Here is a 576,716-nt window from a genome sequence, read left to right on the forward strand (position 1 = left end):
CAGTAAACTTTCCTTGATTGCAATGAAGACAGACAGGGAGGAGAGGGGAACGTGAACTGAGCCCTTAAGAAGGAGAAACAGTTATTTTAAGAAAAACTTTTTCTTGATCTTTATTTTTTAAAAATAGCAATCAAAACTGACTTACAGATATATTAAAGAGCCTGTGTGATTGCCAACATTATTTATGAAATTACTGGTGATAATTAATTGTAATTTTTAATAAATAAAATTATTTATTAAAATTTTCCTAGTGCTTGCAAGGCATTACAGAAGTTGCTATGAGAGCCAAATAGAAATCATTTCTCATTCCTCATTAAATGTTTTTTAAAAGCATATTAAACCTAATGGCAAAATTTAAATTATTAAAGAATACCCTTATGGAGAAACCTAGGTACCCTTCTGATACTGTAAACCAAAGAACTTATTCAAAACTATTTTGGCTTAAATTTTCTTTGTTTTTTTCCCAAGGTTTCTTACTTAATATTTGATTATTAGTCAATTCAATTCACTCAGTCAATAAATATGTGTATACTAATTACATGTAGTGCTCTGCGGCATCATTTTATATATTGTTATTGATTTCTGTTCATATATTCCTTCATCTTAGAGCACATTTGAAATGACTGTGTATTTAACACTTCTGTATATTTACTCAGTCCACACTTCTATATACTTAACTGCATTTGGTTAATGCAGAAACCCATTTACATCCCTTGAGTGCTAGGTAAGGACAGTCAAGGTGTCTTCAAGAGAGGAAGCACTTGACGAGGGCTGGCTGACATCTATTATTCATCATTTCTATGTATTTTACTATCATTATGGGTTTCCTAGGTGCCCCAGTGGTAAAGAACCCACCCACCAATGCAAGAGATGCTGGTTTGATCCCTGGGGAAGGAAATGGCAGCCCAGTCCAGTATTCTTGCCTGGACAGAGGAGCCTGGGCTACAGTCCATGGAATCAGGAAGAGCTGGACATGACTAAGCACATGCACAACTATCATTATATTTCTTCCAACAGATTTTTCAAGAACTGTAGCAAAACCATGATGAACATGACCATTAATGCTCTATATATTGAAATTCACTTTCTTTTTTTTTTTTTATTTATTACGTTTATTTTATGTTTTTTTTTTTTTTTTTTTTCTTACATGCGTTCCCAAACATGAACCCCCCTCCCACCTCCCTCCCCACAACATCTCTCTGGGTCATCCCCATGCACCTGCCCCAAGCAAGCTGCACCCTATGTCAGACATGGACTGGCGATTCAATTCTTACATGACAGTATACATGTTAGAATTCCCATTCTCCCAAATCGTCCCACCCTCTCCCTCTCCCTCTGAGTCCAAAAGTCCGTTATACACATCTGTGTCTTTTTTCCTGTCTTGCATACAGGGTCGTCATTGCCATCTTCCTAAATTCCATATATATGTGTTAGTATACTGTATTGGTGTTTTTCTTTCTGGCTTACTTCACTCTGTATAATTGGCTCCAGTTTCATCCATCTCATCAGAACTGCTTCACTTTCATCATTTATTTTATTCCTGCTTCTTACTCAAAATATAAATTTTTTTTTAAGTTTGTTAGACCATTACATGGAACTTTATTAGAGCACATAAAAAATTTGTTCCTTTTCTTTTAGATATTTGAGGGTAGCTGCAGTTTCCTTTGTCATTCTCCAATGAATAATCAAATTATAAAAATTAATTTAAAGGTGACTTTTAAAGATATTCAAAGTAATTTTGATGAACTTATTTAAAGAAAGTTTACTCACAATTAAAAAAAAATCATTTCACTAATAAGTTCCTATAAAATAGTTACTCTTTTCCAAACAGAATTTGAAGATACAGGTGTTTCTCTGGGCAGAAAGAGAGAAGAATGCAGTGGTCCTACGCTGAAGTCAATTACAAACTATTTAGGGAAATTAAACACATGAAAATGGTTGTCCTTCTCATTTGTATTATTTCACTATATTCAATTCTCCACACTGCAGTCCTTTTAAAATGCAAATAAGATTAATAAGTGGCTCATGGTGACTCTTGCAAATATAAAATTTCAAGTGAAAGCTGTAGTCCATAATGAAACCTTTGCAGATGTTTTTAAAAGGCAAATCAGATCATGTCCCCATTTTGCATACAATACCAAAGCCTCTACCTGGGCTCCAGACAGTCAAATCTGACTACAAACTGGTGACCTGTCTGCCAATACTTTTTCTGCACAGCCTCAGCTCCAAGCACTCTTGGCTACCTGCCTACCCTTGACCACACTGAGTTCATGCTTCTCCCATTGAGGCCTGCATTCCCTAATCCCTCTGCCTGGAATGCTCTGACCACATACGTCTTAGAGTTACTCCCTCACTTCCTTTAGACCTCCACTTCCTTATATAGGCAATCCCTGATCTTAAATAAAATGGCACCACCCATCAACATTCTACCCCTTTAAATAGTATTATTTTTTCTTTATTTAAAAAATATTTATCTGTGATGGATCATAGTTGCATCACAAGGGATCTTCCTTGCAACAGGACAGTTCCTTAGTTCTGGCATGGGAACTCTTAGTTGCAGCATGTGGGATCTAGCTCCCTGACCAGGGATTGAACCCGGGCCCTCTGCATTGGGAGTACAGAGTTTTAGCCATTGGACTGCCAAGGGGTGTCCCCAGGTTTGGTTTGGTTTGTTTGTTTTTCAGCTGTTAGGTAAATATCTACTGAGTTTTCACCCTTATTGACTACAGGCTTCCTGAGAGCAAGGACTGTTTTTCAGATTCATTACTCTGTCTCCAGCACCTTCAACTTCCTTGGAAGCCCGGCTACCAGCCTATACCCTGAATCCATGTGAATTAGAAAGGACACTCCTGCCTCGAATTATTAGATATTCGACACCTATGACCAGAGTGTTCATTGTAAAACTGCTTGGTAATTGTGAAGTAAGTGACATCCTCGGGTGGCAGGCAACCTGGGAGCATGATTTGCTCCATTATATAACATCGCCCCTAAGCTGACAAGGTTACTAGTTTCCTTTGCCCTACACGCAACAAGCCAAATGCTGAGAAACCAAGGTTTACAATCGAGAAAGAGTTCATACACAAGGCAGTCAAACAAGGAAACAGAAAACAAGACTTAGCTCTGCTTCCCTGAAGCCAAGAGGGTTGGAATGTTTATGGAATGAGCAGGGTGGTCCTCAGTTCAGTTCAGTTCAGTCCCTCAGTCATGCCCGACTCTGCAACCCCATGAATCGCAGCACTCCAGGCCTCCCTGTCCATCACCAGCTACCGGAGTCTACTCAAACTCACGTCCATCGAGTCGGTGATGCCACCCAGCCATCTCATCCTCTGTTGTCCCCTTCTCTTCCTGCCCCCAATCCCTCCCAGCATCAGAGTCTTCCAATGAGTCAACTCTTCGCATGAAGTGGCCAAAGTATTGGGGAAAGATGATTCGTGCAGAAAGAGGTGAGGTCATCTGCACAGGCGCATTGGGTTGCTCGCCTCTGCATATTCTAAATAGAAGTGCCCGGAAGGATCTGAGGGTGGAGTTTTCTAGTCCTCTGCCTTCCAAAGGCCATTCATGAGACACCACTCAGGTCAGTTTTAGGATCAGCGGTCCCAGCTGGTCTTAGCCAGCTCACGGTGGAGAAGAGCTGACTCCGAGTTCTTATAGAACAGTTGGGCTACGTGAAGCTGAGCTGGTAGGCAATTAGAGGAAAAAAGAAAGGAAAAATAGCTAACACTGGCTTCTTAAAAGCAGAGGGGATTTTACGGGCTGTTACTATATATGTTGCTCTGCAGGACAAGCTCAAGAATTCCTGTTAGCCATCAGCTTCTGTTAAATCTGTGGGGCAGGGTTCAGTTGTAGCAAGAATATTCGTTGAATTAATTCATGACTGAAATGACATGACATCCATTCAAAGATATACCTGTAGATCTAAATTTGTTTAAAATGTCGCTCAGGAACACTTTCTAACGGGGCAGTCTGTGGGTGTCATAATTCAAAACAAAAATGTAGTTATAGTCTTTGAAATTGTACTAAAAATATATGAAGTAGGATGAGAAAAAAACTAGAAAGAAAAATTAAGGAGAATAGACTTTAACAGATGTTCATTTGGACAGAAAAGGGAAAATTTTCCTTTTGCTCAGATGCCTGTCTTGAAATTCTCACAATTTTTTTGCAGACATTTTGGCTGGCTTCCAAACATACATCATTGCTTGTCTGGTATGAGGAATGCCATCTGTGCTCTATGGAAATCCTTTTTTAAAAATGGACTGCTAATTATACTCCAGGCAGGTGCTGTTAAAGTGAAATCAGGTGTCAAGCTTACAATTGTCTAAAATGACTATGCTATATTGAAAAAGAATGGCAAAGCATATTGTAAAATGGAATTTAAGCATAACATGTAAGTGTTCCATTTTTCGGGTGTTGCAAAGGTCAGATTGCAGAGCAAAGCTGTAAAACTTTCAAATTACTTCCACCATCAACAATGGCATAAAGCTTTAATTTAAATAAATGATATAGACTACATCAAAGTTACGCATTTCCTCACTGAAATACGTCCCAATTATATTTTTTATGAAAAATATATGAAGGAGGAACAGTGAGCTGAAGAGTATGACTACCAATTCCAAAGTAAATACATTTTGGAAAATTAGTCAAAATTAAAATTTTATGGTAATTAAATGGAACCTATTATATTATCAGAATAAATAGACTCATTGGCATGTTTCAGGCCCCTGCAGAGAAAAATAACCAATTTATTTTTCTTAAATATATTATTTAAATAGAATTACTATAGGCTTTTACAGTTAGACTATAGATTTACAATGACATACTCATTTGATACTGTGCTAGTTCATATAAATAAGAAAAACATCTCAAATTTTGAAGTTCGGGTATAAATGTATCTAATACACAAAAAAATGTCATGATCATTATAAGAATCTAACTTTGTCATTGCTTATGATGTGTGATCTATTTCCCTTTTGCAATATGGTTAATACTGGACTGTACTAATACATTATATCATTTAATCCTGATAGCAGCCCTATTAGAGTCCAGTATTGTCCTAGGCTACAGATGAGATCACTGAAGCTTAGCTAGTTAAAGCATCTTGCCTAAACCCACATGCCACTAAGTGGGGTTTATAGTCAAATCTAAACCCCAAAACTTGTGCTTTGACCACTCCAAAAATAGCCTCTTCCTATAGGACATAGCAACTAAACAACAACAACAACAAAACAGATATATTAAGTAGAAGGATTTCGCTGATCAGCTTAACTGATCACAGAGGAAATGTCACCTGTATAGCAAAATATTGAAATTTACATAGCAAAAGATCTCAGCTAAAATTCCAGCCACAGTCACTAGAGCCAAATCAAATAGAGATATAAACAGGAAGTTTAAAAGGCCTTTCCTTTACCATGAGTCTAGTGGGTCTCTTAAGAGTCTAGAGGCTTAAAGCAGGAAGCTGCTTCTTATATCCAATTCCAGTTAGCTTAGTTGTCTGTTTTGTTACCGAGTCCAAGCTCGAAGGGCTTTCCTGGTGGCTCAGAGATAAAGAATCAGCCTGTAATGCAGGAGTCGCAGGAGATGCAGATTTGACCCCTGGGTTGGGAAGACCCTCTGGAGGAGGCATGGCCACCCACTCCAGTATTCTTGCCTAGAGAATCCCATGGACAGAGGAGCCTGGCAGGCTGCAGTCCATGGGGTCCCAAAGAGTCCGACAGGACGAAGCAACTTAGCATGCATGCATCAAGCTCAAATTGCTCACCACAGGACAGGCCACTAAATACACAGACAAGTTGTTTGGATGAAGAAGAGCAACTTGAAGACTTCCCAGGTGGTGCTAGTGATAAAAAGAACCCACCTGCCAATGCAGGAGACATAAGAGATGTGGGTTCCATCCCTGGGATGGGAAGATCCCCTGGAGTAGGAAATGGCAACCCACTCCAATACTCTTGTCTGAAAAATCCCATGGATAGTGGAGCTTGGTGGATTACAGACCATGAGGCTGCAAAGAGTTTGACACAACTGAAGCAACTTAGCATGTGGTGTTGAAGAAGACTCTTGAGAGTTCCTTGGACTGCAAGGAGATCCAACCAGTCCATCCTAAAATTAATCAGTCTGCAATATTCATTGGAAGGACTGATGCTGAAGCTGAAACTCCAATACTTTGGCCACCTGATGTGAAGAACTGACTCATTTGAAAAGACCCTGACTGAGCAACTGAACTGAACTGAACTGATAGAAGCTTTATTCAGAAAGTCAGCAGACAAGGTGGTAGATTAGTCCCAAGTACCATTTTACCCGAGTTACAGTTCAGGCTTTTTTTATACTGAATGGAGACATGAGCAGCTGGTCATTGCAGGCTTCTTGGTGTAGGAATCATTTAATATGGTGGCTGTCCATGAGGGTCTGGTCACAACAACAATGTTCCTATAAACCTGAAATGAGACAAGTATTATTTTCTGTTCTGGGGATTCTCATAAAGCTCAATGCCTTGAGAATAGGCTATCATGTATATTTGCAGTTCAGTTCAGTCACTCAGTTGTGTCCAACTCTTTGCGACCCCATGAATCACAGCACCACAGGCCTCCCTGTCCATCACCAACTCCCGGAATTCACCCAAACTCATGTCCATTGAGTCGGTGATGCCATCCAGCCATCTCATCCTCTGTCATCCCCTTCTCCTCCTGCCCCCAATCCCTCCCAGCATCAGGGTCTTTTCCAGTGAGTCAACTCTTCACATGAGGTGGTCAAAGTACTGGAGTTTCAGCTTTAGCATCAGTCCTTCCAAAGAATACCCAGGACTGATCTCCTTTAGAATGGACTGGTTGGATCTCCTTGCAGTCCAAGGGACTCTCAAGAGTCTTTTCCAACACCACAGTTCAAAAGCATCAATTCTTTGGCACTCAGCTTTCTTCACAGTCCAACTCTCACATCCATACATGACCACAGGAAAAAATATAGTCTTGACTAGACGGACCTTTGTTTGCAAAATAATGTCTCTGCTTTTGAATATGCTATCTAGGTTGGTCTTAACTTTCCTTCCAAGGAGTAAGCGTCTTTTAATTTCATGAATCCAATCACCATCTGCAGCAATTTTGGAGCCCAGAAAATAAAGTCAGCCACTGTTTCCACTGTTTCCCATCTATTTGCCATGAAGTGATAGCAAGAGAGTTCCAGAAAAACATCTATTTCTGCTTTATTGACTATGCCAAAGCCTTTGACTGTGTGGATCACAATAAACTGTGGAAAATTCTGAAAGAGATGGGAATACCAGACCACCTGACCTGCCTCTTGAGAAATCTGTATGCAGGTCAGGAAGCAACAATTAGAACTGGACATGGAACAACAGACTGGTTTCAAATAGGAAAAGGAGTACGTCAAGGCTGTATATTGTCACCCTGCTTATTTAATTTATATGTAGAGTACATCATGAGAAATGCTGGAGTGGAAGAAACACAAGCTGGAATCAAGATTGCTGGGAGAAATATTAATCACCTCAGATATGCAGATGACACCACCCTTATGGCAGAAAATGAAGAGGAACTAAAAAGCCTCTTGATGAAAGTGAAAGAAGAGAGTGAAAAAGTTGACTTAAAGCTCAGCATTCAGAAAACATAGATCATGGTGTCCATTCCCATCACTACATGGAAATAGACGGGGAAAGAGTGGAAACAGTGTCAGACTTTATTTTGGGGGGCTCCAAAATCACTGCAGATGGTGATTGCAGCCATGAAATTAAAAGATGCTTACTCATTGGAAGAAAAGTTATGACCAACCTAGATAGTATATTCCAAAGCAGAGACATTACTTTGCCAACTAAGGTCCGTCTAGTCAAGGCTATGGTTTTTCCTGTGGTCATGTATGGATGCGAGAGTTGGACTGTGAAGAAGGCTGAGCACTGAAGAATTGATGCTTTTGAACTGTGGTGTTGGAGAAGACTCTTGAGAGTCCCTTGGACAGTGAGGAGATCCAACCAGTCCACTCTGAAGGAGATCAGCCCTGGGTGTTCTTTGGAAGGAATGATGCTGAAGCTGAAACTCCAGTACTTTGGCTATCTCATGCGAAGAGTTGACTCATTGGAAAAGACTCTGATGCTGGGAGGGATTGGGGGCAGGAGGAAAAGGGGACGATAGAGGATGAGATGGCTGAATGGCATCACGGACTCGATGAACGTGAGTCTGAGTGAACTCAGGGAGTTGGTGATGGACAGGGAGGCCTGGTGTGCTGCGATTCATGGGGTCGCAAAGAGTCGGACATGACTGAGCAACTGAACTGAACTGAACTGAACTGATGGGACCTAGATTAGTTTTTCTATTTACCAGGTGCTCTAGAGAAAAAGGTGTGTGTGTACATGGACATGTTCAGTCACCAAGTTCTGCCTGACTCTGCAACCCCATGGATTGTAGCTTGTCAGGATCCTGTCTATGGGACTTTTCGGGCAAGAATACTGGAGTGGGTTACCATTTCTTGCTCCAGGGAATCTTCTCAACTCAGGGATGGTACCCACATCTCCTGCATTGGCAGGTGGATTCTTTACAGTGAAGCCACTTAGAAGCCCAGGGAGAAAGGGGTTGTAGCCAAGCATTCACCATAAAGGATAGAGGGGGAAATGATTTTTTCCTCTTCAACAATTTCTATTGAACAGGAAGAGGCTTTCTGGGACACCCTACTTGTTCCAGAGCCTGTAGATAAGATAATGGGAAAACTGACAGAAGATGGAAAAGGGTGAGAATTATTATCAAAGCTCTCCCAGATCTCTACTCCTCTTGCCTGGCTGAGAGAGGAAGGCAAAATTTTACATTCCCCCTTTCATTCGTTGGCCAGAGAAAAAACATTTGTAAAATTGGATCTCTGAATTGTGACTTGTCAATTGCTTTCAACTCTTCAGTTATTGATCTTTCCTCTCCAGGGACAGCTATCGCCTCCCATTTGGCTTCGTGGTCTGTGTCCTAAGAATTTGACTTTTTGCCTGACTGGGGCATGCAGGCTTTTGCGTCTTTGGCCAGCTTAACTGTCAGGTTGAATACCCCAAAAATGTGGCTGAACAGAAATCTGAATTTCACTCCATTTGTGGCTAGGGTCCTACCAACTATTGGCAACTTGCAGGGAAATTGTCTAAGTCTTTCTTTTTGTTTGTTTTTGGGTGTGGCTCTGGTTCTCAGGGGGCTCCCCAGTGGCTCAGATGGTAAAGAATCTGCCTACAATGCAGGAGACTTGGGTTCGATCCCTGGGTTGGGATGATCCCCTGGAAAAGGGAAGGGCTACCCACTCCAGTATTCTTGTCTGGAGAATCGCATGGACAGAGGAGCCTGATGGGCTACAGTCCATGGGTTGCAAAGTGTTGGACATGATTGACTGACTAATACTTTTCCATTCACTGGATCTTAGAAAAGTAGTATGTTCTTCACTTTCTTTGAAGGTGCTTCTTACATCCATGGGATTGTTCAGTGCTGCCAGGAATATTTACCATTCTCAGCTGAAATTCTATAAGTTTTTCTAAAAGATTTTTTTTAGTAGCTCTATAGTCAGAAATTGGTGAGATTGAAAGCTGATATTCAGAGCCCAATAGGAATGTTTTTTTAAGGTCTTCTTCCCTGTGCTAAGATTCTGAGACTTTTGTGGAAGGATGTACTTAAACATTCCAAAGATACATAGTTCCAAATCTAGAACATAGAAAGTTTTTTATTTCTATCTTAGTTGAAGGTCTTCTCCCTGATACAAACAAGCAAAGGAAGATAATGTAGTTGGATGGCTGGGTAAGTCTCTTGATGTCATTCAGGTTGCAACCCAATTCTTTGAGGGATTAGAAACAGATGAGAGAAGAGAAGAAATATAGCTCTAGAAACAATTCAAAGCCAACCCATCCTTTTGACCAGTACCTAAACCTCCTTCTGGTATGAAGCTAACAGAAGCAGAAGATATTAAGAAGAGGTGGAAAGAATACACAGAAGAACTATACAAAAAAAGATCTTCATGACCCAGATAATCACGATGGTGTGATCACTCACCTAGAGCCAGACATTCTGGAATGTGAAGTCAAGTGGACATTAGAAAGCATCACTATGATCAAAGCTAGTGGAGGTGATGGAATTCGAGTTGAGCTATTTCAAATCCTAAAAGATGATGCTGTGAAAGTGCTGCACTCAATATGCCAGCACATTTGGAAAACTCAGCAGTGGCCACAGGACTGGAAAAGGTCAGTTTTCACTCCAATCCCAAAGAAAGGCAATGCCAAAGAATGCTCCAACTACCACACAATTGCACTCATCTCACATGCTAGTAAAGTAATGCTCAAAATTCTCCAAGCCAGGCTTCAACAATACATGAACTATGAACTTCCAGATGGTCAAGCTGGATTTAGAAAAAGCAAAGGAAACAGAGATCAAATTGCCAAGATCCACTGGATCATCAAAAAAGCAAGAGAGTTCCAAAAAAAATCTGCTTTATTGACTATGCTAAAGCCTTTCACTGTGTGGATCACAACAAACTGGAAAATTCTTCAAGAGATGGGAATACCAAACCACCTGACCTGCCTCCTGAAAAATCTATACAGGTCAAGAAGCAATAGTTAGAACTGGACATGGAACAACAGACTGGTTCCAAATCGGGAAAGGAGTACATCAAGGCTGTATATTGTTACACTGCTTATTGAACTATGCAGAATACATCATAAGAAATTCTGGGCTGTATGAAGCACAAGCTAGAATCAAAATTGCCAGGAGAAATATCAATAACCTCAGATATGCAGGTGATGCCACCCTTATGGCAGAAAGCAAAGAACTAAAGAGCCTCTTGATGAAAGTAAAAGAGTAGAGTGAAAAAGTTCGCTTGAAACTCAACATCCAGAAAACTAAGATCATGACATCTGGTCCCATCACTTCATGGCAAATAGATGGGGAAACAGTGGAGACAGTGACAGACTTCATTTTCTTGGGCTCCAAAATCATGGCAGATGGCAACTGCAGCCATGAAATTGAAAGACGCTTGCTCCTTGGACGAAAAGTTATGACCAACCTAAAGAGCATATTCAAAAGCAGAGACATTACTTTGCCAACAAAGGTCCACCTAGTCAAAGCTATGGTTTTTCCAGGGGTCATGTATGGATGTGAGAGTTGGACTATACAGAAAGCTGAGCACCAAAGAACTGGTGCTTTTGAACTATGGTGTTGGAGAAGACTCTTGAGAGTCCCTTGGACTGCAAGGAGATCCAACCAGTCCATTCTGAAGGAAATCAGTTCTGAATATTCATTAGAAGGAGTGATGCTGAAGCTGAAACTCCAATACTTTGGCAACCTGATGTGAAGAACTGACTCACTAGAAAAGACCCTGATGCCGAGAAAGATTGAGGGCAAGAGGAGAAGGGGATGACAGAGGATGAGATGGTTGGATGGCATCATTGACTCAGTGGACATGAGTTTGAGCAAATTTGAGGAGTTGGTGGTGAACAGGAAAGCCTGGAGTGCTGCAGTCCATGAGGTTGCAAAGAGTTGGACATAACTGAGCGACTGAACTGAACTGAACTTAAACTGACAGGCGAAAGGATTGGAGTTTCAGCTTCAACATCAGACCTTCCAGTCAATATTTGGGACTGATTTCCTTTAGGATTAACTGGTTGGATCTCCTTTCAGTTCAAGGGACTCTCAAGAGTCTTCTCCAACACCACAGTTCAAAAGCATAAATTCTTCAGCACTCAGCTTTCTTTATAGTCCAACTCTCACATCCATACATGATTTCTGGAAAAACCGTATCTTTGACTAGATGAACCTTTGTTGGCAAAATAATGTCTCTGCTTTTTAATATGCTGTCTAGGTTGGTCATAACTTTCCTTCCAAGGAGCAAACCTCTTTCAGTTTCATGGCTGCAGTCACCCTCTGCAGTGATTTTGGAGCCCAAGAAAATAAAGTCTGAAAAAAAAAATAAAAAGAAAATAAAGTCTGTCATTGTTTCCACTGTTTCCCCATCTGTCTGAATTTTGCTATTAATTCATATTATCTTTGCTCATTGATAAACAAAAGTTTGTAAAAAAATTTTTTTTTCTAGAGGTTTAGATCAGATAGTTAGAATACCCCACATCCTTCTTTTATTGGCCCCAGTCCTTTTCATTGGATTAAACCAGGCTACCATCTGAATGGATGACTCAGGAGCATCCCTGCCTATGACATTACAGCAAGCAGTTGCAGGGAGTACTTTGAGTAATCATAGACATTTAATGTCTGGGAGTACCTTTATATGAGCTCTGCCATAAGGAGCTCTCTGAGAGCAGGGTGTGAGTGTGAGCTGAAATCTAAGCAGATGAACTGATACCCTGGATCAATTGTTATTGATTGGCTCTTATCCTCTTTCACCACTTTTCTGAAAACGGATATAATTCAAATTTTAAAAATTGCCCAAATCAACTATTTGATTTTTTCTATCAAAACAAAGGGATAAACTTTTCCTCTCATGAAATGCTTTGTAACCCCGCTTATTCATTCTTTTTGTATATCCAATGTAGACATTCTTTTTAGATCTCTTTACTGAAGTAAAACATTTATATGTTTATATTGAATGCAATAATTTCATATTTTACTTTTAATAATGTTTCTAAATTGATTAATCAATATTCATTGGTTGTTTCCTTATAAGGCCCAGAACTGATTTACAAACCACTTTTCTCAATTGAAAGAAGTATGTCCTTGGAAAGGCAGTTTTATGTGAAGTATGCTGACAGGGAAAGAAAGAGAGAAAGAGACTAACAGAATTTAGTGTGTTCAGATAAATAAAAATTAGATGAAAATTTGCAAACAACTGAAAATGTAAATCATCTTTTAGTTATACAGTTTTATACTATAATTAAAATTTTGTGTATAACCCAGAGTTGAGACAAGAATGTCTTTTGCAAAGTTGCAGACTGAAGAGGAGAATATATTTCCAGCAAACACTGATATTTCAGTAGCATCAGGTTCTCAGCTGATTGAAAAAAAAAACCACATTGAGATAAAGGTTTTAAAAATTGACTAAGTTTATGAATTCTGTTTCAAATGTGTGAAGTAATACTTTCATTTCATTTTCATAAATTGACTTTTCTTTTGTGCTCTTAGCAGTTCATTGCCAACATGACAATCTGTACTTCTTAGATTTTCACCACAAGGCTATTTCAGTTGAACTTTAACAGGTGGCATTCACATCATGTATATTCAGGCTGCCCAGTGACAGGAAATGCAAAGAGTTAGGTCCAGATGCATAAAAAATATTGTTTTCCTAGACACTTTTCCTGTAACAGGGCACATCTCCACCTGGAACAAATCCACAGATATTTCAAAGCATAGTAAATCGCCATCCAAACTTGTTAGCTCTTTAATTTCCTACACCGACTCCTGTATTACATCCTACTCAGTTGATACCACTATCATCCTCCTAGATGGTCAAATCGTAATTCTGAATAAAAACTGCCTCTTCCTTCTGATTCCTTCCCTGCCCTCAAACTCAGTGTGATGGTCGATAGTTCAGTGAACTTCATGTTACAGCCAACCCTTTCATTCCATCTTTGCTCTAATCACCTTGACCAAGACACTCATTAGAGACCCAGATGATTTTACCTTCCTCCACAAAGGATTCATTCAGGTTTGCTTCCAGCATTCTTCTGGGTAGGAGCGCGTAACTTAACTCAATTATGAATGAAGTATTTTCTTAGCTGAATTTGTCTATTTGAGCTGATCTGTTTTTCTTTTTCAAAATTAATTATTTTTATATGAATATAGTTGTTTTATATATACACAGCCTTTCTATTTTGGATTTCCTTCCCATTTAGGTCACCACAGAACATTGAGTAGAGCTCCGTGTGCTATATAGTAAGTTCTCCTTCAGTTCAGTTCAGTTCAGTCGCTCAGTCGTGTCCGACTCCTCGCGACCCCATGAATTGCAGCACGCCAGGCCTCCCTGTCCATCACCATCTCCCGGAGTTCACTCAGACTCACGTCCATCGAGTCCGTGATGCCATCCAGCCATCTCATCCTCTGTCGTCTCCTTCTCCTCCTGCCCCCAATCCCTCCCAGCATCAGAGTCCTTTCCAATGAGTCAACTCTTCGCATGAGGTGGCCAAAGTACTGGAGCTTCAGCTTTAGCATCATTCTTCAAGAAAATTAGAGATACCAAGGGAACATTTCATGCAAAGATGGGCTCGATAAAGGACAGAAATGGTATGGAACTAACAGAAGCAGAAGATATTAAGAAGAGGTGGCAAGAATACACGGAAGAACTGTACAAAAAAGATCTTCACGACCCAGATAATCATGATGATGTGATCACTAATCTAGAGCCAGACATCTTGGAATGTGAAGTCAAGTGGGCTTTAGAAAGCATCACTACGAACAAAGCTAGTGGAGGTGATGGAATTCCAGTTGAGCTGTTTCAAATCCTGGAAGATGATGCTGTGAAAGAGCTGCATTCAATATGCCAGCAAATTTGGAAAACTCAGCAGTTCTCATTAGTTATATATTTTTATACATAGTATGACTAATGTCTATCGGTCAATCCCAATCTCCCACTTCTTCCTCTCTTCCCCTTTCCACCCTTGTTATCCATGTTTTATTCTGTGTGTCTTCTCCATTTCTCCCTTGTAAAGAAGATCATCTATACCATTTTTCTAGATTCCATATGTATGCATTCATATACGATACTTGTTTTTCTCTTTTTGACTTACTTGACTGTCTGATAGTCTGTAGGTCCATCCACGTCTCTGCAAATGGAGGCTGGTTTCTTTCTAATTCATCCTTATTCTAGGTTGTTTGAGCCTGTCTTCATTTTTGGAAGCTAAACTATAACTTTTGTCCTGCATGCTACAGTCACTCTTAGTCCCATCAAATTATTGAAAATTCTGCTGAGATTCTATGTCAGTCATTTCTTTAAACTATTTAGCCTCTGGGCTGATACTTAGAGTCAGCAAAATGGTTTAATGCAGAAACAGTGCCAAATGGCAGAATCACTAAAGTTCACTTCCTTTCTCCCCAGGACAAGGCCTTTTCAAGTCCTGCCTGCATCATTCCCTAATGTCTTTAAACAGTGATGCTAAAAAAAAAAAAAAAAAAAAAAAAATTTTGAGGTGAAGTTCACATAACATAAAATTAACCCTTTCAAAGAGGACCAATCCAGCAGCATTTAGTAAATTCACAGTGTCGTGCAGCCACTATTTCTGTCTACTTCTGAAACATTTTATCACCCTAAAAAAAAACCCATAACCATTAAGTGCTTACTTCCCATAAATCTCCTCATGTGGCCTTCCCTGGTGGCTCAGAAGGTAGAGAGTCTGCCTGCAATGTAGGAGACCCAGGTTCAGTCTGAAACAACTTGATATCCATGTACAATTTTTAAAAATTAATCAGACATAGACCTATACCTTTCACAAAGATTAACTCAAGTCATAGGCCTAAATATAAAATACAAAACTAACTTTTATAGAAGATAACCTCAGAGAATATCTGTTTAATGTTGGGTTTGGCAATAACTTTTTAAATGGAACACCAAAAATGTGCTCCATTAAAGAGAAATGTGATATGTCGGTATTTTTAAAATTATAAACTTTTGCTCTGTGAAAGACACTTTTAAAACAGAAAATACAAGTCAAATCCTGGGAGAAAATATTTGCAAAACACATACTTAATAAAGACTTTTTTTCTGTTAATGATTGTTATGCAAAACATACAAAGAAATCATAAAATTTAACAGTAAGAAAGCAAGCATCTGAATTTTTTAAAAATGGGTAAAATATATTAAAAGACCCTTGACAAGATATACAGATGACAAATAAGAATATAAAAAGATGTCCAACATCATAAATCATTGCTGTTGTTCAGTTGCTAAGTCCTGTCTGATTCTTTGCAACCCCATGGACTGTAATACACTTGGCTTCCTTGTCCTTCACAGTCTCGTGGAGTTTCCTCAAATTTGTGTCCATTGAATCAGTGATGCCATTCAACCATCTCCTCCTCTGTCGGCCCCTTCTCCTTCTGCCCTCAATCTTTCCCAGCATCAGGGTCTTTTGCAGTGAGTCAGCTGTTGCATCAGGTGGCCAAAGTATTGGAGCTTCAGCTTCAACATCAGTGCTTCTAATGAATATTCAGGGTTGATTTCATTTAGGATTGACTGCTTTGGTCTCCTTGCTATCCAAGGGACTTTCAAGAGTCTTCTCCAACACTATAAGTCATTAGGAAATTTAAAAGTAAAATAATGAGATAATATCAATATTATCTACCATTAGACTTAGAATATATATATTAGATTTTTAAAAAGGGAATACCAAATTTTGGCAAGAGTGTAGAACAACAGGAGTTGTTTATTGCTGGTGAGAATGCAAAAGTATAACCATTTTGAAAGAGAGTATGGTAATTTCTTATGAAGACAGTGTTACCATATGATCCAAACACAAACTCCTCAGTATGTACCCAACTGACATGAAATTTTAAGTCTACATAAAAACCTGCACAAAAATGTTTATGGCAGCTTTATTCACAGGTACCAAAACTTAGAGGTTAAAGAGGTTACTTTGATAGGTTAATGGATAAACCAAGTGTTGTATATCCATACAGTAAAATATTATTCAATGATAAGAATAAATGAACTGTGAAGTCATAAAAAGATATAAAGGAAGTTTAAATTCATATTGGTGAGTGGATCTGAAAGGCTATATAACGTATGATTACAAATGTATGACATTCTAAAAAAGGCAAAACAATATCAAAGTGACCAGTGGTTGTCAAAAGGAGTGTGTCTCCAGACACATATTCCCAATTAGCATATTTTATTCCCTTTGTATTTTCACCCAAATATCAACCTTCTATTGCCAATATCCGTTTGATCATTGAAAAACCAAGAGAATACCAGAAAAACATCTGCTTTATTGACTATGCCAAAGCCTTTAACTTTGTTGTGTGGATCACAGCAAACTGTGGAAAATTCTTAAAGAGGTGGGAATACCAGACCACCTGACCTGCCTCCTGAGAAATCTGTATGCAGGTCAAGAAGCAACAGTTAGAACTGGACATGGAACAACAGACTGGTTCCAAATCAGGAAAGGAGTACATCAAGGCTGTATTGTCACCCTGCTTATTTAACTTATATGCAGAGTATATCATGAAAAATGCTGGGCTGGATGAAGCACAAGCTGGAATCAAGATTGCTAGAAGAAATATCCATAACCTCAGACATGCAGATGACACCAGCCTTATGGCAGAAAGTGAAGAAGAACTAAAGAGCTTCTTGATGAAAGTGAAAGAGGAGAGTGAAAAAGTTGGCTTAAAATTCAACATTCAGGAAACTTAGATCATGGTATCCAGTCCCATCACTTCATGGCAAATAGATGGGGGAACAGTGAGAAACTTTATATTTTTGGCTCCAAAATCACTTCAGTTGGTAACTACAGTCATGGAATTAAAAGACGCTTGCTCCTTGGAAGAAAAGCTATGACCAACCGAGACAGCATATTAAAAAGCAGAGATATTATTTTGCCAACAAAGGTCCATCTAGTCAAACCTATGGTTTTTCCAGTAGTTATGTATGGATGTAAGAGTTGGACTTCAGCTGAGTGCTGAAGAATTGATGCTTTTGAACTGTGGTGTTGGAGAAGACTCTTGAGAGTCCCTTGGACTGCAAGGAGATCCAACCAGTCCATCCTAAAGGAAATCAGTCCTGAATATTCATTAGAAGGACTGATGCTGAAACTGAAACTCCAATACTTTGGCCACCTAATGTGAAGAACTGACTCACTGGAAAAGACCCTGATGCTGGGAATAATTGAAGGCAGGAGGAGAAGGGGATGGCAGAGGATGAGATGATTGGATGGCATCACAGAGTCTATGGACATGAGTTTGAGCAAGCTCCAGGAGTTGGTGTTGAACAGGGAATTCTGGCATGCTGTAGTCCATGGGGTTGCAAAGAGTTGGACATGACTGAGCAACTGAACTGAACTGATTCATCTCTAACCTTCTCACTCTTTTCCATTTCTGTAGCTCTTATTGACTTTACTATTACATTTCCCTTTAAGTGATCTTTTTATATCCTGTTTCCACAACACCATTGCAAGTTCTTTTTGGTATGAAGGGAGTTTACTGTCTCCAGCTCAGATAATGGACATAGTTTATACATTCAGGTGTGATGTGTCCTGCACTGAATAGTAACCTTGCAGTCAGAGAAAGTCCATGAGACAAAATAGTACAGAAGAGTTTTCTTTTCTGAAGGCAAGGTGGCATGTTTTGTCATTTATTTATTCAAGAATACTTATTGAAAAATCTTATTTTCTGTAAGAACCTGAAGTAGGCTCTAGGATTCAGCATTTTTATTTATTATTTTTCTAGGCATATTGAATTTGCCTTCTAAACCTTCTAGGGCCTATTCCTTTTAAAGAAAAATTGTCCTCTTATTCTAAATAAGTATTTGCAAAGTTACAGAGAAAAATTCTAGTACTCAAAGCAGCAAGGAAACTCTTTGAGGGAAAGAACTGTTTAAACTAGAGCCATATGCATCCTTTTCTATGTGACCATATTATGCCAAGGAGACAGGCCTTTAACTCTGCTTTATACATTAGCACAATGGAATTTTTCCAGGCAGGCCAGGGTTTATGCCAAATTTGCCTCAGTGAAATCTATGGAGCAGGCCTTCCTATTTTAAGAACTCATAAGCCTTGAAAACAGAAATCATCCAAGTATCTCCATTTTCAGAGTTCATAATGTCAGTATTTCTTTCAGCTTCCTCTAACTTGCTTTGAAATAGGTTTGTACTTTGTGGTGATTCTTAAAAATTAGTAAGTTCTGTAAAAGTCAGAAAGTCATACTCTGTTGAATCTCAGTTCATCCAAAGTTTCTTGGGATATTTATATTTTTATATCAAGAAGAAACCGGTTACGTAATACTTGTTTGCAGCAAGAGTTATTAAAAGCATGCTCTTTAGATTTTTGTTGGAAATTAGAAATGCTTTCACTTGAAATTTTTTTCATATCAGTATCTATACTCTGGCAATTTAATAAGGATTACAAAAAATTTAGAATGAATTCACTGGCACCCTTATTAATTATATGGGATGATTAAATGTCTTCACAAAGATGGTAATAGCAACCTCTGCTAATAATTGCTAGAACCATAATTATGCCAGAAGTTTTACTTTCTTTCGAAGCTGTATTTATGTTAAGAATTCTCCAGCAATACCTAATTAGGGAGAAAAAGAAGAAAAATAACCCAAACTCAAGTCCACTCACCCATGTACAGTAAAGCCAATCTACTAACACTGGATTATAGTGAAGGAAAGTACATAATTAATCAGAGAGTGTCAAGCAGGGAAAATGGGCAGCTCATGCTCAGAAGAGCCAAACTCTTTGATGGCTTTAGGGAAGTAGTTTTAAAGACAATATGAGGGAAGAGGCCGCAGGGTATGTGATCAGCTTGTGATCAGCCCTCGAATCAGCATCGTGGTGAAGTTTCAAGCATCATCAACTAATTGTAGTTACAGCCGGCATAGGATATAGTGTGCCTCTGGGCTAGATGGGCTTCCCTGGTGGCTCAGATGGTAAAGCATCTGCCTGCAATGCGGGAGACCCAGGTTCGATTCCTGGGTCGGGAAGATCCCCTGGAGAAGGAAATGGCACCCCACTCCAGCACTCTTGCCTGGAAAATCCCATGGATGGAGGAGCCTGATAGGCTACAGTCCATGGGGTCGCAAAGAGTCGGACACGACTGAGCGACTTCACTTCACTTCACTTCACTGGGCTAGACAGTGCTGTTTGTCATTGGGAGTAAAATTCAAGCTCTGTTCTCACCCAGAGACTCCAAGGACAAATCTAGTGGCAAACACTGGGCTCTGCTAAAGCACAGAGATAAGGTGCCCACTCCCGGGGTCAAGGAATTCTTCCCTGTCTACACATGTGCAGGAAGGCTTCTTGGGGGTTGAAAAGGGAAGTGTGTGCATGTACCCATTGGCCTCTGCAGTGGGATCCACTTTAGAAAAAATTTGTGCATGCGTCTTGGGGAGGGTCCATGGGCTAGTCAGGTGTGAAGAAAGCAACAATCGGCTAAAGGTAAACAAAGACCTGGAAGGGCTACCCCATGTAAGTGATTTACGTCACTTTTTTGCCGCGCTCCTCCTCACTTAGGACACCCATATTCCTCTCCAGATGTGTGTCTCTGCCTAGCTTCTGACTTAACTGCTCTTCTCCTCGTTAGAGAAGAGGCCCATACCCTTTCTCTCTCTGGAGGTGTTTATCTGCTTTGCATCCGTTTTAAATAAACAACCTCTTTTTGCTGTGTGCTCTCCCATCAGTTCAGTTCAGTTCAGTCGCTCAATCGTGTCCGACTCTTTGCGACCCCATGAATTGCAGCACACCAGGCCTCCCTGTCCATCACCAACATCTCTAATAATAAGCTTTGTACCTTTTTTTTACAGTTTTTGCTTCCTTGAAACATTCTTGCTTTCAAATGAGGGGAAGAACTAGGGCCACTTTGCTTCTAGGCTCTAGCACCTGGTGGTCTGGTGACTAGAATTCCTGGGTTTTCATTCAGGCTACCTATGTTCAATCCCTGGGCAGGGAACTAAGGTATCTCTTCAGGCCTGCTCACTGCTCTCCCTCCAAGATCATAAACACAATAGGGTCTGTGTTCTTGTGGTCAGTAGTGTTCATCTGGTGGGGATCTGCTTCCTGTAAGAGCTACTTAGGAATGTTTGCCAGGTCTTTATATCTTTCAGGGAACCAAGAGTTGGGTGATTCTACTGTGTGTGATGGATTGATAGTCTAAATTGTTAGCAGTTTCCCAGCCCAACTATTCTTTGATTCTACATCTTCATATTTCTTAAGCATTAACTCTTGAGTTATGTCATTAACTCATTAACTCTTGAGTCAGCCAGTCAGAATGTTTCAGGAGAGGCCTGAGAGACTAAAGCAAAAGCCTCTTACCTTAAAGGACAGGGCCACAGGGGCTTGTATATGGTTTCAATACCCCCTTTTCTTTGATATTCCTCAGTCTTGAGGGGATTGGGTTTAGGGAAAGAAAAGAAGTGAAGTTTTGGATGGAGAGTTAATCATAAACTCAGCAGAGGTACTCAGTTTTAGTGGCATATAGTTTCAATATCATAAGCATGGGAAAAGACCAAAATTCAAAGTTGGAAGTAGCATTCCTATTGATGCATATCTTTTTAGAATCATTATAAAGTTGAAAAATCATGAGTTGAATCCTCATTAAGTTAGGGACCATCTGTATGCATTATTACAAATGCTGTGAGGCAATTTCGGTTGTGACAAATATGTTCATTATCTTGATTATGGTGATGGTTCCATGGATGTATACATACATATGTGAATAATGGACTTTAAATATGTACAGTTGGTTGTATGTCAATTATACCTTGAAAAAGCTGTTTGAAAATACTTTGATCCAGGTTGCACTTGGAATCAATCTTTTATCCTTGTATGATTTTGGAAGAATATACAGTGGTAATTTGGAAAATAACTGTCACCGAATTATGCTGTCAAACTAATGATGACCTATACAAATTTTCCAAGATGATATTTTTCATTCAAAAGCTAGATGTATTGTCGAGTTGGCAGACTTACTTCAGTTTCTTGAAAATATCTCTAAGTACTAAAGTCAGAGCAACCATAGTTGGTTGTTCTTTTATGTCAAAATGACTTCCATGAAAAAAGTGGAAAGTGAAGCTCACAACTCAATCATGAAAGTGCTTTTTCTTAAGATTTCCATTGTTCTTTATAATGCAAAGGTGAGGCTTGAAGAACACTCCCATCCTGTCACACAGAATGTTAAAAAGATGTGCACTCAGGGCTGAGGTTTAATGAAATTAACAATTTTAATTGCATCAGCAAGGACATTTTTTTTTAAATTTATTGATTTATTTTTCGTTGTGCTGGATCTTCGTTGCTTTGCACAGGCTTTCTCTAGATGCAGCGAGTGGGGGCTACTCTGCACTGCACTTCTCTCTGAGGTTGCTTCTTTCCCTGCAGAGCTCAGGCCCTAGGCTTCTGGCTTCTGTAGTTGCAGCGCGTGGGTCGTCCTTCTGGGTCCTAGAGGGCGCTGGCTTTAGTAGCTGTGGCACACTGGCTTGGTTGCTCCTGGGCATGCGGAATATTTCCAGACCAGGAATCCGGTGTCACCTGCATTGGCAGGTGGATTCTTATCCACCGTGCCACCAGGGAATCCAAGGACATGTTTAAATCAGTGTTTCTTTGTTTCTGTTTTGCCCTGCCAGTGTGCAGGGGTGAAGAGTACACTGATTCCTAGGGTAGTTTGTCGTCAGCAGTTTCACCCACCTGTTGCTTTTGCACACAGTGAAAAAGGCAAATACTGTCTAAGTGTCATTATAAAAATGGTTTGACTTGTAAGCCCCTAAAAGTGTCTTGAGGAACCACAGGGTGTTGCAGACCACACTTTGAGAACCACTGGAAATGATGACATAATCGCAAGATAGAAAAAAAATGTTGAAATATCGTAAAGGCAAGTAGTAGGAAACAAAGCAATTAAAAACACCTGGGAAAAAGACTAAACAAGTAAATTCTGTTCCAAATATAAGGCAAACTAACACGTGGCACGATTTTTAGACAGTTCAGAGTGTCTTAAACATGATTCCTGCTAATATTTTCATTACGTCGTCCACGGTTCGTGGCGTTGGAACATATAAAAAGGAAATATAGTCCTTGTCTATTCTTTGGCCAGTATTGAACAATATTTACATAGTCATGTAATTCAAATCTTGTTTATTTTTTACCTTAAAGTGGACAAACCATGTAAGACTTGCTTAGGTTTGCAAAACAAATTCATGTATTGTGACTGTGAGAAAGAAGAGTTCACCAAGGATCGGGTGTGGATGTGGAAGGGACGAAAGGTGGAAGAGAGCAAGGCTGCTAAAAAAAAAAAAAAGAAAGGGAAGCAAAAGATACCACTGGACTTTGGATTGAACATGGAACTCAGATTTAAATAAAGTATTTAAAGTTACAATTGTAACAAAAGTATAAATAATCCTACAAATAGTGACATTTGAAGGAGATGGGGAGAAGTGTGATGTCATGAATTTTAGCAAAATCTTCAGTTTCTAAGACAAGATGGCCACTGACCACCTTGTGGAAACTGAGAAATCAACGCTGGAGTAGGAGTGTCATGGAAGTAGCTTCTGACAGAATTTAAAGTATAAATAATAGAATTCTGTTTCTAGGGAATAGGACTGACGTACTCTTGCCTGGAAAATCCCATGGACAGAGGAGCCTGGTAGGCTGCAACCCATGGGGTTGCGAAGAGCCGGACACGACTGAGTGACTTCACTTCCACTTTTCACTTTCATGCATTGGAGAAGGAAATGGCAACCCACTCCAGTGTTCTTGCCTGGAGAATCCCAGGGACGGGGGAGCCTGTTGGGCTGCCGTCTATGGGGACACGCAGAGTCAGATACGACTGAAGAGACTTAGCAGCAGCGGCAAGGAGGGAAAACGATGCTTTTCAACACTGCATCTCCTGTAGTTTTTTAAAAATAAAATCAGGTTTTGAAATATATATTGTATTGAATATAGTGCATATAAATAAATTATAGAATCATTTTAATTTAAATCTTTATATAATTTATACTATAAATTATAGAAAATAAGTATAGAATCATATAATTAATAACATAAATAAACAAATATTTTATCTTCCCTGAGTTGGGGTTTAACTCACATGCATTGCTCTCACGGTAATGAGTCTCTAAATTCGATCCCCTTGAGTTTGTATACGCTGTTTATTCTTTATAGTCTAATGCTTAGTACAAGGTCTGGCATATGCTAGGTTCTTAATAACTACTAAGTAAATGTATAGCTTCCAAGCTGTTGTTGTGGGTCCAGGAAATACTGATATCCTTTAAATAATTTTATCTGATACAACTTCATTTTTCTCTACCTATTCTAGTGTAAGTAAAATTACAGTCTGGTGGTAAGTGCCCTTTTTCAAGAAAGGGAAGAAAAGAAATTAATGCTTGTTGAGTGCCTACTCTTTGCCTCATGCATCGTTGGATTTAATCTTCATAGTAATCTTATGCATGAATTATGATAGTAAGACCATTGTATTCATCCTGCATGCCCTGCTCATAGGAGCACTGGGCTCAGTCATGTCTGACTCCACGACCCAGTGGACTGTAACCCGCCGGGCTCCTCTGTCCATGGGATTTCCCAGGCAAGAATACTGGAGTGAATTGTCATTTCCTTCTCTAGGGGATCTTCCTGGCCCAGGGATCGATCGAAACTGCATCTCTGTCTCCTGCATCGGCAGGCAATTCTTTGTCCCTGAGCCACTTGGGGGCGCCTCCTTAAAGAGTGCCAGGTAAGTAGAAGAGCCTCAGTGAAGAGTCATTGAAGAAATAAATATCATTGAAATAAAATGATTTTAGTTGAGAAATAGAGGAAGCAAAGCATCAGAAACTCTAAGCAGCTTTTTCAGAGTTGCATTAGAATCGCTAAATGGTTTGAAATGTACCAAAGTCTCTGGCCGAGCCCAGAGCCTGGGAATTCATGTCATGCCCGGGTGTGGCACTGGGAAACAGCCTGTCAACTCTGTGTGACAGCTCAGCATTATGACTTTTGTTTTCTAAATTAGTCTGCTTCTATTTGCTTTCAAGGAAAGGTCTTTATGTCTGACCCTTGAACAGTCTTCCAGAATAATAATGGCAATGTCCGTTTCATCTGTGATTATCTACTGGCTGATTCTCCACAGCTTTTTCCTGGAGGATGCTACAGCTCTGCAAAAGGAATGCTATGGACTTCAAGGGCCCAAGTGAAAGTGAAAGTCGCTCAGCTGTGTCTGACTCTTTGTGACCCCATGAACTATACAGTTCATGGAATTCTCCAAGCCAGAATACTGAAGTGGGTAGCCATTCCCTTCTCCAGGGTATCTTCCCAACCCAGGGATCAAACCCAGGTCTCCCACTTTGTATGCAGATCCTTTACCAGCTGAGCTACCAGGGAAGCCCAATACTGGAGTGGGTAGCCTATCCCTTCTCCAGCAGATCTTCCCCACCCAGGAATGGAACCAGGGTCTCCTGCATTGCAGGCAGATGCTTTACCAGCTGAGCTACATGGGAGGCCCACCTGAGGGTCCAATTTTTGCCTAAAAAAGCTTGTAGGAAATTGATACCAGGGATAGCAGCTGCTATGTTTCACATTCTTACAACCTCCAGGAATCTGGCTGCCTGAATTTTATCATGTAGCCTGTTAGGGAGTAAGATTCAACCAGGCCTTGATTTGGCATCGCCTTTGAAGCTTCCCCAGGCAACCTGGCTCAGTCACGAAGGTCTAACCCACGCATATCCCATTTTCTGGTAGATATGTCAGTGCCACATACATAAAATTTTAAGTATAATGCACCCACCCCTAACCTATAGATGCTGGCCAGAATGAAGCTTTGGATCTGGCGTTCTCTGTACTGAGTCCATGCTACGCTTGGTAGCCAGACTAATAGTAAATGTCCTATAAATCTCTAAAAATAGACCACTGCCAATTTTGATAGTCTGCAAATAGTTGGAAAAACAGTATGAGTCACTTTTTCAAGGATGTTCTCTTTTTTTGTTAGCTTATTTAATATTCCAAGATAAGGTTAAATGACAAAAGTAAATTGCATTGGCTCAGTTTTGAATAGGATTGCAAATCTAATAAGTGGCTGCTTATTTCACGTTTTTCTGTCTGTAGCTTCTCTCCAACTTGCACTTCATGAGTTCTGTTTAGTTGAGGTCCAGGGTTCAGAAACTCAAGCAGGAAGCACCTGGGAATTCTCTGCTTTGAAGTGTGGATGGGTTAGAAATAACCTGGAGAAGTGAGAACACTGCTTGCTTTCCAGGTGGGCTATATTTCTGATTCCACTCAAGTTTGATGGATTTCATTACATCTTCTAGATAGTTCCATAACTAAATGGTTTTAATGTGAGGCATTCTGAAGTTAGTAGGTGGCGAAATTCCAGGGTATTTTTTTTTTTAATTTTTAAATTTATACTGCTTTTTAAAGTATGGCTGTTGTTGGAATCAGGCATCAATATTTCCGTTTTCACCTCCCAGGAGGGTCAATATGACTATTTTCTGCCTCCTTTTTGTTGCCTCCTTTCCAGTTCTTCCTGCTAAGGCACTGAGAACATTGTATCCTCAGGGTGGGCTCCACTGGTTGTCAATAACAACACCACAAGCTCCTCAAAGTTAGCTTCTTTATCTTTGCACCTTTCATTCCTGGAGATTGTAGGAATGTGAAACATAAAAGCTAAGCATAAAGTTAATGTTTAATTTTTATTAATAAACAAAATTAATATCACTGGTGTTAATTTTCTGATGGTCAAAAAAATGTTGTATTTACCTTCATCATAGTTCTCTTCTACTTTGGTTGCTTTTGAAATTATAAATATGACCTTGAATAATTTAAGTACTCTTTTGGACCCCCAGTTTTCTCATTTGTAAAATGGAATAAAAATATAGACATCAGAAGTTAAAGATTAAACAGTGTAATACAATATTAGTTCAACCTTAGTCATGTGAGTATCAGATTTGAAAATTGTCCCAGCCCAGTCATTTATTAAATGCTTTTGTTTAATCTTTATTTTTCAAATTTCTTTATTTTTAATTGGAGGATAATTGCTTTACAATATTGGTTGGTTTCTGTCAAATATCATCATGAATCAGTCATAAGTATGCATATGTCCCCTCCCTATTGAACTTCCCTCTCAACTCCCATCCCATTCTACCCCTCTAGGTTGTCACAGAGCACCAGTTTAGCTCCCTGTGTTGTACAGCATATCAGATGTCTTTAAATTAATTACACTTAAAAATGATACAACTAGGGCATCCCTGGCAGCTCAGTGGTGAAGACTCGCCTCCTAATGTAGGAGACATGGGTTTGACCCCTGGTCTGGGAAGATTCCAGAGTGACTAAGCTTGTGCCCCGCAACTTTTGAGCCTGTGTTCTAGAGCTCAGGGGCTGCAATTACTGAGCCCACGTGCCACACTACTGAAGCTCACATGCCCTGTGCTCCGCAACAAGAGAAACTACTGCAGTGAGAAGCCTGCATCGCGATGAAGAGTAGCCCCTACCTGCTGCAACTAGAGAAATGCCCAGGCAGGAGCAAAGACCAAGCACAGTCGAAAATAAATACGTAAATAAAATAAAATTATTTTTCAAAATACAACCATTTAAAGAAGAAACTTTATACCATAAACATGACTGAATACTCAGGAATACTTTCTATAGATGGCAGTCTTAGAAAAACAACAAAATTAAACACCATTAAATATTTAACATATACAAATAAATATGAATAATAAAATTTTAACTTATAAAAATGCTTTATAACTGAAGAACATTCTTGAATGAATAAAGAGAACTCTTAAAAATTATTTGATGATGAATTCAGCATTGAACTCCTAATGCTGTCTAAGACGAAGATGAGATTCTTTATAAGACATTTTAGTGTTCGTTCTTTTGATATCAGTTAGCACAGGAATACCAAATGATATGTGTGCAACAGGAATAAATACTGTATCACTCCTTGGGTTGTCATTTAAAATTTTAATAGAGGTGGGCAACCTTACTGTCTGTACAGGAGAGGTGCAGATGTTTGTCAGTTTATCTCAAGATATGCCAAATTATCGTAGAGACTCTACACATCTAAAGATTCTTTCAGGAATATTCAGTGTATCATAGGTGAAATGTTAAGTATGTAAACTAGCAAATATGCTTTCTTATGCAACTTCTAAGAAAAGTTGATAATTTTTTTTCTAGGAATATTACAAATAAATTTAACAAAAAATATATTTAACCGGGCAGAGGGTTTAAACAAAACTGTCAAACATTTATCTTGAAAGAATATTGTAAAAGATAATGATAACACAAGAAAAAGACTAGCGCAAATAAGGTATTAAAGGATTTTTAAAAAGGAAAAGCCCTTATTGCTAGCTCTGCTGCAGGTTGGAGCTAGCATGGAGCTGGAACTTGCCAGGTAGGCCCCCTTTGCTGTTGGGCTTAGAGGCCTCTACCTAAAGCAGGCATGATCTAGGTTCTTAACCTACTACCCAAGCCATGGATGCACAGCACAGGGCATTGTACAGTCCTAGAGATAGGGATGGCCATTCGCAAACCAGGTCATAGTATAATAATAATACCTATCAAGTTGGAAAATCCTGGGAAGTTGTGTGCCTCAAACATTGTCTTTCTGTCTCTCTGTGCCTGCCTCCCAGTCTCTCTATTGTTGTCCCTGTTTTGGTTACGCTTGAAAAGCTGACATACTGAGCTCCGTGGTTGACAACAGACATCTACCTGGCCAGTGCCAGGAGAAGCAGAATTGACATAGCCGGGAGGTAAGATGGATGTAAGATTGGGAGGACTCAGAATGGATCTGTAGAGAAATGTCTATACTTAAAAAGTGGTAACATTTACAGAGATAGCATACAGGAAAGATAAGCAGCCTTGACAATAGTGATATAAGGGGAGAGTGGGGCAAAACAATGATGAACTCAGTATTAACATCTCAAGTTCTGTCTATAGTATCGAAGTAGGGATATCAAGGAGTCAGTGTATACTCCAAGAAGACTAGTTGAAGAAGGGCATATTTACACTATTTGTGAAGGATGAGAAGGATCCAATGATTTTAAGAAGTTGGGCAAAGTATTCCAGGTTGAGGCAAAAATAAGCTCAGGGAGGCTGAGGTGTGTTTGAGATACTGACATAAGGACCACAAGGAGTAAAGTGAAAGGGACGAGACACAGGGAGGTTATTGCTGGGATCTGTTCACATTCTGCACTCAAATCTACGTAGGGTGGGCATGGGGATGTGTCCTCATTATGATCGAAAAGCAAGGAAATGGGATACAAAATTTTAAGGAGGGAAAAGAATTGCTACGATTAGCGCGCTGGAAAGATTTTTCTACTTGCTGTGTGAGCGGTGGATTCAAAGCTTGCTAGGGAGAAGTGGAAACAGTCAGAAGCGGAGCAGTGGTATTCAATTTTTTATTGCAATTTATACTTAAATAGAGGGCTTCCATGGTAGCTCAGCTGGTAAGGAATCTGCCTGCAATGCAGGAGACCCCAGTTCGATTCCTGGGTTGGAAAGACCCAGGATAGGTTACTTAAATAGAAATCAATTTTTAGCTCCTGAGATGCGTGTGTCTGTGAGTGGTATGTATGTGACTGAAACAAAATTTTATGAAATGATGCTTGATTTTATCACTGGTCAAGAATGCTGACATTTTGAAATAGTTTTATTATCATTTTTTGGTTCAGTTTTATTTTTTTTTAAATTCTACTCACATCCTACCATATTGATTTCACAACCCACTAGTAGGTTGTGATCCTATGCTGATATGCTGGTCAAACTTGATAGCAAGTAAACTAGACATGGGAAGTAAGAAAAATGGAAGCATCAAGGTAAATCCCCAGATATATGCTGTGTAGTGAATTTGACAAAATAACTGAAAGCCAGAAAGCCACTGTGGAAATGGGAACATCCTGTGAGCTTTATAATGAGCCTATGGATTAATGTGTTTTTTGTGTTATAAATACCAACATTCATAAGCTATGACTGCGTGTACAAATATTTGCATGGATATATGGTTTCCTTTTTTTCCCATTACGTTTTTAAGAGTTAATTGGGTAGGTCATAAGGTAAATCTGTGTTGAATTTTTAAAGAATCTACCAAGCAGCCTTCCAGAGTTATTGTTCCATGTTCTTACGCACCAGTAGTGTATGAAAGCATCAATTCTTTTACATCCTCACAAACGCTTGCTGTCACCAGTCTTACAGATTTTATTGATATTAATTGGTGTTAATGATTTTAATTTTCATTCCTCTAATGACTAATGATATTGACCATTATTTAAGTACTGATTTGCCATTTGAAAGATGTCTGGGGAAGTGACTCTTCAACTCTCTCGCCCATTTTTTTTTTTTTTTTTGAGTTAGATTGCTGTTGAGTTTTGGCTTTCCAAGTTATTTGGTTATTTGTTTATTCTGGATCCAGGCCTCACATTAAATATAGGATTTTTAAACATTTTTCCCAGTCTGGGGTTATCCTGTTATTTTTCTTAACGGTGTCTTTGAAGAGGGAAAGTTTTAAATCTTGATGTAGTTCTGAGGGAGTGGAAAAGGTGGAGAAGGTATGTGGCTTCAGATACATTTGTGTGATCTTCTTTTACTTAAATAGTCCCTATAACTCCAGAGTTTCTTTTACAAGGGAATAAAGAAAGCAGCAAGCAGATCAGGAGGCATAAAATTTATTTCCTTTGAGCAGGGCAGGTGACAGTTATGTGCAGGAGTGTTCCAGAGGGGGCAGCAAAAATGAAGAGAAATTATCTTTGAGAAATTTCTGATTTCAGCTGGCACAGAAGAATTTCTGACCCGCTGATGGCAACGACACAGCACAGTGACTAATTATGAAGCAAACAAGTTCTGGTAGTACTGGGGTGTCATGCAGCCTTAAAGGCAGAGTTTTACATGCGGGGTACATGAGCAACATGGACCTGTCCTTTTCCAACTAGGAACCCTGACCCCAAGTAAGATTTCTGAACTTCCTGGAGAAGGAGACGTGGGGAAGAAGTGCAGAGGCAGGTGTGACTGAGAATTGTTTTCATATGCTCGTGTAAACCTTTCTTTGCTCTACTCTCAAATGAAGTTCCAGACATCATAGCTACATATTTGAAGTTCAGAGCAGCACAGTTCTTTATACAAAATATTGACTAGGTTTAATCCCTTTCTCCCAAGAAAAAGTCTGAAGTAAAATTCAGCTATGATTCAAAAAGTAGTGATCTCTTTATTTTGGGACACGCTGCTTGAAGTGAAAATTAAAAGTAAATGAAAAATATATCAGTTTGTTTGGATCGTAAATTGGTGTCCTAAGGTGTCAGTTTTTTCCATCGGCATCATTAGCATCCCATTCGATTCTGGGTCTTCTTAATTGCAATCTGTGCATTTGTGTGGACAATAAAAATTTACAGTTGCCTCCCGAGAATGCCTATCAAAACGGCAGCACCATCTAATGAAAGAATATCTGTTTCACTCATTAAATAATCTATTAACATTAAACAATTATTTACCTCATGACAAGAAGAAATGAAAACATCTTACACCACTACACTCAATGAAGCTTAATAAAACACAAGTGAAATAGGTGATAAAGACTACATAAGAAATATGTAGGCAGAATCAGTGTGGATCCAGGGGTGAGTTTTGTATGCCCCCCACTTGGATTCTACACACTTGCTGGATTTATATTGTGAATTTGGCACTAAGCTACATATTAAACCATCTGAAGTGGGAAACGTGATTAAGTAGGTGATGGATAGCATCCATAAAGTTAAATAATGCAAATGCTGTTCAGGAGAAATACATTATTTCATGGTACTGACACTAGAGAGAAATTCTCAACCATGTGTCATAGAGAATGATAAGAACTGGATTTATGTTTGTGATGAATTGCTTCAACTTTGTTTCATAAAAGAAGGTTCATAGCTCCTCTCATCAGCATGCAGCAATTCCTGTGATGGATATTTAGGTAAAGGACTCTGTCTGATCTGCTGTTGTTATGAGAAACACACTTTTGTATGTAGCGTAGAACACTAAAGTTGCCTTTTTACTTATTTTCAGAAATATACATCTTTTATCATGATTTTTTGCCTCAAATCAGGGGGCATTAATTACTGTTACCAAAGATGGGTGGCCATTCTTTTCCTGCAAGAGTGACAGCTCCAAAGACACCCTAAGTAAGACAGCAGTTCTCAAACCATGCACTGTCATACAGATTCCCAGATGTGTTTGAAAGTGTTAGATTAACAGTCATTCTCTAGGGAATTACAACTGAGAAACTGCAAGTTGAGCAAATTAAAATAAATTTCTTTGTTGCTGGTTTTGTTGGAAGTTTTAAAATATTTACTACATACAAAATTAACCTTTAAGTGGTATATATATATAATACTTTGTTTCCCAAACTTAATGCCCCCCCCCACAAAAAAAGCCTTCTATTTGCAGAGACTCTCCTGAGCTATTTCAAGAAATACTCTTGAGATCTTCCACATTCTTTTATTCTGTACTGTGCATTTGGATTAATTCCAACATTGACTGAAAATCAATCCTATAAAGAACGAGTTACATGCATTCAGACACTGATACGAGTGCAGAACTTTGAGTTGCTCTTTTGGCACTGACTACTGTTAAAATAACAATGAGATGTATTAGCTTGATGGGGTTTTAAAGAAATAACTTCTGAAATACTATTTGTTTTTTACGCTCTGAACTCAAGTGCATGCCATAAATTTCTTTAAAGATCATATTCTACCTGATCTTTGCCTTCTAAGTCGTGGAAAGGAATTTGGCCAAAAGTAATAAAATCTGATCTAAGAAAATAAAGAGGTTGATCTAAGTTTCATACGGTGCCATTTTAATACAAAAGGATTCAAAGACTCTTGTGCATGCATGCTAAGTCGCTTCAGTTGTGTTCCAATCTTTGTGACCCTATGGACCATAGCCTGCCAGACTTCTCTGTCTATGAAATTTTCCAAGCAGGAATACTGGGGTGGGTTGCCATTCCCTTCTCCAGGGGATCTTCCTGACTCAGGGATTGACCCACATTCTCTTATGTCTACCTGCATTGGCAAGCAGGTTCTTTACCATCTGAGCCACCAGAGATGCCCTCAAAGACTCTTAGAGACAATATCGAAAATTTGGCAACATATAGCTATAGTCTGAAAAAGCAAATGTTTTCCAAATATTTAGGAATAAAATAGGAATGAAGATAATAAACTTTGCATTAGGACAGCTTACATAGTCTACACAAATTATGTAGCCATACAGATCCAAGAAAGAGAATGAAAAATAAAAATAATCCTGGATATACCAAGTGCTATAAAGCATGCAGAGCAACTGGAACTCTCACACTGGTGAGAATGCTAAACAGTACATACACTTGGGAAAACAGTTTGGCAGTTTCTTACTATCAAACGTATATGATTGCTAATAATATAGGAATAAGATACAGCTTTTTTATTACTTCCATAATGAGATTATTCATAATAATATGCCAACTATAATATTTTAAGTTTTCTGTATTGGAAATAAAATAAGTTTATTACACAAAAGAAATCTACTAGGCATGATCTTCAAATAAAAATGAACATTGTTCATGCATATGAACATGGTTGAACAATCTGTATATGGAAATCATTCTTACGTTTAGTTTGTAACTATTCTACTCTTGCTGATGCTTTTTCTTTCTATTCATAACTAATTCCCCTATTTTGAGCTTTGAACTGCAGATATATATATCCAGTTGCTACATCTATCTCCACTGAGATATCTATAGCAATCTCACGTCATATATAAAGACAAATTACCTAGTTTGTCTATCGTAGTCAATAGCCACTCCAGTCTTGCTGTTGTTCAGTCACTGCCATGTTGGACTTTTTGACACTCTATGGATGGAAGCACACCAGGCTTCACTGTCTTTCACTGTCTCCTGGGGTTTGCTCAGGCTCACGTCCATTGAGTCAATGATGCCATCCAATCATCTCATCGTCTGTTGTCCCCTTCTCCTCTTGCCCTCAGTCTTTCTCAGCATCAGGGTCTTTTCCAATCAGTCTGCTCATCATATCAGATAGCTAAAGTATTGGAGTTTCAGCTTCAGCATCAGTCCTTCCAGTGAATATTCGGGGTTGATTTCCTCTGGGATTGACTGGTTTGATTTGGCAGTCCAAGGAATGCTCAAGAGCCTTCTTCAGCACCACAATTTGAAAGCCTCAATTCTTCGGCACTCAGCCTTCTTTCATCTGCTTAAACCAAATTTTTGAAACTATGCCTCTTCCTTTATCCAGTCTGTTAGTAAACCTTGTTAGCTTTACCATCAAAATGTATCCAGAATTTTCCACTTCTCACTACTTCCAGTGAAGCCTTCCTAGTGGAAGTCACCCACGTGTAGTGCCTATACAGGATCAGTCACTTCTGAACACTCCCTTGCTCTCATTCTCCTCCTCTAAAGTCTATCCTTCACATAGAAACCAGATTGATGGTTTAAAATACCTATTATAGATTATGTGATTCTTCTGATCAAAACCCTCCAATGCCAGTTTGCTATATTAGGCCACCATTAGCCTCAAATAATAACAAAGCTTCTTTAAGCACTTTGTAAGTCTAAATTTTCCTTACATAATGCTCTGATTGATGCATAGTTCCCCTCCCAGTAGTGATTCAAAGAGCAAGACATCTTCCGTTTTGAGACTTTGTCATTCATCATATAACTTCTGAATTTTAAAAAGATGGACCTAAATTTATACATTGTGTGAACTCATCTGTGTAAAATAATGTCCCTGAAAAATACCTTAAATGTAAAATATATGTTAAAATATTGACAAGGCTCTAAACTGATTGGTGGGATTATACTGGTTTACTTTTTTTTCTCACGTTTTGCCATTTTCTATATTTCCACAGCAAACATATATTGTTTTTATAATCTTAGAAAAATGAACTTTTAAAGATGGTGATATTAGAGCAGGTTTCCAGTCTAATCCCCAGAAATTTCATTCAAATGACTAAAAAGGGATGTATGAAGAGGTGTTATGAATGATCACTCCACCAAATTCATATGTTGAAATCTTCCCTCCTCCCCAATATGACTGTATTTAGAGATAGAGTCTTTACATCAGTAACTATGATTAAATGATGTCTTATGGGTGGAGCCCTAATCTAATAGGCCTGGTGGCTTTACAAAAATAGGAGAGGCAACACATATATATGTACACAAAGGAAAGGTCATACGAGGACAGGGTGAAAAGACATCAGTCAAAAGCCAAAGAGAGAGGCATGGGAAGATACCAAACCTGCCAACACTTGGACCTTGAACTTCCAGCCTCCAGGACTGTGAGAAAACAAATTGAGTTTTAAGTCAGCATGTCTATGACATTTTATTAAGATAGTTTTAGCAAGTTAATATAGGAGAGAAAAGACTTCATGAGTTCTGGAGTAAATGGCAAGCTAAATATCCCCTTATTCAGAGGGATAAAATTGTGGTAGCACCAAGAAAAAAGAAAAAAAAAGAGGGTCACCTTTCTTGCAGCCACCTTGAAGCTCAACTGTATGTGTGATTCTTAATGCTTAATAGAAAGAAGACTGCACAATGAGCTACTTCTCCAAGCCAGGTTTGCAAAAGCAGAGTTTGATCCCTCCACAGCAGTGGGTGGGATTACCACATGTAATCTGCATGTGGTTAGGACTGGTGGTGAGAACTATGGCTAAGATTGACTTGGTTGAGTTGGAGTCATTTTGGCTTTTGTTGCCAAAGACAGCAGAGGAGGATGCTATCATCCTGGTTGGAGGGGACTCCAGAATTTTTCACAAAAAAGAAAGCCCAAAGGCTGAGAACCTATTCCATAAACAAATTGTCATTTTCCCTAGTTGTCCTAAAACCAAAGGACAAGGTTACTTGACTGGAAACAAAGCCCTCCATGACGGGCCATGGACACTCTAGTCTCAAGAAAGAGAAATTACAAGAAAGATAGCTTAAATGGTCTTTTTGTATGAGTGAAATAGGTCAAAGAGAGGATTCAAGATGAGGAAAGCTGGCTAACACTACAGCAGTTCCAGCTGGCTGAAAAACCAGGCAGAGACTGGTAGAGACTAGTCATGTTCAGAGCTCCTCCTCCACCCCCTCAGGTTGAATTGATAAGATGAAACTAAACTTCAAAGTGACAGTAGACCTGAAGATACAGTCCTTCACGTGTGTGTGTATGTACTGTGTTGTGTGTGTTTTTCAGGGGGTTGGGGAAGGGGGAAGCCCCAAAAGACCTATGGATTCAAGGATAAATAAATCGAGGTTGAGGCCAGGGAATGAAATTGACAAAAGTAGATGGAGGGCATCTGTTTAAGTATCCTGAGTATTGCCAGCCCCAGGAAATAAACAAGAATTTTAGACAGCTCTGTTTTATGCACTTGAAGAAGTTAAATAGGAAATAAATTTGAAGAAAAAAGAGATTATATGATAAGAAATTGGAGAAGGCAATGGAACCCCACTCCAGTACTCTCACCTGGAAAATCCCATGGATGGAGGAGCCTGGTAGGCTGCGGTCTATGGGGTCGCTAAGAGTCGGACACAACTGAGAGACTTCACTTTCACTTTTCACTTTCACACATTGGAGAAGGAAATGGCAACCCACTCCAGTGTTCTTGCCTGGAGAATCCCAGGGACGGGGAGCCTGGTGGGCTGCCGTCTATGGGGTCACACAGAGTCGGACATGACTGAAGCCACTTAGCATGATAAGAAATAGGAGTACTAAGAGAGTTCAGGAAAGGATTTAAGAAAACAAATAATGTTATTGTAGAATTTAAAGTAGAACCAGAAGGAAAAAAGAAACAGTGAAGAAAAATAAACCTAAAGCATAAGCTTGAGCAAATCAGAGAGCGTTCAGAAAACAGATGAAAATGGTCAGAATCAATATATGAAGGTCAAAGACAAATGGGATCTGCAAAGCAGGTGAATCACATTTGTGGAGAAGTGTAAAAAAAGAAATGGAGCATAAATAATAGACAACAATGTAATAACAAAAAGTTTCCTTAAAGGAAAGGAAGATTAGAATCCAAGGTTTAAGGAGGCTTGCCACTTTAAAATATTCCAACCAAAGAAACAACACACCAGAATGATTTGATTTCAAGGGCATATAAATATTCTGTGAGCATCCAAGAAGCAGAAATAACTAAGGGGAGAAACGTTGTACTCAAACTTCACATTAATCTGAAATGTTCCATACTAAAAGAAAATACAGAACTACATACAGAAACTCTCCAATCTTCTTCTCATTCAGTGAGCACCTAGGAAATTATTTTAACATGATTTATAATTTCAAGAAAATTGAGACTAAGTACAACATGCATAAGAGGTTATGATGAAGAAAACATTTTATAATTACTAAAAAGTGTTAGGTTATAAATTTATTGTGTTAGTTATAAATGTATTGCTTCTTGTCTCCAAATTGATACCACACTGTCTGAGCTGTGAAAATGAATCTGAGCCCTTATATAGTAGTCCTATACTATCCAACAGGATGTTAGCTTTTGCTGGGGGTAGGCCCTGGACCATTATTTTGAAGGAAAGTGCCCTGTACTCACTTGGCAGAGCCCTACAGCACTGGGTGGGGAGAGGAGGATTCTCCAGTGCCCAGTCCCTGCAATGCTTGGCAGCCAGCAGCTTTACTCCCTCAGGAGGTTTTATAGGGAAGCGCCTTGGTAAAATACTCCTGGTAAAGAGCTTTCTTCATCATCCTAGAGGGCAGATTTGTGGTTTGAAACCTTGGACGCTTCCTGGATGAAATCTGAAACTGTTCCCTATACATGGAGGGCAAGAAGACCAAAGAGAGAGGCCATTCTAGATTGGGAGGTGGCAGGTTCAACAGGCAAGAAAACTTTCATACAAGGCTTGTTTTCAGCAGCCACAGAGCAAGTAGATCTCTGCACCCATATGCCAGAGTCTTTTAAAGTTTTTAGGAGGTCTTTAATTGGTTCAGTCATTAGTCAGTCCAGATGTACCAACAACACATTGCTCTCTCAAGACTGTGTCTTTGAAAATGACTCTGGCTTTGGGAAGGGTGGGCAGAAGTTATATATATCCCAAGGACAGGGGAGGGGGTGAGGAGATTCCGATTGCCTCCAACTGGGTCCAAGCTAGTGAATCACTCTGCAGTCCCATCTTTGAACACAATTTCTAGCAAGTCCCTTAGTCCAGTGCTAGAGGTAGTGGCTGCTCCTTTCATCTGCTCTTCCTAAAATTTTAGAGTTCTTTCAAATTTTATTGGTCACTCCATCATTACTCCTATTCCCCATTATAGCTGACAATTATTTATATTATACTTTCCCTGCACAAGATACTGTAATTTCTGTACGCAGGTCAGGAAGCAACAGTTAGAACTGGACATGGAATGACAAACTGGTTCCAAATAGGAAAAGGAGGGCATCAAGGGTGTATATTGTCACCCTGCTTATATAACTTATATGCAGAGTACATCAGGAGAAATGCTGGGCTGGAGGAAGCACAAGCTGGAATCAAGATTGCCGGGAGAAATATCAATAACCTCAGATATGCAGATGACACCACCCTTATGGCAGAAAGTGAAGAAGAACTAAAAAGCCTCTTGATGAAAGTGAAAGAGGAGAGTGACAAAGTTGGCTTAAAGCTCAACATTCACAAAACGAAGATCATGGCATCTGGTCCCATCACTTCATGGGAAATAGATGGGGAAACAGTAGAAACAGTGTCAGACTTTATTTTTCTGGGCTCCAAAATCACTGCAGATGGTGATTGCAGCAATGAAATTAAAAGACACTTACTCCTTGGAAGGAAAGTTATGACCAACCTAGATAGCATATTCAAAAGCAGAGATATTACTTTGCCAGCAAAGATCCATCTAATCAAGGCCATAGTTTTTCCAGTGGTCATGTATGGATGTGAGAGTTGGACTGTGAAGAAAGCTGAGTGCCGAAGAATTGATGCTTTTGAACTGTGGTGTTGGAGAAGACTCTTGAGAGTCCCTTGGACTGCAAGGAGATCCAACCAGTCCTTCCTAAAGGAGATCAGTCCTGGTCATCAGAAGGACTGATGCTGAAACTGAAACTCCAATACTTTGGCCACCTGATGCAAAGAGCTGAGTCATTTGAAAAGACCCTGATGCTGGGAAAGATTGAGGGCAGGATGAAAAGGGGATGACAGAGAATGAGATTGTTGGATGGCATCACTGACTTGATGGACATGGGTTTGGGTGGACTCCTGGAGTTGGTGATGGACAGGGAGGCCTGCGTGCTGCAGTTCATGGGGTCGCAAAGAGTCGGACACGACTGAGCGACTGAACTGAACTGAAATGAATGGGCATTATCAATCACAATATCATGAGAAGTCCCTAGTCAATTTTTAAAATGACTTCTGATTTATTTATTTATTTTGGCTGTACTAAGTCTTAGTTACGGCATGGGGAATCATTAGTTGTGGCATGAGAACTGTTAGTTGCAGCGTGTGGGATCTAGTTTTCTGATGAGGGATTGAACCTGGCCACCTCTGCAGTGAGATTACAGAGTCTTAGCCACTGGACCACCAGAGAAGTCCTTTAAATGACTTTTTTTTTTTTCTTGACAGAAAGTTTCTCATGTCTCTTTGTACTGAGTTATTTGCAAGTGGCAAATGAGGGCACAAAAGAGCAGCAGGTTTCCGTGCCTTGCATTATCATGAGACATTTGTTACTCATATCAGCACTTTCCAACCATTTTCAATTTAACTGGATGAAAGAAGCGACTGTCAGCAAGGCCCCATTGACTAGGAAGCTCTGACCAAGAGTTTTGGACAGAAAGGTACCTGGAGATATCTTGCACTTCCTCTTTTTGGTTCAGGTAAAGTGTTAACATCCTTTGTTCTGCATGCCTTTGCTCTGCCTAACAGATTTGCAGTGAAAGTGCCTACCTCTGTTGAAGTTTGACAGAGGACCAATTTTTGAACTAGAGAGTTATATTTAGCTGTGTTATTCCTCCCATATATAGGTAAGAAAATATATTTAGTAAAACATACAATCATAAGTGTAAACTTCGGGAAAAAAAGAAAGATAACTTTCGAACTTTTTTGTACTAAGCCATACAAAAAAATGAGAATGGAGAAAATAAGGAAGACAAAGATTGGCCGTGAGCATCGGTATCATTTAAATAGTGAGCTAAGTTCAAATGATTGTAGTAGATCGGTTCACTTGTGCAGGCAAGCTGACTGAGTTCCTGTGATGTAAGGGCTTCCAAATCAATCGGGTGCAGTAAGGTTCCAGTTAAAATACTGATAGAATTCTGTCAAGTTTTGTTTTAATAGGGTCACAAGGGCAAATGTGAAAAAAGCCGTTTTAAATTTCTGAAAAACAAAATTCATAAATGAGCAATTGTTCTACAGGTTACTAGAATTTGTTATGATATCGCAATAATTAAGAGAGCTGGGTACCAGTGTGAAAATAGATACGTCAGTGGAACTGAGGAGAGAGCCTGAAAAGAGTCCTGCTAAGTAGACAAATATATGAACAATATGGACTCTAATTCTTGATATGGGAAGAACTGGGATCCACCAAAGGCAGTTAGGGAGGATATAACATGAAATTAGAACAACTTCATGACAGATACAAAACCAAATTCCAGTTAACTAAAGGAATAGCACGTGAAATGTAAATGATCATTTTTATAGAATTCTAGTCAAAAAAAAAATTATGAGCCAGTCCCAAAAGCAGAGGTAATAAAATAAAAGAGAATAGCACAGAGAAAGGTGCAATTGCTATTTGACAGCATAGTTATAGCAAAGTTAAAATAAACATAAAAACTGAGAGAACATTTGCCACGTATATGAGAGACATGTATACATATATAGAATAGACATAGCCTATAAATCAATACAGAAAGACAATATAATAAAATCATGTGCAACATATATTAAAAAATGAAGCACACACAAAGGAAAACCAATGGCTAATGTATTGAAAAGATTTTCCACGTTCCTGGGGAAATGCAAATTAAAACAAGATGTCATTTTTCACCAATCAATTGGCTGAAAACTGTAAAAGATTGATAGTAGCCAGTGTTAAGCAAGAGGGAAATGCAATTTTGGCAGTGAATTTGGCAGTGGCTAGCAAGATATAAATTTTATAAAGCCTTCAACAACATAATTCCACTGCTAGAAATCTACTTAATTCAAAAATGTGCACAAATGTTCAAGGTATTTATACCGTGATGTTCGTTGTTGCATTAAATTTATTGGCCTAACTGCAAGACTACACGTAACTGCACGACAATGGAGAAACAGTTAAGTTGCGATGGTATGCTAGTCCTTGGTTGACTTTTTCCTTAGATCCAGTCCTCCCCTTCTCCTTCTCTGCTGTGCTCTCCAGGCCACTCCTGCAGACTTCTTTTCCTAGGATCCTTCCTCACTTGGCTTTGGGCTCCTTTAGGTTAAGGGGAAGTACGGCTGAAAGGTTTATTTGGAGGAAGAAACTGAGAAGCCACAGAACCTATTTTTGTTCCCTCTCTGCTTTTATTTGACAGGCCCATCATGGTGCTTTTTCCCTGGGTGACCACAGTCCCCAAGCTCTATTCACCTGACCTCCTCTCTTTTTGCCTATAGTTTAAGGGTGCTAGTGGTTTCCTGGGCTTCCCTGGTGGTTCAGTCAGTAAAGAATCTACCCGCAATGTGGGAAACCTGGGTTCCATCCCTGGGTTGGTAAGATCCCCTGGAGAAGGGCTTGGAGGAGTGGTTTCCTATTGATATTAATCTTTCAGCTCAGTTCAGTTCAGTAGCTCAATCGTGTCCGACTCTTTGCCACACCATGAACTGCGGCACGCCAGGCCTCCCTGTCCATCACCAACTCCTGGAGTTCACTCAGACTTATGTCCATCGAGTCAGTGATGCCATCCAGCCATCTCATCCTCTGTCATCCCCTTCTCCTCCTGCCCCCTATCCCTCCCAGCATCAGAGTCTTTTCCAATGAGTCAACTCTTTGCATGAGTTGGCCAAAGTACCGGAGTTTCAGCTTTAGCATCATTCCTTCCAAAGAACACCCAGGACTGATCTCCTTCAGAATGGACTGGTTGGATCTCCTTGCAGTCCAAGGGACTCTCAAGAGTCTTCTCCAACACCACAGTTCAAAAGCATCAATTCTTTGGCGCTCTGCCTTCTTCATAGTCCAACTCTCACATCCATACATGACTACTGGAAAAACCATAGCCTTGACTAGATGGACCTTAGTCAGCAAAGTAATATCTCTGCTTTTGAATATGCTATCTAGGTTGGTCATAACTTTTCTTCCAAGGAGTAAGTGTCTTTTAATTTCATGGCTGCAATCACCATCTGCAGTGATTTTGGAGCCCCCAAAAATAAAATCTGACACTGTTTCCACTGTTTCCCCATCTATTTCCCATGAAGTGATGGGACCGGATGCCATGATCTTCGTTTTGTGAATGTTGAGCTTTAAGCCAACTTTGTCACTCTCCTCTTTCACTTTCATCAAGAGGCTTTTTAGCTCCTCTTCACTTTCTGCCATAAGGGTGGTGTCATCTGCATATCTGAGTTGACTGATATTTCTCCCAGCAATCTTGATTCCAGCTTGTGTTTCTTGCAGTCCAGCGTTTCTCATGATGTACTCTGCATATAAGTTAAATAAGCAGAGTGACAATATACAGCCTTGACATATATTAATCTTTAGATTCTCTTTATTCCCATTTGGCTTTTTTTACTTCTTTCATTATCTCTGTAATTGATTCTTTGCATTAAAATTCTCTACTTTAAATGCTTTAATTTATTTTGATTGCCTGCTTGGAATATGCATACAATTGTGCAGCTAGTTAAAAAAAAAAAAAGCTGTATTAACATATACCGAGTGCAAGAATGTTCCTGATAAGTTGCTGACTCCAAGAAGGAAAGTTACTGTACCATTTTTTCAATTTAAAAATACTTTACCTATACCTTTGTTTAGTATGATCAGTTTTTTTTTAAACAAAACAATGTGTATGTTTAAATATTAAATGATAATAATGGTGATAATAATTAACCTTTGTAGGGAAAAATAGGTATGTAGGTATGACAAAATGCCCACCAGGATAAGTTGTTAGTGTGAAGTAGAAGGGAGGCATGTATATGAATCTTTTGAGGGGAAGGGCTGTACCTACTTTTGACTTTATTCATTTATTTTTAAAAGTCTTTTCACTTTATGCTTGGATTTTTCCCATGATGCATAACATTTGTAATTTAAAACATTTTTAAAGCAGGTAATAGAGCATTGTGTCTAATATGATCACTTTTATTAAATATATATTTCTGTATGTGTTCATTTGTAACGGGAATCCCCCTGAAAGTACAGTCAGTTCTGCAATATTTTGAAAGTGTGAATTTGCTCCAAAAGGATGAATATATTATGGAATAATTTGAACATGCCTTCTATGTGTGTATGTGATTTTGTCAGGGAGAGTTCCAGGCGAATGCTGAAGGTAGTACCTAACTGAAGCAAAAGGCTTGTGATGATTGTTGTTGAATTGCTAAGTTGTGTCCGACTCTTTGCGACCCCATGGACTGGAACATGCCAGACTTCCCTGCCCTTCACTATCTTCTGGAGCTGGCTCAAACTCATATCCTTTGAATTGGTGATGCCATCCAAAGATTTCATCTTCTGTCATCTTCTTCTCCTCCTGGCCTCAATCCTTCCCAACATCAGAGTCTTTTCCAATGAGTTGGCTCTTTGCATCATGTGCCAAAGTACTGGAGTTGCAGCTTCAGCATCAGTCCTTCCAGTGCCTTCTGATGAATATTTAGGGCTGGTTCCTTTAGCATTGACTGGATTCATCTGCTTGCTGTCCAAGGGACTCGCAAAAGTTTTCTCCAGCACCGTCATTCAAAAGCATCAGTTCTTTGGCACTGGTCCTCTTTACAGTCTAAATATCACATCCATATTGTGAATGAATACTGAAAAAAAAATCATAGCTTTAACTATATGGACCTTTATCATCAAAGTGATGTCTTTGCTTTTTAATATGCTGTCTACATTTGTCATAGCTTTCCTTCCAAAGAGCAAGTGTCCTTTCATTTCATGACTATAGTCATGGCCTACAGTGATTTTGGGGTCTAAGAAAATAAAATCTGTCACTGTTTCCAGCTTTTTCCCTACCTATTTGCCACGAAGTGATGGGACTGGATGCCATGATCTTAGTTTTTTGAATGTTGAGTTTTAAGACAGATTTTCACTCTCTTCTTTCACCCTAATCAAGAGGCTCTTTAGTCCTCTTCACTATCTGCCATTAGAATGGTATGATCTGCATATATGTGGTTATTGATGTTTTTGCCAGCTTGATTCAAGCTTGTGAGTGATCCAGCATGACATTTTATGTGATATCCTCTGCATATAAGTTAAGAAACAGGGTGACAAAATACAGCCTTGATGTACTTCTTTCCCAGTTTTGAACCAGTCTGTTGTTCCATGTAAGGTTATAACTACTGCTTCTTGACCTGCCTGCAGGTTTCTCAGGAGACAGGTAAGGTGGTTTGGTACTCCCATCTCTTTAAGAGTATTCCACAGTTTGTTGTGATCCACACAGTCAAAGGCTTTAGCGTAGTCAATGAAGTAGAAGTAGATGCTTTTCTGGAATTCCCTTGCTTTTTCTATATTCCAGTGGATGCTGGCAATTTGATCTCTGATTCCTCTGCCTTTTATAAATCCAGCTTGAACATCTGGAAGTTCTTGGTTCTCGTAGTTTTGAAGCTTGTCTTGGAGAATTTTGAGCATTACCTTGCAAGCATGTGAAATGAGCACAATTATCTGATAGGCTGAACATTCTTTGGCATTGCCCTTCTTTGGGATTGGAATGAAAATTGATCTTTTCCAGTCCTGTAGCTACTGCTGAGTTTTCCAAATCTGCTGACATATTGAGTGCAGCAATTTCACAGCATCATCTTTGAGGATTTTAAATAGCTCAGCAGGAATTCTGTCACCTCCACTAGCTTTGTTGGTAGTAACGCTTCAAAAGAAACGTAAAAAACGTTACTTGACTTCACACTCCACTCCAGGATGTCTGGTTCTAGGTGGGTGACTGCATCATCGTGGTTATCCAGGTCAGTAAGATCTTTTTGGTATAGTTCTAATGTGTATTCTTGCCACAGATATCAAGGGAACATTTCATGCAAGGATGGGCATGATAAAGGACAGAAATGGTAAGGACCTAGCAGAGGCAGAAGAGATTTAAAAGAGGTGGCCAAGAATACATAGAACAGAAAAGCTTAGGGAGACACAAAATGCATGCACATGTATGTGCCTTAATCATCTGCCACTGTCTACAAGTCTGACTCAGTGTTGTGAGCCATTGTATCCAGATCTCTGGTTTCACAGCTTGCCATATGGTTTCAGATAAGCCTCCTTCATACTCCATAGTACATGGGCAAGTCTTCCAAGACTAGCTTCCACAAACAAAGGTCAGGTCAGATCTTTTTCATGATGAAATACCATATTTATTGTCGTTTTCATGCATTTCTTCATCATATAACAAACTGGCACCTGCCATGCACCTCTGGAAGGGTTAAATAATGTGCTGCTGCAGCTGATGATTTCCATCACCCCCTGCAAGGAATTCAAGGTGGAGAGCAGAAATGAGGCACTCTGTGCTCTGGGAAAACTGGCAGAACAGGTCTTCAGATAGATATTTTTAGAAGCCCAATTCTTATATCTCCTCATTCTAGAAAAACACTAAACTCCTTGGTTACATCTGCTCCTTGTGACTAGCAGTGAGCTTCTTGAAAGTAGCAGAAACTTTCTGCAAAAAATATATGCTTGATTGCATGTGGTTGCCCTCATCAAAATCACATATATACTGACCTTTCCCTCTACCTCTTTGGAGAAACTTCTTAGAGCTATCTGAAATGCTGTGTCCCGGGCTATTGTCCTCATTTTGCCCCAAATAAAATTTAACTTGCAGCTTTTATGTTGTATATTTTAAGTCAATACATACATGTATAAAAGTGTGCTACCATTTTTATTAGGTTCTGATTTTTTCTCCTTTTTGAATGTCTCCTTTTTCTCCTTGTTGACCATTAAGAAGTTTTTGAGTATTGCATTCTAATCCCATTTTTCTCATTAGCCCCATGGTTTTTTATTGTACAGACTTGCATAGTGCAGTGATTTTTAGTAATAAGCATGTCATATGATAGTGGAACTAATTATATCAAAATGTTAATAGTGTCTCTGGGTAGCAATTTATTTGTTGCTTATCTATAGTGTCTGTTTATTTCTCTGAGGACAGTCATGTGTCAATAAGCTAATCACATCTACATACCCCACTCCAGTACTCTTGCCTGGAAAATCCCATGGACGGAGGAGCCTAGTAGGCTGCAGTCCATCGGGTCGCTAAGAGTCGGACACGACTGAGTGACTTCACTTTGACTTTTCACTTTCATGCACTGGAGAAGGAAATGGCAACCCACTCCAGTATTCTTGCCTAGAGAATCCCAGGGACAGGGGAGCCTGGTGGTGTGCCGTCTATGGGGTTGCACAGAGTCGGACACGACTGAAGCGACTTAGCAGCAGCAGTAAACATTTTTGAAAGATGAGGTGGGAGTCAAAGGATGACCATAGCCTATTGTAGGTGAAGGACTGATTTGGAAAGCTTCACTTACTTGTTGGTGATGCAGTTAAGTGCCTTTTAGCCTACCTAAGTGACACAAACAACCCATGCTCCTCCTGGAAAACAGAGATAAGGTCTCTCAGCAACACCTTAACTGCTGCTTCAATCCAAATCCCCATTAGCACTAAGAAGAATACAGATGTGACTAGTCAGCATGCCCTTAAATTGGTTTGCAAACATTCAGATGTGAACATGATACAGATGCAGGAATACACAGGCAGTCACCAGTAAGATATATTTGGTGCTTATTGGCTTTTGAGGTTAGTCTTACTACCTGAGATCAGAACACCTTGTCTCTCAGGAAATGTGACACTGTCGGGAGACTACAAACCTGAGCCCAATGTGAATTTCCAAAGGGAGAGAAAAACAGGTATAATATTTTCCTCATGTGATTTGCATCTTGAATTTCCACCCACTTTTTCAGAACGAACTTTCACTTGCCATCACTTTGTTCCTTCTCTCCAAGGAGGTATCATGTGGGTTTTTTGTTTGTTTCTCTTTTTTAGTGATAAATTACTCCACCTGCAGCTAAACTCCACTGTTTATCTGTGATCTGGGCAGGAGCCATTCCTCCTCTGCCCCTCCCGAGCGTGGGCGGCCTCTGGGTCAGCGCCCTCCGAACTCTGAACTCGTTCCTGATTGATCCTTGTACTTTTCTGCCTCGTCACACACGGTCTGCACGGACTCTGCTGTCGGCTCTGCTCTGTGGGGCTTTGTTCCTCCCGGGTCTCTCTCTGACAGAGGGCTTGATCCGTGCAGCACAGCTCGTTCTGTGTTCAGTCTCTGGCTTCAACCACTGAAGCACAAATACTCTCCAGCTGGGAGTCAGACAAGGGCAGAGATGAAGAACCCAGAAGCCCAACAGGATGTTTCGGTTTCCCAGGGGATTCGCATGATGTTTTATGTGATGAAGCCCAGTGAAACGTCATTCCAAACCCTGGAAGAGGTGCCTGATTATGTACGGAAGGTGAGGCTCTCTGGGAAGAGGCTGCTCTTGCTTTTCTCTTAATAACAAGTAACTTAAACACAGTGTGGGGTTTCATTCATGTCCATTCTTCAAATAATTCTAATAAAAATAGTTTCAAAACAAAGCATGAGGGAAAAGTGGAATTTCCACTTGAACTGATTTTCTGTACAATATCCATAACCATCTCTTCCTATTAAATTTCTCTTCCCTGAAATGTCACTCCAGGATCTGATAAAACTAAAAAAGTTTTCCTGGACACAGTGGCATTACAAATTTAGCTGTTAGAAGTTCAGTATCCAATGGTTATGTGGTATCAGTAAACTTTGTAACAATTTTGTTTCTAAAGGAAAACTTGTCTACCACCTCCCAGGAAATGATTTCCTGTTTTGTTTTGTTCTTGTTGTTGTTGTTTTAAGCAGGGTGGTTCTGAAGAATGGATTCACAGCTGAGCGATCAACCCTGATTTCCTAAGTTTGAACTTAAACCAAGTTTTCTTTGAAACTCTTAAGTATTCAGAGGCACTTTTCACTTCTGGTTCCTGGCTATGATTGGAAGTGGAAATATCCAGAATTAGAACTTGAATACTGAAGTTCCCCACCCTGTCAGAGTTGTTCCTAAAACACTTACTAGTTCAGACCAAAAATAGAAAAGAAAATGACATCAGAAAATATGGTCTTAGGCTTTGGGTTTAGAAAATTTCAGTACTCATGATCAACTTTCAAATGAGAGAATCCCATAATTTTTTCAGGATTTTATATTACCCCTTTCTGATTTTTTAAGGAAAGAATGTGGTACCCACGTCTTTATAAATCATTATTATTTTGTATTATGACATCAAACCTAGCCTGATATTTGTCATCAATTACAGATGATTTTTTTTCTATAAGAGAAAACTGAATGAATAAAACTTGAAGATGTCTAAAATGTTTAAAATGATCTCATTCTCTGAACTACTCAGAAGCAAAATTTTTTGTTCCTACAGTTTCAATTTTTTTCAAAATTTTATTAGAGTATAATCGATCTATAGTGTTGATTAGTTTCTGCTGTACCACAAAGAGTATCAGTTATACATACATATATCCATTCTTTTAAAGATTCTTTTCCCATATAGGTCTTACACAGTACTGAGATGAGTTTTCCATATGCTATACAGTAGGTCCTTATTAGCTGTATATTTTTTATATAGTAGTGTGTATTCCTACAATTTCAATTTTGTGATTCCTGTCGTTGTAATATGAAAAAAATCATGTGCATCTTTAAGGAAAGTGATTTAAAGTGGACCTTATCTTTGTAGTGTATTGATAGATTTATGATTATTGCACTTATTTTAAAAAGTGTTTTCTAGACCTTGAAGCATGTCCTGCCTAATCTTTGTTTTCTTGGCTGAATTATTGTGGTTACATCTATGGTTGTATTTCGTTCTTTGTAAAATATATTTATTTATTTTGGCTGTGCTGGGTTTTCACTGTTGCGTGGGCTTTTCTCTTGTTGCAAGTAGGGGCTGCTCTCTAGTTGTGGTGTGAAGGCTTCTTATTGCCGTGAGTTCTTTCTCTGGGGAGAACAGGTTACAGGGCACACGGGCTTCAGTAGTTGTGGCAACTGGGCTCAGTAGTTGCCGCTCCTGGGCTCTTGAACACAGGCCCAATAGTTGTGGCACTTAGGCTTAGTTGCTCTGCAGCATGCAGAAACTGCCTGGACCGGGGATCTAACCCATGTCTCCCACACTGGCAGACGAATTCTCTGCCACTGAGCTGCCAGGGAAGCCTCCATGGTTATATTTCGTGTCCAAATCGGATGATAGAATTGGAGCACCTTGTTAGTGTGTGTCTGAAATAAACAGATTTCTTTGCCTGTTGGGAGGAAATAATCGAGGATAGGTTCATACCTGTTCTGCTATGAACTATCACTCTGGGCCTCCTACTTCGGGAATGACTAATCAGGAAACTTGGAAGAATGTCATACCAAGCACAGTATCATCTCTCTTCTGTAATTTCCTTTGCAGGCAACTCCATTGTTCATTTCCTTGATGCTGCTTGAGCTGGTTATCAGCTGGATTCGCAAAGGGAAGCCACTGGGTGGTTTGGATGATGCCTTGGCATCTTTGTCAGCCGGCATTATGTCTCAGCTTCCGAGGTGAGTTAGCTAGTTAGCTGTGGTGAGCGAATGAACTTAAATTCTCCAGGTAAGATGAAGAAGAAACCCACTGTATAGGGGATTGGTCTGTTTTTACATACATTCCCAAAGAACTCAGTTACGGTCATTGATTAAATGTTCGATGTTTTGTTCATTCTGAATGTTTTACATCTGTTACTGAAAATACTGCTCTAAGTATTATTTATTGTGATTACTGAATTTATTGGTGCCTCCTTAAATTTTGTGCCCAAGGCAATTGCTTCACTTGTTTTAGCCTAGTCCCAGGCCTGAGTTATCTACTAGGAAATTAATTTTGCGTCAGGCAAATTCACCTGCAGCAGCAATCTCCCTAATCTATGTCACACAAAGCTCTAGATTACTACCGTGGTCTCCTAAGTGGTATCTCTGTCTCTAGTCCTATTTCCCACTCCAGTGTTCTTGCCTGGCGAATCCCAGGGACGGAGGACCCTGGTGGGCTGCCGTCTATGGGGTCTCACAGAGTTGGATACGACTGAAGCGACTTAGCAACAGCAGCAGCAGCAGTCCTATTTCATTTGCAGCCAAATGTTTCCATAACGTGAATCTGGTGGAAACTCCCTCATAGGTTCCTTATGGCCTGAGGATAATTTCTTCCTTAATTTATGGAGGCCTTTGTCTGTCCAGCCTGCCTTCAGGTCCTTTGATTCTTCTTCCCCCATTGCAGTAGCCATTTGCTCCGTATTTGCCATCACCCAGATGTCTCATGTGGTCGTCCAAGTGGCCAGCTCCCATTCATTTCTTCAGTCTAAATATAGACTTCTCATGAAGAGTCATACTCTTCAGCAAGTCTTGTCTGTTTTCCAACCCTCCTTTAGGCATCACTTCACTATGGACTGAAATCACTGTGGAGTATTGTGCCTACACCATAATAGAATTGTCACATGGTATTAAGCTCACCTGTTTGCTCCCCCCCGCCGCCCCCACCGCTGGCCCTTCCTGCTAAGTTGCATGTAACGGGGGAAAAAGAGGTGTTCTTCATAGTTTTAACTCCTATGCCTATAATGATGTACAAAATAATCGTGTGTGTGTGTTTTAGTGGAGTATGGTTTACAATGCTAGTTAATTTCTGCTGTACAATGAAGTGAATCAGTTATGTGAATCATTTATGTGAACAGCAACAGATAGCTCCTTGCTCTTGAGCCTCCCTCACCCCCATCCCACTGCTCTAGGTCATCAAAGAACACAAAGCTGAGCCCTCTGTGCTATTCAGTAGGCTCCCACTGGCTATCTGTTTTATGGATGTTACTGTATATATGTCGGTCCTAATCTCCCAGTTCATCCCACCCTCCCCTTCCCTTCCATGTATACATGTCCATTCCCTATGTCTGTGTCTCTATGACTGTGCCCTGGAACTAGGTTTATCTGTTCCATTTTTCTAGATTCCATTCATGTGTTAATATATGGTATTTGTTTTTCTCTTTCTGACTTACTTCACTCTGTATGATAGACTCTAGGTATAGGAATGAGATTGAATCATTTGTAGAGATACGGCAGAATGTATTTTAAATCTCACATTCTTACAGTGCTATGTTGCTGGTGAAGTCTGAGGATGAAGGGATTAAACAGTGCGTACTGGAGTGGCTTGGCATTTGCTCATCCTCCAGGAGATCTTCCCAACCCAGGGACTGAACCCAAGTCTCTTGCATATGCTGCGTTAGTGTGCTCAATGCAGTTGTATCTGACTCTTGGAGCCCTCGTGGGCTGTAACCCACCAGTCTTCCCTGTTCATGGAATTCTCCCAGCAAGAACACTGGGGTTGCCGTTTCCTCTTCCAGGGGATCTTCCTGGCCCAGGGATTGAATCCTTGTCTCTTGCGTCTCCTGCATTGGCAGGCAGATTCTTTACCACTGCACCACCTGGGGACCCCAAAATAATGAATGCTCTACTACTTTTTAGAAAGAATAAATTATAATGTGTTTAGAGGAGGTACCAGTGAATGGAGAGGGCTCTTCAGTGTATAAGAGTTTTCCTAAGAGGAGAGAGTGAGGGAAGAGTCCCTCAGAAGTCTGTTCCTTGTATTACTGGTGAATGTTCTCATTCCTGCTTCCCACCCATTGCTTCTTTTACTGTTTTAAGAGCTTCACTTCTGACCAGTGCTCACTGCTTTGGAATGTTTGCATGAACCGCCCAGTGGGAAACCAAGGTGGATTTTTTAAAAATAAAATAAGAACTTAAAGATAGCTGAGAAAAGGTAAAATCATTTCCTATAATTGCATAAAATTGTAAATAGAAAGTAAACCTAAAGGCAAAGTTTATTTCATAAATATTACTATGAAAAAGATAGGTTAATAGTTATAAAATAATAGTAATGATAATCAGAATAGTGCCTCTCTGAAAAACTACTCATATGGTTGCATACTGCTGTCAGAATCAGAGAATAATATCTCAAATTATTTTCAATTTCCAGAATACTCTAATTGGGAATTTGCAATTATAGATAATTTCCTTTATTTCATGCCTCCTTTAAACAGAAGTGAACAAAAACTATATTCAGCATACTCAAGGGACAAGTATATTTGACTATTGAAAAATACTCAGTTATAATACTTTATTCTGAGAAACTTGAGTGTATAGTTTTATGGAAATGGAACAATTGATGAATTGTCAAAATAACCTGATAACTGAGAAGTGCCCTGCAGGAACGATTCTGCATCACATGTTTCGTTGAGCTGGAATGAATTTATAAAGAACTCAGGGAGACATCAAATCGGATGAATGCTTCATTATTTCTTTAACTGTTTTAAGTTTGACTTTGGTCACAAGTGAGATTAGATTGTTCTCTTATTATATTGTAACAACTAGAAATGTAAACTGTATCCTCAGTACTCTATTTCTCTTCAACACTGTGATTAAAAGAAAAGGTACAGAATTCTAACAAGATACACAAGGAGTAATATTTCTGCTAAAAAAGAAACCCCCGAATATAAGGGAAATGGGGAGAGAGAAAGAGAAAATAAAACAAACCAGTCCTTCAGGGATAAGCCTGCAGTTTTTTTTTTCTTCAGGTCCCACTCCTCATAACACTCCTTAAGCTAGCACAGGCTGTGAACTCTGGTGCTTTTGAAAGAAAGGGAAAAGGTTGTGAACTTGAATTTGGGGCCTATTTTTTATAGTTGTATTTTGAATGAGAACAGCACCTTACTTCTCTTTTTGTTTGCAGTTTTAAATTATGAAATGTGGATAACTTTGTACATTTTATAAATAATTTTATCTTTTACAGGCTTTTGTCTGAAAGATCTCAGCAAAGCAGATTATCTGGAAATGAAATTTCCCAATGTTTTCATTTATTGTGTTGCTATCACAAAAATTCCCAGACATAAGCAGAGAAGGAAAGCTGATCCTTAGGATCCACTCTTTGCAATCCTCTTTCAGCACAAGATGAGAAGGGGGATTTGACCGAAACTCTTAGAACAATATTTCAGTTGAAACCACAGCATCAAGGGGGATCCTTGTACAGATCGTTAACAGCTGAAGGGTAGATTATCACGACATTGATCATACCCTCTCCGAGGGACTAATTTCATTTTCTACACCAGCAACAGGGGCTTGCCATGTCCTTAAAATACATAATTGCAAGAAAAATGGTAGTATACTATTTGTTAATCCCTTTGTGAGGAATTATAGTTTGGATAGTAATTCCAAATAGGCATGTGGTCTCTGACAAAAATAGTTGGGGAAATCAAAGTGAAACCCTGAACATATTTTTCCACTTTGCCATTCATGTAATGGAAATGCTGTGTGCAGACTTTGAGGAAAAACAATGTTTATTTGAGGATCTCAGTTTCATTATAACATAAAAGTCAAAGTAGCTTGAAGATCAGTAGCATACTTACCATACTGATGGAAAAGATCTATGTGTATCTTTCAAATCTTTATGTAAGGAAAATTATTCAACAGAGACAAGATTGTACCTTGTTTACAAGCCTGTCAGACAGCCCACAATGTGTAATAAATGTCCATCTGTCCTAAGAACCAGATTCTGGGCAGGCTTGCATCTGTTTTCCTCTTCTAGAATCCAGTAGGCAGACTTCTTAGTAAGAATCTAGTCCTGTAGTTATAGACAAGCATGCGTATTTATCGTAGTTAAATGCAGTGTATCATCTGCCGATAACATGCCTTTCTATTGGTTAATTGCACATATGACTATACAAAATAAAATGAAATATTGACTAAATCAATTTTTTTAATCTAGCTAAAACTTGTGAAACATCCTGCTACTGACTGACATGCTAACGAGTGAAAAATAATCACATCTTTTTTTTTTTTGTTTTTCTTGCTTGTTGAAGCAGAACTCAATTTCCAATCCTTCATTAGAAAACTGGGACTTCAATTTGTTACTTCCTTCCAGTGTTTCTGCTTCCATAAATTGCATCCTCCCCAGAGAAATGTTATTCCTGATATAAATACCTATAGTATGTTTGTTTTTAATGGGTTCATTTATTCTGTTGAAACAGCAGATTATAAATCAAATTGCAATAGTTGGAGGTATAATTTAAGCAGGTAAATTTTCAAAGGAGTTGGGGACACTCCACTTTTAATACGTATGAGTCATTGCCAGTTTTTACCGTGGAACTATGTCTGCTATGTTGCGCCAAATGTATCTACAGTCTCATTGGCCGTGGCTGACATGGCAGTTTCCATTCCTGAGAGGAAAGTTTCAGTTCATCAAAAAAATTAATAAATAACAAGCAAAACTTAAAAGGAAGTTAAACTTCTTTGAGATTCTTTGACTCCTTCAGGTAGGACTACAGAATAAAGGAAAATTGTGTACTGCATTTTTATACTAGACTTTAGTAGCAGAGTTGATACTGTTTTTGGCAACATCAAACTTCTAACAAATGAGTGTCTGCCATTTGGGGTGATGAAATTTAGTAAATATGTATTCATTGTCCTAAATAAGAGATATATTCATTTCTGTAATATTAATAATGGTATTTTATTGTGAATATTAATACAGTCATATTAACTGAGAAAATTATGAAAAGAACATCCCAGGCAAACAAAATACATTTTAAAAACCTGCTGCTATGTTAGTTATTTTTGCTAGAGAGAATGCCTCATGTCCTCTTAACTTTTACCTTAGAAACCTCATCAGTAGACTTTGCTGTTTTTTTTTTAACTTTTTATTTTTACTTTATTTTACTTTATAATACTGTATTGTTTTTCTTAATGGTGTAACTTCAGAGATTGCTCTTACACTGTCCTTCCTGAATGAATGAAGCTTCCTTGTGCTTATTAAGTCTGTGTTTGTGTGCTTATTCAATAGAGTTATTGAATTACTTGAAGTAATTTACTTCTTGCAAAGTAAAAAATGTAGCATATTTAGTTCTTTCAAATCCACCGCATTGTGTTTACAGAAGTCTCTGGTTGTGTGGTTGTTTTAAAAAGAAATGAAGTTAAATGATTGACTTGTAAATGTCATTTCACAGTAGGAAATAGCAGTACAAATGTTGCCTGCCTGCAGAAGGTAGAGCTTGTTGTTGTATATTTTGTTATTACTAAGCCAAAATCAGTATTCCACTAGATGGAGCAAAAGTGGCAGTAGCTGTACGGACAGTGCAAGTTCCTGGGCCAGGTATAAGAGATTTTGAAGTAAATAATTTAATTTCTTGGAAAAATCAATATAAATACATCTATATTTCAAATATGTATGTATTTATTTATAACTTTCTGAAACTTGTAAGGTCATTTTGAGTGATCTCATTTAAATATTGGTTTATTTTCTAGTTTATGACAAGATTGTTAGAAATAAAGATGCTTGATTTTTTTTTTCAGTTTTGTATGATCTGGCTAAATTAAACAGTACACATTGCCCTAATGATAGTTATGAAATAGTACAAGTTGGCAGATGTCTGTGAACACTGGGTGCATAATTCTACTGTCTCTGAAAGTTGCTTTGAAATGTTTATAGTTTGCAGTGAGAGCATTACATCAAACATCAGTTGCTTGATTAATGATTAGAGCATGCAAGTATTTGAGAGCTAGATAATTTTAGGATCCATTCAGCCTAATGCTCTCATATCTGAAATTAGATAGTGAGAAGATAAACAATCTCTCCAGTGTTACCTTTTTCTACCTTTGATGATGGGAATGTTCAAACTGAGATGATTTTGATTAAAAATTAGCTTTGTAATTCTCAATCCCCAAATGATATTTATTCTCACTTATTGATTATTAGAAAATCTCAACATAATAAATTGTATTTTTAAAAATCCAGCATCAGTACTGGAACAGTACTTTGATATCTTAACAGATTTTATAGTCACTAAACTTTGACAGGATAGAGATTTTTATTGAGGTACAGTTGATTTATAATATGTTAACTATTGCTGGACAGCAAGGTGATTCAGTAGTGTATCTATCTATCTATATATATATAATTCTTTTTTAAATATTCTCTTCCATTATAGTTTATCATAGGATATTGAATATAGTTCTCTGTGCTATACAGTAGGACCTTGTTGTCATCCATTCTGTATATAAAAGCTTGGGCTTCCCTGGTGGCTCAGTGGTAAAGAATCTGCCTGCCAATGCAGGAGATGTAGGTTTGATCCCTGGTCCAGGAAGATTCCCTGAAGAAGGAAGTGTCAACCCACTCCAGTATTTTTGCCTGGGAAATCTCATGGACAGAGAACCTAGTGAGCCACAGTCCATGTGGTCGCAAAGAGTTGGACACGACTTAGTGATTAAACAACAACAATATAAAAGCTTCTCTCTGCTAACCCCAACCTTCCACTCCATCTCTCTCCCAACCCCCTACCCCTTGGCAACCACCAGTCTGACTGGACAAATTTCTAATGTAAACAGAAAATGTTAAGTAAAACACATTAAAAATTAGCTGTCTTTCATTTGCCAACAGATATGCCTCAGGCCTAAGAGAAATAGCTATTTGGGAAGAATTTATTAAAAAAATATAGGACAATGGAGGGGAGCCTCTAGGGATACAGGCTGTTGATGAATGGTCTGATGCCTCCTATTTAGATCATGTTCTCGCTCTTGCACTCAAACTTCATGAGAAAGGGATCTAGCATTTGGTTATTCCAAGCCCCTGTGCTACCTCATTTCCATCTCTGTATGATAAAGTAAGCTCACTACATATGCAAATTGCATATGTCTCTTCCCTCAGAATAGGGGTTAGAATTGTTTGAATTTCAACGTGCACAGTCATAAGCAGGGGAGAATGGCGGGATTGGGAAGAGAAAGAGGAAAAGGTTTAGCTTTACAATTCTGGGTCTGGTGGGAATATTTTTGAAAATGTAGGTGCTATTTCCTGCAATCAAGAGCTTTGCAGAGCTTGATAATCATTTCCCAGCTGTATCCCTTGCTGAATTGAAAGTTTTGGGCACTCCATGGCTGTTTTTTCCCATTTATGATGGAAGAGGATCATATCCATCTTGCTGATAGAGAGCTGGGGATTTAATTCCCACAGCTTCTCCTCTCTTCCTCTTCACCTTGAAAAAGTTTAGCTTTGTGCTAAGGTGTGAAAAAAACAGAAAAAGTCTGAACTGTAGTATGTCAGGCATATTTCAGCTCGATTTGTGTCAACCCTAATAAGTAAGTTGACAGAATAATAAATTGAGTGCCTGCTCAAGACCTGGCACCTGTATAGGAAATAAAGAAACATTTCAATTGCAGGCAGGTTCTTTTTGTTTTACAAATGGAAGTTTTCCAGGGATCCCCCATTTCTTTTATTGGAATCTTGGTATCTGAAAGCCTATTTTAACTGTCACTGGAAAACTTGACAAGAAAGACAGCAACTTTGAAAAGAGATACTGAGCTGGTGGGACACTGATGAGGCAGGTGGATGTATTCGCCCTCTTCACTGATGTGTCTTCCCTTTTTTGTGCTGTGCCTGACACCCAGTAGATTCTTAATGCAAATTCACTGAAAGATTGAATGAATCCGTGAGTTGACCTGCTTTGACACTAGGTACTAAAACAAATGTCAAAAGACTGCAGATTATTTCAACTTTCCGTTGCATTTTCTAAGTCTTAATTTTTTTTTTCTTTCTGGATCAGTCTTTTGCATTTAGGGTTATCAACTGGGACAGTTTTGCTCCCAGGAGACATTTGGACAGTTTTTGTCACAACTGAAGTAGAGGGCTGTGTTGCTGGTATCCAGTCAGTAGAGGCTGGAGGATGGTGCTGACCTTCCAAAATGCACAGGACCGACCCCCACAACAAAGAATTATCTGGCCCCAAAGGCAACAGTGTCAAACTTTAGAATCTCTCAGAAAACTTAAGTTAGGTCCTTTAAAATTCATATTATTTACCATTTTTTACCTAGAACTTGAGTTTTATTTGCTCAGTCCTCTTCCACTGAGTCCTAGGGAACAATGTTAAGTTTTGTAGTTTGGGTAATTGTTTTCACAAGACAGACCCCTACAACTGAGAATTATCTTGTCCGAATGTCAGTAATGAATGACATTGTTCAGAAGTCATAGTCTAGATATGAGTTACCAACCAAGCTAACTTACTTTACAGTAAAATTTGTTCTCCCCATCTCCCACCATGATCATTGTTCAGATGGTAAAGAGTCTGCCTGCAATGGAGGAGACTGTGGGTTCAATCCCTGTGGGAAGATCCCCTGGAGGATGGAATGGTGGCCCACTCCAGTATTCTTGCCTGCAGAATTTCATGGACAGAGGAACCTGGGGGGCTACAGTCCATGGGGTCACAAAGAGTTGGACACAATGAGTGACTAACACTTTCATCCTGATCAATAACCTGGATGGCAAACTGGAAGACACATTTCAAATTTCAAGTTCATGAATTCCTCAGAGTTCCAGAACAGGGTGAGAGCCCCTGGCCCATCGTCTGTCCTGTCCCATGAGGGACCTCACATACCTATGTGTGGACACCCAGATTGGTCATCCCATCTCTGTCTACATGTCCAAAAAAGCCACTTTAATCTACCTTGTCATGTTGAAGACTTTTCCACATGCACAGGTGGGCCCTCTGGAGGTCTGGACCAGGAAAGAGACTCATGCAGGTCCTGGAAGCAGGTTGAAGGCCGCCTGACAGGAAGGTTCTAGAGTGTCCAGGGCTTGGACTGAGTTGTGACAGGAGTGCTGGGTAGGCAGCCCACTTGGGTCAGGGACTCACATTTAAGGACAAAATGGTTCTTTCCAGTCAAATAATTGTTGGAGGAGGTCATGGAGAGGACGTGACGGCGGTTGACCTATAAGCTGAACCTTTCTTACCCTTCCCCTCTCTTCTGCACTCTCCCCTGTCTGTGGAATGTAAGCTCCACCCACAATCCCATGCTATTAGCAGCTGTTTCAAAGATGAATCCTTGAGAGAGTAAGGTGTTATAGAGACCATCTTGCCTGAATAAATGAATTAACCCAGTGAGGACCTTTCTAGAAACTCTTAAGATTCTGGAGGGAGAGTGTGGAGATTTGTATGTCCTATAGCCACCCAACAGACCAGCTCTGTAAGTTCCTTTGTTTATAAAAACTGCCACCTCCCGATCTAGAGTGTTCTGTCTCATTCTGTAGTCTCTTCTTACTCTCCCTGTATGACCACCAATTTATAAACTGAGAATAATCTTAAACTGAAAGTGGAGTTTTAAGATCTGATAATGCATAATCCTTCTTGAAAGTGTAGGCGTTTGTCATTTCTATTGGTTATTTGTATTAGTGCCATTGGGAAGAGGCCTAGTGTTTTGTGTTACTGATTAAATAATAACTTGAAGAATTCAAAATAAGGGGCTATTTTAAAGTTCTTAGCGATAAATCACAGTCAAAATCATATCATAATTAAAGTCAAAAGTAGATTAAAAGTAAATACCTGGGTTTCCAGCAAACCCAGTAACATGCTAATTCATAGAGGCTGATTGTATAAAGGGAAATATAAAGAGAATCAATATGAAGAAAAAACTAAAGATCTGCTTCTTTGACTTTTATGTGAAATTAGTATATTTAAGAACTTCCTCAGTTCATCTTTTATAAATAAATCTTTATTCAGTAGTATCATTCATTTTATATATGAATGATAAATATAAATGAAAAAGTCAGTTCAGTCTTATCTATAAAAGTGATAAAAGGAATGATTAGCTTGAGTCTGATCTTAAATTTGCTCACAGAAAACGTAAAAGGAAAAATACTCCTCTTTATAAAATCGAAGTAGATTATGTATATTTTTGAAAGTTCTTGAAATAGAATTTGCAGCTGCTTGATAGAATAGGTGGTAAGAGATACTTTATATGAGTTTTAAAAACAATTGTTTACTTCTAGGAAAAATATTATTTTATATTTTGAGATCTATAGTTTGTTACTACAAGGAATACTGGAGTGCTGTGAGGATCCAGTTTGAGATGCTATGAGGATCCAGTTTGATGCTGTTTATAATTTTCTACTTTTCACATTTCCTTTAAAAAGGACCCTTCTTGTGTTCTTTATTAAGATTTAGAAATGACAGTCACAGCAAATAGTCATAGTTTTGTCATATTTATGCTATATGGGTTCTGTGAAAAGTATTTTTAAGAGACACATAAAACAAAAGTCCTGCTAAGTTCCATGAAATAGAGAAATAGTTGGCATCAGTGATGCCTGTGAAACAAAAGGAAACGTGGTATGAATCACTTGGATACCAAGGGAACTGAGCCTCTTCAAAAGCATGATAGAACAGTAAGAAATGAAGAAGAGGGAAAGGATTTTATTTTTACATGTGAACAAATTCACTTTTGTATATAATCTAAAATGTTTTAGCACAAGTTAACCTCTAAAATATAGTATAATCATTACTGATAAATTTTATCTTTCCAGGTTGTTTTATAGGAGCATTGAGCTGACTAGTTATGTTTATATCTGGGAGAACTACAGACTCATTAGTTTGCCTTGGGATTCTCCATGGACTTGGTATTTAACTTTCTTGGGAGTTGACTTTGGTTACTACTGGTTCCACCGTATGGCTCATGGTAAGTTCCAAACCAAGGCTTTATTGCTACTGAACTTACGTTGAACTGTGTTTGCCACATAGCTGGTATTCAGTAAATATTTATTGAATGAATGACTAAATGAATAACTTAATTTACTTACAGAATCTAAAGATTAACAATGAAAATTTACTTTGTGTTTTACATGGAAACAATCTGAAGTCATTGTTGAAAAAATGGGAAATTACTAGAGGTACATATTTCACACTTCTTGTATCTAATATATTTTTGTTAAACCCTTGAGAAAGTCCTGGCTATTGCATCACTTCACATCCCAATTACCTAGGGTCATTCAGAAGAGCTTTGTAACAGCATAGAATCCTAGCTAACGTGCTGTCGTGTAAGCTTGATTCAAGTTCTTGGCTGGGTTGCCGTGTTACAAATGAAAATGCAATCAGCTCAGGCACTAGCCATAATGCACTTGAGTGTGACCACAGCTTGCACAATTTCTCATCTGGTATAAAACCTTCATATTGTACTGGTTCACTGAGTTTGCTTGTGCGGATTCTTGGCTGCACTTTCCGAAGAAATGTTTTGTTATGGAAAGGAAAATGGAGGAGCAAGGAGCTGTCTAAATCTCTATTGGAATAAGCTGCGGTAGAAGAATGATTGTAGACGTAAGGTGAGCTAGTGGTCTGTAAGGAGGAAGGAGGCATGCAAAAGTATTTCTGCAAGGAAATGGAGCAAAGTGCTAATTTGGGGAAACTACTGAGGAACTGAACTTGGGATTTCAGTGGGTAGTTGGGTTGAGTGGGTGGGGAGGAAGGAAGGAAGAGGAAGAAACCTGGAATAATAATACAAAATAGACGGGGGATGGAAAGAAGAGCCCTGGAGATCAGAGTGAATAACTGAGCTATGTGTGTGGGAGTATGTGTGACTAAGTGTCCTTGCCAAGCAAGGATGAAGGAAATAGGAGTAGCACAGACAGCATCAGGCTAAAGGCAGCTAAACTTTAAACACAGCGTTATTTTGTTAAGCACTTTAAATGTGACATTTAATGACACTGTAAAGAGTGTTAATTCAGTAAAACAATTTGGAGTGAACAGATAAACTAGAAAAAGTTGTTTGTTATGTGCGTGATAACCTTTGCCTTTGAAAATAATAGATCATCTCCTGACATCATTTCCTTGTATATAAATGAAAGAGGATACTCCCAAATTGAACATGATTTAGAATAAAATAGGGTCTACGCAGTAAACTTTGTATTTCATTTCAAAACAGTAGTTTTTTCCCTGAAGCAAACCCATTGGCAATTTCCCTCACTTTCTGTTGTAGCAAATGGGTAATGCAGAAAGCATTTACATTGTATTAGTTAATTTCAGGAACTTTCTAATATCACACTGTTCTGTACAGATGTGTTTGTTTGGAAAATCTGCAAATTCGCTTAATCTTTGAAACTCCATTATAACAGAAAACAAAGAACCAACAAAATACAACCAAATATGAAATGTTTAAAAATATGTTGATTGTAAGTGCTCTCAGGGAAAAACAATAAAATAAAATAATATGTTAAAATCATGGAATCCAAGTTGTTTAAAGTATGCTTCCCATTAGAAAATTTTGAATCAAATCCAGTAAAGGCAGCCATTAAAAAAATCTGAAACCTTCTGGAAAAACACTCACCACTTTCAGGCCATGAAGCTTAATCATAAGTTCAAAGACTGTTGACTTGTGATGGAAAGCTAGTTGGAAAAAAAAAAAACAAACAAAAAACGGTGGAGCTAAATGTGTCAAATTTCAATGTAACAATCAATTTTTAAATTTTATATGATAATGCAAAATATTAAAATGGGGTTTTAGAAATCTAAATCTGTAGACATACAGAGTGACAAGATAAAGCCAGTAATATCAAATTTTTTGAGTCTATTGGATTACTGAGCAATTAATTGGTTAAATGTATTCAGCTGAAAAGTTGAACAGGTCTAAAGTCTTAATGTTGTCTTAAAATATTTTTTAAGACCCTCCTTTTTCTAGTTAATGTGTTACTTTCCTTTCACTGTTTGCAATAAAATGACATAATAAAAGTTTATTCCACATTTGCTAAATGTTAAATGCTATCTATGACTTTTGAAGAAACAGTTTACTATATATTTAAAATTTTCTTTTTGCATGCATTTAAGTCACTTCTTTAATAACCTACATTATTGCTAAGTGGTTGTTGTTGTTGCTGCTTTACTAGTTTGCTTTGCATACATGTAGAATTTTCTTACATTAAAGAGACAGTTTCCTTCCCTGGTAGCTCAGCTGGTAAAGAATCCACCTACAACGCAGGAGACCCTGATTTGATTCCTGGGTCGGGAAGATCCTCTGGAGAAGGGATAGGCTGCCCACTCCAGTATTATTGGGCTCAGATAGTAAAGAATCCACCTGAAATACAGGAGACCCCAGTTCAGTTCCTGAGTTGGGAAGATCCTCTGAGGAGGGATAGGCTACCCATTCGAGTATTATTGGGTTTCCCAGGTGGCTCAGATGATAAAGAATCTGCCTGCAATGGGACAGACCTGGGTTTGATCCCTGGGTTGGGAAAATCCCCTGGAGAAGGGAACAGGCTACCCACTGCAGTATTCTTTTTTTTTTTTTAATTTTTATTTTTACTTTATTTTGCTTTACAATACTGTATTGCTTTTGCCATACATTGGCATGAATCAGCAGTGTTCTTGCCTATAGAATTCCATGGACCAGGGAGCCTGACAGGCTACAGTCCATGTGGTTACAAAGAATTGGACAATGAGTGAGTGATTTTCACTTTTTGTATTTGTAGAAAAGTTTAGAAAACCTTGAATTCCATTTCTGTCTCTATGAAAAATGGCAGAGGATTATTTGAGGCTGTATATATTCTTTATATGTCATTCCCTTTTCCCCTGGAAAAAATGAGAAAGAAATTGATAACTTATCAGTTTACACAGAAACGAGAGTAGCGCAATAATTATCCTACAGTGCTTTGACTACTTTAGAAAGACGGAATGATAACATTAAGTAGGTCTCAAAGTAACTTCTTGCATGCTTAGTCTCCATTTCAGAAAGCTATATTATTTTTCTTTGTGCTTCCTATTAGTTGTATTAAACATGTAATAAGAAAAAGAGTAAAGATTTTTAAGGGAACTTTTAAAATGTAAATGATTATTTCTTGAGGGGCAGCCAGAATGAGCCTTCCAGGGTGATGGTAATAGATTTGTCTTGAGTTTGATAATAGACTTGTAGTTATATGAGTATATATACTTGTAAAAATTTATCAGTTTGTACATTTAAAGTTTATGAACTTAATCTCTGGGCTTCCCTGATAGCTCAGTTGGTAAAGAATCTGCCTGCATTGCAGGAGACCGTTGTTCAATTCCTGGGTCCGGAAGATCCCCTGGAGAAGGGAAAGCTACGCACTTCAGTATTCTGGCCTGGAGAATTCCATGGACTGTATAAGACAATAGACTTGTAGTTTTATATGTGTGTATATACTTGTAAAAATGTATTAATTTGTACATTTAAAGATGTACTCTATCTATACCTCAATAAAATGTTCGGCTAGTAAATAATGCCACTAATGTACTTTCTGCTGAACAGTCAGAATGATACAATGAGTAACCAAATTTAAAAATAGGAATCAAGAAGTTATCTTTTGTGATGGCAAGCATAAACATATGACCTTACACAGATTTTACTGCATCAGTTTCCATATCTGAAAATGGTGCAAGTACCAGCTTGCCAGTCATTCATTATATTGCCTCTCTTCCCCACATTCTTCTTTGCTATTTCTTGTCTTATCAGAGGTGAACCTGAGAGATGCTCCTCTTTTGCGAGTGACTTGTTGTTAGGTTCTGCCAATTCAAAGGTCAGATAGGACACAGCAAAGACAGAACAAGAGGGAGGGACTTTGATTCCGTTTTCTAAAGTGCCGTTTTCTATCAGCCCTCAATGGATTAATATGTGGGGAACCTCGTAGTGTTCATCTCGTGGTTAAGATGTAGCCTTTAGCATCTGATGGACCCTCCGCCCTCTAGGTGGTCAGTGGACTGTGTGTACCCCACACCCCCTGGGGTCAACACACTCTCGCAATCTCTTTGTTCCCAGTAGAGTCCCTATGGGAGCACAAGCTGTACAGAGATGCCCACTCTTAGACTTGGTGTTGATCATGGTAAAGGGCTCTTTGAAACTTATAAGTATTTGCCTCATTCACTCTCCTTAAGATCTATGGGTAATATTTGTGTTCTACAGATTCTACTTTTGTGTTACTGACCTATACCTTGTTTAACTCTTTCAGTTAACTACCTTTGTACTAGTTAATAATTCACTATATTAACTTTACTTCTTACAATGATTGTATGCTTTTTGTTTCCTGATTGGACCCTGACTGATGCAGTGAGCCTTCCCACATATTAAATAGGGTTATAAATTAGAGTTCAGCTGGCTATAACCTTTACTATTTCCTTTTGAGGCATTGATCATACATTTAGACTGTAACACTTGAGCCCAGTTCTGAAAGACAAGACATTAATATGTAAAATTGTTGTAAAAAGAAACCTATACAATTTCCTCAAATTCTAGTTCTTTTACTCAACAAGTAAGCTGCTTTTACTTTTACTCAACAAGTAAACTACTTAATTCATTTTCTATTTATTTATTCCTTTATCTAAATAAAGTGAGTGTTCAATTAGTCCCACAAGTTTATTGTCACTCAGTGAGCATTTGTATATGATTAATTAAGCTTTTCATTCCTGATTAAATTTTAAGGGGGTTAACTTGCCAAAGCCTTTGACTGTGTGGATCACAATAAACTGTGGAAAATTAAATATGGGAATACTAGACCACCTGACCTGTCTCTTGAGAAACCTGTATGCAGGTCAGGAAGCAACAGTTAGAACTGGACATGGAACAACAGACTGGTTCCAAATAGGAAAAGGAGTACGTCAAGGCTGTATACTGTCACCCTGCCTATTTAACTTCTATGCAGAGTACATCATGAGAAACGCTGGGCTGGAAGAAGCACAAGCTGGAATCAAGATTGCTGGGAGAAATATCAATAACCTCAGATATGCAGATGACACCACCCTTATGGCAGAAAGTGAAGAAGAACTAAAAAGCCTCTTGATGAAAGTGAAAGAGGAGAGTGAAAAAGTTGGCTTAAAGCTCAACATTCAGAAAATGAAGATTATGGCATCTGGTCCCATCACTTCATGGGAAATAGATGGGGAAACAGTGGAAACAGTGTCAGACTTTATTTTGGGGGGCTCCAAAATCACTGCAGATGGTGGCTGCAGCCATGAAATTAAAAGACGCTTACTCCTTGAAAGAAAAGTTATGACCAACCTAGATAGCATATTCAAAAGCAGAGACATTACTTTGCTGACTAAGGTCCGTCTAGTCAAGGCTATGCTTTTTCCTGTGGTCATGTATGGATGCGAGAGTTGGACTGTGAAGAGACCTGAGCGCCAAAGAATTGATGCTTTTGAACTGTGGTGTTGGAGAAGACTCTTGAGAGTCCCTTGGACTGCAAGGAGATCCAACCAGTCCATTCTAAAGAAGATTAGCCCTGGGTGTTCTTTGGAAGGAATGATGCTGAAGCTGAAGCTCCAGTACTTTGGCCACCTCATGCGAAGAGTTGACTCATTGGAAAAGACTCTGATGCTGGGAGGGATTGGGGGCAGGAGGAGAAGGGGACGACCGAGGATGAGATGGCTGGATGGCATCACTGACTCGATGGACGTGAGTCTGAGTGAACTCTGGGAGATGGTGATGGACAGGGAGGCCTGGCATGCTGCGATTCATGGGGTTGCAAAGAGTCAGACATGACTGAGCGACTGAACTGAGCTGAACTGAACTGAACTGAATTTTCATTATTGTTTAAACAAAGCATAAGCAGATATATTGAACAGAATTTTTTTTTTTTTTGGGTTGGGAGATAGTGCCAGAAATGTAGTCTATGTTGAAAAACCGGTTACTTAAGCATCCTTGTTTTTCTATCTGTTTTTTTAGCACCCAGTATTTTTGTAAGTCTTTGCCACATATTATGCCTCACTTAAAAAAAATGTGGCTATATTTTTATTGAATCACTGAGGTGAAGTCTACTCTTTATTTGCCTTGTTTATTGCTATTCTTCTCACTTTTTCCCCATGATTTCTACCTTCTCTCAGCTCTTGGAGGAGTCATCCTTCAGAGTATGTATAAAGGAAGCCTTGGAATTCCCATGACCGTGCCTGTGACGTCCAATTTCTCATCATTACTTTCTGATAAGGAGCCTGACACCTATGCTAACCATTTCCTCTAAGCTTCCCTCGTGTCTCAGGCAGTAAATAATCTGCCTGCAATGTGGAAGACCTAGGTTCAGTCCCTGGGTGGGGAAGATCCCCTGGAGAAAGGAATGGCAGCCCAGTCCAGTATTCTTGCCTGGAGAATATCATGGACAGAGGAGCCTGGTGAGTTCCACGGGATCTCAAAGAGTCTGACATGACTGGACGACTAACACTTTCACATTTTCATTTCTAGGACAAGGGCTATCTTATGACTAATATTAAACATTTATCTGCAGGAGCACTGAAATATTATCGTTATTTTCCCACAGAGAGCACCATTTGAAGGAAATTTCCCCTAGAAATAACTTACTTTTATCACTGACAGCTGCAGTCACCCTTAAAGCCACAGTCTAAATTTCCGTTGTTGTTTTTATATTCTGTACATAGATAATGTATGAAAAGCACACTTGATCCAAAGAATCTAGCCATGATCAGAGGGTTGAAAGTAAAGATCCTTTCAAATAGAGAATTCATACACCTGCTAATAAAGGATAAAACTTTCAGAAATCTTAATTAGCCTATTTCTGAGCACTGGTAACTAAAATATAGATATATTTCTGGGGATAGTTGAAAGTATTTGAGAATGACTTTAGTAATATTTTACAGAATTATAAAGCTCTGAAATGAATATTCAGAATGAAACTGAAAGACAGAGATAAAGATTAATTTATCAGCATTTTCTGACGTGACTGACTCTATTTAAGACAGAGAATATGCTAATTTTCTTTTCCTGCTGGGCCTAGTACTCTTGCCTGGTACGTAGTAGAGCAATGGAATTTGAGTGAAGTTTAGGTGTGTAGCTCTGTATGTGCAACTATGTACTGTCCACATGACCTTGAGATTACCCTCTCTGAGATAGATTTTATTTCCTTCCTATATTTCCCAGACTGTATACTTCATACCCATGACTTATTGATTTGAAACTGTAAGTTTGTACCTCTTAGCCTCCCTCACCTATTTCTTTGGCACTGATTCTTAAATTTCCAAATCTCTGAATATGCTCATTAACCTTTCTCAAAGTACTTACATAAAAACCAAATGGAATCCTGTTAAAAATTCATATTCCTGAAATGATGATCTAGTAATAGTATCAGGATTAATAACTAAAATTCAATTATTATTGAAAGCCATTGGAAAAGCAACCAATGTAGTGTTAGAAACACATAGATTCTGGAGCCAAAATATTGAAAGATTCCGTATTCTCCAGATACCAATTCTTTCCAACTTGTCCCATATATTCTATTCATCCTTAATCAAAATCTTGCAAGTTATTTTGTGGATATTGACAAATTAATTCTAAAGTTTATGTGGAGAGGCAAAAAGACTCACACAGAATGTTGAAGAAGAAAACAATAGCCAACAAAACATTGGAGGAGAAGAACAAACTTGGAAGATTGATGCCACCCAAGTTCAAGACTTATGAAGCTCTGAAGGTACAGTGGTCAAGACCATGTGGTATTGTCAAAGACAGACAAATATAGATCCGTGGAACAGATTAGAAACCCTCAAATAGATCAGCTTAATTGTGGTTGGCAAAACAGAGCAAAGGCAATTCAATTAAACTAAGAAGAGTTTTCAACAAATAGTGCTGAAACAATAGGACATTTACACGTAAGAAGTGAACCTGGACACAGACTTTACAATCCTTCACAAAAGTTAACCAGAGTCCTAAACATAAAACAAAACTATAAAACTCTCTGAAGATAACATGGGAGTAAATGTATAAGTAAGATTTGGGGTATTGAGATAACCTTTTAGGTACAACATAAAAGGCATGATCCATTAAAACATTGATAAACTGGACTTCATTAAAATTAAAAATTTTTACTCTATGAGAGACAGTGTCAAGAGGATGAGAAGACAAACCAGATGGGAGAAAGTATTGGCAAAAGACACATCTGATAATAGACTATTATCCAAAATATACAAAAGACTGTTACAGACTCTGCGGAGCTGGGCTGCCTGGGTTCAGACTTTGGCTCTACAACTTGCAGTGTGATATTGAGCAAGTTATACCTCCTCTTATTTATCCTTATTTGTAAGATGCGAATAACAATAGTGTAACCCATGTAAGATCGTTGTGTGGTATAAATGAATTACAGTTGAGAAATGCTAAGGGCAGAGACTGATACATAATAAGTAAAAAACTAAATATAAACTCATGTTGTCTGGTCTCTCTTTTTATGTTATATGTTATATATAATAATATCCTGAAAACTGTCATGTTTCCCTTAAATGACAGTTGTTAAAATATTTATCTTTTTCACAATGTATAGTGAAGCTTACTTATTGTCATTCAGAGTCATTTTTCTTATTGTTATATGGGATTAATAATAGTACTTCATGAAGGCTCTTGTAAAGATGTGCTATATATTTGTAGGGTATATGTAGAAAATGTATTATATAACATACACTGTGTGTATGCATGCTAAGTCGCTTCAGTGGTGTCTAACTCTTTGCCACCCTATGGACTTGAGCCTGCCTGGCTCCTCTGTCCATGGGATTCTTCAGGCAAGGACACTGGAGTGGGTTGCCATGTCCTCCTCCAGGGGATCTCCCCAAACTAGGGATCAAACCCCAGTCTCTCAGGTCTCCTGAACTAGCAGGCAGATTCTTTACCAATAGCACCACCTGGGAAGCCCATAACACTAACGCTAGAGAATTCTATTTGTGTCAAACAGGTCATGTGGATTTTGATTTATCAATGTTAAAAAATTGGCCTCTGTATTTAATAATATGAATATATTGCAAAAAGAACATTTCAGGCCTCACCCCTAGGTCGGATATATAGACAACAGGGAACACTGCAAGACAGTGTTTTAGGCTTCCAGTGATAAAGATAGGATATTAACAATCTTTCCCTAAATGATGGGTGTCAACTATAATAATACAATTAGTGTCTTTTTCTTTTAAAATTGCTTTTTTTCCCCTCAAGTTAATATTAGGTAATTTGAAATTTTTTTGATAGATCAAACTTATCCATATTCCCTTTTACTTTAAACATCACTGTTTTTACCTTGCTCTTTTGGAAGAAACAAAATCTACTAGAATTTATATTTACTATTTAGATTTTAAAGTTGCTTTTGTTGCCTTCTCAGCTTAATTAAATTTTAATTTATTAAAAGATTTTTCCAGCTTAGAGACTGAAATCTCTTTTTCCAGGACCTAGAAAATGATTTAAAAAAAAAAAATCTCTAAAACAGTCATGTACTTTCTTCTCTTACACAGATAGGTAATTTGACTTTTTCCTCTTTCTTACAGTTTGATGGCTTGTATTTCTTAGGATGCTTTCTGAGATGTAATTTTGTGTTATAGGCATCTCAAAAGTATGTGTGTCAATTTTTTTCCTCTCCAAATTCACGCACATCTTGATAGTGCAAAAAGCACCACAGCAGTAGGGTTTTGCAGTATGTAGCTTGTGCTGCATCAGTTTTTAAAACAAATGTTTAGTGTAGCCCTGTGCCTTGGAGCTGTTTGAAGCATTGTGCCTTGGAGCTGTTTGAAGGGCACACGTCCTCTCATGTGAAGTGCTTATACCATGAGTTAAATAAACAGTACAGGCAAGCCCCAGAAAAATGTACCAGATGTACAGGTGGTAGTCAAATCAACAAAAAATGTATCTCATTTCATTGCATTAGATTTATTTTGCAGTGCTCTCTTTTTCTTCAGAAATTTTGAAATATAGTGGGAAAATAAGTCGTTAGGCAGAATTTTAAAGCCTCCACCATAATAATAATATTGCTTAGGAAATAAACTGACTCAGAGTTAAAGAACAGAGTGAACTACAAATAAAGCATAAAATGTAGAAAATAAAGAAAATGAGTCTGAGTAGAAGATATTTAGTGCAGGCGGTTATGTATAAATCATGTTTATAAAGTATAAATCATGTTATAATAATAATTTATAATTTTAGAATTTACTAAAAAGAAGCAACGAAAGCAATAATATAGGACTAAAACTGGATAATGTTATAGAGGCACCTGAAGTTATCATCATGTGCTCAGTGGCTAAGTTGCGTCTGACTCTTTGCAACCCCGTGGACTGTTGCCTGCCAGGCTCCTCTGTCCATGGGATTTTTGAAGCATGGGTACTGGAGTGGGTTGGGATGCTCTCCTCCAGGGGATCTTCCTGACCCGGGGATTGAACTCGCATCTCCTGCTTCTCCTGCATTGGCAGGTGGATTCTTTACCACTGAGCCACCAGGGAAGCCCAAGTTATCATCATAGCTTATTTTTTTTTTACTAGATAAAGATCAGTGGGAAACTGGCATACAAACAGGGGTAGATATGATTAGTAATGTCAAGAGAAGTTGACTAATATTTTATGGAAATGGAGATGGATATGACTATTGCATTGTAAAGAAATATGTAACCACAACATAATATGAACTACTTGGAATGAGAATACATACTTCTTTAGATCTTAACTGCCCATCATCTTTTTAGTGACTCTATAGGGATAGTTTGGCATATACATAGATCAATAACTTCAACAGGAAGAACTAAAAGATACCACTCTGAGTTGTTTACCAAAAGTTTGTGAGTAAAGGATAAGCCCTGAACTTCACTAAAATTTAAATATAATTAGGATGATCTGCAGGTGACAAGAAGTCTTCTTGCCATTTTCAAATGCTATGGGACTCCAGAGTCTGAATCTTCTGCACTTGAATTAGGTATAGTAAACAAAAATATCAGTGAATATATTGACTATATTAAGGCCAAGTAAGTATCAGAACATCTCATCCTGTTAGTTAGTTAGTTAGTTCAGTCGTTCAGTCGTGTCCGACTCTTTGCGACCCTGTGAATCGCAGCACGCCAGGCCTCCCTGTCTATCACCAACTCCCAGAGTTCACTCAAACCCATGTCCATCAAGGTATTGATGCCATCCAGCCATCTCATCCTCTGTTGTCCCCTTCTCCTCCTGCCCCCAGTCCCTCCCAGCATCAGGGGTTTTTCCAATGAGTCTACTCTTCGCATGAGGTGACTAGAGTATTGGAGTTTCAGCTTCAGCATCAGTCCTTCCAAAGAACACCCAGGGCTGATCTCCTTCAGGATGGACTGGTTGGATCTCCTTGCAGTCCAAGGGACTCTCAAGAGTCTTCTCCAACATCACAGTGCAAAAGCATCAATTCTTCGGCGCTCAGCTTTCTTCACAGTCCAACTCTCACATCCATACATGACCACTGGAAAAACCATAGCCTTGACTAGACGGACCTTTGTTGGCAAAGTAATATCTCTGCTTTTCAATATGTTATCTACGTTGGTCATAACTTTTCTTCCAAGGAGTAAGCGTCTTTTTAAAATTTCATGGCTGCAGTCACCATCTGCAGTGATTTTGGAGCCCTCAAAAACCTGTCACTTTCTGATATTATACTAATACTGTGTAAAATTTACTGAGTTCTTTTGCATTGTTTCCATTGCTTCATATACATTTTCATATTTAATTAGAACAACTAGGTGATGAGTTCCATTATAGTACTTGTATGAGAGAGGAAACTAAAACCACTATTATTTATGTAACTTGCCCAGCTCCCAGTGTTGACATGCCACAGCCTGGATATTTTGACTGAAGTCATTGATCAGAGTCTCTTAGATTTGTCATTACTCTAAGCTCTTAATAAAATTATTTTTTAAATTTATTTTTAATTGGAGGATAACTGATTTTCAGTGTTACGTTGGTTTCTGCCATACAGCAATGTGAATTGGTCAAAATATGCATATGTCCCCTCCCTCTTGAACCTTCCCCCTTCCCTCCCCAACCTCTACCCACCCCTCTACATTGTCACGGAGCACCAGGTTGAGCTCCCTGTGCCTATACAACAGCTTCCCACAGGCTATCGTTTTAAAATTAATTTTAATTAAATAAGACATATACTAATATCATCATCTGTCCAATCTGCTTTGTTGTTGGTATATTTAAAATCCTCAGTTATATTGGTAGGAAAGAAAATCTAGTTACTTGGTTGTTGAAGTGTCAAAAAATTTATAGAAAATGAGAATTAACCTCCAATAGAATACAACAGGGCTCACTTTATTTCTGTCCTTATGCAATTAGTATTACACTCATTGTGTTGTCCTGTCAAGCCTTGAGCACATTGTTAGCTGACTGATTGTGCTGTGGTGCTTTCTGTGGGTTCATGTTAGAGTCGCCTTAAAGGCTTTAAAAAACATATTGATACCTAGCCTAGAAATGAAACCACTTAAATTAGAATCTCTGTGGGAGCACCTTGAGCTTAGTTGTGTTTGTTGTCAATGTTGTTTTAAGCAGCCCAGTTATTTTAATGTGTAGCCTAAATTGATTAACATTGATTACTCATTGAAGATCTTGACAGATGGGACAAACAGCATGCTAGTTCTTTTAAAGATGAATTGATGATTATATATATTTAAATAAAATAAAGTTGTGTGTGTATAACTGAACAATTTTCCTATATGTTGAAATATAACTCTACCCCCAGATACTTCAACAATTATTCATTGTAAGAATATTGAAATTTGTCATCCCTAAGACACAATGAAGCAATTATATAATAGTCCATTTTTAATTCTCCTAATTATGCCAAGGATGTCTTTTATTAAATTCTTAATTAGACCAAATCAATATTTATTGAATAGGTTTCTTTGTCTAACTTGTACCTCTTAAAGTAGAGTTTGGGCTTCCTTGACAGCTCAGTTGGTAAAGAATCCGCCTGCAATGCAGGAGACCCAGGGTTGATTCCTGGGTCAGGAAGATCTGCTGGAGAAGGGAAAGGATATCCACTCCAGTATTCTTGGGCTTCCCTTGTGACTCAGCTGCTAAAGAATCCATCTGCAATGTGGGAGACCTGGGTTCAATCCCTGGGTTGGGAAGATCCCCTGGAGAAGGGAAAGACTACCCAGTCCAATATTCTGGCCTGGAGAATTCCATGGACTCTATAGTCCATGAGGTTACAAAGAGTTGGACACAGCTGAATGATTTTCACTTTCAAAGTAGAGTTGTCACTCCATATCATGCAAGAGTTTATAAAAATTTTTACTGAAAATAGTTGATTTACAGTGTTGTATTAGTGTCAGATATACAGCAAAATGAATCAGTTATACATATTTCCACTCTTTTTAAAAATTCTGTTCCCATATAGGCCATTATAGAGTATTCAGTAGAGTTTCCTGTGCCATACAGTAGGTCCTTGTTATTTATTTTAAATATAATAGTATATCTATCTCTGGAGTAAGAAATGGCAACCTACTCCAGTATTCTTGCCTTAAGAAACCCATGGACAGAGGAGCCTGGAAAGCTACATTTCATACTCTTTTCTCAAAAGAGTTGGACACAGCTGAGTGACTAAACAACAACAATGTATACATAAATCCCAATCTCCCAGTTTATCAACCCCTTTTAACCCTTGGTAACCAAAAATTGGTTTTGTACATCTGTGACTCTCTTTCTGTTTTTATAGATAAGTTCATTTGTACCCTTTTTTCAGTTTCTACATATAAGTGATATCATATTAAAACTCTATTTTTAAATGCAATTTTTATCTGAAATGTTTAAGTCAGTTGTCTTGTAAAATGGTCCACATTCTAGATATATCTATTTTCTGTCAGTGTTGCTCAACTTTACCATCTGTCCTGAGTAATCTGATGAATATTAGCTCTGGACTCTAGATTGATTAGAGCCAGGGTCAATATTTGTGGCAAGAATAGTTCATAAATGACATTAGGTGCTTCTGATCAGATGCCTGTAAAACAAGTTGCCACAGACTGTTAGGTAAGATTGTGAAAGATTATGATTGCTTTAGTCCAAACATAGAAAGTTACACATTTTCCTTTGTAGTTAGTAAGAAATCAATACATAAATGCTTATCTGTAATTTTTTCATACAGCTGTGTGTAAAATAAACTTATGACAAACTTCTAGAAAAATTGTTGCATAGGCACTTTGATTCAGTAAGCTGAGGAAAACAGATTTTCCTACTGACCTTTGAGAATTTAATCAGTTTTCAAAAATTAGCATTGTTTTTAAAAGCGATTAGCAGTTAGTCTATGCTTTGACACATCAGTTCACTTCAGTCACTCAGTCATGTCTGACTGTTTGTGACCCCATGGACTGCAACAGGCCAGACTTCCCTGTCTATCACCAACTTCAGGAGCTTGCTCAAACTAATGTCCATCAAGTCAGTGATGCCATCCAACCTCTGTCACCCCCTTCTCTTCCTGCCTTCAGTCTTTCCCAGCATCAGAGTCTTTTCCAATGGGTCAGTTCTTCACGTCAGGCGGCCAAATTATTGGATCTTCAGCTTCAGCATCAGTCCTTCCGATGAATCTTCAGGTCTGATTTCCTTTAGAGTTGACTTGTTTGATCTCTTTATAGTCCAAGGGACTCTCAAGAATCTTCTCTAACACCACAGTTCAAAAGATTCAATTCTTCGGCGCTGAGTTTCTTTATGGTCCAACTCTCACATCCATATGACTACTGGAAAAACCATAGCTTTGGCACATGGATCTTCCCTGTTCCCGATAAACCTGTCATATAATGATTTCAGCGTCCACTTTAAAAAGTTGTTTGGGTCAGTTATCATTATGAGGTTTTTATTTTGAGGGTTTTATGATGATTTTTTTTTTAATCTATGACTTGTCCTAAAATTAGTCTGCAATTGTCTGTCTCTAGTCGTGGACAGATCTAGAACACACACACACACACACACACACACACACACACACGCACACACACACGCACACACACACATACACACACGCGCACACACACACATACACACACATATGTACATAGGCATGCTGTGCCGTTCTTAGTCACCCGTGTAGACAGTCAGTGTCTGTTCTTTCAGATAAAGGCTTTGTTATTTTACTGTATGGAAGCAAATGGAGCATATGCCTTCATCCTCTTATATTCCTTTCTCCAGAGCCAGAAAGAATTCAGATTGCTTATTTTTATACTTACTGATATCCTGGGGAAAAAGGTAAAGGAGAGTTTATAAAACCTGGACAGAAAAAGGATGTAACTCTTTCAGTTGTCTCAAGGGCTGAATCTCGGCTGAAATAACTGACAGGTTTTGGACATACAGAAGGAAATGATGAGTTAGGCTAAATGTCAGATGTGTGTTCAACAGATGTGTAAGGTTACATCTTAAAAGACAAGAAATGCAATACCTGTATTTTTAGAGAGGAAGTTATAAATAGTAAACACGTAGCTTCTGTTAACTGTAGTCCAACCCTTAAAGATATTAAAGTAACCAATACTTTTTTTCATCTCTACACTATTTAGCAGTGCTTAGAAAAAGTCCTTATATAAGTAAAACCAGATCAAAAAAGATCATAAATTGAATTAAATGAGGAATTAAAATATGATCATTCTTGTTTTATTATCTTTAATATGTGGTTGTACATTTTTGATGAATTTGTTTTTACTGTGAAATAAAAATAGGGGGATTCCTTCTTGGTCAGTCGTAAGGAACCCACCTGCCAATGCTATTGATGTGGGTTCTATCCCTGGGCCTAGAAGATCTCCTTTTTTATTCTTCTCTTATCTATACCTACAGATTTCTTGCACTTCTTTCTTAGACAATACTAAATATCTTCACAAACACCTGGCAAAATGTTCTGAGTTACTTCGGGCTAGGGCAAACTGTTAAAGACAAATAACAAAATTACTCCATTGCTTCTAAATCCTACAGAACAATGTCATTCTTTAGTGGTATATTTCTTAATTCTCCTATGAACTTGTATGAATAATATCTTAAAATATATGGTATGAAAAATGGAGTATTTTCTACATGAGAAAGCTATTGTTCACACGTACGATAGGGGCTTCCCAGGTGGCTCAGTGGTAAAGAATCGGCCTGTCAATGAAGCAGACACAAGAGACGTGGGTTTTATCTCTGGGTTGGAAAGAGATCTGCTGGAAGGAGGAAATGGCAAGCCATTCCAGTATTCTTGCCTGGAGAAATTCCATGGACAGAGGAGCCTGGCAGGCTATATTCCATGGGGTTGCAAAGAGTCAGACATGACTGAGCATGCACACACTAGGATAGGTACTGCCCTCATTCAAATATTCATTTATACACAACAAAATACTATTTTTGCTCTACATGGTTACTGTGCATCACATGCTTCTTAGAAGCCAAACAGACATCCATGGGAATGACAACAAAACACATCTGAATTTGAAATTTTAAAGGGCTCTGGGATTTGAAGCTGACACATCTTTGGCTGAGCTCCAACCCACACCTAGGGAGAAGAAAGAAGCAATTTGGGTTCCGTGCATCCCTAAATTGCATGTAGTTTCAGACAGGACAATGACGTCCAAAGTAAGACTTTGATAACTTGCTTTAGATAATAGGAAGTTGATTGGAAATGAAATAGGCAACTTTCAATAAAGTGAAATGTGTCGGTGAAAATTCGCTAGAGACTTGGACTAGGGTGAAACCTTGTAGTCATCTCAGAGCATAAGCAGACAGAGAGTGACTCCTCACATCAGAAAAGAAACTTAAAAAGTCACAGCACTTCCTTTTCATCCTTTGTAAATGCATCCAAAGGAGGAGCTACTTTCTCTGAGGTTTAACCTCCTCCTGTTATGGACAGCTGGTGGGAGGAAGAAGAGAGGGGGAAACTACAGAAAGAGGAGTCAGACTCTGGAGGTGTTCCAGCATCACGGAGCTCATCAGTGCCTTCCCTCTCCCAAAACAGCCTCCCAAACCAAGGGAGATTTCTCCTCCCCACTCCCCTTACTTGTGTTTGAGTGCAGAGGTGAGAGCAGGGACTGAGCGAGCTGCCCAAATGTGGACCTGTCTCTGGCAAAGCATCCACACTTTAATCGACACCTCTAAGCACTATTAGGGAGAGATGTTGGATGGAAGGGTTAATTTAGGTAGTCTCATGAAATATACCAATGAAACCCTTTCTTTTCTTTCCTCAATGACATTAAGTAACAATGCAAATGACAGCTCTTTTATCAAGATATAAAAGCATTTTCATTTGCTTTTACATTTCATACACATTTACATTTCATATGTTTTTCCTTCTTAAAAGGATGTCTCTTTTAAGACATTCATTAATGTGCTTTCTTAGTTTTCAGGTGCCCTTCATTTTCAGACAGTTTCATGCAGAGGATAGGGGAGAGGTTATTTATGTATTTATTTTTTAATTGAAGTATAATTGATTTACGATGTTGTGTTAGATTCTGGTATACAGTAAAATGATTCAGTTATATACATACATGTGTTTATATCTATATTCCTTTTCAGATTCTTTCCTGTTACAGTTTTGTATAAGATATTGAATATAGTTCCCTGTGGTATACCATAGGACCTTGTTTATCTTTCTTATATGTGGTAGTTTATATTTGCTAATCCCAAGCTCCTAGTTTATCCCTTCACCTCCCTTTTCCCTTTGGTAATCATAATTTGTTTTCTATATCTGTGAGTCTGTTTTGTAAATAAGTTCATTTTATCATTTTTTAGATTTCTATTTTTTCATGTGAAAAGGCTTTTTAAATCAGATTGACATGATTTCAAATCCTAACTCCATCATCTGTTACTATGAGCTAGTACACTTTACTCAGTTTTCTGAGTCTCTATTGTTTGTAAAATAGGCATTAATATTATATACCTCTCAAAATGCTTTGAGGCTAAATGAAATAATTATGTGTTTGATGACTGGCAGACACAGTGTATGTGTGTGTATATATATGAGTATACACACACTAAGTATGTGATCATTATTCCAGGAATTCAGAATTCCAGACTGTAAGAGATTGTGCTAATTGATTGTTTTGCTTTGTCTCACTCATAGCATACAATCTCAGAATCTTTCTTAGCAGACTGCTCTAAGCAACTAGTTCTAAGGATGAAACTTACGTTCCATCGCTTTATGATAAAGGAATATGTGATGGTCAGAGCAGGGATCTTGTCTTACTCGTTTTAAAAATTTCAACACCAAATACATACAAATGCTTTCTGAATTAATATTCTAGATGAGTACTATTCATTGTACTACTCTGCAATTACACTTCATCTTTTTTAAAAAAAGTTAAAATAATACCTTCCCTTATGTCTTTTAGTCTTGAATTGTTTGGCTTAAGAGGTTATTTAAACCAAATAATACACACATTTTAAAAATAATTTAAAGGAATGTGATTTTCATGATAATGAAAAAAATGAATATATTTTTACTTCTGATCCTCTAGTCGTGAAAACAGAGTTAGTAGATTTAGTGAGCCAGAAATTCATGAGTTCCATTTTGGACATGTTGAAGTTCAGGTATTTGTTAGACTTTCAAATGGAAATGCCAAGGAGAATGTTTTATATAAGACTAATGTTCAGGAAAGATGTCTAGGCTGGAAATATATATATGTTCTTCAGTTATACCAGTGTGTATTATATATCAGTTCAGTTCAGTTCAGTTGCTCAGTCGTGTCCAACTCTTTGAGACCCCATGAATCACAGCACGCCAGGCCTCCCTGTCCATCACCAACTCCTGGAGTTCACTCACACTCACGTCCATCGAGTCGGTGATGCCATCCAGCCATCTCATCCTCTGTCGTCCCCTTCTCCTCCTGCCCTCAATCCCTCCCAGCATCAGAGTCTTTTCCAGTAAGTCAACTTTTCACATGAGGTGGCCAAAGTACTGGAGTTTCAGCTTCAGCATCATTTCCTCCAAGGAAATCCCAGGGTTGATCTCCTTCAGAATGGACTGGTTGGATCTCCTTGCAGTCCAAGGGACTCTCAAGCGTCTTCTCCAACACCACAGTTCAAAAGAATCAGTTCTTCGGCGCTCAGCCTTCTTCACAGTCCAACTTTCACATCCATACATGACCACAGGAAAAACCATAGCCTTGACTAGATGGACCTTAGTCGGCAAAGTAATCTCTCTGCTTTTGAATATGCTATCTAGGTTGGTCATAACTTTTCTTCCAAGGAGTAAGCGTCTTTTAATTTCATGGCTGCAGTCACCATCTGCATTGATTTTGGAGCCCCAAAAAATAAAGTCTGACACTGTTTCTACTGTTACCCCATCTATTTCCCGTGAACTGATGGGACCAGATGCCATGATCTTCGTTTTCTGAATGTTAGCTTTAAGCCAACTTTTTCACTCTCCTCTTTCACTTTCATCAAGAGGCTTTTTAGTTCCTCTTCACTTTCTGCCATAAGGGTGGTGTCATCTGCATATCTGAGGTTATTGATGTTTCTCCCGGCAATTATATATATTTATGTGTATATATACACACACACACATACACACAGGTCATGATGAACTGTATCAAGTACTGCTGAGAGATTCCTGATTTAGGAAAAGTAGGGCAGGTTGCTGGGACTAACTTCCTCTCTGAGGGCGACTAAAACTGCTGGATGAAGTATAAAAACTGGCTTAACAGATTCAGAGACGTGTCCAAATAGTAAGGAATCACCAGGTCACATATTGAAGATAGCGAGGACACCAAAAGTAAGGTAGCACTCCAGGGACTTCCCTGGCTGTTCAGCGCTTAAGAATCTGCCTTCTAACGTAGGGAACACAAGTTTGATCCCTGATCAGGGAACTAAGATCCCACATGCCACGTGACAACAAAGCCCGTGCACCTCAACCACTTAGCCCATGAGCTCTAGAGCCCGTGCTCCACAATGAAAGATCCAGCATGCTACAAGGAAGATCCTGCCTGCTGCAATCAAGACCCTGGTGCAGCCAAATACATAAATAAATACTTAAAAAGCACTTTTATTGTGTGGGCTTCTGTTAGCTTTCTTTCCTAGAAAATAGCTGTTAAAATGAGTGGTGATGTTTGTTGTCTCTGGGGGCAAGGGGATAGAGGCTCCAGAGGTGGGGACTCTATCAGTTAAGCTGAGACCTCAAAAGCTAAGAAGTAAACAGACATAAACCCACTCCTGCACTTACACTCCCACTAGAATGTGGGGAAAATTGTCTTGCTGCTGGAAAAAGAGGAAATAAAGAAAGATAAAAACAAAACTGGTTCCTGAGAGTTGGTAAATCAAACACCAGTCCAAATGTAATTATAGTCAAAATGTACACTGCCAGACTTATGCAAGACATTTCAGGCCCTTAACTTAAAGTGGTCCTCCAGGTACCTGACAACTACAGCAAAAAGCAAACACCTCTGGAAAAATAGTGATGCTTATTTATGCCTTATTTTTTTAGCCTTTCATCAGCAATGACTGGCATATATCACAGAAACTCAGGCACACAAGGAAACAAGCAATTATATTTGACAATCAGCAAAAACAACAGACAAATGAAACTCACTTGCAAACATTTTAGACACCAGTTGTATCAGATGCTGTTTCTAGCAAATACATTTGTGTTTAAAAGAGATTTTTAAAAATCTTGCAAATAGATATATTAGGAAAACAATTTTAAATGGCATTGCAAATTTGGAAAAATAAATAGAATTTGTAAAAATGAAGAGTAAAATTTGAAATTAAATTCTGTATACTCAGGTTTAATAATAGATGTATAAAGCAGAAGAGAATATTTTTGTATAGTAGATCACAAGAAACTACAAATCACGTAACCTAGAGAAGAAAAAGGAAGAGGGGGGTGAAAACTGGAAGAAAGGGTATAAAAAAGAGAACAGAATGACGTCTCAAGTATGCTGAAGTGGACTGTTTCTCTAGAACTTCATAATCGTGGAGCTAATCCTAGCACTACTCTAAAAATTGAGAATAAATGACAATGTTATTGAAATGGAGAAAGCCTTAGAAAATATTGTCTGAAGACACTGTCTTATAAAAGAGTGACCTCAAATAATCGATCTTATTAAAGGTGTAGACAGGACTCTCATTTACATATTTCTCAGTTGAAAAATATCAAACTTCATTGTGTGAATTATTATTATTTTTAAAAATATATATTTATTTATTTTTGGCTATGTTGGGTCTTAGTTGTGGCGCCACAGGCTTCTCTAGTTTTGCTGTGGGGGCTTAGTTGTGGATCTCAGTACCCCCACCAGGAACTGAACCTATGTCCCCTGCATTGGAAAGCAGATTCTTAACCACTGGATCACCAGGGAAGTCCCCATCGTGGGTGAATTATAACGAGATAAATCAATGTTATCTGCTGAAGTTATTTTTAAAACCAATACAAGAGATTGTTGTTGTTGTTTAGTCACTAAGTTATGTCCGACTTTTTGTGACCCCATGGACTCCATCATGCCAGGCTTTTCTGTCCTTCACCATCTCCCAGAGTCTGCTCAAATACAAGAGATTAATCATGTCAAAAATCAAATGTTATGTGATTCTGAGTGTGCAACATTTAGATGAATTGATGGATACTGCACCAAATGAGTTCTGTGTAGCTTATTTAAATTATTTTGTTCATTTTCTCAATCAGTAATTAACTCTTTGCCCTTAAGTAAACTACTTACTGTTTCAAAACCTCTCTCCCCTTAAGAAAAATTAGAAATAATTTCACACCAGTCAGAATGGCTGCGATCCAAAAGTCTACAAGCAATAAATTCTGGAGAAGGTGTAGAGAAAAGGGAACCCTCTTACACTGTTGGTGGGAATGCAAACTAGTACAGCCACTATGGAGAACAGTGTGGAGATTCCTTAAAAAATTGCAAATAGAACTGCCATATGACCCAGCAATCCCACTGCTGGGCATACACACCGAGGAAACCAGAATTGAAAGAGACACATGTACCCCAATGTTCATCACAACACTGTTTATAGTAGCCAGGACATGGAAACAACCTAGATGTCCATCAGCAGATTGAATGGATAAGAAAGCTGTGGTACATATACACAATGGAGTATTACTCAGCCATTAAAAAGAATACATGTGAATCCGTTCTAATGAGATGGATGAAACTGGAGCTGATTATACAGAGTGAAGTAAGCCAGAAAGAAAAACACTAATACAGTATACTAACACATATATATGGAATTTAGAAAGATGGCAATGATAACCCTGTATGTGAGAGAGCAAAAGAGACACAGATGTGTAGAGCGGACTTTTGGACTCAGAGGGAGAGGGAGAGGGTGGGATGATTTGGGAGAATGGCACTGCAACATGTATACTATCATGTAAGAAACGAATCGCCAGTCTATGTTCGATGCAGGATACAGGATGCTTGGGGCTGGTGCACGGGGATGACCCAGAGAGATGATATAGGGAGGGAGGTGGGAGGGGGGTTCAGGATTGGGAGCTCGTATACACCCGTGGCGGATTCATGTCAATGTATGGCAAAACCAATATAGTATTGTAAAGTAAAATAAAATAAAAATAAAAATTAAAAAAAAAATTAGGAATAATAAAGCTCTCACCTTTTGATTAGATTGCTATGAGAATTATTTGAGGTGATTTGTGTTAGACTGCTGAGGGCTCCCCAATTCTATTTTTTTTTCTTTATTTTTTTTTTTAGAATCTTTTTATTTTTATTTTTTTAATTTTAATTTTTTATTTTTTTTTAAATTTTAAAATCTTTAATTCTTACATGCGTTCCCAAACTTGAACCCCCCTCCCACCTCCCTCCCCACAACATCTCTCTGGGTCATCCCCATGCACCAGCCCCAAGCAAGCTGCACCCTATGTCAGACATGGACTGGTGATTCAATTCTTACATGACAGTATACATGTTATAATTCCCATTCTCCCAAATCATCCCACCCTCTCCCTCTCCCTCTGAGTCCAAAAGTCCGTTATACACATCTGTGTCTTTTTTCCTGTCTTGCATACAGGGTCGTCATTGCCATCTTCCTAAATTCCATATATATGTGTTAGTATACTGTATTGGTGTTTTTCTTTCTGGCTTACTTCACTCTGTATAATTGGCTCCAGTTTCACCCATCTCATCAGAACTGATTCAAATGAATTCTTTTTAACGGCTGAGTAATACTCCATTGTGTATATGTACCACAGCTTTCTTATCCATTCATCTGCTGATGGACATCTAGGTTGTTTCCATGTCCTGGCTATTGTAAACAGTGCTGCGATGAACATTGGGGTACATGTGTCTCTTTCAATTCTGGTTTCCTTGGTGTGTATGCCCAGAAGTGGGATTGCTGGGTCATAAGGTAGTTCTATTTGCAATTTTTTAAGGAATCTCCACACTGTTCTCCATAGTGGCTGTACTAGTTTGCATTCCCACCAACAGTGTAGGAGGGTTCCCTTTTCTCTACACCCTCTCCAGCATTTATTGCTTGCAGATTTTTGGATCGCAGCCATTCTGACTGGTGTGAAGTGGTACCTCATTGTGGTTTTGATTTGCATTTCTCTAATAATGAGTGATGTTGAGCATCTTTTCATGTGTTTGTTAGCCATCCGTATGTCTTCTTTGGAGAAAATCAACACACAGAAATCCCTTGCATTCCTATACACGAATAATGAGAAAGTAGAAAAAGAAATTAAGGAAACAATTCCATTCACCATTGCAACGAAAAGAATAAAATACTTAGGAATATATCTACCTAAAGAAACTAAAGACCTATATATAGAAAACTATAAAACACTGATGAAAGAAATCAAAGAGGACACTAATAGATGGAGAAATATACCATGTTCATGGATCGGAAGAATCAATATAGTGAAAATGAGTATACTACCCAAAGCAATTTACAAATTCAATGCAATCCCTATCAAGCTACAAGCCACATTTTTCACAGAACTAGAACAAATAATTTCAAGATTTGTATGGAAATACAAAAAACCTCGAATAGCCAAAGCAATCTTGAGAAAGAAGAATGGAACTGGAGGAATCAACTTGCCTGACTTCAGGCTCTACTACAAAGCCACAGTCATCAAGACAGTATGGTACTAGCACAAAGACAGACATATAGATCAATGGAACAAAATAGAAAGCCCAGAGATAAATCCACACACATATGGACACCTTATCTTTGACAAAGGAGGCAAGAATATACAATGGAGTAAAGACAATCTCTTTAACAAGTGGTGCTGGGAAAACTGGTCAACCACTTGTAAAAGAATGAAACTAGATCACTTTCTATCACCGTACACAAAAATAAACTCAAAATGGATCAAGATCTAAATGTAAGATCAGAAACTATAAAACTCCTAGAGGAGAACATAGGCAAAACACTCTCAGACATAAATCACAGCAGGATCCTCTATGATCCACCTCCCAGAATTCTGGAAATAAAAGCAAAAATAAACAAATGGGATCTAATTAAAATTAAAAGCTTCTGTACAACAAAGGAAAATATAAGCAAGGTGAAAAGACAGCCTTCTGAATGGGAGAAAATAATAGCAAATGAAACAACTGACAAACAACTAATCTCAAAAATATACAAGCAACTTCTGCAGCTCAATTCCAGAAAAATAAACGACCCAATCAAAAAATGGGCCAAAGAACTAAGTAGACATTTCTCCCCAATTCTAAGTAGTGGTCACAAGCAGAACTTCTGTAACTCCCATAGAAGCAAGATTGCTAGGTCAGATTTTAGCATGATTGATTGTTTCTTTATGTTATTCATTCCTGTTCCTTAAGAGAAGCTGAATTATCTAGAAGGTGTTTCCTATATCTAATTGCATTTACCTGAATGGAATGTATTAAGATATATCACTATATTAAATTTTCAAACATTATTATTTACGTGACATAAAAAACAGAAATATCCCCAAAATATGGCCACATTTCATTTGTTCTCTTGTTATAAAAACATGCTTTTCCACACTTGGTCAAGGTTAGCATGGGTGAGGAGTGAAGAGGGAAGATAATCTGTTGTTGAGTTTGATGTGCACAGCCGTGTCTTGTGTTGGCACTCTTGTTGGTGGGCTTTCCTTGGCGTTCGTGTCTCTTCACTTGTGGAGCCTGTTGAGTTCAGTCTTGTTGTCATGTTCTTTATCTCTTCATCCATATTTAGTTCCCAACATATGTTTATCACTCATTTCCTAGTGGGGTATGTAAGCAAGACAAAAGAGGATTGTTATTGCATGGAGCAGCTGCTGCAAACAAATGCATTTCAATAATTCCACTGTTTATAAAAATAAACAAATAAATAAACCACTATAGTCTTTAATCTTCCCAAGCAAAGAGGAGGTTGCTCTACAGATGGCAACCTGCATCTTTGATTCATTACAGCTGATTGTAAATTAGTGCTTTTACTGCTTCCTGGACAATGCAAGGATCACAGAATCCTTCCATTAATCCTTCTTCTATCTTTGGTTCAATTTTTGTCAGGTATATTAATTTCTATGTATTTCAACTCCACAGAACATCTATTGTCTCACACAGTGAGTATTCATTTAGATTTACTCCCTTATTTGGCTTTTCCAAGGACTTTATTTCCTTCCTGTATTAGTGTGTGTACTCATCTGAATAATTTTTCTTCCTGCAAACCCCTTTTATAGTGCTAGTTTTATATAACACTGGGGCTTCCCAGTGGCTCAGACAGTAATGAATCTGCCAGCAGTGTGGGAGACCTGGGTTCCATCCCTGGGTTGGGAAGATCCCCTGGAGAAGGGAATGGCAACCCACTCCAGTATTCTTGCCTGGGGAACTCCATGGACAGAGGAGCCTAGCAGGCTATAGAGTCCATGGGGTCACAAAGAGTTGGACACGCCTGAGTGACTTTCACTCACTTGCTTTTATATAACACAGATCTCTAGGTAATGACTTCTCCTAACTTTTGTTTGTTGGAAAGAGTCTTTATTTCATTTCCATTTTAATTTTTACTATGGTGAATTTTTAACGCAGACAAAAATAGTCACCTAGGATCCATCATCCACTCAACAGCCATTAGCCCATGATTGATTCTACTGCTTTCACATCCATATCCATCCAAATTAGGACTGAGCAAGACTTGAACACTGCATTTGTGCATTTATTTGACCTGTTAATGATTTAGATTACTATCTGGAGAATAAGCCATTTTTCCTTCTTTTATATATTTACCTGACCAATGTCATGTATTCAAATGGTTAAAAAAGAATTGATTCCTGTCACGTGCTATCCATTCAGTATTCGAATTTCTCATTGTCTCATGAATGTCAACATTTTGCAGCTTAGTTTTTTCATAAGAAGGGCAATAAACTCCTTTATTGCAATGATTGCTTAATTTGTTAAATATCTTTTAATTATAAATTTCATTTTCATTTTCTTTTTTTTCCTTGTAATTTATTTGTTGAAGGAATTGTACTCTTTTTTTCCCCATATGTACACCTATTTGGGTTTTGCAGATTGTAGTGTCTATGGGGTCGCGCAGAGTCGGACACGACTGAAGCGACTTAGCAGCAGCAGCAGCAGCAGCAGTGTAGCTTAACATACTGTCTTCTGTGATTCCTGTGAATTATTGGTAGGATCTGGGTAAGATTCAAGTTTGATTTGTGAGGAAAAGATTGCCTTATAAATGGTATTTTCTTCTTTCAAGAGGAGCGTACGGTTTTGTTTTCTCTCTTTTCATAAGATTAGCACTGAGATTCTTGCAACTGACCCTTTTATCAATGTCTCTCCGTTCATTGTGGTTTTGTGAAGTTTGTTCTTCAGTATATTCCTCTGGGAACAATATCTCTTGACTTTTTGTATGTTGATAACAGCTTGTCCTTGGCTTTCCTACTTGGAAGCCAGTTTAGCTGCATATAAAATCCTTGGCTCCCATTTTCTTTCCTTAAGTATCTTAAATATGTTATTCCTTTCTCATTTCCGTTTTTAAAAATAAAAAATTATTTTTAATAAACTTGACAGAAATTTGATTTCCTTTCCTTCTTTAGTGACCAAATCTAATCTCTGGTATGTGAGACCAAGATCCTTTTACTCATCTTATGGGAGTTTAGTTTTCCTTAACTTTAGAAGAAAGGGTGTGCTGCTATAGGTCTTGAAACCTCATAGCCCTAGCACTCTCTTTGGTTATTTTTCTGAAATTTCAATATATATATATTTCATACATATTACATATGTTTTTATTATATATGTACTACACATATATAGACAGTAGCACCTTATGCTTTCTGAGACCTGTCTCTATTTACTTCCCTTTCTTATATGAATTTCCCATTTCTGATACTCTGTAACAGTTTCTATACCTTCAGTAGTATTAAAGTTAATATGCAGACATATTAACATCCTTCACATACAATATTCATGCCAAATATTATTTGAGAAACTTGTCTTTCTTTTTTGTTTTTGTTCCACAAGCAACATTACAGGCAGAAACAGTGAACTAAGGTTCAGAACAAAAGCAGGCAGAAACACAGCATGCTGGAGTTATCTATCAGTGCCCAGGGAGTAATGCAGATGGCTAGAATGCAGACTTATGGCCACAGAGCACAGCAGGTCATAAAAATGCTGTCCTAGAGGGCAAGTGTGGCACTGGTTCTGAGCACAGACTCTGGAGTCTGCCTCCTGGCATTTGAATCTCAGCTCTATCATTTAAAATTTCTGCAACTTGCCAGTGTATTAACTTCTTTTTGTCTCAGTTTCCTCATTTATAAAAAGAAAGTAATAGTAATTAACTACCCTTATGTAATTTATATGTAGCTCCTGGCATATAGGAAATACTTGGTTACTAGAACTTCACTGGTTCATCTTCAGAGGCTTGGAGGAGAATTCAAGTTACTGAGCTCAAAGTGGGTTTCCATGTAAATTTAGAAATTTGACTTTACTTGAATTTAATTTAAATCAGACAAATCATCATTCAAGTGAAAAATGCGTGTTCCTTCTAGGTAGCTTTGATCTTTATAAGATTAAAATTGTGTTTTCTTGACCTTTTCTAAATTTGCCATTGTGGTAGTTGAGATGTTGGCAACTTGATGGACACTTCATTTTAAAGTACTGAATTTTAAATCATGCTGAAGCTTTTAAGCTTTAAAAATCATCAGACTACTCATCTGATAGTCATTTTTTGTTTTACTTTTCTTCTTTAAAGACAGAAAGTCTATTTGAACATTTTAGACTTACTCTGTTGTTAATAATTTAAAGAAGAAAAATATTTCCAAAATTCTAAAGACATAGGAATTAAACAAAATGTTTTAAAGTTTCAACTGCATGGAGATTTAATATCAATTAATTTTTAAAGAAGTATTCATTTTTATTATATTCATATCAACTTCTCTTTGTCTTGAAAAATAAAAATTCAAGACTTCTTACAACTCTGTAACACATAGATACCCTATGCTTGTTTTACTTTATTAACATAAGAAACTAATTAGAAAGAATGTCATTGCTGGCATTTGGATTATATGGAAATACCTACCTCCTTGGTTGAAGTGGCAGAGAGTAGTTTTAGCTGTAGACTTGAGTTAGCACAGATACCTATGAATTCTGTTAAACTATTGACTGTCTTTCAACCAGACAGACACTTGTTAGCTTTATATTATCATCTATGAATACTAGGTCTGTGCCTCACTCTAGCTTGATTGTATGGTCCATCATCTATACTGCTTTGAAGGAAAAACAAACACCCTTTTCTCCTGTTATTTTAAATAGACACTGTCTCTTATTTTAAGTAGAATGAAAATATTCCATTCCTTTGTGTTTTCATTGTTACATAGTAAAGGTAGAAATTTAGCAATAGGAAATTTGACTGAAGCATGTATAAACCCAGAGCTGTAGGTCTGTACCTACTGGAGATCATACTTGGCTAACTGGATTAATGCCACTTTATAAGAAACATGATATTACCATTGACATTATAAAATTGAAGACTTAGGGCACATAATAATCCTAGAAAAACATATCAGAGATGGAGAAGTATGCACTAATAATACTAAAAACAATAATTTTTTAAAAAGAGATGAATATTGAACTGAGTGTTTTACATTTGTTGAGGCATATTAAAAAATAATTGAATCTCCAGTTCCTGGTTGGGGATATTTTTTCTGGGACCTATGACAGGATGTTTTCTCTTAGCCTTTTTTAAATTTTTTTTTCCATTTTAGCTAGAAAGGAAAAATCTTTCTTGCCAGATTTTTTTTTAACCCTGTATGAGTAATAAGCTTGTATCCAAGAATGTAGTTGTTAGAAAGTACTGTTATCTATTTAAAACTTACGGAAACGCTTAATTTCTAAGGCAGCATTAACTCAGGCTGAATTATGGAGCAGTTCCTCCGGAAGTTCATGTCAGAAGAATGTTATTGCCAAATAAATCCACTGTGATCAATTGAGCAACAGTGAATAGGAAAAGCACTTAAAATAATTGGACACTCAGGGGTACCTTTCCAAAGTCTGTTGTGACATGTTAGCTGTGTCACTCCCATTAAAACCAGTGGGGGTTTTGAGGTTGAAATTCATCTTTACAGATTAAAGCCTTCCTTCTTAACACATGGTGCTGTAAAAACCATCAGAGAAGCCCAGGATTGGACCATATCAAATGTTTTTTGGAAAGTAGTGGTACTAATTTTTTTCCCCCTCACATTTATCATTATAAACTTTCTAGCTGTAAATTTTGATTCATTCAACTGGAGATAGAAAGAGAAGATAGGATGTTTACAATAGAATCCATGCATTAAAAGGATGTGTTTTGCAATTGATGTGCTGGGTCAGAAAAACATTGTTGCCTTTTAAAATATTTCCTTGTATTCCATCAAAAAATGTCTCCTTAGAGCTCTCCACTCCCTCTACTGGTATTCAGATAGATGTCTATATTTCTTCTGGAAGAACTGGAGGGCTTTTACATAAATTGAGTGGGATTGCCCAATTTATGATTGCTTTGGGGATAACTGAAGAGGAAAGAATGAGTTTTAAAACTACACAGAGACATCTTCTGAAAAATAGAAGCTTATTTTACTTACTACATAAATGTAATATTTTTTATTAATTTTTTGAAATGGGGGCAAGAAATAGGATTTACTTCCTATCATTGCTTTTAGAGAAATGTTTTTGTAATATTGTCAGAAAATACTAATCAATGTTTATATTTCTTCCATACCATGGTTCACGTACAAGTCAAAAAAGCTTTTATTGTAATTTTAAGTCTATTTCAATGATACTCAAATACAATATTTGAGTGATACCATTCTGGAAAAACACATTAATTGTTCAATCAACAAATACTACATAGAAGAGGCAAAATTGGTGCCAACTCACGGCTCTGTCATTTAGCAATTGGGTGCAAAAGGATGATTTATTTAATGATTTTTATCCTAGTATATTTATCTGTAAAATTGTGATAATAAAAAACCTCCTTATCTAGGTGATTGAGAGCAGTAAATGTTTAACACTGGCAATTTGTTTGATGATAACCTCTATCCCAGATTAACAAACATGACTCAGAGAACAGAATGAATAAATAAATTCAGAGAATAACTGAATGACTTAGAAGTTGTGGGCCAATTTGACTGATTTGTCTTTGTTTTCTGATTCACTGCTTCAGTTCCCAAAATGCCACCAATGATGACATTAGGGCAGTGGTGGGGACAGGTAAAGTAAGGTGTGTGAGGGAAGGTGTATTCTGTGTGCCTAAATTTAAACCTCTCTTCCTAGCAGAAATCCAATACCATGGTGGAACTGTCACAGGGACCTTCAGTCATCAAATTCCATATTCTTGTTTCTATCACGCTTACGTTGTCTTGTCCACTGGAGGCTAAGTGAAATAAGTCTCATTTACTCTCCATTCTTTTATTTCTACGTAACATATACTTGGAGAAGGCAGTGGCACCCCACTCCAGTACTCTTGCCTGGAACATCCCATGGATGGAGGAGCCTGGTGGGCTGCAGTCCATGGGGTCGCAAAGAGTCGGACACGACTGAGCGACTTCACTTTCACTTTTCACTTTCATGCATTGGAGAAGGAAATGGCAACCCACGCCAGTGTTCTTGCCTGGAGAATCCCAGGGACTGGGGAGCCTGGTGGGCTGCCGTCTAGAGGGTCGCACAGAGTCGAACACGACTGAAGCGAGTTAGCAGCAGCAACATATACTTACCTCAGGCATTATTTTAGTAGCCTAACTGAAGTCTTCCTTTCTGGAGTTTATTGTTTATTCCTTAGAATGATTTGTCCTGGCATTTTCTAGGGTAGCCCTTACAGAATCCAGGAGAAGAGATGAGAGGGAACTACATGAGGAGGCAACACAGGAGGCAAACATTAGCCAGGCCCTTGAAACCATCAGTGTCTCTCTAGAGAACTGACCCTGTGAGCTGAGGACCACTGCTTTGATAATTGTAAGAGGTCCATTGTTTATTATAAATCGTCTCCCTGTCTGAGGTGATAGCAGTGGTATATATGATTATAAATTACTTCCTGGCATCCAGTCTCTGACACACACAGGCTGCCAGGAGGTATGTGGGTAGGGGGCTGGGCAGGGCTGGGTAGTGAAAGAATATTTAGAAATGAGAGAGGAGGGGGGCAGGCAGGGCTGCATACAGTTGATCTCCTCTGATCTGAAAAGGTGTGAGGGATCAGGGAATTTTGGAAAGTTAGGGAAAAAAAAAAATTTGATTCATCTGTGAATAATTACAGAATGTCAGTTCTAGAGCACTCAAGGTATCATTTGACATAAAAGCGTCATTTAGAAGGTGAGAAAATGCATGACCAGAGAGGATAAATGGATTAATTTGTTGTCCAAAGTCTGAGATTTGTGTTTAGGTTTGTGAACTGGGAGACTGGAAAAACCTTTCTGCCTCCAAGTTGTTCTTTTTATTTATACTTGCTGAGTAGTTTTGGTAACATTTATTTTAAATGCACAGTGAAGTTGCAATATTAACTACCTATAGAGTTAATTTAACAACCCTAACAGGAAAGCTCCTGGACATCAGTTAGATTCCTCTGCAGTTCATTTGGTATGTTCCCTTGGGATTATTTACTCTTGGATTATTACATTTTAATGGACTCTGCTTTTCACAGAGATTTCCTGTCCTTCTTTTATGTTTTCCACTTTTTTGTTCACTTACACTCACCTTCCTATCAGAATTACTGTCTTGAGTCTCTCCTTCATTTTAACAACTCATATGCCGCTGGTCCTCTTTCCCTGCTGTCGTCACAGGCCCATCACTTAACGCTCTTGTCACGGTGTTCCCCTTTATTTCATCTCCTTCCCCTGTTGAAGGCAGTAGTGAAGTTCTTGTGTACTGATGTGAGTTGACCTAAAACCAATCATTACAGTGATTGAGTCATTTTGTCCCGTGTATGTCAGTCTCTCAGTGGTGTGAGACTCTTTGGGACCCCAGGAACTGTATCCCCGCAGTCCCCTCTGTCCGTGGGATTTCCCAGGTGAGAATACCGGACTGGGTTGCCGTTTCCTACTTCACAGCATCTTCCCCACCCATGGATCAAGTTAGAGTCTCTTGCATCTCCTGCACTAGCAGACAGATTCGTTACCACTGTGCTACCTGGGAAGCCTTTAGTCACGTACTTTATTACTATTATTTAAATTTTTATGGAAATTTCAAATGTATGCAAAAGCGGAAAGAATAGTACATTAAACACTAAGGTATTCCTTACCCAGTTACAAAGCTATTAACATGCCGCCTTCTTATTTCATCCATTACAAATACATACATTTTTGCCTGAAATATAAAAATAATCCAAAACAATGTATTTAACCTATGAATATTTCAGTTTACCCTATAACAACACTTTTGTTTTAAATAATAACAATGCCGTTATCATATGGCATAATTTTTCATAATTCTGTAAACAGCATCTAGTGAACAGTTTGTGTTTGTTTTTAAAAATTGATTATTTAAATCAGTATCTAAATAAGGTGGCTCAGCTAGTAAAGAATTTGCTTGCCAATGCAGGAGACACAGAGACACGGAGACACAGAGAAGGTCAAACAGTGCATTGACATCAAATGTTTACCATTGGAGCCACCAAGGGAAGCCAGAAATTGTTATAGCCATCTACCCTTTTTCTTGCCATTTTTTTTTAATAGAAAACATCTTATTTTCCAAGATTTCCCCACATTTAATTCTCTTGATACCATTTAATCTTTATTTTCCTTCACTCTAATATTTCATAAAAGCCCTAATTAGATCTAGAGAATTGATTAGGTTTAGGTTGAAGGTGAAAAGGACAAAGATATTTCCAAGATGGTGATATATACACTTAGGTTAACATACCACCTCTAGTTTCAGGTTGATCTATCCATTATGAAGGTCTGCATCAGCTATCAATCTAGGGATTATAACACTCCAATAGGAATTTTTTTTCTTTTTTAGGACTTTCTTAATTCATGATCTCATCAAGACTTGTTAAATGGCAATTTTCTAAGTATATTATTTCTCCTGCATTAGATAATTCCGAAGAAAAGTTTCCCCTTACTATATATTTTGTTAGTTAACCAGCTGGTTACTTAGTTCAGGAAAGGCCGGGTAAACGCTTTTTTTTTCCTGTGAAATTTCATATTCATGAATTCACAGACTAGCAAAGATGATTCATGAGTGTAGCTATCTTTTGGAATATGATAACAACATTCTGCCTTTATGAGCTTTCAAAAATATATCTGCTGTTTTAAATCTTAGAGAGACAGCACTTGTGTTCATACTGGAGTACCTCCATGACCTTTTAATATGACCTTAATAGTTGTTGATAACCTTTTGCTTCAGGCAAGATAAGCTGACCTAGGTTCCTTGTGTAGATTTTATCACCCACATCTGAAGGTGGTTATTTTTCCAGAGAATTTTCATTTCATTTAAGGTAGATAGCAGATAGAGTTTGCAGTCCAGGTGCGTGATGTTTGTTTCAAGGAGATTGTCACTACTTAGAGGCCATTTTAATAAACAGAGCTATGAAATACTTTTATTTCTTTAAAAACAGAAATATGATAAATTAGAAAGAGTTTGTGGAGTTTCTTTACACTACACTTGAAACTTTCCTGTAAGGTTAGTATAATGTCAAAATAAAAATAACACAGGAACATGTGAATTTATACTAATACTTGCAAATGAAAATAAATATTGTAAGGTTTTGCTTCATGAATTTAAAAAATCTTTTTCACTTAAAATTTTTGCTTCCTAGTATAAGTAATGTAATTACTTATCTACTGTATCCTACTCTCTTTAAAAACCAGGTGACTTAATGAAGTTTTAGATTACTTTATGGCTCTTAGTATCCTTTGGATATAACTCATTAGGGATAAATCCTTAAAATATTCTGTTTAAAATCACTTGATATAGTGTGTGTTTGGTATTCCATTGACAGGGTATTCAGGTAAGCCTACTTATTAATCATTTTCAATTTCTAAACTTTGTTTCTTAAAAATTTTAATCTTGTTTCTTTACTAGATAAAACATTTGTATCCAAAGTCAAAACTATAGCATATATTCAGAAAGAATTTGCTTTAATATAAGACGTGTAAAAACACCTAATTCTGTCCTTTCCTATTTGCTTAAATATTTTTTTTTTACTAATTATTATTTCAAAATTCAAATGCTTTTTTTTATATATAGAGAAATTTGTATATGTATGTATATATGTGTGTATATATGAATATACACACACACACACACACAATATATGGTGGTGGTAGTTCAGTCGCTAAGTCATGTCCAACTCTTGTGACCCCCTGTAGCTCACCAGGCTTCTCTATCCATGGGGTTTCCCAGGAAAGAATACTGGAGTGGGTTGCCATTTCCTTCTCCAGGGGATCTTCCCAGCACACGGATCAAACCCAGGTCTCCTGTAATGCAGGCGGTTTCTTTACTGCTGAGCCACTGGGGAAGTCTATATGTATAAAGGGATAGTGAAGTCACTCTCATGTCCACCCCTTTGCAACCCTACCAGGCTCCTCCGTCCATGGAATTTTCCAGACAAGAGTACTGGAGTGGGTTGTCATTTCCTTCTCCATATATATGTGTGTGTATATGTATATGTGTATATATATATACACACATAATTGTATTCTCTAGCTTCACAAATATTGCTTGATTATGGTTAAGTATAACTTTGTACATTGCATACATTGCTTTTCACTTAGTAATATATGTTGAGATCATTTTGAAAAAGCTCAAAGAAATCTGCCTTGTTCAATTACCATTGCATAATACATTGTAGGATGTATCATAGTTTATTCAGGCTGCTCACTGTTGTTGGTTATTTGGATTATCTAAGTCTTTGGCAGCAATAAATAGCTTTGTCTATACTTTATTATTTCTTGGCAGTGTATATCTAACATAGATTATTTTAAAGGAGACCACAAAGCGAAAATGAATATGCAGTAACTATCAAGTTATTGCAGAATTCCCTGCCAGTGGCGTTGATCCATCTTATATACACATCAGTCTTGCCAGTTTCCTCATAGCCTCTCCAAAATGAATATATTGTCCAACTTCTAAATATGGGTCAATCTGATAGGTGTAAATAACATCTAGGAGTAATTTTAATGGAATTGAAATACATTTGGAGCACATATGATTGATAGAATAAGTGATCATGAATATTAAGAGTTTTCATGTACGTGTACCTCCCAATAAACCCTTTCAGAGGTAAGAATTTGCTTCAAAACTCTGTTCAGTTCTGTGCAAGGCAGAGGGCACACATGAGGGGAGAGTGTGGGGTAAACAATTTTATAGATAGATAGCTGCAGGGGAATGAAAACATCTTCAGCATTGTTCTCAAACTTACCACCAGAGAGGATGAAGGGCCCACGTGTACTTCACTGAGGTATTTATTTATTACTTCCTGGTGGTCACTTAATAGTGATCTTCTCTAAAAAGATCTGAGAACCATGATTTAAAACTTCAAGTGTTACACTAAGAACAAAAATAGGTGAACACTTATGAGTCTATGAATCTTCATATTTTCTTCTCTAAACACTCATGACTCATGTAAGTTCAAATGTTCTTTGAGGATGACATGACTTATATATCAGACATAGATTTTCTTTTCATATTTAGGTATCAAATAAAATGTTCATATATTTTAGAAACTGCTGCAAAAGAGTTTGAAGTTTATAAACACTGCTGGGAGAATATACAATAAATGTCTTCAGAAAGTACATTTCTCACTGTTTCTCATTTATATTCTGAAATCACAGTGAAACAAGAACCAGACACCCTTTATATGTTTGTACCTCTGATTAAGTTAGACACTTGTGGTAAATCAGACCGTATTTTGTAAGTGAAGGAATAGGAAGCCAAATTGCTATTTGGGCTGGAGACTTTCTAGAGAAAAAAAAAATAAGCACATTGTTTTGATTTGGTCAATGCATCAGTAAGTTTAATTTTCCAATTGACTAGAGAGATGCTGTAATACCTTATACAAACATGATTTGTAACCTTCTAACCTCTTTTATTCTGAGCACACAAAATTAAACTATTTTTCATCTGTAACAAACTGCAGAAACATAAGCATGGAAAAGTCATTCTTTGCTTCCTCTATGTGTATAAGTGACTAAAAATTATAAATAAGAATAATATCTCCCAAAAAGGCATTTTTCAGTTTTCTGATGTAAAAATTGGAATTACCCTCAAAACCATTATAAGTTACCCTTTTGTGTTAATATACAAAGTCAGTGATTACTATCACATTTTTCCCCAGGAAAAACTTTTATAAGGTGTTTTATCCACTTACTTTTTGAGTGCTAAAAAATCTTAATTTTTTTTTCTTAAAACCTTTATTCTAGACAGCTTGTATTGTTGTTGTTGTTGTTGTTGTTGTTGTTGTTCTGTGATAGTAGATATACTTAACATTTAGACAGCCAAATTAATAGTCTCTATAAATTTGGGGACAAATTGTGTTTAATCAGTGTCTTTTAATTCACTGGGGGGAAATGACCTCACTTTCCACATATACTAAGTATGTGGAGAGACAGCCTACACAATATAATTTGACTTCTTGCTATTGAATATTTTTCCCATTAAGCATGATGTGATTTCCTCAAAGCATATAGTTCCAAGTGTATTTCTTTTGCTTAAGGCATTACTCTGTAAACAAGCTGCTTATCAAAATCTCTTAGTAAGGTTTCTAAAACTTCCATTTCTAAAGTCCCAATAAACTACTTTAAGAATCGCTTAGAGACGGACACAAAACTTAATGCTTCTTTTTTTTTTTAATGTTGATGTTTATAGGCTTTCAGTTTGGGGAACCACTGAGTTAAGGAACTGTAATCTTTATGTTCCTCTGTCAAATTGTATTTGCCCGGTGAGTGGAAACAGACTGTATTGGGATTCACAAGTCAGGCAAGTCCCGGCAGTGTTAATATCAGTGTGGCAAAGACACGTTTATTGCAATTCTCCTGGCTTCTCTGTATTTCTAGAGGTGTCCTGTCTCTTTATGTGTTTTTTTCCCTTATCAAGACATGGTTTTAAAAAAGAATCTAATGATCATATTCAGAGTTGTGTTTCCGAGTTGATTTCTCTGAATGTGTGTGCACCCCCACTGTTTGGAATTACCAAAGGAGTAGAGGTCCAACGATTAAATAAGGAGATACTTTTTACAGCTTTCCTTTCATGAGATATGATAATTATTTCACTTGTCAAAACCAGCTCAGAGATTCTTACTCCTTGCTAAAATTTATACCTGCAATTATAGAGCCCTTTACAATTTGAAACACTTTCTTGACTTTTTTATTTGATGTTAAAAAAAACAAACTTATGTTAAATAAGATGCTTTTATTGCAGAAATGAAGACCCAAAGAGGTAATGTCAGCTGGAGACAATACAAACAAGTGATTATGGTGTGAGGCTTTCTGGAGCCTGATAGGTCATGTCCAGATTTTGGCTACATCATGGATCTTTGAGCAAAATATTTTACTACTATGACTCACCTCTTCTCATCTATAAAATAGTAAAAATAGGGTTGTTGTGATGATTAAATGTGTTAAAATGATTTTAATGAATACCTCAGAGCTCAATAATCAAAAGCCATTTGCACAAATAAATGGGGCAACTAGGGTGAATATTCCAGTTCTCTGACTTAGAGTTCATTGTTCTTTCCTCTGAAGCACACCTTAGTTGCTTGTTGTCAGATCTGATTCAGTTGTTATAGCTAGCAGAGAGCTGTGCAAGTATACAGTACAATGTAGATTAGTTTTGAGAATAGAGAAGTAGGTTCAAGGCTAGGGGCACTGTGAGGAACCTAAATGAAGGCCTAAATGAAGTACCACTAAATTTTGGGATAACTGGGAACATGATGTATAATTAAAAAAATAGTGACTGTGACTAAATGAATACTGCACAAGGGTTGAGGTAAATTAAATGGGACTTGTAATTTCATTAAGATCCTAAACTACCAGTTTTGAAGTAGGACTTTGAAAATGTATATTTAGTATTTTATTATGCATATTTCAATCCATGTAGAAAGGTTGAAAGAATTGCCAGTGAACACCCATATAACCATCTACTACCTAAATCGGGAAAGGAGTGCATCAAGGCTGTACATTGTCATCCTGCTTATTTAACTTATATGCAGAATACATCATTGAGAAATGCTGGACTGGATGAATCACAAGCTGAAATCAAGATTGCTGGGACAAATACCAATAACCTCAGATATGCCGATGACACAACCCTTATGGCAGAAAGCAAAGAAGGACTAAAGAGCCACTTGATGAAAGTGAAAGAAGAGAGTGAAAAAGTTAGCATAAAACTCAACATTCAGGAAACTAAGATCATGGCATCTGGTCCCATTACTTCATGTCAAATAGATGGGGAAACAATGGAAACAGTAACAGATTTTATTAGGGGGGGGCTCCAAATTCACGGCAGATGGCGACTGAAGCCAAGAAATTAAAAGACGCTTGCTCCTTGGAAGAAAAATTATGACCAACCTAGAAAGCTTATTAAAAAGCAGAGACATTACTTTGCCAACAAAGGTCCGTCTAATCAAAGCTTTGGTATTTCCAGTAGTCATGTTTGGATGTGAGAGTTGGACTATAAAGAAAGTTGAGTTTTGAAGAATTGATGCTTTTGAACTATGGTATTGGAGAAGACTCTTGAGAGTCCCTTTGACACCTAGGAGATCCTACCAGTCAATCCTAAAGGAAATTAATCCTGAATATTCATTGGAAGGACTGATGCTGAAGCTGAAACTCCAATACTTTGGCCGCCTGATGTGAAGAACTGACTCATTAGAAAAGACCCTGATGCTGGGAAAGATTGAGGGAGGAGGAGAGGGGGATGACAGAGGATGAGATGGTTGGATGGCATTGTTGACTCAATGGACATGAGTTTGAGCAAACTCTACGAGTTAGTGATGGACGGGTAGGCCTGACATGCTGCAGGCCATGGGGTTGCAAAGAGTCGGACATGACTGAGTGGCTGAACTGACTGTCTCAACTGACCCAGATCCTACAATTGCCTTTTCTTATATTTGCTTTATCACACATCTTCCTGTTTGTCCAGCCATCTCACAGTAATTGCACTAGGTTAGGTATTAGCATTTCCACTGGATCTTCCAGCCCTGATTCCTACAAGCCAGGACGAGAGCATCAGGTGACATCCGAACGCAGAGAGAGTTACACAGAGAGAGTCCCCTCAAGGAGAGGGACTTTGATCTAGGGAACCCAAGTCTAAAGATGGGAGTCTGCTCCCGTGGGAGTTGGAGTCTTACCACTTGCTTAAGGAGAAGTGTGATGATATTTGCATGTAGCCCAGGCTTTGTGAGACAGTATTCAAAGATATTGCTTCTTTAATGGGTTTAGATGTGTTTGGTAAATGTTAAGAACTCAATGTTGGTATTCTCCCCAAATTCACATGTTGAAGCTCTAACCCCTAATATGATAGTGTTTGGAGGTGGAGCCTCTGGGAGAAAATTAAGAAGTTTATTTTAGGTCATGAGAGTAGGAACTTTATTATGGGACTGGAACCATATAAAGTGGAAGAGGCCCATTGCTTGCACCTAGGAAAGATGGTATGAGCACACAGTAGTAAGGCAGCTGTCTACCTGCCAGGAGGAGGGCTCTCACCAAGAACCAAATCTGCCAGCACCTTGACCTGGAACTTCCCAGACTCTAGAACTCTTGAGAAATATCTCGTTTATCAAGATGTCCAGTCTATGGTATTTTTTCATAGCAGCCTGAGCAGCCCTATTCAATAGATGTGCTTAAAAAAATGGAAGTATAGGAAGCGCTGGGTTATAGGAATTTAAAATCAAAACCACTTTCCCCCTGTAGTTACTGTATAAAACTTACAAAATTCCTCCTCTGTTAAAGAAAAAAAATGGTGTATGAGCTAATTTGGTAAGACTACTTGGGCATCAAGTAATTCTAAGCAAACAGTATTTTGATGACATAAGGGTAAATGAATCAGAAACATATGGATGAAATGATCTTTGAAATACTTTTGAGCATAAACTTGAAGGGGAAGGGGCAGTGTTTGGAAGAATACCAAATCCTATGGGGCACTCAAGTTAGCTTTAGAAGCAGAGGGGGAGTTTTACAGTTTAGAGGAGCAACCAGAGCTTTCTGTGTCCTGGAATTTAAGGTGCCAGAAACCTAAAAATTTGAATCATGGGGCAAAATACTATAAAAATAAAGTGTGTGCTAGCAAAGGGCATCAATGCATCAGTAGTGGGGGATTTTATTTTTGATTATGAGAGTGTATTTGCCAAAGTTTCATTTACTAATGTAAACAAAAGAAAAAGTCATACTTCATATTCTACTGCCATGCTAAAATTTCTGAAGTCCTAGAAGCATTAAATAGAAGGCAACATTATTTAGAATTTATTTGTAATTAGTGGCAGCTGCCTCTAAATCCAATTTATAAAAATTGCTTAATAGAGTCACAAGAGGGAAGTGGCTGTACATCAGGATTATAATATTTTTAAGACATTGTATTTAGTCTGGTAGGTTGTGACTGTATTTCTAAGCTCCTATAAAATGGAACTCTCGATTCAAGATCGTTTACATCTTATTTGAGGATATTCATGCATTTGGTGGTGATGCTAGTGGTAAAGTCTCTGCCTGCCGATGCAGGAGACGCAAGAGACCCTGGTCCTACCCCTGAGTCGGGACGATCCCCTGGAGTAGGAAGAGGCAACCCGTTCCAATATTCTTGCCTGGAGAATCGCATGGGCAGAGGAGCCTTCTGGGCTCCAGTCCATGGAGTCACAAAGAGTCAGACAACTGAGCCAACATTCCCTGGTGTTTGTATGGTGGCCTCCTATACTGCCGCTGCTATACGACTATGCCTTTGGTGTTTTCTGTAAACTAGCTACTTTCTATATAGTTGTCAAGACTGTTGAGGAAGAAAGCAACATTTTCTCTGCTCAGACCTCCAGTCACAGTGAGCATGCTTTGTCCACCTGGAGTTTGGTCCAGAGGCACCTTTGCTAGATGGGCTGTGAACAGCTTCACTGGAGCCTGACCTAAAGTGTTCACTACAGCTGTTTCAGCTGATTCGTGATAATTAGTATAAACATACTCCAACATCATTTCATGTATTTATTCTATAATTGCCTGTTTTCATTTCAGTCATTAAACATATTTAGAGAGCATTAAATTTTAAATGAAGTAATTGTTTTAATTGTAGCATGAATATAATCAACCATAATGCTCTCGATCTGATACTAAGTTCCATTTTCTCATGTGCTTCAGCCTGTGAATATCAACTATCCAGAACTCCTTATGTTTTAATTTTGATGAGCCTTTTGCTTTAAAAAAACCTGATCGAGCAGTGCCTCAGGAAAGCCCTTTTCTCTTTGCTTTAGGAAAGTAATCAGGATGCATTTACTTGGTCCCAGCTATGAGTAATAGACTCTGCCAGATTCTGAAGGTATGTGTGCTGTGGGATTCAGTCATTGAACTTAAGAGCCTTAATTTAGTGTTAAGGAGGAAATAAGAAACATGCATTACAAATAAATATCTGTGAAATCATGTCCCTATTTTGATCTTTGTACAGGGATTATGTAAGTAAATATACTAGTTTAGGAAATATACATGGAAAGATTTAGAGGTAAAGAAATATGAGGCCTCCAAGTTACTAACAAATGGTCAGAAAACAATCTACAGTGTGTACGTGTATGTGTGCCCATGAGCAGAAGAGAGAGAAAAAAGGAGAGGATAATAAAACAAATGAAGTAAGTGCAAAAAAAATGATGAGTATGGGTAATGATTATATGGGACTTCCTTGTACCTTGTTTGCAATTAACTAAGGTTAAGATTTTATAGAAACAAGAATAAATAAAGCTCTGATATAAACCTTTGCTAGAGCAAGTCAGCATGTCTAACATGTTTATATATGAGGTTTAAAAGAAAATTTCTACTCAGACATCTATACTAAGGAAATAATTGGAACGTTGTTATGCAGCATTGGTTATAGTACCTAAGACTTGAGAAACATCCTAATTATCTCATAATAAGAGAAGAAAGTGATGAAGTCAGAAATGGCAAGTTTCATTTGTAGAAGGCCAAAGGTCGGGCAGAAAAACAAAACAGAAAACCAAACCCAGGACAGGACTGGACAATAAAGGTTTAAAAGGACCAGGATTAAGGGAGGATTTTGGAAGCAGTCTTCCTGCCTTCCTTGCTCCTTTCCTTCCTTCTTCTGTTAGTTCAGTATGTATTTATTTCATGCCTACTAGGTCCTAAGCATTTTACTGATATTGGGAAAACAATGAACTAGGTAAAGAAGTTCCTTCCCTTCATTGAACCAGTGATCCAGTAAAATAATAACAAAAGGAGAAGATGATTAAGTGTTTAATGTTACAAAAAATTTAAGTAAGAAAAAACATAAAGAACATTAGAAATATTTGTGTTCATACACATTCAGGGAGCACTGGGAGTAAAATGGAACAGATATTCTTTAAAGTAAGTGCATTTGGATTATTTGAATTTTTACTGTGTGAACATATTCCATTTTTGTTAAAAGAAAAATATCTTAGTTTATCATAAAGATCAACATCCACTACTTTGTGAAAGAGTTGAATATAATACACTTACTTTCTCCATTTTGCAAAGTTATTCCTTTTCCTTAATAGAGGAACCTGAAGAAGCCATTTACTAAGAAATTTAGAGTAATTCTGAACTTCTAAACAGAAGTTTCCAAAGTTCTTGGCTTAAGATGATATTAGTGTCTCAGTTACTTTCTCAAAGCATCCCTAGGCTAGGAGAAATAGCCAGCCATTCTGTTTATTAGGCAGTTAGGTCAAATCAACTTAAATGTATTTATGTCCTAACAACTCAGTAGCTGTTTGAAAAAGTAAGATATATGAATTGAAGACATTTATTTCATTCTTAAACAACCACAATTACTTCCTAATGGGATATGTGTGTCTGTTGGGCACTGCACAGTTTCTGAGATCTGGGAATCAGATTGTGCACCAATGCTCTCATTTCCTTTCCTATATTGCGTTAGGCATGGTACTTGTGTTTTATGAAAATCCCACTTCACGAAGACAGGATGTCTTGAAAGAAATGTCGTGCAATGTAACGTTGGAACTGTGAATACGTTGAGTTGTTGTAGCCACGCGTTCCAGGAGACAACTCACTCCGAAGGACAATGCAGATAGTGGAGAGCAGTTTATTACTGGCGCGCCCAAGGCAGGGTCTCCTCTTAGCCAAGGACCCCGACCAGTTTTTGTGAAAACGTTACATATCCTAAGTGCGTGCCCAAACCCACCACCTCAGATTCCCTGAAACTAGTCTGAACAAAGGAAAAGAAACATACAATCAAAGTTAACCCGTGAATCATGTGCCTTAAGCCTAGGTAGTTAACAGTGGGCAATTATCAATAGGCCTGTGGTCATACCCCAATAAGCATAATAGAATGTATGATTCTATTCAGTTACACAGATAATTAGGGCATCCTTTTAGGCAATGGAAAGTCTAGGTATGAGCCCTGGGGCTCTTCCTTCCGGGGGTCTGGTTTTCTGGTTGGTCTGTCATTTCCATAGATACTGGGCATATAGCTCAAAGTCCATAGTCTGGCCCAAGATAATTCTGCTTTCAAGATGGAGCCTGTTCTGTCTGTTTCCTCCTTCAGAGTTAGTAATTTGTATGGTATCAGACAGACATTAAGTATAGCTGTGAGGGGCCTGGGTTACCTAAGGAATAATTTGGAAACTGCAATTCTGGATGATTCCATTTCTGGCCTCCACAGAACTTTTGTAGCTCTGTAGAAAATCAGAACATTTCCATTGCTAGTGAGTGAATAATGATCATCATCATCATAATAATTATTATTATTATCACTACTTGTATCAGGCCTCAAAAGGACCTTCTACAAGTGTCCGTAAGTAGCATTTATCTATCTTGTTAGCTCAGTAGAAGAACAGTTTTATTGCTAGAGAGGGGCTAGACCAACACCCCTGGTGTGGAGCCCAGTGTAAAAAAGAACTGGTCTTTGACAGTCGAGTTCTTGCTGTATATTTCACTTCAGTCACTCACTTCCCAGAGATTCAGTCATTTTTACTTGACAGAGAGTCAGTTTCCCCAAGCGATAAACACATCTAGCTCTATTTACAACCGTGGAATGAATATCAAATAAGATGTTTTCTTTGAAGGCACTTTAGAATGCAGGAAATGCTTCAGAATATGATGTTTCGTTTTTTATTTATTTTTATTAATTTGTATTGGAGTTCAGTTGCTTTACAATGTTATGTTAGTTTTTATTGTACAGCAAAGTGAAGTATGATGTTTCAGGACCATCACTGTTAGTGTTGCCACTATGCAAGGTCTTAGTGACTAGATCATTTGTTCTAGAACTGTAGTGCAAATATTCATAGCTTTGGCTAACTAGAGTAATTGGCCTTACGCCAGGACAATATCTCTGCTTCCCCCAACCAGCTGAAAGATAATAGACTTGAAACATCCCTGGTGGTCCAGTGGTTAGGACTGTGCTTTCACTGCCAAAGGTCTGGGTTCAATATTTGGTTGAAGAACAAAGATCCCACAAGCTACATGGCATAGCCTCCCCCCACCCCCCCAAAAAAAGATGATATATTTTATTTAGTCTTTCCGGTTCTAAGATTCAGAAAATGACCATTTAATTCTCTCTTAAGATTTAATTCTCTTTTAAGATTTACATTTTTTAATTCAGTCCAAATATAAAAAAAAACACCGAGAGAGAGAAGTCTTCTTTTGTTTCCTTCTTCTAGATTTCCCGTGGTATGCTCTTCAGTTCTTACAAGCACAGAAGTGTGACTTTTGCATCAATGAATAAATGCCTTGTCTTTAAAACATGTCATAAGGGAATCCATTTGCCTCTGGGATGTCATCCTAAGCTGTGTTGTTTAAATGTAGCCTTGAAACATGGTACTTCATTTTTTGTTACTAGTGTGATGAAGTGAAATAAATAAGTTGATATTGTTCAGCTCTTTAGAACATTATATATAGTGCTTACTTTGTGATATGACACGTAATAAGGATCATATTTAAGTGTTTAATAGGAGACATGGGTGAATTTACTTATTTTCAGTCTCATAACTAATGGAGAGCAAATAGAATAAATACCAGTGAGACCACTTCAGCAAGTGATGTTAAGATCACTGTGGGATTGAGACTGTTCCTAGCACTGTTTATCTCATAATGCCCATCTTAGTTTATTTTTCTATTTCGCACACATGACATTGAAAAATTATTACTTGCTCATATGTTTTTCCCCTAGCTATACCAAGAGATTCTGGTTGGTAGGGACTTTTTCTCCATTAATTCTGTGTATTCCAGGGCCTGGACATAGAGTTGTTGTTTGATTCATCTTTGTTGATTAACAGACTGAGAAATAAAACAAATAGTAAATACATGTAATCCTACTTAACCATAAGACTGAGCAAATTAGTTCTCAGTTTTCAGATGGGACACTGAACCATCAGGATTCTCCTTATGCCTCCTCCTGGCATAAAATCCTGTTGGTAGGTGACATTCTTACCAAAGTATTGATTCCTGAACTAAGCTAGCATTAATAACTTCTTTCATCAATATAGGTGTTTACTTATCTGTCTTCAAGCATCTTAAAAATTTTGATTTTTAAATTATAAGACTTTTTTTTTTAAGTCTTGAGTTTCTGATGAGCTCAAAGTCTGAGGCAGACAACCGTATTCCATTCCCTTCTCCCTAATTTAATTCGTATAAGAAATAGTGGGATTCTTTTTTATTTTCTTGTATTGGTTTCCTTCTTTACTTGATTTAAATTCCGTATGCTCCCTGCATTTAGAATTGTCTATTACTAAAATGTTCCTTGCAGATTGTTCAGTTTATGGTGCACAATATTACTCTTTCATTGGTAATTGCACTGCAGATTATTATATGAAAAAAGATCCATTCTTTTCTTGAGGCATAAAACCAAGTTCCTGTCTGTGTTGCGGATGTTAAAAATCCCAAGACACTTAAGGAAGAAGAGTGGGAGTATTAACTCTAGGAAAAAACCTTTGGCCAAATACCCATGAAAAGCCTCTCTCATCATAACACAGGGGATTAAGATTGTTAAGAACGATCTTTCTGAGAGAACTACTTTATGCAATTATAATAAAATATTGAGCATTTCTTTGGATTTTATGCACATTCCTTTCCAAGAGGAAATCCCAAAACATTTTGTAAAATCTCACAAATTTATACTACCAGCAAGTAAAAGAAATGATTTAAATAAATTATCAACATTTCAGAAACAATAATTTAGTTGATCCATAAAATATCCCAAGTACTAAATTGCTAAAAGTGAGTTTTGCTCCTCTAAAAGTATGTAATGTTTACAACTCAGGAGACTATTTTTATATAAATCTAATATTTTAAAATAGCTTAGGGAAGCCTTCTAAAGGTAGAACAAAGATTACTTTGAAATAACTTGTTGATAAATACCCTCAAATTAAACATCTTTCAATTCTGAGTGCCACGTGCATGGAGTAGCAGCAGTTCTAAAAAAGATTTAAAAAAAAATATTTTAGCTTTCTTCCAGTTAGTTTTCTGTAATATTTTATATTGTCACCATTGTAACTGAGGTCATTTACTCATGATTATACTGAAGTAGGTTTGCTTTCTTTGTTTCAAATTCTTCTTCCTAAAACTCATGATCTTCACCTCAGACTGCAAACCCTATCAACCTTTTGAAGTGGACACACACTCTGAACTATTCATTACCTTAGATGACATTGGGTTGACAAACCGCAGGAGTCACGGCTACTGTGCCCAGCAGAATTGATGACCGTGCTCATTGCAACCAGGGGCTTCAGATAAACACAAAATGTTGGTGCCAAGAGAATCAGCGCAACAGAGCTGTAGATGGATGTTATTATTTTTACGAAGAAGGCCTCTGGTGATAAAACAGGGTTGACCCTGTTAGTGGGAGCTCCATAAATCTTTCGTGGCTGAAGGTTCCTGGCCGTGCAGGTTGGAGGGCGGACAAAAGAACCGAAAGATCCAGGATGTACTGTACATGTGAGGATTGCCTATGGGACTCTGCAATAATATAACAATAGCCAAGACTGCAAGGCACAGCTTCAGTTCCTGCCTGCTTTCAACTGCTTCTAATAACAGTTTTAATTTTAGGTTCTTCTTTTTCTTCTGCATTAAGGAAAATTCTTTAAAAAGTTATACCATTTTTATTGTCATTTGGAGTTTTCTTTCCCTAATGAAAGGCTTCCTACAATTCTACACAATCTTATAATAAATATTGATTATTTTTTGTTATTTTATGGCCGTTATGAAAATGTTTCTCACTTACTTATGTTGAACATGTTCAAGAACTTTTCCTAAATTCAAAGACAATCATGACAAACTACACACTTCACCTTTTTTGTAGTAGTGGTCACAGTTTGAAGACACAGTATATAATTTGTTGAAATCTTTATATTTTATCAATTATTACAAATGAAAGCAAGGATAAACTGATAATGTTACATTGTAACTATTTCCCAAACCCTTCTATTTGATTAGAAATCTTTAGTTTTAATAAACTAACTTACCATACAGTTTATCAAATAATGTCATTTGTTTCCATCCAATTTTAAATATTATTATTAGCACAAATTATATTTCTGTTATTGTTTACAGATAGTGTAAGGATCACAACAGAAGGTGTTTTTATATACCTGTAGTTGAGCATAAGAAAGTCAAGATGTAGTATTTCCTGCTGGCGGTTTCAACTATCCTGGAAATAGCTAGTGAGAATCCAAATTCAATAATTTTAAAATATTTATTTATTTATTTATTTTAATTTTAATTTTTACTTTATTTTACTTTACAATACTGTATTGGTTTTCCCATACTTGAATATTTATTATGTACCTACTTAGGTGCTTTGCAGTTTATATGAAGTATGTGATGTGATTCTTGATTTTCTAAGGTTAGATCCAAGCCCAGTAATTTCCCATGCTTTGCCAAACAGATGATAAAACAAGGTTTATGTTATATAATAAAGTCAAGAATGGGCTTGTTTAAAATTTGTTGAGTCTGGTTGCTTAAAGTCATTTTCAGATATTACCAAAATATATTATCATGAAGATGGGGAGCATGGCAAATGTCAGGTTCCCTTTTAGTATGTTTCCCTGCAAAACAAAATGAAAACAAAACAAAAGTCCTCCTCTTTTGTAATAGATATCTGGCTATATGTACCTGTTGGGAATAATCAATGAGTCAAACTACTAAAAAAATAATTGCCTGGGAAACTACAATTCCAAAGAGCATCTTTAATAATCTAGGCTAAAATGGATTCACTAGGAGTATGATATTCAAAAACCATTTTCTACCTTTTGTTTAGCTGAAGCTGAAGTTGAATAGCCTTTGGAAGTTGGGATAAATGTGTTCCACATTTCAGTAAACTTAGTGGCTTTATGCCTTGTTCCCTGTGTATGGGCCAGCAATAAAATGCCTCTACCTTCCCTTGTTAGAAACAGAGCTTCACTATAAGCAGATCTTGGGGGAAATTATATCATCAAGGGAAGAAACCACTGATGACTTAGCATTTTAATTCTTGCTCTTTACTTTTTTTTTTTTTAAAGTTTTAATTTGTTAGGTCATTATTGTCAGAAGCTAATGTACTATTCTGAGTCTGTTCTAATCACACTGTAGGTGAAAAATATATTTTAACTAGAATTGACTTCCCAAGAATTTATAAAATGTTTTCAAATATTTTTAAAAGCTCTGAATATAGTTTTAATTACTTTGGAAAGCTATGCCCATTTCATATAATTTTTCCCTTCAAATATCTGACATTATTTGGCAAAAAGTTTAAATATAAATAAAGCTGTGATTAAGAAACATGTTTAAATAGAATAGTAGATTTTCTCATTGTTTTTCATAGCAATTCAGGAGAGAACTCTTTTGTGTTTGGGAAATTTGTATTTTTAAAATATATTTTTAAAAGTAATTGTATATCTAAGTAAACTGCCCAAAGAAGATGCCGTATAAACAGAACCATTGTCCAGTTGATCAAATACCAAACTTATTATGAAAGTAAATATATACTTTTCAATTCTACGAATTTAAGTACATTATTCAATTTAATATATTCACTTACCCTTGAATTAAATTTGCCAGCACAGGAGGTCATAAAATGCTCTTGTCAAAAGCTTGTACGATCATATATGGCTTTTGACTTATCTGTGTTCCATTCCATGGCTAGTCTCTTAACTCCTTTTATAATTTCATTGTCAATGATTCTGTTTTATGCAATATTTATATTTTTCCATTTTTATTATTTTTTACAATCATTTTCAGTCTTAACTAAATTGGAGCATAAAATACACTATTTAAATTCTTTATTAAAACACTTTAATCTATTATTTTAAATATAATAGATTAGAATAAATTTCAGAGCAATTACTAATAAGGTAATTCCGTGTTCTTTTCATTAATTCTTAACTTTTTAAAATGTTTTTATGCTGAATGAGGTTTGACAGATCTTCCACAGAGGATGGGAGGGATGGAGGAAGTACCTGGTGGTTGTCAAGAAAACAGGGCAGCAAAGAAAGACACTCTCATCAGTGGTTCTTTGTTTTTGTCTTGCTTGCGTATATTTTTGTAAAGCAGAATGTAGAGCAAGCAGGTTACTTCATGAAAAACGATTTTGTCCATTTTTTTCCCCAGTGAGTAAGACATTTTCCCCATGAAGGACATGTTTTAATCAAAATCATCTTGATTTTTTGATATAAGATATAAATTCAAAAATGCTATATTTTTTCCCCAAAATCTAAAGTGAGCATTGTTCATTTTATTTGCCATGACAATAAAATCACTATTAACATGCAAGGTATATTTATACTTGGGTTCTTATAATGTAGCTACATTTTTCTTAAATTAGTTACAGCACAATTTCTTTTTAACTGCCACATATTGTCAGTCTCTATTTTCCTTTTCACAAACTCAACTGGACTTTTTTCTCTTACGTGTTTATTTAGAATGGTTTACAAAAATTCAAGAATCATATGCATGTTTTGCTCCGTCAAGCAAGATCTCCATGTGTTCATATTTAGATGTTGTCACATTTTCAAACTTTTTAAATTCAATTCCTGAGAAAGTGTTTTTCATAAACCCAATATCACAGGATGAAACTGTACATAGGCCACATCACTTTCTAGAAACAACATTCTGCCTCCTAAAAATCCAAACTACATTCCTGAGGGTCTGAAGACCATGTGTTGAGGTGTTCCTAGAGACCACTGAGGTGGGGCAATGGAGTCTAGATACTGAACCAGCAATTTTGCAGTCCAAGCTTACAAACACTGAATAGCAACACTTGTGTACCCATGAAAGGTGGCTCATAGTCTCTGCAAATGATACAGCAAGAATCAAATGCATGGATTGCATGGTACAGTGGGAAAAACAGTTGTGTTGCAGTAATACTATTCTGAATATTAAATTTATAACTCCTTTCAATAAGCATTTTTTTAACCCTACAAAACAGAGAAATTGCAAAAATGTAGTTAAGTAAAATTGAATTCCTCTTAAGAAAACTACCTCAAAAAATGTCCCTGAACCAAAACCTTAGAATATTTCATTCCTTAGAGCCACAAATAAGTCCTACACACACACACACATGCACAAACACACACACACAGGTTCATACAAGGAGATGTAACATGCTTCACTGAGAATGTTGCCTTGTTTGTAAATTAAAAAAAATTACATTTCCTTGATTATAAGAACTGTAAAAAGGACTTACACTGTTGGTGGGAATATAAATTGGTGTAGCTACTATGGAAAACAGTATGGAGGTGCCTTAAAAAAACTAAAAATAGAGTTGATATGTGATCCAGCAATCTCATTCCTGGGCATACATCCAGAGGAAAACTCTAATTTGTAAAGATACATGCACTTCTTTGCTCAGTCGTGTCCAACTTTTTGCGACCCCATAGACTGTAGCCTACCAGGCTCCTCTGTCCGTGGGATTTTCCAGGCAATAGTACTGGAGTGGATTGCCATTTCCTTCTCCAGAGGATCTTCCCAACCCAGGGCTCGAACCCGGGTCTCCCACATTGTAGACAGATGTTTTACCATCTGAGCCACCAAGGAAGTCCCCTAAGTTCATAAGAGCGCTATTTAAAATAGGCAAAGCATGGAAGCAACCTAAATGTCCACTGATGAATGGAGAAGATGTGGTATCTCTGTGTGGTTGAAAGTGAAAGTGTTAGTTGCTAAGTCATGTCCAACTCTTTGGAATCCTGTGGGTTACAGCCTGCTGGGCTCCTCTGTCTATGGGATTCTCTAGGCAAATAGACTGGAGTGGGTCACTCTTCATTTCTCCAGGGGATCTTCCTGACCCAGGGATGAAACCCTGGTCTCTTGCATTGCAGGCAGATTCTTTACTGTCTGAGCCACCAGGGAAGCCTGTGTGTGTACTCAACCATAAAAAAAAAAAAAAGAAAAAGAATAAAATGATGCAACATGGACACACCTGGAGATTATCATGCTAAGTGAAGTAAGTCATATAGAGAAAGACAAATATCATGATATCACTTATACATGGAATCTAAAATGTGATACAGGTAAGTTTATTTATGAAACAAAAACAGACTCACAGACAGAAAACAAACTTGTGGTTACCAAAGAGGAAAGGGGAGAGGGAAGGGATAAAATAGGAGTTTGGGATTAGCAGATATAAACTACTATATATAAAATAGAGGTCCTACTGAATAATCCAGGAAATTATATTCTCTGTCCTGTAATAAACCATAATGGTAAATAATATGAAAAAGAATATGCATATATATGAATTTACTGTACACCAGAAACTAAAACAATGTTACAATCATTTATACCTCAATTAAAAAAAAAATAGGAGTAACACAATCCTGGTAGTGATCCAGAGAGTACCTTGTGAGGAGTATGAAGCCTATAATTTATCATCTCAGTTTTCTTCCAAGGCTGTCATCAATCTCCATCAGACTCCAATTTTTCCCATACCTCCCATCAAAGTTGGGGAAATATCTGTGTTGTTCTTTAAGAAGTGAGCTACAGTGTGCATTGGTTAACACTGTGCAGGGTTCCCTGGTCACCGCAGCACAAACCACCCCAGAAACCCCAGCCGAACATGAGAAAATTGATGAAGCCTGCTAAAAGCGCCTGGCCACAGACATACAGACCTATCTCTTACCCCGTTCACCCTTTGCTTGCTGCAATAACTCACTGCTCTGGGGAGATCTGATCTGGCTGTCCCTACGAGCACTGAGGAGCAAGAGGAAGACTTGGGATGAGAACAGGAACACTACGCAGATGTGCCAGAGACCTGATCCCCAGCACCCCCAAGCCTCCGCCTGCTCTTTTTTGTGCCACCTTCTGTGGGTCTGATCAGTTTTCACTTAAACACTGTCAAAAGCTTAGTAAACAAAAATGTATGGGTTTCTTGGGTTTGTTTTCATTCTCTGAGCTGACGTTGTTGGCCATGAGTCTTGTATAGTCTTTCTCTTGTAGAGTCTTTCTCTTTTAAATCTCACATTTTCCCATGCTTAAAAACAAAGCATCATCTTCTGATCACCACCTTTCTCGTCTCTCTCTGTACTCATATCACTTTGTCCTATAAATTCTCTCATTTACTTCTGGTAGCTTCTGGCGTCTAGTACTTCTCATCCACCTCATACACATTTCATTCATGTGTAAACCTAGCTGAATAGAAAACATAAGACCTATTAAACAAGTTGGTCCTCAGTAATGTTTTTAGGCATGTGATATTACCTTTTTTCTCCAGCTCTGATACATCTCATATTTTAATGTTTTTTCATCTATTTTTGTAGATTTTGCCCTATTATTTTCCTTATTTTACAATTTTACTTTTAGAAATTGGTACAGAAGAAATGCTGCCACAAAATAAAAATGGGAGGTATTCCTGCTTTTTGTAGTATATAGAGTTCTAGTGTTTAAATTGGGCACTATTTCATCCTTACTGATTGATAGAATTCATTCATGAAAACATCTGAGGCTGGATATTTAGTTTGAGGCAGTTTCTAACTATAGATTTAATTTCCTTAAGAAATATACAACTATATGCAGGACAGGAAGCAACAATTAGAACTGGACATGGAACAACAAACTGGTTCCAGATAGGAAAAGGAGTACGTCAAGGCTGTATATTGTCACCTTGCTTATTTAACTTCTATGCAGAGAACATCATGAGAAACGCTGGGCTGGAAGAAGCACAAGCTGGAATCAAGATTGCTGGGAGAAATATCAATAACCTCAGATATGCAGATGACACCACTTATGCCAGAAAGTGAAGAGGAACTAAAGTGCCTCTTGATGAAAGTGAAAGAGGAGAGTGAAAAAGTTAGCTTAAAGCTCAACATTCAGAAAACGAAGATCATGGCATCTGGTCCCGTCACTTCATGGGAAACAGATGGGGAAACAGTGTCAGACTTTGTTTTTTGGGGCTCCAAAATCACTGCAGATGGTGATTGCAGCCATGAAATTAAAAGACGCTTACTCCTTGGAGGAAAAGTTATGACCAAACTAGATAGCATATTCAAAAGCAGAGACATTACTTTTCCAACAAAGGTCCATCTAGTCAAGGCTATGGTTTTTCCAGTGGTCATGTAGGGATGTGAGTTGGACTGTGATGAAAGCTGAGCGCCAAAGAATTGGTGCTTTTGAACTGTGGTGTTGGAGAAGACTCTTGAGAGTCCCTTGGATTGCAAGGAGATCCAACCAGTCCATTCTAAAGGAGATCAGTCCTTTGTGTTCTATGGAAGGAATGATGCTAAAGTTGAAACTCCAGTACTTTGACCACCTAATGTGAAGAGTTGACTCATTGGAAAAAACTCTGATGCTGGAGGGATTGGGGACGGGAGGAGAAGGGGACAACAGAAGATGAGATGACTGGGTGGCATCACTGACTCGAAGGACATGAGTGTGAGTGAACTCCGGGAGATGGTGATGGACAGGGAGGCCTGCGATTCGTGGGGTCGCAAAGAGTCGGACACGACTGAGCGACTGAACTGAACTGAACTGAAGATGTTCTAATTATTGTTTTCTTTCCCATAGATTTTTGCTTCTAGGTATTTGTTCAGTTTATCTAAACTTTCAAAATATGTTGCAGTGAAACTATTTATAATTTCATCCTATTGACCTTGTTTTGAAAACTGTAGACTTCAGAGTATCTTCTTTTTATTAGCTATGTAGGTAATGTGTACCTTCCTTAGAATTTTCTTGATCAGTCTCACTGCTGGTGTACCACTTCCTCAATTTTTTTTCATAGAAATATCTGTTGTTTTAATCTCTTCTGTATGTTTATTTTGTGTTTCCTTTATTTCTGTTCTTACTTTTATTATTTTCTTTTTTCTCTCAGCTTAATTTTATTTTTTTAACTTTTTAATATAAATATTTATATCATTGATTTTTAACCTTTTTTTGTGTACTAAAACTATAAATTAGGCTCAAAACAGCTTTATCTTTATCTCACAAGGTATGAAATATGTTTTATTGTCATTCAGTTTGTTGTGACTTCTTGCATCATTGTGTTACTTATAAGTGTATTGCTTAATTTCCAGTTGGTAGTTTTCTAGTTAAATTTTCCTTCCTGATTTCTAGATTAATCACTGTGTTCAGAAAACATGCTCTGTACTATGTCAGTCTTTTGAAAATTATTTAACTTGGTTATGGTCCAGCATTTAGCCCCCAAATTACAACAAGAGTTATCAAAAAGAATTGAATTCTGTGGTAGTGGATCCCAAAAAAAAAAATGCACAAAATTAATCTAATTTCTGTATCCTTACTAAGAATTTTTTTTGTCTACTTGTCTTATCAATTATTGAAAGGTATGTTAAGTATCCAAGCCTGAATACAGATTGATTTTATCTTCTATTTCTGTCATTTTCTTTCTTTCCTTTTTTTTTTTTGATTGGTCAGGTAAAGTGTTTTTTTTTTTTTTTTCCTAAATTGGAGCATAGTTGCTTTACAATGCTGTGTCAGTTTTTCTGTACAACAAAGTGAATCAACTATATGTGTATATATATCTCCTCCCTCTTGAGCCTCCCTCCCACCCCACCGGAGTCCCACCCCTCAAGGTCACCACAGAGTACTGATCTGAGCTCCCTAAGCTGTACAGCAGCTTCCCATTAGCTGTCTATTTCACACATGGTGACTTATATATGTCACTGCCGCTCTGTCAGTGACAGCTGTGCTGTTAGGTATATACAGTTAGGACAGTTGCAGTTTCTTTATGGATTGATCTTTCCATTATGGAATATTCCTCTTTATTGTTAGAGATGCTTTATGACTTTCTAGAATCCAGGAAACTATCTAGTTCTTCTTCACGTTAGGCTTTGATCTCTTTGGCAGCAGTTCAAGGACTTGGTGGTAACTCCCAACACTTATGTCACTCTCAAAGTGTTCTCAAGGTCCTTTCCTACTGACTTTTCCACAGCACTTTTCCAGACCTTCCCATTATTAGAAACTATAGGATCTCTGCAATAAAATATTTTATACTCAGAGCCATCATATTTTCTCCCCTGTTTCCTTTTCCTTTTATACGCCAATATTTCCTTTTAGAGCAGTGAAGAGAAACTATTAAAATCTAGAAGTAATTTTCCTTTGAGTCCACAGTCTTGTGATGATGTCACAATATATATTAATGCTATCTCTGCTTCCATTTCTCTCTGACACCTGAGAGCCTTTGGCTGGGAGGATTTCTTATTAATGAATAATTCAATAATTCTGTCATCATGACCAATACACTTAGTTCTCACTTTAACCTTAGGTGGGAGTTGATTGAGGCTTCAAACAATTACCAGCACCTTCTTGTGGCAATAACAGGTGACTTTTCTAATATATATATAATATATATACATATATATAATATATATATATGTAGTAGTAAAGACTCAGAAAAATATGAATTATAAGATTCAAACTATAAAGGTTTCTTATGAAATGGAAAATAAAAAATTTCCATCTAAAAGTGTTTTATAGTGTGATCCTAATGAATCAACTAATTTGAAGAAGTGTTTAAATTAGTATGGAACCAGGAGTGTTCCAGCCAAATAAGGGCAATTAAATTTTTTAATCTGATCTTACCCTGGTTGTAACATCTGTTTATTAATTTGTGACTTAGTGATAGGAAATGGTACGATTCTTTATTCTATGCAATGATATGATTTTCTCCATATCTGTAGCTTTCCTTTACCCATCCATGACATTAGCTACATGCTCAAGGCTACCCAGTTCCCATTCCTATTTCATCCCCCACTACAAACTTTAGGAAGTTATCTTCAACTGACTTAGCTATTTTCCTCTCAGAACTTTACACTAAAGATGCCTTGACCAGAGCTTCTCTGTGCTCATAAACCTGTACTTTCTTCCACATGACTGAATCACTCATACTTTAATCCGGAAAAAAGAACTTTCCTTTATTACATGCATGAGCAATTTACAATCACTTTCTAATTATTACACGAGACTAATGTTTCCATCTCAGAAATAACTACTGATGCAAACATTTCTATATCTGTTTTCTTTCAAGCTCACTATCTTCTCAGGCTATGGTAACTCCTTCTGATTTGGTCACCTTACTCTCTTCCCTTCTTTTTTCCACTTACCTTGTCAAGGAGCCAGAGTAATTTTCCTAAATAAGCCTGTTCAAATCACTTTTTGCTTAAAGTCATTCACTGACTCTTGGCTGTTGAAAATTTCTACAAAGGACAACTTCTTCGTAATCTGGGACCTTCTTACAATTTCAGCCCTTTTACTAACTTATCACCTCTCCTACCATCTAATTTTTGCAGCTGTTTATTTATATTCCAGTCCTGTTTATGGGGAGGAAATGCCCAGGCACGAGGTAAGCCCTCAGTGCAGATGGAATGCAGGAATGCAAGATGCCTGAGAGGAAAGGTCAATTTTCATTTGAATGACTCCCACAAAATATGTCTGCCAGTGTTCCAACCTAAATCACCATCCATCGCTTCTTTGTTTTCATCCTGTGGTAGTCCATGAAAAAGAAAATAAAAAGGTAACCTCTTTCTGTTTTGAGCCGTGCATATTCTGTGGAGCTACTTAATAACCTAAAACTGTAGCTATGGACTGGAGTGGAAAGAACATGGACTCAGGAGTCCAGGGCTCCTGGTTTTAGTCCTATGAATTTAAGAAAATCACCTAAAGTCCCAGCGACTCATTTTCTCCTAGGTCTTTCTTGGGCCTTTCCAGCTTTAGAATTCTATGGATTCAGGCTGAGCCTCACATCACCCATGTTTGTATTAGGTTCATTCTGTTTTTCTGGGCTCTGATTGGTTTCTTCCCTTTCCTGATCTTGCCTCATTTCACTTTTGTCATTTTAAACTCTGGTAGCACTATCATAAAAGGGCCTCTTATTTGGAATTGGCCCCTTGTTTCCATACCAATTCAAGGTTTTTTAATGGCTGTCATTTCTGCAGAGCAAATGGTTATGTAAAACAATGCATCTTTGCTTTGTCTCTATAGATATGCATTGTGATTCTAATGAAAACTGTGATGAGCAACTGTGTGTCTAACTTCCCCAGTCTCAGAGCTGCATTGCTCACAGGCGCAATGTTATTAGCTCATTTGTCTGACATCATAGGATGTAAAGTTATTGCACAAAGTTACATTTCCAGTGCTTAGCCCAGATGTTGAACTGCCTGATGGATTAAAGTTCTTGGGCCCTAAATTTCAGATAAAGTTGGTTATCTGGGGTATATATTTTTCAAAAACCGAATCATTAACTCACAAATGAAAAAGGAGGTCTTGATTAAGTCAAAAGAATGACTTGAGATTTGATCTGATCTGAAGAGTCTTGTCTTTAATGTAAGTAACAGACTCTCTGGCTGGCCCTGGAGTGAGAACAGGAACAGGATCAGCGTTGACAACATATGCCATGGCCAGTGTCTGAGGTTCCCATCGTTCTGTGTGGCGTCCTGTTCAGTTCAGCAAATTCCAGAGGATTTTGCACCCCATTGACTGTACTAGTGACAAGATCTGATGTCTGTCAGCAGACAGGAAAGTCACAGCCTGTTGTGAGCATGTGTTGGACTCACTCTTCTGGTTTTTGTAGAGTGTATTGGCTGGTTTGCTTCAGTGATCACTTTACAGTCTGCTCCACGCTGAGTCTGGAAAGGAAAAAACTGTGAAACTGTTTCCTTGGGCTTCAGTGTGTCCTCAAGGATACTTGAGAGAAGTGGTCCCTCCTCTTATAGAGGGACCCTTGGAGACTACCAGACCATACCTTCTCGTTTCATAGGGAAGGAATTAAAGGGCTGGAGGGATTAAGTGACATGCTTAAGGTCATATATCAAATTAGGGAATGCTTTAGGTATATGAATTCAATTTCTCCTAACTTAAAAGTTCAGGGTTTTCCACTTGTCTATGCTTATTTTCCAATTAAGGTTAGAGCTGTATTTAATTCATACATATGATTAAACAATCTCTACAAACAGGCTTTATTTTTCCCATGAGTGGATGGTAGCTGGTAAAAGATGGAACATTTCTCTGGAGGTTATATGTCTCTTTATTACACATGGGGTAAGGGTTCAAGGGTTCACCATCTTATATTTTGGGATTTCCTCCAAAATATAAAAAAGTAGTTGCGAGGTGACTCACATTCAACAGATGTCCAGCACAGAAGTCTTTCTCAAATTTGGCTGGAAATCAGAATCTGTGATTATGTATTTATTTATCTGCTATGTTTTTATTTATTTATATTTTCATACAGATTCTCAAGAGTCATGAAGGAACAGCAGAATGATAACTTCTGTTGTTAGGCGATCTTGAATCTGTACAAGATCAAGGAATCTGTACTGGTTTAATGTTCTGAGGTGATTCTGACTTACAGTCAGTTTTTGGATTCACAGCCTTTGTGGAAGGAGGACTCAGCTGTTTGTGGTTTTCTGCTGTAGCATAAGCCGCTGTAACGCCATGCAGCTATGCGCTACAACTGGAAATGTTTAGGTCATATAACACCTTTCAATAAAGTTTGGAAAGTTTGCTCCACATTGACAAGTCCATACATTTAGACAATAATGCCTTCCTGGTCTTTTCATAAGATATTATTTTCTCCATAATACGCAGCTAAATAGCCATCAGGAATGGACATATGTATTTTTGGACAGAATTATGCCTGAGAAGTATAGAATATCTCTTTTTCTCTACTGGTCTTCTTGCCCTACCCTAAGGGGCAGTGATATCACTTGGAAGAGTTGTAACATTTTTAAATGGGTGTGTAGAAGGTGATTTCAAACTTTGAATAATACCACACAGAAAATTCTAGGGCAACAAAGCTTTAGGTTATCATCTGTAAAACTTGTCTTTATGGATTATTCATGGTGATTCCTACATTTCATCAAAGTTTCAAGCATGAACTCCAAGTTAAAATTACAGCTTTCAAAGCAGAGGCAGGGAAGGAGTGAGCTGACGTGTGCATTATTTTAAAAATGGAATGACTGTGGGAGAATGTTGACATTTAGGTAAATAACTTAAAATTGCTTGCTAAGTATACTGGCCTTTTTATTCTGTTACACTTTTGACTTAAAAATCTGAAATTGACTCAGTCTTTCTACTGCTTTCTTGTATGAGAAAATCAGTTTCATAGCGGTGATTCTGAAGAAGAGACATAAAATTTAAAAAGAAAGGAAACGTCACTTTTGAGGGTCTAGTATCAAAGTAATACTATTTCTTGTGATAGTTAATGGTAAGAAATTTGGAATCCAATAAGGAAAATATGTTATTTTACTGACTCACTGGGAACTCGTCATACTTCATTGGCATTTTAGATACCAGCCACCTAAAATATTAGGTAGCCTCCTAGAATTGCCTATTTTTTCCTTTCAAAGTCTATAAATTATGAAACTTTATATTCTACTGGCAAATAGACAATGCTTTCTCATTTCCTTGCCCTAACTTCTTACTCATTTACATTCACAGTTGTACTACTTTGCTGAATTTAGTTATATCGTGGTATATGATGGTAGGATTATACAAGAAGATGGAGTGAATGTGTGTGTAGCACATTATTTGACACAAACCTATGCTATTTCCATCTGCCTGCAATGCAATATTTGGAAATGGGTGTCAAATATTTTAAAGTCCAGCAGACATAGCCTTCTCAACAGTTTTGAAAGCCTCTTTGGTTCTTCAGCATTTCATTCTCCTCTCAGAGAACACAAACCCACGACCTAGTCAGAAAGAACTCTTTATAAGAAAAGAAAAACAAAAACGATTAAAACCACTACCACCACAAACCCAGATTCATAGTTTTTCTCTGAGTTTTTGAAAAGAATAAAGTTGGAAGGAGAAAGTTGTAGAGAAAATAATATGCTTAAAATTTTTTTTGGATTTATTTATTGGCTGTGTTGGGTCTTTGTTGCTGCATGGGTTTTCCTCTAGTTGTGATGTGCAGGCATCTCTTTGTGGTGATTTCTCTTGTTGTGGAGCAGGGGCTTTCAGTGCACAGAGTTCAGTAGTTGTGGCTCATGGGCTCAGAAGTTGCAGCATCCAGGCTCTGGAGAACTGGCTCTCTAGTTGTGGCACACAGGTTTTAGTTGCTCCACAGCTTGTGGGAATCTTCCTGGATCAGGGATGGAATCCGTGTCTCTTGCATAGATAGGTGGATTCTTTACTACTGAGCCACCAGGAAAGCCCATAAATAATGCACTTTATACCCATAGAAAGATGACGATGAAGCAACAGTATCCTTTCTTCATGTCCTGCCCTCCATGGATCTTCTTGTCAAATAACCACACATTGGGACATGAAGAAGCATTCCATGGAAAGACTCTTCAGAGACTGAATTTTTCATGAGTGCTATAATTTACTACTTTCAGTAAAAAGTCAAGAGTGATACAATTCATGTGTGGATTAATGTACTCTCATAGAAATCTTTGTAATGTGAGACCCTGTTTTGGCAAATCGTTATCTTGGTTTCTACAGTTCCTTCTTAATATCCTCTGCTTATTCAAACATCAGTGATTCTTGGTAATTGAGGTCATCTTCTAGTCCTTTAGGATTAAAAACAAACCAGAAGTGAAATTAGATTTCTACTTTGAAATGCATTCCCACTTTGTACATATTTATATCAATAAGCTTCCTCTTAAAGTGACACTTCTATGGCTTGCCTAGAAATTTTGCCTCAGTCCAGTTTGAACCAGCCGCAACATCTCACTTGCTTTGATTATTAAACTCCAGTTCATTGCTGATGCTCTACTAAGTGATGATTTGTAAGTATTTCTATCCCAGGGTTTGAGAATCAGGGCTCACAAAAATGAATTTTTGTTTGTTTTATTTTAGACCTCATATGGAAAATATAACCATTTATATTTACAGCTCAGTTAAATCCTCTTTAAGTCCTGCCTCTCAAATCATTTTCCTTCTTTCTTTTTTAGCCTACAGTCATGTCTAGCTGAGTTACAACATTAGAGATTCCAAATGAGACAGAGAAGCATTATTTGATTTACATTTAATACACTTAAAGGGACTTCCCTGGTGGCTCAAACAGTAAAGTGTCTGCCTACAATGCAGGAGACCTGGGCTCGATCTCTGGGTGGAGAAGATCCTCTGGAGAAGGAAACGGCAACCCACTCCAGCAGTCTTGTCTGGAAAATCCCATGGACGGAGGAGCGTGGTAGGCTATACAGTCCATGGGAGTGCAAAGAGTTGGACACGACTGAGTAACTTCACTTTCACTTTCACACCTAAATTCCTTCTTAGCAAGTTTATTTGTAGATTTACAGATCTTAATATATTGCACTGAGGAAAGTTAGGTTTGCCTCTGCTAGTGAAATATGTGATAAACATGTAGTGAGCTCAGGTAATAGTTCGGCACTGTAAACATAGGACGCCGGATCTCCTATTGTTTGGTTTCGTACTCAGGTTTGTTCTAAATGGGCATTCATACATTACTTTCAGGTCTACTCTTAATCACATTACACATGCTCAGTTATCTTATAAAAGAATTCATCCACATAGAAAGATGGAATCTCAGATGGTAAAGCATCTGCCTGCAATGCGGGAGACCCAGGTTCGATCCCTGGGTTGGGAAGATCTGGAGAAGGAAATGGCAACCCACTCCAGTACTCTTGCCTGGAGAATCTCATGGGCGGAGGAGCCTGGTAGGCTACAGTCCATGGGGTCGCAAAGAGTAGGACACGACTGAGCGACTTCACTTTCACTTTCAATGTATATTTACAATGTATGCCAATAGTGATTGGTACAACCTACACGTCAATATCACCATGACAAAATTCCTTTAAATATTGTCAAGATATATGATCATATTAGTGTTATTAAAACATAAAACAAATACATTTTCACAATAAAAGTATTTTATAATTGTGACATCAGGTTCTTCCTGTGATTCTACCACAGGATTGTGTGACAGTTTTCAAGTCAGTACTTCGTTTGGTTTTCTTATGTGTAAAACTGAAGGTCTGGGTGACATCTAAGGTCTAGTTTCAATTCTGAAACATTATGATTCTATGGTGTTTCAGCATGCTGAAGATATCCCAGATTTAGTTCTGTATTGTCATTTTATAGAAGGGGAATGGGTTAAAATAATTTTCTACGTGCATACATCTGAGTGGTCCAGAGCACTGTATACGGGTGCTGTGAAGGTTAGAGGTTTGAATTATCACAGTCCTTAACTTGAAAGCATATTGCAAGATGCTAAAATTCAATATGTCTTTCAAAGACTTTTCATCAACATCTGTAGGCTCAAGCATTTTGAATAGATAGGTCATTCAGAATCAGGCTCATCTTTATTGTTAGAATTCTTTTTTTTTTTTTTGGTACTTTATTTTATTTTTTTATGAAGTATAATTGATATGCAATACTGTGTTAGTTTCAGGTGTACAGCAAAGTGATTCAGTTATACCGATTCTTTTTCAGATTATTTTCCCATATGGTATTACACGTATTGAGTATATATATTCCTTGTGCTTATAGATCATGTTGGTTATCTCTTTTATATATGGTAGTGTGTATATGTTATAGAGAAGGGAATGGCTACCCACTCCAGTATTCTTGCTTGGAAAATCCCATGGACAGTGGAGTCTGCAGGCTACAATCCATCTCTCTGCACCTTTCCCCTTTGGTAGCCATAAGTGAGTCTATTTCTGTTTTGTGTATAAATTCGTTTCTATCATTTTTTTTTAATACAAAATTCCTTGTTTGGATGTTCCAGCCTCTGTGCAGCTGAATCATCCCGCTAATCAGTCTATACTTACATGACTTCCAAAAGTGCAAACTGAACTGCTGCTTTTCCTCCTCAGAGATTTGCTGTCCCATTTGTTTTTAAGCTTTTTGAAAGAAAAGAAAAAAAATTTGGCTTTGCATAAGAGCTGTGCCTTGTGGAAGTTTTGGAAATTTAAAATTGCAGTCAAGATTCCCACTTGCAGGTGAAACATTATCTGGTCATCTTGTCATTAGTGCTGACAGTGTTGGCTGGGGTTGCAGTTGAGAAAAATGCTGGAATGAACCTGGAAACAGTCATATGTGCCTCATCCATCACCTCATTAATCACAAAGTTAACATTGTCTCTGAAACAATGCTGCTATAGTGTAGAGGTAATCCTCATTTATAGTTAAGCTACTAAACAACATTCAAGAGTGAAGATTCCCCTTCATGCCCTGCCAAGTATGGCTGAGACATGACAATCATGACATTATTCGTTGATAATTAAAGCAGGAAGAAGTATCCTGGGCCATGATCTCATTTTTATACAGAATGGAATAGGCTCCGAAGAGGTTCCATGTAGACCCATAATTATTATCTTATTTTTTTGGGGGGGTACTATTAGTATCATAGTTTATGACTAGAAATATGATGAAGTCAGAGAATATTAAGTTTAAAGTCCTGTACTTCAGTGTATTACCTCTGTCCACTAATGGTCATGGTATTTAATATCTCATCTCCAGCTTGCAAAGTTGTGAGATCATACCAGTGTGCAATATCAATACGAAGAATTATAGAGGAAATGGGGAAATGATAATGATGACAATTGGGTATGATTCTGATTTATGTGCACACTAGGCTAGAGGTATAAATAAGCCACTTAGGGAAATGTGTTCATCTGAATGTGTTGGAGTTGCAATATATCACGAAATCCAGAGGGCAGATATATCCCCACAAGCACTTAATTTTTACTCAGAGGCAGCTGTTTGTCCCTGAAGGATCTGGTTATTCTTTTAAAATATATACAGTTTGGGTCTAAGATTATGAATATATTTAGTTATTCATAAAAATATATGCATGCCATATATAATAAAAGAAGTGTTACCTATTCATTCACTCCCTCAAAAAGGTACATTTGAAATAAATATTTGTATGTATGAGTATTCTAAAAAGCTCTGTATGTATATAAAATTAAATATTTATGTTCTTTTAGTTTCTGTCCTAGGGAATTAAAAATTCAAAAATAATAGTGAAAAAATAGCAAAGATTTTTAAGTGATCTAAGGTTACTCAAAGTTTAGTTTTGGTGTTACATAGGTTTGAGAGGAGCAGTTTCACTTAGGTCACATTATAGTATTCGGAACTATTCCCATCTTTAATATAAGACTTCAAATTGATATTTTAATTTGTGAAAGTCAATCTGCTAGCATCTTAATTATGGATACCTGAAGCTATAAGATTAGAGAAACAGATAGAGTCTATTATTTCTTACTGTTGAAAGCCCCTGTAATAGGTAAAACTTTTTAACGTGTTGAAAAAAAACTGAAGTCATGCTAATATGACTGTTTTGACTATTAATATTATATCTCTTCACTTTCAAATTTCTTGCAGTATGCTCCTCAAAGTTGTCCCATCTAGTTTCTCTTTCCAACACTCTAGCAGAGTCTTCCTATAAAAGTTAAAAGATTAAATTACATGCCATATATCCAGACCTTATTTTATTTGATCTCTTTCCATACTACTCCCTCTTTCCGGCTTGTCTGCCTTCTATTTCGTGACACTTCCGAGTCTCCCTTTTTAGTCATTCACCATTCCTGTTTTTTGTTGTTGTTAATAGAAGCCTTAAACATTGTTTCCACTGAGTTTTTGTTATTTGGTCCATTTACCATCAAGTCAGCTATTCCTGAAGGAGATCTTCCATTGTATCGATTTTCTCTAGATGCCTTTCCAAGTGTGCTAAACATTACAGTTATCCAAATCCTCATGTGACCCCTCTCTCCTGTGATCTAGATTTCTATTATCAACTGTATATCCAAGACATTATTTCTTTGATATCCTCTAGCCACTTCAAAATTAAGCATGACAAGATGAAACCTTATTCCATCCAGACTCTCCTTGGGTGTTTATATCTCTATAAACTATCTTGCCATGTGAAAGCCATCTCACAGGTTAAGGTGTTGCCTCTTTAATTCTCTTTCATATTCAGCCAGTCACAAAATCCTGTCAATTAGCTACAAGAACTTCTTGAGTCTGCCCATCTCTTTTCATTCTTATGGTGCTAGTTCAGGCTCTCTCTGTTCCCATAATTCATGAGGAGCTCAGTTGACCGTCCAAGGTTACGCAGTCAGTAACTGCCTCAGCCAGTGGCTGAATGTCAGTGAGTTCTCTGACTTCTTGTTCTTTAGTCAGATCATGAATGGTACAATCCATTCATTTTGTTAAAACTGGTTTTATAGATGTTGTAGTTATTATTGCTTTTACATGACCTTTTACTTGATTAAAAATCTGTGTTGGATGGGTATGGATAAAATATTAGCTGACTTTCCTCAGTTATATACGTGAGGATAATTCAGTTCAGTTCAGTTCAGTCGCTCAGTCGTGTCCGACTCTTTGTGACCCCATGAATTGCAGCACGCCAGGCCTCCCTGTCCATCACCAACTCCCAGAGTTCACTCAAACTCATGTCCATTGAGTCTGTGATGCCATCCAGCCATCTCATCCTCTGTCATCCCCTTCTCCTCCTGCCCCCAATCCCTCCCAGCATCAGGGTCTTTTCCAGTGAATCAATTCTTCACGTAAGGTGGCCAAAGTATTAGAGTTTCAGCTTCAGCATCATTCCTTCCAATGAACATCTAGGACTGATCTCCTTTAGGATGGACTGGTTGGATCTCCTTGCAGTCCAAGGGACTCTCAAGAGTCTTCTCCAACACCACAGTTCAAATGTGATATCAAATGTTTTATTTCATCAGAAGTTTCATCTCCGTAGCTTTTGACCAGAGGAATAAACTATACATTCATAATGAAATTTTTAAAATAGCCGTCAAATAGACAAAAGTTGTAAGATATTAAAATAGTTTAAAAATAAGGAGTTCTAAAAGTTCTCATTTCAAAAATGAGAAGTAGATAAAAGATGAAAGAAAACATTATTTTGCATAACAATGAGAGTCCTGTTACTACTGGGGCTACTTTCCAAGAGTAAAGAGAAGCTGTGGAGAGTGTTCAAAACTTCCCTCATGATTTTATACTGTGGTAATTTATCAAGCCAACCAAGTTATTATGTCCTTACTTTGTAACATAAAGAGAAAACAACTCATAAATTCCCATTTGAAACGTTGACTCCCTAACCATGTTCTGAGTATACATTTACACAAATTAAGAAGAAAAGGGAAACAGAAGTTAGCCTTCAAGGCAAATAGAATTTTAGTTTACTCAGTTATTTTGTGATATTTTATTGATATAAAAATATTGAACATAGCAAGAAAGTCATTATTTTAGCAAATTTTCTCAGTTTGCAGTAATAGTATTGAGTTTTAGAAGAAAAATGGAATATTAAGGTCACTCATCTCTACCTTCTTTACTCCAATCTACAAACTTGTATAAGCTTCAGGCATTATTTGAAAAGCAAGTTAAATATAAACTCTTGCTGATAATAATTAATATTAGCAAATACATAAATAAGTATACTCACATATGCATATATAATGATAAAATATAAATTTATAGTGTCTATATATATGATATATAAATATATGCTGTGATATTGTGTTTTATAATAAGAAATATATATATTTGGTCTTTGCTCCTGTTTAGGGGATTTCCAGTCCACCCCCAGAACTTCTAGAAGAGAAGGGACTGGGGATTGAATTCAGTTGCTATTACATATCTACAACATTCATTAAATACCCTTGTAATGAAGCCTCTGTTAATAAGATGACATTGATGATACTGTCAAATCAACCAGTATGTAATTCTGAAAATGCAGATAAATCACAGTGTTTTATTTGGAGAGATGAGATTTCTTTCCTCATAATATTAAGGAATCCAAAATTATAATATTTGCAAAATATTCTGAATATTTGCAAAATATTCTGAATATTTGCAGAATGCTTGCTTGATAATATACATCTAGTATATTTTAATGCATGCAAATCAATTCATAGAATTTTAATTCAAACATGAATTTGGATGTAATATTTTATAGGTTTATGTAAACTTTATAGATTACATGTTTAGCATATATGATATTGTTGGCATTTTGCTGAAGTTAAAATCTTGATAAAAATTGTGAATACATGAATCTGATTAAATTGCATGAGAGGAGGGTGTGTATTTAAATGCTATATAAAGACATCATAATTAAAAATAAATTGTATATGGAAATAGAAACTAAAAGGAGAGAGTTCAGAGTGCTTCTGTGTTGCTGATGCTGTGGAGGTTTGGGGAGAAATAGGAAGCTCCGGGAGGGCAAGGAAGTTCTGTGTTCTTTCCCTATGCCTTGCCCTGTGCATCTCTTCCATTTGGCTGTTTCTGAGTTATATCCTTTTATAACATCCTTTTACTGATTTAGTCAGTAAAATGTTTTTCCAAGTTCTTTTGAGCTACTTTAGCAAATTAACTGAACCTGAGGAGAGAGGTGTGGGAAACTCTGATGTACAGCCGGTTTGTCATGAGTACAGCTAACACCTTGAACTTGAGGCTGGAGTCTGAAGTCCAAGGAGAGGATCGTCAGAACTTCCAGTCTGTAGCTGGTTGGTCAAAAGCACAGGCACCTACCTCAGTTTGTCACTGTAGTCTGAAGTGGGACGGGGCAGTCTTGTGGGGCTGAACCCTGCCTTAACCTATGGACTCTGGTGCCATCCCTGGATAGATGGTGTTAGAATTGAGTTGGCTTTTCAGACACCCTGCTGGTGACCAAGAATTTCCCAGTATGTGTGAAAAGCCCCCTCCCCTCACATAGGATGCAATTGAGCCCAGAAACCCAAAATATATATAAATATATATCTTTGGGGATAATCTGAGTCTATACCTCTGAGACATGATCTTACCAAGTATAGAAAAAATATCACACGCATCCATACACACATATATATATACTTGTATGTAAATTATATATATGTATATATAATTTCTATACATAAGCACATACACACTTGTATGTATACATAAATATTTAATGCATATGTATAATTATTACCAATGTTTAGTACCCACACACACATATATATATTATACATGTACATATTATTATACAATTCACAGGACTGCACGTTTTTTCCTACAGTGAAACTGTTAAGCAGCATAGGAAATTTCAAACATAATGATCTTGCCTTTGAATATTCAGAAAAAATCATTCATGTAGAAAATATATCTTTGGCATAGACATCTTGGTACCAATATCTGCTCTTGTCATAATTCAGGGCAAAGATAAAACCAGAAGTAAAGGCAACCTTTGCATTGTGTGTGTTGCCACACTTGTAAGAATAGACAGTGGATGTAACAGTTGTGATGAGATTGTTGCCATCACCATTTTGAATTAGCAGTTTAGAGCGAGCATTTAAATTCATTTTCTTCTTAATGAGTTATCCCACAAACATATGAGACTTGAGTAAATTGCTTACCTATTCAGTCAGGAGCAGGTAGGAGTGCTGTTTGTGAACAGATCTGTTAGAACAGCTTGTTAAGTGAGGTAGAGGAAGAGTTGCAAATGAGAAACAGATTATTAGGTTTATTGAGGTCAAAAGAGAAGTTGAGTTTGTGTGGGAGGTGGCAGGGGCCTCAGAGGGGTCAGGAATGGGACAAATGCCTTACCCGGCATCTCAGGACTGTACTATAGTGAACAATGAGCATCTTCATAAAGAATGAACATATAAAACCACTCCTCTAAATTAAAGATATTCATCTCTAATTATATTGCCTTAAAATTATAGAATTATGAATATCACTTAGTGAATTCAAATATAGATTTATTTAACAAATCCCATAACGGCCTCAGAAATAATATCTAAAACTACAGATACCTGTTATTTAATATGGTGCAAATACCCTGTGTAAAATTCTGGATTTTCTATTTGCCTGCAAGAGCCATTATAGACTCAGTGTTGGGGTGTAAATATTTTCAGGAATCCTGCTATTATTAAATTTCCATGCACTGTTGTGAAGTTTTACTCTTTTTGTAAATATTTAAATGCTTTTGATTCTGTTTTTTTTGTTGTTGTTTGTTTTTTTGGGAAAGAGAGAACACCACAATATCTTCAATTAAAACAAGCTTCCTTAAGAAACACCTATGTCCAAATAAGTAAAAATAGTGTAACCATTTACATTGTCAGGACAAATATTGTAGCTGCCATTCCTTTCTCATGAATTAAGCCTGATGTGTCTGGCCAAGTTTTCCTCCAACAACAGAATCCCCTTGCTCTTCGTAGGCCTTTACGTTCCCTCACTGTCCCCTTTTCCTGCTCGATATATTTCATGTGTCTACATGAAATCGGGGGAGCCACAGTAAATTGAACACATTTATTAGGCAAGTAAGGATACAACATTTCATTGTTGTCTGGAACGTGCTTTCCCTGTAAAATGCCCATAGACTATTACACTGAAAAAGATTTACATTCTTCCACTCTTTGTTCTATATTTTTAAATTTAACAGTACTGTGAAACTGTATGATCCATATTTGAGAATGTTATTGCAAAAGTGCTTGAGAATCAACAGGTCCACACTAGCAAATAATACGGTTTTATACCTCTACTTTGTACTCACCATGCTAACTCATTACCAAGCATTTTTCTCCTTTCTGTTTTTCTGGTTAACCTGATCTATTACTGTTAATATAGTGAAAAACAGTGTAGTGCCTATGAAGTATGGGATTTAGACCCAGCATTTACTTGAAATCAACTTGACCACTCATCAAACAGTCTTTAAACTGAGAGTACTTAAAATGGCTTGAAATGCTTTACAAATATTAACTTGTTTAATTCTATAGCAATAATATGAGAAAGATATGATTAGATCCTTAAATAGATGAATAAATTGTATCACAGAGAATTCAGAGTCACACAGTTCACAAATAGTAGAGCCGTTATTCAAACACAGGTAGTTTAGTTCTAAAGTCTGGATTCTTAAATTGTTCTGTGCTGCCTCTCCATTTACACAACCTTGGGCAATCTCCTTAAACTTTCTCAACCTTTCTTCATCTATAAAATAGGACTGCTAATGATACTTGATTTGGAGATTTGTGAAAATTAGGTGTGATAAAGGACATGAAATGTTTAGAGCAGCACAGAGTGCGCAGTGTTAATTTTGTTATTTTGGGTATTGTTTTCCCTACTGACCTTTTTTAATTTCTTTAGAGGCACTGTGCTCCTACTCTCATCAGAGCCTTGCACCAGCAAGCTGCAGTTCTCCCTGTGTCTGCCTCTGACCCTCCTGACCTTCATCTCCAATGAGCCTGTTGCGCCTTCCTCAGGGAAGCCTTTCCTAAGCCTTATATGGGGTGAGCACTCCCCTACTCTTAGCTTTGGCTTCCTGGGAAAAAGAGCCTGAGGCAAAGGCGTATGTTTTTTCCATTTGGCTGGACACTTTCTTGGGAAGTACAATCCCAGGGAAGCAGGAGTGAGGAAAATGAAAGCCAGGCATTGAAAGGGAGAGATAGTAAATGCAAGGGAGAACATTACTCAGATGGCCCAGCTTCTTGACAAGCCGATTGCTCCTTCACCTATTGCATCTTCCAAGAGTCCCGATTAGCCCCCTAAGTTGTCCATGAGGGTTGGGAAGGGACAATAATTATTTCTTCCGGTTCTTGTTTCCATTACTCAAAGATGGTCCATGAGGCCTTAAGGTCTTTATATATTTCCGTGCATACCTGGGTGCCAAGCAGATCTACCATGCTTCTTGGTTCAAAGGCAACATCAGATACACAAGGTGAAAGGTTAGAGGTTCTTTGTAATGCCTAGATTTAAGACACAAGTCCATGTGCACCATGACGTGAAGACTGAAAAAGCCACCACTGCTGGTCATCTGGGTGTGTAGTGGGGACTGCAGGTGGCTGCAGCATCTGCAGTTGGCCTCATGATTTCAGAAAGAGCACAGGTAGGATATTTCAGGTTATAAAGCAGGTCAAGTACACAAAATGAGTAGAAATGCAGAATTCAGACTGGTATGCTGTGTTATACACATTTATAAATCCAGGTCTCTTTTCTTTTATAGCGTTTTTCACAGTTTGCAATAACATATTTATTTGGAAGTTCATTTACTTTAATTCTTTTTTTCATTCTAGACTGAAAGAATCCTTAAAGATAGGAAGGTTCCATAAAGTTCAGATTACCTAGATTGAATCCTGGCTCCGCTAATTGCTAACTCTGTGTCTTTGGGAAAATTACCTCATTTTTCTGTGCTCCAAACAGGGTAAAGATAGAACCACTATGAATATCAAAGGGGAAAATGTGTGTTAGTCACTCAGTCATGTTCAACTCTTTGTTACCCCATGGACTGTAGCCCATCAGGCTTCTCTGTGCATGGATTTCCCAGGCAAGAATATTAGAGTGGATTGCCATTTCTTTTTCCAGGGGATCTTCCCAACCCAGGGATTGAACGTGGGTCTCCTGCTTGCAGGTGGATTCTTTACCATCTGAGCCACAAGGGAAGCCCATTAAAGGAGAGGCACTCAGTTAATATTAGCTATTGTCATTGTCATCACCACCATCATTATCTTTGTTCCTGTAGCAGTTAGCACTTTGCTGCCTGCGGAAGAGGCTCTGGAGTAATAAAGCATGGAATCCCTGAGGACTGAGGTTTTGGTCTTCTCTGATCCTTTTTGGAGCTCCAGCTTATAAAATAAGAGAGAATTAAAAATGTACTAGGTATTTTAAGAAATTCTTCTTAATTCAGAATGATTAGATAAATGAGTCAGTTAACCCCATTATATTTGTTTTATTTGTGGTCTGGAAAGTGAACCTTACACTGATTTCAGTTCAGTTCAGTTCAGTTGCTCAGTCGTGTCCGACTCTTTGCGACCCCATGAATTGCAGCACGCCAGGCCTCCCTGTCCATCACCAACTCCCAGAGTTCACTCAAACTCACATCTATCGAGTCGGTGATACCATCCAGCCATCTCATCCTCTGTCATCCCTTTCTCCTCCTGCCCCCAATCCCTCCCAGCATCAGAGTCTTTTCCAATGAGTCAACTCTTCGCATGAGGTGGCCAAAGTACTGGAGTTTCAGCTTCAGCATCATTCCTTCCAAAGAAATGGAAGGCTAGGGCTGATCTCCTTTAGAATGGACTGGTTGGATCTCCTTGCAGTCCAAGGGACTCTCAAGAGTCTTCTCCAACACCACAGTTCAAAAGCATTAATTCTTTGCCGCTCAGCTTTCTACACTGATTTAGAGGAGGCTTTACAACAGTGGAGAAGGAAATGGCAACCCACTCCAGTACTCTTGCCTGGAAAATCCCACGGACAGAGGGCCATGGTAGTTTACAGTCCATGAGGCCCCAAAGAGTCAGACACGACTGAGTGACTTCACTTTCATTTAAAGTGCAGAGTAGTTTTTACAGTAATAAACTGTTAGTTCTACTTGTCTTGGGTGACCTTGAGGCCACAGCTTTAAGTAAAGAAAGGTAGATAACAGTAGTAGCATAGATTAACTCCTAAATATATGAGGCTATTTCCGGTACTAAAACTGATGCTTCAGAGCAAATTGTAAAGTTGAGGGTTATGGAGCTTCCTCCTTTGGATTAATAAAGTGAAAATAACTTCTGTTCTTCTTGAATAGGGGTTCATATAAATTAAAGCATGTGTTTTCCAATATATGCAATTATATATATATATATATATATATATATATGCCATTATAATGTCCATTTACTGCTGTCTCATTTACCCCTAAGCCACACAGTAAATTTTTGAGATTAACCATTGTGCCCTTTTTTGATTATTACTTTTCCACAAGCATTTAAATTATGATCAGAGGTTTACATTTAAAAAACAGATTCTATTTTTCTGTCATGCTGTGGCATTGTGGAGCCAGTGATGTGTCAAGGCATCATTGACTTTTGGTCTGTGCTTGCAAACTGTGCTTCTTATCGAAGTTGTCTCAGTTTATGTTATTAATTACAAAATATCAAGTCATTATTTTCTGTTCAAGAGTTATTGTCGTGAGGTCAGCAAGTTCTGTTATTGCTTCTTTTGTAGTTATACTTGGTGCTTCCTTTATAAGAAAACAAAAGTCTTTGCTTATTATTACAATATACTGTGTGATGCTTATAATTGCTGTCTTGTGTACAAGTAACATCATCATATGATATTCTGAAACAACCACAAACCTCACCCTAGATTTTTCTAGGCTTATTTGGCTGAATGCTTTTATATTAGAAGACATTCTTCTTAGGTTAATGAACTGACTACTTTGAGACTTTATTGTCCAGTGTCTTTCAAAAGTTGTGGACAAAGTATATTATAAAGAAACTGCCAGAAGAATTAAGTAATTCATGAATATGGGTATGACTTGTCTGTTTAAAAAAATCTTATGAGAAATTTTTTATTGTCAGAGGTACCGTGTAGCACTGGAAGTTAATTTTGCCTAAAATGATTAGCTAAAGTCTATGTTTTAAGCTGTAGAATTTTTTTTTTAATATCTGAAAGACAGTCAGCAGATAAGGGCTTTGCTTATTTATGTCAAATGACCAGGTAGCTCTGATTAAAATTATATGTTTTTATGGAGGGAGAAGCTAAAAAATCTGGTAAATTTCTGGTCCCATCCAATTCCATCAGTGTTAGTCACTCAGTTGTGTCTGACTCTTTGCAACCCCATGGACTGTAGCCCACCCAGCTCTTCTGTCCATGGAATTCTCCAGGCAAGAATACTGGAGTGGGTTGCCATTCCCTTCTCCAGGAGATCTTCCCAATCCAGGAATCAAACCCAGGGTCTCCTGTGTTGCAGGCGGATTCTTTATCATCTGAGCCACCAGGGAAACCCTAATTCCACCAGAATAGCACAGAGAAAAGAAGTCTAGTGAGTGTGCATTTATCTCAGTTTTGCTTGGGTAATTTATGAAGAAAACCTTCATTAAATGATCAGAGTTCTAGCTTATCTTCTTCAAGTCAACAAGTAAGGAATCCCCTTGACTATTAATGGAGCATATTATTACAAGACATTGGTTAAAATATTTCTCATGGCTCAATATACCAAATTATATTCTAAATTTCAGTCAGCCTGATGAAATACTCTGAGGACGTTTTTCCAATTTTGTTTTATAGAGCTTCATCAAGTCTAGATGAAAATAATCAAATATAACTTAGAGGCTGTTATTTTTATAGTCACAAATATTTGAAATGATTATTGTAGTCCTGTATCTGACTGCTCAAATTACAATTTCTCCATTACTGTAACATTTCTTTACACTTGAGACAAACCTAATTATTCTTGTTTGTCTTAAAATTTTCCTTACCTGTTTATTTTACTCTCCATCTGGAATTCCCACCTTCCTTTTCTACCTGATAAAAACTCTAGTAGAAGGTTATTGCGTTATCCAGTTTTCACAGATAGAGACATTGGCTTAGGCAGCCCATTGAAAATATACCCATGTAAACTTTTTAAGAATGAGAAGGGATCCTATCTAATTTTTTCCTTGGATCTCTAGTATTGAATCTATCACATGTTTAACAAATGCTTGTTTTTCTCTTGAAAGTAAACAGAAATAAAGTACTATTACAGAATCTTAAGGACAACCCAATTTATTATTATTATTTGTGTGTGTGTGTTTCAAGTAGAAGTGGGTATAGAAGCTTGTTGGTAGAGGAAATACTGGTCTTCACGCAACTATTTTAAAATAAATACAGTTCAACTTACTGGACTACAGTAGGAAAGGGAGAGAAGGAATGTAAAGTAAGATTATGTACTTTGCCAACGGTGAACAAATTTCTGGGATGTTCTCACTGCTTCCAGTATGCTTCCTTATTAAGGTCTCTGTCCACTGCCTCTGCTTACTAACAGCAACAACAACAAAATACCTTTACTTATAATTTTTTATACTCAATCTTTTTTTTTAGTTTTATCCACTCTGTACTGATTACTTGTTATATACCCACTATGTATATCAATCTTTTATCCGGTGATTGAGATGTAAAAGAGAGTAGAATACGCTTTTTATTTATAATTTATCCCAGTTATCTAATTCATAATAATCTTACAACCCATGTATTTCCATCCAGTTAATTTATTCACACTTTATAGTAAAACTCTGTGACAGGAGATCTCTACAGGGAATCTGACAGCCTGTCATCCCATAACACAATTTATCCTGCCAACTTCCCCAACCCTCTAGGAAATTTGGCTCTATGAATCTTAGGAGACAGGACTGACTATGCTTTGTACAATAATTCATTTTTTCTCTCCCTATTTTGCATGGATTCATTTATAAATCACTATTATCCTACCATTGTGGATCAGATATGTGACATGTTTATATAGGACATTTTGGCCAATCACATGATAGAGCTTAGCATATCCTTGGTTCCTGTGACAGAGTTCTGTAAAGAAAAATGTATAACTTTTGCAGTTAGTGAATCAGAAACATAGACAGGTTTTGAGAGAGTTAATATGGATCTGAGGTTCCGACATGTCTTGCAGTTTGAAGGACTGTGATTTAGTTATGCCTGTTAAGTTTTTAGTGCTTCGTAGTTGCAAAGAGTCAGACACGACTGAGCGACTTCACTTTCACTTTTCACTTTTATGCATTGGAGAAGGAAATGGCACCCACTCCAGTATTCTTGCCTGGAGAATCCCAGGGGTGGGGGAGCCTAGTGGGCTGCCGTCTATGGGGTTGCACAGAGTTGGACATGACTGATGCAACTTAGCAGCAGCAGCAGCAGTCAAGGCGCATCATTTTACTACAGGAAATGTGCTTTTTTTTTTACATTTTTTCTTAGTATATTTTAGCTCATAATTGGGTATTTGAAATAGTAGGATTCTGCCAGTGATTGCACAGTACAGAAAGAAAAACTTCCATGACATTAGTAGAATTGATTTCCAGCAGATTAATAAGTAATCTCAGTGACTTACATTTAATGGAACATTTACATAAGGACATTTAATTTTTACAGGCTTGAAACCTTCCATCTTTTTTAGAATATCAAACAAATTAGGATAGAATAATTTTATTTTACAAAAATTTTATAATACATCAATTTCAACTGATATTTATTGAGATCATATAGTATGCTAGGCATTATTTGGAGTACTGGGAATATGCACAATGAAATAAGCTTTCTGATATTGTCTAAAACATATCTTAACTTAAAATTCTAGGTTGATAGAGGTGATAAAATGGGCCTATGCTATCTCACATATTTTGTGTCTTGTGTTTGTTTGAAAAAAAATTTTACCTTTTCAATGTAACATTCTTCTGGGTCCAACTTAATATCATTCAATCTTAAGCTTGTGGACCTGTGGTCATTTGCAGAACTAATATGAATTATTTGAAACATTTGTGCTGCATAAATAGAGAAACGGTCTTCTTTCATTTACTTCAGTGTTTGTAATATTTGTCTATCATGACATTGAATCCCTGGTCCCTTTTGCCAAATATAACCACAAAATAGTATTCTTATTTCACTAGGAGTCCTGGGAATTTGCACACACTTCTTCGAGTAAATACATGTGTAAATATGTATGCTTCTCAGCCCCCCAAAGACCCTGGTTTTCCTCTCTTGGCAAGGGAAGTGAATTCTACAATCCTGAATCATTTACTGAGTATGCTTGCCTTCTGATCTCCCAGGGGTCTGATCAACAAAGTGCCAAAAGACATGCTCATTCAAGAGAGACCAGCAGCCCAGGTCTCTCTGCAGGAGGATTTGATGAATGTTAATGAAAACCCCTACTGCTCAGAAATAGACAAGTTGAAACTCTGGTAAAATAGGTCCTTGGTGGTTATGCTAATATCTGAGTCGATCACCATGTCCTATAGTTTTTTTTACTGAAGCTCTTTATGCATGACCTTAAGTATAACCCATTATGGTTGCTATTATTTAGAAGTGGTGAAGATCAAGTTATAACACTGAGGGGAAATATGAATTATTCTGTTTTCCACAGCTGTTATTTAACATGTATTTTTTGAAAATAGAGTGATTAAATTATTTTTTATACATGGGGTTTAGTATGGGATATTTATAATTATGTGGTTTATATTTACTCATTTATTTATGATTACATGGGATATTTATAATTATTTTAAAGAAATGCTATGCCAATCTCAAAAGCATACAGCTTTGTAATAATGAGACAGTTAACAGGCGGGTAGAAATTTCCAACTAATTTGAAGCAATGACTTCTTGTTGGATGACCCATGCTTTAGCTAGAGATGTCGCCTCATCTCTGGACCTTATACAACTTTCATTTCCTTTGTTCAATAGAAGGCGCCACTGAAGCAGGGACCAACTCTTTATCCTTCAACATTGCCTGTGTTATACACACTACACCCACAATAAATGTCTGTTGCATGAATTATTAGAACATTATGATTATAATTCAGTGAAGGAATCACTCATTAATATATCACAGCCTTTATGTTGTTAATAATAAAAAAATGCAGTTTAATTGCCAATTCAGAAGTTATAAATTATTTCCTTTCATTTCATATTTTACCTTAAATGCTACTTTAAATAGAAGTTATTTTTGTCCCAGCTTTTTCTGATCAGCTGCTTATAAAAGTTCCTAATTACGTATGTTTGCTACTTCTTTACTACTGTCATATTTTGAAATCATGTCAGTGTGAGTCGAAAATCTTATTTCTAAATGGCAGATAGCCTAAGTCCATATTTAATTTCTCAGTTTGTGCTGAAGAGCTTATTAAATATTCTTTCTTTCCAGCTATCATTTAATAGTCATATGCATTGGTAATATAGTAAGTATAATTGAACACAACCCTATTTAGATTTGATCCCTGAGTTGTAAAGATCCCCTGAGGAAGCAAATGGTAACCCACCCAGTATTCTTGCCTGGAGAGTTTTATGGACAGAGGAGCCTGGTGGACTACATTCCATAGAGTTGCAAACAGCTGGACTCGACTGAGCGACTATCACTTTCACTTTCTTTATATTTAAATGAGATAAAATATTTTCCAGAATGATAATGAATGTACTTTCCTGAGGTTCATAATAAAGAATGCATTACTGAAACATGTGTGGTTATTGATATTGTATCAATGAAAAATTGAAAAATGGGGACTTGTGTCTAAGGTTTGACAAACAGAGTTCATTAGAAAAAAATGTGAAATTGGATAAATAGCCACTTTGAAACCTCATGTATCTATTGTATGCCCAGGACTGCAAAGTACCCTAGTAATCTTGCTATATTCATGTTAAGCACTCATTAGGTATTTGAACAAATAAAATTTGATCAAGGAATGAATGAAATAGTGAATGACAATTCTAATAAATTTTAATCATAGTATAACTTAAAATTCAATATTGATTATGCCCTATAAAACATACTACCCTTCTGATAGAATCTATTAACATGAAGGAGAATACCTATATCTGAAGCAATAATTGTTACAGTTTGCCTGGTCAAATAGCTTGATGTGTGGATATCTTGCTCTTCTTATTCTTATTTTTCTCTCTCAGTTTAAACTGAGTGAAAATTTAAGCTTCTTAAAATATATGCTTTGTTTATAAACCATCATAAAATTCTGTGAACACAAGTTATTCATGGTTTGGGCAGTATTTCTTTTTTTTTTTTTAATGACTGAAAATCATGTCTTTTTCAAAGAAAGATCAAACTTAAATTTTATCCATCCTTTAAAAGTTGAAAATGAATTATTTTAAGATTCAGAAGAGTTCATTCCAGGACCTTTCATGATATCTATGCCTCCCTGGGGAGAGGGCAGGAAATGAGAGCATTCTGAACACGACCACTCTTCCCTCCCTCCCAGCATCCTGAGGCCTTGCACAAGGGCCTCTGTCATCCGAGAACTCCCTCGAACCCCTGCCCACAAGCACCTTTCTCACTGCACCACTTACGTTGTTTCTACACACATGACCCCTGTTAAACTAACTTTATTGATAGATTCGTTACAAAACAGAAACAAAAATTTTTAAGTCCAAATAACCCCTTGGATGATTTTATTTGCCTTGGCTTAATGAAGTTAATCAAACTGATGAAACAAGTGTGTGTCTATGGGCACAGCTTAAAGTGCTAGAGATGATTTTTTTTTTTGAATCATTAAACGTTATGATATAGGTTTAAAATAGGACATTTATGTATGAGCAGTGTTGCAAATGATCCCATACCTTTACAACGGTTCTGTATCTATTAGATTGTACTGTGTAAAATGCTGATATTCACCTGCTTCTTGACCTGGAAAAAATGGTAATTATGTGTGCTTCAATCTGACATATAATGGAAAATAACTCCCTAATGTAGCCCGACATTTTGTAAAGTCCTGAGTCATGTTAAGCTAATTAAGACAAGGAAGAATGTGTCACAGGGGTGGGAGAGGGGATTGTCCTTTTTGGATTGGAAGCAGAAGTTCAAGGTTCCAAACTTGATTCTATTATTTAGTGGTTCTGTATCTTAGGCAACTCACTAAACGCTTTTGATCTTCCATTTTTTCTTTGATAAAGAAGATATATTAATATTAATTAATAATTAATAACCCTCAACAGTTGTTGCAAGGATTAAAAGGGTGCAATGAATGTGAAAGAACTTTACAAACCATAGACAGTGATAAAATCCAAGATAAGATGCAGTCTTCTGTTTAATACTGTCTAGCAAAAATACAGTGAATAATGAGAAAAGCAAGAAAACTTTTTTCTTGTATAATAACTGATTGCTATCATAAAATGAAAAAACTGTAAAATATTATACTTGTTGCTTTATAAGACAGACATCCCGTGTGCATTTTTGAGCTATGATATCTGCCAGTAAAATTCCCAGGCTAGGCCATTCCTTTCCTATGAAAGCAAGTCACACCACTCCCAAGCTTCACGCAAACTGTCAGTACCATCTAAAAATACTCCTGCACATTATGAATTAATGCTTTCCACTTTGACATTACAATATCGTTTTTATATAGTCTCTCAGCACTTCCTTCCAAGCATGATTTAATTAATGCTCATTTTCGGTACAAGACAAAAATCTTTGCAAATATTTTTTCTTGTTTTTCTTTGGAACTGTGAGAGGAGACTGCTGGCTGTTGAAGGAGGGACAGGATGTCTTTTCTGGGCTGTAGTTGTGCTTGGCTTGATCCGCAGAAGGAGAGACGGTGCTCTTAGGTGCCAATATTTGGTTAAGAGCTAACAGCAGAAAAATAGCTACTTTGGTAATTCAAGTGATGCTTTTTGTAGGCAAGTGAGAGAATAAATATAAATAGTCCTATGAGTTATATGACCTTTCTATTTTTTTTTTTTTTGCTTTCTTGTTCTTAATATTTTAATGTAAATTTACCTCATTTTACTTCATGATGGGCTTCCAGTTTGGCTCAGTGGTAAAAAACCTGTCAATGTAGGAGGTACTGGAGACTCAGAGGCTCAGGTTTGATCTGTGGGTCAGGAAGATCCCCTGGAGAAGGAATGGCAACCCACTCCAGTATTCTTCCCTGGGAATCCCATGAGCAGAGGAGTCTGGTGGGCTACAGTCCATAGGGTTGTAAAGAGTTGGACATGACTGAAGCGACTTGTCATGCATGCACACAGATGGTAGTTTAAAGTACAAAATCATGGATAATGCTTCCACTTAAACCTGGTTGATTGACTACTTGCATTCATCTCTGCTCCTTTGAAAAGCTTCATGAAAATTACAATAAGAGAGTGACAAAGAAAGGTATAAACCTCAAGAACATCAAGCAACAAGTGGAGTTCACTGCAACAAAATCTTGAAAGCTGAGTTGATGGACAAGGTTAAATTAATTAATGGAATCAAGAAGGCTGAAAGCAAAACTTCCTGATTATAAAGCTAAGAATAAAGATGATCTGGATGAGAAAATCCTAGAAAGTCTCAAAAAGTGGATCAGTAGGTGTATCTGAAGAGGATATATAGTTGGAGTTGAAAACTAGAGGATAAGTTGATTTTCATTATCAGCATTAGTGATCCCCAGGTCCCCAGAACAGCTGGGCAAACTTTATTTTTTTATTTAGGAAAAGATATGAAACTTACTTTTTTGACTGGAGTGAAATAGAAGGTCCTTGCACTTGGGAAGAGCAGACAGAGCTGAAGGTACAATAACTAAACTGAACACAGGAAAACTGAGGAAATCTTTCCCTACTGGCTTCAAAAATATCTGGAAAATTCTTCATGTCCACAATAGGGGAATTTCTCCCTAGCTCATGGATATTTAGTGTCAGAGAAATGTAAATAAAAAACAAAACAACAGCAATAGCTACAAAAGAAAATTGAGAGAAATAAAGACAGTATAGGAGCAAAAGCAATAGTTTTTAAATCCTATTATAACTAAATTATAATTATGTCTTTTCAGTTCAGTTCAGTTCAGTCGCTCAATCGTGTCTGACTCTTTGTGACCCCATGAATCGCAGCATGCCAGGCCTCCCTGTCCATCACCAACTCCTGGAGTTCACTCAGACTCATGTCCATCGAGTCAGTGATGCCATCCAGCCATCTCATCCTCTGTCGTCCCCTTCTCCTCCTGCCCGCAATCCCTCCCAGCATCAGAGGGGAGGGATCAGTCTTTTCCAGTGAGTCAACTCTCGCATAAGGTGGCCAAAGTACTGGAGTTTCAGCTTTAACATCATTCCCTCCAAAGAAATCCCAGGGCTGATTTCCTTCAGAATGGACTGGTTGGATCTCCTTGCAGTCCAAGGGACTCTCAAGAGTCTTCTCCAACACCACAGTTCAAACGCATCAATTCTTCGACACTCAGCCTTCTTCATAGTCCAACTCTCACATCCATACATGACCACAGGAAAAACCATAGCCTTGACTAGACGGACCTTAGTTGGCAAAGTAATGTCTCTCTGCTTTTGAATATGCTATCTAGGTTGGTCTTAACTTTTCTTCCAAGGAGTAAGCGTCTTTTAATTTCATGGCTGCAGTCACCATCTGCAGTTATTTTGGAGCCCAAAAAATAAAGTCTGACACTGTTTCCACTGTCTTTAGAGAAGACTAAACACTGTATTTATGAAATAAGAATAGAATGCTAAATAAAAGGATATGCAAGAACAAAAGTGAATTCTTGCAAATTAGCTATATGAGAACAGAGATAAAATACTCAAAACAAGGACTGAGACTTGAGAAATTTGAGAAAGTCCTCTGGAGAGAAAACAAACAAAACACTAGAATTAATTTTTTTTTTACATAGAGGATTAGTACAGGAGGTATGTGTAACAAATCCACTTTTTAAATCTAAGACTTTATATAGCAGTTTTAAGTTCATAGAAAAATTGAGAGAAAGGTTCATACAGAAATTTTCAATATACTCACCCCCACACATGGCAGCTGCTCCATTATCAATATCACCCACAACATGGTACTTTTGTTACAATTGATGAACCCACACTGAAGCATCATAATGACCAAAGTCCAAACATTCTAATTTACTTTAGTGTTTAGTGTATTCTGTGGATTTGGACAGATGTATAATGACATGTATTTATCATTATGGTAATGTAGTATGTTTTCATTGTCTTAATAATCTTCTGAGCTCTACCTGTTCATCCCTCTCACCACTCCAAGCATTGGCACCACTGATCTTTTTAATTTTTTTTACTCTCTCCATAGTTTTCCCTTTTCCAGAAAGTCATATAAATGGAATCATATATTATGTGGCTTTTTAGATTGTCTTATTTCACTTACTAATATGCATATTTAAAGTTCCTACAGATGTTTTTGTGGCTTTCTAGATCATTTCTTTTTAGAATTGCATAATATTCTGTTTGTTTGGATGCACTACTGTTTATCCACTCACATACTGAAAGACATTTTGGTTGTACCAAATTTCCACAAGTATGAATGAAGCTGCCAAGTATGAATGAACATCTGTGTATAGATTTTTGTGTATATATGTTTTCAACTCCTCTGAGTAAATACCAAGTTGTACAGTTGCTGGATTATATAGTAAGTGTATGTTTTATAAGAAACACCTAACTGTCTTCTATAGTGGTGATACCATTTTGTATTCCTACTAGCAATAATGAAAGTTTCTGTTGTTCCACATCCTTATCAAGAGTTAGATGTTGGCAGTGTTCCAAATTATGATTATTCTAATAGGTGTATAGTGATATCTCATTGTTTGAATTTGCATTTCCCTAAGGAAATATGAAATGAAGAATCTTTTCATATGCTAATTGTCATCTATATTTCTTCTTTGGTGAGGAGTCTGTTCAGGCCTTTGGTCAATTTTTTAATCAGAGTGTTTCTTTTCTTATTATGGAGTTTTAAAAGTTCTTTCTAAATTTTGGATGAGAGTGCCTTATTAGTTGTGTCTTTTGGAAGTATTTCCTCTCACTCTGGCTTGCCTTCTCATCCTCTCAACATCTTTCACAGATCAGTTTTTAATTTTAATGAAGCCTATCTCATCAGTTCTTAAAAGTTATTGTAATACCGAAGGGCGTCTAGATTTTCTACTATGTTATCTTCTAGGAGTTTTAGAGTTTTGTATTTTACATGTATGTCTGTGATATGCTTTGAGTTAATGTTTGTGAAGGACTATAGATTCTAGTTTTCTTTTTTCTTTTTTTTTTGGTGTATTCAGTTCAGTACAGTTCAGTTCAGTCACTCAGTCGTGTCCGACTCTTTGCAACTCCATGGACTGCAGAACGCCAGGCCTCCCTGTCCATTACCAACTCCCGGAGTTCACCCAAACTCATGTCCATTGAGTCGGTGATGCCATCCAACCATCTTATCCTCTGTTGTTCCCTTCTCCTGCCTTCAATCTTTCCCAGCATCAGGGTCTTTTCAAATGAGTCAGCTCTTTGCATCAGGTGGCCAAAGTATTGGAATTTCAGCTTCAACATCAGTCCTTCCAATGAACACTCAGGACTGATCTCCTTTAGGATGGACTGGTTGGATGTCCTTGCAGAACAAGGGACTCTCAAGAGTCTTCTCCAACACCACAGTTCAAAAGCATCAATTCTTTGGTGCTCAGCTTTCATCACAGTCCAACTCTCACATCCATACATGACTACTGGAAAAACCTTAGCCTTGACTAGACAGACCTTTGTTAGCAAAGTAATGTCTCTGCTTTTTAATATGCTGTCTAGGTTGCTTATAACTTTCCTTCCAAGGAGTGTCTTTTAATTTCATGGCTGCAGTCACCACCTGCAGTGATTCTGGAGCCCCCAAAGTAAAGTCTGTCACTGTTTCCACTGTTTTTGGTATATAGATGTCCAGTATTCTAGCACTATTTGTTGAAAACACCATCTTTCTTTCATTGTATTTCCTCTGCTCCTTTGTCAGAGATTAATTGGCTATATTTATGTGAGTTTTTTCTGGGTTCTCTATTCTGCTCGATTCATTGACCTGTCTATTCTTTCACCATGGCATGCTGTCTTTAATACTGTAGTTTATAGTAAGTCTTGAAATCAGGTAGCGTCAGTTATTCAATACTTTAATAATGTGTTGGCTATTCTGGGTCCTTTGCTTCTCTGCAAAACTTCAGAATCAGTGTGTCAATATCCATAGTATAACTTGCTTAAGTTCTATGGGGATTGCATTTGAATCTATAAATCAGTTTGAAAAGGACTGACATCTTGACCATATTGAGTCTTTGTATTCATGAACATGGAATGTCCCTCCATTTATTTAGTTCTTGAATTTTATTCAGTAGAGTTATTTATTGTTTCTGCGTGGTGCGATTCATGGGGTTGCAAAGTGTCAGACACGACTGAGCGACTGAACTGAACTGAATATATGTCTTACACATGATTTATGAGATTTATACATAAGTATTTCATTTCTGAGAGTGCTAATGGAAATGGTATCATGTCTTTATTTTTTGTTTTGAGCCATCAAGTTTATTTTATTTTAATTTTTATTGGAATATAGTTGATTTAAAATGTTGTGGTAGTTTCTGCTATGAAGTAAGTCAGTTGTACATGTACATATATCCACACTTCTAGAAATTCTTTTTCTATATTGGTCATTACAGGTATTGAGAAGAGTAACCTGTGCTATTCAGTATATCCTTATTAGTTATTTACTTTAAATATAGTAGTGTATATACATCAATCCCAGTCTCCCAATTTATCCCTCTCCCCTGCTTCTCCCCATCTGATAGTCATAGGTTTGTTGTCTACATCTGTGTATATCTTTAATTTCAACTTCCACTTGTTTATTGTTGATTTTTTAAAAGCAATTGACTTTTGTATGTTAACCTTGTTTCTTGTAACTTGCTATGATCTCTTATTATTTCCAGGAACTTTTCATCAATTACTTGAGATTTTTCACCCATACAATCACATCTGGTCTGAACAAATTTTTAAATATCTTTCTTCCCAATCTGTGTACCATTTATTTCCATTTATTACCATGAATGGGTGTTGGATTCTAACAAAGGCTTTCTCTGCATCTATTGATATGATTATGTGATTTCTTTCTCTTTTAGCCTATTTATATGATAGGTTACATTATGTTTTGAATATTTAATCACAGTTGCATACCTAGGATAAATCCCACTTGATTGTAATATATTTTATATGTTGTTGGATTCAATTTGCTAATATTTTGAGGATTTTGCACCTTTGTTAATGACAGACATGTCTATAGTTTTCTTTTCCTGTATTGATTTTGTATAGTTTTGGTTAACCAACTTTTTTTTCCTCCAAAAAGAAAGAGTAGAGAAAATGGACAGAAACTTATTATCAAAGAAATAATATATTTTTTGAGGCCTAAGGGATGACAGTTATGAAATTTAGCATGTTTCAATTAAGCAAATGAAAATAACAGTCATGCATAAATACTTCATCATGACATTTCAAAAAATTAGGGACAAGAATATACACTGACATCTTCCAGAAAGGTGAACAAATCCAGTAAGATATCTAATGGTGATGGGATAAAAGCGGCCTGTTTCTCACCAGCATCTAGATGCTCAGTTCAGTTCAGTTCAGTCGCTCAGTCATGTCCAACTCCTTGTGACCCCATGAATCGCAGCACGCCAGGCCTCCCTGTTCATCACCAACTCCTGGAGTTCACCCAAACTCATGTCCATCGAGTCAGTGATGCCATCCAGCCATCTCATCCTCTGACATCCCCTTCTCCTCCTGCCCCCAATCCCTCCCAGCATCAGCGTCTTTTCCAATGAGTCAACTATTCACATGAGGTGGCCAAAGTACTGGAGTTTCAGCTTTAGCATCAGTCCTTCCAAAGAACACCCAGGACTGATCTCCTTTAGAAAGGACTGATTGGATCTCTTTGCAGTCCATGGGACTCTCAAGAGTTTTCTCCAACACCACAGTTCAAAAGCATCAATTCTTTGGCATTCAGCCTTCTTCACAGTCCAACTCTCACATTCATACACGACCACTGGAAAAACCATAGCCTTAACTAGACGGACCTTTGTTGGCAAAGTAATGTCTCTGCTTTTTAATGCACTGTCTAGGTTGGTCATAACTTTCCTTCTAAAGAGTAAGCATCTTTTAATTTCATGGCTGCAATCACCAGTGATTTTGGAACCCCCAAAAATAAAGTCTGACACTGTTTCCACTGTTTCCCCATCTATTTCCCATGAAGTGATGGGACCAGATGCCCTGATCTTCGTTTTCTGAATGTTGAGCTTTAAGCCAACTTTTCCACTCTCCTCTTTCACTTTCATCAAGAGGCTTTTTAGCTCCTCTTCACTTTCTGCCATAAGAGTGGTGTCATCTGCATATCTGAGGTTATTGATATTTCTCCCGGCAATCTTGATTCCAGCTTGTGCTTCTTCCACCCCAGCGTTTCTCATGATGTACTCACATATAAGTTACATAAGCAGGATGACAATATGCAGCCTTGAAGTACCCCTTTTCCTATGGAACCAGTCTGTTGTTCCATGTCCAGATGCTAGGGGCCAGTATATCAAAGTATTCAAAATTATGAAGGAAAATCATTTCCAACCTGAAATCGTAGAGCTAAGCAAACAGTCAGTCATGTATGTGACTAGAATAAAGTCTATTCAGATGTGCCTGTTATCAAAAATCTTACCTCCTGTGTATTAGAAGAGGTATTTATCAAGATAAGAGAATAATTAAAGAAAGAAGAAAAAGAAGTGGCAGTTAGGAAATAGGAAATCAAATGCTTTCATTTGATTTAATGTCTCTGTAGACATTAAAGAAAACTCTTAATTTATTGTCTTCAGACAAAAACTCTGAAGCCAACCTAAGAATAGTCAATCTGGATGAGAAGTTAATTACACAAAGTCTCCACAAACTATAGACAAAAAGAAAAACAACAGGGAACTTTCATAATCTGCTAGATATATTGCTATTTGAATATATTATCAGATCTAATCCCTTGAATCTATTTGTCACTTCCACTGTATAATTGTACGGATTTGATTTAGGTCATACCGGAATGGTCTAGATCAAACCCATACAATTCTACAGTGAGAATGACAAATGGATCCAAGGGATTAGATCTGATAGAGTGTCTGAAGAACCATGGATGGGGGTTTGTAACACTGTACAGGAGGCAGTGGTCAAATCATCCCCAAGAGGAAGAAATGCAAAAAGGGAAAATGGACGTCTGAGGAGGCCTTACAGATAGCTGAGAAAAAAAGATAAGTGAAAGGCAAAGGAGCAAAGAAGAGATACACGCATCTGAATGCAGAGATCCAAAGACTAGCAAGGAGAGATAAGAAAGCTTAAAGTGATCAATGCAAAGAAATAGAGGAGAACAATAGAATGGGAAAGAATGTTCAAACTACCACACAATTGCACTCATTTCATGTGCTAATAACGTTATGTTCATAATCCTTCAAGCTAGGCTTCAGTAGTACATGAACTGAGAACATCCAAATGTACAAGCTGGATAGCAGCGGCGAGGCGCAGAAGTGCCCACCAGGAGATACCTCATGTCCAAGGTCATGAGGGGAGGCTTTGAGGCTATACCCCACGTCCAAGGAAAGAGAAACCCAAGTAAGTTGGTAGATGCTAAGAGAGGGCATCAGAGGGCACACAGACTGAAACCACAATCACAGAAAACTAGCCAATCTGATCACATGGACCTCAGCCTTGTCTAACTCAATGAAACTAAGCCATGCCATGTGGGGCCACCTAAGACGGACGGGTCATGGTGGAGAGGTCTGACAGAATGTGGTCCACTGGAGAAGGGAATAACAAACCAATTCAGTATTTTTGCCTTGAGAACCCCATGAACAGTATGAAAAGGCAAAAAGATAGGATACTGAAAGATGAACTCCCCAGGTTTGCAGGTGCCCAAAATGGTACTGGACATCAGTGGAGAAATAACTCTGGAAAAAATGAAGAGATGGAGCCAAAGCAAAAACAACACCCAGTTGTAGATGTGACTGGTGATAGAAACAAGGTCTGATGCTGTAAAGAGCAATATTGCATAGGAACCTGGAATGTTAGGTCCATGAGTCAAGGCAAATTGGAAGTTGTCAAACAGGAGATGGCAAGAGTGAACGTCCACATTCTAGAAATGAGTGAACTAAAATGGACTGGAATGGGTGAATTTAACTCAGATGACCATTATATCTACCACTGTGGGCAGGAATCCCTCAGAAGAAATGGAGTAGCCATCATGGTCAACAAAAGAATCTGAAATGCAGTACTTGGATGCAGTCTCGGAAACGACAGAATGATCTCTGTTCGTTTCTAAGACAAATCATTCAATATCACGGTAATGCAACTCTATGCCCTGACCAGTAATGCTAAAAAAGCTGCGGTTGAATGGTTTTATAAAGACTTACAATACCTTTTAGAACTAACACCCAAAAACGATGTCCTTTTCTTTATAGGGGACTGGAAGGCAAAAGTAGGAAGTCAAGAAAAACCTGGAGTAACAGGCAAATTTGGGCTTATGAAGCAGGGCAAAGGCTAATAGCATTTTGCCAAGAAAATGCATTGGTCATAGCAAACACCCTCTTCCAACGAAACAAGAGACGACTCTACACATGGAGATCACCAGATGGCCAAAACTGAAATCAGATTGGTCATATTCTTTGCAGCCAAAGATGGAGAAGCTCTATACAATCGGCAAAAACAAGACGGGGAGCTGACTGTGGCTCCGATCATGAGGTCCTTATTGCCAAATTCAGACTTAAATTGAAGAAAGTGGGGAAAAACACTAGACCATTCAGGTATGCTCTAAATCAAATCCCTTACGATTATACAGTGGAAGCGAGAAATAGATTTAAGGGACTAGATCTGATAGAGTGCCTGAGGATCTATGGATGGAGGTTCGTGACATTGTACATGAGACAGGGATCAAGATCATTCCCAAGAAAAAGAAATGCAAAAAAGCAAATGGCTGTCTGAGGAGGCCTTACAAATAGCTGGGAAAAGAAAAGAGGTGAAAACAAAGGAGAAAAGGAAAAATATACCCATTTGAATGAAGAGTTCCAAAGAATAGCAAGGAGAGATAAGAAAGTCTTCCTCAGTGATCAATGCAAAGAAATAGAGGAAAACAATAGAATGGAAAAGACTAGAGATCTCTTCAAGAAAATTAGAGATACCAAGGGAACATTTCATTCAAAGATGGGCTCCGTAAAGGACAAAAATTGTATGGACCTAACAGAAGCAGAAGATATTAAGAAGAGGTGGCAAGAATACACAGAAGAACTGTACAAAAAATATCTTCATGACCCAGATAATCATGATGGTGTGATCACTCACCAGGAGACAGACGTCCTGGAAAGTGAAGTCGAGTGGACCTTAGGAAGCATCACTTACAAACAAAGCTAGTGGAGGTGATGGAATTCCAGTTGAGCTACTTCAAATCCTGAATGACGATGCCAGCAAATTTGGAAAACTCAGCAGTGGCCACAGGACTGGAAAAGGTCAGTTTTCATTCCAATCCCAAAGAAAGGCAATGCCAAAGAATGCTCATACTACTGCACAATTACACTCATCTCACGTGCTAGTAAAGTAATACTCAAAATTCTCCAAGCCAGGCTTCAGCAATAATGAACTGTGAACTTCCAGACGTTCAAGCTGGTTTCAGAAAAGGCAGAGGAACCAGAGATCAAAATGCCAACATCCACTGGATCATCTAAAAAGCAAGAGAGTTCCAGAAAAACATCTATTTCTGCTTTATTGACTAAGCCAAAGCCTTTGACTGTGTGGATCACAATAAACTGTGGAAAATTCTGAAAGAGATGGGAATACCAGACCACCTGACCTGCCTCTTGAGAAATATGTATGCAAGTCAGGAAGCAACAGTGAGAACTGGACATGGAACAACAGACTGGTTCCAAATAGGAAAAGGAGTACGTCAAGGCTATATATTGTCACCCTGCTTATTTAACTTATATGCAGAGCACATCATGAGAAACGCTGAACTGGAAGAAACACAAGCTGGAATCAAGATTGCTGGGAGATATATCAATAACCTCAGATATGCAGATGACACCACCCTTATGGCAGAAAGTGAAGAGGAACTAAAGAGCTCTTGATGAAAGTAAAAGAGGAGAGTGAAAAAGTTGGCTTGAAGTGCAACATTCAGGAAATTATGATGATGGCATCCAGTCCTATCACTTCATGGGAAATAGATGGGGAAACAGTGGCTGACTTTATATTTTTGAGCTCCAAAATCACTGCAGATAATGATTGCAGCCATGAAATTAAAATACACTTACTCTTTGGAAGGAAAGTTATGACCAACCTCAACAGTGTATTGGAGAAGGCAATGGCACCCCACTCCAGTACTCTTGCCTGGAAAACCCCATGGACTGAGGAGCCTGGTAGGCTGCAGTCCATGGGTTCGCTGAGCATCGGACATGACTAAGCAACTTCACATTCACTTTTCACTTTCATGCATTGGAGAAGGGAATGGCAACCCACTCCAGTATTCTTGCCTGGAAAATCCCATGGATGGAGGAGCATGGTGGGCTGCCATCTATAGGGTCGCACAGAGTCAGACACGACTGAAGTGACTTAGCAGCAGCAGACAGCATATTAAAAAGCAGAGACATTGGTTTGTCCATAAAGGTCCGTCTAGTCAAGGCTATGGTTTTTCCAGTGGTCATGTGTGGATGTGAGAGTTGGACTATAAAGAAAACTGAGCACCAAAAAATTGATGCTTTTGAACTGCAGTGTTGGAGAAGACTCTTGAGAGTCCCTTGGACTGCAAGGAGATCCAACCAGTCCATTCTACAGGAAATCAGTCCTGGGTGTTCATTGGAAGGACTGATTATGAGGCTGAAACTTCAGTATTTTGGCTGCCTGATGTGAAGAGCTGACTCATTTGAAATAACCCTGATGCTGGGAAAGATTGAGGGCAGGAGGAGAAGGGCATGACAGAGGATGAGTTGGTTGGATGACATCACCTACTCAATGGATATGAATTTTGGTAAATTCTAGGAGTTGGTGATGGACAGGGAGCCCTGGCGTGCTGTGGTTCATTGAGTCGCAGGAGTCGGACACTACTGAGCAACTGAACTGACCTGAACTGAATGGTCTAGTGGTTTTCACTACTTTCTCCAACTTAGGTCTGAATTTTGCAATAAGGAGTTCATGATCTGAGCCACAGTCAGCTCCAGGTCTTATTTTTGCTGACTGAGTAGAGCTGCTCCATCGTCAGCTGAAAGAATATAATCTCATTTTGGCATTGACCATCTGGTGATGTCCATGTGTAGATTTGTTCCCTTGTGTTGTTGGAAGAGGGTTTTTGCTATTATCAATATGTTCTCTTGGCAAAACTCAGTTAGCTTTTAGCCTACTTCATTTTGTCCTCCAAGCCAGACTTGCCTGTTACTCCAGGTATCTCTTGACTTCCTACTTTGGCATTCTAGTCCATTGTGATGAAAAGGACATCGTTTAGTGGTGTTAGTTCTAAAAGGTCTTGTAGGTATTAATAAAACCGTGCATCTCAGCTTCTTTGGCATTAGTGCTATGGACATAGACTTGGATTACTCTGAGAATGCAAAGAAATAGAGGAAAACGATAGAATGGGAAAGACTAGAGATCTCTTCAAGACAATTAGAGATACCTAGGGAACATTTCATTCAAAGATGGGCTCCGTAAAGGACTAAAACAGTATGGAACTAATAGAAGCAGAAGATATTAAGAAGAGGTGGCAAGAATACACAGAACTATACAAAAAGATCTTCATGACCCAGAAAACCATGAAGGTATGATCACTCACCTAGAGGCAATCATCCTGGAGTGCAAAGTCAAGTGGGCCATAGGAAGCTTCACTATGAACAAAGTTAGCGAAGGTGATGGAATTCCAGCTGAGTTACTGCAAATCCTAAAAGATGATGCTTTGAAAGTGCTGCACTCAATATGCTAGCAATTTGGAAAACTCAGTAGAAGCTGCTGCTGCTACTGCTAAGTCGCTTCAGTTGTGTCCAACTCTGTACAACCCCATAGACGGCAGCCCACCAGGCTCCCCCATCCCTGGGATTCTCCAGGCAAGAACACTGGAGTGGCTATTTCCTTCTCCAATGCATGAAAGTGAAAAGTGAAAGTGAGGTCTACAGGACTGGAAAAGATAAGCTTTCATTCCAGTCCAGAAAGGCAATGCCAGAGAATGTTCAAACTACCACATAGTTGCACTCATCTCACAGGCTAGCAAAGTAACGCTCAAATTACCCAAGTTAAGCTTCATCAGTACATGAACCATGATTTTCAAACTGTTTTTAGAAAAGGCAGAGGAACCAGAGATCAAATTGCCAACATCCTCTGAATCATAGAAAAAGCAAGTGAATTCCAGAAAAACATCAGCTTCTGTTTCACTGACTACTCTGTAGCCTTTGTGCAGATCATGGCAAACTATGGAAAATTCTTCAAGAGATGGGAAAACCAGATCACTTTACCTGGCTCCAGAGAAACCTCAATGCAGGTCAAGAAGCACCAGTTAGAACCAGACATGAACAACAGACTGGTTCCAAATTGGGAAACTAGTACATCAAGGCTGTGTATTATTACTTTGCTTATTTAATGTAAATGCAGAGTACATAATGAGAAATGCTGGATTGGATTAAGACCAAACTGGAATCAAGATTGATGGGAAAAATATCAATAACCTCTGATATGCAGATGACACCACCCTTATTACAGAAAGTGAAGAGGAATTAAAGAACCTCTTGATGAAAGTGGAAAAGGAGAGTGAAAAAAAACTGGCTTAAAACTCAGTATTCAAAAACTAAGATCACGGCTTTCGGTCCCATAACTTCATGGCAAATAGATGGGGAAACAGTGGAAACAGTGACAGACTTTATTTTCTTGGGCTCCAAAATCACTACAGATAGTGACTGCAGCCATGAAACTAAAAGACGCTTGCTCCTTGGAAGAAAAGCTATGACCAACCTAGACAGCATATTAAAAAGCAGAGACATTACTTTACCAACAAAGGTCCATCTAGTCAAAGCTATTGTTTTCCAGTAGTCATGTATGGATGTGAGAGTTGGACCATAAAGAAAACTGAGTGCTGAAGAATTGATGCTTTTGAACTGTGGTGTTGGAGAAGACTCTCGGGAGTCCTTTGGACAGCAAGGAGATTTAAACAGTCCATCCTAAAGGAAATCAGTCCTGAATATTCATTGGAAGGACTGATGTTGAAGCTGAAACTCCAATACTTTGGCCACCTGGTGAGAAGAACCTACTCATGCGAAAGGACCCTGATGCTGGGAAAGATTGAAGGCGAGAGGAGAAGGGGACAGCAGGCGGATGTCATCACTGACTCGATGGACTTGAGTTTGTAAAAGCTTCAGGAGCTGGTGATGGACAGGGGAGTCTGGCATGCTTCAGTTCATGGGGTCACAAAGTGTCAGACACCACTGTGCAACTGAACTGAACTTGAACATTCTTTGGCATTGCCCTTCTTTGGGATTGAAATGAAAATTTAATATTTCCAGTGTGTGGCCGCTGCTGAGTTTTCTAAACTTGCTGGCATAATGAGTGCAGTACTTTAGCATCATCTTTTAGGATTTGAAGTAGCTCATCTGAAATTCCATCACCTTCACTAGCTTTGTTCATAGTAAAGCTTTCTAATGCTTTCTAATGAGTTCACGGTCCAGGATATCTGTGTCTAGATGAGTGACCTCACCATCATGGTTATGTGGGTCATTAAGAGCTTTTTTGTTCAGTTCTGTTTATTCTTGCCTCCTTTTCTTAATCTCTTCTTTTTCTGTTAGTTTCTTGCCGTTTTTGACCTTTATTATGCCTGTCTTTGCATAAAATGTTCCCTTGGTATCTGCAATTTTCTTAAAGAGATATGTGATCTTTCCTATTCTGCTGTTTTCCTCTATTTCTTTGCATTGATCACTTAGGATGGCTTTCTCATCTTTCCTTGCTATTCTCTGGAACTCTTTATTCAGTTAGGAATGTCTTTCCCTTTCTCCTTTGCCTTTCACTTCTCTTCTTTTCTCAGCTATTTGTAAGGCCTTCTCAGACAACCACTTTGTCTGCTTACATTTCTTTTCTTGGGGATGGTTTTAGTTACCACCTCCTATACAACGTTATGAACTTCTGTCCATAGATGTTCAGTCTCTGTGTCTACCAGATCTAGTCCACTGAATCTAGTCATCACCTCAACTGTGTAATCATAAGAGATTTGATTTAGGTCATCTCTGAATGGCCCAGGGGTTTTCCCTACTTTCTTCAACTAGAACTTGTATTTTGCAATAAGGAACTGATGATTTTAGTCACAGTCAGCTCCAGGCCTTTTGTTTACATAATAGTAAATATTATCTCTTGAACACTTTTTTATTTTAGTTCGAATTTTATTTTTGTCCCTTCCAAAGTATTGCATAAAACAATTTAATTTTCTTGTCAGTATTTCATGTTTTGATTCCTAAATCTGTTTCTCCAGGATAAGTTAAAAATATTTCCGACGCGTACATTGTTTTAAAGAAGAGTGAGTTGGCTAGCAGCAGGCCTTTTTGGTTTGCTAACAGCAAACCAAAGAGAGCAGCATATGCTCATGGGCATTTAATTGCTAGGATCACATATTATTGCTAAAAAGGTATAAAATCCAATAACTTTATGCATTGATAATAATATCAGACACTTTGCATTTGTGTGTGTGTGCATGTATATAATTGTGAATACACTACCGAAGATGAATCATCTCATTTATGTAAATGTGTCATTGTTTTGTCACTTAGTTGTGTCTGACTCTTGGTGACCCCATGGACTGTGGCCCACCAGGCTCTTCTGTCCTTGGAGATTTCCATGCAAGAATACTGGAATAGGTTGCCATTTCCTTCTCTTGAGGATTTTCTCATCCAGGGATCAAACCATGTGTCCTGCAGGTCTCCTGCGCTGCAGGCAGATTCTTTCACTGAGCCACTGAGCAAGCCCTATTTATGTAAATATTCATTCTGAAATCTGTCAGGGGACTTGTTCCTTTCTTTCATTTGAAAAGTAAATACACTTACGATATTTTTGTTGATGTTTGAAAATATTAGCCCAAAAATTCTGAGGAAAAAATATATTTTCAGTAAATTTAGTGAACTGAAATAGAAATTTAAAGTATTTAGCTGCTCCAATAGAAATCATTTATGATATTTTACTAAAACTTCACTGAGGCTTTTAAAGAAAATTTAAGCTTCATGATTATGTAAATTAAATTGGAAAAAAAGTTGAACAGAAATTCATTTAAGTGTCTGTGTCTTAAAACTTTTATTGTAAAATTTGAGAAAAGGGGCTTTTAAGATGTGATGAAGTGTTAAGTGGTCCTTCTTTATTTAAAACAAGAGATGTTTGAATTCCATTTTTCCTTTCCCTAAATGGAACATTATTAAATTGTTTATGTTTTGTATTCTTCACTTTGAACATTAGTAATAGTTCCTAAAAATACACATAAAGTGATTTTTTAAAGTACTAGACCAAGTAGTACTTTACCTTTGTTAAACCAAGTAATACTTTATAAAAGTAAAAAAAAAAATACATAAATAGAGTTAATCTCAATGTCAGTGTTTTGAGTTTGTTTTAAAGGAAGGCATACTATAACAAAAGAACTTCACAGATGGATCAGGGGGTAAAGAATCTGCCTGCAGTGCAGGAGATAGAGGACATGTGGGTTCAATCCCTGGGTTCAGAAGAACCCCTGGAGAACGAAATAGCAAACCACTCCAGTATTTCTTTCCTGAAAAATCCCATGGACAGAAGAGCCTGATGTGCTATAGTCCACAGGGTCAGAAAGAGTTGGACAAGACTGAGTGACTAAGTGCATACTATAACAATTATTTTTCATTCTGTATATTTTAAATGAAAGTTACTCTCTTCATATGCTAAACTTCAGTCTTCTAGAAATGGTTAACATTCAGGCTGAGCTTTGACTCTAACCTTTTCTGAGGATATAACCTACGTAATCAAGTCTCAGCTATATCGTCTTTCCCTGATCTCCATTATGTGTAGTGCTTACACAACTAATCTGGCACCAGCGGTTTAGGTTTACACTTTCATAACATTTACTTTTTCATATGAAAGTCTTTATCTTCTCTTTCTGTCTAAACAACAAACGTTTAAAAGTAGACACCATGCATCACTCACTGTATGTTTTATCTCCTGCAGAGCTGTGGGCAGGTACCTACATTAGAACTCAGGAAAAAGTGTGGTCCCTGGGGCCCGATAGGCTTGGATTCAGACTCTGGCTCTGCATCTTTCTAGCTGTGACCTTGAAAGTTGTTTCCTCAATTTCCTCTTCTTTAAAACAGCAAGAAAATAAGAGTTAACTCACTGTTAAGTATCTGCCTAGAACTCTACATTTTCACTCTTCAGTGTATACTTCATTTCTTTCAGACTCCTTCACCTTGCCTCACAATTGCTTTTAAGAATCATTTCTTAAGTCTTTACTACCCCCCCTTTTATGATTGCTTTTTGGTGTGTCTAATTCAAAAGCAATATTAAAGTTTTATTAATATTTATATTTGATATAGCTTTGGCAGTGACTTAGGCAAAAACTAAAACAAACAAACAAACAAACAAACAAAAAAAAAACAAAAGCCAATCTAAACTATTAGAGAAATTACTCATGGCTGTTAAGATTAAGTTGAGTTTTCCCCCTAAATAGTTTTGCTTCCGGATGTCAATTTCATTGGATGGTTCAAAGAACTAGGTAATTTGATGAAAGCATGAAAATAGACCAACATGGTAGGTGAGGTCCCCATGTAGTTAGCTGTTTTCACTGGATTTGGTAATTTTGACTGAGGCAATCAAGTGAATAACTCATTTCTATCAATCAGAATCCAACTCATCTATTCGAAAGAAAAGTTCCTATTCTATTTAAGCTTGGTATTGTAAAGGTAGGCATATTGTTCTTCATGAAAAACAATACCATCACTCACTCATTGAGATGAGAATATTGCAGGCTTTAAATTAAATGACTTTGCCACCATCACACAGCTTCTCAACATACTGCTTCCAGAATAGCACTTTTTTCCCCCACTAAGGAGCTCAATGTGTCTCAAACACCTGCTTCATGTCATCTTATATAAATTCTTTTCATTTTACTAACAGTGCAAGGGGTTCCCTCCTATTGCTTGACTCTCCATAGGGGTGGAGGTATAACTGGAACATGTTATACTGTGGAAATTGCTTCTAAAAAAGCACTCTGACAATTGCTATTATTAACACAATTGATCACTAAACCCTTCCGTCTGGAAGAAAAGGGTCAAGGCATCCTTAAATAGATCCAGATTCTCCCAGGTTACCCTGAGGATGATATTTTGGTGAAAAATTTAATGACGGAGGAAATTTTGAATCCCGTTTAGCATTGGCTAGATAAACAGCATCGGTCCCTTTCAGCTAACATGGTCATTTATTCCCTTCAGTTCCGCTATTTGGTTCCTCAGGCTCCAATCACTGAGTTCTGAGCACTGGGGTAAAGGTTTCACTGGCATCACTTATTACCGTTAAAACACTTTCCTTCTGAACATTGGCTGCCAAAGTATGTGGTATCCTGTGGAGCAAGAGGGTGAGGACCTAGGGTGCAGTGAGGCTGAACAGTTTGCACTTCCTAGCGGTGACACCAGACATCAATCTTTCCAAAAGACAACCAAGATCCTATGAAAATAAGAACTCTTTAAAAAGAACAAACGAGGCATTATCCAACCAAAAAAAAAAAAAAAAGCCACCAAAGCATTTTCCTAATAAGTTTATAAGTTTCCCCAAGATGAAAATGCACTGAAATGACTTAGGTCATCATGATGGATATTTAAAGAAACAAATAAAAAACAATCGCTACTTTGTAAGGTAGATATTTATGAGGTTTAAATTATTTATGGCATAGTGTTTGAGAGTCATTTAATTGCCTCTCAATGTGTGAGTATGTTTCATGATTTACATGCTCATATCAGCTGGCCTTAGAAAGCTAATTCAGTCACAGTTAATCTGTTTTGCATGGTCTGTGGCATCAAATGTGACATAATTATAGGAAATCACATTATGCAACACCAGGGTTTTTTGGTCATTGGACAAGGTTTCAGACAGGTTGATCACAAGGAAAGAGGGAATTACTACATGAAATGTGTTCAAATCATTGTTTTGACCTATACAAATTTGTTGCATTACTGTTTCAGATTTGTGGCTGCTAAGTTCACACTGTACTGCAAAGCTCAGGGATCAAAAGGCAAGTTATTGTGGACTCCTGGGTGTTAGATTGTGCTGAGAAATGTCAGTATATGTGTTAAACCTGGATAATATTTTGCTTTGTGACTTTTTTGTTGTTATTTAGTCACTAAGTTGTGTCTGACTCCTTGTGACCTCCTGGACTGTTGCCCATGAGGCTCCTGTGCCTAAGGGATTTCTCAGGCAAGAACACTGGAGTGAGTTGCCATTTCCTTCTCCAGGTGATCTTCTGGACCCAGGGATAGAACCTGCCTCTCCTGCATTGGCAGGCAGATTCTTTACTGCTGAGCCACCACTGGCAGCCTATTTAACTGATCTTCATTGCTTGCAAAATAACTTGAAAAATAACAATTCTGGATTCTGATGACGTTATAAAACACTTCCAACAACTTGTTTTCAAAATTATAGTGAAACATCAATACAATGGTCCTCCTAGGGAAGAATATTTTTTCAGTAAAAAATCTGGCACTCTGTCTTTGATGGGGTAACTTTAAGTTCAGTTCACAGAATAGCCACCCATATTTGGAATGGCAGAAGAGAGGGACAAGGGGATGCAGCAAATCCCTAACTTTCTTTGAATGTAATGGGTAAGTGGGGTTTACATAGCAACAGAACTATGGGGATAGCCTTTTGTGCGTTGACAATTTCTTTGTTTTCCATTTGGGAATTTAAGAATTTTTAGGGAACTTCGTGTAGCCTTATTTTTTTATTTGTTTTTAATGTTTGAGGCTTCTAAAAAATAATACTAAAGTACTATATCACATTTATATTCTTCCAACCTAAATGTATCAAAATATATATGTTCAGGTAAAGATAAGGTAAGCTTAATTGTCAGCAGGTGAGATAACTGTAGTCGTGACTCCTTGCAAATCGTTAAGAAATTTATTAACAGCATCAGGGGCACAGGCTCCAAGTTTGATGTTCTAACCTGAAGACTAGAGGGAAAGTAACACACAATTTAATAATATTTAAAAGACTTTGAGGAATTAGAGGAAATTTTTCTTTAGTGTCAAAGCTATCTCATTATTCAGTGTGCATATGGGTGTGTTCAGTCTGACTCTGCAACACGATGGACTGTAGCCCACCAGGCTCCTCTGTCCATGGGATTCTCCAGGCAAGAGCACTGGAGCGGGTTGTTGTGCTGTCCTCCAGGGGATCTTCCTGACCCAGGGATCAAACCTGCAGCTCATGTCTACTACCTTGGCAGGGGGGATTCTTTACCACTAGCGCCACCTGGGAAGCTCATTATTTTAGTTTGTGTCAAATAGTTTTTGAGTTTCTTCACATATCCTTCCTTATTGATATTTCCTAAAATGTCAATTCTTTGAGGAGAAAAATCTCATAATATATTACTGACTTTCACAGATAATGTTGTTTTTCCATGTTGCCTTTGCCACTCTACTTTTCTCTTTATATTTTCTCTTATATATTGCTGTTCCTATTAGTAATAAAACCAACTCATGGGCCTGTTTGCTAAAGAGTATTAGAAGACAACATCACAAGCTAATATAAAGTCACTTCTTTAAAAAAATTCATTTAGCGATTCTGGGTTTTTTTCCTGATTATGTACTGAGCAGTGCCTAAATATCAAAAGAGGGTTCAGAAGGGTACAAAAAGCACTGAGATCTAGTTCTGCCTTAGACCTTCCCTGGCTGTCGTCTCCATTGCATGGGTGGCCAAGGTGACAGTAATCCCACTGAGAAAGAAGGATGACAGGGGACAGAAAATAAGACCATAACACAAGCTCAGGGCACAATATGTGTTCAGTTCAGTCGCTCAGTCGTGTCTGACTAGTTGTGACCCCGTGAACCACAGCACGCCAGGCCTCCCTGTCCATCACCAACTCCCAGCGTCCACCTAAACCCATGTCCATTGAGTCAGTGATGCCATCCAATCCTCTCATCTTCTGTCGTCCCCTTCTCCTGCCCTCAATCTTTCCCAGCATGAGGGTCTTTTCAGATGAGTCAGCTCTTCACATCAGGTGGCCAAAGTATTGGAGTTTCAGTTTCAACATTGGAGTTTCAGTTCCCTCCAATGAACACCCAGGACTGATCTCGTTTAGGATGGACTGGTTGGGTCTCCTTCTCCAACACCACAGTTCAAAAGCATCAATTCTTCTGCTGTGAGCTTTCTTTATAGTCCAACTCTCACATCCATGTGTTGAGTTTCCTAAAAGGAATTCAGACTCAGAGTCGATGGAAACCTGTAGACTGAAGTATTTGGGAGCTGTCAAATTTTGGTTAAGTGATTATTGAAGTCATTTCACACCATGAAAAACAGTGAGAATGAGGAGCAAAGAGAAGAAGAGTTGGTCCCAAGTGAATTAGGGAAGAAGTCAGGGAATTACACCTGAATGAATAAAGAGAAAACTGGGAGCAAGGGGGGTTACTGAAGCCAAAGGAAAAGATTTTCAAGACAGAAGCAGTGTTTCAGAAAGTTCAAATAAGATGACATCTAGAACAAGATCTTTAGTTTTGGCAAGAAAGAAAGGACCAATTATGATTTTGGAGAGAACTAAGTGATATTGACAATGAGTTTAAGAATGAATTTGAGGTAAATAAGTGAATAAATTACTCTTTTAAGACGTTTGAGATAAAAACAAATTAAGGAAAGCAAGGTTAATGGTTCATATTTTACAAAGTGGAATGTTTAGATATGACTGAAGCTAGGGAGATGAAATCAGTGTGAAGGACAAACAAAAATTGTAAAAGCATTGATTTCAGTAGTGAAAATACATGTATTTCACAGATAAAATCAGTAGTTATTTATTAGGCATTGATTATTCAAATGAAACAGTTTTATTTGGTAAGCATAAGTTTAATCAAGACAATATATTAGTGATCTACTATGCAAAGTTAATAGTAGGTGCTGGAAAAAGTACAAAATGGATAAATTAATCCATCTAATTAAGAAGCTTATGGGACTTTCCTCAAAGTCTAGTGGCTAAGACTTGAACTCCTAATCCAGGGGACCCAGGTTTGATCTCTGGTCAGGGAACTAGATCCCACATGCTACAACTAAGAGTTCACATGCCTCACTAAAGATCCCGCATGCCACAACTAGAGCCAGCATGGCCAAATAAATAAATATTTTTTAAAGAAACGCGTAAAATAGGGGAGGAAAATAACCTAGTATTTGTGATATTAGAGGCCTAGGAGTAATAAGGATTGTGTAATAATTGTAGCTGGGAAGACCAAGTAGGATTGCTTAGAGAAAATGACATTTTTTGAAAGATGGAGACTATTTTGACAGGTCACACAGATACAGATGACCAGGAAAGTGTTCAGGGTATTCAAGATGCCCAGAAAATGGAGGGTACATGAGGAAAAAAAATATGAAGATACATATTTCTTTTTTTTAAATATACTATTCATGTTTCACAAACTGTTACTTTTCTGATTCTACTTCAGTCAATAAAAATGTGAAAGCCAGTTTAGCTTATTGGCTGTATGGAACAGTTGGTGGGCTGGACTTTGGCCTGTGATGTCAGTTTGCTAAACTTCACTAGACTGTGAGTGATATAAGGGCAGTCTCTTACACATAGATAGCGCACAGTGTTATGCGCTGACTGACTGTACTCTACCGAGGCAATGAGGCCTTCACCTAGGACAGCAGGAATGCGATAGGAAAGGAAAGAATCAGGTAACTCGATGGATTGATTGAAGCCAGTTGTGAAATCTTGGTGGAGGTTGAGGACAGGAAAAGGAAGTGATCAAAGGCATAATTGTCATATTACGAGATCAGAAACAGAAAAAGGAAGCATGGGCAGAAAATGATGAATGCATTTAACAAATAGCATTTGGGTTTGACGGTCATATAGCAATGGAGTCATGCTTAGAGATTTAGAGGGTAGAATATGAGGTTACTTCTATTAGAGTAATGGAAGCTATGTTCCTGCATAACCACTTCCATCTTTCGGTGGTCAAAGAATATTCCATGAGATCTCTTCCTCCAGTAGTAGTGAGACTTATAGTCATTGATAGCCTCCTTTTAAAATCAGATATATATTCAGATTTCAGACATACATTTACTTTGCAGGTAACAGATGAAAGGGCAAAGTAACTCAACAGAGTAACAAAGAACATTCAGTTCTATGAGGTGTCAACAAGCAATAATAACATAGTGAGGAACAACAGTTCCCAAACATGTAGACCAAAAATCTGTCAGATGCAGACTGGTTTCTCAAAGACCAGTCACCGTGCTAATCTATGTCAAAATGAAACCAAAGGATACACTGACCTGTTCCAACTGGGACATCCGATCCTGATTCACTCTGGCACCTTCCATGGACACCATCACATTTCTTGCAAATTCAGTAATCTTACAGGCTTCTTACTCATTTGCAATGAAGCAGTAAAAATTAGTTTCAGAACACAAAGGCAAACGGTAAGACCAATAGAAAGCCCTTATTATTGGCAAAGAGATCGCGGTAGGTTTTTGTTGCCGTTGACAAGGATAATCTCCATCCATTCATAAGACTAAGAAAGGGAGAATAAACACACTTTGCAGCCACTTTCTAACTATGGTTTTAGTGCCTTTTTTTTTTTTTTTTTCTCCTGCTTTCCTGTCTATTCCTGACAGTCCCTGGTTGTTTTGCTTTCCCGTTCACTTCCTTAACATTGCTCTCCTTTCAAACTTTGGAGGTTAATGTGTTCTTGGATTCTGTGGCTTGTGGAGATAAATTATAGGAGTCATTATTCCAAACATAATACAGCAGAAGTTCATTGTGTCTCACCACAGGCAAGCATACTGCACAGGAGTGTTGTAGGAGTGCTTGCCAATCGTAGCGAAATCTATTGACATAAAGACAGTTCTCCCATGGTTTCTGCCTTTGGATTGTGCTAGTTTAGGTCATTATGAATGCCAAATGGATGTCATTAAATCCTCTGGACAATTCCTTGATTTTTATTCTATGCAAAGCATGTGGATTCCTTTTTGATCTGGATATATGGTAAGTCTCATGATGAAATTACTAGCAGTCCCAAAACCTAAAGCCATGATGCTACGGTTGCTGCTGCTAATCAGCACCCACGTGCACTAGAATTTGGTTTCATTCAATAGATAAGTGGCCTTTGTGAGATATAATAATTGTCAGCTTCATAATTCTTTTAAAATGTAATACTGATAACTTTGATTTCACAGGATTTTTATCTAATTCTGTCAACTTTTGGAGAGAGGGGATAGGTTTTCTATATGTGTGTGTGTGTGTGTTAGTTGCTCAGTTGTGTCCAACTTTTGCAACCCCATGAACTGTAGCCCACCAGGCTTCTCTGTCCATGGGTCTCTCCGGGCAAGAATACTGGAGTGAGTTGTCATGCCCTCCTCCAGGGGATCTTCCTGACCCAGGGATCAAACCCAGGTCTCCCACATGGCAGGCAGTTTCTTCAGCAGCTGAGCCACAAGGGGAGACCTCGCTTTTCTATAAACACAGCTAATTTTCAACAGTTGAAAGGTATGGGAGCCTCCTTTAACCAAAAATCTCTCTTTGCTTATCTATTATTATCCTAGAGATACCGGTTTTCAAGCCACTTAGTACTTTAGTACAGTAATACTTTTTCCTATGAGCGGGGAAGAGCTCCTTCCATGTATCACCAGAGATGGAATCAGAATCTTCTAGGAGATCACTTGACCTATGACCTAGAGCTGAGGTAACATCAACAGAAAAAAGAGAAATCTAGGTTAATATTTAGACTTGGCAAATCTCAGCACACAAGATGACTAGGAGCAGAGGGATGTACATGGAGAATGATGAAGCTTACAAAAGCTTTTTTTTTTTTTTTTTAGCACAAACAGATTTATTTACTAACCAAAGAGATGACCCTAATTATACCAATACTTTGAAATAGTTTAATTGTATGTGATAAAGATAATTGAACATAATAATGAAAAAAAAAACCAGCAGTATGGAGATTTGCTCATTGAACTTAGCTTGTTCATCCTTGCAACTAATTTCTGTGCAAAATGATGATGGAATTTTTACTCTATTTTTTCATAGACCTGAATATAGGTAGCACTGTTTGTAACACATATCACTACTAATTTCCCTTCTTTCAGTTTTCTTGTTATTGTGCTTTCCTTTCCATCTCATTCCTGATGTTGAACCAATGCATCATCTGTAAAGTTGCAGACAGTCTGAGTCTTTCTGCTATCAGCTGTGGTCTCTTCAAACTTCTCTCCCAGTTTACAGGAAAGCTGTGTTGTTTTCAAAGTGCTCTCAGTTTTTATGCTGAGGAAGTGTGTGCATAACAGGAGATAGCAAGAATGAAGGTTGGCGTTTTAGGAATCAGTGAACTAAAATGGACTGGAATGGGTGAATTTTACTCAGATGACCATTATATCTACTACTGTGGGCACGAATTCCTCAGAAGAAATGGAATAGCCCTAATAATCAATGAAAGAATCTGAAATACAGTTCTTAGGTACAGTCTCAAAAAGAACAGACTAATCTCTGTTTCCAAGGCAAACCATTCAACAACACAGTAATCCAAGTCTATGCCACAACCAGTAATGCTGAAGAAGCTGAATTTGAACAGTTTTCTAAAGACCTAAAAGACCTTCTAGAACTAACACCTAAAAAAGATGTCCTTTTCATTGTAGTGGACTGGAATGCAAAAGTAGGAAGTTAAGAGATACCTGGTTAACAAGTAAATTTGGCCTTGGAGTACAAAATGAAGTGGGTCAAAACCAAACAGAGTTTTGCCAAGAGAACACACCAGTCATAACAAATACCCTCTTCCAACAACACAAGAGAAGACTCTACACATGGACAGCACCAGATGGTTAATACCAAAATCAGATTGATTATATTCTTTGCAGCCAAAGATGGAGAAGATCTATACAGTCAGCAAAAACAAGACTGGGAGCTGACTGTGGCTCAGATCATGAACTCCTTATTGCCAAATTCAGACTTAAATTGAAGAAAGTGGGGAAAACCACTAGACCATTCAGGTATGACCTAAATCAAATCCTTTATGATTATACAGTGGGAGTGATAAATAGATTCAAGGGATCAGATCTGATAGACAGAGTGCCTGAGGAACTATGGATGGAGGTTTGTGACATTGTACAGGAGTCTGTGATCAAGACTATCCCCAAGAAAAAGAAATGAAAAAAGGCAAAATGGTTGTCTGAGGAGGCTTTACAAATCACTGAGAAAAGATGAGCAGTGAATGGCAAAAGAGAAAAGAAAAAAGAAAAGATATACCCATTTGAATGTAGAGTTCCAAAGAATAGCAAGGAAAGATAAGAAAGCCTTCCTCAGTGATCAAAGTAAAGAAATAGAGGAAAACAATAGAATGAGAAAGACAAGAGGTTTCTTCAAGAAAATTAGAGATACCAAGGGAACATTTCATGCAAAGATGGGCACAATAAAGGACAGAAAATGTATGGATGTAACAGAAGACAATATTAAGAAGAAGTGGCAAGAATACACATAAGCACTATACAAAAAAGATCTTCATGACCCAAATAACCACAAGGGTGTGATCACTCACCTAGAGCCAGACATCCTAGAATATGAAGTCAAGTGGGCCTTAGGAAGCATCACAAAGAACAAAGCTAGTGGAGGTGATGGAATTCCAGTTGAGCTACTTCAAATCCTGAAAGATGATGCTGTGAAAGTGCTGCACTCAATATGCCAGCAAATTTGGAAAACACAGCAGTGGCTACAGGACTGGAAAAGGTCAGCTTTTATTCCAATCCCAAAGAAAGGCAATGCCAAAGAATGCTTAAACCACTACAAAACTGTACTCATCTCACACGCTAGCAAAACAATGCTGAAAATTCTCCCAGCCAGGCTTCAACAGTATGTGAACCATGAACTTCCAGATGTTCATGCTGATTTTAGAAAAGGCAGAGGAACCAGAGATCAAATTGCCAACATCTGTTGGTCATCAAAAAAGCAAGAGAGTTTCCAGAGAAATATCTACTTCTTTATTGATTACGTCAAAGCCTTTGTATATGTGGATCACAAAAATACTGTGGAAAATTCTTAAAAGAGATGGGAATACCAGACCACATTACCTGCCTCCTGAGAAATCTGTATGCAGGTCAGGAAGCAAAAGTTAGAACTGCACGTGAAACAACAGATTGGTTCCAAATAGGAAAAGGAGTATGTCAAGGCTGGATATTGTTACTCTGCTTATTTAAATTATATGCAGAATACATCATATGAAATGCCAGGCTGGATGAAGCACAAGCTGGAATCAAGATTGCTGGGAGAAATATCAATAACCTCAGATATGCAGATGATACCATCCTTATGGCAGAAAGTGAAGAGGAACTAAAGAGCCTCTTGATGAAAGTGAAAGGAAAATTCAGCTTAAAGCTCAACATTCAGAAAACTAAGATCATGGCATCTGGTCCCATCACTTCATGGCAAATAGATGGGGAAACAGTGGAAACAATGACAGACTTTATTTTTGGGGGCTCCAAAATCACTGCAGATGGTGAGTGCAGCCATGGAATTAAAATACACTTGTTCCTTGGAAGAAAAGCTGTGAACAACCTAGACAGCATATTAAAAAACAGAGACATTACTTTTCCAACAAATGTCCATCTAGTTAAAGCTGTGGTTTCTCTAGTAGTCATGTATGGATGTGAGAGTTGGACTATAAAGAAAGCTTGAGCACCAAAGAATTGATGCTTTGAATTGTGGTGTTGGGAAGACTCTTGAGAGTCTCTTGGACTGCAGGGAGATCCAACCAGTCCATCCTAAAGGAAATCAGTCCTAAATATTCATTGGAAGGACTGATGCTGAAGTTGAAACTCCAATACTTTGGCCACCTAATGTGAAGAACTGACTCATTGGAAAAGACCCTGATGCTGGGAAAGATTGAAGGCAGGAGGAAAAGGGCACGGCAGAGGATGAGATGGTTGGATGGCATCACTGACTCGATGGGCATGAGTTTGAGGAAGCTCCAAGAGTTGCTTGTGAACAGGGAAGCCTGCATGCTGCAGTCCATGGGATTGCAAAGAGTCGGACACTATTGAGCAACTGAACTGAATATTAATCTTTATTCATTGAATGAATTTGAAATATCATCAATTTTCTCATCAATTTGATTTGCTGCCATAAGAAGTGAATGAAAGTGTGATGGTAAAATTGATGACATCACCATCAGTTCGTTGAGTAAAGAATAGAAAAATAAATGAGGATATATTCATTGTTAGGTATCTCCTTACATTTCCCATTTTGACTTCAGTTTGATAGTTTGAGTCTGTTACTATTATATTGATTACTTAGTTAACTTTTTAAGTTTTTGAAATCACTTATCAATCATGTTTATCTGTTGGGAAGAGATAGAACAAATTTCGAAGGGTTCACTTATACTCAGTATTTTCAAATTCAAAGTGACAATTATCATTCAAAAATTGGTAAGTTCAGTGCTTTATAGTGTTAGATTTACTGTAAAAAGCAAAAGGCAGTTGTGCTAATTCAAGAAGCTTAGCACCATCATTCAATAATGTGTTTTGAGCTCTGTTTGTCCTTTACTTCCTGGACATTACAAAATACATGTCAGCTGGGACCCAGAGAACTCTTGGTCCCATTCACTTGGTTCCATTTCTGAAGGAGAATGAAAAAATCCAAGATGGGGGAGAATGCCCCAAACAAATCACTGCTGAGAGAGAGAAAATTTTAAAAAGCTTTCTTTTCCTCTAATGTAAGTTTTTCCCTTTTTCTTTTCAATTTCATCTTTATTAGTTATAAAATAAAGACATTTAACTAAGTAGCTTCATAAGGCTCCTTTTAGTTCAGTTCTCATGTTCCATGTTCTGCTACACAATATGCTAAATGTTCCACAAAGTACTACTAACATGACTTTCTCGGTGCTAAACATCACTAACATATTACAAACAGGCCTAACATTTTTTCCTTTATAACTTGAAGGTTTTTCACATTATGAGTGAAGCCAGCATCATCACTCCCAGGGTGCCCCAAGAGTTCTGGCCTGTCACCCCTGAAGATTAAATAGTTATCATATAGCTGTGAACATTCCTTGTAGACCTGTGTTTATGGCTCAGATTAACCTAGAGAATTATTTCTGTCCACTTTATAGGTGATGAGATATGAGATAGAAGACTCATTTAGATATACTTTAGATGTGCGATGCATATAGAATCTATTAGCCTCTAGATTACAAGTTTATTCTGTTTGCAAATTTCTCATCATTCTGATAAGTTTCTTCAAAGTAATCTCTGTTCTTACATATACTTAAAGTATCTTTTAATAAAACTCTCAAGTATATAAATTGGGTTTCATCAAACTTAAAACACAGTGTTCTTCATAAGACACTTCATAAGGAGAAAATGTTTATGTACAGTATATATAAAGGAATCTCAAAACTCCATAATAATAAAGCAACCCAATTAAACTGAAAGCACTAATATTGAATAGAACAAAAAGACATATCAATGGCAAAAATGCACATGGAGAAGTAACTTGTCATTTGCCACTGCAGCAGTGTAGATTAAAATTTCAATGTGATAACAATATACATTTATTAGAATGTTATTAAATAAACATAAAATTAATAGTGCCAGTTCAGTTCAGTTCAGTCACTCAGTCATGTCCGACTCTTTGCGACCCCATGAATCACAGCATGCCAGGCCTCCCTGTCCATCACCAACTCCCGGAGTTCACTCAAACTCATTTGCATCGAGTCGGTGATGCCATCCAGCCATCTCATCTTCTGTCGTCCCCTTCTCCTCCTGCCCCAATCCCTCCCAGCATCAGGGGCTTTTCCAATGAGTCACCACTTCACATGAGGTGGCCAAAGTATTGGAGTTTCAGCTTTAGCATCAATCCTTCCAAAGAACACCCAGGAGTGATCTCCTTTAGGATGGACTGGTTGGATCTCCTTGCAGTCCAAGGGACTCTCAAGAGTCTTCTCTAACACCACAGTTCAAAAGCATCAATTCTTCGGTGCTCAGCTTTCTTCACAGTCCAACTCTCACACCCATACATGACCACTAGAAAAACCATAGCCTTGACTAGACAGACCTTTGTTGGCAAAGTAATATCTCTGCTTTTCAATATGCTATCTAGGTTGGTCATAACTTTCCTTCCAAGGAGTAAGCATCTTTTAATTTCATGGCTGAAGTCACCATCTGCAGTGATTTTGGAGCCCCCAAAATAAAGTCTGACACTGTTTCCACTGTTTCCGCATCTAGTGTCAGGTGCCATCAAAAATGTGGAGGACCTTTAACTCTCATTTACTGCTGGTGATAATACAAAAAGGCACTGTCGCTTGGAAAATAATTTTAATTTTGTTGACAACCTAATGTAAACGTCCCATACAGTTCAGTAATCTCACTCTTGAGTATGTACCAAAGTAAAATGAAACTATGTCCATCTGAAAAATATTCTGGAAAATTTATAGATGCTTCATTTGTAATTGCCAAATACTAGGAACATTTGAAATGTTCAACTACTAAGTGGATCAAAACAAAACAAAAACTGTGGCATATTGTACAAAGAGAATACTACTCAGCAAAAAAAGGGAACAAACTACTCATAAACACAGCAAAATGGAAGACTCTGTGATATATTATGCTAAGTGGAAGAAACCAAACTCAAAGGCCTAATACACAGTAATTCACTGATACGACATCCCTAGACAAGCAAAACTAGGGGAAAGAAGGGCTTTCCTGGTTGCTCAGTGGTTAAGTATCCTCCTGCCAAAACAGGTGTCACAGGTTCAATCCCTAGGTCGGGAAGATCCCCTGGAGCAGGAAATGGCAACCCACTCCAGTATTCTTGCCTGGAGAATCCCATGGACAGAGGAGCCTGGCAGGCTACAGCCAACGGGGTGTAAAAGAGTTCAACACGACTTAGCTAAACACCAACAACAAGTGAAAAAACACTTGGATGCTATCAGAGGATGCTAGGGACAGAGTATAAGATCAGGGAGAACTGACCAGTATATTAATGGTGCATTGCTTTGTAAATACCCATGGCTTCTCTTGCAGCTTCTGTTGGTCAGAAATCAGCAGGCAGCTTAGATGAGTGCTTCTGGTCCCCAGTCTTTCATGAGGTTGCAATTAAGTAATAAGCTAGTTCCTGGCTGCAGTGTTATCTGAAGACTCAAATTGGAGAAGATCTGCTTCCAAACTAACATACATGGTTTTGGCAAGATTTGGTTTCTCATGGAATTTGGGTTAAGCCACTTAGTTCCTTGCTAGCTGGTTAACCCGAGGCCTTTCCTAGTTCCCTGTCGTAGGTGCTTCTCCAAAAGGCAGCTTGCAACATGGCAGCCTACTTTCCTCGGACAGAGCATGTGATGTAAGAGAAAGCACCCAAGACGTCAGCCTCAGTGTTTTCATCACCTGATATCAGAAGTGACATCCCGTCACCTTTGCCAAAAGTATATTTAGCAGAAGAGCATTAGTCACTTCTGTCTGACAGTGACATTAGTCAGTTGTGTCTGACACTTTTGGATCTCTCAGTTGTGTCCAACTCTTTGCGACCCCATGAACCCACCAGGGTCCTCTGTCCATGGAATTTTCCAGGCGAGAATACTGGAGTGGGTAGCCATTCCATTCTCCAGGGGTCTTCCTGGCCCAGGGATTGAATCTGGGTCTTCTGCAGTGCAGGCAGATTCTTTACCACTGAGCCACCAGGAAAGCCCTCCATTTACTGGAAGGAAGTCACATCCAACCACATTCAAGGGAAGAGTTTATACGGGGGTTCAGTACCAGTAGACTAGAATCACTGGGGACCACCTTAGAGATTGCCTCCTGTAGGAAGCCCTCTGGATCCCATGGATTCTTATTTCACACCCAGAACACATTAAACTCTCCCAGGTTCCCCAGGAATCTCATCATCTGAATCTGGGAGCCACGTTAGAGTTAGCCTGCCATACACAAAATGGAAGAGAGAACTTTGGGGTGATCATAACTATTCCGTGTCTTTTGGAATAATAAAAACTATTCCATATCTTGATATTGACAGTGATTGCACAGTTGTATTTGTTTGATAAAAACTCAGAACTAAATATCAAAAGGGATATATTTCATTGTAAGTAAGTTGGACTTTAATAAAAAAGAAACAAGATAGCAAACTCAAGAATATAACATACATACACACATATATTACATTAAATTTTGGCCAAATTGAATGAATAGTTAATGTATAAATAAAATATATGTAAAGAAATAATATATTTTGGCAGTAGAATGTATTAATAGCATTATTATTTCTAATATCATTGAAAAGCCATAATAATATACCATGTTTTACAATCAATAATTTTCTTATAGAAAAAGAAAATTATTATTGATGACAACTTACATGAATTTTTCACTGAAAGAAGTTTATTGTGATCATATCAGTTTTTCTCTTTAACATTTGTTTTTCTTCCTTAGAACAGACAACTCATCAATTCAAATATTAGGAAAGATGAACATATTTATAAATGTACTGTTAAATGTATCTTATTTACCAAAGTACTATTGGAACAATTTTCTAAAAATGTATTTTTAAAGCCACCCTTGAAAATAATTTACTTCCTATATTTCTTGTTTTCCCCAATTCTGAAAAGTAACAGAGGTAAGACAGTGGGATCCAGTTACTGTAACCTGTTTATACAGCTGTACTTCATTGAATGAAGGCTTGTGTTACACACAGTTTTTGATAGGAAGTCAATGCTTTTAAAACAACTATAGAGACAGGTCTTTAACCTCCACACTGGTAGATTCTTTGTTCCACCATTTAGCTTCTGTGGAGGTTATAAGAAGGTAGTTCCAATACATATTATTGCCATCTAATCAAATCATCTACTTAGCTCATCCACTTATGAACTTGAAGCATAGATACATTATGATGAATTTTTTACACAAATTCTGAAAGGTCCAGTGAAATAGTTTTGATTTGTAGTGAAGTTTCTTTGTGATACATTCTGAAATGTTCAATAATGAATATGTTCTAAAGAGAAAATGGTGTTTAGATGTCTTCAAATGTTGAATCTATAAGAAGCTTTAAAAGATTTAGTATGTTCATTAGATTTATTATCTCTTAATAGTACTCCATACAACATCTGAAGATTTTGAATGTCATGGGATTCTTTGTACCTCTCTTATTCATAGTTATACAGGCTAATCAATAAACCACAGATTTAGGTTCTAGGTTATTTCAGGGATTATGCCTGGGAAGTTTAAGGTCATTATGGTGGAATACTTCTTATTTGTGTAGGAATAGTTTCCTTCATTACTTGAGTAGAAATATAGGGTCATTACTAGGAATGATTAAAAAAGTGTGGACTGATTAGAATCTACATTAGATATAAACTGATGTCCTGTGAAAATACTTGGCCTCACTTGAAAATATATGAGTTGAATAGAAATGACTTCTGATAAGCCTATCCATAATCCTGTTCATAATTTCATTCTCACAGAATTAAATATTTCTTATATTTCATTGGTTTACCAAAACTCTTTTTGCACATTTTATTTGGTAACTCCCTATATAGATTGTGTGGATCACAATAAACTGGAAAATCCTGAAAGAGATGGGAATACCAGACTACCTGACCTGCCTCTTAAGAAATCTGTATGCAGGTCAGGAAGCAACAGTTAGAACTGGACATGAAACAACAGACTGGTTCCAAATAGGAAAAGGAGTCCATCAAGGCTGTATATTGTCACCCTGCTTATTTAATGTATATGCAGAGTATATCATGAAAAACGCTGGGCTGGATGAAGCACAAGCTGGAATCAAGATTGCCAGGAGAAATATCAATAACCTCAGATATGCAGATGACACCATCCTTATGGCAGAAAGTGAAAAAGAACTAAAGAGTCTCTTGATGAAAGTGAAAGAGGAGAGTGAAAAAGTTGGCTGAAAGCTCAACATTCATAAAACTAAGGTCATGGCACCCAGTCCCATCACTTCATGGCAAATAGATGGGGAAACAGTGGAAATAGTGGCTGACTTTGTATTTTTGGGTTCCAAAATCACTGCAGATGGTGATTGCAGTCATAGGTAGACTACAGTCCATGGGGTCACAAAGAGTCGGACATGACTGAGTGACTTCACTTTCACTTTACTTCTTGGAAGGAAAGTTATGACCAACCTAGACAGCATATTAAAAAGCAGAGACATTACTTTGTCAACAAAGGTCCGTCTAGTCAAAGCTATGGTTTTTCCAGTAGTCATGTATGGATATGAGAGTTGGACTATAAAGAAAGCTGAGTGCTGAAGAATTGATTCTTTTGAACTGTGTTGTTGGAGAAGACTCTTGAGAGTCCCTTGGACTGCAAGGAGATCCAACCAGTCCATCCTAAATGAAATAAGTCCTAATTATTCATTGGAAGGACTGATTTTAAAGCTGAATCTCCAATACTTTGGCCAACTGATGCAAAGAACTGACTCATTAGAAAAGACCCTGATGCTGGGAAAGATTGAGGGCAGGAGGAGAAGGGATGACAGAGGATGAGATGGTTGGATGGCATCACTGACTCAATGGGCATGAGTCTGAGTAAACTCTGGGAGTTGGTGATATACAGGGAGGCCTGGCGTGCTGCGGTTCATGGGGTCGCAAAGAGTCGGACATGACTGAGCAACTGAACTAAACCATATAGATTGTGGCTTCCCTGATAGCTCAGTTGGTAAAGAATCCGCCTGCAGTGCAGGGGACCCCATTTCTATCCCTGAGTTGGGAAGATCCCCTGAGAAGGGAAAGTCTACCCACTCCAGTATTCTGGCCTGGAGAATTCCGTGTAGTGTATAGTCTATGGGGTCACAGAGACAACTGAGCCACTTTCACTTTATATAGAATGCTCACAGAGCTTTCATTTGCTAAATGAAAGCTTTTTCTTGGCTAAGAAAAGCCCACAAGGATTGACTATATTTATGTCTATCTCTCCATATATCCATGTTTTTCATTAAAACTCTAACAAATTATTCTGTCATGTGCTATGTATTTTAACGTGTGTGTGTGTCCATGCTAGCTGCTTCAGTCTTATCCAACTCTTTGTGACCCTATGGACCATAGCCCACCATGCTTCTCTGTCCATGGGATTCTCCAGGCAAGAATACTTGAGTGGGTTGCTATGCCCTACCCCAGGGGATATTCCTGACCTAGGGATCTAACCCTAGGTCTGTAGAGGTTATAAAAAGGTTGTCCCAATACATATTATTATGCATCTCCATGTCTCCAGCATTAGCAGATGGGTTCTTTATAACTCTGACTATGTGGCAATTGCAAAGACTAATAAATCAGTATTTCTACTCTTCAGTTCAGTTGCTCAGTCGTGTCCGACTCTTTCCGACCCCATGAATCCCAGCACGCCAGGCCTCCCTGTCCATCACCAACTCCTGGAGTCCACCCAAACCCATGTCCATTGAGTCGGTGATGCCATCCAACCATTTCATCTTCTGTTGTCCCCTTCTCCTGCCCTCAATCTTTCCCAGCATCAGGGTCTTTTCAAATGAGTCAGTTCTTTGCATCAGGTGGCCAAAGTATTGGAGTTTCAGCTTCAGCACCAGTCCTTCCAGGGAATATTCAGGACTGACTTTCTTCAGGATGGACTGGCAGGATGGAGATCCCTTGGATCTCCTTGCAGTCCAGGGGACTTTCAAGTGTCTTCAGGATGGACTGGCAGGATGGAGATCCCTTGGATCTCCTTGCAGTCCAAGGGACTTTCAAGGGTCTTCTCCAACACCACAGCTCAAAAGAATCAATTCTTCAGCACTCAGCTTTCTTCACAGTCCAACTCTCACATCCATACATGACCACTGGAAAAACCATAGCCTTGACTAGACGGACCTTTGTTGACAAAGTAACGTCTCTGCTTTTTAATATGCTGTCTAGGTTAGTCATAACTTTCCACTCTTAGGTTCACTGTTAAGTTCCCATGCATCCAAACCTTTTTTTTTTTTTAACTTTCCATGTATGCTGGCAGGGATAACTATTGTGTTGTATTCTATCTTCTATATTTGTAGCAAAGGACAAAATTTAAATTATTTAACTAAGAACATACTTTCTTCTAATAATATAAAATATATGGAATTTTGATATATAATTCTGATAGAAAATGAAATAATGAGGACAAAATGAAAAATATGGGCTTGTTTTTTAAATTCTATACATTTAGATGGTCTTTAGAGAGGCATATTGCTGCAGAAAAAACAAACAACTATCTTTCGGATTTATATGAATTTCAAGACAGTATGAGGGCAATTTGAATAATGGTTAATGAAAATTAAATGTTTGCATTTTCTTTTTTTGAGAATAAACAGAAGTTATGTAGGACAGTTTTAGAAATGGTAAAGTGTTTGGTGAGATATGGGAAGAAATATATGTAACTATTAGTTACTAATATGTATAGCTATAAATGAAACTGAAACGTTAAATCTTAGGGCCAAATATTATTCTCCATTGTCTCTTACTCCAATAGACAGATTTTGAAATTTATTACAAAGCCATTAGGGGAGAATATGGTATAATATTTCATTTTTAAATTTATACACCATTTCTCTCATCAGAGTATTTTTCTTTAATTAGAAATATGTTATCACATGCTGAAAAATCATCACAGTGCATTGACTGTTTTGTTCAAACATTACAAGTTAGCTTTTATGATCTGTTATATTGTAATATGTTAGCAAAGTGTAAATTTTGGAAGTCATTTCAGTTTGCTGGAGGCATTTAATTATATCGTATACACTATACATATTTATTGGCTATGTTTCAGTTTTGTTTATAATTTATTTCCTCTCTGCTTCCAAAAATGATTCAAGGCAGCTTATTTTAATTATATTGGTCTGCTTTTCCAGAGATATTCCAGACTTTTCTTTCTCATTCAATAGAGCAGCATACACAACTGAAAATGGAAGTCGCTTTGTTCTTATTCTCATGGCTCATTTCAAATTATGTGTTTTGCAGAGGTTAACATTATGTGGGCTGGTCACCAAACACACCACAGTTCTGAAGGCTATAACTTATCCACAGCACTGAGACAATCCGTCCTCCAAATTTACACTTCCTGGGTAAGTTTACAAAACTGAATTTATGTGATAATATAATTTCATTCAGTCACAGCTGTTCCTATTTCTTATTCTGAGTAAATGAATGGAAGGTGTTTTGCTAAAACACTTCTTTCCCCTCTATAAGGCCAGAGACTGAAGTGTTTCTTTCTCTTCTGTTAGGCCAGACACATAAGAAGCAAGTGGTGTTGTCCAAAGGTACTCTTTTTTTTTTGACAGCCCAAAACTCACTCTGAGGTGTTTGGAAAGGTGAGAAAGTGTCTGGCTAATCCTTATTTACTGACAACAAAGAAGCTAATAGCAATAGCACTAATTAGTAACAATTAGTAATAGAGTACTCTTGCCTGGAGAGTCCCATGGACAGAGGAGCCTGGTGGGCTTCAGTCCATGGAGTCGCAAAGAGTTGGACGTGACTGAGCGACTTCACTTTCACTTTTCACTTTCATTCATTGGAGAAGGAAATGGCAACCCACTCCAGTGTTCTTGCCTGGAGAATCCCAGGGACGGGGGAGCCTGATGGATGCTGTCTATGGGGTCGCACAGAGTCGGACATGACTGAAGCGACTTAGCAGCAGCAGCAGCAGCAGCAGTAACAGAATACTAGTAGCTCCAGAAAGATGAAGCAACTGGGCCAAAGTGGAAACAACACTCAGTTGTGGATGTTTCTGGTGGTGAAAGTAAAATCCAATACCGTAAAGAACAATATTGCATAGGAACCTGGAATGTTAGGTCCGTGAATCAAGGTAAATTGGTAGTGGTCAAGAAGGAGATGAAAAGAGTGAACATTGACATCTTAGGAATCACTGAACTAGAATGAATGGGAATGGGCAAATTTAATTCAAATAACCATTATATCTACTAATGTGGGCAAGAATCCCTTAGGAGAAATGGAGTAGCCCTAATAGTAGACAAAAGAGTCCAAAATGCAGTACTTAGGTGCAATCTTGAAAACAACAGAATGATCTTGGTTCATTTCCAAGGCTGACCATTCAACAACACAATAATCTATCTATGCCCCAACCACTGATGGTAAAAAAGCTGAAGTTGACTAGTTCTATGAAGACCTATAAGACCTTCTAGATCTAATACCAAAAAAGATGTCCTTTTCATCATAGATCGGGATTGGAATGCAAAAGTAGGAAGACAAGATAATTGGAGTAACAGCAAGTTTGGCCTTGGAGTACAAAATGAAGCAGGGAAAATGCTAACAGAGTTTTGCCAAGAGAACCCACTGGTCATAGCAAACACCCTTGTCCAACAACAAAAGAGACAACTGTATACATGGACATCATCAGATGGTCAATACTGAAATCAGACTGATTATATTCTTTGCAGCTGAAGCTGGAGAAGCTCTATACAGTCAGCAGAAACAAGACTTGGAGCCGACTATGGCTCAGATCATGAGCTGCTGCTGCTAACTGCTGCTAAGTCACTCCAGTCATGTCCAACTCTGTGCGACCCCAGAGACGGCATCCCATCAGGCTCCCCCGTCCCTGGGATTCTCCAGGCAAGAACACTGGAATGGGCTGCCATTTCCTTCTCCAATGCATGAAAGTGAAAAGTGAAAGTGAAGTCGCTCAGTCGTGTCCGACTCTTAGCGACCCCATGGACTGCAGCCTACCAGGCTCCTCTGTCCATGGGGTTTTCCAGGCAAGAGTACTGGAGTGGGGTGCCATTGCCTTCTCCGCAGATCATGAGCTCCTTATTGCAAAATTCAGAATTAAATTGAAGAAAGTGGGGAAAACCACTAGACCATTCAGGTATGACCTAAATCAAATCCCTCTTGATTATACAGTGGAGTTGATGAATAGATTCAAGAGTTTAGATCTGGTAGACAGAATGCCTGAAAAAATATGGAAGAGGTTCATAATGTTGTACATGAGTCAGTGACCAAAACCTTTCCACAGAAAAAGAAATGCAGGAAAACAAAGTGATTGTTTGAGGAGGCTTTGCATATAGCTGAGAAAAGAAGAGAAGCAAAAAGTAAGGGAAAAAAGGAGAGAAATATCCAACAGTATGCAGAGTTATAGAGAACAGCAAGGGGAGATAAGAAGGCCTTTTAAAATGAGCAATGCAAAGAAATAGAGGAAAACAATAGAATGGGAGAGATTTCTACAAGAAAAATGGAGATATCAAGGGGACATTTCATATAAGGATGGGCACAATAAGGGACAGAAATAGTAAGGAACTAACAGAAGCAGAAGAGATTAAGAACAGGTGGCAAGAGTACACAGAAGAACTATACCAAAAAGGTCTTAATGACCAGGATAACCATGATGGTGTGGTCACTCATCTAGAGCCAGGTACCCTGGAGTATGAAGTCAAGTGGACTTTAGAAAGCATCATTACAAACAAAGTTAGTGGAGGTGATGGAATTCCAGTGGAGCTATTTCAAATCCTCAAGGATGATGTTGTTAGAGTGCTGCACTCAATATGCCAATACGCCAGCAAATTTGGAAAACTCAGCAGAGGCCACAGGATTGGAACAGGTCAGTTTTCATTCCCATCCCAAAGAAGGGCAAAGCCAAAGAATGTTCAAACTATATTACAATTGTGCTCATTTCACATCCTAGTAAAGTTATGCTCAAAATCCTTCAAGCTAGGCTTTCAGCTGTATGTGAACCAAAAACTTCCAGATGTTCAACCTCAATTTAGAAAAGGCAGAGGAGCCAGAGATCAAATTGCCAGCATTCACTGAATCATAGAGAAAGCAAGGGGATTCCAGAAAAAATCTGCTTTTACATGAAAGCCTTTGACTTAGTGGATCACAACAATTAGTGGGAAATTCTTAAGGAGAAGGAAATACCAGACCACTCTCCCTATCTCCTGAGAAACCTGCATGCAGGTCAAAAAGGAACAGTTAAACCCTTGCATGAAACACCTGACTGGTTTAAACTCTGGAAAGGAATATGACAAGGTTGTATATTGTCTTCCTGTTTATTTAACTTGTATGCAGAGTACATCTGACAAAAGGCAGGGCTGGATGAATTACAAGCTGGAATCAAGATTGCTGGGAGAAATATCACCAACCTCAGATATACAGATGATACCACTCTAATAGCAGAAAATGAAGAGGAACTAAAAAGCCTTTTGATGAGGGTAAAAGACAAGAGTGAAATAGCTGGCCTAAAACTCAATGTTGAAAAAACTAAGATCATAGCATCCTGTCCCATCACTTCATGAGAAATAGATGGGGCAAAAGTGGAAGTAATGAGAGATTTTCTTTTCTTGAGCTCCAAAATCACTATGGACAATGACTGAAGCCATGAAATTAAAAGATGCTTGCTCCTTATAAGGGAAGCTATGACAAACCTAGCCAGCATATTAAAAAGAGAGACATCACTTTACCAACAAAGGTCCATAGTTTTTCCAGCATGTATGGATGTGAGAGTTGGATCATAAAGAAGACTGAGCACCATAGAACTGACTCTTTTGAACTGTGATGCTGGAGAAGACTCTTGAGAGTCCCTTAGACTGCAAGAAGATCAAACCAGTTAATCCTAAAAATGAAGTCGCTCAGTCATGTCTGACTCTTTGCAACCCCATGGACTGTAGTCTACCAGGCTCCTCCGTCCATGGGATTTTCCAAGCAAGAATACTGGAGTGGGTTGCCATTTCCTTCTCCAGGAGATCTTCCCAACCCAGGGATTGAACCCCGGTCTCCCGCATTGTAGGAAGATGCTTTACCGTCTGAATCACCAGGGAAGTCTAGTTAATCCTAAAGGAAATCAATATTGGAAGGACTGATGCTGAAGCTGAAACTCCAATATTTTGACCACCTGATGTAAATAGCCAGCTCATTGGAAAAGACCCTGATGCTGGGAAAGATTGAGAGCAGGAGAAGAAGAGGGCAACAGAGGATGACATGGTTGGATGGAATCACCAACGCAATGGACATGAATTTGAGCAAGCTCCAGGAGTTGGTGATGGATAGGGAAGCCTGGTGTGCTGCAGTCCACAGGGTCACAGGGAGTCTTGCATGATTTAGCAACTGAACAACAACAAGAACAAGGAGCATGATATACTGACTGTGTATCTCAATTCAAATATGTGCAAAGATTTCATTAGAAATTTAAAAAAAACAGTTGTTAAAAAAACCAGTTCCCAATTCTGCATGCTGAAATAAAATCCAAGTAAATCTTTTGCTTTTTATTTACATATTAGGGCGGTTAGTATAATGCTCAACAGAAAATTTGGCTCCATAATATTTTAAAACAAGGAAATGACAAGACTAATGAATATCAGAAATTGCGTCTAGTTCTAAGGTTCTTTTGAGTCATTGGACAAACCTGATCTACCTACTATCAGACATCTGTGATTCTCTCTTCAACTCTTGCATTAATAGCTATCTAAAATACTGCTACTAAAATGCACCTTGAGCTGGAATGTCAAAATTATCAATGTACAAGGGTATTCATCAATAGCTTTTACTAACTATAAATTTTAATGAACTAATATTTGTATGGTTCTCGATAGCTTGCATGATATACACCATTTATTGAATATTTTCCATGTGCCAGGCAATCTTCTAAGACCTCTTCACATATTAATTTGTTTGATCTTTCTGGCACAGGTACTGTTATAGCTCTCATTTCAAAATGATAGCTGACTCCACAGTTCAGTAACAAAACTAGTAAAGGGTGGGGTAGAATTTGAACTCATTCACCCTGGCTGCAACGATCTTAACCTCTACACTGAATCCTCTTCTGTCTGCCTTTGTATTGCCTTTCACTTTTGTCATCTCCTTTGATCCTCACAAATAAACCCCATGCTATACTAGATCAAGTATTACTATTATCAAGACCTTTAGATCAATGAGGTTAATTACACAGCTAGTAAGTGACAAAGCCCCATGTTTGTAATCAGATGCCTCACATGGTCCGTAGAAAGATAAACTTGCATGTGTTCTGACCCAAACAGATGCATAGGCCATACAATTGGATAAGCCAATGATGGTACTAATGCGTGTGCTGAAATGGATATTGAAAGAAATCAACCCCCACCTCCCCGCAGCAGTGCACCTATGTTATAGCCTATAATTTCTTAAGCCTGTTGTCACCAAGTACCACAAACAGGGTGATTTAGAACAGCAGAATTTTATTGTTCCACTATTCTGGAGGCCAGAAGTTTGAAACCAGTGTTGGCAGGGTCAGCTCCTAGGGGAGAGGCTGTTCCAGTCCTTTCTCCTAGGTTCCCCAATCTTGGGGAAATCATGGGGGTCCAATTTCACATGGGGGGTCTTCCTGCATCTGGGTTCAAACTTTTTTTAATAAAGACACAAGTCATACTTGCAATGGCACCCCACTCCAGTACTCTTGCCTGGAAAATCCCATGGGTGGAGGAGCCTGATAGGCTGCAGTCCATGGGGTCATGAAGAGTTCGACACGACTGAGCAACTTCACCTTCACTTTTCACTTTCATGCATTGGAGAAGGAAATGGCCACCCACTGCAGTGTTCTTGCCTGGAGAATCGCAGGGACTGGGGAGCCTGGTTGGCTACCGTCTATGAGGTCGCACAGAGTCGGACACAACTGAAGCGACTTAGCAGCAGCAGCAGCAGTCATACTCGATTAGGAGCTCACCCTACTCCATTATGAGAACCTCTTAACTAATCACATCTGCAGTGATCCTATTTCCAAATAAGGTCACATACTGAGGTATTTAGGGAATAGGATTTCAACACATGGACTTTAGAGAGAAATGATTCCATCTATAGCAAGCTCTAAGCAATATAGATGAAAAAGATAGATAGGTATTTCCCCTCTCATATCTTCTGTAGCTTGTTCTGGAACTCTAGATGGTTAAATGTAGAAGAAAATGCTCTCTCTTACACAGCTATATATAGCTCAAGTTGTTCAGGGCTTCAGTGAATGGAGGAAAGGACAGGCCTTTGACTATGGAGGGAAATAGTGTCCACCCTCCCTTCTTAGGGAATAGCTGCATTGATGCAAACTTCTATTAACCTGTACAAAATAGACTGAACATATGACTGGTTAAAATAATAACCTCAAAGATATTTATTCTCTCCTGATGTATATCTTACTCTGTGCATAATGACAACTCAAACCTCTAGTATTTGCATTTTGGAGGAGAAAGTCTCCAAGAAATGATGTAGCTGTGCTGGAAGTTGCTCGAGGGAAATATGTTAGTGAGTTAATTACCTGAGCAATTGTCAGAGGAAAATTTTTATCTGAGCATCATAGATTTCATAAGTAGAAAAAACCTGCTGCTGCTGCTAAGTCATTTCAGTCGTGTCTGACTCTGTGCGACCCCATAGACAGCAGCCCACCAGGCTCCCCCGTCCCTGGGATTCTCTAGGCAAGAACATTGGAGTGGGTTGCCATTTCCTTCTCCAATGCATGAAAGTGAAAAGTGAAAGTGAAGTCACTCAGTCATGTCCGACTCTTGGTGACCCCATGGACTGCAGCCTACCAGGCTCCTCCATCATGGGATTTTCCAGGCAAGAATACTGGAGTGGGGTGCCACTGCCTTCTCCAAGAAAAAACCTGGGAGATATATACTTAAATCATCCATTTAAATATATTATATTTAAACATATTACATATATTTAAATAATCTATTTTTTATAGCCTCAAAATAAATCTCAGGGGAGCCCACTGAGATATCATACAATATCATACAATATTGAACACTGTCATTTGGAATTTGAATTCAGGCATCTGACTCCCATCTTTAACCTGGCTTAGTTTATGTCCTTTCCCCTATTAAGGTAAAACATCCAAAAATACAGATTATTGAAAATCTAAGTGAAATGTAGGTTCACATTTATTTATTGCCGGACTATATTCCCTTTATAACCTCATATCACTTTGCCACAGACACAGAAAATATGCTGAATAAATAAACTAGCCTTGGGAATGCATCACAAGTTGCCAATCTGGGGTGGAGATGGGGAGGAAGAAAGGATGTGCAGTATGAGACATGAAAGGAAGGGATTGTAAATCAGCCTGGGTTCTTGGTTAATATTTGTAGGTGTGTTTGAAGATAACTTAGATGGTCTGTGATGGTTGTCACTCTACAATAGGTCTTTCTGCACATTAAAATCAAAAAGAGCTGTCAGCTCTCTTCACTTTCTTTGAGTCTTTTGTAGGATTGTCTTCATTGACACAGCTACATAAGGCATATAATTTGGTAGTTACTAAGGTAACAAGATATTTTAGAGCCCTTAATAAACTGATTTGTGAAGTGAAAGGCAAGATTAAGCTCAGAGTATTTTCTTTTATATTACTATGAAAATTAGGGTGGTAGGGCTGTCATTTAAAGTAGTTTAAGATGAGAATTGAAAATTCAAGAATTTATAACATACTTTTTGCATTTTTAAAACCCAGTTTTGGCTAATTTAACATTACTCATCCCCAAAGAGCTACAATCAGTGGAGTACCATTCCCTCCCTCAAATTATTGATTCATTTTTTATTGAAGTATAAAACAATATAATATGTTACAAGTATACAAAATAGTGATTTACAATTGTAAAAGTTATAATCAATTTATAGTTGTTGTAAAATATTGGCTTTATTTCCTGTATTGTAGAATATATCTGTGTAGTTTATTTTGTACATTATAGTTTATACCCCTTAGTCCCCTATCCCTATGTTGCCCCTTCTGCAGTTTAAGTGAGGCTTATTTATTATATAATTAAATATATGGTTTTACTTGCTATTCAGTCTTTTATTATATGTCTTAATATAATGCATTTAATATGATAGTCTCTTCACTTTGCAAATAGTAAAATGTGTCTAGACTCATGAATATTGTGTAATATATACTAGGGTCAGGATTAACATCTCATTTTATTCCCACTTTATAAATAAAATAATCTGAAAGCTACAGCTTTATATTGAAAACTTAGCTTTAGAAGTGCTCAGAAAATAAAAGAATGGCATCAGTCAGGGGGATACAGGAGCCAACTTGAAGGAGCTCCCAATGGCCATAATGCAAAACAATTTAATATGTAACATTGTATGAAGTCATAATCCAAAGTATAAAATGAATACATTTGAAATCAGTCTGCAGTGACATGTGAAAATGAAGGTGACTGTTGCTCAGTTGTATCTGACTTTTTATGACCCCATGGACTGTAGCCCACCAGGCTCCTCTGTTCATGGGATTCTCCAGGCAAGAATACTGGAGTGGGTTGCCATGCTCTCCTCCAGGGGATCTTCCCAACTCAGAAGCAAACCTGTGTCTCCTGCATTGTAGGCAGATTCTTTACCATCTGAGCCACCAGGGAAGCCCCTGTATTTCATATACATTTGAAATCAGTCCACAATGACATAGATCAATGATTGAATACATAAATAAATAGTAGCAAACAAACAGAAAATGAAATACCCTAAAGAATTTGAAATGATATCTGTAGATAATGCCCCCTTCCAGGAAACTGGGATTAATGCCCGATTTATCCCTTTTACCCTTGGACTTCACTCTATTTATATATTTAATTTTTATGCTATGGTGTACAGCCTGTGGGATCGTAGTTCCACAACCAGGGATGGAAACTGTCCCCGCTGCAGTGGGAGTACAGAGTCTTAATCACTGAATCACCCGGGAAGTCCCTGGGCTCTACTTTAAAAACACCTTTACAAAGAATAGAGTATGGAAAGGGGACAAAATCTGGGTTGGGAATTTAACTTTACAGTGAAGAAACTTACCAATCAATAAATCAAAGATCAATGTTAACATCAGCAGTGACATCTTAGTAGCAGGTACCATTTGATAAGATGTGATAAAAAATACATGCTGGTACCCTATGACAAGATGCATGGGAATGAGTATTCACCCCCATGGTCTCTGTCACCAAAACCCATAACCCCGGTCTAACCATCAGAAAAGACACGTGTCAATCTCAAATTGAGTGACATTCTACAAAAATACCTAGCCAAGATTTGAAAGTGTAAAGGTTATGAAGCACAAAGAATGTCTGAGAAACAATCACAGATCAGAGGAGGCTATAAGATAAAAACTAAATGTAATATTTTATCTTAGATGGATCCTAAAGTAGAAAAAGCATGTTAATGGGGAAAAAACAGAACTAGTGAAGCTTAAATAAGGTGTGGAGTTTAGTTAGAAGTAATGAATGGCTGTCAATTCCTTAATTGTTTTGATGCAGTTTAGTAATATATTAACAATAGAGAGATTGGGGTGAGAATATGTGGCAACTTCCTATTTTTGCAACCCTTTTGCAAGTATAAAACTATTATAAAACAAATAATTTATAAAAAGATAGAATCACATTTCCATACCTACATTTTCAAACTCAGGGCCATGATAAATCATATACTGACTCAAGAAAAAAACAATGTACACCTAGTCATTACCAATAGACGTTGATTCCTAGGACCCCCTAGAATATCATGAAGATCACTGATTCAGCCATGCTATTTTATTTTATTTTAATTGGAAGTTAATTACTTTACAATATTGTGGTGGTTTTTGCTATACATTCACATGAATCAGCCATGGGTGTATATGCGTTCAGCATCCTGACCTTCCCTCCCATCTTCTTCCCAATCCATCCCTCAAGGTCATCTCAGTACACTAGCCCTGAGCACCCTGCCTCATGCATCGAACCTGGACTGGCGATCTATTTCACATGTGATAATATTCATGTGTCAATGCTATTCTCTCAAATCATCCCACCCTCGCCTTCTCCCACAGAGTCCAACAGTCTGTTCTTTACGTCTGTGTCTCTTTTGCTGTCTCGCATATAGGGTCATCATTACCATCTTTCTAAATTCCATATATATATACATTAATATACTGTATTGGTGTTTTTCTTTCTGACTTACTTCGCTCTGTATAATAGGCTCCAGCTTCATCCACCTCATTAGAACTGCTTCAAATGCATTCTTTTTAATAGCTGAGTAATATTCCATTGTGTATATGTACCACAGCTTTCTTATCCATTTGTCTGCCAGTGGACATCTAGGTTGCTTCCATATCCTGGCTATTGTAAACAGTGCTGCAGTGAACACTGGGGTACACGTGTCTCTTTCAGTTCTGGTTTCCTCGGTGTGTATGCCCAGCCGTGGGATTGCTGGGTCGTATAGCAGTTCTATTTGCCACTGTTCTCCACACTGTTCTCTATAGTGGCTGTACTAGTTTGCATTCCCACCAACAGCGTAAGAGGGTTCCTTTTTCTCTGCACCCTCTCCAGCATTTATTGTTTGTAGACTTTTGGATTGCAGACATTCTGACCAGTGTGAGATGGTACCTCATTGTGGTTTTGATTTGCATTTCTCTGATAATGAGTGATGTTGAACATCTTTTCATGTGTTTGTTAGCCATCTGTATGTCTTCTTTGGAGAAGTGTCTGTCTAGTTCTTTGGCCCATTTTTTGACTGAGTCGCATATTTTTCTGCAATTGAGCTGCAGGAGTTGCTTGTATATTTTTGAGATTAATTCTTTGTCCTTTGCTTCATTTGCTATTATTTTCTCCCATTCTGAAGGCTGTCTTTTCACCTTGCTTATAGTTTCCTTTGTTGTGCAAAAGCTTTTACTTAGGTCCCACTTGTTTATTTTTGCTTTTATTTCCAGTACTCTGGGAGGTGAATCATAGAGAATCCTGCTACGATTTATGTCAGAGAGTGTTTTGCCTATGTTTTCCTCTAGGAGTTTTATTGTTTCTGGTCTTACATTTAAATCTTTAATCCATTTTGAGTTTATTTTTGTTTATGCTGTTAGAAAGTGTTCTAGTTTCATCCTTTTACAAGTGGTTGACCAGTTTTCCCAGCACCACTTGTTAAAGAGATTGTCTTTTCTCCATTGTATATTCTTGCCTCCTTTGTTGAAGATAAGGTGTCCGTAGGTGCGTGGATTTATCCTTGGGCTTTCTATTTTGTTCCATTGATTTACATTTCTGTCTTTGTGCCAGTACCATACTGTCTTGATGACTGTTGCTTGATGTTGTATAGCCTGAACTCAGGTAGTTTGATTCCTCCAGTTCCATTCTTCTTCCTCCAGATTGCTTTGGCTACTTGAGGTATTTTGTAATTCCATAAAATTGTGAAATTATTTGTTCTAATTCTTTGAAAAATACCATTAGTAGCTTGATAGGGATTACATTAAATCTATAGATTGCTTTGGGTAGTATACTCATTTTCACTACTGATTCTTCCGATCCATGAACATGCTATCTTTCTCTATCTATTTGTGTCATCTTTTATTTCTTTCATCAGTGTTTTATAGTTTTCTATATATAGGTCTTTTTATTTAGGTAGATTTTTTCCTAGGTATTTTATTCTTTTCATTGCAACGTGAATGGAATTGTTTCCTTAATTTGTCTTTCTGTTTTCTAATTGTTAGTGTATAGGAATGCAAGAGATTTCCATGTTAATTTTATATCCTGCAACTTTACTGTATTCATTGATTAGCTCTAGCAATTTTCTGGTGAAGTCTTTAGGGTTTTCTATGTAGAGGATCATGTCGTCTGCAAACAGATTTTTACTTCTTCTTTTCCAATCTGGATTCCTTTTATTTCTTTTCGTGCTCTGATTGCTGTGGCCAAAACTTTCAAAACTATGTTAAACAGTAGTGGTGAGAGTGGGCACCTTTGTCTTATTCCTGACTTTAGGGGAAATATTTTCAATCTTTCACCATTGAGGATAATGTTTGTTGTGGGTTTATCATATATGGCTTTCATTATGTTGAGGTACGTTCCTTCTATGCCTGCTTTCTGGAGGGTTTTTATCATAAATGGATGTTGAATTTTGTCAAAGGCTTTCTCTGCATCTATTGAGATAATCATATGGTCTTTATCTTTCAATTTGCTAATGTGGTGTATTACGTTGATTGATTTACAGATATTGAAGAATCCTTGCATCCCTGGGATAAAACCCACTTGGTCATGATGTATGATCTTTCTAATATGTTGTTGGATTCTGATTGCTAGAATTTTGTTGAGAATTTTTGCATCTATGTTCATCAGTGATATTGGCCTGTAGTTTTCTTTTTTTTTGTGGCATCTTTGTCAGGTTTTGGTATTGGTGTGATGGTAGCCTCATAGAATGAGTTTGGAAGTTTACCTTCCTCTGCAATTTTCTGGAAGAGTTTGAGTAGGATAGGTATTAGCTCTTCTCTAAATTTTTGGTAGAATTCACCTGTGAAGCCATCTGGTCCTGGGCTTTTTTTGTTTGTTAGAAGATTTCTGATTATGGTTTCAATTTCTGTGCTTGTGATGGGTCTGTTAAGATTTTCTATTTCTTCTTGGTTCAGTTTTGGAAAGTTGTACTTTTCTAAGAATTTGCCCATGTCTTCCAAGTTGTCCATTATATTGGGATATAGTTGCTGATAGTAGTCTTTCATGATCCTTTGTATTTCTGTGCTGTCTGTTGTGATTTCTCCATTTTCATTTCTAATTTTGTTGATTTGACTCTTCTCCCATTTTTTCTTGATGAGTCTAGCTAATGGTTTGTCTATTTTATTTATCTTCTCAAAGAACCAGCTTTTTGTTTTGTTGATTTTTGCTATGATCTCTTTTGTTTCCTTTGCATTTATTTCTGCCCTAATTTTTGTGATTTCTTTCCTTCTAGTAACCCTGGGATTCTTTGTTTCTTTCTTTTCTAGTTGCTTTAGGTGTAGAGTTAGGTTATTTATTTGATTTCTCTCCTATTTCTTGAGGTCGGCTTGTATTGCTATGAACCTTCCCCTTAGCGCTACTTTTACTGAATCTCATAGGTTTTGGGTTGTTGTGTTTTTATTTTCATTCATTTCTATACATATTTTGATTTCTTTTGTGATTTATTGGTTATTCAGAAGTATGTTGTTTAGCTTCCATATGTTTGTATTTTTAATAGCTTTTTTTCCTGTAGTTGACATCTAATCTTACCACATGTGATCAGAAAAGATGCTTCAGATGATTTCAGTTTTGTTTTTTTTTTAATTTACCAAGGATAGATTTATAGCCCAGGATGTGATCTATCCCGGGGAAGGTTCAGTGTGCACTTGAGAAAGAGGTGAAATTCATTGTTTTAGGGTGAAATATCCTATAGACATCAATTATGTCTAACTGGTTCATTGTTTCATTTAAAGTTTGTGTTTCCTTGCTAATTTTTTGTTTAGCTGATCTATCCATAGGTGTGAGTGGGGTATTAATGTCTCCTGCTATTACTGTGTTACTGTTAATTTCCCCTTTCATATTTGTTTGCATTTGCCTTATATATTGTGGTGCTCCTATGTTGGGTGCATATATATTTATAATTGTGATATCTTCTTCTTGGATTGATCCTTTGATCATTATGTAGTGTCTTTCTTTGTCTCTTTTCACAGCCTTTATTTCAAAGTCTATTTTATCTCATATGAGTATTGCTGCTCCTGCTTTCTTTCGGTCTCCATTTGTGTGAAATATCTTTTTCCAGCCCTTCACTTTCAGTCTGTATGTGTCCCTAGGTTTGAGGTGCATCTCTTGTAGACAACATATATAGGGGTCTTGTTTTTGTATCCATTCAGCCAGTCTTCGTCTTTTGGTTGAGTCATTCAACCCATTTACAGTTAAGGTAATTATTGATAAATATGATCCCATTGCTATTTACTTTATTGTTTTGGGTTTGGGTTTATACACTCTTTTTGTGTTTCCTGTCTAGAGACGATCCTTTAGCATTTGTTGAAGAGCTGGTTTGGTGGTGCTGAATTCTCTGAGCTTTTGGTTGTCTGTAAAGCTTTTGATTTCTCCTTCATATTTGAATGAGATCCTTGCTGGGTACAGTAATCTGTGTTGTAGGGTTTTCTCTTTGATTACTTTAAGTATGTCCTGCCATTCCTTTCTGGCTTGAAGAATTTCTGTTGAAAGATCAGTGGTTATTCTTATGGGGATCCCCTTGTGTGTTATTTGTTGTTTTTCTCTTGTGCTTTTAATATTTGTTCTTTGTGTTTGATCTTGTTAATTTGATTAATATGTGTCTTGTGGCGTTTCACCTTGGGTTTATCCTGTTTGGGAATTTCTGGGTTTCTTGGACTTGGGTGGCTATTTCCTTCTCCATTTTAGAGAAGTTTTCAACCATTATCTCCTCAAGTATTTTCTCATGGCCTTTCTTTTTGTCTTCTTCTTCTGGGACTCGTATGATTTGAATGTTGGGGCGTGTAACATTGTCCCAAAGGTCTCTGAGGTTGTCCTCCATGCTATTTTAAATCAGCTGTTATTCTATAGTAACCAGGCTTCCCAGGTGGCTCAGTGGTAAAGAACCTGAAAGCCAGTGCAGGAGAAATGGGTTTGATCCCTGGGTCAAGAAGATCCCCTGGAAGAAGGCATGGGAACCCACACTCCAGTATTCCTGCCTAAAGAATCCCATAGACAGAGGAACCTGGCAGGCTACAGTCCACAGGGTCACTAAGAGTCAGATACCAATGATGTGACTTCCCATGTGCTGGTGCTAAAGTAACCATGTTTCCATTTTTAATCCCTCAATCCATCACTGACTGTTACCTTTCCAATATGCCTGCTCAGAACAAACTAAACTCCTTTATAGTTGTTAAAAAGGAACATCATAGAGTCTGTATCACAGGCAGAGCTGCTCTAAACCTTTTCCAACCTGTCTTTCTGAGTTCCTATTCATCCCTCTCCCATTGTCACTCCATGTCCAGCTGAACAATTAGTTTTCAGTTCTCTAAATCTATTGTGACATAATGCCCTGGTATTTTATTGAACACGCATGTATCTCTGCCTGGAAAGTTGTTTCTGCTTTACCTTTGATTATTATCTCCTTCAAGATTCAATTCCTTTCTACATAGCTTTCCCCAGGTCGCTTCTGTTTTTGCCCTATATGCTTATGCTTAGTCTTTCAGTTGTGTCTGACTCTTTGCGATCCCATGGACTTTAGCTCACCAGGCTCCTCTACCCATGGGATTCTCCAGGCAAGAATGCTGGAGTGAGTTAGCCATGCTCACCTCCAGGGGATCTTCCCAACCCAGGGATCAAACCCAGTTCTCCTGCATTGCAGGCAGATGCTTTACCATCTCTTTACTACTGGAGTGGGTAGCCTATCCTTTCTCCAAGGAAGCTTGCTGGCCCAGGAATCTAACCAAGATATCCTGCATTGTAGGCAGATTCTTTACCAACTGAGCTGTCAGCCTTGTATATCTCTGTTGTAAATACTTATCATTTGCATTGTTGACACCAGCACATATACTTTAAAGGAAATGAATCTACTTCTGTTTTTCCACTTCTGTTATACTAGCATATATAAAGTGCCCAATGCAATCAGTGCTTAATAAATGCATATAACATGAATGAAGGAAATGAAAGTTTTAAGTTGTTGAAATGAAAAGGCCATTGTGTGAAATAATTTAAGCCTGTCATTCATTTAAATGTTTGTGTTCTAATAGATAGATTCTCAAAAACTTAGTACAGGGTAAGTAAGTTATTTATTTTTTGGAATAAAAGATATTTTAACATATTTACATAACATATGAAGCTATTGAATGGGAAGTAGTAAGCTATCCACATTTCAATAAGCTGAGTATTTCTTTTAAAAGCTTAGTAAAAATGATTAAACAGTTAATTTGAATGACTGGGTTACATAATTTCTTTTTAGGTTCTGTAGTATCTCTCAGAGGTACTTGTTTTTAGATTAATATTATCAATATTATAAGAATTAGTTAAATATATTTTCAATTCAGTTCAGTCGCTCAGTCGTGTCCGACTCTTTGCGACCCTATGAATTGCAGCATGCGAGGCCTCCCTGTCCGTCACCATCTCCCAGAGTTCACTCAGACTCAATCCATCGAGTCCGTGATGCCATCCAGCCATCTCATCCTTGGTCGTCCCGCTCTCTTCCTGCCCCCAATCCCTCCCAGCATCAGAGTCTTTTCCAATGAGTCAACTCTTTGCGTGAGGTGGCCAAAGTACTGGAGTTTCAGCTTTAGCATCATTCCTTCCAAAGAAATCCCAGGGCTTATCTCCTTCAGAATGGACTGGTTGGATCTCCTTGCAGTCCAAGGGACTCTCAAGAGTCTTCTCCAACACCACAGTTCAAAAGCATCAATGCTTTGGTGCTCAGCCTTCTTCACAGTCCAACTCTCACATCCATACATCACCACAGGAAAAACCATAGCCTTCACTAGATGGACCTTAGTCGGCAAAGTAATGTCTCTGCTTTTGAATATGCTATCTAGGTTGGTCATAACTTTTCTTCCAAGGAGTAAGCGCCTTTTAATTTCATGGCTGCAATCACCATCTGCAGTGATTTTGGAGCCCCCCAAATAAAGTCTGACACTGTTTCCACTGTTTCCCCATCGATTTCCCATGAAGTGATGGGACCGGATGCCCTGATCTTCGTTTTCTGAATGTTGAGCTTTAAGCCAACTTTTTCACTCTCCACTTTCACTTTCATCAAGAGGCTGTTTAGTTCCTCTTCAATTTCTTCCATAAGGGTGGTATCATCTGCATATCTGTGGTTATTGATATTTCTCCCAGCAATCTTGATTCCAGCTTGTGTTTCTTCCAGTCCAGCGTTTCTCATGATGTACTCTGCATGTAAGTTAAATAAGCAGGGTGACAATATATAGCCTTGACGTACTCCTTTTCCTATTTGGAACCAGTCTGTTGTTCCATGTCCAGTTCTAACTGTTGCTTCCTGACCTGCATACAGATTTCTCAAGAGGCATGTCAGGTAGTCTGGTATTCCCATCGCTTTCAGAATTTTCCACAGTTTATTGTGATCCACACAGTCAAAGGCTTTGGCCTAGTCAATAAAGCAGAAATAGTTTTTCTGGAACTCTCTTGCTTTTTCGATGATCCAGAGGATGTTGGCAATTTGATCTCTGGTTCCTCTGCCTTTTCTAAAACCAGCTTGAACATTAGGAAGTTCACGGTTCATGTATTGCTGAAGCCTGGCCTGGAGAATTTTGAGCATGAAACGCTGGACTGGAAGAAACACAAGCTGGAATCAAGATTGCCGGGAAAAATATCAATAACCTCAGATATGCAGATGACACCACTCTTATGGCAGAAAGTGAAGAGGAGCTAAAAAGCCTCTTGATGAAAGTGAAAGAGGAGAGTGAGAAAGTTGGCTTAAAGCTCAGCATTCAGAAAACGAAGATCATGGCATCCGGTCCCATCACTTCATGGGAAATCGATGGGGAAACAGTGGAAACAGTGTCAGACTTTATTTGGGGGGGCTCCAAAATCAATGCAGATGGTAACTGCAGCCATGAAATTAAAAGACGGTTACTCCTTGGAAGAAATTTATGACCAACTTAGATAGTATATTCAAAAGCAGAGACATTACTTTGCCGACTAAGTTCCGTCTAGTCAAGGCTATGGTTTTTCCTGTGGTCATGAATGGATGTGAGAGTTGGACTGTGAAGAAGGCTGAGCACCAAAGCATTGATGCTTTTGAACTGCGGTGTTGGAGAAGACTCTTGAGAGTCCCTTGGACTGCAAGGAGATGCAAACAGTCCATTCTGAAGGAGATAAGCCCTGGGATTTCTTTGGAAGGAATGTTGCTAAAGCTGAAGCTCTAGTACTTTGGCCACCTCATGCAAAGAGTTGACTCATTGGAAAAGACTCTGATGCTGGGAGGGATTGGGGGCAAGAGGAGAAAGGGATGACCAAGGATGAGATGGCTGGATGGCATCACGGACTCGATGGACGTGAGTCTGAGTGAACTCCGGGAGATGGTGATGGACAGGGAGGCCTGGCATGCTGCAATTCATGGGATCGCCAAAAGTCGGACACGACTGAGTGACTGAACTGAACTGAACTCACTAGTCTGTGAGATGAGTGCAATTGTGCGGTAGTTTGAGCATTCTTTGGCATTCCCTTTCTTTGGAATTGGATTGAAAACTGACCTTTTCCAGTCCTGTGGCCACTGCTGAGTGTTCCAAATTTGCTGGTATATTGAGTGCAGCACTTTCACAGCATCATCTTTCAGGATTTGAAATAGCTTCACTGGAATTCCATCACCTCCACTAGCTTTGTTTGTAGTGATGCTTTCTAAGGCCCACTTGACTTCACATTCCAGGATGTCTGGTTCTAGATGAGTGACCACACTCATCTGGATTGTGAAGATCTTTTTTGTACAGTTTCTTCTGTGTGTTCTTGCGACCTCTTCTTAATATCTTCTGCTTCTGTTAGGTCCATCCCATTTCTGTCCTTTATTGAGCACATTAAAAAACTCAAAAAGAAGTATTTTAACTAGCATCAAAGAAAAGACATACAGTTATAACATCAATTTGTGAAAACCATTGTAAGTTAGAGAATAAGCTAATGCCAACAAAGGTCCATCTGGTCAAGGCTGTGGTTTTTCCAGTGGTCATGTATGGATGTGAGAGTTGAACTGTGAAGAAAGCTGAGTGCCAAAGAATTGATGCTTTTGAACAGTGCTGTTGGAGAAGACTCTTGAGAGTCCCTTGGACTGCAAGGAGATCCAACCAGTCCATTCTGAAGGAGATCAGCCCTGTGTGTTCTTTGGAAGGAATGATGCTAAAGCTGAAACTCCAGTACTTTGGCCACCTCATGTAAAGAGTTGACTCATTGGAAAAGACTCTGATGCTGAGAGGGATTAGGGGCAGGAGGTGAAGGGGACGACAGAGGATGAGATGGCTGGATGGCATCACTGACTCGATGGACATGAGTTTGAGTAAACTCCAGGAGTTGATGATGGACTGGGAGGCCTAGCGTGCTGCGATTCCTGGGGTCTCAAAGACCCGGACACAACTGAGTGACTGAACCGAACTGAACTGAACTGATATTATTTTTGAGCATAGTAATTTCAAAATAAATGTTAATTTCATTTAGAAAACAGAAGAGAACACTTCACTAGGAAGAAAGCGGTCTGTCCCAGCCTTAGTTAAATTACTAGCTAGATTTGCCACCCTCAACCAATTAAGTAATACTTGAATCTCAGTGATTTTGTCCATGAAATTAGGCAATTAGTATTTGCTCTGCCTTCTCATATTGTTATTTGAGGATCACCTTAAATAATGAATGGGTAAATTCTTTGAACTATATCAAGTATGATTCACATGTATAATATTGTTTTTATATTACACATAAAACTGCGGAGTAACTTTTGACAAAATCTCAGATCTTTTTATTACAATGTACTCCCTGCCAAACTACATAAGCAAAGACTATTTTTCAATATGGGGGAAGTTGGAATTCTATAAAGATAAATGTGAACAAATAGACACAAGAAACTAACAACTTTGATGTAATGCAGTCAAATTCACTGGGGATAAAATTCTCATAACTCTTGTGTCATGGAAGGAAAGCATGCCTTGAGCCCCCCATGAAGTGAAAAAACAAAACCTCTCTCAAGACCTTGCCTCAGAACTCCGTGGTCTTCCTTCACTACCTTCAACCTCCACTCAGAGACAGCTACTAAAGCAAAGTTTGTGTCCAGACGTTAAATAAATGAAGCCCTCTGCCAGTTTGTGTCATGACCTGTTTCAGATCCTTGAGTATAGCATACATCAGCAAAATGGAACTATTTTGCTGTTTACTGACTTGCTTTGAAATTAGGTAAGAACAAAATTTTTCCTTGATGTTTGACACTTTTCTTTACAGTAGTCATTTGTAGTCCTTATAATGAAGGATAATAAGGGGGTCAAAGCGAAGCATACAGGTGTGCTCAGTGGCTCAGTTATGTCTGACTCTTTTTAATGCCATGGAGGGTAGCCTGCCAGGCTCCTCTGTCCATAGGATTTCCCAGGCAAGAATACTGGAGTGGGGTGTCAGTTCTTCTCCAGGGGAACTTTCTGGCCAGGTCTCCTGCTTTGCAGGTGGATTCTTTATAGTCTGAGCTGCCAGGGAATCCTCTGTCATAGTGAGGTACTCTACATAAAATAGCATCAACTTACTGGCACTTTAGAAAAACAGGTACAAGTGGCTAAATTCCTTTTACACATTGTTGTTTTGAGAAGTGCATCCACTCGTGGGTTTTTTTGCATATACACTTTTGACTGGTAGAAGTCTTCATGGTAGCAGAGGCTAGGGATATGAAGAGAAGTAAGGTATGAACTTCTATTCCTAAGGTGATTTTTTTTTTCCTTTGAAGGACTGAAGCAACCCTGCAACCATGGTAATACAAGTTGTTGAGACTGTAGAAAGTTATTTCTGCTCTGAGAACCATGGAGGGTCAAGGGAAGCATGGCAGAACAGTAGAGGCTTGAGCCCAGTCTGTAAGAAGAATAAAAATTTTGCCATGAATATGGTTTTAAGTGGACCATTACATGGAAGGAGAATGTCCATGAAAGTACAAAATTATTGGGGCCTCCCAGGTGACACTAATGGTAAAGAACTTGCCTGCCAATGCAGGAGACATAAGAGACTGGGGTTCAATCCCTGGGTTGGGAAAGTCCCCTGGAGGAGGGCATGGCAACCCACTCCAGTATTCTTACCTAGAGAATCCCCAGGGACAGAGGAGCCTGGTGGGCTACAGTCTATGGGATTGCAGAGTCAAACACAACTGAAGTGACTTAGCACATAAATGATAAATTTAGGGGATGGCAAATTTAGGGGCTATGCATACAATATATGGTATGGATATTATTCTCTTAGAACCGCCCTAACAAAGAAGCCAAAGCTCTGTGACTTGGAACAACTGAAATGCATTGTCTCATAGTTCTGGAGGCTAGAAATTGAAAATCAAACTATCAGCAAGGTTGTTTCCTTCTGGTGGTTTGCTGGCAGCTTTTGGTATTCTTTGGATGGTAGATGTTATCACTCTGATCTCTGCCTTCCTCTTCACATGGAATTCTTCCTCTATTTATGTCCATGTCCAAATCTCCTTTCTAAGAGACATAACTCAACCCTTCACAGCATGATTATGGTGAGAATATAGGATGTATAAAAAGGTGGAATGAGGAAAGGGGGAAATGGCTAAGAGCACAGAAATGAGAAAAGAAAGGTGGGCCTAGATTTCTTAAAGAATTTTTCCCTGTTTTATTTTTTATTAATTAAATTGGAGGATAATTACCTTACACCATTGTGATGGGTTTTGCTATACATCAGTATGAATTGGCCATAGGAATACATAGGTCAACTCCATCCTGAACTTCCCCCCGACTGCCCTCCCCAGCCCATCCCTCTAGGTTGTAAAAGAGCTCCGGCTTTGGGTGCCCTGCTTCCGACATCAAACTTGCACTGGTTATCTGTTTTGCATATGGTAATATATATGTTTCAGTGCTGTTCTCTCAAAGCATCCCACCCTCTGTTTCTCCCGCTGAGTCCAAAAGTCTGTTCTTTACATCTGTGTCTCCTTTGCTGCCCTGCGTATGGGATCATCAGCGCCATATTTCTAGATTCTATATATGCATGTTAATATACGGTATTTGTCTTTCTCTCTGACTTACTTCACTTGACTCAGTTCTAATGAGGCAGATGAATCTAGAGTCTATTATACAGAATGAAGTAAGTCAGAAAGATAAAGACTTTCTAAGTAGAAACGCTTGGAAAATTGTTAAAGAGACTGTGGAAAAATCTTAAAGAGATGGGAATACCAGACCACCTGACCTGCCTCTTGAGAAATCTGTAGGCAGATCAGGCAGCAACAGTTGAAACTGGACATGGAACAACAGACTGGTTCCAAATAGAAAAAGGAGTATGTCAAGGCTATATACTGTCACCCTGCTTATTTAGCTTATAGGCAGAGTACATCATGAGAAATGCTGGGCTGGGTGAAGCACAAGCTGGAATCAGGATTGCTGGGAGAAATATCAATAATCTCAGATATGCAGATGACAACACCCTTATGGCAGAAAGCGAAGAAGAACTAAAGAGCCTCTTGATTAAAGTGAAGGAGGACAGTGAAAAAGTGGGCTTAAAGCTCAACATTCAGAAAATGAAGATCATGGCATCTGGTCCCATCAGTTCAGTTCAGTTCATTTCAGTTGCTCAGTCATGTCTGACTCTTCGTGACCCCATGAATCACAGTACGCCAGGCTTCCCTGTCCATCACCAGTTCCCGGAGTTTACCCAGACTCATGTCCATCAAGTCGGTGATGCCATCCAGCCATCTCATCCTCTGTCATCCCCTTCTCCTCCTGCCCTCAATCCCTCCCAGCATCAGGGTATTCTTTTCCAATGAGTCAACTCTTCACATGAGGTGGCCAAAGTACTGGAGTTTCACCTTCAGCATCAGTCCTTCCAATGAACACCCAGGACTGATCTCCTTTAGAATGGACTGGTTGGATCTCCTCACAGTCCAAGGGACTCTCAAGAGTCTTCTCCAACACCACAGTTCGAAAGCATTAATTCTTCGGCACTCAGCTTTCTTCACAGTCCAAGTCTTACATCCATACATGACCACTGGATCTGGTCCCATCACTTCATGGCAAGTAGATGGAAAAACAGTGGAAACAGTGACAGAATTTATTTTTTTGGCCTCCAAAATCACTGCAGATGGTGATTGCAGCCTTGAAATTCAAAGGTGTTTACTCCTTGGGAGGAAAGTTATGACCAATCTAGACAGCATATTAAAAAGCAGAGACATTACTTTACCAACAAAGGTCCGTTTAGTCAAAGCTATGATTTTTCCAGTAAATATGTATGGATATGAGAGTTGGACTATAAAGAAAGCTGAGCACCGAAGAATTGATGCTTTTGAACTGTGATGTTGGAGAAGACTCTTGATAGTCCCTTAGACTGCAAGGATATCCAACCAGTCCATCCTAAAGGAAGTAAATCCTGAATATTCATTGGAAGGACTGATGCTGAAACTCAAACTCCAATACTTTGGCCCCATGATTCAAAGAAATGACTCATTTGAAAAGACCCTGATGCTGGGAAAGATTGAAGGCAGGAGAAGAAGGGGATGACAGAGGATGAGATGGTTGGATGGCATCACCAACTCAATGGAGATGAGTTTGAGTACACTCTGGGAGTTGGTGATGGACAGGGAGGCCTGACATGCTGCATTCCATGGGATTGCAAAGAATCAGACATGACTGAGCGAATGAACTGAACTGAACTGAAGTAGAAACACAAGCACGTACTCTCAGCATATGCTTCATCTTATGTCTAGTCTAAGATGCTTAATTCCAAGGACTCTGGCAAGGACTTCAAAGGCTTCCCTGGTGGCTCAGATGGTAAAGAACCTGCCTGCAATGCAGGAGACTTAGGTTCAATCCCTGTGCTAGGAAGATCCCCTAGAGAAAGGAATGGCAACCCACTCCAGTATTCTTACCTAGAGAATACCATGGACTGAGGAACCTGGTGGTCTACAGTCCATGAAGTCACAAAGAGTTGGACATGAGTGAGTGACTAACGCCTACACTCTGGCAAGTGCAGGCTACCTTGTTCTGTTACATCTGCCTGTAGGTCCCTAGCCTTGCTTGAATGTGGTCACCCTTCATCACCCCTGTTCTCAGCTTGTCAAGTGCCATGAAGTCCCACAGTCCTAGCTGGGAGCTAGGTCTCCCTCCATGAATGGCTTCCAGACGTAGATGAGCTGTCAGTGATGTTTGCCAAGATATAAGTATGAGCCTTCCCCTACCTGGGAGAAGCCTTTCTAGAATTCTGCACCCTTCTGAAGATCTTGTTTCTACTGTTGCCTCTTTTTTTTTTTTTATCAGCCAATATATGAATTTAAAACTTCACAGAGAATTGAGAGTTTTTCTGGTTTTTCCTCTTTTTTCCTCTGCTCAGGTACAGTACAAGCACATATACATTTTAACCTCCAGTATTGTAGAAAATGTTCACCCGTCTTCAAGAGATCTAACCCTTAGATAGAGCTTCTCTGGTGGTTCAGTGGTAAAGAATCCACCTACCAATGCAGGAGATGTGGGTTTGATCCCTGGGTCAGAAAAACCCCCTGGTGAAGGAAATGGCAGCCCACTTCAGTATTCTTGCCTGGGAAATCCCATAGACAGAGGATCCTGGTGGGCTATAGTCCATGGGGTCACAAAAAAGTCAGACACATCTTAGCCACTAAAAGAACAATGAGAACAATCCTTAGGTTGGTGACATTGCTTCTACTTTGTTCCTCTCTTGAACTTTGTCTTATCAACAACTCTTAGCATTTATTCTTCTTCGTCTCACTGACTCTTTCTGAATACACGATAAATATACTCATGTTTCTCCTATTAAAACATACACACACTGATACACACACACCTCTGCATATACACACACACACACACACACACACCTATGCATACGTACATACCTATACACACACACACCTATACACACACACACAGCTATACATACACACACCTCTATACATATACACACCTGTACACACACACCCCTATACACACACACCATACGTACATCTACACAATCTCCTCCCTCATCCATATCTTATATTCAAGAAATACTTCTAGTTCTTTTCTTCCTTGTCCTCAGAGGAAAAGAGAAGTAAATCAAACCTACCTCTATTTCATCACTCTCTTTGAACGATTCTTAAACCTACTGAGGTTTGGATTGTAGGCCTACTGTTCCACTGATCCATGGCTGCAAATCCAAGGTAATTTTTTAGTTTAATTGATATTTGTAGGACATACTTGCTTACTTAGCAGCTTTCTTTGAATATTCCTCCAGCTCTTCAACACAATATCCCCTAGGTTGAAATTTATAAATCTAGTCTTCCTCCTGTATACCATCTTGATGAAATATCATTCTTCACACAAGCCAGAAATCTGGGTGTCTTCAGATTCTCCTCTGTTTCTCTCATCTCCTATGTTTAAATGGTTACCAAACCCATAGATCTCTTGCATGTATTCTGCTTCTCCATCCCTATAGCTACTGCTGTGGTTGAATGTATATGATTTTTCACTGGGTTATAGAAATAGGATTTCATGCCATTTTAAAATTTCTTACAAGCTTAAAAAACCACATACATTAACTACTCTCTCCTGGTCTAGGATAAATTCAGTCTCCTTGTAATCACATTAAAAGACTCCCTGTCTGGTTTAACCAGTGTCTGTTGCTGTTGCTGGTTGTTCATTCACTAAGTTGAGTCTGACTGTTTGGACCCCATGGACTCCCCTGTCCTTCACTATCTCCCAGAATTTGGTCAGCTTCATGTCCATTTGGTCAGTGATGCTTTCTAACCATCTCCTTGTGTGCTTCCCCTTTCTCCTCTTGACCTCAATCTTTCCCAGCATCAGGTTCTTTTCCAATGAGTTGGCTCTTGACATCTGGTAGCCAGAATATTGGAGCTTCAGCTTCAGCATCAGTCCTTCCAGTGTATATTCAGCATTGATAGCCTTGTGATTCATCCAGCTTGGCATTCCACACGGTGTACTCTTCATAGAAGTTCATAAGCAGGGTGACAGTATACAGCCTTATACTACTGCTTTCCCAATTTTGAACCAGTGTGTGGTTCCATGTCTGATTCTAACTGTTGCTTCTAGACCTGCACACAGGTTTCTCAGAAAACAGGTCAGGTGGCCTGGTATTCCTATTTCTTTAGGAATTTTCCACAGTTTGTTGTGATGCACAGAGTCAAAGGCTTTAGCATATTCAGGGAAGCAAAATAGATGTTTTTCTGGAATCTCCTTGCCTTTTCTATGATCCACCTAATGTTGGTAATTTGATCTCTGGTTCCTCTGCCTTTTCTAAACCCACCTTATGCAGCTAGAATTTCTCAATTCACATATCACTGAAGCCTAGCTTGAAGAATTTTGAGCATAACCTTACTAGCATGTGAAATGAGTGCAACCGTATGGTAGTTTGAGCATTCTTTGACATTGCCTTTCTTTGGATTGGAATGAAAACTGACCTTTTACAGCCCTGTGCCCACTGCTGAGTTTTCCAAATTTACTGGTATATTGAGTGCAGTACTTTAACAACATCATCTTTTAGGATTTGAAATAACACAGCTGGATTTCCATTATCTCCACTAGCTTTGTTGGTAGTAATTCTTGTAAGGCCCACTTTACCTCATACTCTAAGATGTCTGGTTCTAGTTGAGTAATCACACCATTGTGGTTATCCCAATTATTAAGACCTTTCTTGTATAGTATCTGTATCTATTCTTGCCACCTCTTATTAACCTCTTCTGATTCTTTTAAGTCCTTTCTTTTTTTATCCTTTATCATGCCCATCCTTGCTTGAAATACTCCCTTGAACTTGGCAATTTTCTTGAAGAGATCTCTAGTCATTTTCATTCTATTGTTTTCCTCTATTTCTTTGCATTGTTCATTTAAGAAGGCCTTCTTATCTCTCCTTGCTCTTCTGTGGAACTCTGCATGCAATTGGGTATATATTTCCCTTTCTCCCTTTTCTTTTGTTTCTCTTCTTTCCTCAGCCATTTGAAAATCCTCCTCAGACAATCCCACTGCCTTCTTGCATTTCCTTTTCTTTGGGATGGTTTTGGTCACTGCCTCCTGTATTATGAAACTTCATCCATAGTTCTTCAGGCACTCTGTGTACCAGACCTAATCCCTTGAATCTATTCATCACCTCCATTGAATAGCCATAAGGGGTTTGATTTAGGTCATACCTGAATGGTCTAGTGGTTTTCCATAATTTCTTTAACTTAAGCTTCAATTTTGCAATAAGGAGCTGATTGTCAGCTCCTGGTCATTTTTTTTTCCCTGACTGTATAGAGTTTTTCCTCTTTAATTGCAAAGAATATAATCAATCTGATTTTGGTATTGACTATCTGGTGAAGTCCATGTGTAGAGTCATCTCCTGTGTTGTTGGAAAAGGATGTTTGCTATGATCAGTGTGTTCTTGTCTCAAAACTCTGTTAGCCTTTCAGTTCAGTTCACTTCAGTTGCTCAGTTGTGTCTAGTTTTTGCAACCCCATGGACTGCAGCACACCAGTCTTCCCCGTCCATCACCAACTCCCGAAGCTTGCTCAAACTCATGCCGATAGAGTAAGTGATGCCATCTAACCATCTCATCTCATATCAATTGTTTCTTTAGAAATCACACATTTCCCCATGCACACAAGCTCACACTTTATTGTAGTCCTATCAAGGGAGTTCACAGAATCCTTGAGACTCCATGGTTCCATCCAATCTCTTGCTGCAGTCTCCCAACGACTTCAGCAATGCCAGAATACTTACGGTCCCCTTCCGGGCCATGTTGTTTCTTCCTCATGATGTTCCTCACATCACCCCTGCCTGCCCCATTTACTTGATGAACAAAATAAAACCCACTCATCTCACCACTGCTGTAAGGTCACCCAAGACTTATTCTCATTCTTTCCTCACATTTACAGATTTGTGTCATTTCTTTCCTTTATAACCCCATTATATATGGCATTTATAGAAGGATAAGAAAAATAACCTAGGCTAGGCTTCCCTGGGGAGAAGGAAATGGCAACCCACTCCAGTGTTCTTGCCTGGAGAATCCCAGGGACAGGGGAGCCTGGTGGGCTGCTGTCTATGGGGTCGCACAGACTCAGACACAACTGAAGCGACTTAGCAGCAGCAGCAGCAGTAGGCTTCCCTGGTGGTTCAGATGGAACAGGATCTGCCTGCAGTGCAGGAGATCTGTGTTCGATACCTGGATGGGAAGATGCCCTGGAGAAGGGAATGGCTACTCACTCCAGTATTGTTGCCTGGAGAATTCCATGGATAGAGGAGCCTGGCGGGCTACAGGCCATAGGGGTTGCAAAGAGTTGGACATAATTGAACAACTTTCATTTTCACTTTCAATAGTGTAATTTAAAGCTAAAGAGTCTTGGAATCTGAATAACATGGGGTTGAATGCATGGCTGAAATGGATATATTTGGAAAACAGTATCATATAATCTGGCCTAGGTACTGAGAGTTTAAGTTTGAGGAAGAATAAATTTCTTCTGACAAATTAGTACCATCGGAAGCATTATGATGTAAGTGGCATTTAAACTGATTTTAAAAACTGTATAGGATTTGGAAATAGAATAGATAAGAAGAATTCTCAGAACGGGATGTCATTTACTAAGTTGTTTTCAGTTTTAGAAATTGGAACTTGGATGTATCATTAGTCTCTTTTTACAGTATTATATTAATCACAAGAAATTAATTTTAATATGATTCATGTGATTTATTCCCTGACATATATTTTTATTTCTTATTAGAAATTTAATTTTTTGGAATTCAGTTTGAGTTCATTTCTCTAATTGTCAGTTCATCATTATATTTACTGATTTGTAGGATTTGAGACATTGTTTCACCAGTTTTTTAATTGAATATAGTTGATTTATAATTATCTGGTATACAGCATAGTGATTCAGTTAAATATATGTTCAGTTACATATATTGTTGTTGTTTTTCAGTTGCTCAGTCGTGTCCGATTCTTTGTGACCCAATAGACGGCAGCATGCCAGGAGGCTTCCCTGTCCTTCACCATCTCCTGGAGCTTGCTCAAACTTATGTCCATAGAGTCCAGCCATCCAACCATCTCATCCATTTTCATCCCCTTCTTCTCCTGCCTTCAGTCTTTTGCAGCATCGGGGACTTTTCTAATGAGTCAGCTGTTTGCATCAGGTGACCAAAGTATTGGATCTGCTGCTGCTGCTGCTAAGTCGCTTCAGTCGTGTCTGACTCTGTGCGACCCCATAGACGGCAGCTCACCAGGCTCCCCCGTCCCTGGGATTCTCCAGGCAAGAACACTGGAGTGGGTTGCCATTTCCTTCTCCAATGCGTGAAAGTGAAAAGGGAAAGTGAAGTCGCTTAGTCATGTCCGACTCTTAGCGACCCCATGGACTGCAGCCTACTAGGTTCCTCCATCCATGGGATTTTCCAGGCAAGACTACTGGAGTGGGGTGCCATTGCCTTCTCCAAGTATTGGGTCTACCGCTTCAAAATCAGTCCTTCCAATGAATATTCATGATTGATTTCCTTTAGGATGAACTGGTTTGATCTCCTTGCAGTCCAAGGGACTCTCAAGAGTCTTCTCCAACACCACAGTTCAAATGTATCACTTCTTCACCACTCAGCCTTCTTTATGGTCCAACTCTCACATCCATACATGACTACTTGAAAAACCATAGCTTTGACTATATGGACTTCTGTTGGCAAAGTAATATCACTGTTTTTTAATATACTGTCTAGGTTTGTCATAACTTTTCTTCCAAGGAGTGTCTTTTAATTTGGATAAAATGATTCAGTTACATGTATACATACATACATATATATATATATATATATATATATATACACACACACACACACACACACACACACACACGTATATGTATATAGGTATAAATCTATGAATATATTTATATATATGTATAAATCTATGAATATATTTATAAAATATATTACTGTTTATAAAGTACGTTTATAAATATATGAAAAAATTATTCATTTCTTCCCCATTATAGGTTATTATAAGATATAACCTATCTTATAGGGAACTAAACTATAAGTTCCTATGCTATAGTAGATCCTTGTTTATCTAGTTTTTACTTCCCGGTGCTTTAGTTGATCCTTGTTGTTTATCTAGTTTATGTACAGTAATATGTTATCTGTTAATTCCAAATTTCTAATTTATCCCAACCCCCTCCTTTTTTGCCCCTTGTGTGCCTGTGCTAAGTCCCTTCAGTCGTCCCTGGCTCTATGCATATGGATCCAATGGACCATAGCCTACCAGGCTCCTCTGTCTGTGGGATTCTCTAGGCAAGAGTATTGGTGTGGGTTGACATGCCCGCCTCCAGGTGATCTTCCTGACCCAGGGATCGAACCCACCTCTCTTATATCTCCTGCGTTGACAGGCAGATTCTTAACTTCTAGCATCACCTGGGAAACCCTCTTCCCCCATGGATATCCATAAATTTGCTTTCTATGCCTGGGAATCTATTTTTGTTTTATAAATAAATTTATTTTCATCACAGTTTAATTTCACATATAAGTGATATCATATGATATTTGTCTTTCTCTGACTTACTTCCCTTAGCATTATAATGCCTAGATCCATGCACGTTGAAGCTGCTGTCATTATTTCCTTATGTTTGAATGGCTGAGCAATATTCCATTGTATGTATGTATCACATCTTTATCCATTCATCTGTCATTGGACATTTAGGTTGCTTCTGTATCCTTACTACTGAAAAGAGTGCTACTATGAACATTGAGGTGCATGTATTTTTTCAAATTAGAGTTTTCCTCATATATATTGCCAGAAGTGGGATTGCAGGGTTGCATAGTAACTCTATTTTTAGTTTTTTAAGAAACCTCCATATGATTTTTCATAGTGACTGCACCAATTTAATACCCACCAAGAGTAATTCTCCACATCCTTTCTAGCATTTATTATTTTTAGTTTTTTTTTTTTGTTTGTTTGTTTATGATGACCATTCTGACTGGTGTAAGGTAGTATCTCACTGTATTTTTCATTTGTGTTTCTGTAATGATTAGCAATGTTGAGCATCCTTTCATGTGTCTCTTCACCATCTGTGCATCTTCTTTGGAGAAATCTTTGTTTCTGCTCTGTTTTTTTTGGGGGGTTGTTTGCTTTTTATATTAGGATGTATTAGTTGTTTGTATATTTTTGAAATTCAGCCCTTGTCAGTTGCATTGTTTGCAAATATTTTCTCCCATTCCATATGTTGTGTTTTTGTTTATGGTTTCCTTTGCTCTGTGAAAGCTTTTTATATTTAACTAGGTCCCATTTGTTTATTTTTACTTTTTTTTTCCATTGCTGTAGGAGATGGATTCCAAAAACATGATTGCTACAATTTATGTCAACGAATGTTCTATCTGTGTTTTACTCTAGGTATTTTATCATATCCCATCATACATTTAGGTTGTTAATCCATTTTGAGATTACCTTTGTATATGGTATTGGAAAATGTTCTGATTTTATTCCTTTACATATAGCTGTCCAGTTTTCCCAGAATCACTTATTGGAGAGACAGTTTTTTCTCCATTATATATTCTGTCTTCCTTTGTCATAGATTAACTGACCATGAATGCATGGGTTTATTCCTGGACTTTCTATCCTTTTCCATTGATCTATGTGTCTGGCTTTGTGTCAGTACCATACTGTTTTGAGTATTGTAGTTTTGTAGTATAGTCTGAAGTAAAGGAAAGTTATCCCTCCAGTTTCATTCTTCTTTCTCAAGCTTGCTTTGGCTGTTTTGGGTCTTTTGTGTTTCCATGCAAATTAAAAATTTTTTTTCTCTTGGTTCCAGTTCTGAGAAAAATAGCATTGGTAATTTGATAGAGATTGTAATGAATCTGCATATTGCCTTGAATAATAAGTTCATTTTAGAATATTGATTCTTCCAATTCAAGAGCATGGTTCAGCAAACACAGGTTTAGGAAATCTAAACTTATGGAAAATTCCTGTGTTCTTTGGGTTTACAGACTTGTGGTTAGTACTAGCGCAATAAAGACTCTGAGCAGTCCTATGGTAAAGAACTTCGCTTGCCTAACTCATCTCCTCACGATTTTTCTTATGACAGAACACCCTTTCTCAATAACTGTTGTTATCTCAAAGGACTATTTTTTAACACTTTAAGGAATTATAATGAACTTTAAATGTACATCTTGAATGCACTGTCTTTCCAAATAGAACTATTTAGTAAGCATGTTCTGCATTTTTATTTACATCTCAAACTTTCTAAAATATTCCTTAACTTATTAAACAAAATAGTTAAATTATAGGTCATGCATGTTTTTCAAATATTTTTATTAACCTATTGTAAGAGAACTATTTTAATATATTACTATAATCAAATCAAATCAAAACACTAGAGATCTTTTGGAACTAAAAAGATGGCTAGATTTCAAATGATCTCCTTCACCATTCATTTGACCTGGAAACTGGAGCCTAGAGAAGTTTAAGAGATTTGTAAATATTACAGAGTGATTCTGTAGTGGAATGAAGGCTTAAAAGGGAATGTCTTGAATAAGAGCCCAATGTTCTTTTGTTGCTCACTAATCTAATCCAATGCTTAATAATGAATTTATAAATAATGAAACTGATCCTTTTGTGATGACAGTTAAGAGTTTTCATGACTTAAAGTTTGAAACAAAAACTGGAAGAGTTTACATAAATGTCTGATTTCAAATATATCATCATTACTAAACATTGTTGAAATAATATTTGGTCTAATTGAGAACAAAAGCTTTAAAATGATTCAGAAATAAAATTGTAATATTCTGAAAACATATTTTTTTAAATCTCATATTTTGGAAATATTAACTTTATGAATCCCAAAATATAAGTGAAAGTCAGCTTCTTTTTCTTCCTATTTGGCTGTTTAGTTTTTCATTTAACAAAATGTTTTCTCACAACATGAATCCACTCTTGGGGATCAAAGTCATTGGGAGAACACAGCAGATTGTGCTTGTTAGTTGATTCTAACCAGTTCTGTGGTTTAAGCACAAGTTGTTTTTCCAAGGCGGAGACATTTCCGTCTGTTAGGAAATAGGGACCTTCAAAACTTTTTCCACGATGGCACAATATCATAGCCCTTTCCTTAATAACTTTGAAAACATCAAGAGATATTGTAAACCACAAAAAAAAGAAAAAAAAATTAAAGGGAAAACATATTCTATCCTCTTCTCATATGAAGTTACTTTCTTTTATTATAATTCCATTTTATTACTCAGAATGTCATAATAATACAGTGTTTAGGAGCTGTCAAGGTATAAAGGAACATGCTCCTACATTTTTCTTAGTTTAAAAAAGTATTTCTGTGTATATTAAAAAGTCTCTTTACTTCTAGGAAATACATCCAACCTTTTCAAAATTAAGGAAATAATCTACTGTGTATGCTATTTTAGCCAGACATTATTAAATGTGAAGCAGAAGTCCAGTGGACTTAGCTTCAATATGTCTATAACTTTATCATCATGTGGAAAATTAATGTTGCAAAGTCAAACATGACAATAAAATGTACAGACTAAGATGTATTTGTTAAAGAATAAGGCATATTCCCTGAAGTGTAGACTCAGAATGCTGAACCATTAGTAACAGTATATGTTATATTGAGAAAGCCTATGTGCAAACGTACAACGTTTCAATCTTTCAGATATTCTACTCTCCCCTGGCCCTCTTCATACCGCCTTCAGTGTATGCTGTTCATCTTCAGTTCAATCTCCTCTACCAGTTTTGGATCCATACAGAGGTAATTTTTTTCTTTAAGTTTTCTACCTAAATCGCCTAAAGCAATGTCCTGGAAATCCACTAGCAACTGATTTATTGTGTAAGAAAAATCTTTGTCTGCTTTCTTTAAGGAGAAACATCTGTTCATTTTTATTCCTTTTTACTGAATATATATTGCAAAGTTTATAAGAACCAATGAGACCAGTTGGTCTCAATTAAATAAAACAATTTTTTGAACTATTAAGTACCAAAACATTTTAATACTGTATTCAGTGCAATATCTTCCTGTGTTACACTTTATTAAACATTGTTCACCAAAGATGTTGAAATTCATTTCAGTTTAGAGATATAAACTTATCTCTAAATATATATGTATAAAGTATATATTAGTGAATACTTTGTATGTTTAATATGTTAGTATAATAATTTATATTTGTAATATAACTTGTTATATAATCAGTAATATTTAATTATATAAGATACATAATAGTTATACATTTATATATATATGTATTTATCAGTTGGGAGACACTGCTTGAAAACTCCTTGTGAAGGTCAATGTTAAAGAAATTTATCAAAATATGTTTTGATTGGAAATCTTGCTCTAATTTTAGAGTTAGGTTTTACTTAAAGAGTATTCAGTATATTAAGTTTTTTTTCCTGCAGAAAAAGTGGACAAGTATAATTTCTTGGGTCCTCTGTGGTATTTCAAATTGTCAGACTTGAATGTTTGCAGATAGATCATTAAAAAACTGATTGTTTTATGAACTATCATACTGATCTGGTTGTTAAATACCCAAAATCACAGACCCAGAAAAATTCTTACTTATACACATGAGAACCCTTTTAAGCATTTGGTATTTATCGGAAGCCTTTTGAAGTCCTAGAGGAAGCATGTTGACAGGTGTTGCAACTGGTTGAACAATACCACAAATCACAGCTGCAGTAGATGCCAAAGCTTGATACAACAAAGTGCATTATTTCATTAATCTGCAGTATTTCATGCTACTGATTTACTTGGAATAAAGAGACTGTTACCATAACTTTGGACATATGTGGCATTATTTGAAGATCTGTCATGAAATAGTATTGCATTTTATGGTAGTTGACATACATCAAACAGTCAATACTACAACCATCTGAAAGAGTGGTTGAGACCAATTCTGACTCCAGAGGTCAAAGACCAAATTTGTTTAAATCAGTGGAGGGAAACTTTCCAATGATTTACACAGAGGGGTTAAAGGAGAATTACATTTTTATAGCAGCTCTGCTCCAGGTCATGCCATGTGTTGGATCTAGTATTAGTCTGGATACAGAACAATGGTGCCTAAGCAACTTCCGCCTTTTCCTATAGCCATCCGAAAAGTCCATGAGCCAGGGCTTGAGTTCCATCCTAGGAAGAAAGTAGAGAGTGGAGGAAAGTCAATAGTCAGGCATTTAGGCTCAGAAGCTCCATGTGGCTTCACTTCTAACTTGAAAGCAGTGCATTAGAGCCTCTCACTTGGGTTGTACTTTGTACTTATGCAAGTACTATACCGTGTACAATCACTACAGTTGAGCTGCGCAGAAGGAAGAACGTACCTTCTGAAATTAAAGTTCCTAGAATTTTAAATTAGACATTAGCTGTGAGTACATTTCTAAGATTTTTTGCACCTGTGTACTTAATTACATTGATTATTATAGACATCATACGATAATTTTTACTAATAACAGGACCACTCAGGAAGTAGAGCCAAGAGATTCATAGCAGTGGCTGCTTCTAGAGAGTGATATAGAGAATTGATGCAGAAACTGTATCAAGGGATACAGAGAACTGGAAGGAGAAGACCCTACTTTTTAAAGATGAATACATATTAAATTAAGAAACAAAAGCTGAAAACAATGGGCTTTAGCCTAGAGAAATATACCCATTTCATGACTTTTAAATATATTAGCCCCTTTAGGCCACTTTGGCGCTGTTTAACTTCAGACATAATCCTTGGGGCTCCATTCGCAGAAGCAGTGTATGAGCCATAGGTACGGCCATGTTGACCAAAGAGCTCTGTCCATACCTGGATGGAGGTTGATATCTTACAGTTATTTTACTTCTGCTGACAACCATAAAATCACTTTTCTTAAACGGAGAGGAATCTGGCCTTAAGGAAGGACTGATTTTCTAAAAGTGAAGAGAAGTGTATTCCTTTTAATCAGATAGTATAAGAGGAAGGAAAAACAGCAAACTAACATGTTTTTGAAAAACTGTTAAATGAGAGATAAAGTAGGTCATATAGAGTTTATAATGAGTTTAAAGAGTTTATAATGACATTTTTTGCTTAATTTCGAGTTACTTCAGTGAAAGCAATAGCATCTATCTCCTTCCTTTTTTGGGGAAAAGTTACAAAACATGCTACTTCAAAGTATACACTGCTGCTTAATTTTTATGACTACATTTTTGTTTACTATTCACTCATCTAGTGTCTGCAATATATAGTTTTATACTTTTTCTTGTGAGTTTTCTACATGTAATAGGAAGAAACAATATTTAACACTTGTTTTAAACGTAGTAACTCTGGAATATTGGAATTATTTTTTTAAGATATTAGACTCCCTATTGGCTCAAACAGTAAAGAATCTGCTTGTAATACAGGAGACCTGGGTTTGATCCCTAGGTTGGAAATATCCCCTGGAGAAGGAAATAGCAACCCACTCCAGTATTCTTGCTTGGAGAATTCCAAGGACAGAGGAGCCAGCTGGGCTACAGTCCATGGAGTCACAAAAAGTCAGACACTGAGCAACTAACTCTCATATGATAAGTGTTAACTGATTTAGCCAATACAGTAATAGTAGTAACTTTATCATGCATTTGATGTCACTTAAATTTGGGTTATCATATTGGTTATATACATATCAGGTGATGGTTGAGCAAAGAAATAGAGAAAATAATTGTTTGATATTGAAGATTTGAACTGTATAATTTGATGATTTTAATAATGCTGAACTGGAGCTTCTATATGGAATATTATTTTCAGTTATAAATATGAGTGATCTCTTTATGTACTCATATGGATAGATCTCCAAATACACCAAGTTACACAACAGAGTCTAGTATATACTAATATTTGTATGCTAAAAAACAACTCTGTTTTACATGTTCAAATGTACCTAAAATGCCTCTAGAAATATACTTGGGTACTGACTGTTTTCCCAGGAGAGGGATATTTGGGATGGCTGGGAGATAGGATAAACATGAAATCTTAACCTTAGTTCTACCCACTCTAATGTGGATTAAGAGTTATCATTTTGTGATAATACTCCTCTAGTAACTAATGATCTTTAGCAGTATTATATGTATTTATTGGGCATTGTTACATTAAAGCAGTGTGCACTAAATACATGTATGACTGTTTAGACTCTTTTTGTTAGCCTAATTGATTTGTTGAAATTTGTTATAGATTCTAGATAGAAGTCATTGTTAAGTATATGTATTTTATATTTGTATTTTAAATATATTCCTTTTTATTCCCTCAGCATACCTTTTAATTTTCTTCTTGATGACTTTTCATGAAAATAAACATTAAATTTTGAAGATTAATTTGTCATTAAAACTTTAGTTATTTAGTTTAGTCATATTTTCTATAAGAAATATTTGCTTTCATAAACTCTGAGAGAAATTATACTAGGATTACTTTCAGAAATTTTTGAGTTTGAATTTTACCTTTGGGTATGTAACACTGGAATAAATTTTTGTCAATAGTATTTGGTAAGGGTCAAAATTTGTTATTTCTATGCACACATCCACTTACTCCAGCATTATTTATTGTGGATACTTTATTTTATCCATTGGATTATCTGAGTCCTTTTTTGAAAAGAAATTGACCATATATGCGGTTAGATCCAATTTTAATCTTTTCCATTGGTTTATTTGTCTCCTCTTATACGAATCCCTTACTTTATTGTTTACTATATCTCCATAGGAAGAATTGTTTGTAAGAGTTTAAACTAATTTGTTTTAAGATTCTCTCGTATGTTTTTGGGGCTTCCCAGGTGGCCCAGTGATAAAGCATCTGCCTGCCAATGCAGGAGACATGGGTTCAATCCCTGGGTTGGGAAGATACCTTGGAGCAGGAAATGGCAACCTACTCCAGTATTCTTGCCTGGGAAATCTCATGGACAATGGATCCTGGCAGGCTACAGTCCACGGGGCTGCCAGAGTTAGACATGACTTAACAAATAAACAACAACAAGAAGGAATATTTTCTGTGTATGACTTATGGCCTTTTATTTCTTTCTTTCCTGTGTTTATGTTATTTATTTTCCTTGCCTCATTGGTTAGAGTTCACAGACAGTATATTTTAAATCAAATTTGGGTGGAAAAATCTGCATGTTATTTCCTTAAATATTATATCTATACCATTCTCACTATCTTCTCTTGGGACTCCGAATACATGCTTATTAGACTATTGATATTGACTCATAAATTAGTTCCAGTTCAGTCGCTCAATCACATCTGACTGTTTGTGACCCCATGAATTGCAGCACGCCAGGCCTCCCTGTCTATCACCACCTCCCGGAGTTTACTCAAACTCATGTCCATCGAGTCCGTGATGCCATCCAGCCATCTCATCCTCTGTCATCCCCTTCTCCTCGTGCCCTTAATCCCTCCCAGCATCAGGGTCTTTTCCAATGAGTCAACTCTTCACATGAGGTAGCCAAAGTATTGGAGTTTCAGCTTTAGCATCAGTCCTTCCAAAGAACACCCAGGACTGATCCTCTTTAAAATGGACTGGTTGGATCTCCTTGCAATCCAAGGGACTCTGAAGAGTCTTCTCCAACACCACAATTCAAAAGCATCAATTCTTCGGCGTTCAGCTTTTTTCACAGTCCAACTCTCACATCCATACATGACCACTGGAAAAACCATAGCTTTGACTAGATGGACCTTTGCTGGCAAAGTAATGTCTCTGCTTTTGAATATGCTGTCTAGGTTGGTCATGACTTTCCTTCCAAGGAGTAAGCGTTTTTTAATTTCATGGGTGTGATCACCATCTGCCATGATTTTGGAGCCCCCCAAAATAAAGTCTGACACTGTTTCCACTGTTTCCCCATCTATTTGCCATGAAGCGATGGGAGCAGATGCCATGATCTTAGTTTTCTGAATGTTGAGCTTTAAGCCAGCTTTTTCACTCCTCTTTCACTTTCATCAAGAGGCTCTTTAGTTCTTCCTTTCTGCCATAAGGGTGGTGTCATCTGCATATCTGAGGTTATTGATATTTCTCCCGGCAGTCTTGATTCCAGCTTTTGCTTCTTCCAGCCCAGCGTATCTCATGATGTACTCTGCATAGAAGTTAAATAAGCAGGGTAACAATATACAGCCTTGAAGTACTCCTTTTCCTATCTGGAACCAGCCTGTTGTTCCATGTCCAGTTCTAACTATTGTTTCCTGACCTGCATATAGGTTTCTCAAGAGGCAGATCAGGTGGTCTGGTATTCCCATCTCTTTCAGATTTTTCCACAGTTTATTGTAATCCACACAGTCAAATTAGTAGTATTCCATAATTTTTAACATTTTACTTTTCAAAATCTAGATTTTATAATTTTTATTAATTTGTCTTCAAGATCAGTTATCCTTTTATTTGCTCTCACCAATCCATTTTTTAAGCCCACTCAGTGGATTTCTCACATCAGATATTATGTTTTAAACTTTAGAATTATTTCTTTGCTGAAATAGTCAGCTATTATGACTATTTTTGTCTGTCTTAATTATACTAATTACATTTAAATTCTGTTTCTGCAAATGAAGTTATTTTATTCTTTTTTATGGATAAGTGGCATCCATTAAATATATGTATCACATCTTCTTTATCCATTCAAGTGTCCCTGGACATTTGAGTTGTTTCCATGTTTTGTTTATTGTAAATCATCACTGCAACTTTGAACTGTTTACCTTTCTGTGCTTCAGTTTCTTCATATGTAAAAGAAAAATAATAAAAATACATAGCATTGCTGTGAGGATTACGAAAGATAGTTTATGTTGCTGCTGCTGCTGCTGCTGCTGCTGCTAAGTAACTTCAGTCGTGTCCAACTCTGTGTGACCCCAGAGATTGCAGCCTACCAGGCTCCCCGTCCCTGGGATTCTCCAGGCAAGAACACTGGAATGGGTTGCCATTTCCTTCTCCAATGCATGAAAGTGAAAAGTGAAAGTGAAGTCGCTCAGTTGTGTCCAGCTCCTAGCGACCCCATAGACTGCAGCCTACCAGGCTCCTCCGCCCATGGGATTTTCCAAGCAAGAGTCCTGGAGTGGGGTGCCAGTGCCTTCTCCAATAGTTTATGTTACAATCTGTTTATTATAACAGGTGGCATAAAAAGTACTAAAATTTTATTCAGTGCATTTATTGTTTTTATTTCCATTTTTACACTCTAGATATCTATTTTATTGTATGACACTTGCTGTTCATACCTAGCCATCAATATAGTCATTTGTCTATATTTTAGGACATAATTTTGATATAATATATACTTCATTTAATATGAATTACTAATAAGAATGAATGCAGTTGGATTTTACACTTGAATAATTAATTAATGCACAAATTTACTTTAGAAAAAATTCATTCTTAACTATAAGAGTTTGAGATCATTATTATGAATGCATTGTTCAGGTTTACTAAATAAACTTTTTGTGCAACTTAGAAACTAATCAATATACAAAATTATTAAATTTGCCTGTTTATTGTATCTTTTTAAATATCTTAATTTTTGTATACCACAGACATTCACTGAGTGATTACTACATTCCTAGCCGTTCATATAATAACAAAACACCAACATAGGGTTAAAGACTGGAATAATGAAGTGCAATATTCTGGAAGAAGGAAAATTATCTGAGTTGAAAGTTCTGAAAAGAAAGAAAAAGTAAGACAAGTTTAAAAGGATAAACAGTTACAGTCATCCCAGACCAATAATTTTCCATTACTGATAGCTGTTATTGCTGAGATACCACAAGGAAAATATGACTAGATGATGTTTCTGTTTGTTTACTTATTTCAAGTATCATATACATATATAGCACTCCCTTTTTTTAGCATTTTATTAAATTATTAGATAATTCAATTTATTATTCATTTTAAAATTTTATTTTATTAAATTATAAAAATATGTAAAATATTAAACTTTAAGCATCTTAACAAATATTATCTCATTAAATCTTCATAATGACTCTATGAATAATACTATTTCCTCCAATTAAATATACTAAGTAACTTACTCTGGGTCACATAATTAGTAAATGTCAAAGCTCAGCTTTTACCAAGTAGTCAGGATGCAGATTCCTTGTTCTCATTCAACACATTATACAGCTTCTCTGTAGATGGTTCATTTCTCATCTTAATATTGTAATAAAATAGCCACTGTGCATTAAGCATCCGGTATATTCCAAGCAAAAAATTTTCATTTAATTCCCATAAAATAATTTGAGTCACCATAGGCATATTAAACTTTTACAGTTTGTAAAGAATGGATAGTCATTCAATTAACTCAGTTAAGGGGGCTTTATTTTAAGGGGACATGGAGAAGTACATGCAGCAGGAAACCATACCAGAAATTTAGTAGATAATTTTAGAAAACTGGAATTTTTATATTCATCAGCTCTGAGCAAATAGCATCGCTTTAAAGCTAGTAATGGTGAGACTCTATGGTTTATATAAAGTTATGTGGCTGGTTCAGAACTAATGTTATGCCAGTACTCACATATCGCACTTCTTCTTCAAACAAAATTTGCATTCAGTTATGTCTCAGCATACCATGGCTGATAACAACAGAGTTCATAAAGAACCAGTATGATACACTGAAAAGATCAAGGCTCATTGATTACTTAGGGGCTTCCCTGGTGAGTCAGTGGTAAAGAATCTGCCTACAATGCAGGAGACACAGGTTCAGTCCCTGGGTTAGGAAGATCCCCTAGAGTAGGGAACAGCAACCCACTCCAGTATTGCCTGGAGAATCCCCTTGGACACGGGAGCCTGGCGGGCTGTAGTCTATGGAGTTAGAGTCAAACATAACTTAGCGACTGAACAACAGCAGCCATTGGTTAAGACAGAACTCAGTTGTAATCTTGCCTGTAACAAACTGCTGTGTGGCCTTTACACATATCTACTTGTACGTCCTGAAATTTAATCTATTCTCAGAGGCTACGTCTGCTGGAAGTTCTCTGGGGATCTGTTGCTTGCTGTGCCTGCATGCCAAGTCAGTTGTGTCTGACTCTCTGCAACCCCATGGACCGTAGCCTGCCAGGCTTCTCTGTCGATGGGCTTCTCCAGGCAAGAATATTGGAGTGGGTTGCCATGCCCTCCTCCAAAGACTCTTCCTGACCCAGGGATCGACCCTGTCTCCTGCATTCACAAGCTGGTTCTTGACCAGTAGCGCCACCTGGGAAGCCCCACTGCTTGCTGAGTAAAGTCTGAATTTCTTGCATTTCCTGTTTCTCACGCACTGCTACGAATATGTAGCTCACACCATGTGTCAGTCACTCTATGAAACAATGTATTTATTAAGGCAACCCTATTGTGTCTATTCAGAATGAGGAAATTCAGCTATATGGAGATGAAGAAACTAGTGTTGGTGCAGCTGTTAGTAGTTGATGTTTGATTCAAATCCTAGTTAACAATTATCTGTTTTTTCCTCCTTTGAAATCTTGTATCATTGAGTTCACATCTCTCAGTGATGTCCCAGTTTGCCTGGTCCATCCCCAATATATATCTTTGTTTCTGGCATAGTTGTAACTAGCACACCCTTTCACTCTCTTGAAAGGTTCATGATATACTTGTTGAGTTTTCTTCCTAAACGGCTCTTTTCTCTCTCTTTTCCTTTTCATTTCTAACTGCCTCCACTTAGTTTATACCCTTATCATCTGTTACATACATGGTTACAACAAAATTCTGTTTATTTTTCCTTTATTCATACAGATTCCTTTCTCTCCTATATACTTGCATACAACTGTGATGATCTTTTTAGAACCCAAATAATATCAGGACACAGCCAACATTAACAACAGACATTTTCATAATAAATGGCTCTCGACTGCCTCCAAGATAGAATCAAACACCTTAAATACATCTACAGGTTTCAGCAACCATGTAATATGACCCTACTTACTTCTCCAATCCCATCCCGTTAGTCAGCCAAATCAGCACGGCTTTTTGCTCCCTAACCACATTGAACACATTTTTTTTCTCTGTACTTGCACAGGCTCTTTCTTTGCCTTTTTCCAAACATTCTCCATGATGCAGCTCAATTACAAGTTACTCTGAAATGTCTCTTTTTCACCTCTTAATGTTAAGTGCACTTTTCTTAACATTACCCCTGTGTATTTTTTTTAAATTTGTTTCCATATTGACAGTTAATGATTAAGACCATGGGCTCTGTTTGGGTGGCATAAATAAGATGACTTATCACTTCCTGCACATAGGAAGCATTCAATTAATAATGGTGGTTTAATTCTTATACCACTGTATTGTTATTGCTTAGCTCTCTTTCTCTAATTATTGTCTGAGTTCTTTGATGGCACCAAATGTCCCTAATCTCTTGTGTGAACATCTGTTTACATGTATATATTCCTATATTATATAAATATATACATATAAAACTGAATAAAAATAAGTAACAGTACTTAAACAGTTGTAACATTGATAATAATTATTAGTGTTAAATATTAGTAAATATATGGTGTGTACATATTTATATTTATAGGTAGAATATACTTATTCTATATCTCCCCTAATAAAATGTGAATTTTTGAGGGTTGTGATTCCTTATCTTTTGGAATTTTAAGGAATTTTGGAGAAGAAGTAAGTTGTATTTCAAAATGTATGCTTTTGAGAAATGCTTACTTTAACAAAAATCATGCCGTTTTTCTACCTAATGTTTATTCCAATAGTACCTAATTTAATAAACCTTTTGTTCTTGAAATAAGTTGAGACATTTCTTAGCACTTGTGCTCTCCTTACTCCCTTACTCTGTTTAACTTCTTGCTAAATTTCTGGTTCCAAATCTCTTTTCTTCTCTCAGTGTTCTTTCTTCTTATAATTTAATTTACTTCACCATTTTTAGGTTCTCTGTACGTAATTGCATATATAGTCTATAGCTCTAGCACAAATTTTCTTGTGGGTTTCAGATCAATGTTTCTAATGTTTGATATAACTTATTGATAGGAATATTTAGTACCATTCTGAGTCAACAAGTCTGAAACATGTTTCATTACAGTTCCTCCCACCTTGGATCATCTGTGCTTCTTTGCTTCCATTGCTCCTTGAAGACAATGTCAAGATGAAATCTTGGTGTCACCTTTGACTCCTTGATCTCTCCTGTAGCCAATCTTTAAGTTCTATGCATGTTCTCTTTAGAAAGAATCTTTTGTTCTGTTCTAGTTACCTTTTAAGATAACTCACCCCCATCCTGCTTATTCATGTATGTATCAATAGTGTCTTTCCACATGTATTGAATATATAAATTTCTTTGAAGTTCATATATTTGAAAACATTTCTTAATTACCTATTCTAGGGCCAAAGAGTGATTCCAATTTTCTGACCTGGTTTGGTACCCCTTATTATTAACATTTTGAGAATCACAGCCTCTTTCCAGAAACTGTTGGGTTCTGGTGGATCTTTCCCAAAGGAAAAACTTGGTGAAATTTCAAGACTTTTATTGAATTTACTGAAGATTATCAATAGACTATTTAAAAATTCATAGATCATCATTTTTAAAATGTCTGTTTAGGGCTGGAATTGGAGGCCTTCAGACACAAGAAATGAGATAGGACTCTATAACCAGAACTGAAGAGGAAGACATTTCAGGTGCAAGGGAGTAATAAAACTTAATGGCTAAGAATATAGGTTTTATAGTCGAAGAGAAGTCTATCCTCTATTAGAGGTTTAAACAACTTCTTTACCAGTGTGATCCCAGAATCTAAAAGTACCTACTTAATAGTAGTTCTATACCCTTTGTTGAAGGGGTGGGTATAGATATTTAATAAAGTTATTTACAATCTCTGACCTTGTTTCCAAATCTGTTAAGTGAAAATAGGCCTATCTATCCTATAGGAATGTTATTAGGATTAATGAAATAGCATGTGTTAAGTACATAGCCTGGAAAATAATATGTTTTCAATGAATGGCAATTATGAAAGAGCAAAAAAATACTAAACTACCTATTGGAATTGGTGAGACAGAGAGAGCAAAAAGAATCTAGTATAACTGTTGTGCATCACCCACATGCATTAGAATTACTTGTGCTTATTTAAGATGTGGAATCATGGTCCCCTTCTAAGAACTCCAGAGTCTAAGTCTTTGGAACAGTTAGTGTAGGAAAACTTCATTTTGAACAAGAACTTTAGAGATTAGATTGAACACTGATGTGATGAAGTTTGAGCACAAGGACTGTAGGAACTGACAGTAAACTTCTTGAAGACGAGGACAGTATTTTATTCCTCTTTGTTTTCCCATTGTCGCATGAAAGCATCTAACCCTTAGGGCCAGGTACAATGTTGGTAATCACTGATATTTGTTGATTAATGGATGTCAAAGTGACACTAAAATTGGGACTATGATCATGGCAGTGACAATGTACTGAGCCTTGGAATGAGTGAAACATTTACCTAACCTCTCAGTTAATCAGTTATTTTCTTTAACACAGGGTTGCTACTACTACTAATACTAGTTACATGGTTTCTTTTCTCACTGAGTGCCCAAATTGTAAATATAAAATGATGTTACATGAGAATGAAGTTTTATATAGTTGTGCTTACAAATATTTTTCATTTTCCCCATGTCAGTTTAATTGGTATTGTTAAAAAAAGGTCACTTGGAACCCACGTCCCTTTGAAGGAACACTTTCAGCAGCTGCTTACGTTCATTTTTTTAAGGAAAAGTTAAAAGTCATAATCAAAATGTAAACTGAGATGAATTAAAATAGAATGCTAACTTATCCATCTCTTGTCCTTTTGTTTGAGAAATAATACAATCGTAAGCGATAAGAATCAGCCTTCAAGCTAATTTATTATAAATGTGGTCCTTTAAAACCATTGTTTATTGTATAAACATAGCTTAGTCTCATTCTTCTTAAAACTAAGCCTTTAACTCTTTAACCCTACAGTATGGATTCATCAAAAAATTTACTCCCTATGAAGCTCTTTATGATCCCAACAGTCCTGATTCCTACAGATTGTTTTATTTCCAAACTATAAATATTTTTTTTTCACTCCTTAGTGTGGAAATTCGGCTACCTCCATATTACATGCTTACTGAAGTAGAAAACTGCCTAATCAGATAGGAAAACATTTGGCTCTGAATAAATCAGCATTTGTCGAGGATTTCAAAGTGTGAAGTTAGGCAGACAAGCATAGATCCTAAGAGCTCTGCTTTCTCTTGCTTCCCTGTAGAGAAATCAGAGGCTAATATGACCTCCACTGCCATCTGTCTAAATACTTGAATGTGTTGTCTTGAATTAACACAACAGATCTAGTGGAGGGTGTAATTAAGATTTTATTTTTACATTTCACCACCAGGTGCTCTACAATATAAATTTATCCGTTAATATTCAAATTGATTAAGTTTTCCTAAGGAAAACAATGGGTGTTTAAAAATCAACTAATTCAGAACAAGAATTAAAATTATTTTAATATGTTGACTTGTAGTGTTTCTGTATTTTATCCTTTGTTCTATGAGAAGTTGCTACAGATTTTCTTGAGAGTGAAAAACATATTACTATATATATATTTATGCAGTAATAAAATCTAACATTGTCACTTATACTTCCTCTACATCAATAGTTAATTTACCTGCTACTAAATTGTGTTAATTTCTATTGTTTTTTTGTGACCTTTTAAAAGATCTTAACATGGTACTTTCCATAAAATACACCCTCAGTAAATGTCTATTTAATAAATGAAACCCACATAGGTTATTTTAATTTCCATATAATCAGATGAAGTTCATGAACACGGGAGAATTCTCTACAGTGTTTTCCAGCAATAAGCAATGGGACTATTTGCAAAGCTGAACTAAGGGAAACTAAATAAAAGCATAAATCCTTACTAAAGGTGATTTTCAGCTTGAGACCTGGAAAAGGAACTCAATCTGTTTCTTATTAAATAATTTTTGTTCCAATTATACATTCAAATTGATTATAAGTTCAAATGTAATATCTGTATCGGGCATTGCAATTGAAGACAAAAAGACCGATTTTTCTCATCCTTTCCCCCAAAACTCAAAATTTTATGAGAAAGATAACTTTTTGGAAAAATTTTATTTCTGAAATAACTGTACATTTCCATTGAAGAAATGGACTGTAAATAAGCTTCCTATGGGAAGTACCTGTAATATGCTTCCTGTGGGAAGTACTTTATTTCTTTTTACTTCTAGAACCTAGCATACTTCATAGAAATACAATAAAAGTTTACAGAATGAATGGAAGACAAGAGACTTCTTGCTCTGATTATTTGTAAGTAGCTTTTGATAGTAGACTTCGATAATGACCTATAAATGCAGGGTTTAATCTGCTGAAACAGATTATTTCCAACACTAATATAAAACCCTTATCAGTAGTTTGGTAACTAAAATTGTTGATTGACATTTGACTTTGGATTTAATGTTTAGTGCATATAATAAATATCCTTAATAGGAATAAATCTATGTATATGCATTAATAATTTTGCCCTTCACATGTATAATCTGTAAGAATATATTATTGAAATGTCATAGAAATATTTATAACCAATTGCTTTTCAGGAAGATATGGGTAAGCCTATAGTGAATTGTAAAGATCTTTCCAGAAAAGAGATTCATCACATTCTTTTATACAAAAACACCCATGGATAGATAGCTGAAGGGAAAAAGGATAAAGTGAAAAATAGAGAGGGGAAGAAAGGATGAAAGAAAATTGGATAGAAAAAAGGCAAATAATCATAGTATTACTATTAGTCTCTTTAATTTAATTTGGATTTGCACTGAATCTTGCCACTAATTAACCTGAAAAGTTTTGCCATTTTTAGACTGCACTTCACACGTGTATTTCTCAGTTAAATATAATATGACAATAATTTTTATATCAGATGATAAATGTATTAGAAGCTGGCTTAGTTTTTCCCTTAAATACTGATGCAGTAAAACCCAGAGGCCCTCAGTGGTATGGGTCCCTCTGGAACATCAATCATGTATGATGCTGTAAGGAGAAGTCTTGACGAGTTAGACTCAATGTTGTCACTGTAACCTATGCTCATCTGAATGCAGGTATTTTTCTATTGTGGAGATTTTATTTCACTTCACCCTCAACCCAGTCGCTCCTCAGCATTTATCATATTGTTAACACATTCATTTTTATAATGAGAATTCTGTAAAACACATGCTTTTTAGGACACATTTTCTCTATTATAAGTTTTTCCTCTCAGACAGGAAGCATGGATGTTTGTGCATCTATTTGGAAAGAACTTAACAAATAACCATAAACTCATGCCTTCTTCCTAAAAAGTAAGTTCTTAGAAGTATATCTATTACCTTTTAGTAGTATGTTTCAGCATTTTAGTGCCAGTTTGCAGACAGAAAAACTGCAGGATAGAAATGTAATATGATATTCTCATATTCTAAAATTGGAAAAAAAATAGAATTAAGAGTTTTAAAAATTAGATTTAGAAAGTTATCTTCCCTAACCTCAAAAGTCAGAGTGAGCTGAGAGGAGGCAATTTTCTAAGCAATATGGACAAATGAAATACTTTTCTCTTGAATTAATTACTTTTGTTGAAAGGAAGTCTTGTCATCCAACTTGAGCAACCATTAATTATTTCTGTATGCTTAATTATAAAAATTAACCAATATTTCAGAATCAGAAGAGTCAGTGAAATTAATTAAATGTATAAAATGGACTGTTATTTTTATAAGAAATAATTTTAGACAAGACACTAATTTCGAACATTTATTTTAATGCTTTTAGAGTTCAAGTCTAAGTGATTTTTCTTTTTTTTTTCTTTCTTTTTTTTTTATTTTTTAAATTTTAAAATCTTTAATTCTTACATGCGTTCCCAAACATGAACCCCCCTCCCACCTCCCTCCCCACAACATCTCTCTGGGTCATCCCCATGAAGATACGTTTTTCATGTAATGTATGGTAATGAGTGAAACTTCTGAGAAGTATATCATGGAAAGAATTAATTGCAGCCAGTTCATAGTAGACAGTTAAATATTTAATTTACCACATGTACTAGGTTTGCTTAGCTTATCAATTTCCAAAGCAAAATTATTTCAGTTTGGTAACCCACATACTATGGAAATTTCATCACTCTTTTAAGCCTCTAAGTTATTCAGCTTACTCGGAGTGCAACTGGAGGGTGGATGGGACAGTGTGGGAGGTATTATGAGAATTCTCAAAAAATTTCAAAGCACTTGATGACATGCATTGGAGAAGGAAATGGCAACCCACTCCAGTGTTCTTGCCTGGAGAATCCTGGGGACGTGGGAGCCTGGTGGGCTGCCGTCTATGGGGTCGCACAGAGTCGGACACAACTAAAGTGACTTAGCAGCAGCAGCAGCAGATGACTAGGAAACTGTATTTTCTGTTTCTGATTCTTTTCATTAAAACTGAAGTCCAAACACACCTGTTCTAAGAGAGCATAAAGATAATTCAAGAAAGTCACCTGCCAGTGGTTATTATAATTCAACCATCCCATCATCTAGCCTGTGATTTTGTATTTCTTTTTGTTGTTGTTTTTAGCCCCTTTGTTTTAGTTATTTATCTTAATGTTTGACCTCACTAGAATGAACATTATGTTTGGACTCACTTCCCTGGCTTTAATCTCTGAGGACACTTTAGGCTCATTTTTTGCCTCCACCCTTGGGAGTGACTACCAGGCTCATTCCTTAATGTACCTCTTCCCCTCTGATCTCCCAATTAGAAGGTGGAAATTATATAGAGCTTCCCTTCTGAACTACACAAGACTGGAGCTCAGCAAGACACACCCGTGATGTAGAGGTTCTCAGCCATAAACTATTGACATTTTGGACCAGATAACTTTTATTTTGGGGGACTGTGCCCTCTGGGATGTTTAGCAGCACTAAAACCCATTGCATGTACGTGTGTGTGTGCGTGTATGTGCTCAGTCATATCTGACTCTTTGGGACCCCATGGACTGTAGCCTACCAGGCTCCTGTGTCTATGGGATTCTCCAGGCAAGAGTTCTGGAGTGTGTTGCCATTTCTTCCTGAGTCTCTTGTGTATCCTGCATTGGCAGATGGGTTCTTTACCATTGCACCACCTGCAAAGCCCATAAAGTACACTAATAATTAGATACAATACTACTTTCCCCAGTTGAGACAGCCAAATGTATCTCCAGGCATTGCCACACATCCCTTGGGAGCATAATCACCCCCCTCTTAAGAAGAATCGCCCTCACCTAAAAGAAACAGTGTGGAGGCAGGTTTATCTCCCCAGTTACAATCCTGCTGAGCAATCACAATGTGCAAGGCACTACTGTTATGTACTGTGAAAAACTTCGAGAAGGGAGAGGTCCAGTTTCTGTCTTCACAGAACTTCTGGAATATATAGGAAATGAATACAAATAACTAGAACATAGGACAACCTGACATAAAAAGTAGTGATCTCTTTGATGTGTATTCAGAAAGAGGAAAATGAAATTCCCTTTGGAAAAATAAAAAAGAGTGCTTGGGAAATATAGGTAGGTCTTGGAGGTAAAGGTTTTCCTGGTGGCTCAGACAGTAAAGAACCTACCTGCAATGCAGGAGACCTGGATTCGATTTCTGGGTCTCACAGAGATCCCTGGGTCCACGGGTCTCACAGAGTCGGACATGACTGAGCGACTAACACACTGGAGGTAGAACATGATTGCAGTGATCAGAATGGAACATGAAGGTGTTGAGGAGGAATTGTGAACAGCTTTGAATTCCAGATGTTTGAACCTTTGTTCATTATGAAGTTACTTTCATATAAGTTTGTTTTATTTTTGATGAAGGGAAATGACATGATGAAACTCATGGCCCCTGTTCTCTTACTTTTACATTTAACTCTTTTCTACATCCACCATAAATTGTGGGTAGAAAAATAAGGAGTTTGTGACCAGTTCAACAAATCCAGTCCAGAGTACTTCTGCTGCTGCTGCTGCCAAGTCGCTTCAGTCGTGTCCGACTCTGTGCGACCCCATAGACGGCAGCCCACTAGGCTCCTCTGTCCCTGGGATTCTCCAGGCAAGAATGCTGGAGTGGGTTGCCATTTCCTTCTCCTGGGTAAATTTTAATTGATAGAATGGATGGAGCTTATACTTATAAAATCATTACTTTAATTATTTATTCATTTTTAATAGTGTATTATTAAACAAGTAAAACAACTTAAGAAATAATCTTGTTGGAAAACAATGATTTCAAGAAATAGGCAGAAAAATATTAAAGTTACTATCTTTGAAGATTGGATGGGAATTTAGCACCCAATTTTAATAATATTGAAACTAAAAGCACAATATAAATAAGAAAGGTAAAGCATATAATCTAAAGCTGTCTGTTTAAGACATTGATTCTTAACCTCTGGGGACTAAAGGATCCCTTTGAGTATACTATGAAAGTGATAGTTTCCCCAAGAAAAATACCAATAGTCACATACTCATAAAATCTGGTAAGACACTTCAGGGTGTTCTTGGCCTTCTGAAGCCCGTACATGGCCTTTCTAGGCACCCATGGCCCTTGGGTTATAAAAAACCCTGACAGAAAACTACAGCTACAAAACGTAGACCATTGTTTCAGAGATCTAAGAAGCTCGAGAAGTGCCTAAAATAACCATAAGCACAATTTAGAAGCTGAAATTCCTGGGCTCTTTATAAATACCTGGATTTCACTTTGAAATATAGTCAGAAAGCATTTAGTTAGCATTTCCTATTAAAGTTCTGAAAATGTAGATTACTTTTATTTGATGGAAAAAGTGCTGTATCTTTTAAAAGCAACATGAGAGAGCAATAGAAGGAGAGTTGAAACTGAGAAGCCTTTAGGGCTCCTTCCAAGACATTTAAACTTGGACTAGTAATTTAGCTTCCCTGAGCTTCAGTTTTATGCTTTGTTATAATACAGTCTTGTACTATCTTATTTTTAAGTCCTCTATATGGTCTAAAATTTCATAATTTAAATTAACTCATCTAAATCTAAAGAGACAAGATAAATAAATAACTTCTAAAAAATGAGAATAGCTCCAATTATTTTCACAGTAATAACATATTATCAGGAAGTGATTCAAAGCTGGACATAGTTGAATTGCTAAACGACTGAATTTGCAAAAGTGGGCGATAATTAAGTTGTTACACTCAGTCCTAATTAATTATTAATGACTTCTCCATGACTTTGAATCAGAAGAGTTTTTTTTCAGGAGAGGTTCTGACTGGGCTGTCTGAATGATGAATCATCTCCCACACCAAGGTGGTCTTCCCCAGCTCCAAGGTACTCATAGGAACTACCAGGAAATTTGACTGTGGTTGCCTGTGTTGTACTTGGCATTTTACTTTAAAAAAAAAACACACAAAAAACCCTCACTTTCAGTATTGATATCACCATGCTTTAGCCTGCAGAAGCAAAAGATTTTCTTTGAGGAAAAGTGCTTGACATTAAAAAAAACAATGCCCACAGCCAAGGCTCTCATCATCTGAATTCACTCACCATTTGTGTGGCTTTAAATGTGGCTGCACACACACCAGTTCTAGGGATCAGAAATGCATCTGGGTAGCAGAAGCCGGATAGTGTGGCCTCCTCCACCCCCTTTTGTTGTCTGTTTTTGTAGCATATGTTAGCCACCAAAGAGACAAACAAGGATAAATGCTTTTCTCCTTTCCCATCTGGTTCTCTGCCAGAGATACAGGGCCTGCAAAGCATCAGATTTCAGTGTCCCGACTGCTGAGAAATCCCACTTTTTGTTCTCTATCCATCACCATTCTTCTTTTCAACAAATATTTTTCCATCAAGTACAAAGCAATGGAGTCCAATAAAATCCAGGGTTATTTCCACTAACTCCCCTCCCAATTCCTGGTCATTAATAATGCATTTGTAGGATAATATTTTTGCACCTTATTTCATAGAACTGTGGTCTGATATAAGGGCTATATATCCACAATATTTTGAACTTCTGAAATGAAAAATTACAGAGTTTTTAATATATAAATGAGTTCTGGTCTATTAATCAACCAACAAGTCTGTTGTTTGGACCTCATAATACATTTCTTATGGAAATAACTTTGAAAATGACACTAGAACTATAGATTAGAAAAGAGAGACAAGAGAGAGAGAGGAGCCTAAACCAACATACGCTACATAACATTACACATCCTCTGCATTGCAAACATTTGTATCCTTTGCATGTCTGTTCCGTAACGGAAACCAAGAAGCCCTTAGAAGCTGGTCAGCAGGGTACGGGGCAAGGACTGTTTCTTTCAGGTGTGTAAACAGTGAGTCTCATAAGGAGATGCTGGTTGCACCTGCCACATGGAGAGTTGCAGCGCTGTTATGAGGTAATGCTGCTGTTTCTTCTACGTTAGGAACCTTCAGAACTCCACAAGCTGAGGACTGTGTGGCTGCTGCAACTGTCCACATTTGCAATTGTAAACTGGATGTTTCAATATCAGAGGTTGCCAAAATGTGATGAACTCTGCTAGATAAATGGTTATAATCTAGAAGCTTGTTTGGAACTGTAGGAATCTATTAATATTTTCAACTGGCTAAATGAGCATGGCTGTATAATACCAGAGTAGTAATTTCTTTTATTAAAAATTTTCAAGCATTCAGAAAACTAGAGAGAATAATACAGTGAATGCTCATAGCTCTATCACTTCAATTTAAAAATCATTATGGTATCTTATAATAACCTATAGTGGAAAAGAATCTGAAAAAGAATAGATATGTCTCCCTGAATCACTTTGCTGTACATCTGAAACTAACACAACATTGTGAATCAACTATATTTCAGTAAAAACATAATGATTTTGATTCATTTTCATTAGTTATTTTTTTCCTTCTAATTGCCAAATATAATGCAGCAAAACCTAGATTTCATACTTTAGTCATACGACTCAAAAAGCAACTGCATTTTCTTATGTAGTGACAATGACATCACAACCCCTGATAAAAGTCTTCTTATTATGTCATACATGTTTATAGTCAATTTTCTTGCATTGCCTATAAAATATATTTTATATTTGGTTTGTTATCTAAGCAGGATTCCCCACAATACATTTGGGTGTTATGTATCTTAAATGTCTTTGTGTTTGGAGCAGTCCCATTTCCCGATTTCTCTCGTGAACCATTGACTTGCCAAATCTATGTCCATGTCATGATTGTCAGCGATGTTTTTTCCCCTTAAGCAGTATTTAACATGTTACTTTATTCCTTTATATTGACCTATCCTTTAAATGGACCTTAACTTTGGAGGTGAGCAACCTCTTAAAATAGCATTACAGTGTACTGATTCTGTAATATGTAGATTCTAACAGATCATTTAGATTTTGATCTAAAGAAAAGTAAAAGGTTGTTATCTTCCATCATTGATGGAAGAAAGAATAATGTGATCGAGAGGAAAAGAGTTCCCACATTGTTTAATATTAATCATATACCATAACAAATGTTTTATATATGGGCTGCTCTTTATCATGCTGCTTGTCTGGTTTCTACATTTCTTGAAGACTCTGGCACAAGGGATTCTACTTGAGAAATGTTGAGAGATAACATTAGAGAATTCAAGACCAAATTTTAAAGGGTCTTTAATTCCAAAAAAAGGCCTCTTTACATATTTGACTTTGAAATATGCCTCAAAAATGGACTGCAAAATGGGGCATCTACAGTCAGAGAACATTTAGGCATCTACTTGAATAAGCAAGGACAACCCTTGCTACTGCGATAGTAACTTGCTACATGACTGATTATTCTGTGAAACCAACTCCAGAAAATGAATGTAATACTTGATTTTCTTTCCCCTGGTTGTGCTTTGTTATTATTAATCAACAAAGAATAGTTGATAGGTGAATAGCATAAAATGACCTAAAACCTGAAAGCATGCCTTGGCAATAGTAGCATCTAAACACAGCAACACTTGTAATCCTCAGAACACTATTGTGTGGTTACTAAAGTGGAAGTGTCAGTCCTCAGTTGTGTCCCACTCTTTGTGACCCCACGGACTGTAGCCTGCTAGGCTCCTCTGCCCAAGGAATTCAGGCAGGAATATCGGGGTAGGTTGCCATTTCGTTCTCCTGAAGATCTTCCCAACCCAGGGATCAAACCTGGCTCTCCTGCAGTGCAGACAGATTCTTTACTGTCTGAGCCACCAGGGAAGCTAGGTATTATTACTATTCCCATTTTAAAGGTAAGGAAACTGGGTTACAAAAACTTTAAGTAATTTCCCCAGTACCACATAATAATAAATAGATGATTCAGGAACTGAACTGAGGCAATCACGCTCTTAACCTCACTACTATACTATATTGTTTCTTTGAATATATGATGAACTGATTGCTATCTTATTGCTATAAACAACAGAAGATAGAGAAATTTCTTCTGACTCTGAAAATTGCAACATTTTATAACCCATGGGGAATTTTAATGTGAGTACTTAAATATTGCATATAATTTAATAATAACTATGTTCCTTTTATTTTAAAAAGGTCATCGATAACCTTGGTCCTTTGGAACTGATTCTTAATACTCCTAGCCATCATAGAGTTCATCACGGTGAGGAAATTTGATCTTTTCTTCATTTCTTAAAAACAATGATATTATTTTGTATCATTTCATCACAATTACCCAACCTAGTCACCGCACATTTTATAAGTAGGCATTTGCTTCTTCTTTTGAAGCTGGACAAACCTCATCTTCAAAGCAAGGACTGGAGGGAAAAAACCAAAAAGAAAAAAAACAACCAAAAACCTTTACATGTCTGGCTTTTAGATTTTCCTTTTTCCTTAGATCTCCTCAGATGTAGTGGGAAAAAGATTAACCAGACGATGGAGTACACACTTCATAGAATCTAGTGTTGTCAGTGAAAAGATATTTTTAGGAACATCATTGTTTCAAAAGTATAACTTCCTTTTTTAAAAATAAACTTAATATTTTGTCTCACAGGCAGAAACCGTTATTGTATAGATAAAAATTTTGCTGGAACTCTTATTATATGGGATAGAATTTTTGGTAAGTAAAAAGTACAAGCATTTAAAAAATTAAATTAACTGCTTAATTCACAGAAAGTCAAAGATCATATCATTATTGTTTGTCTTCCAGGGACATTTGAGGCAGAAAATGAAAAAGTTGTATATGGTCTAACACATCCCATTAATACATTTGAACCTTTCAAGGTGCAGGTAATGTTATTGATTTTATTCTTTCTGCATTGATCACATCTTCTTATAAATTTTATATTTGAAAGAAAATTTAGTTGCTGAAAGGTAAAAGTACATTACATTGACCTGAAAAAAAGATTACTTTAGCTGTAGAAGAATTTGAAAATAACTCTGGCACTCCAAGATTTGAATCAAATTGGGCCAAATAAATTTGAAAACAATTCATCGCCACAATTTTTAAAGATGTCTGTTACCTAGAATTAAAAGAAATAGTTCTTTAGCAACATACCTCTCAGAATAGACCTGAAATATATTTGTGTGTTCAGAAGGAGTGGTAGTAAAATGTATAATTAAGGCTGATCCCAGAGTAAGAAAAATATTTGCTTCAAGGCTACATGACTCTGGTTAGAAATTCAAGGTGAGGCCTTTGCCCTCCTCTTCTTGGACTGAGGTGTCAAGAGCTATTATGGGTGGGTTAGGTCTGCACATTACCTCACCTGCTAAGACTCTTTGCCCTGGACTAGTTTTCTGTCAGACATGTGGTATTGGTTGTGCGCTGGTCTCAATGGTTGGCACTAGAGAGATGAGGAATGTCTATGAAGCTCTGATCCGTCAGCAGCAGACGACCGCAAACCCTCCCTGGGGTCAGGACTAGTAAATGAGAAAAAGATAAGAATACTTGAAAACCTGAAGAGGTCAGTCAGTGACAGCTCTGTCCAGGGGACTGGATATACAGCATTCAGAAAGGGAGAAAGTGCAGGTTCATGTTGGGTCTGCTTTACAAACCTACTTCCTCAAAGTTTTTAAAGAAATTTAAAGTAAGAAAATGGACATTTATTGGGCTTTGACTATACGCAGGGCATTACTAACAGCACAAATATTTAACCATTGTTAAAACTTACTAAGGTTTATCTTCTGTTCAGATCAGTTCAGTCGCTCAGTCGTATCTGACTCTTTGTGACCCCATGGACTGCAGTTTACCAGGTCTCCCTGTCCATCACCAACTCCCAGAGTTTACACAGACTCATGTCCATTGAGTCGTGGGTGCCATCCAACCATTTCATCGTCTGTCATCCCCTTCTCCTCCCGCATTCAGTCTTTCCCAGAATCAGGGTCTTTTCAAATGAGTCAGTTCTTCTCATCAGGAGGCCAAAGTATTGGAGTTTGAGCTTCAGTATCAGTCCTTTCAATGAATATTCAGGACTGATTTATTTTAGGAAGGACTGGTTGGATCTCCTTGCAGTTCAAGGGACTCTTAAGAGTCTTCTCCAACACCACAGTTCAAAAGCATCAATACTTCAGCGCTCAGCTTTCTTTATAGTCGAACTCTCACATCCATACATGACTATCGGAAAAACCATAGCCTTGACTAGATGGATCTTTGTTGGCACAATGATGTCTCTGCTTTTTAATATGCTGTCTAGGTTTGTCATAACCTTTCTTCCAAGGAGTAAGTGTCTTTCATTTTCATGGCTGCAGTCACCATCTGCAGTGATTTTGGAGCCCCCCAAAATAAAGTCTGTCACTGTTTCCATTGTTTCCCCATCTATTTCCCATGAAGTGATGGGACCAGATGCCATGATCTTCATTTTCTGAATGTTGAGCTTTAAGCCAACTTTTTCACTCTCCTCTTTTCACTTTCATCAAGAGACTCTAGTTCTTCTTCACTTTCTGCCATAAGGGTGGTATCATCTGCATATCTCAGGTGATTGATATTTCTCCCGGCAATCTTGATTCCAGCTTGTGTTTCATCCAGCCCAGCATTTCTTATGATGTCCTCTGCATGTAAGTTAAATAAGCAGGGTGACAATATACAGCCTTGACGGACTCCTTTTCCTATTTGGAACCAGTCTGTTGTTTTCATGTCCAGTTGCTTCCTGACCTGCATACAGATTTCTCAAGAGGCAGGTCAGGTGGTCTGGTATTCCCATCTCTTTCATATCTTCTGTTATCCCTCATGTCTTCTGTTAGCCTCAGTTTTTTTGTTGTTGCTGTTTTGTATTTTTTTGGTGGATAAAACTGAGATTCCCAGGATTTAAATAATTCCTCCAACTATTCACAGTTTGTCAGATTCAAACCTAAAAGTAGAGTGGGTTGAAGGCCCAGTTCCAAACTTGATCAACTCAATTTTATGGAAAAGGCTGTCATAAATTGACTTCACTTTTCAAATGAAAGGCACTTTAATGTCACCGTTCAGAAGAGAAATTTTATTATTTGTCTTTTTTCTTCTCAACTAATTGTATTTTCTCTCTCTCTCACTTTCTCACTCTTAGATGCTACTAAGAATGTGATGGATTTTTTTTTTTTTTCAGGAAGATATTAGCAAATATTTCCAGGTACTTTTAAGAAATATTTCTAGGTACTTTCTTTATAGAACTGAAGTCAAGTTTCGAGATAATACACTTAGAGACACTTCTTCATTGGGTGTGGTCTTCTTTTCATAATGTAGAGATTAAAAAGGAAATACAGCTTAGTCTCTGTCCTCTAAGAGAGAGCCTTTCAAACCTAATGTGCATATGAATCATGGGAGGATCTGATTAAAGGATGGGTTCAGTAGGTCTGAATTCCATCCAAGACTCTGTGTTTCTAACAAGCTCCCAGGAGATGCAGACACTGCTGGTTGATGGTGATCCTTTAACTAGCAAGACTTGGGGAGTGTACACGTGGAGGAAAAAGGGCTCTTATTCGAGATACAATAAGAGGTTGAAAACTGCATGGCATGAGCTGCACAAGGAATTGGATGATTAGGTTTTGAAGACACAATATTCGGACAATCTTTATGAGCTGCTGCTGAATCTCTGTTCAATAATCCAGGCTTCTGCCCTCAAATAAAATTTCCTTTAGCATAATAATTGTCAGAACTGTGTCTAAGGTTTAGTCTTCTCATACTCCCTTATATTGTCAGAAATATCAAATCAGGAAATTGTAATATTAGGAGTCCCTCAACTTACAAAATTGCATATCTACTTGTATTGCTCTATATTTAGCTAATTTTCTCACCTTCCCATCAGAGGATTCAAAAGCAACTTAGAATGGTCCCTGTTAGATAGAAAGGGCTTTTTTTTTCCTCCTTTATTTTTAAGCATAGATCATTCATTTTGCTTTCCTTTGGGGTCCAGGTATTTCAGGCCATTGGCAAAGAAATAAGTGAGAAAGTGCTCCTTATTTTAAAACATTACCATGTATTTCTCATGGCTTGTGTCTAGAATGATAGTAATACAATTGCAGTCAGTTTTTAAAATAGCAAAACGGGTAAGTGTATTAATGTGTGCCATGTCATTAATTTTCAGTATTATTATTATTTTATTACAAAGCCTCAACTAAATTCTGCATCGTTCCTTAATTGCTTTAGATTCCTTATTGTAGTATTTCAAGTAATTTTAAAAGCCATTTGTATAATGTCAGCAATTTAAATTCTGTAAGAGATCATGAAAATGCACATGAGACCACAAAGTCTAACAGAACCAAAACAACTTTCTGCATTAATTTATTACTACACTTATAATAGAACTCATTTTTAGAGTTTATAGCTGATGCCCAATATCTAGGACTATTTTTAATTCTATGATGCATTATTATAACATGTGTGGCATATATAGCTAATTATCCTAATAGCTAATATTTAATGAGTACTTGTCATGCATGTGTGTACTTTAACTTTATACCTATCAAATGTGTTTTATTTAAAGAATGTGAATTGCTGCTATAAGCCTCAAGGTAAACTTTTGACTCAGCAAACTTTTTTCTTATTACAGAATATGAAAAATACTTATAAATCTACCCTCAGAAATGGCACTGAAATTTTTTTCTTTTTTTTTTTGAAATTTTTTTCTTAATGTGATATGTTAGTAAATAAAATTATTTTAAAAATATATAGCGGATACACCTATTTATATGCTTCTAGTTCTACTTTAACAACTGTTTAGCAAGTCTAGAAACAATGTCATTTGACATGGCTTGTTGAGTGCGCAGGCTGCTAGTTAATAGCATTGGACGTAAAGTCTCTGAACTCATTGTTTTATTCTTTGTTGATTTTCTAAGCCTTTGCCATATTTTAAAATTTCAAATTTTGTGGAGTTTCAGAAATATTGATAAGAATACATTTAAGCATAAAGGTATACAGAATGCATAGAATAAATTTCAATTTATAACACAATTGCATATTAATAATCATTAGCAAATTATATATAACTATATTAAAGAATAATTTATAAATTGCATTATACAATAAAATAAAACACATGATTTAATGTATGTAACCTGTTTGTTATAGGATTTCCTTACTTCAAATGAATTATATTTTTATTCTTCTAGTTCCATCATTTAGTAAACATATGGACTACATTCTGGGCCACGCCTGGGTCGTTCAATAAGTTTTCTGTCATATTTAAAGGACCAGGATGGAGTCCAGGTAAACCAAGACTTGGACTGATTGAAGAAATCCCAGAGGTAAATAGTGTTCATGAATTTGATGATGGGAAAGATTAATTTCCTATTGTCAGATCTTCAGCCAGACTGTAATTCATGCTGACTTCATGCAAATCTGAAAAAAGATGTTTCCTGAGGCAGATGCAGTCATGCAATGTGTAACTTAATGAGTGGACACCACCTAGGGGCCAATAAGAGGGGTGCCCTCTCCCAGACGGATGCTACCTCTTCCTAGGGAGCGTACTTTGGGGCAGAGCACCAGAGACTGGTTTTCTTGGCTCAAACCCATAGTCAAGAGCTTTTGTGTAGTGCAGAAACCACACAGACACGTGTGGGTCCATCACAGAACCTAGAATGTGAGAGATGGAGGGAGCCTGTTGGATGATTCTGTCCAGTCTTCATTTGTCTATGAAAAATTGAGATCTCCAGAATTGAAGGTCTAAAGCCACACCAAAATGATGTGGTTATTGGATTAGACCACAACTTTATTAATTCCTTAGTGGAATAGTAGCATTAGAAATCCAAATGAGAAATTCAGTTTCAATATGGAATTCCTCTGATGAAAAAAGAGTTTCTTTCCATCATTCAGCGTATATGTTGTGATTGCTTATCAAGATAACTGTCATTAATGGTAATACAAAAACAATAAGTTACTCTTGATTTCAGAGATAATTATGAGTATAAAAGTTAGCCAGTATTTCAAGGAAATGAAAATCATATGTTTTATTTGAATATTTATTTTTCAAAAATCTCAATTTAAATAAGGATGTTTTCTCTTGCAGTTACAAAAGCTGCTGTGTTGGAATTTCCCAGACACCTGGTTATGTTCACAGCTAGTTATAGAACAACATTTTAAATTGATACAGGTGAAAATAGTTCGCTTATTTCAGCTCCAGAGAGTCTAGTCAGCCATGGTTCATTTATTATTTTCCTTTTTTTCAATAATTAATTCTAAGTGAATATTTTAAAGTCATATTGATGCCTAAATCTGCATTATAAGGATAAGATTATAGTGTTTCTGGGAAACTGTAGTCTGGGAAAGTTGTTTTCAATAAGACAGTGTTTCTCTTTGAAGCAAGATTATCTCCACTACCCCAAATCACTTTCCGTTTTCTCTTTTGCTATACTTCGATGTATAATCATGGACATATTTTAATATTTCATATAACATGTTCTTTTTTTATGTTAATCATCAGTATCAATTCTTACATTGCTCTATATAAAGCAGACAAGATTAGACTCATAGTGTTTCTGAAATGAGAAACAAGTCTCCTAATTTTCACATTTTTTCCTATCTGAAGTAATAAACATGAGTAGTTTCAAGGGTCTAAAAAAGAAAGCAAAATCTTTCATTTCTTTTTTCATATCTCCTCTTCACTTAGTGTGCATTTCAGTGAGAGAGATAATGGAGCAATATCATGGAAAAGTTTTTTTCTGTCTTCCTAGGTCGAGGGGAAAGAAGTTCCTTTCTCGTCATCAGCCTCTCAGCTATTGAAGATATATGTAGTGGTACAGTTTGCTCTGATGCTGGCATTTTATGAAGAGACCTTTGCAGATAAAGCTGTAAGTAGTGCTAATTTTAAATAGAGTGTGAAAAAATTATCTGTCACTCTGAAAATGAAAATAAGTTCTCTTTTCTCTGTGTGCTATATTCTTTCTGTAGTTTTTTTGAATTTTTGCAATATCTCACATTTAAACAGATAAATGAATTCATCTACAATCAACTTAATTAATTGAGCCAATTATAAGTTAATGCTATCCAAAATATTTCTGTATAAAGTGTCCATCAAATAGTAAATTATTAATCTAAATGGCAAGTAGGAACTGATTTGCCAGAAATAAATCCTTCAACAATTATAAGGAAAGTATTTCAAAAGTTAGAATTTAATGTTTTGGGGAAAGTGGACTTTACATTAATTTCAACATACTTATCTTCAGTTAGAGAATACCCTGATAACTTGAATTTAGGGGATTTGCAATGTATGATGAAGTTTATTTATTGTGTCCTTTCTAAATATTCAAAATATTCAGTTCGTCTTACTCAAGCATAAGAGCACTGGACCAGATTTAGAATCTGGATTCTGATGTAGGCATTGCCACCTGGGGAATCATTTTTTGGCCGCATAAGAAAACCCTCACTGCCTACATCTTAAAGAAAACAAAAATAGCATAATGTACATAACAATGCCCTATAAACTATAAAAAGATAAAAACAGAAGTATTTTTAAATATTTGTTTTATATCATAGATGTATTCACATTATGTTTTTTTCAAAAAATAGTTAAAATATTTCAAAGAAGTACATAAATATATGGTGAAGTAACTAGGTTGGAGACTTCCCCCATGACTCAGAGGTAAAGAATCTGCCTTTAATGCAGAAGATACAGGAGACACAGGTTCGATCCCTGGGTGGGGCAGATCCCCTGGAGGATGGCATGGCAACGCACTCCAATATTCTTGCCTGGAGAGACCCATGGACAGAGGAGCCTGGTGGGCTGCAGTCCACGGGGTCACAGAGTCGGATACGACTGAAGTGACTGAGCACGCATGCACGGCTAGTTTGGAAATAGGTGAAACTGAAAGAAGAATGACAGAAGAATGGAAAATCGGTGTCTTTGACTTTGTTACCAAGTAAATACATACCTCATAAAAGAACCTCACTGAGTTAAGAATGTTGAGGACTCAGTGAGGACTCATTCATAGCTCTGTATGAATAACTGTTAGGCTCTAAAGAAACAAAGAAAAGGGTGTTTCCATTTTCAGCAAAGTGGGTTAGATACGCTGGCATCTTTTTAAGGTGTATCGGATACCTAAAATTTCTGACAAAATGTAATTTTTAAGAAAACTCTTTACACTACATAGATGAGTTGGCCAAAAAAATGAGGTACTCCTTAGAGGCTGAGAATGTTGAGAAAATGCAAATTCAATAAGGTGCTATTTCTGACCTGACAGCTGTCCCAGGCACTGAATAGTCACTGTTGGTCAGTTCCTTAAGGGACCCAAAACAAAGCTGAGAGTCTACATGGGTAGAAGATCAGTTATAGAATTTCAAGTAAAACAACTGAAAGCAAAAAAATACTCTTAGTGAAGGGATGGAGAGGAGGATGAGGAAAAGAAACATAGAACAGAAACTCGCCCTTACTGGAATGGCTTTGAGGAGGCAAAAAAAAAGTCTTCCCCGTGATTTTTTAGCTACAAACCATCTCTCACTCAAATATGCATTCAGGATTTACACAAATTATTAGTTTATAAACCTAAACTAAATACATAGTTTGGTGTCAGATGAGGACTCATGTTTAAAAGATTCATGTTCAAATCATGCTTAGAGCATTCCTCGCAAACACAAGTCTCAGCGTAGTCCCCAGGTAATATCTCAGTGATGATGAACATAGAGATAAAAAGCACAGAAACACAGTAGGAGAAAGCCATCATGACAAAGCACTTAGCAGAAATAACAAAAGAGTTAATAGATTTTGAAAATAAAATCAATGAAAACATGAATTAAGTAAATGTAATATGTTTGAAGATGCAAAGTTGAAATTAAAAATAAATTAGAAATTATGGAAAATCAAGACACAATGATGAAGCACATTTAGAAATAATCAAATTAAACTTCTAGAACACAAAAATACAGTGGGCGTGAGGAGGTCAGCAACTTCATCGACAGTTTGCTGCTGCTGCTGCTCCTAAATTGCTTCGGTTGTGTCCGACTCTTTGCGACCTGTGGATGATAGCCCACCAGGCTCCTCTGTTCGTGGGATCCTCCAGGCAAGAATACTGGATTGCCATGCCCTCCTTCAGGGAATCTTCCCAACCCAGGGATCAAACCCAGGTGTCCTGCACTGTAGGTGGATTTTTTACCTTCTGAGCCGCCAGGGAAGTCCACAAATTTATAGTGAAGTGAGTAGCCTTCTCCAGGGGATCTTCCTGACCCAGGAATCAAACCAGGGTCTCCCACATTGCAGGTGGATTCTTTACCAGCTGAGCTACTAGGGAAACCCCACTTTACCATAACGCCACCTGAAGACTACTAAAGAGAGAATTAGTGCATTAAAAGTGCAAGATATATACATATATCCATATCTATTATGCAGTGCTAACAGACAATGATATAAAAATAACTGATAGAAATTACCTTTAGACATGAAAAAATAGTGTGAAAAAGTCTAAGAAAATGTAAAAATCAAGAAAATGCATATGAATACAAATGGGATTAGTGGGCAGTGAATTCAGGCAAGGTTAATTAATCACTTTTTTCAAAGATTATTGACAGATATCAGTCTATCCATGAAAGCTCCATAGTAGAAGTTGATAAATAAGATATGCAGAAAAATTAGTCTAGTATAAGGTTATGTTAAAATAACTTTAATGTATAAAGGCTTCCCTGGTGGCTCAGATGGTGAATCTACCTGCAATGCAGGAGACCTGGGTTCGATCCCTGAATTGGAAAGATCCCCTGGAGGATGGTATGGAAACCCACTCCAGTATTCTTGCCTGGAGAATTCCAGACAGAGGAGCCTGGCAAGCTACAGTCCACAGGGTCACAAAGAGTCTGTTCTAAGGAACAAAATATCCAATTAAATGCAGCTTAAATAAAACTGAAAATTCAGAGTCGAGTATTTCGAAGAGTGATTAGTTTAGCAGTTCAAACATGCGAAGTTTCCAAAAGGCTTGCTTCTCTACAGTTCTCTGTACTTCCATCATCACAATTACAGCAATTCTGGGCATCCTGTCCTGATAGTGACACCAAAGGCAGCAAGTAGTTTCTTAGAAATTTCTTTTAAGAAAGAGAGGGGAAAATTTTCAGAGTATTTCTCAGCAAATGTCCTTTCGTGTCTCTTTGTTCAGGACAAATTCATATGCCCACACTGAAACAATAACTAACACCAGGTCATGAATTAACCATGAATATATCGTATGAATAAATCATATTGTTATATCGTAATTCAAGCCCTGGGGATAAAGGGTTCACTTTCTTGCTGAGCATATCCTTTCCTTATACCTGGATAAAATCAGCATAGTATTAATACAGAAGAAATGGGGGACATTTTCTAGTTGGACAAACAACTGTATATACAGTGTATCTTGCTAAATAAAATAGATTTACAGAAAGTTATTACAGAGACTATTGGATAACCTTGAAGAAAGCCATTTTACTTTTAAGCATTATTTAAAGACTTTAATGATCTATGTATGTTTGTGTGTTTTTTGCGTTTAAAATTATTAACCCAATATTGCTATACACAGTGACTCCAGTTTTGGGCAACAGACAAGTTCATTTGTGCTCTCACTCCATGTATAACTGAAAAAAAAAAAAAAAAAAAAACTACGGAAAAGACTTCCCTGATTTTCGCAGAAAACAGTGATTTCATTTCTAGTTTCCATTCTATGAACTTAAAAGAAGAAATAGGATACAGTGTGACCAGAAATGCTTTGGAAATATCATGATAGGAAATACACTGGTTTACTCTTTGCTGGTTCATATATGTGCTCCACAAATGAAACCAGTTCCATATTGTAGCAAGTTCATTTGTCTTTAGCTTCAAAAGAAACAAAATTTGAAGCCAACAATTTCTTTCAGGAGCAAAGGTTTCTTAAAAGCAGCATGAATTACATTACTGTGAGCAATGCGTGTGTTGATGTCAAACTACTATAATGGTTAGACTTATTAATTGCTTCACCTAGGGCCTCATAATCATGTCTTCAAGTATTACATAATTATCCCATCACTGATGACTTTGTTATTTTAACTTGTTCACCTACATTATGATTAAAATATATGTGCATTAATGGAGGTTAGATAATTGAGTAACACCAGAAAAAAAGTTTTATCTTCTATATCTAAATATCTATCTAACTTTTGATATACTGATCAATACTGAGTACAGTTGGCATTATTGAATTTTTAGACTAAATATAGTCTCAAATTAACCTAATTCACAGAAATAAAAATGAAGATTTATCCATTTTGACTTTGCAAGAAAGGCCTTAATATTAAGTTCACCAGGAGAATTTGAATGTCTAGGCGTGCATGAATGCTACTTGGGTTAAAATGTAGCCAGACAGGGTGTATATTACAATATGTAACTCATAGCATGGTTTTTGCGAGATTTTTCCATTGTCGTAAAAAACTATATGAGAAACTGATGTAGATATGTCGACAAATAGAAATATCAAGTGATGAAATCCTTTTCAGATTGAAATTAGAGTTGGAGACAGCTTCATCCTTGACACAAATTAATTTTGAAAAGTGCATTTGCTTATTTCCCACACATGTTTTCCTTTGCTAAAAACATGCTGTGCAACTAGGGGGAAAAAAGTTTGCTTATTTGCAAAGTTCTATAGTGCCTTTGTAGTCTCAGGGATGTTTAAAAGCATCTGAAGACGTTAAAATCCAACAGAAATATGTTTTTTCCAGATTGACTGTAGCCAATAATCACACAGAAAAAGTTGTGGCTGACTTGTAATTGCGGACCCTGCTGTAGTCTGACAGCCCTTTCTGTTTACGCATATACCAGAGTAGGTAAATACTCACTTGTTTAATGTACGCAAGTTCTGCATAAATAACTCTGAGAATCAAAAAAGCAATTTGATGGCCGCCAGAAAGATGTAAAAAGTCACATTCCTTTCTCACTAAATTCGCAGTGCATACATTTAAATATATATTGTTTAGTTTAGTGATATGACCCACGGTCTTTCATGTTGATTTTACTTTAGTAATGCTTGGGAAGTCAATTCCTAAGCTGCCAGGGTTCACTGCATGGGGTGATGTCATGAATATGGGTTTGAAATGGAAATATGGATACACTAGCATGTTTGCAAAGTAAAACTTTAAAGACAATGCTATCTTTTGCAGTAATAGACTCAAAACAGTTTGACTATTTAATAAGGTTTTATGATAGAATATGAGCTTCCCTGGTGGCTCAGATGGTAAAGAATCTGCCTGTAGTACAGGAGACCCAGGTTCATCCCCTGGATTGGGAAGATCCCTTGGAGAAAGAAATGGCTACTTACTCCACTATTCTTGCCTAGAGAATCCCATGGACAGAGGAGCCTAGTGGGCGACAGTTCATGAGTTGCAAAGAGTTGGACAGGACTGAGCAACTAACACTTTCACATAATAGAATGTGTCGTAAAGTTAGTGCAGATATGTCTAACACAGATTATTTAGTGATATATTTCAAGTTAATGAGGCATTTGGGATTATTCATATAAGTTTGGAAACAGGTTTTTATAGTCTTCAATTCCCCTGAATGCTGTACTCTGTAAAATTATGGGCACTAAAATTTTGCAACCAGTGCTTTCGTATTGACAGGTTTTAACAGATCCTTAGGAAAAAAAAAATCAATATATCTAGTTGTACTGTCATAACAAAGAGTGTCACTTGCTCAGATTAGATCCAATTCAGGACCTACGTGAAATCTCTCAAGTCAGTATTCAATGCATACTGTTTTCCTCCAGTGCAGCCTACTGGGATTTAATTTAATTTCCTAAAGTTTTCAGGTGGTAACTGAAGTAATATGAAAAAAGAAATGTGAGCTAAATTGAGTATCAATTATAATTTAAAGCCATGAAATGAATGTAATAAATGTGTATTAGTAAAGGGAGGATATTAACCAAAGCTGCTTGTCTAATAAGCATAGATTCCAGGAACTTAGAAAAGTGATTCCTGTGAATGCCAATGAAAAATACAGTTTTGTCCATTGTATTGAAATATGATAAAGTGGAAAATTGAAAGTTTAAAATGCCTTCTGCATCAAATAATGGAATATTAACTGAAATTAAATACATCTTCATACTATTGGTACTGTCTTAAAGTTTGGTCAGTATCAGGCAACTCCTTTAGAAGCTTTCATATAATAAATACAACCAACGATAAACTGCTTATAATTTGAATTAGTATCTCATTTTGATTTATTAAAACTATGTAAAAATTAGACATTTTAATTCAGCGTTGGAAACTCAAAATCTCAGTGCACAGATTTTGAGGGTCTTATTTAATAAAAGTTATCCTCCTGAAAAGGCAGTCTTCCCAGGTGGCGCAATGGTAAAGAATTTGCCTGGGATGCAAGAGACATGGGTTGATCCCTGGGTCGGGGAGATCCCCTGGAGGATAGTATGGAAATCCACTCCAGTGTTCTTGCCTGGGAAATCCCATGGACTCTGAGGCCTGGCAGGCTCCAGTCTATGGGGTTGCAAACAGCTGGACACAACTGAGTGACTGAGCATCCTGAAAGGAAGTTTGCCTCTCTGAGACTGTCTTTGTTATCTTCTGTATTTTGGGAAAGAACTAAAAGGCGTATAAATGAATTTCTATTTATTTCTTAGTGAAAAAATAAAAGTATCCTATCAAGAGTATAGAAAAAGTTGGCATACTGAGTTTAGTGCAATCTTAAAACAAATACTGATAACTTAGAAAGGTTCCAGTGACCCTGGAATAGTTCTAGTGAACATCCAAAAGTGATAATATCAATGTGAATGTCTTCCTGAGCAAATGTCATAGGACCCGTCTTTGCTAAGTTTGCTCAGCTGAGGACTAATTGCTATTCGATACTGAGGCAAGACCCTTCCATTTTCGCTACCCACTTCCCAGTGAATCATGAGGTGGTTCATTCTGCTGGTGGCAACTTGTACTAGAGCTGGCCCTGCTGTGAGCCCTGCGCATTGTGGACTCTAGTTCTCTTTTAGCCTTGGAAAGTCTCCTCATATATGCAGGAGCTGATATACGAGACCTGATGGGCACCCTCTGCAGAAGAAGAGAGTCTGTCTATGCAGCTGTCTCCTCTTTGGTCCCATCTACCAAACAGCCCCTCCTGGCTCAGATGGTAAAGAATCTGCCTGCAGTGCAGGTGATAGTTTCAGTAGGGATCGGGAAGATTCCCTGGGGATTCAAGTTCTCTTGCCTGTAAAGTCCTATAGATAGAGGAGCCTGGAGGGCTGCAGTCCATGGGGTCGCAAAGAGTCAGACACGACTGAGCGACTAACTTTTTCTTCCAAACAATAGGCTCCTTGGGCTTCTCCAAAACCCCAGCTCTCTCTCCTCAAATCAGGAGGTCTACCAGGTCCCTCTGAGTTCCCTCTGGGCTGCAGCCTAGAAGCTCTCTCAAGGTAGTACCTGGGGCAATAGTTGGGGTTCATGTCTTTTGTATCCCATTTCCCTGGATTCGCTGATCTTTGTTGCCTAATATCCAGGGTCTTGAAAACGATTGCTTTGTTGATATATTGTTGATTTTGTTTTCAAGTGGAAGGGAAAATCCATCCTTGTTTCTCTATTTAGTTCAGTGCACTTTCATTTTTTCTTAACAGAGTAGAATCATAGCTTAATATATAATTGAAAATAATTATTCAAGTTATGTTACATTAAATTTTTTAAATAAAATTTTTGCTTTTACTTCTTACATGTTTTTGTAGAAAGTCACTAATTCCATATAAATTAATTGCTTCTTAAGTGTGCATCTGTTACACATTTTAGGCAGTATATTTTCACCTTTGATATATGTTTATTTTGCTTGCTTCTAGTTTGACATTATAGAAAATGTTCATTCTAATCGAATATCTTTATGTATACTTCAGTAGTAACCAAAAGTTCTAAAAATGTAGAAGAAAACAGTATGGTCAGTATTGATTTTTTAATAATAAAACAGGATTTTGTTTTGATATATATTATTTAGATTCATGTAGAATTACAAATTGCTTTATGGCATCACCTTGAGTTCTGCTCCTGTGTCTATGCTGCAATTCTGGGAAGCATCTTCAAGCCTTCAGGTTTCAGCTCAGGGTATCTAAAAGGATGAGGGTGAGATGGTTGAATGGCATCACCAACTCAATGGACAAGTGTCTGAGCAAACTTCGGCAGATAGTGAAGGATGGGGAGGGAAGCCAGGCATGTTGCAGCCCATGGGGTTGCAGAGGGTCAGACATGACTTAGTGACGGAACAACAACAACTTCAATCTAAAAAAGCCATTAGAGTCACGCGGATGATGAGGTAGCAGAGCAGGTATGCCTCCAACCAGATTTTCTCCCTTCACATCAGAGGTTACCGACATTTAAATATTAGGGAATTTTTTACCTTATTTTTACAGATGTTTGGGAAGATGAGCAGTCTGAATCAAAATAATGATTTTAGTAGACTTTTTCAGACACCTTACAGTGAAACTCCTAAAAATATACCACCGTGATATAATAAAATGAAGACATTTTGATCTCTTAATCCATAGGATTATGGAAAATATTATCAAATTATCTTTGACAATAAACTTCTAAAAAAGAATTTATATAGAGAATTACTATTATTTGAGGATGTAGTGTGTGGGTCTGATATCTCCCTTTGTGAGGTTTGTTGTGTGAGAAAATAAACAAGGTCATTGTGTTGATCACCAGAATTTTTCCATGAATGAGTAAGACATTGATATTTCCATTCAAGAAGAAAACGGCTTTCTTCCTTATATACCTATGGGCAAGGAAGGACTCTCACACTTTCATTAATTGTTAAAGCAACAAGCATGTAATTTTTGCATTCCTATGTAGTTAATGTTGCCTTATGAGTATTTTTTTTCTTATCTATTTAAAGTAGAAGGAAAGTAATGTTCTTCAGGCACAAATGCATGAATGGTGATTCCTATACCAGGAAACCTAAGGAAATAAGAGCTACCCAAACTGCTTGGGATTTGAAAGATAATTCTAATGGAGAAAAATTAATTCCTTGCCTCATAAGCTTTTTATAGTTCTGGACTTCCTCATTTTTGTGATAAAGACGTATTCAATGCTTAATTTACAATAATTCCATTTTAGCACTTGAGAGTGATATTCTACATGAAAGGTATACTAGCAGTAAATGGTGTGAAATGGTGGTAAGCCCAGTGAAAAATGAAATTGTTCTGTCATAAAAAAATTAACAAGCTTCATGTCATTTCATCTCTTGTTTAAAACACAGGAGCCTAAGTATTTACAGTGATCAAAGTCTATAAAGTCTATTCTGTTTTTTTGCTTTAGTGTAGCTGGATTATTGTCCAACCAGCAGGCATTAAAGCCGTATGGTTTCTGGGGCTGGAATTCTGACTTTCCTGCTCATTCTCGTAAACTCCTGTTTACCACAGTGTCTAGCAAAGGCTTAATACATGTTTATACAATGAATTTGTAGAAATCAGAGAATGTCTCCTACATTGGCAGGTGCGTTCTCTCCACTAGTGCCACCTGGGAAGCCCCAACAAAGGATACTATATGGAAAAATGTAAAAGTTCCATAGAAAAATGGACTCTTTAAGGAAACATGTGCTCTATATTGAATTCCTTTTTTGAGTAATCTGTTTCCTTTAAATTGGGTTTCCGGATGGTTTTGTTCTTTATGAAATTAACTATAGAAATATTAAAGCAGTCTATGTTTTAAATATTTAATACAAGCATTTAGTATATTAATATTAAATTGTTAATTTAAAAACTTAATTTTTTAATTTTAAGGAACTAATATTTTTATATTAAGTTAAATATTTAATGTTTTAATATTAAACTTTTAAGCCAGTTAGAATTATATTAAAGGTATGAATAATAAACACATATGTAAAATAGCCAATCATTTGGTCAGTCACTCAACAAACATACTATTGATGTTATATGGAAAATACAACAGAATAAAGTTATAGATCAATATGGAGAATTACTATTTTACATAGGGTGAACAAGGGTATGTGACAGTTACCTGAATGAAATAAAGGAATAAACCTTAAGGATCACTGGAGGAAGTCATTTTAAACCTAAGAAACTGTAGAAGAAATAGATTTGAGTGGAAAGTCTGTCATATACAAGGAAGAGCAGAATTTCTGATATAGCTCAAGAGTATAAGACAGAAGTTATTCAGGGGTGATATGATAATAGTGGGTATGTTGTACAGAGGCCAGAGTAAAGACTAAACATTATTCAGAGTGAGATTTGAAGCTTGTGGGGGATTTAGAATATAAGAATGATATAACATGACATGTTTTTGAAGAGATAACTCTGGCTACATACTCAGGGTGGGAAGCCAGGATAGGTGGACACCCAACTTAGAATTAGAGAGGCCAGTCAGAAGGGTGTTTTAATTGTGTGTATGAGCAAATGAAAAACTGGAGGTGCCAGCCCTCAAACAAAGAGAAGCAGGCAGAGTGTGGTATGGAAGAGGAACTCAAACACAGGGTTGTAATTGGGCTAAATTTCAGGTACTTAGAAGCCATTAGAGGCTTGACAAGGCAGGCAGATAGTCATATTAAACTGGTTTTCACACCAACACCATTAGCCAGGATGCAATTTACAGAGAGACGAGTTCTTTATCATTTTTTGGCTCAGGGATAATAAATTCCCTTACCAAAACAAAAAAATATATTTTGTCCTATCTCTTGATTTCCTATGATATTTGGAAGAGCTGATTGACTTTTTATTTGCGCTTCCTTATTATTATTAAGATTAGCTTGAGTGCTATTTGGAAAGTTAGTAAAGCCTAAATATAATAGCACTGATACTTATCATGACCATTAGTTGACTTCTTACTTTATGCCAAGCACTCTTCCAAACTCATATTTTATTTGAAATGTACTGAACACTTAACACAGCTTAGAAATGCTGAAAAATCTGGCCATGTTTACGTGGCTAATAGGTTCAAATAATTTCAAACCCTGCATTCTTTTAGAGCATTTAAAATCACGCTACAGGTGTGAGGCACAAATCATTTCTCCCTTCCACATGAATTTTTTCCTAAAAGATCAAAAAGAAGCAGTAATGATATGCTAAGTCGCGTCAGTCGTGTCCCACTCTTTGCGACCCTATGGACAGTAGCCTGCCAGGCTCCTCTGTCCATGGGATTTTCCAAGCAAGAATACTGGAGTGGGTTGCCATTTTCTTCTCCTATACACATATATATAGGAGAAGAATATATATATATTATGTACATATATATGTGTGTGTGTGTGTGTGTGTGTGTGTGTGTGTGTGTGTGTGTATTATTGTTTAGTCACTAAGTTGTATCCAACTCTTAAGACCCCATGGACTGTAGCTTGCCAGGCTCTTCTATCCGTGGGGTTTCCCAGCAAGAATACTGGAGTGGGTTGCCACTTCCTTCTTCAATAATGGTAATAAGAAGCATGTTTTTAGAAACAAAATATTCCCCTTAAGCCAACATTCCCTGGTTGCTCAGTGGTAAAGAATCTGCCTGCATTGCAGGAGACTCAGGAGACATGGGTTTGATTCCTGGGTCAGGAAGATCCCCTAGAGGAGGAAATGGCAACCCACTCCAGTATTCTTGTCTGGAAAATCCCATGGACAGAGGAGCCTGGTGGGCAACAGTCCACGGGGTTGCAAAGAATCAGACGTGACTGAGCATACATACACAATCTGTTCTTTGCTCAAGCACACCTCATTACTTCTACCATGGGGAAAATATTTTGCTTTACTGTCCCAGAGAAGCCACTGCTGAATGTCACACACCTAAATAGCATTTTCCTGCTCTCCAAGTCTCCACTCAAACATTGGAAAATTCACCAAATTCCCCATCCTATATCTGATATCCAGCACTGTATCCATTGTCCTAAGCATCCTGACACTTTTTATTCAGATCTTTGACAACTCAATTATCGTCTTGTACTGAATTATGGCTCTGGAGGGTTAAATTCCCTTGGCAATTCTGGATGCCATCCTAGCCATATGGAGAGTGACTTTGGGAGTGTTAGAAATTGTTCATGAGAGACGGGGCTGATCCAGAAGATGATATGGAACAGAGATACTGGGTGTGAGCCTCAGTGGCAATTGGCACCTTTTGTTTATAACTTTGGACAGATGTTGCTTAGTTGTGAAAGGGTATATTAGTTAATAATGACTTGACATTACCTCTAGTTAGGAAAAAGAAAAAAGACAAAGTGTTTGATCACTCTGTTAGCCAATGTAATACAACCTTTGGTGTTCTTATCAAACATCAATACTATCAGTGAGTAGGGAAGCCGTCCAGTGGCTGGCTGTGTATCCACCTCCTTGATTTTATTCATCTACTCTCAATCTGGAGCAGTAATCACCTGGCCCTTACACGAGTAACTTTAGTACAGACCTCTGCTTACAATCCCTTTAAGTGTGTTGCTCATATGGATTCTACCACCATCACACTTTGGGGTCAGTTAGGTCTATTTTGAATTTCAGAGGTATCATTTATTTCTGTGTGATGGAAAGTTACTTAATCTTTTAAGTCTCATTTCATTTGCTTTTTTGTATTCAAAGCTTATATAATACCTACTCTGCAAGTTTTCTGGGCATATAGAAAGAAGTAATCTGTATAAAACACATAGCATGGAAGCTGTAAAACAGTAGATGCTCAATAAACATAATTATTAAATTTTCACATTAAACAAAACATACAATTAATTTGTGATTATGACAGAGAGATATGTTGTTTTTGTTACTGACTCAAAAAAGGACTTTTGGCTTATAGGTAGGAATATATAGGTTTCATCAAAGTGTGAGTGGATATGTGTAATCTCTTTCATGTATGTGTTCACACTCAAACACATTCTTCTTTAAATATTGTCTTTATTAAAGGCAGCTTTGGATTTGAAACAACAAAGAGTTGGCTGATATTTAAAATAACCATTGAAAGGTGGTATTTATTCATAAAAGGTAAGGGATTTCTCCATACATGAGGATACAGGTGTTTCAAAGAATTATGAAAGTCAAAACTTTAAAGAATTATTACCAAGAACACTTTAAGCAAAGTATCATTCAGTTCAGTTCAGTTCAGTCGCTCAGTCCTGTCTGACTCTTTGTGACCCCATGAATCCCAGCATGCCAGGCCTCCCTGTCCATCACCAACTCCTGGAGTCCACCCAAACTCATGTCCATTGAGTCGGTGATTCCATCCATCCATCCATCCTCTCTCGCCCCCTTCTCCTCTTGCCCACAATCCCTCCCAGCATCAGGTCTTTCCAAAGAGTCAACTCTTCGCATGAGGTGGCCAAAGTATTGGAGTTTCAGCTTTAGCATCAGTCCTTCCAAAGAACACCCAGGACTGATCTCCTTTAGGAAGGACTGGTTGGACCTCCTTGCAGTCCAAGGGACTCTCAAGAGTCTTCTCCAACACCACAGTTCAAAAGCATCAATTCTTTGGTGCTCAGCTTTCTTCACAGTCCAACTCTCACATCCATACATGACCGCTGGAAAAACCATAGCCTTAATTAGATGGATCTTTGTTGGCAAAGTAATGTCTCTGCTTTTTAATATGCTATCTAAGTTGGTCATAACTTTCCTTCTAAGGAGTAAGTGTCTTTTAATTTCATGGCTGCAATCATTAGAATTGTCTAATTCATTCTCCAAGTGCCCTACAAGATAACTAAATGATATTAGGAAAACCAAAATATTCCTTGTATATTCAACCTTCTTGAAAAATGTCAGTAACAAGTGATGCAACAAAAATAAAATTGGGGCTGTTATTCCTGTCAGCTTTAAATTCTAATGCTCAGTTGGCTGACCTACCTAAAGAATCCATTGGTCTCTGTGTTTGTTTGACAGGTACTATCTCAGGTCACTCTCCTTCTGAGGGTTTGCTTCATTATCCTGACTTTGACCTCCATTGGATTTCTTTTGGATCAAAGGTAAAAAGTGAAATTCTTTCCTCTTATGTAACTTTGTAATGTGATTTTTAAAATATTTGTGAAAATTTAAAATTCAGCAAACATTTGTTATTAAAAGAGTAAAGCTGAAACTGCAAATTCACACTTTCATTTTAAATGTAACAGAGTAGTGGTTTGTCTGATTTTATATCAAGTGTTCATTATAAATCTAAGCCTTTTAGATGAAATTTAGGTTTTTCAAATATATTAAGAAAACCCATTAAATAAAATGATTAATTTGTCAAAACATACAGTATAACTCTGAGTACTAAATAAAATATAAAAAAGGTTTGAGTATTTTCCTTTGCTATTGAATAGTTCACAATATATGCCTAAATGTATGTATAGTTGTTTCTCGGTATCCATTGGAGGTTGGTTCCAGAACCTAGCCCCTCATACCAAAATTTGCAGATGCTCAAGTCCCTTATATAAACAGAACCTATGCATAGGCTCCCATAAATTTAAATCATCTTTAGATCACTTATAATACCTAATACAATGTATACTGTATTATAAATCAGTATAAATTGCTGTATATATGTATAAATGCTACATAAATAGTTGCTGGCAGTGGCAAATCCAAGTTTTCTGTTTTGAAACTTTCTGAAATTTTTTAAAAATATCTTTTCATCTTAGATTGGTTGAATCTGAGATGCAAAACCCATGATTATGGAGGGCCACCAGTGTTTTTAAAGTTTATGTTCTTACCCTCATACAGTACAGTATAAAAAATGTACTTATTTTGTTTGGCTTTTCATCCCTACTTTTCTATACTAGAAATAAAATACATACTGAGCCACAGGAAATAGAAAACTGAGTCAGAAGACAATCTGAAATGATAACCCAGATCCAAAGCATCAGGATCACATTTTAAGGATCAAAATTCTATTGTTTGCATATACTTACTAAAACGATCAATCAGCAATAGCAACAGTATACTGCTTTTTAATGAAGACTTTTTTATTTCCATGGATACAAATAAGTAAGCTGAATAGCAGGCTATAGATTTTATTGCAATAGATCCTAAGGTATAGTAAGTTATGGTATTCAGTTCAGTTCAGTTCAGTTCAGTTGCTCAGTCGTGTCTGACTCTTTGCAACCCCATGAACTGCAGCATGCCAGGCCTCCCTGTCCATCACCAACTCCTGGAGTTCACTCAAACTTATGTCCATCGAGTCGGTGATGCCATCCAGCCACCTCATCCTTTGTCGTCCCCTTTACTTCCTGCCCCAAATCCCTGCCTTTGGCCTTATTTAGGAATTTATTCTATGTCATGGTGGAAAGGAAGTGAAATATTGACAATTTTCCTTTGAAACTGAGAACCAGTTAGATATGTTTGTTATTTAATGTTGGGCTGGAAACTGTCAGTGGAGAAATGAAAGAGAAAGAAAGAAAAGGCATAGAGATTTGAAAGGAATTAATAAACTAATTAGAAAATTAATTTATATTAATTAATCTAGAATTCTGAGTAGTGAATTATTTATAAAATCCAAGGAATCTATAGGGAATGTATTCAAATTAATGGATGAATTTAAGAAAAGTTTTAAATAAATTGTCAACTATATTTTTATATACTAGAAAATATAAAAAGTTTATGCAAAAGATCAAATATACCAAATACCGAGAAAAAACAGTCCTAAAAAATGAGTAGTATATCTCTAAACCATACTACAAAACTACTGACTATTATGAAAAATAAAGAATTAAAAAATGGAGAGATACTATATTCATAGATTGGAGTACTCAGTTTTGTGAAGATTACAGTCACAGCAGTTAGTTTACATACTCAGTGCAATTTGGATTAAAATTATAAAAGTTTTCTTTCCTGTAGAATTTGACAGACTCTTTCTAAAATATATGTATATGGAAATGCAAAGGCCTAATAATAGCCAACACAGTCTTGAGATTTTTTTTTTATGGCAGGAGCTGAGCTACTGGCTATCAAGATGTATTATACATTTATAATAATTAAACATGTTTTATTGGCATAAAGGTTAGAACAGAGAATCTAGAAACAGATCTACGCGTATATAAAGAATTGATTTCTGACAAAGTCATCCCTGAAGAGCTATGGGAAAAGGAAAACGCTGTCTTTTCAGCACATGGTCTTAGAAAAATTGGATTTCCACATAGGAATAAGAAGAATAAACTTGACAAATAATTCACTCCATAAAAATTAATTCTGGTTTCAGGGGAATGTAGACTTTAAAGTGAGAGGAAAGTCAGTACAGATTCCAGCAGATAGCATAGTAATATATGTCTGTTACCTTGGAGTAGGTAAAAATATTGAATGGTCCACAACAATCCATAATATAGATAAAATTGGTGAATTAGGTTATAATAATATTATGAAAGTCAGTTCTTCAAAAATTAACCCTTCATAAGGCAGTAAAAAAATAAAATTTTGAGGTAGGAAAAGTTGTTTGCAATTTTTTTATAAACTTCAAAGATCTTATGTTAAAAATGTCTAAAATGAAAAGAATTGACACTATAAGCTGTGAAATGCTTATACTCTGCAGAAGGTGGTTTATATTGGGATACCTAATTTGAAGAATGTTTGTGTATTTCATTAAATTTGGCTGTTCAATCCCAGGTGTATACTAACCAATACACCCAAAGGCATATAAAAGAATGTTCAGAAAGCATTGTTCTTAATTAAAAAATGTGGCTAACAATCTAAATGTCCTTCCCGGGGTGAATGGATGTGTGAATATTGGTCTATTCACACAGCAGAATACTATGCACAAGTGAAGAATGAGCTGCTGCTATATGCAGAAATGTAGATGTATCTCACTAACAATACAGATTAAAAGATACTAATACCAAAAAAGTGCACATGATATAATTCCATTTACAAAAAATAGAAAAAAAGATAAAAGTAAAAAATAGTTTTTAGGAATTTATGCTAAATCAATAAAAATGTAAATAAAAAGGTAGGAGATGGTATGAGTAGCATAAACGGTAAACAACAGGTAGTGATTCTTTCTGCAACAGAGGGAGGGCGGAACACTGAAGAGGTGAGATGTGCCTAGGGGTGCTGATATTGAGTGGTGTTCATATGGTTGTTTATTTGTTGAAAGTCATTGGGCTGTATATTTCTGTTTTGTGTGCTTCTTCCTATGTATGTTTTAATTCTCAATATAAAAGGCCATAGAACACAATTAATAAAAATAAATTTTTTTAATAGAAATTTTATTTTCTGTTTTATCATTGAAAATTACCCAAATATCAATTAGAAAATAGTTTACAGTGATGATACAAAATTATTTTACAAAGGGAAAAATTTCGTAACTTTTTGCACATTCACAAAACTCATACTGCTGCTGCTGCTGAGTCGCTTCAGTCGTGCCCGACTCAGAGCGACCCCATCGACGGCAGCCCACCAGGCTCCCCCGTCCCTGGGATTCTCCAGGCAAGAACACTGGAGTGGGTTGCCATTTCCTTTTCCAATGCATGAAAGGGAAAAGTTAAAGTAAAGTTATTCAGTCGTGTCCAACTTTTCGCGACCCCATGGACTGCAGCCTACCAGGCTCCTCTGTCCATGGGATTCTCCAGGCAAGAGTACTGGAGTGGGTTGCCAGTGCCTTCTCCGAAAAATCATACTACTATATTCTAAATTACTAAATAAAATATAGCTATATTATAATGATATTAGTTCAATAATATTTTATTAGAAAATGTACCTGTCATAAAAATACCATTTGCCTTTTATGAAAATATTTAATTATACAAGAAGTGTTGGTTGAATTCATTGTGAAGCCTATTTGAATCTGATAAAGCAGCTGTTCACTACTGCTATTATAAGGTAATTTATAAATGCCTATGTATGACCCTCAACTTTATTTTAAATACACATACCTATTTTATGCATGTCATAATTTGAGTTTCAAGAATTCTGTATTATTCTGTATTATAAAGAAAACATTCATCACAAAATTATTGACAAAGATTTACATTCATGCTACCTATAATATCAGAATTAACATATTATCATGTTCCCAATATTTCACTATTCAAGCATTCATTATTTTAGACTAGTTAACTATATCAGCCCTCCTAAGTAGTCATTTATTAAATGAATGAAATATTAAGATATTGGGTGAGTGAGGGGAGTCTAGTCTCTAAACCCTAGAAATTTAGTTGTCTGATATTTTATTTGTTAGTTGAAAATGTTTCACCCCAATTCATCAATGCTCAAACTAAGTAATACATTGATCAATAATAGATTTTCTTTAAAAAGATGCATTTTGTGTCTTAGTTTAATGCCTGTTTACAAATAGCTTCAGAGGTACATACTCCTCGAGTATATTAAAACACTAGGGGTTTATTGAAAATGAAAACAAGTTATTATTAAAATAATCAGTGAATTATTAACAATTTATAGTTATGAAAATAAATATATTAATAAACCAATACATTTTATTATATAACAGGAAAATAAAGAACATTCAAAAGTAATGCATGTAAATGACATTTTATTTCAGACCTAAGGCAGCTGTTCTGGAAACTTTCCGTTGCTTGGTGTTCCTAATGCTCTGTAGATCAGGTCATCTGAAACCTTGCATCTCTTCTTTGTCATTTGCTTTTGAGGTAAGATATTTGCTTTAGACAGCTGTAGCAAGATTAAAAATTGGTTGCATATTTAACTCATCCATTCAACAATGTTTTTGTCTATTTATTCTGTGACTATTACATGTGGGAGATTTTTACCCATTCACTTATAGTACTTACTTGTTGTGTTCCCTTGAGCTAGTTAATATTGTTGAGTCTTAGTTGTTTGTTCTCTAAATTTGGATTAATATCATTAACCTTCATAAAACAGTTGGACAAATTGCATCGCATGATGTTTATAAAGAAATTAGGCCATATAGTTTTTTCTCAACAAGTAGTAAAAGTGATTTTTACAAAAAAGTTCTTGGCGGAGACTGTACCATTTGAGACTTTTCTTTTTAGGCTCTTAAGTAAAAATTGTGATTGAGATATTTTGTCCCAAAAAAAAAGAGACATTTTGTCAAGTACCTGCAAATTAATAATTCTTTAGAAATTAAATCATTAATGTCATTGAGATCTTTCTACAACTGAAAATATGTTTAATTTGACCTTGTGTTGTTAGGAATAAAACTTGTCTTCTAAGAACTACATAGAAACTTTGAATACATATTTATGACTTCAGATCTTAGATGTCTGTTTAAAATATTATTTTTATCACTAATGCTTTAATGGACAAGGTTTTAGTCTTTTAAATTTAAGGTTATATCGTTTAACTTTGGTGCTAAGAAACCTGCCAACATCCCTGGAATGTGCATTGTGTAACCTTATTTAAGCATAAAACATAAACGCTAACATTTTCTCCAATGTTAATGGAAAAATTGAAGTAGACACTTTCATAACTGAGTAAAAGTTATGAGTTGGGACTGACTGTTTGGAAGAGAATTCAGTGATATGTGTCAAATTGCAAATAGTCTTACCCTTTGATCCAACTTCACTCCTAGGAATTTATGCTACACAAATGATATATGTGTGTGAATTAATGTATATGAGATATTAGTCATGTAATGGAATGCTGAAAACAGTCATTAACAATCATTAATGTCCTATTAAGCCATTAATAGGAAACTGCTTAAAAATTATGGTTAACATAATGAAGAAGAATATGCATTTAGCAGAGGAAACAGGGAAGTCTTCAATACCAGTATGGAGCATTTATTAAAAATGCATATATATTTGAGCTTGCTCCATCATAGGGATGGCCTTCCCTACTGGCTAAGCAGTAAGGAATCTGTCTGCAGTGCAAGAGATGGAGGTTTGATCTCTGAGTCAGGAAGATCCCATGGAGAAGAAAATGGCAACCCGCTCCAGTATTCTTGCCTGGGAAATCCCATGGACAGAGGAGCCTGGAGGGCTACAGTCCATGGGGTGGCAGAGTCGGACATGACTTAGCAACTAAACAACAATAACAACAGGTGTGTGTGTGTGTGTGTGTGTGTGTGTGTAAATATATATATATAAAATGGAGAGAGAGAAAAGAAAGAGAGAGAGAATAAGACATGATACAGGAGAGTCTGTGAAATATGTGAAGTGTGCTACCATACAAAGCACATTGTATAAAAATGAGGAAGGGGAGTAATATGCATATAAATATTTTTGTATGTTTGCAAATATTTCCAGAAATATAGTCAAGATTCTAATAAATGGTTGCCTGTGGGAAAGTGAACTGTGTGGCTCGAAGAAAGGACTAGAGGAAAGACTATTCATTAAGCTAATATTTTTGGTACCTTAAACTTTATGAACCATGTAAATATAATTCTATTTCTAAAAGTATCTGAATTAAAAATGATGAAGCATTAAATCTTAGAATTGGTATATTGGATATCATCTAATCTATGTATTTAAGTAGGCATTAAATAAAATTTATACATCTACATATATTTTATTTCTTGAGGTTACAACCCAAGATTGAAATGAAAAAGCATAAACTGTACATGTTTAATGAAGTTTAGAAATATAAATGCCAAAAAAACTTAAAATCTAAAATCATAGCGTTTTCACATTCTGTAGAAGGGAAGATATTCTAATTGTAGGGATGAAGCAGAGTAATTCCACTTAATAAACCTACTCTTGGGTATATTGTGATAGTTTATCTTAAATGCTCCAAAACAATGAGAGAACATAGGTTCTTAAGTTATCCATGTTGTAAATGTGAAAATATATGATTACAAAAACACTGGGTTTTTGATGGTGGGATGGTGAAGGATCCAACTTTTGACTGGGATGAAATCTAGGGTTGAAATGCTGTCTCTTTACGTAAGTTAGTCAGTAGGTGAAAGTGAATGTTAAGACTTGAGCCACATTGTCTAAATTTGATTCCTGGCTCAGGAACTTACTGGCTGTGTGTCCCTGCAGTTACTTGATCACTTAAAGATTCTTAGCCTTAACTTCCTCATCTGTAAAGGGAGAAACTAATAATGTCTATCAAATAGGGTTTTGAGAATTAAATGTGACAATCTATGTAAGAAATTTAGTACAGTGCTTAACACATAGTATGTGCTTAATAAATGTACAGCGCAGTTCAGTTCAGTCACTCAGTCGTGTCTGACTCTGCAAAGCCGTGGACTGCAGTACACCAGGCCTCCCTGTCCATCACCAACTCCTGGAATTTACTCAAATTAATGTCCATCGTGTCGGTGATGCCATCCAGCCATCTCATCCTCTGTCGTCCCCTTTTCCTCCTGCCCTCAATCTTTCTCAGCATCAGGGTCTTTTCCAGTGAGCCAGTTTTTTACATCACTTGGATGTATTGGAGTTTCAGCTTCAGCATCAGTCCTTCTAATGAATATTCAGGACTGATTTCATTTAGGATGTAGCGGTTGGATCTCCTTGCAGTCCAAGGGACTCTCAAGAGTCTTCTCCAACCCCACAGTTCAAAAGCATCAATTCTTCTGCATTCAGCTTTCTTTATAGTCCAACTCTCACACCCATACATGACTACTGGAAAAACCGTAGCTTTGACTAGACGAACCTTTGCTGCTAAAGTAATGTCTCTGCTTTAAACATGCTAATGTTAGGCTCTGATATTATTATTTTATATAAACTTAAGGATCCCTTGAAATAATTCTTTGGCTTGTCACAAGATCCGAAATCAAGTTTTGGGAACAACTGACATGGGGTTGAGAAGAAGCAACAATGTTGACCATAAAATTATGGTTATTAATTCTTAGCTTGATACTCACTTTGTTGGACACTGGATTTTGTGCCTCAGATCATTTACCTATAAGATAGGTTTCATGAGAACTAATGTGCATGGAACTTATACTATGTTCTAAACAGCATATTTGCATTATTCCATTTAGTCCTCATATCAAACTCATGATTTGGTAACTATTATTTATTTTTATAATGGCAAATGGAGTAACAGGTTGACTCACTGTTTGAATTCACATAGGTAGTATGCAAAAAGGCAGGACACAACACAGGCAGTCTGACACCACAGCTCTTGACCACTGAGCAATGCTTTCTTCTGTGTATTGACAGCAGTACTCAGCTACCTGAAGGGGTTTAGATGAAATTTCAGATGCAATGTAGCAAAAGTACCTTGAAAAATGTGGAGAGCTAAAAAGTCTTATTGATTTAACTGCAAAGTTTTGAAAAGACTCATAGTGTGAAAAATTTGCCTCTGAATTATCTTTGGTTTATGATTCAGGGAAGGGAAGACCATGGCAAAATATTTCCAGAAAGGCACACACCTGGCCACTTCTTCAAGAGCAGGTATTGCCTGTGATTTGCCACTAAAACATGTCCTTAAAGTGGTGTAATAATGATATCTACACCATGTGGCTTGGTGGAAAAATTGAATGACACAAAGAACATAGGAAGCACTTGATATGTTTTAGTTATCATTATTCATATTGCTGTTATTATTGTTATAAAAAGTATTTGCACTACTGGTATCATCATTAAAATATATATTGAACCACTGAATTTCCAAGATTAAACCTGAATAAGTCTTCTGTGACTAGAGGTCAATAACTAGATGGTAAAGACTAGACAAGTATTTTATTACCAACTTTTTGTACCTGGGGAGCCTTTTTAAAGTTCAAAAAATTAGAAACAGTTAGCAATTCTTATTTCTTAACTGTGAATTTCAAATTTGTGTTTTCCTCACACTTTTGTATCTTAGAAATTTATGTACATCTTTGCCATTTATCAGAGTTTTACTAAACCAGTTCTTTCCACCCACAAGCTGTACAAAAACCTAATGCATGGCCTTAGTAACTCCATTCATTATAAATTAGGAATGAGTGACAGGAGTGATTATCCTACAAGGACACAGTGTTCTCGTCAATTTTCCTTGAATCTATCACTAGAATAACTGACACTGAAGTAATTAATCCTCTCTTTCTTTTATAAATCAATGTTGTATATGTTGGCAACATCAGCTAGTAGCCCTATGACTTCTATATTTGTCTCAAGGACTGGTGGCAGGTTGTTATATTGCTTTATTATGTAAGCCAAATTTCATAGGTGTGCATGACAACAGTTCTATACTAAACAGGCATACTGCCGGCCACACTTACAGCTAAAAACTCATGTACACAAGCATACACAGACTGGAGAATTGGCCTTAAATTATTTTTCACTTAGATTGTAAAAGAGCTCTTAGGTAATTGCAAGTGAGAAATACAGAGTAAAATTTGAATCTGATCCTGTGAGTACCTATGGAAGTTTTTGTCCTCTTTAGCTTGGATCCACAGAACATTAAGTAAGGGTGTGGTTCTCTTGGTATTTATAAATAAAATTTACTGCTATACCAGTACACAGTTGTCTATCTGGTTTGTGCAACAGTGAGTCTGTGCCCTTGTACATTTCTCTTTGGATAGATCAATAAGTATATTGACTGACTCACATAATTTTTTTCTTCAAAACTTGCTGTATTATGGATACGAAATTTGACATGAAAGCAATCCCTTCATTCTTTTCATCCCTCATTTATAACTCACATAAGCACACACATTTTTCTTTTCTGTTGACTCAGGTATAATTTGTTGTAAAATCACCTGTGGATTTGTGATAAATTGTATCAGTAGGCTTAAAGGTGTCTAACCTTATAGACACTTACAGAGAAGATAGAAAAGTGAAAGATAAGTAGATATTTTGATAACTATATAGGTATATAAGATAATGAGAAATACTTGTTTGCATATATTTTGATACTATGTATATTTTGTTTCATTAACTTTTTATTTAATTAAGGAGATAGTTTCAGTTCAGTTCAGTTCAGTTGCTCAGTCATGTCTGAATCTTTGTGACCCCATGAATCGCAGCACGCCAGGCCTCCCTGTCCATCACCAACTCCTGGACTTCACTCAAATTCATGTCCATCGAGTCAGTGATGCCATCCAGCCATCTCATCCTCTGTCGTCCCCTTTTCCTCCTGCTCCCAATCCCTCCCAGCATCAGAGTCTTCTCCAATGAGTCAACTCTTTGCATGAGGTGGCCAAAGTATTGGAGTTTCAGCTTCAGCATCATTCCTTCCAAAGAAATCCCAGGGCTGATCTCCTTCAGAATGGACTGGTTGGATCTCCTTGCAGTCCAAGGGACTCTTAAGAATCTTCTCCAACACCACAGTTCAAAAGCATCAATTCTTTGGCGCTCAGCTTTCTTCACAGTCCAACTCTCACATCCATACATGACCACAGGAAAAACCATAGCCTTGACTAAATGGACCTTTGTTGGCAAAGTGATGTCTCTGCTTTTCAACATGCTATCTAGATTGGTCATAACTTTCCTTCCAAGGAGTAAGCATCTTTTAATTTCATGGGTGCAATCATCATCTGCCGTGATTTTGGAGCCCCCCAAAATAAAGTCTGACACTATTTCCACTGTTTCCCCATCTCCTTCCCATGAAGTGATGGGACCAGATGCTATGATCTTTGTTTTCTGAATGTTGAGCTTTAAGCCAACTTTTTCACTCTCCTCTTTGTCTTTCATCAAGTGGCTGTTTAGTTCCTCTTCAATTTCTGCCATAAGGGTGGTGTCATCTGCGTATCTGAAGTTATTGATGTTTCTCCTGGCAATCTTGATTCCAGCTTGTGCTTCTTCCAGTCTAGCGTTTCTCATAATGTACTCTGCATATAAGTTAAATAAGCAGGGTAACAATCTATAGCCTTGACATACTCCTTTTCCTATTTGGAACCAGTCTGTTGTCCCATGTCCAGTTCTAACTGTTGCTTCCTGACCTGCATATAGGTTTCTCAAGAGGCAGGTCAGGTGGTCTGGTATTCCCATCTCTTTCAGAATTTTCCACAGTGTATCGTGATCCACATAGTCAAAGGCTTTGGCATAGTCAATGAAGCAGAAATAGATGATTTTCTGGAACTCTCTTGCTTTTTCCATGATCCAGCGGATGTTGGCAATTTGATCTCTGGTTCCTCTGCCTTTTCTAAAACCAGCTTGAACATCTGGAAGTTCACGGTTCACGTATTGCTGAAGCCTGGCTTGGAGAATTTTTTTTTTTAATTTTTTTTTTTTACTTGATTTTGCTTTACAATACTGTATTGGTTTTGCCATACATTGACATGAATCTGCCACGGGTGTACATGAGTTCCCAATCCTGAACCCCCCTCCCACCTGCCACCCCATATCATCTCTCTGGATCTTCCCCGTGCACCAGGCCCAAGCATCGTGTATCCTGTATCGAACATAGACTGGCGATTCGTTTCTTACATGATAGTATACATGTTTCAGTGCCATTCTGGCTTGGAGAATTTTGAGCATGACTTTACTAGCGTGTGAGATGAGTGCAATTGTGCGGTAGTTTGAGCATTGGAGATAGCTTAGAATACTGGGGGAAAAAAAAAACATTGATTTTGAAGTCACACAAATCTAAGTGCCATCTCCAACTCTGCCAATTGGTTTTATGACCCTGAGTGATTATCTAAAATAAACACACCTTAATTCTCTCCATGAAAAAGGAGAATAAAAAACATATGAAAGTTTATTTTTATATTCAAAGGAGTAAGAAGATAGTCTGTAAAACCTACCATAATATCTGGCATGTAAGTAATAATTGTATCAACTTATCTATATAATATACCCATACAAACTACATACATACATTTAAAATAATATTTTGAGGACTACATCACTTAAAGCAATGAAAACATGAACCTGAGAATATCTGCTTATTAGTTGATCCCAAAAGGACATGCCATGTCTATACATTTAGACCTCAAAATTTTTTAAAATCTGATTTACACTTTTTGTTGAAGTCATTAAGATGGAAGCATATCACTGTAAAAAATGTTACTGGCTCAGTCATGTTTGACTCTCTGCAACCCCATGGACTGTAGCCTCGTTTATGGAATTCTCCAGGCAAGAATATTGGACTAGGTAGCCATTCTCTTCTCCAGAGGATATTTATGGCACAGGGACAGACCTGGAGCAGATTCTTTACCGTCTGAGCCACCAGGGAAGCCCCATCATTTTAAAATGGTAAACAAACTTGTATCTGCTGAAGATGCACACAAGAGGTGGGCAGGATTTGAACAAGCAGAGGGGAAGGTGAAGAGCACTTGACTGGCTGAAGGGAGATTACAGGGAAAGGTCTGGGGGCAAGGGTGACCATGAATGGTCTGAGTGGTGAGATGAACCTAGTAAGAAAAGCCCAGATAAATAAATCCTTGCAGAATACAGAACCAGCTTGCCTAATGCTCTAAGTGACAAAAGGAAACATTTATTCAGTACTCCCTGATTGCCTCGGCCGGGCAAAAGCACAGCAAAAGCCTTGTCTGTGTGGAGCTTGATTTTAATAAGTGTAGTGTTAATTTTTGATTTCTGGAAAAACTTACCACAAATTTAATCACTTAATACTAAACACATTCACTGTCTAACAGTTTCCAGAGATTGGGAGGTCAGGCACTGTTTAAACTTCATGCTCATCTCTCTGCTTTGGGTCTCAAAAGGCTGCATTGCAGGTGTTGGCTAGATAGGATTTTCATCTTGGGATTTAACTATGGAAAAATCCACTTCCAGCTCTCTCAGGTTGTTGACAGAATTCATTGCTTTGCACTCATATGACTTGGGGCCTCACTTTCTGGGGCTTTTGACTGGAGGCTGCCCTTGAGGTCCCCGAGGCCGCCTGTGGGTCCTGGCCATGTGGGCTTCCTCCACATGATGGTCTACTTCATCAGGCTCCAAGGAGAAACTCTCCCTTTGGGGAAGGCTCAGACCCTCTTTTAAAGGCTTTCACCTGTTACAGCCGGGCTCATCCAGGATCAGTTCAGTTCAGTCGCCCAGTCTTGTCCGATTCTTTGCGACCCCATGGACTGCAGCGCGCCAGCCTTCCCTGTCCATCAGCAACTCCTGGAGCTTACTCAAACTCATGTCCATTGTGTTGGGGATGCCATCCAACCATCTCATCCTCTGTTGGATGAGATCCAACCTTCTCCTCCTGCCTTCAATAGTTCCTAGCATCAGGGTCTTTTCCAATGAGTCGGTTCTTCGCTTCAGGTGGCCAAAGGATTGGAGTTTCAGCTTCAGCATCAGTCTTTCCAATGAATATTCAGGACTGATTTCCTTTAGGATGGACTGGTTGGATCTCCTGGCAGTCCAAGGGACTCTCAAGAGTCTTCTCCAACACCACAGTTCAAAAGCATCAATTTCTTAGGCGCTCAGCTTTATTTATAGTCCAAGTCTCACATCCATACGTGACAACTGGAAAAACCAGAGCTTTGACTAGATAGACCTTTGTTGGTAAAGTAATGTCTCTGCTTTTTAATATGCTGTCTATGTTGGTCATAGCTTTTCTTTTAAGGAGGAAAGGTCTTTTGATTTTATGGCTGCAGTCACCATCATCAGTGATTCTGGAGCCTCCAAAAATATTTCCACTACTTTCCTTCTTGCTTGCTGAATTCCAGGCGTGTGCAGTGCTCTAGGAATGTGCTCACTCTACCGTGTCTTGAAACTTTGCCCTTGATTTTTCCTTTACCTTTTCTTTCCCAGGAATCCACCTGGCCTTCCCCTCGTATCAGGTCTGAACTGAAATTCCACCAGCCTTCCTTGGGCACCATTTTTTTTTGTTATTTTCTAATTCTGCCTCCTCTGCTCCTGACTTGTTTTTCACTCTAGTATTTATCATTATCTAATGGGAAACAGTGGAAACAGTGTCCAACTTTATTTTTTGGGGCTCCAAAATCACTGCAGATGGTGACAGCAGCCATGAAATTAAAAGAGGCTTACTCCTTGGAAGAAAAGTTATGACCAACCTAGATAGCATATTCAAAAGCAGAGTACTTTTCCGACTAAGGTCCATCTAGTCAAGGCTATGGTTTTTCCAGTAGTCATGTATGGATGTGAGAGTTGGACTGTGAAGAAGGCTGAGTGCCGAAGAATTGATGCTTTTGAACTGTGGTGTTGGAGACGACTCTTGAGAGTCCCTTGGAATGCAAGGATATCCAACCAGTCCATCCTGAAGGAGATCAGCCCTGGGATTTCTTTGGCAGGAAGGATGCTAAAGCTGAAACTCCAGTACTTTGGCCACCTCATGGGAAGAGTTGACTCACTGGAAAAGACTTTGATGCTGGGAGAGATTGGGGGCAAGAGGAGAAGGGAACGACAGAGGATGAGATGGCTGGATGGCATCACTGACTCGATGGATGTGAGTCTGAGTGAACTCCGGGAGATAGTGATGGACAGGGAGGCCTGGCGTGCTGCGATTCATGGGGTTGCAAAAAGTCAGACATGACTAAGCGACTGAACTGAACTGAATATATATATATATATATATGTTTTATAAATATATATATTTATAAAATTCAGCAAACAGGAAGGAAAATAGTGGAAATATATATATTTAAACATATAAATGTGTATAATATTCACACACACACACACGCACACGCACACACACACACACACACACACGCACACACGTATATATGTCTGAGTTGCTGTCTGTACCTTCTCTAGCTGTGACACTCAGAACCTTGAGTGGCCCCATGATCCCCACCACTGCTGTTTATGACCTGTCAGCCTGTGTACCCCAGAATGTGGGTGAGACTTATGGATGCTTCTGACCAATAGAATATGGTCAAGACAATATAGTCAAGACTCTTTAACACCTATTTATTGATTCAGTAACTATTGAGTGGACACTCACATTCCCTACTTGGTAGCTGTTACTCACCAAAATGGAGGAGAGCAAGTTGCTGGACTTTTCACCTGACATAGAATTCTGAATTTTGAGTGACTTCAAATGACAAGTCATAGGTAGTCAGAAGTCCCTTGTTACCCAAATGGTTGATTAAAATACATGCGTAGAAAGTGCAGAGAGGCTTGGCAGTTCTTGGTATCACATACATAGGTCTTCCTTCCTTCTTTTTTTTATTTTTTTATTTTTATTTATTTATTTATTTTTTTTTTAAATTTTTTTATTTTTTTTAAATTTTAAAATCTTTATTCAACCTTCTTTGGTGTTTAAGTTGCCCATTACTATATAAAAAAGAACCCCAAACTTAATGGCTTAAAATGATGAAGATTTATTATTTCTCACAGTTCTGTGGTATTTCCATTGCTGCTTTAAGGTAAACTCATTTATCAGATTATATTCAGCTTAGAGGTCAGCTGTGCTGGACATACAAAAGGGTCACATGAGGGGGCTCCATTTTGGCTGTTAGTGGGAACACCTTTATTTTCACTCCATGAGACCTCTCACTCTCTAGTAAACCAGACCAGGTTTTTAACGTGGCAGTTTCAGGTTCATGACAATGGAATCTGCCACACTTCTTGGAGCCAAGGCTCTGAAACTCAAAAAGTGTCAGTCCTGCCATATTCCATTGGTCAAAGAACATCACCAGGCCAGTCACTGTTCAAGGAGTGGAAAAGTAGACTCCATCTCTTGATTAGAAGAATAGTCAATTATAAAAGAGTGTGCCAGTCTACCACACATGGATTTTATATTATTTAGGTTTATCTCACATTGATGATTAGTTTATCACAGGACATAGACATGTTTGTCTGGAGACATCTTAGTTGATTTTTTTCAGCTATACACCTGGCCTCATAATGAATATAAAGAATAGACTGCACCCAACGTTTAATCATGAAATACATACTAGTCTACCATAAACTTAACTTATGGATTTAAGGGGGGAAATAACACACATGCATACACACACACTGACTTATGAACATTCATAGTATACAGTTTTGACTAATCTGTTTTAATATTATTCAAGCCTCAAATATTTTATCAACTATGCAGAGTTTGCATTTGTGAATTATAGCTCTGTTTAAAATAATACTTTCTTCATATCAACTCATAACTTTTTCCATTATATAGTATTTATTATACACTAAATCATATAAAGTAATTTTTAAAAGACAATAAAATTAAAGCCACCCACCTTAAAACTAAATGTTACAATACCAGTGAGGTATTATTAACACCATGACCTGCTACCTGGGCGATCCTGCTCTATTTCACACTCCCACACATACTGCCATTGTTCTGTATGGTGCGTTTACATTGCCATGCTTTTTTCTAAACAAACCCCAATTTTTCCATATATTCTTGAACTTATCACTAAACAATATTTAATTTATTTTAAAGCTTTTTGAGTATAATACAATGATACCATATTATACATAGTTTCCTGCAATTTCCTTTAATTTACTGAATATCTTCTTTCTAAAATGTATCCTTTTAGTTGCATGTGGTTGTAGATTCTATACATGTTATATAACTGTATCCAGTATCCATTCTCCAATGTTTGCTTCCAGCTTTTACAATGCTACAGTGAAAATCCATGCACACATCTAGTGAACGTGAAATATATATGGTTTCTCTAGGGTTATACAGCTGGATATGGAATTGCTGGATTATAGGAAATGTAGCCTGATTGCATTCTTCAGTTCAGTTCAGTTCAGTCGCTCAGTCGTGTCTGACTCTTTGCAACCTCATGAGTTGCAGCATGCCAGGCCTCCCTGTCCATCACCAACTTCTGGAGTTTAAGAGAATGCAAATTACTTTTCCAAAGTGATTTTAAAATTTACCACTGAAAGAGTATACACTACCTCTCCAAAATTGAAATTGTCAGATATCTTAACTTTTGTTTCTTTTTGGAGATTAAATGATTGCTCAATATATTCCTAATAACTATTCTTTCGCTTATTACTGAGGATGGCCATTATTCCATCTTTATTGGTTATTTATTTTTTCTTTTCCAGTGATATGCACTTGTATGTCATTACCCATTTCCCTATTCAGTTGTTATTTAGTTCTGCTTTTAAGAGATTCTATGTAGGATGCCATTCCTTCATCACATTTGTTAAAAAGCTTTCCCTAGCTTGTAGTTTGTCTCACTGCCCCTGTATTGAACTCAGATGGATTTTATTTCCATAGAGTGAAAGTGAAGTCACTCAAGGTGTGTCCAACTCATTGAAACACCATGGACTGTAGTCTGCCAGGCTCCTCCATCCATGGGATTTCCCAGGCAAAAATATAGGAGTTGGTTGCCCATATAATTGTATACTACCTCCACACATAAAGATGGTACTACTAAATCATTCATTATTACTAATTCAGATAAATATATACTTTTCCCCCATACATAGTGCTAAATATATCCAGCTACAGTTCTTCTTGTAACTACTAGCATAAGTCTATATGAATCTTATCTATAATTATGAAAAGATATAAAACATATAATGTGAAATTTAATTCCACAAGCATGACTTATTTATCATTTATTGACTAAGTTTTAAATACATCTATCAGAATTTCTTGTATCCTATTTTAGGAGAGAGTACTCAAACTTAAAATTAATTCAAAATCTTTACATCATAGCAGAACTGCTAAAATGTACTGGAAAGCTTCTGTATCTATGATGCTATGTTACAGAGAATTGCGGCTTCTATTAAACAATGCAATTATTAGCCATTACTTTCTGTTCAGTAACTATTTATCTTTGAGCTTCCCTGGTAGCTCAGTCAGTAAAGAATCTGCCCGCAGTACAGGAGACCTGAGTTCTATCCCTGAGTCAGGAAGATTTCCTGGAGAAGGAAATGACAACACGCTCGAGTATACTTGCCTGGAAAATCCTATGGACAGAGTAGCCTGGAGGGTTCCAAGAGTTGGACACAAGTTAGTGACTAAACCAGATCACAGTTCCAGAAAGTAAAACCTTGTGTACTCTGTGAATTGAGAAATTTGAAAACTACTTATATGTGACATATAAGAGAATATGTTTTATAGGACATTAGAGAGTTTTATTTTGAGGAAAACATGCGACAGCCACAGAATAGAATAAACACACATTGATATTATTAGCAAATTTCCTTTAGATTTTTTTATGTATTCATATAATAAACTTTGACTGTGTGGCTCACAACAAACTGTGTAAAATTTTTAAAGAGATGGGAATACCGGACCACCTGACCTGCCTCCTGAGAAATCTCTATGCAGGCCAGGAAGCAACAGTTAGAACTGGCCATGGAACAACAGACTGGTTCCAAATCAGGAAAGGAATACTTCAAGGCTGTATATTGTCACCCTGCTTATTTAACTTCTATCCAGAGTACATCATGAGAAACACTGGGCTGGATGAAACACAAGCTGGAATCAAGATTGCCAGGAGAAATATCAATAACCTTAGACGTGCAGTTGGATGACACCATCCTTATGGCAGAAAGCAAAGAACTAAAGAGCCTCTTGATGAAAGTGAAGGAGGAAAGTAAAAAAATTGGCTTAAAACTCAACATTCAAAAAACTAAGATCATGGCATCCAGTCCCATCACTTCATGGCAAATAGATGGGGAGGCAATGGAAACAGTGACAGACTTTATTTTGGGGGACTCCAAAATCATTACAGATGGTGACTGCTGCCATGAAATTAAAAGATGCTTGTTCCTTGGAAAAAAAGCTATGACCAACCTAGACAGCATATTAAAAAGCAGAGATGTTACTTTGCCAACAAAGGTCTGTTTAGTCAAAGCTATGGTTTTTCCAGTAGTCATGTATGGATGTGAGAGTTGGACCATAAAGAAAGCTGAGTGCTGAAGAATTCATGCTTTTGAACTGTGGTCTTGGAGAAGACTCTTGAGAGTCCCTTGGATTGCAAGGAGATCCAACCAGTCCATCCTAAAGGAAATCAGTCCTGAATATTCATCGGAAGGACTGATGCTGAAGCTGAAACTCCAATACTTTGGCCACCTCATGTAAAGAACTGACTCATTTGAAAGACCCTGATGCTGGGAAAGATTGAAGGTGGGAGGAAAAAGGGACAACAGAGGATGAGATGGTTGGATGGCATCACCGACTCAATGGACATGAGTTTGAGTAAGCTCCTGGAGTTGGTAATGGACAGGGAGGCCTGGTGTGCTACAGTCCATGAGGTCGCAAAGAGTCAGACACAACTGACTGACTGAACTGAACGGATAATAAACTTATTCATTCTTTTGTCTTCACCTCTAATTCAGATTAAGTATTACTGCCACTTTCTTTTGACACGTTTTTATTCTTTCATTTTCCCTTATATTCCTTGTATATTTAGTATCTAAAGATATGCATATTTCAAGGTATATTATCACACACAAATAGCAAATACTCTGCTCCAGGTCCTATGCAGAGAGCTTTATGTGTGTAAACTCATTCATAGTGTATATGTATCTATCATGTCCATTCATTTATAGTTTTATAAGAGTACTTAAAAAATATTTAATGCATTGAATGCAGAGCAGGCTAAGTAGCAAGTGAAAATAAACTGATTAGGATGATTTATATGATGCCCCTTTAAAAAAAGATCTGACTGTGTTTTTTCTAGAAATAATTTATTTTTCTTTCTATAAAATACTTAGTAAACAAAATAATATTAAAATATGCTGCTGCTCTTTTGTCTTATGATAGAAGGAAGAAACATTTCACACTGGATTGTAGATGACCACATTAAAATTCCTGAAATTTACTGACCCTTGTGTGGGATTTCAAAATAAAATTTGAATCTACATATGAGAAAATGTTAATCTATAATAGTTTTCTATTTATCATCTTATTCTATAAAGATGGTTAAAAATTAAGAGGTATAAATATCTTATATTTTACCCACCCATTCCTTTTCCCTTAGGCTTTTATTTAAAAAGTATAAGAATAGACATCTAACAAGTATGGTTGCTTTTGCAAATACTATAGCTTCAAGGACATTTTCACCATCAAGCACTTTTATCCACCTTTTAATATTATGTGTATTATGAAGAATGCTATTAATAATTTTATATATTTCTGTTAACTTATACTCAAATCATCAGAGCATAGGTGTTTTAAGGAGAATTTTATCTGTGAATATATTGAGTTTTTTAGAAAATATGTTTTACAATGCATTTCTGTCTGTATAGTTTTTGTTTGTTTACTTGGTCTTGATTTTCTGCCTGCTTAACTTTTCTTGTTTGAAAATAGGAGTGCCAAGAATAGATTAATCACAAGAGCAAATATGTTGAATTTTTTTCAGTATCACAAACTTTGGAATTCTGAGTGACTTCTAAAATTGATACCATCTCTCTTAATTATATTGCTTAGATAAAAACAGAAGTATAGGAATGTTAGCAGTCTAGCATTCTGCATTGCCCCTTCCTGGTTCAGTGGAACCAGTTTCCGTCCTGGTGAGTCACATAACTCTACATTTTTCATGGCTATCCTTTTACCTGCCTTATTTGTGGGCATAATCTACCAATGTCAGCATAGTGAATTACGAGCAGCAGCTTAAGGTAAACATCATTTACTCATAAGAAATTATTTCCACATCACCTTGGTTTTTGACTTGGCATTAAGAAAAAAGAAAAAAAAGAAATCCTGTCCTTTTTTATAATCACCTGTCATACATTTGAAATAACAAAGAGCCTCGAATTCTGCCTTCACTAGCCTGAGTGTGCCGTGCGCTGTGCTATGATTTATGACCTGAGCATCCGACACCCTCCATGCACTAACAAGATTGCCCACTGCGTTTGAAATATACCCCCCCTCCAATGAAAGCAAACACAGCCTTTTGTTATAAAGCCTTGTCTGCATTCAAGGAATTAAACACACACGAGTTCTAATTTTTAGTCTTCTTTTGGCATTGCCTTTAAAAATGGCTAAAATAAGATGCATGGGTGAACAGGATTTCATATACTAGATGAGGGCTCTAAGGGGAATCCTGACCTCAAGAAAAAGGTGCAGGGATATTTGGCAGAATGTCAACATGGTTTCCACTAGAACATGACAGAGACTCATTATGGGCTTGCTGTTGCCTGTGAGCTGGTTTCACTACCATCAACTGTGAGGCCAGAATGCCTGGTTCCAGATGCTCTTGCCAATTGACCGTAAAATTGCTATGCATTTCTGGCCAAACCTGAGATTTTGAAAACTCCCCTCCCCCTCCCCTCAACACCCTAACCCCCAATTCCCTCTAAAAAGCTGCTCATTATTCTTCCTTTGCCCCCTGATCTCAGCAAAAGAAATACTTCTGGAATCAATTAGAAATGTCTGCCCTTGATGAGGTTTGCACGTGAGTTTGGAGTTGTGAGGCTTTGATAGTGGCAGCCAACAGCTGCAGTTTCAGGTGGTAAAATCTAAGAAGGAATTTTCCAGGGTTTATTTACCATCATAAAAATTTTAAAAATAGGCAAGACACGTTAGGAGACTGACTCCTATGCCTTTGAAAGTGAGTTAAATTTGGATCTTATATTTATTTTATCCACAATGAACAAGCTGGAGCTCCGATAGGGGGTATCTTTTCATTCCTTTAATAGATTGTGCCAAATGATTATAAATTCTGGAGATAGGGATCTCCTTTCTGAAGGTAATAGCTAAAAAACATCTGTTATTTCTTCTGTCATATTAATTGTTTGAAAAGTAAAGATAGTCGAGGTTAATGGAAATCAGAATCCACCTTATGAATATAAGGTGAGTTAGTGTAGTACATTTGATACTCCTTTTCTCTCTAGCTATATGTGTATATAAGTTATTTAATACAAAAACTGCAATAAGAACTTTTTCCTTTATAAATATAGTTATTGGTAAGTCTTTGTTAGTTCTTATTTGATAAGATACTATCAGCTTTTTTTTAAATTTATGTGTTCCGCTAAAACACATCAGCTATTCGAGCATGAAAATGAAATGATTTTTCTAAAGCCAAACTAAAGGCATAGTAACACAGGTATCCAAATTATCACCTGGCACAAGTCCTTTTCCTTCCTGAGTACATGATATGCTTCCTGGAAGCCTGCTTTTGTTCCTCCCACTGGCTAAAAAGAAGAAAAAATTTCAGGCACTGAAAGTTTCAATCATGCCTTTAAGAAATGCTATGACTTTTGTTTTCCTCTATGGTGGAGATGGTGGTGGTGGTGGTAGTTAGTGACTAGGTTAAGTCTGACTGTTTGCCACCCCATGGACTATAGCCCTCCAGGCTCCTCTGTTCATGGGATTTCCCAGGCAAGAATAGTGGTATGGGTTGCCATTTCATTTTTCTCAGAGAATCACCATTAAATGCAGAATTTTAGTTCCCAGAACAACCTAGTCTATAGTTAAATGGAACTGTAAGCACCTGTTACTTCCTCTTAAAGTAATGTCGTTTCTATTTATATAATGATGGTGGGTATGTGGAAGGAATTTTATGTCTATTTCTTTGATAGTATCATCATATTTAAAGGCCATAGAGATAAGTTTAAATTTGAATTTTTATGAGAACTCTCTCCACATGTGCAGACATCTGCCTACCAATCAGTGTGGTTTCTAGGTTGAAATATATTAGTTAGTAGAACTAAATGAATAAATGACTGAATTATCAAGTGTACCTAAAATATGATTCAATTTTATCATATTCATAGAATAACTTTAGTTTTTCAGTAGGCTACCTAATGTCACATGTATGACACAATGTAATGAAGGTAAAAAAGATACCTATATTTTGCCTAATAGTTTCCTGGGTAAATTAGCATATCAACAACAACAAGAACAAAACAAAACAAGGCTGAACAACTTAATTTCTATCTTTCAAAAACAATGCCTTGTTCCTTCTCAATATCCTCCATATGCTCTTCATGTAATTGGTAAGCCAAAATTCCTTGTATTGAGCAAAATAAAATAAAACAAAAACCCTATATGTAGTCTTTAACAACATTCTAAAAGTTACTTCCCTGTGATCAACTTGTTACAGAAAGGAAAAGGTGACTAATTAGTTTATTCCTTTTATCTGAGATGAAATGTCCCATGTGCCACCTTTTTCTAAATATGTTCAAATCTAAGAGCAAAATCCAGCTATTTGGTAGTAAACCCACTGACAATAGAAACAGTCTCTTCATGGAGGAAGCAAACTTTCAAATAGAAGGCTTCCTTGAAGAGATCAGATAAGACTACAAACCTGGTAATAACCATCTGGACATGCAATCTCAGAGAAAAGCACTCTAGCTGATGGAGGATTATCACCTGACGCCCTTGCTTATGACTCCTAGTTTGCTTTCTCAGTGGTATTATCTTCTCTTTACAGAAATTAGATGGTACAGATTAAAAACTGGTATGAATTTTCAAGAGTTTACACTGTATTTTACATTATTTCTTCCAAAACTAAGTACTCAATTAGGTATTTGTAAGGAATTTGGTCTAGCGGGCAGCATAGGAGGGTTCAGTTCAGTTCAGTCACTCAGTTGTGTCTGACTCTTTGCAACCCTATGAATTGCAGCACTCCAGGCCTCCCTGTCCATCACCAACTCCCGGAGTTCACCCAAACTCATGTCCATCGAGTTGGTGATGCCATCCAGCCATCTCATATTCTGTCGTCCCCTTCTCCTCCTGCCCCCAATCCCTGACAGCATCAGGGTCTTTTCCAATGAGTCAACTCTTCACATGAGGTGGCCAAAGTATTGGAGCTTCAGCTTTAGCATCAGTCCTTCCAAAGAACACCCAGGACTGATCTCCTTTCGAATGGACTGGTTGGATCTCCTTGCAGTCCAAGGGACTCTCAAGAGACTTCTCCAACACCACAGTTCAAAAGCATCAATTGTTCAGCTCTCAGCTTTCTTCACAGTCCAACTCTCACATCCATACATGACCACTGGAAAAACCATAGCCTTGACTAGACGGACCACTGTTTGCAAAGTAATGTCTCTGCTTTTGAATATGCTATTTAGGTTGGTCATAACTTTCCTTCCAAGGAGTAAGTGTCTTTTAATTTCATGGCTGTAATCACCATCTGCAGTGATTTTGGAGCCCCCCAAAATAAAAAATCTCTCAGTGTTTCTTTCCACTGTTTCCCCATCTATTTGCCATGAAGTGATGGGACCAGATGCCACAGTTTTCAAACTGTGTACTTTAAAGAGAAAAACAGATAAAATAGATGCTATTGTTTTACATTCATATGATTCATTCACTAATAAGAATGGAATTCTGAGGAATCTTTGGGAAACGAAGAACTGAGTCCGTGAGATTTTTCTGTACATGATACGTGAGAACATAAAGAGACAACGCAGGGGCAATAATAATCCGAATTATGCTTTGTGAGAATTTAACTGCACCTTCATATAATCACCACTATGCCCTTTTCAGCCTACACAATCACTCCGAATGAATGCCTAATCAAAATAGATTTCAAAAGTTTGCCTGTTGTAAATCCACTTCCCAGACAAGATTCCTTCCTGGTGAAGATGGAGCTCAGAAGGGTTCCAAATCACTAGAACTGGATTCAAGTCATTGGATTGTAACCTGGAACAAATTTGTGAATCAGAAAACACTGGTTATTGAAATACTGAAACCAGGACCAATGATGTAAACTTACAGCAAGTCTTTACTAAGGCTCTCTAAGAAAGTCTATGTCAAAAAACTGATAATAATTGTACATAGAAAGTGCTACCAACATTCAGCAAGATTGTTATGGTCATTGTGCCTAGAGCAAAAGCAACCAGAGTAATATTTTCCTTCCATTTTGTTCTCCTAAAGTGATAATTATAATTCACTGAGGTGTCACTCACAGAAAAATGTCTCAATATGAGGCACATGAGTGGTTTACAATAAGCACATGGAAGCGTTTAATCCAAATGCATTAGGCAGATAATTTAGAAAAACTTTGTTTGCTTTTCCATTATTTTGTTAGTGATATATGGAAATCAGAGTGCAAAAATATTTTGCTCAGTTTGCTAAATAACCTTCAGATGATTGCTGAAAGCTATGGATAATTTTCCATTAGATTTACATTACTTTAAAACCAACAAGAAAACTAAGATCATGGCATCTCCTCCCATCACTTCATGGGAATAGATGGGGAAGCAATGGAAACAGTGACAGACTATTTTGGGGGGCTCAAAAATCAGTACAGATGGTGACTGGAGCCATGAAATTAAAAGACACTGGCTCCTTGGAAGAAAAGCTATGACAACCTAGACAGCATATTAAAACGCAGACACATTACTTTGCCAACAAAGGTCTTTCTAGTCAAAGCTATGGTTTTTCCAGTGGTCATGTATGGATGTGACAGTTGGACTATAAAGAAAGCTGAGCACCAAAGAATTCATGCTTTGAACTGTGGTGTTGGAGAAGACTCTTGAGAGTCCACTGGACTGCACGGAGATCCAACCAGTCCATCCTAAAGGAAATCAGTCCTGAATATTCATCGGAAGGACTGATGTTGAGGCTGAAATTCCAGTACTTTGGCTATGTGATGTGAAGGGCTGACTCATTTGAAAAGACCCTGATGCTAGGAAAGATTGAAGGTGGGAGGAGAAGGGGATGACAGAAGATGAGATGGTCGGATGGCATCACCAACTTGATGGACATGAATTTGAGCAAGCTCTGAGAGTTGGTGATAGAGAAGCCTAGTGTGCTGCAGTACATGGGAAACACAAAGAGTCAGATATGACTGTGCAACTGAACTGAACTGAACTAAAACTGACAAATAAAATGGTAGACTGATTTCAATCTGCAATGGTACTTTTAGCTCAGTCTTATTTCATTATTCCAGAGGAAAATCTTCATATGAAAATCAGGGCGATTCTTCCCTTATATTTAACTCTAGTAACAAAGGTCCGTCTAGTCAAGGCTATGGTTTTTCCAGTAGTCATGTATGGATGTGAGAGTTTGACTGTGAAGAAGGCTGAGCACTGAAGAATTGATGCTTTTGAACTGTGGTGTTGGAGAAGAGTCTTGAGAGTCCCTTGGACTGCAAGGAGATCCAACCAGTCCATTCTGAAGGAGATCAGCCCTGGGATTTCTTTGGAAGGAATGATGCTGAAGCTGAAACTCCAGTACTTTGGCCACCTCATGCGAAGAGCTGACTCATTGGAAAAGACTCTGATGCTAGGAGGGATTGGGGGCAAGAGGAGAAGGGGACGACAGAGGATGAGATGGCTGGATGGCATCACCGACTTGATGGACGTGAGTCTGAGTGAACTCCAGGAGTTGGTGATGGACAGGGAGGCCTGGCGTGCTGTGATTCATGGGGTCACAGAGTTGGATGAGACTGAACTGAACTGAATAATGGCCCTGAAAAAGTGCGTTATCTCACTACAGATACACAAATGTTACAAAGTAGCAAATGGAAGGGACTCTAGCCAAAGCTATAGTAAATTAATTCATGTTTGAGAATACCTGTTCACAATTAATCATAGGGTTGGTGATGGACAGGGAGGACTGGCGTGCTGCAGTTCATGGGGTGGCAAAGAGTCAGACACGACTGAGCGAATGAACTGAACTGAACTGATATTCCAGATATAAATATGACACCACCAAAGAAACTAATAAAGCTTCAATAACTGACCCTAAAGAAATGGAGATCTATGAGCTGTCAAAAAAAGATTTTAGAATAATCTTTTAAAGGAAGTTTAGTGAACTACAAGAAAACACAGAAATTAAGCTATCAAAACAATGTGTGAACAAAATGAAAAGTTTGACCAGGAAATAGCAACCATAAAAACAAAACAAAACAAAAAAAGAGCAACAGAAAAACTAGAGTTGTAAAATACTAAACCTGAATTGAAGAATTCAATAGAGGTTTTCAAGTTAGATGTGACCACACAGAAGAAAGATTCAGCTACCTAGAGGATAAGATATTTGAAATTATGCAGTCAGAGGGTCAAAAAAAGAAAAAGTGAAAAAAGCCTACTATGAGAATGGGAATTATAGGATGTAATGCAAATATATAATATTTACATTATGGCCATTCCAGAAGAAGAAGACAATGATAAAGAGACAGAAAGAATACTTAAAGCAACCATGGCTGAAAATTACCCAAACATAGTGAGAGAAGTGGACATACACATCCATGGGGTCCAAAGGCTTCAAATAGGTTGAACCCATATGAAGAACAGAGGAGGCAATGGCACCCCACTCCAGTACTCTTGCCTGGAAAATCCCATGGATGGAGGAGCCTGGTAGGCTGCAGTCCACGAGGTCACTAAGAGTTGGACACGACTGAGCAACTTCACTTTCACTTTTCACTTTCATGCATTGGAGAAGGAAATGGCAACCCACTCCAGTGTTCTTGCCTGGAGAATCCCAGGGAAGGGGGAGCCTGGTGGGCTGCCGTCTATGGGGTCACACAGAGTCGGACACAACTGAAGCGACTTAGGAGCAGCAGCAGCAGCATATGAAGAAGAGAAGTGAAGTGTTGGTTGCTCAGTCATGTCCAACTCTTTGCAGCCCCATGGACTGTAGGCCACCAGGTTCCTTTGTTCGTGGAATTCTCTAGGCAAGAATACTGAAGTGGGTTACTATTCCCTTTACCAGAAGATCTTCCCTATCTAAGGATCAAACCTACTTCTGACCACCAGGGAATTCCCATATAGGGCTAGTTAAATTGCACAAAGTCAAGGTAAAAAAAAATAACTTTAGGAGCAGCAAGAGAACAGAAAAGTTATATACAAGTTAACCCCCCTAAGAGTATCAGGGAGTTTCTCAGTAGAGACAGTTCTAGTCAGGTAAGAATGGTATGATCTATTCAAAGTATTAAAAGGAAATGATTTTCAACTGAGAATTCTGTAAGAATAGCAAAGCTATTCTTCAGAAACAAAGAAAGGATAAAGGCTTTCAAACAAAAAAAGCTAAGCTAACAAAATCACAAGACCTGCCTTACAAGGAATGCTAAAGGGAATTCTTTAAGTGGAATTAAAATAATGGTAATTAACAACATAAAAATGTAATAGGGTAGCACAAATCTCACTGTTAATGGTAAATATGTAGTCACAGTTAGATTTTATAATACAATAATACTGATGCATAACTCACAATTTCAGTTAAAAGTTAAAAAAAAAACATGTAAAATAACCATGACTACAATAATCTGTTTTAGTTATACAACATGAAAATATGTAAGTTTTAACAACAATATCCTAAAACATGAGGGGAAGAGATGTGAAAATGTAAAGTTTAGAAATTTTATGTTATCAATTCAATATAGGCTGTTAAAATTTTAGATATTTTATCTAAGCCTTATAGTAACCGGAAAGGAAAATCCTATAGCAGTTATACGAAAGAAGTACAGACTATAAAGAAGCTAAACACACTGATACCAAAAATACCAAAATACAAAAAGGACAGCAGGATATGAAACAAGGGAAAGTAGGTCTATAAAATAATCATAAAACAGTTAACAAAATGGCAATAGTAAGTCCTTATCTATCAATAATTATATATATAGGTAAATGGATCTAATTCTCTGACCAGAAGTTACATAGCTCAGTGGATAAAAGAACAAATTAAATAATGACATGCCTACAAGATAATTACTGTAGGCTTAAACACATTTCAATCAATGGCTACCAAAATAAAAGCAGATATAGCCATACTTATATCAGACAAAATATACTTTAAACTAAAAATGATAAAAAACAGACAAAGAATGTCACTATGTAATGATAAGGAGGATAGTCCTTCAAGAAGATATAGCATGGATAAATATATATGTGCCCAATGGTAGAGCACCTAAATATGTAAAGCAAAATCTAACGTAATTAAAGGGAGAAGTAAGCAGTAATACAATAATAGTTGAGAACTTTAATCCCCACTGTCAACAATGAATAGATTATGTAGACAGAGAATCGACAAGGAAACAGTGATCTGAACAACATTATAGATTAAAAGAACCTAAGAAAACATACAGAAAACAGACAGTAAAGAATTCAGGAAAATTCCTGGGTACAAAATTAACATAGAAAAATCAGCAGTATTTCTATACACTAAGAACAGAATTTCTGAAGAAGAAATAAAATTGGTCTCATTTATAAAATGATCAAAAACAAAATGCTTAGGAATAAATTTAACTAAAGAGGTGAAATTTTTATGCTGAAGACCAAAGAATATCAAAAGGAATTGAAGAAGAAATAAATGGAAAGGTATCCATGTTCATGGATAGAAATTATTAATATTATTGACTTTGCAATACTACCATAAGTCTTCTACAGATATAATGCAATCCCTATCAAGATTCCAATGGCATATTTTGAAGAAGTAGAAAAAATAGACCTAAAATTTATATCTAACCACAAAACAAAACCCAAATAGTCAAAGAAATTCCAGGAAAGTACAAAGCAAGTGATATACTTCCTGATATGCTATAAAGCTACAGTCATCAAAACTATATGGTATGGTATAATATGGCAAATAGACCAGATGAACAGTATTAAGAGCCCAGAAATAAACTCCAGTAATACAATCAATTAATATTTGATAAGGGAGATAAGGATACTCAATGGAGAGAGAACAATCTCTTCAATGAATGGTGCTGAAATAATTGGATATTCACATATGAAAGAATGAAACCAGATTCATGCCTTATGCTGCTTACTAAAATTAATTTGAAATAGATTAAAAACTTAAATGTATGATACCATAAAATTCCTAGAAGAGAACAGGAATAAAGCTCCTTGATATGGGTTTTCATAATGATTTTTTTGGATATGATAGAAGCAACAAAATCAAAATTAAATAAGTGGGACTACATCAAACCAAAAAGTTTCTACACAGCAAAGGAAATCATCAAAAAATTAAAAAGACAACCTATGGAATGGGGAAGGTATTTCCAAACTGTATATCTGATAAGGGACTAATAGCTAAAATATATGAACTCATACAACTCAGTAGAAACCCTTCCAAATATCCCTATTAATAGACAAAAGACGTGAATAGTTATGTTAAATAAGTACTAGGGATTTAATGTATGGGATGATGACTATAGCCAACACTGCTGTATGACATACAGAAAAATTGTTAAGAAAATAAATCCTAAGAGTTCTTGTTATAAGAAGTTATTTTCCTGTTTTTCTTTCTTTTCTTTTTATTGTATCTATATGAAAGACATGGGCTTCCCAGGTGACTCAGTGGTAGGATTTCTTGCCAATGCAAGAAACATGACTTTGATCCCTAGGTCAGCATAATCCCATGAGAAAGGAAATGTCAACCCACGCCAGTATTATTGCTGGGGATATCCCTTGGACAGAGGGCTATAGTCCATGGGGAGACAAAAGAGCCTAATGCAACTTAGCGGCTAAACAACAAAAATGATATGAAAAGATGGATGTTAGATAAATCTAATGTAGTAATTGTTGTTCAGTTGCTAAGTCATGTCTGACTGTGACCCCTTGGACTGCAGCATGCCAAGCTTCCCTGTCCTTCACTCTCTCATGGAGTTTGCTCAAACTCATGTCCATTGAGTTGATGACAACATTCAACCATCTCATCCTCTATTGCCTCCTTTCCTCCTGCCCTTAATCTTTCCCTGCACTGGATTTTTTCCAAGGAGTCAGCTCTTCACTTCAGGTGATGAAAATATTGGAACTTCAGCTTCAGCATCAGTCCTTCCAATGAAAGTTCACAGTTTATTTCTTTTAGGATTTTCTGGTTTGATATCCTTGCTGTCCAAGGGACTCTCAAGAGACTTCTCTAGCACCACAACTCAAGAGCATCATTCTTTGACACTCAGCTTTCTTTATAATATAACTCTTACATCCATACATGACTACTGGAAAAACCATAGCTTTGACTATATGGACCTTTGTGGGCAAAGTGACGTCTCTGCTTTTTAGTATGCTATCTAGGTTTGTCTTGGATTTGTTTCAAAGGAACAAGCGTCTTTTAATTTCATGACTGCAGTCAACATAAGCAGTTACTTGGGAGACCAAGAAAATAAAATTGGTCAGTCAGTGTTTCCACTCTTTCCTCTGCTATTTGCCATGAGTTGATGGGAATGGATGCCATGATCTTTGTTTTCTGAGTGTTGATTTTAGCTGCTTTTTCACTGTCTTCTTTCACCCTCATCAAGAGGCTGTTTAGTTCCTCTTTGCTTTCTGCCATTAGAGTGGTATCATCTGCGTATCTGAGGTTATTGATATTTCTCCCAGCATTATTGATTCCGCCTTGTGATTCATCCAGTCCAGTATTTTACATGATGTTCTCTGCATAGAAGTTAAATGAGCAGGGTGACAATATATAACCTTGAAGTACTCCTTTCTCAATTTTAAACCAGTCCATTGCTCCATGTCTGGTTCTAACTGTTGCTTCTTGACCTGCATACAGGTTTCTCAGGAGACAGGTAAGGTGGTCTGCTATTCCCATCTCTTCAAGAATTTTCCACAGTTTCTTGTTGTCCATGTAGTCAAAGGCTTTGGTGAACTCAATGAAGCAGAAGAAGAGGTTTTTCCGGAATTCTCTTGATTTTTTTTTTCTTTTTTTAAATCTGGAATTCTCATGCTTTTTCAGCATCCAGTAGATGTTCGCAACTTGATCTCTGGTTCCTCTGCCTTTCCTAAATCCAGCTTGTATATCTGGATCTTCTTGGTTCATGTACTGCTGAAGCCTGTCTTGAAGGATTTTGAGCATTACCTTGCTAGCATGCGTTTGTATAGTAGTTTGAACATTTTTGGCATTGCCCATATTTGGGATTGGAAAAAAAAAAACACGCTGATTTTCCCCAGTCCTATGGCCACTGCTGAGTTTTCCAAATTTGCTGGCATATTGAGTGCAGCACTTTAACAGCATCATCTTTTAGGATTTTTAATAGCTCAGCCAGAATTCTGCCATCTCCATTAGCATTGCTCTTGGTAATGCTTTCTAAGGCCCACTTGACTTCATACTCTAGGATATCTGGTTCTAGCTGAATAACAAAACCATCATGGTTATCTGTATCATTAAGATTTTTTTGTATAGTTTTTCTATGTATTCTTGCCACCTCTTCTTAATCTCTTCTGCTTCTGTTAGGTCTTTGCCATTTCTTTCCTTTATTGTGCCCATCTTTCAATGAAATATTCCCTTGATATCTTCTGTTTTCTTGCAGAGATCTCTAGTCTTTCCCATTCTATTGTTTTCCTCTATTTCTTTGCATTGTTCACTTAAGAAGGTTTTCTTATCTCCTTGTTATTCTCTGGAGCTCTGCATTCAGTTGAGTATATCTTTTCCTTCTTTTTTGCCTTTTGCTTCTCTTCTTTTCTTAGCTATTTGTAAGGCCTCCTCAGCCAACCACTTTGCCTCCTTGCATTTCTTTTTATTGGGAAGGTTTTGGTCACTGCCTCCTGTACAATGTTATGAACCTCCATTCATAGTTCTTCTGGCACTATATCAGATCTAATCCCTTTAATCTATTTGTCATTTCCACTGTATAATCGTAGGAGATTTGACTTAGGTCATACTAAATGGCCTAGTGGTTTTCCCTGCTTTCTTCAATTTAATTCTGAATTGGGCAATAAGGAGCACATGATCTGAGCCACAGTCAGCCCCCAGTCTTATTTTTGCTGACTGTATAGAGCTTTTCCATTTTCAGCTGCAAAGAATATAATCAATCAGATTTTGGTATTGATCATCTGGCAAAGACCTTGGGTAATTACTTCATAATACATGTAAATTAAATTATTGTGCTGTATGCCTTAAACCTACTCAGTGATATATGTCACTTATTTTTCAATAAAACTGTAAAGGTTTTTGATATTTTACCAACATTTAATATCAGGACACTTTTAAGAACTCAGATTAATAATATCTCTTGAAAAATTTGACAATCTGGCAACACTGAACTGGCATAACATTTGAACATCAATGAGTTAAAGCCAAAGAATGGTTTTGAGTCCATGAATGCTCCTCTAGGCAAGGTTTTGATTCTTTCAGGTCATAGATGTCAGGAAGGACAGGCAAATAGAAGTTCCAGACAGCATGTGAGTACTTGTAATTTGTGCCATGGGAGAAAATGAGTAGATTACCTTTTATAGATTAAAGGACGATATTTCAACTTTGAGGCAAAAATAAATGAAGGGATAAACCACTATCGTCAGCTTTCATCATTTGAGCTATTTTAGAATTGGAAGAAATCGAATCATCCTCTTTGGCACTTTAGAGATATGCCCTACATCTAAGAGATTCAGTGTCTTGTCCAGAGTTACATGGTTAGTGTGGAGCCCAGACAAAGATCTAAGTCTTTTGGTATTTGTATGATTTATGGTTTGTATGTGCATAAAATTTGTCAGGAGGTACACACACACACACACATACACACACACACACCCCCCAACATTAGAATGCTTTGGGGAGAGGAATTGCATTGCAAAAGAACAGATGTGGAAGGGAACTTTTCAAAGAATCTTTAAAGTTTGATTCATGTGAATGTACTACCAATTTTTATGACCTTATTGATACACCAAAGAGTAATTTTTTTCCATAAATGTATAGGAAATAAATATAATACACTAAAGCATATAAATTTAGATATATAAAATGGCTACTTATAAATTCAAACAAATAGATCTAATTTAAAAGTAACAAGGTTTACTTCAATTTAGACAGCTTTGCTTTTTTCCTGTTATCAATACTGAAATCACATTTTTTCCATCATGTGTTGAATATACTCATTGTCTGATTTTATCCCTTGAATAATTTTTAAAGTTTAACATCTTGACTAAAATAAAATTGTTGAATTTTTTTTAGTATAACTTTAAAAATTGCTTCATGTTTTACTTCTGTATCTGTGATTTAGAAAAATGAGGGAGCTTGAAATAGAAGGAAGGTAAAACAAAACAATATTCCTCTTATTATTTAGGTGTTATGCAAGAAAGCGCAGTTAAAGTAAATTATCCCCATAACTGTCAAATAAAAATTGCTTGATGAGGTAATATTAACAAATGTCATGCTTTACCCTTGAATCCTAAGCCCAGAACTCTTGAAACACTTTGTAATGTTTAAATGTGGGAAATAGGTGTTATGAAGAAATGAATATACAAAGCCCAAGTTATTTACTAAATAAAGTACTTGAGACCTAAACCAAATAATGCTGTTACTTCTTTCCCAATGGGATTTGAGTGATTACATCTGTCTTGGCAAAAGTGGATTGGTTTATCTTAATGTAAAGTCCATGTAATGCTTATATTACATTGTTTACGTTGCTGATTGAAAGCTAATATACAATATATGCAGTTTGAGATGCCTGTTTCCAGTTTAAAGGGTATAGTTTTTACAGGACGAAGAATACTATCAATGGGCTTTGAAATTTACCTGAATATAACACATCTTTTTTTTTTATTATACCTACCAAGAAAGAATAGCATTTTTCTTACTACTAACAATAAAATCTATTTAAATGATCCTCTCTTTGATTTATAAGGAAAATGGTAAGTTATATTGAATAATAATGTTAGCACTTGTATTAAAGAATTAGTATGTTATTATTAAAACATTTATGTTTCATTCAACTTACTTGGATTTTAATATATCCAAGAATCATGTACTCATGAAATATGAAGTACCAGCTTTGCACTGGGATTTTTATCATAGAGGTTAGGAGCAGAGAGTAGGAATGCACAAAGTTTGATTTGGGTTCTGGCTTTGATATTAATATTTACAAACTATATGAATGTTAGGAAGTTTTCAAGCTTCCTAGGGATAACGATAGAATTTTTGCAAGAATTAAGTGCAATATTGTATGTAAAGCCTTTAAAGTAGTTTCACTGCATGGTACATATTTAACAAGTCCTAACTTGTCTTGTTGTTGATGATGAAAACAACAATGACATCACCAGAATCAAGTACTGAGACTGATACTAAGAGAAATGGCAAATGAGACATTATCCCAGTCTTTAAGAATGTGGAGGAGATGATCGAATAAACTAGTACTTCAAGTAGGGTTTGATAAATGCTCTGTTAAAGTTATACACAGTGTGCTCTGAGAGAAATAAAGAAGAAAAACAAATAATCCAGTGGTGGTGTGTGATAAGATTTCCTGAGGTGATGATATGTATCTTGGGCATGAGTAGAAACTTACCAACTGAAGAGTTATGAGGGGGGACATGTCAAGCAGACCAAAAAGCTGGGGCCAAGGCCAGTAGGTGAGAAAATGCCTGTCATGTTGGAGAATTGACAGTAGTTCTTTATGGCTATCATGGAGCGAGAGTGGAAGAACCCAAGGAATAGTATTAGAAAAAGGAAAAGAACAATAGTAGAGAAAGAAGTATAGAGTACACAATAGGAGCTAGGGCCTTTGTCCTCAGGGCACTATTACCTATACCACTGAAGAATTTGCTTAGATTCATATTTTAATATGATCACTGGATAGATTCTGTAAAGAAGGAATTGGTAGGGAAAAAGTAAGAGACAAGAAGTATATCTGGGACTAATTGCAGTAATTCTGGTGAGATATGACAGTGACTTGAACTAGCATTGGGATTCCCTGATAGCTCAGTTGGTAAAGAATCTTCCTGTGATGCAGGAAACCCCTGTTCAATTCCTGGGTGAGAAAGATCCCCTGGAGAAGGGATAGGCCACCCACTCCAGGACTCCTGGGCTTCCCTGTGGCTCAGCCTGCAAAGAATCCACCTGCAATGCAGGAGACCTCGGTTTGATCCTTGGGTTGGGAGGATCCCCTGGAGAAGGAAATCACTACCCACTCCAGTAATGTTGCCTGGAGAATTCTGTAGCAGAGGTACCTGGCAGGCTATAGTCCATGGGGTCAAAAAGAGTTGGACACAACTGAGCAACTAAACTTTTACAGTTCAGATATATCAGTAATGAAAAATATGTGCCATTTTTAAAATGAGTAACCAAGAAATTCATGATTAACTCTTTATTTTTTTACTCCATCTATGTGTGATTTTATTTATATCTTTTATTTATTTAAAAAAATTTTAGTTTTACTTTATTTTGCTTTACAATACTGTATTGGTTTTGCCATACGTTGACATGAATCTGCCATGGGTGTACATGAATTCCCAATCCTGAACCCCCCTCCCACCTCCCACCCCGTATCATCTCTCTGGATCAACCCTGTGCACCAGCCCCAAGCATCCTGTATCCTGTATCGAACATAGACTGGCAATTCGTTTCTTACATGATAGTATACATGTTTCAATGCCATTCTCCCAAATCATCCCTCCCTCTCCCTCAGAGTCCAAAAGTCCGTTCTATATATCTGTGTCTCTTTTGCTGTCTCGCATACAGGGTTATCATTACCATCTTTCTAAATTCCATATATATGTGTTAGTATACTGTATTGGTGTTTTTCTATCTGTCTTACTTCACTCTGTATAATCGGCTCCAGTTTCATCCACCTCATTAGAACTGATTCAAATGTATTCTTTTTAATGGCTAATACTCCATTGTGTATATGTACCACAGCTTTCTTATCCATTCATCTGCTGATGGACATCTAGGTTGCTTCCATGTCCTGGCTATTATAAACAGTGTTGTGATGAACATTGGGGTACATGTGTCTCTTTCAATTCTGATTTCCTCAGTGTGTATGCCTAGCAGTGGGATTGCTGGGTCATATGGCAGTTCTATTTGCAATTATTTAAGGAATTTCCACTTCTCCATAGTGGCTGTACTAGTTTGCATTCCCACCAACGATGTAAGAGGGTTCCCTTTTCTCCACACCCTCTCCAGCATTTATTGCTTGCAGACTTTTGGATTGCAGCCATTCTGACTGGTGTGAAATGGTACCTCACTGTGGTCTTGATTTGCATTTCTCTGATAATGAGTGATGTTGAGCATTTTTTCATGTGTTTGTTAGTCATCCGTATGTCTTCTTTGGAGAAATGTCTGTTTAGTTCTTTGGCCCATTTTTTGATTGGGTCGTTTATTTTTCTTGAATTGAGCTGCATAAGTTGCTTGTAAATTTTTGAGATTAGTTCTTTGTCAGTCGCTTCATTTGCTATTATTTTCTCCCATTCAGAAGGCTGTCTTTTCACCTTGCTTATAGTTTCCTTTGTTGTGCAGAAGCTTTTAATTTTAATTAGATCCCATTTGTTTATTTTTGCTTTTATTTTCAGTATTCTGGGAGGTGGATCATAGAGGATCCTGCTGTGATTTATGTTAGAGAGTGTTTTGCCTATGTTCTCCTTTAGGAGTTTTATAGTTTCTGGTTATACATTTAGATCTTTAATCCATTTTGAGTTTATTTTTGTGTGTGGTGTTAGAAAGTGATCTAGTTTCATTCTTTTACAAGTGGTTGACCAGTTTTCCCAGCACCACTTGTTAAAGAGATTGTCTTTACTCCATTGTATATTCTTGCCTCCTTTGTCGAAGATAAGGTGTCCGTAGGTATGTGGATTTATCTCTGGGCTTTCTATTTTGTTCCTTTGATTTATATGTCTGTCTTTGTGCCAGTACCATACTGTCTTGATGACTGTGGCTTTGTAGTAGAGCCTGAAGTCAGGCAGGTTGATTCCTCCAGTTCCATTCTTCTTTCTCAAGACTGCTTTGGCTATTTGAGTTTTTTTGTATTTCCATAAAAATTGTGAAATTATTTGTTCTAGCTCTGTGAAAAATACCACTGGTAACTTGATAGGGATTGCATTGAATCTGTAGATTGCTTTGGGTAGTATACTCATTTTCACTACATTGATTCTTCCAATCCATGAACATGGTATATTTCTCCATCTATTAGTGTCCTCTTTGATTTCTTTCATCAGTGTTTTATAGTTTTCTATATATAGGTCTTTAGTTTCTTAAACTCTCCAGAAAGCAGGAATAGAAGGAACATGCCTCAACATAATAAAAGCTATATATGACAAACCCACAGCAAACATTATCCTCAATGGTGAAAAATTGAAAGCATTTCTCCTAAAGTCAGGAAGAAGACAAGGGTGCCCACTTTCACCACTACTATTCAACATAGTTCTGGAAGTTTTGGCCATAGCAATCAGAGTAGAAAAAGAAATAAAAGGAATCCAAATTGGAAAAGAAGAAGTAAAACTCTCGCTGTTTGCAGATGACATGATCCTCTACATAGAAAACCCTAAAGACTCCACCAGAAAATTACTAGAGCTAGTCAATGAATATAGTAAAGTTGCAGGATATAAAATCAACACACAGAAATCCCTTGCATTCCTACACACTAATAATGAGAAAGTAGAAAAAGAAATTAAGGAAGCAATTCCATTCATCATGATTAAGTCTTAAGCTTAGAATTGTATCTTTTTATTTTTATCGGCCCTGCTGCTAAGTCGCTTCAGTCGTGTTCGACTCTGTGCGACCCCACAGATGGTAGCCCACCAGGCTCAACCATCCCCAGGATTCTTCAAGCAAGAACACTGGAGTGGGTTGCCATTTCCTTCTCCAATGCATGAAAGTGAAAAGTGAAAGTGAAGTCGCTCAGTAAGTGTCCGACTCTTCGTGACCCCATGGACTACAGCGTACCAGGCTCCTCCGTCCATGGGATTTTCCAGGTGAGAGTACTGGAGTAGGTTGCCATTGCTTATTGGCCCTAGTGATTACCAAAATTTTTCCTTTTTTTTTTTTTTTTAATTCCCTAATCTTTAAGAAGACAATGATAGCCAGCATCTTCCAGTGATTTTATGGATAGTTAGAGGAGAAATGTTATTTTATAAATCTTGATTCACATGTGTGCAAGAGTGAGTACAAATTTCATGTTTTAAGCCATGTTTAAAGACATACTACCAGAGGGAAAATTTTATCCACTATTACAGTACCAAGTGATAAATGGATCTCTCTCCTTACCATTCCATGATTCAGAATCAGTTTTGGAAGGCCAACACTAATATCATAGACAGGTTTGCAGAGATTTTGTGGTCAATATTACAGTAAAATGTAAGTGGAAACTATAAAGCTCATGTCATTTTCAAACATCTATAGATACAAAAACGACAGTAGTGAGGTGATGTAAGGGGATTGGTAAGGCATTGTGTATATGGTAGTTTTGTGTGTGTGTTACTTTCATAATTTGATCCTTTGAGTTATATTTTTTTCCTTGATAGTAACCAGTCCTGAAAGATTATAAGATATCTTAAATGCCAAAAAGTGAACCTGGACCTGCTAAAAATTCTGTTAGTGCTTTCCCTAACTCCATTTATACAAAAACCTTATAAACCAAATATTCAGGGCTCTTTGCCTTACTTTTCATATCACTGAGAACACAGTTCCCCAATTTCCAGGAGCTAATGCCTAATAATCTCAGGTGGGGCTAATGTAATAACAATAGAAATAAAGTGCACAATAAGGTAATGGGTTTGAATCATCCGAAAATCATTCCTCAACCCAGTCCATAGGGCTTCCTGGTGGCTCAGCTGGTAAAGAAGCCACCTTCAATGCTGGAGACCAGGATTCGATCCCTGGGTTGGGAAGATCCGCTGGAGAAGGGAATGGCTACCCACTCCAGTATTCTGGCCTGGAGAATTTCATGGACTGTATATCCATGGGGTCTTAAAGAATCGGACACTACTGAGCAACTTTCACTTTCACTTTCACCTCAGTTTATGGAAAAACTGTCTTCCATGAAACCCATGCCTGGTGCTGAAAAGATTGGGGACCACTGACTTAGAGGTATGCTGGTGACTTAGAGGTATGTAACTTAGGAAATGAGTTAAGTATTTGATACAACATTGCCTATAGTTATTGTAATTTGATATTTAAATTTTATATATGAAATAAAGGTGATTTAACCACTAGAATCTTTGAATGCTCATTGACAGGCAATTTTATATTGAATATATTAAGAGAAAAAGGTATAAAAGATACATAGTAATAAATAGAATTGATCATTTTACAGTGGAGAGTTGTGAAATACACCATATACTATTATGTTAATACACTATTGCAAGGGGTTCCTTAGAGTGTAACAATATTAAATATAATTTAGGTTTTAATAAATTGCTTAGAAAAATATAAAATTTCTGAAAGATTTGCATGTGTATAATTATTATTAGGTAACATCTCAGATTCCAGAAAGGCAAAACATGCATTCAAAACATGAAAAAACATGCATGAAAGCCACTTATGTTTACCAAGTGTCTATTCCATTCTAAGTATGCATTTTCATTTACTCACAGCATCATTTGGGCTTCCTTGGTGACTCAGATGGTAAAGAATCCGCCTGCAATGCAGGAGACCAGAGTTCGATCCCTGAGTTGGGAAGATCCCCTGGAGAAGGGAATGGGTACCCACCCTAGTATTTTTGCCTGGAGAATTCCAAGGACAGAGGAGACTGGCAGGTTACAGTCCTTGGGGTCGCAAAGAGTCTGACACAACTGAGTGACTAACAGTTTCAACACTTGAATAGCATCATTTAGTATATATTATTATCCACACTTTTCAGATGAGGAATATGAGACCCAGAAAGTTAGTCAATTTTTTCCAAGGCCATATGATTATAAGTTATAATGGTAGAATTCAAACCTTCTTGCTATCTATTGTTTGCTATTATAGTATATTCCCACATAATAATATTATATTATTCTGTCTCCCAAAGAAGAATAATGACTGTGTTGATGAGACTATTTACACATATATGATAATTCCTTTATAAATATATACATTAATGAAATAAGATATTGTTTAAAAGTCTGATCAGGACAGTAAGCTCAAATCCCTTGACCTCCTAAAAATATTCCTATTCTGAGAACTTTTATTGATGAATCTGCTGAAACCTTGGGAGGTCATGATATGAGCTCTCGTCTAACTAATGGCAGAAGTAGTGGGTAATGATGGAAGTTGGTAGTGGGAGGTTATCAGTAAAGTGATTAACACTGGATTTTAAAAACAAGTTAACCCTCCTTAGGTGGGAAAGGCTTTGGAAGACATTCATGAATTTACTTCAGTTTAATTTTGGGGAAACAACTTTGACCTTTTCCTCTTTCCTTTTGCTCAGATTTCCACAGCAATGTCCCTTTGTGAGTTTTATTGCTCAGATTTCCACAGCAATGCCCCCCTGTGAGTTGTATTCCTGCCCTATTAGCCCTTCCTTTTCAGCTGCAAGAACTGAGTTTGTTCTGACCATCTTTTTTCATAGAGTCTCAGGCTTAGTGTGCTAAGTTTTACTCTGTGTTTTCTGCTTGCAACCCAGGGCATTTTACCCTAGTTTCACAGATTTCAATCCCTTCTAAAAGCTATTGATGTTAAATATTATGTACTGCTTCCTGGTTTCTCCATTGAATTTCAGATATATATTTAATTGCCTAATCTGTATCTAACTGGAGAAGCATAAGTTTGGAAATAATAGGAGTTGTCTAAGCTGGAGATGTAAATTTAGGAGATAGCTATTTAAAGATCCATGGGAACTGGTGAGTTAGAGAGGCAAATTAGGTTTCTTATATTATTCTAACTACAAAAATGCAGACATAAAACAATCTCATATTATGTTATTTGAATACATGTAAATCTAATTAAGTTATATAATGATTATTCCCAACCAAAACAAATGTTTGGTTTGTTTTAGAACCACCAGTTAGCATTCTAACCAATTTGTACATGAGAGAAGAGATAAAATTACAAGTTGGTATTATTGCCAATTCTTCATTTCTGTGTGCAGAGAAGGCAATGGCAACCCCCTCCAGTACTCTTGCCTAAAAAATCCCATGGACAGAGGAGCCTGGTAGGCTGCAGTCCATGGGGTTGCTAAGAGTCAGACACGACTGAGCGACTTCACTTTCACTTTTCACTTTCATGCATTGGAGAAGAAAATGGCAACCCACTCCAGTGTTCTTACCTGAAGAATCCCATGGATAGAGGAGCCTGGTAGGCTACATGCAGTCCATGGGGTCACACAGGGTTGGACACGACTGAAGCAACTTGGCAACAGCAGCAGCAGCATTTCTGTATGAAGCTCAAATTCAGCCTTTTATGCCAAACATTGATCTGTGTTGCTGCTGCTGCTGCTAAGTCACTTCAGTCATGCCCGACTCTGTGTGACCCTGTAGACGGCACCCACCAGGCTCCCCCATCCCTGGGATTCTCCAGGCAAGAACACTGGAGTGGGTTGCCATTTCCTTCTCCAATGCAAGAAAGTGAAAAGTGAAAGTGAAGCCACTCAGTCGTGTCCAACCCTCAGCAACCCCATGGACTGCAGCCTTCCAGGCTCCTCTGTCCATAGGATTTTCCAGGCAAGAGTACTGGAGTGGGGTTAAGATCTAACAAATGCAAATACTTGCAGGCAATATGATTTGGTGAAGGTGATTCGTTTTGTATACTACATTTTTATTTTATTTATGTATTTTTCAGTCTTTTTTTTTAATTTTTTTTTTTAGTTTTTTATTTTTTAAATTTTAAAATCTTTAATTCTTACATGTGTTCCCAAACATGAACCCCCCTCCCACTTCCCTCCCCATAACATCTCTCTGGGTCATCCCCATGCATCAGCCCCAAGCATGCTGTATCCTGCGTCAGACGTAGACTGGCGATTCAATTCTTACATGATAGTATACATGTTAGAATGCCATTCTCCCAAATCATCCCACCTTCTCCCTCTCCCTCTGAGTCCAAAAGTCCGTTATACACAGCTGTGTCTTTTTTCCTGTCTTGCATACAGGGTCGTCATTGCCATCTTCCTAAATTCCATATATATGTGTTAGTATACTGTATTGGTGTTTTTCTTTCTGGCTTACTTCATTCTGTATAATCAGTCTTTTAAACTATTTATTTGAATGCGCCAGGTTTTAGTTGCAGCATGCAAGATCTGTGATCTCCATTGCAGCATGTGGGATCTTTAGTTTTAGCATGCAGTCTCTTTTTTTAGTTGCAGGATTGGAACTCTAAGTTGTGGCATGTGGTAGCTAGTCCCCAGACTGGAGATTGAACCTGGGTCCTCTGTATTGGGAACTCAGAGTCTTAGCCACTGGGCCAGCAGGGAAGTCTCTACACTGCGTTTTAAATGAAAGATTCAGAGTAGGTGCTCATGAAATCTACCCTTTTTTGAAATATACTTTCATTCATCCCTTTATATGTTCACTCATTTATAATCCACAAAATACATTTATGTTAGTTTACTTTTTAGGGTGCATAAAAAGTATGGTTTCTGAGTAGAGACTGCAGGGAGGGAGGGAGGAGGCTTGTGGAGGTACACCCATGGAAGTTTTAAAGGTGCATCTTCATCTGCCTGTTTAGTGCAGTAGGCAGTACATCAATCTCATGAAAGTGGAAGTCTCTCAGTTGTGTCCAACTCTTTGTGACTCCATGAAAATATAAAGTCCGTGGAATTCTCTAGGCCAGAATACTGGAGTGGGTAGCCTTTCCCTTCTCCAGGGGATCTTCCCAATCCAGGGATCGAACCCAGGTCTCCTGCATTGCAGGTGGATTCTTTACCAACTGAGCTATCTGTCAGGTGCTGGCCTTCAAAGTAGATAAAGATAATCAGAGGTCAGAGCTTCACAGAGTTGTACAGCCAGCAAATATGAAAGCAGAGATTCAGCAGCAAAATATTTGGGTAATGATAATTTGAATGGTTAAGGTGAGATTATATTGCTTTTATGTATAGTTACCAATAAATTAACTTTTAGATATTGCCTATCAAGTAAATATGTGAAATTTTACCTTTTTTAGGGGGTGATGAAAATATTTTGGAACTTGACAGGGGTGGTGGTTACCCGACTAAAGTTCTCTGAATTGTACACCGTCAAAGTGATTCATTTTACCTTATGTGAATTTGTCCGCAACAACAACAACAAAAAAATGAAAAATAGTGTCATGAAGAGGAAAAAAGATGAAATCAATGTTTCAAAATGTCTCTAGATCATAGAAAAAGCAAAAATAAAATCCCCCTAATTATGTACAGAAAAGTGTTTCTAAAGTACTTGCAAAACGGTCCTCTTCACCAGAGACAAAATTTTAGAACATACTCCCTCTAGCATCCTAAGGCTGAAGGCTAAAAGTATTAGTTGCTTCAGTCATGCATACTCTTCGTGACCCCATGGCCTGTAGCCCACCAGGCTCTTCTGCCCATAGGATTTTCCAGGCAAGAATACTGGAGTGGGTAGCCATTCCCTTTTCCAGGGAATCTTCTTAATTAAAACCCCAGATCCTCTATTATGTCTGCCTGGGAGCCTTTAATCGCTTTCTTCAGTTAATTGCTGGAGCTAAGAATTCACTGGAGAGCGGCTTCCTTGTGCTGCTCAAAGTTGGGAAGGTAGAGCCCAGGTGCCTTAATTTATCTGCCCATGGTCAAAAGGGCCAGCAATCTGGTAAATGTCAAAAACAGCTGACACAACACAGCCAGGCAGTGCACTGAGAGACAGGTGGACGAAAGACTGCTAAAGAGATTTCACCCCTGAGTGCTACGGCGGCCGGCGGCTGCAGTGACTGCATTTTGTGAACATGTTGCTAGCGAGCTTTAAGATGTGCAGGGTGAGCAGGTGGGTTGCACCTGACCCTCCATATCCCCTGGCAGAATTACAGAGAGCTCTTCTCTGGGGAGAGGGTGCCTGTCTTGCAGGTAAGGGTGTATTTAATCAGTCTTTCCATCTGTTCCCTTTTCCAAAATCCTTTGCTCAGTTTGGAAGATCTCTGACATGTAGACGTGAGCAGCGGCGAGGATGTTATTGTGTCCCCTTTAGCTTGGTAAGTGAGGGGACACATTCTTGTTTTATGGGTAATGGCTCCTCTCATTGCCTGTCTCCCCCACCTTATATTTATTTTTCTTTAAATATCCACCTATAGTTTATTTTGGTTTTTCTAAATAGACAGTCACATCTGTAAACAGCAAGATTTTTGTTTCAGCCCCAACTCCCAATTCCTCACAACTCTGCTCTCACTTATTGGTTAGAACTGCCATTGTTATTGTTTAATCCCTCAGTCATGTCTGACTCTATGCGACCCCATGGACCATAGCCTACCAGGACGTCCGCGGGATTTCCCAGGCAAGAATACTGGAGTGGGTTGCCATTTCCTTCTCCACTGTCTCCCCTTTTTAATTTGTCCTATCCTTCTGCCAGAATGATTGAGAATGTAAATCCTATATAATTAGAAAATATGTTCTGTTACTGGAATGTGACTTTTGGCTTAAGGTCTTCCCTCTTGAATACTTCTGCCTTTAATATTCAGTACTGTGTATGGGTTTCGAATGAAAGAAAACAGAGACAGTGGGTATACTTGACTCCAACTTTAGACAGCCCATGGTTGCCCTTTGCTCTTCTCTCCTGAGGAGCGTTTGCTGCTTATCTCACAGGCTCAGAGCTGGGACATTTTGCTACCACGATAAAAGGGCCCAGTTACTTTCTCTGAAGGAAACTTGATGGCATGTGACATTGTGATATACACGGATACGTATGTTTGGTTGCCCCCAGGGAGGGCACTGGAATGTTTGACAATCCTGCACATGTTTTCAGATGTTGAAGTTCATGAACTCCAAAGGACCAGGTGTCAAAGTGGTTTTGTTTATGTGGTTTCGGAAAATTACAGTCTAAATGCAAATACAGTCTAGGCCATCCTGATTTGCTGAAGTATATTTAGGGCTTACTAAGAAATTACTTAATAACTGCCTTTCTAATCATGTAAATACTACAACCTACAACTTGGTAGATATGTCTAAACTGGAAGTAAGTCATAGTTTAGTTTCTTTGTGACTTTCTCAATGTTTGTCAAAGCACGCGAAGTAGTCAGAATCCAAATACTTGAAGATGAATATAACAGCCCAGATCCTAGAATCTAAAGAATGTGATTAATATGGCATGCACCGAAATGACAAATTTCCCCCAAATCATTAACTCAGAGCAGATAGCTTCATAAAATATCTTTTATTCAACAGCGATCCTTAAACATGAATCAGTAAGATTAATTCTGGGATTCAAGATGAAGAATAACAAGAGGGGATGCTGAAAGTTAATGGTGGATATTTTTTTCCATATTGAGTCAACCAATTTTATAGTAAAGAACAGTGTCTGCCAAATTTAAGGAAAACAAAAAACCCGAAAATAGTATGGTTTCTTTGATTCAATTGGCACTGAGGTTTTCTAAATAAAGGAAAGAACTGGGTGGACATATATTTGCGGTGAGAGCATAGTTTTGCGGGGGTTTTTGTTGTTGTTCTTTTGGTAGGTGTGATGGATTTCTTTCACTGTCATAATTTGTGATGTAAATTGAATGTGGTAGAAGTGATGGCCCATACAAGTTTTTAATGTGTATGTATTTGTGTTTATATGTGAATAGAGGTTATTTACTTTTCACATGAATGCAAGGATTTAAATAGTAAGGAGTATAGAAGTAGTTCATTTTGCCTGACAACGCACTTAGCTTTGAGATTAGTATATATTTTTCCAGGGCCCCAGTTCTCTCATGTATTTTAGAGCAGATCTGCTTATGATAATATATAAATATTTTCTCATGATAGTGATTTAAGATGCTAAAGTCTTTAAGAATTAGTCATATAAGTATATATGAAATTCCTACACTGGGTTTAATGTGACCTATTTAAAGTAACATGAAGACTACTGTTAAGTTTTGGTGAGAAATCTGAATATTCTAGTGGCTGCTGCAGTAAAACTGAAAACAGGTAACGTGCAGAGTGTAGACTGCTACTGTATTATCTAAGTTATGGATATGAAAGTTAAAATATATTCATCTACACATGCTACAATAAATCTTAACAGTAACTGGTATGCAGAGAACATTTGAAAGGTAGTCCTGGCCAGACACAAGTCATTTGGCAGTGGCCTTGCCTAGTATATATTTTCAGGCCTGTCTGCACAAAGATGCTGGCACGTTAACCATGATTTCTATTCCAGGTGATGGATTTCTATCCAAGTAAGTGAGTGACTAAATATTTTCCGGTGGAATCTAGGCACCATAAAATCGCTGAAGCCAAATAAAAAAGTTGTCGACCTTTCTAAAAAGTAATTATAATAGCTTTGAGTACCACTATGACAGAAGAAAGATTTCCACTTAGATCACCAAATGATGGTATGAGTTGAACCTAATAAAAAAAAAAAAGGTTATACAAGTATGCAGCTAATTATTTCTTTTTACCAACACTAATGAATGTCTTACTGAATTTTTATGAATTTCCCAAAACCCCCTACTCATTAGCAACAACTGAATACATTGATTCCACATCCAACTCTATCAAACAAAAGAAATCCAATCAGAACCCACTGAAAACCCATGCCATCATCACTTCATTTGATTTATTCTACACAGCACCCATTGAGAAAGTGAACACTTTACATTAGTTTATTTGTGTTACCCTAAGCAATTAGAGATGAATATGCCTTCCCACGTCCAAGCGATACAAATGTGAGGGTCCCTTTGTGGCAGGTTGTTTAAATTTACAACATAAAGCTAGCATTTCCATCTCCAATAAAATCCAAACAGACATTTAATTTTGGTGCATGACATTTCTGACTAAAATAGAGCCAGAAAAGGCTAGGACAGCTCTTATTGTTCATGAATCTGAACAAATTGGGGATCTGTGAATTTATAGCCAGGTTTTTCTCTACTATTGTTTAAAATAGCACACATGGAAAACACGCCATGGGTGTGTTGTAATTCAGCTTTAATGATGTAACACTTGGTTTCAGTCAATTGTTAGAGGGCTGCAAGTGACATTGGTTTTGTGCTTCAGACGGTGCATGTAACTTAACAATTATAGTAAGGCTTTCAATAATGGCTGTTGGCGGGATATCTGCAAGTGAAGTCATAGCAATTTTGAAAGAGAAAGCTAATAAAAATACACCTGCTCGTAGTGGAAAGTGAGCTTTTAATATCTCTGCTTTGAAGTTGGGTGAAGCCTTTGGTATTAGCTAACAGATATTATGATGTAGGAATAAGCCACTGCCCCAGGGGAAAGCAAAGTTGAAGTTACAACAGATTGCTATTTTCTAATCACCTACTTTTAAATCAGTCTCATATCACCAAAGGAGGATAGAACGCAGAGATTTTTTTTTTCTGAAAAACCCAAAGAGACTACCGTTTGAAAGAAAATAACTGTATTTGTCAATATACAAGCTAGCACATACACATTCCTGAAAGTAGTCAATAAGGCTGTAAACACATTGTACTGTGTGTGTTTTTGTTGTCAGAAACTTAATGGGAAATTTTACATTCCCATATATTGCTTCAAGATGATGTTCCAAGTTTGATATTTGCTTTGTGAGATTTTCTTTCTTCTTCTTTTCCTTGGCCACTTTTAAAGTAGTTTATTTATTCATAGCTCTTTACATGAAAAAAAATGAGAAAATAAAGGTGCTTATGAAACTTCCCTTTATATTACTTGGAGCATTACTGTTCCCAGGAATCTTCTTTGTGCTGTGGGAAATTAATTCTCTCTGTTGTTCACTTGCTTCCTTCTGTTGCACTTACTTGGGCTTACTTATCATTGATAGCAAAAAAATTTATGGGATATTTAAAATATTGAGTCCATAGTATATGCTGATTTATTGAGATCACTGGAAGAAGAGATATTTAAGGAATAAATAGAGTTGCAATTTAGAATTTCTGCCCCCCAAATAACTGTAAAATGACATACTAGAATTACTTTAATCACTTTTCCTAATACTTAACTGCTATAATATTTTTAACTATTGATTGTGATGTCTAGATTAGTGTAAAATAATTTGCCCAATCAATATGCTTTAAGTATGGATGGTTTTCTGTAGTTCATGTCTTTACAAGTGAACGTTTGCACCATGGCAGTAACTTTGTTTTTTCTTCTCTTTTTTTAAATTCGTAGTGCATCTCAACAGAGAGTATCAAGTAACGCAAAGGGTATACTTTAGCACTTGTCAGGGCCACATCAACATGCTAAACACATGGAAACTTACTACCAAGTTCAAAGAGAGAATATGTGCTTCTAAACCCCTTGTTAATGTGGTAAAGGAATCCTCATCAAGGTGTTCTGTTGAAAGGAAGTTACATTTTATTTCTCATTTATGAAATGGACTTTGATGTTCCTTTAAGCCAGAGGGATCTTTCCCCCAATTCATTCACTGTATCAGCTGAATGCTCTCTCATTAGAGAATATTGCAGAAAAGGTGTTTTTTGAGAGGAAGGAGTAAAGTTGTTTTCTCTATAGAATTTCAGTGTGTAATTTGCATTTAACTTTGAAAGTGGATTGTTGTTGAGTCTTGACACCTGCTGGGATAAGTATCCATTTCAGGCTACAAAGTGGTGCTCTGAAATAAATATCAGCAAGCTTGTTAAATTTTGTCAGCTGTGTCATCACATTAGTACAAGATATTATGGTAAAATATAAATTCAATTTTCTGGTTGTATGTTTGGGCTATAAGTTTTTCCTTCTAGTATGCATCAAGAATTTCTATTGATTCCAGAGATATTGCCAAAGAGATTCCAAGGAAAAAAGAATACAGAACTAATCTTCCATATGCCCAGAAAGCATCATGTAATTTAGACCATAATGTGAGACATTGATATTATTCTGTAATATTTGCCAGAGAATTAAGATGTGAAAATATAGTTCTATCATTATATATCAAAAAACTAAAATGTTTTCATTTTGGTAATGAATAAAAATATGTCATTTTGATAAGCTATTTTATTTTGAATAATAATAATTATTTGTTAAGCCTCTACTAAGTACTAGGTACTCTCTTGGGACCTTGGCTACATTTTGTTCATCTAATTTTATATTAATTATTCTTGGAGTTATACAGAATGGCTTTGTTTCATATTTTTACTTGCCCAGAGTCATACAACTAGTGAGTGGAAAAATCAAGATACCAGGTTAAAATGAGTCAGAAGCTGGACCTAAAGCAGGCAAGAGAAAAAAAGCTGAAATTTCAGAAAGAGGATATAATGAGAGAATACATTAGAGAAGAATGTGAGTGAAGTACACCAAATCCAGTCCCTAAAGATGTGACTTACTGAGAGTTCCTGTGAACTAGATCTTGCTTTTGACAATCTAAGTCCATTCACTTCCTCATACATTGTTGACTTTCTGTGATTAAACCACAGCCAGGCACAGAATAAACTGTTAGTGATAGACAGGGGAGTCCTTATAGGGAGGAAGATACCAGTGTCCAGTGAAAGTATGTATTAATATCACATTACCTACTGCAACAGATAAGCTCTGAGAATCAGCAGATTACCACAACAGAAGGCTGTTTTTGCTCGTGAAGAAACCGATGTCAGTTTGTTTGGTGCCTAGTCTTCTATGTGGTCGTTTAGGACTCCAGGCTCCTTACATCTTCTGGTTTCGCTTCCCTCTATTCTGAAGGAAGAATGGAAGGAAAGGAGAAGATTGTCCACAGAGGGCTTTGGGCCATGGTGGAGGCAGCTCGTATGACCTGTGCTCCCATTTCATTGGTAGGACTTAATCACATGACCATTCTTAACAGGGGGCTGAAAACACAAGCTTGCCTAACAAGAGACAATATGTTTTAGTAAGCGCTTAGTCTTAACTGAAAGTTGCAGAAATCCGTGTGGTAGCACAGCCTGTCCTGAGACATGACCTCTCTATCTTTTTTTTTATTTTTCTGTTTTTAAGCACCATCCCCTCAAAACACAAAAGTATAATAGCACCTATCACAATCTTTCAAAGTGCCTACTGTGTGCTGGTCACTATATTAACCTCCTGGTTTGTGTTTCTTCATTTTATCCTCATAAATTCCATATGATATATCACTTATGTTATAGTTATTTTGGTCACATAGCAAGTTATCCTAAACGTTATTGACTTAACGATAATAATCATATGTATTCTCACCACGCCTGTTGGCCAGGAATTCAGGAAAAGAATAGCTGGGCAGTGCTTACTTGGACTCTATCTCTCTTGCAGTAGCAGTCATATGTTGAGTGAAGCTGAAGTTATCTAAAGGCTTGATTAGGACCAGAGATCTCACTTCCAAGGCTCGATAGAGAAAACTGGTCATGGACTTTGTAATTCAGTTTCTCCTTGTCAAACTCATCTTGTTTGTCTAAAGGTTTTTAAAATGTGACTTCTGGGTTGCCCAGAGTGAACAATCTAAGAGGTTAAAAGAGAAGCTGTAATACATTTTATGACCTAATTTGGAAGTTACACAATATAGAAATTACAGCATAAATGAGTGTCAAAATTATTTGTCTTACGTACAGATTGTATTACAGAATCACTAGTTTCTTTTGAGTATTGACATTAAGAGAAGAGGAGGGGTTCAGTGAGGCTTATTGTTAGGGTTGAAATTCAGTGGGTACCAAAAGTCCCTTTGTGAAACCAGGACCATTGCTCCTATTTTTTTTCTCCTTCCTCAAAAGTTAACTTTTACCAGTGGTTCTAAGTGAAGCACAATTAAGCTGTGAGCCTGAGGTTCTGTTTTCTTAGACTATTTCTAAGTAGGTTGGCAGATGAATGTTTTAGTTTTATAACACTGTAAAATAATACAGTTTATCATTGTGATTATAGTAAAAAGAATACGATGTTTAAAATTAATAGACTCAAAAACAGTTAAGAAGTTCTATAATTTGTCATTAAATTTAATGTAGCAAAAATAAATAGTGCTGTGTAATTCCATATATTGTGATAGTCCCTCTCCACCAGTTCATAAACCACTTAAGCACAAGATATACGTCCTGTTTTATTTTCAGCCTCTGACATTAACTACAAGGTTCATACTCCATTAACTTTAGTAAGCTGCATCTTCACTCTCTACCAAACTCAACTAGGAGAATGCATTCATGGAAATGAATCCCCCTTATGCTTCTGCAACAGATAACATCCTAACTGCCAGAGGTGGATTTGAATCCAAAGCTGCCACTTCCTATCCATAATCACTCTTCCCTTTTCTGTAAAATGGGGAGGTGGGGACACTGGTTTTGAGAGGATTAATAAGATAGTGAAGAGAACATATTATCTAAAACAGATAAACTGTGTGCATACATGCTAAGTCGCTTCAGTCGTGTATAACTTTTTGTGACCCTATGGACTGTAGCCCACCAGGCTCCTCTGTCCATGGGATTCTCCAGGCAAGAATACTGGAGTTGGGTTGCCATGCCCTCCTCCAGGGGATCTTCCCTACCCAGAGGTCGATCCCGCATCTCTTGCAACTCCTGCATTGTAGGGGGATCTTTACCACTGAGCCACCTGGGGAGACCCCAAAACAGATAATAGTGATGACTAGAGTGTCAATAAATGGGAACTATATAAAAATGGTCTCAGCTAGCTGCTAGATTATTCTTCTCTGAAAGTAAACATATATTTGTTTTGTCATATTCATTTCAGAAACAGATATTTTTCCATTAAGCAAGTATTCATTGTTTACCTGGTCCCAGGCTGGCTGATTATAGTCAATGTCCCATCATACCTTTTAGGAACTTCTGGTTAGCTGTGGAAATTTTCTGCCTGTCCACTATCAAACTTTAACTGGAAATCCTCATCACCGCTCTTCTTATATTTCTGAGAGTTTTAATAACTAGTTCTTATTAGCTGTAATTTAATTCATTGAAAAAAAATCTTAGTGGGAATACTATGTGCCAGGAATTTCCTTAGGTTCTAAAGATATGTAAAAAAAAAAAAAAAAAATCAGTGCCCTCAAGGGGCTTCCATTTTAGTAGGTAAAGAAAGACTATAGAAATAGGATTATAAAATATATAGTGTGTTACATAGTGATATGAGGAATAGCAAAACAAGAGAAGTGAAGAGGCAACTGGGGGAAAAAGGATAGCAAGAGATGAAGTGTTCCAGAAAACTCTCAGCAAATACCTGAAGGAGGTACAGACCATACAGTTATTTTAGGAAGCAGGAATCCAGGCAGAGAGAAAAGGATGATTCTAAGCCCTGTTGTAGGAGAATGATTGGTGTAATCAAAGAAGAGCTAGAAGAGCAATGTGGTGGAAAGGACTGGTGGAAGAAGAGAGGAGTAGAAGACGCATCAAATAAGTAACCTGGGAACAGAGTTCATCAGGACCTGCTGGCTAGCATAAGGATACGTGGCAAACTATTGGACATTTCTGAGCAGAAGAGCAGTGTGATATATGACTTAACCTCTCAAAGGGAGGATCTGTGTGTGCTCAGTTATGCCCAACTCTCTGTGACCCCATGGACTGTAGCCCACCAGGCTCCTCTGTCCATGGGATTCTCCAGGCAAGAATCCTGGAGTGGGTTGCCATTTTTTTCTTCAGGGGATCTTCCCAACCCAGGGATCAAACTCATATCTCTAGTGCCTCCTGGGAAACAAATCACTCTAAAACTTAGCTTTAAAAGGAATATTGATGGTCTACTTTGAAATAAAGACATAGTAAATTTCCTTTGCCTCTCTAAAACCCTCAGAGACTGTAGATATCAGGTGTAGTGTAGTAAGATCCTTTTTGATTAGTTTCTCCTACGCCAGATTTTTCTTTCAGTTGCTATCCTGGTGTCTTCCTCTTGGAAGGAAAGCAGTTTTCATAGTTTACTTTAGCCTGAGTACAGGCTACTCATGGGGGAAATGGGAAATGTCCCCTTCCCTTGCTCTTCAATGATAATTCTCTCTTCTTAATTTGCCTATAGCTTAAGAAATACGCTTATCATTATTTTGTGGAAGCCTCTCGTCTCTCACTTTTACTTCCAAACTATTCACTGTACATACCCCAAAGGTAGATAGCCTTCCTGTAGTCTCCCACTGTAATTTACATTTTCTCTTTCACTGTACTATAGTTGTCTCTTTTCTAATCTTTTTTTCCCCATTGAACTCCTAAGTTTCATAACCGAGACGCATTAATTAATATGCAGCCTCCTTAACTCAGTGGTTGACACGTTGTAGGTGCTGAACAAATGATCTTTCCTTGTGAGCAAGTGAGGCTCCAGGAAGAAGCCTGGGGCTCAGTCTACTCATCCCCACACTTGCTCCTTTTCTTTCTGGAATCCAGGTTCAGGTCCTCTTCTTAGTGGCTGATATAGTCTCCATTTCCCATGGTGCTATCTCCTCCAACACTGGTTTCCCCTTCTTCTCTGAACCCTTGCCTCAGGCATTTTTCATTTTTAGCGTCCTTTCTTAAAATTACAGATATGAAACAGAAAACATCATTTAGGTGAGCTTTGTCAGGAAAGTCAAAAAACATTTTTCCATACATAGTAAGTTGAGAACAGAGCTGAGTTGCTATGTATGTTCTAGGCTGTTAACTAGACCTACTCTTAAGCTAAGAGATTCATTCCTGTACAAGGGTTTCGTAACACAACAGGAGGTTCAATACATTGCCTCAGCAAAATTACAAATACTAGATATAAACATTGTGAACTTTCTGGATTGATCAAAAAGAATAGAAGTAATTTGCATGGTGACAACAAAAGCCAATTTTATTCTCTGGAAAGTTGCAAACTTTCTGGCAGTCCACAAAATCTTTCCTATGTTAGTCCTGGGACTATAGTTTTTGAGTCTGTTCCAAAGTAATACCTGGCATTCTGACAAGCTTAATTATTGAAGGCAGGATGCACCCAAACTCTGTTTTTTTGTTTTTGTTTTTGTTTTTCTTCTCCACCATACCTTTTGCACATAGAAACCCTTCTGTGATTATCTTACTTCCCAGAGGCCTAAAACACAATCCACAAAAATGGACGATGTCCTTTTGTCTCAAGTAGGCTACTTGCATTTTTGAAGTAGATATCCATTCTAAAGAGGTGATCCTAGAAAATTTGTCATCTCCTCACAAGAGAGAAAGACGCTTCTTTAAGTGAAATCATTGTAAGCACGTGTAAGAGATATTATATGACCAAGATCAAGAACAAATGTTTCGTGTGATTAACAGGTTCAGAGAAAAAAGAAGAAAAATGGAGTTAGAATAACATTTAAAGTATTGTTGATAGCTCTAGAGACGCCTTTGCAGAATAAATAGAATGTTGAGAGGCAGGCACACAAGAGGTCTGTGGATTTTGTGTGTTGGAGAATCTATATTCAGGAAAAGGGACTCTAAAGAGACAAAGTAATGTAAAATTAGACTTAATTTACATTTTGCCTAGATACTACAGTCTAAAAATACCCATTTCCTCTTCCCCGCATTCATATTAAACTGCTCTGTTGTCAGGTTCTAAGTGATCAAATACAGCCAAATGCAAACTTGGTGAGAATTTTGCCATATAGATGCCTGGGCTCCATCTAGTGGCAGAAGGTAACTAAGTTTTTACCATTTTCCCAAAAAGCCTTAAAAAAATTATTTAATAATATTGCATTTTGAGAACGCTATGAATTAAATTTTACATTTTCCCCTAAGAAACAGTAATATCCAAGTTAAACACTTGTTTTTAACATTTTAATTTGTGCAGCTTCTCATGAGACTATTTTATTTCTTCTTCTTTATAAAATTTAACCTACAGTAAATATTCATTCTTTTAAGTTTCTATTCTTTTGGTTTATTTTTTATCATTAAAGAGGACAGACACAAATTGTCATTCAATTATCTTATGGTTCAGAAATGATAAAGCTTATGAACAAAAAATAATAACAAACTAGTGAAACAATGAGAATCAAAGAAAGAATTGGATGAATATTCCAAGTTGTCTAGTTGAAAGTGAGATGGGAACTGAAGTAAACTGAATTGGACTCTATTTTCAATTTAAGCATTTTGCTTCTTACATGATATTTGCTTTGGTGTCTTGAGTTGTTATTTTTTCTATTTTAACAATGTTTTCCTAAATATATTTTAAAGTCCGGATGAATTAAAGTGCTGTCATTTGCTTGTGTGTCCATACATATGATTGTATGTGTGTGTTTGTGGGATGGTTTACTCTCTATTGTATCAGTTCAGCTATGAACTTTGTGGAGGAAGTTAAACAAACTATTTTATAAGCTTTTTATAGCAAATTTTAATCTGAGATGCCTTTATACTTCACTTATTAAGCTATTATAGATAAAATTACTTATTAAATTTTATATATAAATATCAACTGTATACTTGTTAATATTTATAATTATGTATATCTGAAAGTATACTGATATATTAGATAAAATTGATATAATTTATTCTAACCTTCACAATAAAAGTGTCATTTCTAATTTAAAATGCGTTTTGGTTCAGATGTAAAATTCAAACATCTCTGCACAAGACCAACTATATCAACTATATCCATATTTCTCAAGAGTTATTTTTTAAAAAATAAGGAACTTCGTCTTTTAAGAGCAGTTTTGTGTTCACAGCAAAATTAAGAAGTATAGACATTTCCCATACACCTTCTGTCTTCACACTTGCATAAGCCTCTCCATTATCAACATTCCCAGCAGAGTGGTCCATTTGTTACAGTTGATGAACCCATGTTGACACATCAAAATCCCCTCAAGTTCATAGTTTACATTAGGGCCCAGTCTTCATGTTGGCTTCCCTGGTGGCTCAGATGGTAAAAATCTGCCTGTGGTGCAAGAGACACAGGTTCGATCCTTGGGTCAGGAAAATCCCCTGAAGGAAGAAATGGCAACCCACTCCAGTACTCTTGCCTGGAGAATCCCATGGACAGAGAAGCCTGGCAGTCTACCGTCCATGGAATCACAAAGAGTCAGACACAACTGAGCAACTAACACTTCTTTCACTTTTCACTTGATGTTGTACATTCTATAAGTTTGGACACATGTCATGTATCCGTCTTTATAGTACCATCCAGAGTATCTTCACTGCTGGAAATATTCTCTGTGCCAGATTTATCCATCCCTTCCTCCCTAATCCCTGGCAACCGGCAACCACTATACTTTTTACTGTCTCCATTATTTTTCCTTTTCTAGATGTTTCTTTTGGAAATATTATTGCTCAGGCTGTGGCTTTACTTCTATTCTCATTCCCTTGATACTGACTTTCCCAGAGCAGAAGGCTGACTGACGGTGGTAGCTTAGTGCCAAGTTACTGCTGCAAGGTGATAAGCATAATTATCTGACAGAAGCATTGGCCTAAATTAGTCTTTCCCTGCCAAAAAAAGAAAATCCTATACTTTCTGTATGTATTTGGGACATACGGAGAAAGATGAAAGTAAATATAATTTGAAGTTTTCCCATCAAACTACTCTAAATGCTTGTGCCTAGCACTCAATGTCTTGGTGATATTTTCTCTTATGTAAATAACCACTTTTCCCATTTTTTTTTCAAATATCGATTCCATTTTAATCAAGTCTTCTCAAAGTCTAAAAACAATCCATGTTGATTCTTTCTTTATGCCTTTATCAATAAATATTCACTTTTAGGCTGTTGTCTGTGGTTAAATGACCTTAAAGATAGTAAAAAAAAGTTTTTGAAAACATCTCATATCTGTTTTGAAAATAATTACTATTTTAAATAAATACAACATCATGAAGCTTCCCTAGTGGCTCACTCAGCAATAAAGAATCTGCCTGCAGTGCAGGAGACGCAGGTTTGATCCCTGGGTCAGGAAGATCCCCTGGAGAAAAGAAATGGCAACCCACTCCAGTATTCTTGCCTGGGAAATTCCAATCCATGGGGTTACAAAAGAGTCATACATGACTGGATGACTGAACAAAAACAACAACAACAAATAGCATTATAACAGCACCTCATAACAGAACATCATAACAGTTCAGTAGCATAGGCCTATCCTGAATGATCTGTGAATATCTAAGTTATTTTTTATCTAAATATTATAAAAGATTGGAAGTGTTTCAATATCCTACCAAATATTTCAGTATGTTTCTGTAGCATAAAATCAGAGATATATTGATTGTTTAAAGAAAGAAACCATGAAGAAAAACAAGTATTTTAAAATTAAACTGGAAAGATCAGTATAGTTTGACAACATCCCTCCTACCATCTCCATATTAAATATTTATATTTATACACCGTATTTCCTTTCAGTTTTTCTCGTAGCCCTTTAAAAGGAAGATAATGGGATTTTTCTTGTGATGGTTATTTTTTCCCAGTCTGCTTTCCTCTCATTCTTTTATGCTGTTTGTTTAGTCACTCATTCATGTCTGACTCTTGTGACCCCATGGACTGTAGCTCTCCAGGCTCCTCTGTCCATCGGATTTCCCAGGCAAGAATACTGGAGTAGGTAGCCATTTCCTCCTCCAGGGGATCTTCCTGACCCAGGTCTCCTGCATTGCGGATGAATGCTTTACCACTGAGCCACCAGGGAAGCCCCAATTTTTTCACATCAAATAATTTTTAAAAAGACAATACAAATATATAAACAAAAACTTGGTCAGAATTAACTTGCTTCTGTTTTTGAGCCAAAGATTTTTTCCAGCTTTATTATGATATAGTTTACATATAATATTGGGCAATTTTAAGATGTACAGCATATATATGAAATGATTACCATAATCATTAGGTTAGCTAGCACATCCATTACTTCACAGAGTTATCTTTTTTACAGTAAGAAAATTTAAGATCTACTCTCTTAATTATGTTCAAGTATACTATATAGCACTGTTAACTGTAGTCATCATTACTGGATGTTAGATCCCCAGAATTTATTTATCTTTTGTCTGAAAGTGTATATCTTTAACCTCCTTCACTTCTTCTCCCCAACCCCCACTCATGTGGCAACCACCAATCTGCTCTGTTTTTATGAGTTTATTTTTTTAGACTCCACATATAAGTGCAATCATACAGTATTTGTCTTCCTCTGTCTGACTTATTTCACTTACCTTAATGCTCCCAATATCCATTCAGAAGTAATTCATTTATGACTTGGAACATTTACTCAAGGTAAATTGCATGTATCTCTTTGTGGAGATAATTTAATAACTTTGTCCTGCTCTTAACTGTACTGTCAAAAGCAAGATTATTCATTACTAATATATTTGCTTATTGTCTTTTTATATTGGAAATTTAAAAGAGTTATTATTCTAAAGATTGCACTGTTCTTGAAGTATGAATTATTTATTTAAGCACTAGATATGCTCACTTGCTATCTGTTGTTGTTTTAGTAATACAAGTTGATTTTCAAAGTTGTGTATATATAGCCTACTATTTTCTTTATACAGAAAAAAGTTAATATATTTAACTCAGAACTTACCAGTCTTGATAACTTGTGCTTTTATTCTATTCATCCTTTATTGGTCTATATTCATTGATATGACAAGTATCTGCCAATTTTCCGTTAAGATTCATAAAGTGTGTTTGATATTTCAATTGATATTTGATAAGTGTAATTTGGTATCTCATGTTCCTGCCTAATCTTATAATTTCTATGTAACAAGGAAATAAAGCTTCCTGTAGTAATTAGATTTTTTTTTAAAAAGGTCTAAGTTATTTTGTTTAGTTTATTTCCATTTTAAATAACTTTTTTACTCTAGAAAACACTGTAGGGAAAAGATATATAGTAGTTTTCCATTGTCATAGCCCAAGATTCTCAGTTCTAAAGAGAGGGTCTGGTATGAAAGTTTAAAGTAGAGAAAAATAGCCAGCTTAGCACCCTATGGAGAATAATAACCAGTCTACCCATATTTTTGGAATCTCCCTGAGTTCAAGTTAAAAAAAAAAAAAGTACTGAAACTAAATCTCAGGTCTTGTTTGTCTATTTTCTACCAAAGATGGTTTTTATTGAGTAGATATCCTCTAAATATGGCAGTGATGTATGTCTTTTAGAAATATATTTATCTTACACTGTTAAATGCAAAACTTTAAGCAAGTTGTCTTATTGACAAATGCAAACTGTAGAGACAAAAGTCCTTTCTTTATATCACGCCATTGTCTTCTGCCCCTGAGCTCTCCAGAGCTCTATTCTTAGTTAATTTTGGACATTTCTGTTCTTGCTTGGAGGTGATGATGTTTGCATAAACATTTGTCAACAACGGATCCTCCCCATTGCCACATACCCCTCTTGGAAACTTAATGCATTATGTCTTTGGAATCTAGTATATTTTAGAGCTTTTAATAGGTACAGTTCAGTTCAGTTCAGTCGCTCAGTCGTGTACGACTCTTTGCGACCCTATGAATCGCAGCACGCCAGGCCTCCCTGTCCATCACCAACTCAGTGAACTCCCATCAAGTCAGTGATGCCATCCAGCCATTTCTTCCTCTGTCATCCCCTTCTCCTCCTGCCTCCAATCCCTCCCAGCATCAGAGACTTTTCCAATGAGTCAACTCTTCACATGAGGTGGCCAAAGTACTGGAGTTTCAGCTTTAGCATCAGTCCTTCCAAAGAACACCCAGGACTGATCTCCTTTAGACTGGACTTGTTGGATCTCCTTGCAGTCCAAGGGACTCTCAAGAGTCTTCTCCAACACCACAGTTCAAAAGCATCAATTCTTCGGCGCTCAGCTTTCTTCACAGTCCAACTTTCACACATATACCATTTATTATGGAACACCCCAAGGGGGTCTGTGGCAGCACCCTTTAGTCCAGCAAGCAATATTTTTTGTAGCTAATTTTTGTCTAAATGAAAAATATTAAGTCTTCTGTCAATTCTAGTTAAATTCTATGGCAAAAGTAAACAGATAAATAAGAAATACACACATACACCAGATATAACAGTTGTATTTCAGAGCTTTTGAATTTCAGAAAAAAGAACAGTATATTTTACAAAGAATCTTCCCTGGAGGATCTCCATTTTTCTGCCAGAATAGGGGCTTAAATGAAATGGAATGAGTGGATCTGGAGCAAGAATTTCCTAGCAGAGCTATTTCGGACAATTTGCTATAACATTTAGCTTCATGTTAAAAAATGTAAGTCATACAACATTTAAACTTTGTGTTTTTAAAGACTAACAAAATTTGCTCTACAACCCAAATATAACATATATTTGACAATGATGTTAAACACAGTCAGTTTTTAAAATTTGATTTCTTTGATCAGAAAGGGAAAGCTTGTGCTTTTCTTGCTGTTCTAGTTTGGAGATTTTTTTTTCAAGTTCATTTATATCAATTCACTTAATAGGACACATATAACACTGTGCGACATCTATCATCTCCTTTAATAATGGTTGTTAGTTCATTTCCCAATAAAGACAAGGAAAACAAGAATGTTGAACTACCTAGAAAATCTAATCATTTAGGAAATAAATTCTCTCTAAGTTTATAGTTAATGTTCCTCTTTATTATTTTCAACATATGAAAATGCAATGTGAACATTTTAATATGTAAATAGAGGGTTAAGTGATTTAAAATCCTTTTTACAAACTTAGCTATAATTCACTTACAATATTTAAAAGCAAAATCTCTAGTCAACTGTAATCAAATTCTCTAGTTTGAGAAGGCTTGGGAAAGAATCAAGATGTTAGTATTTTCTCCTAGAGAGGTGACAATGTTACAGCTTCTATGGCTACTTTGAAGGTTTTGTCTTTGGTTTTCTGCAGTTTCATTTAGGTACATCTGGTTTTAGATTTCTTTTTATTTATTTGCTTAAGAAATAAAGTTATATATTGATGTCTTTCATCAATTAGGAAATGTTTACCTTTAATCCCTTTAAATTCTGCTTCTGATACATTCTGTCTGCCTCCTCATCCTGAAACTCTAGTTAAACATATTTTAAACTTCATTATTGTGTCCTTTTATACTCCCTACTGTCTCATCATCTCACCCCACTCCTGTCCTCTACCTTCTGAATTTTACTCTGGATTGACTTTTTTAGGTTTATACTCTACTTCATTTGATTTTGCTTCGCATGTGTCTAACTTCCTCCAAAACAAAAACCGCTGCATTACTATATTTTGCAGTTCTATATCTAGCTAGTTCTTTTTCAATTTTTTAATGTAACTTAACCATTTTCGAGCACAAAACTGAAGCTTGGCATGTGTCTTTTCATGCGTGCTCAGTTGCTAAGTTGTGTCCATTTCTTTGCGACCACATGGACTGTAGCCATCCAGGCTCCTCTGTAGACGGAATTTCCTGGGCAAGAATACTGGAGTGGGATGCCATTTCCTCCTCCAGGGAATTTTCCCAACCCAAGATCGATCCCACATTTCCTGCGTCTCCTGCATTAACAGGCAGATTCTTTACCACTGAGCCACGTGGGAAGCCCAAGGTTGGCATATATCTCCTTAAAAACCTTAAAGATATGTATCTATAATCTATGTCAAATAATACCAATATCTCTGAGCACCCAAGATTCTGTTCTGTTACCTTTCATTCTCTTGCTTCTCACTCATGGAGTCTTCTCTCTCATATTTCTGGTGATCTTTAAGTGTGTGATAGATACTAAATTTTAGAGTTTAACCTATAGAGATTAATTTGAGTCCTAGGAAAATCCACCAAAGAGGATCTTAAATTACCGTTATCAGTCTCTAAAAATCCAGATAACCTTAATTCAACCTTGAGGCATGGTATTTTCTGTATACCTGTCTCAAAACCAAGCTTCAGAGTATGCAAAGCAGGGCTTACTTGGTTTACATTGTCAGTCTTAGGATGTATCCTTTTCATCCTCAGTCCAGTTTCAGAGTTGATTTAGCAGGGTCACTCCTTTGGGAGACTTTAGACTTTGATTTTTTTCCTCCATCCTCTTCCAGTTAGTAACTTCTATAGCAGCAAGAGAATCCTGAATGTTGAACTCACTTCCCTGGATTTCCATTTACTCCCATTTATTGCTCTAATAATGCTACAAAAACATTCTTTAATTTCCCCCAACATATTTTTTAAAACAATTTTGTCTCACTTTTTAAATTTCTTCAATGGAAAAGTGATTACCAGGTTTGCCATTCTTCAAAGAGGAAATTCCATGAAAAGACTTCAACAATCAATTTTGAATAGAATAGAAATGATTAGTAGGAGTTTAGATCAGGGCAAGGCTAGTAGAGGAAAAGGCGGATTAAGAAAAAGACCCACTGAAAGATTTTGGTAACAAGTGGTGGAAGTAGGAATAAAAGATCATGGAAGTCAAAGGGATAAAGAGTTTCAAGAAGAGACAATGATTAACACTGTAAGATAACCAAATAGGATAATTGAGAAAAGGGTAATTGAATTTGTTAATTAGGAAAGCATTAGAGAATTTAGTGTGAACATCTTCAGGAAGACTAATTTTATAGTTTTCTGAATTACTAGTTAGGTGAAAAGCATGTTTATCTTTTTCTTTAAGAACCTGGGTAAAGGCAATGAAAGAAAAAGTGTTTTGAGGCAATGTAGAACATAATTCTAGCCTATTTAAAAACACTTTATGTTAAATTCAATCAATACTGTGATTAAATTGGAATTAAATTTCTTCATGATCAGATTCTGTGGATGATGCTTATCAAGCTGATTCTAAAATTAACCTGACAAGGCATATAAGAGAAATTTCTCTTAAGACAGGAACAATGATAGTTTTGGATTTTCCATATCTTTCTTAATTTCATAATATTCAATTTCTTTGAACTAAGGCAAACATCTCTACCTGTCTGAAAATATAGATTAGGAACTCAAGAGCAGCAGGTATTTTTTTATCTTTAAATGGATCCATTTTAAAATAATACCATTTTGAGAGATTCAGTATATCCAAAGCTCTGTCATTAACAGCAAAAACCTGAACTTGATTGCCATGTGTTAGAATAAAACTCACAGTGTGGACAATTCTGAGACTTTTAAATCTTTTTGTTTGTATATAACAAAAAGGGAAACCTTGCTGAATCCCTTCCCGTGGAAATTATTAAATGGTACTATCCATTGAATAATATCTTTGGGTAGCATATTCTCTTCTCCTGCTTGCTATACCAGATGCTTGTATCAAATCCTTCTGACTTTGTATTTGGAAATTCATAAATGAATGAAAGTCTGCTCAGATATTTTGCTTTGCTATTTGTTGTTGTGATTTAGTTGCTCAGTTGTGTCTGACACTTTGCAACCCCGTGGACGGCAGCCCCCCAGGCTCCTCTATTCATGGGATCTCCCAGGCAAGAATACTGGAGTGGGTTGCTGTGCCCTCCTCCAGGGGTTCTTACCAACTCTGGGACGGAACCCGCATCTCCTGCAAGTTCCTTACCACTGAGCCACCAGAGAAGCCCTTGATTTACTTTTAGTGGCTTTAGTAATAATGTGTTTATGTTCACTCCAATCAAGTTCATCTTTAAGAGGATTTATCAGATTTTTTAAATGGTGAGGAAGTTTGACCAACCAGTAGGTTAGGAAATTTCTTTTATTAGAAGATGATATTGAACCTAATAATTTGAGTGGAATTTGAACCTTCTGCCTATTCCCACTGCTGATTTAATAAGGAAAACTGGCTTGCTCATATTGATTTATTCTAGTCTGCATTTATTTTATGTCCCAACCCTAAATACAAGCTTCTAGTTTCATCTAGACATCTGCCAGTGGTTGGGTTGCAGTTGGTTAAATAAGCTTTTACAATGTCCTAGGATTACGGAATTGACTGCTTTTCAGGGTCATAAATTTAAATCTTACATTTGTTAGGTATAGTGTATATCTACAGTTCCAGTCAAAAATAATCTTAAAGGACAAAGATTAAGTTCATATTGATCCTCAATATAATAGAATATTTCTCTGATTTATGTTAAATAATGACAGAATTTACTAAAATGAAAGTCAATGTTACTCTTTTAAGGGTCAGTCACAAGGAAGATTCACTTGACTGATTGGGGGAAAAACAGAGCTGTAAATTGAAAGTCTTTTTAAAGTACTTATAGCTTAATAACAATACCACATGTGAATTTACTTGATGTATTTCTTTTTTCCTATGTCCATCCTGCCAGTTATAGAGAGTAAAAAGCTAAATGTTCCCTTTATGTGAAGGCAATTTGGTTTTACTGCCGTGAAATTGGAATGGCATTGGCAGACAGTGAATTATGCTATCTACATACTGCCTACCTTAAAAAAAAAAAATTTAAGTGACAGTTAATAAGCCATTAAAGTAGATTGATTTATTAAGTTACACAGAAATTTACTTTGAAATTTTTTTCTTGTATTTTTTTTGTTGTTGCTGGAAATTTTATTGCTAACAAAGTTAAAGAGTAAGTATTTAGCCTATTAAGGACTTTAATTTGTCTTACAGCAAAAAATATGTTTGCTAAATTGAGATAACCTTTGCCTAGGGATCTGACTAATGAAAAAGGTTTTTGGATATTTTGGGGGAAAGCTAGCATTCTCATGGGTAGTCTTTATCCCTGCCCTCCTTACACTGCCACCAGGCAGCCACAAAAGAATAGATCTTGGGCCTGAAACAGTTCTGTACCTAGAGATAAAGTGCCCACACAGCCTATGCAAACTTTATCACCTGAAATAGGAATGTCTTGCTCTATTTCAGGCTCAACTAGCACTCCTTTGTTATGTCTAAGTATATGTGTCAATGTTCGACAGGCTTCAGTATTTTAGACTCCATGGAGGAGGAGATGAGGTCTTTCTATTGCATCAAAAGAGGGGTGCTAGGTTAATTACTCTGTTTCCACTTCCAAGAGGATCCACCAGCCATGTAGGAATTGATGCCTCTGTTGGTGCAGATCTTGCTCTGACTCTTCCTTGTTAAAGCATTATTTGCCTGTGTTGTGCTCTCCTTGGCAACTCCTATACTAAGATGCCATGGGCAGAAGTGTTTGGACCTCTTTTCTGGTAGCTGGCATTGTGATATCTTTGCTATCCTCCATCGTGTTGGAGTCTTACCTAGCATCTGTAACTGGTACATGGTGTTCTAATCAACAGTATTGCTTTTAATAATCTCTCTCAAATTTAGTGCTTCTTGGAACATGATTTAGAAATTATTTGCAAAGATAATTGAAATTTCAGATATTAGAGAAGTCTTGTGTTTATTGACGTTGTAGCACAGTAGTAAAGAATCTGCCTGCAATGCAGGAGACACAGGTTTGATCCCTGGGTCCGAAAGATCCCCTGGAGAAGAAAATGACAACCAACTTCTCTTCCTGCCTTCAATCTGGCCCAGCATCAGGGCAGTGACTCAGTTCTTTGCATCAGGTAGCCAAAGTATTGGAGTTTCAGCTTTAGCATCAGTCCTTCAATGAATATTCAGGGATGATTTCCTTTAGGATTGACTGGTTTGACCTCCTTGCTGTCCAACGGACTCTCCAGAGTCATCTCCAGCACCACAGTTCAAAAGCATTAGTTCTTTGGTGCTCAGCTCTCTTTATAGTCCACTGTTCTAGCTTGGGAAATCTCATGGATAGAGAAGCCTATTGGGCTACAGTCCATGGGGTCACAAGAATTGGAAACAGCTTAGCAACTAAACCAGCATCACCCACCAGAAACTGCTAAGGTATTGTGAAGTTGCCCTATAATTAAGAAAATTACGAAAAATGCTATGATGGTCTTTTATTCTCTATTTATGAATATAGAAAGGGCATTGTTTCTTATGGTCTTCTTTAGGAAGTTAACTGGTTTGGTTCAGGTCAGTAGCTCAGTCGTGTCTAACTGTTTGCAACCCCATAAACTGCAGCATGCCAGACTTCCCTGTCCATCACCAGCTCCTGAAGCATGCTCAAATTCATGTCTGTTGAGTTGCTGATGCCATCCAACCATATCATCCTCTGTTGTCCCTGACTCCTCTTGCCTTCAATCTTGCCCAGCATCAGAGTCTTTTCCAGTGAGTCAGTTCTTCACATCAGGTCGCCAAAGTATTGGAGTTTCAGCTTTAGCATCACTCCTTCAGTGAATATTCAAGACTGATTTCCTTTAGGATAGACTGGTTGGATCTCCTTGCAGTCCAAGGGACTCTCAAGAGTCTTCTCCAACACCACATTTCAAAAGAATCGATTCTTCAATGTTCAGCTTTCTTTATAGTCCAATTCTCACATCCATACATGATTACTGGAAAAACCATAGCTTTGACTAGATGGACCTTTGTTGGCAAAATAATGTCTCTGCTTTTTAATATGCTGTCTAGGTTGGTCATAGCTTTTCTTCCAAGGAGCAAGTGTCTTTTAACTTCATGGCTTCACTCACCATCTGCAGTGATTTTGGAACCCTCCAAAATAGTCTCTCACTGTTTCCATCATTTTCCCATCTATTTGCCATGAAGTGATGGGACCAGATGTCATGATCTTAGTTTTATGAATATTGAGTTTTAAGCCAACTTTTTCACTCTCCTCTTTAACTTTCATCACTTTCATCACTAAGAGGCTCTAGTTCTTTGCGTTCTGCCGTAAGGGTGGTGTCATCTGCATATCTGAGGTTATTGATATTTCTCCTGGCAGTCTTGATTCCAACTTGGGATTCATCCAGCCCAGCATTTCACATGATGTGCTCTGCATAGAAGTTAAATAAGCAGGGTTAAATAAGCAGCCTTAACGTACTCCTTTCCCAATTTGGAACCAGTCTGTTGTTCCATGTCCAGTTCTAACTGTTGCTTCTTGACCTCCATACAGATTTCTCAGGAGGCAGGTAAGGTGGTCTGGTATTACCATCTCTTTCAGAATTTTCCAGTTTGTTGTGGTTAACATAGTCAAAGGCTTTGGCATAGTCAATAAAGCAGAAGTAGATGTTTTCATGGAACTCTATTGCTTTTTTGATGATCCAACGGATGTTGGCAATTTGATTTCTGGCTCCTCTGCCTTTTCTAAAACCAGCTTGAACATCTGGAAGTTCATGGTTCATGTATTGCTGAAGCCTGGCTTGGAGTATTTTGAGCATTACTTTACTAGCATGTGATATGAGTGCAGTTGTGTGGTAGTTTGAACATTTTTGGCATTGCCTTTCTTTGGGATTGGAATGAAAACTGACCTTTTCCAGTCCTGTGGCCACTGCTGAGTTTTCCAAATTTGCTGGCATACTGAGAGCAGCACTTTCACAGCATCATCTTTCAGGATTTGAAATAGCTCAACTGGAATTCCATCACTTACACTAGCTTTGTTCATAATGATGCTTCTAAGGCCCACTTGACTTTGCATTACAGGATATCTGGCTCTACATGAGTGATGACACCATCGTGGTTATCTGGGTCATAAATATCTTGTTTGTTTAGTTCTTCTGTGTATTCTTGCCACCTCTTCTTAATATCTTCTGCTTCTGTTAGGTCCATACCATTTCTGCCCTTTATTATACCCATCGTTGTATGAAATGTTCCCTTGGTATCTCTAATTTTCTTGAAGATATCTCTAGTCTTTCTCATTCTGTTGTTTTCCTCTATTTCTTTGCATTGATCACTGAGGAAGGCTTTCTTATTTCTTCTTGCTATTCTTTGGAACTCTGCATTCAGATGGGAATATCTTCCCTTTACTCCTTTGCCTTTAGCGTCTCTTCTTTTCTCAGCTGTTTGTAAGGCCTCCTGAGACAACCATTTTGCCCTTTTGACTTTCTTTTTCTTGGGGATGGTCTTGATCACTGCCTTCTGTACAATGTCATGAACCTCCATCCAAAGTTCTTCATGGACTCTATCAGATCTAATCCCTTAAATCTATTTATCACTCCCACTGTATAATCGTAAGGGATTTGATTTAGGTCATACCTGAATGGTCTAGTAGTTTTCCCTACTTTGTTCAATGTAAGTCTGAATTTGGCAATAAGGAGTTCATGATCTGAACCACAGTTAGCTCCCAGTCTTGTTTTTGCTGACTGAATAGATCTTCTCCATCTGTGGCTGCACAGAATGTAATCAGTCTGATTTCAGTATTGACCATCTGGTGATGTCCATGTGTGGAGTCTTCTTCTGTGTTGTTGGAAGATGGTGTTTGCTATGACCGGTGCGTTCTCTTGGCAAAACTCTGTTTGCCTTTGACCCACTTCATTTTGTACTCCAAGGCCAAATTTGCTTGTTAACTCCAGGGATGTCTTGACTTCCTACTTTTGCATTCCAGTCCCTTATAATGAAAAGGACATCTTCTTGGGGTGTTAGTTCTAGAAGGTCTTACAGATCTTCATAGAACTATTCAGCTTCTTCAGCATTACTATTCAGGGCATAGACTTGGATAACTGTAATATTGAATGGGTTGCCTTGGAAGTGAACAGAGATCATTCTGTCATTTCTGAGAAAGCACCCAAGTTTACTGGTATAGTTATATAATCTTGACAGACCCACTTATATCTATCTTATGTATTGATGTCTGTGAATTTTGTAACTAGGTTTTATTTTTCTACTTGTGTTGATTGCTGAATAGCTCGGAGTCAAATATGGAGCAAATATCTACAGAAGTTTTGCTTTTCTCTTCAGTTGTTCTTCATTTATAGTTTAAGTGTTTTGCTTCTTGTTTGTTATCTTTTGTTGCAGTAACAAATGACCACAATTTAATGGCATAATGCAACTAAGATTTACTATTTCACAGCTCTGTGTGTCAGAAGTTTGGGCTGGCTCAACTCTTTCCTCTTGGAACTCCAGGTTTCAAACAGCAAAATCAAGGTATCGGTCTGCTGGGTTCATATCAGGAAGCTTGAGGAAAAATTTACTCAAAGTTCATTTAGGTTGTTGGTGGAACCCAGAGTTTAGCAGTTGTAGGACTGACATTCCCATCTTTTTGCTATCTATCCACTAGGTTATTTGCTGTCTATCCACTGTAGTTATTGCCTAGAGACCTCCCTCTAACCTCTACTTTAAGACCTCTGCATCTCAGAGATGGCAGTGACATACTAAATCCTTCTCTAGCTTGAAATCCCTGATTTCCTCTTCTGCTACATATTTTTTCTCCTCTTTTGCCTCTAACCAGAGAAATTTCACTGCTTTTAAGGACTCAGGTGATTAGATTATGTCTTTCTGGATAATTCAGGATGATTTTCCTATCTTAAGCTTTATAATTAAATAGTATCTGCAGAGTCCCTTTTGCCCTGATAGGCAATGTACTCACAGTCCCAGAGATTAAGGTATGAACATCTTTTTTTTTTCCCAACATACTGCAGTATATTTTTTGAATATTTATATGCTGTTTCTTGATATCATAAATAACATCTTAAGAATAAAACAAGGCAAGATAGATACATGTACATGTAGAGCTGAGTCCCTTTGCTGTCCACCTGAAATTATCACAACATTGTTAATCAGCTATACTTCAATATAAAAATAAAAGATTAAAAAAAGAATAAACCAATAAAAATAATTATATTCCAATGAACTGGGTGAAAAGCCCTCAGATTAATCTAAATATGAAAGAAATTTCATTAAATATTTGAAGGATAAAATTTGATTCATAGTACAATGTAGCTATTTTAATTTTAGATTTAGGTATATAAAATCAATATTTACAAACTTTAAGCATGCATATTTTACCAGGGTTTTTTTTTTTTTGGCCTATTTTCCTAAGTTACTGAACAAAATAAATTATTTTGTCTGTGAATTATATCACTATATTACTATGACATTACTGTTTTTTATTATTTTTCTTTTTTATGTTTGAATTCAGAAAACAGTTGCTTTATCGAAAAAAATTTTGTGTTTTTCATAACCTACATCCTTTCATTCTCCAAAATATAGGCATATCTGTTAGTAAAAATTTCCCATTCTTTTCAGGAAACCTAGTTGTTAGGATATGGGTTTTTTGAAACTTTTACTGACAAAACTAAGATAAATCTGGATACAGTTGCTTAGTAGTTTTGGATATTTAAATATTATGTAAACTCCCTATTTTATTTCCTTAGTTGTAAATTTGTTTAATAGTAGTTACCTCATAGGACTGAGGTGGTAACTGTGAAATGTTTAGCAATATGTGTGCAATACAATGAACAGAAAGTCAGTGAGGGAGGATTTATTTTTATTAAAACTATTATTATATGGGATCAGTGAGAAACATGCCTTTATTGCCATGAAAAAAGTCAAATTCATAAAAGGGCTTTCTCTGTTGCCTAAAACTTGTTTTCTTTTTTAACCCCATAAGACATTGATCATAATTTTGTTACATAGTGAATGTTCATATCCCCATTCCCACAGGTTAGCTATCTCCTTCTCTGTGTTCTTTCTGCATCTCTAACTTACCTCTATTGCTTTTCTTTTGATAAATTTCAGAAGAATTTCCTGCAGGGACTGTTGGCTAGCAGTGGACTCTCCAAGTTTTTATTTGTCTGAAAATATTTTAATTCACAGCTCCATTCTTGAAATATCTTTCCTACCCTTCCCCCTAAGTACAGAATTCTAGGTTGGCAGCTATTTACTTCCAGTATACTAAAGGTATATTTGGATGTCTTAGGACTTCCGTGACTATTCTTGAGAGATCAGTTCTCATTTAAACTGTCAATTATTTGAAGGCAACGTGCCTTTCTTCTTACCTGCCCTAGAAACTTTAAACAGTTTGTGTTTTACAGTTTTAATATGATATATCATAAAAATATTAAAATACATCTATCTGGGCTTTCCAGGTGGTGCAGTGGTAAAGAATCTGCCTGCCAAGGCAAGAGGTTTAGGAGACTCGGGTTCAACACCTGGGTCAGGAAGATCCCCTTGAGGAGGAAATGGCAACCCACTCCAGTATTCTTGCCAGGAAAATCCCATGGACAGAGTAGCTTGGTGGTTACAGTCTATGGGGAAGCAAAGAGACGGACACAACTGAGTACGTGTGCGTGATATGTCTAAGCTTGGCTTTCTTTTTATTTATTGTGCTTTGCATTCATTGACTTCATGAAACTAAGAAATTGTGTTTTATATCAGTGCTAGAAAAGGTGGTGCTAGTGATAAAGAATCCTCCTGTCAATGCAAGAGACACAAGAGATGAGGGTTCAATCCCTGGGTCGAGAAGATCCCCTGGGTCAGTATTCTTACCTAAAAAGTCCCATGGACAGAAGGCCTAGCAGGCTAGATCCATGGGGTGTCAAAGAGTTGAATAAAACTGAGCAACTGAGCACATAGGAAATCTCCAGTCTTCATCCCTTCAACTCAAATACTGCCTCTACTCAACTCCCTCTTCCTTTGTTTTTGGAATTCTGATTAAACATATGTTAGACCTTCTCACAGTTTTCCACGTCTTTTAAGTTCTCTCTCTCTCTCAAAAAAAATTATTTTTTCTCTCAGTACTACATTTAGATAAAATGTTCTTAAGAGTTTACAAACCCTTTCTCCATGTGTATCTCATTTGATTTTATAATCTGATATTAAACCCATCTGCTGAGCTTAAAAATTCTAGTTATTGTATTTTTTATTATCAGGAATTCTGTTTTCTTAAAATGTATTACTGTATAGTTTATTTCCTGCAAATATTTCCAAATGTATCTTTTATTTTTTTCAATATGGCAAAAGGAGATATTCTTTTAGAATATCTGTCTGTTAATTTCAACAGGTCTGTTTCAACTTTCTATTATTTGTGTTTATTTCTACTTATGATGCTTTGTTTTCTTGCAAACTTAATTGCTTTTCATATATGTTGGTCACCACCTTTAAATATAAATATGTATATATATATGTGTGTGTGTGTATATATATATATATATATATATATATATATAGAGAGAGAGAGAGAGAGAGAGAGAGAGAGAAAGAGAGAGAGAGATACTTAAGACCTAAAATGAATGATTTCCTCCAGAGAGAATTTGTGTCTGCTTTGACTATACAGTGGTTAGTTTGTCTAGGTCTGGAGTTTCAACTAGACAAGTCTTTTGGTCCCCTGTTATATACATACTTTGTTGCCTATCTGAGCACAGGTTGGCTTGTGAGTGCACCTTCTTGAAAGAGAAGGAGAAAAAAAAAAAACTTTTCCTCTCACCTCTGCTCAGGGCCTAAGCAATTTTCTTTCTGGTGTCTTGGTGTAGAAAGGTAGATGTGGTTACTTGGTTTTTTGTTAAATTCCTCACCTTGCGTGGTTCTTGGATTTTCATTTATTTCCCTTTCACCCAAATGAGGATGCCAAAAAACAGTCATGTTTCATACATGACAGATGTTTCAGCCCCAAATTCTTGAATTTGAGGTTCTCTACTTCTTTCATTCGCTCTTCAATACTTAAAAAAATTATTGGGCAAGAATACTGGAGTGGGTAGCCATGCATTTCTCCAGGGGATCTTCCCCACACAGGGATTGAACCCAGGTCTCCTATACTGTGGGCAGATTCTTTACCATCTGAACCACCAAGGAATAAAAAAAATTACATATGTGTGTATATGTGTATATATATATATATATATATATATATATACACACACATATATGTATATATATAAAATAGAGAGAAAGAGAGAGGGAGAGCACATAATTGCTTTTAGTGGCAGGGTTGTTGAACTTTGTGTTGTAGGCAGGATAATAGCTCCCTAAATATGACCATGTCCTAATTTCCAGAACCTGTGAATTATTGTTGTTGTTGTTTGGTCACTAAGTTGTGTCTGACTCTTTGCTACCCCATGGACCCCAGCATGCCAGGCTCCTCTGTCCTCCGTTATCTCCCAGAGTTTGCTCACATTCATGTCCATTGAGTCAGTAATACTATCTAATCATCTCATCCTCTGCTACCTTCTTCTCCTATTGCCTTCTATCTTTCCCAGTGTCAGGGTCTTTTCCAATGAGTTGGGTCTTTTCCGATGAGTTGGCTCTTTGCCTCAGATGACTAAAGTATTGATGCTTCAGCTTCAGCATCAGTCCTTCCAATGACACTCAGGGTTGATTTCCTTTAGGATTGACTGATTTGATCTCCAGGCTGTCCAAGGGACTCTCAAGAGTCTTCTCCAGCACCACAATTTGAAAGCATCAGTTCTTTGGCACTCAGCCTTCTTTATGGTCCAACTCTCACATCCATACTTAACTACTGGAAAAACCATAGCTTTGACTATATCGACCTTGGTTGGAAAAGTGATGTCTCTGCTTTTTAATATACTGTGTAGGTATATTAATAGCTTTCCTTCCAAGGTAGCAAGTCTTTCCGTTTCATGAACCTATGAATAAGATATATGCTATGGCAAGGAGAAATTGAAGTTGCACATGGAATTAATGTTATTAATCATTTGACATTGCAATGGGGACATTAGCCTGAGTTCTCTGGGTGGGCCCAGTGTAATCACAGGGGCTTTATAAAGTGAAAGGAGGCAGGGGAGTCTGAGTGAGGTGATGTGAGAAGCATTCAACTGGTTGTTACTGGCTTTGAAGATGGAAGAGGGCCTTGAGCCAAAGAATGTGGGCAGCCTCTAGAAGCTGGAAAAAGCAAGGAAACGGATTCTCCCTTAGAGCCTCCAGAGAGGAAAGCAGCCCGGCCAAGATATTTGATTTTAGAACAGCAAGACCCAGTTCAGACCTCTGACCTCCATAGCTGTAAGATCATTAATCTGTGTTATTTTAAACAACTAGATTTGTGCTAATTTATAACAACAGTAATAGAAAAATAATGTCCTCTATCTTCCCAGAAATAGAAGCTCTCAATTTTTTTATAAATGGTGTAAATATTAAAGAAAAAACCAAGGGTACTATCTCCATATTCCTGATTACTTTACACATGAATTAATTAAAGCAATATTATAGTGAAATAGCATGATACTAAGGAAAATAAGGGCATTTTGTCTACACCAATTTGTTATAATATTAGTGATTGATGCTCCCTACCTTAAATCCCTATTGGTTTGAGGCTAAAAGACAAAAATATTTCAAATGGTTACCAAATATGCTTATTTCTGGCAAAGTGATAGAAACTGAAATTTTACCTGGTCCCTTCCTCCAAAATTATAGCTAAGAAAGGAATGGAAATTTTTGCTAAAAATATTATCTTGATTTTTTAGCAAATAAAAACCTAAATAACCACAGCTTTGACCACTTACTTCCTATGTATTTTTGTGAGAGGTTTTACATTTGTTTAAATAACATTGCTGAATCAAATTATTCTTTAAATTAAAACCAAACTCGATCTATTTAAAGTGTGCCAAGTTACTCAGTGTTCCTGTTATGTGTCTGCTCACAGCAGCTGCTAATCCTAAAAGGACTGGCACCAACATGTGAGGACCTTGAGGGCAGGATCCTATGACAAGTCATGATGAGCAAAGATTTCCTTCCAGACAGCATATGATATATATGTTTCATTATAAAATTTATATGAAGTTGAAGGAATGTAGATTTATTTAGCATTAATTTGGAAACCTGCAAAAGTGGGATTGGGAGAATTAAACCTCACTACTGATCCTGGAGTCAAGTATACTTTTCAATGTGTGACAATGGCTGTTAAATATAGGGAAGGCTGTTTATTAAATAGAATGATGATCATTTACTGAGGGGCCTCAGGTAAGTCAGTGGGTCCTTCTTGGTCTTCTTCATATTATCTCTAAAATGGTAAAGAATAAATATAATAACTAAGGTCCTTCTCTCTTTAACATTCTATTTTAGAGAGGCTATATACACACAAACCTATATACCCATGCATATGCTCACAGAATATTATCATAACTTATAGTAATGAAAAGACCCTCCTCTAACGTTTTGAATATGAATTTTTTTTTTAATTCAGTAGAAACAATACCTGATTTAAATTGGCTAGATGAGATCTTATGCTGGGGAAGAGGAGCTGTTAAAAAAGGTACCTCTCATTGTGGCTGGGACAATGCCCCTTAAAGTTGTCTTCGTTGCCTGTAATCCACAAACTTTATTTTATAGCTCTTTGATATTGTTGAAGATCATCACTATTACAGAGATGTTAAGGGAGTATCAAGTATTTCCCCTCTGCTGATCATCTTTTGCTAGTACCTACTCCAAAATTTGGAGATGTTCTCCTATGGAAAAAATGTTGGCTCTTCTCATCTTGCTGAGCTGTAAAACAGCTCAGGGAGGGTAATGATAATTCTTTATAATGTGTGCCTGCAGTTGCAATTAACGTGTTCCCCCTAAGGATTTTTAGCAAGGCTTGCCTTTCTAGAATAGACTGTGTCTCTTCTATCCTCAGTACTTGACAAATAGCTGCTTGAAGGGAATGCTGCTGATGGACTATTTTGCTGGATGTGGCTGTTTCAGCCCGTGACTCCTGTCCAGTATCTGGGATAATGGAATGCATAGTAAAGCTGCTTAATATTAAGAAATGGTAAGCTTTTAAGTTGTGAATTTAAGCCAGTCACTCTCTGTGACCAACTGCAAGACAGTGATTTTTGAAATTGGATGAAAATTGGGTTAAATACAGATTTTACGATACACTGGCTGAAGGACTTCGGGTAAATTACTTAAATAATGTTAAACTTTGTTTCTTTATCTGCAAAATGTGTATAGAAAGAATCTCCTGCTTCCAAGAGTTATGTGAAATCCTCTATAAATGATAAAGCATATCATGTTTATTATATTCTCATATGTGATGTAATAATATGATTATCAACAGATATAGGAATATCAAGAGCTTTGCTTAGCCAAGAAGTATTTTTGTGATTTTGTTTAGCATTTTGAGTTATGATTTATAATATATTGAGTCACAAAAAGCTCTGGTGGAAATGCATTTAAAGATACCAACTTTGCCCTTAAGAAGCTTATGGTACATTGATACATGTAAATGAGGAAACAATTATTATGCAGGGTAAAGAACTCTAGGATTTAGGGAGATATTAAGAGAATGCTGCAGGACTGGAATAGAAGGTATGTCCAGTCTTGACTGGAGAAGGAAATGGCAACCCACTCCAGTGTTCTTGCCTGGAAAATCCCATGGACAGAAGAGCCTGGAAGGCTGCAGTCCATGGGGTCACAAAGAGTTGGACATGACTGAGCGACTTCACTTCCTTCCTTCCAATCTTGACTGGTAGTTCAGAAAAGACTTCTCAAATGAGGTAAACTTGGTCAAAGGCTTATAAAAGAAAAATGAGAATAAATTGAGCAGAAGAAGTGAAAGAACACATTTTTTTAAATAGGAAGAAAGCATGTGCAAAGTTATGCAATTTTTGTATATTCAGGGAGTAATGGATTTTTTAGATTAATTAATTAATTTTAATTGGGGGATAATTACAATATTGTGATGGTTTTTGTCATACCTGAATATGAATCTCCCATTGGCATACATGTGTCTCCCCTCCATCCTGAACCCTCCTCCTACCTCTCTCCCCACTCCATCCCTCCAAGTTGTCACAGAGCACTGACTTTGGGTGCCCTGTGTCATACATCACACTCACACTGGTTATCTATTTTACATATGGTAATGTGTGTGTTTCAATGCTACTCTCTCAAATCACCCCACCCTCTGCCTCTCCCACTGAGCTCAAAAGTCTGCTCTTTATGTCTGTGTCTACTTTGCTGCCTTGCATGTAGTTTCCTTGGTACCATATTTCTAGATCCCATATATATGTGTTAATATACAATATTTGTCTTTCTGACTTACCTCCCTCTGTATAATAGGCTCTCGGTTCATCCACCTCGTTAGAACTGACTCAAATGTGTTCCTTTTTGTAGCTGAGTAATACTCCATTGTGTATATGTACCACAACTTCCTTCTCCATTCATCTGCTGATGGATATCTAGGTTGCTTCCATGTCCTAGCTATTGAAGTGGTGGGTGCGTGTGTGAGGAGTGAATGGGATATGATGAGTTGAGGACATACATAACACGATAAGCAGAATTTATCCTATTCTGTATTTAACAAGAAGAAATGAAATTTAACTGGAGCAGTGACATGAATGGACTTGCTCTTTTGGAAGATTCTTCTGGTATCTGGTGGGTGATGGCTGGAGAGCAGTAGGAAAGCAGTGAAAAAGCAGCAAGCAAAGCTGGAGGCATGGTGTCTTGTGGGGAAATTCTAGATATTTAGAAGGTAGGAATTAAGGTAGGCTGAAGCATTAGGCATTGGGACTAAATAGTATTGACTAGAGACAGCTTTAAAAGAGAGTCTCTCTGGCTCGTTTACTAACTAGTCAGAAGTGGGAGATATATGAGGAGTCTTGCATAGCCTCTTGAATTTTAGAAGTGGTAAGTTCTTACTGTCACTGAGCTAGGGACCTGGGAAAAGGCAAAGATTTGAAGGGAAAAATACTGAGTTTACTTGTTGGCATGTTTATACTGAGGTACCTATGACATACCTGAATCGCAGTTTAAGTCTGAAACTCAAGAAAATAGGTCAGGCCTGGTGGTATAGATTTAGGTGTCAGTTTGAAGGTGGTAATTGCAACCAGCTGCATAGAAGCAATCACCTTGGGAAATGTTTTATTCTCCCTCAGTTTGATGCAATTACATGATTAGATAATTACAATGTCTCCTTCTTGTAGGCATCATAAGAAAAAAAAAGTCTAATATAAATTAGTGATTTTAAGACATCCACATTAGTTTTCAAAGCAAGTAAATTAGAGTTATATCGCATCAGATTTTAAATTGTTTTGTCCAACTAAAAAAACAGTCATATCAGAAACTGTTACTATCACTTTTAGATTTTCTATTATATCTGCGAACAAAAGTGTATACCTGTTTTAGTTTTTAACCATATGATAAAGTGGGTGATTCAGTTTTCTCCAAGTAAATGGGTTCAGTTTGAAAACAAGTCATGTCAGAGAAGAATTCCTAGATTTTAGGATCCCAAAGCAATCCATTGTGATGGAATATAAATTGTGTCTTTATTCTTCACAAGATTACTAGAGTTAGGGGAAAAGACTAGACATTTAGATAGTGTAATATATGTATCTCGTCATCATTACTGGTTGGTTTGTCTTATTAGCGATGCATGAAAGAAGTGTGTAATTACAAACTGAAAATTATTATATTTTTCCTTTGAAGTTACTTTATCATTGTTTCATGTTTGAATAAGTTTAAATGTGGACATTTATATAGCTTTTAATGTCAAAACTCCCCCAAATTTGACGCGCTTTAGTGCCTTTTATTTCTCGTAATTGTAACATATTTAGAAATGGTGAACTATTTTATATAAAGAATGTTCATTATCTTTGTTGTGGTGATTATAACTTGTCTTAATAATATTTTACACACCAAATGTATGACATGTATTTCCATTAGCACTTTTCTAATGTGGCACTGTTGTAGTTTGGGAACATACTTTTCTGCCTACAAGAATTAATATGATCTAAAATAGTAGGTGAAAAATTAGATTGTGCTAATTCTAAACATTAAGATCTAACCATTTGAAGCATTAACAATCCTTAACAGTGTCATAAATCATTTTAACTTTTTAGCAAGGTAACAAAAATTGCTATATTTTGTAATTTTTTTTTACACAGTCATATTCTGTTATAAGTAAATTTGGGCTCTTGGCCAAGGAGAATTTTGGAGGACTTGTAAGTTTGAGAGACTGTCTCACAGCTGGAAAGCACCCCAAAGTGGACTGATCGGAACAGAATATGTTTTCCATTATCCAGCTCTCTACCAAACTATTTCTTGTCGCTTGAAAATAATAAAGATTTTGTAAGCCCCAAGAGGTCTTTTTTGATCCATGAATGAAGTTACGCTGGATTCGTATAACTAAAATGTGACTTCCTTTTGGCCATTGAAATTCAAAACCCTCCATTTATTAGTATGGAATAAGAAAATCCTTCCCTGTCAAAACTTTGTATTTTAATGAAGTCAATGTCAGTGCATATCAGAAGATTTTTGTTCCATTTAAGATGGGTATAATATGATGTAAAAGAAAATGTAGAATGAGTGATGGAAGTAAGTTAATTAAAGCAATATTAAGGGATGAATTCAAGTAGCTTTCTGATTATTTTTAACAACTTGGTTTTATCAAAAGTTACAGTTTTTTCCACTTTTCACAAAGATTATTTTATTATGAATTTCTAAAAAATAAGATATATGCAGATTTTTGATTGTTGCTGCTTTAAAATTTTTGTCACTCAGAATTTTAAAGTGAAAAAAAAACTTAAAAAAAAAAATGACTTGTTCTTACAGACCATCCATGTACCCATAGTACCATGGTGGGTATTATACACGTATTAGACATTTTTAGTATTTTTTATAGGGGAAATCAAGTGTAATTCATAGAATCTTCTATATGATTTCTCTAGAACTACAGTCACTGTTTTACAATAGCACAGTGGAAAAATTAGGTTATTATATATAACTAAGGTATGCCAGTAAATTAACATATCTAAAGTAAAATCCAGATCACCATTTCAAATTCTAAATCATATGTATATAATCCAGATCATGTATACAGGAATGTAGTTTTGAAGCAATTTTCCTGAGAATAAAATTGGGAATTATTATTAAGAATTATTTACTGTAACAGTCTGAGTCAAAGGAAATAACTATAAAATCACAAGATTTAAAAAGTGGCACAATCACCCATCTTGCCAGGTGAAAAGAAATTGATGCAACATGTTGAACTTTGATCATTCATGTTTCACTAGTAAACCCAAACACACAGAAAATACTTCAATTTACTTCAATAAATGTCAGTCCCCATTGGGGGAGATATCAAAGAGAGTTAGGGCTATGGAAGAATAGAAAAAAAAAATCTGCAGATAATCCTCAAATCTGGATTTAGACAATAATTTTTACTTCCTGTCCTATCAAATTGCTTTTTCTAAACCAGAGTTGCTAACAGAATTGCCTTCTCCTTGCCCCTGGCTGCCCTCTCGTGGAGAACAGCAGGAGCATAAGGAGAAAAAGGAAAGAGAAAGAAATAATGTGTCAGAACATCCATGATGAGATGAATAATTACTTATGATAGGTGTAACCACGTATCACTAGACAGTAACATCATAGTAAAAATGTGTATGTTTCAAAACAATTCCCTACTTTTAATATTGCTTTTCTTTTACACTACTGAATGTCAGCTGGCTCACTCTGCCTCAAGATTTCAGGATGGAATCCCAGAGGAAAAGGGAAAGAGAGAGGAAATTGTTATCCAGTGTGCTTCCCAGGGTTTAGCTAAATCATTGGCCAGAGTTGACTTTCTTATTAAATGTTGATGCTTTGTGTAAGTGCCTCATATTTCCATAAGAATATTTCGGGGGATGGGAGAAGACATCATACTTCTCAGTTCTGTTTGAATAACTTGATAAATAGTTTCATCTCAGTTCCTGCAGGCAGCATCCTAAAAAATGAAAATTTCTGTTTCTTTGGATTCGCTGGACTATTAAAAATCATGGCCCAGTAAAGTTTCAGTCATGGGCTTTTGAAATAGATAAACAGAATCTTTGACTCATAAGTAGTATCTGAATAAGTAAGATTTGTATTATAAAATAATTGGAAAAAAACCCAATCCTTCTGTTGTAAAATCTCCCCTATATTTACAAACACTGAATCACCATTGTTTAATTGAGAAGTCAAAATTGTTTGGCTGTCCTTATACCAGTAGATTTAATATTGTACCCAGTGTTTCTGTCCTGGTTTGGCCATGTGCCTCAGTCCAGCACTTCACTTCCACAGCTGCTCGCTGGGTGCATTCTTACTTAAATAAATGGGACTCAGTGGAAAAGTCCTCAGGGGGATTGAGGGAGTAGAGAGGGCTGAAGAGGAGAAAGGGATGAAAGAAACTTTAAAAGATGAAACAAATGTTAGGAGTTTACGAAAGTCAAGCCATTTAAGTTTCCTTTAGTATATATTGTGGGGATTTTTTAGCTACTTTGAGCAAAGAGCCCACTTGTTTTACAGAATAAAAAAATTCTGAGGATAGTATTGTTAAGCCTTGGATATGGGTGTTGGCTTGGTATTGTTATTTGTGAAATGACTGAAAGTTGAATGAACCTGTTTATGTTTTAGACTTGGGACTCGGGGTGTTCATAGAAAATAGTGTTAGATATTTTGAGCTATTAGGGACATGCCCATGACCTTGGTCCCTTCCAGGTAAAAGATCATTATTTTCATGTTAAGCAGGAAACATTATCAGAAAAAGAATAGATTCCCACAATGAAAGAACAAAAAGAAGCTCTGTGTGTCTGTGTGCATATTTCTTTGAGTATTGGGAAGTGCCATAGACACATATTTCTTTTATCTTTTTTTACCTCATATTTTTAAAAGATGGATCTGACTTAGTATTCCATTTTTTCCATAGCTTGCATCAAGTTCCCCACGCTCCACTTCTTTCTTCTGCTTTTCAGCACCTTCCTACCCCTCACATTCTTTTACGGCAGAGCACAACTCTCGTGCTTTTTTTTTTTTTTTTCTAACAAGAAACACACATTGAAGTGAGGCAGCCGAGGTCATCCTCTTGCTCGCGTCACAGGTCAGGCAAGATCACTTACATTTTTGAGGGGGTCACTTCTTCTCACTGGGTGGGATATGACCTTTTTCCTTTTCACAGAAAAGAAACCACCCCAGATGTTCACCACCCCTTCTTTTTTTATTTTTTTTCCAGCCTCTTCCTCGTTTGCTGCCAAACACACACTTAGGCATCATTCATCTTGCTACTAATCTAGTGCAATGTTGAGAAAAGACTGATCTTTATTTCTGTCTAATGTATTTTAAATACAAAAAGAAAATACAAAACAAACAAAAAGCCCAACTGATATTTAGAATATGCTGTAGGTCACAGATACTCATTTTTCTTTTCTTTTTAAACTGGAATGTCCAATTCTGAAAGCGCCTATATTATCCAGCCGTTTCTCTGCATTGGTGTTGTGGCCTTAATACCATCTGTGGACTGTACTTTTTGCATAACCATCTGCACTGTGAGCTGTCTTCTGAGAAGTAGCTCTAAACGTCTATTCTTCCCGCGAGGTTTGTTCTTCCAGTTTCTTCATTGAATATCCCCGATGTCTGTCTTTTAAGGTCCTTCAGATGTTCACTTCTAATACAATCAAGGTTGCCAGATGTTTTGCACTGATTAAAAACATATAGATAATTCTCCCGTTTTAATCTTTCATAAGAATAGTCAAGAAGGAATGTATATGGGCAGAAAAAATTATTCCTGTCAATAACAATTTCATGGCTTGAACCCTGTCTTCTTTATGAAGCTCAGTCCTAGTTGATTGATTCATTTGACATATATTAATTGAAAACATAGTATTTACACGGCAGATACTGCTTCAGATTCTGAACATACAGCAGTGATCAAAACAAAACAAAAAAGGCTTCTTTTCATGGAGCTTACAGTCTATGAAAAATAGACTCTAATTCAAATAAGCCAATATATTGGAAAATAAATATCTGTTCTGTTACTACTGTTGAACTGAAAGCCCTATACCAGTCAACTTGATTTATGTGTTTTTTATTCTTATTTCCAGTGATTTTAATTTTAAAATAACTTTTACATTTTCCATCTCTTTTACATTCCTAAGTTTGTTTTTATTAAGTTCTGCAGTTGGAACAATATAATACATTTTAAAATGAGGAAATCTTGCAAAAATACCCCATACCTTTTGTCACCATACTGATTTTATTAGGGAATATTAATACTCTATAAAAAATCCATAACCAACATGACTTTCAAAAAATTCATTGTTTCATTTTTTGGGGGTTAGAGGAACAATTCTATAATTTAAAATCATATTTCTCTTGAGATGAAATATTTCTTTCCAAACAAAGTTTTTTCATTTGAGAGATGAAAAATATTTATGGAGACAAAACTAACATCTTGCTTAAAGGGACATTCTAAAACTTTACCCTTAAAACAATCTAATGATAAGTAGCAAATAATTCATTCAATCAAGAGGATCATTTATTAACATTTTAATTATGAGTTATTTTAAAAAAGGATGGTGAAGACAGAGTAAGTGTTTAAGTACCCAGAGAGTTTTATCAAATCTCACTTTGCCCCATCTGCTTAAAATTTTTAGGCAAATAAAATATTACATGAAATGTTGAGAAGCTCTCTCTGTATCCTCTTCTTTAATATCATTTTCCTCCTTTCAGTACTAGAATTCAGGGAGTACTACATTCTGACTTTCATGGTATCTTTTGTTTTCTTGCACCACTTTTTCCATAATAAAATTCTTAAAAAGTTACATTTTATAATTGTGTTCATAGTAAAGTGAATATAATCTAGGATGGATTCATTGTTATATATTAAATGTTATTATATTCATTTTTACTGACTTAAAAACATTAAAATTAAAACATTTGTTTGAGCCCCTAAAAGTAGCCTAGGCCCTTGGCATTGTGGCTCTTATACCTAGTGGATAAGTCTGTCTTGGTTTCGTTTCTGTGTTTTGCTTATATATTCATCTGTAAAGATGAATTCCTTTTCCAAAAATTGAAGTTTAGTTCATCTACAATCTTATGTTAGTTTTTTTCTGTACAGCAAAGTGAATCAGTTATATGCATACATATATTCCCTGTTTGTCACCACAGAGCCTGGAGGAGAGTTCCCTGTGATATATAAGAGGTTCTCATCACTGATCTATTTTATACATAGAAGTGTATGTATGCGGAGAAGGCAATGGCACGCCACTACAGCACTCTTGCCTGGAGAATCCCAGGGACATGACTCAGCGACTTCACTTTCACTTTTCACTTTCCTGCATTGGAGAAGGAAATGGCACCCACTCCAGTGTTCTTGCCTGGAGAATCCCAGGGAGGGTGGAGCCTAGTGGGCTGCCGTCTATGGGGTTGCACAGAGTCGGACACGACTGAGGTGACAGCAGCAGCAGCAGCATAGTGTATATATGTCAATCCCAAACTCCCAGTTCACCCCACCTCCTCTTTTCCCCCTTTGTGTCCATACACTTGTTCTCTACATTTGTGTCTCTATTTCTACTTTGCAAATAGGCTCATTTGTATGATTTTTCTAGATTCCACATATATGCATTAATATGTGATATTTGTTTTCCTCTTTCTGATTTACTTCACTCTGTATGTGGGCTAGTCAATAAGTTATGTCCAACTCTTGTGACCCCATGGACTGTAGCCTACCAGTCTCCTCTGTCCATGGGATTCTCCAGGCAAGAATACTAGTGTGTTGCTCTTTCCTTCTCCAGGGGATCTTCCTGACCCAGGTATTGAACCTGGGTCTCCTGCATTGCAGACAGATTCTTTACCCACTGAATGATGAGGGAAGTCACTCTGTTTGGCAGAGTCTATCTAAATCTATCCACATCTCTGAAAATGACACAATTTTGTTCCTTTTTATGACTGAGTCATAATATTCCATTATTATATCCACTATATCCTCTTTATCCATTTCTTTGTTGATGGACATTTAGGTTACTTCAATATCCTGGCTATTGTAAATAGTGCTGCTGTGCATCGAAAAAGCAAGAAAATACCAGAAAAACATCTATTTCTGCTTTATTGACTATGCCAAAGCCTTTGACTGTGGATCACAATAAAATGTGGAAAATTATGAAAGGGATGGGAATACCAGATCACCTGACCTGCCTCTTGAGAAACCTATATGCAGGTCAGGAAGCAACAGTTAGAACTGGACATGGAACAACAGACTGGTTCCAAAGAGAAAAGGAGTATGTCAAGGCTGTATATTGTCACCCTGCCTATTTAACTTCTATGCAGAGTACATCATGAGAAATGCTGGGCTGGCAGTAGCACAAGCTGGAATCAAGATTGCCGGGAGAAATATCAATAACCTCAGGTATGCAGATGACACCACCCTTATGGCAGAAAGTGAAGAGGAACTAGAAAGCCTCTTGATGGAAGTGAAAGAGGAGAGTGAAAAAGTTGGCTTAAAGGTCAATATTCAGAAAACAAAGATCATGACATCTGGTCCCATCACTTCATGGGAAATAGATCGGGAAACAGCGGAAACAGTGTCAGACTTTATTTTTTGGGCTCCAAAATCACTGCAGATGGTGATTGCAGCCATGAAATTAAAAGACACTTACTCCTTGGAAGGAAAGTTATGACCCACCTAGATAGCATATTCAAAAGCAGAGACATTACTTTGCCAACAAAGGTCCGTTTAGTCAAGGCTACGGTTTTTCCTGTGGTCATATGGATGTGAGAGTTGGACTGTGAAGAAAGCTGAGCGCCAAAGAATTGATGCTTTTGAACTGTGGTGTTGGAGAAGAGTCTTGAGAGTCCCTTGGACTGCAAGGAGATCCAACCAGTCCATTCTGAAGGAGATCAACCCTGGGATTTCTTTGGAAGGACTGATGCTAAAGCTGAAGCTCCAGTACTTTGGCCACCTCATGCGAAGAGTTGACTCATTGGAAAAGACTCTGATGCTGGGAGGGATTGGGGGCAGGAGGAGAAGGGAACGACAGAGGATGAGATGGCTGGATGGCATCACTGACTTGATGGACGTGACTTTGAGTGAACTCTGGGAGATGGTGATGGACAGGGAGGCCTGGCATGCTGCGATTCATGGGGTCGCAGAGTCGGACATGACTGAGCAACTGAACTGAACTGAACTGAACATTGTGGTACATGTGTCTTTTTGTTTGTTTGTTTGTTTTAATATTTATTTTTACTTTATTTTACTTTACAATACTGTATTGGTTTTGCCATACATTGACAAGAATCCGCCACGGGTGTACATGAGTTCCCAATCCTGAACCCCCCTCCCACCTCCCTCCCCATGTCATCTCTCTGGGTCATCCCAGTGCACCAGCCCCAAGCATCCTTATCCTGTATCAAACATAGACTGGCGATTCGTTTCTTACATGATAGTATACATGTTTCAATGCCATTCTCCCAAATCATCCCACCCTCTCCCTCTCCCACAGAGTCCAAAAGTCCGCTCTACACATCTGTGTCTCTTTTGCTGTCTCTCATACAGAGTTATCATTACCATCTTTCTAAATTCCATATATATGTGTTAGTATACTGTATTGGTGTTTTTCTTTCTGGCCTACTTCACTCTGTATAATCGGCTCCAGTTTCATCCGCCTCATTAGAACTGATTCAAATGTATTCTCTGTAATGGCTGAGTAATAGTCCATTGTGTATATGTACCACAGCTTTCTTATCCATTCATCTGCTGATGGACATCTAGGTTGCTTCCATGTCCTGGCTATTATAAACAGTGCTGCGATGAACATTGGGGTACACGTGTCTCTTTTAATTCTGGTTTCCTCAGTGTGTATGCCCAGCAGTGGGATTGCTGGGTCATAGGGCAGTTCTATTTGCAATTATTTAAGGAATCTCCACACTGTTCTCCATAGTGGCTGTACTAGTTTGCATTCCCACCAACAGTATAAGAGGGTTCCCTTTTCTCCACACCCTCTCCAGCATTTATTGCTAATAGACTTTTGGATTGCAGCCATTCTGACTGGTGTGAAATGGTACCTCACTGTGGTCTTTATTTGCATTTCTCTGATAATGAGTGATGCTGAGCATCTTTTCATGTGTTTGTTAGCTATCCGTATGTCTTCTTTGGAGAAATGTCTATTTAGTTCTTTAGCCCAGTTTTTGATTGGGTTGTTTATTTTTCTTGAATTGAGCTGCAGGAGTTGCTTGTATATTTTAGAGATTAGTTGTTTGTCAGTTGCTTCATTTGCTATTATTTTCTCCCATTCAGAAGGCTGTCTTTTCACCTTGCTTATAGTTTCCTTCCACCTCCCAGAATACTGGAAATAAAAGCAAAAATAAACACATGGGATCTAATTAACATTAAAAGCTTCTGCACAACAAAGGAAACGTGTCTTTTTGAATTATGGTTTTCTCTGGGTGAATGCCCAATAGTGGGATTACTGGGTCATACAGTAGTTGTATTTTAGGTTTCTAAGGAACCTCCATACTTTTCTCCACAATGGTTCTATTAACTTACCTTCCTACCAACAGTGTAAAAGTCTTTCCTTTTCCCCCACACCCTCTCCAGCAATTATTGTTTGTAGAATTTTTGATGATGGCCATTCTGACTGGTGTGAAGTGATACCTCATTGTAGTTTGGATTTGCATTTCTCTAATAGTGATGTTGAGAGAAAGATAAATTCTTCAGTTGCCAGTTATTAGATTGTTTTTAGATCATGTTATAAGAATTATTTGATTTTGGTTGTCCTACTCTGGCATTTTTTAAAAAATGATCTGCCTTTATTTTGTGGTTATATTCATTGTCTGCATTCAAATTACCATCAATGACAGTTTTAATGTCACCCACAAGTACAATCACTAAAATAATGTAAATATGGCAAAGACTGGGAAGACTTACTAAATAAATATACAATAGTAGGAACATAAGAATTTGTTTTCCTGTGTTCACCAGTGGAAAATTTCTCTTTGTGTGTGTTTAAATCGGAGGAGAGAGTCAACTGACTCCTTAGTGTAACTTGGAATATACTACAAACTTAGACTTAAACGTTGGCATGTTTAGAAATTAATCTCTGGGAAAAAATGTGCATTTTTCCATGGAGAGAGTAGTGTCTGCCGCTGTTTGGCTTTACAGTTCAGTGCCATAATTTGTGTCATTTTTTTTTGGACAAACAGTACTACAGAATGTCATCCACACCTTTAAGATTTGCTAATTTCCTCCAGGAGTTTTGCTGTTTCTCATGCCAGTTAGTGGTAGAAAAATAGCTTCTTCCATTCATCAGATGAGGTCATGTTCTGTTCCTCTTCAATCTGAAGGCACTGTGAGTGTTATATTTAAATGATACCAGCAAGAAAAAATAAGTTGTTTCTTCTGAAGATGATTTCTGTGCTTTTACTCCCTAAGGATTTTAGGATAACTGTGCAAAACTATTTTCTTGACAATTAAAAAGTTTTCTTCACCTCCATTAATAATGAACAATGGCTGTATCAGCCACTGTTTTATGCCATTGGCAATGTCAATACCACTGTGATAAATTAATCCTGTCGTGTAACTGCTATGCCTGGGAATATACCATGCTTTCAGCATATCCAAATATGGTTAAGCTATTGAACTGTCAATCTAGGTGCCAATCTAGGGTCCATGAAGGACACTCACCAGTTTTACCATCATGAACTCTAAGCAAGTGTACCTATTTACTAGCAACTAAAAGTGCCCAGAATTTCCTCACTGTGCTTTTATTTTTTCCTTTCTATTTGACATTGCTTCTGCTGTTACCTCTTGGATATCTCTATGTTCAAATCCCACCTCTCCAACCATAAATTCAAATGCTACAAATTTCTTAAAATCTTCCTCATTTCCTACTCAGTTACCTCCACCTTTGTTTCCCCCCCCCACCATTCCTCTCTGTGAGGATGAAGTATTTGCCAGTGTTTATCAGTGTTTATTTAATAATATTCACAGCTTTCTTCCTCATGGCATGGTTTATCCATATTTTCTGGACATGTTCTTATCTGTAAGCGAGGCAAAGGATATCTTGAATTTATACTTCTAATCCATAAAATCCTCAGTGTAATATTAGCTTTTAGTAGATGCTTACATTAGAAATAGGTGTCAGGTATTATTAGTACTAGATTAGGTGTTGAGATACATATTTGAGAAGTACACATTTCTTCTCTCAAAAAGTTCCATCTATTTGAAGACACCAAGAAAAATAAATTATGGACAAGTACTTTTTAAAGTAATATCATGAACAGGGAGCATAGAACAAAGAGAAAAAGAAGTGTTATTCTCCAAACCGTGTACTTTTCTTTCATCAAAACTATACTACACATATCATATGGTATGATTTTATATAAATCTGATAACTAAAGCTTATTGAGATAAACTTGCTCAACATAAATAACTCATAAGTAAAAGAAACAGGTTTTGAATTTCAGGTCTGGTTAATCTTAAAAAGAAACACGGGAAGAAGAACCTAACAATTTGGGGAGATGATGGGAAAATAGCTAGAGATCAATTGCAAGAGAAGGAGGTTAACACTTGACTTGAGCCTTGGCAGATGAATAGAAATAGCAGTGTAGGGAGGCCTGGAGGACAATGACAAAAGCAGACATGAGGTGTGAAATATCATGGGAAGTCAAGGGAAATGAAAATAGTTCAATCTGAGTGAGACAAAAGTGATGACGTATACGTGGACAAGAATAAAGTCATAATGGATGTGAACCCTAAGACATTTGCATTTCAGCTCAATAGTCACGAAGGGTCAAGCCCAAAATTAAAATGTTAGTGTTGCTCTACTAGATGGCTGGCAAGTATAACATTTAAGAGGCTATAGAGGATAAACTAGTGGTTACCAGTGGGGAGTGGGATGGGGGAGGGGCAGGACGAGGGTAGGGAATTGAGGCCAAAAAAACTACTATGTATGAAATAAGCAGAAAGGATATATTTTACAGCACAGAGAAATATAAACATTGTTTTGTAATAACTTTAAATGAAGTATACTTTATAAAGTATTGAATCACTGTTATATATCTGAAATTAATATGATATTGTAAATCAATATAACTTAAATTTAACAAGTAGTAACATACTTTAATTCTCATTAGAAAGAAGAGGTTATAGCTTGAGATAAGTGGCAATGATAACGGAAAAATGTGAAAGAGACAGGAGATAACTATAAGATAGAATTTATCAGATGTTAAATAACTAGAGTAGTGTGAAGGAAAATCATTACAGGGGAAAATTAAAGCCAGTGGGCTAGCTTGTTTAAAAAGCCAGAGACATTAGTTTGCCAACAAAGATCCATCTAGTCAAAGCTATGGTTTTTCCAGTAGTCATGCATAGATGTGAGTCGGACTATAAAGAAAGCTGAGCGCCAAAGAATTGATGCTTTTGAACTGTGGTGTTGGAGAAGACTCTTGAGAGTCCCTTGGACTGCAAGGAGATCCAACCAGTCCCTTCTAAAGGAGATCAGTCCTGAATATTCATTGGAAGGACTGACGCTGAAGGTGAAACTCCAATACTTTGACTACTTGATGTGAAGAACTGACTCATTTGAAAAGACTCTGATGCTGACAAAGATTGAAGGTGAGAGAAGGGGGAAACAGAGGATGAGATGGTTGGATGGCCTCACTAACTCAATGGACATGAGTTTGAGTAAACTCAAGGAGTTGGTGATGGACAGGGAGGCCTGGTGTGCTGCAGTCCATGGCGTCACAAAGAGTTGGACATGACTGAGCTACTGAACTGAACTGGGCTAGCTTGTTAAAAAGTGTTTGTTGAACTTACTAAATATCCTTAATGTATTTTATTGGAGAAGGAAATGGCAACTCACTTCCTTATTCTTACCTGTCAACTCCCACAGACAGAGGAGCCTAGTGGGCTATGGTCCATAGGGTCGCAGAGTCAGACAAAACTTAGCAACTAAACAAACAAATAACAATGTATATTACATTAATCGTATCATATATGGAATATTGATTAGCTTATTGTTTGCCAAAATAATTCTTGTATATAGCAGGTCTCTGTTTCTTAGCTTTAAACAAATATTCTTCTGAAGCTCACAGGACATGAATCTTTATGCTCTTTTTATGGATTTTCCCAAATATTCCATATCAAATGTACTTGGATGTTTTCTTGACTTGTCTTGAGTTAAGCTAGGTCCTTTGGAAAAAAGTCATATTTAAAAATGGACTAAAATATTTACTTTCAACATTGAATTTAGCACCTCCCCTAAGAATAAATATTTAACCAATAGGAAAAGCCTTCCTTGTCATTTGAATTTCATGTTAATTCAATGTCTAGCATTTATTCTTGGTGGAAAATTTATTCTCTGTGGAAAATTCTTAAAGAGATAGGAATACCAGACCACACTACATGCCTCCTGAAGAATCTATTTGCAGATCAAGAAGCAGCATTTAGAACCAGACATGAAACAATGGACTGGTTCCAAGTTGGGAAAGGAGTACATCAAGGCTGTATATTGTCACCCTGCGTATTTAACTTTTACGCAGAATACATCATGAGAAATGCTGGGCTGGATGAAGCACAAGCTCAAATCAAGATTGTCAGGAGAAATATCAGTAACCTCAGATACAGAGATGACCCCACCCTTATGGCTGAAAGCAAAGAGGAACTAAAAAGCCTCTTGAGGAAGGTGAAAGAGGAGAGTGAAGAAGCTGGCTTAAAACTCAGCATTCAAAAAGCTAAAATCATGATATCTGGTCCTGTCACTCTATGGCAAATAGATGGGGAAACAATGGCAACAGTGACAGACTGTATTTTCTTGGTCTTTCAAATCACTGTGGATGGTGACTGCAGCCATAAAATTAAAAGACACTTACTCCTTGGAAGAAAGGCTATGAAACTTAGACAGCATATTAAAAAGCAGAGACATTATGCTGCCGACAACGGTCCATATAGTCAAAGGTATGTTTTCCTAGTAGTTGTGCATGGATGTGAGAGTTGGACTATAAAAAGGCTGAGTGTAGAATTGATGCTTTCTAACTGTGGTGTTAGAGAAGACTCTTGAGAGTCCCTTGGACTGTAAGGAGATCAAACAAGTCAATCCTAAAGGAAATCAGTCCTGAATATTCTTTGGAAAGACTGATGCTGAGACTGAAACTCCAGTACTTTCGCCACCTGATGTGAAGAACTGACTCATTGGAAAAGACCCTGAAGATGGGAAAGATTGCAGGCAGGAGGAGAAGGGGACAACAGAGGACGAGATGGGTGGATGGCATCATAGACTCAACGGACATGAGTCTGAGCAAGCTCTGGGAGATGGTGAAGGACAGGGAGACCTGGCTTGCTGCAATCCATGGGGTCACAGAGAGTTGGACATGACTGAGCGACTGAACAACAACAATCATTTATTCTTTACACAAAGCTCACACACTCATGTTTTCCTACTTTCCTGTCAACTCATTAAATGTATATTGTTCTCCTTTCATACTTGAAAAGATTTCATGGAAATATTCCTGCAGTAAATACTTTCATAATTGTCTTAAAATCTTGTACATTCTCACATGATAAGATCAATGTTGCCCAGGAAGGAGAATATGCTGGTTAGATATTTCTCTTTTGCATATTTATATGTCTTAGCCTCAAGTCCTTGGCCAAAAGCAACACTAGCTTGCCTGTGATTCACTCTGTAGTAAATCAGGAAAGAGGTGAACCTTTTCTTTCAAAATCTGCATGTTTTGGCAAGCTTTCATGAGTCATTAGATGCTGAAAATTTACCACACTGTACAATTATAGCTCCATGTCTATTAAGATATTTAACTTGAAAATAGTCCATTTAAAACTGTATTCCATAATGCCAATAACTACAATAGTAAAATGTAGCACTGCCTAGGATTTATATACTCTATTCCTTTAGAAGTATTAAAAGTATTTTCCGTTTTTACTGCTCCACATTCTTCACAGCCCTGCGTCAGTGTGGTTGGTTTTGATGGTATATTCCAGGGATTTCATGCCCATGTTACCTTGAACACTGGAATTAGAAATGCTAACAAGAAAACCTGTCACACACCCTGGACAGTATATTAAAAAGCAGAGACATCATTTTGCCATAAAAGTCGTATAGTCAAAGCTGTGGTTTTTCCAGTAGTCATGTATGGATGTGAAAGTTGGGCCATAAAGAAGGCTGAATGCAGAAGAATTGATGCTTTTGAACTGTGGGGCTGGAGAAGATCCTTGAGAGTCTCTTGGACTGCAAGGAGATCAAACCCGTCAATCCTTAAGAAAATCAACACTGAATATTCATTGGAAGAACTGATGCTGAAGCTGAAGCTCCAATACTTTGGCCACCAAATGCAAAGAGCTGACTCATTTAAAAAGACCCTGATGCTGGAAAGATTAAGGGCAGGAGGAGAAGGGGGCAACAGAGGATGAGAAGGTTAGGTAGTATCACCAACTCAATGGGCATGAGTTTGAGCAAGCTCCAGGAGATACTGAAGGACAGGGAAGCCTGGTGTGCTACAGTTCTTGGGGTTGCAAACAGTTAGACCTGACTTAGCAACTGAACAGCAAAACAACAGCAAAAGCTGACTAGTGTTAGGTTAGAATGAGATTTGCTTTATGTTAGTTTAGTAAGTATTTACTGAGCAAGTCCTTTCCTCTGTGATACATTGTATATGTGTGTCTGAGAGAGAGAGAGAGAGACATGGCTTGGCAGTATGAGACCATGAGACATAGGGATCTAAAGTATAAGATTGCCTGTAAACTCAGTGCTGTATGCAGGAACAAAATATAGTTGAGAAACAGCGAAGGGAGAGGTTTTTTCCATCTAAGAGATCTTAGGAAGTCTATGGTAATGTGGAAAAAAGGAGAAAAAAACCACAAAACCGTAGTTTTGGCTTCTTTTAGGCCCAAGGACAAATCTCAGTTCAGCTAATTTTGTAGTCATGTTGCTGTGGCAAGTTTATTTGGCCTTCCTGACTCTGGTTTCCTAATTTGGAAAAGAGAAATAAAACTACTCTGTGGTTTGGGATAGAGAAGGACTAACACAGAATTAATATTGTTAAAATACTTTTACTAGTAATCTCTCAATTACAGTCCTTTTATGATGTGTTTTCACTGCTGTTGTTACTATACTTATTATTACTAATTGCTAATAGTTAATAGTTAATTTTACTATTGAATAAGGGGAATTTAAGACATGACTTGAGACATGAGGAACAGTTTAAAAAGAAGGTGAAAATGGGATAGCTGTTTCACTCGGATATGATCGGTACTGTGAACAGGGTCAAGAGGCTGGGACAGTGTGAGCTATACAGAAGTGTGTATTAGTAGGGAGTGATCCTCTGATATTAACTAAATTATCTGGGCACAATATAGAATACTTTCTCTATTAGTTGAGAGATTAAATTTGATCATTGTGTGGTCTCATTCACTATAAAATTTTTTAATTCTGGGTAAAAATATTATCATCTTAAATCAGTTTATTTCTGTGTATTTTTTCATAAAATATTTTTATTCCATTCATAAATGTTTGTATATAAGAAAGACAAATTAAGAAAATTTTATATACAGTATAATACTCTGATATACTTCAATTAACATTGTATTGTTTATATTTTCAGTATATTTTCAGAACTCAACACCATACTATTTAATGATCACAAAAATATGCATATAATGATGCCATAACATTATGAGTAAATAGTCCCTATTTATGGAATGTGGACTTCCAAAATTTCTTCCAAATTTTGATTGTTATACATTAAACTGTGCTGAGTATGCAGTTCCCAAGAACTGTTTTTATAGGTTTTACTATTTCTTTCAAATAACTTTCCAGAATTGGAATTTCTATATGAAATCTTATGAACATTTTTAAGAATTATGATAAATATAGCACTGTACTTTATAAAAGCATTATAAGAGTATACATTTCTATGAGAGATGGACACTCACTGACCTCTGTGTTTTCACATCTGTGCATTATTATTTTATTGTATTATTATTGACATACAGTATTAGTTTTAGGTGTACAAAATAAAGATGCAATACTTTTTATGCTTTGCAAAATGATTACCATAGTAAGTCTAGTTACCATCTGTCACCATACAGTTATTACAGTGTTTTTGACAACATACCCTATGTTGTACACTATATCCCCTTGATATTTTATACTTGGAAGTTTGTACTTCTTAATCTTCTTCGCCTATTTTTCGTGTTTCCCCCCTCTCCTCCCCTCTAACAACCACCAGTGTGTTTTCTGAATCTATGAGTCTGTTTTCTTTTTTGTTTTGTCTGTTCATTTGTTTTGTGGATCCCACTTAGAAGTTAAATTACATGGCATTTATCTTTCTCTGACTTACTTTACTTGGCAAAATAAAGGTTCCTTCATGTTGTCATGAATGGCAACATTTGATTCATTTTTGTGTTTTAGAGTTGAGAATATATATATATACACACACACACACACACACATATATATGTACATACCACATCATTTTTATTCATCTATCTGTCAAAGGAAACACGTTGCTTCTGTACCTTAGTTATTGTAAGTAATACTTCAATGAACCTGGGGTGCATATATATTTTCTAAATAGTGTTTTTGGTTCTTTTGCAAAAATCCCAGGCATAGAATTGCTAGATCATATGGAGTTCTATTTTTAATTTTCGGAGGAAGCACCATTCCCACCAACAGTGCAAGTTTCCCTTTTCTCCGTATTCTCACCAACATATGTCATTTCTTGTCTTTTTGATAATAGCCATTCTGACAAATGTGAGGTGGTATATCTTATTGTAATTTTGATTCACATTTTCCTGATGATTAATGTTGTTAAGCTTCTTGCATGTACCTCTTTGCCATCTGTATGTCTTTCAAAAAATGTCTATTCGGGTCCTCTGCTCATTTTTAAATTGGGTTTTTTGTTTGTTTGTTTTATTTTATATTGAGTCATATGAGTAACTTTATATATTTTGGATATCAACCATTTTCAGATAAATCTCTACAAATATCTCCCATTCAGTAAGTTGCCTTTTGTTTTGTTGATGATTTCCTTTGCCGTGCAAAACCATTTTAGCTGACTTAGTCCCGTTTGTTTATTTTTGCTTTTTTGCCTTTGTTTGAAGAGATAGATTCCCCCCAAATATTTCTAGGACTGATGTCAAAGAGCAGAGCATACTGCTTGTGTTTTCTTCTGGAACTTTACAGTTTCAGGTCTGACATTTAAATCTTTAATCCATCTTGAGGGTCTTTTATATTGATGTATTTAGTCCAGTTTTATCCTTTTGCATGTAGTTGTCCTATTTTCCCAGCATCTTTTATTGAGGAGATGCTTTTCCTCATTGTATATTTTTGCCTCCTTTATCATACATTACTCGATGGTAGAAATATTGACTTATTTATGTATTATTTTAATTCAAAGTTATTGTGTTAAAAGTGAGGATTAAATTTTACACCATCTTGTCATTCTCTAACCATATTTTTGTGAGTTGGAGGCTGTAGTCTCCTTCCCATTCCCGCATCTCCTATCATTCCTCCCTACATTGTTCTCGGTGGCAATTACTGCCAATGATGTCACACCTATTCATCTTTTTAGTCTCTCCTTCCTGAATAAGGGCAACACTTTTTGCCTATTTGTATGGTACTGTTTCTTCAGTTTTAAAACAGTGCTTGTCATATAGCATGCACTTTGTTGTTATTGTTCAGTCGCTCAGTTGTGTCCAACTCTGTGACCTTCTTGGACTATTCTAGAATACTAGAGTAGATCACCATGTTCTTCTCCATGGGATCTTCCCAACCAAGGAATGGAATCCACCTCTCCTGTATTGCAGGCACATTCTTTTCTGCTGAGCCACTAGGGAAGCCCTATAGCAAGTGCTTAGTAAATATTTAAGTGAATAAGTGGACATTTATACTACTTTTATTTTGGTCAGTTTTTTAGTCCATTTATCTTTTAAGTGGTGTATGTTTTCTAAATATTAATGAGGATTGTATACAAGTCTTTTATCTTTTGTATACAAGATTGTATACAAGTCTTTTATTAACATATTAAGCTCTGAAAATATTTTATATACAAGATTGTATACAATATGGTATATAAATCTTTTATTAACATATTATGCTCTGAAAATATTTTATATGCAAGATTGTATACAATATTTGTATATACTGTTGTATACAAGTCTTTTATTAACATATTATGCTCTGAAAATATTTTATATGCAAGATTGTATACAATATTTGTATACAGTGTTGTATACAAGTCTTTTATTAACATATTATGCTCTGAAAATACTTTCCTGGTTTGTAGTTTGACATATATACTGGAAAAAATGTCTAATTAATAAATACATAAATTTATTTAAGACAGTATAGACATAAATATTACCAATATTTCTAATAGTATATATGTTTCAGGAATATAAAAGAAACAAAGACTGGAATGGTAGTTACCAGAGTTTGGAGAGTAGAGGAAATAGGGAAATATTGGTCAAAGTTTTCACACTTACAGTTTTAAGATAAGTAAGTTCTGGGGATCTAATGTATAGCATGATGGTTTTAGGTTAATAATAGTGTACCCTGTACTTGAAGATTGCTGTATGCTTAGTCATTCAGTCATGTCCAACTCTTTGCAACCCCATGGACTGTAGCCCTCTTGGCTCCTCTGTCCGTGGGATTTTTCAGACGAGTACTGGAGTGGGTTGTCATTTCCTTCTCCAGGGGGTCTTCCTGACCCTGGGATCGAATCTGCTTCTAAGTCTCCTCCTTGTCAGGCACGTTCTTTACCCCTAGCACCACCTGGGAAGCCCCTGAAAGTTACTGAGAAAACAGATCTTATATGTTCTTACACATACACGCACACACACAGACAGTAGATATGTGATGTGATAGAGGTGTTAGCTGACACCGTAGATGTAATCATTTTGCAATATATAAATATGTCAAATCAACAACTTGTGTACCTTAAACTGACACAATGTGCATGCATGCTAAGTGACTTCAGTCGTGTCCAACTCTTTGCCACACTATGGACTATGTATAGCCCACCAGACTCCTCTGTCTATGGGATTCTCGAGGCAAGAAAACTGGAGTGGATTTCCATTTCTTTCTCCAGAGGATCTTCCTGATTCAGGGATTGAACCCACATCCCTATGCCTCCTGCATTGGTAGGTAGGTTCTTTACCACTAGGGCCACCTGGGAAGACATGATGTTGTACATCAATTATATCTTAATAAAGATGGGAAAGTAGATATTTTAAACTTGTGAGCATCTGCTCATCTTTTCTCTTGCAGTTATAATTATGTCTATAGCTTTAAAGATCAGATATTTTTCTATCATTTTTGAGGTTGTAAAAAGTAATTCAGTTCTATTAGATTTTAATTTATGATGGTTTCTTTATTATTTTTTATTTAGATATTAAATTTATGATATGGGCTTAAAATTATGGTTTCGTGATCATTGTACTAGTTTTTGAATGAATAGCTTGACTTTCTATTTTTATGTTTTTTATCATATATTGAATTATTACATGCATCCTATAAATTATTTTCCATTGTCATGTTTTGTTGATCATAATGAAACTTTAGATACACTTTAGTTTAATTTGGGAAAAGTTCAAACAACTTCTAGTGATGTTTGATGGTATTTTAAGCCTCTAAACAAATATAAAACTATTCAACACCTTTTAAATAATCAGCTTTTCCATCCCCCCATTATCTATTTTTAAATTATACACATTTTTAAGGGAATATTTTTAATATTGCTTTATGTATATAGCAGATTATCTTCAGGTATATAGCACTTTTTTATTAGGATTATCCCCATGTAGTTTATACTTTTGTTATTGAAAGTGAAATTTTGTTATATTTTGATATTATTGATATATTAAAATATTAGCTCACATTTATATTGCAACTGAATATTTATTTTGCAATATTATTAATTCTAATTGTTTAATATATTACTTTGGGATTATGAGACTTGATAATTTACTTTTTTGCTTTTCTGTTTTTATTTTTGTTTCATTGTAAGTAAAATATTACAGGTATATCTGTATTACAGCATGATATAATATGCTAGCATGTTATGACCAAGCTGTTGTGCGTTTATACTCTATGCTCTAATAATATAAGAAAAACTAACTCTTAAATGTTATGTCGGTTCCTGTATGGTTAAATACCGGCTTGGTTACACCTTGGTTAATCTCAGTAGGATGTGCTGGTGATTTGCTACATAGTTTAAAAAATATGCTTTATTTTCTTGAATCTGTTCAAGATTTTAGACTTGAACTATTTGCTTGTTATTAAATATAAATGCTTGAAAATAAGATACCTATTCAGTAATACATTTTAACCAATATTAAGCAACTAACTCTCCTTTTTAAAACATTTCTTCTTAGATTTATGCTATTTTTTTGCCTGATGTATACCTCAGCTACACCATTTCTCCTGTGTACTAATAACTGCTTATCTTGGTAGTACTTGAAAGTTTATTATGTGATTTTAGTTAATACCACTATTCCTTAAGAGATATTGCATTTTCATGCATTCTGAATGTTTTAGTCATTACACAACAGTTTACCACGTGTAAGTTCTAAGAGTCTGGAAATATTTGAAATTGAAGGTAGTGAGGGAGACATTATTTTAAACAAAGAAAATGGCTAGAGTATTAGATTAATGCTCACTGGAATAAAAGGCTGAGCATGGCTTAAACATGCACACAGTGCAGAACATTAGGCATAGTTTAAATGACTTTCACCAGTTAATACTGGTCTTTCTGTGAACAGCTAGGCATAGGTTTTAATCATTGGCTTGAGGAGCCAGACTGCAAGCTGTGATGTACCACTCCTTTGTAACGAGTACCTTGGGTTTGTGTTTTTTTTTTTTTTAAATTTTATATAGCTTGGAGAAATCATGGGATAATCCATACTTTATTAGGATTATATAGAAATCATTCAGGAACAACTGCATCTTTCTCTTACTCTAATTCCTCTACCAGCTTTTTAAACTTTACTTAAGCTGCCCTGGTTAGCTAGGTATACTCTGAAATCTTTCAGTGTTGTCAGAAAAATGACCTATAGCTATAGGTCTCTCTGTTTCCTTACTTAGCTTTTCATTGTGAAAAATCATCAGGCTTTGAAGTGGGTAAAACTTGCCCAGCCTAAGTGGCATTAACTAAGTCAAGGCCAGGTATACCAGTGGTCAGAGACTGAAAGGAAGATGGATCTTAAATGAAGATGACAATGGGTCTCACTTCTCTTTGAGGAACCTTTACTGTAAACCTAGTCATAGAATAAATGTCATTATTTGTTAAGTAGGAAGTAAATAGGCTTCCCTTGTGGCTCAGACAGTAAAGAATCTGCTTGCAATGCAGGAGACCCAGGTTCAATCCCTGGGCTGGAAAGATTCCCTGGAGAAGGGAATGGCAACCCACCCCAGTATTATTGCCTGGAGAATTCCATGAACAGAGGAGCCTTGCAGGCTACAGTCCATGAGGTCACAACAAGTCAGACACAACTGAGCAGCTAAAACACTATGTGACCACGGAGCACTGAGCAGAGCACCCTGTGCTATATGGTAGGTTCTCATTAGTTATCTATTTTACACATAGTATCAGTAGTATATATTTATTAATCCCTCTCTCCCAATTTCTCTTTGGTATTGGTACTTTGGTTCTTTCCATCTGTGTCTCTAATTCTGTCTCTAATAAATATGATTATTTATACCATTTTTTTTCAGATTCCACATATATACATTAATAAATGATATTTATTTTTCTCTTTCTGACTTACTTAAGTCTGTATGACAGTATCTAGGTCCATCCACGTCTCTACAAATGACCCAGTTTCAGCCTTATTATGGCTGAGTTATACTCCATTATATATGTGTATCACAACTTCTTTATCCATTCCCCTGTTGATAGACATTTAGGTTGCTTCTGTGTCTTGGCTATTGTAAATAGTGCTGCAGTGAACACTGGGGTGCAAGTGTCTTTTTGAATTGTGGTTTTTTCTGGGTATATGCCTAGTAGTGGGATTACTGGGTCACATGAGAGATATTCCATATTCCTGGGTAGGAAGAATCAATATTGTGAAAATGACTGTACTACCAAATGCAATCTACAGATTCAGTGTGATCCCTATCAAATTACCAGCGGCATTTTTCACAGAACTAAAACAAAAAGTTTCACAATTCATGTAGAAACACAAAAGACCCCCAATAGCCACGGTAGTCTTGAGAAAGAAGAATGGAGCTGGAAGAATCAACTTTCCTGACTTCAGATTATACTACAAAGCCATAGTTATCAAGACAGTATGATACTGGCACAAAAACAGAAATATAGACCAATGGAACAAGACAGAAAGCCCAGAAATAAACCCACTCACCTATGAGTACCTTATTTTTGACACAGGAGACAATATTATACAATGGGGCAGAGACAGCCTCTTCAATAAGCAGTGCTGGAAAACTGGACAGCTACATGCAAAAGAATTAAATTAGAACACTTCCTAACACCATACACAAAGATAAACTCAAAATAGATTAAAAATCTAAATGTAAGACCAGAAACTACAAAACTCTTAGAGGAAAATATAAGCAGAACATTCAATGACATAAATCAAAGCAAGATCCTCTATGACCCGCCTCCTAGAGTAATGGATATAAAAACAAAAGTAGACAAGTGGGACCTGATTAAACTTAAAAGCTTTTGCACAGCAAATGAAACTGTAAACAAGGTGAAAAGACAATCCTCAGAATAGGAAAAAGTAATAGTAAATGAAACAACTGACAAAGGATTAATTTCCAAATTGAGCTCATACAACTCAATACCAGAAAAACAAACAACCCAATCAAAAAGTGGGAAAAAGACCTAAACAAACATTTCTTCAAAGAAGACATACAGATGGCTAACAGACACATGAAAAGATGCTCAACATCACTCATTATTAGAGAAATGCAAATCAAAACTGCAATGAGATATCACCTCACACTGGCAGAATGGCCGTCATCCAAAAGTTTACAAACAATAGATGCTGGAGAGGGTGTGGAGTAAAGGGAACACTCTTGCGCTGTTGGTGGGAATGTAAATTGATACAGCCACTATGGAAGACGGTATGGAGATTCCTTAAAAAACTAGGAATAAACCATCATATGGCCTAGCAATCCCAGTCCTGGGCATATGCCTTGAGGAAACCAAAAGTGAAAAAGTCACATGAACCCCATTGTTCATTGCAGCACTATTTACAATAGCTAGAGCATGGAAGCAACCTAGATGTCAATCAAGAGATGAATGGATAAAGAAGTTGTGGTACATATACATAATGGAATATTGCTGCTAAGTCACTTCAGTCGTTTCTGACTCTGTGCGACCCCATAGACAGCAGCCCACCAGGCTCCCCTGTCCCTGGGATTCTCCAGGCAAGAACTCTGGAGTGGGTTGCCATTTCCTTCTCCAATGCATGAAAGTGAAAAGTCAAAGTGAAGTCGCTCAGTCGTGTCCAACTCCTAGCGACCATGAGCTACAGCCCACCAGACTCCTCCATCCGTGGGATTTTCCAGGCAAGAGTACTGGAGTGGGGTGCCATTGCCTTCTCTGTAATGGAATATTACTCAGCTTTAAAAAAGGAATGCATTTGAGTCAGTTCTAATGAGGTGGATGAACCTAGAGCCTATTATACAGAGTGAAATAAGTCAAAAAGAGAAAGATAAATATTGTATACTAACGAATATATATGGAATCTAGAAAGATGGTACCAAAGAATTTATTTGCAGGGGAGCAGTGGAGAAACAGACATAGAGAACAGAATGGTGGACATGGAGAGAGGGAAGGAGAGGGTGAGATGTATGGAGAGAGTAACATGGAAACTTACATTACCATATGTAAAATAGATGGCCAACAGAAATCTGCTGTATGTCTTGGAACCCAAACAGGGGCTCTGTATCAACCTAGAATGGTGGGATGGGGAGGAATAGGAGGGAAGTTCAAGAGTGAGGGGACATATATATACCTAGGGCTGATTCATGTTCATGTTTAACAGAAAATAACAAAATTCTGTAAAGCAATTATCCTTCAATTAAAAAGTATACAAATTTTTTAAAAGCAAAAAAAAAAAAATCCTTGACTCTTCATTGTCTATGGGAGATGATCCAAATATGTCTGAAAGGCATTTAATCAATTATTTACATCTACCTTTATTTATTTACATAAATAAATTTATTTACATCTACCTTAAAATCTCAACATGTGGCCATGTTCATGCTTCTCACACTGTTGCTGCAGTCTACATCCCAAGTGCTTCTTCCCTATTTACAGTCCCCATGCTTCCTCTACTGCCTTTGTATAATTTTTGTTCTTCTTCATTCAGTGAACTCCTGCCTTCCATCTATTGCTCCCCTTTAAGGTAGCACCCATTCTGAGGTTTTCTTAGGTGCTCAAAGGCTGCATCTTCTCTGATGCTTTCACGTAATGTCTTTATTATGTGTTTATATGGCTGTCTTCTGCTAGACTTGGTCCTTTGAAGGGAGGGAATTTGTATTAAAATTATTTATGTCTACTTCACTGTGTATACTATGGTTCTTATTACTTAAGAGCTGTTCAGTGGATTATTTTTAAAGTGAAAAAGTGAACTTTAAAGGTTATAATATTTTTCATGGTTTATAAAGAGCTTCTTTTTCATTAATATATAGTCAAGCAATGAGAATATTTTATATATTTTTGAAAAAATTCCATGTTACAGAGATTGAGTCATATTTAAGAAATCTCTAAATGTGCAAAATTTGAAAAGTAATAGATCAAACAAAAGCATCTGTATTGTACAAATTTCCATGTTTCTGGAATATATAATCGATGATCAAAGTATTAAAGGTTTCCTTTTGGGTGTAATAAATAATAATTGTCAAAGAAAGTTTTTGTATAGTCTATATTTTTCTATACTTATATATAAGCTTGTATAGAAGCTTATTTTAAAGATAAACTAAAAATTCAAATACCTTAAGAAATATAACATGTGCCATCTAAGGACCTGACAAAATTGTAAATATCATCTGACTTGCACATCTTGTGGTATTCTAAGAACTAGAGGAACTTCTGGGATCCAGAAAGTTCATAAAACTTGCTTTTGTTGTGAGTGAAAATGAATGAAATTCATCTCAGTAAAAAGAGCTAAATTAGGTTAAACAGCCTCCATTGTCTGTCCTAATAGATGATTTCCTAGCTCTTCTTTCTTAATAAAAAATTGGGGGAAAGTTAAAATTATAGATTCCTACTCAGTCATCCAGATTATGAATTGAATATCAGTATGGGGTATCAAAAATCTCTGTCTTAACTATCATTCAACCAATTATTTAAATCATCACAGAAGTTTTGGAAATACTGGCATAAGTAAAATTTAAATGGTTTTTGTTTGGTTTACTTTAAATGATCTGGTAAGAGAAAGTGAGTATGCTGACTCTCCTTGGTTCTAGGTACTTTCACAGTCAGCATCTTTGCTGTAGATATCTTTGCCTCAGCATCTTTGTCCCAAACATTTACTCATAACTAATTGGCCATCAGGCAGTTTTGCCATAAAGATTAAACAGTGAAAATGTAAGATGAGACATTAAAGAAGACATAAAGAAACATGAGAAATAAATAACAAAATTAATAAGACTTTATTGTGAAACACAAAATATTTGAATACATTTAAAATATGTATAGACTCATAACAATTCTATACAAACAACAGATTTTATTTAGAGGCTGTGCTAAGCCTTTGTCTTCCAAGTCTTTTGTTCATGGTATTTTATATATTCTTTTTGGCGTTATGTTTTTCTGGCTTCTTGTTTCAACTTTTCTTTTAGCACCACACTTTCACTAAAATTTCTTTCTTCATTATAAGATGTATCAGTTTCCAAAATTTCAGTTCAGTTGAGTTCAGATAAGTCGCTCAGTCATGTCCGACTCTTTGACTCCATGAATCACAGCACATCAGGCCTCCCTATACATCACCAACTCCCAGAGTTCACTCAGACTCACATCCATCGAGTCGGTGATCCAGCCATCTCATCCTCTGTCGTCCCCTTCTCCTCCTGCCCCCAATCCCTCCCATCATCAGAGACTTTTCCAATGAGTCAACTCTTCGCATGAGGTGGCGAAAGTATTGGAGTTTCAGCTTCAGCATCAGTCCTTCCAAAGAACACCCAGGGCTGATCTCCTTTAGGATGGACTGGTTGGATCTCCTTGTAGTCCAAGGGACTCTCAAGAGTTTTCTCCAGTACCACAGTTCAAAAGCATCAATTCTTCGGCGCTCAGCTTTCTTCACAGTCCAACTCTCACATCCATACATGACCACAGGAAAAACCATAGCCTTGACTAGATGGACCGTTGTTGACAAGGTAATGTCTCTGCCTTTGAATATGCTATCTAGGTTGGTCATAACTTTCCTTCCAAAGAGTAAGCGTCTTTTAATTTCATGGCTGCAATCACCATCTGCAGTGATTTTGGAGCCCCCAAAAATAAAGTCTGACACTGTTTCCGCTGTTTCCCCATCTATTTCCCATGAAGTGATTTCCCAGTAAGTGATCTTAGTTTTCTGAATGTTGAGCTTTAAGCCAACTTTTTCACTCTCCTCTTTCACTTTCATCAAGAGGCTTTTTAATTCCTCTTCACTTTCTGCCATAAGGGTGGTGTCATCTGCATACCGGACATTATTGATATTTCTCCAGGCAATCTTGATTCCAGCTTGTGCTTCTTCCAGTCCAGCATTTCTCATGATGTACTCTGCATAGTAGTTAAATAGACAGGGTGACAATATACAGCTTTGATGTACTCCTTTTCCTATTTGGAACCAGTCTGATGTTCCATGTCCAGTTCTAATTGTTGCTTCCTGATCTGCATATAGGTTTCTCAAGAGGCAAGTCAGGTGGTCTGGTATTCCCATCTCTTTCACATCAGGAGGCATATTTGTAACTGAGCTTCATGTTGCATTGTAAAGACCTCTGTACAATTGTTTGCTCCTGGCATATTTTCTCATATCCTGTGATTAATGTTTTATAGTTCTATGGAAAATGTGGGTTCTACTCTGTGCCTTCAGCATCTTTGACCTCTTTCTCCTCAAATGTAGCATTTCAAAAAAAATTTTAAAAACAAAATTCATTGGGCAAATCATTATCATCTGTCCACTCAAAAAAGCCATCAATAATGTCACTAACTGAAAGCACTGCTCACACATTTCAACTAGTTGATACCCTACTGTCAACCAGTTATTTTACCTTTCACTGACAAAATTGCCTTATGGCCAATAGTCATTTTTTGCTCTTGATCTCTTTCTCTTCCAATGTAGTGTGCTTGAAAACAAGGAACCAACTCTTGAAGCAAGTCATTGTCATCTGTCAGCTTGATAATTCATCAATACTGCCACTAACTGGAGGAAGTGCTAATATATTTCAACCAGTTAAAACCAAACTGTCAAACCAAAAACTGCCAACCAGTTATTTCATGTTCATGAGCAAAATTGCATTATAGCCAATTAGTTATGGGTTGAAAATATTTGCAGCAAAGATGCTTATTCTGAAAACACAACATAACCTAATAGAGAAATAGAGAGAATTCACCTTATTTACATGCAAATTCATGACATGAACCAGTTTCCTAGTAGCTTGATTCTTCCATAACCACATGTAAGCCCAACTTCTTCTCCTTAAATTCAGGTTGCTGCTACTAAGTTGCTTCAGTCGTGTCCGACTCTGTGCTACCCCATAGACGGTAGCCCACCAGGCTCTGCCGCCCCTTGGATTCCCCAGGCAAGAACACTGGAGTGGGTTGCCATTTCTTTCTCCAATGAGTGAAAATGAAAAGTGAAAGTGAAGTCACTCAGTCATGTCTGACTCTTCATGACCCCATGGACTGCAGCCTACCAGGCTCCTCCATCCATGGGATTCTCCAGCCAAGAGCAATGGAGTGGGGTGCCATTGCCTTCTCTGTATATTCAGGTTAGGCAACACCTAGAACAACGAAAAACATATGAGGGACATTGAATTTAGTCTTGTCAGAAGATAATAATGAATGCATTTTATTATTGTCTCTTAGGTTTTGAGCAGTCCAACAGAAAGAAAGCTTCATGGATTTTATTTAACCAAAGAGTTCCCTAAATTAATACAATTCAGAAACTTTTCCTGAGCTCCTTCATCCTTCAGTTCAGTTCAATTCAGTCGCTCAGTCATGTCCGACTCTTTGTGACCCCATGAATCGCAGCATTCCAGGCCTCCCTGTTCAACACCATCTCCTGGAGTTCACCCAGACTCACGTCCATCAAGTCCATGATACCATCCAGCCATCTCATCCTCGGTCGTCCCTTTCTCCTCCTGCCCCCAATCCCTCCCAGCATCAGCGTCTTTTCCAATGAGTCAACTCTTCACATGAGGTGGCCAGAGTACTGGAGTTTCAGCTTCAGCATCATTCCTTCCAAAGAAATCCCAGGGTTGATCTCCTTCAGAATGGATTGGTTGGATCTCCTTGCAGTCCAAGGGACTCTCAAGAGTCTTCTCCAGCACCACAGTTCAAAAGGATCAATTCTTCGGTGCTCAGCCTTCTTCACAGTCCAACTCTCACATCCATACATGACCACAGGAAAAACCATAGCCTTGACTAGACAGACCTTAGTCGGCAAAGTAATGTCTCTGTTTTTGAATATGCTGTCTAGGTTGGTCATAACTTTTCTTCCAAGGAGTAAGCGTCTTTTAATTTCATAGCTGCATTCACCATCTGCAGTGATTCTAGAGCCCCCCAAAATGAAGTCTGACACCATTTCCACTGTTTCCCCATCTATTTCCCATGAAGTGATGGCACCGGATGCCATGATCTCCGTTTTCTGAATGTTGAGCTTTAGGACAACTTTTTCGCTCTCCTCTTTCAGTTTCATCAAGAGGCTTTTTAGTTCCTCTTCACTTTCTGCCATAAGGGTGGTGTCATCTGCATACCTGAGGTTATTGATATTTCTCCCGGCAGTCTTGATTCCAGCTTGTGTTTCTTCCAGTCCAGTGTTTCTCATGATGTACTCTGCATATAAGTTAAATAAGCAGGGTGACAATATACAGCCTTGACGTACTCCTTTTCCTATTTGGAACCAATCTGTTGTTCCATGTCCAGTTCTAACTGTTGCTTCCTGATCTGCATACAGATTTCTCAAGAGGTAGGTCAGGGGGTCTGGTATTCCCATCTCTTTCATAATTTTCCACATTTTATTGTGATCCACACAGTCAAAGGCTTTGGCATAGTCAATAAAGCAGAAATAGTTGTGTTTCTGGAACTCTCTTGCTTTTTCCATGATCCAGCGGATGTTGGCAATTTGATCTCTGGTTCCTCTGCCTTTTCTAAAACCAGCTTGAACATTAGGGAGTTCACGGTTCACGTATTGCTGAAGCCTGGCTTGGAGAATTTTGAACATTACTTTACTAGTGTGTGAGATGAGTGCAATTGTTTAGTAGTTTCAGCATTTTTTGGCATTGCCTTTCTTTGGGATTGGAATGAAAACTGACCTTTTCTTGTCCTGTGGCCACTGCCGAGTTTTCCAAATTTGCTGGCATATTGGGTGCAGCACTTTCACAGCATCATCTTTCAGGATTTGAAACAGCTCAATTGGAATTCCATCACCTCCACTAGCTTTGTTTGTAGTGATGCTTTCTAAGGCCCACTTGACTTCACATTCCATGATGTCTGGTTCTAGATTAGTGATCACATCATCATGACTATCTGGGTCATGAAGATCTTTTTTGTACAGTTCTTCTGTGTATTCTTGCCACCTCTTCTTAATATCTTCTGCTTCTGTCTTTTATCGAGTCCATCTTTGCATGAAATGTTCCCTTGTTATCTCTAATTTTCTTGAAGAGATCTCTAGTCTTTCCCAATTTGTTGTTTTCCTCTATTTCTTTGCATTGATCACTGAAGAAGGCTTTCTTATCTCTTCTTGCTATTTTTTGGAACTCTGCATTTAGATGCCTATATCTTTCCTTTTCTCCTTTGCTTTTCGCCTCTCTTCTTTCCACAGCTATTTGTAAGGCCTCCCCAGACAGCCATTTTGCTTTTTTGCATTTCTTTTCCATGGGGATGGTCTTGATCCCTGTCTCCTGCACAATGTCACAAACCTCCTTCCATAGTTCATCAGGCACTCTATCTATCAGATATAGGCCCTTAAATCTATTTCTCACTTCCACTGTATAATCAGAAGGGATTTGATTTAGGTCATACCTGAATGGTCTAGCGGTTTTTCCCTACTTTCTTCAATTTAAGTCTGAATTGCTGGAGCAGCCGTGAAGAGATACCCCCATGTCCAAGATAAGAGAAACCGAAGTAAGATGGTAGGTATTGCAAGAGTGCATCAGAGGGCAGACACACTGAAACCATACTCACAGAAATCTAGTCAATCTAATCACACTAAGACCACAGCCTTGTCTAACTCAATGAAACCAAGCCATGCCTGCGGGGCAACCCAAGACGGGCGGGTCTTGGTGGAGAGGTCTGATAGAACGTGGTCCACTGGAGAAGGGAATGGCAAACCACTTCAGTATTCTTGCCTTGAGAACCCCATGAACAGTATGAAAAGGCAATATGATACGGCACCAAAAGAGGAACTCCCCAGGTCATTAGGTGCCCAATATGCTACTGGAGATCAGAGGAGAAATAACTACAGAAAGAATGAAGGGATGGAGCCAAAGCAAAAACAGTATCCAGTGTTGGATGTGACCAGTGATAGAAGCAAGATCTGATGCTGTAAAGAGCAATATTGCATAGGAACCTGGAATGTCAGGTCCATGAATCAAGGCAAATTGGAGGTGGTCAAACAAGAGATGGCAAGGGTGAACGTTGACATTCTAGGAATCAACGAACTAAAATGGACTGGAATGGGTGAATTTAACCCAGATGACCATTATGTGTACTACTGCAGGCAAAAATCCCTCAGAAGAAATGGAGTAGCCATCATGGTCAACAAAACAGTCCGAAATGCAGTACTTGGATGTAATCTCAAAAATGACAGAATGATCTCTATTCATCTCCAAGGCAAACCATTCAATATCACAGTTATCCAAGTCTATACCTCAACCAGTAATGCTGAAGAAGCTGAAGTTGAACGGTTTTATGAAGACCTACAAGACCTTTTAGAACTAACACCCAAAAAAGATGTCCTTTTCATTATAGGGGACTGGAATGCAAAAGTAGGAAGTCAAGAAACACCTGGAGTAACAGGCAAATTTGGCCTTGGAACACGGAATGAAACAGGGCAAAGACTAATAGAGTTTTGCCAAGAAAATGCACTGGTCATAGCAAACACCCTCTTCCAACAACACAGGAGAAGACTCTACACATGGACATCACCAGATGGTCAACACCGAAATCAGATTGATTATATTCTTTGCAGCCAAAGATGGAGAAGCTCTATACAGTCAACAAAAACAAGACTGGGAGCTGACTGTGGCTCAGATCATGAACTCCTTATTACCTTCATCCTTAACAACTATTAGTGTTCTATGCAAACAGTGCTTTAGAAAACAAATTTTGAAAAATGCTTGAATAAATAATACTGTTGCATGTGATGGCATAACAGACACTTAAAAGTAAAAATGTCAAAAAGAATAATTGTGTAGATTTCTAATAAAGGAGTATGCATTTATTCACCTTTTACTTTAGTAAAGTTTAGCATAGATCATTTTCTTTATTTTAACAGATCAGTAAATTAAGGCATAATACTTACTTTCCTTCCTTTGAATTACTTTTTAAGCACACATGTTTCCCAAGGAAGTCAGTAAAAGCTAGTAACAAATTTTTCATAGATATACTCATGAAGCAATGTATATTCTTGAAGAAATATTATAGGGTCTCAGTGGAGTCTATATATCAAATGCTTTTGTAAATTTCTTTTTCAGATAGTATGTACTCTTGGTGAACCACAAAGCATATATTACCCAAATAATGACTAAACCAAAGTTATTATAGTAAAACTCTATACTTATTAGATATATTTTGGATTTTTTTCTATAACTATATATGATTAAATATTATTCTTAAAATGTGACTGCTATGTTTTAAAAACCTAAGAATCTTAATGGTAGAGACAACTGTTAGTTTTTTAACTGGATAACAAATGATAATTCATCATTTATTCCTATAAAAGAATACAGCCAACATTCTTAAAAAATCCACTATATGCAACTGGTTGGAAGTTTTAAAAAAACCCTGCAATTTCTTTTTTGATATAATGCAAAGCAAGGGACCAGAAAGTTTTTAATGATTTGAATTCTGAATTCAAGTACAGTAAATTAGTTTGTGTATGGACATACAAGTTTAAAAGACAGTTTTGGATTTTTGGTAAATAAGAAGGAAGAAGCAGCTCTTCCATTACTCTTAACATTCAACAATAGGAAAAGAAAATATAAAGAATGAATAAAAAATGTTTCAAATTTAGCCAGAAGTGTCAGGTAACAGAGCATCAACACACTTAGCAGACCTCTAACTACCAGAGTTTTGGATAAGCTCCCAGCTTTAGAAGTTGGATGCAGCTGGTATGATATTTGCCAAAATTGATGGAAGCTCCAAGAATGTTTTTTTTAAAAAGCCTTTTGTTTATAAAGATGGAAATGTTCCTTCTTCTCCATACATAGTTCTCCTTTTTCTCCAGGGTGATTTAATTCCTAAAATCTGTTACTATAGCACATTTAATAACTTATTTTGCAGTATTGTAAACACAGTGATAAAATTAAACCAAAAAACAAAACTGTGCCTCAGAATCTTTATGAAAGCATGAGAAAATTTCAGATAAAGTTGAAAGTAGAATTTCTATTCCCCCACGTATGTCTACTCCAGTATCCTTGCCTGGAGAAGCCTATGGATAGAGGAGCCTGGCTGGCTACAGTCCTGAGGGTCACACAGAGTTGGACATGACTGAAGCAACTTAGCATGTGTGCACACATGTATATCTAAATTTCTAGTAAGGAAATGCATATACAGATTTGGGTGCAAAACTGCTTCCTTTTCTCATGTATATCAGTGTTCTTCATCCCTTCTTAAGGGAAATTTTAAAAAGAAAATAAGATATAATTCATAGTTTTCATTCATATTTATTATATTAAAAGCTACTGTTGGGGAAAAATGCCTCATGGTAAGATGAGTCCATAAACCTAACTCCAATTTACCATATAAGCTTGACTGAGCAGAATTCTAGCTTAAATTTCTATATTTTACATGTTTTAATTAAGGAAACATAGTTCAAAGTTTAGAAAGGATTATATTTAAAGACTAGTACAATATTTCTGGGCCTCAAATCATAATAATTTAATCAAAATTGATTTGTTTTCAAAATTATTATTTGAAATGGCAAGTAAGCATTCTAGTTTAATTAAATGCCACTCAAGATTCTCCTAGCATTGAGAAAATGTTGTGTATATAAATGTTGATTGAAAATGTGAAATAATTAAAAGCATAGAAATTATGAGAAATACCTTTTTTAAAATGAAAACTCATCTGGTAATGCATTCCAAAGAATCAGATTTAACATACATAGAATTATTTTACCTGTGTTCAAAGGCACCTAAAATATTCACTGATGCCAATATGTTTTGTGAAATATTTTGAAAAGTTTTGATACCTACATATAAATATTTTTACTTCACTCTGTATAATAGGCTCCAGTTCCATCCACTTCATTAGAACTGATTCAAATGCATTCTTTTTAATGGCTAAGTAATATTCCATTGTGTATAGGTACCACAGCTATCTTCTCCATTCATCTGCTGATGGACATCTAGGTTGCTTCCATGTCCTGGCTATTATAAACAGTGCTGCAATGAACATTGGTGAAGTAAGCCAGAAAGAAAAACACCAATACAGTATTCAGTTCAGTTCAGCCACTCAGTCGTGTCCAGCTCTTTGTGACCCTATGAATCTCAGCACGCCAGGCCTCCCTGTCCATCACCAACTCCCAGAGTTCATGCAAACTCATGTCCATCGAGTTGGTGATGCCATCCAGCCATCTCATCCTCTGTCGTCCCCTTCTCCTCCTGCCCCCAATCCCTCCCAGCATCAGCGTCTTTTCCAATGAGTAAACTCTTTGCATGAGGTGACCAAAGTATTGGACCATCAGCTTCAGCATCAGTCCTTCCAAAGAAATCCCAGGACTGATCTCCTTTAGGATGGACTGGTTGGATCTCCTTGTAGTCCAAGGGACTCTCAAAAGTTTTCTCCAATACCACAGTTCAAAAGCATCAATTCTTCGGCACTCAGCTTTCTTCACAGTCCAACTCTCACATCCATACATGACCACTGGAAAAACCATAGTCTTGACTAGATGGACCATTGTTGGCAAGGTAATATCTCTGCTTTGAATATGCTATCTAGGTTGGTCATAACTTTCCTTCCAAGGAGTAAGCGTCTTTTAATTTCATGGCTGCAATCACCATCTGCAGTGATTTTGGAGCCCCCAAAAATGAAGTCTGACACTGTTTCCACTGTTTCCCCATCTATTTGCCATGAAGTGATGGGACCAGATGCCATGATCTTAGTTTTCTGAATGTTGAGCTTTAAGCTAACTTTTTCACTCTCCTCTTTCACTTTCATCAAGAGGCTTTTTAATTCCTCTTCACTTTCTGCCATAAGGGTGGTGTCATCTGCATACCTGAGGTTATTGATATTTCTTCCGGCAATCTTGATTCCAGCTTGTGCTTCTTCCAGCCCAGCATTTCTCATGATGTACTCTGCATAGTAGTTAAATAGGCAGGGTGACAATATACAGCCTTGACGTACTCCTTTTCCTCTTTGGAACCAGTCTGTTGTTCCATGTCCAGTTCTAACAGTTGCTTCTTGACCTGCATACAGGTTTCTCAAGAGGCAGGTCAGGTGATCTGGTACTCCCATCTCTTTCAGAATTTTCCACAGTTTATTGTGATCCACACAGTCAAACGCTTTGGGATAGTCAATAAAGCAGAAATAGATGTTTTCGTGGAACTCTGTTGTTTTTTCCATGATCCAGCAGATGTTGGCAATTTGATATCTGGTTCCTCTGCCTTTTCTAAAACCAGCTTGAACATCTGAAAGTTCATGGTTCATGTATTGCTAAAGCCTGGCTTGGAGAATTTTGAGCATTATTTTACTAGTGTGTGAGATGAGTGCAATTGTGCGGTAGTTTGAGCATTCTTTGCCATTGCCTTTCTTTGGGATTGGAATGATGCATATATATGGAATTTAGAAAAATGGTAACAATAACCCTATATGTGAGACAGCAAATGAGACACAGATGTATAGAACAGTCTTGGACTCTGTGGGAGAAGGCGAGGGTGAGATGATTTGAGAGAATAGCATTGAAACATGTATATTATCATATGTGAAACAGATCTCCTGTCAAGGTTCAATACATGAGACAGGGTGCTCAGGGCTGGTGCACTGAGATGACCCAGAGGAATGGGATGGGGAGGGAGGTGGGAGGGGGTTTTAGGATGGGGAACACATGTACACCTGTGGCAGATTCATGACAATGTATGGCAAAACCCCTACAATATTTTAAAGTAATTAGTCTCCAATTAAAATAAATATATTGTTTTAATTTTTTAAAAAGTATGTTTAGGTATGTGCATATTGATAAATTCTCACAGTATTTTAGATCAAATTGATATAATCAACTTTTAAAATAGTCTATATGACCTCTGATTGTACTTATAAATGTTCTCACCTATTCAAAAATTGACTACAATCTGTCATGACACAGGATAGGGAAAATAATCTATCTTGTGTCAGGTATAGGACCAAATCATGAGTTGTCTTGAGAGCCAAGTAGAAGACTTCAGAGTTAACATCGTTTATACCTGAACAGGGCAAATGACTTGATGAAAATACAACTCTGTCTGATGAAATATGGGTGGCAGAAAATATAGTAGAAATATAAAATATGGGACAAATCGTAATAGAAGTCCTAAGATATAGTTGCCTGAGTTACTTATTATCAGTTATTGCCCATGGTTCTATAATTTGAAAAGGTTAAACAACTATATTTATCAACTAATCCTTTTATATTTTTTAATCATTTGATAATTACACCCTGAGTTAGTGTAATTCCAGGCCCCTTTAAAACGAAATAAATGAATAAACAAAAATGACACCTGATAGCTATCATTTTATGGAAAAGACACATAAACTATCCATTAAGCTTTTGGAAACATTGATAATTGCCAGTGGATACTCATTCAAATCCTCAAAGACCCTAAAAAGGAATTTTGACTTCATGTTGGTAATCACATGTATAGAGGGGAGGGCAAAAATGACAGTGAGAGATTAAGTAAAGTTTGATTTTGAAACAGTTGATCTCGAGAAATAGTGAGAAAAAAGAGAAAATTACTTTTCTTAAAAAAATTTTAAAGATAATCTGGAAGCAAATATATGTCTAAGCACTATATGTATAAGGCAACTGAGACTTTCTGTGATTGTTGTAATGATTTTGTTTTCTCAACATTATATTAATAATGTCTAATAAAAATAGACAACTTAAAAAAGGAAACTAATGGGGCTCTGTTGTCAAACAGTGATACAGAGATAAGTATTTCTCTATGTATGTTCATATCAATGCTTCTATTAAGAAAAAGAGCCTTCTTTATTCTCATGTACCTTTGTGTGGTACCCATAATAAATGTGCAACAAATGTTTGATTGTGGTTTTGTGATGAATAATATAGACATTTAATTTAGGGTGAATTTTAACATATTGATTATCTCTAGTACATATTATTGCGTCTGTCATTATCTCAGAGTTGTTCATTATATTTCTTAGGACCAGAAATATTTATAGTATCTTGGAATACAATGTTACCATTTTTTGTCTGAGGTATGATGAAATTATGACCTCCATTGTGATATAAATTTTTGCCTTCAGTTTGTTAATCACTGCTCTTGGATATTGTCAATTTATGTTTCTCAGCATGTGTGCACCCATTTTTATCCTGCCACCCTACCAATTGAGATAGATAAATAAGAAGCTGTATGGTCTCCTTGGTGAGCCTATAATACAATAATGAGTCACTAACAAAAGGTGGATGTGGAAAAATGTGAACTGTTGTACTGAACTGTATAACCCATTTCATCCCTGAATAACTGTCTTGACCATAAGTAAAATATTGAATGAAAACAAATATGGATTGGTTTACATGAAATCACTGTTGGGACATCCCAAAATAATAATCCGGATGTCTTTTTAGCTTTAAAAATTATTATGATTTAAGAAATTCACTTTCTTTCATGAAATGTTTAAAAATACTTTGAGTTTATTTTCTAAATCTTTTTCAGTGAAAAGTCCCAACTATCTTTAGCTTAATGTATAAAACACATTTTGGTGTAGTCAGTGTATCTCACTATAATTATCTGCAGTGTATTTTTCCATGAAACAAAAAAGAAATTAGTTTTATAATAATGTTTTTTTCTAAGTAAAATAATGAGGACTGGCTACACAAGAAACACTTGCCAATTTCTTGCAAATGTTTTTAACTAAATCTCAAGAGATTCTCTTTAATGAGAAACAAACTCCCACCTACTAAAATTCTCCGAAACAAAGTAAGCACCTCTAATGGAATGATTTTATCCAAGAGGTCAAAGAAAGAACATTTTCCGTTTTCTCTAAATTTTCTCTTCCATAAATAATAGTTTTAGCAAAAGTGAAAATATTTATTGTCTAGTTATGTCAATGTTTTAGACATCAGATTGTGCCTTCCTTGAACTTTTCAAATGGTTACAGTTTCAACCCATCTCAAATCTTATCTGATTTGAGATTACAGATTGCAATGAGCCCTTTATTTTTGTTTCTCTAGATATTTTAATGCCATTTGTATATATTTTATTATACTATTAAAGTACATATATTTTCCAAATTTTTAAGACTGTTTATCACAGGTGAGAAAACATATGAAAGAAGAATATAGAAAGCATTTTATTTGTAGTATTTATGTTAGTGAGAGGAATAATTTCATAAAAGCTCATGAAGTAAAGGCTCCCCACATTTAAAATGGATCTCTCTCTTAAATGTCTCTAAGACATTTTTTTATGAAGCTGTGAGCTACTGGGAAAGAGTCTGAAAGCAGCAGTGAGCAGAGGACAAACAGAATTAGCAATAAGCCACATGGGTAGAGAAATGAATCACAGTCCAAAAGGAAAAGACTTGATACAATAAAAATTTTATATGAGAGAGTATAAGCAAAGAGGCTTCCACAATAATAGTCCCTTTGAAGTTAATTAAAATTACTTTTTAAGTGAAGGTCGAAAAAAATAATCATTTTATTAAAGTATCCATTTGAAAATCTGCTTTATTGCATTAGATACTAATTAATACTACAGAAAAGCCTCGATGATGAATCTAAGATACCTTTTTCTCCCAAATAAAATTTAAGGTATTTTTTGGCTGAGGCTATCCATTTTTTTGTTTGTTTGTTTTCTTACAGAGTATTTAAGACAGAGTGTATGCCAATTATTTTACTTTGAAGAAATTCTTTTTTTTTTTTTTTGCCAGTTCTGACTGAGTAGTGACATGTGATGAAAGGAGTTAAATATCTATTGAGCTTTTCTAAAATTATCATTTGAAAATATATTAAGAAAAAGAAAATGGATAATTATCTTTTAAAAAGGTTGTATTTAGCTATCATTATTTAAAGATACATACATATAGTTAACCAATACAACTCTAAAATATGTGTTGCTTTCTTCTCTTTTCTGATATTTCAAACCTCCATTTAGTTTATTTTTTAGCCATTGATATTCTGTTTCATGTTCATTCTTTTCTGCTTAGAAATAACCTGCATGGCAATATATCATTTCATTATTTCATTCACAAACAACCTCTGCATTTTCTTGGTGCTTATCAGTGAAGAACTGCAGGAACTTCCAGAAAGTATTCCTGCTAAATCTATCATGATCTCACTTTTGTTTAAAAAAAAAAAAAAAGTAAATAAAGATTGCAGAAGATATACCAGTTGTACATAGGAATTTTGCAACGTACCTGTTTTATCAGTAAAAATCAGTATTTTTAACTGCAGATGATGAATCAGTAGACAGTGCTAGTTAGGTCATTTGATCCTTTAAAAAAAGAGAGACAAAAAAAGTTTAAAGAAAAGTATTGGGTTGGTCAAAAAAAAAAATTTGTAACATCTTGTGAAAAAACCCAAACGAACTTTTTGGCCAACCCAATAGTATTCACACCCTCTAACTGGAAAAATTACCTTTGGTCTCACATAATGTATTCCTACTTCAAAAATTCATTTCAGATTGTGTGCCTCAAAATTAGAAGCCATAAGAGAGTAGAAACACACCAGTTATTAACTGAAGAGAATACGTTAACTTTTGTAAAATTGTAACCTAAAATAACACCTTGCTACTAACATTTACATGGATAGTGTACATCACAATGTTATAGGATGGCACTGTGATCAAGAATGTTATATGTTTAATGAGGAATGGAGACTCGAGCTTTTAGTTTATTATTCTGAGTTTTCATATTATGCTAAACAGATTACTTAAAATACAGCTTTGGTTAACTACAAAGAAAAGCTCTATAAAATCGTTTTAGGATATGTGATTGGATGTGGTGCTGAACAGCAACTTTATGTTTTAGCACAAATTGTTAAATGGCTGGTAATCTCCACTGTGCATACCGGTTTTACACAGAAATTTTAAAAAGTAGGGTGAAAGCATATGATTTCACTTTCGGTGGAGCAGCCATTGAAACTTTTCTCCATTGTCTTTCCCTCTTTCCACCCCTGCTTCAGCCAGGCAGGCTTTTCATTGCCAAATTGCGATTCATATTTCTATAATGTCTCAAATACACAGTGTTTCAAGTGAATTATGTTTATAAGTAAAATGTCACATACTTTGGGTCAATTCTTCTTGTTACTTTACATTTTCTAAGAAGTTCTGTGCCATAAGAAGATTGTAATTATGTTTAATCAGAGGGAAAATTGTTAAAAAGCATTTGGTGGCTTAAGTAGAAAGAGATGTGCTTTATATTTTACAATCAAGAGAACTGAAATTCAGTTAAACTTCTTTTCTGTGGCTTAAATGTACATGCAATCACAATAATAAATATGGCTTTGTTATAAGATGAGGATAAAGGAATAGCTATTTCAATAAAACAATCCCAAATTATATTTTATGATGAGAGCATTAAACAATGATAATATTTCCAAAACAAGTACCCAGCTCATACTTTAATACTTGAGTTGTATAGAAATCTGCCTACGATAGGAGTCCTGTGCATTGTATGACGCACATTCCATAGTTGCTCATCTGGTTTCTGTAAATAGCGTATTGGAAACATTTTCACTTCTTTTGAGTTCATGGATTATCGTGCATGTTGTGCTTTAAAGAATTTTTTTAAAGTACGATTCATACTGAAACCAAACCAAAAAACTGTGTTAAAAGTTGAGGTAATTGCTTTTATCATTCTTATCTAAAATTTACAGACTCTTGTGGAAATACAAATATAAGATCCTCATGGAGAATTGTCCCTCTTTATTTAAAGACTTACTAGAAGAACATATGGAGCATCTCTCTGCTGTTTCTTTTGTATCTTGATGATAATTTCTTGCGTAGTTAATCTGCTTTCACTTTTCCAATATAATCTAAGAATGTATTGAATTACCTGACTGAACATTTCTGGGAATATAGGCATACTTTTGTAACAAATTGAGACCTGTACTCCTCTATATTTCTCCATACTACTTCAGTTCAGTCACTCAGTCATGTCCGACTCTTTGCAACCCCATGAATCACAGCACGCCAGGCCTCCCTGTCCATCACCAACTCCCAGAGTTCACTCAGACTCATGTCCATTGAGTCAGTGATGCCATCCAGCCATCTCATCCTTTGTCGTCCCCTTCTTCTCCTGCCCCCAAATCCCTCCCAGCTTCAGAGTCTTTTCCAGTGAGTCAACTCTTTGCATGAGGTGGCCAAAGTACTAGAGTTTCAGCTCTAGCATCATTCCTTCCAAAGAAATCCCAGGGCTAGTCTCTTTCAGAATGGACTGGTTGGATTTCCTTGCAGTCCAAGGGACTCTCAAGAGTCTTCTCCAACACCACAGTTCAAAAGCATCAATTCTTCAGTGCTTGGCTTTCTTCACAGTCCAACTCTCACATCCATACATGACCACTGGAAAAACCATAGCCTTGACTAGACGGACCTTTGTTGGCAAAGTAATGTCTTTGCTTTTCCATATGCTATCTAGGTTGGTCATAAGTTTTCTTCCAAGGAGTAAGCATCTTTTAATTTCATGGCTGCAGTCACCGTCTGCAATGATTTTGAAGCCCAAGACATGTGTTTGTATATAAGTTGGAAATTTAAAGAATGGCTTTTCTTTTTCTGATATTTCTCTCTTTATTATTTTTTTGAAATGTCTTTAATTTCAGGAAATTCCTTTTCTTTTTAAATTAATACTCATATGTACTTTACCACTGTTTCATGCGTACAACCATTGGTTATTGAGCATCTGTCACTTATTAGGCATGGTACTCAAGACTGAATTTAGAAGAATAAACTTGATAGACATGGCCCCTGCCCATGAAATTGAGAGTTTGCTCTGAGTGGTAATGTGAATGAAGATGTAAATATTGTTCTGGAAGGGCCTAGGAGGGACACTAGCGTAGACTGGATTGATTATGGGAAAACTTGCTAGAGGAAATTGTATTAAAAACTAAGAAATGAAGGGGGTCTTAGCTAATGATATGGATGATAAGGACTATGGAAACAGAGAGGTTCAGAGACTATTTGGGGAGAAAGAAAAAACCTGGTATTTGTGAAGATTCTAAGGCAAAATAAACATGGCTAGAGTTTTCAGAGACATAAGGTATAAGGTAAACAAGTTTCAGATTATGCTGGGCTGTTTGCATTGTAGGGTTTGGACTTTATCCAGAGGAATCTAAACTTAATGTTAAAGAAAAGTTTCCCACAATCATAGTTACTGTATGAAAATATTGCTGTTTTGTGCCTTGGAAAATGGGCTGGTGGGTTCAAGTGACATTCTTTTCCATCCATTCTCTTTCCTATTTTTCCAGATGATTATTATGTATCATTGAGTTTCTACTTGAACTGTTAGTAGCTATTCTCTGTCATCATTCCTAGCTGATCATCTTACTTCCTGTTTGACTGACAAAATTGAAGCAATAATGAAAGAATGTTTGTAAACTTCTACCTACCAGCATTGACATCTCCATCTTATACCATGTCTCCTCTTTCAACACATGTACTTTCTTCATTCCTACCCACGATTTTGCGTTTCAGCCAATCTCATCCTTTCTCATCTTCATAAATGATCATTCCAGCAGTTCTTGTTTCTGTTACACATTGTCCGTTACCCTGTGCTATTTCTCTCATCTCAAACCAACTGTAGTAACAAACTCATCTTTCTTCTTTATGCCATTAGCTCCTACCTATTTATCAAATGTATCTCGCTGCTCTTCTGAGCCTGTGTTTGTGAAGTTTATAAATAACTTCTACTGAATCCAATGGTTCTCAATTTGTTTGATCTCTTAGCATCATGTGACAGAGTCAGTTATGTCTTCTTCCTGGAAACATTCTCTCTACTTGGCTCTCCAAATGCTACTGTCCCTTGGTCTATTCTGACTTATTGGTCCCCCTTTTCTCAGTTTCTGTGGCTGCTTCCATCTTTCTGAAACCCACTTGGAGTGCTCCAGCACTCAATCTGTGACTCTCTCCTCTCTTTACATTCAGCCCCCTAGTAAGCTGATTCAGCCTCACAATTTTAAATATCTGAATCTATCCACAAGGCTGTGGCTCCCCTTTGAATTAATGATACAACAATACTGCTACAACACTTCCAGACGGATGTTTAATAGACCTTGACATGTCATGTTCCTTAAGCTTGCATGTCCTAAGCTTCTAATATTTACCATGCTCTTACTGAAAAAGAAAACAAAGTAAAAACAAAAATACAAAATACCTACTCACTCTTAGTTTTCTCTGTCTTATATATTTCCACCCAAATCTTTGTAGTCATCCATGAGTCTTCTTTTTCTTACACTCCACATTCAGTTCATCTGGAATTCCTGTTGACTGTAGCTTCAGAATATAACCAGAATCAACCACTTCTCACCACTTATACTATCACTCACTCTGATCCAAGTCACCATCATCTCTCACCTATATTATTGTAATACTCTCCTAACTGGTCTCTTTTATTGCTATTTTGATCTCCTACAGCCTATTCTCAGCACACCAGTCAGTATGAAGCTATTAAAATGTTAACTCATAACATGCTACTTTGTTCAGACCCTCTAATTAATGTGTCTCTATTTCACTCAAAATCTCAATCTCAGAGGCCTTAGTATGGCTTATAAATTCTGACATAAATTTCTCCTTTTACTCTCTCCTTTGCTCATTAAATTTCAGATGTACTCACTTTTAAACATTCTGCTACTTGAGGATTTTTTGCTTTCAATTCCCTCTGCTTCCCAGGTGGCTCACGGGTAAAGAATTCACCTGCCAATGCAGGAGACAAAGAAGATTCAGGAGACACGGTTTGATCCCTGAGTCAGGAAGATCCCCTGGAAGAGGGCATGGTAGCACACTCCAGTATCCTTCCCTGGAGAATTCCATGGACAGAGGAGCCTGGCGGACTACAGTCCATAGGGGTCAAAGTGTCAGACACAGCTGAGGCACTTAGCAGCGCCAAATGCTCTTCCCCTTGAGAAGTACATGACTGTTGGAGCACCTTGTTGATATGAAGGCCATTATGGTATTAGTTATTGATTGATAACATAGTACCCCAAATTGAGCAGCTTCAAATAGCAGTCATTTATTTTCTCACAGTTTCTCACAGTCTAGTCATGGGTTAGCTGTGTCCTCTGCACAGCTACAATCAAACTGCCAACACTAAAGTCACATCTAAGGCTTCATTATGTATCTTGATTTTCTATTATGTCCCTGCTCACATGGTTGTTGGAAAAATTTAGTTATTCACGGGCTGTTGAGTGAGAGATTCAGATTCTTGGCCTGTAGTCTGCCCTCAGCTCCTTTGTGGATGGGCCTTCCCAACATGGCCACTTTCTCCCTCAAAGCTAACAGTGGAATGGTATTATAACGATTGGTAATGTGATCCCCGAATTGATACTCTGCCACTTTTGGCATACTCCAGTTGTTATAAATAAATAAGTGGAGGCTCCATCCACAGTTAAGGAGACAAGATGTCACAATTGTAAGACTACCAGACGCTAGAGATCCTGTGGTCCCACTTTAAAGTATGTCCATCGTACTTTTTAAAAATGTTCCATGTTCTCTTATATATAGGTCTTTAAGGGACAAGGAAGATGATTTTCAAGTCTACATTGGAAAACCTAAATCGCACTAATATTACAATCATCCTCTCCTTAATAGACACTTAAGTGAATATTTGAATGGAAAAATGGTATTTAATATTTAGCTTTTAGCATATAAAAACATCTCAGAGAAACTGTGATGCCAGTCTATGTGTATTGGAGGTAATATTTGTGAAATTAGTAACTCTCACAGTGATGGGAATTACTGCTTTTTTTGACTGTACATCATACTTTACCACCATGTTCAAGATTGTAACCACCTTGAACTTGTAACTTCTAAAGAACTTCTTATCCTATTCAAGTTTTTTTTTTTTTTTGCTCAATAATACTTAACAGCTTCTAACATACTATATAATTTAGGTTTTCATTGTGATTAACAAATCACAATGAGTTAACAAAACATTTTTACCCACATCAGTTCAGTTCAGTTACTCATAGCTTCCATTAAACTCCTGACTCTGTTTTCCTGAAAAGACTTAAATATGATGTCTGTATATTATGAGGCATTATTGCTAATTATTACCCCGATTGGTAAATTCCACTGGACTGGGAGAAAATAAGAATGAACTATAGATCCATACTAAGGACATTATATTTTAAGCTTTTCTAAATGTCTTGAGTCTTGTAAGTAGGGTGTCCCTTCAAGGGACACTGAAGCTTACACTCATGGAATTGTTAAAGCCTCATTACCAGGAGTGAGGCATGGAGATCTGAGGCAGCGTGGTGTTGGTGGGCCTTCCTGCACCTGCCCCGTGGTGGTTTAGTCACCGAGTCATCTCTGACTCTTACAACCTTATAGTCTGTTGCCCGCCAGGTTCCTCTGTCCATGGGACTTCTCAACAGTAATACTGGACTGGGTTGCCATTCCTTTCTCCAGGGGATCTTCCCAACCCAGCAATGAAACCCATGTCTCCGGCAGGCTGTCTCCTGCATTGCATGCAGATTCTTTACCAACTGAGCCACCAGGGAAACCCATACCTGCCCCATGGGGACCTCATATCCTTATACCTCAGCTGTCTTCTGTGTGGCTGCTGCAAGGACCCCACTGGGAGGAATGCCAGACACTGGCCTTCAGCAAGCAGTAGTTCTTGCCCTACATTGTGCTGCGTAGACTGAATAGGCCTTTGATTCTGAATGTTTAGTAGAGACTAAAAAACTCCAGTACTTTGGCCACCTCGCGCGAAAAGTTGACTCATTAGAAAAGACTCTGATGCTGGGAGGGATTGGGGGCAGGAGGAGAAGGGGACGCGAGAGGATGAGATAGCTGGATGGCATCACTGACTCAATGGACGTGAGTCTGAGTGAACTCCAGGAGTTGGTGATGGACAGGGAGGCCTGGCGTGCTGCGATTCATGGGGTCGCAAAGAGTCGGATATGACTGAGCGACTGAACTGAACTGAAAAAGTTCCCTGATAGGCTTCATAATTTATTTCTCCCTCCTCTTCTAGCGTATTATCTCCATAGGGCAAAGACTTTTGACTGTTTTGTTTTCCAGGCACTCTAATGATACCACTCCCTCCCTTAGGTCCCCTTGACCTCAGGTCACTGTGACTCCCTTTGTGTATTGATCAGTCTACCCCCCATTTGGTTTCATAGCTCTTTCATCACAGATATAACACATTTCTTGCATGAAATAGCCTCTGTTTTAATTACCTCAGTTCAATTCAGTTCAATCGCTCAGTCATGTCCAACTCTTTGCAGTCCCATGAATTGCAGCACATCATGCCTCCCTGTCCATCACCAACGCCCAGAGTTTACTCAAATTCATGTCCATCGAGTCAGTGATGTCATCCACCATCTCATCCTTTGTCGTCCCCTTCTCCTCCTGGCCCCAATCCCTCCCAGCATCAGAGTCTTTTGCAATGAGTCAACACTTCCCACCAGGTGGCCAAAGTATTGGAGTTTCAGCTTTAACACCAGTCCTTCCAATGAACAACCAGGACCGATCTCCTTCAGAATGGACTGGTTGGATCTCCTTGCAGTCCAAGGGACTCTCAAGTCTTCTCCAACACCACAGTTCAAAGCATCAATTCTTCGGCACTCAGCTTTCTTCACAGTCCAACTCTCACATCAATACGTGACCAGTGGAAAAACCATACCCTTGACTAGAGGGACCTTTTTTGCAAAGTAATGTCTCTGCTTTTGAATATGCTATCTAGGTTGGTCATAAGTTTCCTTCCAAGGAGTAAGCAACTTTTAATTTCATGGCTGCAATCACCATCTGCAGTGATTTTGGAGCCCCCCAAAATAGTCTGACACTGTTTCCACTGTTTCCCCATCTGTTTCCCATGAAGTGATGGGACCAGATGCCATGATCTTTGTTTTCTGAATGTTGAGCTTTAAGCCAACTTTTTCATTCTCTTTCACTTTCATCAAGAGGCTTTTTAGTTCCTCTTCACTTTCTGCCATAAAGGTGGTGTCATCTGTATACCTGAGGTTATTGATGTTTCTCCCGGCAATCTTAATTCCAGCTAGTACTTCTTCCAGCCCAGCATTTCTCATGATGTACTCTGCATATAAGTTAAATAGGCAGGGTGACAATATACAGCCTTGATGTACTCCTTTTCCTATTTTGAACCAGTCTGTGGTTGCTTCCTGACCTACATATAGGTTTCTCAAGAGGCAGGTCAGGTGGTCTGGTATTCCCATCTCTTTCAGAATTTTCCACATTTTATTGTTATCCACAGAGTCAAAGGCTTTGGCATAGTCAGTAAAGCAGAAATAGATGTTTTTCTGGAACTCTCTTGTTTTTTGATGATCCAGCAGATGTTGGCAATTAGATCCCTGGTTCCTCTGCCTTTTCTAAAACTAGCTTGAACATCTGGAAGTTCACGGCTCACGTGAAGCCTGGCTGGATCCTTGCTTGGAGAATTTTGAGCATTACTTTCCTAGCATGTGAGATGAGTGCAATTGTGCAGTAGTTTGAACATTCTTTGCCATTGCCTTTCTTTGGGATTGGAATGAAAGCTGACCTTTTCCAGTCCTGTGGCCACTGCTGAGTTTTCCAAATTTGCTGGCGTATTGAGTGCAGCACTTTCACAGCATCTACTTTCAGGATTTGAAATGGCTCAACTGGAATTCCATCACCTCCACTAGCTTTTTTGGTAGTGATGCTTCCTAAGGCCCACTTGACTTCACATTACAGGGTGTCTGGCTCTAGGTGAGTGATCACACCATCGTGATTATTGGGGTTGTGAAGATCTTTCTTGTACAGTTCTTCTGTGTATTCTTGCCACCTCTTCTTAATATCTTCTGCTTCTGTTAGGTCCATACCATTTCTGTCCTTTATCGAGCCCATCTTTGTATGAAATGTTCCCTTGTTATCTCTAATTTTCTTGAAGAGATCTCTAGTCTTTCCCATTGCGTTGTTTTCCTCTATTTCTTTGCATTGACCGCTGAGGAAGGCTTTCTTATCTCTTCTTGCTATTCTTTGGAACTCTGCATTCAGATGCTTATATCTTTCCTTTTCACCTTTGCTTTTCCCTTCTCTTCTTTTGATAGCTATTTGTAAGGCCTCCCCAGACAGCCATTTTGCTTTTTTGCATTTCTTTTCCATGCGGAGGGTTTTGATCCCTGTCTCCTGTACAATGTCAGGAACCTCTGTCCGTAGTTCATCAGACAGTCTGTCTATCAGATCTAGTCCCTTAAATCTATTTCTCACTACCACTGTATAATTGTAAGGGATTTGATTTAGGTTATACCTGAGTGGTCTAGTGGTTTTTCCTACTTTCTTCAATTTAAGTCTGAATTTGGCAATAAGGAGTTCATGATCTGAGCCATGGTCAGCTCCCAGTCTTGTTTTTGCTGACTATATAGAGCTTCTCCATCTTTGGCTGCAAAGAATAGAATCAATCTGATTTCAATTTTGAACATCTGATGATATCCCTGTGTAGTCTTTTCTTGTGTTATTGGAAGAGAGTGTTTGCTATGACCAGTGCATTCTCTTGGCAAAACTCTGTTAGCATTTACCCTGCTTCATTCTGTACTCCAAGGCCAAATTTGCCTGTTACTCCAGGTGTTTCTTGACTTCCTACTTTTGCATTCCAGTCCCCTATAATGAAAAAGACATCTTTTTTGGGTGTTAGCTCTGAAAGGTCTTGTAGGTCATCATACAACAGTTCAACTTCAGCTTCTTCAGCATTACTAGTTGGGGCATAGGCTTGGATTACTGTGATATTGAATGGTTTGCTTTGGAAACGAACAGAGATCATTCTGTCGTTTTTGAGATTGCATCCAAGTACTGCATTTCGGACTCTTTCACTGACCATGATGGCTACTCCATTTCTTCTGAGGGATTCCTGCCCGCAGTAGTAGATATAACGGTCAGTTCAGTTCAGTTCAGTTCAGTCGCTCAGTCGTGTCCGACCCTTTGTGACCCCATGAATCACAGCACACCAGGCCTCCCTGTCCATCACCAACTCCCGGAGTTCACTCGGATTCATGTCCATCGAGTCAGTGATGCCATCCAGCCATCTCATCCATCCTCTATCATCCCCTTCTCTTTCTGCCCCCAATCCCTCCCAGCATCAGAGTCTTTTCCAATAAGTCAACTCTTCGCATGAGGTGGCCAAAGTACTGGAGTTTCAGCTTTAGCATCATTCCTTCCAAAGAAATCCCAGAGCTGATTTCCTTCAGAATGGACTGGTTGGATCTCCTTGCAGTCCAAGGGACTCTCAAGAGTCTTCTCCAACACCATAGTTCAAAAGCATCAGTTCTTCGGTGCTCAGCCTTCTTCACAGTCCAACTCTCACATCCATACATGACCACTGGAAAAACCATAGCCTTGACTAGACGGACCTTAGCCGGCAAAGTAATGTCTCTGCTTTTGAATATGCTATCTAGGTTGGTCATAATGTTCCTTCCAAGGAGTAAGCGTCTTTTAATTTCATGGCTGCAGTCACCATCTGCAGTGATTTTGGAGCCCCCCAAAATAAAGTCAGCCACTGTTTCTACTGTTTCCCCATCTATTTCCCATGAAGTGATGGGACCAGATGCCATGATCTTCGTTTTCTGAATGTTGAGCTTTAAGCCAACTTTTTCACTCTCCTCTTTCACTTTCGTCAAGAGGCTTTTTAGTTCCTCTTCACTTTCTGCCATAAGGGTGGTGTCATCTGCATATCTGAGGTTATTGATATTTCTCCCAGCAGTCTTGATTCCAGCTTGTGTTTCAAATTCACCCATTCCAGTCCATTTTAGTTCGCTAATTTCTAGAATGTCGACATTCACTCTTGCCATCTCCTTCTGACCACTTCCAGGTTGCCTTGATTCATGGATCTGACATTCCAGGTTCCTATGCAATATTGCTCTTTAGAGCATTGGACCTTGCTTCTATCACCGGTCACATCCACAACTGGGTATTGTCTTTGTTTTGTCTCCATCCCTTCATTCTTTCAGGAGTTATTTCTTCAGTGATCTCCAGTAGCATATTTGGCACCTACCAACCTGGGGAGTTCCTCTTTCAGTATCCTATCATTTTGCCTTTTCATAGTGTTCATGGGGTTCTCAGGGCAAGAATACTGAAGTGGTTTGCCATTCCCTTCTCCAGTGGACCATATTCTGTCAGACCTCTCCACCATGATCCGTCCTTCTTGGGTGGCCCCACACTGGCATGTCTTAGTTTCATTGAGTTAGACAAGGCTGTGTTCTGTGGGATCAGATTGGCCAGTTTTCTGTGATTATGGTGTCAATGTGTCTTCTGTCTGATGCCTCTCACTACACTTACCATCTTACTTGGGTTTCTCTTACCTTGGACATGAGATATCTTTTCATAGCTGCTCCAGCAAAGTGCAGCCGCTGCTCCCTACCTTGGATGAGGGGTATCTCCTCATGGCCGCCCCTCCTGACTTTGAACATGGAGTAGCTCCTCTCCGCCCTCTTGCTCCCACACAGCCACTGCTCCTTGGACGTGGCATTGCTCCTCTTGGCCACTGCCCCTGACCTCGGGCCAGGGTAGCTTGGCTCAGCTGCCACCCCATGTATAGAAAACCCATTTTTGCCGTGAATGAGGTCGTCTACCAAGGGATTAGCCACAACATCAAAGAGCTCCTTTTGGGTGGTATGAGTGCCAAAAACTTGTTTAAATGAATACCGAGTCTCCCAATAGTCTCCATTTCTGTTGAGTCTGTGACCCTCAGGAGTATGAAGCTGAACTCTTGTATTATTGATTACTTCTATGCAACACTTGCTCAGGAAGGCTCAGTGGGCGTGCCCTACAGCACACCCCAGCTGGTCTTTAAGACTCATGTGGGATCCTTTTTTCACTGGTGGTTTCCTGGGTGTTTAGTCCTTGCTGGCTTCATGGTAGTAAGCTCCAAACTTCCCAGATGTGAGGGCGGGATGCTGGACTCGGTCGTGGGTTGATGAGAACAGCGGGCCTTAGGGACCCACCACAGGGACTGCGAGTCAGCAGCTCAAGCACGGCGCTTGAGGAATCTGGGAAATGCCACTGAGGGCCCAGGTGAGCTCACGCACAGCGCATTTCAAATGCATTTAATTACCTAGAATAGTTTTTATTTTCCTTGATGGTACCTGATTGGCACAAACCCAAAGTCTCCGATTAAACTCAAAATTCCAACATTGTTTGAGAGAAGATCTAATTGGCTTATATTTGGTCAGGTGTCCACCCTTGAATTTGTCATCTATGGACAAAGAAACAAGGCCATGTAGTATGGGACTGACTGATGGGGACATCAAAGGACTGTCTCAAAGAAAGAGACAGGTATATTGAGCTGCACTGGGATGCATAATGTTCTTACTGAGCTGTCAAATAGCATGTTCAAACAAAGCATGCTTGGATCAGAAGCACATAGATGTATGTATGAGCAAACTGGTTCAGAAACAATTCTTGCTGGCTTAGACATTCACACATAAATTCTTCAGTTCCTCATTGGACTGTACTTTGTCTGTCTGACCCTTCAACAAAATTCAGAGGTGAAGCTTTTCAAACGTTTTCAAGTGATACCTCAGGAGTTTCTTCAACATCAGATTTATATACTCAGATCAGTTCAGGCACATAAGACTGTAGGTGTGGGATTCAATTTCCTTTTAGATTCATTTCCATCTGAGACTTCCCCTTACTGGAATAGATTATCAAACCATTAGACAGTCTGAATGATGCTTGAACACTACCAGATTATGGTTCTACCCTTTACAGAATAAAAAGATCATTTTTATATCTAGTAAATGCTTCACACATGCAGAATAACTTTTCTTTAATATTGTGAGCCTTAATTTTTCAAGCAACACCTTAAGAAGAAAATATAGCCATTCCTTGAGTGTCTGAGGATTATTTCTATAATACTGGGAATATCCTACTAAATACTTTTTGACAACTAACTTGGTCATTAATAAAAATTAGTGGATTTTGATGGTTTACAATAGATCTTCACAGGCATTGTTTCCCAGATCATTTAGAAAAGCCTAGTTCAGCCATAGAATATGAATATTGGATTTTACTTAATAATCATTTCTTTAATGTGATAACTCAGCATGATTATGTTACATTTTTGAAGACTTGAACCACAGTTACTAAAAGACTGAGCATAAATCTGTGAGTAGAATGCAGCCATCTGTCTCTTAGCCTGCAATAAATACCTAAAGATGCAAATTTGTGAAAAGGTTGTTTATCAAAAGACATTATAGTTCAGAATTTATATCACGTTTTGGACATTTTCCCTAAGAGAAAATGTTATGTAAGTCTAAAATTTTCAAGCTAAATTTTAGAAATCATTAAACTTATGATAGTAGGTCATGATTCTTTCCTAATTTCACATCTAGGGAAAGAGTTTTGAGTGAGGACATTTCTAACCCATTACCCAGGTGTGAGTGTAACTCTAGGAAATTGTGTGAGGTAGACATACCTTAGTTTTTGCATCTTATTACCTGCTTTCTGTTTTCCTCTTCATATCTCTATAAATAACTCTTCTAAATGTCCATGGCCTTCCTAGTAACCTAACCCTGGCTTTATCACATTATCTGGGGTCCGCCTTTATCTGACAATGGCTTTTCATGGAAAACTGTGTCATGCTTCAAAATTGCTTTTTTAAAAAATTAACTTTTATCCTGATTAAAACTATCGTTTCTTCAGTACAACAGACATGGGGCTGGTAGGAAAACCATGACAAATTAGAATATTGCACACTTGAAATAACTGAATATTTTTGCATCTTTCTCTAGGTAGTCTAATCTTAAGGAGATCTTTATTCACATATTTCCCAACTTTATACATGCTTTAGTTACTGTTATTCCTCTTCTATACCCTCCCCCTAGAATAGAACATGCTCTCTGTTCTTACTTCTTTACTCCTAAACCCACTGTAGTTTGAATTTGTACTTATACTTCTTTACTGATATCTATTAAGATCATCAATTGATGAATTCTGTTGCCATTAATTCAGCTCTATACATGACTGTTCTGACTTTTTCTCACAATGAAATAATAACTCTTTTTTGAGAAAAAAAAAAAAACTCTTTTCTCTTGGTTTCTGTGACACGTAATGCTCTTAATTCTCTGGACACTCCTTCATAGTCTTGAAAGGTTCTCAGTGTCTCGAATGTGACTTAAATGCTGGAAGAAAAAAAAATGCCTCATTGATACTCACTTGCTTAGAGTTTTTCGCTGCAAGTGCAGAAATTTGTATTCCCTTGTTATCAAAGGGCTTAGAGTCTAGTGAGGAAATCAGATGATAAAACAAGATATTGTAACGAAACTTGGTGATTGTCATTATAGGAATGGGATTATCAAGTTGTCTCTTTGGTTATAATTTTGTAAAGCCTCTGTACTACACTCAAGACTCCTGAGATAGTAGAACAACAGCCCCACAACAGTTATCTACTCAGTTCAGCATCACTCCTTGCTACTGCCCCAAATGCAGTCTGTTTTGTGGACCAGCAACAGCTGCAAGATAATATGTGTCTTATGTGTCACCACTCTTGAATTCAGTGTCCACAGTGAGTGTCGTTAGGTGCTTACAGCACTTATCACCACTGAACCTGCATCAGGAGAAGCTAAAAAATCTCTGCATCTAGAGGGAGTAACTAAGGACTCACAAGGCACCCCTTGTCTGCTCCAACAGTCTAGTGGGAATGGAAATTTTTCTTAGCACAGCTATGACCAATTAATAGAAGTTCACTCTCAAGATGAAACTCTCTGTATTCCCCCTTCTAGCTGCTGCTGCTGCTAAGTCACTTCAGTGGTGTCTGACTCTGTGCGACCCCATAGATGGCAGCCCACCAGGCTCCCCTGTCCCTGGGATTCTCCAGGCAAGAACACTGGAGTGGGTTGCCATTTCCTTCTCCAATGCATGAAAGTGAAAAGTGAAAGTGAAGTCTCTCAGTCGTGTCTGACTCTTCGCGATCCCATGGACTGCAGCCTACCAGGCTCCTCCGTCCATGGGATTTTCCAGGCAAGAGTACTGGAGTAGGGTACCACTGCCTTCTCTGCCCCATTCGAGCTAGCCTATTCTAAAATGCTCCCTTGTTGTGTTTTTCCACCCTCCTTGGGACTGTCATTCCCTAAATGCCTTTTCTGTGTTCTGTGTGATTCTCATTCTATCCCAGCTTTTGAAGGCAAGAGAAATTTCATCTATATAATCCTTGGAAGAAAAGATTCCGTTCTTCACTAGAACCTGAACTGAGAAGGGGGAAAAAAACTACACGTTGTGCTAGATCGTGAAGTTTATGACTCAAATTGTGACATGTTTAAGCTCCCCATAGCAGCTAATGATTTTCCTGTCTACTCTTGCATGGGCTACATTTATACACAGCATTTCTTCTGTTTGGAACATTTTTTTACCTCCCTGCCTTTGTTAATCCCTTCCTTCTTATTAAGAGTTTGGACTTCTACTTTCACTAGGAAGCTTTCTTGAGCTCCCTGTTCGCTCAAACCATTTTCTGGTGAAGATGGGAATTCATCCTCTAACTACTTCATGTAGTCTTCTATCAAAACACTTTTTGAATTGTCATTTATACTTTGACCTCTACCACTGACCTCAATTTTGTATTTCTTATTGCTCGTGTCTAGAGGAACTAAAGACCCTCTTGATGAAAGTGAAAGAGGAAAGTGAAAAAGTTGGCTTAAAGCTCAACATTCAGAAAACGAAGATCATGGCATCTGGTCCCATCACTTCATGGGAAATAGATGGGGAAACAGTGGAAACAGTGGCTGACTTTATTTTTCTATGCTGCAAAATCACTGCAGATGGTGACTGCAGCCATGAAATTAAAAGACGCTTACTCCTCGGAAGGAGTTATGACCAACCTAAATAGCATATTCAAAAGCAGAGACATTATTTTGCCAACAAAGATCCGTCTAGTCAAGGCTATGGTTTTTCCAGTAGTCATGTATGGATGTGCGAGTTGGTCTGTGAAGAAAGCTGAGTGCTGAAGAATTGATGCTTTTGAACTGTGGTGTTGGAGAAGACTCTTGAGAGTCCCTTGGACTGCAAGGAGATCCAACCAGTCCATTATAAAGAGATCGGTCCTGGGTATTCATTGAAAGGACTGATGCTAAAGCTGAAACTCCAATACTTTGGCCACCTCATGGGAAGAGTTGACTCATTGGAAAAGACCCTGATGCTGGGAGGGATTGAGGGCAGGAGGAGAAGGGGACGACAGAGGATGAGATGGCTGGATAGCATCACCGACTCAATCAATGCACATGACTTTGGGTAAACTCCGGGAGCTGGTGATGGACGGGGAGGCCTGGTCTGCTGCTATTCATGGGGTCACAAAGAGGTGGACACAACTGAGTGACTGAACTGAACTGAACTGAGCATGGTTTGGCATGCTTGATTTTTATAAAATAAAATAATGAATAATTAAATATTTAACTGATAGTATATAACGTAATAAAGTAAAAACATTTGGTCATGTTTGGGGTAAATATTTTATTAGTTTTCATTACACACAATTTTCTTTTACTTATGTATACAGTGTATTCCATTATCATTAGAACCCTGAAAATGTGAGGTGTCTGTGTATGTTGAGGGTAATTAGAAAATGGCTTTGATGGTGAATGGTAATAGTAGAGTAGCTATTCATATGTATAAAAAGTTTTATATATCTATATATATGTACTCAAGTGTGTATGTACATCTATGTATGTGTGTTTCTCCAAGTTATTCTCCTTTAATTAGAGGATATGGATAGGAAAATATTCTATCTAAACTTTATGATGCTATTTATAAAACTGGATCATATATGTATGAGAAATTTTGATAATGGTAATTTCTCTTTTGATATGATAAGTATGAGGGCATATCACAAAGTAATGGGACACTCAAACTCTGGAATTAGATTAAGTTCAAACCCCATCACTCACCCTCATGATCAAAAATAAATTCATTTATCTCCTTTTTATCATCTTTAAAATAGAATCATAATGGTTCCTGCCTCGTCATTTTGCTGTAGTGACCAACTCAGTTCAGTTCAGTTGTTCAGTTGTGTGCAATTCTTTGCGAGCCCATGGACTGCAGCACACCAGGCTTCCCTGTCCATCACTGACTCCCAGAGCTTACTCAAACTCATGTCCATCACGTGGCTGATGCCATCCAACCATCTCGTCCTCTGTTGTCCCCTTCTCTTCCTACCTTCAATCTTTCCAAGCATCAGGGTCTTTTCCAATGAGTCAGTTCTTCACATCAGGTTGCCAAAGCATTGGAGTTTCAGCTTCAGCATTAGTCCTTCCAATGAATATTCAGGACTGATTTCCTTTAGGATGGACTGGTTGGATCTCCTTGCAGTCCAAGGGACTCTCAAGAGTCTTCTCCAACACCGCAGTTCAAAAGCATCAATTCTTTGGCGCTTAGCTTTCTTCATAGTCCAACTCTCACATCCATATATGACTATTGGAAAAACCATAGCTTTGACTAGACAAACTTTTGTTGGCAAAGTCTGCTCTTTAATATACTAAGTTGGTCATCGCTTTTCTTCGAAGGAGCAAGCATCTTTTAATTTCATGGTTGCAGTCACCATCTGCAGTGATTTTGGAGCCAAAAAAAAATAAAGTCTATCACTGTTTCTACTGTTTAACCATCTATTTGCCATGAAGTGATAGGACTGGGTGCCATGATCTTAGTTTTCTGAATGTTGAGTTTTAAGCCAACTTTTTCACTCTCCTCTTTCACCAAGAGGCTCTTTAGTCCTTCTTCACCTTCTGCCTTAAGGGTGGTGTCATCTGCATATCTGAGGTTACTGATATTTCTCCGGGAAATCTTGATTCCAGCTTGTGCTTCATCCAGCCCAGCATTTCACATGATGTAGTGACCTACTAGATGATTCAGATTAAGGCTTCAGCATGGTGCTTGGACATATTGCTCATTAAACATTAGTGGCTGGTGTTGGTGGAATAAAAATGTAATTCAGGGTGCTTTCCCACATTGTGGACAGATTCTTTACCATCTGAGCCTCCAGGGAAGCCCGCATATACTTATTACCTTCTCTGATAGCTCAGAAATCATAATGCATTGATTTATTTCCCCTAACATCTCTTAGACACTACTGTTTTGCAGTGTAAAATTTTCCAAGTTTTTCATGCCAAATCTTTTATTTTTCCATTCTATTCAATAAGCAAGATAAGAATAAGGGAACACATCATTTTGAAACAAGCTTCACTTATTTTATTAACTCTGAATATCTGTCTTTAGAGGAAGAAAAACAAATTCATCCAAGTTATAAGCTCAAAGTTCCATACTAAAAATTCAGTACTGTGTTTAATTTATTCAAATACAAACACTTTTGAAAATATTTTCATTTTTATTCTACTCTGGCAAAAATAATACTTGTTTATTATAAGAATTTTTATTTATTTTTATTTATTTTTATTTTTTAAATTTTAAAATCTTTAATTCTTACATGCGTTCCCAAACATGAACCCCCCTCCCACCTCCCTCCCCACAACATCTCTCTGGGTCATCCCCATGCACCAGCCCCAAGCATGCTGCACCCTACGTCAGACATAGACTGGCGATTCAATTCTTACATGACCGTATACATAAAAATTGAAAAGTTAAAAAAAAAAAATCACCTTTATTTCCCCCAATCACGTGAAACAGCAGCAGACAGTTGTATCCAAAACCTTTCACTATTTTATGTATTTGCACGTACACATTTGTAAACATACTCTTTTCATAAATAAATACATTTTTATAACCTGTCTTTTCAACTTGAAAATGTAGTGAGAACATAGGTACATATAATTGTTTACATTATTTTAAAAAGGTGCCTAGCATTTGTTTGTATTGATAGGCTATAATTTATCTGTTTTTCCACTATTGAGCATTTTTAGTCATTTATTGATTTCCATAGTATAACCAGTGCTGTGAGATAGATGTCCTGACAAACAAAATTCTTTGTATAGTCACAAGTATTTCCTTAAGCCATATTCATAACAATAGAATGATTTTAGGTCAAGGTATATATGCCTTTTTTTGGCTCTTAAAACATTTAGCTAAGTCTCTTCTGAAATGGTTATTTCCATTTGTATTTGCAGCTAGCAAATGAATTCCTTTCCTTGTAAATTTCATCAGAAACACATTATAAATCATATTTTAATTTGCATCTCTTTAATTACCAGTGAGGTTTCCTTTTTTTTTTTTAATGTATATTTTCTCATGATGAAGAGTGAAGTTGAGTCAGGACCAAAGAATCTGGAGCAAAACTGAGAATTGTATCACAGAAATCGAAGGGATAGAGTTTCAAGAAAGATGTTGATAGAAACTGCATAAGATAAGGACTGCAAGATGCCCAGGTGGCATTGGTGGCATGTCCAGGAGAGGGTGAGAAGGAGGGGTAGGAAAAAGATTCCTATTTTGGGGTTAAGGCAGGGAATGAGAAGCCAGAAAGGACAAGAGTGACTATGGAATACACGTTTCAGAAGCTTAGGTTTAGAAGGAGGGCAAAAGTAGGGGAACGGACCAAAGGGAAAGAGGGCAAAAACAGAAACTTAGAGTCTTAAACCTGTTTAAAGGTGGAATAGAAGATGAAAAACTCTAGATTAAAAAGAAAAACAATGAGGTATTTGATATGCAAGTAGGTATACAATGAAGGAGTTTGAATGTTGAGTTCAGAGCATTGGGAACAACCCACCAGCTGGAGATCTCTTTATCATGGAAAGTAAGAAGAGATAAGATAATAAAAATAAATAATATGTAAAAATGTGTTATTGGTGGAGGAGGATGATCACAAAAATTTGAGAAATCTTTGCTTGATAGCTTCTGTTGGAAAAGAACGCAGCATTAATTTGCAGAGCGTGCATAAACTTCAAAGTCAGCATCTATTAACTGACACTTTTTTTTAATCTGCTAAGGAATATAAGAAGTTTCTATTAGTGAGCTTTCCCCCCAAGAGTCACCATGTAAAACATATTTTAGGCCATTTTAATTAACAGCAGGTGGCGTTTACTACCACAGGAGCAAATTTATTCATTTGTTCAACAAATTCCTACTGAGTACCAAATGCAGCGTATTTGGTTTGGAAATGCTTATCTGTTTTAACCACTGGAAGCTATTTTGTAAAACCAGCATCCTTAGAGAGCTATTGCTGGAATATGTAATCATTTTGGCATAAAACTTAATCTCTAAAAATACAGTTTGAATTACTGCATGATTTCTTTATCTTTAGTAAGTGAGGGTTTGTGATGAAACAGATGAGACATTTAATCAGCTTTTTAAAAAATGCTTTCAATGATGTATTCTAGGAAAAGGCCTCTATTTTTTATGGTAAGACATCTCTTAATCATGCTGGACAGTTTCATTGTATCTGCAATAAAGGAAGTGAACAATGGAAACATTTATGTAGTGTCTGATTGTCTAGGGATGATGAGCTGTAAGATGCAGGCCTATTATTTAATGCTTTGGGGATTCCCTTCTCTTCCTCTATCATTCCTTTGAGCTCTGGTTTCTGTACTAATCCTAGGGAGAAAACACAAGAATTTATGTTATTTCTGGATTGGAAAATTAGACTTGTACTTAACAGTTAAAAGATATTCTTAATTAACTAAAAATAGAGGTGGTTAAATTGTCATGAGTAATCATTGTGGCATTTTCCTCCTTTTCAGTAGAGAAAATGGTCCATAACTCTGGGCACTCTGGACATATCTATGAAACCCTTCCAATTTGTAAGTTTGTGATTCTAGGTTTTGAATATTTATGGTGTGCCATACCTCTGTGATGGTGATTTATTTTTACTGAGCCTCATGGGCTGCAAACTGTCTTGCCAAGTTGGGGGAGGATCAGAAGAGAAAAGAAAGGCTGAATGCTATTTTGTTCCCTGTTGAGCTAATTAGGAATCTAGGGCTTATGTAGAAACCTGCAAATCTCAGAGTCACTCTCAGTCAATTAGTCTAGCTCAGGCTCTAATTTAGACTGTATTTAGTTTTTCCTCAGGTCAAAGGGAAAAGAGAAGTATATTCTTAAGTCCTACATATTACAGAGAAAAAGGGAAAAAAAACTTTAGGCAGTGATGACATTGGGAATCTGGTAAAATGGGAGATCAGTTGAGAGGGAAGACATCTTTTATTGCAGTAAAGTAAAAGGAAATGAAGGATTTGTAAGGGAATGTGTCATATTATATATGATAACCTAATCAATTAAGGCATTAGGATATCCTGATCTGAACTTTAGGATATTCTGGGTTATTCTGATTATCTGCTATTGACATTGTTACCCTTCTAATCCACAGACTAACCTTTATTTTACATTATCTAGATACTCAGATTTCTTTTTTATAGTCTAACAGTGGTATGTATTATTATTTTCAAGATCAGTTCAGTTCAGCCACTCAGTTGTGTCTAACTCTTTTCGATCCCACAGATTGCAGCATACCAGGCTTCTCTTTCTGTCCATCACCAAACTCCCAGTGTTTGCTCAAACTCATGTCCATTGAGTTGGTGATGCCATTCAACCATCTCATTCTCTGTCAGCCCCTTCTCCTCCTGCCTTCAATCTTTCCCAGCATCAAGGTCTTTTCCAATGAGTCAGTTCTTCACATCAGGTGGCCAAAGTACTGGACCTTCAGCTTCAGCATCAGTCCCTCCAATGAATATTCAGGACTGATTTCCTTTAGGGTGGACTGGTTGAATCTCCTTGCAGTTCAAGGGACTCTCAAGAGTCTTCTCCAGTACCACAGTTCAAAAGCATCAATTCTTCAGAGCTCAACTATTTTCAAGATAGTGAAAAGTCATTATATTTTTATCTCTTTTTTTTTAATTTTTATTTTTACTTTATTTTACTTTACAATACTGTATTGGTTTTGCCATACATTGACATGAATCCACCACGGGTGTACATGCATTCCCAAACATTTTTATCTCTTAAAGAATTAGTCAATACTTTATTGTCTTTGATTAAGATGGGAAAGAAGTTCTGGTCTCATCATCAACACAGTAATGATGTAGACTAGCACTTTTATAGATTGGGAAGATTTGCTCTCTTTGCATTGATTTTCATTAGTTTTATTTCAGAATATATCCTCGGGGGCAAATTGAGGGGCATGCATTACCCGTAATATATGCAATGCGTACACTACACAATCAGGTAAGGGATATAAAAGATGAACAATGTATGGCCCCTGTTCTAGGAGAACTTAACAAAAACATAAGGGAGAGAGTGTTCATAAATAGTGATGCAAGATGTTCTTTCTTATATTTGAATACATCTTTGAAGAAATAATCCAGAAAATCAAGTTGTTAGATAGAGGTCCATGTTGAGAATATTTATTCCCTCTCAGTATGGATATTGCTTGTATATCTATATTTCTTTATGCAAATATGTTTCTATGCATATGTTTCTTTCTTATACACATAATTTACTATATACACATCATTTTACCCCTTGTGCAAGGTTAAGTGAGCAGGACACATAAGGAAAGGACAAAAGATGAAAATAACTTATAGCTAGGAAGAATTGAGGGATGTTTCAAGACTGCCTCCCTAGTGGCTCAGACGATAAAGAATCTGCCTGCAATGCAGGAGATCCGGGTTTGATCCCTGGGTCAGGAAAATCCCCCGGAGAAGGGAATGGCAACCCATTCCAATATTCTTGCCTGGAGAATTCCATGGACAGAGGAGCCCAGCAGGCTACAGTCCATGGGATCACAAAGAGTTGGACATGACTGAGTGACTAAGGCTTCACTTCAAGGATGAGATTTTTGTTTGATTTACATCCTTAAATATGGTAATTCAGGGAAAGCACATTCTATAAGGAAGAATACCAAAAGTCCAGAGGCAGGAAGTGGAAGTTCAGGGAATGATTAGAAAATACGAAATTGAGCTATAAATAGAATAATGGGAGAAATTGGATAAATGGTTTGGGGGGAATTATGGGCATTTTTGTCTATTGTAGCCTCAAATTTTTCCATCCTTTGGGAAAAATATACTGATTTTGCATTCCTGGAGTTGGTGGATTTCTGGGTTTAGATGACTGCTAAAATTGCCTTTGACCAAACAACTCAATGGTTTTTATGTTACTACTTAAAATATTTAAAAATCCAATTGCAGGCTTAATTGACATATGTTTTGATCACTTTGTAGCTTCTCTCTTTGAAACTCTCTAGCATGATCACTACAAACTCTTCTCAGCTTAGTGTCAACTGATGTTGACACTATCCATAACTATGGGTCATGGGCCAACAGTAAAAACACAGAGATTCTTCCAAGTCCCAACAGAAAATAAAATGGATCTGGATTGATTTAACTTTTTGCTCTATCTTCTGGGTAAAACTCTAGTTCATAGGATTTCTGTGTAACAAGGGTCCATCAATTTTCACCAGATGCACTTTTGGGTCTCCAGATGACATCATAATAATAGGGTAGTCTAGAAAATAATGATGCTGTAGCTTCTTGGGAGAACAAAGAATGTTTACCACCCAACTCTAAAAGAGATACTTTGCTTACATTTAATTTGAAGATTACTTTCCTGATGGTTTGGATTTAGTGAGCAGGATGTAAAAGCAGTCCCTTGAGATCTGACCATTCTGTGTGTATTAACACGAAGGAGTTCCTTTTTCATTTAAATTGTTCAAGTATTATGAAATTATAAATATCGTGACAGAGTGGGCCTTAAAAGTAACATAAGAAATTCCTTTGAGCTATTCCCATATTCTGTCCCAAACTCTCTGTCCAAACAACAATGCTTATTTTCTGACTTAAAATTTTTCTCCATCTTAGGTTAGTGAATCTCGTAAAATCTGTAGTAGCATCTATTATCTACATTTAATGTTACTTACCTTATTTCTATAATTCAATAAATTAAAGCTTTTTATTTTTTAAATGTAATTAAGATACTATAATTGTCAGGTAATATAGCTTCTATTCATTTATTTCACATATTTATTTTATATTGTATGTAATTTAGCTTATGTTTCTTTTCCTGGAGTGTGTTTTTTTTTTTAACCATACACTGGGGATGGTGGTAATTATGTAAATACTTAGGTCCTTCTCTAATATAATTTCAGTTTTATTGATTAATCATATAAATTCTTTACCCCTTTTATATGATGCAGTTTCTAAATCAGTTGTACATTGATCAATTTAATTCTCTGTCCTGGTCTCTGGAACTAACATGTGTCCATATGAGGGACTGGATTTTCATAATGACAAGTCAGCAGCCCAGCTTCATTGGTCTTTGACTTCTTTCCTCCAGCATTCAGTCTTAAGACTGTTGATATTATTTATTACTAAATGATAATTTATTCCAAACATTCTGATTTTAAAATGTATTTGACTTGATATCTGATTTCATTCCTGTAAACTTCCTATCATGTAAACTACTGGTCTATCAACAGAAAGAGAATTTGAATCTAGTTGTCTGTCTCTACAGGAAACTAAGATCATGGCATCTGGTCCCATCACTTCATGGGAAATGGATGGGGAAACAGTGGAAACAGTGGCAGATTTAATTTTTTTGGGCTCCAAAATCACTGCATATGGTGACTGCAGCCATGAAATTAAAAGATGCTTACTCCTTAGAAGGAAAGTTATGACCAACCTAGATAGCATATTCAAAAGCAGAGACATTACTTTGCCGACTAAGGTCCGTCTAGTCAAGGCTATGGTTTTTCCAGTAGTCATGTATGGATGTGAGAGTTGGACTGTGAAGAAGGCTGAGCGCCAAAGAATTGATGCGTTTGAACTGTGGTGTTGGAGAAGACTCTTGAGAGTCCCTTGGACTGCAAGGAGATCCAACCAGTCCATTCTGAAGGAGATCAGCCCTGGGATTTCTTTGGAGGGAATGATGCTGAAGCTGAAACTCCAGTACTCTGGCCGCCTCATGCGAAGAGATGACGCATTAGAAAAGACTCTGATGCTGGGAGGGATTGGGGGCAGGAGGAGAAGGGGACGACAGAGGATGAGATGGCTGGATGGCATCACTGACTCGATGAACGTGAATCTGAGCGAACCCCGGGAGATGGTGATGGACAGTGAGGCCTGGCGTGCTGCGATTCATGGGGTCACAAAGAGTCAGACAGGACTAAGTGACTGAATTGAAAGAAAAAGGAAATCCAAAATCCCACCTGGTGATGAGATTGTGAATCAACTAAGATAACTTATTTATCAACTTGTTCACAAAGTCTCACTTCTAATCCAAAGCTGAGTTTTCCAACCCAAAACTGTCATTTCACATGACCTTTGTCCAATTCCAAATAGTTGTCTTCCTTTACAGACTTACTTTAAAATCACCTCACCCAGGCCGAACAACATCAAACCTATTCATAACCTCCTCTGATTTCCCATGCATGTGGCACTCTTAAGATTCTTTTGTTTCTCTTAGGTGGCCCTACCCCTCCCTAAAAGAGAAAAGATTGTTACAAGGGAAAATGCTAGGTGGAAAATGCACAGATAAGAAAATACACATTTGAAAAACAGCCTGTACTAAAATGTCCTAAACTAAGCTCTGCTGCTGCTGCTGCTGCTGCTAAGTCACTTCAGTCCTGTCCAATTCTGTGCGACCCCATAGATAGCAGCCCACCAGGCTCCCCCATCCCTTGGATTCTCCAGGCAAGAACACTGGAGTGGGTTGCCATTTCCTTCTCCAGTGCATAAAAGTGAAAAGTGAAAGTGAAGTCGCTCAGCTGTGTCCGTCTCTTAGTGACTCCATGGACTGCAGCCCACCAGGCTCCTCCATCCATGGGCTTTTCCAGGCAAGAGTACTGGAGTGGGGTGCCATTGCCTTCTCCAAACTAAGCTCTAAGGTTTGCTTTTAAGGCTAAAAGCCATTGAGGTCCATAAACAGTTGTATTAAATTCAGGAGGTTGTTCAAAATATGTTAATTTGCAGACACATCTACATTGAATCAAATCACAGCAACTTAAGTTATTTATAAAACACATTAGTTATCATTTATCCTGATTGGTTTATTAACATAAATGGTGCTTTAAAAAACATATCAAATTGCTATAGTAGTCTTTTAAGAGATATTAAGACCCCAAAGTATATACTCCCACACCCATCTTAGACAGCAAGACCAAATTGCCAGGCCTCCATACAGCCTAGCATGTACATTCGGGTGACTTTACTGTTCCATTGTTTTCATTGACATGACTTTAGCCCATGAGAATAGCTTGATATTTCATAGAGGTCCAGACTGAACTGTCTTTAACGGAAAACTTCGACAGTTTGTGCCCTCAATTCTTTAAATCTTTTGCCTCAAATTGCCTCAGATTTTTAGGTTGTTGTTTCCAGCAATCCTAGACTATTGTATCTGGATCTTCGGCCAATCCTAATCAAGTCACTCCTTAACCCTAGCTTTATCCCTAGCCTTAACCCTAGCTTTCATTTGATGTTCTGACCTTTTATTCTGTCTACAGCTCTGGAAGTATTTTACCCTGCAAGGCAATAAGCTGCCCACTCTACCTTGTCTTATTGACAGGTGGTATTGGGGATATTTGGGAAGTTGGTCTTCTACAGGCTAAGGGCACAGGCATAGAACCAGATTTCCCAAACTCAAATCTCACTTCTGCTACTCACTATCTGTGTGACCTTGGGCAAGTTAGTTAACCTCTCTGTGCCCCAGTTTCTTTGTCTGTAAAATGGGATATAATAAGACCTATTTTATAAAGTCATTGTATTGATTGATACATATGAAAACAACTTTAAATAGTACCTGACATGTAGTAATAGAGGAATGTGTCATTAAATTATTGATATGAAGATTTTGCTCTACTTAAATTAGTATAATTAAAATTTTTAATATTATTAAATACCTTAGGACATTTAAAATATTTTTATTTTCAAAATAATTACACCTATAATTTTCCATGACCGCTAATTATATTTTATGATATAATTTATTTATGATGATAGTATGAAAAATTGGAAAATTTTAAAAACAAATTGTGTAATTTTCATTTTCTCAAATTCTGTGAAATGCATACATTTGAATTTCCTGTATTTTTCAGATATTAATTTTAATGTATAATCTTTCTACATTATGTTTTAAACTTTAGAATAATTTTATTAACAATGTTAAAAATTATGAATAATTTAAAATATAATTTGCTTTAAAAATATATGTGTGTGCCTGCATACATGTGTGTGCCTGCATACATGTGTGTATATGGGTGTGTGTATTGTAGAAGAGGAATAACTTAATACTTGTTAAAATGGCAAGAAAGTCTTTATTTAAGAATATTGCAATAGAGCTGAGACTATTGAGATACTGGAGCAAAACTGAACTCACTTCCCCTAAAACCAAACATGAGAGGGTTTGTAAATGCTGGGGTGAGTTTAAGGAAGAGTACCTAAGGATGTTTGTGGGGAGGTTGGGCAGTGTAATAAGACCATCTGCGTTTGATAATTGTCGCTTACTGAAGTTAGGCTGCTACCTTCCCATAGACACTGGAGACAGGCTCTCGTCCTGTTGATTACATTTCGGAACAATGGCTTCCAGGTCCCTGAGAAAGACATGTCTGCGTAGGAAAACTGGTGAGAGGCTGTGAGGCTATCATCTCAAAGGCACAGAGAAATAATTTACAACTCCAAGTTTTCTAAACTAATACTTTGAAAAGAGGGAGATCAGGGGCCTGGAGTCTGGATGAATACTGTCAAAAGTCTGATGGGCCTGAGGGAATCTTTAGTGGCTCAGCTGATAAAGAATCCACCTGCAGTGCGGGAGACCTGGGTTGGAAAGATTCCCTGCAGAAGGGAACGGCTACCAACTCCAGTATTCTGGCCTGGAGAATTCCATGGATTGCATAGTCCATGGGGTCACAAAGAGTTGAACACAACTGGGTGACTTTCACTTTAGGTTCTCTTGGTCAATCTATACGTATATAACTATTATTTAAAGGACAATGTTGGATATTTTACACCTGCAAGAGGAGCTCTTATCTTTACCAAACTCTTACAAAAGGATATCTTTTAGTTTCCTTGACATTTTATATCCCACATCCTGAAACAGACTTGAAATTCCATAGTTCTGTGTGGTCAGATTTTAAATGTAAATTGTTCTATAGGCAAGGAAAAAAAAAATCTCTGTATCTAATTCAAGTATGCTATGTAGACATTGTCACAGAACTGTAGACAAGATCTTAAATACCAAGTAGACATATTACTTCTCACAGATGAAAAGAACATAAAGGACACAAAGGATAAGGTTGTCTGCATGAGCTTCTTTTTTTCCTTAATGTTTCTTTCATCTTTTCTGGTGAAAATGTCTGAAAACTCTGACATAAGCATGACCCTCCTACGAAGAAAAGAACAGACAACATTGGTAGAGTTCCTCCACCCACATGTTCTGGAGCTCAGCTGCTGCTTCTGGAAGCTACTTCCCCTTGCTTTCTCTCCACTGTCTGGTGTGAATATGTGCAGAGACAGAGCTTCATAGCAAAATAATCTTTCAGGAAGTTCCAAGAGTTATAAGGCAAATTAGAGGCTGGTTACACAATGGTTATAGAAGAAAAGCATTCAGTGGCTCTTTCTTTGCCTTCATCATGAAGAGCTCTTCACTTGTTATACTGGGGTTTGAATATTTTCTATTTCTCAGATAGCTGTTTCTTATTTCTTAGTTGGTTAGGTTTTAGATGATGGTTGCACTTGTCATGACCTTCAGTCTATTTTCATGTAATTACAGTGTTTGGAAAGTTTTTAAGAGAATTTTGATTTTGGAAGTACTATGAAAATCTAGGGTGTATAAAAAAGACCCAGACCAACTTTTTGCCACTAACCAGTCATTAGACTCTAACTTTTAAATTAGGACAACTTCTAATAGGTAAAAAGAGGGCAGCCTGCCCAAATCTCTTGGTATTAAAATTTTGTATTTATAATTCACATCTTAGTTGATTGTCTTTCGCTTTATTGCACTGGCCAATAATATCATCTGTGACTTTAAGCTTTTGAGTTACACACTTTAGTTCTGGAACCAGTTATTGTTTCTGTACATAACCTCATGTCTAAGTCAAAGCAGTGATCTTAACACAGTATTTTCACATCTAATATCTAATATAAATATTTCAAGACAGAGATCCTTATTTTCTTTTGCCATAGTTACCTATCAAAAGTTGTCTCTTGATGTTCTATATTTTGTTGATAAACATGACTGCCCTCTAAATTTATGAAAAATACAATAACATCTTGTACAATAACAACCTACCTCACATAGATAGATTTTTCCTTAAAATCCTTCAGAAAAAAATTGTCTTCAAATAAGGAATCCTTTCTGAATCTCTACTGGTTATACACTGGTAATGTTTTAAAACTGTGTAACTTATTTTCCTTTTAACTTACTTTCCTTTCGCTTGCTCCTCTTACTCAAGACATAGAAAAGAATATCTCATTTCCTTTATTTAATATTTCTTTAGATGTTTGAAACACTGTTTTAAAGTTGTTCCTCAGATTGCCCACCCACTAATGTTTCTAGGAATCCTCTCCTACAAGACACCAAAGTGCAGAGAAGAAAAAATTACTTTTGGTGTATAATTTCTTCTCCAGTCTCCCAGTTTTTCCTTTAAAAATCATGTCAATTTTGTCGTCTAGAACACAATATTGCCTTGTTTACCAGCTTGTTTTTAATAAGCAATGTTTTAAATTACTTCTCCAAATGAATTATTTCCTTCTTCTATCCGAAAAGAATAAAATTAACTAAACATCACCAGTATGGTTTCTGGGCATTTAATCTGCATGTTCCCAAGATTCTGTGGCTCTTAGAGGCAATAGTGACCTCAATCTCTATTTTTCTTCTTTAGGATCTGTTTTCCAAAACAATAATTAATTAATGTCTGGGAAAAGTGAAGACAAAATAAAGCCAAAACATGACAACTTATTTCTACACTAACAGGAACCAGGATGCTGGAAGGATTGTAGTAGTTGTCTGTGAGCCGAGTCAGGTTTGAAGGAACTCTTTACTTATGATTGTTCTTCAGCCAATAAATTATGACCCCATGAACTGAGCACAGGCTTCCCTGTCCTTCACTATCCCCTGGAGTTTGCTCAAACACATGTCTGTTGAGTTGGTGCCATCCAATCATCTCATCCTCTGTCACCCTCCTCTTTTCCTGCCCTCAGTCTTTCCCAGCGTCAGGATCTTTTCTAGTGATAATTTAATCCCTAGTGCTTAGATGAGGAAATACTGCTAACCTCAACCTTCACGGTGGTTACTTTACTTGTTATGATGAAGAGTGAAATTTTATTTTCGTTAATTGGCACTCCATTCAAAGCACAATTAATCACTAGAGTATTTGCATACTCTAGGTATTTTATAAAATTCTAGGGATGAAAACGCAAACAAAACAAGGAAACTCTTTGTATATATGAAGCTAAAGGGCAATAGGAATGAAAATGCAGAGATAGCTTCAGTACAGTAAGAACTTTGGGCACAGATACTATTATAGGCAGTGAGATGTTATGAAAAATATTGGATAAAGGACTCAGTGGCCTGAGGAAGTCTCAGAGGAGGATCTCTTTGAGCAGCAATTTGCAGAATGTATAGAAAAAAGAAGAGTCATTCCAGGCAGAGGAAACGTAGCAAATAGGATGATATACAATATGCTCAGAGTGGTATGTAGCTCAGCACAACTAAACTACAGAGTAAGAATAGGGGATAGGAAGACATATGACTAAAAAGAGGGCAGGGGCCAGACCTTAGGAAACGTTACATTGTAAACAGGGGTCTGTAGTCTGCCTTTTATTTTAGTGGTGCGCACAAGCTATGGCCTTTGACTGTGTGGATCACAATAAACTGTGGAAAATTCTGAAAGAGATAGGAATACCAGACCACCTGACCTGCCTCTTGAGAAACCTATATACAGGTCAGGAAGCAACAGTTAGAACTGGACATGGAACAATAGACTGGTTCCAAATAGGAAAAGGAGTATCTCAAGTCTGTATATTGTCACCCTGCTTATTTAACTTATATGCAGAGTACATCATGAGAAACGCTGGGCTGGAGGAAGCACAAGGTGGAATCAAGATTGCTGGGAGAAATATCAATAACCTCAGATATGCAGATGACACCACCCTTATGGCAGAAAATGAAGAGGAACTAAAAAGCCTCTTGATGAAAGTGAAAGAGGAGAGTGAAAAAGTTGGCTTAAAGCTCAACATTCATAAAATGAAGATCACTTAGTGGGAAATCACTTCATGGGAAATATATGAGGCAACAGTGGAAACAGTGTCAGACTTTTATTTTTTTGGGCTCCAAAATCACTGCAGATGGTAACTGCAGCCATGAAATTAAAAGACGCTTACTCCTTGGAAGAAAAGTTATGACCAACCTAAATAGCATATTCAAAAGCAGAGACATTACTTTGCCAACAAAGGTCCATCTAGTCAAGGCTATGGTTTTTCCAGTGGTCATGTATGGATGTGAGAGTTGGGCTGTGAAGAAAGCTGAGCGCCGAAGAATTGATGCTTTTGAACCATGGTGTTGGAGAAGACTCTTGAGCGTCCCTTGGACTACAAGGAGATCCAACCAGTCCATTCTAAAGGAGATCAGTCCTGGATGTTCTTTGGAAGGAATGATGCTAAAGCTGAAACTCCAGTACTTTGGCCACCTCATGCAAAGAGTTGACTCATTGGAAAAGACTCTGATGCTGGGAGGGATTGGGGGCAGGAGGAGAAGGGGGCGACAGAGGATGAGATGGCTGGATGGCATCACTGACTCGATGCAAATGAATTTGAGTGAACTCAGGGAGTTGGTGATAGACAGGGAGGCCTGGCAGGCTGCATTTCATGGGGTCTCAAAGAGTCGGACACGACTGAGCGACTGAAGTGAACTGAACAAGCTATGAATAGTTCCTATATGTTTAAATAGTAGAGTAAAAGTCAGAAGAAGACTATTTCATGACACATAAATTATATGGAATTCAGGTGTCAGTGTACATAAATAAAGCTTCATTGGAATATAGCCTCTCCTGTTTACAAATTGTCTGAGTCTGCTTTAGCACTTCGATGGTAGAAGTGAATGGTTGTGACAGAGACCCTATGGCCTGCAAAACCTAAAATATTTACTGTGTGTTCCCTTCCAGAAAAATTTTGCTGACCCTTACTGTAGACCAAAGACTTTAAGAGTTTATGCTATAAAAAAAAGCCATGGGCAGGTTTTTAAGGAATAAAGTGTCTCACCAAGAGATGTTTTGTAAACTCTTTCTTGGGTGGCATATTTTGAAAATAATTTGAGTGCAAGGAAGATCAGTGTCCAACTGAATGAAGGCATCATAAGCAGATAAGTGAGTCAAGACATATTTGGTCCCGCTGTGATGGGCAGATGAAACAGATATTAGTATATGACATTAACCTTGGAAGAGATAGACATTCACAGAGAATAAGGCATGATCTTGCAGAGATGGTAAGATAACAACTAAGTCTCCTTTGAGATAGGAAATTATGAGCCTCATGTTGGAAGAGTCACATTATAATCTATTTGGTAAATATAAATTCATCTGTGGTCCCAAAAGTAAATGGATGGAAAGAACTATTTTTAATCCCTTTCCAAAGTTGTTGTTACTCATTGAGTTTCAAGGGAAGATTTATTTTAGGTTCCTTTCTTTAATGCATTTTATAATTTAGTCAAAATCCTTATTTTTGATGAGATGTTTTTAGGACATGCCAAACCTCACCCCACCAGCTTTGAAGGTTGGCATGAGGCTTACTTGCTGGTTTCTCCGAGATCCATTCCTTGCCTTTTCCTTGCTCTGCTCTAGATTGAGGGGACTGAACCTCACCGAGTCCATTGCTGGGCTCCTTAGCCTCTCTTCCACCTAGTTCTGCTGCTGCTGCTGCTACTGCTAAGTTGCTTCAATCATGTCCAACTGTGTGCGACCCCATAGATGGCAGCCCACCAGGCTCCGCCATCCCTGGGATTCCCCAGGCAAGAACACTGGAGTGGGTTGCCATTTCCTTCTCCAATGCATGAAAATGGAAAGTGAAAATGAAGTCGCTCAGTCGTGACCCCATGGACTGCAGCCCACCAGGCTCCTCCGTCCATGGGATTTTCCAAGCAAGAGTACTGGAGTGGGTTGCCTTCTGGCTGTTGCCAAAACTCGACCTCTCTTCACCTATGCTGACTAGAAACAGAGAGAGAGTTTTGGGTGAAGTGAAAAGGTGTAGCTTTTATTGCTTTGCCAGGCAAAGGGGGCCACAGTGGGCTAATGCCCTGAAGACCATGTGATCCACACTGGAGGGGGTAGTGAGGAGTTTTATAGTGTTCAAGGAGCAGGGTGTGATCAGCTCATGGACAATTCTTGGATTGCTTTGCCTTTGCCTCAAGGTGAAGTTTCAAGCATCACCAACCAGCCTTATGGGTTGTATTCTTGTGGTCAGCAGTTTTCATCTGGCAGGGGGTGAAGGGCGCTGCTTCCTGTAAAAACAACTTAGGAATGTGTACCAGGCCTTTATCGGTACAGATAAAGTTCAGTGATTCTGCTGTGTGGCAGAATTATGATCTCACTTGTTGCCAGTTCTTTAGCCCACCAGCTAGTCTTTGTTTCTGCACCTTCACATTTCCCAGTCATTAACTCTAGAGTCAGCATTTTACTTCGAAAGACAAGGACACAGGGTATTGTACACAGGTTCATGGCCGCGGTAGGGCAGCAGTGGGAAACGGATAGTTGGGAAGATGGCAGAATTCAGAATTCTTACTGCTCTGGACACCGTCTTTAGCAGTGGTTGTGTCTCTTTGGCGGTTACAGCTTTTCCAGTTGTTGCAGTCTTATGACCTTGTCTCCCAGACTCTGGTAACTCCCTTGGTCCCTTCAGCCTAAGCAGTAAGTCTTCTTGCTGTGGTTAATCCATTGCTGTTGTTAATCTTTAAATTGCCACACAATTTCCTCTGGCTTTTGTTCCCTGCTGTCACTTATTCTCTGCTTCTTTCATTCTTTTATTTTCAACTGTGGTAAAATTTTCACAAAGAAAGTTGATTAATTTGACCATTTCTAATTCTACAATTCAGTGTGTTTTAAGTCAGCGTTTCAGTTGTATGGTTCAGTGGCATGGGGTATACTCACAATGCTATATATCTATTCCCACTATTTCCAAACTTTTCCATCATCCAAAACAAAAATGCTGTAACTCTGAAGCAATAATTGCCTAATCCCCTCTCCCCAACCCCTGGTGCTCTGTTCTCTACCATCACTTTTATCACTGGTTTTCCATATTTGATTTCCATATCTCTTTCCCTCATAGCTCAGTCGGTAAAGAATCTGCCGGCAATACAGGAGACCCAGGTTCAATTCCTAGGTCAGGAAGATCCCCTGGAGAAGGAAATGGCAACACACTCCAGTATTCTTGCCTGGAGAATCTCATGGACAGAGGAGCCTGGCAGGCTACAGTCCATGGGGTCGCAATTGTCAGACACGACCTAGAGACTAAATCACCACCACCATCACGCTCCCTGGAGTGAGGTGTATCTTGTCTGGACTTTGCCTGCTATGCATTGTGAGTCCTAGGGTTTCCCTACACCCAGATAGAGGAGTACACAGGAGTGGCTAGCATTTTTGATGGACTTGTGTTTCCCCATACCTTTTAACACACTTATCATAAAACTTTTTCATGGAGTTTTAAAACAAAAATAATAATAATATGCTCATGTAAAAACCTATAAATTTGGAGTTTTTGAATCCCCTTTCTCTTTTTCTGATGTCCTCAATTTTTCCCTTTGTATTCTTGGGAATTTTTTTTTGAGAGTTGATAATGAATCAAAAAATAGTAAGTGATTATTATTTTAGAACAACAGTGTGACTTTAGGAGAGAAAGCATGATATAAAGTTCCACCTATACCACCATTTGATATTTTATAATCTCTACTTTGTCTTTGAAATGGCTTGTTCATTTCTCTTGGAGCTCTTCTGTCCTTTTCCTTTTCTCTTTTTTTTTAATGAAGATTTTTTGTTTTTGATGTGCACTATTTTTTTAAAGCCTTTATTGCATTTGTTACAATTTTATATAACAAATGTTACATTTTAATGTAACAATTTTATGCTTTGATTTTTTTTTTTTTTTGCTTCCTGTTTATGTTTTGATCTTTATAGTTTATTTTTTATGTTTTGATTTTTTTGGCAGTGAGGCATGTGGGATCTTAGTTCCCTGACCAGGGATGGAGCCTGCACCCGCTGTGTTGGAAAGGGGAAGGAAAGTCTTAACCACTGAACTGCCAGGGAAAGCCCCTCCTTCTCCTTAAAAGACAGAATTCAACTGGGTAAATTGGAAGATCTTATAGGTTTAATTTAAGTATTCATGAATTGGGTAGTATCCCATCTAACAAATGGAGAAGGAAATGCAACCCACTCCAGTACTCTTGCCTGGAGAATCCCAGGTACAGAGGAGCCTGGTGGGTTGCTGTCTATGGGGCCGCACAGAGTCAGACACGACTGAAGCGACGCAGACGCAGCAGCCATCCAACAAACAGGAGTTCCCTCTGTGAAGCTGTGCAAAGTGGAAGGTTTTTGTAGGCAGAAAGTGGCAGGAACAAGGAAGGGGTGGACTTCTTTCTTAGGTGTTGGAAGGGATCTATCAGGCAAATTCCCTCACTGGTGCTGGGCAGGAAATTCCAGACTGACTTATTAACATTGTTTCAGGGGGCGGGAGGGGGGGTTGGGGGGGTAGGGGGATGATTTGAAACCGTTATTTGGTTACTTATTAAGTCTCAGGTTTTTTCTGGTGATGTGGACTTAGTGTAGGTGATCCCATTTTGAGCCTCTTGTCTGCTTTTGAAGGCATCCTAAGTTTTTTCCTCCTAGTCACTTATCACTAGTACTACCTACTTAAAATGATAGGTTGAACCAGATGGTATTTTTTGTTTCTTTGTGTGTGTGTTTGTGTGTGGTTTATACATTTGAAGTTAAATCTTGATGTAATTATTGTGTTTTTATAGAGTACTGAAGTGTTGGACTTTAATAGGGCAATTTTGTTAGCCTAAACTTCCTTTGAGTCAGGTTCTACCAATTGGCCGTTTTTCTTTTTTTTTTTTTTTTTTAAATCAGATTCTTCAAATTGTGTAGCACAGACATTTTAAGTTCTTAAGGCAGAAATCTTTTCTTCGTAAACTATTTTGATGTTAATTAACTGAATACTTTGAGGTCTTCCCCAATCCTGTTGTCAGTCAAGTCAGCAAGAGTGCAAGACTCCCATTTTTATGCCTCATGTATTCTGACATGCTGATGCATGATTAAGGCTGTTTGGGTTATGAAAAGAAAGGACTGGAACTAGGACAGCCAAGGGGAGAAGGAGGGAAGGACGAGGAGACAGTGGGAAAAAGAGAGGGTGGGATAAAAGGAGAGAGTAGCCCTGGCCTATGTACACTACCATGTATAAAATAGTTGGGCAGGGGGAAGCTGCTGTGTGGCACAGGGAGCTCAGGGGTGCTCTCTAATGACCTAGAAGGGTCTGTGGGGGTGTGTGGGAGGGATCTCAAGAGGGAGGGGACATATAGATACATATGTCTGATTCATGTTGTACAGCAGAAACCAAAAGATTGGAAAGCAATTATTCTCCTTTAAAAATAACTTTTAAAAAAGTGAATGCTAAATCTTGCGTTTACCAAATTTGTGACCTTGTGCAAGTCACTTAGCTTCACAAATCCTATTTCCCCCCGTGCATGTGGATACTCCACCTCTCCACGTCCCATGCCTGGTAAGGAGCAGATGTTCGCAGTCAGATCTTTAGACTAGCATCGGACAAAGTCAGCAAAGGAGTAATGGTAAGAGGCGAATGCTTTGCATTGGAGAGGTCAGCTTGATAGTTTAGGAAAAGAGAAGCAAACATTCAGCAGATGTGAGGATGAAAAAGTTTTAAAAATCACTTTGGAGATTTTTGTGAGAGAGATAGAGAACAGATACACTTATATGACAAATATGCCTTTGGAAGAAAAGATGGTGAAAATGATTTTGAGCTTTTTATTTTCTGTGCGTAATCCCCCTTTGATATTTTTTGAAGAGTTTGCAATGAATTATAAACTACCTCTCTGTTACTTTTGATTGTCAGATTGGTGTTACATTGGCTGTGACACCGTACTATGTCTGGGCCACAAAGTTGAGCAGCTTTTTAACCAGTTACATATGAAAAGAGGTGCAGAAGAAAGAGAAGAAATAGGTGTTGAATATCACATTATTTCATTTTACACTCATACAACCCAGCAAGATGGTAATATTATCCCCATAGATAATTCACTAATGCCTAGAAGAGCTAGGAGCCTAACCCAGGTCTGACTGGCTCCACTAGGTTTTGCTTTGCAACATGAAATATGTATATCCGTTGATTAAGGTCACATTATGTAGAGCTATTGAATAAACACAAACATGTAATTTCTTAAGGGGCATGATGTTGAACATGTGAGTTTTCTCTTGAAACATAATCACATCATAAAATACAAGACACATTTTGCCTTATGTTAAATATGAAGTAGAACTTCAGGGAAAGCTCAGGAAGGGTGAGAGACGACGATGTGATCTATGCTTTATGATGAGATGGAGAATGTGGAAGACCAAGCAGGTACAGATTGGCTCACATTGCTGGGAAAGTGAGAGGTGATTGCAGAAGCATCCATCACGGTGTCTTATTGATAGGTTTTGATTGTGAAACAAAAATCGTAGAAGTGTCTTAGAAGCTGAGCAAGTTTTTCAGTGTAACAGAAGGTGCATACCTGCTAAGTTGCTTCAGTCATGTCCGACTCTTTGTGACCCAGTGGACTGTAGCCTGCCAGGCTCCATCTGTCCATGGGATTCTCCAGGCCGGAATACTGGAGTGGGTTGCCATGCCCTCCTCTAGGGGATCCTCCCTACCCAGGGATCAAACCAGTGTCTCTTACCTCTCCTGCATTGGCAGGGGGATTCTTTACCACTAGCACCATGTGGGAAGCCCGAACACAAGATAGCAATGATCTGTTCCTGTTCTCTTGTAACCTGTTTGCCCCACTGTAACCATCAAACTCATATATTCAGGAAGTAGTGAGAAATTAATTTGTATTTTGTGATGCTCTGAAAAGCCTCTTCTGGTGATGCTTTACATTATAAATGAGTGAATTGTGTGCATTCTTACTGTCTGGGGCTCAGCTCACCTGCAAGAGAGAGTGCTGAGCTGCCAGGTGTCAGAATTGCTGATTAAGCCTCTAAAACCACAATGGTAGGAGCAGTCGTCCACAACCAGAGGAGGCGCAGACACCCTGTGCTGAAGTCTCCTTGAACAGGTGGAGGGTGAAGTGGATTAGCACAGACATGGAGGTTGGGGGGGGGCGGGTCGTGGATCATGGCTCAGTGCTGACCGAGCTCCCAATAAAATGCTCTGGCAGTTTTAAGACACCCTGGGTTGGAGAGAGAGCAAGGGGAAAGGGCTTGGAGTGGAAAAAAAATCCAGGGTTCTCAGACAGTAGGGAATCTTGTAAATTGCCCTGACATTTCCCCACCAGGAGGTCTCAGCAGAGGCATCTGAAGAAGACCTTTGCCCAAGACCTGGGGTCAAGAAAGATGGGAATGAAGTTGCCTGGGCTCTGAAAGTCAGTATGTGAAAGAGCTTTTCCCACCTGAGCTGGGGTTGGGGAGGGGCGGGGGAGGAGAAGGGAAAGGCTGAGTCCTGGACGGAAACTCCCGCAGCACCTGCACCAAGGCTGATTCCGGAGGGCAGCTTCCCCACTGGAGGGGTGCCAGGGAAAGTCTTTGGAAAGGCCTACAGTAAGGCCCAGAAAATTACATGCTGGTTCTTCTGTAGAAGCTGGACTCCCCAGTTGTCTTCATTGGTGAACTTTTTTGACCTTTAAAATTTTCAGAGTAGTAAAGAAACTTGTAACTAACTATAAGGGAGGAAGTATAAGAAACTTGGTATATTTTTGCAAGAAAAACAAAACAAAACCCCTCTTCTTTAACTGCTACTGCTATTTTTTTCCCCCCTCCTTTCCTGAAACAAAATTCTCAGTTTCTGCAGTCAGCCCCAGTCAGCCACTGGTTCTACTGCTGTTCTTTTTCTTCCCCTCTCTTCCTCTTCCTCCTCCCCCTGCTTCTCTACCTCCGTTTTGTTGACTTTTAATGGGGAAAGTAATCGTCTTATAAAATTTAATTTAAATTTTTTATGTGCCTACATGAAGAAGGCAATAGAACCCCACTCCAGTACTCTTGCCTGGAAAACCCCATGGACGGAGGAGCCTGGTAGGCTGCAGTCCATGGGGTCGCTAAGAGTCGGACACGACTGAGCGACTTCCCTTTCACTTTTCACTTTCATGCATTGGAGAAGGAAATGGCAACCCACTCCAGTGTTCTTGCCTGGAGAATCCCAGGGACGGGGGAGCCTGGTGGGAGGCCGTCTATGGGGTCACGCAGAGTTGGACACGACTGAAGTGACTTAGCAGCAGCAGCAGCAGCAGCATGTAGACGCTTGCTGTATTAAAATGAGAGAAATTCATGCAAATAGTATATGTTATATTAATTTGTTTCATGACCTAAAAATGGACATCGGGTTTGATTTTAGTGATTGTTACAGCTTGCAAACCAATTATTGGGGGCACGATCTTAACGTATCAAGTGACTATTTCAAATCCCCTTTTCAGGATAACATCTACCTTGTTTTGGATGTTACAGTAGTGAATATCTTCACAGAAATATGGGCTTTGGGGTTTGCTTTGCAAGAGGCTTCCCTGGTGGCTCAGACAGTAAAGAATCTGCCCACAATGTGGGAGACCTCAGTTTGATCCCTGGGTTGGGAAGACCCCCTGGAGGAGAGCCTGGCAACCCTCTCCAATATTCTTACCTGGAGAATCCCCATAGACAGAGGAGCCTGGCCGGCTACAGTCCATGGAGTCGCAAAGAGTTGGACACAACTGAGCGACTAACACTTTCACTTCGCAAGACACAAACTGTCCTGGTTCAAATCATGAATATTTTATATATTCAGTTTTTCATTTGTCCATAGCCATTGTCATTTCTGGCATCTTTGTTCTTATTTTAGGATAAATTCCTTTTGATTTGACCTTGACCTGAGTGAAACTTTAGTGAAATTGGAAAAATTCTCATCTTTCTTTTGTGCTACACCCACCTTTCAGAAGAATGTTTGTCTTTTTTCCTTCCCTTCCCTTTATTTTTTGGAAAGAGAGGGGGAATGTGTAGGTGAAGAGAAGTTTCTAGTACAAAGGAGTAGGTCAGTAGCGAGACCACTAGACTACTCTGTTGAGGCTAGCCTTTCTTTGTTTTTCTAATTCCAACTACTAAAGTTCACCTCTTATTTTATATATACCATCTACACTAGTATGAACACCCACCATGTGAAGAAATTTTCTGGATTGAATGTGTGCCGTGTTTGCGTGCAGTATCTCTGGTTGTAAACATGATAAAATTATCAATGAAACGCCCTAATTTGATCCTCAAGTGGAGAGATGTTATCCAATGAATCATATGTGTTTGTAGGAGGCAGCGTTGCAGCTAACAGAACAGGAATGGGACCCAGATGTTTTCTGAAAAGTTGGTCGCACTGAAGGCAGGGAGCATTACCTAAAGTGGAGGCAGCCATATGGAAGTGAAGGTTGGAAACATCCCATTACAAGTCATATATCACTGAGTTGACAGCAAAGGTTTCAGCTTGTTTTTATTTAAATCATGAAAGCAGCTGCTCAGCTGTCTGGCTGTATTAAATTTAACCCCCTTTCCTGGCAATTGAATTCAGTAATTTATGCAATTTTGATTGGCCCACTGCATAAATATCATTTGGAGAGGTTTCACTTAGTTTTGTCCCTAAAATTCACATCCAGATTCGTGATTGGCTAATTTTTCTCCTGAATGAAAACGCTTGCAGATAATGCACCTGGCTGAGTCTATTAAGGTGAATCACGGAGGAATACTGTAATTTCAGCTTTGGCAGATAATTGCTATGGCAAAACAACAAAGGAATGCCAGATAGTTTTTTTTTTTTTTTTTTTTAATGATCAGTTGTATCTCTTGGTATCTTTTACTTGTTTTCCTTTAGTTATTGTCTTTCCTTCTTCTTTGTCTCTTAATGACGAGCTCTTTCACTTCTCTGTCCTACATGCATTTCCAATATGCCGTTCTGCCTAACTCTTCATATTTGAGTTGGGTCTCTTGGCTCCTTTAGTTGACCCTTTCACAACCGCCTTCCAGCCTTTTTTCCTGTCTTTCTCCCCACTTCTACAATGTGTCTCTCTTTCCTCAACCTCCCTTTAAACCCCTTTCCAGTTTTATAACCTGCAGAGTTGGTTTTAAATACCATTCCTTGAGCTCTAAGGAGCTTTTGAGACATTCCCTGCCTGTCGTGAAGTACTTTTTGTCAACATCTGGAGCACCTTCAACTCATGTTTTGGCCACATGTGCCTCAAGCTACCTGCTAATTTAAGATATATTTTATCACTTGCCCACCAAAGTAGAGACTTGTAGTATCACCTATTGGAAAAGTGTAGACTTTAATTTCCTGTGGGAAGAAACACAAGTTTTATTTTAAACAATAGGAAAAATGGGTAAAAATAGAAGTAAGATGGTTCTAAGAAAATAGATGAAGATAAGGCAGTGTTTTCACATTTCTTTGGATTTTTACTCAGGTAATAATTCAGCGTGCATGCATGCTAAGTCACTTAAGTCATGTCCAACTCTTTGCTACCCTATGGACTGTAGCCTGCCAGGCTCCCCTGTCATGAGATTCTCCAGGCAAGAATACTGGAGTGGGTTGCTATGCCCTCCTCCAGGGGATTTTCCCAACCCAGAGATCGAACTTGCTTTTAACATCTTCTGCATTGGCAAGTGGGTTCTTTACTCCTAGCACCACCTGTAAAGTTTTGTAATTAAATATCCTTACGTCTCTTCTGCTAGATAATTTGTTGGAGATAATAAGAAAAAGGCATTTTTTGTTTTATTCTTTTTTTATTTTATAATGATGTATTCTGCTGCATTATTTTTCATGGATATGAAACTCTTCAGAAGATGACTCTGATAATGAGTTATACCTGTGAGATGAGGATCCAATGTTTTTGCCCTAAAAATAGTTTGAGAGTAATTTAGTGTGCAGTTAAGTGCCAAAATGATTTGCTGTGGGTCAGTGAGCAAGCTGACATTATACTGGGCTATTTTCTCCAGGGCTAATAATAAAGTGAATGGCCTATGCAGAGAGAATTTTTCATTTCTCAAAATCCATCTCTACCTAAACAGAAATTTTGGTCCTATATTTCTGTTCTTTAAAAGTATAGCATGTACATAGTGCTATATTTAAAATAAAGAACCAACAAGGACCTACTATTAACAGCACATAAAATTCTACTAATACCTCGTAATAAACTAGGGTTTCCCTGATAGCTCAGTTGGTAAAGAAACCACCTGCAATGTAGGAGACCCCTGTTTGATTCCTGGGTTGGGAAGATCCACTGGAGAAGGGATAGGCTCTCCACTCCAGTATTCTTGGGCTTCCCATGTGGCTCAGTTGGTAAAGGATCCACCTGCAATGCAGGAGACCTGGGTTCAATCCCTGGGTTGCAAAGATCCCCTGGAGACGGGAAAAGCGACCCGCTCCAGTATTCTGGCCTGGAGAATTCCACGGACTGTACAGTCCATAGGGTCACAAAGAGTCGGACATGACTGAGCACCTTTCGCTTTCTAATAAAAATAATTTGAAAAGAATTTGAAACAGGATAGATGTGTTTGTATAACTGAATCACTTTGCTCTGCACCTGAAACTAACACAACATTGTTAATCAACTACACTCTAATGTAAAATAAAATGCTGCTGCTGCTGCTAAGTGGCTCAACTGTGTCTGGTTCTTTGCAACCCCGTGGACTGTAGCCTGCCAGGTTCTTCTATCCATGGGATTTCTCAGGCAAGAGTACTGGGGTGGGTTGCTATTTCCTTCACCAGGGGATCTTCCTGACCCAGGGATCGAATCTGGGTCTCCTGTGTTTCCTGCATTGGCAGTTGAATTGTTTACCCCTGAGCCACATGGGGAGTCCCATAAAATAATATGTGTGTGTGTGTGTGTGTGTGTGTGTGTGTGTGTGTGTGTTTAAAAGGGAAAAAAATGTAGTATGGCTCAATGAGCTATGTAAAATGGACTGGAGCATCAAGGATTCTTTGTTGACAAACTTGTAGAAGACTTATAGAAGATTATTGTGATTAACTGTTTATCTACTGTTTTCTCATTAGAAATCAACTCAGAATATCCTTTCCAGAAGTGATGTCAGAAGATAATTGACATCTCACAGCATATTTGACTTTTCTTAGGTCATATCTGACAATGGACAAATAATATAGAATCCATATAAACAAAGAGTAGACTTTTGGGGGTATTTTTAGTGCAGGTCACCTCCTTGACTACCAGTGTGACTTTAAATCTGGATCTAGGCCAGTGATACTTGAAGTAAGAGTGCATTATCATATGTTATGAACAGGTAACGTTGAGGTCAAAGTTGTGCATTTTGGATATTGTCCAGACCCAGATTTGATAAAATTTTAGTGCATAAAACCTGATGTGAGAAGGGCTGGTTTTTATTAGGGCAGACGATGAACAAGACAAGGGCAAATAAAGCTGGGACAAACGTGGGTCACATTTACACATGTGAAATATGCAATGAGAAAAGGTATATCACAATAGGGACTGACTTTTCATTCATTTATCAAATATTTATTGAGAAAGTACTATGAGTTCAGACAGTGGGCTAGGTGCCTAGATACCCATGCAGGAGGAGAACTGTAGAAAAAAACTATCAGGAAAAAGGCAAATTGCTCAGAATGAATATTATAAACGATATCAATCAGTATAATCAGAACTCAAATATTTGAGAAGATGCATTAAAATGTTTACTATGTCTGTGCTAGTCTTTCCATAACATTTCATAAACCAAGACATATTTATTTATTCATATGAATAATAAATGACCTTAGGAGTGAATATGTTGATTTTTTATTGGGAGCTAGTATGAGTAACAATTCTAATAGAAGCTTGAGGGATTAGGGGCAGCAGGAGAAGGGGACGACAGGGGATGAGATGGCTGGATGGCATCACCAACTCGATGGAAGTGAGTTTGAGTGAAGTCCGGGAGTTGGTGATGGACAGGGAGGACTGGCGTGCTGCAATTCATGGGGTCACAAAGAGTCGGACATGACTGAGTGACTGAATTGAACTGAACTGAACCTCAGCAACTATCCCTAAAAAAAAAGGCTCAACAAAAACCATTAGGTTGCCTTTTCCATCATTCAGAACCAGTTCAGTTCAGTTCGGTCACTCAGTCATGTCTGACTCTTTGCGACCCCATGAATTGCAGCACGCCAGGCCTCCCTGTCCATCACCAACTCCCACACTTCACTCAAGCTCACGTGCATCGAGTCGGTGATGTCATCCAGCCATCTCATCCTTAGTCGTTCCCTTCTCCTCCTGCCCCCAATCCCTCCCAGCATCAGGGTCTTTTCCAAGGAGTCAACTCTTCGCAAGAGGTGGCCGAAGTATTGGAGTTTCACCTTTAGCATCATTCCTTCCAAAGAACACCCAGGGCTGATCTCCTTTAGACTGGACTGGTTGGATCTCCTTACAGTCCAAGGGACTCTCAAGAGTCTTCTCCAACACCACAGTTCAAAAGCATAAATTCTTTGGCACTCAGCTTTCTTCACAGCCCAACTCTCACATCCATACATGACTACTGGAAAAACCATAGCCTTGACTAGACGGGCCTTTGTTGGCAAAGTAATGTCTCTGCTTTTGAATATGCTATCTAGCTTGGTCATAACTTTTCTTCCAAGGAGTAAGCGTCTTTTAATTTCATGGCTGCAATCACTATCTGCAGTGATTTTGGAGCCCCCAAAAATGAAGTCTGACACTGTTTCCACTGTTTCCCCATCTATTTGCCATGAAGTGATGGGACCAGATGCCATCATCTTCGTTTTCGGAATGTTGAGCTTTAAGCCAACTTTTTCACTCTCCTCTTTTCACTTTCATCAAGAGGCTTTTTAGTTCCTCTTCACTTTCTGCCATAAGGGTGGTGTCATCTGCATATTTGAGGTTATTGATATTTCTCCCAGCAATCTTGATTCTACCTTGTGCTTCTTCCAGCCCAGCGTTTCTCATGATGTACTCTGCATATAAGTTAAATAAGCAGGGTGACAATATACAGCCTTGACAGACTCCTTTTCCTATTTGGAACCAGTCTGTTGTTCCATGTCCAATTCTAATTGTTGCTTCCTGACCTGCATATAGCTTTCTCAAGAGGCAGGTCAGGTGGTCTGCCTGACCACCTCTTTCAGAATTTTCCACAGTTTAGTTAGGAATATTTTAAAATATATATATGCTATTCATTCAGATTTGCATATATATTTTTTATAATATTCCTATTTTTAATATTTCCACATATGTATATTTTTATTAAACAAAATTAAATGTTTACACACCCCAATATTACTAGATATGTAATATGAAGCAAAATAATTTTTAGGACTTTTGAAGATATAATTGAACCTTGCTTCTAATACTGCAAATTTGCTGACTACTTTGAGCCTATTCATGACCCAACCACTTTGACATATTGCCTAGGAACAGTCCTATCTAATCACTTAGACTAGGAAAGCAGTGCTCAGACAAACAGTAAAAGAGAAATTTCAAGTATAGATTTCTAGGGGAATTGGGTGATGAGGAAGGGATGTAAGATAGAGGGCAAAGATCTGGTGTGTAGTTCAAAAGAACAGTGTGGCTCTGTGAAATCCTTTTCTCTTTTACTATACTCCTATTCTAGAACTCCTTGGAAGCCTGGAGATCGGAGGGAACATCATACCCCCTTAAAAACAGTGGCTCTCTGACTTAGATCCCTTTCATTCTTATTAACCATATGTAATAATCCTGACACGTGCCTGAAAATAAATGTTATATTTCAAAGGTTCATCAAAAGAATACTTCAAATAGTAGTTATTTTTCAATGAAGGTATGATTTCTTCTGCCAGGGTTGCTTAGAGTAGGGGTCCCCAAACTCTGAGCCATGGACTTGTACCATGGAAAAATTGTCTTCCATGAAACTGGTTCTTGGAGCCAAAAAGGTTGGGGACTGCTAACTTAGAGCACATATTTTTAGCACATTTCCCTATAAAGCTGCTGATAAAAAGTTTGTTTATTTGCATATTCATAATTTATTTGTCACAATTCAGTTAATAGTACAGACCTCAATAATTCAATTGCCATAACATTGCTGTTCCTTTGCAGGTAATTGTAGTCATCATTATAATAAGTTTTAAATAGGGAAGGGCAGGCATTTGAAAAGATATAGAGAAAAACTAAATAAAAACTACACATTGTCTAGACACTTGGAAAAGATGTTTTTTAGGTATCAGATTCTTATTCTAGGGAAACTATTTTACAACTCTATAAATTATAGATAACTCATAGCAAGGTAAAATAGCTCTTTTTGTAGACATGTAAATTTTGTCCTGTCTAGCTCCCTGTTTCACATGACAAAAATCAATTTTAGATCCTATTGCACATTCATTTTAATATTTTGTAAGTGTGCCTGTTTTTAATTTTCTTTTTTGATCCAGATATAAGATCTGGATCCTTATTTAGTTCAACCCCTAACAAGTGCTCATTCATATATCTAGATGACATTCACTTTTTTTTTTCCTGAAAATTATCTTTTTAAAAGAGTCATTTTTATTTGAAAATATGATGAAGAATTTCCATATAATGATATCACTGCAATAACTTCATCAAAAATTTTATCTGCTAATTTTGTCTTGGATATCAGACAGTAGCATTTCTAGTAACATTTAATATCAGTACTAAATTGAACAGGGATAATGATCAGATTCCCACTCCAGTATTCTTGCCTGGAAAATCCCATGGACAGAGCAGCCTGGTGGGTTACAGTCTGTGGCATTCCAAGAGTCAGCAACTAAACAACAACAGTGATCAAATCAGAAATACCAATTGCTGTGCCACTTTGAATTTTCTTCACATATTTTAGGCTTTAGCAGAAATTGAATTTCAATGATTTCTTTAAAATTTGGTCATTCATTTAAAGTTTGCAAAGTTATTAGATGCCAACTGCTATGCTTCTCCTATGCCCATAAGATCTTAAAGTGGTATTGGTGATTAAATGAGGTATAAAATTTAAATACAATGCTTGATTTTCTGAGCATGTCTGGGATTTACATGAATCCATGTATATTCATACATACACACATGCATTTTTGGAGACATTTGAAGAACTATGAAAGCATATTGTAATTATTTTATCAGTTTAAATTCTTTGCATGTGGCGATAGTTTTGTAATTATGTACAACAAAGTCCTTGTTTCTAGGAAACACATACTAAAGTATATAGCTGTAAGATTTCTTGCTTTTGCAGTATCAAATGGTAAAAAGTGTTTAGAAAGAGGGAGGAGGATAGACAGGAGAGAAAGCATATATGGCCAAGTGTAAGTAGAGGTAAAGATAGAGGTGCCTGTGGTATATTGTTTCCATTTTTGTAGGTTTAAATTTTCATTATTAAGAAGATGTGGAAATTTTATTATTTTTTAAACAAATTAAAGGATAAGTTGGTAGATGTAGCAATTTGCTCTGTAACCAAATATCCAAGTAGGGTTGTCAGTAACTGCTGAATACTTCTAATCATTAGTCAAATAAGTTGCAGAAGGGGGCTTACACAGAAAAAGGCTCTGGCTTTAAGGGAATATTGGGGTGAATGTTAAAAATCACCAAATCTCCGTTCATTCATATACTATCTCTCTGTTTCTCTGTCCGTTTCTCTCTCATACACACACACATTTTCTTTCTTTTCCTCTGTTTTATTTTTAAAATATTTTTAGCCTTTGTCTAAGTTTGCTGTCTGGTTTCCAGAATCAAAATTGAGGCTACATTTCAGAGATCTGTAAACTAGTTAATTAAATTGATCACCAAATTGTGAGTAACCTCACCAAACTACTGTTATCAGATACTGCCCAGAATAATTGTATTTATTACAGAAACACTATTCATTCCAAAATGTTTTAATAGAGTGAGTGAAGCATAGCAAAGTAGACCAATTTGAAGCTTACATCTTGCCTTCTCCTCCAAAGACAGCATTTCAGACCAAAATATTTCAAAGAACAATGATTGGGAAGATTAGATATTTTATTCTCCAAATGGAATATCTAATCAGAAAATCATTATTTAAGTTTTCTATATCTTCTTTGTAAATTTTGAAATAATTTGAAGGTAAACAATGTCATGCTATATGAACATTAAGAATTTTTGACTTTTAAATTGATCGAAATTGTTATGAAATTCATAAACTGCATAACATGTGTCTAGCAATAACTGGGTGATTGATGGATATTGGAAGAGAGATAATACTGCATTCCTTATGTTGAGTTTTTGTCCAGGAGAGTAAGTGGGTGTTCCTTCAAGGAAGCAAATTTTAAAGTTAATTTTATGAGTGGCATGTTTAGCATTCAACCACACAGTAGTTTTTTTCAAAAGAGCTCCCATGTGTTTATTCTCTTTAAAAGGAATTCTACAGTTTATTTCCATTATGTCTGCAAACAAAAGCAAAGTAGTATATCCAGCTCATCAGAAAGATGAAAAAATATCAGACTTGACTGCTGAGAAATCAAGACTCTGTATTTGATTTTTCAGGGGGAAAGAGAATTATGCATATGGTTGCCACTATTTGCCCTTTGTCTCAGTGAGGGAAATAAAGAATTCAAAGAAAAAAGCCAGGAGCAATTTTTAAAAAAATCATGTCATTTTTTTCCCCTCTCTTTCTCTGATTATGATGTAGGTAGAGTTAGTTCATGAAAGTCACCTCTGCAGAAGTCAGCATTATCAGCCAGTTTCCAGAGTTTTGATAGATGACTTGAAAAAGCTGAGCTCTGGCTCAAGGAACTGACAGATGGACTTTCATTCCAAAAGAGTTGGAATAGGTTCATGGAAATCGCCCTGTAACTCTGATCCGGCACACATGTCCTCAATATCCAGAAGCCAGATAGGGGCCAAATGATGCTTCTACATCTTCTACTGGCCCAGTATCAAGGAGGCACACTGATTCAGAAACGTTTAAAGGAAGTTTATCCAGTTTGCCTCTCTCTCTTTCTAATCTTTGGGGGATGTAAAAGGAAACTGAATTGTGAAAAATTCTAATATCTTGATTTTATTTTTTCTCTATCAAATTTATTGAATACTTTCACGGTCTTCATTGTTTTATAAAATTTATGACTATAATTAACAAAAATAGCATCATTATAAGCCTACCAATCACTTTGGAAACCTACTTTATTGTAAATTAGATTAATTATATTTATTTTAAGGGACATGTAATAAGAACCATATATGATGAAGTTAATAATAATAATAAGCATGCATTGAAATCAATTAATAATGAGTTCTAGACTTGGTTTTTGCAATCAGTTCTAAAACTTAAATAGCTTTAAAATGAGGTTAATTTTCTACAGAAATAAGTTGCAAATCCACACTTAATATAACATTTCTAGTCCGATGTGCTTAGTCACTCAGTCATGTCCAACTCTTTGCAACTCCATAGACTATAGCCTCCAGGCTCCTCTGTTCATGGGGATTCTCCAGGCAAGAATACTAGAGTGGGCTGCCATGCCCTCCTCCAGGGGAATCTTCCCAGCCCAGGGATGGAACCCCAGGTCTCCGGCATTGCAGGCAGATTGTTTACTGACTGAGCCGCCAGGGGAGCCCTTCCAGATGGATACAATGTATTATTTATTACATAAATTGTATTGTATTACATGTAAAGACTGACTTTGGTATGCTTAAAACAGTACATCAGGTACTTTAGAGGGAAACAGATTGAGTTGGATATTTTTTCTGGGTAGCTGCATAAAATATTCCATAGCCATCTCTGCAGGCAATATGTAGTAAAAGCAATAAAAGAAAGAAAAGTGGAAAATCTCGAGGTTTAGAGGAGTTACAGATTCTGTATTTTTTAAAACTGAGATTACGGAAGATTCCATGAAGGAAGTAACATTGAAGCACACCTTGAAGAATGGGTGAGATTTGGAGAAATGGGATTGGAGGAGAAGAGAATTAGAAGTGAGTATGAGGAGAGCAGTACAACAGGAAAGATCTGGGGTGTATTTAGGAAACAAGTAATAAACTGTCTGGTTTTTCTGAAAGTATGCCAAGGGATTATCAGGAGAGTATAAAAATATTTTCTTATGTATAGATTCCTTGGGGAACTCATTCACTCTCATAGTTAAATCCCCTATAATCCTTTAAATCCATATTTTATCTCTCTATCCCCACAGCCAAAACTAGTCTAGTTCTGGCCACTGTCATCATTGGCTTGTGGAGACAGCATCCTAACAGGTCTTTCCCACAATGTGCCAGGCACTACCCTCTGCACCACAGCCGGGTGCTGCAAAACAAAGATGATCATATCACTTCATGATGAAAATCCCTCAGTTGCCTTCCCTGTTTTAGGCAAACCTTACCTCTCTCTACACTTTTCCTGTGCTCCCTGAATGTCTCTTAATTCTTTCAGGGAGTGGTCTTTTTTCCTCCCTGGATTCATATCTCTGGACCCCCAGTTTTCCCTTCTTTTTTCAACTGGCAAACTCCCCTTTATCTCTGATGTTTAAAGAACATTTTGTTTAATCGTGCCGTCACTCCTCATAAAGAGTTAGTTGAGGAAGTAATATGTTCTAGGCACTTCCTTCTTTCAAGACACACCTTGATCTCCCAGACTGTGTTTTGTGGCCCAGTACACACAGCATCCTCTATTGTCATTGTCTGTGCAGAGATCTGTGTTAACTAGTCCAATACAAATCTCATATGAGTAGAAATAGCCTGATGAAGGTTGATTAATACTGCATTGATAACCCATACATGAATGTAATCAAACTTGAGCAAAAGTTAATAAACCTATATCAGTCTTTCTCATACTACAGGATTCTACCAGATTTTCCTGACTTGAATGATCTCCTGCTCAATTTATCTCATGCACCTCATAGTTCTGTAATGGTATTCTCCTACAAAGTCATCCAACGAGTTATCTATTCTTCAGTCTGGCTTTGAAAAGCCCCTATAGAAGGGCTTCTTTTTCAAATTTTCTTTCACTCTCAAATAAGTTCAAAGAGAGTCAGGCTAGCTCCCTCTACAGCAAGGATGACCGTGGACCCCTCGTTTCAATGGTGTTACTTCTCTTTCTCTCCACCTCAAGTCCAGTCCACTGCTCAGGCCCAGGGGAACATCATTTCTACTTTGAGCTTATCCTGAACATTCATAGGTCTCATTAGCTCCCTCTTTTGAATTAAAAAATATTATAAGCTATAATTTTTCAGAAATATGAAAAAAATCCATGATTTAACACTAACCAAACTTAGAGTGAAAATTTTTAGTTTATTTTTTCAGTTATATTGAAGTATATTGACAACACTGTAAGCTAGTTAAAGTGTACACACACAGAGTTGCTGTATGTATGCACTGTGAGAGAATTCCCCTATCAAATTCTTTATCACAACCATCACCATGGAGTTGAGTTCTAGTCTATTAACCAATTTTGTTTATACAGTACAGTGTTATTTGGTATATATAGTTACATGGTTATCAACTACAGTCACCATGTTACACATTAGATCCTCAGATCTTACTCATCTTATACCTGTAAGTTTGTACCCTTTCACTAACATCTCCCTGTTCATTCATTCTCTAACCCACCTACTACCGGCAGCCACGTTTCTATTCTATTTTTCTTTTAGTTCAACTTCCTTTCTTTTTTCCTTAGGTTCCACATGTAAGTGATATCATGCAATATTGGTCTTTCTGTGTCTGACATTTCAATTAGCATAATACCTTCAGGATGTATCCATACATGTTGTCATAAGTAGTAGGAATCTCTCAAATTTTTGGCTGAATAATTTATCATATTTTCTTTATCCATTCTTCTGTCAATGAGCATTTAGATTATTTCCATATCTTGGCTATTGTGAGGCTACAGTGAACAGGGGAGGGCAGATATCTTTCTGAGATAATTATTTCATTTCCTTTGATATGATATATAACTGGAAGTGGGATTGTTGGACCATGTTGTTTTATCTTGTTTCACTATCACTTTAATTCTAGTACTTATAGAGCATGCGTTACATTCCTAGACATGCTTAGTAGATGTGTATTAGTGTCTCGATCCTGGAACTTCCAGTTCTGCCATGCAATAAGTAACTCTTACTTTTGTGTTTTATATAAAAAGAACATAAACAATATTATGGGCTTCTCTGGTGGCTCAGTGGTAAAGTATCTGCCTGCAGTGTAGGAGCTGCAGGAGACATGGGTTCGATCCCTAGGTCAGAAAGATCTCCTGGAGAAGGAAATGGCAACTCACTCCAGTATTCTTGCCTGGAGAATCCCATGGACAGGGGAGCCTTGGTGGGCTACAGTCCATGGGATCCCAAAGAGTCAGACACAACTGAGTGAGGGAGCAGCAGCGAACAATAGTATACTTGATTTCATCTGAAGTGTTCTTAATCCAAGGTACAATTTGACCAAATTTATATTGTTAGACTAACTTTTTACAATTAAAAAATGTTATACTTTATTTCATCTTTTTCTTATTTCTATGTAATACATATAGAATTTCACTCAGAAGATTTGGCTTATTCCTTTACCACAAAAAATATAATTGTTATGGTATGAAATCAAGACTGCTGGAATTTAGTATTACTCACAAGTAGATCTGTACATTTGTGGCTACACTTGAAAACAAGAAATGAGAAGGAAAGGAAAAGAATAAGAGAAAAAGAAATCCGTTAAAATCATAGCCATGGAGAAAGTTTAGTTTCTAACTCCCCTTTAAAATTTCCCTATGAGAACAGGCAACCCCTTCATGGACTTGAACAGAGACGAGGTTTGAGCACAAAGCCATGAATTCTCTGATTGCTATTTGGCCTGAAGGTTTGCTGGAAGCATCACTGGCTTAGTTAGACTGTTTTCCAGCTTCTAAATGTACTAGAGCATGATTGTATTATGTGTTGACCCTGATTTATGTTGAAAACCCAGAAACATTTTTTCCAGAAGAACTGCTTTGTGTATGAGTGAGTCTTTGAGGCCTGGCCCCATCTGAGAGTTGACTGGCTCACCTCCGTGTACTGTTCATTTATTCAGATGGTTGGACTCGAAAGGAGGAATCTTTAAATATCCAGTGGTATTTTAGTGAAATAAATACTGTGAAGCAGATATGAGTTGTTTAAAATGTATCACTATGATGTAATATGTCAATGCTCAATTATACGTTTGCATGCACCTTAAAAGAATCCCGTCTCCAGAGAAAAACTGATTGTCATAAGACCATGTTTCAATTAAACCCACATCCCAAGCATTCTGAGTTCCAAATTCCTGAAACCCTCAAGTTAATGTGTTCCATGTTGTGGGGTTAATTTACATAAAGTTCTGGAGCTCCTGCTGCACTGTTTCAAATCTTGGTAGCTTTGATATTCTCCACAGTTCTATACACAAATATTATAAGCTAGTTTTCACTGAGACAAGTTATGATTATCGGCAGGAATTAGTTTCATACAGTGATCTCTTACCATATTGTACCAGAACACTACCCAGGCCCCCTTACTTCTGAACTTCATTTTGCAGTCCCTATAAAACACATCTGTTCCACTGGGTGTGTTTTGAAAATTAAATGTACTAATATCATTCTGACTGACCCGGCCACCAAATTCATGTGGGAGAAATGCAGTCCACAACTCAAGCTGTGTTGAGACTTCAAGTCCTGTGGGAGCTTGTAGCTCAACTTCACCACAGCAAAGAAAAAAATAAAGAGAAAAAAGGAAAAAGAAAGAAAAGTAACATTTCTGAATATATGTGTTTTCTACTGATAACACAGAAAAATTAAGTCAATTAAAATGCACTTCCGTCCACATTCATCCTGGTGCAGTTTTCAAGGATCATGATAAGTCATCTCATTATGAGCTTCTGTAAAGTTTCTCTGTATAATTTCAGCTTTATAACAAGGGAAATCCCTATGCTAAATACTCTGTGATAGACTGGTTTAATGTAGAAGATCATAATTAGGTAAAAAAAAGGATAATATTCCATCCTAAAATTAGTTAACTCATGACAGAGTGGATACATGTCACACTGTGACAGAATTTGAATTGGGTTTATTCATGTGAACGTTTGAAATAAAACTTCTGCCTGCATAGGTCTTAAATGATCACTGCTGTCAAAGCTGCAGGTAGAAATAGCAGTGAATGCTAAAAGTTGAGGGCGATTAAAGTGTTAGTTGCTCAGTCATGTACAAATCCTTGTGACTGTAGCCCACCAGGCTCCTCTGTCCATGGGATACTCCAAGCAAGAATACCGGTGTGGATTTCCATTCCCTTTTCCAGGGGAGCTTCCTGACCCAGGGATCACACCCAGGTCTCTTGCATTGCAGGCAGATTCTTTACTATCTGAGCCACCAGTTAAAACATCATTTTGAAGCAAAAATTTTTATGGCAAAGAAGTCAAGCTAAATATTCCCCTGCATATTAAGGTAAAGATGAGTAACAGCATATATGCATGTGTGCAGCTCTCAGAATTTGAAACTTAGTGCTAAATCCTAGATGAACTCCAATATATTTGTTTGACCCTTACAAAAGTAAACACATTCATGTAACATGTATTACTAGAGCAGCAGAGATTCAATGTTAAAAAGGAATAAACTTTACACATAACCAGAAACAATTTAGAGCTTATTATCCATTTCCTTCCTTCCTTTTTCCTTCCATCCCTCTTGTCCTTTCTTTTCTTTTTTTCTGGCTAGGTTTTCCACTTAATCAAAAGTCAAGATTGGTTTAAATTATCAGACATCTACGTACTTTCCTTTGATTACTCTCTTCAGTAGCGCAAGGGTTCTCAAACTTGAGTGTGTGAAGGAATTACCATAAAGGGTTTGTGTACCTAAAACCATGTGTATTATACTCTATGGGTTATTTAAGGGAATTTCTAGGGTAATTTTAAACTCTGTACAACTTTTGTTGCATGTGCTAACTTCAGAAGCTAACCAAAGAGGTTCCACTTGCCTTTACTTATTTATGAAAATTATTAACACGTTTCCCCAGAATCCAGAAAATATACCTTTTGGCATAATTATAAACACATTTATAGCTACAGAGATGCTTTCTGAAAACTCATCCTGTACTAGAGTATATTTATTCCTTTATTCAATATCTTATATTGGTTATAAATTTCCCCCAGAATTTTTATAATAGTGGTGTTATTTTCTTTTCTTTTTTATTGGAGGATAATTGCTCTACGATATTGTGTTATCTCTGCCATACATCAACATGAATTAGGCACAGATACACATATGTCCCCTCCCTCCTGAACCTTCCCACCCCATCCCACCCCTCTAGGTTGTCAGAGCACTGGTTCAGTTCCCTGTGTCACACAGCAAGTTTCCACTTGTATCTGTTTCACATACGATAATGTATATGTTTCCATGCTACTCTCTCAATTTGTCTCACTTTCTCCTCCTTCCACAAATCTGTTCTCTATGTCTGTTTCTCCATTGCTGCCCTGAAGATATGTTCAACAGTACCATCCTTCTCAATTCCATATGCATGTGTTAATATACAATATTTGTCTTTCTGACTTACTTCACTCTTTATAATAAATTCTAGGTTCATCTACTTCATTAGGACTGACTTAAATGTGTTCTTTCTTATAGCTGAGTAATAGTCCATCGTATATATGTACGACAATTTCTGTATCCATTCATCTGTTTTAACGAATTCAAGTAATAATCTCTCTTCCCCTATCCCTTCTCATCTTTCTTTCTCACTGGAGAAACAATTGACACTGCATTATGGACTAGGTAAAAACTAAAAGTTTTGAAAGCTTCATTTAGTAACTTCACCATTAAAGGTGAAACTTACAGCTTTCCTGAAATATGATTGTTATTTCTTGGACTATACACACAAACAGGCAAAGTATTTTACCTCTGAAATTACTGTTGTCCTTAAAACTCATCAGTTACCAATAGCTTTCAAAGTTGTCCATTACTTGTTTTTATTTCAGTATATGCCTCTGCAAATTTTTGTAGGAATCACTTGCTGTGGCCACTTCTCTGTACCTTTTTGATGATACCGCTGTTATTTTTTCAAAGATGAATATAGCAGGTCTTAACTTTCTAAATTTCAGGCATCAGAGTGCCAGAAAGTCAGCTTATATCCAGGAAGGAGCTTAGGGATCTTGATATTTAGAAATGCACGATTTGGGAATCATGTTTCCCATCCTTTGCCAGTCTCTTCACATGTGTAGAGTCAAATTCTCTACACATATTCCACATGTGTAAAGAATGATTTTTTTTTAAGTTTTTTTTTTCCCCTGTCATTTCTGCTGTTATTTCAATTACCTTACTGTGGCAATAAATTAGGGCAAGATGAAGAAATATTGTGTTCTTTTTATTACAAATTTAATTATTTGGGGGAACTATTCTGGAAACTTTCTACCATTATAATATTGTCTTAGCCAATTCTATTATTTTTCAGATAATAGAACTAAAAATAGACTTTAGAGATTTTCTATTTTTATTCTGTCACTGAACAGAAAAAGAAACTAAAGAAACAGATATCCTGAGAAAATAAAATGACTCAACCATTTTATGACAGAAAGGACAAGAACCCAAGTTTCAAGGCTCTCAAAAATCTGTGTTTTTCCCAGGGCATCAGACTTTGCTACTTTGAAGACTCTCTATCTTTATGATAGAGTTTTCTAAGGTGAATGGATCAGAAGATCCATGGGAATGAAAGAAGTAAAAATTATAATTTCTATTTATAGTTTTATCCTTTCTTTGAAAAGAAATTTTGTTTTTATATGTCTTAGAATACACAGATAATGATTTAAGTAAAAAATTATGAAGGTAAATATAATGAGGGGGAATAACTGTAATGCTGTATTTTCAAACAAAGTTTGGAAAACACTAATCCATTTGCGATGCAGGAGATGCAGGTCAGTCCCTGGGTCAGGAAGACCCCCTGGAGGAGGAAACGGTAACCCACTCTAGTAGTCTTGCCTGGAATGTTCCATGGACAGAGGAGCCTTGCCAGGGTGTCGCAAAGAGTCAGACATGGCTGAGCAGCAGCAGAAACATCAATAGTGACAATAACAAATCAATAACATCAGCTAACTATTGACATTTGTTGAAGCATTTGCACATATGAAACATTGTAATAATGTTATATTAACATTAATTTAATTACTCCAGTAACTCTGAAAGATTATCCACACTCTTCAGGTGAAGCTACTTAGGCATACCAGCATTAAATAACTTGTCCAATGAGTGAGTTAACATAACTCTGTGATTGACCTTGCCTTAGTAAATCATTTTTATTTTATATTTAACTTCAATATTGTGAAGAAAATTTGACCTGAAGATTTATAAATAACATACATATATATACATATATACACACATACACACACACATCATATATATATATATGCTCAGTCAGTCAGTTGTGTCCAACTCTTTGTGACCCTACAGACTGTAGTCTACCAGGCTCCTCTGTCCATGGGATTTTCCATGCAAGAACACTGGAGTGGGTTAACATTTTCTCCTCCAGGGAGATGGATATATATATACACAACATACACCAGTCTTTAATAAGTATGTTCATGAAAAACTATGAAGTTCTAAGTTCTATGAATTCAGGGACTATACTGCTCACCAGTGAGTTCTGTCAGCAGTGATATGCCTGGCATAAAATAATAGTGTGATAAATATTCATGAACTGTATAGTACCCAATGGGGATAGATTCAATGTAATTTTTTTTGTAGGTATATTCACCTTTGAACTAGGACTCATGCTATTATTTCTTATGGATGCCACACCTAGCACTAAATAAATAATCTTTTAACATTTCTTGAAAATATGTATTTTAAGAAATACCACCATTGTAGAATTACTTATTTATTGTAGAATTTTCAGAAAAACATTTTACATTATATTACCCAGGATCCCTCTGGGTAGCATCTGTATAAAAAGCCAACTATTTTTTTTTTTTTTTAATTTTTTAATTTTTTTATTTTTTTAATTTTTTTATTATTTTTTTTAAATTTTAAAATTTTTAATTCTTACATGCGTTCCCAAACATGAACCCCCCTCCCACCTCCCTCCCCACAACATCTCTCTGGGTCATCCCCATGCACCTGCCCCAAGCAAGCTGCACCCTACGTCAGACATGGACTGGCGATTCAATTCTTACATGACAGTATACATGTTAGAATTCCCATTCTCCCAAATCATCCCACCCTCTCCCTCTCCCTCTGAGTCCAAAAGTCCGTTATACACATCTGTGTCTTTTTTCCTGTCTTGCATACAGGGTCGTCATTGCCATCTTAACACAGTTTTAGCTATGCAAAGGAAATTAAAACAGTAGTTTGGCAGTAGGTGTGGGATGGAGGATCATTAAAAAATTATTCTTTTCCATACTTTTGTTTTAAATAAAGGATTAAGGACACTTTAAGACATTAAAAGATATAGTTCATAAGGTTGGCATTATGAAAATTCATCAGGAACATAGAACTCCCATGCTCTTACAGGATGAGAAACATAATGGAAATACTCCAGACAGTGATCAATCTATAACTGTACTGACCCACTGAAATCCTACTCTACTTGCAGTTATTATATACAAGTTTTAAAAGCGTCATTTTAACTGTGACCATCAATGACACAGAGCTGGCATTTATAAAATGTTTAATGTTCCAAATTCTGCCTATTATTTATATCTCCTTATCTTTCCCTCTGTTTTCACTTTTAATTTATTGAATCTTTTTATCACAAAAGTTAACATACTTTAGTCGTCTTGTATCTTTATATAGCTTTAATATTTAGAGAAAATGAGTCAGTATTCACCATAATCTTATGAAAAGTAGGGACACTATTCTTCCCATTTTATAGAGGCAGAAACTGAAATTCTTAGTAATCTCTGGAGTAAAATAATTTGCGTTGAGTTGAGACAACCCAATCTTCTTATTCTTTTTCCAGAGTTCTGGTTTGACTAAGGTCATTTATGTCCCAAGCTAAATCCAATGTGTATATGGTTTATCACTCTTAGCCTCTACTCACTCATACCTGATATTCAGATTTCCTGTCAGTAGCTTTGTTTTGGGATTTACAATTGATCACTTTGTCCAAAACTTTTTTCTAGAACAATTTGAAAAACATTCCCTGTGTTGTTTTTATTTTATAGCATTTGTTTATTTGAAAGAGTCCAATTTAAAATCCATATCAAAGACCATGTAGTGCGTCTTGGAGGTAAGAAAATTATGGCTAGAACAATAGATATATTGAAGAGAATTGGCCTAGCCAAACATTCATTTTTGTGAGTTAATGAGGTAAGAATAAATGAGTAATGTGCAAGGTAAAATTTTAATGTAATTCTGTTCTTTGGAACAGGGATATCACTTTGTTGTACAGGAAATTGAGCAGACGTAGAAATATAGATTACTGAAACTCCAATTCACTTCTTACATTGTTCATATAGATTCTTGATCTAATATTTCAAATATAGAAAACATTAAAAAATAATAAGCTGTGTATGTGAACTATAGGCATGAGTGAGTTATTTAAAACTTCCAGTTTTCGACTGTCAAATCCAAGAAGTAGATTTATATTTATACTTTTTAAGCCAGAAAAATTCATCTTAATTAAAATGTAAATCAACATCTTCTGTTGGTGTTTGGACCTGATATTAAAATAAAGAGAACCCTATGTGATAATGCAACATCTGATTGTTTTTTGCACAGGGTTGTGGGAAAAAATAAGAAATCAAGTGAATTGAGTGCACATTTTGACCTTGCTGTTTCATAAAGAAACATTGACCAACCCCGTAATGTGGAAATTTCACGTCTTTCCAATTCTCTCTGTATAATTTGAACTGTTTCCCAGCAGCTCATGTTATCATGTTTCCTTTAATAATCCTTGCTTTCATAATTAAAGCCATTATTAGTATTATCCTCATCATCAGCATTGCTGTTGTCATTATCACTATTTGGGGCAGAGAAGATGTAGGGTTTTTGTACAGGCGCACACCATTTTTATTATAGCTTAAAAGCTAGAAAATATGCTCTTTGAATGCTTGTAGTGTTTATGTAATCAGTTCCTACATTGCCAGGGGTTATTGAAAACAGCTGGGTGCCTGCTGCCTGCCTCACCCTTTGTTGGAACTGTTGCCAGAACAGGTAGTCAGAAATGGAAAGTAAGGAAAAATTCAGGCATCTGGGTATCTCTCAGGAAAGCAGCTGTGGCTTCCTTAGGAAGCAGTCATTGTTTCCCATCAGCCAAGACTCTGTATCCCCTTGGGTCCAGTTTTGGCATGGCTGGACTAGGAGGATGCGGTTTATGACTTAGGACTTACGCGCGAAAGCATTTGGGCAGTCCCATCTCTGGCAGAACATTGAGAGAAACTCCCCCAAGCTGCAAGCCATATGTGAGCTGTTGGCCTTCTATTTAGCCTACTCTGGGAAGTTCCCATTTGCTGGGGCTCTAATCATTCCTTTGACACAAGCAAAAACAATACAAAAGGATCTTTGCAAAACATATCCTTCCAAGATATACTGTCCTGTTTTTAAAACCAGACATCACTATTTTTTCTGTAAACATGGCATTTCCCACCAACTCCCCACCCCCTCCGCAAATGAACTCATTTCTTTAAGAGACTTGTTTGGTTTCCTAGATAGAAGGCAAGTACAAAGAACTTTTTTTTTTTTAACAGTAGGGTCAAAGTCCTGGATGAGCAGTGTTGAATGATATTCTGCAGGCGTAAATGTATTCTCTTCCAGATATAAATTTTTGTACATCAAGTTTTAAAAGTTATTTATGTGTTGATTTATGCCAGAAAGAGGCCAGGAGCACTGCTATGTAGAATACACTGAGAATCAATGTGCTATTGTGGTAGGGTTATATGGCAGGGAATTCTCATTTACCAGGAAAATGGCATTTTGATGGATTAGCACTGTATGATTTTCTTGATAATTTTTGTTGAAGCAAAGCTCTGATTTTAACATGTAAGTGCTTTTTCATTTTAGAAGTCAGAAAAGGCACTAGAAAGGTGTGGTACTTTGAATTTTAGATTAAATATCATGTTTTTTTAGCATTTCGGAGAGTCCTGTTAGGACACTTAAGGACCATGATTAATCCAGCAACACTCTATTCAAGAATCTTCAGTTTCAAAACATACTGGGTATGAGGCAAACAAGTTTATGCCAATGTGAGGGATGTTTGGGAAAACTAAATAAAATTTTATTTCTAGTTATAACTAGACTTATTTGCAGAAATATAAAAGTAAAAATTATAATAGTAAGTAATTTTTAAATTCATTGGATTATACTTTTTAAAAAAGTGAAGTCATAGTGCACAGTACAAGGAGTCAGGTTATTTTTAATGGTTAACCCATTGCTAATTTTAATACATAAAAATGTCTCAGCACAGAGTTAAACTAGGTAATGTTCATTGAGTTCCTTTATTTTTCCTACTCTTGTTTTATTCTCAACTTTATAGAAACCAAAACAGACTATCCTTAACATTTTTTCATTGTCCCAATTTTTTCCCTTCTCACATTCATTAAAATAATTTTTTTAATGTATAGCTCCATAACAAGTGTAAGAGGAAGGCTATGAGTGTAAAAAGACTGTATCCACAAAATATATCTTTCCTAAGATGTTTTCCCAAAAGAATGGTCATCATTCATCTGAATAATCATTCTCACATGTGATAGCTCTTCTGTTATTAATTTGACCTGATTATAACTCTGTCTTCATGTCTCCATATTGTTTACTATAGTTCAAGAAAATTTTCTAAAATTTCATTATTATCATTAAGAATTTGGACAATTAGAAAAATAAAAAGTGAGGCTTCTGTTTTGACAAGGCAAGCATTCTGATCATACTTTGAGTATAAGTCATGTCTTATCAACTTTGGTTGTCTAATTTTCCTCTATGTGTTACTTGTAGTAAGTTGGGTATTTTTTTTCTACCTGTCCTTTTGAAAAACTTCAACAACAAAACTAAGCTGGAAAAAACTGAGAAGAAGGAAGCCTGGATATTGAGAGTATATGTATTAGAATACTTAGAAAATTTAGAGAAAATATTTAGGAAATCAGTGTAAATTGAAGATGCATCATTGCCTATAAGGAAAGATAAGAATGTAGTAAATAATCAAAGAAAGTGAAAGTGTTAGTCACTCAGTCATGTCCAACTCTTTGTGACCCCGTGGACAGGGAGCTGGCCAGGCTCCTATGTCCATGGAATTCTCCAAGCTAGAATACTGGAGTGGGTAGCTATTCACTTCTCCAGGGGATCTTCCTGACCCAGGAATCAAACCTGGATCTCCTGCATTGTAGGCAGATTATTTACCATCTGAGCCACCAGGGACTCAAAAATCCATGTTACCAGATGGCTGGACTCATAGAGTAATGGTTGGTAATACTGGAAATATTTAAAATAATATATCTATAAAGATACTTTATTCATAACTTTGAATTCAGAGAGGAAAAAGTCTTCAGATGTTTTTGAGAAATGTAACATCTATTTTCACTTTATGCTAATTGTGGTTTATTCAGCTTCCACCAGATGGTTTTGTATACACGGTAGCTAGTTCATGCCAACTGTCTTCCAGTATATTCTCTGAATTGTAGCTAGGTTTTGGAGACTTCTTGATGAAAATGAAAGAGGAGAGTGAAAAAGTTGGCTTAAAGCTCAACATTCAGAAAACTAAGATCATGGCATCTGGTCCCATCACTTCATGGGAAATAGATAGGGAAACAGTGGAAACAGTGGCTGACTTTATTTTTCTGGGCTCCAAAACCACTGCAGATGGTGACTGCAGCCATGAAATTAAAAGACACTTATTCCTTGGAAGGAAAGTTACTACCAACCTAGATAGCATATTCAAAAGCAGATATATTACTTTTCGAACAAAGGTCCATCTAGTCAAGGCTATGGTTTTTCCTGTGGTCACGTATGGATATGAGAGTTGGACTGTGAAGAAAGCTGAGCACCGAAGAATGGATGCTTTTGAACTGTGGTGTTGGAGAAGACTCCTGAGAGTCCCGTGGACTGCAAGGAGATCCAGACAGTCCATCCTAAAAGAGACCAGTCCTGGATGTTCATTGGAAGGACTGATACTGAGGCTGAAACTCCAATACTTTGGCCACCTCATGCAAAAAGTTGACTCACTGGAAAGACCCTGATGCTGGGAGGGGTTGGGGGCAGGAGAAGACGGGGACAACAGAGGATAAGATGGCTGGATGGCATCATCGACTCGATGGACATGAGTTTGGGTGAGCTCCGGAAGTTAGTGATGGATAGGGAGGCCTGGTGTGCAACGATTCTTGGGGTCGCAAAGAGTTGGACGCAACTGAGTGACTGAACTGAACTGAACTAAAGTGATAGCTAATCTTACTAATATTATGGCTTTCAAATGTCACTGTGATATCTCCAAGGTGGTCTGGGTAAACAATAGGATATTTTATAGGAGTACTGCTGGAAAGGAAAAACATGTTCTTGAGCAATTTAGATTTAAGAAGTGAATAACTTATTGTACCCAATAGGAGTTAGTTATCTCTGGGGAACTGAGGAAATGGTTGTAATAAATATTCTGCATTTGTTGTCTAAATTAACTTAATGCTTTTTTTGTCATGGATCTTTGCCCCCCCACTGAAGAGAAAAATAATAAAATGCCTAATTTTTCTGGTTTTGGAGTTCAGTTGAATTATTTTAAAACTTTGTCTTTGTTTTCTTTTTAAAAACACGATTGTGGTATGTTTAGTGTATTCTCTTGTTTAAACATTAATTTCAGAAAATATTTAATGATTGAGGAAAACATATATTCTTTTCAAATAAGCCACTGTTAGTGCATGGGCATTCACAAGAACTTCCTTTTCATATTGTTCTTCCTTAATTAATAACATTAATATATACTTTTAAGCAAATGTGAAATTATACTGTTTGATTTAGTGTCTAAATAGTAATGAATCTTTATAAGACTTTATATTAAACATAGCTGTGATTATACTTTCCCTTATATAGAGTACAGAAATAAAAACAAGGAACACAAGACTTCCAAGTAAAAGGTGCAGTGTCTAGAAATATTTCTCTTAAGCCTTTTGTTTGTCTACATATGACTCAGTATTTTGTTCATACATAGGATATACTGGAAGCAAAACCAATAGTTCTCAACTTCTTTTGAGTTGGAATTTGTCAAATTGTGTTCTTGCAAAATTCTAGGGAAAAAAAAATTATTGTTATCTAATAATATATTTTAGGGCTTCTCAGGCGGCTCAGTAGTAAAGAATATACCTGCTAAACAGGAGACCAGGGTTTGATCCCTGGGTCAGGAAGATCCCAAGGAGAAGGAAATGGCAACCTACTCCAGTATTCTTGCCTGGGAAATCCCATGGACAGAGGAGCCTGGCAGGCTACAGTCCATGGGGTCGGAAAGAGTCATATGCAATGTAGCAACTAATCAACAGAAATATATTCAAATGTTTTCATTTCAGAAGGACCTTCAATACATGTGGCTTCACTTTCTATTCTAGTTCTGTTTGTGTTTATTTATTCTCTTGCATTAATAGGAAATAGAGATATTTTTTATCCATTCAGGTCTGATTTTAAATTCCTATCTATATAGTAGACAGCAGTCATCTTTAAAAAATATATATTGTTCAAAAGTATTCTTAACAAAGAATTGGTTTTATTTTTCTTCAAATAATTAAGTAAAACTTCTGTATATTTAATGTGTCTCCCTTAAAAGAAATTGCTGCTGTTGTGGTTGTTACCCTTGTGCTAAATAGCCAGTTAACTTGTATCTTATGGACTTCATAAAATTAAAAGAATTTTTAAAAATTAAAATTAAAAAAAATTAAAAGAATTTTTAAATAAAAATATACTCTTCACTCTATAGGTAGGATGTGACTTGTTAGTGATACTAAATAGGCACATTCATTCCAGAAGAATTTTAGGAAAGCAACATGGAGGTCTAAATTTGGCTGAAAATGTACACAGTGAAGTACAGTCATACTTTGGAGATATTACAGATTTGGTTCCAGAACACCATAGTAAAGAAATACGGCACTAAATGAGTTACACAATTTTTTCGGTTTCCCACTGCATATGTTATGTTTATACTATAGTCTCTTAAGTGTATAATTCAATCATGTCTGTAACAATTTTACATACCTTAATTAAAAATGCTTTATTGCTAAAAATGCTAACCATAACCTAAACCTTTAGTGAGTTATAGTAATACCATCAAAGACCACAGATCACTGTAACAAATACGATAATAATGAGTGTAAAATTTGTGAGAATTACCAAAATGTGATACAGAGATAGGAAGTGAACAATTGTTGTTGGAAGAAAATAACACCTATAAACTTGCTCCCTGCAGATTTGACACAGATTATACTATACTGATTTCAGACCATGCTACAAAGCTACAGTCATCAAAGCAGTATGGTACTAGCACAAAAACAGACATATAGATTATTGGGTTAATCTAGACCCATTAATTATATATGGCCAAACATATATGACCCAAACAGACATATAGATTAATGGAACAAGATAGAAAACCCAGAAATAAACCCAGGCATTTCTGGTCAATTAATCTATGACAAAGAAAGCAAGAATATACAATGGAGAAAAGACTGTCTCTTCAAATAGTGGTGCTGGAAAACTAGGCAGCTACATGTAAGATAATGAAATTTAGAACATTCTTTTACATCCTATCTAAAAATAAACTCAAAATGGATTAAAGGCATAAATGTAAGACTGGATACTATAAAACTCCTAGAGAAAAACCTAGGCAGTACAGTCTTTGACATAAATTGCAGGAGTATTTTTGGGAGGATCCATGCGCTAAAGTAATAAAAACAAAAGTAAACAAATGGGGCCTAATTAAACTTAAAGCTTTTGCACAGCAGATTTAGTCTATAGAGATGGCATATGGAATGGGAGAAAATATTTATGAACAATGCTACTGATAAGGGATTAATTTCAAAAATATACAAGCAGCTTATATAACTTAATACCAAAAAACAAACAAACAAACAAAAATGGACAGAGGCCTAAACAGACATTTTTCCAAAGAAGGCAAACTGATAGACAACAAGCGCATGAAAATATGCTCAATATCTCTAATTATTAGAAAAATACAAATCAAAACAAAAATGAGGTGTCACTTCACACCAGTGAGAATGGCCATCATTAAAATATCTACAAATAATAGATGTTGAGAGGGTGTGGATAAAAAGGAACCCTTCTTCACTGTTGGGTTTCCCTGGTGGCTCAGACAGTAAAGAATCTGCCTGGGTTTGATTCCTGGATTGGGAAGATTTCCTGGAGAAGGAAATGGCAACCCACTGCAGTGTTCTTGCCTAGAGAACTCCATGGACAGAGGAGACTGATTGGCTATATAGTCCATGGGATTGCAAAGTATTGGAAATGACTGAGCAACTAACAATTTCCTTTTATACAGAGTTGGTGAGAATGTAAATCGGTGCAGCCACTATGAAGAACAGTATGTAGGTACCTTTACAAAACTAAAAATAGTATTACCATATGATAATGCAGTCCCACTCTTTGCATATATCCAGAGAACACCATAATTCAAAAAGATACATACATGCCAATTTTCAGGAGCACTGTTTACAATAGCCAAGATACAGAAGCAACCTAAATTTCCATTGACAGATTAATGGATAAGGAAGATGAGGTGCATATATACAATAGAATATTGTTGTTCAGTCTCCCAGTTGTGTCCAACTCTTTGCAACTCCATGGACTGTGGCAAGCCAGGCCTCCCTGTCCCCCACCAACTCCAAAAGCCTTCCCAGGTTCATGTCCATTGCATCAGTGATGCCATCCAGCCATCCCATCCTCTGACACCTCTTCTCCTGCGTTCAATCTTTCCCAGCATCAGGGACCTTTCCAGTGAGTCAGCTGTTCATATCAGGTGACCAAAGTACTGGAGCTTCAGCTTCATCATCAGTCCTTCCAATGAATATTCAGGGTTGATTTCCCTTAAGATTGACTAGTTTGATCTCCTTGCTGTCCAAGGGGCTTTGAAGTCTTCTCCAGTACCACAGTTTGAAGGCAATAGAATATTACTCTGCCATAAAAAAAGTAAAATCATACTATTTGCAGCAACATGGATGAACCTAAAGATTACCTTATTAAGTGAAGTAAGACAAATATTATTATATGATATCATTTATATGTATAATCTAAAAATAAAACACAAATGAACTTATTTATGAAACAGAAATAGACTCACAGACATAGAAAACAAATGTATGGTTACCAAAGAGGACAGAGGGGGAGGGATGAGAGATAAATTAGGAGTTTAAGATTAACATATACACACTACTAAATATTAAACAGATAACCAACAATGACCAACTATATAGCACAGAGAACTAGACTCAGTATCTTGTAATAACCTATAATGGAAAAGAATCTGAAAAAGAAGATATATATATATATATATATATATGTATAACTGAATCACTTTGCTGTATACCTGAAATTAGCACAACATTGTAAACTAACCGTATTTCAATTTTTAAAAGTTTAGAAAGATTAGATGCCAGATTTGCTCCATTTTTAATAAGGTCTGTATCTAACAGGGAGGAGCAGCACAATGTCACATCAGTTCCCACTGACATTTTACTATAGGTTAATGGCTCAGATCAGCCACCTGCCAGATGATGAACTTTTGGGGAAGGGGTGGAGAAAACGTGGAGAGCATCTGTACAGGCCAAAGTTCAAGCATCAGAGTCCAGGGCTCTGGGAAGTCAAGGAAATAGCCTGAAGACAAGGGCCACTAATGATGTGTTACATGGGGAGGGCTTGACACCAAGAGTGAACTTCCTCTGTTTCATATTTTGAATCCAGCTGTTAAAATCATGGGACTTGCCCAGACCTAGAGTAAAATAAGTGTTCAGAGTATGTTTATGTATCCGGAAACATCATATCTAGAGATTAGGGAAGAATATTGTAAAAAAAAAAAAAAAGCTATGGTTGCTATTTGCTCTTACACTAGCCTAAGTAGTGGTTCTCCTGCCTTCATTGTACACATAGTTGACTGAGAAATATTTTAATGAATATTTTATCTTGAATGACACATTTAACCTGATCAAATATGGAGAACTAAAAGCAACAGCCTAATACAAAAATTGAGAGAAAGGTTGGATGAGGGAAAATTTTAAATGAAATGACTGTAATAATCATACTGAGTCCATGTTAAATAATTTTCCATGTTAAAATTATATATGAAATACATGTTTATATCTATTATATATATAAACACACTGAAAACTATGAAAGCAAATCAGTGTTTTCTTACTTAACTATTTTCTAATAAAACTGTCTAGTTCAGTCATGAATATTTTGAGAAGGACTTATTCATTGTGTTTACTTTCTATGATCCTGTGCCCATTTGGATTTCATTATATATAAAAAAATCCACTTTCTGCTTAAAACACTGATTGTGACAAGGTCTTAGCAATCTAATAGTTACTGGCAAAAAATATAGGTGGTTACTAAAAGAGAAAATGAATTCATTATTGATGTACACATTCATTTTCCAGAATGTGTAGTTTAATTTTCTGGAGGTCATTAAGTAAACAAAAACATCACACCAGTTATGATATTTAACATTTCATGATTAATATTCTGATATTTAATATTTACTCCATGGTAAAACATATAAATTATGAGTTCCCATTGCTCACCAACAAACTGTTTGCTAATTCTCCAAGTTTGCCATGAGAATAAAACATTATAATCTAGTAAAGGCACCTAAGACAGTGTCTAGCCTAAGCAAGGGTTTCATTGCACATTAATCTTGAATGTGAATCTGATCCCTTTTCTTCATTAGCTTTTCTTCTCCATCTATTTGGAGGGGTAACACATAGGGGCCTGAAAAAAAAATAGGAAACCAAAACCAGAAAACAAAACCACAAACTGTGCAACATTGCATTTTTTGGTAAGAAGCTCAATTGTGTCCAACTCTTTGTGACCCCTTGGACTGTAGCCTGCCAAGGAATTGGCAGGATTTCTCCAGGCAAGAATACTGGAGTGGGTTGGCATTCCCTTCTGCAGGAGATCTTCCCAACCCAGGGATCGAACCCAGGTCTCCCTCATTACAAACAGATTCTTTATCATCTGAGCCACCAGGAAGGCCCTAAAAGCACTTTGGTTAATTGGAAAAGACAAGATCCCTGTGTTTCAGTTAGGAACAGCTCCTGAAGAAAGTAGGACCGGAATTATAGTTTCAAAAGTAGAAAGATACGGTTGAGAAGTAGTGAATTAACAGCAAAGGCATGTACTAAATTATAATCTTTTTCGTTCTCTTGTTAGACCAGAAGTTCTTAATATTTCAGAGACCCAAGATGAAAGTACAGATCATCTAGCGGGTAGGGAGTAGGGATAAGAAGAATTATGACAGACTCACAAAATTGTACATGCAGGTTTACAGATTTCACTGAAATCATACTCCCTAGACTTTGAAATAATCCATGTGACCGTAGGCACTAGATTCAAAACCAGTAAAAACTTTTACTGCCAGATATATTTCAGATCCCAGCGCCTTGCATAGCACAAGTCGCTCAATTAATATTATGGACCTAAATTAAACTATTTCCACTGATATCATAGATTTATCACCTCTGTTCCATTTGAAAACTGTCTTCTCAGCTATCCCTGTCAGCACTAACCCATATTCACATATAAATGTAATTCACTGTGCAGTACTACCTTTCCTTTTCTTGATATTACTTTGCTTGGTACCACCATGAGAAATCCCATGAGGTCATTTTACTTGAATCACAGTCAAAAGAAACAAAATTAAAACCAGCCTTTAAATAAACTGCATTTGATTTCTGAGGCAACTCCAGAATGTTAACATTATTCTTAACGCCTGCCTCAATACAACTTTTTATTTTATTTTTGCTACATTTTTGTATACTGTCGATGTCATAGGCTGGAAGTAATACATGGATTTGAATAAAACTATCACATTAGTTAATATGAAGGATAATGGTTCTGTAGAAAAAGAAAGTTCATATGAAACTGAATGACCTATAATCTAATTATCCATCTAATCTAAATATCCAGGTTTAAGAAGGTGTTGTTGTTATTTTCATATCCAGGCTTTAATAGCAAAATCAGTAGTTCAAGGTATTTCCTGTGACTGCATGACTGGCCTCAGCCAACGCCTTGGCTTCATTTTAGTCTGTTACCCCAAAACGTTCCCCAGGCCTTCATCTTTTTACTTAAACATGTTTCTTTGTATGCATTTTACTGGATCTTTCAGTAATGGTTATCTTTCAGGGAAGAGGCACATGGTCCTATTTTAATCTTTTGAAGAGGTTTGCACCATAAAAGAAAATATTGAGAAACTTTCACAGCTATCCACATGTCCCCAGCTGTTTGAGCATTTTTCATCATCACTCTAATAACACCTGAAATGGGGATTGTGAAAGTAATCATATAGCTTAATTTAATGCATAGATAAAGGGAAAGGTTGACTTTGGAAATCTCCTAGGTGTACGACTATGACTAGTGCCTAGATGTTACCTCAAGAAGAGTCAAAGAGGTGTGTGTTTGGGTCATTATGGCCTTTAGATGACACACAGTGAGAAAGTCTGCAACCTGTGAATTCTTACTGAGGATGGCTGAATTATTCTTGTTAGGATTATAAGAACTCAACAATTTTATTTGGCTAAATTTTGATGATTTATTGGGAATGTATGGTGTCACTTGAAAGCAAAAGGAATAAACTTGGTGAACTCTTATGGCTGCTTATCATGATTCAGCAATTTCTTTTAAATTTTAAAGAGAATTTTGTAGTTACAGTTTTATATCTGGTAAGATCAAGAGACTAAGAAGTTAAGTCAGCAGTCTTTAAAATTTAATTCATGTTGGGTGAAGTTCATGATATGCTAGGTCACATTGCCTCGGAGAGGAATGATTCCTTAATAACATTTTTATTTCTCCTTTTCCAAAGGCTTCTTAAACTATATAAATAATGAGGTTGTTTAGTACAGTACAAACAACATGCAGTATGTTGCATGTTGCAAATGCCAGAAGACAGTTCTGTTTCATTCACTAATTTTATAGCTTCATCCCTAGAAATGACCGAGATCTATGAGGGTATTTTTTTTTAAGCCGCAGAAACTAAACTTTTTAATCCTACTTTTCATATAATGTGTTTCAAGCTGGATTGGCTAAATTCTATTACTGAACAACTGCTAGGTTAAATTTGAATAATTTAATTGCTTAAAATATATTTATTCACTTTTTCCTAGAAAAGTATTTCTAACTCAGTTGAACTGAAGTGTTGAATCCATTTTAATTGTTCTTCCTCTCTGTGTTTTATCTCTTCAGATTTTTTTTTCCATCTGCATTGCTTTCTGGGGAGTAAGGAGTGTGAAGCAACTTGTCTCAGACCCTTGGAGATAACTTAACGTTTGTACACAATTCTCTTGTTTTAATCATCTGTCCACAACTGTAGTATGTTACTACTCTCTATGGAAATATAATTATCTTATATAATGATTGTATGGACAGTTTTTTCTAATGAAAGGTAGATAGCATCTATATACTCTTGCTTCCTTTTCACATTTATCATTCTCTATTAAAATTAAAGTCAGCTGCAGTTACTATATTGCTAGGGTGGAAAGAAAATGATGTCAAATATAATGATATTATGTACACTGGTAACATCTAAGCCAATAAGTATGAGAAGAAATAATAAAATTTCAAAACAGCTGAAAGAATGAAGATTTTATTTTCATTGGTTTGACAATTTTTCACTTGCTATCTGCTAAAATTGTGCTTGGAAACATATTTGTTGTCATAAAAATATATTACATGAGTTGTCTGCCTAAGGCTAGGTTTACCTTTGAAAGCCATATAACGTAAGGAGTAACGTTACACAAAATGACATCATCAAAATGAAAATGAACAGGATTTGTCAGAATTCATTTATTCAACAGATTATTTGTGATGCATATGTCTAATATGTTTGGTCAATTTATTCTTTCAAATTGAGGGGTGTGGAGTATTTCTGCATTAAATTGTCTCACAGTCATGTTAATAATAGTCTCTAAATAAAATTACCCCAGGTATTCTGTGTACATTTTTCATGGAAATTGTAAAAATCTGCCATGTGTTTCTTTAGGAGGGAACTGACAAACAGGAAATGGTTCAAACTTTCCTTCTTCTAGTATTTCTTAGATTTTTTGTTGTTGTTGTTTAATCTTTTTTATATTGAAGGATAATTTCTTTACAAAATTGTGTTGGTTCTGCTGTACAGCAATGCAAATCAGCTGTAAGTATGTGTGTACCACCTCCCTCTTGAAACTCCCTCCCGCATTCCTCATCCCACCCCTTTAGGTCCTTACAGGTTGCCAGGCTGGGCCCCCTGTGTTATACAGCAGCCTCCCACCAGCTATCTGTTTTACACATAACAGTGTATATATGTTGATGCTACTCTATTTGTCCCACCCTCTCCTTCTCCTGCTGTGTCCACAAGTCCATTCTCTACGTCTGAGTCTCTATTCCTGCCCTGCAAACATGTTCATCAGTACTGTTTTTCTGATTCCATATATATGCATTAATATATGATGTTCGTTTTTCTCTTTATGACTTATTTCACTCTGTGTAACAGACTCTAGGTTCATCCAACTCAGCTCAACTGACTCACATTCATTCCTTTGTATGGCTGAGTAATATTCCCTTGTATAAATGTACCACAACTTCTTTATTCATTCATCTGTCAATGGACATCTACTTTGCTTCCATGTCCTGACTATTGTGACTGGTGCTTCTATGAATATTGGGGTACATGTGTCTTTTTGAATTATGGTTTTTTCAGGGTTCATGCACAGTATAATTGCATATATATATGACTGCTTATGGTAATTATAGTCCTCATATTTAAAGGAATTTCATAGCACTCTCCACAGTGGCTATAACACTTTAAATTCCCACCTACAGTGTAAGAGAGTTCCCTTTTCTCCACATCCTCTCCAGCATTTATTTTTATAGATTTTTTGATGATGATCATTTAGACTGATGTGAGGTGATACCTCATTACAGTTTTGGCTTGCCTTTCTCTGATAATAAGCAGTGTTGAGCATCTTTTCTTGTGTTTGTCAGCCATCTGTATGTCTTCTCTGGGCTTCCCTGGTGGCTCATTGGTGAAGAATCTGCCTGCCAACAGGAGATGCTGTTCAATCCCTTGGTCATGAAGATACCCTGAAGAAGAAAATGGCAACCCACTCCAGTATTCTTGCCTGGGAAATTCCATGTGCAGAGTAGCCTGGCAGCTATAGTCCATGAGGTCAGAGAAGAGTTGGACATGACTTAGAGACCAAATAACAACAATGTCTTCTTTGGAGAAATGTCTGTTCAGGTCTTCTGCCCATTTATTTCTTAGATTTAAAGTCACAGTTTAAGTTACCAAAGCTATAAGCACTAAAACAGTTAATACTATCCTTCTCTGAGCTTTGCCTCTGTTCATTTCTGATTTAAAGAGACTGATCAGTTGGCTGGCTTATTTTTAATTATGGTTTTTAAGTTTTGAATAGAGAAAAGTTGTGGAAGTAGTAAAAAGAGTCAAACTGCAGGTGTCTGTGCATAGTCATGAAGCACTTTTTTTTTTTTTAAACTGGACAAACAGAAGAAGGTTAAATTTTGCATGATGGAAAAATTAACAAATTATATCTCAAGCGTCAGAAGCAGAGACTTGGCTTTGCGTCATTCATCGTTTTTTTTTACTTCTTAATTTAACACAGAATTAGAGCAAATACTTGAACCCATAACAAATATTAGGCCCTATCCTTGTCCCTTACCAACAGTTCTTACTGGAGTTTGTGTATTTAGAATCCATTTAAAGCAAGGAGTCATCTGCTGGCTTGAAACTGCTAATTTCATAGCACAAAAACTCTGAATACCCATATTCTACATCCTAAATACCCTTCAGTCTATAGGTTATAGCCTTTAAGAACAGCAAAGAAAAGAGAGCTTTCACAAATCATTAAGTAGGTTTTTAATGTAGTAGGACAGTTTACTGGTTTCCCCATGAATCGTATATAAATATGTATATATACCTGAATATATATGAATTTATAGGAGTGGCCTAGGATATATATATATAAAGAGTAGTTAATGGAAATAAAGAATTCAAAATTGATAAAAGTTATTTTTATGGTGAAGTTTAGTTTTCTTGGAGTAGACTCAAATTAATCCATTTTCTTTTCTTAGTTATTCTCCCTATGATTAAAAATGACTTTTCTTAAAGATGCAAACATTTTCAAGCTAGGAGTTTTCAGGCCTTTGAAAGTGGAAGTCATTCCCAGACAGGTAGTGTTCCCAAGGCCTGTGCATTAACCAGGGCACTTTTTTCTTCATCTTCCTCCTTGTTAATTTTCCAGTCTAGTTTTCTCTTGTTGAGCCCTAGTGCATGATGACAGATCATATGACTATTATTAATATTATAAAGTAATCTTGAGTGGTGCCGTGTAATTTATGCTTACTCTTGACTAGAAGCACTTTACCTCTCTCTCTTCTTTCTTTCAAGAGAAAAGCACTAAAAACAGGACTCACCAATTACTCAGCACTTGTACTGGAGAAATGCCTTTGAAAACTGACTTTGAAATAATTATGAGTATTCTCAGGTTTGCTTATCTACTGAAAGGAAGAGGTAGAGAAAGGGAAGATACATTGGTTTATTGAGTAATACTCAATTTTTTTTTTTTTTTTTTACTCTCTATTGTGCTGGTAATTAAGTGCTGTTGAAACTATTTTAAAGAAGAGAATTCTGAGGCTGAGGAAGATTTAAAAATGTGCTCAGGCCTATCATGCTTAATCAATAGTCAGAAGAAAATTTAAAACCTCTGAATTCTGACATAGAAGGCCATGTTTCACCATTATATGATGTCATATCCCCAAGGCAAGCCTTTGGAATACAGTATCAGGAGTTTAAGTTCAGAAAATTTCTCATTCAATTTGATGTTCCAAGATACAAAACAAAGTTCAGAGAATAAGCCATTTAGTTACAGGACAAATTAGTTGACTAGATGAATGAGTACAGAACATATAATCTGAGAGCAATAAGGCCCCAGGGTTTTTGTTTAATAGGCTTGCCATATGTCTAAAAGAAATTCATTCCTATACTTGATTTGATGAAACTGCCCATTCCTCTAACTCTGTTTGTTGTGTCACTTACTTTCCCTTCATCTTGTGCTTTCTAATTATTTTGGTTAAACTTAAGCTAATCAACTTATGACCATGAGATTCAGCAATATGTGGATCTGTCATTGAGTATCCAAAGTTCAGTTAATCATAAAATATGCGGACTTTGTTATATTTGACATGATCAGCTTGTATGAAGGTTTATTGGAGATTCTCACACTTCTCTTTACTGGTTATGTATAACTCAATCTTCCTTGGTGGCTCACATGGCCAGGAATCCGCCTGCAATGCGGGAGACCTAGGTTCGATCCTTGGGTTGGGAAGATCCCCTGGAGAAGAGAATGGCAGTGCACTCTGGTACTCTTGCCTGGAGAATCCCAAAACAGAGGAGCCTGGCGGACTGCACTCCATGGGGTCACAAAGAGTCGAACACAGCTGAGCGACTGACACACTCACAGATAATTCAGTAATTCAGTGTGCGCTCTTCAGCAGAAGCATCGAGTGGGATTTCTTAAAGTGTGGATACATTATGATGTGTAGTAATGTGATTTATTAGGGAGAGCAACAGTAGCTAGAAAATGAGGTCTCTTTTTATGTTTCTTTTTATATTTACATTTGGACCATCTAGAATCCCAAGGAATGAGAAAACACAGAGCTAGTTTGGCTTTCAGAATTTTAAAATACTTTTCATGTCATTATTTTCTGCAGCACTGTAGAAGGGGTCAGGCCCCCATCTTAAATATACCTCAAGAAAAGTAGATTAACAATGTTCTATCTGTTACTGGGATATTTTTTCAGATCTTGCTCCAGACTGCTGCCTTTTCTTCTCAACAGCATAACAGATAACTCCTCCTTCACCAAAGGCTCAATTAGAAAAAGTTATTAGTCAAAAAAAAGAAAGCAAATAAGCAAGCACTGATGGTTTTCTCTTGTGGGTTGTGTTTCCTTTTTGGCATTCTGCAAGTGTAGTATCTCTTTAGTCAGATTTTCCAGTCATTCCGGTCTCGCCAGCATCCATCAATCGTAAGTTCATTTCTTGGGTGTGTTCTCCTTTTGTTTTAGCAACAATATATCCACAATTCTAACTTGCATAGATTTGCATTACAGAAAACAGGAAGAGGCAGCCTTGGTCTTTATGTATCAGGGTTATCCATGGATCTTTTTAAAAGCTAAAACTCTTGGTAAAAGCATTGGAATTCTGGTTTAAGTGGTGCCAGAGAGTCTGTATTCTTCAAAATTCTTTTAATTAAAAAGTTACAGAGGAGAAGAAGGGGGCGGCAGAGAATGAGATGGTTGGATGGCATGACTGACTCAATGGACATGAGTTTGAGCAAACTCAGGGAGCTAGTAAAGATAGGGAAACCTGCCTTGCTGCAATTTATGGGGTCACAAAGAGTCAGACACAACCGAGAGTCGGAACAACAGAGGCTATAAGCAATCTAGAGTGAAAGAAAACTTCTCTAGATTCTAGCCTTGAGTTTCAGAAATATGCAGGAGAGATGCACAACGTAAGGGAATATTTTTTATATAGAAAATTAAAAGAATAGGATGATTATGACTAAGTAAGCATGTATATTTTAATATGTCACCCTGAGAAAAATATCACTTTAGTATAAGGTTATTTTGCATATACTTATAAGCCTGTGAGGGGAAAAAACCAAACTGAAATTTTAAAACCTAGGTAAGCAACCCTGTGATTGGGAAGAAGAGGCAAAGAGATGTGATCAAACAAATATTGGTGCCATAGCTCTGTTTATGTTTGCTCCTGATATTTCGTTTAATAAGATATTATTAATAGCAGAATTAAAATGTGCTGGATTAGGTTTGGTAAACATCAATTTTGTACTTGTGGCTTTTGCCAGGGCTTCTTGTGATAATGTGAAAGATAGATGTGCTGTGAAGAGAATTCTCACTTTAGCACAAAGTTACATATGAAAGATGTTCACATATCATGGTTTCTGTACCTTCCTCTCTGCCCCATCCAGACAAAATGCAGCTTCACTGGTAAAGTGATGTGTGCCAAGTCAATCGGTGTCCAAGTATGGCTATTCCTTCTAGGCAGGATATGTAGGGAATCTGTGTAACAATGGCATCTGCAGCCACGTGACATCCTAAGAAGCCGTGCCTTATCCTATACAGTATCCTACAGAAACAAAATCATCAGGCTGCTAATTTGCATCAGTAAGTCAAAGAATACTTAATAAATGCATGTTAATGATGTGTTGGATTTTTCCAGAAAATTTATCCTAAGTATATAGCTTGTATAAAATGTTTATCAGTCTGTACTATTCACAGGGTGGAGAGAGCCTTAGTGAGATCACTAATTGTATGAAAGCTGGAAGAAATCAATTTGCTGATGAAGCAGTAGCGTTTATTTCAAAGAACAGTCCTCATTTTAAGAAAACGCTGTCTAGAATCTAGATAATCAGTATGGATGGTTTTTTCTTTAATTTGTTTTGATCATATGGTTAGTTTTTATTTTTTGTAAGAATTTTATTTGGGAAAATAGTTTTAAATATATGCTTCTTTAAGTCTGCAATGTAATAGAATGGATTTTTGTTTAATTAATAAGTGTGTGTGTGTGTACATGCATACATTTGTGTGTGTGTAAATGAATGAATGAAAGAGAGAAATCTTGTTTGGCACAGTTTTGACAGTTACTCTACCTGTTCATAATACTTTGAAGACAGGAAATACTTCCATGTTCTTAAACACTAACATGATGTGTCCTGTGATGAAGTGCTGCAAATGAAGTTAAATTCTAAATATATTAACTTAGTAAATAAAAAGAATTAAAGCAGTTGTACCTTACAAACCCTTACTAAGTAATACAAATTTGGTCTAATGTATTGAAATCCTTGAAGGGTAGATTTGGTTTATTTTTTTCTTTTATCGTTGACCTGTTTCAAGAGTCCATTCAATCCGATGAAGAGTTATTTAGCAACTCTTAAGTTTATTCATTCATGAAGAGTTATCTTACAGGGACTCATATTGAGTGGTTTGTTGTTCAGTCTCATCTGTGATGTCTGATAGGGTAATATTTTTTAATTTGTGGGCTGAGGTTTATCTGCATCAAAACACCTGCTACTCCCAGGAGATGAAGTCTAGCATCTACAAAAATAAATAGCTCCTCAGAGATAGGGGGTGGTTCTTTGTACCCTAAAATGTAAACATTTCTTTTCTATGGGAAAAATAAGGTTAATACATCCTCTGATATTTAGCAAGAGATTTTGTGCCCCAGCAGTATTTCTTATGTTTCAAAAGCTTCCTTTTGAGCTTATGATTACTGGTTCCCACTGTCCATAAAGAAATTATTCTTTTTCTGTCCCTTTAAAATATGAATGCTATGTAATATTTTCAGCAAAATACCCAGGACAACTTTTAAGTTTAAAAATAAACTTTCCCTCAAAGAAATGCCTTAATTTAAAATTTTTTGAATTTATTATAATATTGATTTACATTAGTCTGCTAATTTATGCATATAGCAAAGTGACTAAGTATATATATGTATATATAATGTGATCATGGGGTCGCAAAGAGTCGGACATGACTGAGCAACTGAACTGAACTGAACTGAAGTGATGGGCTTCCCTGATGGCTCGGTGGATAAAGAAGCTTCCTGCAAAGCAAGAGACACAGGAGACGTCAGTTTGATCCCTGAGTCAGGAAGATCCCCTGGAGGAAAAAAATGGCAACCCACTCCAGTATTCTTGCCTGGAAAATTCCACGGACAGAGTCGCCTGGCAGGTTAGAGTCGGTCCTTAAGGTTGCAAAGAGTCAGACACAACTGAGCACATGGCATACACAGACACAGACACATATGTTTACATATACATACATACATACATACATTCATTTTTATATTCTTTTCCATTATGGTTTATCCCAGGGGATTTGATATAGTTCCCTGTGCTATACAGTAGGACCTTGTTATGTATCCATTCTAAAAGTGTTTGCATCCACTAACCCCAAAATCCCAGTCAATCCCCCACCCTCTCCTCTCCCACTTGGCAAAAAATCTATTCTCTATGTCCATTAGTCTGTTTTGGTTTTGTATATAGGTTCATTTGAGCCATATTTTAGATTATACATATTAAGTATATCATATGGTATTTGTATTTTTATAAAGTTATAACATGAAAAATAAAGCCTCCTTCATCGATGAAAGAATCCTAGAACAATTTACAAATTGTCATTCTTATTTTTCAGGGATGCTTCCCTTTCTGATTCCTACTGTCTTGTCTTTGCTTTGTGTTTCTTTTCTGTTCCTTCCATTTCTTCTCCTATTCTCATCTTTCCTACTAGTTAAGTTAAGGCAGTTTTATATGAAGTATGGTCTACTTTACCTTCTGTAGACTTATGGTCACATGTTGACTTACTAGTTGATAAATTACTTCTTTGCCCTTCTTTTCATTCTTATGGAGAGAAAAATCTCAGGTACTCCCTCACTGAATACTTCCTCTGAAATTAAAAATAATTGCCCACTGCATATAGCACTAGGAAAACTTGAGTACAGGCACTACACAAACAACTCAGGAAATTCAGGTCATATGATACTGATGAGTCTAGTCCGACTCATGGAACAGTAGGGAAAGTCCCAGAACACAGGAGGAAATTCCTTTCTGACTACCAGGAAAACGTGCACATTTTAAATTTATTATTAAATATAAATAGTAAACAATATTCACTTAAGGAATTGTTATACTTTTTCAGAAATGTAACCTATCAGCTTAAAAATGCAAGAAGAAATTATTTCTCTACTTACCTCTCTGTACTGAAATATACAAGGCAAAGGCCATATAAAATTTGGCTTTATTTGGACATCTTGCTAATTCAAAATCACTGTCACAATCTCATGAGACTCCAGAGAGTATGGGAGGAAAGTGATATACGTGTTGTATATCTACATGTTGTATATATGTGATATACATGTTGTGCATATGTATATATACATACATATACAAGTGATACATGATACATGTTGTTGATTCAAAGAAAAGTTTGCTCCTTAAAATTCTGTTGTTTGACAAATTCAGCAACAGTGATTGCAGCACAAAGACTTTTGCTGGTGGCTCACCGACTGTTTCTCCAGTACTCCTCCTGCTGTGATTCTCAGTAATTCAATCACATAAATGATCGATTATACTAGCATCTCAGTTCCTTGGTCTCCTTGCCCCAGTGATTTTGTTGCCCACTTTTTATCAGGCCTGTTGTCATTACAATAACTGTAATTCACACATAGTTTCTAACATATCTCTGACTGCTGCTCTCTCTTTTCAGCTCACTGCCTTGGGTACCCCATGGCAACCTTTGCCCCACCAAGGCATCTCTACTGCCTGTCCACCTCCTCTCCCTTTCTCATATGCTTACTTACTTTCTTGTGTGTGTGCATGAAGTCCCTTCAGCCATGTGCAACTTTTTGTGACTCTGTGGGTCACAGAATTAAATAGGATAATGAAGAGAACACATCTAAAAAGCGTGTGTGTGCTAAGTCGCTTCAGTTGTGTCGACTCTTTGCGACCCTATGGACTGTAGCCCACCAGGCTCTTCTGTCCATGGAATTCTCCAGGCAAGCATACTGGAGTGAGTTGCCAGTGTTTATTTTCTAGATAGTTGAATTTTGTGGTCGATCATTATAACTGCTCTTTTGGTCTTAGTATGGATACATCACCAAAATGGTTAAATCCAACTATAGGTCTTCTGCATGTCTGTTGTCTTGTAGCTGAAAATGGATAAATACACAACCATGAAAATGGCCTTACCTATTCATGGCTGCACACCTCAAGTGAGTTTTTAATTCTGTTGAGCTATCATGCTTTCCTCCCCCAGCTCTGTTCACTCCTCCATAATCCTTGATGACTGGTTCTTACTCCTCAAACTTTCAAACTGTCCTCAGTATTGGTTAATGACCTTGTTCCTTTCTTCACTGAAAACAAAATGAACAAAGAGAACTTCACCTATCTAACCTACCACCCAAACCTATGTCTATTAATGAGCTACTCCTGCTCTTAAATAAAGCTGACCTCTGTGCTCAAGTCACAGTTTCCGTCTGCTTCAGGAATTCTGTTTTTCTTCTATCTGTATTATTTCTGTCAATGTATAAAAATGCTGTTATCTGTCCCAACTTTAAAAGAGATATTAGTTCATTCCTCCTTTGCTTTTAGCTAGCCCTGTTTATCTCCACGACCTTACTCAAACTGCCTTCCAGAAGTTATCTATAATCCTTGTTTCTCATTTCTCTCTTCACATTCTCCCATGGACACACCCTAGTTGGGAATTTCTACCCTTACTGCCTCTCTGCATTTGCTCTTTCCAAAATAACACAATGCTCAGTTGTTAAGTCCAGTCACCAGTTCAAGACCATTCCATTGCTGGACTTCTCAGCTGCACTGAGAGTTACCATACTGTCCACCTTCAAATCCTTTCTTCACTCAGTTTACAGCATAACTCACTCACCTTGTTTTTCTCTGAACTCATGGACCTCCTTTGCTGGGCTTTCTCATCTCTCTTTTCCCTAATCCTTTCAGTGTTGAGGGCTTAGAACTCAGTCTTTGAGTTTTCTTGATGTCTGCACTCACTGTCTAGGTGTCATCACCCAATCATTGTACTAACATCATCTGTAGACTGAAACCCCTAAGTGTGTATCTTTAGCCCATAATTATCCTTCTTGTTATAGGCTCTTATCCATTGTCTTTGCCTCTTGAAACATAGTAAGAGAAAAAAGAAATCTTGTATAGCACTTACTATGTGGCAGACATTATTGTTAGTTTTTTACATGTTTTAACTTGATTCGCACAGCAGCCTTTTGAGGTTGATGGTATCATCCTCACTTTCACCGAAGAAAACTGAATGAGATTAAGCACTTTACACAAGTTCAAACAACCAGTAATAGCACTGCTAGGATTTGACCCTAGGCATTCTGTCTGATTCTATAATGTATATGTATGTGTGTGTGTGTATGTGTGTGTGTTTTATTGCATTATATTTGATTTATAATGCTATGCTAATTTCTGCTGTATAGCAGTGATTAAGTTATACACATATACATTCTTTTTCATATTTTTCATTATAATTTATCACAAGACATTAAATAAAGTTGTCTGTGCTATACAGTAGGACCTTATTTTTTATCCATAAAATCTACGCTGTTATCCCCTGTAACTATGCCACTGCACCTCTTAAATTATATTGTTAAAAAGTGTCCTTCAGGTATTGAAAACTGTGTCCCTGTTATGCCTTTTTCCCAGTCCTTTACATCTTGGTTGTAAGCACTTCTCATTGCTCAGGCCAGAAACCCTAGAATTGTCATAAAAGTGAAAATGTTAGTTGCTCAGTCATGTCCAACTCTTTGCAACCCCATGGACTGTAGCCCACCGGATTCCTCAATCCATGGAATTCTCCAGACAAGGATACTGGAATGGCTATTCCCTTCTCCAGGGGATCTCCCCAGCCTTGAACCTGGGTCTCCTGCATTGCAGGTGGATTCTTTACCGTCTGAGCCACCTTCTTTCTCCTCATACCCCACCCACAATCCTCTTGCAAAATGTGTTCATCAAACCTCAAAATATATTCAGAACACCACTCTTCCCACATTCTTTCCACCTGCCACCACTTTGGTTCAAGCCGTTACCCTTTCTTCTTAGTGTTACAGTATTGTTCTAATTTGCCTCCATGTTTCGAACTTTCTTCTCTTTAGTCTCACTAGGCAGCCAGAATGATTCTGTTAAAATATGTCAGACAATGTCATTCTTCTTAAAACCCTCCAACAGCTACTTATCTACTCAGAGTAAAAAGCACCGGCAAACTATGACTTATAAGATCCTGCATAATCCTGCCAGTTCATGCCACTTCTCTGAACACATCTTCTCTGGCACCCACCCCTGCTTCATCTTTCAGGTTTCCCTGAACTTGCATTAGGAATTTTTACTCTTGCTTTCATCTGCCTGAAATGTGTTCCTCCGCTTGTAGGCATTATTGGTTGAAGTGTGTCCACTCAAAATTCACATGTTTGAGTCTTCACCCCTACTGCAAACCTGAGAATGTGCCTTATTTGGAAATATCATAGTTAACAGAAGTAATTAGGTTGAGATGAGGTTATACTGCAGTAGCATGGACCCTAACCCAGTATGACTGGTCTCCTTATAATGTGGAAATTTTGACAAACATACATACAGGGACCATGCCAAGTAAGCATGAAGGCAGAGATCAGAGTGATACCTACTGGTCAGTGATACAAAGATTGCCAGCAAGCTACCAGAAGCTGGGAGAGAAGCGTGCAGCATATATTCCTTCACAACCCTAGCAAGAAACCAACCCTGGTGACACTTTAAGTTTGGACTTCTAGCCTCCCGAACTGTGAGATCACAAATTTCTGTTGTTTCAGCCATTCATTTTGAGGCACATTGTTATGGAAATCCTAGCAAAGTGATATTATTTGTATAGTTTGACCTCTTAATTTAATAGGTCTTTAATCAAGTGCCTTCTGATTGAGGTTTTCTCACACTAATATCTCATACACATCCCAAAAGAGTTTTTCTCTTTATTTGTCTCCATATTACTTGCAAGCCTTAGTTTCCCTAATTTTTCTAGTTTATTTTCTTTAAATCAACAGAGAATACTTAGTACTCTCCACTGTGTCCTCAAAGCAGGGATTTCTGGTTATTTCGTAGTGCTGCTTCCCCAGCTACTGAAATAATGACTGACACACAGGAGGTACATGATAAATATGTGTCCTGAATGAACTCCCTAGTTATTGAAGACCGTGTATCAACCCAAAGTAAAACTGATATTCCTTCAACCTCCATTTTGGCTGAATCCCAAGATAATAGTTGGCTTCACAGGTGACACAGAGGTAAAGAATCCACCTGGCAATGCAAGAGATACAGGAGACATGGATTTCATCCCTGGGTCAGGAAGATCCCGTGGAGGAGAAAATGGCAACCCACTCCAGTATTCTTGCCTGGAGAATCCAATGGACAAAGGAGCCTAACAGGCTGCAGTTCATGGGGTCACAAAGAGTAGGGCATGACTAAGCACCTGAGCACACACACACACACAAGATAATATTAATAGTTACCAGCTAATCCCAAATTCCAAAGTGAGATTATTGAAAACTGCAAAAGACCTCCATCATCCAAAATTGTGCTAAGTTTCTTGTTTCCTCACACAAAAGAAGATTTATGAGTTTAGGAAGTAAGGATACGAGAATTTCTGGAGAGAGCTTGATGGGGTGAAGATTCCACCTGTCCCTCCTTTCATGTGGGGAAAGGTGGTGGTGCTTCCTTCCCCTTCCCTCAACTTGGGCACGTGAAGCTTCAGAAAGTCAAGTGAAGTGCGTACCGTTCATCCCCTGAAGTTTGTGGCATGTTTCGGTGGACTCCTGTCTGACCCATCCCTGTCTGGCCAAGCAGCCAGTGACTGCATTTGGGAAGTAACCACACTCATGGCACTGAATCTCATCTGCAAGTTTTCCCATGAACTAGGAGCCACAGTGAGTGTGAGAGCTGGCATAGGACAGTTGGGGGGCAGGATGCTGGCTGAGAGATGCTGGGAATGTACAGCCAGATGCTAGCGTGAGGGTGGAGCCAGGAGCAGCAGCTGGGGAGTCATCACTATTGTCAGGAATTGACCTGAGAGATCCTAGTGGACACAGTTAGCCTTAAAAACCCCAGGGTGTGGGGAAAATGGCAGGAAATCAATGGTGGCCAGAAATGTTTTTTCCTGAGTCTTCTGCTTCAACCATGACTAAACTCTGGGCTTTAGGAGAAACGATGTGATAGACTAAAAAGAAGCCAAGATCTAACCCCTAGTATCGCCCCCACACAACACACACACACACACTCAGTCACACACTCATCACACACTTCTCACCTGCAGCAAGCCAAATTGAAATGGAAGAGGTCACAGGAGAGGAAGAACCTCTGATAAAGTTCAGAACTAGACACTGACATATTAATTTTTGAACTGAGAATATTTATATGACTAAAATGATTAAAGAAATTACAGATTCAAAGAGGACTTGGGTCATGTATGGATGCTGCTCAAGATTCATTCAAGGACAAAAAATGGCTGGCTTTACAGAGAGAAAGGAGGGGAAATAGAGAAAATTAAAGCAAAATATTTTCTTTTGTTTTCTGGGAATATGCTACATTTTCAACATACTGGTTTCATACGCTGCTGCGCAAACAAGGAAGAGCATCTCTTTATGAAAATTATTTGAAAATTACAGGCAGGATACACTCTATATGCTTTAGGTAGAGTCAGCTCCAGATACTCTCATTTTCCAGATCTGCAGCATTTATAACTCTGATTTTAGAAACAATACAATTTAAACAAAATTATTAACTTTTTTTTAATGTAGACTAGCTCTCTTGAGACTTCTAAAAGATGGTGTGATCACATTATTTATCTACTTTTTAAAAGTAAAAAAAAAAAATGACTTTATAAACCAATTTCTGTTACTAGCAGCGTGGGAAAGGTGAATAGGTCTAAAGTAATTTTTTTTTCTGTTTCAGCACTTTTGAAAGGCACAAAAGGAAATAAGACCAATCCAGAAAATTCATTATTTCTCTCCAATTTTTCCTTTTCCCATATGAGCAAAGCTTGGAAGTGTGCAGACACAAGAGAGAATGTTTCCACTGTGTGGGAGTAACATCTGCAGACTAGGCCTTGGACCACCAGAAGTGAAGAGAAAGAAGCATGTGGGTGTAGAGGCAGCAGACACTGAAGAGAAAAACTGGGAGCTGCTTTGGCCCTACCTCCCCCTGACTTGCCTAACCTTCAGTTTACCTTTTCTGTTACATAAGACATCTAAGAGCAGTCACATTCATGTGGAAAACAGCTTTTAAGTAATGGTGGTGAAATAGAGATCAGAGCATGCCCTTCAATTTCTTTTTTTTCCCCCTATGAGTATGGGAAAGGATACAGGGCTTCCGTGATGGCTCAGTGGTAAAGAATCTGCCTGCCTATGCAAGAGACATGGGTTCAATCCCTGGGTTGGGAAAAATCCCACCCCCCACCCTCCCTCCCCCACCCCCAGCAGAAGGAAGTAGCAACCCACTCCAGTCTTCTTGCCTGGGAAATCCCATGGATAGAGGATTCTGGCAGGCTATGGTCTATAGGGTCACGAAGAGTTGGACACGACTGAGTGACTGAACACACAGCACTCTCTAGAACCTAAGCTGGGTGGTTTTCATGGGTTTCTTCCTGTTGGTCCCTTGCAGCCATTTATGAAGATGGCAGGTGGCGCTAGTGGTAAAGAACCCACCTGCCAGTGCGACAGAGGTGAGAGACAGTTTCGATCCCTGGGTTGGGAAGATCCCCTGGAGGAGGACATGGAAACCCACTCCAGTATTCTTGCCTGGAGAATCCCATGGACAGAGGAGCCTGGCGGGCTACAGTCCATGGGGTCACAAAGAGCTGGACACAACTGAAGTAACTTAGCACGCTCGCAAATGAAGATGGCTAGGCGGAAGCCCAGAAGCTTTTAGCAGAGGCAGGCACAGTGAAGAGGAAGCTAAACTCTGAGTAAATTCCTCATAAAATACCAGGGACAAAAAGGGCCTTGAAATGCAAATGATTATAATGATCATTATAATGAAAGTAATATGCGACTACTGCAGAAACATTTGAAAGCATAATGTGGTCTAGGAAAACAACCCTGCAATCTGCATTCAATCACCACTGACCAAAAATGCTTGCAATGGTCCTTTGTTTTGTTGGGAGCCAAGTGTTTTCTGGAACTCATGAAGACAGTTTCACCAAGTGGCAAATTACCAACAGAATATAAGTGAAAAGACAACAAGCCTTAGACTGAACTTTTCCGATAAAGGGGAGACTCTTCAGCTGTAATGACCAAAGTATTGAGAGCTAAAAGAATATTGATAGACATACCTGTAAATGCCCACAGATGAGTTTTAGGGGTTGGTTTGGTTATGTCTACAGCATGTGGGGCTTGATAGCTTGCACACTGAATAGCTTATGCATGAGGACAATTAAAATTCAATATATACAATTTTGAAAGTTATGTGGGACAGAGCTATATTTAGAAAATTGGACAGGAAAAATACATACCATGAACTTTTGGAACCTATTAAATTAATTTTGATTCTAGGCCAATTTAATAAGCCTCTGTAGCGGTGGTATTGAAATTCTATTAACCTTTTTCTCGTAGAAAGCAAGATACACGTTCTTTAGAGATCATGGCATGGTTTTCACTATTCACCTTTGGTTCAGAGCCTTAGTGAGCAAGGCTCCTGGATTACAATCTTTAAAAAGAAAGTTCTAGCCCTGGCAATGATTACATTTCAGAAAACCATCTGCCTTCACCCATCACCATTCATGCCTGGCATCCACGAGAAGGGGAGCCTTCCTGGGATGTGGACTGAACGTCAGAAGGCAGAAGCCCTGTTGTCTTTCATGAAAGAACTACTTATCCTAGAGCCACGTATCATTTATGGCCAAAATGTGTGGTTTAGGAGATGTCAAACATACTCAGAAATCCTAGGCCTCATTCACTCAGCTACCAAAAACAGAAATGTATTCATAAGAAGCCTTTTCAACAAAATACCATAAAATTAGAATGAAGTTGAGACCCAACGTGTTTACTGCCAAAAAACAGGCAAGCAAACTAAAAGACCTTAGATTTTCTGACTTATATGTATCATGTCTTTTATTTTATTTTCCTGAAAAAAAAAAAGGTCAAAATCAATATTCAACCAAAATGTGCATTAATGACTAAAAGTAAGTGAGGTAATGACCACTTTGAAGGTATTTTTAAAGATGTTACAATAAATTGTAATATGGATATGAAAGAAATGCTGTCATGAATTTTAATCTTACAGAATTTTTTTTTTACTTTATATTCTGGGGAACATTTAGAAGAATAGATTCTTCAAATGTTATTGTGAAGGCCAGTGTCAGATAATAAGATAATTTGTTAGTAGCTCTCATGACTCTTCTTATAAAAATAGCCTTCATTCTCCCTCCAGCCTTCTTTCCTTGTTTCTTTCCTTCATCCCTTCTCTCCTTACTCCCTCCCTCCCTCCCTTTCTTCCTCCCTCTCTCCCTCCTTTCCTTCCATCTTTCACCTCTCTCCAAAGAGAAATGACATTTTATTTCTTTTAAAGCTTCAGAAATTCAAATTCAAGTGAGCATTCAGGTATTTGAGATGGAGATTAAATATAGGAAAATTGTCAAAATATTCAGATTGGTGGAAATAGAGGAGATTAAATTAAAAGCTGTTTCTCCAGGAGGTATTACTTTTAAGAGTGTTTTTAAAGGAATGATTAGAACATCTGTTTTTTGTCTAATTAATATGGACTTGACTAAGACAATCACATTTTAGAAAACTCTACTTTCAAAGGAAACGTATCTAATTTTATGAGTTTAATAAACTGAAAAATGCTTGTGTTGTCTTTGTTGTGCCCCTTGTGGCATCAAAGAGGATTGGTTTTATACATGTTTTTACTTGAATATAATTCCTTGGTGCTAAAAGGCCTAATTCACTCAAACTTCAGTTTGCCCCCCAAATATTCACAGATGCTGACAGGTTCTCAATTTCTTGACTTTTGTGCTAACTCCTTGAATCTTCACACTGACAGTATTAAGTAGTCATTTTTATCTATTTGGTAGCTGAGAACACTGAGCCTTTGAGAAAGAGTTAACAACTTGCTAAAAGTCATATGTACGTGCATACTAAGTCACTTCAGTTGTGTCTGACTCTTTGTGACCCCATAGACTGTAGTCCACCAAGCTCCTCTCTCCCTGGAATTTTCCAGGCAAGAATACTGGAGTGGGTTGTCATTTCCTACTCCTGGGAAGCCCATAGTGAAAGAAAGTGAAGTTGCTCAGTCGTGTCCAACTCTTTGCGACCCCATGGACTGTAGCCTATCAGGCTCCTCCGTCCATGGGATTTTCCAGGCAAGAGTGCTGGAGTGGGTTGCCATTTCCTTCTCCAGAGGATCTTCCCCACCCAGGAATCGAACCTGGGTCCCCCGTGTTGCAGGCAGACACTTTACCATCTGAGCTACCAGGGAAGCCCATGGTGGTGGTTAAATAGAAGGATCTGAAAGAGAACCAGGAGTATTTGAATCTATAATCTGGTATATTACCTCATCGCTCACTGAAGTGAAAGTCAAAAACAAAACCTAGACAAATAAAGGTGTTTAAGCCTGTTTTTTTCCAGGCAAATGAATAATCTAAAACATGAAATTAACATTTTATATGTTGCAAATTGAAACATCAGAATATCATGAGAGGTAAAAAAAAAAAAAAAAAATGAACACTTGCAAACTTCAAACACCTGGTCTATTGTTCTCTTTCACCCTGCAGGATGGATGGGGACCCTGAGATCCATTTACTTGGATCTTCTTCCAAATGTGTGGGTTTCGGATATGAGCAATTTTATTTTCTCTGAAGTCAGGAAGGAGAAAGGAAAATATATAAAGAGGATAAAGTAGACATATAAATACAGAATTCTTCTCAACTAGTAATACATGCCATCATGATCAATAATGAAAAGCATATGTGAACCAAAGAAATACATTCTCTAATATGTTTTACTAGTGTTTATTGTAAAATACACATAACATGAAACTGACCATTTTAACCATTTTAAAGTGTACAGTTCACTGGCGTTAAGTATATTCACGTTGTTGTGTAACTCTTCCCACCATCCATCTCCAGAGCTTTTCGTCTTCCAAAACTGAAAGTCTGCGGCCATTAACCACTAACTCTCCTCCTTCCTCCATCCGTGGAAACCACCATGCTACATTCTGTTTCTATGACTTTGAGTATTCTAGGCACCTCATAAAAATGGACTCATACCATATTTGTCCTTATGTGACATGTTTGTTTCACTTAGCATGATGTTTTCAAGATTCATCCGTGTTGTATTGTGTGTCAGAGTCTCCTTCCTTTGGAGCGGTGACTATTCCATTACATGTATATACCACATTTTGTTCATCCTTTCATCCGTTGGTGAGCACTTGGGTTGCTTCCACTTTTGGGCTATTGTGACAATGCTGATATGAACATGGTTGTATGATGTATGTTTTTATCTATAATTATGTGTGTGTGCTTGCTCAGTCGCTGAGTCATATCCGACTCTTTTGCCCCATGAACTGTAACCCGCCAAGCTTCTCTGTCTGTGGGATTTCCCAGGCAAGACTACTGCAGTGGGTGCTATTTCCTTCTCCTGGGGATCTGTCCAACCCAATGCATCTCCTGCATTGCAGGCAGATTCTTTACCACTGAGCCACCTGGGAAGTCCATCTGTAACTGAAAGATCGACCTACAACACCCTCAGAAGCTTTGGAAGTCACTGAGTTCTACTAATTCACTATTAACAGAGTAACAAAATTTCCTCTTAAATAAAACAAAATCAACAGAATCAGAACACAGATATCCAAACGCTGGTAATTTTACATTATAATGAATATTAAAATTAAAGAAAAAAAGGATTCCAATTTCAGGTGATATGTTGAACCAACAAGTCTATCTTCTTCCCTCTAAAAATCTATTCCTTTAGGTGTAATAGAATAAAAAGCATGTATCTACAAATAAAGAAGAGAATAGTAAGGGAGGAATCAGAAAGCTAGAAGCTTTGGAGAGGCAAAAGCTGATTCATGGATGAGTAGTGACTGGCAAAGTAGTCAGGCATAGGATCTGGTGAAGAATATGGGGCTCTCGCTCAGGAAAAAAGGAGATTTGTCCCTGAGGAATTTCAATAGATAGAAATGGATAGGGAAGAAATGTGAGAATTAAAATAAGAGTCCATTAAAATTTTATGTGGACGACAGCTCTGCATTTAGCACAAAATGCCAAGTGCCAGGTGATTCTGCCCGGAAAGAAGAAAATAAGCAATTTTCTCTAATGGACTTTGAGTAAGTTAGGCATTGGTACTCCAGAACAAAGTCTGCTTCATTTGGGCCTTCAGTTCAGTCGCTCAGTTGTGTCCAACTCTTTGCGACCCCATGAGCTGCAGCACACCAGGCCTCCCTGTCCATCACCAACTCCCGGAGTCCACCCAAACCCATGTCCATCAAGTCAGTGATGCCATCCAACCATCTCATCCTCTGTCATCCCCTTCTCCTCCTGCCCTCAATCTTTCCCAGCATCAGGGTCTTTTCCAATGAGTTAGCTCTTCGCATCAGGTGGCCAAAGTATTGGAATTTCAGCTTCAACATCAGTCCCTCCAATGAACACCCAGGACTGATCTCCTTTAGGATGGACTGGTTGGATCTCCTTGCGGTCCAAGGAACTCTCAAGAGTCTTCTCCAACACCACAGTTCAAAAGCATCAATTCTTCTGTGCTCAGCTTTCTTTATAGTCCAACTCTCACATCCATACATGACCACTGGAAAAACCATAGCCCTGACTAGGTGGACCTTTGTTAATGGTTTCAAAACTTAACACAAGGCTCCTTGACCATTCACCTACAATCTAAGTAGGAGAGACAAAAATCTCTACTTGTGGATGAAGTACATACAGTCATTTTAATTAGAGCCTCATTCTCATTAACAAACACTAGATAGAAGGGGAAAGCCAGCAAAAAAAAAAAAAAGCACATAAAAAACCAACCAACTTATATGTGCAGGAACAACAAAACAACAGAAAAAGATTAATAATCAGACACATCACCATGAAATTTCTGTGAATTAAGGATCAGTCTTAAGTGTTTCCAGAGTGAAAGACCAGGTTATGGGCCAAATGTTTTTCAGATTTCCTTCTCAATAGCAATAGTCTGGGGAAAGATGAGGTAACAATGCCTTCAAAGGGCTGAGGGAAAATGAGGTTTAACTTAGATTTCCAAATCAGACAATATATCAGTGAAGTAGGTAGATAGAATAAAGACTTTGAAGTCACTCAGAGAAATTTTCCCTGGAAAACTCCTTCCTTTGTGAGTTCTTCAACAAAGTGCTCTGGCAAAACAAGGAATAAACCAAGAAACAGAAAAATATGATATAGGAAACAATAGATTCAACATTGCCAAGAAGATAGTCAGAGGATTTTTTAGGATGAAGCTAAGGACCAAGAGATTGGAACAGAAAGGAAGTGTGCAGAGTCAGGAGGGCTGGAAGGAGTGGGATATGTAGATAATATGATCTTGGGCATAATTGGGATTTCTTGGGATGTAAAAATAAAATAAATTTTACCCTGAATTTTTGCTATGGAGAGAAACAGGAAAGGATATGGGCACAAACAGGAGAAAGAAATAATATTTATTTTAAAATGCTTCTTGGAAATAGTAAACAATATAACTGGCTATTCAAGAGACTATACATCTTTAAATTCAAAATTAGAGAATCACACAGAAAGTAAAGAGTGGGGAAGAGATAGAGAAAAGTGGAGGTATTGGTGGAAGCTCTAATGTCTTCCATTTTACAGAGAAAGGGATCAAAAGATGCTGTTGATGATGGAAAATGGATGAAAAATGGAGGTTTAAGACAGTTTTCTGATGTAGAGAAGGGAGAGAGATGTAGCAGATGACATATGTGAGCTAATTAATTTCTATTAATAGACATTGTATGTATACATGCTAAATCACTTCAGTCATGTCCAAAACAATGCAACCCTATGGACTGTAGCCCACCAGGCTCCTCTGATTCTCCAGAGAAGAATACTGGAGTGGATTGCCATGCCCTCGTCCAGGGGACCTTCCCAACCCACGGATCGAACCTGCATCCCCTAAGTTTCCTGCATTGGCAGGTGGGTTCTTTACGACTAGCACCACCTGGGAAGCCCAGACATTGTATATCTTTAGTGATTTTTTTTAAAAAGTGTTAAAAAAGAAAAAAGACCAAAATAAATACTAGTGGAACTGAAACCAAAAAATAGTAGGGGGATTTGCTTCTGAAGAGATAGAACTTATAGTTGACTGGGAGGACACTATTCATTTTCATTATCTTGTCTTATTCTTGTATAATACTTCTTATGCTGTTTGGTTTATTTGTTTTGTTTTACAATTGTGTTAATTTCAGGTGTGTTATTATTACAAATATAATTAAATACTCTTTAAAATTCCTGTACTCTAGGTGTATAGCAAAGTGAATTGGTTATACATATATATATGTCCACTCTTTTGGATTATTTTCCCATATAAGTCTTTACAGAGTACTGAATAGAGTTCCCTGTGCTATATAGTAGGTCTTTATTAGTTCAGTTCAGTCTCTGAGTTGTATCTGACTCTTTGCTACTACATGGAGTGCAGCACGCCTGGTCTCCCTGTCCATCACCAAGTCCTGGAGTTTACTCATGTCCTTTGAGTTGGTGATGCCTTTCAACCATCTTATCCTCTGTAATCCCCTTCTCCTCCTGCCTTCAATATTTCCCAGCATCAGGGTCTTTTCCAATGAGTCAGCTCTTCACATCAAGTGGTCAAAGTATTGGAGTTTCAGCTTCAGCATCAGTCCTTCCAGTGAATATTCAGGACTGATTTCCTTTAGGATGGACTGGTTGGATCTCCTTGCAGTCCAAGGGACTTTCAAGAGTCATAACAACACCACAGTTCAAAAGCATCAATTCTTTGAAACGCTCACCTTTTCTTTATAGTCCGACTCTCACATCCATACATGACTACTGGAAAAACCATAGCTTTGACTAGATGGACCTTTGTTGGCAAAGTAATGTCTCTGCTTTTGAATATGCCATCTAGGTTGGTCATAACTTTCCTTCCAAGGAGTAAGCATCTTTTAATTTCATGACTGCAGTCACCATCTGCAGTGATTTTGGAGCCCCAAAAATAAAGTCTGCCACTGTTTCCCCATCTATTTGCCATGAAGTGATGGGACTGGATGCCATGATCTTAGTTTTCTGAATGTTGAGCTTTAAGTCAACTTTTTCACTCTCCTCTTTCACTTTCATCAAGAGGCCCTTTAGTTCTTCTTCACTTTCTGCCATAAGGTTGGTGTAATCTGCATATTTGAGGTTATTGATACTTCTCCTGGCAATCTTGATTCCACAATTTGTAAAGCAATTATCCTTCAATTTAAAAAATAAATTTAAAAAGTCTATTGGGACCTAATTTATACTAATAACATATGATTAAATACAAATTTCAGAGTAAATTCCTTCCCATTTTTGACAAAATTCTAAATCCTTGATTTTCTTCGGCCTTGAATTCTATATGTTGTTGATGAATTAATTTGAAAAGTCTGGCAACTAATATTTATTCTTGATATAATGTCTCATTTAAGGTAAATTAAAATTCCATGATAGTAAAAACAGAACGGAGATAAGGACTAGTGGTGTTGTTTTTAAAAAAACACTGTGCATTTCAAAAGCTATGTAAAAATATGTCAACTCCTTTTTTGAACAGAAAGCCATTTGTGAATTAAGATTTGGAAATGGAAACTAAGAAGGAGGAATTAGATCTTTATACAGAGAAGAGGCACAAGGAAAGAACTAGAGATTATTTAGAAAACACTCAGATGTTTCCTTCTTATTTTCTTTCACTGGAAGTACCATAATTCCTACCTACACCAACTATATGAATTACTACCCCCCCCAAAAAAAATAATAACCATGTGTGTTTTAAAACTGCCCCTTGTTGAATCATTTAGGCCAACTCTAGCAATTAAAATGGCAACCCACTCCAGTATTCTTGCCTGGAGAATCCCAGGGACAGTGGAGCCTGGTGGGCTGCTGTCTGTGGGGTTGCACAGAGTCAGACACGACTGAAGTGACTTGGCAGCAGCAGCAGTGGCAATCCTGAGTACATGAAACCATAAAGAAGGGAAAAGAATATTCTCCTTTGTACTGCAAGACAGTTACATTAAATGACTAGAGTAGCTCTTTTCTTTTTTGATACTGACATCTATTGGAAAACAGGAGAATATGTGTATGTTTGTTTCTTGAAGGCAAATAAAAACTGATTCTTAAATTTAAAATCCCAATTAAGTTAAAAATTAAGAATAGATTAATCACTTTAATGACAGTATTTCCTAGTTGCCTGAAATCACATTTACATGAGTTTTCAATGTTACAGACCTTTTTTAAAAGCCAGTAGTTGTTACTGCAAATATAATTACATACTCTAAATTCCTGTACTCTAGGTAATATGTTCATGATTCAAACTAAATATTGAACATTACCCAGAGAAAGAAAAGAGGAAAGTTTGACTTAAAATAGAATGTACTCTATCAGGCTCTAAAGAAAAGAAATTTTTTTTTTCTATCATGAATCTATAACATAAAAAAAGGAAGTGTTTTGAAATAATTTCATTGACTCAACATGTGAATATCCTTTTAAAAATATTTGGGAAATAGTTTAGCTAGGTTTTTCCAATCTATTCATCACTTGAGCAAAAATATGTTTGCCCAATAAAGCATGGGCTTCCTGGTGGCTCAGACAGTACAGGATCCTTCTGCAATGCAAGAGACTCAGGTTTGATCCCTGGGTCAGGAAGATCCCCTGGAGGAAGGCATGGCAATCCACTCCAGTATTCTTGCCTTGAGAATTCTGTGGACAGAGGTGACTGCCAGGCTACAGTACATGGGGTTGCAAAGAATCAGACATGACTGAGCAACTAATACTCTCAATAAAGTATGCATGTTATTCTATAACTACTACTCAACTTTTCTTCAATTAAGTAGGTCCGGGTATACCAGTTCTACAAAGGGCATTTTGTATCTAAAGGAACTAATTCTCAAGACATTTCCATGGAAATACAGAACACAAAACTGTGAGGTTTGACCTCAGAGTTTTGTTTTGTAAAACAACCTATCAGATACACATCTTCTCCACACTGAACTGGGTTGCAGACCTTACCAAATAACTCATCATTTTTCTTTGAGCTTTAATCAATATAAGAAAATCATGCATGTGATGGAGAAAAGTGCTCTTCTTAAAATTTAACTGCTCTCTTTTCTTGACTAAAAATTTGACATTTAGAATTATAAAAGTAATATAGGATTGAATGCAAATAGTATATAGAGAGTAAAAAGTGATCATTCCTTTTTTCCCTTCCCTAATACCACTCCTCTCCTGCCCAGAAAAACTGTCCTTTATTTTTCTAGACTACATGAATTTACATATTTATGGATGTGTATATACAAAAGGATGGCATATGTATCTATTTGTTTTATACACACACGCATCTATGTACTTGTGGGCAAATATCAAGTCTAGCTTGATTCCTGGATTGGGAAGATCCACTGGAGAAGGGATAGGCTACCCCCTCCAGTATTCTTGGGCTTCCCTTGCAGATCAGCTGGTAAAGAATCCACCAGCAATGCAGGAGACCTGGGTTTGATCCCTGGGTTGGGAAGATCCACTGGAGAAGGGAAAGGCTACCCACTCCAGTATTCTGGCTGGAGAATTCGTCGACCATATAGTGCATGGGGTCACAAAGAGTCGGACATGACTGAGTGACTTCCACTTTCATTTTTTTTTCATCAAGTCTAGCGATTCAAAAATACATGGAAGTACTGTAAAAATTTTAAAAAAGAATTAAGAATCCCCCAAATGCTACTGTCAAGGAATATTGGCCCTCGGTTTTTACAAACAGCAGTTCAGACCTCTTGCATCAATAACAAAGATATAAATAAGAAAGATAAAATGTGATCATATTTTTCATGTTATTTTAGTTAATATGACATTTACAGAACTAAATGAAATTTAAATAAAGCCAAAGGAACCACTGAGCTTTAAATCAATGTTTCTTTACACGAAAAGATATTAATTCCTAAAGATAAATCCTTCTAAACATAAGAGAAAATATGAAGGTAATATTAAAGAAATATAAATAAAAACATATTTTTTCCATAAGCTACATTTCCAGATTCCTACATTATTTATTGACTCTTTGTTAAATGAAATAAGAAACTTCACAAACTTAAGCTCTCAGCTTCTTTTTTTCATTCCTCTTTCCTTTTTCTTATAGCCATATTGATTTCACATGATCACAGTTCTATAATCATAAATACTATAATTTAGTAATTTTATATTTCTCTGTTTTATGTTTCATTTATAAACTTTAATTATATTAAACTCATTTCTTTACCCATTCCAGTCATAGTTTCATTTCGAATCTTGGGGTGATCATCAATGGGCTATATATATAGCTTAATTTCAACCTGGTTTTCAGAGCACTGATATCATGCATGTTGCTAAAGAAATCAATGTGGATTTTAAAATGTTTGGCTCAATACTACAAAAAGTCCAAGAGCTGGAAAATTTATTTCATAAAAATAGATATTTTCTCTCTTTCAATAAAATGTGCCATGATGTTTCTTAGTTTTTAACTTTTGTTTTTTAAAAATCTATACATTGGTATCCTTTGAATGAGTTCCTTTGCATGCATTTGGCCTTTCTGCTGTGATATAAGGAATTTTGCTTAACAGAACTCGATGCAAAATCAAATTCAGTTTAAAAAATACATATGATAAGAGAAGATGTAAAGACATATTTTACCTCTTAAGTAGATGTAACGGGATATAATTTTGGTAATTCAGATTAGTCATCTTTAAGATTTTCTCACTTATGCTTTTGTGTCTATCAATAGTGCTGGTCAGAGGTTTCAGACATAAAACCCTTACTGGGTGGAGTTTGTATTTGGATGCAAAGTAGAGAAAGGCAAAAGAGCACTCCCCACTTTTCCAGCGCCTTGCCTGTTTGTTCTTTTCCACCTGTTTTGGATTCTGGAGAAGTATCATTCTTGTCTGCAGCCTGTGGAGGCGCTAACAAGCTTGGCTTGCTGAGGCTTCAAGGCCTACTACAATGCTAGCACTGGAGTGCAAGGAACTCTCTTGGGTCTCTCCCACTCTAACTTTCAAAAGAGGATGTGTTCAAACACCAGTGAAAGTCTTAGGGTTGCAGTCTGTCAACAAATGCTGCTCTTCACCACAACCAAGTCAAAGATCAGGTCTTCTTTAGGTCATGATGCTTTTGTCAGCCCAGACATATCAATGAATCTCCTCCAACTTTGCTGAGGCTTACAGAATGACTACTGCAATCCCACTTGTGGCCATCTCTGTGGACTAGAAGTAACTAAATAAGTACTGTCTTCAGCCTGAGTCCTGAGGTGGCTGTGGGAGAAAGATGAATTGGAATGACTTAACCCATTCCATCCCACCCATTGATACCCTTGTCAGAGTCACTTATTAGTGTTTGGGGATATCACTATAGATAGCTTCTTATCTCTATCTGAGATCTTGGCCATTATGTGCTCAGAAGAGGTATTCATGGCTGATGCCAGGAGCCAGCGTGAGGAATCCTGCCTGTGGCAAAGGTCATGAGGAAGGAAGCCTGACTTATGCAAAGGCGTGATCTGGCTTCAGGGGTTCCCCCTGGGTTTTCCTGAACATCTATCCCCCAAAACCAGAGTCTGCCTGCCTTATTGTACTCTGCTTTCCACTCTTCTGACATAACAGGGGCTATCCCTGACCACGTTTCCCTGGAAAGAGTTAACTCAGAGCTCCAGTTAACAGTCTCCTGCATATAAAAAGAATGTCTCAGTTTAAATCCCTTTGATGGCTTTCTAACTTACCTGACTGGTCTGCCCGGACTTTTACAACTTGTGAATTGTTTACAGCCCCCCAACCGTGAGAGGCATGAAGCTTAAAGCATCTTAAAGATATAGAGCCTTTTCTAAAGAGCTAAGAATTATATTGGTGATGGGTTTCACAGTGGAGTCAATGACTGCTGCCAGGCCTCCATATTCTTTATCTTTTAGGCACCTGAAGGATATTAATCAATGTAATTGGGATATAGAAAAAGAAATATAGTAGTTTTGATGTTAGCAACACTAGACTTTTGAGTTAATTAATTTTCTCTTTGTTATAAATCACTGTACTCCTCTTTCATTGTTATAAATTGTTGTGTCCTTGCTATGTAAGAATGTAACTTTATTTAGTGCTTTCTGAGAGTGGTACCAGACTTTGGAAAGAACAACGCTTTTAAGTTTTCTGGTTGACAGACCCTTATCAGAAAAGGGCCGTAAAATGTTAATTGGCCTTCTGGCCAGAAGATGATGTAAATCACCTAAGACTTGTGTATACAGCTAGGTATGCAGAGAGAAAGCCTGGTCTCAATAGCAGTCAGGGCTGCTGACGCTGCATAATTTTGTATTATCCATTGATCCCGATGTACAACCAAAAGTATAAAAAGCCTTTCTGGACAATAGAGGGGGGCGCCAGTCACTGGAAAGACTGGTTTTCCCCGTGTCGAATCTCTCTCTCTCTTTCTCCCTCTCCCTCCCTCTCCTTCTCAGGCTGATTCCCATCTGGGGTGTGGAGGCTCACCATGTCTACTTACTTGCCCTGGCTTCTAAGACCCATGCAAGAGGGAGCCCAAGGCGGGGGACCCTCCGCTATTCAAGCGTGCGCTGGTGGCCTAACGTAGATGATGCAAACCTCTTGTCTCGAGGTTTTATTAGTTTTCTGTGTAAACCAAGTTATTCAGCCTCCTTTCTCCACTAAATTTTCCTACTATACTATTTCTTCCTAATCTCTTTTTTATATTTCTAAATAAATTAAGTTTTTCCTTGCCACACCATCCCAGCTTCGAATTACCCTGGATCCACCGGGCCTGGACCCCGGCAGGCTACCATGAATACCTCTTTCCTCCTCATTCCTGAGTCTGAGAGTATGGTATCCTTGAAGGAAATCTGGAACAGAAAAAGGACATTAGGTAAAAATTAATGGAATATGAATTTAGTATGGACTTTGCTGCTGCTGCTGCTAAGTCTCTTCAGTTTTGTCTGACTCTGTGTTACCCCATAGACAGCAGCCCACCAGGCTCCGCCTTCCCTGGGATTCTCCAATCAAGAACACTAGAGTGGGTTGCCATTTCCTTCTCCAATGCATGAAAGTGAAGTCACAGAGTGACTGTGAAGTCACTCTCAGTGACCCCATGGACTGCAGCCCACCAGGCTCCTCCATACATGGAATTTTCCAGGCAAGAGTACTGGAGTGGGGTGCCATTGCCTTCTCCAGTATGGACTTTAGGTAACAACAATACATCAGTATTGGTTTATTCATTGTGATAGATATTCCGCACTAATGTAATAAACTGTGTACGAGTTACAAGGCAAGTCTGTTGTTGTTTAGTCACTAAGTCCTGTCCAACTCTTTTGCAATCCCATGGACTGCAGCCAGCCAGGCTCCTCTATCTATGGGATTTTCCAGACAAGAATATTAGAGTGAGTTGCCATTTACTTCTCCAAGAGATCTTCTCAACCCAGGGATCAAAGCCATGTCTCCTGCATTGGCAGGCAGGTTCTTTACCATTGAGCCACTTGGGAAGGCCTCTGAAGACTGTACTTTTCTGTTTATCTAAAACTATTTAAAATTTTTAAGTTGCTGAAAAACAAAAGTAAACATTATGCATCTATTTTATCTTATATCCTTGTTAACATAAAATACATGCATGTCTGACTCTTTGCGACACCATGGACTGCAGCACACCAGGGCTCCCTGTCCATCACCAACTCCTAGAATTTACTCAGACCCATGTCCATTGAGCTGGTGATATCATCCAACCATGTATATATACCTAGGGCAACATCTGGAGTGACATGATAATATATCAACTGCCGGGGTCCAGCCCTGGTGGATCCAGGGAATTCGAAGCGGGAACGGAGTCAGCGAGGAAAAACTTATTTATTTAGAAATATAAAGAGAGATTAGGAAAGAATAATGTAGTAGGAAAATTAGTAGAGAAAAGAGGCTGAATAACTTGGTTTACACGGAAAACCAATAAAACTCCAGGACAAGGAGTTTGCACCACCTACGTAGGCCACCAGCGCCCACTTGAATAGCAGAGGGTGCCCCGCCTTGGGCTCCCTCTTGCGTGGGTCTTAGAAGCCAGGGCAAGTAAGTAGACATGGTGAGCCTCCATGCTCCAGATGGGAATTCAGCCAGAAAAGGGAGAAAAGAACGACATGGGGGAGCCAAGCATTGGTGCCAGACCCACAACTTTATTTTCAAAAGCAGCTTATATACCCCAAGTTGTACATAAAGAAATAATGAAATATGCAGAGTTATGCAGGGGCAGCAGTCCTGACCCTTATTGAGACCAGGCTTTCTTTTTGCATACCGTCCCGTATACAAAAGGTCTCAGGTGGTTTTACATCATCTTCTGGCCAGGAGGCCTGTTAACATTTTTATGGCTCTTTTCCTAGATAAATGTCTATCAACCAGAAAACTCTTTTTCCCTAGAAGTGTTTTTTCTTTAATCTGCATCACCCTCAAAGTACTAAATAAAGTTACATTCCTGTAGAACAAAGGTGCAGTGAGCTATAACAAAGAAAGTACTTAACTCAAAGATCTAATGTTGCTAATACCAGGTCTACTGCCTTTTTTTTCTACATGCCAACTGTATCTACAAATAAAAGATATGAAAATTTGGCAGCAAGTATTGGCTCAACAAATGAAACCCTTAACAGTCCTATTCTAATGATTTTGACTCCTCGGAAGCCCCTACATTCCTAGGATGTAGCTTCCTGTGCCTCTTGCGGGTCGGGAGGCCACAAACAATCACATGCACAGCTGTAAGAGTCCAGCAGGCAGGCTAGAAAGCCATCAGAGGGGTTTTTGGATTGAAATACTCTTATTATGCCCAGGAGACTTATTATCTAAAAGCTCTAAATTAACTTTTTCCAGAAAAAGGTGGTGGGGGGACAGCCTCCTGTTAATGTCAGAAGAGTAGGTGGAAAGCATAACACAGTAAAGCAGGCAGACTCTGGTTTTGGTGGTAGACGCTCGAGAAAATCCAGGGGGACCCCTGAGGCTCGATCCCACCTTTGCATATGCCAAGCCTCCTTTCTTATAACCTTTGCCATGGGCGGGATTCCTCATGCTGGCTCCCAGCAATCAACCTTGGTTGTCTTTTGAAAGCAGACTTCTTTTCTTTTATCATTTTTTATTCACTAATAATTTATTATTTATTCAATGTAAAAAAAAGCAAATGTAAAATCACCATGTCCTCTTTTCATTCACTTCAGTTCAGTCACTCAGTCATGTCTGATTCTTTGTAACACCATGGACTGCAGCACGCCAGGCCTCCCTGTCCATCACCAACTCCTAGAATTTACTCAAACTCATGTCCATTGTGTCGGTGATGCCATCCAACCATCTCATCCTCTGTCATCCCCTTCTCCTCCTGCCTACAATCTTTCCCAGCATCAGGGTCTTTTCAAATGAGTCAATTCTTCATATCAGGTGGCCAAAGTACTGGAGTTTCAGCTTCAGCATCAGTCCTTCCAATGAATATTCAGGACTGATTTCCTCTAGGATGTACTGGTTGGATCTCCTTGTAGTCCAAGGGACTTTGAAGAGTTTTCTTCAACACCACAGTTCAAAAGCATCAATTCTTCGGTGCTCAACTTTCTCTATAGTCCAACTCTCACATCCATACACGACAACTGGAAAAACTATAGCTTTGGCTAGCTGGACCTTTGTTGGAAAAGTAATGTGTCTGCTTTTTAATATGCTGTCTAGGTTGGTCATAGATTTTCTTCAAAGAAGCAAGCGTCTTTTAATTTCATGGCTACAGTCACCATCTGCTGTGATTTTAGAACCCCCCCCAAAATAAAATCTGCCATTGTTTCCATTGTTTCCCCATCTATTTGCCATGAAGTGATGGGACAGGATGCCATGAGCTTAGTTTTCTGAATGTTGAGTTTAAAGCCAGCTTTTTCACTTTCATCAAGAGGCTCTTTAGTTATTCTTAGCTCATTATATATATAAGCTATAGAAGACTTACACAATACATAAATGCATTTGCTTACAAAACAAGACATCTAGGGGTAAGATGGGCTCCCCTCATGAATGAGTCACAGCTGTAGAAGCTTTCTCTGTCTCTCTCAGCTCTGTGTCCTCAGCCTGCCAGCTTTTTCCTTGGGTTTGCTTCCTTTATGGTCACAAGATAAATGCCAGCATTAATTACATGGCAACACACTTCCCTTGTTCATATCCAGTGACAAAGAAGAAAACCAGCTCCTCCAACTTTGAAAAAGATTTGAGTCAACTCAGGTCACTGTGCCCATCCCTAAGTAGTAACATTTACCATCACTTGTTTACAAATGCTAAATGGCCTTCAGCCAAGTTTCTTGAACCAGCTACCATTGGAGGAGTTGGAAATGAAGGCTTAGGTCTAATCAGGATCCAGTCAATTTCCCCTGATACATGAGAGGCCTGAAACAAAGTCCGTTAGACAACTCCTTGGGACAAAGTCTGCAAATGGGACACACTTGCCTCTGCACTGACTCTCAGAGAAGTAGTGAGAATACACACCAATGATTCACTGTCTACCTGCATTTAGGACGTTCAATAGTTTCAGTCAGTCAGTCAGTTCAGTCGCTCAGTCGTGTCCGACTCTTTGCGACCCCATAAATCGCAGCACGCCAGGCCTCCCTGTCCATCACCAACTCCCAGAGTTCACTCAGACTCATGTCCGTCGAGTCCGTGATGCCATCCAGCCATCTCATCCTCTGGCGTCCCCTTCTCCTCGTGCCCCCAATCCCTCCCAGCATCAGAGTCTTTTCCAATGAGTCAACTCTTCTCATGAGGTAGCCAAAGTACTGGAGTTTCAGCTTTAGCATCATTCCTTCCAAAGAAATCCCTGGGCTGATCTCCTTTAGAATGGATTGGTTGGATCTCCTTGCAGTCCAAGGGACTCTCAAGAGTCTTCTCCAACACCACATTCAAAAGCATCAATTCTTCGGCGCTCAGCTTTCTTCACAGTCCAACTCTCATATCCATACATGACCACTGGAAAAACCATAGCCTTGATTAGACAGACTTTTGTTGGCAAAGTAATGTCTCTGCTTTTGAATATGCTTTCTAGGTTGGTCATAACTTTTCTTCCAAGGAGTAAGCATCTTTTAATTTCATGGCTGCAGTCACCATCTGCAGTGATTTTGGAGCCCCAAAATATAAAGTCTGACACTGTTTCCACTGTTTCCCCATCTATTTGCCATGAAGTAATGGGACCAGATGGCATGATCTTTGTTTTCTGAATATTGAGCTTTAAGCCAACTTTTCACTCTCTACTTTCACTTTCATCAATAGTTTACTCCTGTACAATTGAGAAATATGAACTAATGCTATGATCCATCAATCTTGTAAATCTATATCCACAAGAAGGAGTAAAGGGTAGAACAAGAGACCAGAAGTATACCTTTGACAGATGGCTCAAATCGAAAAAGGAGACATCATGGTGGGTAAAAAGAGCTCCACTTTAACACAGTAGTTAAAAGTTACCTGCCAACTTAGTATAAGAATCAGCAGACACTAGCAGCCTATGGACCATTCCAGCCTACTGCCTGACTTTGTATAGCCTAGGAGATAAGAATAGGCTTCAGGGACTTCCCTGGAGGTCTAGTGGTTAAGAATCCGCCTGCAAATGCAGGGAACACAAGTTTGATCCCTGGTCTGAGAGGACCCCACATGCTGTGGAGCAACTCAGCTCATGCACTGTTGAACCTATGCTCTAGAGCCTGGGAGCCACAACTACTGAGCCCATATGTTGCAACTACGGAAGCCCTCACCCTAAAGCCTGTGTTCTGCAAGGAGAGAAGTCACCACAATGACAAGCCTGTGCATTTCAACAAAGTGTAGTCTCTGCTCACTGCAACTAACTAGAGAAAGCCCGAGCACAGCAGTAAAGACCCAGCATAGCCAAAAATAAATCAATAAATAAAATAATAAAAAGAATGGGCTTCAGTGTTTTAATGGTTGCTAATGGTGTTTTAATGGTTGTTTTAATGGTCACTTCAGACATGTCTGGCCCTTTGCAACCCCGTGGACTGTAGCCTGCCCCTCTCCTCTGTCCATGGGATTCTCCAGGCAAGAATGCTGGAGTGGGTTGCCATGCCTTTCTCCAGGGGATCTTCCCAACCCAAGGATCAAACCGAAGTCACTTATGTCTCCTGCATTGGTAGGCATGTTCTTTGCCACTAGTGCCTGGGAAGCCCTTTAAATGGTTTTTAAAAAATCAAAAAAGGAATAATTTTTGTAACACATGAAAATTAAGTGGAATTCAAATGTCAGTGTCCGTAAATAAAGTTTCACTGGCCATAGGCACACTTGCTTGTTTACATATTTCCTATGGCCATGTTTGCACTAATGTTGGAATAGTTGAGTAGTTGTGACAAAGGCCATCTGGCCTGCAAAGCCAAAAATATATACTGTCTGGGCTTCACAGGAAAGGTTTGCTGGCCCCTGACCTGGAGTCAATCAGGGGCTTCACTTCCTGTCTCAACAGCGTGCATCAGCAGCCTCTCTGGCCAAAATGCATCTACCTTCATGAGGGTTCTTCCAATACCAACCGCTGCTTTTCTGGTTATCCTCCTGAGGGGGATAAGCAGATGGATTTTGCCCCTAGAACGACACTTCCAGAAAGTTCTGAACTAGGTCAGAGCAGCATATTCATCAATGCAATTCCACAGCTAAAAATTATCTTTTTCCATGGTCCTGTCCAAGTTGTTTTCAACTGTGCTATTGCATATAGCCTAACAGGAATTTCTAAAGTACCCTCTTGCAAAATTTCAACAGATGTAAAATGCCATCCCCAATCACCGGGTTTAAGTATCTTTCTTTCCCACCTAATATATTTTGTATTTGTGCATCTTCTTGCATGCTCAGTCATTTGTGACTCTTTGTGACCTCACGGAATGTAGCCCACCAGGCTCCTCTGTCCATGGGATTTGCAAGGCACATCTTGTCCAAGGATAGGCAAGAATACTGCAGTGGGTTGCCATTTCCTCCTTCAGGGGATCTTCCCAACCCAGGGATTGAACCTGCGTCTCCTGAGTCTCCCTCATTGGCAGGAGGATTCTAAAGGATTCTAATTCTGTTGGTTTGAGTCCTGTTTCTAACACCCCAAAGCTGAATTTAGTGTGGGCTCCATCTAGTGACTGGCATGGATACTCTCCTGTGAATATTTTCAATTCTGTCTTTTAGGAACTGTTCCTACTGCTTCTGTCTATGTAAATGCATAGGCTTAAAAATAGCCATCTTCCTTGAAAAGAGTCTTGTCTGTGTGTGCTCAATCCTGTCTCTTTGTGACCTGCTTGAGAAATGCCCAAAAGAGTCTTCCTCTCATATAATTAACCACTGAAGAACCAAATGGAGACCACGTGGTGGGGGCGATAGTCAATGCTATGGACAAGCCCTTGAATCCAAAGCTCATCCTCCACTATCCCTTCTTAGCTCTGTGTGAATATTAACATCTCCAACTGCAGATGCTGGCTAACCAGGTAATGTCCTACCAGGATTTTTTTTTTAAAGTTCTTATTGCAAGATATTTGCTTTACAATATTGTGTGGGTTTCTGTCATACATCAACATGAATCAGCCATAGGTATATAAATGTCTCCTCCCTCCTATCTCCCACCCCATCCCACCCCTCTAGGTTATCAGAGCACTTGGTTGAGCTCCCTGTGTCATTCAGCAAATTCCCACTGGCTATCTAGCTCATGTATCTTAGTGTCTACGTTTCCATACCACTCTCTTCTTTTGCCCCACCCTGTCCTTCCCACACTGTGTCCACGAGTCCCTTCTCGATGTCTGCGTTTCCATTGCTGCCCTGCAAATAGGTTCATTGGTACCATTTTTCCAGATCCCATATATATGTTAATATACAATATTTGTCTTTCTGACTTACTTCACTCTGCACAGTAGGCTCTAGGTTCATTCACCTCATTAGGACTGACTCAAATGCGTTCTTTTTGTAAAGCTGAGTAACATTCCATTGTATATATGTACCACAATTTCTTACACCTAGGATCTTTTAATGTTTTACAGTTTAAAAAAAGGACACGTTGCTCTAACAATCAATATATAAAAGGACTATAAAGACTCCCTTTGTTTTTTCTTTGCCTTTTTTTTTTTAAATGAATCCTTTCTTCTGTTGCACCTGCTTAATAAAGCCCCTGAGACTTGCCAGGGTATGCTATCTCCTTTCCCTGCAGTAGCCATAGGAGGCGAAGTGAGAGCAATCATCAAATTGAGCATATGTACCCTGAGGCTACCGATGTTCGCTAATGACCTGTGACTTTACCGAGGTCAGTGCAACTGGCATTGCTTGCTAGACCCTGTGCAACCAGAATCTGCCTTGGATATCTGCATGCCTAACAGGTGTGTATTTGCTGAGATATGTTTGGCCCCTGGACCATTTCTGAGACCTGGTTTGACCCAGTATGCTCACTGAATTTTGATAGAGATAACCAGTTACCTGTAGACAAGGTCACTTTGTGTGTGTGCATGCCAAGTCACTTGAGTCGTGTCTGACTCTTCATGACCCTATGGACTGTAGCCTGTCAGGCTCCTCTGTTCATGGGATTCTCCAAGTAATCCCACTGGAATGGGTTGTCATTTCCTCTCCCAGGGGATCTTCCCAACCCAGGGATTAAAGCCATGGGCTTCCCTGGTGGCTCAGAGGTTAAAGCGTCTGCCTCCAATGCGGGAGACCCAGGTTCGATCCCTGGATCGGGAAGATCTCCTGGAGAAGGAAAAGGTAACCCACTCCAGTATTCTTGCCTGGAGAATCCCATGGATGGAGAAGCCTGGTAGGCTATAGTCCATGGGGTCGCAAAGAGTCGGACACGACTGAGCGACTTCACTTTCACTTTCACTTTCTCCTGTGTGGCAGGTGGATTCTTTACCCACTGAGCCACCTGGGAAGCCCCAAGGTCACTTTACGCAGCAATAAATCATGATGTCTACACCTTATATTTATTAAGGTTTAGAACTGTTCCCCTAGGACACAGCATTTAATAGTCAATTACACTTCCATTTCTAAAACATTTTGCAAAACTCTAGGACTGGGAATTTTACATTCCTGTTGTTACACAGTTGCAAAGGAACACAGGTTCATGATGCCATAACACAGATGTTGATGGTAGATGTAAATTTCTTGTTGAACTGGCCTTGAAGCAGCTTCTGAAGTGATTGTCAAGCTCTCAAAACAGTGATATTAGTCAAGTAACTTAAGGTAGATGTGAACTTCTGTTTTCAGTCAGATCTGAGAACCCAGTGAGCGGTTGAAATGTGTTAAAATTGCTTTTCTTTTAAAATGTTCTTTGTTTTTTTTTTCTTTCCTTTTTAATGTTTGAAGACTCTAATGGCTTTCTAAATACAATATTATAAAACCCATAGTATGCTTTTAAATATGCTATTCAAGAATGGGGGTTTCCCAGGTGGCTCTGTGGTAAAGAATCTACCTGCCAAGCAGGAGATGTGGGTTCAGTCTCTGAGAATGGAAGATCCCCTGGGGAAAGAAATGACAGCCCACTCTAGTTATCTTGCCCAAGGAAATCCCATGGACAGAGGAGCCTGGCAGGCTGCAGTCTCTGGGGTCACAAGAATCAGAGATGAATTAGCAACTAAACAGCAGCAGTAGAATTCCAGAAAAGGGACTGTGTGTGATGTAGTAGAAGACAGATTGTCATGTTGCTGTTTTTCAGGGGCTCAGTTCATGTCTGATTCTGTGACCCCATGAACTGCAGCAAACCAGGCTTCCCTGTCCTTCACTATCCCAGACTTTGCTCAGACTCACATCCATTGAATTGGTGATGCCATTCAACCATCTCATCCTCTGTTGTCCCCTTTCCCTCCTGCCTTCAACCTTTCCCAAAATCAGGGTCTTTTCCAAGGAGTCAGTTCTTTGCATCAGGTGGCCAAAACATTGGAGTTTTAGCTTCAGCTTCAGTCCTTCCATGAATATTCAGGACTGATTTCCTTTAGGATGGATTGGTTGGATCTCCTCACAGTCCAAGGGACTCTCAAGAGTTCTCCAGCACCACAATTCAAAAGCATCAATTCTTCGGCACTCAGCCTTCTTTATGGTACAACTCTCACATCCATACATGACTACTGGAAAAACCATAACTTTAACTATTCAGACCTTTGTTGGTAAAGTGATGTTTCTGCTTTTTAATATGCTATCTAGATATGTCATAGCTTTCCTTCTAAGGAGAAAGTATCTTTCAATTTCATGGCTGCAGTCACTGTGTACAGTGATTATAGAGGCCAAGAAAGCAAAATTTGTCACTGTTTTCACTTTTTCCTTATGCATTTCTTGTGAAGTGATGGGATCGGATGTCATAATCTTTGTTTTTTGAATACTGAGTTTCAAGATAACTTTTTCACTCTCCCCTTTCATTTTCATCAAGAGGCTCTTTAGTTCCTCTTCACCTTCTGCCATAAGGGTAGTGTCATCTGCATATCTGAGGTTATTGATATTTCTCCCAGCAATCTTGATTCCACCTTGTGCTTCTTCCAGCCCAGCATTTCTCATGATGTACTCTGCACAGAAGTTAAACAAGCAGGGTGACAATATACAGCCTTGACATACTCCTTTTCCTATTTGGAACCAGTCTGTTGTTCCATGTCCAGTCAAAACCATCCCCATGGAAAATAAATGCAAAAAAGCAAAATGGCTGTCTGGGGAGGCCTTACAAATGGCTGTCAAAAGAAGAAAAGGGAAAAGCAAAGGAGAAAAGGAAAGATATAAGCATCTGAATGCAGAGTTCCAAAGAATAGCTAGGAGAGATAAGAAAGCTTTCCTCAGTGATCAATGCAAAGAAATAGAGGAAAAGAACAGGATGGGAAAGACTAGAGATCTCTTCAGGAAAATTAGAGATACCAAGGGAACATTTCATGCAAAGATGGGCTCTATAAAGGACAGAAATATTATGGACCTAACAGAAGCAGAAGATATTAAGAAGAGGTGGCAAGAATACACAGAAAAACTACAAAAAAGATCTTCACGACCAAGATAATTACGATGATGTGATCACTCACCTACAGCCAGACGTCCTGGAATGTGAAGTCAAGTGGGCCTTAGAAAGCATCACTAGGAACAAAGCTAGTGGAGGTGATGGAATTCCAGTTGAGCTATTTCAAATCCTAAAGATGATGCTGTGAAAGTGCTGCACACAATATGCCAGCACATTTGGAAAACTCAGCAGTGGCCACAGGACTGAAAAAGGACAGTTTTCATTCCAATCCCAAAGAAAGCCAATGCCAAAGAATGCTCAAACTACCGCACAATTGCACTCATCTCACATGCTAGTAGAGTAATGCTCAAAATCCTCCAAGCCAGGCTTCAGCAATACATGAACTATGAACTTCCTGATGTTCAAGCTGGTTTTAGAAAAGGCAGAGGAACCAGAGATCAAATTGCCCACATCTGCTGGATCATGGAAAAAGCAAGAGAGTTCCAGAAAAACATCTATTTCTGCTTTATTGACTATGCCAAAGACTTTGCCTGTGTGGATCACAATAAACTGTGGAAAATTCCGAAAGAGATGGGAATACCAGGTCACCTGACCTGCGTTTTGAGAAACATATATGCAGATCAGGAAGCAAATCAAAGGCTTTAGCTTAGTCAATAAAGCAGAATGCTGTCCTCGATGTCAAAAAATAAAATAAATGACAGATAAAAGGGAAACCTCTGTTTTCAGAGTTTCTCCTATATCTGCCATTTCTTAAACATAATCCTTTTACCGAAGAGATATATTTTGTGGTGGCAAATTTGCCCCCCACCTTTGCAGGAAAACATCATTCTTTTTCTAGAATGAAGCAGAAGAGCTGAGGTATTTCAGGTACTTGTTTCACACAGTGCATCATGAGCCGAGACATAATCAAGATTAAATCTTTAGTTTCTGGATGTTTTAATCACCTAGTATATTAAGTTATACTGTCTTGCAATATATCTCCTGAGATTGCTGGTTATTTTATATTTTTGTATAAGAAAAAAAATGTCAGTAGGAATTAGGTGTAAACCATTTCATAAACCAGTAAATAAATCATAATTAATCCATACTCATGGCATCTGTATCTTCTTGGCTTTTCTTTTGGTTTAAAGGGCTCTGGCCGCTTGGTGTGAACATCTCTGGGAAGGGCTGGAGGAGACAGGTGAATGGAAAGTAGCAAATGGTGATTTCATGACCACACTTCACTTGGTTTGAAACTCTTCCTATCACTAGAGAAAGTGCAACTCCTAGAAAAGAGTCAACTCCATTGGCCCAGAGTTGATATGGAATTTAGGAAGAGCACTAATGAAAATAATCAAATTTACCATAATCATGAGTAAGGAATGAGGGAATCCTTTTGTCTTAACAGCAAGGCTCTCTAGGGTAGCTTATGGGGCTGTATATTCCTTCACTTCTCCAAAGGACCTATTGTTTAATCCTCTCATATGATTATATCCACTTCTGTGTGATTGTACTGATGTCTCCAGGTCCTGGGAGTAATTTTTATCTTTCCTTCTTAATGACAAATTATAGTCACCATTTCACATTTCAGGTGTATGTCAGATGCAATAGTTGTTTCCCATAAAGTCTTCAAATGTGTATATTTGTATGTGCTTAAGATGCTCAGTCCTGTCTGACTCTTTAAGACCCCATAGACTGTGGCCCACCAGGCTTCTCTGTCCACGGGATTTTTCCAGGCAGGAACTGGAGTGGGGTGCCATTTCCTCCTCCAGGGGATCTTCCCGACTCAGGCAGTGAACCTGCATCTTATCTCTCCTGCATTGGCCTGTGGGTTCCTTACCACTAGTGCCACCTGGGAAGCCCCTATTGAGAAATTTTTTTTTCCAGTTTTCTGGTATTTTTTTGTTTCCTTAGATATTAAGGAAACCGGAAAATCAGTGCACACATTTTTCATCCCTTAGAAAGTAGAAGTGGCCTATCCAAAGCTCAAACACTGACCAAAGAGATTCTGAAAATCTTCACAGTCACTGTGAATTACACATGTGATCACTTTGAAAAAATGACTTCAGCTACACCTCAGTATTGTCCCTATATACATTTTATTTTATCAACCCATATTTTTGTTGTGCTGAAAACCAGTAAAACCCATAAAACAAAAATACTTTCGACTTGTGACCTTTTATTTGGGATGAGAATTCCTCTGGCTACACTGGCCCTAATAGAAAGCAACTTGAGATGGGAAAAATCACTAAGAACAACACTGAAAAAGGAACAACACTCACATCAATTGTACTAGCCGTTGGTACAGCAGACAATTCTCACACCTCCTGACTAATCAGGATAGTGACCACCTTTCTATGTTCAAGGAATCCTCTACTCCTTGGACCTTTGAGTGAGTAGCGCCTACCTGTCCCTGTGAAGTTGAAAATGGCATGCTCATTATTTCCCAGAATCCTTTGCATCCTCTGCTCTGCTAGACTCTGAAATGTGTCCTAATGATGCAAAGAAGCATGACCTACAGAATTCTCTCCAAAAGAGTGCCAGGTACAGGGAAACCGAGTTCCTGAGGTAGAGTGCTGACTCTGTGGAGAGCCCTCTAAAATATCCATGGCAGCCAGTTTTGGGTTGTGGGAGCTCCAGTTAATAGTGCCTGGGGGCAGACACAGTGTCTTGGCTAGATCATTTTTCCAGGACAGCTTTAAGCATTACTCACTGTACATCACCTATGATCTTAGTTCTTCAGCCTTTCTCATTAGGCTGAGTATTACTCAGTATTGGATAAACTCATTTTCTGCTTGGTTCAGTCAGAGCTTATTTATTTTACTTAAAAGTAAAACTACTGAGTGCCATACCAAGCAATTATTGCTTCCTTATATGAAGAGAAATAATTTTGAAAAGTTCAATCAAACCACTGACTGTAAATCCAAATACTGTATAATGAACTCTCCAAAGGATGATTAAATTATTGTATGAGGCGACTCCTTCAGAAAATTAGAGGGAATGAATTTTGTGTGTTTAAACCACCCCTACTCTGAACATTTTCTACACATTTACTGAATAGATCACTCCTTTTCATATAGTCAAGACAGTCTGTTATTGAGAAACTATGTTTTCTCATGTGAATTGCATTATTTTCTCTTTGCATTCTCCACAGCACCAATATTTTAAAATAATTATATTCAATTAATGTTTGGTTATTAGTTTATTGTTTGTTTTGGAAATGTGAACAGGCAGCAGAATCAGAAAACCATCATAGTACCTCTGAACATATGGTTTGTTATTCATACCTGTGAATGCAGGTCAATTTGGTGTCTTGGATAAATTGCATAGAGAAAACAAAAACATGTGCAATTGATTGGGCATTAAAATGTTGGAAGAAATTAAAATACTTTTCTGGCCAATATTTGCAAGTGATAATTATAGGATGATGCCTTAGAGATAGTTGGGCTTCATATTATGGAAACATGCTTAGAATAAGCTTGTGCAAAAAGGAGGAATTTATTTTGCAAGGAAGGAACTATGAAGGAACTCTTATGAAAACTAAGAGTAAAAAGTACACCGGGAATTCATAATGGAAGTGACGGAACTAGAGAACCCAGGGAGTCATTCTCTGATTTCTTTTTTTTTCTTTTTTTTTTTTTTTTGTCTTTGAGCCAATATATCTCATTCTGGGTGCTTTTTTACATCTCTGACATTGTTCTTTCTCTAGTTCATCTTTTTTGTTTCTCAACAGACAGGTTCTTCACCTCAATACTGACCTGACTACCTTCAGTAACCTAACCTGGTGCAAAATACCTGCTGACCTCAATTTCCATTTTATTGGAGGAAATCTGGTTAAAATTAAATAAAATGTTTACTCCTGGCATAACCAGTACAACACAGATGGTAAGTCTCATGTATAAAGAAGGCTCCTAAGGGCCCTTCCTAATGAGGTCTTTCATATGGGAGATGGAGATCTCAGGAAACCATTATTTGTGAGGTTGGAACTACATCAAAACTTGCCTTCTACCGATTTTAATAAAAGCATCTTCCTAAAGAAAAGTTAAAAGTAATTCCATTTTGTTTTATCACTTTGAGATTTAAAATAATTTCAAAGTCAAAATAACTTGTAATTCATAATATTTACAAAATAAATGTTTAAGTTACACATAAAGTTGTCAAGTTGTGCTCTACCCTGTATATTATTTTAATGAACTTGTTTGTGTTCTGATGTTTCATTACAGGAACATCTTGGGAAGCAGATGTAAGGAAGAGGTAAAATATGCCTCTGTGTGTGTGTGTGTGTGTGTGTGTGTGTGTGTGTGTGCGCGTGCGTGCATGCACATGCTCAGTCACTCAGTGGTGTTGATCTCTTTGTCACCCCATGGACAACAGCCCCCCGGCTCCTCTGTCCATTGGATGTCCCAGGCAAGAATACTGGAGTGGATTGCCATTTCCTCCTCCAGGGGATCTTCCTGACCCAGGGATCGAACATGTATCTCCTGTGTCTACAGCATTGGCAAATGGATTCTACACCACTGTGCCACCAGGAAAGCCCAAAGTATGCCTAGTTCACATATTTGGAAAACTTAACTGCCATTTCCCTGTGGAATCAGAAAAATGTCCAGTAACCTCTGTCTCAACTGTCTATGAAAAATGATATCTGAATATACATAATAGTATTTTTAGTATTTCTACCACCCTTATAAAGAAGTGTGCTGCAGTTCATGGGGTCATAAAGAGTAGGACATGACTGAGCAACTGAACTGAACTGAACTGAAGATAATCTTTATGCCAAAAAGACAATTTGGGGGCAGCAAATTTTGCTCCCTCATATGTGCAAACTTTGCATGCATGCAAAGTCACTTCAGTTGTGTCTGACTCTTTGCCACCCTATGGACTGTAGCCCCACAGGATGTCCATGGGATTCTCCAGGCATGTGTACTGGAGTGGGTTGCCATGCCCTCCTCCAGGGGATCTTCCTGACATAGAGACTGAACCTACATCTCTTACGTCCCCTGCATTAGCAGGCACATTCCTTATCACTGGCACCACCTGAAAACTGATTCATTCTAGTTTATCCCATTTCCCAGTCCTCACAACAAATGACCAGAAATATGTTTTTGTAACCTGTCTCAAATTGTTTCTTGTTTCATTAAGTACAAAAAGTTATCTTTAAGGGATCTCAACTTTTATGGTTAGGTAGAGGTGCTAAGTCGTTTTAGTCATGTCCGACTCTATGTGACCCCATAGATGGCAGCCCCAGGCTCCTCCGTCCCTGGGATTCTCCAGGCAAGAATACTGGAGCGGGTTGCCATTGCCTTCTCCAATGCATGCACACATGCTAAGTTGTTTCAGTTGCGTCTGACTCTGTGCGACCCTATGGGCACCAGGCTCCTCTGTCCATGGGATTCTCTAGGCAAGAATACTGGAGTGGGTTGCCATTTCCTTCTCCAGAAGAGGTGCTATTGGGAATCAAATACAAAAAAATATATAATCAGGAAAGCATCTAATAATAGAGATTAGACGTATACACATATAAGTGGCTTAAGAAAATATATTGAATATTTTCACAAAAACAACTTGTAGTACTGATTACTATAGGTGGTTATGCTCAGCACTTTTGTATTTATTTTCATGGTTGAATAAGATATTAAAATTTACTTGTTTTCTTGGTTTTCATCATTAGCGTTTCTTAAGGAGTCCCCATTGATTAAAGAACTGTCCTAAATCCTGGAATATATTATACAGTTTATTTCCCTGCAGGAAGGAGATTAAAATTTAATTCAGAGACAGGAAACGAATAAAAACAAATCAATTTTATGCTGGAGCTTTATAAGCACAGCAGTCTGGGAAATTCTTCTTTATGAATAGACCTAGTTTATCATAACTTTCTTTTGCTTTTGGACTTTAATTCTCAGAGGGGGCTTGTAAGATGAATTCATTGGTCTAGAACTATTTCCTTACAGCAGTAACACTATTGTGATTCTATTGCAAGATCAATCCATGGGAAAGAAACAAAACTTGAAAATCAGATGTGTTATAAGCGTAAGACATAGGGTGGGTGTCTGCTATTTTTCAGAGCTAAATTTTGCTGTCAATATACTTTTTAAATAGAGAAGGAAATAGCAAACCACTCCAGAATTCTTGCCTGGAAAATCCCATGGACAGAGGAGCCTGGCAAGCTATAGTCATGGGGTCACAAAAGAGTTGAACGCGACTAAGTTACGAAATAACAAATAGTTTTAAAAAAGTGAAGAGGCTGAGTGAGGAGAGAGTTGTGTTTGTTTCACTGGGCTCTTTCCTGAGCCATCTCTACTGCTGCTGTTCAGTTACCTCAGTTCACAGATTCCCCTTGTGTTTACTCCAGTTTGGGTTGATTCCATGTCAACTGTAGTAACTGCACAGTTAATTCGTGACAATCCTGACACCAGCTTTTTGACTTAAATCTAAGGCTCTTTCTACCCTACCATGTTGCCTCTTTGCTCAGGGTTCAAAAACACACACCTTTTAAGATGTCTTTATATCTTTTGCCTTCTGTCATAGTCTAGTATGCATTATTAGAAATGCAAATCCATCACGTGGAATTCATTCATGAGCCATTATGCATACATGTTTGGGCATGACATTCCCTATATACTTGGAACAATCGTATGGAGCAGAGAAAAGCTAATTCCAAAACTTTTTGTCAAATAAAGTTACTTTTATCTTTTTTTTTTTTTTTTGATCTTCTATATGTTTTATTTATTTATTTTTTTATTTTTTTAGCAGGAGACTTTATTTTATTTTATTTTTTTAAATTTTAAAATCTTGAATTCTTACATGCGTTCCCAAACATGAACCCCCCTCCCACCTCCCTACTTTTATCTTAAAAAAAAAAAAAAAAGTGTTTCCCCACAAATATGTCGCCTTCCATATGAAGGTTGGTTTTGTTGTTTATCCTCTAACATGATCACGGTTTTCTTCAGGTCCTGAGGCACTCAAGTCCTCTAGTAGCACTTCTGGAACTTGTCTAATGAGCAGAATCACCAAGGGAGAGTTACTAAAATGCATATTCCTGGTCCCTAGTCAAACCTAGTAACAGGACTAGCTTCTCCATTAGCCATGTAGACACAATTCCTAGGGTCCATGGTGTGCTGGTGTATGTGTGTGCTCAGTTGTGTCTGACTGCCTGCGACCCTTTGGACTGTATCCAGCCAGGCTCCTCGGTCCATGGGATTTCCCAGGCAAGAGTACTGGAGCGGGTTGCTATTTCCTCCTCCAGGGGATTTTCCCCATCCAGGAATCAGTTTTGGAAAAACAACTTGGATTATATTTGTCTTTATATCAACAGTTGTAAAATATAATGTTTAATATATATTTTATGGATGAAGAGGAACCCCAAAGACAAAAGTGTCTAGGGCCCATAAAAGTCACAACGTGGCCTTACTTAGCAACCAGAATATCTGCAGTTAAGGAGCACACACAAGAAGGTTTAGGAAACAGTACTTTAGCAGTATTTCAATACTATATTCCCTCTGGGTTGAGTCAGAGTTCAGTTAGGGATATGCGATTACTTACTGCATAATAGAATAAGGGATATTTTGGAGGCGTAGGACCACACACTGTTGTGGGAGGCCTGGAGAAAGAAGGTCGGGAAAGCGGGTTTGGAGGCCAGCTCCCCTCAGGACGAGCATGGATGGCAAGGTGGACGCTGGCCGGGGGTTACGGGAGGCAGCCTTTTGCAGCCTAGGAAGCAGGACACGCGAGCCCAGAGAAGCCTCTGCGGGGCTGTGACCTCTGCATCTTATGGGGCAGGAGGCTGGGGACGGGGTTGCCCTTTGCCACCACAGCTGGCTGCTTGGCGGAAGAGTAGGACATGGAGCAAGGAACAGCGAGGCAATCTTGAATTCACCGGTAGGCACTGGACTTGGGACACTGACCACAGCTAACTGGATGCCCTATGGTGGGTAACGACCGCTTCCCTCACGCCTTCCGAACCTCAGGCAAAACGCGCCTGTGGCCACTCACCTGTGGCCTCTGAGAAAAGGATTCTGGGAAATGTAGTTCTGGCTTAGCCCCGCGGGCTATCTGCGCCTCCTGAACTTAAGAAAATGAATCAGTTTCACGTGTTGAATTAATTTCACCGGAGCGGGGCTGTGTTGTGCAGGTGAATCCAGTCTTTTCCCTGCTCCTGTCTCACTCACTCAGGGATATGGCAGAGATTCTCCAAACTTTGTGAGCCTCACATTTCGAACATGGAACAGAGACAAGAAGAGCGCGTGCAGCAAAAGGTTCATTGTGAGAACTGAATTAGACAAATAAGGTGAGACGTTTCCACTGCAGCGTTAGGCACATGGTAAGTGCTAAATAAATGTAACTATTGTCTGTCTTCATAAAGTAGGCCACAATTCAAGTGTGTGACTCTAATATAATTGTGAAAACAGTTCTAAATCTACGTCAAATAACAGTGTTACTTCTTGAAGAATTAAATCTCAGAGAGAGGCTTTGGACTAAAACAGCAACTTTGAAAGCCAGTAGAAATCAAGGGAATATTGTCGTAATGTGCTGAAAGAAAATAACTGTCAACATAATACTATCATGCTGCTGCTGCTAAGTCACTTCAGTCGTGTCCGACTCTGTGTGACCCCACAGACGGCAGCCCACCAGGTTCCCCCGTCCCTGGGATTCTCCAGGCAACAACACTGGAGTGGGTTGCCATTTCCTTCTCCAATGCATGAAAGTGAAAAGTGAAAGGGAAGTCGCTCAGTCGTATCCGACGCTTAGCGACCCCATGGACTTCAGCCTACCAGGCTCCGTCGTTCATAGGATTTTCCAGGCAAGAGTACTGGAGTGGGGTGCCATTGCCTTCTCCGAATACTATCATGACTATAGCAAAATTTCACACAAGAAATTTGCTAGTAGAGAAACTTTTTTAAAAATTTTAAAACTATTTTTAATGAGGCATTAGAGAAACTTTTCATAATGGAAATTCCAAAATATGTACTTTAAATGAAAGGAACATAATTCTGGAAAGAAAACCTGAAATGTAAAATGAATGGTAAGCATAGATGTAAAATGTAACTGAAGTTAAATTAGAAACACTACTAAAAACAGTATTACTAAAATAGCTTTAGTAACTGATTTTTTCTGGTAGCCTTTACAAGACTCACCTGGGTTTCTGTGACTTGTTTTGAATCTTTGCTGTAGCAAAACACCCTGCAAATTTAGCTGTCTTGGTTTTGTTGGGGCATCACTCTTACAGAGTTGGGAAACATTCCAAAACTGACACCTAAATTTGATCCTATGACAGACATATTATTGAATAAAAGTCAAAATAATGATCATCGATCTAGGACAAGTGTAATATCTAAATCAAAGAAGGACTCAATGTTTCAATATTCTTTTAACCATTATAATTTTTCAGGGACTAGACTCATGTCCACTAGATCCCCACACTCCTCTGGCAGCCTCCAAGCTGATCAGTGAATATTTTATAAGCCTGTTGGTTTTCCTTTCTTCTTTTTCATTCTTTTTTAATGACTGTGTAATATTCTGTTTTGATGTATTCATTATTCATTCTTATGGCAATGGACACTCAGGTTATTCCCGTATCCTGGCTATGGTGAATTTTAATGCAGTGAACATGAGGTTGCATATCTGTTTTTGAGTTAGTATTTTCATTGTCTTCAGCTAAATACTCAAAAAGTGGTATTGCTGGGTCATATGATAGTTTTAATTTTTTGAGGACCCTCCATACTGTTTTACACAGGTGTGCACCAATTTTTATTTCCACCAATAGTGCACAGGGATTACCTTTTCTTCCACATCCTCACCAAAACTTGCTATTTCTTATCTTTTCAATAGTAACCAGGTGTAAGGTCATTTCTCATTGTGGTTTTGAGGGACTAGACTTTCAAAGTTTATGTAAATCTGACTACAGCAAGTGCCGCTTTCCTCCTGGTATATATTCTTCCCTTTGATAGAGACAGAGCTCTTTATTGTTAATTGATTACAAAGCCATCCAGAGTAGAGATTACAATTTCCAGTCTCCCTGGTAGCCAGCTGCAGCTTTGAGATTAAATGATGAGCAATGAGCTACCTTAAAAGGTAATGAATGTAAGTTCCAAGATGTAAACTTATAAGAGGAAGGACTTTGCCATCAACTGCCTGCCACACAGTTTTTTAATGACTAAATTGTGACTGTGGCAGTGAGCAGTTTTGGACCCTGAGGAGAGGAAGCCGACCCTAGAGAGAGCAGAGGAATGAGAGGGAAGGAACCTGGGTCTTTGGCATTGCAGAGTGCTCATTAGTCTGGACTTTCATGCTTTTAAAGTTCAAGTCATTGCTTTTTTATATCTGTGATACTTAATCGAACTATAGAATATGAACTAAATAATAGAGTGACTATTAAAAAGCACATGTGAATTTACAAGCACACTGAAATTTTACTGCAAATAGCTTTTGTCTTTATATTTTATGAAGACATTAACAATTATATGCTGTAAATACTTCAGTAATTTTGAAATCTGTTTTCATGAGAGCACTAGAGATGATGAGCACTAGGGGATGAGAGCACTAGGGGATGTTCTGTGGTAATACTTTTATCTGTAAACCATGCACCCTCCAGAAAAAAAGCTGTGCCTTTAAGACTGAATTTTTGTGCCTTGTTCAAATAGGTCATTTTAAGTAGCAATAAAGATAATGTGATATGGTCTTTTTTGGTTTAATTTTAATAAAATGGTAATGCATTCTCACAACCAAGACAACTTATATATCTAATCACTTCATTTTAATGAAAAGAACTTTGACAAAAATTGCTGATTATTTCCTTTGTCTAGACAAAATCACTTTGTAAACCATAAAGCTAACCTTTTTAAAAAAAATGAGAAATTATTAAAAGGCACGGTATGTAAGCCTACCTTTCATGCAATATTAAATAATTCTATCTTTCTTTTAGTAGTTCATTTGGGATTACAATGTTTGAGCCACATGTTAAGCTTTGTTTCATGTAGAAATTATTTAGAGTCTACCTTCTGTTAAGAAACTAGTGACTTAAATTAGATTTACAATAAGAAAATACTGATCTTGCAGACTTAAAAGAATCAGTTACCAAATATCTAAAATTTTTATAGCATTAACTTGACACAACTTAATGCTTATGTTTCAAAGATTATAAAGTATATCAGAATTAACTATATGATTGTATATCAGGATTTTATTAATGTTTTGAGCACAGGATTAGATCTATGCTTTAGTTTTCATAAGAAATACGTAATTATAGATATTTTAATAAGAAAAGTACCTTCTCCTTATTTTCTAACAAATTTTTCTTTAAATCATTATTTATGAACATCAGTTTAGATCATACTATCCCTAAAATTTGAAGGTGAAATCAGAGCTTTCCAATTTCCTCTGGTTTGGAAGAAAGTGGATATAGATAATAACATTTGCTCTATGCTGTTATCATGTAATAATCATTAAATTTCTCTGTTATAGAATATCCTAAAGGGACATCAGATAATAATCCTAGCATCTTCTACTGTGAGAATAATGGAAATTGACATTGTGAAGTACATGGAGAAACATGAAAGGTGAGAATAGTTTAATCTAAGATATGGTTAAAAAGATAGCGTTTCATTGTTCTTTTAATCACTACAGCTTATTGTTTTAAAAACATGGAAAATACAGAAAAGACAGTTACCCATAATACTACTGTCTTGAGATAACCATCATTAATATCTTGATGTATTTCTATTCTGTTGTTTGTTCTGAATATATAAGTTTATATAGCTACAACAAACTTACAACTATTATAATAATAAATCTACATTGCATTCATGCTTTCCTTGACTTAGTACTTTCACATCATATTTTTTTATTGTGGTATAGTTGCTTTACAATGTTGTGTTAGTTTCCACCATACGATGAAGTGATTCAACTACACACACACACAAACACACAGATTCCCTTTCTCTTTTGAGTAGGCATTTTAATAACTTAATTTAATAAGGTTTTTGTAGTCATTTGCATTCAGAAAGCAATTATTTTCAAATATTATTAATAGGAAGCTGATTGAAGATGGCATTTGAGACATTATTTATTCAATATCTTATTTCATCTTTAAAAATTTTAGTGCAGCAATCATGTGATATTTTGACCCTATTGATATAAATAAAGTTATTATGCCACCTGTCCTGTTCCCTTGCAAATAAGACATTAAAATTTCTCCAAACGCTAATGACTCTTCAGAACATCGTGGCACATAAATTCTAATGATACCTAAAACTTTGTAGCCTGCCTTAAAGGGGCAGGCATAGATAAGTATGTAAATACATAATCATAATTGAGGAAGTGATACTGGAGGTAAATATAGTATATTTTGGAAACATCTATTATTCCTTACTAAAAATATGTGTGAACCACTCCCGCCACACATACACACCACTTGAGAATGTTAGGGTAATTGTAAGAGTCATGTACTTGTTTATTTTTCTTATTTGCATTTTAATGCTTTCTTGGGTAAAAGATAAATACCCTTTTGAGCTTATTTAATTAAAATATCAATCTTTAATTTCTATTCTGTGAAACATTTGAATAAAGTACTGTATACCCCAGTGTTATTTAAGTAACTAAAACGTAATTATTGCTTATAAATCAAAGATGCAGTATAGAACGGTACTGAGAAAGTCAATCAGATGCTAGTTTCTTTGGACTGTCCTATAGAACGTTTGACTGCATTTTTGTGGCATACTCATCTGCCTAGTGATGCAGATTTTAGCCCAAGATTCCAGACTTTAAAAAATCAGTGTTCTTTCTAGGTCTGATAACAGTTTATGCATGTGAAAGAGAAATATTTGTAGATATGATATTCAAGTTTGACACAGATACTTGTCTTTTTATACTGGCCAAGTAATAAAAATGTGAGATTTTTCAGTTGATCAGTGGTATAGCAAATATACATTTTATCATAGTTTGATTATACTATGAAATTTTCTATTATATAATTTACCACGTGCTATTTATCTGTTTTTAAATGTGCTTGCTTTCTAATTTCTGCCTAATTACCATATTTGAACATTTGCAAAATGAGCAGTACTGGGATAGTGTTTGCCAGGACACTTAAAGTCATTCTCAAAATCTGCCCGTCACTCCTTCCATTCTAAGAAAACATGACATGTCAATGGGCAAGCTATTTTATAGTGGTGGAAAGTTTTACAGTATGTGTTTTACATATTTTAACTAGAAGGTTTCCATGCTATTTTCCCCTGTAAGACTTTCTTGGCTGAGTAGAAGTGTATTTTTAAGTTCCTTCTGATCATGAATATGACACCAAAGACCAAATGTTTATAGAGTGTAAATATTTTACTCATTGATCAAAATGACTTTTTAAGTACTTCTCAGTTGACTGGAGTCTACATGCTTCATTCATTGCACATTGGCATCCAGTGCGTCCTACCACATGTCTAGTAAAGGGGAAAAAATGAGAAAAGAGAGAGACACAAAACATAGCCCTACTGATGGGACAGACAAGGTGAGCAGCCTGTGCTACCACCTCAGTTTGTCACAGAAGGGCTTAGGGCAGTAGCAGCAAGTTGTTTTAGCAAATTTGCAAAGCATGACTTTGGGGGACTCTATGGAATGGCTGGCCATGAACAGAAGTTGGCATTAGAGAAGTCTGTCAACAGACAAGGAGATGTCTATTCATTAGTCTGAGATTCAATAATAAAAGGACTCCAAATCCTTGGAGAAAACTGTCAGAAAGCAGACAGACATCTAAGGCTAATTGACACTCCTAGATGGGTAACTTTGTTGTTGTTTGGTTGCTAGGTCCTGTCTGATGGATAACTTAGGTAGTTACTGAAAGAAAAACTGGGGCTTCCCAGGTGGCTCAGTGGTAAGGAATCTGCCTGCCAATGCAGTTCAATCGCTGGGTTGGGAAGATCCCTTGGAGAAGGAAATGACAACCTGCTCCAGTATTCTTGCCTGAGGAAATGCCATGGACAAACAAGCCTGGCAGGATACAGTCCATGGGTTTGCAAAGAGTAAGACGTGACTGAATGACCAAACAACGACAAAAGAAGAACTCGGGAACAAGCAGGATTGGAGGAGTCTAATCGATGACCAAAAGCAGTATAATTTATAGTCAGATGGTTGAGGTTTAAATCCTGGTTATTCAGTTTAGTAACTGTGAGATCACGGCCTGTGATTTAAACTCCTTTTAGCCTTTTGTGAAATCAAGATAATACCTATTTCATAAGATTATTTTGAGATGAGATGACAGTAAGTTTCTTGGCTCCATCTCTCACACATATCAGGCATTCAAGAAATGTTAGCAGTAATTATTGTGACAAGATAATACTTTGGTCTTGTCTGTCTGCCTTTCTCCCTCTCCCTCTCCTTCCTTGAGGTAGCCAGGATCTTTGGTGTTGCATCAAAGCCTCAGGACAAATTGCCTTGCTGGGCCAAAAGTAAAAGCCATTTAAAAGATACATCTTTTCTTGCCATTTGATGCCTAAAAGCCTTGGGATAAAGGAATGGGAGAGTTGTTTATGAATGTAAGTAGTGGAGAAAAGGAAAATTTGAAACATCATGAGAAAAGACAGAAATATTTCCTCTTATCTGACAGTAGGTGAAAAGACACCAAAACCAAGGTTGTAAGGAAAGACTATGGATACTGAACAATGAACATGAGAATTCCTAGTTTCTCAGGACAGCATGTGCACTACAAGTAAACCATTAAAACAGTTTCCAGATTAGAACCTCTTCACACTTATCCAGTAACAGTTTTAGTTGTGACTACTGCTGCTGCTGCTAAGTCACTTTAGTCGTGTCCGACTCTGTGCGACCCCATAGATGGCAGCCCACCAGGCTCCCCCGTCCCTGGGATTCTCCAGGCAAGAACACTGGAGTGGGTTGCCATTTCCTTCTCCTACTACAGTTCAAATGTTAGTGTGTCAGACTTCCTTTTCCAGGCCATATTTCACTAAGACTTTGAAAAAGAACGGGGCCTTAATAATGGCTTAATTAGAATTTCCCACCTGCCATGTACCAAGACTTAGAATCCATTCTAATTTGATTATTTTAATACATATTTAGGATGGCTGTTTGCTGAGTACTTGGGTTTGTGGATTGTGATTCATATGTTCTACATTATTGTCATTAGCTTGCATATATGAGTAAGGACCAAAGGATTAGGAGTGTTATGAGAGTTCTGAAACTTCATATTGAACCTCCTGGTGGCTCGGATGGTAAATGATCTGCCTGCAGTGCAGGAGATTGGGTTCAAATCCTAGTTTGGCAAGATCCCCTGGAGAAAGGAATGGCTACCCACTCCAGTATTCTTGCCTGGAGAATTCCATGGACAGAGAAGCCTGGCAGGCTACAGACACAATTGAGCGACTATCACTTTCCTTTGCATTTTCACATTATATGCAGCTGGGACTCAGTAAATACTTTGTAGACCAGATAATTGTTGACTTTGGAAATTAGTGTAAGGCAAAGGCGCACTAATCAGTCTTCTGAGAGGAGGAGAAATGCCGACTAAAGAAATGCCGACTTCCTAAGATCTTTTTAAAAAAAAATATTTGTTTTTTATTGCACTAGGTCTTAGGTGCTGTTCGCTGGCTTTATCAAGCTGTGGAGAGCAGGGGCTACTTTCTAGTGCCCTGTGTGGACTTCTCATTGCAGTGGCTTGTCTTGCTGTGGAGCACAGGCTCTGGGTGTGTGGGCTTCAGGAGTTGCAGCACGCAGGCCCAGTAGTTGCGGCTTGAAGGCCTTAGAGTGAGAGCTCAGTAGTGGTGGCACATAATCTTTGTTGTTCCATAGCAGGTGAGATCTTCCTGGACCAGGAACCAAATCCACGTTCCCTGTATTGGCAGACAGATTCTTATCCACTGTACCACCAGGGAAGTCCAAGGTCTTTTAACACATACTTTAAGGGAACTCTGTTACTCAGTGGAGTAAAAGTGCTAGTTTAGTTCTAAAAATTTACCAAAATATTCAGTGTTATTTGACACTAATACCAGTTTAATTTACAAAGATGATTTTGTGCTATAGTTATCAATATGAAAATTAACCCAAATAATGTAGCCACCATGTTTACTTGGAAGTATGTACTAGGTGTACTAACCTCTGAAAATGTCAAACTTGTAAAATTTCATTCCCAATAATTGCTTTGAATGGCCTTTAGGAATATAAACTAAATCTTGCCTAGCCCATGATTTTATTATATTATTGGATTAATCAAAAGTTGGGGATATCTCCAAGGAGACCAAACAAAAGCAACAAAGATAGAGAAAAGATCAAAATTGGAATTGGAGCCTGTTTAATACCCAAAAGGTGTGGTGCCTCTCAACATAAACACCATCAGTGCTGGAGTCAGGTCACTGGACAGCAAGCTGTTGCAAAGATAGGAGTCCTTAGGCTCTTTAATGAAGGTCAGGACACTAAAAGGTGAATAAATCAATTCCAGTTGGTAGCTCCCTGTTTGCTGAGAAGAGGAAATAAATACCGACTCTGAAAGATCACTAATTCAACTAAATACAAGCCTATAATCAGGGAACACCAAACACATACGAAAATGAAGGACCAGGAGTGAGAGTTAGTAGAAATAAGCATTATTTTAGGAGCCCCAATTGCCTCAGTTATTAGAATTGTATGAGAGTCAAAACTTAACCTTTACTTTGTTCAGGTTTTCAGATGGGCTGGAGAATTTAATTGACATAAAGTGTATTACCAAAAGACAAACACGCAAATATCTGTTTTATGTGGCAGAATGAAAGGGAGATCCAAAGAAGTAATAAAACCTAAATATTTTTTATATTAGTTTGAACAAAAAGAGGCAATTATGAAAAAGTAAGATATATAGGGAAGCTAATCGAAGGTAAGAATTATTTTAGCAAGATCTGTTTGTACAGAATTCTCTAGGTTTTGGCACCCATCGAAGAATGTTTCTTTTCTCCTGGTACAGGGAAGACAGTTTTATATGAGGGTTTTATCTCCTGTTCTGGGAAGAAAGGGCTTCCTCAGTGGATCCTTCATAAAGAATCCACCTGTCAATGCAGGAGACACAGGAGACTCAAGTTCAGTCCCAGGGTTGGGACGACCCCCTGGAAAAGGGTGTGGCAACCCAGTCCAGTATTCTTACCTGGAGAATCCCATGGACAGAGGAGCCTAATGGGCTACAGTCTACAGGGTCACCAAGGGTTGGTCATGGCTGAACACATACACACACACGCCACCAAGAAGAGAGAAGATTAGAATGCTCTTCTTACATGTGCTGTTTTTCAAGTACCTTTCCCTGAGAATAATCCTTGTGCCACAAGCGGCATATTTTGTTATGCATCCTTCAGAATCATCGTACATAAAATATAAAATAATTATACATGAAATATTTAGGAAAAAAACATAAACCATAACATAATAGGAAGGAAGGGCTTTCCACGTGGCTCAGTGGTAAAGAACACTGCTACCAGTGCAGGAAATGCAAGAGACATGGGTTCAATCCATATGTTGGGAAGATCCCCTAGAGAAGGAATTGGCAACCCACTCCAGTATTCTTGCCTGGAAAATTCCATGGACAGAGGAGACTGGCAGGCTACAGTCCATGGGGTCCCAAAGAGTTGAACATGACTGAGCATGCATGCAATAGAAAGGAAAAACGAACAAACTTTTTGAAATGATTGGGATATCTAGAAGCTAAGCTTTAAGAAAGAAAAATATAGTTATTGAAATAACTTAAAAAAATCAACGTATAGTTTGAACTGCAGAGTAGACAAAACTGAGAGACTGGTGAACTGAAAAACAGATCTGAAGAAATTACACTATGACACAAAGAAGCAAGGGGATTGAAAAAATAAAAGTGAGCTCTAGCTATATAGAGAAGTCCTAGTATATATCTAATTTAAATCCCAGAAGGGTAGAATAAATGAAAGAAAGGAAATATCTCAAAAAATGACCACTGGACAGTTTCTATTACTACTGAAAATAGAGTAGAAGTAAGTAATGTTTAAAACTATCAGAGGGAAACACAAAATGGAAAAAAAAAAAAAAGCACATCTTTAAAGATATTGGACAAATTTCAAAGGAGTGACAATTTGATGGACAGTGTTTGCCAATAGCAATATGGACATGACAGATCTTAGAAGAGTATCTTCAAAATGCAGAGAAGATAAGTGTCAACCTAATTTCTTATAGCTAACCAAATTATATTTATTCATTATTGCTGTAATCCCTTCTAGGTCAGTTTCAAGTATTTAATGAATTATTCTCTACATTTCATGGCATATTTTTTTTATTTCTGTACTACATGTTTCTACTTTTATATATACTTAAACATAATATATAAGTTATATTATATTTTTATTATTGTCAAGTGCAACCTCTCTTTCTGTTAGTTTATTCTTGCTGCTTTTTAGCCTTCTAATTTTAATCTGTTCCCTCCTGTTCTCTATCATGACCAGGATCTAATATAGTTAATGCATAGCCCATATTTGAAAATATTTTGGCAAAATGTGAACTAATAGCAAAGAAGTGAATCAATGCAACTTTTACATATTGTTGGTATATATTGGAAATCAATTTGGCACAGTCATGTAAGATCAACTATTCATACACCAAATGATCTGGCAATTCTATTTCTAACCTCCACCAGAGATACGAAGGGAACATTTCATGCAAAGATGGGCTTGATAAAGGACTGAAATGGTATGGACCTAACAGAAGCAGAAAATATTAATAAGAGGTGGCAAGAATACACAGAACAGTACAAAAAAGATCTTCACAACCAATGGTGTGATCACTCACCTAGAACCAGACGTCCTGGAATGTGAAGTCAAGTGGGCCTTAGAAAGCATCACTACCAACCAAGCTAGTGGAGGTAATGGAATACCAGTTGAGTTATTTCAAATCCTGAAAGATGATGCTGTGAAAGCACTGCACTCAATATGCCAGCAAATTTGGAAAACTCAGTAGTGGCCACAGGACTGGAAAAGGTCAGTTTTCATTCCAATCCCAAAGAAAGGCAATGCCAAAGAATGCTCAAACTACCACACAATTGCACTCATCTCACACGCTAGTAAAGTAATGCTCAAAATTTTCTACCCAGGCTTCAGCAATACATGAACCATGAATTTCCAGATGTTCAAGCTGGATTTAGAAAAGGCAGAGGCACCAGAGATCAAATTTGCCAACATCTGCTGGATCATCGAAAAAGCAAAAGTTCCAGAAAACCATCTACTTCTGCTTTATTGAATACGCCAAAGCCTTTGACTGTGTGGATCACAATAAACTGTGGAAAATTCTGAAAGATATGGGAATACCAGACCCCCTGACCTGCCTCTTGAGAAACCTGAATGCAGCTCAGGAAGCAACAGGGAGAACTGGACATGGAACAACAGACTGGTTCCAAAGAGGAAAAGGAGTATGTCAAGGCTGTATATTGTCACCCTGCTTATTTAACTTATATGCAGAGTACATCATGATAAATGCTGGGCTGGAAGAAACACAAGCTGGAATCAAGATTGCTGGGAGAAATATCAATAACCTCAGGTATGCAGATGACACCACCCTTATGGCAGAAAGTGAAGAGGAACTAAAGAGCCTCTTGATGAAAGTGAAAGAGGAGAGTGAAAAAGGTGGCTGAAAGCTCAACATTCAGAAAACAAAGATCATGGCATCCGGTCCCATCACTTCATGGCAAATAGATGGGGAAACAGTGTCAGACTTTATTTTTGGGGGGCTCCAAAATCACTGCAGATGGTGATTGCAGCCATGAAATTAAAAGACGCTTACTCCTTGGAAGGAAAGTTATGACCAACCTAGACAGCATATTCAAAAGCAGAGACATTACTTTGCCAACAAAGGTTCATCTAGTCAAGGCTATGGTTTTTCCAGTAGTTATGTATGGATGTGAGAGTTGGACTGTGAAGAATGCTGAGTGCTGAAGAATTGATGCTTTTGAACTGTGGTGCTGGAAAAGACTCTTGAGAGTCTCTTGGCCTGCAAGGAGATCCAACCAGTCCATTCTAAAGATTAGTCCTGGGTGTTCTTTGGAAGGACTGATGTTAAAGCTGAAACTCCAATACTTTGGCCACCTCGTGTGAAGAGTTGACTCATCGGAGAAGACCCTGATGCTGGGAGGAATTGGGGGCAGGAGGAGAAAGGGACAACATAGGGTGAGATGGCTGAATGGCAACACCGACTCAATGGACATGAGTTTGAGTGAACTCTGGGAGCTAGTGATGGACAGGGAGGCCTGGAATGCTGCAATTCATGGGTTCACAAAGAGTCAGACACGACTGAGCGACTGAATTGAATTGAACCCATTCCCGGCCCTCAGAAGATTCTGATATCTCAACACCAGTCCACAAAATATTCATAGCAATACTATCAAGAATAAAAAGCTGGAAGCATTTAAAAAGCCCTCTTATAGGAGAATGAATATTGTAAGCAGTGAAAAATGAATGAGCAGCAACAGTAACGTTTACCAATTTATGTGGAATTTAGAACAAGTGTGAAAAGCAAGTCAATGATAGTGACATATACCATAATATTACAGAGACTTCAAAAATAAAGTCAAAAGTACATATTCTAAAGTTGTATATTATATGTAATAAAGATAATAAATATGAGAAGGGATGATATATATAAAATTGCGTGTAGTGGCTCCTCAGTTGGTAGTATGCAGAGGAGGGTGTAGGAAGATACAGATCAAAGCAAGAGATACTAGAAATGCTATGGATCTTGATTTGAGTGGCTAGTTCTGAGAGGGAAGTTTGTTTTGTTATTAAGCTTCATAGTTAATACATGTATGATATTTGTAATTGTCAAATATTACCTAGTAACATTTTAAAGAACTTGATATTAAAAGCTGTTTTATCATTTTTAAGTTTTATTTATGGAATCAGCATGTGGACTGCATTTCATTTACTAATTCTGCCTTCAAGGATATTTTATCTTTACTAGAAAGGGTTTCATTTTCTGTTGATAAGCTTCATTAAGGTTAATTGAGAATTTACTATTTCGAGCTGTACCTTATTTGTGAATAGATAAGTATTGAAAAGTCAGTATTTGGGTAACAGGTTGTTCAGCTCCTCCTGCTTAACTAAGTCTTGGTTGTATGTGTGTAATGTATCATCCAGACAACCATGTTGTTTTAAATGCTTTCACATTAATTTATGTCTGCAGTTTTGTATAGAATATACTTCTCACATAGATAATTGGAATTTTGTTTTGTACGCCTAAACTTGATGAATACTGATTCAGCAGCTCATTGCCTCAAAGTATTTTCAATATTTAGGATGTCATGATTATGATTTATCTCTTGCAGGTGGTACAGTGGAATCTAATTACATGCTGTCTGTTACTCTTTGCTTAAATCATCCAGAAGTAAGGAAAATCATCAGACATAAAACATGTACCTTGCCGTTACTGTTTAACTCAAATTTCACAAGCAATTTTCTGAGTATGTAAGTGACTAAAACAGTTTCTTCTTCAAGACAGTCTGGATGAACAGGTTCAGAACTAAGTAACACGCTTAATGGTAAAGAATCCACTTGCCAATATAGGAGATATGGTTCAATCCCTGGTTTAAGAAGACTCCCTGGAGAAGGGAATGACAGCCCACTCCAGTATCCTTGCCTGAGGAGTCCCACGGACAGAGGAGCCTGGCGGGTTACAGTCTAGGGGGGTCAAAAAGAGTCAGACATGACTGAGAGACTAAATAACCACAACAATTCAAGATAAAGTAGCAATAATAGATGTATTTTTAAAAAGAAATGTGATCAAAGGGGAGGAGATGGGGCTCTGAGGAGCAAGTGGGCAAATTTAGAGTTGAGCTAGAATTGGAGAAGGAAATGGCAACCCACTCCAGTATCCTTGCCTGGAAATCTCATGGACAGAGGAGCCTGGTGGGCTGCAGTCCATGGGGTCACAAAGAGTTGGGCACGACTGAGCCACTAACAGATTTGGAATGGGTGTCAAATTACACTTGGTGAATACAGAGGGTAAGAGCCTGACAGGGCCAGGCTACACGTTGAACGAAGGGCAGAAGAGTTTTGGGGACTCAGAAAAGAGGAGACTGTCCTCAGAAAACAGTGAAGCAGAGCAACAGTTTTCAAGAAAAAGTCTTCTGTATCATTTTACTGCCTCTTACCTCATCTCTCTGCTATCTTTCCCCCTCAACACAATCAGATCATCTTTTAAAAATACTTTCAGTCATGTTACTTTCCAGCAAAAATATTCACTGACCTCCCCTTGACTGTGGTAAAATATTTTCTGGAGCTTGAGCTCAATGACCTCCTCAATGTGATCATAATAGTTCTTTTGGACTATCATTCCTATCAATCTCCTGCTGTAAAACTGTTTCATGAAAAGCAAATCTGTCCACTGTCTTCAATCTTTGATTTGTTTGCTGACCTGCGTTCGATTTTACCTGTCTGTCCCCACTACGTGTCTACAGAATTTTACCCCTAGTAAGACCTCGCGCCTTTTACCATCTGTTTCAAGACACGTAGCCAGTCCTGTGTCCTACAAATCCCTGGAGAATTATTTCCTCTTCAAAATTAGAATACACTAAACACTTAGCAATTTAACTAATAAAAGACTGAATATGGATGGGGAGGGGGGGAGCGGAAATCATAATTTAAAAATGTAGGTTGTCATATCAAAAGTACTAACTGCTTTCCAAGTAAAATGAATAAAAAATTGCTCCAGTATATTCCCTGATGGCTCAGACAGTAAAGAATCTGCCTGCATTGTGGGAGACCAGGGCTCGATCCCTGGGTCAGGAATATCCCCTGGAGAAGGAAATGGTAACTCACTCCAGTATTCTTGCCTGGAGAATCCCATGGTCTGTGGAGACTGTAAAGCTACAGTACATGAGGTCACCAAGAGTCAGACATGACTGAGTGACTAACACTTTCACTTTTCATACATTTTGGAATTCCTGAACAGTGTGGATGGAGTTGGCTCATTGGAAAAGACTCTGATGCTGGGAGGGATTGAGGGCAGGAGGAGAAGGGGACGACGGAGGATGAGATGGCTGGATGGCATCACTGACTCGATGGACATGAGTCTGAGTGAACTCCAGGAGTTGGTGATGGACAGGGAGGCCTGGCGTGCTGCGATTCATGGGGTCGCAAACAGTCGGAGACGACTGAGCGACTGCACTGAACTGAACTGAAACTAGTTCTAGAGCCCAGGGCTTGACTAATATCATATCCTTTTATCCAAAAATTTGCAGAACTCTTTACTTCATTTTTCAAGCAATTAAGCAATATTCTGCCCTTCCTGGAGCACTGCTTTGTTCACCAGTGATAGAAATTGTTCTATGGATAACCAGTTTTCCATTGTTGATGGAACCAGTGTTTACACCAAGATTCTCAGGAAGCTACGGAAAGAACCTCCTTCTTCTGGTCTCTTTCTTCACTTACCTCCTCTTTAACAAAATGGTTAAAAAATTATAGGCAGAAAGATTTGAAACAGAATGATGTAACTATTGTCATTGAGAATTTTGAGTTTTTAAGCTCATTAAATTATTTTGATATTTTAGGATTATTTTTCATAAACCAAGGCTCTGTGTTCAAGGAAGTTGATTATTTTTAACAACATGACAGATGTGGTACTCAAGATGTGACTGGAAAGCATTGTCACTCATTATTCACTCCTGATAAATCTATATATTATATATATTCATAGCACCCACATATGCCAGATGTTATATCATTGAAATTTAAGTGATGTCATTTTTAACACTATTTTTCTCATATTTCTGGTCTTTTAATCAATACTTCAGGCATACACAGAATTTCCTTCAATATAAAACCAACAGCCAACAATTACATGAATTACATGACTGAAATATTAGCATCCTAACCTGTTCCCTTGTTTTCAAGTATTCCTTTCCTTGTTCAATCCTTGCACTATAATTTCCTTGATCACAAGTCACAGCAACTAGAGATTGTTTTTCCCATTTTGGAGCATTTTTTAAAATGACTTTTAGGCTCAGTCATTTTTTACAGAGTGAGAAGGAGTAGAGAAACGATGTTAAAAACATGATACCAACATTCATGAAAATGTTCCATTGTTCTAGAATATTATTTTCAATTGTAAGAGAAAAAAAAGGATAAAAGATTGTGTATAAAAGTAGGAAAATATTGGACCACATGCAGAAAGAAAAAGTAAGCTCTTGTGTTAAACATGAGAAAAGTAAAAGAAAATAATTTTCTACAGTATAATTATAATTATTTTGGGAACTATTGCCCTAAACAAACCCAAATAGTCAGATATCAAAGTAAATATATTTTATGCTGTTTAAAATAAAAGTGTACTTCTATTTAATTCATACACCAATGAAATAACATAGAAAATTGCATAAAGGGGGGGAATTGTATGTAGCATTTTACAATTTCCTATTTCTAGAACATATGTCCTAGACCCTTAACTTTTATACAATGCAGGTTTTCCATTTCTCTCTTTAAATTAAACCATTGGGATTACTCAAGCATGACTGATACACTTAGACATTATCAGGTATTCAATACACACTATGTGCCTTTGATTTCCTTGACAAGTGACAACAAGGCCATATTGAGTTAAGTGCAGACGCGATCACTAAATGAATATTTGCAGTTCCTCCCTGTGGTTATTATCCTACTAGAACAGAACTCTTACTCAATATCCTGTCTGTGAAGCAGCCTCTACAAGATGGTTACAAAGAAAGGCAAAACCACCCATAATGCAATTGGATGGATATGTAATTCTAAACCCGTGAGGGAAAAACTCTTCATGCTGGCCCCAGGTGGTGAGCTACTTACACTCTTCACATTCCTATGAGGACTGGTCTCTTCAAAGGATACGTTTTTACAGGACTTTTTTGATTCCAAAATTACTTTCAGTTCAGTCGTTCAGTTGTGTTTGACTATATGCGACCTGATGGACTGCAGCACGGCAGGCTTCCCTGTCCGTCACCACCTCCTCAAGCTTGTTCAAACCTATGTCCATACAGTGGTGATGCCATTCAACCATCTCATGCTCTGCTGTCCCCTTCTCCTCCTGCCTTCTGTCTTTCCCCAAATCAGGGTCTTTTCAAATGAGTCCGTTCTTCACATCAGGTAGCCAAAGTATTGGAATTTCAGCTTCAGCATCAGTCCTTCCAGTGAATATTCAGGACTGGTTTCCTTTAGAATTGACTGGTTGGATCTCCTTGCAGTCCAAGGGACTTTCAAGAGTCTTCTCCAACACCACAGTTCAAAAGCATCAATTCTTAATCCTGTGGTGGCTCAGACGGTAAAGTGTCTGCCTGCAGTGCTGGAGACCCGGGTTCTATCCCTGGGTTGGTAAGATCCCCTGGAGAAGAAAATAGCAACCCACTCTAGGACTCTTGCCTGGAAAATTCCATGGACTGAAGAGCCTGGTAGGCTACAGTCCATGGGGTCGCAAAGAGTCAGACACGACTGAGCGACTTCACTTTCACTTTCTTTCAGCTTTCTTTAAAGTCCAACTCTCACATCCATACATGACTACTGGAAAATCCAGAGCTCTGACTAGATGGACATTTGTCAGCAAAGTAATGTCTCAGCTTTTTAATATGCTGTCTAGGTTGCTCATAACTTTTCTTCCGAGGAGCAAGCATCTTTTAATTTTATGATTGCAGTCACCATTATCAGTGATTTTGGAACCCAAGAAAATAAAGTCTATCACTGTTTCCCCATCTATTTGCCATGAAGTGATGGGACTGGATGCCATGATCTTCATTTTTTGAATGTTGAGTTTTAAGCCAGCTTTTTCACTCTCCTCTTTCACTTTCATCAAGAGGCTCTTTAGTTCTTCACTTTCTGCCATAAGGGTGGTGTCATCTGCATGTCTGTAGTTATTGATATTTCTCCCAGCGACCTTGATTCCAGCTGGTGCTTCGTCCAGCTTTGCATTTCTCATGATGTACTCTGCATATAAGTTAAATAAGCAGGGTAACAATATACAGCCTTGACTTATTCCTTTCCCAGTTTGGAACCAGTCTGCTGTTCCGTGTCTAGTTCTAACTGTTGCTTCTTGACCTGCATACAGATTTCTCAGGAGGCAGGTCAGGTGGTCTGATAGTCCCATCTTTTGAAGAATTTTCCAGAGTTTGTTGTGATCTACACAGTCAAAGGCTTTGGCATAGTCAATTAAGTAGAAATAAACATTTTTCTGGACTCTCTTCCAGAACTGCCAGAACTTACACGGAACTGGGGAAACAGACTTGGAGGGCATAAACAAAACCTTGTGTGCACCAGGATCCAGGAGAAAGGAGCAGGGATCCCACAAGAAACTGACCCAGACTTGCCCATGAGTGTCTAGGAGTCTCTGGCAGAGGCGTGGTTTGGCCGTGGCCTGCTGCAGTGTCAGGAGTATGGTAGTGTGGGCATAGGACTTTTTGAAGGAGGTCCCCATTTTCTTCATTACCTCTACCATAGTTTGGTCTCAGGTCAAACAACAGGGAGGGAACACAGCCCTGCTGATCTATAGAAAATTAGATTAAAGATTTATGGAGCATGGCCCTACCCATCAAAACAAGACCCAGTTTCCCCCAGTCAGTCTCTCCCATCGGGAAGCTTCCATAAGCCTCTTATCCTTATCCCTCATTGGGCAGACAGAATGATATCCACAATCACAGAAAACTAATCAAACTGATCGCGTGGACCACAGCCTTGTGAACTCAGTGAAACTATGAACTATGCTGTGTAGGGCCACCCAAAATGGAAGTGTTATGGTGGAGAGTTCTGACAAAATGTGGTCCACTAGAGAAGGCAATGGCAGAAAATTGGATTAAAGATTTACTGAGCATGGCCTCGCTCATCAGAATAAGACCCAGTTTTCCCCACAGTCTGTCTCTCCCATCAGGAAGCTTCCATAAGCCTCTTATACTTATCTGTCAGAGGGCAGACAGAATGAAAATCACAATCACGGAAAACTAATCAAACTGATCCCATAGACCATAGCTTTGTTTAGAATTACTTTAAATCACCAGAAATAAGTTGTTGTTTTTTTTTAATTAGAGGACTAAATTTTATTTTAAAAAGTAAGACAAATCATATGTTCAAAAGAAATATCACAAAATTTGTAGTAGGCACATAGTTTAACACAAGCTACTTATAACATTATAAAATAAAAACTGTAACAAAAAGTGGGGGAGTGGTTTATCTCAAAGAATACTCAAAGAATATTCTCTTTGAAAACTGAGTAATTTCTTCAGCTTCAATCAACCTAAGCTACTTTTTTTTTTTTTTTTCCTTTCCCTTGGAAAACTCCCCCTCCACCCCGATAGCTACATGGAGATATGGCCACAGCTGCTTTTCTTCTGTCTGCCCAGGGCACCAGGCATATCTACTATCACACATGCTTGAGTAGCTGCCAGCCATCTTCTCCTTTGAAAAGGTCTGCATAGGGAAAAAAGCCCTATCACCCAGAGGCAAATTACTGTCTAGCCCTGTTGGGATTCAGGGCAAGCAAGACAGGAGTTGTGCCGCAAAATAGAGACAAGAAAATAATCAAGAAATTCATTTTCAACTCTATGGTTGTGTCTCAAAACTGCAAGCAATGATTTAGAACAAGAGGACTTAGATTAAGAATATGAATGGCAAAAACTGGGCGCAGGAGTGTCAGCAAGGGAAGAGGGAGTGAAGAGGAAAATGCTCTAAGTTTCTAAAGAAACCATTAGAAGGAAGAGAAATTAGATGAATTATGATCAACCACTTTAACTTAATTTGCAAGAATGAAAAATTAAGGTGACAGTAGATGGACAGCCACAGAGTATCAGATTTAAAAGATTCTGTAGGGAATAAAAGAAGGGTGATTTCATTAAAATATTGACTTTAAAATATAAATATTAAAGCAAGTTATGAATATTAAAATACACTATTGTTAGGAATAATGCTAGATTAAAGCCTACAATTTTACTTTAGGGTTTTATTTGGAAGCATTTGGATTATTGTCTCAAGACCAGGAAAACTGGATTATCATCACTCAGTCTTTGAAAGGAGAAGATTTTGTTCCCATTCATCAATTTGCAACATAATTCTCTCAGTATCTTCCATTAGGCTGATGTAAACTTTTTCTCAATGTGAAAAGATCCTGGAGACCCTGATGCTTTTACTAGAGAATAGATTTGTTGGGATTTTTTTTACATATTACTCATAGTAAGTTCCAAAGTTGAGAAAATGTTGATTATTTCAATACAAGGGACCATGACAGTGCTACATTATGAATAGGGTATCTGGGGAAAGGAATGTCTTTGAATCATATATTTACATGATGGTCTTTCATTTTTAGATCTGGTCACTTGAGTTTTATTTTTACATGGTACCTAGCAAAAGTACACATCCTTTTATTTCCCAGGATTACAAGCAGCAACAGATTACAATAAGGGGCTGTTATAAAATTTTCATTCATTTTATATAATGAACTATAGCCCACCGGGCTCTACTGTCTATGGGATTTTTTCAGGCAGGAATACTGGAGTAGGTTGCCATTTCCTCCTCCAGGGGATCTTCCCCACCCAGAGATCAAACCTGCCTCTTCTGCTTCTCTTTCTATACTGCTGAGTCACCTGGGAAGCCCTTTATACTTCCATTTAGCCAAAAGACATGCTCTGTGATTGGTTAAATTTAGATATTATTACACTTCTTATTGCACTTCTTATATTATTTAGATATTATCACACTTTCCTGGTGTCTCGACAGTGAAAGTGTCTGCCTACAATGCCAGAAACCCGGGTTCAATTCCTGGGTCGGGAAGATGTCCTGGAGAAGAAAATGGCAACCCACTCCAGTGTTCTTGCCTGGAAAATCCCATGGACGGAGGAGCCTGGTTACGTTCTACAGACTACAGTCCAGGGGGTCGCAAAGAGTCGGACGTGACTGAGTGACTTCACTTTCACACATTTTGTTTTACAAACGTTTCTTTTTTTACAGTGTTACTAAGGTATAGTGGGGCTTCCCTGGTGGCTCAGATGGTGGAGATTTCGCCTGCAATGCAGGAGACATGGGTTCAATCCCTGGATCAAAAAGATCCCCTAGAGAAGAGAATGGCAACCCCCTCCAATATTCTTGCCTGGAGGATTCCATGTGGAGAGGAGCCTGGCAGGCTACACACTCCATGGAGTTGCAAAGAGTCAGACACAATTAAGCGACTAACACTTTCACTTTCAGTTCAAGGTAGAGTGCTACTGGTTTTATATGAAAACACTTAAATTCAAAGAAATTACATGTTTTTATGGAAATATATAATCAGTAGGTGGTAATTTCTAATTCCAAGCCCAAGTCCTCTAATTTTCAACAGTATAATTTCTGTTAGGCTGTGTGTCTCACCAGAAGGGGGCTTAATTTGTGGCTGGTTCCCAGCTTGCTCTTAGTAGAGAGTATACAACTTCACTGAATGCCTGAGCCTAGTTATCAATACAAGAAAACCTAGCATCCGAGCATTTACATAGCAAATTAATATATATATAGAATATCTCTAAACTACCATGTACTGTATTTGATGACTTAGAGATATTGTCTTTAATGCTTACAATAATTTTAAAAGATAGTTGATATTATCTCTACTTTTAGATAAGAAAATTGAGAGTCACAGGTTGACAGAACTCATACCCATGTCTATTTAGTTTTATGCTTCTTCCAGAATCTCCTGTATATTTATGAGACAGAACACCTCTTTATTTTTATGTGACTCTTTCTAAAGTCATTTTATTTGCACTCCTTCCCCCAAGGACCTACCAATTGGTTTATTTATTTAACTTGCCTAGCCTTTGACTGTGTGGGTCACATCAAAATTCTTCAAAAGATGGGAATACCAGATCACCTGACCTGCCTCCTGAGAAATCTGTATGCAGGTCAAGAAGCAACAGTTAGAACTGGACATGGAACAACAGACTGGTTCCAAATTGGGAAAGGAATAAGTCAAGGTTATATATTGTCACCTGCTTGTTTAACTTATATGCAGAGTACATCATGTGAAATGCAAGGCTGAATGGAGCACCAGCTGGAATCAAGGTCGCTGGGAGAAATATCAATAACTACAGACATGCAGATGACACCACCCTTATGGCAGAAAGTGAAGAACTAAAGAGCCTCTTGATGAAAGTGAAAGAGGAGAGTGAAAAAGCTGGCTTAAAACTCAACATTCAAAAAATGAAGATCATGGCATCCAGTCCCATCACTTCATGGCAAATAGATGGGGAAACAGTGATAGACTTTATTTTCTTGGGTTCCAAAATCACTGATAATGGTGACTGAAGCCATGAAATTAAAAGATGCTTGCTCCTCAGAAGAAAAGCTATGACCAACCTAGACAGCATATTAAAAAGCAGAGACATTACTTTGCTGACAAATGTCCATCTAGTCAGAGCTCTGGATTTTCCAGTAGTCATATATGGGTGTGAGAGTCTGACTTTAAAGACAGCTGAGTGCTGAAGAATTGATGCTTTTGAACTGTGGTGTTGGAGAAGATTCTTGAGAGTTCCTTGGACTTCAAGGAGACCCAATCAGTCAATTCTAAACGAAATCAGTCCTGAATATTCATTGGAAGGACTGATGCTGGAGCTGAAACTCCAATACTTGTCACCTGATGCGAAGGACTGGTTCCTTAGAAAAGACCCAGATGCTGGGAAAGACTGAAGGTGGGAGGAAAAGGGGACAGCAGAGGATGAGATGGTTGGATAGCATCACTGACTTGATGGACATGAGTTTGGGTAAGCTCTGGGAGTTGGTGATTGACAGGGAAGCCAGGTGTGCTGCAACAGTCCATGGGGCCTCAAAGAGCTGGACAGGACTGAATGGACTGAACTGAACTGATCTTACTAATCTGTTGTTTGTATGTATATAGATGCCCACTGTCTAGAAGACAAACATAAAACCTCTAGCAAACATAAACATTATTACAGGAAGGTTTTTTTTTGGTTTTGGTTTTTTAAAAAGCAGATTGTGCGAAGAAAGGATTAATAATAGCTAAAGCATTCTAGAGTTGAGGCTGAGGCAAAAGATAAAACATGTTTGGGAAAGATCTATTAACCTTTTATCTAAGGGCCCACCTTTATGTATAGTTTTATTATCAAAATAAATTGCTTCTTTGCAATAACATCTGGGTCTCTTGAAAATAGTCTGATAATAGAAACCTACCTCTAGCATGTTTTTGACCCTAACCTGAAACCCCTCAGAGGCCCCCTCCCTCACTGAACACTCTAAATAGTACATGGAAGCAGGGTAGGGGAAAAACAGAGTTCTAGCCCCTGTGTTCTGAACACAAACTCATGCGTTCTCACTGTATCCCCACCCTCCCTACTAGGGAAGATTCTTGCTTGGGAAATCCCATGGACAGAGGAGCCTGGTGGGCTACAGTCCATGAGGTCACCAAAGAGTTGGACATGGCTCAGCGACTAATCAACAAACAGCAACAAATTTATACAGGATGTAGAATGCTGTTCTTATGAACTAGAAAGCAAATTTGAGCTTGGACATGAAAGTATATTGGTCTTGATCATAATAAAAATATTCCCACTGTGAGGTTCATAGTTCAGTGGTCATTAGTTTCCTGAGGCCATCATATGCCAAAAATAGTTTTCTTTCTACTTTCTAAATTTCTATAGTACTTCATAACTTTATTATAAAATATATCAAGCCCTACTCTCATGATTGATTTCTGTGTCCTTCTCTATTCATTCTCAGCCATTACATTAATGTTCTCTTTGGCAGGGTCTCCCCTGGGACCTTGTATGGTTTAAGTGGGATGATGACTTCAGGCTGTGTAGCATATACCACTCTTAGGGACATTCATTTAATATCTGAATCCAGTTACAAACAATTCTAGCTTGTTAACATCTTGGCAGGTGGTTAACTGCTATTACCCCAGAGTCTGCTATACTCCAACTGTTACTGAGTCCAAGCTTACTCTGCTCACTGCACAACAGGCCAATAAATCTGAGAGATGTTGAGACAAGGACTACTGAGAAGATGGCAGATTAATGTCTTGAAATAACCATCTTATAGGAGTCTGGATGCCAGTTTCTTTACAGAACAAAGATGGAGGGAGGCGAGGAAACAAAGTAAAAAGACCATTAATCTTGCAAATGTTTCCTAGAATGGCAAGCCTAGGGAAGGAGTGTGTTAATTTCTTCCTTCCTGTAGCCATACACAGGTGGACAGGATCCTGAACAAAGGCACTTTGCTTTAGTATTCAGGTAGAGGGGCAGGGTTCCCTGAGGCAGGTCAGTATGTATGATTGTAATAACAAAAACAACAAAAAGCAAGTCTAAGAAATGGATCCAACATGGACTCAGAACTGATTCTTCCTTGTAGCACAACATTGTTGAAAAATGTCTCTCTTTAGTTCTGTGTAAGAAATTATATGAAAAAGAGGTGAGGAGTACAATACCATCTTTTGCTTCCTTCCTAAAATCAGATGAATTTATCAATGAATTAAACATTTTACAAACAGGAAAAGGCTTTATCTGGTTCAAGTTAAGTGACTAAACTCAAAACTAAATTCCTCCAGCTTTTGTCTAGGATTATATCCTGGATTATTTAGGCCAAAGGCAGCATAATATGGACTGATGAAAAATTCTATTGTCATGATAAACTGACAACCCAAAAGGCTATGGAAAAAGATCTGGGCTGTGCCTTTTGGGTCACAAGAGAAGAGCGTTACCAAGGAGACTCCATAGCTACCACAGAGATAAGTGGCTCAGGTAAAAAGGTAGGGAGAAAGCTAATCAGCCACCAGCAAGCAGAGGACGATACTGTTAATGGACTTCTGGTTTGTTGGTTTTGGTCTTGCTTTGCCTGTCACTTATCAACCGTAACTATATGTGTGAAACAATGGTTGTGCAGTTGGTGTTCTAATCAGTTATACTATCTCCACTGAAGCTCTTCATCACAAATATAGTGAAACTCAGAGCTTTTTAGTTCAGACTGTGGTGCTATGAGTTACTGATTTGAGACATTTCACAAGAATATTTGAGGTCGAATCAGATGCAGATTTAATTGAAAAGTTACAGAAAGTTAGCTAAGTAAGAAAACTATCTTATCAAAAAGTGTGTATGCATGCTCAGTCCATTAAGTCACATCTGGCTCTTTCCAGCTCCATGGACTATAGCCCACCAGGTTCTTCTGTCCATAGGATTTCCCAGGTAAGAATACTGGAATGGGCTGCCATTTCCTTCTCCAGGAGATCTTTCCGTTCCAGGGATTGAACCCATGTCTCCTACATTGGCAGGCAGATTCTTTACCACTGTACAACCAAGGAAGCCCCTAGCAAAGGGTGCATCTGCTTTATTATGATAAATTGTTTGATTTTACTACTTCTTACATCACAATTTTTATGTAATGAAATGAACTCATCGAAGGTTTTTAAAATATAAGTTGATTAGCTTGTTTTTCCAGTTCAAAGTACTAAAGTAATACCCATTTTTTTAAAAGCAGAATGGCCTTGTTTAACCTGTTCCATTATTATTCATCTATGGAAGAAGATATTAAAGCAGAGAACATAGGAGCAGATGCTGGGATGTGGTGTTGGTAATGTGTAGAAGTTATTTTCCTGATTGTTTTCATTTTCTCTGTTCAGTTCAGTCACTCAGTCATGTCCAACACTTTGCAACCCCATGGACTACAGCACACCAGACCTCCCTGTCCATCACCAACTGCCAGAATTTACTCAAACTCATGTCCATTGAGTCAGTGATGCCATCTAACCATCTCATCCTCTGTCATTCCCTTCTCCTCCCACCTTCAATCTTTTCCATCATCAGGGTCTTTTCAAATGAGTCAGCCCTTAGCGTCAGGTAGCCAAAGTATTGGAGTTTTAGCCTCAACATCAGTCCTTCCAATGAATATTCAGGACTGATTTCCTTTAGAGTTGACTGGTTGGATCTCGTTACAGTCCAAGGGACTCTCAAGAATCTTCTCCAACACCACAATTCAAAAGCATCAATTCTTTGGTGCTCAGCTTTCTTTATAGGCTAACTCTCACATTCATACCTGACTACTAGAAAAACCATAGCTTTGACTAGATGGACCTTTGTTGGCAAAGTAATGTCTCTGCTTTTTAATATACTGTCTAGGTTGGTCATAGCTTTTCTTCCTAGGAGCAAGTGTCTTTTAATTTCAGGGCTGCAGTCACCATCTGCAGTGATTTTGGAGCCCCCCAAAATAAACTCTGTCACTGTGCCACTGTTTCTGCATCTATTTGCCATGAAGTGATGGGACCAGATGCCATGATCTTAGTTTTCTGAATGTTGAGCTTTAAGCCAGCTTTTTCACTCTCCTCTTTCACTTTCATCAAGAGACTCTTTAATTCTTCTTCACTTTCTGCCATAAGGGTGGTGTCAGCTGCATACCTGAGGTTATTGATATTTCTCCCGGCAATCTTGATTCCAGTTTGTGCTTCTTCCAGCCCAGCGTTTCTTATGATGCAGTCTGCGTACAAGTTAAATAAGCACAATGACAATATACGGCCTTGACGTACTCATTTTCCTGTTTGGTTCCATGTCCAGTTCTAACTGTTGCTTTCTGACCTGCATACAGATTTCTCAAGAGGCAGGTTAGGTGGTCTGGTATTCCCATTTCTTTCAGAATTTTCCACATTTTGTGGTGATCCACACAATCAAAGGCTTTGGCCTAGTCAACAAAGCAGAAATAGATGTTTTTCTGGAACTCTCTTGCTTTTTCCATGATCCAGTGGATGTTGGTAATTTGATCTCTGGTTCCTCTGCCTTTTCTAAAACCAGCTTGAACATCTGGAAGTTCACAGTTCATGTATTGCTGAAGCCTGGCTTGGAGAATTTTGAGCATGACTTTACTAGCATGTGAGATGAGTGCAATTGTGCAGTAGTTTGGGCATTCCCCAAAGAAAGGCAATGCTCCAACATTGCTCCAGTGCTGTGCAGCTGCCGCTAATTTTCTTTGTAGGATACAAAATAATTAATATCTTAGATTGAGGCTGGTGGGGAAGTATTGGGAATTAAGAAATCATGAAATATTTGTCGTTGGAAGTATAGTATAATTGTATGAAAGCATGAAGGGCCAGTGTATTTGAGATTAATAGTCTTCTATTATAGCTGGAATCATGAATAGGTCATGTGTCTCCTGCCAGCCATGTTCAATTACAAGTGTTCAGGGGTTCATAAATTGGGTGTAATAAGCCAGGTAATTTGACCATGTCGGAGAGGTGCAAAGAAACTCAGGGCATATGTAAGGGAGTGTTTGTATTGACTGACCTTAGAAATTAAGATGGGTAGGGAAGGCAGATAGAAATTGAAAAAAGCAGGGTAGTGAGATGATGGTGGGGTCAGTTTTAACATTATAGAAATTAGAACTATCAAGTTAGAGAAAATTATTTTGCTTTATGAATCAGAGTATTCATTCTTGATGTAATCATCAAAATTATACCTCACTTGATGTGATTATATTCTATAAGACAGGGTGAGAACATATCATGCCAGGCATTATTTATTATAAATCAATTTTAAATATATGTGTATTTATTTATATATTGTTAGGTAACACTGTTACTAATTTGCCTTAAGTTTAGTAACCATCGCAAACCAATTTTCCAACTGTTTGCTTATATTTTAATCATTTGCCATCATGTTTTCCATTTTTAAATTTCATTTGCCACCATGTCTAAGGTTTTAAATATGGCCACATTAATATTATTATATATGTATACATACTATAATATATGAGGTAAAATTTAAAAATTATATACATATAGTGCCCATTATTTGTGTATAATCAAAACATCTCTGTAGTTGGATATAGCCATACAAGTCAGGGATACCAACTGCCTCATGCACGGGACTGTATTCAAGTTGTAAGGTGTAATTATACCTAAATGTAAATCAATCTATTTATCCATCTATCTCTATATCTACATTTTGTCCTTATAGATGCCCAAGACTTCTTTCATTTCTTATTCATTTATCTTAGAGCAGGTGGAAGGAATCACTCTAGTGACATTCATATCAGCCAATTTTCCCCTCTTATTCAGTTCTTATAAAGGTCAAAGGAAAAGAATCAATAGCTTAACTTGGTGTTTTCCATTGTTGGATATATGACAGAATCTCTTGGTAAGCTTTTATAAATGACTGACACCTGGGCTCTGTCTCAGACCAAATCAAAATATTTGCAGTGGGGTGGGGTGAAGATCTGGACTAGAGTTTTCCCCTTATATGAATCAAATCCAGTCTTAATAGGCTGCCCATCTATTTCATTTGTAGGGATACCATGATCCCCTAGTCAATACAAAGGTCTCTGTGGATCAGACTATTCTAATTAATGTCTTAACTCCATGTCAGCCAATTAACTATGTTCACCATGTCCTTGACAATTAAGCGCTACCACCTGGCTTCTGAAACCCTCCAGGATTTTAATGGTATTTAGAAATGGCAACCCACTCCAGTATTCTTGCCTGGAGAATCCCAGGGATGGGGGAGCCTGGTGGGCTGCCGTCTATGGGGTCGCACAGAGTCAGACATGACTGAAGTGACTTAGCAGCAGCAGCAGAAATTAATTGTAGCACTTTCCTCTATAAACAGCATACAAAGAAGAGGCATAATAGAGCTCCTTCAAAATGGAGGTGAGGGGCTCCCTTCATATTTTTCTCATAAGCTTGGTTAAGACATTGTGTTTTAGACTCTAGGGAGCATAGTTAAGGTTTGGGGTAAGTAAGAATGTCTCACATATTAAGTTCACTTTACCATTCCAGTCACACTAAGCCTTTGGTTAACTGCCTTTACAGTTTAATAAGGAAGATACAGAAGTTGAGTTTTATTTTATATAGACTGTCTTTTGTTTATATTTTAGTCAACCAACCAACCAGACCATTCTGAACCATTGAAATTGATACATTCGATCTGGAATCAGCATGTCAATAAATTCACCCTAATCAAACATTATATTATATTCTACCCTAATCTCACACATATTCCTAGGCTTCTATTAAATATAAATGGTAGAATCATGCAACTCTTCTTTTTTCATTGGACTGTCTCATCAATCAAATTTTGTATCTCATCTTTTGGTGCCTAATAAGATTTGTTGTTGTTCAGTCCCTAAGTTGTGTTTAACTCTTTGCAACCCCATGGACTGTAGCACGCCGGGCTTCCTTGTCCTTCATCATCTCCCAGAGCTTGCTCAAACTCATGTCCATTGAGTCAGTGATGCCATCTAACCATCTCATCCTCTGTTGTCCCCTTCTCCTCTTGCCTTCAATCTTTTCCAGCATCAGGGTCTTTTTCAATCAGTCAGCTTTCCACATCACGTGGCCAGAGTATCAGAGCTTCAGTTTTAGCATCAGCCCTTCCAATGAATATTCAGGGCTGATTTCCTTTAGGATTGACTGGTTTAATCTTGGTGTCTAATGGACTCTCAAGAGTCTTTTCCAGCACCACGACTGAAAAGCATCAGTGAATCTGGAGTTTGATTATAATGTCTAGAAGTAAGAAGCCAGAGTTAGTGGTAGCTGTAAGGAACATAAGCACCTCTGGCAAGACAACTACTTCTGGGATAGACCTTACATATTCTTCAGGTCAGGAAAACTAATCTCTTCTGCAGTGTTCAAAGGGCCATTTCTGCTGGCCAAGTGGTCACCATAGAATTTATGGTTTCAGAGTCCTTAGCTTCAGTGGAAGAGAAGGCAATGGCACCCCATCCAGTACTCTTGCCTGGAAAATCCCATGGATGGAGGAGCCTGGTAGGCAACAGTCCATGGGATTGCTAAGAGTCAGAAACTACTGAACAACTTCACTTTCACTTTTTACTTTCATGCATTGGAGAAGGAAATGGCAACCCAATTTAGTGTTCTTGCCTTGAGAATCCCAGGGATGGGGGAGCCTGGTGGGCTGCCGTGTATGGGGTCACATAGAGTTGGACACGACTGAAACGACTTAGCAGCAGCAGCAGCTTCACTGAAATTTGTACATAAGCCACTGTCCCAATTTTCAGGGTCTTATTTCCTAAGCCATGATGATAACTTTAACAAAAGAAGCTTTGAGAGGTTGATAATTGAATTTCTGTTGTAATTCATCCATCTATAAAGTGAGACTTTGGGTCTGGTGTTTGGAAATCTTGATGGTTACAGGAAATAAAATGAGTCACAGAAAATTTGAGTTCTCATATGTGGTCCTTATGCTAAAAACTTAAATCCTTCAGCTCCTTATTTTCTTTTATCCATGTTCTTCAGTATGGGTAGAAGGAAGCAAACAACCCCATTATTTTCATTTTCGCTAACATTTTCTACAGCAGCAAATACTTGGTCACTTGCAATTATGTCTTTAGATATTTGATTAAGGGTTCTATAGATGCAATTTGTTTAATTGTTTTGCAACTGCAGCCATGGATTGCTACTATCCTCCTTTCCCTAGGAAGCAGAGTTATTATTGACTTTAATCATATCAGAGAACCAAAGGCATAACCCCAAACCAATTCACTGAAGCCATCTTTAAAATTCTGTGCATTTGGAATCATACATGGTCCATTCAATTAGAAAAGTAGATTGAATATAGATATAGAATAAGGAATGTGTCACAGATATTTGGCCTTATACAGAGACACGCTGTTAGGAAGAGACGATGGATATAAAATATAAACATTGAAGGTATAAAATTTCTTACCAGAAAGCAGTAGAGATGCTTGGGTAATCCAAATAAAAGGGGAACAAAATTTCATCCCCCAAGACTTGCCCTTCTACTCATTCAACAAAACATGAATCTACTGAAGGACAGCAGAATGTACAACCCCAAATACACTTCTTTGGCATAAGAATTATCCTGAGCCTATTATTAAAAAAAACAAACAGGAGACATGAGGGAAGTTCTGAAAACTAGTAGTTTACTCTTTCATAAAAAATATTTATAAGGGAAATCTCCTTTGCAAAGGTTTCTCCTCTGTTCCAGGAAGAGAAGGATGAGTGACTCTTTAGGAATGTATCATGGAAAATACAGGGACTTAGATTTGCATGCCAAACATACCCTCATTTTCTGTGCTTTGCTTGAAAACCTCCCATAACTGCCCTCTCACAATGTCTTCTTTTGTTTTCAGCAACTAAAGATGGTATTTCAGGTGGTGGGCTTAGACCATTTCAGAGAGTTATTCAGTTTTCCTGGATCTCTCCCGTGTATACAGGAGCTATACATGTTATGAAACTTCTGTTTATTTTTCTCCTGTTAATCTGTCTTATATTACAGTGGTATCTTAACCAAGAATTCAGAAGAGTGAAGGGAAATCTGTTTTTCCTCTTCAACACTGGTTACTGCTGTGGTGAAATTTTGCAGATATAATTGAAATGTTATAAAATTGACAAGGTTATTGAGGACCAGATAAATAGTCTGCAAATGAAGTGCTTTATAATCTGTAGAAGTCTACTGAAGTATTACTAGGTGTCCTCAGTTACTCGTGGTGGAGTGGGGGTGGGGAATAGAATAAGAGTTTTAAGATATCCATCAAAATATTTTACACAGTTTCTATGCATAATAAGACAATTATCGAGATTCCAAATATTTAATTAGCAAGTAATCAAAGCCTGAAGTAAATTTTTGTGCATCAAGTAGGATGAGGAATAGATAAATTCTAAACAACTTGAAGATTATAAAATGATGATCCAGAATATCATGTTTCCCAGGTCTGTTTTCAAAACATTATAAAATTGAATAGATTTTGAAGTTATATCTAAATGTATCTTGAATTTTATAGCTAGAATTTTTAAACACTCAAATATTATATTTTAAAATATTAAATTTTCCTTTAATAAAACTGAATTACTAAATCCATAATTTTATATTACTCTAGTGTAGCAAACTTTACAAGATCCAGTGCTCCCCAATCAATTGCCATCTTTACACTTAAACTACAAAAATTGGATCTGTGAGGTAGTTAGAATAGGAAACAGGAGTCCAGAATGGCAGTGGCTAAAAGACAAGGAAGGGAAAACCCTGCAAAAATAGAACAAAGGAAGGTCAAAGGAAGGTCCGAGGACCAGAGTGAAGACCTCAGGTAGAACAAACAGCACTCCTGGCTAGCCCAGTTTACACAGGGCAGGCCCAGGGGGAGGAAAAACACAAAAAGATCCTGGCTAGCCCAATTTACACAGGGCGGGCCCAGGGGGAGGAAAAAACATAAAGAGAGGAGCCCAAGGGCCAAGCTCTCTCTCTTCTCTTCGCATCTTTGAGTTGGCATGCCCTCATGCCTAGAAGATGTATTTTCCTGCTATTTTCTAAATAAAACTGAGTTGTAACACGGAGCTATAACACTGATCTGTCTAAGAGCTATAACACGATCTGTCTGAGAGCTGTGACATGCCGAGGACTTTAATGTCAGTTACTTCAAATCTTTGTTGTGATGAGACAGAACTGAGGAGATTACACTCCCCTGACAGATCCATAAACAAAGCTAAAAAGTGATGGAAAGCCTACTAAAGATATTGAAAGTAGAACAAAAGGGAAAGAAAATAGAATATAAAGGAATTACATAGTGAATATATAAACACATGGGAAAAATATTGAACTGTCTTGTATGAAAGGAATAAAAAGTGAGGGAATCTAATTAAAAGTTGACTCCTGAATTGTTTTGCATTTATCCCCATAGCAATTTTCATGGATATGAAACAGACTGTTTCACTTCTGGCTTGAAGAGAAGTCCAAGTATTTGGATGACAGTTCCTATTTAAACATTTGGTATTTTTGTTAACTGTATTTGCCTTTGATTTGATGAATGTGTTTGAATGAAGGTACACATTTATACATTATCCTTAGCCTTAAGGAAACAAAGCTCTTTTATAATGCCCTGCTCAGGAAATTTAATTGGATTAATTTAGATAATGCAACTGTAAGAACATTTCTGAGATGTCTATATAAATAAGTTGTTATGCCAAGAACAGATCTAGATAAAATTATGATGTGTAAAGAATGTTCTCAGTTCCTCACTTCCCTACTCTGGTGATAATTCCTCACCAGAGCAGAAACTGTGTTCATCTATCAAAATTTGCCCTGAGGAAATTTCTGGGACATGTTTTGTCTTATATGGAGATAGAATCATGTATAAAATGTGGCTAGTAATAAACACATGAGTAAAAAGTAACAGACCCAGCATGACTTTATATCTTAGAGCATCTCTTAAGAAATATGTTTTTAAATATTATCTTAATCTTCATTAAGCAAAATGAAAGATTCTTCATTATTGAAAATTCAAACATTACTCAACAGAATTGGGTGGTTCTGTTTGTGTACTTTGTAGTTCTGGGTTTTAGAAAATCTGTACCAATATTCCCTGAAGTTTTATTATACAAATAAAGGATTGTTACACATATGGTTTGGCTGAGATTAGAGGTTGGTATTTCCAAAGTTTCTGTTGGAAAATTCACTTTAGGAAAGATCCACATAAAAGAGTCCCTTTAGATAAAAAGTACAATAGAAGAGTGTACCCTTTAACGAGTGTCTTAACTTTATAGTCTCAGTCATTTATTGAAATAGCATTTAACATATACCTAGGACATGGAAGGCATACAGTTAACATTATTTGAATAAATGAATGCATGCTGTCTTACAGTGGGTGTGAAAAAATTGCATTTACCCCAAAGTGTGAAAGTGTTAGTCACTCAGTCATGTCCAACTCTTTGTGACCCTATGGACTGGAGCCTGCCAAACTCCTTTGTGCATGGAATTCTGCAGGCAAGAATATTGAAGGGTGTTGCCATTCCCAACACAGGGATTGAATCTGGATCTCCTGCATTGCAGGCAGATTCTTTTACCCTAAAGAAGACAGTGAAAGGAGTTTTACTAAAAATATACTTAAAACAGAGTCATGTTTGCAGGTATGGCTTCAATGTGATCAAGTAACCTCAGAATCCTTTTTGGAAAGAAATAGGCTATTTATAATTTTTAAAAAGCAGAATAATCATTTTTAATGAGATTATATCTCTGAAAATGTATTTTTTATACCTAGAAAATACTGATGTTCATCCTTTAAAGAGAAAATTGCATTCTTCTCCTCCCACCAAAATTCTCAAAACAAATTATTTAAATTCATGTGAATATTCAAGAGATATCCATGACACTGTTGTTGTTTAGTTGCTAATTTGTATTCAAGTCTTTTGTGATCCCCTGGACTATAGCCTGTAAGGTTCCTCTGTCCGTGGAATTTCCTAGGCAAGAATACTGGAGTGGTAGCCATTTCCTCCTTCAGGAGATCTTTCCAACCTAGGGATCAAACCTGAGTCTCCTGCATTGCAGGCAGATATTTCACCTTTGATCCACCAGGGAAGCCCATCCATGACATTTTAGTTAGTTAGATCAGTCGCTCAGTCGTGTCTGACTCTGCGACCCCATGATTCGCAGCATGCCAGGCCTCCCTGTCCATCACCATCTCCCGGAGGTCACTCAGACTCACGTCCATCGAGTCCGTGATGCCAACCAGCCATCTCATCCTCTGTCGTCCCCTTCTCCTCCTGCCCCCAATCCCTCCCAGCATCAAAGTCTTTTCCAATGAGTCAACTCTTTGCATGAGGTAGCCAAAGTACTGGAGCTTCAGCTTCAGCATCATTCCTTCCAAAGAAATCCCAGGGTTGATCTCCTTCAGAATGGACTGGTTGGATCTCTTTGCAGTCCAAGGGACTCTCAAGAGTCTTCTCCAGCACCACAGTTCAAAAGCGTCAATTCTTCGGTGCTCAGCCTTCTTCACAGTCCAACTCTCACATCCATACATGACCACAGGAAAAACCATAGCCTTGACTAGACGGACCTTAGTCGGCAAAGTAATGTCTCTGCTTTTGAATATACTGTCTAGGTTGGTCATAACTTCTCTTCGAAGGAGTAAGCGTCTTTTAATTTCATGGCTGCAGTCACCATCTGCAGTGATTTTGGAGCCCAAAAAAATAAAGACTGACACTGTTTCTACTGTTTCCCCATCTATTTCCCATGAAGTGATGGGACTGGATGCCATGATCTTCGTTTTCTGAATGTTGAGCTTTAAGCCAACTTTTTCACTCTCCTCTTTCACTTTCATCAAGAGGCTTTTTAGCTCCTCTTCACTTTCTGCCATAAGGGTGGTGTCATCTGCATATCTGAGGTTATTGATATTTCTCCTGGCAATGTTGATTCCAGCTTGTGTTTCTTCCAGTCCAGTGTTTGACATGATGTACTCTGCATATAAGTTAAATAAGCAGGGTGACAATATACAGTATAGGACTCAAAATAATAGAGGGAAATTTTTTAGGTAAAAAGGAATTCCACAGCTATCAAATGATTAGAAATCCTTAATAAAGTGAAGTAAATACCAAAAGTAATATGCTTTTCTGCTTCTATATCCAGTATGTTTAAATTGATTAAAGTGGTTGTAGACTCCTCTTACAGCAATCTAAATCAAGAAAGTTTCCACCTTCATGAGCCCGTATTTACAAATAGCCTCAGGTTTTCAGCCTGTGTTCATTCAAGTGAAACATGATCCCTTGCTTAACTAGATATTCATCAACTATTTAAATGTGTACATTTTTTTGTTTTTGCTGTGAAAAGCAAATTTTTGTTTATTTTTAAATTAATGTTTATTGACGTATGGTTGATTTACAGTTTTGAGTTAGTTTCTGCTATACAGCAAAGTGAATCAGTTATATATATACAAATCTCCACTCTATTTTAGATTCTTTTCCCATACAGGTCTTTACAGGGTATTGAGTAGAGTTCCCCATGCTATATCAGTTCCGTTCAGTTCAGTCGCTCAGTCATGTCTGACTCTGTGACCCCATGAACTGCAGCACGCCAGGCCTCCTTGTCCATCACCAACTCCCAAAGTTCACCCAGACTCATGTGCATCAAGTCGATGATGCCATCCAGCCATCTCATCCTCTGTCGTCCCCTTCTCCTCCTGCCCCCAATCCCTCCCAGCATCAGAGTCTTTTCCAATGAGTCAACTCTTCACGTGAGGCTGAAACTCCGAAGTATTGGAGTTTCAGCCTCAGCATCAGTCCTTCCAGTGAACACCCAGGACTGGTCTCCTTTAGGATGGACTGATTGGATCTCCTTGCAGTTCAAGGGACTCTCAAGAGTCTTCTCCAACACCACAGTTCAAAAGCATCAATTCTTCGGCACTCAGCTTTCTTCACAGTCCAACTCTCACACCCATACATGACCACTGGAGAAACCATAGCCTTGACTAGACGGATCTTAGTCGGCAAAGTAATGTTTCTGCTTTTCAATATGCTATCTAGGTTGGTCATAACTTTCCTTCCAAGGAGTAAGCGTCTTTTAATTTCATGGCTGCAATTACCATCTGCAGTGATTTTGGAGCCCCGAAAAATGAAGTCTAACACTGTTTCCACTGTTTCCCCATCTGTTTCCCATGAAGTGATGGGACCAGGTGCCATGATCTTAGTTTTCTGATAGTAGGTCCTTATTCATTATCAGTATTTATATAGTAATGTCTCTATATCAATTCCAATCTCCCAATTTATCCTTCTCACCCTTTCCCTCTTGTTAACCATAAGTTTGTTTTCTACATCTGTTGACTCTGTTTCTGTTTTGTAAATAAGTTCATTTGTACCAATGTACATTTTAAAATGAAATAAAAAATCTTACTTAGAAGAGCGAGATAAGTTTGTCATGAGTTATGAGTAGTAAAATGACACCTTGACCACAAAGCAATTACATCCTCATACTGACACAATGAAAAATTACCACTATCAACAGAAAAGCAAGATTATAGTATTATTAGAAAAAAAAAAAGTTGACCTCCAAAATGCCAAGAGAAAAGGCATGAAAATATTCTGTTACTCTGAATAGAACCCTGGTAATACCTGAAGTATTTACATCAGCTTTCCAATAACAAGCTAAGTTGCTTATCCATGACTTTCATTAAAATACAAATTTTAAAAACATACAGGGTTTAATTTATTTGATCTAAAGGGCAATAACACTGTTGGCCTACTTTTTAAGGTGGAGTTAGTTTAAGTAGATATAATTTAGGCTGAAAAGTTCATGTGAGAAGTAGAACATATTAGGTATCTTAGGAGAATAACAAAGTTCTCTGAGGATCCTAAGGAACTTATATAACTGCAATTACATAACTGGAATAAAAATAGAAAATTTTTTGTTGTAGTTTATTTCAGGAGGGAGCATATAAGTTTAAAGGTTATGCATCTTATTGGTAATAGTTTGACCAGTTAAGGTGGTGGAATAAGACCATTGCAACTTAAAGCAACAGTGAAGAATGCCAAAGATTTAAGAGGGAGTCAAATCAGAGAAGAGGAAGTGTGTGCGTGTGAGAGTGTGTGTGTGTGTGTGTGTGTGTGTGTGTGTGTTTGCCTTAGTGCATGCAGTGGAAATTCAAACAGAAATATGTTTTAAAGAAGATATGAGTGGGCTGATAGGTAAGTCTGAGCTTGAGAGTAAATTCATTTCCCCCTCTCCCTTTGGAAGATCAATTTGAAAACAATGTAGAGGTGCACTAGACAAAGGAAAAAATCAGTCAGTTCAGTTCAGTCGCTCAGTCGTGTCTGACTCTGTGACCCCATGAATCGCAGCACGCCAGGCCTCCCTGTCCATCACCATCTCCCAGAGTTCACTCAGACTCATGTCCATTGAGTCGGTGATGCCACCCAGCCATCTCATCCTCTGTCGTCCCCTTCTCCTCCTGCCCCCAATCCCTCCCAGCATCAGAGTCTTTTCCAATGAGTCAACTCTTCGCATGAGGTGGCCAAAGTGCTGAAGTTTCAGCTTTAGCATCATTCCTTCCAAAGAAATCCCAGGGCTGATCTCCTTCAGAATGGACTGGTTGGATCTCCTTGCAGTCCAAGGGACTCTCAAGACTCTTCTCCAACATCACAGTTCTAAAACATCAATTCTTCGGCACTCAGCTTTCTTCACAGTTCAACTCTCACATCCATACATGACCACTGGAAAAACCATAGCATTGACTAGATGGACCTTTGTTGGCAAAGTAATGGCTCTGCTTTTGAATATGCTAACTAGCTTGGTCGTAACTTTCCTTCCAAGGAGTAAGCATCTTTTAATTTCATGGCTGCAGTCACCATCTGCAGTGATTTTGGAGCCCCCCAAAATAAAGTCTGACACTGTTTCCCCATCTATTTGCCATGAAGTGATGGGACCGGATACCATGATCTCCATTTTCTGAATGTTGAGCTTTCAGCCAACTTTTTCCCTCTCCTCTTTCACTTTCATCAAGAGGCTTTTGAGTTCCTCTTCACTTTCTGCCATAAGGGTGGTGTCATCTGGATATCTGAGGTTATTGATATTTCTCCCGGCAATCTTGATTCCAGCTTGTGTTTCTTCCAGCCCAGCATTTATCATGATGTACTCTGCATATAAGTTAAATAAGCAGGGTGACAATATACAGCCTTGACATACTCCTTTTCCTCTTTGGAACCAGTCTGTTGTTCCATGTCCAGTTCTAACTGTTGCTTCCTGACCTGCATACAGGTTGCTCAAGAGGCAGGTCAGGTGGTCTGGTATTCCCATCTCTTTCAGAATTTTCCACAGTTGATTGTGATCCACACAGTCAAAGGCTTTGGCATAGTCAATAAAGCAGAAATAGATGTTTTTCTGGAACTCTCTTGCTGTTTCGATGATCTAGCAGATGTTGGCAATTTGATCTCTGGTTCCTCTGCCTTTTCTGAAACCAGCTTGAACATCTGGAATTTCACAGTTCACATATTTCTGAAGCCTGGCTTGGAGAATTTTGAGCATTATAAGGAAAAAATAGAGAACAACTAATTGGAAGCTGATGAATATTAGTTCATGGCATCAAAAGTAATTGGTATTGGCTGTGTAAATTAGTGAGAAATTTACTTCTGCAGATTTTTAAAAAAATTTTTTTGTAGTTTGTTGGAGACAATAAGATCAAGCAGAACAAGAAGTCTTTACAAAAAGGAATGCTGGAAAAAAAATAGCATTCATTTCCCATCCATGTATATATCAGCTATGCATGAGGCACTGTGCAAGGACTAACCATACAGAATGTATAGCCTCTACACTATGAAGCATAACATCTGTGTGGAGAGATAGTTAACCCTAAGACAGTAATGTACATGAGAGAGGTATGAATGAGGTGCTTTGGAAGCACAGAAGCACACTTCTGTACTGGGGGGACATGGAGAGCTTTCCAGAGGGAAAGATGGCACGTTTTTTCCAGGTGAATGTGGGATTGTGACTGGATGGAATGTTATGTTAAGAAGTGCTTGCACTTCTGAAACACCTGGAGTATAGTTTCCTTAATAGATGGATTGTATGATATGAGTCAGATGGGACACACGATGATCAAATCATCAAAACTTATATATTCAGGAGTTGGATTTTGCTGTAGATATATTTTAAGTAGGGGACAGACATGATCAATTTTCATTCAAAATTAAAAAAAAAAAACTACTTTCAAAGACTGATAAATCTGAAAAGAGGTAGAGTAATAAGGAATGTATCATGTCAACGTAGGTCAGGAGCTGGAGATCAGATTAAGCCAGAGGAAGTATGAGTAGAGAGGAATAGATTCAAATACTGATTATGATAATGATGATGGTACTGATGATTGTTTCTGCTGTTCTTGCTGCTGCTACTGATTACAGGTAACATTTCTGAGAACTTACTATTTGACATGTTCTGTGGAAAGTTTATTATATAAATCCTATGACATAATCCTCTGGCATCCCTCAACCTATTTTTATCTTCATTTGAAATAAAAGGAGAGATTAGAACACATATTTGAGAAAGCATTTCCCCTAAAGTCAGGAACAAGACAAGGGTGTCCACTTTCACCGCTACTATTCAGCATAGTTCTGGAAGTTTTGGCCACAGCAGTCAGAGCAGAAAAAGAAATAAAAGGAATCCAAATTGGAAAAGAAGAAATAAAACTCTCACTGTTTGCAGATGACATGATCCTCTACATGGAAAACCCTAAAGACTCCACCAGAAAATTACTAGAGCTAATCAATGAATATAGTAAAGTTGCAGGATATAAAATCAACACACAGAAATCCCTTGCATTCCTATACACGAATAATGAGAAAGTAGAAAAAGAAATTAAGGAAACAATTCCATTCACCATTGCAACGAAAAGAATAAAATACTTAGGAATATATCTACCTAAAGAAACTAAAGACCTATATATAGAAAACTATAAAACACTGATGAAAGAAAACAAAGAGGACACTAATAGATGGAGAAATATACCATGTTCATGGATCGGAAGAATCAATATAGTGAAAATGAGTATACTACCCAAAGCAATTTACAAATTCAATGCAATCCCTATCAAGCTACCAGCAACATTTTTCACAGAACTAGAACAAATAATTTCAAGATTTGTATGGAAATACAAAAAACCTCGAATAGCCAAAGCAATCTTGAGAAAGAAGAATGGAACTGGAGGAATCAACTTGCCTGACTTCAGGCTCTACTACAAAGCCACAGTCATCAAGACAGTATGGTACTGGCACAAAGACAGACATATAGATCAATGGAACAAAATAGAAAGCCCAGAGATAAATCCACACACCTATGGACACCTTATCTTTGACAAAGGAGGCAAGAATATACAATGGAGTAAAAACAATCTCTTTAACAAGTGGTGCTGGGAAAACTGGTCAACCACTTGTAAAAGAATGAAACTAGATCACTTTCTAACACCGCACACAAAAATAAACTCAAAATGGATTAAAGATCTAAATGTAAGATCAGAAACTATAAAACTCCTAGAGGAGAACATAGGCAAAACACTCTCAGACATAAATCAGAGCAGGATCCTCTATGATCCACCTCCCAGAATTCTGGAAATAAAAGCAAAAATAAACAAATGGGATCTAATTAAAATTAAAAGCTTCTGCACAACAATGGAAACTATACGCAAGGTGAAAAGACAGCCTTCTGAATGGGAGAAAATAATAGCAAATGAAGCAACTGACAAACAACTAATCTCAAAAATATACAAGCAACTCCTGCAGCTCAATTCCAGAAAAATAAACGACCCAAACAAAAAATGGGCCAAAGAACTAAATAGACATTTCTCCAAAGAAGACATATGGATGGCTAACAAACACATGAAAAGATGCTCAGCATCACTCATTATTAGAGAAATGCAAATCAAAACCACAATGAGGTACCACTTCACACCAGTCAGAATGGCTGTGATCCAAAAATCTGCAAGCAATAAATGCTGGAGAGGGTGTGGAGAAAAGGGAACCCTCCTACACTGTTGGTGGGAATGCAAACTAGTACAGCCACTATGGAGAACAGTGTGGAGATTCCTTAAAAAGTTGCAAATAGAACTACCTTATGACCCAGCAATCCCACTGCTGGGCATACACACCGAGGAAACCAGAATTGAAAGAGACACATGTACCCCAATGTTCATCGCAGCACTGTTTATAATAGCCAGGACATGGAAACAACCTAGATGTCCATCAGCAGATGAATGGATAAGAAAGCTGTGGTACATATACACAATGGAGTATTACTCAGCCGTTAAAAAGAATTCATTTGAATCAGTTCTGATGAGATGGATGAAACTGGAGCCGATTATACAGAGTGAAGTAAGCCAGAAAGAAAAACATCAATACAGTATACTAACACATATATATGGAATTTAGGAAGATGGCAATGACGACCCTGTATGCAAGACAGGAAAAAAGACACAGCTGTGTATAACGGACTTTTGGACTCAGAGGGAGAGGGAGAGGGTGGGATGATTTGGGAGAATGACATTCTAACATGTATACTATCATGTAAGAATTGAATCGCCAGTCCATGTCTGACGCAGGATACAGCATGCTTGGGGCTGGTGCATGGGGATGACCCAGAGAGATGTTATGGGGAGGGAGGTGGGAGGGGGGTTCATGTTTGGGAACGCATGTAAGAATTAAAGATTTTAAAATTTAAAAAATAAAAAACTAAAAAAAAAAAAAGTACAATGCACTGCTTTTTTAAAATAAAATTTTTGGAGTGTAGTTGAAAAAAAAAAAAAGAACACATATTTGAATAATGATTTTCTCAGTATAATGACAATAATGCCTACTCATCCTGCAATTCCACTTGCGATAAAGGATTCCTGCCCCTTGTAATCTAATTTACATACCCACCCATGCTCTTATATGACGCATTGTAATAATGGTGCCATCTCTAATATTTACATCTTTACTGGCTTTTATGTGTGAGTAGCTAGACTGATAATTATAATTCTATTGCTTCTTACATGGGCATCAATTATCATATTAAAAGAGAAAAAAAAAGCTGAGAACATCCCTTGAAAATTACCTTAAGTACATGTAATTTTTTACTTGTAACAAATTTATACATTAAGGTGATCTTTAGTATTGAAATTTATGATGATCAGTCTATAAAATAAGAAAGCCAATGCTTTATCAGGTAATCTTTCCATTATGCTAAAAAGTTAGACTGATAATGCTTCAGAACTTGCGCAGGAAAACCAATAATTCTAAGGTTTTACTTGAATGGCTCCTTGCATTATCAGGAACACCTTTTTGACACTGTAGATGAAGACTGTGCATCCAGGCAAGCTTGATAATGACATTCTGTCATCATATGGCACACAGGGTGAAGCCCCTGGGGGGAAAGAGAATGTCTTAAACTAAATGGACAGCTAATGAGATACTTGAAGGCACAGCCAGTGAAATGTGTTATGGGAACAAGGTCTATACAAATTTGTTTGAGGCTTCTGGTTCATTGATCTGTTTATGGAGATGTCATAGGTTGATATATCCTTTATTGCTGTTGCCAAGAACAGATTGAAGACATATTGAACACATCTTATTTGGTGAGAGTTCCCAGAGGGAGTATGAGAATGAGCAACCTCCATCAATAACATTGGAGGGTACCCTGCTTGATTTAAAAAAAAAAAAATTGTGTAGTAATTGCTTCTCAAGTGTTGTTTATATTGCAGCCAATTCTGAATGTCAGTAATTTACCCTGAAGAAGCAAGCAAAACCACATGTCCTTAACATTGTCATGACTGTCTGTCTCATTTATGTGTAATTTAGCTGTGTCTAAACAAAGGAAGTAAATGAAGAATTAAGCAATTAAAGAGGGAATTTATTTTCACCAGCCACACTAGATCACCATTTTATCAGTTTTCTCAGTAGTGACATTGACTCTCCACTTCTGTTTCCAATGAATATAGGTGAAAACACAAATTAAAACTGAAGCACATATTTATACAATTTGTAATCATGAGTTTGAGCAGAAAGCTGATGAAGATGGTGGCTCACTGGGAAAGAACCTGCCTGCCAATGCAGGAGACATAGTTTGATCCCTGGGTTGGGAAGATCCCCTGGAGAAGGAAGTGGCAACCCACTCCAGTATTCTTGGCTGGGAAATCCCATGGACAAGAGGAGCCTGTTGGTCTACAGTTCATGGGGTTGCAAAGAGTCAGACACAACTTAGCAACTAAACAACAACAAGGCAATGATATCAACACCCCTAGAGGAGAATAAGAACAGTTCAATATAAATACAACTCTTTTAAATGAGAAGCTGGGAGAAAACTGATATTTTCAATAGGATTTTTCACATTTAAGTATTCAGATGTCTATTTACCAAAATCCCACAGAAACACAGAAAAATCAAGTTAATTATAAAACCCATAAAAGCAAGTCTAAAATGAAAAAAATTTAAGTCAGTAGGAAAGCTGCAAATACATTTAAGTATATTACAATAGTCATAGCCTTGACTAAACTAATTAGTAAAAGAGAATACTTACTATATTTACCACATCATATGTATTTCAATGTAGTAAGAAATTATTAATGACACAACAGATGAACATTTCAGTGATTCAGATTTTCTTCAATATATCTCCTTATAATTTAACCGTTACAATGATACATCTTTGGCCAGGTGGCTAAAAACTGTAATGATGTGCAGTTTATAGCTGGAAATTACAGAAAATCATAACATAAAAATTTAGAATTATTTTAAAAATTATAATTTCTACTGCAGATTTCAGTAACATACATTGATGATGAAAATGGACTGCTTATAATTACTAAATGGGAAATAGATGGGGAAACAGTGGAAACAGTGTCAGACTTTATTTTGGGGGGCTTCAAAATCACTGCAGATGGTGATTGCAGCCATGAAATTAAAAGACACTTACTCCTTGGAAGAAAAGTTATGACCAACCTAGATAGTATATTCAAAAGCAGAGACATTACTTTGCCGACTGAGGTCTGTCTAGTCAAGGCTATGGTTTTTCCAGTAGTCATGTATGGATGTGAGAGTTGGACTGTGAAGAAGGCTGAGCGCCAAAGAATTGATGCTTTTGAACTGTGGTGTTGGAGAAGACTCTTGAGAGTCCCTTGGACTGCAAGGAGATCCAACCAGTCCATTCTGAAGGAGATCAACCCTGGGATTTCTTTGGAAGGAATGATGCTAAAGCTGAAGCTCCAGTACTTTGGCCACCTCATGCAAAGAGTTGACTCATTGGAAAAGACTCTGATGCTGGGAGAGATTGGGGGCAGGAGGAGAAGGGGAAGACAGAGGATGAGATGGCTGGATGGCATCACGGACTCGATGGACGTGAGTCTGAGTGAACTCCGGGAGAAGGTGATGGACAGGGAGGCCCGGCATGCTGTGATTCATGGGGTCGCAAAGACTTGGACATGACTGAGCGACTGAACTGAACTGAACAACAGTGTGTATACACCTGTCATTCTATCTTATTTCACCTGTTCTCTTTACTGTTGGACAAGTTAAACTATTTGAAAAAAAGCTTTTAAAAATATTTTATCCTTTGAAGTGAAGTGTTAATCACTCAGTCATGTCTGACTCTTTGAAAACCCATGAACTGTAGCCCGCCACGGTCCTCTGTCCATGGAATTCTCCAGGCAGGAATACAGGAGTAGGTTGCCATTCTCTTCTCCAGCAGATCTTTTTGACCCAGGGATCAAACCCAGGTCTCCTGCATTGCAGGCAGTTTCTTTACTATCTGAGCCACAAAGGCTCCATATTTTAACCTTTATCTTTACTATCTGAGCAGAATTGTGATGATTAATTTTCTGTGTCAGCTTAACTGTGCCATGGGGTACTCAGGTTGAATATTATTTCTCGGTGTGTCTGTGAGGGTGTTTCAGAAGGAAATTAGCTTTCAGATCAGTAGACTGAGTAAAGATATTGCCCTCCTCAGTATGGGTGGGCATCATCCAGTCATGAGGGCCTGAATAATAGAACAAAAAGTTGGAGGGGAGAATGTATTCTGTCTGCCTGGCTGTAGAGCTGGTACATTGGTCTTCTGTCCTTCAACTAGGACTTATACTATGAGTGATCCTGGTGCATTTGGACTAGGTTTTATACCATCAGTTCTGATTATTTTGGTTTTCAGGCCTTTGTACTTGGAGCTTGCTAGAACTAGAACTGTACAGTTAGCTTTCCTGGGTTTTCAGCTTGCAGATGGCAGGTCATGGTATTTCTCAGCCTTAATAATTGCATTAGCCAATTCTTTACAATAAATCACACATATATATGAATTATGCAATTATAGAGGATATATATATAAAGGAACATGGTGAGCTACAGTCCATGGATTGTAAAGAGTTGGGTACACCTGAAGCAACTGAGCACACGTGTGCATGCACACACACACACACATAATATACATATGTATTAGAGAGACAGTAAGAGAGAACCATGACTAACGCCAGGATATTTCAATGATAGCTAGTCTTTCATGCTCCTAGTAAAGAATTCTCATGTTGTAGGTTACCTGTATGGAGGCAAAGGAGGTTATTTACAGATTATCTGTTTCAGTTCAGTTCAGTTCAGTCGCTCAGTCATGTCTGATTCTTTGCGACCCCATGAATCGCAGCACGCCAGGCCTCCCTGTCCATCACCAACTCCCAGAGTTCACTCAGACTCACGTCCATCGAGTCCGTGATGCCATCCAGCCATCTCATCCTCTGTCGTCCCCTTCTCGTCCTGCCTCCAGTCCCTCCCAGCATCAGAGTCTTTTCCAATGAGTCAACTCCTCACATGAGGTGGCCAAAGCACTGGAGTTTCAGCTTTAGCATCATTTCCTCCAAAGAACACCCAGGGCTGATCTCCTTCAGAATGGACTGGTTGGGTGTCCTTGCAGTCCAAGGGACTCTCAAGAGTCTTCTCCAACACCACAGTTCAAAAGCATCAATTCTTCAGCGCTCAGCTTTCTTCACAGTCCAACTCTCACATCCATACATGACCACTGGAAAAACCATAGCCTTGACTAGATGGACCTTTGTTGGCAAAGTAATTATCTGTTTATAAGCATTTTAATCCTTTTTTAGCATACTTCCCTGGTGGCTCAAATGATAAAGCATCTGCCTGCAATGCGGGAGACCCGGGTTCAATTCCTGGGTCGGGAAGATCCCCTGGAGAAGGAAATGGCACCCTACTCCAGTATTCTTGCCTGGAAAATCACATGGACAGAGGAGCCTGGTAGACTACAGTCCATGAGGTTGCAAAGAGTTGGACACAACTGAGCAACTTCACTTTCACTTTTTTAGCTTATCATTGGATTTATTATCTCACAAATATGAACTAGCTTAGTTATATTTGAGATTCAATTTAGTCTACTAAATGTTTGCATTAATTCACACTGTCATTTTTGTTATGCAGAACATAGTAGGTTATGCTCATTTAACCAAAAATACCAAAATTTCAGTTTAAAACCAGGTGGAGTATACTTATAGCTGAGTCACATTGCTATACAGCAGAAACTAATGTAACACAATTATCCTACAATTAAAAAGAAAAAAAAAAGCATGTTTGTTTCTCTTCATGATATTTCTTTGGTGGGTTACTGTAGGTTTTCCTCTCGCTCACCTCACTGCAGGCCCAAGGCTAATAGGGAAGTGACCATCTAAGCCACGCTTTGACAAATTACAGCCCACAGGCCAAATACAGCATCCTCCCTGTTTTAGTAAATACATTTTTATTGAGATTCAGCCATACCCGTCTATTTACATATTCATTTTTTCTACTTTTAACTAAGATAGCACAGGAAAACACCTGCATCAGCAACCCTAAAGCCTGCCAAGCCTAAAATATTTGCTATGTGACCCTTTTTGAAACATTTATTGACCCCAATCTGGTACATTTCTGTTGCTGAATGGGGAAAATGGAAAGAAATCGGGTCTGGTGAGCCATTCTCTGGCTCTTAAAGTTTAATTCCTAAATTGAATTTTATCACATTTTATCTTTTAAGCAAGGGATCATGTGTCCTATTTACCTTGACATATTTCAGTTTAGCAATATCTGCCCATTAATTTTATACTGTAAGGACAGCTAAACTGCAGATTAAAAAAATTGAATCACATTATTTTTTCCTGGAATATTTCAGTCTTTAACTATCTCATGACACTGGATATTGATGAGAAGTCTGAGATCAGTCCGATTTTTTTCTCCTCCACTCCCATAAACTCTCTGCCCCTTGCTTTTGTATTGATTGCCTGAAAAAAATTTTTCTTCTTGAAAATACAGCACTTTAAACAGGGTGTGTCTCAGTGTGTCATTTTCTCTGAATAATCTAATCAGTTTTTTTTAAATTAAGTAATACAACATGCCTTTTCAGTGTACTTATTTAATTCTTCTTTCAGTGGAAGAAAATATTCTGTTGTATTGGTTCTTTTTCTAGTATTTGGTGTTAACTGTGATTTTTAAGTCCTTTATGTCATTTTATTTTGGATATTTTTATTCACTTTCTCAAACTCATTACTTTTGTAATATTGTTGCTTGGTTCATGATTTTGTTCCCCGAGTCTAAAATCCTATTCGTTTAGTTTTTCACGTTAATCATCTCATGTTTAATATCTCATTTCATTCAAAGTATGCTGTGTTTAAATCCTTTTATGGAAGCACCTATAATACTAGCGGAGTTATTTTGTGTGTCTGGGTTTTGTTTAATGTCAGAATTAAATACTTCATCACTCTGATTTTAATGTCTATAGTGTATCTTCTTATAGTGTTATGGATAGATGTCATTTTGCCTCATTTCTCCTTTCACTCATGTCTTAAAAAAATTTTTTTTATTGTTGTAGAGTTGCTTTACATTGTTGTATTAGTTTCTGCTGTAGAGCAAAGTGAATCAGCTATAAGTGTGCATCAGTTCAGTTGCTCAGTCCTGTCTGACTCTGTGACCCCATGGACTGCAGCCTGCCAGACTTCCCTGTCCATCACCAACTCCTGGAGCTTGCTCAAACTCATGTCCATTGAGTCAGTGATGCCATCCAACCATCTCCTCCTCTGTCATCCCCTTCTCCCCCTGCCTTCAATTGTTCCCAAAATCAGGTCTTTTCCAAGGAGTCAGTTCTTCGCATCAGATGGCCAAAGTATTGGAGTTTCAATTTCAGCATCAGTCCTTCCAATGAGTATTCAGGACTGGTTGGATCTCCTTGCAGTCCAAGGGACTTTCAAGAGTCTTCTCCAACACCACAGTTCAAAAGCATCAATCCTTTAGCTCTCAGCTTTCTTTATTGTCCAACTCTCACATCCATACATGACTACTGAGAAAACCATAGCTTTGACTAGATGGACCTTTTTTGGCAAAGTAATCCTCTGCTTTTTAATATGTTCTCCAGGTTGGTCATGGCTTTTCTTCCGAGGAGCAAGTGTCTTTTAATTTCATGGCTGCAGTGACCATCTGCAGTGGTTTTGGAGCCCCCCGAAAATAAAGTCTCTCACTGTTTCTCTCATTGTTTCCCCATCTCTTTGCCATGAAGTGATGGGACCGGATGCCATGATCTTCGTTTTCTGAATGCTGAGTTTTAAGCCAGCATTTTCATTCTCCTCTGTCACTGTCATCAAGATGCTTTTTCGTTCCTCCTTGCTTTCTGCCATAAGGGTGGTGTCATCTGCATATGGGCTTCCCTGGTGGCTCAGATGGTAAAGTGTCTGCAGTGCTGCCTCCCTGGCTGCCATCCTCGTTTTGCCCCAAATAAAACTTAACTCACAACTCTCAAGTTGTACATCATTTTTTAGTCGAAAGTTATGGCGACTGATGAAGCGACCCAGAGTGGACTTATTTCCTTCAACCTGACTCCACGAGGAACTGGAGCTTTGGTACCAGCAGTGGCCCCTGGTACCCATCTGCCTCTTCGGTGGGGGGAGGGAGGGGCGCCGGGGGGGTGCAGATGAATTTGGGACACTCTAGGGTTGTTCTGACGCTTATCTCAGTAATCTTTCTTTGGATGAAGATCAGATGCCTCAAGCGTGACCAGCAACCAAGACTGGAAGAGGACATAATTTAAGGAACTGTCTCCAACATGGATGGAAGGACCTTTCTATCAGGTACTCTTAACTAGCTCATACCCAGTGAAACTGAAGGGAAATTGACTCCTGGGTTAATTCCCACTTCCAAAGGGCCCTAAGCTGGACTGGTCTATAGAGAAGGCTTCTGACTTCAAACTCACCTTAAAACAATGCTCAGAGGAAACTGCACTACACCAGGACAAGAAGAAGATGACATCAGAAGCAGACAGCTTGCCCAAGATGCTGATCTGACTTTTATGATCATTTATCATGTTTTCATGATTCCTTGGACCTATGCCTATCAATCGAATATTTTCTATCGTGGACATGATTCTATGCCAGTTTAAAACTCAATCTGATTGTTTGGTTGTGGCCAGTTACCTGAGTCTAGTACTTCTGGGTTACCTTGGGGAATTTCTGTTCTCTAGGGCTCTGTTGGATACACCCTAGGAAATTTATTTCAGATGAATGTTCAGTCCTGTTCTATCTATTCATAATATTACTAGATGGGATTCTCTCACCTGGCCAATTAACAATACCTGCTCTGATGCTGGCCATAGATTTAAGTTTTCTCTTAGGGTCATTCAAACTCAATCAGAATTATGAGCTAAGTCTGAATAAAAAGTTAACCTCTTATCTGTTCATTGTGGGAAAACTCCCACAATTACGGGGTGAATCTACATGGTTAACACCAGGCTATGGTCATTTAAATTTAAAAGCTCCTCTATGTTGCTGCTGCTGCTGCTAAGTCACTTCAGTCGTGTCCAACTCTGTGCAACTCTATTGGCAGCAGCCCACCAGACTCCCCCACCCTTGGGATTCTCCAGGCAAGAACACTGGAGTGGGTTGTTGCCATTTCCTTCTCCAATGCATAAAAGTGAAAACTGAAAGTGAAGTCGCTAAGTCATGTCTGACTCTTAGCGACCCCATGGACTGTAGCCTACCAGGCTCCTCCGCCCATGGGATTTTCCAGGCAAGAGTACTGGAGTGGGTTGCCATTGCCTTCTGCCCCTCTATGTTGGGAATGGTTAAATCATACTAAAAAATGATCAACCTGATAATTACGAGACAAGGCTGGGTGCTTTATGACATATGCCTATTATTACCCTTAGAGAGAGTGATTGGTATAGAACTCAGTGGATTTGTGGCACTAATTTGTGGCCCTGACATCTACAGGAATGAATATGAAGTTGTAGGATGGGAGTCCCATGAATTTAAGATTATACATGTTAACAAATTAGAGGTAACCCCAACCAATCTACCATTGGGATGATCCCAATGGGTCAAAGATCTGTATTCTACTGGTATGACCATCTAGCAGCTTTATCTGTGTGTGTGTGACTTCAGTGGGGTTAGAGGATGTAATTGGCCATATCAAAGCCTTAAATTTCATGAGCTTTAGATGATAGTAACTGCACTATTAGCCTATTGAATTTTGAGATCTGTTAAGAAAGGCAGTGCTACACAACTGCAAGGCCCTTGACACCTTACAGGATCTCAGGGAGATATCTGTGCTACAATTCAAAGTGAATACTATATTTTCATTCCTGAAAATCCTTTAATGTATGTAACACATTTGATGAACCATATGGAAAATCAGATTTCTGCTTTAAGTAACCCATTCCCTAGTCTTGATGATCTTTTAAAAAACTGGTTTGATGTGGGAAGTTCATGGCTAAAATATTTACTTTTAATTCCACTAATAATATTAACTATATTATTTGTGTTTTGCCTGTTTCACAAGATTATTGCTTCTTGTATTACAAAATGTATGACTGAGCCTTGAACAAAAATAATGATGACTAGACCTAAAGCAGTTGATCAAACATATAGCTCGATATGTGATCAATGATTATAACAGTGTAACTCTAGATATAGGAAGACGCAACAAAAGGGAATACTTTCCTGGACTGTAACTAGAATACAGGTGTCCAGAGAACGTTGACTTTTAAGACCTCATTCAGTTCAGTCGCTCAGTCGTGTCCGACTCTTTGCGACCCCATGAATCGCAGCATGCCAGGCCTCCCTGTCCATCACCAACTCCCGGAGTTCACTCAGACTCACATCCATAGAGACAGTGATGCCATCCAGCCATCTCATCCTCTGTCGTCCCCTTCTCCTCCTGCCCCCAATCCCTCCCAACATCAGTCTTTTCCAATGAGTCAACTCTTCGCATGAGGTGGCCAAAGCACTGGAGTTTCAGCTTCAGCATCATTCCTTCCAAAGAAATCCCAGGGCCAATCTCTTTCAGAATGGACTGGTTGGATCTCCTTGTAGTCCAAGGGACTCTCAAGTGTCTTCCCCAACACCACAGTTCAAAAGCATCAATTCTTTGGTGTTAAGCTTTCTTCACAGTCCAACTCTCACATCCATACATGACCACAGGAAAAACCATAGCCTTGACTAGACGGACCTTAGTCAGCAAAGTAATGTCTCTGCTTTTGAATATACTATCTAGATTGGTCATAACTTTTCTTCCAATGAGTAAGCATCTTTTAATTTCATGGCTGCAGTCACCATCTGCAGTGATTTTGGAGCCCCCAAAAATAAAGTCTGACACTGTTTCCACTGTTTCCCCATTTATTTCTCATGAAGTGATGGGACCAGATGCCATGATCTTCGTTTTCTGAATGCTGAGCTTTTTTTTCACTCTCCACTTTCACTTTCATCAAGAGGCTCTTTAGTTCCTCTTCACTTTCTGCCATAAGGGTGGTGTCATCTGCATATCTGAGGTTATTGATATTTCTCCTGGCAATCTTGATTCCAGCTTGTGTTTCTTCCAGTCCCGCGTTTCTCATGATGTACTCTGCATAGAAGTTATATAAGCAGGGTGACAATATACAGCCTTGACATACTCCTTTTCCTATTTGGAACCAGTCTGTTGTACCATGTCCAGTTCTAACTACTGCTTCCTGACCTACATACAGGTTTCTCAAGAGGCAGGTCAGGTGGTCTGGTATTCCCATCTCTTTCAGAATTTTCCACAGTTTATCGTGATCCATACAGTCAAAGGCTTTGGCATAGTCAATAAAGCAGAAATAGATGTTTTTCTGGAACTCTCTTGCTTTTTCCATGATCCAGCGGATGTTGGCAATTCGATCTCTGGTTCCTCTACTTCTTCTAAAACCAACTTGAACATCAGGAAATTCATGGTTCATGTATTGCTGAAGCCTGGCTTGGAGAATTTTAGCATTACTTTACTAGCATGTGAGATGAGTACAATTGTGCAGTAGTTTGAGCATTCTTTGACATTGCCTTTCTTTGGAATTGGAATGAAAACTGACCTTTTCCAGTCCTGTGGCCACTGCTGAGTTTTCCAAATTTGCTGACATATTGAGTGCAGCACTTTCACAGCATCATCTTTCAGGATTTGAAACAGCTCAATTGGAATTCCATCACCTCCACTAGCTTTGTTCATAGCAATTCTTTCCAAGGCCCACTTGACTTCACATTCTCTAGATGAGTGATCACACCATCATGATTATCTGGGTCGTGAAGATCTTTTTTGTATAGTTCTTCTGTGTATTCTTGCCACCTCTTCTTAATATCTTCTGCCTCTGTTAGATCCAGACACTTTCTGTCCTTTATCGAGCCCATCTTTGCATAAAATGTTCCCTTGGTATCTCTAATTTTCTTGAAGTGATCTCTAGTCTTTCCCATTCTGTTCTTTTCCTCTACTTCTTTGCATTGATCACTAAAGAAGGCTTTCTTTCTTTTCTTGCTATTCTTTGGAACTCTGCATTCCGATGTTTATATCTTTCCTTTTCTCCTTTGCTTTTTGCCTCTCTTCTTTTCACAGCTATTTGTAAGGCCTCCCCAGACAGCCATTTTGCTTTTTTGCATTTCTTTTCCATGGGGATGGTCTTGATCCTTGCCTCCTGTACAATGTCATGAACCTCATTCCATAGTTCATCAGGCACTCTATCTATCAGATCTAGGCCCTTAAATCTATTTCTCACTTCCACTGTATAATCATAAGGGATTTGATTTAGGTCATATCCGAATGGTCTAGCGGTTTTCCCTACTTTCTTCAATTTGAGTCTGAATTTGGTAATAAGGAGTTCATGATCTGAGCCACAGTCAGCTCCTGGTCTTGATTTTGTTGACTGTATAGTGCTTCTCCATCTTTGGCTGCAAAGAATAGAATCAGTCTGATTTTGTTGTTGACCATCTGGTGATGTCCGTGTGTAGACTCTTCTCTTGTGTTGTTGGAAGAGGGTGTTTGCTATGACCAGTGCATTTTCTTGGCAAAACTCTATTAGTCTTTGCCCTGCTTCATTCCTCATTCCAAGGCCAAATTTGCCTGTTACTCCAGGTGTTCCTTGACTTCCTACTTTTGCATTCCAGTCCTAGTCCAGTAATAAATAGCACCTTGAGTAGCCTATCAACAAAAACCTTCTTCAGAACTGGGAACAAGCCTTCCCAGCAACATGGGACAAAATGGTCATGAAATGTCCCCCAAAGTATGGTCTGATTTATGACCACAAGGGAGCCATGTCACAAGGGGGCTGAAATTGACACTTATGAAGAGCATTGCCAACAACTGAACAACAAAGGCATTTGCCATCTGCCTCTACAGGAGATTGAGCTTCATGCTGCTATAGCTGTTGACCTTCAACAACCCCTGAAGGAGTTCAGGGTGGAGTGAGGTGCTCTAGGGAATCTGGTGGGACAGGTCTTTAGATAGTTGGATGCTTTTAGGAGAACTTTTCAGGAGACATAAGAGAAGCTGGCTTGATCCCTGGGTTGAAAAGATCTGGTGGAAGAAACAGCAACCCACTCCAGTATTCTTGCCTAGAAAATCCCATGGACAGAGAAGCCTGGCGGGCTACAATCCATAAGGTCACAAAGAGTCGGACACAGCTAAAGTGACTTAGCACAGCACATCTGCATATCTGAGGTTATTGATATTCCTCATGGCAATCTTCGTTCCAGCTTGTGCTTCAACCAGCCTGGTGTTTCACATGATGTGCTCTGCATGTAAGTTAAATAAGCAGGGTGATAACATACAGCCTTAAGGTATTCCTTTCTTGATTTGGAACCAGTCTGTTGTTCCATGTCCAGTTCTAACTGTTGCTTCTTGACCTGCATACAGGTTTCTCAGGAGGCAGGTAAGGTGATATGGTATTCCCATCTCTTTAAGAATTTTACACAGTTTGTTGTGATCTACACAGTCAAAGGCTTTGGAGTAATCAATAACCCAGAAGTAGATGTTTTTCTGGAACTCTCTTGCTTTTTCAGTGACCCAATGGATGTTTACAATTTGATGTCTGATGCCTCTGCCTTTTCTAAAACCAGCTTGAACATCTGGAAGTTCACAGAGGTTCATGTACTGTAGAATCCTGGCTTGGAGAATTTTGAGCATTACTTTGCTAGTGTGTGAGATGAGTGCAATTGTGTGGTAGATTGAACATTCTTTGGCATTGCCTTTCTTTGGTACTGGGATGAAAACTGACCTTTTCCAGTCCTGTGTCCAGTGCTGAGTTGTCCAAATTTGCTGGCATGTGAAGTGCAGCACTTTCACAGCATCATCTTTTAGGATTTGAAATAGCTCAGCTGGAATTCCATCACCTCCACTAGCTTTGTTTGTAGTGATGCTTCCTAAGGCCCACTTGACTTCACATTCCAGGATGTTGGGCTCTAGGTGAATGATCACACCATCTCCTCTTTTTTTATTTATGTACAATTATTTTTATTGTGAAAAGTATAATAATAATAATAATCCATTTACAAGTCCCAAAGCAACAGGATTAAGGAGAACACATAATTTTTATACACACATTTTTCTTACAAAATGTTGATCTTTATAGGCATTTAAAATAAATGATCCATACATCAGAAGCACTGATTGTGAAATAAGTATCTTGCTCTCTGTCTCAGGATGACCAGCCTCCTATGTGGCCAAAAATTTCCTTCATGTCTATATCACCACTGTCTTCCCAGGCATCTCAGATGGTAAAGAATCTTCCCGCAGTGCAGGAGACCCAGGTTGATCCCTGGGTCAAGAAGATCCCCTGGAAAAGGGTTTGGCAACCCACTTCAGTATTCTGGCCTGGAGAATCCCATGGACAGATGAGCCTGGCGAGCTACAGTCCATGGGGTCACAAAGAGTCAGACACGACTGAGCAACTGACACACACACTAGGTCACCACAGAGCACTGCGTAGAGTTCCCTGTGCTATATAATAGGTTCTCATTAGTTATCTATTTTAGTTAGATTCACTCATTTCTAATTTGAACAGTTGTATTAATATTTTGTTTTTCTCATGTGATTTAGTTAAATTTTCCTTAACTCTTCTTACTGTTTTATCAAAGACTTATTTGTCTCCACCTCTAACATTTTATCTGAGAGGGATAAATTGTATGTTCTCTTTGGTCTTCCAGGAGCCTGAACATACGCCAGTATTTGTGTAGGGGAAGGTGGGAGTGAGTTAGGGTCAAAAGTGCTGAGTTAGAACTATGTATTCAGTTTGGGAACTGGCAGTTAGTCAGGAGTTCTGTCACAGGGCTTACACCACCTGGTTGGAATATGTTCTATCCTTGTTAGAGATATTTTTGAGCTTTGAATTTTTCCCCAGTGCATTTGGATCCTTTTGCTTTTGGAAAACACACAACCCAGATATCCTCATCAATTACTTTTGTTAGTTTTTGAGTTAGGAAATTCCAGGATCAGCCAGTCTTTACTCTGCCACATTATTTAGGATGTTAAAAGCTATTATAAATTTTTTGTCAATTTTAGAAATGCCCCAGATCATTTTTGGAGGAAAGCAATGAATAAGTAAGAAATGATAGATATGTTAGCCCTACATAGCTGGTTCTTCTGTATAAAAAACCTTTTATCAACAGTTCGAGAGTACGGCTTCAGGTTATGCCAACAAAGTATTTTGAATGAAATTTAAAGCAGCTCTATTAAACAGGTTTCTAGCCTAATTTTTTTCCTTATAATCCATTTCACTGCTTGATATGAAAGTGACAAGAATATTAGCTGTCAAGGTGACACATAATTGCTATTAAGAACTCAGTTCAGTTCAGTCATGTCCGACTCTTTATGACCCCATGAATTGCAGGACACCAGGCCTCCCTGTCCATCACCAACTCCCAGAGTTTACCCAAACTCATGTCCATCGAGTCGGTGATGCCATCCAGCCATCTCATCCTCTGTCGTCCCCTTCTCCTCCTGCCCCCAATCTCTCCCAGCATCAGAGTCTTTTCCAATGAATCAACTCTTCGCATGAGGTGGCCAAAGTATTGGAGTTTCAGCTTTAGCATCAGTCCTTCCAAAGAACACCCAGGACTGATCTCCTTTAGAATGGACTGGTTGGATCTGCTTGCTATCTAAGGGACTCTCAAGAGTCTTCTTCAACACCACAGTTCAAAAGCATCAATTCTTCGACACTCAGCTCTCTTCACAGTCCAACTCTCACATCCATACATGACTACTGGAAAAACCATAGCCTTGACTAGACGGACCTTAGTCCGGCAAAGTAATGTCTCTGCTTTTGAATATGCTATCTGAGTTCAAAATGGAATCAACTAGGCATAGGTTCAATCGTGGTTGTTTCTGACCAACTGAGTGACTTTGGTGAACCACTTCACCTCTCTGAGCTCTAGTTTCCTGTTATACTATCCGTATCTTTGAGTTATTGTGACTTCAACTGTGGGTGAAGTATTTGGTTTATTCTGTCATAGAATATCCTCAGCGAATAGTTGTTACTAATGTTAGTTAATAATTGAGGGTTTTATTCAATTTAATAAAAGCATAAGGTGATAACTATCCTATGGTTTTACCATAAATGTAAAAACACATAGATGTAAATGTTGTGGCTATGTATTGCCACAACAAGATATGAAAAATAATTGTCAAAAATTTTGAAGACCTGAAAACAAGTGTGTAAAAATTGTTCCACATACTGTCTTAGTATAATAGATCTGAAATTGCTCAAGTAAATCTCATTTACTCTAGGGAGTAAACAATACTTTAATTCTTTAATTTTTAGTTATTTTTAAATAACTTGATTTTCATTTATTGTGTTTCTTTCCCATTTGGAATAGTAATTTCAGTTAAAAATTTCATAGCAAATTTATACCATCTAAATTATTTAGAAAACTGAAGATTTAACAAATGTCCTCGTGAGTCACATACTTTCCAGCTTTTCCTCTTTGGTAATCAATTCTCTCATATCTTATAAATGAGATAAAGTTCCAGTTGCAACTTATTGATGCAGAAGTGTAGTATATGACTTGATAAATGTAAGTTAAATTAACTGAGTTTATTAACTGTTGAACACTTCAAAACCCTCAACATCTACCAAAGAAAATAATTTTTAAAAAAACCTCGCATGTTTGGATAGGGCATTCTTGTGCTAAAACAAAATGGTAGTGATTAATGTTATGTTAGTGTTACATTTTTCTGAGTGTGCTTTTTAAGTTTCCTCCAGGATAATCAGAGAAAAGACAGTTTTTAATGTAATGGTTGTGGGTGGTTCATGTTTTCTTCCTTATATCTATTTATTATGTCTGCATTTTATAAAAAATCAATATAAAGCAATAAAAAATCTAAAGCAAAATTAATTTAAAACTTTCTATAGGAAAAGAACATGTAAAATCAGAAAATTTGATTTACAGGAACATTTGATTTGACAGAGAATAAGTGTTCAATAAAGCAAACTCCACCTAATTACATTATTTCAGTGTTTATAAGAATTATGTTTGCCCATTTATTCATTTGTTGCTTTATTTCAAAATAAAGCAACTTTTTTCTTTTTTAAAAGATCTCGACTTCACACTTATGTACATCAACAAATCCATTTGATTTTCTTACAGTATCTACCTGCTGCTGCTGCTGCTAAGTCGCTTCAATAGTGTCTGACTCTGTGTGACCCCATAGATGGCAGCCCACCAGGCTCCCCCATCCCTGGGATTCTCCAGGCAAGAACACTGGAGTGGGTTGCCATTTCCTTCTCCAATGCATGCAAGTGAAAAGTGAAAGTGAAGTCGCTCAGTCGTGTCCGACTCTAGCGAACTCATGGACTGCAGCCTACCAGGCTCCTCCGTCTATGGGATTTTCTAGGCAAGAGTACTGGAGTGGCATGCCTTTGCCTTATAGTGACCCGTTAAGTCAGAAGGACAACTGCTATGAAATCTTCGTAGATTTTGTTGAACTTTAATTGCCTTTTTAGTATGGCTGTGGACCTCTGAACCTGTGACCTTTAATCGCTTATGGAAAACAGAAATATTACTTTACCTCCATGTTTACAGTTTTCTACAAATAATTTTCCTGAAAATAATTTATTTCTGCCTAATTATGCAATCATAAGGATTTGTTCATTATAAAGTGTTATTCACTGTTTTATTGAGGAACTTATTTTCAAGATTCTTAAATCCTTGTTTACATACAGAAAAGTTTTACAGGCAGTTCTTAATCCATAAGTGCAGATTTTATAAGGTGCATAACTTACATGTGTAAACAGAGATATCACAAAGCAAGACCACCTGACCTTAATATTCTGAGAAATGGTTCCAGGTGATACTAGTCCACTCTTCAGTGTTATTCCACCAATGTGTACCACTTGTCTTTAAGCACTAGGTTCTCATAAGGATGCTGCTGTCTGTGGCAAGTTGACCTTTCACAGGGCAGTAGAGCTACTCAAAAAGTGTGATCACTGTATATTAAGCAGTATAAATAAAGGGATGGTGCATACCTGCTGACCTAGAGGGTCTTCTGACTTCTTCATTACCTTCATTGTCTTTGTCTTTTCCCTCATTTTCAGAAACTATGACATATTAAATGCATTCTGTGAAGGGGAGATTAGAAGCAGCATTCTCATGGGAATTACCCATCGACTTTAGGCTTTGACACAAAGGATAGAGCCCAGCCCAATGCTTTATGGGGCTAAATAAGACCTTTCATATTGCATATGTTCAAGAAAAGAAGCCCAAAATACATCATCAGAAGATTGATACATAATAATCTATTTTTTTTAGATCCAAGAGCCATTGCTCTTTGAAGGGTCAACTAATCACTATTTTCCCCATTCTTTGTCTCCCTCATAGGACAATTATGATGTCGTACTTGGAAAAACCAGAGCCCTGCTAAAATGGCATATGGCATTTAACAATATAAATCTCCATTTTCAATGCTTGCATAAATCTAATGATTTTTTTCTCTTGAGCAAAGAGTCTTTAATGCCTTCCTGGTGTGTTTTGCAGAGCACTGGATCAACATCACACATGGAATATATTTGTAAAGAGACAGGCAGGATTATGTCATACCCAGAAGGGATAATAATCAGGTAACAAGCCTGCATTTGCTGTATTAATCACATTTTTGTGACTGAGAGAATTAAGAATAGAGTTGGTTAATATACTCAAGTTGACCTTGTTCTCAGTCTCTAATTTTGGTGTTTGAAATCTGTTGACCTGTCGGCGCATTGTGTCATTGATAAAGTAAGGCTAATCATGCTTAATACCTCCTCATTGGCTTAGAGCTTTGGAAAGTAAAATTTCACATTTTGCATGTTAACTTGAAAACTTTTATACTGTTCAGGTGCTAATGGCTTTCTCTGGCAAAGAAAACTAAAGCATACCCTCTTATGATGATTTAAAGTTTTTTTTCCTTAAGATTTTGTTTTGACATGTATACATTGCTTTATTTTTATTTTTGGCTGCTCTGGGTCTTCATTGCTGTTCATGTGCTTTCTCTAGTTGCGGGAGCAGGGGCTACTCTCTAGTTGCAATGCAGGGACTTCTCATTTTGATGGCTTCTCTTGTTGTGGAGCACAGGCTCTATGTGCACAAGCGTCAGTAGGTGCAGAACACAACTTTAGTAGTTGTGACTTGCCTGCTCTAGGATGTGTAGGCTTCATAGCTGTGGCACTGGGGCTCATTTGTTGTGGCTGATGGGCCCTAGAGCCTGGGCTCAGTAGTTTCGGTGCAAAAGCCCAGTTTGCTCTACGGCGTGTGAAATCTTCCCAAACCAGGGATCGAACCTATGACCCCTGCGTTGGCAGGCAGATTCTTATCCACCATGCCATTAGGGAAGTCCTGATTTGAAGAAGATTTTAAGTGAATAATTACATTAATATTTTAAGTCAATTGCACATCATATTTATATCATAATATTTAGGGTTGTTAGCATTAAGTAAAAATTAAAATGTAGATATTAAGGGTATTAAGATTGAGGGAAATGATAAAATGCAGTTTTAAGGAGACTGTTTGGTTTTAGGTAAGATAATGTTACATTACACCTGGTAAAAGGAAATTTAGTAAAATTTTTCGGTACAGTTTAGCATCAAATTGGAAATGAGAATGACTAGAAATGATCATGTTTTGTTAATAAGCTTTTGGGATAAATTTTATGGAGTAATTGTATGAAACAAGGTAGTTGTAATACTCGTCAAAAACCTATCAGTTGAACTAGAGTTATAAGTGCTGTACTAATAAGATATTACTATTTGTCAATCTAAAAATCATATAATAGTGATGCTATAATTGATAAAAGTCAAGAGTTTGAAAAGTCATGGATGAACAGTCTTTCTATTAAGAAATGGTCCATTTCCTAAATGATACTTCATTGCAAAGCAGTTGTACATGTCTGTCAATGTCAGCTTGCATATAGAGAAGAGTACAGGATAGGGTAGAATGTGTGTTTCTTTTTAAATTAAACAATGTAGACTTTATAGCCATTTCTCATTTTTTCTTTTTAACAGAACGCCACTTTTGTTCAGGCACTGGAGAGCCAAATACTAAAGGTCATATATTTTAGAGTGTATGTACCTGGGGCTAATTTTGTTCAGCTAAGCCTATGATTATAATTCAGTTTTCATGCTGATAGCTGAAACATGTGGTTGACTTCTGGCTCAATAGAGATGAGGGAAAATCTGCAAGGAGGGTTCTGGAAAAGACTTATTCTCACTGATAGCAAAAAAATGTAGAGGCAAAATAAGTCTTCTCTCTGATGGATTCTTTTGTGACACCTGAAACTTTGGCACTCATTTGGGAACAGGACTTGAGCCAACATTAAAGACTTAGTCAACATACATGTAGGCAGAGAAAAATCATAGAAAGAATGACTCATTATGATGTAATGTATCCACTAAATTAGCCAGTCATTCTGACTCTGATCTTTTTAGCTGCAATATGAAATTTCTATACTGCCGAGTTAGCTTGTTTGGGTTCTTCTCTAGCTTGCATATAGTTGATACTTGAAGTGTTAGTCGCTCGGTCATGTCTGACTCTGTGGCCTCATGGACTGTAGCCCACCATGCTCCTCTGTCCATGGGATTTCCCAGGCAAGAATACTGGAGTGGGTTGCCGTTCCCTTCTCCAGGAAATCTTCCTGACCCAGGGGTCGAACCCTGGTCTCTGCTTGGTATTCAATATATTGAAGCACTTATTTGTGATAGACATTCTTTCTGAGTGGATTTGAAAGCATTGAAAGTTTATATCAATGGCATGGGTGTATCAATTAGGGTTGCATTCATTCAAATTTGTAGGACAACTTTTAGATAATGTTAAAATTTAGAACAGAGAGGACCTAAGGTAACATTTTGTACATTTTCTTTCCACCTCGCCATTTTATAACAAGTACAGTGAACTCCTGAAACATTCATTGGCCTACCAAAGAGAGTCTAGTTTTCTGTATTTAGAGCTATATTTAAATACTTGTCCTTATTCTTGATTCAATTCTCTTTGTGTTATACTATGCTTTTTCATGAAGCTTAGGAACTAAATCATATATCTGATTTTAATTATTACCTTAAAGCCTTGTTATGTAGCTGTCTTTAAAAAAACTGGTGGTAGTTATGAATTTTCGATATTAACCAACAGACTTGCTTTAACTCTTGGTATTGGCTAGGCACTGTCCATGGTGCTATCATAGTGGAGAGAGGAAAAAAGCTTTCTAATGTTGACTCAGTTCTTACTTTTTGATATTAGACAGTCATACACCTGTGGCATCATTTAAATTTTATTTAAAATAAAAATTTATTTAAACATAACTTTTAAAGTTATTGCCCACTTAAAAATATAGCATATTCACTCTATTTGTCTTGAAATTAAGGTTTTCTTTATTTCTTTGTGGCATCCTTGGTGGCTCAGATGGTAAGGAATCTGTCCACAATGCTGGAGACCTGGGTTTGATACCTGGGTCAGGAAGATCCCCAGGAGGAGGGTATGGCAACCCACTCCAGTATTCTTGCCTGGACATAGGAGCCTTGCAGGCTATAGTCCAAGGGGCAGCAATGAGTCAGATAATGATTGAGCAATTAACACTTATTTGTTTATTATACTGGTAAGAGTTTAGATGAATATCTTTTTAGATTCTATGTGGCCAATAATAGAACAGTTTAAAATTATAACAGAATAATAAAGTAATTGCATGATTTGAGTTTTAGTTAGAAGTTTCGAGCACTGGTTTAGAAGTGGTAGTTTAATATGTTTAAATTTTTTAACACATATATCAGCATCTCAGACTGCCATGAATCAATTATTCATATTAAATATAAGGAAAGTTACATACTTTCCTCAAAGAACCATAATTTCCTTACCAAGGCCAATGAGACTCTATATGATCTAACCTCCCTAATCTCTTTCATGTCCTACCAAGCTCCTCTTCCTTTACTTGTGCCAGCAACAATTGCCTTTGTGCTATTCCTGAAATATACCAGCATGCTCCAGTTAACACTTTTAACTCTTTATTGTTCCCCCTTCTAGACGGCTTTTTTCTTCACATTCATATGGACTCACTTATCTCCTTCCTTCTGGTGTTATTTAAAATGTCACTTTCTGTAAATAAATGACAAAAAGCAACGTAAAATTGATTTAAAATGTTGACAACATGGTAACAAGTCACATGATAAAAGGCCCAGTGAACCATGTTCATAAACCATCTAAATGGTTTTTGTGTCACTGATAATAGAGGTATCATCATGAGTGCTTCTTTGACCCTATTGGCAGAGAACAGCTTTCTTTGTAGTATGTATTCAGCTCAACTATGAAGAATTTCACATTTAGCTTTATTTCAACTGATAAAAGGACTTATCTTTTACACATTTAGAGATAAAGAAAAAGTCAGATAACTTTCCCAAGGCCAATTGACTTGTAAGTAATACAACTGGGAGGGTACATGCTTTTAAGTAGTAGCTGTTTTTTTTGTTTTGTTTTGTTTGTTTTTTTAATAATAGAGATCTTTAAATATATAAAAAGCATAATATTTATTACAAACCTTATAAAAGTGATAATTGAACTTCAGTAACTTTATGCTTTTTTGGGAAGAGCATTTTAGTGTTTTTCAAATACAGGTTATGTTATTTTGCTTCAAGTGTTTTTTGTTTCTTTCTTAAATTATTTTCAGGATAAAAGAATCTTTATCCAGTCATGTGCAAAATTCAATAAACTGAATTTTCCATAAAAATGTAGAATTGTATGTCATTCCAATCTATAAAACTCTGCAGAATTTAAGCCAACATTGTTAGGTTCCATAAACATTACAGTTCTCACCTTGACCCTGGACTCCAGCTCATTTTCAGATGTGGCTCTGTTTTGTAAAGGATATGAGCAAAACAATGATTTAAAAGAGAATAGGCTGCTAGCTCAGTTGGTAAAGAATCTGCCGGCAGTGCAAAAGCCTTGGGTTTAATTCTTGGGTTGGGAAGATTCCCTGGAGAAGGAAATGGCAACCCACTCCAGTATTCTTGCCTGGAGAATCCCATGGACAGTGAAGCCTGGGAGTCTACAGTCCATGGGGTTGCAAGAATCAGACATAACTTAGTGACTAAACCACCGGAGGCTGCAAGAATCCCTAATAATCTTGAAAGAAGCATTAAGTAAGCCATGAAGATCATATCTAAGTATGAATAATCCAAGTATGATCATATCTAAGTACGGATAATCCAGTGGAAGAGTTATGGTAATTTGGGAACTTTTGAGTGTCTATCACATGAGCAAAGTGATAATAGCCCAGATAATTTAGAAACAATGAATTGAATCAACTGAGTTCATTAAAACATGGCAAGTTTATACTGTGATAATTCATCTTTTCCATTAAAAGGACTTATTCAGTCCATGACCATGTATTCTGTTTGCCCACAAATATACAGTTCTTTGAAGCATTGTTATTTACTAATCCTGAAATAAACATTTTTAAAAATCAAAATTAAGGAGAGAGCTTGAAAGGAAGTTTCAAACAAAAACTTGAGAATTTTCATACTAGGACAATTAGTGAAATAAAAGGAGTTCAGTTCAGCTCAGTTCAGTTGCTCAGTCATGTCCGACTCTTTGCAACCCCATGAACCGCAGCATGCCAGGCCTCCCTGTCCATCACCAACTCCCGGAGTTCACTCAAACTCATGTCCATTGAATCGGTGATACCATCCAACCATCTCATTCACTGTTGTCCCCTTGTCCTCCTGCCCCCAATCCCTCCCAGCATCAGGGTCTTTTCAAATGAGTCAGCCCTTTGAATCAGGTGGCCAAAATATTGGAGTTTCAGCTTCAGCATCAGTCCTTCCAATGAACACCCAGGACTGCTTTCCTTTAGGATGGACTGGTTGGATCTCCTTGCAGCCCAAGGGACTCTCAAGAGTCTTCTCCAACACCACAGTTCAAAAGCATCAATTCTTCTGCACTCAGCTTTCTTTATAGTCCAACTCTCACATCCATACATGACTACTGCAAAAACCATAGCTGGGGATTTTATAGAAAAGAATTATTGAGGAGCATATATGGAGATGAAAACAAGTGTTGTTTCCCTAAATTCCATCATTATTTGCTCTCAGACACAGTTAACAGTAGTTTTTCCACAGATCTACCTGCTTTGAAAAATTGCCTATTGAATAAGCAACTACATGCCAGATAAATGGTTTTCTGACTATGAATTTGTTGGCTTGGATGTAATTGCACTTCCACCATTTGTTTATATACATCATCCTACACTTTACTTTTCCTGCTGCCTCCGAACCTTTCTGCTTCAATTTGCAATAGTGGTTGATGTCTAAAATGTGTAGCCCTGCGGAGACAATCCCAAAATGAAATTGGGCAGTCAGACCTTGATACCACCAGTAGATCAGACTCATAATACTTCGGTTATGTCAGTCTAAACATAATGGAGGCAGAAGTCTGTCCTAAAACAAAATTTAAAAAACAAAAAACCTGTTTAAAAACCTGCATTAAATTAGATTAAAAAGGAAATGGCTTGATTATTCTTATATGATACTGGACAGAAAATGTTGCCCAGGACGTGGTCTCTCTGTCCCTTGTCACTGATGATGAAGTGACCTTCTTTTTGACTTAAAAGATTATGTATCTCAACTTGATACTTCAATAATTTCTCATCTACCAGTACTTAATGGTGTTCCCAGAGTCTACCAACAGTACTGCAACAGTGCAGGTGAGCACTGCGTATATATATAATAGGAACTGCCATTTAAGTAAAATCTTAAATATCACTCAGCCCTAGCTAGCTGTAAAAACACCCTTTTCTTACCCTTCATCTCTTTTCCTTCTCTTTTGCATTGTCATGAGAAAACCTGAAATCTCTAAAGTCTATAATTTCAAATATCATTACTGATTAAAAAAAAAAAAAGCTATAGGACTGAATGACAAGTTGGAATGATTTGAAACCCAAAATTCAGGAAACCAAGTTTGAGGCATAGGTTCATAATTCTTGTAAAAGTGTGCATTCTAAGTAGCTGTACTCAAATTCTCTACTCTTTGTGATACAGGTTTTTATCACTTCCATTATCTTTTTTTCTGATGCCACGTATTGTCTCCACAAAATGCTCTGCACACTCTGGATTACTAGAATTAGAACTCTGCTTTTTGTAGGAGCTAGGAGTGGGTTGCCATTTCCTTCTCCAATGCATGCATGCATGCATGCTAAGTCACTTCAGTCATGCCTGACTCTGTGCAACCCCATAGACGGCAGCCCACCAGGCTCCGCTGTCTCTGGGATTCTCTAGGCAAGAATACTGGAGTGGCTTGCCATTTCCTTCTCCAATAAAGAGAAAAGAAAAATATGACCAACTCACCAAATAAAGTTTTGTGTCAGCTTTTTCTGTGCAAGAAAGCTATAGAGGAAGTTTAAGTACCATTTCTAATTCAGGTCAAAAACCAAAATTTCTAAGAAAAATTTCAAGATCACCTCCAAGATCACCTCTGCTTTCCATCACTATAACATGACACATTGTATAATGCACACTTTAAGTCTATAAACTGAAAGACACAATAACATTTTTTATATTTACATTTCAGATTCCCCCTTTCCTTCCTTCATTCCTCTTTCCCCCCTTTCTTTCTTTTTTGGTATTGTCCACACCTTCCGCTGTCTCCATTTATCCAAGATTTCTGGATTCTCACATTTTAAATCCACATGTGACTACTAACCATTTAGCACTACCATTCTTCACCATCCCCAGTTTATGTAGGCCAAGACACTGGAGCTAACTGGACAATCTATTGGAGACAGAGAAGTTATCTTTGATAGATTTCTGTATGTTCCACTATATTTAGTGTTTCAGTCTCCTTACCCTCTCTTATGTCTTCTGTGTTGTGTTTCCCAGAGTGGAGAAGTGAGTACCACCTCCTCCATGGTGGCTCCATGAAGGTTAATGGCTTTTATCAACAGCAGCAGACAACCCAGCTGACTGCACCCTCTTTTTGGAACACTGGCTTCTGCAATTCACAGGACGTCACCCTTTTCTGATTTTCTTCTTACTTCTCTGGCTTTCCCTTCTCAGGTTTTTTCCTTTTTTTAGGCTGATTTCTGCTCCTCATTGTAATCTTGAACTGGAGTATATTGGGCTACATTTGAATCTTTCTTTTTTCTGTGATATATACATAATTATATGTACAAGATATATTTTCTCCCCATATGCAATGTGTCATCTCTGTATAATGCATCTCTTAATACACAGTATTTATCTTCTTTACATACATACAAATGTATGAGTTTTTAAAATGCTATTGAAAAAATGGAATATTAATAATTATAACCAAACAGATTCATGACTTATTAGTTTCTAAAAACTTGGAAAACAATTGTGATCAAATAGCATGTTATATAATGGAGAATATGCTTTCTAATATTAAAATTGTTTATCTTTTGAGAGGTCAGATAAGTAATTTTCCTTATTGTTTTATGCCATTTCTTTCATGTGCTTTTATACTATATTTGCACATATATAGTATATGTGTATCATAATTAACATATATTTGTATATAGTAGAGTAACAGAAACATTATTCTTAAAAAGTAATAGATCAATGCATAAAATAATTCTTAAATTTTACGTATTACTCCATCAATGTTTATTTAGCTTATTTTTAGAAACAGAGTTTATTAGACTCAATGGATATTATGTGGCATTTATAATGGAATAATAAAGGATTAAAATATTTGCATATATCATGTGGTCATCATATTTGATGGGTCATATGACCAAAATCACTTAGAATATTTTTTGTGAAATATGCTCATTATCTAGTTCTATTTTCCATAATTCTCCCATTCTACCTTGGACTTTTCCAAATAATTGAAATTGGAAATATAAATTGGAATCTAGCTAAAATAATTTATTGCTTAGAATGGTATACTGACTTTCTTTTGAGAGTGTAATGCTGAATTATGAAATACATGAACACTCAATGGCTTAAAACAATAAGCATTTATTAGCCCGTGAACATGCAGTTCATTGATTTAATCTGGTCTTAGCTGGTCAGTTCTGTTCATTTTGGCTGGACTTACTCAGATCTAGTAATCAATAGCTATAAACTGGTATAGGTTAGCTATGGGAAAACTGGTGCAACTGCCCTTAAATGTCTAGGTTGAGCATATTTTCTCAGTGAGGACAGAGATGCAAGGGCACAATTGAAAGCTTCCAAGTACTTTTCAAGGCTCTGCTTTTAAAATACTTGCCAATATTCCATTGACCAAGCAAGTCTTATGCCCAAATCCGTAGTAATAGTGGGAGAGTTCTGTTTGGTTTTAGGTCAAAAAACATGAACACTAGGTGGGAAGCAGAATAAGGTCAGCAATGGAAATAGTCTACCACATGTGATATGAACATATTGGAAACTACTGTAGGAGTTATAATCATCTGTGGAACATATTAACATAAACATACCCCTCTCCCTCAAAATTCTCACTCAAAGTGTATATGTGTTCAAAAAGCCATACAGATGATTGGAATATATACACCTGATTGGGAATCACTACCTTAATAAAATTAATACCAAGAGATATGGTGTGGCAATTGATTGGTCTAAGAATGTACTTATATTTTTGGGACAGTCAAGCAGTTTATCTGGTTCAGGGCATCCACAGAAACTTTAAAAGTAAGCCATTTATTCAAAGAAAAATTTCTTTCTAGGGCTTGTGATTTATCCCTTGTGCTTACTTTTTAAACTATAAAAATCAAGAATAATAAATATCTAACTTCAATAAAATGTTCCTCCTACATTCCCTGTTTTCATATTTTCACTTGGTTTTTCTACTTATTTCATTTTATAATCTAGTTTTTTCCTTTATCCAGAGTTCCCAAAGGATCTGTCTTCATTCTCATACTTGCTCTGATTCAGTGGACTTTTCTAATAATAGCTTAGTAGTAAACTCTGACTAAAGTCTATGCCACAAAATAACTCTGCCTTTAGTATTTTAGTGCCATTTGAATTACTAATACCAGAATGTTATTTTCCAGCTCCATCATAAAATGTTGTAGTAAAATATCAAAGGTCAGGTTAAAAATACTGAAATAAGAAAATATATATGAAAATTGACTCTTGAATACACATAAATATGTACAAGAACTCTACTAGATTTTAACATAGGAAAAAACAGACTATTTTCTCTCTTTTTTTATTTTCTCTTTTAATTTTTCCATTTTTTAATCTGCTTCATTGACTGGCTTTAAAATAATCTCTCATCTAGAAACTTCAATTCTTATGAAAAAATAAGGTTATTTTCGATGTTCAAGAATTTTGTTGGCATACCCCTGTTTTTGTCTGTTTTCATTTTGTTGCCCTTGCCTCGATGTTTTATCTGTGAAACATTGCCAGACCAGTGTCATGAGCTTTTATGTCTGTGTACTCATCTAGAAGCTTTGGAGTCTGGGGAATTGTTTAAGTCTTCAATCAGTTTTAAGTTGAGTTTTGTTTATGATGTAAGATTAAGGCCCAATTCCACTTTTAAGTATGTGGATATCAATTTTTCTAAATGCCATTTATTAAAGAAGCTAACCTGTCCTCATTGTGCATTTTTAGCACCCTTGTCAAAGATTGATTGACCATATGATACATGGACTTATTTCTGGGTTTTCTATATGTTATTCCATTGATGTGAATGCTTTTCCTTATGTCAATACCATACTTCTTTAATTACTGTATCTTTGAATTACATTTTGTAATAAGTAAATGTGACGCCTTCAACTTTGTTCTTCCTTCTCCAAATTTTTTGGTTATTTAGATTTTGTGTTTCCAAATGTAGTTTAGATTGTTTTTTTCTACTATAAAAAATGCCATTGGGATTTTGATAGGGATTGCTTTGAATCTATCAGAGAAGGCAATGGCAACCCACTCCAGTACTTTTGCCTGGAAAATCCCATGGGCGGAGGAGCCTGGTAGGCTGCGGTCCATGGGGTCGCTAAGAGTCGGATACGACTGAGCGACTTCACTTTCTTTTTTCACTTTCATGCATTGGAGAAGGCAATGGCAACCCACTCCAGCACTCTTGCCTGGAGAATCCCAGGGACGGAAGAGCCTAGTGGGCTGCTGTCTATGGGTTTGCACAGAGTCGGACACGACTGAAGTGACTTAGCAGCAGCAGCAGCAGCTTTGAATCTATAGATCACTTTGGATAATATGGACATTTTTAAAATATTATGTCTTTCAGTCAAACTAAAACTCTTTGGAGAAAAAGAAACAATGAATAGATTGAAACAACTACCAATAGCATTAAAAATGAACTGAGGACGTGCATAAACATTTCTCCAAAGAAGCCATACAGATGGTGAACAGGTTTTTGAAAAGGTGTTAAACATCATTAACCATTAGGGAAATACAAATTATAGCTACAATGAGGTATCACTTCATACCTGTTGCTGCTGCTGCTGCTAAGTCGCTTCAGTCGTGTCTGACTCTGTGTGACCCCATAGACGGCAGCCCACCAGGCTCCCGTGTCCCTGGGATTCTCCAAGCAAGAACACTGGAGTAGGTTGCCATTGCCTTCTCCAATGCATGAAAGTGAAAAGTGAAAGTGAAGTCCCTCAGTCGTGTTTGAGTCCTAGCGACCCCATGGACTGCAGCCCACTAGGCCCCTCCATCTGTGGGATTTTCCAGGCAAGAGTACTGGAGTGGGTTGCCATTGCCTTCTCCGTCGTACCTGTTAGGATGGTTATTAAAAGAAAAAGATGAGTATTGTCCAGGATGTGGAGAAATTGCAACCCTTGTAAACTGTTGGAGGAAATGCAAAAATGGTGATGCCGCTATGGGAAATAGTATGGAGGATCCTCGATAGATGAAAAACAAAACTGCCTCATGATCCAGCAATCCCACTTCTGGGTATTTATTTAAATAATTGCAATTAGGGTCTTGAAGAGATAGTAGCATTTCCATATTGCAGTACTAGTTACAGTAGCCAACCTAAATATCCATCAGTGGATATGTGGTATAAAAATACAATGGACTATTACTCAGCCTGAAAAAATATGAAAATTGTGCCATATGTGAAAACATGGATGAATTGTAGAAACATTATACTAAATGAAATAAGCCAGCCACAGGAGGGTATATATGGCATGATTTCATTTATATGAGATATCCAGAATAGTCAAACTAATACAAGTACGGAGCAGAATAGTGGTTGCCAGGGCTAGGAGAGAAGGGGAAATGGGGAGCTTCTAACCAATGGGTGTGAAGTTTCGGTAGTGCACGCTGAATACATTCTAGAGATCTACTGTATGTTATCATGCCTAGAATTAACAGTTCTGCATTATACACTTAAAGATTTGTTAGGAGGTTAGAACTCATAGTAATTACTACACGAGTAAAGGGCTTCCCTGGTGGCTCAGATAGTAAAGAACCTGCCTGCAATGCAGGAGACCGGGTTCAATTCCTGAATGGAGAAGATCCCCTGGAGGAGTGTATGACAACCCAGACCAATATTCTTGCCTGGAGAAACCCATGGACAGAGGACCCTAGAGGGCTGCAGTCCACAGGGTTGCTCAAAGTCAGACATGACTGAAGCAACTTAGCACTCATGCCACAGTAAAACACAAATAAAAATAATATTATTGGATAAATTAGAATTAAATGTCATATTTGAAGAAGCTCCTCAAATGGATGATCTACCTATTGAAAAGCTGAGGCCTGGTTTCAGAAAACTGGACTAAAGAAAGTCTAAAGTGCTTGAGGCATGTTTGCTGGCACCATGTTGCATCACCTTTTCTGAGTCTGAAGCCAAAACTCATAGCTTAAAGAGTAGGATGTTGATTGTCAATGTGTTACTAATCAAAAGCTAAGCCCTAAGATTTCCAAACCAGACATATTTGCAAAACCATTGCAATTTCTTATTTTTTTCCCAGTATCAGCTATTCATCTCACACTCCTGAAAAGCGATGCATGACTTCATTCATTATGATCTGTGCTTTGGTTTGAACAATTCAGGAATATTCATCAAGATTTACCATTAATCAGTTAAAGATGTTCATAAACAAAGCCAATGAATAATTCATTTAAAATTGAGTACATGTGCTCTTATGATGAATAATCATGAACTGATCTGGAATTTGTTAATGACTTATGAATATTTATCTCTCGATGGTACTCCTGTGTAATTCACAATACCATGAAAACAGCTTGCTTTCAGATTTCACTGTGTACTTCTGCTGAAGATGCCACTGGGACCATTAAGTATCTTTCCTAAAGGATTATAAGACAATAAAAATTGTCAATGTGATGTCATCTGCAAGACTTACTAAACACACAAAAAATATTAATTTTTTTCCATAGTCTCAATCCAGATTTTTCTCAGATAATATTGCCTTTCACCATATGATCTTCTTATATGACAAGAAGATTGCTATGTGAGGCTCCCTTAACTAGTCAGATGTGAAAAATGTGAAAAAATAAGTCAAATTGAAAACCAAATGCTGGAAATAACATTTCCCTGAAGCAGCCGCTAATCTTATGCCAGGTGCAGAATGCAATGCTCTTCTGTGAATGTCTTCTTAGTGTGCCCTCTTGCCGCTTGCAAATAGGAAATTTGACAACAACTTTGGATTCAGTGTTTATATGACATGAGATACTTCAGCCTAGGATTGTCATCAGCTGGCCCTTCTCAGAATGAGGAGAGTTAACAAGCAACGTTTTTGGAACACTTAAGGGATTCCAAGTGCTTGGCAATCATTTACCAGTTAATCTTTGTTTGAGGGCGGTCAATTTTCACATGAATTTTCTGCCTGAATTTTCATGTGAAGTGTTTCACACAGATGTGAAATAATCTCTAAAAGGGCCACAGGGCAGCAAATCTAGGGTAAAAGAAATAATCAGATATAGACCAGGAGCAACTTGAGGAACAAGAAAATTATACCTTTGGTTGACCATGTGGATGTTCTTTGTACCAGCTACTCTTCCTCTAAACAGTCAGTCAGTTCAGTCGCTAGTTGTGTCCGACTCTGTGGCCCATGGACTGCAGCTCACCAGGCCTCCCTGTCCATCACCAACTCCCAGGATTTACTCAAACTCATGTCTATCGAGTCGGTGATGCCATCCAGCCATCTCATCCTCTGTTGTCCCCTTCTCCTCCCACCTTCAATCTTTCCCAGCATCAGGGTCTTTTCAAATGAGTCAGTTCTTCGCATCAAGTGGCCAAAGTATTGGAGTTTCAGCTTCAGCATCAGTCCTTCCAGTGAATATTCAGGACCAATTTCCTTTAGGAAGGACTGGTTGGATCTCCTTGCAGTCCAAGCGACTCTCAAGAGTCTTCTCCAACACTATAGTTCAAAAGCATCAATTCTTCAGCAGTCAGCTTTCTTTATAGTCCAACTCTCACATCTGTACATGACTACTGGAAAAACCATAACTTTGACTAGACCAACCTTTGTTGGCATTAAAGTCTCTGCTTTTTAATATATTGCCTAGCTTAGTCAAAACTTTTCTTCCAAGGAGTAAGCGTCTTTTAATTTCATGGCTGCAGTCAGCATCTGCAGTGATTTTGGAGCCCCCCAAAATAAAGTCTGTCACTGTTTCCACTGTTTCCCCATCTATTTGCCATGAAGTGATGGGATCAGATGCCATGATCTTCGTTTTCTGAATGTTGAGCTTTAAGCCAACTTTTTCGATCTCCTCTTTCACTTTCATCAAGAGGCTCTTTAGTTCTTCCCTTTCTGCCATAAGGGTGGTGTCGACAAAAAAGATGTACAACTTGAGAGCTGCAAGTTAGGTTTTATTTGAATGAAATATGAGAACTGCAGCCCGGGAGGCAGCATCTCAGATAGTTCTGAGAGACTGCTCCAAAGCGGCAGTGGGAGAAAGTCAATATACAAGGTATTGGTGAAGGGGGAGTTCAGTACCATGAAACACTCAATTTACAAAAGGTTTTTTGTTAGTCATGAGGGTCTGATCTCACCATGAAGGGATTTAGTGCTTCTCTAGATATGAGGAGATACGAGGATTGAGATCATAAAATCTGTTCCTAAAAACATCCAACTATATACATCCTATCCCACCAGATTCCCTGGAGCACAGTGTGGCTCACTCCACTGTGAACTCCCTCAGGGATTGTTGAAAAACAACAGCTATAGCAGCATGGGGTTCAGTCTCCATAGAGGCAGATGTCAAATGCATTTGTTGTTCAGTCACTGGCAGTGCTCTTGGTAAGTGCCAATTTGTCGTTCTCAGTGGTGTCACCTGCGTATCTGAGGTTATTGATATTTCACCTGGCAGTCTTGATTCCAGCTTGTGCTTCATCCAGCCCAGTGTTTCTCATGATGTACTCTGCATAGAAGTTAATATGCAGGTGACAATATACAGCCTTGACGTACTCCTTTTCCTCTTTGGAACCAGTCTATTGTTCCATGTCCAGTTCTGACTGTTGCTTCCTGACCTGCATACAGATTTCTCAAGAGGCAAGTCAGGTGGTCTGGTATTCCCATCTCTTTCAGAATTTTCCACAGTTTATTGTGATCCACACAGTCAAAGGCTTTGGCATAGTCAATAAAGCAGAAATAGATGTTTTTCTGGAATGCTCTTGCTTTTTCCATGATTCAGCAGATGTGGGCAATTTGATCTCTGGTTCCTCTGCCTTTTCTAAAACCAGCTTGAACATCTGAAAGTTCACAGTTCACATATTGCTGAAGCCTGGCTTGGAGAATTTTGAGCATGACTTTACTAGTGTGTGAGATGAGTGCAATTCTGTGGTAGTTTGAGCATTCTTTGGCATTGCCTTTCTTTGGGATTGGAATGAAAACTGACCATTTCCAGTCCTGTGGCCACTGCTGAGTTTTCCAGATTTGCTGGCATATTGAGTGCAGCACTTTCACAGCATCATCTTTCAGGATTTGAAATAGCTCAACTGGAATTCCATTACCTCCACTAGCTTTGTTTGTAGTGATGCTTTCTAAGGCCCACTTGACTTCACATTCCATGATGTCTGGCTCTAGGTGAGTGATCACACCATTGTGATTATCTGGGTCATGAAGATCTTTTTTGTACAGTTTTTCTGTGTATTCTTGCCACCTCTTCTTAATATCTTCTGCTTCTGTTAGGTCCATACCATTTCTGTCCTTTATCGAGCCTGTCTTTGCATGAAGTGTTCCCTTGGTATCTCTAATTTTCTTGAAGAACTCTCTAGACTTTCCAGTTGTATTTCCTGTATTTCTTTGCACTCATCACTGAGGAAGGCTTTCTTGTCTCTCCTTGCTATTCTTTGGAACTCTGCATTCAAATGGGTATATCTTTTCTTTTCTCCATTGCTTTTTGCTTCCCTTCTTTTCACAGCTATTTGTAAGGCCTCCTTAGACAGCCATTGTGCTTTTTTGCATTTCTTTTTCTTGTGGATGGTCTTGATCCCTGTCTCCTGTACACTGTCACGAACCTCCGTCCATAGTTCCTCAGGCACTCTGTCTATCAGATCTAGTCCCTTAAATGTATTTCTCACTTCCCCTGTATAATTGTAAGGGATTTGATTTAGTCATACCTGAATAGTCTAGTGGTTTTCCTACTTTCTTCAATATAAGTCTGAATTTGGCAATAAGGAGTTCATGATCTGAGCCACAGCCAGCTCCTGGTCTTGTTTTTGCTGACACTATAGAGCTTCTCCACCTTTGGCTACAAAGAATCTGATTTCAGTGTTGACCATCTGGTGATATCAATGTGTAGAGCCTTCTCTTACGTTGTTGGAAGAGGATGTTTGCTATGATCTAAATACAGGCAGGAGTCAATTTATTTTTTGCTGTAATCTTAAGAAGTTGGTGTTAGCGTTGTGTCTATTATATAGATGATTAAACTAAGGCACACAATGTGCAAATCAGTTGCTCAGTACATGGCTAGTAAGTGGCAGATCTGAAATTCAAATCCATTCAGCAGGGCTCCAGGCTGGTCTGGTGTGTGCTTAATTGCTCAGTCATGTCTGACTCTTTGCGACCCTTTGGACTATAGCCTGGCTTCTCTGTCCATGGGATTCTCCAGGCAAGAACACTGGAGTGAGTTGCCATTTCCTTCCCCAGGGGATCTTCTGGACATAGGGATCAAACCCACATCTCCTGTGTCTATATTGCAGGTGAATATATACCCACTGAGCCATCAGGGCTGGTAATCATTCTCATATGCTATCTTCACCACCTGTGAGATGTCTGCTGCCCCATATTGTGTCTTGCCAGTCAAGATTGTCCCACCGTATTTTGTCCATGCCAGCAATTATCTGTATATACAGTTCTGCTAAGTTTTATCTAATAAGCTTGTTTTATGTCCAGTTACTCTCTTGTCTCTGGTAGGGAGCTATTCAGTTATTCCTAGTATGCAACTCTTTTTGTTCTCTGAAAGTCTTTTGAAAGAAAAAGTTTTAGAAATGCTTTTAAAATGCCATATAAGTAGGTTGATACTGTCCCTTTTAAAAGATTAGCTAGTCAGGAGGAAGTGTGGAATTTTAAATCATTTTTTCTAGAAAATCCTAAAGTGTGTCTTGGAAAAAGGGGATGCTTTTGCAGTTAAGCCAGGGAGGGGATCATAACTAACTGGATGTGTATTTATTAGTAATAAGTGCAGGACTGAACCAGCAGAGGAGATCGCATGATCTTTGACTTTTTTTCCATGATGCCAGGACATTTTTCTTAAGTTCAGGTGTGGTATTTCTGGGTATATTTAGGCAAACTACTTTGAGACTGGAAATCCTGTTGATGGCACACACTGGGTGGTTAAATTCTTCAGTTTTTAGTGAAAGTTAGTGGTTGCTATGAGGTCAGTCTCTATTCCAAATAAGTATTCTATTTGGAGAAAGGAAAAATCTTTGAACTATTTTACTTTCCTTTGAGTTCAGGACTATTTCATGCAGTTTTAAGTGTTTATCTCTGGACCAAGCTTTTAGATTATGTATATACATTTTTAAAGCAGTTCTCCCCATCTCATCAAAAGGATAGTAATATTTGTTAATAACCAGGAATTATAGTTATTGGTTACTTTACAAATATTATTGGTATAATGGGAATGATATCCGACAGCTTTAAAAGAGCTGTGAATATGCAATGGTAAATATAATAATATAATTATGAAATCTGTTTAAGAAACCAAACTGAAAAAAACTAGGTTCTTAGAAACATTTCTAAAATTACCTACATTGTTGATGTTCATAGAACTTCTTTCTTTTGTGTTTAAGATTTTCTTCCTAGGAAAAAATTTCTAAGGGCCAGTAGTCTTCTAAATGTCTATAAAATTTTATGAAAATTATTCTATTCACCTTTTTCATAAATGTTGTATACAGTTGTCTTCAAATAAAATAGTCTGATTCAACAACAGGAAAATATAGCTTTATTATTAGGATTAACAGCAATTTTAAATAGACTGATTTCATATTCAGGATTTTTCAAAATTTTTCTCTCTTTCAGTTTGCTGACACTTTGTATAGGTCTTAGATATTACTAATACAGATTATTCTTTTGTAGATCTACTGTAAAGATACTGTTTTCTCATTTATACTTATTACTTTAAAATCATAATTGCTATTTTAACAAAATAAAATCTGTTTTTAAAATAAAAGTCTTACCTGCATTAGCTTATATACTGTCTATGATGTCTCTCGTGTACTTTTATTATACCTATATTAAAAAGGAAAAAAATTGAGACAGATTTAGTCACTCAAAGTTGCAGTTAGTATTTGGCCAAGTTCGGTTTATACATAGGCCTTTAAAATATAGAACTTGCATTCTTAAGCTATAATTTGTTTGGGTTTTATTTATTTCAATTTATATTACTTTTCTCCAGCTTTACTGAATCATAATTGACAAATTCTGTTCTGTTTCTAAATCTCTAATAGTAGTACCCAGCTAATGATAACAACACCCCTCTGTTTTTCCATCAACCATTATCACTGTCCTTATGCCCTCCATCTTCCTTTTCAAAAACTGTCTCCACATTTCTAACTAATGTAGTTTACAGAACCATGTCTTTATTTTTCACTGTTAAACTTTACTTATGGACTTACATTATAGAAGAGGATTTACCTTGTAGAGTTCTTCCCTTTGGGATTCCACTTCTATAGCCATTCTCCTAAAATACTAATATCTAACTTCCTGGTTATGTCAGATTCCAGTGTTTACATTTTTATGGTTTTGCAAATATTGCTCTCAGTTGAGTCATTGTCAGAACTTTCACACTTCATTTCTATACTAAAGACACTAACACTTCATTTCTTGTATGAGTTTTTCTTTATCTTGGAGTTACCTCATTCACTTCATTTGCTTTTTTCTATATACTTAACACTAACTCAGCACCCAAATGTTTTCAAAGAACTGTAAAATTATTTTCAATATGATCTAATACTTAATATACATCTGTAAGTTTTACTATTTTTCCCTTGATATGTTCTTCCTGGATCTCTGTTTCCCTTGCTCCCATCTGACCTGTTTATTCACAAAACCCACTGCACATATGGCTTTGAATATTACCATTTTTCATTATCCTGAGAATTTTCTTCCTCTGACTTCTCTATTGGATCTCATGTGTTCCATTTTGGTATTTACTTCCTAATTTAGGTGGAGTATTTTCTGAGAGATCGGGAGTAAAGCATTTAAAGACCTCATACATGTAATCATTACTTGACTTTAAATTGTAGGCTGTAATTATTTCATTGACTTCTAATTTTCTAGATTGATCTTCTAGAAATACCCTGAATACCTATAAGTTGAAATACCCTGCAAATTTTGTATGTAACCTTTTTCCTTCTCTGGAAAGGAGATCTGAATATAGGTTTGAAATATCATTATGATCTTGCCTGGCTTACTGTGATGTTTTTCTTCCTATGGAATAATCAGACAGTCTTTACATGTAATCTGAAAATCCATAGGATTCAGGTCCAAGAAATCTCCCTCCCTGTATCTTTCTTTGTTATCTCTTTCTGGAACTATTAATTGCTGGTTAAATTTTTTGATTATCAAATATTTATCTTCATCAGGGTTAACAGATGTTTCTATAAAGGGCTAAATATTAATATCTTAGACCTTTGGAAGGTCTAACACCCTTTAGAGGCTCTGGCACAAGTGCTCTGACTCTGCCTATAAAAGCAGTCATTGATGACACCTAAAGGAATGGGCGTGGTTATGTTCTAAGAAAACATTATTTACAAATACGGTGAGTAGGCTGATTTGGTCTGCAGAGAATTGTTTGCCAACCCTGATCTTGATCCACTTTACTGAAATCATCAATTTTAATTTTTATAATTTTCTAAATCATTGCTTTGGATATTCTAAATGAAATCATTCAGCTATAGATTTGCATAAACAAAACAGCACAAAAACATAGATTCTTTCTTTTCACTGCTACAACATTCTTTGAAAAAAAAATTTTTTTTACAAGATGTTTCAAATGAAGGACTTAATACTATTGACAGCAGTATTCTAATGTTAATGTGAATGATTCTAGCATCATACTAGCTTTTAGTTTAAGAGGATTTCTTTATTTTCAAAGATTTTTTTTAACTTTAAGTACAGTTTAATTGAATTGAATTGAATTGAATTGCCTATGCCCCAACCAGTAATGCTGAAGAAGCTGAAATTGAATGGTTCAATGAAGACCTACAAGACATTTTAGAACTAACACCCCCAAAAGATGTCCTTTTCATTATAGGGGACTGGAATGTAAAAGTAGGAAGTCAAGAAACACCTGAGGTAACAGGCAAATTTGGCCTTGGAATAGGGTATGAAGCAGGGCCAAAGCTAATAGCATTATACCAAGAGAACGCACTGGTCATAGCAAACACCCTCTTCCAACAACACAAGAGAAGACTCTACACATGGACATCACTAGACGGTCAACAGCGAAATCAGATTGATTATAATCTTTGCAGCCAAAGATGGAGAAGCTCTATACAGTCAGCAAAAACAAGACCAGTAACTGTGGCTCAGATCATGAATTCCTTATTGCCAAATTCAGACTTAAATTGAAGAAAGTAGGAAAACCACTAGACCATTCAGGTATGACCTAAATCAAATCCCTGATGATTATACAGTGGAAGTGAGAAATAGATTTAAGGGACTAGATCTGATAGCTAGAATGCCTGATGAACTATGGACAGAGATTGGTGACATTGTACAGGAGACAGGGATCAAGACCATCCCCATGGAAAAGAAATGCAAACAAGCAAAATGGCTGTCTGAGAAGGCCTTACATATAGCTGTGAAAAGAAGCGAAGCGAAAAGGAAAGATATAAGCATCTGAATGCAGAGTTCCAAAGAATAGCAAGAAAAGATAAGAAAGCATTCCTCAGCGATCAATGCAAAGAAACAGAGGAAAACAACAGAATGGGAAAGACTAGAGATCTCCTCAAGAAAATTAGAGATACCAAGGGATCATTTCATGCAAAGATGGGCTCGATAAAGGACAGAAATGGTATGGACCTAACAGAAGCAGAAGATATTAAGAAGAGGTGGCAAGAATGCACAGAACTGTACAAAAAGGATCTTCACAACCCAGATAATCACAATGGTGTGATCACTCACCTAGAGCCAGACATCATGGAATGTGAAGTCAAGTGGGCCTTAGAAAGAATCACTACCAACAAAGCTAGTGGAGATGATGGAATTTCAGTGGAGCTATTTCAAATCCTGGAAGATAATGCTGTGAAAGTGCTGCACTCAATATGCCAGCAAATTTGGAAAACTCAGCAGTGGCCACATGACTGGAAAAGGTCAGTTTTCATTCCAATCCCAAAGAAAGGCAATGCCAAAGAATGCTCAAACTACCACACAATTGCACTCATCTCACACACTAGTAAAGTCATGCTCAAAATTCTCCAAGCCAGGCTTCAACAATATGTGAACCGTGAACTTCCATATATTCATGCTGGTTTTAGAAAAGGCAAAGGAACCAGAGATAAAATTGCTCACATCTGCTGGATCATGGAAAAAGCAAGAGAGTTCTAGAAAAACATCTATTTCTGCCTTATTGACTATGCCAAAGCCTTTGACTGTGTGGGTCACAATAAACTGTGGAACATTCTGAAAGAGATGGGAATACCAGACCACCTGACCTGCCTCTTGAGAAACCTGTATGCAGGTCAGGAAGCAACAGTTAGAACTGGACATGGAACAACAAACTGGTTCCAAAGAGGAAAAGGAGTACATCAAGGCTGTATATTGTCACCCTGCTTATTTAACTTCTATGCAGAGTGCATCATGAGAAATGGAAGAAGCACAAGCTGGAATCAAGATTGCTGGGAGAAATATCAATAACCTCAGATATGCAGATGACACCACCCTTATGGCAGAAAGTGAAGAAGAATTAAAAAGCCTCTTGTTGAAAGTGAAAGAGGAGAGTGAAAAAGGTGGCTTAAAGCTCAACATTCAGAAAACGAAGATCATGACATCTGGTCCCATCACTTCATGGGAAATAGATGGGGAACCAATGAAAACATGTCAGACTTTATTTTGGGGGCTCCAAAATCACTGCTGATGGTGATTGCAGCCATGAAATTAAAAGACGCTTTCTCCTTGGAAGAAAAGTTATGACCAGCCTCGATAACACATTCGAAAGCAGAGACATTACTTTGCCGAATAAGGTCCGTCTAGTCAAGGCTATGGTTTTTCCAGTGGTCATGTATGGATGTGAGATTTGGACTGTGAAGAAAGCTGAGTGCCAAAGAATTGATGCTTTTGAACTGTGGTGTTGGAGAAGACTCTTGAGAGTCCGTTGGACTGCAAGGAGATCCAACCAGTCCATTCTGAAGGAGATCAGTCCTGGATGTTCATTGGAAGGACTGATGCTAAAGCTGAAACTCCAGTACTTTGGCCACCTCATGGAAGAGTTGATTCATTGGAAAAGACTCTGATGCTGGGAGGGTTTCGGGGCAGGAAGAGAAGGGGATGACCGAGGATGAGATGGCTGGATGGCATCACTGACTCAATGGACATGGGTTTGGGTGGACTCCGGGAGTTGGTGATGAACAGGGAGGCCTGGTGTGCTGCGGTTCATGGGGTTGCAAAGAGTCAGATATGACTGAGCGACTGAACTGAATTGAACTGAAAACCTAAAATTAGGTTTTACACATACTGTTAATCTAAAGAAATTTTAAAGTGTTTGTATGAATTATAGAATGTGCAATTAACTGTTCTTTTAAAGCTTAAAAAAATCACTGATTAGTTATATTATCCCAGAGCTTTATCTGGATTTAATTTTTTAATTTTCATAATTTTCCAAGTTATTGATTTATTCACTTTTCACTTTACCCAGTCAGTTTTGTCTTTACGTATGTTTAGAAAAAACATTTAACTTAATGAGATTTCAAATTAATTGGCCTATGTGTGGGCATGGTATTTTCTTAAAATATCCTGAATCTCCTTTAAATATATTGGAAATGTTTAACAGTGTAAACTCTTTTTTTTTTTTTAAAGCTACTGCTGCTGCTGCTAAGTCGCTTCAGTCGTGTCCAACTCTTTGCGACCCCATAGACGGCAGCCCACCAGGCTCCCCCATCCCTGGGATTCTTCAGGCAAGAACACGGAAGTGGTTTGCCATTTTCTTCTCCAATGCAAAAAAGTGTAAAGTGAAGTCACTTAGTCTTGTCTGACTCTTAGCGACCCCATGGACTGCAGCCTACCAGGCTTCTCTGCCCATGGGATTTTCCAGGCAAGAGCTCTGCAGTGGGTTGCCATTGCCTTCTCTGTCTTGAAAGCTAAAGAAGTGTTAAGGACATAGGGGATGTAGAATGACAATGGCTTTCATTGTCTCTGAAAGTTAAAATATTCAGTCACTTGGAAACACTGCAAAACTCTTGAAGGTTACCTACTCAGATTGCCTCAAACTGGAAGTTGGTTTTTCAGTTGTTTCTTTGCAGATGTAAATATAGCACTTTTCAAACTCAGATAGATATCACTTAATTGGCATACGTACAAAAGGCAATTGAAGCATAAATTTGCCTTGAAGACTGTTTGAGAATTATGATATTTCTTCAGTTCAGTTCGGTCGCTCAGCCATGTCTGACTCTTTTCGACCCCATGAATCGCAGCATTCCAGGCCTCCCTGTCCATCACCAACTCCCGCAGTTCACTCAGACTCATTTCCATCGAGTCAGTGATACCATCCAGTCATCTCATCTTCTGTCGTCCCCTTCTCCTCTTGCCCCCAAGCCCTCCCAGCAACAGTCTTTGCCAATGAGTCAACTCTTCATATGAGGTGGCCAAAGTATTGGAGTTTCAGCTTTAGCATCAGTCCTTCCAAAGCACACCCAGGACTGATCTCCTTTAGAATGGACTGGTTGGATCTCCTTGCAGTCCAAGGGACTCTCAAGAGTCTTCTCCAACACCACAGTTCAAAAGCATCAATTCTTCAGCGCTCAGCTTTTTTCACAGTCCAACTCTCACATCCATACATGACCACTGGAAAAACCATAGCCTTGACTAGATGGACCTTAGTCGGCAAAGTAATGTCTCTGCTTTTGAATATGCTATCTAAGTTGGTCATAACTTTCCTTCCAAGGAGTAAGTGTCTTAATTTCATGGCTGCAATCACCATCTGCAGTGATTTTGGAGCCCCCCAAAAATAAAGTCTGGCACTGTTTCCACTGTTTCCCCATCTATTTGGTATGAAATGATGGGACCAGATGCCAAGATCAGTTTTCTGAATGTTGAGCTTTAAGCCACCTTTTTCACTCTCCACTTTCATTTTCATCAAGAGGCTTTTTAATTCTTCTTCACTTTCTGCCATAAGGGTGGTGTCATCTTCATATCTGAGGTTATTGATATTTCTCCTGGCAATCTTGATTCCAGCTTGTGCTTCTTCCAGCCCAGCATTTCTCATTATGTACTCTGCATAGAAGTTAAATAAGCAGGGTGACAATATACAGCCTTGACATACTCCTTTTCCTATTTGGAAACAGTCTGTTGTTCCACGTCCAATTCTAACTGTTGCTTCCTGACCTGCATACAGATTTCTCAAGAGGCAGGTCAGGTGGTCTGGTATTCCCATCTCTTTCAGAATTTTCAACAGTTTATCATGACCCACACAGTCAAAGGCTTTGGCATAGTCAGAAAAGTAGAAATAGATGTTTTTCTAGAACTCTCTTGCTTTTTCCATGATCCGGCAGATGTGGGCAACTTGATCTCTGGGTCCTCTGCCTTTTCTAAAACCAGCTTGAACATCTGAAAGTTCACGGTTCACATATTGTTGAAGCCTGGCTTGGAGAATTTTGAGCATGACTTTACTAGCATGTGAGATGAGTGCAATTGTGTGGTAGTTTGAGCATTCTTTGGCATTGCCTTTCTTTGGGATTGGAATGAAAACTGACCTTTTCCAGTCATGTGACCACTGCTGAGTTTTCCAAATTTGCTGGCATATTGAGTGCAGCACTTTCACAGCATTATCTTCCAGGATTTGAAATAGCTCCACTGAAATTCCATCATCTCCACTAGCTTTGTTGGTAGTGATTCTTTCTAAGGCCCACTTGATTTCACATTCCAGGATGTCTAGCTCTAGGTGAGTGATCACACCATTGTGATTATCTGGGTTGTGAAGATCCTTTTTGTACAGTTCTGTGCATTCTTGCCACCTCTTCTTAATATTTTCTGCTTCTGTTAGGTCCATACTATTTCTGTCCTTAATCAAGCCCATCTTTGCATGAAAGGATCCCTTGGTATCTCTAATTTTCTTGAGGAGATCTCTAGTCTTTCCCATTCTGTTGTTTTCCTCTATCTGTTTGCGCTGATTGTTGAGGAATGCTTTCTTGTCTTTTCTTGCTATTCTTTGGAACTCTGCATTCAGATGAGTATATCTTTCCTTTTCTCCTTTGCTTTTTGCTTCCCTTCTTTTCACAGCTATATGTAAGGCCTTCTCAGACAGCCATTTTGCTTGTTTGCATTTCTTTTCCATGGGGATGTTCTTGATCCCTATCTCCTGTACAATGTCAGGAGCCTCTGGCCATAGTTCCTCAGGCACTCTATCTATCAGATCTAGTCCCTTAAAACAGGCCTATTTGGCAAAGAGAACCTTAGTATTTTTTTCTTCCCACATATATTTGTGAGTTTGAATTTTTAGCACATATGGCCATTAATAAAATAAATAAAACTGCTTAAATAGAAACTATTATGTGTGCATTGTCATTTTTAATCTCATGTGTTTTCAAATATTTATTTAAACTTCATTTTAGCGTGTTCATTTTGAAAATCACTTTTTATTGTAATTAAATTTTGTGTATTTATGTGTTAGTTGCTCAGTCATGTCTGACTCTTTGTGACCCCATGGACTGTAGCTCACTAGGCTCCTCTGTCCATAGAATTCTCCAGGCAAAGAGTATTGGAGTGAAAGTATTGCCATTACTTTCTCCAGGGGATCTTTCCAATGCAGGGGTCAAACCTGGGTCTCCCAAATTGCATACAGTTCTTTATCATCCAGCCACCAAGGAAGCCCATTTAAATTTTGCTTTTTCTTTATTGTATAGTTTGTATTAATTTCCTTTTCTTTTCTGAAGTGGTAATCAAATTTTTGATTAAAAAAAAAGGAGAACTATGTCTTCATAATATTGTCTATGTATTATATGTAGATAATAACTGAATTTTAAAGGTATAAAATATGGTTCATGCAAAATTTTTTTAGCTTTGACAATTATATGACATTTTTGCCCCAGGAAGGGAGGCTGTTGCACAAAATATTTATAATCATTGATTTGCTTTGTGAGACTTAAGTAATTTCACCATAGATTAAATATTTTAGCTCTTATTTTTCTCTAATCTATATTAGCTAAGGGTTTCCCTCATAGCTCAGTTGGTAAAGAATCTGCCTGCAATTCAGGAAAGCTCAGTTCAATTCCTGGGTCCGGAAGATCCACTGGAGAAGGGAAAGGCTATCCACTCCAGTATTCTGGCCTGGAGAATTTCATGGACTATACAGCAAAGAGTCAGACACGACTGAATGACTTTCACTCACTTTTAATATTAGCTAATATTTTCAGGTAAATAAAAGCAATCCTGAAAGTGAAAGTGTTAGTTGCTCAGTCATTTCCACGTCTTTGCAATCCCATGGACTGTAGCCCACTAGGCTCCCATATCCATGGAATTCTACAGGCAAGAATACTGGAGTGGGTTGCCACTTCCTATTTCAGGGGATCTTCCCAACCCAGGAATTGAACCCATGTCTCCCACATTGGCAGGCAGATTCTTTACCATCTGAGCCTCCAGAATATTAGCTAACATTTTCAGATAAATGAAAATAGTTATATTGCCTAACAGTAGTTATTAATATTACAGTATTCTTCAGTTAATAGAAATATCTCTTCTGTTAATATTTTACCAAGAATTTTATTTGTTTTATAATCACAAATGGATGGTGATTTATTTTCTAAAATTTGAGATTTCTTTAATTCATATTGTTTTCCTCCTTTGAACTATTAAACAGTGAAGCATATTCATAGATTTCCTGATAGGTGTTCATGAATTTCTAGATTAAAGAAGCAAAAGATTATCATAAGTCAAATACAGTAGATTTTTCATTCATGATGAATATATGGTATTAAAACAAACCTACCATTAGCTGCTAAATTGATGAAGAAAAAACAGAAAAGGCATTAATATTCAAAATAAGAAATAATAAGGAGAGATGACTATTGAAACATAAGAAATTTAAATTTAAATACATTTGTATATTTTCAGTTCAAATAAATTTGAAGACCTCAATGAAATGGATAATTTCTTAGGGAAATACACATTAACAAAAGTAACCCTAGTCGAGCTAGACAGCTTCAACAGGGCAATTCCCTAATCAAGAAAATGATTAAGGAACTATCATGTAAGTGCCAGGCTCAAATGGTTTCACAAAGGAATTCTACCAGTCCTTCAAACTAGATAATCTCATTGCTCTATAAATCATTTGAAAGCACTAGCAGTAAGGAAAAACTTAAAAATTCCTTTTAGAAAGCAATTATAACACACATAGCTTAGGTTCCTTCTTCTGTCTTCAGTACAGCTTTTCATCATTTGCTTTCATTCCAATAAGCCTGTCCACGAGAAGGAAACTACAGGATAGTGTGAAAGATCTTATGGTGCTCTGTGGTGAATTACTTTTCTTCTTCTGTATTAAAGCCTTAGCATTCTCTGTCATCAGACTATATGCGGGTGTTATTTGTATTGGGTATAATTTTTCATTTTGATCTGTTGCTACTTGATTTTTACTGTTTAGACATATATAGACTGAATATGGGCTCATTTTCACTAGGTATATAATATTATTGCTCCGTTGCTGGCATATGTTTTTAATCCTTATGCCTTTGCAATATACATACTTGCTTATATTATAGTGTGACTTCTTTCCACATTTATTGTTTTCTGCTGTGCATGCTACTTTGCTTGAAAATTATAATTCACCTCTTTATTTTTCATGATTTTCTTATGTAGATTTTTTTCTTTTACTCTTCTAAGTCAATAGTGTCCATGACATGAGGTTTGATGCAGAGTAAATTACTTAACATATGTAAATCACTTAGAAAAGTACTTGACATAAGTATTTGACAGTAGTTATTTTGTTTCAAGTAAGCAAAATTTAGCTATATATTTAAATTTTGTGTGAGACTCTCAGTTTTTGTAAGTGTATGTATGCTGGGCATATCTCAGTCATGGTGGATGTCAGATTCCTTTATCCTTACCTGCCTCCTGGTCTGTTCCCTTGCTCCATCAGCTGCTACCAGGACAACTAACCCATGTGCCCTTGGTCTTCCACCCATTTGAGACTGAAGCCCAAATTCTCATTATCCTCCCACTACTTACAGATGTACTCCAAAGTTAAACTTGCCTGTTACTCCAGGTATCTCTCAACTTCCTACTTTTGCATTCAAATCCCATATGATAAAATGGACATCTTTTTTGGTGTTACTTCTAGAAGGTCTTGAAGGTCTTTATAGAACAGGTCAACTTCACCTTCCTTGGCATCAGTGGTTAGGGCATAGACTTGGATTACTGTGATGTTGAATGGTTTATCTTGGAAATGAACCAAGATCATTCTGTCATTTTTGAGACTGTACTCAAGTACTGCATTTCAGATTCTTTTGTTGACTACAAGGGCTACTGCACTTCATCTAAGGGGTTCTTGCCCACAGTAGTAGATATAATGGTCATCTGAATTAAACTCGCCCATTTCCATTCATTTTAGTTCATTGATTTTCTAAGATGTTGATGTTTAATCCTGCCATCTCCTGCTTGACCATGTCCAATTTACCTTGATTCAGGGACTTAACATTCCAAGTTCCTGTGCAATATTGTTGTTTAGAGCATTGGACATTAACTTCACCACCAGGCACATCCACAACAGGGCATTGTTTCCACATCAGCTCAGCCAGCCTCTTCATTCTTTCTGGAGCTATTTCTCTGCTCTTCCTCAGTAGCATATCGGACACCTTCTGAACTGGGAGGCTCATCTTCCAATGTCGTATCTTTTTGCCTTTCCATACTGTTCATGGGGTTCTCAAGGCAAGATTACTGGAGTGGTTTGCCATTCCCTCCTCCAGAAATTGACTTCTGTGATTGCTAGAGAACGACCAGATAATACACCTGAAATCAGGAATGTTAGCTCCTCTTGTCATGAAATTTGACTTTGACCAGCATTGGAGATGGGGGTAGGTGTCGGGGAGTGATATCATAGATATAAGTAGTGTTAGTCTTTTAGTTGTGTCTGACTCTGCGACCCCATGGACTGTAGCCCACCAGGCTCCTCTGTCCATGGGGATTCTCCAGACAAGAATACTGGAGTGGGTTTCCATTCCCTTCTTCAGAATGATAGATATGCAAATAAGTTAAATTACCCTTTCCATACTTTTCTGAAAGATAGTATTTTTATCCCGTTTGGCTGAGTTAATGGACGTGTCTGTTTGTGAAATTGCATGTTCATATAATTTTCTTGTGTTTTTTAGAATGTCGTTAGTTCTCTTCTGATTAGATGATCTCCACTGCATGATGATTTTCTGAAATAACCCATGTTTTCATGACTTAGTAACACAGTAACATGTAGATTATGGATGGCAGTTTTGAACTTGCTTCAGAATCCTTTTCCATTGGGATCCACTCACAGCTAGCAACTATTCACAACTTATATAATTGAGTTGGGATATTATTCTCAAGTGTATTGTATGCTACTTCTGAAATCTCAAAAGACCTAAAGCTGTTGTCTTAGTTGTTAGTGTCAGGAAGTACAATACAATGAAAAATCTTTCTTTTTATCTG

General features: G+C 37.6%; 1 protein-coding gene and 1 non-coding gene across 2 annotated transcripts; both read left to right on the plus strand.

Moving 5' to 3' along the window:
* On the plus strand, positions 46,819-441,869 carry AGMO (alkylglycerol monooxygenase). The gene is made up of 13 exons (XM_005678988.3): positions 46,819-47,117; positions 49,120-49,250; positions 60,058-60,209; positions 177,379-177,482; positions 210,367-210,462; positions 232,096-232,162; positions 232,553-232,618; positions 232,709-232,788; positions 237,082-237,216; positions 238,642-238,758; positions 252,712-252,794; positions 257,297-257,402; positions 441,135-441,869. The coding sequence occupies exons 1-13, from the start codon at positions 46,992-46,994 to the stop codon at positions 441,207-441,209; spliced, it is 1,338 nt and encodes a 445-aa protein (XP_005679045.2). The 5' UTR covers positions 46,819-46,991; the 3' UTR covers positions 441,210-441,869.
* On the plus strand, positions 477,314-477,385 carry TRNAW-CCA. Its single transcript has one exon. It is a non-coding gene; the product is annotated as a tRNA-Trp (tRNA).

The sequence above is a fragment of the Capra hircus genome, chromosome 4 (assembly GCF_001704415.2).
Source record: "Capra hircus breed San Clemente chromosome 4, ASM170441v1, whole genome shotgun sequence".
NCBI lineage: Eukaryota > Metazoa > Chordata > Mammalia > Artiodactyla > Bovidae > Capra > Capra hircus.

What these genes read in the sequence shown, in the direction of transcription:
- AGMO (XM_005678988.3), top strand. Translation starts at nt 46,992, where the DNA reads ATGAAGAACCCAGAAGCCCAACAGGATGTTTCGGTTTCCCAGGGGATT. An exon ending in TCCAAATTTACACTTCCTGG is followed by an intron (nt 177,483 to 210,366) that starts GTAAGTTTACAA and finishes TCAATCTTTCAG; the next exon opens with ATATTCTACTCTCCCCTGGC. An exon ending in CTTTGTCATTTGCTTTTGAG is followed by an intron (nt 257,403 to 441,134) that starts GTAAGATATTTG and finishes TTATCTCTTCAG; the next exon opens with ATTTTTTTTTCCATCTGCAT.